This window comes from Dendrobates tinctorius, unplaced genomic scaffold (assembly GCF_039654945.1).
Source record: "Dendrobates tinctorius isolate UK_male_01 unplaced genomic scaffold, ASM3965494v1 ptg000090l, whole genome shotgun sequence".
Taxonomy (NCBI): domain Eukaryota; kingdom Metazoa; phylum Chordata; class Amphibia; order Anura; family Dendrobatidae; genus Dendrobates; species Dendrobates tinctorius.
In genome coordinates this window covers 6,870,757-7,447,472 of record NW_027361758.1, presented here as the reverse complement: position 1 = coordinate 7,447,472, position 576,716 = coordinate 6,870,757, and the positions used below count along the sequence as shown (strand labels likewise).

Here is a 576,716-nt window from a genome sequence, read left to right as displayed (position 1 = left end):
AGGACATGAAAGCAGACAGACAGTCCATGCATTGCGATGCAATTGTCGTCCGTCGGGAGGCCCAAAAACATATTAAATACACATTAACACTAGAACTGCCGATGGAGTCATTTTTACTCCTCGCAATTTTTATGTCTCTTCTGTGACTCCATTTTTCCAAATTCCGGCTTGAGACTCGGTGACTTTGACTTATTTAGGATGCAAAAAAAGATTTTGTGACAATAAATAATTTTTGAAAAAAAAGAGTACCTTTTTGAAAATGAACCTTTAATTACCAAAGGGAGTCATTTTGACTCCCTACTATAAATATAGTAGGCCTTTGGTAATTGAAGGTAAATTTTGAAAAAAAAAAAAAAAAGTACTTTTTTTTTTTGCTAGTCTTTGTCGCCAAATGTTCTTATTTCTTTTAGTTTTCATTTACTTGTATGTTTAGAATAAATGTTGGCTTAGACTTATAATAATTAGCATTTTTGTAAATATTCTTGACATGCACAGGACATATACAGGACATCTGTCAGTGAACCAGCGAACTCTCGAGTGGATTACATAATTTCTGTAGAATACGGCCTGCAGTTTTGCTAATTGCTAATATGGATAGAAGAAGTGCGCTAAAGCCTGACAATATTCTTGCTATTTTGCATTCTATACCATTCTATAAAATTACAGAGCAAGAAACTCTAAAAATTAACGAAAACAAGCCAGGAGTCAAAATGACTCCATTCGGTAGTTCTAGGGGGAAAGGGTCCAGTAGTCCTAGTGTTAACTGTCAGCCAAATGCCCCAATATTGGCGGCTTCAGCTGACTTAAACCAAATGTGTATGGGGACTTTAATGCTTTAACTTCTTGCTTGTCTCTCTGATCTCAAACTATGAAAAGGGATTATACAGTCATTATGACATGGATGTCACCATCCCCATGTCTTACGATTCTACTTTGCATTGTGTAATCTGGTGACAAATCCAAAAAATAAACTATAACAAGAATGTATAAAGAACTAGTAAACTGTGCAGTCACCTTATCTTTATATCGTGTAGATAACAAATTAGATTTTTTTTTTATACATTTAAGGTAGGTCAAATTTTATAAGATCTCTAACATATTAAAAAACAAAACAAAACAGCAAACTTAATGGGGATTTCTTATCTTCTATCGTCAGGAGCTGCACTAGCTCAGGAAACTGCCAACCACAGTTAGGCTGCAGAGGTTGCTAGTAACCCAGGCAATGATCTGTAAAATATTAAACTAAAAATCCCTCCTTTGTTTAAGGAAACCATATATTTCAAGTAACTTTTCAGAACAGCTCAAAGACAAAAGAGAATCTGGCATTCTCGAGTGTGCAAAAAAGATGATAATGTTTTATTAGAAGTGTAATCCCCCCTAAAAAAGGGTAACTTTTTAGCCTAATACCCAAATCTTCATCAGACGGATTGCTATTCAGACAAGGAATAGGGAAGATTCTTTTAGAATAGCTGTCTTTCGTGTACATGAGTACTATATCTTGCCGTTGCTTATATCTTACATTTTCACCAGCTTTACCCTCTGCAGGTTTGATCTTTAGTTTGCAATCCACTGAGAGCTGGTGCGCAGAGACAAGCTGATGTGACCTCTACCATACACAGCACCCATAGAGGTATTACTGCTCTTCATTCATTTTTTAGCACACAGAGACAAGCATCAGCATGGAGGAAAAAGTTCAGCCGTCCTGAGCTATCTGGTTGTGATTCAGCTCTGCAATTATTAGAAAGCACACCACAATGGTTCTGGGTCTGCCTCTGCCTCTTTCCTCTCCTTGCTCCTACCTCCTCCTCAATTCGGCTGGGGTCACACGGTATTATGGCAGTCCGTTAGACGCACTGCGTTACACCGTAAAGCGGCGCGCATTTGCGATGTGCTGTCATTCACTGACGGAGCCTCGGACGCGAGCTGCAGCGTCTGAGGCTCCGTCACCGCTAGCGCTGATGAATCATCAACGCTAGTGGTATAGCATAATGCATATCGCGTTATGCTATAGCGTTAACGCAGCCGTCAATGCTATGCGTTTTACAGGCTCTGTTAACACAATGTGAACCTGGCCTTCCTCTCCATAGCGCATAATGGGCTGTGTTACCTGACACCTGCAGTCTGTCTTTCCTGGGCAAGATATATTTGAGCTGTAATGGTGGATAACTTCGGTAATTCAGGAGTCAAGGAGGAAGAGGAAGTGGCTGATAAGAGTGGAACAAAGCTCCAATACAAAGTTTCTTATCTTTGTCAGTATTATTAATTAATGCAGTTTACGGAAATAACAGTTTTCTTAAAAGCAGATGATTTTTAATAAGGAGTAAATTACAAAGTCACTGGTTCTTTGCAATTTTTAATTCTTGACGAATACGAGACAACACCTTGTATTAGCATCAATATTGGGAAACACAAAAAGAAAGAAATAGACACAACATTATATAGAAAATGATAACTGAAGGACATACCGGTTTTATGACTGTATCGGCTTCAGAAATCCTTACCGTAGAGCCGAAACGATGCGTAAATGTGATGAATAAATGAGTATCACTTTTTGGAGCAGTAATCCATGTGCTGTTTCCTTTCTGGTAATGTGAATTGCTTCTAGGGACTCATCTCACATAACAGTTTGTAGTGTTCTGTTTACATCGTTCTTGTTTTGCTTTTTTTGTAGCCGTAGTTAAAATGTAACATTTTGTTTTCTACCATTATTCACAAGTTACAAACTTTTACTGGATTTGTATCTCTGTGTTTGTTGTTCTCTGTTCTTGGGGTGTTTTATGAATGTATAGCTTCCATTAAACGCTAGATTTTAATCATGTAAAATATGTTTAGGAACATACTGGAACTGGTTGAATTCGCAGTCACGTATGCCAGGCAGAAGTTTTTTTTACTTGCAGCCAATAAAGTCTCGTTGTTACCATGGGTACAATGTTATTAACGATAGCTAAGGAAATAAACAGATTGTTTAGTGATAAAGGATGACATGATAGGGAATGAAATGAGTTTGTAGGTTTGCAAGTTGTAATGAAAAATTTACGGCTCATTTTCCTGCACTCTTTTACATTAAATACTAATTGTATTATGTATGCTCGTGTCCGACTACGTTATTTATAGATAAATAAATAGCACAAGCATACGTGTCTCAACATTGAATTTGTAACACCAAGAAGGAAAAGTCTTGAAATTATGGAGGTCCCAGAATGGATACACATGTTATATTAATGATATATAAATGATAAAAAATGGAAGCAACATTTAAAAAAAACATTGATGCATTCAGTATTGTGTGACTCTGTGCTCATGGCGCAGAAATATGCCCACTTACACATTTTGGAACCTGTCAATGAGGTTATTTTCCAATCTAAAATGACAAGTCTGCTGTCACTCTCCGAATCCTGACATTGCGCACACTGTGTGCTGTGAGGATTCTCCAGTGTCAGCACCGGGAACAGCCGTAAGTATGCGATATGCATACTTCCAGCCAGAACCCGAATACATTGTTTCTGGCATGCTCAATGCAAGTATATTGCGTGAGGCCGGAAGCAGTCTAGCTCTGATCTAGTTCTGATCTCCCAGCATTATGGTTATGGGAGCAAAGTGTCAGATTACATGTCTCACACTGGTAATGCCCCCTTTTATTTAAAATAATCCCTGGGGGCAGATTTTCAAGAGATCAGTGTCCCGCCCATAGATCTTAACAGCTCATTTACATAGAAGAAAAATGTGGATTTCTCTGGCACTGTTTTATTCAGCTTTCTATGACCTACATGCCCATATACGAGTAGACAGCTTAGGAGGGTTGATCCTAATGACAGGTTCCCTTTAAGGCTGTCAATTTCTAAATGAAATGGAGTATGTCACTGCTTGTAAAAAATAAAAAAAATAAAAAAATAAAAAAAAAAGAAAACAGAGGAATCTCAAAAGCATTTCTCCATAGAATATCATTTACCTATTTGTAACATAAGTGGAGACCACAGAAAAATGCTAAGTACAAAGAATATATTATAGAGTTATTATCCTATAGATATGTCTTTACATAATGTACCTAAAACTATAGGCTGCATCTCCAAAATTTTATATAAAGTAAAAAAGCATATCACATAATAGAAGCTGATTTGTCTCAGGCATAGTTAAATGTGTCAGGACATAGTCAAATAGCCAGGTCTGAGCTTTTCATATCCAAATAAAAGGGACATACCTACCGTGAAGCTACATTCAGCACGTCACCAGTCTAAGGCCACATGCACACATTATTTGGTGATTTTTTTACCCCAGTATTTGTAAGCCAAAACCAGGAGTGGGTGATAAATGCAGAAGTGGTGCAAATGTTTCTATTATGCTTTTCTTCTGACCGCTCCACTCCTGGTTTTGGCTTACAGATACTGGGGTAAAAAACTCACCAATTAATCAATGTGTGCACATGGCCTAAGGGTTCATATAACACTGGTGAGAAGCCAGCATGTAGCTCAAACCAGTGCTATCCAACGATTCATCGGATGGCACTCGCTACAGTGTTATACTGTGAAGCAGTGCGGACTAGCGTTATTTATTCATGCAGAGTTGGCATGAAGAAAAAAAAAATTACTGCATGATTCGAATGCATCCGAATCAGATCACAAGCACCCATACAAGTTAATGCGTGTGTGTGAAACATCTGACTGCACTCTGATTTCATCTGAATGCAGTCTGATGTATGCTGACTCACAGGATAGAGAAGATGGAGAAATTAAATTCTCCATCTTCTCTGCACCTGTGATCCGAATCTCACATGCAAGAGAATCGGATCACTGTAAAATGACTCATGGATCACAGAAGAGTTTAAGCCGAAGTTCATTTGCATTTGCATACAGCATCCAATTCTCTTGCATGAGAGAATAATAATTAAAATCTGAAGGAGGAAGAAGGACCGCACTCACCGGGCTAGTGAAGAAATTCTGCTGCTTTATTGGCACAGGCTTTACATGTTGGCTGGGGGAGTGAGAGCAGGTGTGAACAGAATGCTGACAACAGACGTTTCGCGCTGAAACAGCGCTTCAATGGGTCAATGAATGAAAGGATGTGACGGACGGAAAAAGATCTCGTCACAGCGCTACTTGTTAGGGACGGAAGAACACACTAAATATTAAGTAATAGAAAGTGCGTTCGCCACCCGGGGTCCACCGTGCAGTAGGTGTTAAAACCGCTGCTAGACAATGGCAGATGCGCTATATGGCGGTATAATGCGTACGGATTCAACATCAGACGATGTGTGCAGAGCGGACTCTGAGGCACTGTAACATAAACATATACACCGAGCCTGTTAGACTCAGGTCTCCGTGAAATTGCACGCACGGTATCAGGTCACAGGACACAGGTCCAAGACAGGGGACGGTGTCCGTCTAGACCTACCGTGCGTGCAGCGTCACTACTGCGGAAGCCGGTAAATACTGCTGAATGCAACGCGGCGGCAGACACAGCCGCTATACAATAGTGCCGTGAGAGACGTGACACCACCGGGCGCTAGTGTAGAGGTGCAGTGTGCACAGTGGCCTAAGGTTTGCCACTGGCGCTGACTTTTCTATAGTTCCCTATCCACATGCGTAATATCAGAGGGAGGGGAATCTTAATGTCAGTCACCAGAATCATACATCCATCACCATTCACACATCTAGCAAGAAGAGTCTATACTAGCGCATGGCCGAACGGCCATGCGGGCCTTTTATAGCCGTGCGCTGCCGGGACCTTCCAGATCTCTGAGATGGACCAATCAGATCAGGAGAAGGACCTGAGCACGTGACTCCCGATCTCCAATGGGAGATCGTCTCGTGAGCATGCCCAGTAGCGGGACGAGAGGACTTAGCCTCTGGAGTGGCTTGCTGCAGGACAGCCTGCGCTGCTATTGCTAACCCAGAGGTGGCAGCAACAAGCAGTCCTACAGAGCTGGTCTGAGCAGAGCGTCTGGGATGCTGAGATTGCTGTGCAGGCTCCTGAGCGGTCAGTGGAGAATGGGAGACCACTGGATGCAAGGTTCTGGATTCCTGCTGTGCAGTTGCAGGAACCCAACGCCTAACAGTTACTCCTCCTTCCACAGCTGCTGCCAAAATGACGTGAGTACATACAAATAATTAAAACCAAAATTGTACATATCCATATGGCCGTTGTCAGCTTTCTGTTCAATCCTGCTCGCACTCGCCTGGCCAACATGTGCCAAATAAGCAGCAGAATTTCTTCACTAGCCTGGTGAGTGCAGTCCTTCTTCAGATTTTGGATAGTGCTGTGGTATTCCCAGGACGAGCACCCTTGGCTGCAGACAAGCCAGCATTATGATAGCCGCACAAAGCATGGATCTACCACGGTAACAGCCGTGCCACCCACGATTTCTCTTACACGTTGTCGTGGAATTGTTTTGGACTGTGCACGCATTTTTGCCAATTGGTCGGTGGCGGTTCATTATATTTGTGGAATTATTTCTAGTTATGTCAGTGGACATGGAATCGGAGGCTTTGTCTGTCAGAAGAAGCTTACAGGCAGGCCGGGAGGATGTAGAGAATAAATTGTGATGACGTACAAACGTTAAGCACAAAATCTTTGGAATACAAGCTCATGAAATTGGCAGAAAGAGAGATTAGACTCTTATGGACGAATAACTCGCTTAAGTCATACATTCAATGTGGGAGAGTTCCCCGTGGGCTGCGAGTGTGGAAAGACATTTCTAACTTTGGTGAAAATGAGCTTTTCCGGACAGAATGGGAAAAAATCTTGATTAAATGTTCACAGGATTTGTTACATTTGGTTTTAAAAGCTAACCTGCATAATTATGAAGTGGTTCATGCTGATCTGGTGAAAACTCAAGATGAATTGAAAACCAGATTAACAGAGAATCAATGGACTCAGTTCAATAAGAAAATGGATAATAGATTAATACCCATACAGGCTGAAATTAAATTAAGGAAACGTGATAAATTTTTACGTGATAAAAATGACTTTGAAACTGGTCAGATTTTCAGTTGGAACAAAAAGAAGTTGCCTGGCAATTCTGGAAAGGCTGGGAGAAGCAAGTTTAAACGTTTTACAAATAGGAATAAAAATTCCCTGCAGAGAAAGGATTATTTAACTACAGACTTAGATTCCAGTTTAAGGCTGGTTTCACATTAGCGGTGAAACAAAGCTGCGCACTGCGTCGGTAAGCCCTGCCCCGATCCGGCTCCCTGCCCGCCCCATCCGGGATCACCGCCTACTATCACATTTGCACGCATGCGATCGGCGCACCCTATCTTTAGCATAGGGTGCGCAGATCATGCGCTGCCAGTGTGAAAGTAGCGTGCTGCGCACTTTTGACGGTGCGCCGTACGCGCCGAAATGCAACATGTGCCCCTTTAGGCAGAGGATCATGAGAGGAGGAAGGAAAAAGCACGGGCTGCTACCGCAAAAGGAAACAGGTCTCGTGGAGACAGAGACATTAATAGAGTCTCAGAAACTCTCAGTAATCAATTTGACCGAGCATGAGTTAAATGATGCACATCTTTCATATCGATTTATTTAAATCAGTTAGAAAGATTCATTTGCATAAAATATTTTTGACCAAACCAGGGACAGGCGCAGCACTGGTAGGAGATCTACAGTGCATTGTTGGTCCACTGGGTTTCATGGCAGGGACTGGAGTGCTGGCAGACACCAGAACCGATGCAGCTCTCTTGTTAAGTATTACTGATCAACGAGCAGGTATCACTACCACCTCACACAGTGTAAATGAGCCGTTCACAGGAGGTGTTCCATCGCAGGAACAGCTTATCCTCTACTGACATTGCTACTTGGTTGTCTTGCTTAGTTCTCTGGAAGACTGTGCTCCCCAACTGATCCTCATAGCTTCCTGACACCATACTGCTGTCATGAGTAAAGTTTATTAAATCATTGGGCAATTGGATGCTGTGTGGTAGTTCCTTGACATGGAACTCGTTATTGCAAGGTTGAAACAGAGATGGGCGTCCTTTCTCCAATGTATTTGTTAGCATACTTGTCACAGAAGATGGGGCGTGCGTGTCCCAAGCATACGTTTCCTATTATGACCCACCCTAGGTCTAGCTTTTGGGCATAGGGAGCAATGTTGAGTCCATTAATATGACTTCTGACTTTATGAACCTGTAGGATATCTCTTCCCAGCAGCAGTATTATCTGTGCCTGATGGTCGAGTTCCAGTATAAGGTGTGCTATGCGTTTCAAGTGAGCATGATGGATTTTTGTTATGAAAATAAACAGTTAAGAGTCATTAATTATGTCGGAGACAGAACAATATGTCTGCATGAACGTTATTTCTCAGAAAAAAAGCGGAGAAGCTGCTGCCGGAGTTCCCCACTCGGCCCCACTGGTACCATGAACCAAAAACTCATAAGTCACAAATTTGTCCACCGGGATGTCCCATAGTGTCTGGGATAGGATCCACCACGGAACCCCAGTACATTGATTGGTTATTACGCCCCTTGTTGAAGGACATCACCTCCTACATCAAAGACACTAACGCCTTTCTGAACGTAATACGGAATTTCACGTGGCAACCTGGTTGTGCATTAGCGTCCATAGACGTTGAAAGTTTATACACAAGGATTCCTCAAAAATTGGGAGTAGAAACAATTAGAGAAATTCTGAATACAACAGATAAAGAACAAAATTGTATTGATTTTGTGTGTGAAGGTATGCTTTTCATACTCACACACAATGCTTTTATGTTCAGTGAGACATGGTACCTTCAAAACGTTGGGACTGCTATGGGGACTCCGGCAGCGTGCACTTTCGCCAATTTGTTTCTTGGTTCATTTGAGGAGAGATATGTTTAGAATGTGAATAACAGTTTTCTCAAACATATTAGGCTTTACCTCAAATATGTTGACGATATTTTTATTGTTTGGGACGGCCCCCAGAGAGACTTTTGAGATGTTTTTTAGTTAGCTAAATAACATCAACACGATGAACATGTTGTTTACACATGTGTTTGGTGGTTTACGGTTAGAGTTTTTGTACGTATTAGTTGAAATTGTGGATGGCACAGTTTGCCCTTCAGTATATAGAAAACCTACTCCGACAAATTCCATGTTGCATCATGACAGTTTTCACCCCCCCATATACAAAAAGATCTCTGCCATACAGCCAATTTTTAAGGACACGGCGCATTAACAACACTAAAGAGGGCTACATGACACAATCTAAGGAATTATATGGTAGGTTTAGACATAGGAGATATCCCATGACACTGCTTGATCCAGCATTAGATAGAGTGGACAAAGAATACGAATTAGAAAAAATTGGCACATTTTGGAAAGGGACAAGGAATTAAGCGAGATGGTCTCCAGAGGACCACTGATTTTGTGCAGGTGTAGCACTAGATTAAGAGATGTCCTGGTTAAGAATCGTATCATAAAAGATCATTGGTTGAGTGCGGGAATCCCTAAGGGCAATTTTAGGTGTGGGCATTGCTCATATTGTAGATTTCACATCACAGACCGGACCATACGAATGGGGGCAATCAGCCACACAGTTTCTGAATTCATTTAGTGTAAAACGGATTATGTGGTATACGTCATCTTCCGTCCATGTCGATACTATTACATAGGCAAAACCATACGCCCGCTATATATCCGTTTTAGGGAACATTTTAAGTCCATTCTGACAGGGAAGGGAGTACCCCGCTTAATTAATCACATCAAAGAAGTACACGGAGGTGACCCCAATGTCCTTTTATTTGCTGGTTTAAAGAAAGTGACACTACCTCCTCAAGGGGGGAATTTACATAAAATTTTGCTCAGACACGAATCTAGATGGATCATGGACACTCGGGCAATGGGCCCTATAGGGTTCAATGACAGAGTGCACATGTCCATTTTTCTATAAATATTTCCATACTTGACAGTCTTTAGTTTTAGATTTACTGACTAATCCATTGTAATTTATTTTTTTGCATATCACGGTTAATAGTGTGTTTAGAGCAGATCTTTTAGTCTGGAGACACATTTGGATGTGCACACACTTATTTATCTCTCTAAATAATTTTTCTTGTGAACTGGGTCCAATCATGTGTTTTTCTGTATGCATTTTATTGGTGTGCAATCAGACACATGCAGTATTATGTAGCGCTATTTGTATACACATTATAAGATAGGGAAGTTTTGTAGATCAGCGCTGTGTCTAACATCATGTCCTCGCTATATCTGAAACTGAACCTGTCAAAGACTGTGACATCGGCGGCCGTGACCACCGATGCCCCTTCAGCGGCGGCGCCCGCCGCAGCGTCTCCTAACCTGCGCCGGCCTTAGGTCGTGGGCCCGCGCCCACCTGCTCTCTTCCTCTGGTGGGGGGCATCGCTGAGGGGTAGGGCTGGAGGACGTACTTCCTGCCACCAGGATATTTCAGGCGTCCTCTCTATGTGGAGGGCGCCTGGTGATCGTGTGCTAACCCTGCACCTTTCTGGCCGCTACAGTTCTCTGTAGTTTACACTTTCCGTTCATTCCTGTCTTCCGTTGGTTCTGCCTCTGTCCCTGTTCCGGTGCCTCCTCTTCCCTGCCTTGCCCTGCTCTGTCCGTGTGTCCCCCAGTGTCCTCCCAGTCTGTCAGCTGTGTTTGTTCCTCTCCGCAAGTCTCTCTGTACCTTCCCTGCTGTTGTTATTGCTTCTCCTTCCCTGCCCAGGTACTCCTGCTCTGGTTTCTTAAGTTCCGTCTGTCTCCCTCAGCCTTGCTGTCCTGAGCTGCCCCTCTTGGTTCCGGCTGTCGCGCTTCTGCACCCTGTGGCCCTGCCCCTAACGATCCCTGTATAGGGGTCGGTCTTCACCTGGCGTGCTCGCCCCAGGGGCTCCAGATCCGCGATCCAGAGGGTCCACTCTCGGACATAACCTGCTCCTAATTGTCACAGTATCACCAGGCCATGGACCCCGCCGGTGCCACAGCTACTACACAGAAAGAGCTGCTTTTCTTACGAGAAAATCAGTCCCGGATAATGTCTTTCATGAAATCCATGGACACCCGGCTGTCCGCCCTGCAAACCACTGACCCAGGGCATGCCTCTCTCTTAGCCAGCCTCCAGCAGGAGCTCGCGCAGCAGCGCGATGCCCAATCTCACATTTTGGGTTATATGGCGTCCGTTGACGATCGACTGCTTGCTTTGCAGTCCTCCGCGGCCGCTTCTACCCAAGCCCGGGACGCTGTTTCTTCTCCACCTCCCCGCCTGGGAAAACCTCCCAGGTATAGCGGGGACCCTAAGTTATGTAGGGGCTTTTTAAACCAGTGCAGACTGCACTTTGAGCTTCTGCCCCAACAATACCCCACAGATCGTGCCAAAGTGGCGTTTATAGTGTCCCATCTCGAGGGAGAGGCACTGGCTTGGGTGAATCCGTTATGGGAGAGGGATGATCCCATGGTCTCCAGTATCCAGAATTTTTTGGAGACGTTCCGCAAGGTGTTTGATGAACCCGGGCGCCTAGCTTCCACTACGGAGGCCCTTTTTAACCTTTGCCAGGGATCCCTTACGGTAGGGCAATACGCCATCCGCTTTCGGACCCTGTCTTCGGAGCTGGGGTGGAATAATGAAGCCCTTGTGGGTGCCTTCTGGAGAGGCCTTTCCAGTAAAATCAAAGACGAGCTTGCCGGGCGAGATACTCCCACTACCCTGGAAGATCTCATCTCTCTGGCTACTCGTATTGATCTGCGTTTTTTAGAACGCGCCAGAGAGTCGGCCAGAGAGAGAAGGCCCTTTAGGTTGTATCAAGCTCCCATTCCACGTTCTTCCGCACCTCCTATTAGCTCTGTTCCCGAGCCCATGCAGATAGATCGTATCAAGCTCTCCGAGCAACGACGCAGGGAGAGGATGACAAATGGGCTCTGTTTGTACTGCGGTGGAGCCAACCACTTCGTACGCACCTGTCCTGAGAAGCCGGGAAACACCTCTACCTAGGCCAGGTAAGAGAGGACCTCCTAGGTGATCATAACTCCTCTCTATCACTTACCCTTTCAGCTCTGATTATTACAGGTCGGGGGCGCGGATCTGTGGAGGCGTATGTGAACTCGGGCGCGGCAGGTAATTTCATTCGCCAAGAAGAGGTTGACAAACTCCAGATTACGGTGGTCTTCCTAAGAAATCCGCAGGCAATCACTTCCGTCGACGGCAAGCCTCTACCCGAACTCATCACCTCGGTTACCGCCGAAATTGACCTGCAAATTGGTGCACTCCACCTCGAGAGAATAGCTTTCTACATCCTGCCTCAGTTGTCCCATGCTGTTCTCCTAGGGCTGCCCTGGCTCAGGCTGCATGAGCCAGTTATCGACTGGCGCTCAGGAGAGATCTTGCGTTGGGGGCACTCCTGTCATGAACGATGTCTGCGGGTCCTAGTTCGTCCCCATTTTCCGCCTAGGCCAGTCGATCTCCCCGGACTTCCTGCACCATATCACGCATACGCCGATGTTTTCAGCAAGAAGGAAGCGGAGTCTCTACCGCCACATCGGTCCTATGAATGCCCTATAGACCTGATTCCCGGAGCTGTTCCCCCCAGAGGAAGAACGTATCCTCTCTCCTCAGCAGAGACCACAGCTATGACAGTGTGCATACAAGAAAACTTGGCCAAGGGGTTTATTCGGAAATCCTCATCCCCTGCCGGTGCAGGTTTTTTCTTTGTCCGGGAAAAAGGATGGATCACTGCGACCATGCATAGATTACCGGGGCCTAAACAACATCACAGTTAAGAATTGATATCCGCTCCCGCTGATTCCAGAACTCTTTGACTGGTAGAGAGGGGCTTCTTCTTCACGAAGTTGGATCTGCGAGGAGCCTACAATCTGATCCGGATCCACGCGGGGGATGAGTGGAAAAAGGCCTTCAATACAAGTGATGGGCATTATGAGTATCTAGTCATGCCATTTGGTCTCTGCAATGCTTCGGCTGTGTTTCAGGAATTCGTTAACGAGGTGTTCCGGGATCTACTCTACTCCTGCGTGGTGGTGTACTTAGATGATATTCTTATCTTCTCGCCCGATCTGCCCTCTCATCGGAGGAGCGTGCGCATAGTCCTGCATCTGTTTCTAGAGAATCAACTCTACGCCAAGATCGAAAAATGCCTCTTTGAGCAAACATCGTTACCCTTCTTGGGATATATCGTCACGGATTCCGGCCTGAAGAAGGATCCAGAGAAACTCTCTGCAGTACTCAAGTGGCCTCGTCCCGTTGGTGTAAAAGCCATCCAGCGTTTCCTCGGATTCGCTAACTATTACCGACAATTTGTGCCTCATTTTTCCACAGTCACCAAACCCATCACGGCCCTGACACGTAAAGGGACAAAGTCAAACAGCTGGTCCCCCGAAGCTGAAGACGCCTTCCTTGCTCTGAAACGTTCTTTTGCATCAGCACCAATCTTACATCGTCCAATAGCCAGCAGGCCCTTCGTCTTAGAAGTGGATGCCTCTTCCACCGGAGCTGGAGCGGTTCTGTCCCAACAGGCCTCATCTGGACGTCTGGTGCCTTGCGGGTTTTTTTCAAAAACCTTTTCGTCTGCGGAGTGCAATTACTCCATTGGAGATCGGGAATTACTGGCCATTAAGATGGCCATGGCAGAGTGGCGATATTTACTTGAAGGGGCAGTACACCCTTTCACCATCTTCACAGACCACAAGAATTTGGCCTACCTGCAGTCCGCCCTAAGACTCAATTCCCGGCAAGCCAGATAGGCTCTGTACTTTTCCCGTTTTGATTTTAAGCTTCACTTCCGACCTGGCAATAAGAACATCAAAGCGGATGCACTCTCCAGGTCTTTGCAGTCGCCTGAGAAGGATGAAGATCCATCGTATATTATCGAGCCTGCTAAAGTTATCACTGTGGCTCCCGTGAATTTCTCTACTCCTCCACCAGGCAAAACCTTTGTTCCTCGAGACAAACATTCGGAGGTGCTGCGCTGGGGGCATTCCTTCAAAGTTGCTGGGCACGTTGGGACTAAAAAGACCCTCTTGCTGCTTTCCCGTTATTATTGGTGGCCCGCTCTTCGCCAGGATGTTATGGACTATGTAGCCTCGTGCACGACCTGTGCCCAGAACAAGGTTGCAAGAACTCTGCCCTCCGGACTTCTTCACCCATTACCAGTTCCAGAAAATCCTTGGCAGCAAATTGCTATGGATTTCGTGACTGATCTCCCCCAGCTCAGCTGGATGTACCACCATCTTAGTCGTAGCAGATCGCTTCTCCAAGATGGCCCATTTCATTCCCTTGCCCGGACTGCCGTCTGCCCCGAGGTTGGCCGAGATCTTCATCCACCAGATCTTCAGGCTGCATAGTCTTCCTCAGCGGATCGTGTCGGATCGAGGGGTCCAGTTTACCTCTCGATTCTGGAGGGCTCTCTGTCGGCTTATGGGTACATCTCTCGATTTTTCCTCTGTATATCATCCTCAGACCAACGGGCAAGTGGAGCGAATTAATCAAGTATTGACTACCTTCTTACGTCACTTTTCCAACGCCCATCAAGACAATTGGGTCGCTCTCCTGCCCTGGGCTAAATTTTCACATAATAACCATCCCAGCGAATCAACCGCCAAATCACCATTTTTTGTGGTAACAGGTCAGAATCCTGGTATTCCGCTGCCCTTTTCCACTTCATCAGGAGTGCCCACAGCAGATACTCTGGCCAAGGGATTTTTGCAAATTTGGAAGGAAACCAGGGAGGCGCTCGAGAATGCCAGTGCCCGAATCAAGAAACATGCGGGCAAGAGACGGAAGGATGTTCCTCCGTACCATCCTGGTGACAAAGTCTGGCTTTCAACCAAACATATCCGCTTGAAAGTCCCTTCTTACAAGTTAAGCCCCCGGTATATCGGACCTTTTGAAGTGATTGGACACATTAATGAAGTGGCTTATAAACTGAGGTTGCCTGCTTCGCTCCGGGTTCCCAACGCCTTCCATGTCTCGCTCCTGAAACCTTTGGTTCTGAATCGGTTACAACCAGCTTCCTCTGCCTCTCCTTCACCAATTGGCTCGGACGACATCTTTGAAGTAAAAATACATTTTGGCCATGAAAAGAGTCAGGGGAAAAACCCTTTTTCTTATCGATTGGAGGGGTTTTGGTCCCGAGGAGAGGTCCTGGGAGCCTCGAGAGAATGTCAATGCCCCCCTTATCATGAAAAGATTTCTGGCCAATCTCAGAAGGGGAGGACGTAAGGAGGGGGGTACTGTGACATCGGCGGCTGTGACCGCCGATGCCCCTTCAGCGGCGGCGCCCGCCGCAGCGTCTCCTCACCTGCACGGCCACGTGCACACTCGCTCTGTCTTCTGCCCTGCTGCGGGCACACGCACCGGCCTTAGATCGCGGGCGCGCGCCCTCCCGCTCTCTTCCTCTGGTGGGGGGCGTCGCTGAGGGGCGGGGCTGGAGGACGTACTTCCTGCCTCCAGGATATTTCAGGCGTCCTCTCTATGTGGAGGGCGCCTGGTGATCGTGTGCTAACCCTGCACCTTTTTGGCCGCTACAGTTCTCTGTAGTTTACACTTTCCGTTCATTCCTGTCTTCCGTTGGTTCTGCCTCTGTCCCTGTTCTGGTGCCTCCTCTTCCCTGCCTTGCCCTGCTCTGTCCATGTGTCCCCCAGTGTCCTCCCAGTCTGTCAGCTGTGTTTGTCTTCACCTGGCGTGCTCACCCCAGGGGCTCCAGATCCACGATCCAGGGGGTCCACTCTCGGACATAACCTGCTCCTAATTGTCACAAAGACTGAACTCCTTGTGTTTCCTCCCTCTACTAATGTATCTATACCCGACATTGCCATTTCTGTGTGTGGTTCCTCTATTACTCCCCAGCAACATGCCCGCTGTCTTGGGGTCATACTTGACTCCGAGCTTTCCTTTGCCCCCCACATCCGATCACTGGCTTGCTCTTGTTAGCTGCACCTCAAAAATATTTCTAGAATTCGACATTTTCTTACTTTTGATTCCGCAAAAACTCTTACTGTTTCTCTTATTCATTCTCGTCTAGACTATTGTAACTCTCTTCTAATCGGTCTCCCTCTTGCCAAACTCTCCCCCCTCCAATCTATCTTGAATGCTGCAGCCAGGATCATATTCCTCGCCAACCGTTATACCGATGCCTCTACCTTGTGCCAGTCATTACATTGGCTACCCATCCACTCCAGAATCCAGTACAAACTTATTACCCTCACCCACAAAAGCTCTCCATGGCTCAGCACCACCATACATCTCCTCCCTCTTTTCAGTCTACCACCCTACCTGTGCCCTCCATTCTGCTGATGACCTGAGGTTAGCATCCTCAATAATCAGAACCTCCCACTCCCGTCTCCAAGACTATACACGTGCTGCGCCAATTCTTGAGAATGCACTTACCAGGTCAATATGATTAGTCCCCAATCCCTACAATTTTAAGTGTGCCCTGAAAATGCATTTATTCAGACTGGCCTACTGCCTCAACACATTATCCTAACTATTCCTGTGTGGCACAGTCAAAAGTTTTACCATAACCAGGTTCCCCGCATCATGTTCCCACATGCTTAATGCATCTATTAGCCCTCTGCGCCTGTACTGTTACACACTTAACTTTATGGCTGGTCCAAATAATCAGGGCAATTGTTACCACCCACCTTTCGTGTCTACCTTTTTTCCTCTTAGATTGTAAGTTTGAGAGCAGGGCCCTCATTCCTCTTGGTATCTGTTATAATATATGTGATTATTGTTATGCTGTAATGTCTATCGTCTGTACAAGTCCTCTCTGAAATGTAAAGTGCTCCGGAATATGTCGGCGCTATATAAATAAAATGTATTATTATTATTATTGTTCTGCAGAGTTTACAGACTAGTTTGTATTAATTATATGTCAGCTATCCGGTGGGATGAAATATTTTTCATAATTATATAAAAGTAATGATACGGTAGAAAGAACCACTAAATGTTGTTAAATTATAATTAATATTTGATATGAATAATATGTAACAGAATAATGACGTTATAATCATGTGTTTGTGAGAATTTTTCATCCTGTTCCTGTTCAGTTTTGTGCTTTTTGTATATGTACAATTTTAGTTTTAATTATGTGTATGTACTCACGTCATTTTGGCAGCAGCTGTGGAAGGAGGTGTAACGCTGTGACGAGATCTTTTTCAGTCCATCACATCCTTTCACTCATTGACCCGTTGAAGCACTGGTTCAGCGCGAAACGGCCGTTGTCAGCTTTCTGTTCACTCTTGCTCTCACTCCCCCGGCCAACATGTAACGCATGTGCCAATAAAGCAGCAGAATTTCTTCACTAGCCTGGTGAGTGTGGTCCTTCTTCCTCCTTCGGATTTTGGATATTGCTGTGGTCTTCCCAGGGCGAGCACCCGTGGCTGCAGGCAAGCCAGCATTATGATAACCGCACACAGCATGGATCTACCACGGTAATAGAGGTGCCACCCGCATTTTCTATTACACATTATAATAAATAATCAGATGCTATGCACCAGTGTGAGATTACAGCTAAGGCCGGCGTCACACTAGAGATAAATACGGACAAGTGAGAGGCGCAAAAAACACACATTGCACTCGAACCAATGTTTCTCTATGGGGCAGCTCCCATCAGCCGTTTATTTCTCAGCCGTATTTTTCGGGCTGAGAAAATCGCAGCATGCTGCGATTGTCATCGTATTACGGGCAAAATACGCCAATGCAAGTCTGTGGGGGCGAGAAAAATACGGATTACCCATGGACCACATGTGTGACTTGCGAGAAATACGCACCGCTGTCCTTCAACAAAAGCCGGCAATTCATTTTGCGATACAGTAAAATCGCACTGACATGTTTAATAAAGAATAGAAAGAATAGATACTGTATATAGCCTAAACTACAATGGAAATGTGTCATCTTTAACTTTAGCCCTTTTAGAGTTCATATCCATCTTCAACTTGCTTAACTGTTCACAATAACAGTAATTTTGACCTGGGGTGCCACTGTATAACTGTCACACTGTTGCACACTGTATAACTCTCACACTTTTCCCCCTCTACATATTTTCCCTCAAACTGTGCCTTCACGCTGTCACTTCTTTATACTGTGTCTCATACGTCCCCTCACACTGTGTCTCCTGCACACTGCCCAGTCTCTATAGTGTTTTCCCTCGTCACACTTTTCCCCCTCTTCATACTGTGCCCTGACACTGTACCCCACACTGCCCCTTCTTAATACTGTGCTTTAACACCACTCAACACATTATCTATACTGTGCTCACTTCTCACACTTTTCGCCCCATACTGCCCTGCCACATTACTTCCCCCCACCCACCAATAAAGCCTCACTGTATCTTTGGCTCTATTGTAGCATTTACATTTCCACCGTCTTCTCCTTTGTGGCGCAGGAGTGACATCAGCAGTGCGTTCAGGTAACCTCATCTTGCTGCAGTACGTCACCCTGACCCCAAAAGTCCTGGTGGATCAGAGGTTCAATTGTACTCACATCTAATAGACGTGACAGTGGGGAGCCAACCTATTACCTGTTCTCTGAACGGGCTATCAGTTTGACAACCGGTTTGTAGAACGGTCAATGTTCTGCCTTCCTCCACGTATGGTGCTGTCTGGATTTCAGCATACAGCTAATCCCTCGTCACTTCCCCAGTAAGCATGAGTGACCTCATAGAGATCAACATCCGACACTGCGGAGACACCATCACATGTTTCTCAACGCAGTGATTCTAGAGCAATGCCCCCATCCCTTATGGGAAATATGCAAAAACATGTAAATCAACAGCCGCGGAGACACCATCACATGTTTCTCAACGCAAGCAATGACTAGCCAGGTCTTTCACCGGGAAGGAACAACCACGGGAAGGGCAGTCTCCAATGAAGGAAACCACCTATGCCAAAACATGGTATCCATCCACAGACAGCTGTTTTGGGGTATTGCCCCTCATCAGTGTGGAGTAGGAAACTGGCTAGTAGGAGCAATGCCTAGTAAAAGACTGCGAAAATGAGGTTGAGTGACCTCATAGAGATCAACATCCGACACTGCGGAGACACCATCACATGTTTCTCAACGCAGTGATTCTAGAGCAATGCCCCCATCCCTTATGGGAAATATGCAAAAACATGTAAATCAACAGCCGTGGAGACACCTTCACATGTTTCTCAACGCAAGCAATGACTAGCCAGGTCTTTCACCGGGAAGGAACAACCACGGGAAGGGCAGTCTCCAATGAAGGAAACCACCTATGCCAAAACATGGTATCCATCCACAGACAGCTGTTTCGGGGTATTGCCCCTCATCAGTGTGGAGTAGGAAACTGGCTAGTAGGAGCAATGCCTAGTAAAAGACTGCGAAAATGAGGATGAGTGACCTCATAGAGATCAACATCCGACACTGTGGAGACACCATCACATGTTTCTCAACGCAGTGATTCTAGAGCAATGCCCCCATCCCTTATGGGAAATATGCAAAAACATGTAAATCAACCGCCGCGGAGACACCATCACATGTTTCTCAACGCAAGCAATGACTAGCCAGGTCTTTCACCGGGAAGGAACAACCACGGGAAGGGCAGTCTCCAATGAAGGAAACCACCTATGCCAAAACATGGTATCCATCCACAGACAGCTGTTTCGGGGTATTGCCCCTCATCAGTGTGGAGTAGGAAACTGGCTAGTAGGAGCAATGCCTAGTAAAAGACTGCGAAAATGAGGATGAGTGACCTCATAGAGATCAACATCCGACACTGCGGAGACACCATCACATGTTTCTCAACGCAGTGATTCTAGAGCAATGCCCCCATCCCTTATGGGAAATATGCAAAAACATGTAAATCAACAGCCGCGGAGACACCATCACATGTTTCTCAACGCAAGCAATGACTAGCCAGGTCTTTCACCGGGAAGGAACAACCACGGGAAGGGCAGTCTCCAAAGAAGGAAACCACCTATGCCCAAACATGGTATCCATCCACAGACAGCTGTTTCGGGGTATTGCCCCTCATCAGTGTGGAGTAGGAAACTGGCTAGTAGGAGCAATGCCTAGTAAAAGACTGCGAAAATGAGGATGAGTGACCTCATAGAGATCAACATCCGACACTGCGGAGACACCATCACATGGCGGCTGTTGATTTACATGTTTTTGCATATTTCCCATAAGGGATGGGGGCATTGCTCTAGAATCACTGCGTTGAGAAACATGTGATGGTGTCTCCGCAGTGTCGGATGTTGATCTCTATGAGGTCACTCATCCTCATTTTCGCAGTCTTTTACTAGGCATTGCTCCTACTAGCCAGTTTCCTACTCCACACTGATGAGGGGCAATACCCCGAAACAGCTGTCTTTGGATGGATACCATGTTTTGGCATAGGTGGTTTCCTTCATTGGAGACTGCCCTTCCCGTGGTTGTTCCTTCCCGGTGAAAGACCTGGCTAGTCATTGCTTGCGTTGAGAAACATGTGATGGTGTCTCCGCGGCTGTTGATTTACATGTTTCCCCAGTAAGCAGACTATGGATTCTTAAGTCTATATTTATTGAGGTGATGATGTGAACTTGGTAACAAGGAACGATGACAGTGGACAATAGTGATGATATGGACTATATGGTGGACGATAATGGGTAAAAACTACAAGGAAATAACAGAGTATGAGTATCAGTATTTGGCACATTACAGGATGCAATAGCATGAAAAACAGGGACATTACAGAGATACAGTTATCATGGCTATCTAGAGCAAGTTAAACACATACATAAACACACATTTACTGTTAGGCAACGGGTTCCGATCGCTGCACAGCAGGAATCCCAAGCCTTGCATTCGGCAGTCTCCCACTCCTCTCCGGCCGCAAAGGAGGCTGCTCAGCAGATGCATCAATCCAGGCACTCTGCTCAGGTCAGCTCTGTAGGTTTAGTTGCTGCTGCCACCTCTGGTCCAACTATAGCAACGCAGGATGGTCAGCAGCGAGCTACTCCAGGGATAAAGTCCTCCTTTCGGTCCACTGAGCATGCCCGTGGGACGATCTCTCATTGGAGATCGGAGGTCACATGCTCAGGTCCTTTTCCAGCTCAGATTGGACCATCAGGAAGGTCAGGAAGGTCCCGGAAAGACGCTGCTATAAAAGGGTCGCATGGCCGCTCACTAGTATAGACTAAAATAGTTTGGAGTATATGATGATGAATGCATGTATCTGGTGACTGACTCATTATAAAACCCCTTCCCTTTTTGATACGTATGTTGGTAGGGTTCAGAGTCCGAGTCAGCGCCTGTCAGTGGCCAGTCTATAGGCCACAGTGCATACCAGCCGTCTGCACACTAGCGTCCGATGGTGTCGCCCACTGCAGGGCACTATCGAACCGCGGCAAGTGACAGCCACGCCGGTGCAATGCCTTGCGCAACCTGCGCGCTTATCTGGCCCAACCCACGGCAATTAGTGGCGTTCACCTGAGCGGCACTGTGCACACTTGCACGCGTAATTGATTTAACCCTTGCTGGCATCGCAGTCGCGGTGCCGAGCGCTAGCGGTCTAGAAGGACTTCAGTCCTGCGGTCTAAGGGCTGAGTTCTGTGACTATACGCTAGCGCTCACACTGCCGAGCTCTGTGAGCAGTAACAGGCTACGGCATTTATTATTTGGCGGTTGTGTGGCTCTGTGAGATAAGAGTCCACCTCTGTACACATTGGGTGAGGTTAACCCCGTGTGTTCCGTTACTATACCGCCATTTTGCGTCCGCCATTACCGAGCAGCAGTTAACACCTCTGCACGGTGGACCCCAGGCTGCGAACGCACCTAAATACCATCTTTATTATTTGGTGCTTTCCACCAGCTCGTAACAGGTACATTTGACCCTCACTGGAATCTGCTGGTCAGGAGCAGTGATTTGTAGGGGGATAGAGCCTGGAGTACACGTGAATCACTCAGAAAAGCCTGGGAAATGTCTGCATGCCTTCTTCGCCCGGGAAGCTAAGGGGGTGGTACTAATCAGAATACATTATTTTGCTAAAGGAGAAATGTTCCTGTATCCAAGAACAGGACAAATGGGTAACTAATGACCTCTAATAGTTATAACTGGTACTACACTATGAATTAACTTGCTGCACATAAATGGGCAGAACAGTCAAACTGATAATTTTTCCATACTTTAACACTTTTTGTGTTCTTATTAAGTACATAAAAATAGATGTAAAAAAACAACTATTTTTACCACAAACAGATATGGTTTTACATTGCATTTTTTGGTTCTGCTGTGTTTACAGGTGAAACACCTTTTTCTTCGGTCGTCCATGACAGCACCACCTGAGAGGGGATCCGCCCTTTAGGAACAGGAAACCTACAGATACAAAAAGGCGGCACCTCTCCCACGCATCAGTTGGTTTCCTGTTCCTAGAGGACGGGACTTCCTTCAGATCGTCCATCATGGAGTCGTCAAGAGATTCCCAGGCCGGCTGACCGACCCAGATAGCGGGGGGTTCTCCTACCTCGGTCACGCTCGGGTCCCTGGAAGCGCCACGGTGGGGCCGGGTAGGTCGCATGGCAGTGGTCGGAGCAGGTGGAGCACAGGGTCCGGTGGAAAGCCGCCTCCATTTTGCGACGCGGCGGAAGGGGCGGGGCCGGGAACGCCGAAACCGGAAGTCGGGTGCCGGCCGGCTTTCCAGTGAGCGCCGCGGGTGCACGGCGGTCCGCGGTGGCACACGGTGCCCGGGGCGGGGAGGGGGTGGCCGGTACAGGCGGGGGGAGGTTGCGGGGGGGTCCCGGGTGGGAGGTGCCGCACCAGAACCCTGCTGACCCGGCTGGGAGGCTTTAAAAGACAGGAGGTGACGCTGCTGGGGTGTTTCTGAAGGCCCAGCAATGGAGACGACAGAAGCCCCCATAGAGCAGCAGGACGAGGCGCAGGAGCGCCCACAGAAACAGGCCACGGTGAAGCCTCATGCGAGTGGCCAGCAAAAAAAGCAGAAACGTCCGAGCGAACAGAGCCACAGAAGTTCCTCCAGGATTAATGACCCTCCTGCCTCCCTCCGTGATCCGGTACCTGCCTCATCTGCATGGGTAAGAGATCTCCGTGAATGTACCCTGATGCAGTGTTCGCTTATGTTTTCTTCGCAGGGGAGGAAAGCTACGGGAAAACAGAAGCACAAGGAATGTGCCCTCTGTAGTTGCCCCTTGCCAGACGGCCACCCTAAAAAGTTGTGTCAGCCATGTGTGTGACAAACGGTAGGGGTTGGATAGGGACGGAGCCCAGGGGTAGATTGACAGGCCCTTACACTCTCCCCCATCCATACAGGTAGCGGAAGAAATGCCGGACTTCACCACAAGCCTGAGGGAAATTATCAGGTCGGAAATGAAGGCCCTATCTAAAAGGGATTCTTCTAAAGGAAGAGAAATTAGTCTCTCAGGTTCGGAGTCCTCGGCCTCCCCTAGGATCGATGACTCCTCAGATTCCCCGGCCTCCACTTCGTCTTCTTCAGAGGAAGACTCAAGCCGATTCTGCTTCCCCTTAGATCAAATGGATAGGCTGGTTAAAGGGGTAGCAGACACAAAACCAGAACTTTCCGCACAGGACGTGATGTTCGGGGGTCTAGATCCCAGAAAGCGCAGGGCCTTTCCATTAAGTGACAAAGTCCAGAGCCTGATAGATAGGGAATGGAAAAGACCTGAAAAAAGGGGCTCCTTGCCACCTGCCTTCAAGCGGAGGTACACGTTCGATGATCCAGTGGTAAACAGATGGGATAAGGCCCCTAAGCTGGACGCCGCAGTTTGCCAAAGCCTCCAAAAAATCCTCCATACCATTCGATGACATGGCCTCCTTAAAAGACCCGCTGGATAAAAAAGCGGATTCCTTTCTAAAGGGAACATGGGAGATGTCAGCAGGCGCTTTAAGACCAGCGATAGCTGCCACATGTACGGCCAGATCCATGATGGTCTGGCTAGATCAACTGGATTCCCAACTGAAGGACGGATCCTCAAGAGCATCCATTCGAAAATCCCTACCAATCATCCAAAGTGCTGCCGCTTTTTTGGCTGATACCTCAGCAGACTCTGCGAGAATGGCGGCGAGGACCGCGAGTTTATCTAACGCAGCACGAAGGGCTCTCTGGTTAAAATGCTGGCCAGGAGATATCCATGCAAGGTCACGACTCTGCTCCATTCCATGCGAGGGGGAATATCTGTTTGGCCCCGTTTTGGATGAACTTTTAGAGAAGGCCGGGGATGATAAAAAGAAGTTCCCCAGTCTGCCGAACCCTTCTTATAGATGTCCCTTTACTAGGAAAGGATATTTCCGTAGAAGGCCGTCCAGGGACCAGGGCAGATGGGATGACAAGAAAAGGAGAGGTACAGGTTTCATGTTCGGAGGTGGGGGGCACCAGGAAGGTCCAGCCCGTGACACTAAAAAGCCGCCCCAATGACTAGCTGCTCCGGTAGGGGGGAGACTAGCTGCCTTCTACCCAGCCTGGTCTATGATTTCTAGTAGTAGCTGGATACTGGGGGTGATAGCTGCGGGTCTACGACTAGAGCTCACCCGGGTCCCCCAAGATCGTTTTAAGGTCACCCCGCTCAGGACTTCCACATCAGAACAAGCTGCCCTGGAGGCCTAGGTTCATGATCTTTGCCGCAAGAAGGTCCTAACTATGGTTCCAGAAGGAGAAAGGGGAAAAGGTTTCTACTCCCCTCTGTTCATGGTCCGCAAGCCAGACGGCTCCTTTAGGACTATAAAAAATCTTAAGTCCCTCAACGAATTCCTGGTCATACACCCGTTTAAAATGGAGACAATTAATGCATCAATAAAAATGCTGTTTAAAAATTGCTTTATGGTAGCGTTAGATTTAAAAGATGCTTACTACCATATACCCATTCATGCAGCTCATCAGCGCTTCCTCAGAGTGGCGGTTCAGTTAGATGGGTCAGTTCAGCATTTGCAATATGCGGCCCTCCCCTTTGGGGTGGCAGTCGCTCCCCGAGTATTTACTAAAGTGGTAGCGGAGGTTATGGCCCATCTACGTGAATCAGACATTCTAGTAGTTCCCTACTTAGATGACTTCCTGATTGTAGGGAAAACGGTGAAACATTGTATGGAACATCTACAAAGGGCAATGTGTTGTGAGTTCATTTTCCCCTTCACTACTAAGGCCCGAGGAACTCCCTCTTCTGGTGAAGAAAGGTAGTGAGCCTGATTATCAAATACCTGAGCCTGATGATGATGACTGGCTGAGTGGAGTTACTGACTGGATATAAGGCTGCCGACGCCCTTCTGCCCTGCGGGTGATTTCTCTGTGGGATCCTTGGAGACCAGTCTGAATTCTTGCTCTTCTAAAGCTAAGTTTTCTGCTCGGCTTTTTGCATTTGTGCTTTGACTTTGTTTTGCTTTGTTTTTCTGGATTTCTGCCATTCCCTGCTGGGGTGAGCTGAATTCCTTTAGCTCTGTCTTCTGAAAATACCTGAGTGCTGATTTAGTTTTTGAAGCCTAGCTGCTTCAGGGTCTTTTTCCATATCAGCTTGTTGGCTTATGTCTTTGATAGGGTTTTGGCAGATTGCAGACAGCAACCTTCCTTTCCTGTTCTGTTTAGTTAGCTTGGGCCCCATTGTTTGCTCAGCCTATCTTTCTATCTGTGTGAGTGTTTTTTCATCTTGCTTCACCGTCATTATATGTTGGGGGCTGCCTTTTACTTTGGGGTCTGCTCTGGGGTAGTTTAGATTTCCTTTTCTGTCTTTAGGCTATTTAGCTCTCCGGCTGTGATCGAGGGGTCTAGGGCACCGTAGGAACCCCCCACGGCTACTGCTAGTTGTGTTGATAGGTTCAGGGGTCTGCAATCTGATAGTTGCCAACTTCTCTGGTTTTCTGGACGTAGCTTCTATTTTTGTGTCTGCCTTCTACGGTGACTCAATCATAACAGAATCACCCGCCATACCGCAGTTCCTAGGGTACTCAATAGCAGGAAAGAATTGTAAAAAAAAAGTGTGTATATTTTTTCCTCTATATCTCTGAGGCCGTAGGGGGAATTTTTTTTCTCTCAATGGAGATAAAGCAATTGTCTGATCGTGTGGAGCAGCTCGCTGCGGAAGTGCGGGGAATTTCCGCCTACCTTGCTCATTCACATGCTGCTGAACCAAAGATTCCTACACCTGATGTATTTTTTGGGGATCGGTCTAAATTTTTGAATTTCAAAAATAATTGTAAATTATTTTTTGCCTTGAAGCCTAACTCGTCAGGGAGCTCCGCGCAGCAGGTTAAAATTGTCATCTCTTTGCTGCGTGGCGATCCCCAGGATTGGGTGTTTTCTTTGAAACCAGATGATCCTATTCTGACTAATGTGAACGCATTTTTTCAGGCCTTGGGGTTGTTGTATGACGAACCTAATGCCATTGATCAGGCTGAAAAGACCCTGCTGGCATTGAACCAGGGTCGAGATTCTGCAGAATTGTACTGTCAAAAATTCCGAAAGTGGGCAGTACTTACTACCTGGAATGATAATGCCTTGGCTGCTCTCTTTCGGAAGGGGTTGTCAGAAGCCGTAAAAGATACTATGGTGGGATTTCCAGTTCCCTCTGGTCTTGATGATTCTATGTCATTAGCCATTCAGGTTGATCGGCGTTTGCGCAAACGCAAAGCTGCACGAGAGGTGTTGCCACCTGTTGAACAAATGTCTGAACCTATGCAATGTGATAGAGTTTTGTCCAGAGAGCAGCGTCAGGAGTTCAGAAGGCGTAAAAAGTTGTGTTTTTTCTGTGGAGATGCCTCGCATATTATTTCTGTCTGTCCTAAACGAGAGAAACGCTTTGCACACACGTTTTCTGTTGGTGGTGTTCAACCTAAGTTTCTTCTGGCTATTACGCTGATCTGCTCCCTGTCCACATTTTCCGCCAAGGCTTTTGTGGATTTGGGAGCAGCCCTAAACCTAATGGACTTGGATTTTGCTAAACGTTGTGGATTTCCGATGACACCTCTGCAGACGCCTATCCCTTTGAGGGGGATTGATGCTACTCCTTTGGCTAAAAATAAACCTCAGTTTTGGACCCAGGTGGTAATGCGGGTCGCCCCAGACCATCAAGAAAATTGCAGATTTTTGGTGTTGCATAATCTGCATGATACTATTGTTCTGGGGTTTCCCTGGTTACAAATTCATAATCCAGTTTTAGATTGGAAATCTGTGTCTGTGGTGAGTTGGGGTTGTCGGTGTGCCTTTAGTGAGGCTCCGGTGTTTTCCACCTCTCCTCAGTCGCATGATGTTCCTGATTATTTGGCGGACTTTTATGATGTATTTAGTGAGAATGAGTCTGCGTCTCTGCCTCCTCATAGGAGTTATGACTGTGCAATTGAACTGAGCCCGGGGTGTAAATTTCCCAAGGGTCGGCTCTTCAATTTATCTGTACCCAAGCACGAGGCTATGCGATTTTATATTAAGGAGGCGTTGGAGAAGGGTCATATTAGACCATCCTCGTCACCCTTAGGTGCCGGGTTTTTTTTTGTAGCCAAAAAGGATGGATCATTAAGACCTTGTATTGATTATCGTGCCCTCAACAAAATTACTGTTAAATATCAGTATCCGTTACCCCTGATTTCTGATCTATTCTCCAGAGTTAAAGGTGCTTGCTGGTTTACCAAGCTTGACCTCAGGGGGCGTATAATCTTATTCGCATTAAGCATGGGGATGAATGGAAGACGGCATTTAATACTCCGGAGGGACATTTTGAGTACCTGGTGATGCCTTTTGGGCTCACTAATGCCCCTTCTGTCTTCCAGTGCTTCATGAACGATATTTTCCGAGATTTTGTCGATAAATTTTTGATTATCTATCTGGATGATATTTTGATCTTCTCCAAGGATTGGGATTCTCATGTGGAACATATTCGGACTGTGTTCCGGATCTTGAGGGAGAATTCCCTGTATGTCAAAGGATCTAAATGCCTTTTTGGAGTACAGAGGATTTCTTTTTTGGGATTTATTTTGTCCCCGTCAACTATTGAAATGGACCCGGCCAAGGTACAGGCCATTTACGATTGGGTTCAGCCCACTTCTTTGAAGGCCCTCCAGAAGTTTTTGGGTTTTGCTAATTTTTATCGGAAATTTATAGCAAAATTTTCTAGTATTGCCAAGCCATTGACTGATTTGACTAAGAAGGGTGCTGATGTGTTAAATTGGTCTCCGGAGGCTGTTTCTTCCTTTCAGGAGCTGAAGCGAAGATTCACCTCCGCCCCGGTTTTGCGGCAACCTGATGTCTCACTTCCGTTCCAGGTAGAGGTGGATGCTTCTGAGATTGGTGCAGGAGCTGTTTTGTCCCAAAAGTATCCTGTAACATCTAAAATGAATCCCTGTGCTTTCTTTTCCCGAAAGTTCTCTCCATCTGAACGTAACTATGATGTGGGGAATCGAGAACTGTTGGCCATGAAATGGGCATTTGAGGAGTGGAGACATTGGTTGGAGGGAGCTAAGCATCAAGTCGTGGTCCTCACTGACCACAAGAATTTGATTTACCTAGAGTCGGCTAAGCGCTTGAACCCTAGACAGGCTAGGTGCAGGGCCGGCGTTAGGGGCAGGCAGACCAGGCAGCTTCCAGGGCCCCCGCTCCCCCAGGGGCCCCCAGCTAGTGGCACATCACACAGCCGCTATGGGGCCCCTGTGAGGCAGGGGGGCCCGCTTGCCCCCAGCGCCGACTCCCGCCACCGTCACAATGAACACACATCACAGCAATGATGGAGGAGAGAGCGTCAGCTGACGCTCCCTCTCCCATCATTCCCGGCTCTGCCTCTGACACTCAGCGGGTGCGCGATGACATCATTGCGCTCTCACTGTTGTGCCAGGCAGAGCAGGAGACAGGAGCCGGGAGCAGCGCGGGCACGAGGAGAAGGTTAGTAGTGTGTTTTTTTTTTATCAGTGTGAGTACTGGACTGTGGGGCCATTCTTGGGGGGGATGTATACTATGCTGGCTGTATAAATACCATGGTGGGATACCATGCTAGGCTGTATACCGGGCTATATACCATGCTGGGCTGTATACCATGGTGGGCTGTATACCGGGCTGTATACCATGCTGGGCTGTATACCATGCTAGGCTGTATACCATGCTCTATACCATGCTGGGCTGTATACCATGCTGGGCTATATATGATGCTATATACCATGCTGAGCTGTATATCATGGTGGGCTGTATACCATGCTGGGCTGTATACCATGGTGGGGTGTATACCATGCTGGGCTGTATACCATGCATGGAGGGCTAAGGGGCAGATTATATTATATAGAGGACTATGGGGTGTAAACTGTAGATGCGCTGCTGATAACATGATACTGTATGGTGATCTGTTAGTGATCCATTAGTGATCGTTCTGTCCCCATCATTCTTTCTCAGTTGGTGTAAACAGGCCGGGAAACAAGCATCGAATGACTTCAATATTGTCAATCACATTCATTTAGCGGCCTTAACTCAGCGCATGTAAATACATTCGAAATGCTTCTGTGTGATGTGCAATATGTTAGCATTTGGGGCCCCATTTTAAACTTTGCCTGGGGCCCCACTTTGCCTAAAACCGGCCCTGGCTAGGTGGGCCTTGTTTTTTACACGTTTTGATTTTGTGGTTTCTTTTCTTCCTGGAACTAAGAATGTCAAGGCAGATGCCCTCTCTAGGAGCTTCTTTGCTGATTCTCCTGTGGTGACCAAGCCTGCTACCATCTTAGGCGAAGGGGTAGTTCTTTCTGCCATCTCGCCCGATTTGAGACGTGCTCTGGAAGAGTTCCAGGAGGACAAACCTGAGCGTTGTCCCAGTGGAAAGTTGTATGTTCCTGACCAGTGGAAGAAGAGAGTGATGTCTGAAGTTCATTGCTCTGCTTTGGCTGGTCATCCAGGTATTTTTGGTACTAGAGATCTGGTGAGTCGGTCTTTTTGGTGGCCCTCCTTGTCTCGTGATGTCAGGAATTTTGTGCAGTCCTGTGGGACGTGCTCCCGGTCTAAATCGTGTTCTCGCTCTAGTGGGTTGTTGATGCCTTTGCCTGTCCCCAAGAGGCCATGGACCCATATTTCAATGGATTTCATCTCTGATATGCCTGTCTCTCAAAGGATGACTGTTATTTGGGTGATTTGTGATAGGTTCTCTAAGATGGTTCATCTTGTACCACTCCCTAAGTTGCCGTCTTCCTCTGAGTTGGTGCCCCTGTTTTTGCAACAGGTGGTTCGCTTGCACAGGATTCCTGAGAACATTGTATCTGACAGAGGAGTTCAGTTTGTGTCTAGATTTTGGAGAACTTTCTGTTCCAAGCTGGGAATTCAGTTGTCCTTCTCCTCTGCTTTTCACCCTCAGACCAATGAGCAGACAGAGAGAACAAACCAGACCTTGGAGTCATATTTGAGATGTTTTATTTCTGCTGATCAGGATGATTGGGTTTCATTTTTGCCCTTGGCCGAATTTGCTTTAAATAATAGAGCTAGTTCTGCCACTTTGATGTCACCTTTTTTTTGTAACTTTGGGTTTCATCCTCGATTTTCTTCAGGGCAGGTGGAGCCCTCTGCCTGCCCAGGTGTTGACACTGTGGTGGAGAGAATGCACCAGATCTGGGACCAAGTGGTGGATAAGTTATCTCTCTCCCAGGAAAAGGCCCAGTGGTTTTCCAACCGACATAGGACCATTGGTCCCCAGTTTAAGGTTGGTGATATGGTTTGGATATCATCAAAAAATATTGCTATGAAGGCAGCTTCTCCTAAGTTTAAGCCTAGATTTATTGGACCTTACAAGATTTTGGAGACTATTAATCCAGTCTCTATTCGTTTGGCTCTTCCTGTCACATTTAAAATCCATAATGTGTTACATAAATCTTTGTTGAAGAGGTTTGTTGAACCTGTTGTTCCGGGGATGGCACCTCCAGACCCTGTATTGGTTGAAGGTAACATGGAATATGAGGTAGAGAAAGTACTGGATTCCCGTCTGGCTAGACGGAGACTCCAGTATTTGGTTAAGTGGAAGGGTTATGGTCAGGAGGATAATTCCTGGGTCTCTGCCTCTGATATTCATGCCAAAAGATTGGTGCGTGCCTTTCATCGGGCTCACCCGGATCGCCCTGGTGGCATGGATGAGGGTTCGGTGACCCCTCCTCAAGGGGGAGGTACTGTTGTGAGTTCATTTTCCCCTTCACTACTGAGGCCCGAGGAACTCCCTCTTCTGGTGAAGAAAGGTAGTGAGCCTGATTATCAAACACCTGAGCCTGATGATGATGACTGGCTGAGTGGAGTTACTGACTGGATATAAGGCTGCCGACGCCCTTCTGGCCTGCGGGTGATTTCTCTGTGGGATCCTTGGAGACCAGTCTGAATTCCTGCTCTTCTAAAGCTAAGTTTTCTGCTCGGCTTTTTGCATTTGTGCTTTGACTTTGTTTTGCTTTGTTTTTCTGGATTTCTGCCATTCCCTGCTGGGGTGAGCTGAATTCCTTTAGCTCTGTCTTCTGAAAATACCTGAGTGCTGATTTAGTTTTTGAAGCCTAGCTGCTTCAGGGTCTTTTTCCATATCAGCTTGTTGGCTTATGTCTTTGATAGGGTTTTGGCAGATTGCAGACAGCAACCTTCCTTTCCTGTTCTGTTTAGTTAGCTTGGGCCCCATCGTTTGCTCAGCCTATCTTTCTATCTGTGTGAGTGTTTTTTCATCTTGCTTCACCGTCATTATATGTTGGGGGCTGCCTTTTACTTTGGGGTCTGCTCTGGGGCAGTTTAGATTTCCTTTTCTGTCTTTAGGCTATTTAGCTCTCCGGCTGTGATCGAGGGGTCTAGGGCACCGTAGGAACCCCCCACGGCTACTGCTAGTTGTGTTGATAGGTTCAGGGGTCTGCAATCTGATAGTTGCCAACTTCTCTGGTTTTCTGGACGTAGCTTCTATTTTTGTGTCTGCCTCCTACGGTGACTCAATCATAACAGCAATGTCTGCCTTAGAGCGGTTAGGTTGGCTGCTTAACATTAAAAAATCTCGGTTGTAACCGATGAGAGTCCAACAATTCTTGGGCTTGATCCTAGATTCTGAGAAACAGGAATGCCGTCTGCCTCCGGAGAAGCTTGTTCGCCTACACTATCAGGTCCTGAACGCTTCCAATAACCCCACCATGTCCCTCAGGAGAGCCATGTCCCTTCTGGGTTCTCTTTCATCCTCTATCCCGGCTGTCCAGTGGGCCCAATTCCATTCAAGAACACTACAGGGCGAAGTTTTAGTACATCAAAGAATGCTCGGAGGTGACTTAGAGGGCCAGCTAACCTTGTCCCGGAACACAAGGGAGTCCCTAGAGTGGTGGCTAGACAAGGATAATTTATCCAGAGGGGTTCCCTGGGAGTATGACATATCCCGAATAATCACCACGGATGCTAGCCCTTCCGGTTGGGGGGCCCATATGGGTGAGATTCTGGTACAGGGCCTATGGGAGCATCATCAGATAGAGATCTCATCTAACCTGAAAGAGTTGACAGCAGTAGAACAGGCAGCTAAGAGACTACTTGTGTATCTACAGGGCCATCATGTGCGGGTGTTCTCCGACATTCAGGTCACCATGGCTTATATCAACCACCAAGGTGGGACTCATTCCAAACCCCTGATGAATGTGGCAGAACGGTTGTTCCAGCTAGCAGAGCGGCATTTTCTATCTTTAACAGCGCTACATATAAAAGGGAAAGAAAATATCACAGCAGATTTCTTAAGCCGCAATCTACTAAGACAAGGAGAATGGTCCCTAAAAACTTCCATCTTCGACCTGATTGTACAAAAATGGGGTCAACCAGAGATAGATCTCTTCGCTACCATGGAAAACAGGAAAGTAAGGCAGTTCTGCTCCCTAAATCCCAGAGAGAACCCCCTGGCGGTAGATGCCTTTCTGATAAAGTGGGACTTCAGGCTAGCATACGCCTTCCCTCCCCTATCACTACTACTCCTGGTGTTGAGAAAAATCAGGAGGGACAGAGCGAGGGTTATAGTTATCGCTCCATTTTGGCCCAGGAGGGCATGGTTCTCATGCCTCAGGACCATGTCGGTGTCGGAGCCTTGGGTCCTTCCAGACATCCCGGATCTCCTATCCCAGGGCCCAGTCTTCCATCCTCAGGTGGCTGGCCTACATCTGACGGCGTGGAGTTTGAACGGACATTGCTAAGAGAAAAAGGCTTCTCCCCAGACCTGATTAACACTCTACTTAAAAGTAGAAAAATCATCACTACCAAAATCTATGTCAGGATTTGGAAGAGATTCCTTCAGAACTCCGGAATAGTCGCTGGGGGTTCAGCACCTATAAACCAGATCTTAGAGTTTCTTCAGAAAGGTCTTGATATGGGGCTTTCCACTAATACCCTTAAAGTACAGGTATCAGCCTTGGGGGCCCTCTTTAGCTGCAACATAGCGGGTAATTACTGGATCAGTAGATTCATTAAAGCAGCAGTTAGATCCAGGCCAATAGTGAAAGCTAGGTTCATGCTGTGGGACTTAAACCTAGTCCTCACGGCTATGACAGTGCCTGCACCACCCAGCTCCCTAGCAAGGGATAGGTGTAGGGTGTGCTAGGGTGACAGGTATCCTGATCGGTGTGGAACCGGCCTAGGGATCATTAGGAGTGGAGGGACACTGACTCAGGGGAGTGCAGAAGGTCTCCACGTCCCCGTTCCCTATTGCAGGGCCCACCGTTGTAACTGTTGCCCCTTTCCCCGTGTCTTGCTGTTTTAGTTACCGACCTACAGGTCGTGTCACACAGGACGGGTCCACGTGACATTATCATCAACCATACATTTTTCTCTGGTGAGCCATGGGCCAAGTTCAGACCAGTGAGCAGTTGCTGCTGGCCCTCACTGACGTTAGTGAGGAGGTGAATGATGTGTTTCAGCAGCACCTGTAGCGGAATTATGGGTCTGAGGCTTATCCTCTGCCTCAACTAGAGGGGCCATATACGACTTTGGCGAGGATGTGCTGTGGAGTCCCTGCTGGGGAGCAGGACTTGCAGGCGGACGTACCCAGGCAGGTGGGTGGAGTCCGTGTCCCCATGGTGCTGCCTGGTGTTCCCTAAGGTGAAGGGGTACATCCCTGTAGTGAGCAGACTAATGATTTAGTCCTTGGCACTGACACCAAAACTTCTGTACTGTCAGAGAAGCCGTGTTCCCCTGGTAGTGTGGAGGAAGACGACCTGGGAGTGTATATTTCCTCCTCGCCCTCAGAAGGTACTATGACAACAGAGGTGATGGTTGACAAGGTACCTGAGGGCATACTAGTGCTTGTGAACAGTGGAAGTCAGTCTGGTGGATGCTCAGGTTGTCCAGACTCATAGTCTGATGTGTAAGACGCTGGACAAACCCATAAGTGTCCAGGCCATTAACTCTGTCCCACTGTGCCAGGGGGGGTTAAACCAAGTTGTAGAAGACATTGAGCTGCATAGCGGACATCAGGATGAGTCCCAGCCATACTACATCTTGGAGGGAAATCCAGCACCTATCGTTGTGGGCCCCCTTGGTCTAAAAAACACAACCCGGTCTTAGATTGGCGGACTAGGGAAGTAGTCAGCTGGGAGCAGTCGTGTGAGGGCTGCTGCCTAGGGGCTACTGTCTCTGCCGTCTCTCTACAAACGTCCCCTTCCTCTCCAGTGGTAGCAGCTGAGGTGCTGCAGGAGAGTAGGGGCAAGGCTCAACCCTCGCCATTAGCCAACCCTGAGAGGCGCAGACCTTGTAGTAGGAGGGGTTGGAGGGTGGTGTTTCCCTTGGTGAATAGCGGGGGTGTGAGTGTGGTGACACAGGGGGACACCTCTGTTGTCAGTTCCAGAGAGAGTTCACCATGTTGTGACAAACAAATGTGTGGCAATAAATGTTCAGGTCCGGACCTGTGTGTGAACGAGAATGTATGGGTGGCCACCAAAAACATCCAGTGGAAGTGTTGCGGGGGTCTGGAATTTTCAGGTAATCGGGCCGTATCTGGTGTTGGCTGTCCAGGGCCCGGAGACTTACCAGCTGGAGTTACCCACATACTTGCCCATACACCTCTCGTTCCCCAGATCGGCGCTTTGGAGATGGGTGGTGCCTCCGGAACATACATTGCCAATACCAGCGGTGCACATTTGTCATAAACCTGAAGTGCAGGTAGTTGCTGGGGTGGACTCTGGACCTGGGCGTCCCCGCTGTATGTGGTTCCCTGATGAGGAGCGGTCTTGAGGGTCCAGAGGCCCCTCATTAAGGGGAGGGTACTGTCATGATCCATGCTGGATCATGACAGATAAAATGCACTAGTAACCTTTTTTTTCTTGCACTGTGATGGTTTCAGTTCTAGTTTTGCCCCCGGTGGCCATTAAGGTCATTGCACGTTGGTGGTTTCAGTTCTATTTTTGCCCCCGGTGTCCGTTAGGGTCATTGCACTTGATGTTTTCTTTGCTTTGGCTTTTGCCCCGGTGGTCACTGGGATTATAGCAGCCTTTAGCCCCTGATCATTTGACCATTCCCTTTTCCTATATAGGGTCTCATGGTCTATGAGCAGGTTTGGTGATAGCGTCTTTTTGGGATTTCAACCACTGTGAAGGAAGCAGCTGGCTGAGGTGTGAAGCCACTGCAGAAACCTAGTGAAGATAGCAGTTGGCTTGAAGGTTGGAGCCACTGCTGAAACTGGTGTTGAACTCTGGCTGCCATGAAGGTGGCAGCTGGCTCTGAGGTGTCAAGCCACTGCGAAAAGTTAATCCGGTGATGCACTCTGCTGCCTGGTGCTGCAGCAGAGCAAGATAAGTCTTTTTGGTGTTTCCCCTGTTTGTATTTTCCCTGGTGTGTATTAGTACTGCGGTGGGGCCAGTGCCTGCACCACCCAGCTCCCTAGCAAGGGATAGGTGTAGGGTGTGTTAGGGTGACAGGTATCCTGATCGGCGCCCGGTGCGGAACCGGTATAGGTAACGTTAGGAGTGTGAGGGACACTGACTCAGGGGAGTGCAGGAAGTCTCCATGTCCCCGTTCCCTATCGCAGGGCCCACCGTTGTAACTGTTTCCCCTCCCACCGTGTCTTCTTGTTTTAGTTACCGACCTACGGGTCGTGTCACACAGGACGGGTCCACGTGACACCTCCCATTTAAAATCAACTATACATTCAATCCCAGTAGGACAGTATTTACGAGCTAAGAGAATATGCTCTTCTGAACAAGCGTACCAAAAACAAGCTGCTGATTTATATTCACAGCTTCGTGAAAGGGGTTATGGATATAGATTAATTCGTGGTGCTTATAATAAAGTATAAAATATGTCCAGAGATCAATTATTGTATAAGAAAAAATTAAGGGCTGTGGATAGTAATCAGGTTAGGCTAACTACTCCCTTTAATGATCAATGGGACAAATTTACCAATGTGATTAATTCACATTGACATGTACTCCATACTGATCCCATTCTCAAAAAAACCCTATCAGGTAGACCATGTCTAACAGCAAAAAGGTCTAAGAATTTATAAACCTATTGGTAAGTAGTCACCTCCCCTCCAAGGAAAAAGTGCAAACAGGCCTTTTTGGAAAAATTCACGGATTTTTCCTGTGTAAAAGCTGTAAAGCATGTGCTAATACGTTAAAGACAAAACAATTTTACAATACAGATCATTCCAAAAAATTTTCCATCGGAAAATGCCTTTCCTTCTCCTCTAAAGGAGTAGTTTATTTTGCAAGTTGCCCATGCAACAAGGTATATATAGGAATGACAGCAAGGGAGTTTTGAATAAGCATTTGCGAGCATGTCCGAGACATCGACAAATCCAAAGAGGCCAAGGATGGAGAACAATTGAAGACTTTACCGAGGCATTTTAAAATGTTCCACAATTCTGAATCATGGGGTCTTCAAGTTTTTGCAATTGACCAGGTATCATTGGGTATAAGGGGTGGTGACTTGTTTAGAGTTTTATCTCAAGTGGAGAGCCGATGGATTTATAGGCTCAAAACTATGGTTCCTGAGGGATTGAATGAAAACAATGGTTGGGTCCTTTTTATAACGTTTTGGGTATCTATTAATCTGGTTTTAGTGTCTAAAATTTGTTATTTTTTATTGTATTTTTAGTTTTTACTTCTCATTTTGATGATGCATTGCTGAGGGTGTGTGGAATCTGACCTCAAGAATTTTCTTGGAAAGCTGCTGCATTGGAAATCGTATCCCATGGACTTCCAAAGGGAACGATTGTCTATTACGCACTAGTCACTTTATTAGATTTATATTTAATCTTTGCACTTGTCACTTTTATCACAATTACATATTTAATTGTATATGTTCAATTATATTGAATTTTGTATGGATTTATATAAGACACGAATGTCCATCATTTAATTTCTATTAATGCATGATTCACTTATTATGTTGTTACATCATAAATGTAATTGTTGGTTGTTTGATTTTTGATTTGTATAAATTTATATGTATTGTATGCATGTATTATTTTCACTATGTAGTTTTTTCCATCATGCAATTTAATACTTTATAGCACTTTATTTTATTTATTGTGTTAAATGAATTTACACTTGTATATATATTTGTCAGTTGTTTTCACACCTTGCCAATATATAATGGGTTACGGTTCTGGTAGCGAGCGCATGCCCGGCTCTGTCTCCACCTGAGGTCTCCTGACGTGCTCATTAGGCCCGGGGGCGGTGTCCTGCTGCTAAGCAGCGGGAGCTGCTTGCGTTCCATGAGCGCCGATGGTTGGCTTCCTGTTTATGGTGTGGACACAGCTGCGCATGCGCCGTGAGTCTCCAGGCATTACATCATGGACTGGTTGCCTAGTGATATGTTTGGGGTTCCATTGCGCATGCACCAGTCCTGATACGTCATAGTATAAGCGCTGTTTACTATTGGATGCCCTCTTAATAAATACTGATTCCGGATTGTGATCAGGCCACGCCTCCTGAAGAAGCTACGGCGCAACGCGTGTAGAGGCGGCAGGCCGGGCAGCGTTACTTAATACTTCATGTAAGTCTTTAATTATATAACCTATACTATGCAGCGTTGTATTGGTATGACTAACATAGGCATTTTTTTGCCATACATGACAATATGATCGCAATATGAGCGTACTAGGACAATATAGTCAGCTGACTGCCATATATATTCTAGCACTAGCGTACTTTATTTAGTTCAAATAATGGTTGGTTGGCCATATTTACAGTAACTTTAGTGCACTTTGTGCATTGTTCATTAGACTATTACCTGTCCATTTATTTATTGCATTTTTTGAATGGAGGTTAATTGGACAGGATTGTGTCTTGCTTCATATTGTGTTTAAATAAATCTGGCTGCATATTTGTATATGTTACCTAAGATGTATTCATTGCATACTTCTGCCTTGTTTCACCTGCTTTAGCATTGTTGCTCTGTTTTTCTAGTTTAATAAAATGTATTTTAGTCTTTAAAACTCATACTTTTCCGGTGTGATTTTATTGAGTCACGGGAATTTTTTGTGGTATCCTAAAAAACTTACCTGAATTGAATCAAAATCTCATCTTGAAGGACGTCATAAGCAAGGTTATAGATGTGTAGCCTGAAGAGGACGTTCTTTAGGCAATCTATCATCCTCTATCGTCTTTAATGAACAATTTGCCAACTACACTTGACTTCCATTAAAAGGATTAATTAGCATCATTCATATTAATGTGTGCCAATGCCATATTCCTACTCTAAGGTAGCGCTGTCATTCAAGGTTGGGGACACTCGCTTGGCAGCCAAATAATCACGTCTGGTACGGATTTTACATAAAACCATAACAGTCCATGCGGTTTATTCAGGCATCATAAACCCACAGCAGCAACATAAAGTTCATATCCATAGCATAACGTTCATGACAGAGCTTCCCTCTGTTATCCCTGTGGTCACACAGGTTACGCAATGTCCAGTACTCAGGCTCTTCAGCCTCACAGTTATCTCACCCCGTCAGGGTTACCTCATGGTTGCTTCAGACTCCAGACATTCATTCCCTCCCCTGGGAACTCTCAGATACTGGCAGTCATTACACACAGCCACTTCACGTGCTGTCAGGCAGGAAGCCCCATCTCCCAGCAGGACCTTCCACAACAGACCAATCGGGTCCAAGCATACACTCCATGTGACCTACCCTGGCCACCTTATATGGTCCGTAGCCACGCCTACCGGATCACATGGCTATGACCTCATCACAGGCCCTTCACACTCACATAGTCTTTTACTACCAGCGTTTTCAGACACACCCCTGGGTGGATTTATAGGTAGCTGGTCCCGCCCGTCTCTCCAGCTACCTGAAGACTTCCCTAAGACATTGACATGGACCCGCAGCAGTATCACTGCTGATCAACACATACACAAGTCTTCATCTCAAGGCCACCCACCTTGAGATACATTACGATCATTCAGCATCCTACTCCTATCAGGACACTGAAAATGCTTATACACCTGTCCTGGACCACCCACACAGCGCCCCCTAGCGGACACAGTGGTCACTACACCACACTACGTTTAAATAGAATGTGGGGGGAGGGAGAAATTTGCATGTCAACCATTAATGATTAACTACATTTTACTGTGCATCCAGCTAACGACTAATGTGCAAAATATGCATCCATTTATTTACAGGGGGATTAAATTACTGGACACACTTTGTGTACATTATCCCCTCCCCCTTGTTATGTGCAAACAAAAAGTGCATCCAGTTATTTATTCCCCTTCCCCTCTAAATAATTGGATGCATATTTTGCACATTGCAATGGAGGAGGGGAATAAAGTGCATGCTGGGGGATGATGCAAATATGCACCCAGCTATCTACTACAGGTGGGGATAATGAGCACAGGTACAGCCAACTATTCCAGTATTTTATATATGAATGTCACTGTTAACCCCGTTCACATGTACAGCACTCTGGCATTAAAGGGGTTGTCCGGTCTTAAGTTACAAATCTGCAGTCTCTCTATGTGACTACAGACTTTTGAATCCTCGCATAGCACGCACTCTGCACTGTGAGGATTCTCCGGGGCAGGCGCGTGACCCCAAGTATGTGATTTGCATACACGTGGTCATGTGTCACCTAAACCTACAAAATACAAAATGAAAAAAACCCTGCTATAATTAAATAAGTGAAAAGCAAAAGTGCATTTAAATCATACAGAGTTCTTAGTAATACTGTATTTGATCAAACATAGCATAAAAGCTGTCCCACCATCGACATAGCTTTTATGCTATGTTTGATCAAATACAGTATTACTAAGAACTCTGTATGATTTAAATGCATTTTTGCTTTTTACTTATTTAATTATAGCAGGTTTTTTTTCATTTTGTCTTTTGTAGGTTTTGTATGCTTTTTTGGCCATGTGAACATGCATTTATATGCTGCATGTGTACCAACTCAAACCAAGCTCAATTTTTGTGTTTTTTTCTTTGTATTTTTGCATTCTGTGCAAGCTGGGGTGTGGCCTCCCTCTCCTGAGCTGGAAATTGTATTTAGAAGCTTCCCCTGACTGGTGTCCACTGGTTGGGACCCGGTCCTTGTCTGCCCTTATTTTTATTATTATTATTATTATTATTATTATTATTATTATTATTCATTTATATAGCGCCATTTATTCCATGGCGCTTTACATGTGAAAAGGGGAACTATAGACAAGTATTGTAAAATTGTGTAAGACAAGGGACACACAAGTACATAAGGAGAGGGGACCTTGCCCGCGAGGGCTCACAGTCTACAGGTTCACACAAACGTCAACTTTGACACATGATAAGGTTATTAATACTAGACAGTGTAGGACCGCCCCGACCACAGAGTCACCTTGTCGATGGTGGGACGGCTTTCGTGCTATGTTTGATCAAATACAGTATTACTAAGAACTCTGTATGATTTAAATGCACTTTTGCTTTTTACTTATTTAACCCCTTCATGACCCAGCCTATTTTGACCTTAACGACCTGGCTATTTTTTGCAATTCTGACCAATGTCCCTTTATGAGGTAATAACTCAGGAACGCTTCAACGCATCCTAGCGATTCCGAGATTGTTTTTTCGTGACATATTGGGCTTCATGTTAGTGGTAAATTTAGGTCGATAATTTTTGCTTTTATTTGTGAAAAAAATGGAAATTTGGTGAAAATTTTGCAATTTTCAAATTTTGAATTTTTATTCTGTTAAACCAGAGAGTTATGTGACACAAAATAGTTAATAAATAACATTTCCCACATGTTTACTTTACATCAGCACAATTTTGTAAACAACATTTTTTTTCTTTAGGAAGTTATAAGGGTTAAAAGTTGATCAGCAATTTCTCATTTTTACAACAAAATTTACAAAACCATTTTTTTTAGGGACCACCTCACATTTGAAGTCACTTTGAGGGGTCTATATAGCAGAAAATACCCAAAAGTGACACCATTCTAAAAACTGCACCCCTCAAGCTACTCAAAACTACATTCAAGAAGATTATTAACCCTTCAGGTGCTTCACAGGAACTAAAGCAACATGGAATGAAAAAATGGACATTTTAATTTTTCCAACCAAAATTTTATTTTAGCATCAGTTTTTTCATTTTCACATGGGTAACAGGATAAAATGTATCCTAAAATTTGTTGGGCAATTTCTTCTGAGTACACCGATACCTCATATGTGGTCATAAACCACTGTTTGGGCGCACGGCAGGGCTCAGAAGGCAAGGAGCGCCATTTTACATTTTGAATGGAAAATATGCTTGAATATTTAGCGGTTGCCATGTCGCGTTTGGAGAGCCCCTGTGTGCCTAAACATTGGAGCTCCCCCACAAGTGACCCCATTTTGGAAACTAGACCCTCCAAGGAACTTATCTAGATGTGTGGTGAGCACTTTGAACCCCCAGGTGCTTCACAAATTGATCCGTAAAAAAAAAAAAAGTACTTTTTTTTTCACAAAAATTTTATTTCGCCTCAGTTTTTTCATTTTCACATGGGAAACAGGATAAAATGGATCCTAAAATTTGTTGGGCAATTTCTTCTGAGTACACCGATACCTCAAATGTGGTCATAAACCACTGTTTGGGCGCACGGCAGGGCCTGGAAGGGAAGGAGCGCCATGTGACTTTTTGATTGGAAAATTAGCTCCAATCGTTAGCGGACACCATGTCGCATTTGGAGAGCCCCTGTGTGCCTAAACATTGGAGCTCCCCCACAATTGACCCCATTTTGGAAACTAGACCCTCGAAGGAACTTATCTAGATGTGTGGTGAGCACTTTGAACCCCCAAGTGCTTCACAGAAGTTTATAACGCAGAGCAGTGAAAATAAAAAATCATTTTTTTTGCTCAAAAATGATTTTTTAGTCCGCTATTTTTTATTTTCACAAGGCTAACAGGAGAAATTGAACCACAAAAGTTGTTGTGCAATTTGTCCTGAGTACACCGATACCCCATATGTGGGGGGGAACCACTGTTTGGGAGCACGGGAGAGCTCAGAAGGGAAGGAGCGCCATTTTGGAATGCAGACTTTGATGGAATGTTCTGCGGGTGTCATGTGCGTTTGGAGAGTCCCTTATGTACCTAAACTATTGAAACTCCCCACAAGTGACCCCATTTTGGACACTAGACCCCCCACGGAACTTATCTAGATGTGTGGTGAGCACTTTGAACCCCCAAGTGCTTCACAGAAGTTTATAACGCAGAGCAGTGAAAATAAAAAAATCATTTTTTTTGCTCAAAAATGATTTTTTAGGCCTCTTTCACACATCCGGTTTTTGTCATCCGGCACGATGCGGCGAAATTTTTAATAACCGGATCCAGCACCGGATCCGGTTTTGTCCCATAAGCTATCATGGGCGCCGCATCGTGCCAGATGGTTATGCGTCGTGTCTGGTTGTTGCCGGACACGGCATAAATTAGCCGTCCGGCATCTGCAAAAAACGTTCCCTGCAACGTTTTTTGTCAGCGCCGGATCGGCTTTTTCCACAGCGCATGCCCGGACTCTGTGAATGTTAACCCCACAAGTGCCCGGCGAGAGAGAGAGAGTTCTCTCTCTGTCACCCGGACACTTGTGAGAGATCTCTCTCGCCGGGCACTTGTAGGGTTAACACTCACAGTGTCTGGGTGAGAGAGAGAGATCTCTCTGTGGGGTTAACCCCACAAGTGCCCGGCAAGAGAGAGAGATTCTCTTGCCTGGACACTAAGTGTTAACCCCCCCATGTCTCTCTCTCTCCACCCCCCTCCCCTCCCCTCTCCTCCCCTCCCCTCTCCTCTCCTCCCCTCCCCTCTCCTATCCTCTCCTCCCCTCACCTCCCTTTCAGCAGCTGTCTCATTGGCTGCCTCTGTCCACCTCGTCCTGCGGCTCCTTTAATAATGTCCGAGCCGTATCGTCTCGCCGCACACACATCCGGTGTCACGGCTGCAGGCCGGATCCGGCGGCCCGGCTTTTTGCCGCACGCTGCCGGACCCCACACACCGGATGTGTGAAAGTAGCCTAAGTCCGCTATTTTTTATTTTCACAAGGCTAACAGGAGAAATTGAACCACAAAAGTTGTTGTGCAATTTGTCCTGAGTACACCGATACCCCATATGTGGGGGGGAACCACTGTTTGGGAGCACGGGAGAGCTCCGAAGGGAAGGAGCGCCATTTTGGAATGCAGACTTTGATGGAATGTTCTGCGGGCGTCATGTTGCGTTTGCAGAACCCCTGTGTGCCTAAACAGTAGAAACCCCCACAAGTGACCCCATTTTGGAAACTAGAACCCCCAAGGAGCTTATCTAGATGTGTAGTGAGCACTCTGAATCCCCAAGTGCTTCTCAGAAGTTTATAAATGCAGAGCCATGAAAATAAAAAAATATTTTTTTTTCCTCAAAAATGATTTTTTAGCCCGCTATTTTTTATTTTCCCAAGGGTAACAGGATAAATTGGACCCCAAAAGTTGTTGTCCAGTTTGTCCTGAGTACACTGGTACCCCATATGTGGGGGGAAACCACTGTTTGAGCGCACGGCATGGCTCAGAAGGGAAGGAGCGTCATTTGACTTTTTGAATGGAAAATTAGCTCCAATCGTTAGCGGACACCATGTCGTGTTTGCAGAGCCCCTGTGTGCGTAAACTTTGGAGCTCCCCCACAAATGACGCCATTTTGGAAACTAGACCCCCTAAGGAACTTATCTAGATGCATAGTGAGCATTTTGAACCCCCAGGTGCTACACAGAAGTTTATAACGCAGAGCCGTTAAACTAAAAATATTTTTTTTTCCTCAAAAAATAAATTTTTAGCCTGCTATTTTTTATTTTCACATGCATAACAGGATAAATTGGACCCCAAAAGTTGTTGTCCAGCTTGTCCTGAGTACGCTGGTACCCCATATGTGGGGGGGACCACTGTTTGGGCACACTTTGGGGCTCGGAAGGGAAGTAGTGGCGCTTTGAAATGAAGACTTGATGGAATGGTCTGTGGGCGTCATGTTACGTTTGCAGAGCCCCTGATGTACCTAAACAGTGGAAACCCCCCACAAATGACCCCATTTTGGAAACTAGATCACCCAAGGAACTAATCTAGATGTGAGGTGTGCACTTTGAACCCCCAAGTGCTTCACAGAAGTTTATAACGCAGAGCTGTGAAAATAAAAAATTTTTTTTTTTCCTCAAAAAATTATTTTTAGCCCACTATTTTTTATTTTCACAAGGGTAACAGGATATTTTGGACCCCAGAAGTTGTTGTCCAGTTTGTCCTGAGTACACTGGTACCCCATATGTGGGGGGGGGGCATTGTTCAGGGACACGTTGGGGCTCGGAATGGAAGTAGTGACGTTTTGAAATGCCGACTTGATGGAATGGTCTGTGGGCGTCATGTTACATTTGCAGAGCCCCTGATGTACCTAAACAGTGTAAACCCCCCACAAGTGACCCCATTTTGGAAACTAGACCCCCCAAGGAACTTATCTAGATGTGTGGTGAGCACGTTGAACCCCCAAGTGCTTCACAGAAGTTTATAGCGCAGAACCGTGAAAATAAAAAATCATTTTTTTTCCACAAAAATAATTATTTTAGCCCCCATGTTTTTATTTTCCCAAGGGTAACAGGAGAAATTAGACCCCCAAAGTTGTTGTGCAATTTTTCCTGAGTACCCTGATACCCCATAAGTGGGGGTACACCACTGTTTGGGCCCATGTCGGGGCTCGAAATGGAGGGAGCACCGTTTGACTTTTTGAACGCAAAATTGGCTGGAATAAATGGTGGCTCCATGTCGCGTTTGGAGACCCCGTGATGTGCCTAAACAGTGGAAACCCCTCAATTCTATCTCCAACCCTAACACCAACACACCCCTAACCCTAATCCGAACCCTAATCATAACCCTAACCACAACACTAATCCCAACACACCCCTAACGAAATCCCAACTCTAACCCTAACCACAAGCCTAACCGTAATCCCAACCCCAACCCAACCCTAATCCCAATTACAACTCTAACCCTAATTCCAACCCTTAGTCCAACCCTAACCCTTAGTCCAACCCTAACCCTATTTCTAACCCTAACCCTAATTCCAACCCTAGCCCTAACCCTAGCCCTAACCCTAGCCCTAACCCTAACCCTAGCCCTAATGGAAAAATAAAAAAAAATATTTTGTTTTTTTATTATTTGTCCGTACCTATGGGGGTGATAAGGGGGGCGGTGATTTACTTTTTTTTATTTTGATCACTATGAAAGTTTATTATAGTGATCAAAATAAATGAATGAATCTGCAGCGTTGCAGATTCGATTCGGCGCACTGCGCATGCGCCCGCCATCTTCTAAGATGGCGGCGCCCATGACGCTGGACGGCGGGACACCGGGACGGATAGCGGGAGATTGGAGGCACAAAGGAGGGTGAGAGGGGGTGATCGGAGGGTGAGAGAGGATGATCGGAGGGCTGGGGGCGGAGGGAAGGCGGGGGGGCAGATTATGACGGCGGCTGCCGATCGGTGCCGTCAGATGGTGGCGGCAGCCGATCGGTGCCGTCAGTCGGTGTGGGGGGGGTCGGGTCTCGGTGTCCAGCCATGTCCGATGCTATATCAGCATCGGCCATGGCTGGATTGTAATATTTCACCAATTTTCATTGGTGGAATATTACAATCGCTCTGATTGGCAGTTTCACTTTTAACAGCCAATCAGAGCGATCGTAGGCACGTGGGGGCTAAGCCACACCCCCAGGTGTTAACTCTGAAGGGTCCTTTGTGTGCGGGTCGGGTGACCTTTCAGTGACCCCGGTCACCCGACCCGCAGGGGGGCAATCAATTCATGATGCCACATAGGCGTCATGGGTCGTATTGTCACGACTTTTCATGACACCTACGTGGCGTCAAAGGTCGTGAAGGGGTTAATTATAGCAGGGTTTTTTTCATTTGATCTTTTGTAGGTTTTGTATGCTTTTTTGGCCATGTGAACATGCATTTATATGCTGCATGTGTACCAACTCAAACCAAGCTCAATTTTTGTGTTCATGATGTGCCACCTAGATGGGTGCATCCTTGCTAAATGCAAGTGTATTGAGCATGGCTGGATACAGTTTAGTCAGAATGTGGCCGGAAGTATGCAAATCACATACTTGGGCCATTATACTATTTGGAGGGTTAGGCTGGGATTATTATACCATTTGGAGGGATAGCGCGGGCCATTATACAGTGTGAAAGATTGTGTGAGGTCCGTCCTACTGTGTGTAAGATTGTGTGGAGGTCATTATGCTGTGGGCGTGTGGGGGCCATCATACTGTGTGGAGGGTTGTGTTGGGGTCATCATACTGTGTGGAGGGCCATTACAATGTATGGAGGGCTGTGTGTGTGCCATAATTTTGTGTGGAGGGCCGTGTTGAGGTCATAGCTGGGCATCATACTGTGTTGAGGTCACCACCATACTTTTCGGGGGGGGGGGGGTCAGTACAGTAGGGCCATCATACTGTGGGTGTGGAGGGTGCTGTGGAGGAATTTGCTGTGGGGAATCATACTGTCTTTGGGGGCACTTTTGTTGGCATTACAATTTATGGAGGCAAGGAAAGGGGAATCTAGGGGCTTCAATAGAAGGAAAATTAGTTTGCAAGGGCTGCAAAGTTGTAAGACATGCTCTTCACTGACCCCACCGAAGTGGGAGGGGGGCAATTACAACTTCTGCTATGGGGCCCCATGATTTCTATTCATGTCTGTGATTCTGGAAGTAACAAGTGGTTACAGAAAACTCTGGAACAATTACCCATTGACAAAATTTGGAAGTAGAGGAACACCCTGAGCAAAACTATTGATCTCGGATAAGTATTGTGAGAGATGCGCTAAAATTACCTGCAACTAAAAATGTTCACAAAGAAATTTTTAATTCATATAATCTTAATCTTCAGACTAAAATAAATGACAGCTGTTTCGTACATCATTTGAAAAATGACAGGTTCAATTAATTATAAATATTTACCCAAAGGTTGAACTTGATGGACCTAGGTTTTTTTTTTCAACCTATGTAACTATGTAAAAGTTCTTATGTTTGCTTTGTGCAGTATTTCTCAATCATAAGTATTTTGGAGATGCTGCTGGGACTCAGTTCAGAGTGAATACGCATGGACAAATCACTTTCTTCAAGCACACATTGTTGGTGGCACACAAGGAATAAATAGCATACTTTCGGCATAATTAAACAATGCTGCACTGCACCATTTAAAGTGACATACCCATAACCATACATACAAAATAGTGATGAGTGAATGTGCTAGGATAACGTCTTATACGAGCATGCTCGGGTGTTATCCGAGCCTTTAGGAGTGCTCGTATATTATGTTCGAGTGTCTGCGGCTGCATTATTTGTGGCTGGTAGACAGTCTCGGCACATGTGGGGATTGCCTGTTTTGCAATCCCCACGTGTTGAGGCTGTCTAACAGCCGCAAATCATGCAGCCGCAGACGCTCGAACATAATATACTGAGCACTCCCAGATGCTCTGAGAACACCCTTGAAAGGATGCAGGAGAATTTCAAAGCTCAGGAAGCTAAACTTAATACATTTCATCTAGATAAGGAGGTCACACCCTTTAAATCAAAGTTGAAAACCACCATTCACCAATTTGAGAAATAAATGGGCAAAAAATTAATTTGCAGGTGAAAATAATTTATTGAAACGACCAGTAAACATAACCAACATTTCGGCTGTAACTGCCTTTCTCAAGGTTATCTATATAATAAACAAAATCAGGGAAACAGAAAAACGACATTATACAAAACACAACACTTGAATTAGAAAAAGTGCAGACAGCAACAAATGACAGTGCACAAAATTAAATACTCTTCTTAGATAAAATGCTATTTGCAGCCTTAGGTTTCCAAAACAAGGTGCTTCTCATTGATGATCCCTCCAGTAAAATCTTAATGTCCAGGAAATTTACAAAGAAGCATGATTAGTTAGAAGTCAAGGCAACAAAGATCTACAATCTTCATGGATTTTGGTTTATAAAATAAGGATATCATCTATAAATCTGAGCCATCCAATGGCATGTCATTGGAAATCTGGTTGTGCATGCACTGGTGTCTCTTCCCATCAGCCCGAAAAACAAGATTAGTGTTCAATGGTGCACATTTGGCCCCCATCACAGTACTTGAGATCTGCCTTTAGTTATCATGGTCAAATACAAAATAGTTGTGATTATGTAACATCTATAAGAGGTCAAAAATGAATGAGTCATGCTTTCTGCTACCAGTACTGTGTTGTGGATTACGAAGTTCACGCTAGTGCATCATTGATATGGATGCAAACCAGGTCTCAGGTAATAAGTTTACCCATTGTTTACAATATTTCCTTATACAGCTTATCTCCTGTGGAACTCTTTCTTTTACAAAGGGGCCTCTCATTTTGCCCCATTAATGATATATTCCATCATTTGGTGGGCAGGTTTGTTGTGGTCTATCTGGATGATATTTTGGTTTATGCGGCTGACTTGGAGACACATTTGGAGCATGTTAAACAGATGCTTCAGATATTAAGGGATAAAAAGCTTTACACCAAACTAGAGAAATGTGTTTTCGCCATGCAGGAGGTGCAGTTTTTGAGGTACCTGTTGTCATCTTCGGGTTTTCGGATGGATCCGGAGAAGGTTCGTGCTGTACTTGATTGGGACCATTCCGAGAACCTGAAGGCATTACAGCGCTTTCTGGGTTTTACTAATTTTTACCGGAAGTTTATTCAAAATTATTTGGTAATGGTGAAACCCCTTATTGACATGACAAGGAAGGGGTCTGATTTTTCTAAATAGTTGAATGCTGCTCCGCAAGCTTTTTCCTCCTTAAAGAGTTGTTTTGACACTGCACCTATGCTCAGTCAACACAATGTTTCTCAACCTTTTATCTTGGAAGTGGATGCATTGGTGGTGGGGGTTGGGGCTGTGTTGTCTCAGGGTCTGTTCCCTGGTAAATGGCGTCCATTTGCCTTCTTTTCCATAAAAATTATCCTCATCTGAGAGAAATTATGATGTGGGCAATAGGGAGCTATTGGAAATTTAATTGGCATTCGAGGAATGGCAACATTGGTTGGAGGGGGTAGTCTATCCTATTACTGTTATCAAGGACCACAAGAACCTGTCATATCTTCAATCTGCTAAATGTCTCAACCCTAGACAAGCTAGGTGGTCCCTGTTCTTTACTAGGTTCAATTTTATGGTCACTTTCCGTCCAGGAGTTAAAAACACATAGGCTGATGCTTTGTCTTGGAACTTCCCTGGTCGTGGTGGCTATGAGAACCCTTCCCCAATTTTGCAGAAGGGGGTAGTCATTTCGGCCTTGTACCCTGACCAGGAGGGAGAGGTTTTGAAGGCTCAGGGAGACTCTCTTGCCTCCTGCTATTCGAGGAGGTTATTTGTACCGTATAATTTGTGCTGTAAAGTTATTGGGGAACATCAGTGCTTGCTGGTTATCAAGGGGGTAAGGCAACTGCAGATCTCCTTTCTCGTAGTTTTTGGCAGCCAGGGTTGCATCGGGATATGGTTGAACAGATGTCTGCTTGCAGTGTTTGCACGTGTTCTATTTTATTACTGATCTGACAGTACCACTGACAGTGGTTCTGGTGGTTGTAGATAGGTTCAGTAAAATGGTGCATTTCATCGCATTACCGGCAATTTCGAACGCCAAGACTCTTGCTCAGGTTTTTATTAATGAGATTGCAAAGCTTCACGGGGTTCCTTCTGATGTGGTGTCAGATCAGAGGACCTAATTTGTTTCTAAGTTCTGGAAAGCTTTCTGTACTCGACTGGGGGTGCAGCTGTCCTTTTCCTCTGCTTTCCATCCTCAGCCTAATGGACAGACACAGCGCATTAATCAGAATTTTGAGACTTACCTCAGGTCTCAGGTGTTTTGTCTACGAAAACCAGGGGGATTGGGCTTCTTACTTACTGTTGGCCGAGTTTGCTATTATTAATCACCCACCAACAATCTACCGGCAGGTCACCATTCTTTGGTGCATACGGTTTCCATCCAGATTAGTACTTGGAGGGGCTTCGGAAGTTCCTGAGGAGGAACGTTTTGCTTCGTCGCTCTCTTCTGTGTGGTAGGGGGTTCAGAGTAATTTGAAGATCATGGGAGACAGGTACAAAAGTATGGCTGACAGGAAACGCTCGCCAGATCCGGACCTAAGTGTTAATGACTTTGTGTGGTTGTCTACCAGGAATATCAAGTTGAAGATCCCTTCCTGGAAGCTGGGACCTAGGTTTATTGACCCCTATAAAATAACTGCCATCATTAACCCTGCAGCTTTTTGTCTTGAGTTACCTTAGGCTCTTATAATCCACAATGTGTTCTACAGGTCACTGCTCAAGAAATATGTTGAACCTCTTGAGTCTTCTCTCCTGCCGCCACCCGCAATCATTGTTGATAGTAATTTGGAGTTCCAGTGATTCTTGTCTTCAGTGTCATTCCCACGTAGTACTTGGTGCACTGGAGGGGTTATGGTCCAGAAGACAGGATGTGGGTTGCTGTGTCAGAGGTGAATGCCCCTAGGCTGGTTCATTCGTTCCATGCCTCTCATCCTGAGAAACCGGTAGCTCCAGTAGTGGGCGGTAGCTCCAGTAGTGGTGAGGAGGCAGCAGGGATCATTGCAGGCTGTAGGCTTTTCTGAAGAGGTGGGTTTTCAGGTTCCGTCTGAAGGATCCGAGTGTGGTTGATAGCCTGACGTGTTGGGGCAAGGAATTCCAGATGATGGGGGCTATTCGGGAGAAGTTTTGGAGGCGGTTGGGTGAGCAGCGAATAAGTGTGGAGGAGAGAAGGAGGTCTTGGGAGGATCGGAGATTACGTGAGTGAAGATATCGGGAGATTAGTTCAGAGCTATATGGAGGAGACAGGTTATAGATGGCCTTGTAGGTCAGTATTAGTAATTGGAATTGGATACGCTGAGGGTGTGGGAGCAAGTGAAGAGATTTGCAGAGGGGAGATGCGGAGGAGTAGCGAGGAGAGATGAATTAGTCAGGCAGCAGAGTTAAGGTTGGACTGGAGAGGTGCGAGGGTGTTAGCAGGCAGGCCACAGAAAAGGATGTTGCAGTAGTCGAGATGGGAGATGATGAGGGCATGCACAAGCATTTTAGTAGAGTGAGGGTTGAGGAAGGGACAGATTCTGGAAATATTTTTAAGCTGGAGGCAGCAGGAGGTGGAGAGAGCTTGGATGTGCAGTTTGAAGGACAGGGCAGAGTCAAGTGTTACTCCGAGGCAGCGAACCTCCGGTACGGGGGAAAGTGTGGTGTCGTCGATTGTTATAGATAGGTCAGGTAAGGAAGATCTATGAGATGGCGGAAAGATGATCAGTTCAGATTTGTCCACATTAAGTTTGAGGAAGCGGGAGGAGATGAAGGAGGATATGGCTGATAGACACTCCGGGATTTTGGAAAGCAGAGAGGTGATGTCTGGGCCAGAGAGGTAGATTTGAGTATCATCGGCATAAAGGTGGTACTGGAATCCGCGGGACTTTATGAGTTGCCCCAGGCCAAGTGTATATATTGAGAAGAGTAGGGGTCCTAGAACAGAGCCTTGGGGGACTCCACAGAGAGAGGGTGGGATGAGGAGGTAGTGTGGGAGTGGAAGATGCTGAATGTGCGGTTGGAAAGGTATGAGGAGATACAGGATAGAGCGAGGTCTTTGATGCCAAAGGAAAAGAGGATCTGTAGTAGGAGGCAGTGGTCAACTGTGTCGAAGGCAAAGGACAGGTCTAGAAGCAGGAGTATAATGTAGAGTATTGTCCGTTTGCTTTGGCTGTAAGTAGGTCATTAGTAATTTTGGTCAGGGCTGTCTCAGTGGAGTGATGGGGGCTGAAACCAGATTGTAGATTGTCAAAGAGCAGGTTAGATGAGAGATGGGAGGAGAGTTCAGCGTGGACATGCTGCTCCAGGAGTTTGGAAGTGAATGGGAGCAGCGATTTTGGGCGATAGCTGGACATAGCGGTTGGGTCGAGTGTTGTTTTTTTGAGGATAGGCGTGATTGTGGCATGTTTGAAAGCAGAAGGGAAGGTACCGGAAGTTAGTGATAGGTTGAAGAGGTGGGTTAGAGATGGGATAAGAGTTGTGGCGAGGTTGGGGAGGAGGTGGGATGGGATGGAGTCGAGTGCACAAATGGTGAGGTGTGATTTGGAGAGAAGATGAGCAAGCTCCCCTTCAGTGATGTTGGATAAGGAGGTTATGGGGTTTGGGCATTGGTCTGGTATACAAAGGGGTTGTGGTGGTTGAGTAATAAAAACTTGCCGTGTTTGGTCTCTTGTTTTTGAAGTGCGTGGCGAAGTCCTCAGCAGAGATTAGGGAAGTTGGAGGGGGCAATGGTGGGCGGAGGAGGGAGTTAAAAGTATTGAACAACTGTTTAGGGTTGTGGGATAAGGAAGATATACAAGGGATGTAAAGAAAGCCTGTTTAGCAGAGGTGAGAGCTGATTTGAATGTAAGTGTTACTTGTTTGAGTGCAGTGAAGTCATCTTGTGAATGAGTTTTCTTCCAGCTCCATTCAGCAATTCTGGATGCTTGCCGGTTTTTTAGTGATGTTATTGATTTGTCTATTGCCATTGATTCGTCGCACTTTGTTATGCATGACAGGGGCAACTGAGTCGAAGGCTAATGCAAGAGTGGCATTGTAGAAACTAGTGGCAGTATCTGTGTCATCGAGTGAAGATATGGAGGACAGTGTTAGGATAGAGTCAGAGAGAGTGTGAGTGTCTAGATTTGCAAGGTTTCTGCAGGGGTGCGCATGTTGCTGGACATGGGTGACAGGTGAGGAGGACAGGGATGAGAAAGAGTAGATGGTGGTCAGATAGAGGGAGAGGGGAGGTTGTGAAGTTAGATAGGGAGCAGAGACAGGTGAAGACCAGGTATAATGTGTGTCCGTCTGTGTGGGTGGCTGAAGAGAACCTGTTGTGAGTTCATTTTCCCCTTCGTCACTGAGGTCTGGTGAACTCCCTATTCTGGTGAAGGAAGGTAATGAGCCTGATTATCAGGCACCTGAACCTGATGAGGATGACTGGCTGAGTGGAGTCACGGACTGGATATAAGGCTGCCGACGCCCTTCTGCCCTGCGGGTGATTTCTCTGTGGACTTCTAGGACACCAGTCTGATTCCTGCTCCTCTAAGCTAAGTTTTTCTGCTTTGCCTGTTTGCATTAGTGTTTTGTTTTTGTTTTTCCTTGCTTTTCTGGATTCTGCCATTCCCTGCTGGGGAGAGCTGAATCTCCTTTTGCCTGTAGCTCTGTCTTCAGAATATTCCTGTGTACTGACATAGCTTTTTTGAAGCCTAGCGTCTTCAGGGCCTTTTTCACTGTCAGTCTGTTGGCTCTTATTTTCATAGGGTTTTTCACGGATTGCAGACAGCAGCCTTCCTGTCCTTGTCTAGCTAGCTAGATTGGGCTCCGTCTTTGCTCAGTCTATCTTTCTGCCTGTGTTAGTGTTTTCATCTTGCTTCACCGTCATTATATGTTGGGGGCTGCCTATTGCTTTGGGGTCTGCTCTGGGGCAGTTTAGTTTTCCCCTTTCTTTCTTTAGGCCTAGCTATTTCTCCGGCTGTGATCGAGGGGTCTAGGGCATCGTAGGAACTCCCCACGGCTACTGCTAGTTGTGTTGATAGGTTCAGGGGTTTGCAATCCGATAGCTGCCAACTTCTCTGGTTTTCTGGACTTAGCTAGCATTTCTGTTTTTGCCTCCTATGGTGACTCAACCATAACAAGAACCATTGAGTAAGTCCAAAGGATGAAGAAGGGGACAGGAGTTTGGAAGCTGCCGACTGGTTGGTGTCAATGGGGATGTTGAAGTCACCCATGATGATGGTGGGAATGTCAGCAGAGAGAAAGTGAAGGAGCCAGGTAGAGAATTGGTCAATGAAGGCAGTGGTTGGGCCTGGAGGTCGGTATATGACAGCCACTTGGAGGTTGTAGAGAGAGTTGATGCGGTCAGAGTGGACTTCAAAAGAGGGGAGGATAAGGGAGGGAAGAGGTGGGACTGGGTTGAAGGTGCAGTTGGAAGAAAGGAGAAGACCCAGTCCTCCATCATGTCTGTTGCCAGGGCGAGGAGTGTGGGTGAAGTGGAGGCCGCCATAGCATAGCGCAGCAGGGGAGGCGGTGTCAGAGGGTGTCAGCCATGTTTCATTGAGGTCAAGGAAGGAAATATTGTGAGAGGTAAAGAGGTTGTGACATTAAGGGACATTAAGGCAGACAGGGTATTTTCAGATCTGCCTAGGAGTCTACACTCCCCCCTTGCCTAGTGTTTGGTTTCCTTCACCCTATTCCCATTGCTGTGTGTGGACCTAGCTTCTCCCTCACCCAGTGTGACAGTGATTCATCGTATGCGGTCGACCTCATCAAATGCCCCTGCAGTCTTGGAAATGTTGTTGAAATCACCCAACATATCTCAACACAAGTTCACAATATGATGCAAAAGAACGATGCTACAGATATCTGCACATTTTACCATTGCTGGTCATAATGTCTCCCAACTTCAGTTTCACGTCCTTGAAACTATTCCCATATCCAGACTTGGTGGTAATAGAGTTCAGAAATTGAAAGAGAGGCTTTTTGGATAAATAAATTGGAAACATTAGAACACCCTGGGCCTCAACAGGGAGTATGAATTTTTTCATTATTGATTTCCTATAACTATCAATTGGATTTCTTCTGTTCCATTATTATTCTATTATGATTACATATTCTTTCACATTTTTCCTCTCTTCCCTTTTGCACCCCATTTTTAGTTCTTTAAGGGCCATATGTGGTATTTGTTCCCTCTCTCTTTTCCCGTTTCCCACAAATTTTCCTTTCACATCTTTTCTTTATTTTTCCTATACACTTCTTATTTTTCTACCCATTTCATCTTGATATTCTGCTTTCTATGTCCGATCCCTATTGCCACACTGCTCATGTCACGTTCTTACATTCTCCTGACCTTTCTTGACATCGCAGCCGGCGCAGACTCTTGTGGTGAAACGCACAAACACTGAAGGTGGAACGCAAGTCAACATGTAATTTCCGGTTTGGACAACCAACATCACTGGCCCCACCCTCCGGCGAGCACAAATACTTTGATTTTCAACTCTCCAGTATATTCACTAGCGTGCTAAGCATGCCTTTCATGTAACACCAAGGCACTCGTCTAGGCACCGAGCAGCAAAAGGTAATGATTTATTCATGGCAAGGCACACACTTTGCTCTAATGGCATGTTTCTCTATATGGGTTCATTACCTTTGAGGTCCCTATTAATGTATTACTTTATTTAGTACCAGACTCTTTTATCAGCATCCCCTCTATATTACAGATTTTCATCATGAAACATCAGCAGTCAGAAATTAACATATGCATATATGGAGTTGTATATGCAATCTACACATATTGTCACATTGTTATTAGTGTTATCTAAGAAGAGTACTTCATTTTGTGCATTGTCATTTTCTTGCTGTCTGCGTTTTTTCTAATTCAAGTGATGGGTTTTGTATAATGTTCTTCTGTTTCCTTATTTTGTTTATTGTATAGATAACCTTGAGAAAGGCAATTACAGCCGAAATGCTATGTTTACCGGTCACTTAAATAAATTATCTTCACCTGCAAATTTAGTTTTTGTCCATTCTCATATTGTGTCGCAGGTTATAGTTTTTTAGGATATCTATTTTCCTTCTGAGTAACGAATTTATTGACCGTGTAAGCCTTTTCTCTTCAATTTGAAAAAGAAAAATCTCAAATTTCAACGGGCTAGACAAAATTTGATAGCAAAAAGGCCTATAAGTGGACTCACCATGGCAGTATTAGACATCTGATACCTAACTCCAGACAAATATCTGCACCGGTGACCTCCGAATTATCTTCCCGCAATTCCTTTACCATCAATGAAGCAGATAAAGGGGGAACATTATGTTGTGGCCCATAGAAACGTTTGTAGAGGAAGCCAGACAACAACGAACAAATACCTCACTACCATCAGACCATACCTCTGTTTTTAAATCAAGAATAGATGGATTACTCTCTAAGGCGCTTCACCACATCATCAGCAAGAAAGAACTTGATTTCCTCACCACCCACCATCCGGTTATTACGTAAGGTTCTAGCAGGAATGCGGGATGCAGTGACGAGCAGGAGGCAGAGCAAGAGTTAATGGGTATTTTATGCAGAAAGATAACAGCAGTAAATACGCCTCGCAGGGAGTGAGGGGGTAAAGGAATCTAACAACCCACAGAGTAAAAGGGGACAAAGCAACAACAGAGGGTCAAATAATGAGTTAACTTATTAGTCTCTGTATCCTGGTCGGCTGGAAAATCCCACGATGGCGCCGTAGGTGACGCGAGAAGTCTTTGATACGATTCCGGAGGAAGGTGATGCACAGTCTCTGAGTGATGGCGAAGTGTCCTGGCTCCCGCACACGTGTTCTTGTGGTTCTGGAACAAGCTGCGGGCCGAGAGGAGGGCCGAAGCTCTGCAACAGGTGTGCAAAATCCTGGAGTGAAGGCCGCAGTCTCACTATTACAGACAACGCGCACTGGAGGATCAGTACTACGCAGCGTGTCGGCAGTTATCAGAGGTACTGACCGGTTAGGGCTGTTGTTGTAGTCAAAGGTCATTGAGGAAACAGTCTCAGGAGGTACCCGGTCTGTCTGCGCAGGGGATAGAAGGGTGGATTCGGGCCTGTAGATTGGTGTCAGTCAGCGGAGAGGGAGTCAACCTTCTCCTGGAGCACACGCTGGATACCCGCCAAAAGTCCCATTTTCCCACGCGCAGTCCCCTTCATATTAGACCCGCGTTTTCAGTCAACTGCAAAGGTCTGCTCCGGTCAAAAGTCCTTCCCTTGGCAACAATGGTGACAGCCCCGACAGTTCCGGCCCAGACATGTGAGAAACACAACTAGCCCGGTCCATCCTCCTACATTTCTCCACTCCTTTAGCTCGCCATTCCATGGGCGAGGATTCTTGGGAAACGCGTGACCTACTTTTTCTCTTTTGTACTTTTTGCTGCCAAATGAATTGCTCTTGTTCGTAACGATTCAGGGTTTTGCCAGCTGTTGTCTGTTCGGAGCACCGTATGTTGGGAATTGTGGAGTCCCCCGGAGTGGTTGGGTCAGGTTGCATAGGGAGCGTGAAGGTGTATCAGTTCCTTCTAAGGCAGATTCTTCAGGGACCCCAGGTCCTTGGTCTACTTGTCCATCCTCGGGGAGTCGTGCGGAACTTTCTTCTTCTTCTTCCTTTACCACTACTGTGGGAGCTTTGTCGAGAGTTTCCGGTGGCTCTCCCACTTGGACAGGATCTTTTGATATGCAAGGCTGAAGCATATTCCGGTGAACTATCGGAGTAGGAGGGCTTCCTCCTCCCTCAGGTTGAATCTCATACACAGGCCCTTCGGAGCTAACTTGACGCTTTACCCGATACGGGTCCTTTTCCCACCAATGTTCCAGTTTGTTGCAAGGACGTCTTGCTTTGACACGATCCTCGGCCTGAAGATCTGTCCCCCGTGACATAGTTTTCTCAGCAGGCTCCAACTGTACCAGGCGGTGCAAGGTCTGCAGATGATGGCGATGTTCTCGAATCCAGAATGACACCCCCATCCGCAGGTAGTCCTCTTCTGGATCCATCTCTAGCTCAGTGATCCCTTTTACTGCACGGCCGAACAAGAGGGTATAGGGAGTATAAGGCTGGTTTCACATTAGCGCATTTTACATGCAGCGCACGGCGCCACTAAGCCCCGCACCCTGCCTGCCCCATCCGGTCATCGCCTCCTACTATCGCACACGGCTGCATGCGAGCTGCGCACCCTATCTTTATCATAGGGTTCGCAGACCGTGCGCTGGCCATGCGCTAGTAGGATTTTGGCGCGCGCTGCACACTTTTGAAGGTGCGTCAAGCGCGCCAAAATGCAGCATGGTGCGTTCGGCGCACACTAGTGCACCTTCAAAAATGCGCAGCGCACGCCAAAATCCTACTAGCGCACGGCCAGCGCAGGGTCTGCGCACCCTATGCTAAAGATAGGGTGCGCAGATCGCATGCAGCCGTGTGCGATAGTAGGAGGCGATGACCGGATGGGGCGGGCATGGAGCGGGCAGGGGGGGCTTAGCGCCGCCGTGCGCTGCATGTAAAATGCGCTAATGTGAAACCAGCCTAACCAGTGATTCGGTGCACTCGGTTGTTGTATACCCATACTAATTCTGATACATATTCAGGCCAGCAGGTTTTTCTCTCCTCCTCCAGGGTCCTCAGCATTTGAATCAGTGTCCAATTGAATCGTTCACAGGCACCATTACCCTGAGGGTGATATGGTGTGGTGCAGTACTTTTTAATTTTGTACATACGATGCAACTCCTCCATCACTTTCCATAAAAAACAGGCTCCCTGGTCCGAGTGGATTCATTTTGGACAGCCATAAACATGAATGAAATTTTTACAGATTGCATGTGCAGCCGACTCCGCAGTCTGATCTCGGGTTGGGGTCACGACGGCAAACTTCGTTAAGTGATCTACCTTTACTAAACAATATTCATACTCCTGATGGGCTGGGCCGAAGGACAGATAGTCTATCATTAGCAGTTCTAGGGGGGCAGATGTCACAATAGATTGTATGGGGGCTCTCTGCTCCGATTCTTTAGCCAACTCACATGTTCGGGTGGCGCTACACATTTCTTCCACTATTGCCTTCAGCCGAGGATGAAAAATGAACCGCTGTAACCACTAAAAAGTTGTTTTCTGACCAAAATGCACTCCTTTCTTGTGTGCCTCGGTGGTGATCTTGGACAAAAACGTATATGGGACTAGGACTTGCCAGGTGTCACCCACCTCTGTTTGCAGCTACACCTTTCAATACAACAAACCATTCTTCATCTGGAGGAGCTCCCACTGTCTAAGAATCTGCAGAGTTTCCGGAGACAGATTATTTCTGTCTGCCAAACTGGGAAGTCTCTTTGATGTCACCGACTGCCTCAGCAAAGCAAGCTCGCTATCTTCCTGCTATAATCGGACCCACTCATCCCAGGACCACTCCAGGACATCCCCTTCAGTCTGAACTTGTACCTGGTCCCGTATTGCCACCACTGTCCTGGCAGAACCCAGGGGATCCCCTCATTCTCCAATTTTTCATCTCTATTTCACCCAAGTTTAGTATGTTTCACCTTGGATAGAGCATCAGCATGAGTGTTCTCTGCTCCTCTTTTGTAGGCAATCTTGTATCAAAACTTTGCCATTCTGGCCACCCACCATTTCTCCAAGGCTCCCAGCATCGCATTCTCCAGATGTACCAATGGGTTGTTGTCAGTGCATACAGTAATTCAGACCCGGACAAGTATTCCACGAACCACTCCATCAAAGTCCACACCAACGCCAGAAGCTCCAACCTGAAGGAACTGTAATTGTCTGGATTACGTTCGGAATTGTGAAGGGACCGACTTGCATAAGCTATCACCTTCTCTCTCCCGTCCTGTATCTGTGACAACACAGCCCCAAGTCCATGCAGACTCCCATAGGTGTGGAGAATAAACGGTTGAGAAAAGTCTGCATAAGCCATGATAAGAACTGAATGAGTTAAATGAATTCTGCTGAACTTTATCTTTTCTTCGAGGAGATGTCTCAGACATCTCCCTTGTGAACCAAGGTCAAATATTTCCTGCTTACATGGCAAAGCTGTTGTAGAAGTAACTATTTTTCTTTTCTTTATTGCGCATGTCTGTAAATGTCTAAATTCTTTGCTATAAAAGATGGAAGCCTAACTGATAAGCCAGAGGCGCGCAGCAGGCATCCCGAGTTGTATTATACAGCTTGTGTCTGTGTTATTCTTCTCGACGGAGCAATCAATTAGAGACATATGGTGCCTTACACCGAAGAACATCGGTCCTTCAGATGAAAGAGATATCTGAGGGATCCCGACAGTTTCCTGGCGCCCGAAACAGGGACCTGATATAGGCACCTCTCCAAGACTACCCGATCTACAGACCACTCCAGTTACTGATGAAATTGTGAACAGCAGACCTAAACACCTGGCCAGGTAAGAGATCAATTTTTCTCTTCTCTGCTCTTCATAATGTATCATTATAACTTAGGTCCGTATAAAGGGGAATCTAGTAGAGGAGGGGGCCGTAAGATCAGGTCCATATAAGAACTCTGAGGAAATCGGGTGTGACACGCATATGTAATTTCTGCTCGAATGAGAGGTTACTGTAGGTTCTGTCTGTGCACAGCTATTTTTAGAAAAAGAGCTGATGCAAATCGAAATGGGAGAGGTCTGACATTACGGAATATAAGGCTGGGTGAACAGTTCATGCTGCAAAGCCCCGACGGACAAGTTCTCCACAATAGAAGATTCCGTGTTAGGAATCAGGGAGGTTGTTGAATGGCTACTTTGATTTGAAAGGTTGTGGAAAGTAGAAAAATAAGCTGCACAGTAGGTATTCGTTCAAAGAGTGGTGATATTGCCTAACTGGGTTATGTGACAGCGTCCTTTCGGGGAGGTCACCGCCTAAGCTTAAATCAACACCCTTTACGAATAAACCTTGTGACAGATAAGAGTGTGATCGAATGAGCACAGGACCGTGAAATGAGCCTGTGACAAGATATGACTGAAGAACCCCGATAGATGGACACTTTGTTTACAATCCTGTGTGTTGTGGGAGTGCTTCTGTTCGGATGTTACATAGCATATAAGTACACGAAACACGTAGTACAAAGAGGAGCAGACACCCCATTTAGCCTGTTAGCACCTTAGGAAGAAGGTAACGAGGTATAGTAGAGCCTAGTCTTGAGCTTACCCAATACACCACCTAAGGAAGGGAGGATTAACAGGAAGGAACAAGAGAAACAGGATAAAGAAATGGGGAACAGTCAGGGAAAGACACCTGAGGAGGGAAATTGGTTATGTGATATAATTGAAGATAGATATGGAAAAAGTGCAGCAAGAGACCTAGAAAAGGTATTAAAAAAATTCAAGGTAGAAGGGAAAGAGGCTTTGAATGAGGATAAATGGAAAGAAATAAAAGACACGAAGTCAGGAAAAATTGCAGATGCGGGATGGGGAGAACAGGTTGAAGCATGTTTAAAATGTTCACAAGTTGCTCAGAGGGAAAAGTGGGCATATAACGAGAAGACAGGGAAATGGATACGTCCAAAGAAGGTCAGAATGACAGATGACCCAGTGGAGAAAATGCATGAGCCTCCACCCTATCCAACCCCTTTGTCAGTGCCACCACCAGTACCTATGGCTCCTGCCACAACTCCCAGTTCACCTCCACCACCGGCTAAGCTGTACCCAGAGACGCAAATAGCTGTTAAGCCACCTAGTGGCAGTGATGAACCTGGATGGGTCTGCAGTAATTGTGGTCAACAAAACCCCAATTGGAGGGAGAATTGTCTTGCCTGTGGTGCACCCCGATACCATGCGCCCAACCTATTAGCCCCTGTCAGATCACAAAGCAGACCCTTCAAGGAGATTACAGCACAGGGGGATTACGTCACTAGACATATAATTACTAATCATTACCAGCCTTGGACTGCAACTGAATGTATGGCTTTGTTGTCTAACGCCCCTGACCCGATTATCAATCCAGCCCGATTTGCTGCTTACTTAAGACAGGTGTTGATGGTACACAGAGGTACCTGGAATGACGGGGAAGATATGCTCAGATTAAAACTACCTCTGCCACTCCAACACGAGCTCTGGCAGGCTTTGACAATTAGAAAGCCAGCGGAGGATGCAGCAGACAACCCTCGCACACAGGCATCAGCAGGAATATTCCTAGAAGTCCTTGACACGTTCATGGGAGACAAACAGAGACAGCGAGGTTCACAGACAGCTGTTTCACAACAACCTGGACAAACAGTAGCTGATTTTTACCAGACATTAGAGATGGGATTTAGTGATGAGGGACTAGACCTTACCAACCCGGGGGTACAGAGACTGCTTGCTAAGTCCTTCATAGATGGGTTAACGCCAGAAATGAAATTGAAGTTGAAAAATTGTACTCCCGATTGGAGGTCAGCAGACAATGCCCATGGTCTAAAGCAGAGAGCCATGGGAATTGAGATGGACTTAAGGGAAAACAAAAGAGAAAAAGGGAAAGTGTTTCTTACACTAGATTTGGAAGACCCGGTAGGGAGACCAAGGAGAAAGACTTTTACTTGCCATTACTGTAAGAAACCTGGTCACTTTCAAAGAGATTGCCGAAAGAGAAAAGCAGATAGGGAACATCAATCTAGAAAGGAGGACACAACCGACTGACTAAATGCCACTAGAATGACACTCGATTCTAGGGAGCCAGTAATTAAAATTCAGGTGAATGGTAAAAAGGTACCCTTTCTATTAGATACCGGAGCAACCTCTTCGGTGGTTAATGACAAAGTAATAACTCCAGACCTCCTTTCAGAGTATTCGACTTTTGTCTCAGGATTCAGTGGACAATCTAGCCTAATTCCTTTTAGCAAACCTTTACCAGTTAAGATAGGACCTAAAATGTTCCTGAATAAATTTTTGTTTGTCAAAAGAGCACCAATTTGCCTATTGGGAGTAGATGTACTAAAGAAACTGCAGGCAGATATCAAATTTGCTGAAGATGGTACAGTACATCTTACTATCCCAGATGAGGATGAGGATGCTCTTGAGGCTTGCATGATAATTCAAGCTCTCGAGTCACAAAATCCTGATGACACCACATCACAACCATGGGACCCAGCCCTAGACAAATTACCTGATACCTTATGGGCAAAAGGGAATGCGGATATTGGCTTACTTCCCGTATCCCCAGTTGTGGTGGAGGTGCCCGCAGACACAAGGTTGCCACAGCTGCGGCAGTACCCTATCAGTGCCCAACAAGAGGCTGCTATTGAGGCACAAGTCACTGATCTTGTAAACAATGGAGCATTGGTGTCAATTAAATCACAAGCTAATACGCCATTGTTTCCTGTCAAAAAGAAAGGAGGACCAGGTGATGCCCCGAAATATCGCATGGTACATGATCTGAGAGAGATAAATAAGGTCCTTGTTCCTTTGACACCAGTAGTACCTAACCCACACACGCTATTGGCAAAAATCCCTAGTCAATCGAAATGTTTTTCAGTGATTGATTTGTCAAACGCATTTTTCTCAGTGCCCCTCCACAAAAGCTGTTGGCATCTGTTCGCTTTTACATTTAAGGGCAAACAATATGCCTGGACCAGACTACCGCAGGGCATGCAGCATTCACCCACATTGTACACGCAAGCATTGCAGTCTGTGTTGGCCGGCTGGCCACACCCACCTGATATTGTGCTCTTACAATATGTGGATGACCTGTTGCTTTGTGCACCTGATGAGGCTAACTGTAGAATCCATACACTTTCACTACTGATGTTTTTATCAGACATTGGTTGTAAGGTCAACAGAGAAAAATTACAGTTTTGCAACCAAAAGTCATATTCTTAGGACATTGTCTATCACATGGTACCCGACACTTAACCAATGACAGAATCACAATTGTACAACAAATGAAGGAACCGACAACCCATAAGCAGTTGAGAGCATTTTTGGGTTTAGTTTCGTCTTGCCGCCAATGGGTCATACATGCTAGTGAACACATGCAGCCACTGTATGATTGCATCAACACAATACCTTTCCAACTGACTGACATTGCACGAGACTCATTTCAGTATCTGAAGAAGGCCATGGTGTCAGCCCCAGCATTAGGTATACCTAACTATGATATACCCTTTCAACTGATGGCCGCTGAAATTAGAGGGCATGCTACTGGCATTTTGACACAGAAACATGACAAAAAGAATAGACCCCTTGCATACTATTCTGCCAAATTAGACTCTGTAGCACAAGGAACACCATCCTGTGTTAGAGCAGTCTCTGCAATCGCATTGCTACTTGACAAAGTTTCTGATATTGTACTGGATAACCCACTAACTGTCTGTACCACACATGATATATACGGTATCTTGAATTAGGTTTCTTCTAAACATATTTCTATGGCAAGACAACTCAGATTGCAATGTGCCTTGCTTATGCCTCCTAATGTTACGTTTACCAAAACTCAGAATCTGAATCTGGCTACATTGTTGCCAATTGCAGATTCTGAAGGGGGGGATATAGATGAGAACACATTATCGCTTTCTTTTGAGTCCCCACACGAGGTTGAACATGATTGCATAGAACTGATGCAGCAAGAAGTTGTTGGCTTGCCCAATGTCACAGACACACCATTGTCAAATCCAGACTTTGTACTTTTTGTGGATGGCAGCAGATATGCCGATGAAAGTGGAAAATTCCACACAGGATATGCGGTAGTGTCACCACATGAGACTATTGTAGCAAAGGCACTTCCACCCCACATGTCCGCACAAGAGGCTGAGCTGACAGCTCTGAATGAGGCATTAAAACTTTTCAAAGGAAAAACAGCAAATATCTACACTGACTCGAGATATGCCTTTGGGATAGTACATGATTTTGGGGTCTTGTGGCGCACAAGGGGTTTCATGACAGCAGCAGGAACACCCATAAAACATGCCACAGTGATCAGAGAAATCCTCGAGAATGTGGCCCAGACACAGGGGGTGTCCGTTATGAGGGTGCCAGCACACACCAGAAAAGACAACATGGAAGCAAAAGGCAACGAAAAAGCAGACCAGGCGGCGAAGCAAGCTGCCTTGGGGACTCCAGAAAAAGTAAACATAGTGCACAAGGATGCATCAGAATTGTTTACAGACTTACAAAAGTTCCAAGAAGACTCCGCTCAGACGGACAAGGAAACTTGGGAAAAGATGGGAGCTGAGAAGACGAACGGAATGTGGAAGAAAGATCAGAAGTACTGCTTGCCTAGGGTTTTGTACCCAAGGATGGCAGAAGTAGTTCATCTTCCAACTCACATGTCCGCCAATGGAATGACACGCCTAGTCACGAAGGTTTGGATTGCTCCTGGGTTTGGGAAGGTGGCGCAGCTACACTGTACCTCCTGTCCCATATGCCTAGCACACAACCCCGGACAGGTAGTGAAAACTCCACGGAAACACAGTCCTAGGCCGTTATATCCCTTCCAGAGACTACAGATCGACTACATTCAACTCCCCAGGAGTGGACCATATGAATATGTTCTGGTGTGTGTTGACATGTTCTCTGGATGGCAAGAAGCCTACCCGGTGAAAACGGCTACAGCTCGAGCCACTGCAAAGAAACTAGTGATGGAACTAGTACCACGATTCGGTGTCCCTGAAACAATTGAATCAGACAGAGGTACACACTTTACTGCTGAGGTAATGCAAAATGTAATGCAAATGATAGGTGTAGAACAAGCATTTCATACACCCTACCACCCACAGAGTTCAGGGAAGGTAGAAAGAATGAACGGGACACTAAAATTAAAAATACAGAAAACCATGGAGCAGACCCATAGACCATGGCCAGAGTGTCTCCCATTAGCATTATTCTCAGTAAGGTACACACCCACGGGGAAAACTAAACTGTCACCCTTCGAGATACTGTTTGGAAGACCACCAAACACAGGGTTGTACTACCCACAGGTCTTAACACTCAATGTGGATAATTTGACAAGTTATGTAATCCAGTTGCAAAAGCATTTAACTCAAATGCATTCTCTAGTTTTCTCTTCCATTCCAGATCCAGATAGTGTGGAAGGAACTCACTGTCTACAACCTGGTGATTACGTATTTGTCAAGAAACACTCCAGAAAGACCCTTGAACCCCGATATCAAGGACCTTACCAAGTACTCCTAACAACGCCTACTTCTGTTAAGTTGGAAGGACGACCAACCTGGATCCACACATCGCATTGCAAACTAGCCACAGGAATTAACAAAGCATAAGAGTGCATAATGTTTTGGTTTGGTTTTGTTGCATTATCTGTAATAATGGTAGCTGCGTGGGACAGTCTAAATTCTCCAATGTCCTTGAATAATAAGTTTATACAACATCATGAAAAATTACTGAATGATTGGTCAAATGACACTCAGTCTCCAGCAGATTGCTGGATCTGCACACATTCACCAGTATCAGCCACTAGTATTCCGTTCCTTGTTATTCCTGTGCCACCCGAGGAATTATTTGCCTGGACCAGTTGTTCTGATACACTTGCTAATAATGCCACAAATAATGTGAAGTTATGGAACACAACTGTTGTAATACCTATTGTGGGATGGGTAGGATACCCTTGGTGGCAGGGTAACCTTTCAGGAAGTAATACACACCTTCAATATCTGGCATATAAAGGGGGGGCTTGGGTACCCAGGAAAAGGACTCGGTTAACCTACTTGGGGCAAGTTCCAACGTATGGTTTACAAGTTAGCTTTGATGTAACTTCTCATTCTACTGATGCCTTCAAACCAATGTTGCTAGAAAGAAAGTTACATAATATGTCATGGGAGTACTCCAATTTATTTCCCCAGGGCACTAACGAAACTTGTATTAATATTCCTGGTAATATGCCTTGTAACGAGTCCTCGGAATATAAGAAGGGAACCTCCCCTTGTGGAAACCCTGATGCAGGTTATTGTAGTCCTTTAGGACAATTTTCACCTTGGTGCATGCTCCAGAATGCATCTGCGTTCATAGATTTAGTTCATAGACTGGTACTACAACATTCAGCCCTATGGGACCTACCTAGTGACATGTACTGGGTATGTGGAGACAATGCATATAAATGGTTGCCAGTAGGGGTAAAAGGTGCTTGTACTCTGGGTCGTTTGACTCCAGCTACCTTTGTTATTCCAAATGACCAGTTGAATACTCAGGGTATACCTAAACACACATTGTACAAAAGAGCTGCTGACAATACACCTCGCCTCTCTGGGAGACCACATATAGTGCAGATGAGTGTGGCTAATAAAATTGTCAGCTCTATTTTTATTTATCCTATGATTACTCAAATGTGGGATAAATTAGTCAGGGCTACAGATTACTTAGATGACCAAATATGGGATATATTGGATATATTGAACACCACTGTTGCTGTCCAAAATCAGCTTATCATAGTCACCAATCAGCATACCATAGTACTAGATTATTTAACTGCAGCGCAAGGAGGTATGTGTCAAGTCATCGGACCCGCTTGCTGTCATTATATAGATCCCAACAGTAGTTTAAAGTTAAGATCAAAAATAGAGGATGTTCAAAGACTTAGAGATCAGTACGATAAAGACAATAATCATACTAAGGACAGTTGGTGGTCAGACACCTTCTCTTTTCTTAAACCAGCTAATTGGTTTAAGGGTATTGGAGGCTGGATAGCTGGTATTATACTAAGTTTATTATGTATTGCTGTTTGTCTCCTTGTAATATATGTGCTACTGAAACTTGTTTTTTGGTGTATCTCTATATGCAAGAAAAGATGCAGAAATAGATAAGGAAGTTTGACTGTAAACAACAAGAATTGAACTATTATTCCTTTAAATCCTAGGTTGACATCTCATTTCTGGCATGAAGGAGCGTACTCTTGCAATGATGGACGTGGCTTCAGTATCTGGGGGATGGAGAAGGTAGAAGACCTGTCTCCCTCGGGCAACCCGTCGGCCTGGGATAGTACCTGGTGAACGAGCCACTATCCGCTGTTGTTGCAGGATCCAGTGTTCCAGATTGTGGAAAATGAAGATGTCAAAGGGGGGAATGATAAGAACTGAATGAGTTAAATGAATTCTGCTGAACTTTATCTTTTCTTCGAGGAGATGTCTCAGACATCTCCCTTGTGAACCAAGGTCAAATATTTCCTGCTTACATGGCAAAGCTGTTGTAGAAGTAACTATTTTTCTTTTCTTTATTGCGCATGTCTGTAAATGTCTAAATTCTTTGCTATAAAAGATGGAAGCCTAACTGATAAGCCAGAGGCGCGCAGCAGGCATCCCGAGTTGTATTATACAGCTTGTGTCTGTGTTATTCTTCTCGACGGAGCAATCTATTAGAGACATATGGTGCCTTACACCCAAGAACATCGGTCCTTCAGATGAAAGAGATATCTGAGGGATCCCGACAGCCAATACAGGGGCTTCCATCAATGCCCTCTTCAGGTCTTGAAAAGCTTCTTCTTGGGGTTCCTTCCAATGAATAGTCCAGCTCCTTGCGCTTGAGGGCACCCCTTTCAGCAGCTCCAACAGTGGTCTGGCTCGACGGGCAAAATTTTTCACAAAACGGCGGTAATACCCAGACAGTCCCAGGAATGCTCGGACATCCTTCACCATCTCGGGAGTGGTCCTGCAAGTCCGTCACTAAAACGTCTCGCAGCATTATGTCTGTAGGGCCTATGCCAATGCTATCTTTCCTAACAATTGCAGTGTGCAACTCCTGCAATGCGTTCATGTACTGAGTCAGTCTGCCCTCCCTCGGCATGCAGCTAAAGAGACGCATCCTCAGTTCCCCTAAGTCTGTGGGATCTCCATGAGTCTCTTCCAAAATTTGAAGCACCTTGTTGAAGGTGTCTCGCTCCCTGGGTGTTCGTAGCATTACTGAGTTTCTGCCTTCTCCATCTAATGCCATAATAGCCACCTTAGCTTCTAATGCAGGGGTCATAGTGTGCATCCTTATAATGCCCTTGATACGTTCAGTCCAGCTCCACAGTATGGTGTTATTTCCCGTAAACTTCAGCAAATTATTCAACATTGCCCTCAGCGAGATGCTGGATCTAGGGTCACCCCCAACTGCTTGGTCTGCCGCCTCTGTGCTGTTGGGCTGCATCCTGCCGACTACGCCAGGTGTAAGGTTCTAGCAGTAACGCGGCATGCAGTGACGAGCAGGAGGCAGAGCAAGAGTTAACGGGTATTTTATGCAGAAAGATAACAGCAGTAAATACTCCACGCAGGGAGTAAGGGGGTAAAGGAATCTAACAACCCACAGAGTAAATGGGGACAGAGCAACAACAAAGGGTCAAATAATAAGTTAACGTATAACTCTCTGGTTCCTCTTCGGCGGTGGCTGGAAGATCCCATGATGTTGCCGTAGGTCACGCAAGAAGTCTTTGATATGATTCCAGAGGAAGGTGTTGCACAGTCTCTGAGTGACGGCGAAGTGTCCTGGCTCCCGCACACGTGTTCTTGTGGTCCTGGAACAAGCTGCGGGCTGAGAGGAGGGCCGAAGCTCTGCAACAGGTGTGCAAAATCCCGGAGTGAAGGCCACAGTCTCACTATTACAGGCAAAGCGCACCAGAGAATCAGTACTGCGCAGCATTTCGGCAGTTGTCCGAGGTACAGACCGGTTGAGGCTGTTGTAGTCAGAGGTCAGTGAGGAAACAGTCTCAGGAGGTACCCGGTCTGTCTGCGCGGGGATAGAAGGGTGCGATTCGGGCCTGTAGATTGGTGTCAGTCAGCAGAGAGGGAGTCAACCTTCTCTTGGAGCACACGCTGGATACCCGCCAAAAGCCCCGTTTTACCGCGTGTAGTCCCCTTTATATCAGACCCGCCCCTTAAGTCAAGTGCAAAGGTCTGCTCTGGTCAAAAAGTCCTTCCCCTGGCAACAATGGCGACAGACCCGACAGTTCCGGCCCAGGCACGTGAGAAACATCACTAGCCCGTTCCATTCTCCTACAATTACAACATTCTATATGCTCCCCAAGATACATAAATTCCTTCAAGATCCCCTGAGTAGACCAACTGTTTCAGGTATTGGAGGACTCTTTGAGTGACCATGTATATATCTGGACTACTACTTACAACCTATGGTCTTACCCCTAGATTCCAATGTCAGAAATTTATCGCACCTGAAACAACAATTTGACGGTGTATCCATCCCTGTGGGTACGTTCCTGGTAACCTTGGAAGTGGAAACCCGCTATATAAGTATCAAACATGATTTGGGCTTAAAAGCAGTCTCCTACTTTCTTAATCTACACAGTTCCGGAAAATAGAAAGCATGACATTAATTTTGGACCTCTTATAGATGTTACGTAATAACAACTATTTTGTATTTGAATATATATACACAACCTCCCAAGATTTAAATGGAGGTAGGACAAAAAAAATGCCAAAAATATCAGATTAGAAAAATCTTTATTCATTAGAGTGTAATAAAATTATTAAAATTACAATTATATGCACATCAAGCTAGCGGAACATGATGAAGAACAACAACACTGGGAAAATATGAGGTTAGTACCAAGCACACAAAAAAAAACTTTGTTTAAAAATCAAACAGTGCATGGAAGCATGAAAAATACAAAAAAAATTCCAAAAGGAAATAATGATAAAATATTCATTTACTAAATACAAAAGTGCCTAGTGCCTGTGAAAATACATTATCTAAATATCTCTGATGAGGTAAAGCAAGGAAAAAATGCAATGTGAAAGATATATCAATAATAATAATAAAGTATGCTCAACACATATTTATATTACAGTAATTATGCCAATGAAAAAACTCTTCATTGGGGTAAAATCAGAGTATAATTGCATAGAAGCTAATAAGCATAGAAAAAGGAATGGCAAAATTGTGTCATAGCAATATATCTTAGAGCATTCAGTGCACAACCACACAAAAAAAAATGCAGGCAATTAAATGGTTAATTAAGACACATAGTTATACGCCAGAAAAACTCCTCATTGGGGTAAAATCAGAGTATAAATAGCATAGACCTAAAGTGCTTCAGTGCACTATTATAATCTACAAGCTAGTAAGCATAAAGAAAGTATGGCAAAAATTGTGTCGCAGCAATATATCATAGAGTGTTCAGTGCACAACCACAAAGCCACAAACAATTAAATGGTTAAAAAAGACACATACTTATATGCCAAAAATTTTTTTGCCAGAAAAACCGTCCTTTGTAGCGAGGCGTTCTAAAACCCTAAAAGATCTACTGGTTCGCAGCCGCTTCTCAGCACATCCTCCGATACAATCCCAATCACCCAAGGGCTTTTTTCCGTGTGGGACTTGTAAAGACTATGGCAATTTAATTAAAAGTAAGAACATTTCTAATTTTGATGGAACAGGAATCTACGAAATATGTAAAACCTTAAACGGCTCCTCAAAAGGAGTCATCTACCATGCAGAGTGTCCGTGCAAAAAAATTTATATAGGACTCCCCACGAGAGAGTTTAAAGTGTTTTCTTGTGCGAATTTTTGAGTCATTCAAAAATCGATGACAATTGAGGAGGTAAGTACTTTGAAAACCTTACCACGGCATTTTAGAATTCATCATAATGGCAATCCCACGGGTTTGAAGATAAAAGCAATAGATCAGATATCCTTGGGGGTCAGGGGAGGAGATATAGGGAAGACACTTGCTCAGGAGAGTAAATGGATTTATAGACATTATCTCCGCAAAGTCTTAATGAAAATTTAGGCTTTAGTGCTTTTCTGTAGTTGTTATTTTTTTCTTTATAACTGCATTTCTTGGATTTCTTTTATTGTATAGAATATTTTTTTGAGTATATTCTGTGTTTTACATGTTTTTTTCTTCAATTCTTGTTAATACTATATTTATTATTAATGTTAGATATCTATGGTTTGGTGTTTTACCATTTTTAAGATTGTCATCGCCCTATTCGTGATTGTCCTTCACATTATTTTGGAAAATAAAGAGAAGAAAAGAAGAGAAAAAAAGCAAACAAGAGAAAAAAGAGATAGAGAAAAAAAGAAAAAGCAATAAATTATTTTATCACTTGTTCACATTTATGGACTTATATGCATTATGTCTTTATTAATATATATTTATTATTTATTTATGCATTCACTTGTTGTCAGGGTCCTGACAGCACCGGCGTACAGCCTCCGCTAAGCAGGGACTCACCCGCACCGTAGGGACCCCTGAGGACAAGAACAGCCAGAAAATAAAGATGCACAGGACCTGAATGTAGAAGTTTAGCAAGCCGGCACAGGACCTACGGTCATGTGAACGGTCATGTGACTGCAAGGGGCGGGGCTTAGCGTCCTGCTTTCAAAGAAGGTAGAAAGCTCAAAGTCGGGCAAAGCGGGGGTCATGCACAGTACAGGCAAGCGAGGTACAGGAGGGATAAACAGATGGGAGGTCAGACAAAGCCAAAGGTCATACACAAGATATCAGTACAGTACCAGGGATGAGACAGAACGGATAGTCAAGGCCAAGCAGAGATCAAAACCAAACAGACGTAGAAGGTACCAAGCAGAATCCAAAGCAATATCCAGAGAACAGACCGAGTCATACACAGAGAATCATGCAACCAGAACACAGCACTAACACACTCAGGGGTCACCACACAATGCCAAGGGCGAAAGTATAACTGACGGGGGAAGCCTCCCCAGAACCAATGAGAGGCCACCATAATAGGTCCCAGGTGTGCAGGTGAGAGTCTGCACTGAGGTCAGAACATTAACCCCAGCAGTGCCGGTCACTCAGCACTGGTATCATGACAGTACCCCCCTCTCAACGGGGGGCCTCTGGACCCCCAGGCTTGCCTGGGTATTTAGCATGGAAAGCCCGAACCAGACGATCCGCATGCATCAACCGGGCCGGCACCCAGGACCTGTCCTCCGGCCCATACCCCTTCCAATGAACTAGGTACTGTACTGAATTCCGCCGATGGGCCGCAGAGGTCTCTTGGAACGACGCCGCACTCTGAGGACTCTTTCGCAGAGGCTTGTCCGAGCAGCTGCAGGATGCCTTGGCATTACATCCCCCACTTAACTCTCTCGAGGATGCCATGACCCAGGCCGTCCGGATGGACCGCAGGCTGCGGGCCAGAGGGCTGATGGAGGTGGAAACTCCATTGTTCCCCAGTGGAAAAGAGACTACCCCTGAGCTCATGGATGTAGGCGCCCTCTCCCTGAAGGATACGGAGAGGAAACGCCGGAAGGACAAGTAGTTATGCTTTTACTGCAGTAAAACGGGACATTGGAAAAGGGAGTGTCCTGATTGCCCGTCTTCAACCCGGTTGGCGGGAAACGACTAGGTCTGGGTAGTCAACGGGGAGAGTACTCAGACCCTCAGGTACCCTTTTCCTCGTTTTCTAAAGTGTTACTGCATGTGGAATTGTTTGTGGACGGTAGTTCTTTTTCCTCTACAACCTTCGTGGACTGCGGATCATTGATTAACCTAATTGACTCCCAATTGGTCACACACTGTAAGATAGGGACAGTTAGGCTCAAGGTTCCGATCAAGGTGATGGCCATTGACTCCTCTCCCCTCACTATGGAGGGAATTCTCTTTATGTCTAACTTGTTTTCGCTCATAGTGGGCGCTACTCATGTAGAAAACTCAAAGTCGAGCAAAGCGGGGGTCATGCACAGTACAGGCAAGCGAGGTACAGGAGGGATAAACAGACGGGAGGTCAGACAAAGCCAAAGGTCATACACAAGATATCAGTACAGTACCAGGGATGAGACAGAACGGATAGTGAGGGCCAAGCAGAGATCAAAACCAAACAGACGTAGAAGGTACCAAGCAGAATCCAAAGCAATATCCAGAGAGCAGACTGAGTCATACACAGAGAATCATGCAACCAGAACACAGCACTAACACACTCAGGGGTCACCACACAGTGCCAAGTGCGAAAGTATAACTGACGGGGGATGGGAGCTTCCTGAGGCTATAAGAAGCCTCCCCTGAACCAATGAGAGGCTACCATAATAGGTCTCAGGTGTGCAGGTGAGAGTCTGCACTGAGGTCAGAACATTAACCCCAGCAGTGCCGGTCACCCAGCACTGGTATCATGACACTTGTTTTATTGATTATATATATTTATGTATTTTCTTCTTAATCATCAGTATATTTGCATGCTTATTATGCATAAGTATATTTTTCTTCCTTACTTTTTAGTATTTTTGCACACTCATTATGAATAAGTTTACTAATATTAATATATACACTATATATGCACAGTATATATCTGTCTAATTATTTTCTTATTTCACATTATATTCCTTTTATTATAGTTTTGTCACCTGATAGCAATTATTTTTTTCACTATAATAAGGGCGATTAGATTTAGTTACTACAGACACTTCATCACTGGACGGTACGCTTCCCCGCTCTGAGGTCACCGTGACTTCCAGTCCTGCACACAAAGCTCCCATGCGTTCTACGCATGTGTTCCAGCGCTGGTACTGGAAGTTTCTTTTTACATTCGGGTAGACAGGAGCAGTGGTGAAGCGTCTTTCAGGCGTCCAGGTAATGACGTGACCTACAACGGTATAAAAGAGCACCTCCTTGGCCATGTTGTTCACGTCCCCATAGAAGAAGCACTTTGCAAAACGGCGATGTCGGGGTTGGAGGATACTCACTGGGAGCTTCAGCACACATGCTATCGCTAGGATGCAATTTTGCCATATCTTCTCTTTGCTTACTAGCTTGCAGATCATAATAGTGCACTGAAGCACGTTCGGTCTATGCAATTTACACTTTAATTTCATCCAAATAATGAGTTTTTCTGGCATATAAGTATGTGGCTTATTTAACCATTTAATTGTCCGCAGCTTTGTGGTTGTGTACTGAACACTCTAAAGGGCCTGTCACACTAAGAGAAATTGCTAGCAATATCGCTATAACTTGTGACGTTATAGCGATATTGCTAGCGACATCGCTGTGTGTGATACTTACCTACCACCGGCTCCCTCGCTGGTTATCGCTGATCGCGCGAGAACAGGCAGGACTGTTTCTCGTCGTCAGCTTCCTGCGGCGCTACCTGCTGTGACGACGAGCGACGCGTGGAGCCGGGCGGGAGGACGCAGGATCGCCTGGTGTGACAGGTAAGTAGCGATCCCCGTCCCCAGCGATGTCGCTAGTGAGATCTGCCTGTGTGGCAGCTCACTAGCGACCACTTAGCGATGCACCAGCGATCCTGACTGCGTCATATCGCTGGTCGGGATCGCTGGTGCATCGCTAAATGTGACAGTACCTTAAGATATATTGATGTGACACAGTTTTGCCATGCTTTATGCTTACTAGGTTGTAGATTATAATAGCGCACTGAAGCACTTTAGGTCTATGCAATTTATACTCTGATTTTACCCCAATAAGGAGCTTTTTCTGGCATATAACCATGTGTCTTAATTAATCATTTAATTGCCTGCAGCTTTGTGGTTGTGCACTGAACACTAAGATATATTGCTATGACACAATTTTGCCATTCCTTTTTCTATGCTTATTAGCTTGTATGCAATTATACTCTGATTTTACCCCAATGAAGAGTTTTTTCTTTGGCATAATTACTTTAATATAAACATGTGTTGAGCATACTTTATTATTATTGATATATCTTTCACATTGTGTTTTTTCATTGCTTTACCTCATCAAAGATATTTAGAAAATATATTTTCACATGCACTAGGCACTTTTGTATTTAGTAAATAAATATTTTATCATTATTTCCTTTTTGAATTTTTTTTGTTTTTCATGCTTCCATGCACTGTTAGATTTTTTAAACAATTTTTTTTGTATGCTTGGTACTTACCTCATATTTTCCCAGTGTTGTTCTTCATCATGTTCCGCTAGCTTGATGTGCATATAATTGTAATTTTAATAATTTTATTACACTCTAATGAATAAAGATTTTTCTAATCTGATATTTTTTGGCATTTTTTTGTCCTACCTCCATTTAAATCTTGGGAGGTTGTGTATTTATATTCAATTTATTGACTTTTTTTGCTCTATTAATTTGTTATGTGACTGTGTCTATCAACTTATTTTGTATTTCAGTGTGATTATTATAGGCAGATTTCAGGTACTGGGATGGGGGCCAGATGTGCCTCATTGTACGCTAACTTTTTGGGGTTGGTGGGAGGAGACATCAATGCGTACACAACTGGCTTTTCAATTACATGCTATTGTATGGTTCAGATTTATTGATGACATCCTTATGTTATAGACCAAAACCCATGAACATGGTAGATCTTTTGTTGCCTTTTTGAATGATAATCCGTGGAATATTACCTTGACTTCCAGCTATTCATGCTCCTCCTGGACCTTAAGATGTTACTGAAGGGATCATCAGTGAGAAACACCTTTTTCCAGAAACCTATGGCTGCAAAAAGCTTGTTACATTATTCCAGCTTTCATCCTCTCTACATACAAAACAGTATCCCAAAAGGGCAGTTCTTATGCCTAAGGAGGAACTGCAGCACCACAGAGGATTTCACACTACAGGCTCTTGATCTAAGAACAGGTTAGCAGCCAGGTGTTATCCACGGAAAATTTTCTCAAAGGCTTACCAACATTCCCATAAGACTGATTGTAAGGATACATTACAACCAAAAGAAAAAGGAACAACGTCGACCAATGATCTGATCACCACCTATAATAGTCAGTTTCAAGACATCTGAGAAATTCTGTATAAAAATTTGGGGACACTCCTTAGTGAACTGAGATTAAAACTTTTTATCCACCACTTTCCAAGATGATTGCTAAGAGATCAAGAAACTTAAAGGACTACCTCACGGTTAGTCACTTCTCATGACCAACTGTTCGTTTGAACATGGGGACTAAACTCAAGGGGCCATACCTCTGTGGTGGTTGCACAGTTTGTCCCTTTATGGCAGCGAATGAGCAAATCTCTTTCCCCATTTTTCCTGTACAGATTCATCAACAGGAATATTTCAATTGTAAGACACAATTTTGGTATATGTCATTGTTTGTGAGTGTCCAAAATTTTATGTTGGACAGACCATACAAGAATTGAGACATAGGATACAACAGCACTTCTCTAACATTAGGACAGCGAAGAAAGATATCACTAAAAGTAAAGGGGTTTTTACACATAGCGACATCGCTAGCAATATCGCTATAACGTCACTGATTTTGTGACATTATAGCGATATTGCTAGCGATATCGCTATGTGTGATACCTCCGACCGACTCCCCCGCTGTCCATCGCTGATCGCGCGAGGCCGGCCCCATTTCTCGTCGGGCGCTTCCTGCTGGGCTTCCTGTGGCGCCAACGAGCGACGCGTGGACGCGGGCGGGAGGATGTCAGGATCGCCGCGTCTGAAAGGTAAGTAACGACCGCTGTATCGCTGTGAGATCTGCCTGTGTGGCAGCTCAATAGCGATCATTTAGCGATGCACCAGCGATCCTGACCGGGTCGTATCGTGGTCGGGATCGCTGGTGCATCGCTAAATGTAAAAGGGCCTTTAGACACATCCATTGCTGCACACTACTTACATCGTAATGGCAGCATGATTAAGGGACATTATGGGGCTGGAAAGTGTCCATACTAACATCCTTGACAAAGATATCACTCTGGAACTCTTACGCTGAGAATCAAAATGATTTTTCAATCTACAAAGCCTAAATGAAGAATTGTTATTCACTGGTTTTTATAAGCAGATATGATCCCTGATTATATTTTTTTTTCTTCTGCGTCTTACGGATGCTTTTATTTTTAGAATGCCAGTACCCCCTTTTTTCTCCCAATTAGGTCCAGTGACTATTTTATATTATCCATTTCTAATGTTCTCCTTTTTTATTCTTGTCTTCACTTTTAGACTCACCGATTGTTTGGATTATCTGATAACTCACCTGTTACCAGGATTTACCCAGCTTCCTCCACTAGAAATTGTGGCTCAAATATTTTATGTGTTAATATTTTTCACTTGTATATTTGTCACATCAGCTGCCTTGTTTATGATGCATGTTTTTTTGCACTTCATATACATACACATTTAATATTATTTTTGCACTATTTTGAAGAAAAAAAACAAAATACCTTCTTTTATCACACTGCTGGAACAACAAGTATTTCTATAAATAAATAAAGGAGAAGTTTCATCTAATCAGTTACGGATAACACGGTTAAACATTTTCTTGGTACCTGGGAACCTATTTGTACCATGCAGACTTTTATCTATAAACTTATTTAAACTTTATGTTTATTATAGAGTTAAGATGTGTTTTTTTTTTATATTGACCCCTTTCTGATATCAGACGTAATAATCCGTCCATGTAACCTGGGCCTATTTGACCACGGACGGATTATTTCTTCTCCGCGATCACCCATACACATGGGTGGTGTGCAAGTGATCGTCGCTGTGTGTCAGCTCTCGGCACTTTAACCCCTGATATGCTGCGATCGAATACGATTTATTTCAGCATTCCAGGTGCTGACAGAGGGCTGACAGCTCCTCGGCCTTTGGATCGGAGACCCTGTGGCGTGAGGCGTGGTCCCGATTGTTGCCATAGTGACCGGATGTTGTTGTGACGACATCGGGGTCCCCAGAGCGCTGATCATGCTCAGTGCATGATCAGCAAGTCTGTCAGTGAAGAACTGACAGTTTCTACAGCATGGGGATGCTGCTGCATTTCCATGCTGTAGAAGGGATCAATCTGCAAAAAATGGTTGTTTCATAGTAAAAAAGTAAAGAAAAAAAAGTACAAAAACATTTTTTAAATAATTTTACATTTTTTTTATAAAATAAAAAATAATAAAATCAAAAGATATTGTATCTACAAATAAATATTTGAATGAAAAAAATAAAGAATAAAAATACACATTTTTTATTGCCATGTCCGCAACGACCCCACCTATAAAACTGTCCCACTAGTTAATCCCTTTAGTGAACACCATAAAAAAGTAAAAAAAACAAGGCAAAAAACAATGCTTTATTATCTCACCGCCGAACAAAAAGTGGAAAAAAATGCGATAAAAAAGACGGATATAAATAAACATGGTACCACTGAAAACGGCAAAAAAAAAAAGCTGCAATATAGCTCCATCAGTGAAAAAATAAAAAGTTATAGCTCTCACAATAAAGGGATGCAAAAATAATTATTTTTTCTATAAAAGTTTTTATTGTGCAAAAGTGCCAAAACATAAAAATAGATATAAATGAGGTATTGCTGTAATCGTACTGACCCGAAGAATAAAATTGCCTTATCAATTTTACCACGCACAGAATGGCATAACCCCCCCCCCCCAAAAAAAAGAGATTCCTGAATTGCTGTTTTTTTTCATTCTGCCTCCCAAAAATCAGAATAGAAAGCGATCAAAAAATGTCATGTGCTCGAAAATAGTACCAATAAAAACGTCAACTCGTTCCACAAAAAAAACAAGCCATTACATGTCTTTGTAAAATATGGAAAAATTATGGCTCTCAAAATGTGGTGATGCGAAAAATATTTTTTGCAATAAAAAAGCGTCTTTCAGTGTGTGGCAGTAGCCAAACATAAAAACCCGATATAAATCTGTAATCGCTATAATCGCACCGACCCGAAGAATAAAGTTGACTAATCACTTTTACTGCACAAGGAACGGCATAAAAAATGAATAAAACCAATTCTTCACATACTGTTAATTTTTTCATTCTGCCTCCCAAAGATTGCAGTGAGGCTCGGCGCACATTTATCCTGCACTCTGCGCTGAGCGCTTACATCAGGGTTTCCGTGTAAATCTCTGAAACATGTGATTCAGACCGAACCTCTGGCAGAAGATTCCCTATAATGAGGCAGATGGAGGCACTGTGGATGCCGTCTTGACCTGTGATCCGACAGTGTCCATCTTTTTAGGATTGCATAAAAGTGCTATGGGCCACAGTTTTGTGCACTTCTGAAAAGAAGGACACCGCTAAACAAAGGCCAGACAGAGTCCAGGGTAACGCTGCTGCTTCATTATAGTGAATGGATCACTCAGGGATTTCATCTGAATCATGTCAAAGACTTAGGGTACCGTTACACTTAGCGATGCACCAGCGATCCCGACAACGGTATGGATCGCTGGTGCATCGCTAAGTGGTCGCTAGTGAGCTGCCACACAGGCAGATCTCACCAGCGACATAGCAGGGGTCGGGGGTCGCTACTTACCTGTAAGACGCGGTGATCCTGACGTCGCCCATCCGCATCCACGCGTCGCTTGTCGGCGCCACAGGAAGCCCAGCAGGAAGCGCCCGACGAGAAATGGTCCAGGACGTTCTCGCGCAACCAGCGATGAGCAGCGGGGGAGCCGGTCGGAGGTAAGTATCAGACATAGCGATATCACTAGCAATATCGCTATAACGTCACAAAATCGGTGACGTTACAGCGATATTGCTAGCGATATCGCTATGTGTAACAGGCCCCTTAGATGGAAACCCCAAAGTAAGTGCTCAGCGTACAGCTCCAGATAAATGTAATCCCAAACATTATGTAAAATGTTCCCAATGAAAGCTTCAACTCAATCCACAAAAAAAGCAAGTCCTCACTCAGGTCTGTCATATGTTAACAGAAATATAGGGGGCTTCCACGTTAATGGTAGCACAAAGGCACTGGAAAAGCGAAATGGCTCCTCACCCACCAAAAGAAATTCAGCAAATTCTGTGCTTCCAAATCCAAATGCCCCCCCTCCCTTCTGAGCCCCACAGTGTACCTAAACCACATATAGCGTCCATGTTTGGTATTTCTGGAGCAATAAGTGCCCGTCTAACTTAACGTGTGCATGCCTCCAGGAGCACGGGCTGGGCATACTGGTGACTGCAACGTACTACAGCAGCAGTTTGCAATTTTCACTTGGCAACATTCATTGCTGCTTGTTTCTGCAAAATACCCATGGAATCAAAATCAGCACTACACCTGAAGATAAATTCCTAATGGGGTATAATTTCCAAAATGGAGTCACTTTAGGGGTGATTCTGCTCTGCTAGCAATTAGGAATTAGGGGCTCTATATATGGAGTGCGCAAACTCTTCTAGGAAAATCTGTACTCCGTTCCTCCCAAGTCTTTCCGTATGGCTAAGTACTACTGTACAGCCACATATAGGGTATTGCCACACTCAATTTAAACAAAATGATACTAGCGCTATGAATCAATGGAGAATAAAAAAAAAAATATATTTTTTATGCCTTTTTTTTTTTTATGACTTTGCATTTTCAGATTTAAAACTTATGCTTTGTTTTGTCTTTTTGTAGTTTGAACCATTAATACTCAGTACCCTCTAACATCTAATGCTTATGAGTTTATTGCCTTGATCCTACAAGTAACTATATATATATATATATATATATACACTCACTGGCCACTTTATTAGGTACACCTGTCCAACTGTGTGTTAAGACTTAATTTCTAATCAGCCAATCACATGGCGGCAACTCAGTGCATTTAGGCATGTAGACATGGTCAAGACAATCTCCTGCAGTTCAAACCGAGCATCAGTATGGGGAAGAAAGGTGATTTGAGTGCCTTTGAAAGTGGCATGATTGTTGGTGCCAGAAGGGCTGGTCTGAGAATTTCAGAAACTGCTGATCTACTGAGATTTTCACGCACAACCATCTCTAGGGTTTACAGAGAATGGTCCGAAAAAGAAAAAAAATCCAGTGAGCGGCAGTTCTGTGGCCGGAAATGCCATGTTGATGCCAGAGGTCAGAGGAGAATGGGCAGACTGGTTCGAGCTGATAGAAAGGCAACAGTGACTCAAATTGCCACCCGTTACAACCAAGGTAGGCAGAAGAGCATCTCTGAACGCACAGTGCGTTGAACTTTGAGGCAGATGGGCTACAGCAGCAGAAGACCACACTGGGTACCACTCCTCTCAGCTAAGAACAGGAAACTGAGGCTACAATTTGCACAAGCTCATCGAAATTGGACAGTAGAAGATTGGAAAAACGTTGCCTGGTCTGATGAGTCTCGATTTCTGCTGCGACATTCGGATGGTAGGGTCAGAATTTGGCGTAAACAACATGAAAGCATGGATCCATCCTGCCTTGTATCAACGGTTCAGGCTGGTGGTGGTGGTGTCATGGTGTGGGGAATTTTTTCTGGGCACTCTTTGGGCCCCTTGGTACCAATTGAGCATCGTTGCAACGCCACAGCCTACCTGAGTATTGTTGCTGACCATGTCCATCCCTTTATGACCACAATGTACCCAACATCTGATGGCTACTTTCAGCAGGATAATGCGCCATGTCATAAAGCTCGAATCATCTCAGATTGGTTTCTTGAACATGACAATGAGTTTACTGTACTCAAATGGCCTCCTCAGTCACCAGATCTCAATCCAATAGAGCATCTTTGGGATGTGGTGGAACGGGAGATTCGCATCAGGGATGTGCAGCCGACAAATCTGCGCCAACTGTGTGATGCCATCATGTCAATATGGTCCAAAATCTCTGAGGAATGCTTCCAGCACCTTGTTGAATCTCTGCCACGAAGAATTGAGGCAGTTCTGAAGGCAAAAGGGGGTCCAACCCCTTACTAGCATGGTGTACCCAATAAAGTGGCCAGTGAGTGTATATATTTTTTATTCTCCATTGATTCATAGCGCGAGTATCATTTTGTTTAAATTATTTATTTTCACCCCTGGTGGTGTGGGGGTTCCTTACTCGCTGCTGAATCAACCCTGCACACTAGCGCCATTGGAATATTGTATATATATTGCCACATTCAGTAGAAATTGTGGGACAAATTTTGGTGCCATTTTTACCCACTTTTTGTGTGAAGCACCTGGGAGTTCAAGGTGCTTACCATGCATCTAAATACATTCCTTGAGAGGTCTATTTAAAAAATGGGGTCACTTGGGGGTTTCCACTGTTTAGGCACATCAGGGGCTCTCCAAATGGGACATGACATCCGCTAATGATTCCAGGAAGTTTTACATTCCAAAAGACAAATTACGCTCTTTCCCTTCCAAGCGCCCAAAAAGTAGTTTTCTCCATCATATTGGGTATCAGCGTACCCTTATGAAAATGCAATATTTAATGATGAAAACATTTGTGAGGAAAATTTGATTTTTGTATTTTTACGGCTCAACGTTATTATTGTCTGTGAAGCACCTGAGAGTTCAATGTGCTCATCACACATCTACATCAGTTCCCTGAGGGGTCTAGTTTCCAAAATGGTGTCACTTGTGGGGGATTTTCACTGTTTAGGCACATCAGAGGCTCTACAAATGCGACATGGCGTCCGCAGTGGCGTAGCATGGGGGGGCGGGGGACGGTCCGCCCCCGGCAGCACATGTGTGGGGGCAGCGCGGCAGCAGCAATTCCTCTCTGTGGGAGAAGCGCAGAGGCACAGTGCAGTGCAGCGGCGGGTAGGGAGCGATCACAGCAGCTCCGCTGCCTGCAAGAGGGAATAGCAGGAGCGGAGCTGCAAGGGTCCGTCCTGCTTCCTGCCCGGAGGCCGCGCTTCCTGTTTGACGTCATCATTCAGCGGCCGCTGCTGTGTGAGCGAGGAAGCGCGGGCGATGCTGCGGACAGGTGAGAGGAAGAGGTGGTGATTGTGTGTATGTATGTCTGTGTGTATGTATATGTATGTGTGTGTATGTCTGTCTGTGTGTGTATGTATGTATGTCTGTGTGTGGGTCTGTAGGTTAGCCTGACCCTGGAGGAGATGGGGACATGAGAAGACCGTGATGGGGAAAGAAGGCCATGATGCCTGGGGTGACGGGAGATGGCCATGAGGGGGTAATGGGAGAAGGCCATGAAGGGGTAATGGGAGAAGGCCATGAGGGGGTAATGGGAGAAGGCCATGAAGGGGTAATGGGAGAAGGCCATGAGGGGGTAATGGGAGAAGGCCATGAGGGGGTAATGGGAGAAGGCCATGAGGGGGTAATGGGAGAAGGCCATGTGGGGGTAAGGCCATGAGGGGGTAATGGGAGAAGGCCATGTGGGGGTAATGGGAGAAGGCCATGATGGAGGTAATGAGAGAAGGCCATGATGGGGGTAATGGGAGAAGGCCTTGAGGGGGTAATGCGAGAAGGCCTTGAGGGGGTAATGGGAGAAGGCCATGATGGGGGCGATGCAGAGAAGGCAATGATGGGAGTGATGGGGTGATGGAGCAGACAATGATGGGAGTGATGGGGTGATGGAGCAGGCAATGATGGGAGTGATGGGGAGAAGGCAGTGATGGGGTGATGGAGAAGGCAATGATGGGAGTGATTGGGAGAAGACAATGATGGGGTGATGGAGCAGGCAATGATGGGAGTGATGGGGAGAAGGCAGTGATGGGGTGAAGGAGAAGGCAATGATGGGAGTGATGGGGAGAAGGCAATGGTGGGGGTGATGGGGAGAAGGCAATGATGGGGGTGATGGGGAGAAGGCAATGATGGGGTGGTGGGGGAAAAATAAATGATGATGGGTGGTGGGGGAGAATGCAATGATGATGGTGGTAGAAAGGGCAATAAATGGGGGTGGTGGAGGAGGACGAATTGATGGAGGTGGTGGAATGGGCAATGATGGGAGCGGTGGGGGAGAAAGCAAAGATAGTGGAGGGGAGAAGAAAATCATGGAGGTGGTGAAGAGGGCAATGATGGGGTGGGGGAGAGGACAATAATGGGATGCGAGGGGAGGAGGACAATGAGGGGTGTGGGGGATTGGGATGGGAGGAAGGGGGACTTATAATGGCCTTAGGAACAGGGGGAGGTAGAGGAAGACATTATCGCTTATTATGTCTAACACAGTCCCTTAGTATATAGTGTACTCACTATGTCTAACACAGTCCCTTAGTATATAGTGTACTCACTAATTCTGTATAACACCATCCTTAGTTACATAGTTTCCTCTTTTATTATGTATAACACCATCCCTTATTACGTATCATCCTCTCTAGTTATATATGATTCCGTCCCTTATTATATAGCTTCCTCTGCTGTTATGTATAGTGCGGTCTCTTACATAGTGTATATCTTGTTAATTTTGTTATTTACAGTGCCCTCTTTTATTACATAGTCCCCTCTCTTTTAAGATATAAAATGACTGCTGATCGAGGAGTCGGTGACCAAACTACCAGTCCATCAGCTCCTCCATTAGAAAGGAAGCTTTCCCATGCTCCATCAGCCATGATTGCATTATACAGCCAACAAGACAGGACAGTATGTAATAAAAAACAGTGCTCTATATAATCCAATATGTAAGGGACGGTACTGTACATAACAAGAGAGGGCACTGTGTAAGGGACAGCAATATACATAATAAAGGAGACTATGTAATATATATTCCTGTATGTGTGTGTGGCTATATAATATCAATATCTATCTATCTATCTATGTATATATACATACACACACACACACGTAGCTCTGACGCCATAAAAGGAGGGGGGGCCCGGACACATTTCTTGCACAGGGGCCCCAAGCTGTCAGTGTCCGCCCCCTGTCCGCCAAAATAATTTGTACTTTCTGTTTTTTTTTCTGTCACATTATTAAAAATTATTATTAAAAAAGCCTTTAGGTCTTCATCCAGCATCATCAAGCTAATACATACATATATATACAGAACTGCAAGAAGATGAATGTCTAGAAATTTAGAAATAATAACAGCAGAGTTAGTAGCAGACTAAAAATTAGATCTTTGAGTGTAGTGTGGGCTCTTCGGATGTTTCCGAATGATCAACGACGAAAGGGGCGGCAAATTTTTCAACCGCCCCGGGCGCCACAAACAGATGCTACGCCACTGGGCGTCCGCCAATTGTTCCAGCAAATTTTGCAATTTTGCATTTAAAAAGTCAAATGGCGCTTTTTCCCTTCCAAGCTTTGTGGAGGGCCCAAATGGTGATTTTCTCCCTCATATGGGGTATTGGCATGCTCAGGAGAAATTACACAACAAATTTTGGGGTCCATTTTTTCCTATTACCCCTGTCAAAGTTGAAAAAATGGATCTGAAGTCAATATTTTGTGAAAAAAAAGGTAAATATTCATTTTTTTTTAAAATTCCGGTGAAGCATCTGAAGGGTTAATAAACTTCTTGAATGTGGTTTTAAGCTCCTTTAGGCTGTGTGCACATGCTGCGGATTCCGCTGCGTTTCCGCAGCAGTTTTGGCCGCTGCGTACCCGCAGCAGTTTTAGCTGCGGTGTACAGTACCATTCAAATGAATGGTATTAAAAAACCGCTGTGTAGACGTAGCGGAAAAATCCGCGCGGATTTGCTGCGGTTTTGAAACCGCAGAAAGAATTGACATGTCAATTCTTTCTGCGGAAACCGCTGCGGGTTCCTATCTCCACCATTGTGGAGATGGTGAATCCGCAGGACCAAACCGCAGGCAAAACCGCAGATAATCCGCAGGTCTTTTGACCTGCGGTTTATCTGCGGTTTTTGCAAAATCCGTGCGGATTCCGCAGCGTGTGCACGTAGCCTAAGGGGTGCAGTTTTTAGAATGGTGTAACTTTTGGGTATTTTCTATCATATACAGTGGGGAAAAAAAGTATTTAGTCAGTCAGCAATAGTGCAAGTTCCACCACTTAAAAAGATGAGAGGTGTCTGTAATTTACATCATAGGTAGACCTCAACTATGGGAGACAAACTGAGAAAAAAAAATCCAGAAAATCACATTGTCTGTTTTTTTTTTCATTTTATTTGCATATTATGGTGGAAAATAAGTATTTGGTCAGAAACAAAATTTCATCTCAATACTTTGTGATATATCCTTTGTTGGCAATGACAGAGGTCAAACGTTTTCTGTAAGTCTTCACAAGGTTGCCACACACTGTTGTTGGTATGTTGGCCCATTCCTCCATGCAGATCTCCTCTAGAGCAGTGATGTTTTTGGCTTTTCGCTTGGCAAAACGGACTTTCAACTCCCTCCAAAGGTTTTCTATAGGGTTGAGATCTGGAGACTGGCTAGGCCACTCCAGGACCTTGAAATGCTTCTTACGAAGCCACTCCTTCGTTGCCCTGGCGGTGTTCTTTGGATCATTGTCATGTTGAAAGACCCAGCCACGTTTCATCTTCAATGCCCTTGCTGATGGAAGGAGGTTTGCACTCAAAATCTCACGATACATGGCCCCATTCATTCTTTCATGTACCCGGATCAGTTGTCCTGGCCCCTTTGCAGAGAAACAGCCCCAAAGCATGATGTTTCCACCACCATGCTTTACAGTAGGTATGGTGTTTGATGGATGCAACTCAGTATTCTTTTTCCTCCAAACACGACAAGTTGTGTTTCTACCAAACAGTTCCAGTTTGGTTTCATCAGACCATAGGACATTCTCCCAAAACTCCTCTGGATCATCCAAATGCTCTCTAGCAAACTTCAGACGGGCCCGGACATGTACAGGCTTAAGCAGTGGGACACGTCTGGCACTGCAGGATCTGAGCCCATGGTGGCGTAGTGTGTTACTTATGGTAGGCCTTGTTACATTGGTCCCAGCTCTCTGCAGTTCATTCACTAGGTCCCCCCGCGTGGTTCTGGGATTTTTGCTCACCGTTCTTGTGATCATTCTGACCCCACGGGGTGGGATTTTGCGTGGAGCACCAGATCGAGGGAGATTATCAGTGATCTTGTATGTCTTCCATTTTCTAATTATTGCTCCCACAGTTGATTTCTTCACTCCAAGCTGGTTGGCTATTGCAGATTCAGTCTTCCCAGCCTGGTGCAGGGCTACAATTTTGTTTCTGGTGTCCTTTGACAGCTCTTTGGTCTTCGCCATAGTGGAGTTTGGAGTCAGACTGTTTGAGGTTGTGCACAGGTGTCTTTTTATACTGATAACAAGTTTAAACAGGTGCCATTACTACAGGTAATGAGTGGAGGAAAGAGGAGACTCTTAAAGAAGAAGTTACAGGTCTGTGAGAGCCAGAAATCTTGATTGCTTGTTTCTGACCAAATACTTATTTTCCACCATAATATGCAAATAAAATGAAAAAAAAAACAGACAATGGGATTTTCTGGATTTTTTTTTTCTCAGTTTGTCTCCCATAGTTGAGGTCTACCTATGATGTAAATTACAGACGCCTCTCATCTTTTTAAGTGGTGGAACTTGCACTATTGCTGACTGACTAAATACTTTTTTTCCCCACTGTAGATCCCTCAAAGTAACTTCAAATGTGAAGTGGTTTCTAAAAAAAATGGTTTTGTAAATTTTGCTGAAAAAATGAAAAATCGCTGGTCAAATTTGAACCCTTATGACTTCCTAACAAAAAAAAATTTGGGTTCCAAAATTGTGCTGATGTAAAGTAGACATATGGGAAATGTTATTTATTAACTATGTTGTGTGAATTATCTCTGATTTAAGGGCATGAAAATTCAAAGTTTGAAAATTGTGAATTTTTCGTCAAATTTTCATTTTTTTCCCAAAATAAATGCAAGTCATACCAAAGAAATGTTACCACTATCATGAAGTACAATATGTCACGAACAAAATTGGCCCGGTCGTTAACATGCAAACCACCCTTGGGGGTAAAGGGGTTAAATTACCTATTAGTAATAAGTAAGTCCTCATAGTTTGATTTTATGGGTCATGCACCGGTTTGGAGCATGTTCGGCTGCTGGCATTTACTTAGACAATGGATTTTGCAGTGCTTGAGTCTGAATGTACTGTACCTATTTTGTGTACTTATTATTAATATCTATTCTAGAAATAAGCAAGCCCTAACAATATGTCTTGGTATCACAGGGGTATCATACATTGCAGTAACTATCTCTGTTGATAAAGGGACTTAGACTAGCGTCTGTATATTCTTATAGTGTGTACATTTTATTGTGATTTCTCTTGGAAGCAAGTAACCCCCACAGCATATATTGTTATCTCATGGGCTTTATACCAGTCAGCAGTATGTGCTGTCATTTATATCTGTTCTTGATAAGGGAATTTGTGCCCAAACCTGTATATAACCACATTGAGTGTCTGCGAGAGTCTGTATTAGTGTGGCTCATTTTTTTTTATATAGCACACATTATTCAAGGACTTCCTGGAGCTTTGTATTCATCACATTCTGAATTTGCATATAGTTCTTGATTACAAACTGGGTTTGTTTTTTTATACTTTCAAATTACAATAAGAGATGGTTATACACTGATGGGGACATTTGTTCTTAGTTGATATTTATTTTTATTTAGTGGATTAATTTACTGTTTAACCATGGAACTACAATACTGAAATCATGTGTATATGCCTAGTAACTATTTCTACTAAGTGGATATAATAGCTCTAGACAACTCTGGACATATCAAAAACAAAATTATATATATATACACCAACTAACCATACACTATGTATGTTGATAGCTACTGTACGTATTCAGGACTACGTAAAACATTCAATTATGTGTTTCCGTTATAGCGGCTTGTTACTATGCAACCTTCACTTGCACAATGTGCATGTGGGTCGCCCCCGTCCCAGGGCTGTGGGGTACTCGGTACCGGGCCGGTGTCAGTGGGATGTGTCACAGCGGCGGTGACCCGGTCTGTGGCCCTGGGCGCCCAAATCAATGGTGGTTTGTAGTTAATGAAGTGGAATAGTTCGTGACGCCACCTGTGGTGTTTGGCAAGCAAAATGTTAAGCCAACGCTGCATGCAGATCCTCTGGGGCTGATGGTGTGTTGCAGCATAGATGGTGAAGCTGTAACCCCAGGGCAGTTTTGGCACAGGTGGTGTGAGGAATGTTGGTACCCAGATGTAGCAGTGCTGACCGCATTGGCGCACAAGTGAATGGAAGACACCAGGGCTTGTAGTTCCAAAGCTTTACTCACAGTTCGTCTTACACACTGGTGCCTGCCTCCGTGCCGTGTCCTCCGGGGCAGAGACTCAATCAACCTCCCGGGCAAGTCAGGCTTCTCCTCTCCAACACTCCGCCAACATGTACCTCTCCTGAACGACTCCTCTATTGCGCCTTTAGTGTGAAGAGCTCCAGTACCGTGGTACTCTGAAGTTCCTCCTGTCAGATGTTCCTAACAACTCTACTTGTATGACAGACAGCTGTAGCCTCTATCGGGGACTAATTTCTCCAGAGTCCTGGCTCTCTATTCAGTTGCTGTTGTGTCCCAAGTCTTGGATGGGAGTAGTGCATTTACAGCCAACTACTCCACCGGTGTCTGCTGCAGAACCATAAGTGTCCATACAACCTCGGGGACCGGGACCCGGCCTTGCGCTGAGAACCTATAGGCAGGGTTCCTCTTCCAACCCACAACTCCTCTCTATTCTCCTACTCCTTTGTTCCGCGCTGTTCCTTCTCTCTCTTATGGAAGCTTAGGTTGCAGTTCTACGTCTTTCTCCTTCTGTTCCTTTCCCGTGCCAGCTGTCTCAGATCACTGAGACAGCTGCAGCACTCCTTCCTCTCCTAGGGAGCTCGTTCCACTAAGACCAGTCCTCAGCCTCGCCTGACTGTCTTCCTCTGCCTTGAGCTCCCCTCAGGCTGACCTCCTGTCAGCCTGCTCTCTTACTCAGACTCATCTGTACTTCTAAATTTTCCAACTCTTTTATATCTAACTCCACCCACCTCCCAGCACATCTCGTGTTACGAAGCAAGGACCCACGAAATGTGCTCTGCTATCCTCTAAGCATGAAGCCGCAATGTGGTCAGTGCTGAACTATCCTGTGTGTGGGATGCAGGTGTTGGAGTGTGGAAAGGAGCTCCCAACTTACCTAGTTGGTGGGGCACTACACCTTAGGAGAAGGTGCAGTACCTCTGTGGTGACTGAGCCTCAGGGGCGCCACATACCCCCCGTTAAACACAGCACGTCCGCGGGCTGCAAGACAACAAAGTAGACAGCAAAGAAACAAACAAAATTTTGTAATGCATAACAAACTTTTCTTATACTAATCTTCCTAGTATAGGAGGTACTCATCTTGAACGTTACAAACAATTCTATCTTAAATTCTATCTAAAATTTTTAATTCTAAGTGCAATTCTCAATTCAAAGTGCTATTCTCTGTAACACATTTTCTCTCATTTTCCTTCTCTAGTACACATTTATTTCTCTACTTTCACTGTCTCTTCTAGACGCAAGACGCTGATCGCAAGTACCTGGTCCGTCACCTGTCTACTTTCAATTCTTTATTCACATCACTCATCTCTAGATCAGACATTCCTAATTCTTATATAAAAGCCATTTCTCAGTTACTAATACTCTTGTAAAACACATTATCAAATACTTCAGCTGTTGGCTCTTGTTTTGATAGGGTTTTGGCGGATTACAGACAGCAGCTTTTCTATCCTGTCCTATCTAGTTAGCTTGGGCCCCATCATTTGCTCAGCCTATCTTTCTATCTGTGTGAGTGTTTTTTCATCTTGCTTCACCGTCATTATATGTTGGGGGCTGCCTATTGCTTTTGGGTCTGCTCTGGGGCAGTTTAGATTTCCCTTTCTGTCTTTAGGCTATGTAGTACTCCGGCTGTGATCGATTGGTCTAGGGCACCGTAGGAACCCCCCACGGCTACTGCTAGTTGTTGATAGGTTCAGGGGTCTGCAATCCGATAGCTGCCATCTTCTCTGGTTTTCTGGACTTAGCTAGTATTTCTGTTTTTGCCTCCTACGGTGACTCATTCATAACAGTGTCTTTATATGTAAAACCAAGAGAGGGCACCTAAAGAGGTGCAACTATTTACAATAAAAGTTTTTGGATCACTCCAAGTTCATGATCGCTAGTTCAAAATTGAAGAACGCTGCCAATCAAAATAGGGCAACAAAAGTGCTACCAGAAAAAACATAAACATGATAGCTAAAATAGAAAAAGGCACAACTGGTGCAAACAAACCCTCCTGTGTAACGAGATTTGAAAGTGTAATTGTTAGCGTGGGTGGTCAGGAGCGGGAGCTCCGAGAGTGGACCCTCTGGACCGTGGCACCGAGGGACCCCGGGCGAGCTGCCAGGTGGAACCGACCCCTATACAGGGACCGTTAGGAGCAGGCCCAGGGGTTCGAGTACCACGGTAGCCGGTACCGAGAGGGGCGGCTCAGGATGGACCGGAGTAAGACTGAGACTGGAGTAGGACGGCAGGAGCACTGAAGACAGGACTGGAGTAGGACGGCAGGAACACTGAAGGCAGGACTGGAGTAGGACGGCAGGAACACAAGGCAGGACTGGAGTAGGACGGCAGGAACACAAGGCAGGACTGGAGTAGGACGGCAGGAACACTGAAGGCAGGACTGGAGTAGGACGGCAGGAACACAAGGCAGGACTGGAGTAGGACGACAGGAACACTGAAGGCAGGACTGGAGTAGGTAACCAGGAACACGGGTGGCAGGACTGAGAAGCTGCTGTGAGGAGCAGCCGAGACAGGAACTGCAGGAGCAGAGTGTGCACGATGGAGCGAGGCCAGAGTGTCAGGAAACACAACGATCAGGCGCCTCCCTCAGGGGGAAGCGGCCTGATATGGCCCCGTCTGGTCAGCCATTGGTCCAAAGGTGCTTCCGGGTCAGGGCACAGCCGGAGCATAAGAAGCAGGAAGGAGGCGCGGCCGCGGCCTATGGCGCATGCGCATAGCATGCAGGGAAGGCATCGGTCGCGGGCCTGTCTCAGGTGACCGCCGCGGCCGTCGGGTGGAGAGAGGCTGCGGCGTGGGAGCGGAGGGCGACTGCGGCGTGGGAGCGGAGGCCGGGTGAGTATGGCGGAGCGGTGTAACAGTACCCCCTCCCCTAAGCCGCCCCCCCGGAGATTAACAAGAAACCTCTTGAGGATACGGGGAGCATTAATATTCTCCCGAGGCTCCCAGGATCTCTCCTCAGGACCAAAGCCCTTCCAATCAACGAGAAAGAAAGTCCTACCTCTAACCCTTTTCACAGCGAGGATGTCCTGCACTTCAAAAACGTTGTCGGCACCCACCGGCTGAGGACCAAGATCAAGCGAGGAATCGAAACAATTCAGCACCACAGGCTTCAGGAGAGAGACGTGAAAGGTGTTCGGGATCCGGAGCGAAGCAGGCAACCTCAATTTGTAGGCAACTTCGTTAATACGTCCCAGAATTTCAAACGGACTGATGTAGCGTGGACCCAACTTGTAGGAGGGCAGTTTTAGTCGGACGAATTTGGAGGAGAGCCAGACCTTGTCGCCAACACGATACGGAGGAGAATCCAACCTCTTTTTGTCTGCATAGTTCTTCATCTGATCAGCGGATCTCTTGAGTGATGTGTTGGTCTCAGCCCAAATCTTAGAAAATTCCGAGGACAAGGCATTGGCCGCGGGTACCTCACAGGCAGGGGTTATCGGAAGAGGGACACCAGGATGTCTGCCAAAAACAATGAAAAACGGAGACTTGGCCGAAGACTCACCAGCATGGTTGTTATAAGCGAACTCTGCCCAGGGGAGTAAGTTGACCCAATCGTTCTGGTGGGCGTTAGAGAATTGGCGTAAGTATCCCGTAAGCGTCTGGTTGGTACGCTCTACTTGTCCGTTGGACTGTGGATGGTAGGCCAAGGAGAAGTCGAGGGAAACGTTCATAAGCTTACAAAGCGAACGCCAGAACTTGGAGGTAAACTGAACCCCTCGGTCAGACACAATGCGTCGAGGTAGTCCATGAAGCCTGAAGACTTGATGAATGAAGATCTCGGCCAGCTCTGGCGCTGATGGAAGACCGGGCAGAGGGATGAAGTGAGCCATCTTGGAAAAACGATCCACCACCACCAGAATGACTGAGCAGCCCGCAGAGCAGGGTAGGTCGGTGATGAAATCCATGGCGATGTTCTCCCAAGGAACCGTAGGGACAGGCAACGGAAGCAACAAGCCAGACGGAGATCTCCGTGGCACCTTGTTCTTTGCACAGGATGGACAAGAAGCCACAAAGTCGAGTACATCTTGGCGAAGTGAGGGCCACCAGTAGTGACGTTTGATAAGGTCAAGGGTCTTCTTAGTTCCGGCATGGCCGGCCAGTTTGGAGGAGTGCCCCCATAGAAGAACCTTTTGCTTGAGATTCTCTGGCACAAGCGTCTTGCCAGGCGGAGGAGTAAGCCAGTTCACTGGAGCCACGGTGATGATCCTAGTGGGATCAATGATATGTGACGGTTCCTCCGTGGATTCGTGTGGTTGGAAGACCCTGGACAGGGCGTCGGCTTTGGAATTCTTGTTGCCGGGACGGAATCGGAGCTCGAAATCAAATCGGGCAAAAAATAAAGACCATCTGGCCTGGCGAGGGTTTAGTCTCTGGGCAGACTGGAGATAGGCCAGATTCTTGTGGTCCGAGAAGATGACAAAAGGATGGACAGCTCCTTCCAGGAGGTGGCGCCATTCCTCCAAGGCCAACTTGACGGCCAAAAGTTCCCGGTCACCGATCGAGTAGTTACACTCGGATGGAGAAAAGGCCTTCGAGAAGAAGCCACAAGGGTGCAGGCGACCGGAGGCGGTTCTCTGGGACAGCACCGCCCTGGCACCAGTCGAGGAAGCGTCCACCTCGAGTACAAAAGGTCGATCGCTCTCAGGGCGATGCAGGACCGGAGCCGTGGAGAAAGCCCGTTTTAGGGACAGAAAGGCCTCCTCTGCCTCAGGAGACCAATCCTTGGAAGTAGACCCTTTACGGGTGAGCACAGAAATGGGTCTTGTGATCGCGGAGAAGTGGGAGACAAATTGCCGGTAATAGTTGGCGAACCCGAGGAATCGTTGTATCGCCTTTAATCCGACGGGGCGAGGCCATTTGAGGATGGCAGACAACTTCTCGGGATCCATCCTTAGACCAGCGTCGGAGATAATGTATCCCAGAAATGGCAGAGAGGTCTGTTCGAAGAGAAATTTCTCGATCTTTGCATACAGACGGTTCTCCCGAAGACGCTGAAGCACCAGGCGGACACTCTTTCTGTGGGACGAGAGGTCCGGCGAGAAGACGAGGATGTCGTCTAAGTACACGAACACACAGGAATACAAGAGATCCCGGAAGATCTCGTTGACGAACTCTTGAAAGACTGCAGGAGCATTGCAAAGACCGAAGGGCATGACCAGGTACTCGTAATGTCGAGTGTTGAAAGCGGTCTTCCACTCGTCACCTGCACGGATACGGACCAGATTGTAGGCTCCTCTGAGGTCCAGCTTGGTAAAGACCCGAGCCCCTCTGAGACGGTCAAACAGTTCCGGAATGAGTGGAAGAGGGTACCTGTTCTTGATGGTAATCTCATTCAAGCCCCTATAGTCAATGCATGGCCGTAGAGTCCCGTCCTTCTTTTTGACGAAGAAGAACCCGGCTCCCGCGGGCGAAGAGGATTTCCGTATAAAGCCTTTGGCGAGGTTCTCTCGGACGTACTCGGACATGGCGGTGGTCTCCGCGGGAGACAGAGGGTAGATTCTGCCCCTTGGGGGGGTTGAACCAGAAACAAGTTCAATTGGGCAGTCAAACAGCCGGTGTGGAGGGAGGACCTCCGCTTCCTTCTTATCAAAAACATCGGCGTAGGAGCTGTAAGCTGGAGGAAGACCCGGGAGGTCTGGAGGTGACCGTGGAGTGGCTGCCAGGCGGACAGGAGTCAGACAGCGAGCTTGGCACGGGTGCCCCCAGCGGAGTATCTCCAAAGAAGACCAGTCGAGAACAGGCTGATGAGTTCTTAACCATGGAAGACCGAGTAGAATGGCGTGAGAGAGCTTAGGTAAAACGTAAAAGGCTATCTTCTCTCGATGTAAGGCTCCGATTTGCAATTCCACCTCTTCAGTGACCAAGGTGACGGTCACCTGTAGCGGTTTGCCATCCACGGTGGCAATCTGAATTGGGTTAGATAGAGTGACTACAGGAATTTGGTATTTGTCTACCTCTTCCGGCCGAATGAAGTTACCCGCTGAGCCCGAATCCACGTAGGCCACCTCGGAACCACGCCTCCCTCCTGAAACCAAAAGCACAGAAATCGTAAGGGGTTGAGAGGAATCATCATCATCACCTAGGAAGGCCTCTCTTACCTGACCTAGGTGGAGTCGTTTCCCTGTCTCTTAGGACAGGTGCGGATATAGTGTGACGAATGACCGCAATAGAGGCACAGACCTTGTGCCCGTCTCTCTCTCTCTGACGTAACTCGGCCAACCTGAGATGATCTATCTGCATGGGCTCACCCGAAGAGAGGGAAGAAGATCCGACTGAACGTGAGCTGGCCGACTGAGTGAAAGGAGAAACTGACCTGGAGGAGCGCCTGTCTCTCACTGACTCCCGAGTGCACTCCAGGAAGCGCAGGTCAATGCGGGTAGCCAGCGAGATAAGGTCCTCTAAGGTGGACGGGGTATCTCGACCAGCGAGTTCATCCTTTATTTTACTAGAAAGACCGCGCCAGAATGCCCCCACCAAAGCTGCGTTATTCCAGCCGAGCTCAGAGGAAATAGTGCGAAAGCGAATAGCGTACTGTCCGACCGTGAGAGAGCCCTGGTGTAAGTTAAAGAGTGACTCAGTGAGAGAGGCTAACCGGCCCAGCTCATCGAAAACCTTACGAAAAGTATCCAGGAAAACCGGGAGACTCGAAACGACCGGGTCGTCACGTTCCCAGAGCGGGTTTACCCAAGAAAGGGCCTCTCCCTCCAGATGGGACATGATGAAGGCCACTTTGGCCCGGTCCGAGGGATATTGCTGCGGCAGCCATTCAAAGTGGAGACTACACTGATTTAAGAACCCCCTACAGAGCTTGGGATCCCCGGTGAAACGAGGCGGCTTGGCGAGGCGGGGCGTCGGAGGAGCAGCAGACGCAGGGGAGGAGTCGGCACTGCAGCGGCAGCCTGGAGGGCCGACAAGCGACTATCAAAGGAGGCCATGTAGGACAAAATGTGGGTTTGAGTATCTTGCTGCTGACCCAGCTCCTGTTGGAGACTGGCCAGCTGAGTGGCATTTCCAGGATCGGCCACCTGTAAGGCCGACAAACGGGTGTCCATCGACTTCATGATTGACATAATGCGCCCCTGATTCTCCCGTAGGAATAGCAACTCTTTCTGGGTAGCAGCCGTAGTACCGGCAGAGTCCATGGCCTGATCGTACTGTTAGCGTGGGTGGTCAGGAGCGGGAGCTCCGAGAGTGGACCCTCTGGACCGTGGCACCGAGGGACCCCGGGCGAGCTGCCAGGTGGAACCGACCCCTATACAGGGACCGTTAGGAGCAGGCCCAGGGGTTCGAGTACCACCGTAGCCGGTACCGAGAGGGGCGGCTCAGGATGGACCGGAGTAAGACTGAGACTGGAGTAGGACGGCAGGAGCACTGAAGACAGGACTGGAGTAGGACGGCAGGAACACTGAAGGCAGGACTGGAGTAGGACGGCAGGAACACAAGGCAGGACTGGAGTAGGACGGCAGGAACACAAGGCAGGACTGGAGTAGGACGGCAGGAACACTGAAGGCAGGACTGGAGTAGGACGGCAGGAACACAAGGCAGGACTGGAGTAGGACGACAGGAACACTGAAGGCAGGACTGGAGTAGGTAACCAGGAACACGGGTGGCAGGACTGAGAAGCTGCTATGAGGAGCAGCCGAGACAGGAACTGCAGGAGCAGAGTGTGCACGATGGAGCGAGGCCAGAGTGTCAGGAAACACAACGATCAGGCGCCTCCCTCAGGGGGAAGCGGCCTGATATGGCCCCGTCTGGTCAGCCATTGGTCCAAAGGTGCTTCCGGGTCAGGGCACAGCCGGAGCATAAGAAGCAGGAAGGAGGCGCGGCCGCGGCCTATGGCGCATGCGCATAGCATGCAGGGAAGGCATCGGTCGCGGGCCTGTCTCAGGTGACCGCCGCGGCCGTCGGGTGGAGAGAGGCTGCGGCGTGGGAGCGGAGGGCGACTGCGGCGTGGGAGCGGAGGCCGGGTGAGTATGGCGGAGCGGTGTAACAGTAATTCTTAGTGCTGGTCCCCTCCTGGGGTTCTGGAAGCCGAACTGGAACTGCTACAAGATTCAAAGTAGTCGTTGGCAATCTTTAAGTACTCCTCTTCCCAAGGGGTCAAGCCAGGGATCTTTGGTCTGGGCTGCCGCACTGGAGCTGATGCAGAAGCAGCCTGGTTCCTGGAAGCAGGTACCTGAGCAGTCAGGGTGAAAATGGTGGGTGGAGGGGCAGCAACAGGTCGCTTTGGCTTGTACCTCTCAATAAGCTCTCCTGGAATGCGACGTACATTCAGGGCATACCACCCTCTGAGCCCCTCATGCCGGGTGAATGTCACATACTCCCCAGGCTGCAGGTCTCTGTCAGGATGTCCCTTCCTCAGATGTGGCTCAACATCCCTCCTGTTGAAGAACAAGTCACTAATTCGCTTGGGGTCCGCAATAAATCCGAAACCCTTCTCCTTGTTCGCATTCAGCACTTGTCCCCTCCGGCTGCATCCCGGAGGCCATAATGACCTGCACAGGCCCTCTCCTTCTGGGCCAGATCCGGGCCCAGCACAGCCTTCTTTCTCTGCTCTCTCTCCCGGTACTCCGCTGCCAGCTGTCGGATGGTGGCCCGGCCACCTGCCCAGTTCTCTTCATCCTCTTCCCGGGACCTGCTCTCACCCACAGGACTAGCATCCCGGTCCCAGACCAGGTCTAGCACGACCTGGCCAGCCGCTGCAACCGGGGTACACCCCAGGGCCTTCCCAGGTGAAGAGACATCTGACGCACCTGGGGCCTTCTGGCGGTGCGGTCCGGGTGTCGGTGGTGGTGTAGCCGATGGCGGCTCCGGGTCCACGAGGGCTTCGGTCGGGACCTGCGCAGCCGCAACAGGTCCGGGCGGGAGCACAGTCTCAGCTCCCGGGTCCTCCGGTGACTTCTTCGGGCAAGCAGCACTCAGCCACATGGACAGCGTGGAAGTGAAAACCAACGCTGCCGGGGGACAGTCCGGTGCAGCGGCAGTAGGTACCAGAGCGGGTATCGCACGCATAGGCCTCTCTGTGACGCGCTGCCGTCTCAGCTGCTCCAAGGTCTCCTGCCTCAGCTGCAGACAGGTGGTAAATTCAGCAATTTCTTCTTCTAACTGCTGGCGGTTCATTCCGGAGCTCGGGTTGGAGCCGTCAGCCATGGCGCCAGGGAGATCCGTTTCCCCATGCTCCGCAGGCCTCCTTCCCTCACTCTCCAAAATGGCATTCTGGCGTTCTTCTTCCTGCCTCGGCCCCTTTCCCACCACTGGCTTCTTCTGCCTCTCCTTCCGGGGCGGCGTCTTCTTCCAGCGCCTCCATACCAAGCCAGTATACGAACCCCTCGGGGGGTGGGCCATGTCGCTGTCACATAGTAATTCAGGCAGGGAAGGTCCAATACTCTTCGTGGTCTTTTCCTAGGACCTCCCATCTCTTCATGCCCTTCTCTGCGCCAGCGGCCATTTCTAATGTCCATTTTACAGTCTATTAAATCAGGTCTTCTGCACATTTTCAAAAGCACAAAGTCTCACAAATTTCAGGCGCACAGAACCCGATGGCATCGGGTCTCGTCATCCTGTTTGTGACGCCAAAATTGGGTCGCCCCTGTCCCAGGGCTGTGGGGTACTCGGTACCGGGTCGGTGACAGTGGGATGTCACAGCGGCGGTGACCCGGTCCGTGGCCCTGGGCGCCCAAATCAATGGTGGTTTGTAGTTAATGAAGTGGAATAGTTCGTGACGCCACCTGTGGTGTTTGGCAAGCAAGATGTTAAGCCAACGCTGCGTGCAGATCCTCTGGGGCTGATGGTGTGTTGCAGCATAGATGGTGTAGCTCCCCACAGGTGAAGCTGTAACCCCAGGGCAGTGTATAGGTGCAGGTGGTGTGAGGAATGTTAGTACCCAGATATAGCGTGCTGACGGCGTTGGTGCACAAGTGAATGGAAGACACCAGGGCTTGTAGTTCCAAAGCTTTACTCACAGTTCATGGTACACACTGGTGCCTGCCTCCGTGTTGTGTCCTCCGGGGCAGAGACTCAATCAACCTCCCGGGAAAGTCAGGCTTCTCCTCTCCAACACTCCGCCAACATGTACCTTTCCTGAATGACTCCTCTATTGCGCCTTTTGTGTGAAGAGCTCCAGTACCGTGGTACTCTGAAGTTCCTCCTGTCAGATGTTCCTAACAACTCTACTTGTATGACAGACAGCTGTAGCCTCTATCGGGGACTCCTTTCTCCAGAGTCCTGGCTCTCTATTCAGTTGCTGTTGTGTTCCAAGTCTTGGATGGGAGTAGTGCATTTACAGCCAACTACTCCACCGGTGTCTGCTGCAGAACCATAAGTGTCCATATAACCTCGGGGACCGGGCCCCGGCCTTGCGCTGAGAATCTATAGGCAGGGTTCCTCTTCCAACCCACAACTCCTCTCTGTTCTCCTACTCCTTCGTTCCGCGCTGTTCCTTCTCTCTCTTATGGAAGCTTAGGTTGCAGTTCTCAGCCTCGCCTGACTGTCTTCCTCCGCCTTGAGCTACCCTCAGGCTGACTTCCTGTCAGCCTGCTCTCTCACTCAGACTCATCAGTAATTCTAAACTTTCCAACTCTTTTATATCTAACTCCACCCACCTCCCAGAACATCTCGTGTTATGAAGCAAGGACCCACAAAAGGAGCTCTGCTATCCTCTAAGCATGAAGCCGCAATGTGGTCAGTGCTGAAATATCCTGTGTGTGGGATGCAGGTGTTGGAGTGTGGAATGGAGCTCCCAACTTACCTAGTTGGTGGGGCACTACACCTTAGGAGAAGGTGCAGTACCTCTGTGGCGACTGAGCCTCAGGGACGCCACACATGCGCTTTTTTCTCCTTGTATGGGGAGCTTGAAATCTGATTACTGGCACACATTTTGTGTCCCAGTGTGAATTCATTAAAAGTAATTTCCAGTTAGCTTGTGCGCATCTGGGACTAGCACTCCCTAATTGAATGTGAGTGTTAGTGCAACACTGATACAGTTGTGTAAAAATTTTTTTCCCCTCCTGATTCTATTTCATGTTGGCTCCACTTAAATGTTTCAGATCACCAAACAAATTAAAATATTAGACAAAGACAACACAAGTAAACAAAAAATGCAGTTTTCACATGAAGGTTCTTATTAAGGGAGAAATAAATCCAAACCAACAGGACCATGTGTGCAAAAGTGATTGCCCCTTAAACCTAATAACTGGTTGCGCCACCCTTAGCAGCAACAACTGCAATCGTTTGCAATAACTGGCAATGAGTCTTTTACAACGCTCTGGAGGAATTTTTGCCCACTCATCTTTGCAGAATTGTTGCATTGGAGGGTTTCTGAACATGAACAGCCTTTTTAAGGTCATGCCATCATCTCAATCGGATTAAAGTCAGGACTTTGACTAGGCCACTCGAAAGCCTTTTTTTTTTTTTTTTGAGCTATTCAGAGGTGGACTTGCTGGTGTGTTATGGATCATTGGCCTGCTGCATAACCAAAGTGTGCTTCAGCTTGAGGTAACGAACAGATGGCCGGACATTTTTTGGTAGACAGCAGAATTTGTGGTTTCATTTACCCCAGCAAGTCCTCCAGGTCCTGAAGCAGCAAAACAGCCCTAGACGATAATACTACCACCACCATATTTTACTGCTGTGCGATTTTCCTTTTCTGAAATGCTGTGTTACGTTTGTAATGAGACTTATACCTTCCAAAAAGTTTAACTTTTGTCTCGTCAGTCCACAGAGTATTCTCGCAAAAGTTTGGGGAATCATCTAGATGTTTTCTGGCAAAACTGAGACAAATCTTTATGTTCTTATTGCTCAGCAGTGGTTTTCAACTTGGAACTGCCATGCAAGCCAATTTTGCCCAGTCTCTTTCTTATGGTGGAGTCATGAACAATAACCTTAACTGAGGCAAGTGAGACCTGGAGTTGTTTGGATGTTGTTGTGAGGTCTTTTGTGACCTCTTTGATGAGTCGGTCAGCCTTTGGGTAATTTTGGTCTCCTGGCCACTCCTGGGAAGGATGACCACTGTTGTATATTTTTGCCATTTGTGGATAATCGCTCTCACTGTGGTTCAAGGGAGTCCCAAAGGTTTAGAAACGGCTTTATAACCTTTTCAAGTGGGTGGATGTAGAAAAAAGTTCAACACACCCTGAAAATGTATATTAAATTTAATGTTATATCAATGCAGCAACTGAGAAATGCATCAAAATAAGTGTTTTGTGAAAACTATTGTTAGATGAAGGAACTTTAAGTAAATGATTAGTAATTCGTGGGAAGGTCTGGGAGGGGCTTCAGCAATATAGGGGTCTGTAGATGCCTAGTACACTGCCTGCACCTTATGCTGCTGTGCATCATCTGCTGTAGTACTGTTCCCTGCTTGACCAAATTTAACTTCTGTCATCTACATCAGTATAGCTGCCTTTGTGGTTTTACATAATTAACTAGCTCTAAAGCGGGTTTTACACATAGCGGTATCGCTAGCAATATCGCTAAAACGTCACTGATTTTGTGACGTTATAGCGATATCGCTATGTGTGATACTTACCTCCGACTGGCTCCCCCGCTGTCCTTCGCGCGAGATCGGGCGGCTCCATTTCTCGTCGTCTGCTTCCTGCTGTGTGAGACGAGCGACGCGTGGAGGCGGGCGGGAGGACGTCAGGATCGCTGTGTGAAAGGTATCGTGCGCTGCGTCGCTGTGAGATCTGCCTGTGTGACAGCTCACTAGCGATCATTTAGCGATGCACCAGCGATCCTGACCGCGTCATATCGCTGGTCGGATCGCTGGTGCATCGCTAAATGTAAAAGGGCCTTAACAGAGCTCAATTATCCTCCACAAAGGCAGGACAGAGCTGTTTGTTGTCTGCTGCTGATGTAAAACTGCAAACATCGCTCTATTGCATTTGACAGAAGAGAAAACTTGGTGTGGAGACGCAGGGGGTGAGGGGTTGGTGAGTGCTCTTGTCCACTGGCCTGAGACTGCAGGGACCAGGGCTCATCCCAATGAACACCTGCTCTCCTTTTCCCCTGGGCAAAATACTACTGAGACCACATAGGGTGAGGCTAAAACAGTGCGGCAATACTTTATTGAACCACCAGACCCACCGTAACATAAGGAACAGTTCCAGCAAAATACACCAGATGGAGCAAATTATAGTCTCATCCAGTCACTGGCTCACCAGGATTAGAGCAGCTGAAACTTTGGGGCTTCCAGGGTTTTCTACACCCACCAGTAGGACCCCTCTTTTGGTGGGCATCTACAGAGATGAGGCAACAAGCTTAGGAAACTAACCAAGAGCCATGAGGTATGTGGCCAGGAGACCGGATTGTCCAAACCTGGATTCTTCAAGACATCTGAGGGTTCTGCGATGGTCAATGGAGCAGATCTGTGTTTTGCCAGCTGGGTCATGGTCCCGTAAGCTGGTATTCTGTAGAGTTTTAAATCTGTGTCCCTCTTGATTGAGTCATGTTGTCCTGATAGAGTGTGCCATTATGGAGTCATAGTGTCCTGGCTCTTGTTCTGTCAACTCACTCTTGATATAGAGGCATATCCCCCTTATATAATTCATAACTGTCCTTCAAGCCATCATCCACAAGTCAAGGGGAAGATGTAATGAGATTAACTCGCATTGTTTGAGTATTTAATAAATCTGCCTACTTTGTCCTCTGTTTTGCAGGTCAACAAGCTACAGAACACACACAATGGTCAATCAACATATTTATCAAACATCCATTGTTCAATGAACCTGCATCCCTGTCTTGCAAAGATAGCAGACAAATTACAGCAAACCAAGTAAATTGTCAACATAGAAAATAAAAAAAATGTCCCCAAGGACTGGGAAAAACCATTAAGTGCAAACACATATTCCCATTAAAACATCAATTTTAATATACATATTAAGAGACAAAGAGCATTGTCTTTGACTGTTTTATGTATATAATCTGTCTATTCTTGTTTAAGATCTATCCTTCATCCCTTTATTATGCCCATTGTTTTCCAACCTATAGATCATTAGGGGCAAATCGGGTGAGGCTGGGATAGCCGCCACGGAGTGGGGGCACCAAAAATCCTATCTTTTTAGAGTGCCAACGTCCACTGTCAGGAAGGGACAGCAGGCTATTGTGTTTTTTTGCTTGTGTTATTTATTACACTGGGTTGGTGAATTTTTAGCCAATATCTATTAAAATTGATGTTTTAATGGGAATATATGTTTGCACTTAAAGTATCAACATCCAGGCTTATATGAACAATAGTCTGTGTTTCTTGATCAACAAAAGGAAACAAAATTCAAAAGTTTACAAAAATAATAGCCTATGTCTCAGGGCCTACTGAATTTATGGCTGGATAATGAAAATGAAATGCTATCGTCACACTGCTATATGCATCAATAGGGCAGCATTTGAAGTATCACATCACTGATCTCAAGCAATAAACACAGCTCAACTAACCTCAGCCTCTGTATATAAAGCCCACTCCTATAGTATATCCTTTCAGCCCCTCTATACAGAGCCCCTTACTGCAGTACATCAGTCATTTCAGCCCCTTCTGCAATATATCTCTCCTCTCAGCCTCCTGTACACAGCACAGCCTGCAGTACATCTCTTCACTCAGTCACATGTAAATACAATCTATCTCCTCTTTTCTATACACAGCCCCATCTTGCAGTACATTGCACACAGGCACATCACTGTTTCCTGGTATGAACTTTACAGTGTAATGAAAGAGACTTTGCTCTTTTCTATGACATCATCCCTCAAAGTAATAAAGGATAACCAGCGCTAGACAACATTCACATACCTCCACATGAGCGCAGGATTCAACGTGCGGGCAGACTACTCACACTGAAGACTCACAGGTGCGTGAACACCCCGACAGAAGACGTCATTCAAATCAAACGTGGTCTTATAATAATGTACACATTGATTTGTATCAATATAACTAGGTTTTATATCAGCCCCATTTTGTACATATCACTCCCACTGAGAATGCATCTACAGTCTCTATGTCTATTTACCCATTGCCATTGGAACCATCCCATTGTTCCAATGACCCTGATTGACTCTGCACTGTGAAGTCTCAATTGGCATCCTGTCAGCATAGCTGTGTCTACAATGCAGCTTCTACTTTGAGGGATGTTATGCAGATGAGAAGATGAAGGGTGGTCTGTGATTGGTAAAAAAAACAACTTATTTATTGATTGCACAAAGGAGACAAAGTGTCCCACACTCCCCCTGCCTCTATGTCTCCTTTGTGAAATCAATAAAGAAGTTTTTACCCATCACAGACCGCCACCCTTCATCTTCTTATCTGCATATATTCCCTCAAAGTAGAAGCCGCATTGTAGACAAAGCACAGCTTTGCTGATAGGATGCTAATTGAGGGAGACTTCATAGTGCAGTCAACCAGGGTCATTGGAACTATTGGATGGTTCCAATGGCAATGGGTAAATAGAGCCTAGAGACGCATCCTTAGGGGGGGTGATATGTACAAAATGGGGTGGATTTAACCCCTTCATGACCCAGCCTATTTTGACCTTAATGACCTGGCCATTTTTTGCAATTCTGACCAATGTCCCTTTATGAGGTAATAACTCACGAACGCTTCAACGCATCCTAGCAATTCCGAGATTGTTTTTTCGTGACATATTAGGCTTCATGATAGTGGTATATTTAGGTCGATAATTTTTGCGTTTATTTGTGAAAAAAATGGAAATTTGGCGAAAATTTTGAAAATTTTGCAATTTTCAAATTTTGAATTTTTATTCTGTTAAACCAGAGAGTTATGTGACCCAAAATAGTTAATAAATAACATTTCCCACATGTCTACTTTACATCAGCACAATTTTGGAAACAACATTTTTTTTCGTTAGGAAGTTATAAGGGTTAAAAGTTGACCAGCAATTTCTCATTTTTACAAAATTTACAAAACCATTTTTTTTAGGGACCACCTCACATTTGAAGTCACTTTGAGGGGTCTATATGGCAGAAAATACCCAAAAGTGTCACCATTCTAAAAACTGCACCCCTCAAGCTACTCAAAACTACATTCAAGAAGATTATTAACCCTTCAGGTGCTTCACAGGAACTAAAGTAACATGGAATGAAAAAATGGAGATTTTAATTTTTCCAACCAAAATTTTATTTTAGCATCAGTTTTTTCATTTTCACATGGGTAACAGGATAAAATGTATCCTAAAATTTGTTGGGCAATTTCTCCTGAGTACACTGATACCTCATATGTGGTCATAAACCACTGTTTGGGCGCACCGCAAGGCCCGGAAGGGAAGGAGCGCCATGTGACTTTTTGATTGGAAAATTAGCTCCAATCGTTAGCGGACACCATGTCGCATTTGGAGAGCCCCTGTGTGCCTAAACATTGGAGCTCCCCCACAAGTGACCCCATTTTGGAAACTAGACCCCCGAAGGAACTTATCTAGATGTGTGGTGAGCACTTTGAACCCCCAAGTGCTTCACAGAAGTTTATAACGCAGAGCAGTGAAAATAAAAAAATATTTTTTTTTCCTCAAAAATGATTTTTTAGCCCGCTATTTTTTATTTTCCCAAGGGTAACAGGATAAATTGGACCCCAAAAGTTGTTGTCCAGTTTGTCCTGAGTACACTGGTACCCCATATGTGGGGGAAAACCACTGTTTGAGCGCACGGCATGACTCAGAAGGGAAGGAGCGTCATTTGACTTTTTGAATGGAAAATTAGCTCCAATCGTTAGCGGACACCATGTTGTGTTTGCAGAGCCCCTGTGTGCGTAAACTTTGGAGCTCCCCCACAAATGACCCCATTTTGGAAACTAGACCCCCTAAGGAACTTATCTAGATGCATAGTGAGCACTTTGAACCCCCAGGTGCTACACAGAAGTTTATAACGCAGAGCCGTTAAAATAAAAATATTTTTTTTCCCTCAAAAAATAAATTTTTAGCCTGCTATTTTTTATTTTCACAAAGGTAACAGGATAAATTGGACCCCAAAAGTTGTTGTCCAGCTTGTCCTGAGTACGCTGGTACCACATATGTGGGGGGGACCACTGTTTGGGCACACGTTGGGGCTCAGAAGGGAAGTAGTGACGTTTTGAAATGCCGACTTGATGGAATGGTCTGTGGGCGTCATGTTATGTTTGCAGAGCCCCTGATGTACCTAAACAGTGGAAACCCCCCACAAATGACCCAATTTTGGAAACTAGATCACCCAAGAAACTAATATAGATGTGTGGTGAGCACTTTGAACCCCCAAGTGCTTCACAGAAGTTTATAACGCAGAGCCGTGAAAATAAAAAAAATTTTTTTTTTCTCAAAAAATTATTTTTAGTCCACTATTTTTTATTTTCACAAGGGTAACAGGATAAATTGGACCCCAAAAGTTGTTGTCCAGTGTGTCCTGAGTGCGCTGGTACCCCATAAGTGGGGGGGGACCACTGTTTGGGCACACGTTAGGGCTCGGAAGGGAAGTAGTGACGCTTTGAAATGAAGACTTGATGGAATGGTCTGTGGGCGTCATGCTACATTTGCAGAGCCCCTGATGTACCTAAACAGTGGAAACCCCCCACAAGTGACCCCATTTTGGAAACTATATCACCTAAGGAACTAATCTAGATGTGAGGTCAGCACTTTGAACCCCCAAGTGCTTCACAGAAGTTTATAACGCAGAGCTGTGAAAATAAAAAAATATTTTTTTTCCTCAAAAAGTGATTTTTAGCCCACTCTTTTTTATTTTCACAAGGGTAACAGGATAAATTGGACCCCAAAAGTTGTTGTCCAGTTTATCCTGAGTACGCTGGTACCCCATATATGGGGGGGACCACTGTTTGGGCACACGTTGGGGCTCGGAAGGGAAGTAGTGACGCTTTGAAATGCCGACTTGATGGAATGGTCTGTGGGCGTCATGTTACGTTTGCAGAGCCCCTGATGTACCTAAACAGTGGAAACCCCCCACAAGTGACCCCATTTTGGAAACTAGACCCCCCAAGGAACTTATCTAGATGTGTGGTGAGCACGTTGAACCCCAAAGTGCTTCACAGAAGTTTATAACGCAGAACCGTGAAAATAAAAAATCTTTTTTTTCCACAAAAATAATTATTTTAGCCCATTTTTTTATTTTCCCAAGGGTAACAGGAGAAATTAGACCCCCAAAGTAGTTGTGCAATTTTTCCTGAGTACCCTGATACCCCATAAGTGGGGGTACACCACTGTTTGGGCACACGTCGGGGCTCGAAATGGAGGGAGCACCGTTTGACTTTTTGAACGCAAAATTGGCTGGAATAAATGGTGGCTCCATGTCGCGTTTGGAGAGCCCCTGATGTGCCTAAACAGTGGAAACCCCTCAATTCTATCTCCAACTCTAACGCCAACACACCCCTAACCCTAATCCCAACCCTAATCATAACCCTAACCACAACCTTAATCCCAACACAGCCCTAACGAAATCCCAACTCTAACCCTAACCACAAGCCTAACCGTAATCCCAACCCCAACCCTAATCCCAATTCCAACCCTATCCCTAAATTCAACCCTATCCCTAAATTCAACCCTAACCCTTAGTCCAACCCTAACCCCTAGTCCAACCCTAACCCCTAGTCCAACCCTAACCCCTAGTCCAACCCTAACCCTTAGTCCAACCCTAACACTAGCCCTAACCCTAACCCTAATGGAAAAAAAAAAATATATTTTATTATTTGTCCCTACCTATGGGGGTGATAAGGGGGGCGGTGATTTACTTTTTATTTATTTTGATCACTATGAAAGTTTATCATAGTGATCAAAATAAATGAATGAATCTGCAGCGTTGCAGATTCGATTCGGCGCACTGCGCGTGCGCCCGCCATCTTGCAAGATGGCGGCGCCCATGACGCTGGACGGCAGGACACCGGGACGGATAGCGGGAGATCGGAGGCACAAAGGAGGGTGAGGGGGTGATCGGAGGGTGAGAGGGGATGATCGGAGGGCTGGGAGGGCAGAGGGAAGGCGGGGGGGCAGATCATGACGGCGGCCGATCGGTGCCGTCAGAAGGTGGCGGCAGCCAATCGGTGCCGTCAGTCGGTGTGGGGGGGGGGGTCGGGTCTCGGTGTCCAGCCATGGCCGATGCTATTTCAGCATCGGCCATGGCTGGATTGTAATATTTCACCAATTTTCATTGGTGAAATATTACAATCGCTCTGATTGGCAGTTTCACTTTTAACAGCCAATCAGAGCGATCGTAGGCACGTGGGGGCTAAGCCACACCCCCAGGTGTTAACTCTGAAGGGTCCTTTGTGTGCGGGTCGGGTGACCTTTCAGTGACCCCGGTCACCCGACCCGCAGGGGGGCTATTTATAGCATGACGCCTACGTAGGCGTCATAGGTCGTTTGGGCACTGCTTTTCATGACGCCTACGTAGGCGTCATAGGTCGTGAAGGGGTTAAAACCTAGTTATATTGGCACAAATGTGTAACCCTTTAGAGGTGCTAAAAACAATTAATTCAACCTAGTGGCAGATAGGGGCCTGTGGCTATCCACTGAAGATTCATCAAGTGCGGATAGATGCTCGAGTACTTACAGCACCTGTCAGCAAGAGACTGGAACATTTAGCCCTCACATTTCCTTAGAAGGAGGACGGTCAACAACCTAGTATCAAAGAATAATTCTCTGTTGATTAAGAAAAGATTTGGAGTACATGAAAGTAATGGAGGAGGAAGAGCAGCCAACTTATCCCACAGCCAAAAATCTTTATGGGCATCTATGTCCTTGCATAAAGATTGTTTTTATTAGAATGATCCAGTATGTATTTCAAACAGCCTTTTTACTTGAGGACTTATTTCTTTGTTGGGCGAAATGTAGTTTTGAATTATATTCATTTTACCACATTCAACCAGTTTTTATTTTTAGTTTTTTGGAGGGTGGGTGGAGGGGATGGTCAGTTTACGTCACGTTGGTGATTGTGTGGTAACATAATTTTCAGGTAACTGCAGTTATGGCAATACAAAGCTTGTATAATTGTTTTTATTATTCATTTTAGGCAATTTGTATAAACAAAATGAATGAATACATTCGTTTGTGTGAGGGTTATTTTTTTGTGTTCTGCTTCAATCACTTTTTATTGAATTTTTGGATAAGTGCAGTGACAAAAAAATGACAATTCTGGCATTTAAATTTTTGGGGGGGACTTTACAGGGAAAACTGTATGGGTTATATATATATATTTGTTTTTTAATGTCTTCATTTTAAATGGAGGAAAGAGAGAGGACTTTGAATATTTAGTTTTTTTTTATATTTCAAAAACTTTTTTTTTTTCTTTTTATGTCCCCTTAGGGTATTTGAACTTATAATTGCCTGTTCTAAATACTGGAATACAGCTAAAATGATGGTCTTCACAAGAGTACCAACATAACAGTTATTGGGGCCATCAGTAGCCTCCCACCCCAGATCTTCTCCTCTGGTGTGTATAGGTAATTGCGGTACTAAGAATTTTACATGAATTTTTTCACTCTTTTTGTTGTTGTCCAATAAAATTGTTTCATTTTAGCCGATTTGCCTTGAGATGGATTTTTTTTTCTTGTGTTCTAAGAAGTTCAGTGGCGGCTCACCATGATCCGTGCTGGGTGTTAGCTGGCTTGGGGAATAAGCAGACCGGTAAGCTGACTATGTTTTTTTACTTCATATTATTTCTATGAGAGTCATGGAAATGACTTGAATGATATTGCATTTTCCTCGTTATCTTAACACCTGGCTATGTGTGAAATTGACTTGCTATACTCGCTTGTAACCTTGGTTTTCATGAGTTGTGGCTTTAAAAGGAGCAGCAACAAATGTGGTTTCATTGCAAAACCACTTAAGATCTATAATCTGTACTATGACTCATATTTAGAAAACAGGCTATTAGCGAATTATAATTAGTCTTGGGTGATTCTGCAGAAAATTACTTCCTCTTCTCTGAGTTTAAAGTTAGCTCTCAGTATTTTTTTTGCTATTTCTTTACATTTTCAGCACCATCTAAAACATTTCATATGAAGGATTTTATTACTGCCAGAACATGAACATCTCAAGCTGCTGTTTCTTTGATGAACAAGTTCTCTTCCACCTTCTTCCTCCCATACTAATTCTAATCACTGTGTTGGGATCTGTTTTCAATTGCATTGCTTTATGGGCATTTTGCTTTCATATCAAGGCATGGAAAGCCAGCACAGTTTATCTCTTCAACTTGTCAGTGGCTGATTTTCTTCTCATTATCTGCCTGCCCTTCAGAACAGACTATTATCTGAAGAAGAAGGACTGGATTTACGGAGATGTCCCATGCAGAGTAATGCTTTTCATGCTTGCAATGAACAGGACAGGAAGCATCTTCTTTCTCACATTGGTTGGCCTGGATAGGTACTTTAAAGTTGTTCATCCATATAATAAAATCAACTCCTTATCTACAATGTCCGCTACCATTATTTCATGTGTTATATGGCTTACAACAATTTCAATTAATTCCTTAGTTCTCTTTAAAGACCGATCTGGAAGAAACATATTAAACAAAACAAATTGTGACAGTTTTATGGTGTGCACTGCTGCCACATACTCGCAAGACTATCTCTTCATTATTCAGTTTTTCCTTCCTTGGTGCATTGTTCTTTTTTGTTCTTACAGCATCATACGGAAACTCAGACAGAGGAATCTGGACAGGGACTCGAAAATCAGGAAAGCGGTGAAATGCATCATATCCGTTGGGATTGTGTTCTTTGTATGTTTTTTACCAAGTGTGTCCACTCGGATTGAAGTCTTAAGGCTTTTGGCTACTCCACAAAGGAAAGACTGCAACATATATAGAACTATAGACACAGCATTTTATATTACAGTTTGCATAACATATATGAACAGCATGTGCAACCCTTTGGTTTATTTCTTCTCCAGCCCTTCATTCAGCATGTTTTATCGAAAGATCATGAGATGTTCAAAAACTGATGAACCGGAATCGGATACAAATCCTACCAACACAACCAACTTTACTTGTAACAATCAGCAACTGTCAAACTGAATGAAGATATTTAGCCTTCTGTTTCTCCAAGTATTTGATAGTTCTTTGTTTTGCAGCTATTGCAGTTTATTTTACAGCCATGTTTTTGCAATATGACCAGTCACAATTATGGTTATTGAAAGAAAAAATATATAAGTTGCAAAAAGAATCAAATTTAAAATATTGACGTAAAAACGTTCCAAGTTCTTCAGTTAAAACTTACATGCTATATAATTTTGAAAAATTACATACATTGTTTCCACACCAGTAGTATACAACTTGTAGGATGAAAATGTATCAGGGTCAACTATGTGCCAAAATTTCAGAACAAACTGTTTGGCTCAGTTTCAAGAGAACATTGAGCTGTACAGATTCAAAGCATTGCTGTGTATTCTTCGACTATTGCATGATACCCTAGCGGCAATAATTGCTAATTTTACACTTGTCAGTATAGAAAGGGTTTTAGAAGCTTAAACAATTATCATTGTTTCAAGATGTGTAGCTCTTTAGCTAATTAATGTGTTGTTGCAATTTATGCATCAGTACATTCAATTGTATACTTCTAGTTTTTTCACAGCATAAGTTTTTTTTCTTTCTTAAATGTCAATTGCAAAAAGCATTAAAGAACTTTCATATTGATGTCTTCCTTTTACAGTTTCATTACTTTTTTTCTTAAAACAGATTACAATGTTTTGTAGATAACAGTTGAATGGATGAAATGTTAGCAATTCTTCAGTTTTTACAAATTTTCTTGACCCTTATTCATTTATCAGTACACGTTGACCATATCTGGATCAGCAATTCATGTCATTATATCCATTTATTTGGGTTAAAAGGTATACAAAAGAGAATTACAGTAACTCAAAAATCTCGTCTCTGGATATAAAAAAAAAACCCCCATAAAAGAATCCAGGGCCTCTGCTGCACCTCCCGCACCCTGAATGTCTTTACTTTTGACCAGAATTCAATTTCCCTATGCATTCCATAGAGACTCACAATGAGGGTACACACATCGAAGAGCCAAAGTGCGAGTCACATGATACAGTGGAGGACCAAATTGGAAGAGATATTTTCTGTAAAAAGTTTTTGATAGGCAAATTGTCGTAGCTATGATTTAACTTCCATTCGAGTAACTTTTTTAGGAGAGTGCTTCTTTAACCAGCCATATTAATGGTTAAAAATGTGTAAAAATTAAAAAACAAACAAAACAAAACTACAAATAAACTGTTCATTCTTTTCAGATTTTGTATAAAAATGTTTAGCAGATATAATAAAACCTTGTATCCAAAAACAAATGGCTCTTTTGTGATTCTGAATTTATTTAATATTGATTGTGTGCAATTATCCACACCATAAATGGATAAAATTGGAAAGTGCTTGTAAAAACAGCTTTGTAATTTACTCTTCATAAGAAAAAATGCTCTCAGATCTAAAGAACAGAGGCATTTTTTTATTCCATTGTGTACTGCTCATCGCCCTAGTTATCGACTACCTATGTAATGTGTTAGAGGTGGCATTTTCCTAGACAAGTAGCACACATCTGCAAAATTTTCGCTATAGAACTTGCCAGCTCTGGAGCTGCGTGGATCGCTGGATCTAGCTGCCTCAGTACTTCTTTGATGCTCCAGAGGGAAACCTTCATTCAGTTTGGACTACCAGGTCAGATATTCAGCTGTTCTGAACTATCAATCTTCAGAAGAGTATCAACCCTTGGTAATTAGAAAGATGGGAGTAAGGGTACCGTTACACCTAGCGATGCACCAGCGATCCCGACTAGCGATATGACGCGGTCAGGATCGCTGGTGCATCGCTAGGTGGTCGCTAGTGAGCTGCCACACAGGCAGATCTCACCAGCGACATCGCTGGGGACGGGGATCGCTACTTACCTGTCAGACGCGGCGATCCTGACGTCCTCCCGCCCGGCTCCACGCGTCGCTCGTCGTCACAGCAGGAAGCGCAGCAGGAAGTGGCCGACGAGGAATGGTCCAGGAGCTTCTCGCGCGATCAGCGATAACCAGCGGGGGAGCCGGTCGGAGGTAAGTATCACATGCAGCGATATCGCTAGCAATATCGCTGCAACGTCACAAAATCGGTGACTACAGCGATATTGCAAGCGATATCGCAGTGTGTAACAGGGGCTTAAGGAAAGCTGTGCAGAAGACTGACAGTGAGAATAACCCTTTAAAGTGAAGGAAATAATTATTTGATCCCTTGCTGATTTTGTAAGTTTGCCCACTGACAAAGACATGAACAGTCTATAATTTTAAGGGTAGGTTAATTTTAACATTGAGATAGAATATCAAAAATAAAATCCAGAAAAATCACATTGTATAAATTATATATAGTAAGTCTATTTGCATTTTGTAGTGAGAAATAAGTATTTAATCCTCTTCCGACCATTAAGAGTTGTGGCTCCTACAGACCAGTTAGATGCTCCTAATCAACTTCTAACCTGCATTAAAGACAGTGTCTTACATAGTCACCTTTATAAAAGACTCCTGTCCACAGACTCAATCACTCAGACTAACCTCTACAACATGGGCAACATTAAGATCATGGAGTGGCCTAGCCAGTCTCCAGACCTTAATCCCATTCCCATGGAAAACTTATGAAGGGAGTTGAAGCTCCAAGTTACCAAGCGGCAGCCTCAAAATCTTAATGATTTAGAGATGATCTGCAAAGAGGAGTGAACCAAAATTCCTCCTGACATGTGCGCAAATCTCATCAACTACAAAAACAGTCTGACTGCTGTGCTTGCCAACAAAGGTTTTGCCACCAATTATTAAGTCTTATTTGCCAGAGGGATCAAATACTTATTTATTACTGCAAAATGCAAATATATTTATAGAATTTATAGAAAGTGATTGTCTGGATTTTACTTTTGATATTCTATCTCTCAATGTTAAAATTAACCAGACTGTTCATGTCTTTGTCTGTGGGCAAACTTACAAAATCAGCAAGGGATCAAATAATTATTTCCTTCACTGTATGTGCACACTAAATAAGTTATTTGTTGATTTAACAGAATTGAAGGAGAAATTCTTCAGGGCATCAAGATGAATAATTACAGTGAGATACAGAGGTACTAGAAATCACAATTAAACAGGTTGTCCATGCTGAAATGAAAAGTCTACAGTCACTCTGTGCACACTTTCACGATTCTCTGTATTCCCTGTGCAGGTGGGTGGTCCTGTGACCTTATGCATACACTCTGCACAGGGACCCTTCTGTTTTTGTCTGCTAGTGGTGCAAAGCAAAATGGAAGCGGAGGTTGGAATGGAGTTCCTCTTCAGTGATGAGTCTCACTTTTGTCCTGAATACAATGATAGCCAGAGATTGGTGTGGAGACAACATGGGCACCGCCTTGAAGGTGCTTTCATGATAGAACATCACACAGCTCCCAACCTGGGATTATGGTGTGGGGTGGCATAATGTTTGGTAACCAGACCCCTCTAGTCTTCAGTCTATGTACACTAACAGTTCATTTTTACATTGATTTGGTGGTGGAACCAGTGCTACAGACATTTCTCCAAAGTGTCCCAAGAGCCATTTTTTAACAAGACAATGCCAGGCCCCAAATTGCTCATGTTACTTGGGAGCAGCCTTTATGGCTGAAAGGTGTTACCATGCTCTGCAGCATCTCTGGACTTGTCTCCCATCGAGTACATCTGTATCTTCATTGGTTGGTAATTGCAAAGGGAACTGCAAACAGTGGATCTTGATGATTTGCGTGACCAAGTGCATTCACCGTGGCAGAATATTCCTTTAACAACCATTAATAACTTCATTGATGGCAGCTAAGGTGTGTATGTGTGGGGGTTTCTGTGCGTGGTGCTCGTACTTGATAATGAGAAATCAATATGTTTTGAACATTTTGTTTCCTTTTTTATGATTTGCATATTATTAACATGTATATTGATCCTTTGATTTCCATAATTCCATTGCTTTTCCTTCTCGGTGTTGCAAATTCAGTGCTGAGTGTATTTCTGTTTTAATCTGAGTCTGAAGTTAAGGAATGAGAGGAAGAGGTGCTGAGATATTTGTTTTGTGCATTTGCTTTGTTTAGTGTTTTTAATATCTTCTTTAAATGTATAATACTCCTACATAATCCTCTTGAAGAAATTAATGTGGTACATTTGTTCATAGTTGTGGTAGTTGTGGTATCAAGTAATAAAACATGACTATTGGTTATCAGCCACCATCTGCTTGTAGAGAATGTATATGACTTCCTTTAATTAGTTATGTCAGTTTTATCTTTGTATTTCTACACAATTTATTTTAAAGAGCGTAGAAGACTCTGTTAGTAAAGCATTAACGTCTAAGTAAAAGCTTTATAACAGGCAATATATTCGTTCAACATTTTCTTATCTAATAATATGAGTTATTAATTTGGATTTTGAATAACACTCATGTGTCCCTGTTTGCAAAGTGACCCTATATCTAATCAATATTCTACCATTCAAGAGAAAACAAAAGAAAAACCATATGCCCCATGAATTTCAGCAGGTGGTGACATGCCGAACACGCTCCATTTATGATCACGGTCCAGTAATGTAAATATTATTCTCATGCTGGTATCCTAAAACAAAGATCACTGTAATCGGGAGACTTCTATACAGCAAGATAACAGATGTTGTTGTATATGATTTATAGAGTATTTCTGCCATGGTTTTTCCATATCTGTAGGACAAGGCTTGATATTCTTAGTACATGTCATAAATGTGCAGTTAGAGATTTGACTGTTTACGTTCTTCCAGTGCAGGAATCAGATGTTTGCTCAGCCTGCTTTCAAATGCTAAAGAGAAGCCATTCATTTTATAGCTTACGTTGCTGCTAAGTTTTCAGAACAAGCATAGATTTTAGACCTATTTACTTTTCCATGCATTTTGCGGACCGTGTGTATGGAAAAAAAATCACAGTGAGATATCCACTTTTCAATAGACTTACAAATCAAAATCAACTATGCAGGTCTACGAGATGGTGAAAACCACAGACTGAACATGGATGTCATCCATCTGAAATCTGTGCACTGTCCATCATTAAAGTTGGAATGGAAATGAGAAGCTTTGCAAATGTATTTTATTTTTTACAGCACCACAACCAGTGTTTAATTTTATTTCTGCGCTGGAGTAGTGCCACTAATGTAAGATCTCAGTACCTAATATTATACTTACCACCTACCGTTTTTAGCATGTACCGGCGCCCCTCCATTTCTGCGCCAGTAACCGCAACTTCTGACTGACTAGAAGTTAGAGGTAACAGTCACAAACTGTAGACTTGCATTGAAAAGTGACCCCAGGCTTGCTCCAGCAAATACTAGTGATATCCGGAAGGTCACAAACTACTGGAGACTGACGTGAGCTGCACGGATAAAAGATGAAGACGGCGGAAGGTAAGTATGACAATAGGGGCAGGGACCTTACATTGCTAGCTGTAATAAAAAAAACACTGGCGTGATACTTTAAATACATGAAAATTACTGACGTAGCACTGATGGTAAAAACGGATATATAGCCCAAACACATGAAAAATCGCATACCAATATACTGATGACACTCGGACCATTCTTTCCATACATGAAAAATCACGGATGTCTGAATGCGGTCTCAGTGGAACTTTGCCTTGCTGGTTATGGACAATAACATAAATGGAAAAAAAATGAATTCAATATAACATTCATGACTTGAAATACAACATATCTTGGGAAAAACATACAATCCTGACTATTTTTCTGCTGGAATACGGTGTTTTCAGATTATCACATGGCTTGAACTGAATCATATACAGTGTGTCCGTAAAGTCATAGTGCACTTTTGACCAGTCACAGGAAAGTGATCCCTGGATCTGATGCCCTAAAGGCCCTGTCACACTAAACGATGTCCCAGCGATCCCACCAATGATCCGACATGATGGGATCGCTGGGACATCGTTAGACAGCCCCAGCGATCAGGACCAGCGACGCTGGTTTCTAATGTAAACGTCGGGTATCCAGGAGCCGCGCGACTCCTGGATACCCGCTGTTTACCTTGGAAACCAGCGCGAGATCACTTAGTGTGACGGAGCCTTTAGACTTTTACTTTTGGGGTTATGTGAAGTAACACGTGTACATTGGACGTATCAACAACATTAATCACTTAACCCCTTAACGACCAGGGGTATTTTTGGTTTTACATGTTCATTTTTCCCTCCTTCTTTCCAGAGCCATAACTTTTTTATTTTTCTGTTTATATGGCCATGTGAGGGCTTATTTTTTGCGGGACGAGTTGTACTTTTAAATAACATCTTTGGTTTTACCATATCCTGTACTCGAAAACGGGAAAAAAAATTCCAAGTGCGGTGAAATTGCAAAAAAAGTGCAATTCCACACTTGTTTTTTGCTTGGCTTTTTTGTTAGGTTCACTAGATGCTAAATCTGACCTGCCATTATGATTCTACAGATCATTACGAGTTCATAGACACCAAACATGTCTATGTCCTCTTTTATCTAAGTGGTGAAAAAAAATTCCAAAGTTTACTAAAAAAAAAAAAAAAAATTTGCGCAATCTTCCGAGACCCGTAGCGTCTCCATTTTTCATTATCTGGGGTCGGGTGAGGGCTTATTTTTTCCGTGCCGGACTGACATTTTTAATGATACCACTTTTGTGCAGATACGTTCTTTTGATCGCCCGTTATTGCATTTTAATGCAATGTCTTGGTGACCAAAAAAACGTAATTCTGGCGTTTTGAATTTTTTTCTCGCTACGCCGTTTAGCGATCGGGTTAATGCTTTTTTTTTATTGATAGATCGGGCGATTCTGAACGTGGCGATACCTAATATGTGCATGTGGGATTTTTTTTTTACTGTTTTATTTTGATTGGGGCGAAAGGGGGGTGATTTGAACTTTTAGGTTTTTTTAATTTTTTTTTATTTTTAAACATTTTTTTTTTTTTTTTTACTTTTGGCATGCTTCAACCCGATCGGCTCTGCTACATATGGGCGATGAGCAGATCGCCCATATGTAGCAGATTTACTGCTGTGCTTTCATTGCCGACCACCGGTTGGCGCTGAAAGCCATATGCCTAGAACAACCATAGAGGTCTCATAGAGACCTCTGGTTGTCCAGACAACATGACGCCGGCCCCCGATCACGTGACGGGGGTCGGCGATGACGTCATTTCCGGTCCGGCGGCCGAAAATGCTATTTAAATGCCCGCTGTCAGCTTTGACAGCGGCATTTAACTAGTTAATAGGCGCGGGCGGACGGTGATTCCGCTCGCGCCTATAGCGGGCACATGTCAGCTGTTCATAACAGCTGACATGTCCCGGCTTTGATGCGGGCTCAGCGCAGGAGCCCTCATCAAAGCAGGGGAAATGTCTGATGACGGACTGTGTCCGTCATTGGACATTAAGGGGTTAAAACAGTGAATCACAGACGTTATTTACTCTGTTACACCAGACGTCCTTACCCGTGTGTGGCAAGAACTTCACTATCGTTTGGATATGTGTAGGGCAACAAATGGAGGCCACATCGAACTGCACTAGATAGGTATGAAACTGGGAGAGTTTTTCTTTTCTTTGGAGCAGATTTCACATTTCTATCATTTTTGTTGCTTTCCAGTGACTGGTCAAAAGTGCACCATGACTTTACGGACATACTGTATTATTACATATGAGCAAATCTTTTGAAATTCAAATTAACCAATTATACTGAACTTTCACCAAAAATTTTATTTGCAAATATCAATACTGGGATGTTAGTAATTGCTTGGAAAATACAAGTGAGGTAGAGGAGAGAGTGCAGACTTTCCTGGTTATAAGGGCTTACATTCTACAAGAGTGAGACTTACCTCATGACACTAGAGATGGAAAACGACTCTGCCGTACGAGCTGTGCTCCACTGATTTCAGATGGCCCAGGTACTGACCCTCACAGTATAAGGCATGATCCGTATGTTGACATCGCTGCAGGACACTATGAGTAGGCCTGTGCGGCAATGAAACATGGCGTTTGCCCGCTCTCTGATGCTTCAGTGGGGTGGGAAATGCAGCTAGGCAAGTATAATTTCTTGCTAACAGCAAATCGAATCTCAAAATGAATTCACAAGAAACTGCAAATTTAAGGAAATCAGAATCGAACTTGATCTTTCACTGATTGATCCGCTCATGTCTAAATAGTTTTTTTGGTTTATATAATTTCCCCTTTCGTCAACCGGGTCTATCAAGGAACTTTACAACAGAGAAATTGCAATAAATGAGCGCATAAATATATACTAATGTGTGTACTGTAGGGATTGTACTCACTCAGGTGCGATAGGAGGAAGACAGGAGGCACGTTCCTTTCAAAGTTCATATGGGTTTATTTGCTTCATAAACCTGGAAGCACTAACAAAAAGTAATACTGCCTTTAGAGCAGGTCCACAGCACAGTCCTCTAGTTAATCCGGGAGCTATGTGGGAGTTCCTGCTCTCCCAAGACACCAGCCACAACTAACTCACATGGCCAGGTCACATGACCCTGACCACACAAGTCCTGTCAGGATTCTGCTCTCTCAGGCCTGTGGGTACACAGGCTGGGGTTACGTCCAGCACTCAGGCTCGGTCTGGAGCCACGTACACAGAAGACTTTCCCCTCTTTGCACACAGACCATGTGCCAAACAGCCTCCATTACATAAGCTGTAACCACACCCACAGACCCGCCCATCTCTTATAGCTACCCGCAACCCGGACACAGGTGCAGTAAACGACATTTGTGCGCTTACATGCAATAAAGAAAAATACTCTGGGTTACATCACAGGGAGCAGCCATTCCTGTTAACAAACATATGCTGTCCATACAGGTCAGCGTAGGGTAATATAGTAATTCACAGATTTCCAAAGGCAAATAAATCCCTAACTAAGGACTCTAAAAATTAACTTTTGTTAAGTGCTTTAAAATGGAAATAAATTATTAAAATTCGTATTAACAGTGTGGTAATACTGGGCCAGGAGAGTACTAGTAACAGGACTAATGTCTCATAAATTACTCATCGCCCTAATCGTATGCACAATCAGTAGCTAGGGGTATGGGATCAGGTGCGACCGATAACTGTATCCCGTTTATCCGTCTTAGTTAGGGATTTATTTGCCTTTGGAAATCTGTGAATTACAGCCAACCTTGTGACACATACCTCCCATTGATCATGCAGCCATTAGCCTCCTTACATACCTTCCCTCTCTGTCTAAAGCCATGGCGCTTGGCACCTTCCCTTACCCGACCAGAGACCCTTCTCGGTCGGCTTTGGAAGTAAATCCATCTGTCATAACCGGGCCCTGTCACTGAACCCTTTTGTTACAGTAGGTTATCCGACTCTGTCCCCCTTCTCAGACAGGGTTGCCCCTTTGTTGGACCACCCATCCCCGACGGTCAGCACGGTGTTGCGATTCCCTTGGTCCCATACCTTCTGTCTGTTCTGACCCTTTGTTACTACGTCCGCTACAGGGTCTCTCACCTAGGTCACTCAGCACTGAGCTAACAGAGGAGTCACTATTTCTAACTCCTCCATTCTTTAGGGAACCCCTTCGTTTCTCCAGACCTCGGGTTGAAAGTGGCCACCATCTTCTTCACATTTCCTGCAGCTGTTTATGGACATGCAGCCTGTTAAGTCTTAGCAGCTGCACCTCTCTTAAGTATGCCACACGATAATCCAGGAGTATTAGGATATTCTACAGGCTCTCCATTGATCCGAACACGAAGAATGGAACCGTTCCACCTTCACCAGCTACCTGGGCTTCATCATCAGCCGGAATCCTCACTCTCACTACACCAGACTTATCTACGATCTCCTGCATTACTTTGCCAAGTCTCCCAATGATTTTTCTCACCAGATTCCTGGGCACTTGATCGATGTTCTCCAATTTCAACCGACCTTGGGCTTTTTTAAGCACGCTCCAGACGTCGAGCGGCTTCATCATTCCTCAACAAGATCCTCTGTTTTGTGAGAAGACAGTGTAGGTACATGTCACTCAGGATAGCCACCCGCTTCACCGTGACTTCCCTAGTCGACAGGATCACTAACCTATTAGACTGCCTTATGCACAGCCTCTCTGGTACAAGCTTCCCGCACGTCCTCGGGTACCTCTACCACACACTGGAAGAGTGAAATCTGTTCTTCTTGGACAGTGTTTGACCTTCTTGTCCTGAGAGTCAGAGTGGTTTTGAAAGACGTCGACCTCCCTTGTGAGGCTGTCTGCGTGGCACTTCCCGTGCAGGATTTCTTCCTCCTGGAGGCCACTTCTTTGGTCAGTCTCCCCAGCTCACTCTCTTTCATTGCGATCAAATAGAGAGAACCCGACAGTTCGTTCTGTAGATTGGAGAGCTCGGTTTTCGGGCCGTCCATGTATTTCTGGAGCTGGGCCTCAGCCTTTTGCTTAGCTTTCGGCTCGATCTTGAGCTCTCTGAGAACTTGATCCCGCTCTCCTGCCAGGCAGCGACGCTCGTCCTCTCTCCGGAGAAGCTCCTGCTGCTGCTTCTCATGGGCCTCTCTGATGCATACGTTCTTCTCCAAGTCGGCGGATAGCTCCTGGAGGGCTTGTTCACTTTGTGTCCTGACTGCAAATTCCTCAGATTTCTGTTCTTTCAGATGCATCAATTCGGCCTGTAAATCTGCCACTTTTTCTTCTCACTAGAAAACTCTTTGGCAAGGTCCTGGAACTCCTGCGCTGTGTTGCAGCAGGTCATGTCCAGCTGAGACATGTGTTCGGCGCCCTCCTATTGAGCCAAGCGCAGCTTCTCCTCGGTGGAGTGGACGGTATGAAACAGCTTCTGCTCCTGAGCTTCCTTCTCTCCAAGCTGAGCCATGGCTGCCGAGAGCTCGGACTCCAGGTGACGCAACTGATCCAGTTGGATGGAGTTGGCGGCTTCCATACTCGACACCTCTGTGCAGGGGTTTGTCAGTGGTAAAGTGACCGCCTTATCAAGGACATTAGCCTTGGTTGCACCTGACCCTGTCTCTTCTTCATCCCTCTTCTCATAGGGTGTAGCCTGTCCTGCCTTTCTGCGACCTCCGTTTCCCCGTCGTCGAGAGGAAGACTTGCCATTTGTACCCGGATCCATCTTACCGCACTCTTTCCCGCTTGCGTCAGTCTGAATGGGAGTCACTACTACTCACCCTGTCACCCAGGAACAACAAGTCCACACTTAGGTGCCAGACCCCTTTCCTGGAGCTACCCCGTTCTCAACGGTCACAGTTGGTCACCTCTGCTAAGTCCCAGAGTTGGTCAGACCGACACTTTTCTCCAGTCACCCCTAACTCTGGGACACCGACCTTAGAGGGTGCTACCTCCTTTTTATGCATCACACCATTAAGAACCCCTACCACCTGCTGCGGTGGGGCTCCTGTAGGGTCATTTCGGCTCCCCTCGAAGCAATCAGACACTCACCTTTCCTCCCACAAGTCCCCAAACTCTTCAAAGTCCTGGCCCATTACAACAGGGTATTGCAAATCCGGGACTACAGGTACGTCATGGCTGGAAAAAATAGTGGGCGTCTTAATGATTACCCTGGACACCGCATAACCCCTAGCGATTCCATGGATGCAGTGGACTTCCATCTTCCTTCTGGGAATCAGATAGACAGGAAAGTGTGGCGCTCACCAGGGTCCCTGAGTCTAGAAGACCAGTCACCCTCTCTTCATTGACTTCCACAGTACACCTCTGTGGCCTCGTCAGATGGATAGTCCATGAATAATCCCGGACCTGCGCTGTGTGAACGTTGTTCCCGGCAACAGTTCTTCGGCGCATTCGCCGCTGCCCCTTTTTGGGACTCCACACCTTTCTGGGCAACCATCCCTGTTTGGGTCACTGCCCTCTTTCGGTCAACCAACCCTCCTTTGGGTGCACACCGTGGAATCCCCATGCCCTCTCAGGCTCCTCACCGCCTGTGCATGGCAGTCTGTCTGCCCCAACAGCGAGGCTCCGCACCGCTCTTCAGGGCTCTGCCCGGCTCCGCAAGGCTCTGCATAGCTACACTCCACTCTGCACGACTCTGCAAATTTCATGGACCCGCCGATCCACCGCCAGCCGCCCTTTGTTCGTGGACCCACCGATCCACAGCAAGCCACCTGGAGTTCGTGGACCCGCCGATCCACAGCAAACACCTGTTGTAGTCCTCCCAGGTACCTCCTGGACCGATGCTCGCAGTTTAGCACCAACTGTAGGAATTGCACTCAGGTGCAATAGGAGGAAGACAGAAGGCACGTTCCTTTCAAAGTTCATATGGGTTTATTGGCTTCATAAACCCAGAAGCACCAACAAAAAGGAAAACAGCCTTTAGAGCAGGCAAAACAAAGCATCAGTGTCCATAGCACAGTCCCTTAGCTCCTCCAGGCGCTATGTGGGATTTCCTGCTCTCCCAAGACACCAGCCACTGCTAACTCACATGGCCAGGTCACATGACTCTGACCTCACACAGGTCCTGGCAGGATTCTGCTCCCTCAGGCCTGTGGGCACACAGGCTGGGGTAATGTCTAGCACTCAGGCTCGGTCCGGAGCCACATACACAGGAAGTCTTCTCCCTCTCTGCACACAGACCATGTGCCAAGCAGCCTCCATTACATAAGCTGTAACCACACCCACATGGGAGGTATGGGTAGCCAAGCCCGCCCATCTCTCATAGCTACCCACAACCTGGACCTATGTGCACTAAAAGACATCTTAGTGCTTACGTGCACTAAAGAAAAATACTCTGTGTTACATCACAGGGAGCAGCCATCCCTGTGACACATACCTCCCATTGATCATGCGGCCATGAGCCTCCTTACAGTACATTAAAGTGATTTTATATTATAATGAAATTCAAGCTAACCTGTCAGTTGATTCATGCTGCCAAAACCATAAGCAGAATGAATTGTAGCTTTACTGCACGATTGTAGCCAGATATATTAATCTCTAAAATGCTCCGGCATTTCAAAGAAAATCTAGTCCAGCTCTGTCTCCAGCCGGCTCTTCACAGCGCCACTGCAGGTGACTAACAGATTTCTCCCTTGCATCAACATAGGGAGGGACCAGTCAATCAGCTCTAGCAGTTCTGGGTGAGCTAGAAGGAAAAGGTGCCAGACTAGTCTCATTTCTGGCTATCTACCTCTACAGGATCATCAAAGAATATGGTTTCTGAGATGCTGGAGCGTATTAGCGAATAATATACATGGCTGCATAGCCCACTGTTTGGGCAGTATGAATCGCCTGACAGGTTTTCTTTAATACAGCACACACCAAGGGAACTGTGGTAATAATGTTAATCAGGTTACTTAATCAAGATTTGAGGTTTCCGTTAAGAAAAGTTCCCATGGTTCGAGAAATATTCTAGTTCAATAACCGGTACAGTAACCTAAAAGAAAGAGGAAATGGGATGAATGAGTGGACAGTGTCAGATCAGAAATATAGAAATGACAGGGAACAGTCTTTTTCATGAAGTGAAATGAGAACTGGATCCCTTATAACCATATGACAGAGTACAATGATGTCATTGACAAGAAACAATTTTTTTACCTACAAATTTTCCACAATTCTATGGGTAAAATCCACACATAAAGCTCCGCGTACCCGTAAGAGAAATTGACCTGTTGTGGATTACTCAGTTTATGCAGCGTATCAAAGAAGCACAGTAGGCATCTGAGATCTATAAATCCCATTTACTATTCTGGAACTGTATGACTGTGTGCTTTTTGCACAGCAAAAATACTAAGTGTCAAAAACTTAAAGTGAAATGGTAAAGTGTTAGCATCACGCCGGATCCCTGCTCTGACAGGCAGGAACTCAGGAGTGTCTCTTCACTAACCCATGCTGCAGACAGTTCTTCCCTTCCCCATTCTCTGCATGCTTCCAGACGGTTCTCTAGCCATGTCCTTAGAGCAAGGATGCCTAAAGGGTCAACACATGCACTTGCTATTTCCTCCCCAGCCAATGGCTGAGGGACATTATGTACATATTGCTTCCACCCCACTGAGGAGGTGACAGAGCAACCTTCCTGTTTACAGTCTATGTTGTGTAAGGTCGCATACCAGTACAAGTTCTGTTTGCTGCACTCTGATGCAAACCCTGCCTGCTGCACTCTGAAGCAAATCCTGCCTGCTGCACTCTGACGCAAACTCTGCTGCACTCTGACACAAACTCGGCCTGCTGCACTCTGACACAAACTCGGCCTGCTGCACTCTGACACAAACTCGGCCTGCTGCACTCTGACACAAACTCGGCCTGCTGCACTCTGACACAAACTCGGCCTGCTGCACTCTGACACAAACACGGCCTGCTGCACTCTGACACAAACACGGCCTGCTGCACTCTGACACAAACACGGCCTGCTGCACTCTGACACAAACTCGGCCTGCTGCACTCTGACACAAACTCGGCCTGCTGCACTCTGACACAAACTCGGCCTGCTGCACTCTGACACAAACTCGGCCTGCTGCACTCTGACACAAACTCGGCCTGCTGCACTCTGACACAAACTCGGCCTGCTGCACTCTGACACAAACTCGGCCTGCTGCACTCTGATGCAAGCTCTTCCTGCTACTCCATTCAGTCTGTCCTTCTGGGTCCAGCTGCTGTGCGACCGTTGGTCTGTACTGGAGTAGCACCTGCCGTTCATCGGGAGCCAAGACTAACCTCACCATCAGAGGCTCTAGTGAACAGTCAGGTGATCGCTCAGTCACGCCCCTCAAGGGTCTCCGCGGTCCGTGGCACAGTGGTTCCACAAACCACATCCGTGACATAAAGAAAGGCAATTTGGATACAACACAAGCAAGATCGTGATAGAACAAGAAAAATTTCCTTCTGCCAGAAAGAGCTTTCATTGGAAATGGCTGGGTCGTTATGCCTTTTAATGTCCGTTTTCTGTGACCATTAAACATTTCAGGTACTATTAGCTCCTGACATTGGCAACCTGAAATCTCTTGCTAAATTTTTCCACCCCACGGGAAAGCAGCGGTTACTGATTAATAAATTTTATGTCCTTGGTCACAACCGAATCCAAACATTTAGGACTACCCCAGCATGCTTTAGCACAGATTGGCTATGGATCATTCTAACAGTCTACTATTTATCAACCCCATATTCAATCACAAGGAAGATCAACAATAAAATATTTCATAAGATTTTAACTTGGATGAGAGTTTCTTATAATGTGTTTTATGAGTTTTTGTTGTCATCTCATAAAACAAAGGGGCATGGGAAAATGAGAAGAACCGTAAAATCCATGACATTTGTATTTATAATTTGTTTTCTTTCCTGCACAATGTCAGCCATAATAGTGGTTATCTTGAAACGTTTAACAATGTGCAAGTATTTTGACATACTTATAGCTTTGTGTTAGCAGCCTCTCTGGCATTCATGTCCTTAGCCCATTAGTCATTTACATTTTTAGCACCGTTTTTCCCACAAGGTTGAAGGAAACCATGCTGAGTTGCCAGAAAAAAAAAGTGTATGAATGAAACAAGTTCTAATGAAAAGTACAGCACATAAATCCCATCATGATTCACGTTCAATCAAAACCAAAGATTGTGATCAATAAACAATTTAATATAATTTATTTCAACATTAATATACTGCATAAATGATATGGGAAAATGTGTACAGAAGAGGAAATTGTAAATATTTAAAGAATATACCAGCTATATATCCATGGAGATAAACTATGATTTAGACTAGAGAATGATCAAACACAGATAACGAAGAGCCTTCAAATGACAGGATTCTGCAACATAGCTTGCAAACTAAGTACGATAAATGTGTGTCAAGAGAGCTCACATAAATATTGCCATGTTAGGTAAGCACTAATAAACTGTAAACGTGCAGATTACAATAAGTACAATCAAAGAAAATTCTAGAATTTTTGTATACTCCTTATCCTTTGTAGACAGACGCTGCACAAATAGCATTATGCTTGTTCTTTTAGATATCCCTGTAAAAAAAAAAAAAAAGAAAATGAAATAATCATTTTGCAATGTCAATAGATGGTTTGTATTTCTTCCAGGCAGACCAAACAGTGAAGAATTACTGTTGTGAAAAATGTCACAGGATTTAAAGTAACAGGATTTTTTTTTCACATTTGGGTCAGAGAATTGTATTTCTTTGAAGTCACCGATCACAACCTAGGAGGCGGAGAGAACAGCATCATCAAGAGTCATGAAGGAAAAAACGGGACATGAAAAATTATCTATTCTTTAAATCAGGTTTTTGCAAGATTACAAATTTTGTTTTTTTAATAAAGATAGTGAAACAAAAACAAAAAAACATCTAGCACAAATATCTGATTTACACAGTAGGTAATTTTCTGAGGACACATTACCTTTAGAATGCAATCGCCAAATTCACAGGCCTGTTGGTGACATCATAGGATGAGGACTAAAAGACCTGGTTTTAGCCCCTTACCGACATATGACTGATGCTGGCTCACTTTCTGAGATCCCAGGAATTTTAAAAATTACAAAAAGGAAAATGGGCCAGTGCAAAAGTTTGGGAACCCTTGAGGATATTTGTGCTCAGATAACTTTGACCAAGGCTTCAGACGCACCCTGTAATAAAATGGGGGTGCGCCTTATAATCCTATGTGAGCATACCGGGGGCTGGCGGTGGCAGAGTGGGGTGACATGAGGCAGGGGCGCTGCTTTAGGAGGCCGGCGGCTGGAGAGGGGCGATGCTGTAGTGCCTGGGATCTCAGAAGGTGTTGGATCTGGGTACATTTTCCCTGTGATATTCCCTGTGGTGGGCTTCAGGAAAATGGACACCGGAGGCGCCACATGTGCAGATTGAGATCTCGTGAGACTAGATCTAGTCTCCTGAGATCTCAATCTGTGCATGCACCGCCAGATGCGGCAATTTTCCCGATGAAAGGACCTTAATAACACAGCACCATTTAAGGTACTGTCACACTTAGCGATGTACCAGCGATCCCGACCAGCGATATGACGCGGTCAGGATCGCTGGTACATCACTAAGTGGTCGCTAGTGAGCTGCCACACAGGCAGATCTCACCAGCGACATCGCTGGGGTCGCTACTTACCTGTCACACTAGGCGATCCTGCGTCCTCCCGCCCGGCTCCACACTCGTCGCTCGTCTCTCCACAGGAAGCTGACGACGAGAAACAGTCCTGGACGTTCTCGCGCAATCAGCGATAACCAGCGGGGGAGCGGGTTGTAGGTAAGTATCACACACAGCGATATCGCTAGCAATATCGCTATAATGTCACAAGTTATAGCGATATTGCTAGCGATATCGCTTAGTGTGACAGTACCTTTAGAAAGAGTCAAGTGTTAAATATATTATATGAATAACATATAGGAACAAGTCCAGTCAATTGAATAAATAAATACATGAAACCACATGTAGCAGTTTCTGTGTTTAGAAAATTAATACCTCAAACAATACCACTGATTCAATCAAATCAATACAGTAATCTATAGTGGTAAAGGAACAATACATTAGGTACCTTCTATGGTACAAAGCAGGGGTGGGGAATGTACGGCCCGCGATATCATCTGGTGAGGCCCGCAGCCACTTTGCCCATTTCTTGGCCGTGGGCCCTTTAATTCTTCAGAGGTGTGCGCTGTTTTGCGCAGGAGTCTGGTCACATGGGTGTGACACCATCAGGGGTCCTTTATACATTGCTGCCCCTCCAAAAGGTAAGAGCCAGGAGAAAGCTGACGTGATATGTGTTTCACTATCGTGTATGTTGTGATACCTCCGCTCGTCTATCGTTAGCAGGCAGGTCACAAGTCTATACACAGTACTCTCTCTCATCCTGTATCGTTACACTGGTATTATGTCATTGCAGGCCCCTACATCACCAGTGTGACTGCAACCTCAGCTGCATGGTGCATCATGCTCTTGCAACATTTTTATAACCTCCAATTATATTGTCCTTTTTCAACACTGTTATGGCTATTCTTAATTTTCAGTGTTTATTGTTTAGAAATTCTTTGACCCCTGCTGTAGTTATAAAATAAAACTGCACTCTATTCCCCCTCCCCGGGTCCACCACTGCTGCCGATGTCTGTTATTGTCACAAGGACAGTGAGGCAGCCAATCATGAGCTCTGCCCATGTACACAGATCACTCACTGATTGGCTGCAGCGTTGTGGACGCCTGCACCGTAGCCAATACTAGGCCCCAGGAGCAACACTGGAGGTTCACTGCTGGACCCAGAGAGGGTGAATAAAGCAGGATATGTGTTCCTTTATAACCGCAGCTGGGGACGAAGATTTTCTGAAAGGAGACAATCCCTTTAAACGCATCTTCTCCATCATAAACAGATAAGAGAGTCCTAAAAGAGAATTTGTGTGTGTGCGCTTTTCTCAAAGATTTATTTTAAAAGGGAATTACATCTGGGTTAAGATTTTTGGAAATTGTTGGACAAGGAGGTATATTTCCTTTGATAAGATTCTGTGTGTATTTTATTTAATGATTACCTTATTGTTCCCTGGGGAAGTCATTCCAGCCATCATATTTGGTGGGAGTTATTTAAAGGGCACCTGTCAGCAGTTTTGGCCGATATATTGTAAGATGTGGCCATCACCTCTCAGGACTTATAAAGAGCATTCTATAATGCTGTATATCTGCCCACGACCCGGAAGAGAAGAAAAATAAACTTATTATACTCACCTGTGGGGCGGTCCGGTCCAATGGGTGTCACTGGTCTAGGTCCAGCGCCTCCCATCTTCTTGCCATGCCGTCCTCCTGCTTGCTTTCTTGTGGTTGACGCAACCCTGCATCATCCACACAGGCTCCCGGCATTGCGTTCCTGCGCAGGCATACTTCTCTGCCCTGTTGAGGGCAGAGCAAAGTCTTGCAGTGACCTTTCCCGGAGCCTGCAGTACTTTGCTCTGCCCTCAACAGGGCAGATAAGTAAGCCTGCACAGCAGCGCGATGCCGGGGAGCTTGTGTGGATGATGCACTGACACAATCTGTCATTTTTTGCTTGGAACTACTTGCCACTGCAAGATTCCAAACTATAATAATCTTTATTATTACACATCTGTATATTATTCCAATTTCCTCCCAAATGAACCCCCCGAAAGGAGGGGTAAACACGTTGGCAGGCTATATAACCCTTATGAGTAATTTATGAGCAGGTCCATACTTGGTGACTGCCCTTGTTAATGCAATAGCAATGCAGGGGCACGACAAGGAGCATCAGAGGATAAGAGCAACTTTTCCTTCTCTCTCCCTATTATCAGTATCCCCCTTCTGCTCCTACCTGGTGAATATGTGACGAAGAGGAGAAACGAGAAACATTATTGGAGAGACCAAAACAATTTTTAATAATGAGCACCGATTGATTTGAACACTAGGACCTTACATATGTTGTCTTGATGGTCTATCATGTACATTTTGGCTACAAACCTTTAGGGTAACAATTAAAAGTTATTTTTTATTTATTTTCCTTGCTCTGCTGAAACTTTACCATTTTAAAATAGACCATTTTTTATTTTCAACCATTCCTGCTTACTTTTGGATGTGTGCTTTGGGTCATTGCCTTGCGGGAGGACTCATGATCTTCAACAGAAACCGTTTTTTTTTACACTGGGTAAGACATTTCACTCCAAAATCTCTTCATAATTCTCTGATTTCATGATTCCTGTGATATGGGGTCAATGCCTCCAGTACCATATGCAGCAAAGTACCACACAGCATTATGGATCTTCCACCATGCTTACCTGTTGGAGTTCTTTTCCTTAAAAACTTCATTGAGCAGTCTCTAAACAAACTGTTGCTTTGCATTGCCAAAAAGCTCTATTTTTGTTTTATCTGTCCACAGAAAATTTTCTTAGAAAGATTGTGATTTTTTTTAAGGTACTGTTTGGCAAAGATGAGTCTTTCCTATTTTTGTCTTTTCTTCAGCAATGGTTTCTTTCTTGGCCTTCGACCATAAAGCTTTGCTTGGTTTAGATTTTGGGTTATGGTTCTTGTTGAAACCTTGACCCATGACTCCTCCAGGTTGGCCTTCAGATCTCTGGATGTTTGACGAGGTGTTTTTTTTCCCCCACCATTCGCACTACCCTTCGAAGACATCAATTTTCCTCTTTTCCCTACGCCCAGGGAGGTTTTTGAAGGTTCGGTGCTTGGCAAACTTCTTAACATTACGCACTGTTTAAACTGGGATACCAAGGTCTTTGGAGATGGCGTTATACCCTTTGGAAGTCTTGTGTTTAATAATAATTGCAGTTCTGATGTCCTTAGACAGCTCCTTTGTCATCACCATTGTGACAAAAGAACAAGGCCTACTATATGGCTTTATAAAACACTGAAGTCATCATTCATTGGCTAATTCATGTCACATGGGCACCAACAATTAATTACAGGTGATTCTTATTTGTTATTTACCACAAACGAGCCAAAATGTAAAGGGTGCAAGTACCAGTCAGAATAGGTTTTTCTATTTTTCCCTCCCATTGTTTTTAGTTTTAAATTGTTTATCATTAGTTCTTTTGTATTTAACACGAGTGCTCCATGAAAAAAAAAACTTTCACTTGATTCATTTTTTTCAGGAGATATTCCACATTATGTACTTAAACTTCATGGGTGCTAATAATGATAAGCATGTGATAGGGGAAAGGGGGATTAGTTGAAAGAGTAGAGCGCTCGCTTAGAATGTGAGAGGTAGCGGGATTGATGCCCGCATCCTCCACCTCTTTAAGGAGTTAAAGCGACAGATGTGTGGTTACGACTGATGCGGTCACAAAAGCAGCCCCCCTTTTCATCTACGACCACTAACTACTTCGTAGCTGCAGGTCAACACTCAGTGGTTGTACGAAAACCCGGAGCCTCCTGACTATTTAACGAGGGATACTGCCGTCACCACGAGTCATGCAGATATAGGCACGACTGGTCAACTTGAGGAGGCGGACACCAAGCAGCAAGGTGTACTCGTTCGGAAAACAGAGCGCCTACAAGGCATAACCCTGGTGAGCGTAACCGCGATGGGCCACTGGCTAAACCTCTACCCCAATAGAGAAGTGGCACAGCAATTACATTTCTGCTTCACATACATTTTGTTTGTTTTTTCCTTCCAAATTCAGTAGAACACCAACCCTTGCTGATAACCTAAAATCCGCTCGCCAATTCCCTAAAATCTTGCAACCAAAAAATCCAAAAAGATGTTGAACTAGGTAGAATGGTGGGCCCCTTTCAATCGTTGCCTTTCCAAAATATCAGAATTGTACCTTTAGGCATTATTCCTTCCTAAAAAGGAACCTGCAAAATATTGTCTGATCCATTATCTGTCACACAGAAAAGGCGAACCGGTTAACGACGCTATCCCCCCAGAAGAAGCTTCTGTAACATACGCGTCTTTTGACAAAACAGTAGAATTAGTCCACACTGCTGGACCCAGCGCCCTACTAGCAAAATCAGACATAGAGTCGGCAATCCGCCTATTGCACCCGGACTGCTTCCACTTGTTAGGCTGAAAGGTGGACCAGCACTATTATTTTGATATGTGCTTTCCTATGGGATGTTTCATTTCGTTTCACTACTTCGCGCTATTAAGTACTTTCCTAGACTGGGTAGTCTGTTATGAAACAGGCAGCAATTTCTGATTCACTACCTCGACGATTTTTTGTTCGTCAGCCCTCCAAAAATTGAAATTTACATCACAGCATTTCAGCGTACTGCTATCACCCGAAAAAACAGTCAGACCATGTAATGTATTGCCTTTCCTTGGCATCGAAATAGACACCAATTCAATGGTTTTTCGCTTACCAGAAGAAAAAATACAGAAAACACTACAAATGTTGGAAGGTTTCTGTGAGGCAAAAAAGGTCACCCTCCAACAGATGCAATCCATGCTGGGTCTGCTGACATTCGCCAGCTGTGTAATGCCGGTCGGGCAGAGCCTTCTCTTGCCGGTTATTGTTGGCAACAGAGGGCATTTCCCAGTCTGGTCATAGAATTAGGATCACTCGCTCGTTGAAAGCAGACTTACTAATCTGGAAAACATTCCTACAAACCTACAATGGCCATTCTTGCGTCATGGCAAAAGAGATGTCAAGCAAAGACCTAGGGCTCGTGGTAGGAGGACGTAACAAAGAAGGTTTTGCAGCAATCTACAAAAACCAATGGTGCAAAGTCAGCTGGCCGAAGCTATGGACCATATCAAGCTGGGGGCGCGATTCCAGCCGTTAGAAAATTTCGCAATAGTATCGTCGGTGGAGCTATGGGGTACACAGTTAAAAAACGTGAACATTCGATTTCAAATGAAAAATCCGGGAACTGCAAGAAGCTTAAATTATATGTCTTCTGCATCCCCGCCCTTACTCGCTCTCTTATGCTGGCTAGCACTTCTATGCTTGAAACACAACATCTTGTGCTGAGCCTGATTAGTGGCAGATGAAGATGATAATCTTGTGAACTCGACTCCACTTTTCCGGGTGAATATCTCTCCTGCTCAAAGTCGGCCTGTCTGTTGTCCACTCCCTTTATGTGATGGGCTGATATGGATTGCAGGTTTCTCTCTGCCCAAGAGAATATTCTTGCCGAAAAGGCCTTTAGTTCCTCGTGTCTTGAGCTTCCCTGATGACGGAGATGTGTGACTGTCGTAACATTGTCCGAATAGACTCTTACATGGGTATCTCGGACTAGTGAAGCAGCTGCCCTGAGGGATTCTTCCACCGCTTTTAACTCCCTGAAATTCGAGGATTGACTGCTAATCTCAAATGTCCAGAGACCCTGGAAAGATGTGTAGGAAATAACGGCCCCCCAACCTCTCTTGCTGGCATCCACCTCCATGGTGACTAGCGGAGTTTGGACTCAAGGGACCCCGCTGTTCAGTTTCTCTGGACTGACCCACCAGGACATCGAGGCCCGTATCTGGGCTGGTATTCACATTCTCCTGTTCAGAGACCTGGGGGACCCGTCCCCACTCTGCTAGTATATAACTCTGCAGGTCTCTGGTGTGTGCCTGAACCCAGGCTACCGACTGGATACAAGACATCATGGAGCCGAGGACTGACATAGCAAACCTCATGGACACCGATCAGCTGCTTCGCAGGATGTTTATTTTTGCTCTCAGCTGAATTTGTTTCTCTCTGGGCAGGAATGTCTCTGTGTTTGAGAATCCAGGAGAACTCCCAAGAAGGTTTTCCTTTGGGAAGGGCCCAGATCCAACTTCTGAAGATTAACCATCCCAGTGATGTTAGTATCTGGGAAGTCATCCGTATGTGTTCCTGTAACACCCGGGCTGATGGCTCCACCAGCAGAAAGTCTTCGAGGTACGGGACAATACAAATCTGCTGATCCCTGATATGGGTCATGACTTCTGACATAATTTAGGTGAAAACTCGGGGAGCTGATGATAGCCCAAAAAGGAGGATGTTGAAGTGATAATGAAGTGTCCGTCTCCCCCCCTCCCGGATCACTGCAAATCTCAGGAATTTCCGATATTCTGAATGAATTGAGATATGATAATACGCGTCTCAGATGTCTATTGTTGCAATGGTGAAGCCCTTCCCTACCAAGGGAACTGCCGATCTTATTGATTCCATATTGAACCTTCTGTAGCAGATGAACTGATTCAGCGGCTTCAAATTTATTATCACTCTGTGGGATCTGTTTGGCTTCTTTATCAAAAAGAGCTTGGAGTAGTGACCCCTGTTCTCTCCTGAGAGTAGCAGATTCCTGAGATCTGACTTTAGGGCGAACTGGAGTGATTGCGAAGAGAGATGGGTGATTCTCAGTCTGTACGGAGGGTAGGAGGTAAATTCTATTCTCACCCCCTCCAGGATGGCATCTAGGACCCATGGACTGTTTGATATGTCCCGCCATTCCGGAAGGAAGTGGGAAATACACCCCCCTACTCTCTGGTGAGCGTCAAGATTTACGCTGACGCTGGTCCCGGGAGAGAAAAAGATTTTTGTCACGGCCTCCTTTGGGGTAGCTCCATCTTCCTGTCTTTCCTTTCCCCTTGTATTGGGAAGACTGATCCTGTGAGAGCCGAAAGAGTCTCTTGTTAGGACTATTTTTGGCTTTTTTCGGTTCTGGAAGGGATTTCTTCTTATCTGAGACTTTCTCTAATAGTTCGTCTAATGCTGGCCTGAACATACACTTGCCCTTGAAGGGAATGGAGCATAATTTGATCTTTGATGCCATGTCCCCTCTCCAGGATCTCAGCCACAGGGCACGTCTCTGAGTTAGATAGGGCTGCTGACCTAGCCGCTACTCTGAGGGATTCTGCCGAAGCATCAACTAGGAAAGCTGGGGCATTCTGGAAGAGTGGAAGTGAGGCAAGAATCTCTTCCCTGGGGGTCCCAGCTGCCAGGTGTTCTTCCAACTGTCCTAACCAGAGAGACATTGATCTGGCAACTGAAGTAGTAACCGCATTTGTGCCTAATAAGGCAGCAGACGTCTCTCCCAGGTCTTCCTGAGTAGACCTTCCATCTTGTGCTCTAGGGGATCCTTGATTTGAGAAGAACCCTCAAATGGCAGGATTACCTTCTTGGTTACCCGGGCAATCTGCACGTCCACCCTGGGTACCTCTGACCAGCACCCTGCAGTCTTGTCATCGATTGGTAACCTCTCCTTTAATTCTTATGGGGTACTTAGCCTTTCTTCTGGGGTCTCCCATTCCTCCAGCACCAGTTCCCAGATAATCTTGTGTATTGGGAAGAACAGTTTCTTTTTGGAAAGGAGGCCAAAGAACATCTCTTCCTGTACGGAATGTGTTGGTTTCTCCTCCTCAACTTCCATAGCCCTTCTCACTGCCGTGATAAGCTCCTCAAAGTTAGCTGCAGAAAAGTAATATCTCCTTCCCTGTAATTCTGGGTTGGACCTAAGTTCCTCTTCTTCATAGCAGTCCTCAGGCACAGAGTCCTGGGAGTCTGAGTCCTCCACCTGCTGAATTTTCGTCTTTCTCGCTGCTGAAGCAGTACTAGGGCCTGGAACTAGCTGGGAGATAGAAGCTAGAGAAGCCTGTATCTCCTGGGGTACAATATCCTTAATATCCTCCTTTAAAGAGGGCTGTTCCTCCTTTAGGACCTTCTCAATGCACTCCTGACATAGGGGTTTGCCAAGTGAGGAGGAGAGTCTTTTGGCACATATCACACACTTGCTAGTAGGGCCCTTGGATTTGCTCCTAGGTGCAGGTTCCTTGTCCCCCTGAAAGAGAGAAGGTAGAATTTAAGCTAAGCATCCTAGAACCTGCACCCTGAAGAACATCCAATGCCTGTGTACTTACAGGGATTGGAATAGCGCTGGACTCCATAGATGCAGAGCGGGAAGGATCATACTCCATGACAGCACAGTCTGTCCTACCTTGACCTTCTATCCAGGGCTCCTTAATAGGGCGACCGAACCAGCGCCTCCCTCCAACCTGAGGGGATCCTCCCCCAATAGTAGAATCCTCCATGGGAAACGAATCGGCATTTCTGATGCTACAGCGGGGCCACGGAGCAGGGGAGAAGATGGGACGGAGAGCTCGGGGAGGCCTCCGTCCGAAGACTCCCCCAGACCTTACCCGAAAGCGCGGACTGGGAGAGGACAGGCGTCCTGAATCCTGGGGGAACAGGAGCAGCGCTATGGAGAGGGAATGTAAGCCGACCACCTCCTGCTGCCCGGCTACGATAATTTCCCTATGGTGTCTGCCGCCGACACAGTGCACCCAGAATGACCTCTTCATCCCTACAGGGACAGGAAAAAACACAAGGAATGGAGGTAGGAGGGACTACTTGACCTCTTTCGTATTTCCTGTCCCTATTAGGATGAGAGGACGTCCTCCTGTGGGCTGTGGTGGGGGGTTATTAGAGAAAAATATGGTTCAGTGCCCAATCCCCCCCCCCCCCTTCCACCACTCCCCAGGTGAAGCACCAATTGAGATGCCCAACTGACCAATGGGGCTAAAGGGGAAAGGGCATCCAGGAACACCTACATGAGATAAAATCAGGTGCCAAGGACTTTCTCTTTCTCCCGGCTGACCCCTGGAAAATTTTTGGGGAAAATGGGAAATGATAATAATGTGTGCAAACTGTAAAGCGCTGCGGAATATGTTAGCGCTTTATAAAAATAAAGATTATTATTATTATGAGCAAGACTGAAATACCACTGGTCAGAAATGGAGAATTTGGTCTGGTCATGAAGGTGAAATAAGCTGAGGGGTGAAGAGATTAAGTATTGTAACTGTTCATATTATATTAAACTAAGAACTTATTATTTGTAAACAAAGCTATGTGGTAAGCTTGATTATGTGGTGCAGGAATGTAGGAGTAAATGAAGGCTTCCTGTAAACATGGTGTAGTTTTTTTTTCCCCACTTCACAATCTGCATTAAAATTTAGAAATCTTACAATTTTCACACTGCCCACTAGACACATTTTAGACTAATGTTTCAGGTGGCAGTTTTGGGTGATTATTCATGAGTGTGTAATGTACATTGGTAGATTATCATCATATTATTAGACAGACTAACTGATCTGGTTACCCCAATCACACCCACACGTTACCACAGTGATGAAGAAATAAATTGGTATGAATACGTGTGCGTGTGTAACAGTTAGGATTTACATTTTTACCTTTACAATATCCAGAGATGTCGCATTTCTTGGAAAAGGTTTCCCACGACGCTTCAGATATTCTGTTACAAGCTCAGCAGCATCATCCCAACTATAAATTATAGCAAGAAAAGTTCCTTACAAATCATATTGCAATATAAAAATGGAACACAATAATGTATTCGCACTAAAACACAACCAATCTTAATGAAGTGTGGCTTTATGTAATTTGAAAACGATAATACAGTACATAAGTTATCATATAGGGAACAGAATCAAATTTAGACCAAAAAAATTAATAACTGCAGTTCAGTTTTAGGTATGTTCATACTAGGCGTTTTTTCCTGCATCAAAACATGCACTCTTGGCAGAAAAGAAGCAGTGTCAAAAATGTAGGTTTTGGTGCGTTTTTCAGGATCCCAAAGTTCAGCTTGGTTTCCACCACAGAAGCATGAACACAGGTCACCAATGCAAGACATATGTTCATGAAAAAATACACATACAAATGTAACAGCTGGGGGAGGTGAATTGGTCTGGAATAATTTACCCAAGACAATGCCAGCGCATTAAGTATGTAGGTCATTGTTTAATTTCTCACTTTGGTTGGCCATTGAGTTGCTCAGGCATTGTGCAATCTCACACCTTGGTTGGCCACAGGCATTGTTCAATCTCAGATTGTGGTGAGCCAATTTTTACTTTGTACACATCAATAATTTAATTAAACTGTACTAATCCCAACTGTTATCTCAGGTGACCAAGACAAGATGGTAAACCTGGGAAAAATCACAAAAATAAATCTTTCACATACTGCTGTAATCTGTTTCACATACTGCAATTTTTCACCACTTTCAATGGGGGAAAAACGATGAAAAAACACTGAAAGTGGTGACATGCTCTATTGCGCAAAATAAAAAGAAAAAGAAAAACACAAAATACTGAGGACAAAAAAACAATTTGTGTGTAAGCAATTTCTGAAATCTCAGACATTGCTGGTACTGCAAAACACTGCATTAAAAAAAGCTGGGGTGAACACATAGCCATATTTCAAAAACCAAATAGATATAATATTGAAATTTACTTGGTGCTTTCAATAAATATTAGAAAAACCGAAAGAACAATGGAAGCTCAAATACCACAAAAAATGGATTTTTATTAAGTATATGCAACAATGCAAATTTTACATATTTTCATAATAAAAGACAAATTTTATTTAATAAATGCAACAATGCTGATTAAAAGCGGGTAACACCAACACAAAAAAATTGCTGCACAAATATCCTATGGTATAGATGGATGATGCATTCCCTGCATAAATGTATGCCCAGAAAAAGTTGTGCTTAATAAAGAATACAAAAAAGGTTATTTTACCAAAAAATGTCCAAAAGACTAGCCTACATGACCAAATCCTTATAAAATATGTATGTATATGCAAAGGCTAGTACCAAGTATTAGAGAGAAGTCTCTATTGATAGAGCAATGTACGCATAACAATAATAAAGCGAATAAAGTGACTGTGCAAACAGAAGAACCAATTCCAGACAAACAAGTCTACAAGAGGGACAGGTCCATGGTCCTTAAGGTATATAATTAAATTGCTATACTAGCATTGCCCAAGATGGGACAAATAACCGAGCCAAACAAGTCTCATTACCATAAGAAAGTGCTACAATAAAACACTGGTTATGCAAAAGGTGCCCAATGACCCCAACACGCGTTTATAGTACTTGTCTATATTTGCCCTTTTCCCTGTAACGCGCCATGGAATAAATGGCGCTATATAAATGTATAATAATAATAATAATCAGTGTCCGTGTGTAATACATGTTGCATCTGTGTGCCCCATCAGTATCACATGTACCGATGCCTGGAAAGCCATGATAATGTTTGCGCTGTTCCCTGGCGCCGGGTGCTGAAGACAGTTCTCATCATTCTCTCCTGCTTGCGCTGCGATCAGCGCTAACAGGGGACACCGTTGAGAGTTATATTCAGCTGATAACAGCAATAGCAGGCGGTGGCTGATGGGAATATTCATCTGCTGCCGCTTGCGCTATAAGTAAATAAATATACAAGAAAAAAACGGCGTGGGTTACCCTGCAATTTTCAAAACCAGACAGGCATGACTGAGAGCTGCGAGCTGCAACAATGATCTGCTGACAACTTCAGCAAGACTGGTTATCAAGAATAGAGGGGTCCTCACCCTGTTGGTTCCCCCCATTTTTGACAACCAGCCTTGCAAAATAAAGCAAACAGCTGGGGGCTGGTATTCTCAGGCTGGTAAGGTGCCAAGGCTATTTTCCCCAGCTGCTCAACAAAGGCACATCTATTAGATGCGTCAATTCTAGCGCTTTGACCGGCTCTTCCCACTTGCTCTGTGGAGGTGGCAAGTGGAGTTCATATTTGTGGCTTTGATGTCACAAATGCATTGTCCGGTGACATCAAGCCCACAGATTAGTAATGGAGAGGCGTCAATAAGACGCCTCTCCATTACTAATCCTATAGTTGTATTTGTAAATAAATTCACAGCAAGAATAGCTGGGGTCCCCACGCCGTTTTTAAAAAAAAAAAAAAAAAATTATTTATAACGCAGGCTGATGAGAGTATTAATCAGCCGTCGCCTACACTATAAGTAAAATAAAAAAAGAAGAGGGGACCCCTCTAAACTTAATAGCTGTCAGCTTTAGCAAGGTTGGTTGACGGTTGCAGCCCGCCGCTGTAAAGGCCCAGTCACACTAAGCGATATCGCTAGCAATATCGCTAAAGTGTTACCGATTTTGTGACGCAGCAGCGATATTGCTAGCGATATCGCTATGTGTGATACTTACCTCCGACTGTCTACCCCGCTGGTTATCGCTGATCGCGCGAGAACATCCTGGGCCGTTTCTCGTCAGCCGCTTCCTGCTGGCGCCGACGAGCGACGCGTGGAAGCGGGCGGGAGGACGTCAGGATCGCCGCGTCTGACAGGTAAGTAGCGACCGCTGCTGCGTCGCTACATCGCTAGTGAGATCTGCCAGTTTGGCAGCTCACTAGCGACCACTTAGCGATGCACCAGCGATCCTGACTGGGTCATATCGTTGTCAGGATCGCTTAGTGTGACGGGGCCTTAAGTTTTGCCTGGCTGGATATCAATAATACAGGGGAACCCACGCAGTTTTTTTTTTTTTAAATTTATTTATTTATAGTGCAAGCGGTGGCTGATGAACACTCCCATCAGCCGAAGCCTGCTCTCGCTATTATTATAGGCATATAAAGATATGCAAAAACATATCAACAAGGTTGTGGGGGTTATAAATATGCAAAAATTAGTATGATAAGCAAATCGGTAGCTGGATGGGTTACTAACATGGACAACCTACAAAAGGATTCAAGGTATATGAAAATACCACTCAAAGGGTATATAGTGTTTAATTAAAATATGAACTTTATTACAAATTAAAACATAAAAAAATTCAAAAACATGAATTAATAAATAATAAATTGATACATACTGTAGTAACATAGTTATTAGGGTTGAAGGAAGACTTTAAGGCTGGTTTCACACTAGCGTTCGATCGCGCAGAGCATCGTGCGCTATCAGGCGCACGCGCAATGTTCCCCTATGTTTAACATGGTGATTGCAGGGTCTTTCGAATGTACGCGCTCTTCAGCGTTTAGCGTGTGCTGCGCATTTTACAGATGTGCGCCCAGACGCGCCGTACGCTACATGCTGCATTTTTTTTCCCGGCGACATCGTTAAAAAAAAAAAATCGCGCGCGCACAAAAATAGCATTACAGTCTATGTGGTCGCTGACGAGCGCTTGGCACCGCGCACGCGATTTAAGTAAACAGTGTCTAGACACTTGTCTAAAACTCCCCCTAAACATGCAACATTGTTTTGGAGGAGTGTAAATAAAAGAAGGTGTGTTCAGGGTCAGACAATTACTCTACAGACAGCCTTGCAGAGAGCAGACAAGAGCCTACAAGTGTGGATTCAAGCTTCAGAAGCCAAAATGTGAGTATTCTTCAACATTATGTCTGTGTGTCCTGTACAATTTTATAATGTACTAATGTTTTTTTCTTTTCAGCATGTCTTCTTCTGGCTCAATGTATTCGCCAACACGGCAAGAACTGGCCTAAGCTGATCGTGAGGTGAGAATCTTGCTGCCTTTTGGTAAGTATAGCTGCCTCTAGAAATGTGTTTTAATTTTTTCTTTCTTTACAGACATCGGACACAGGCACTGAAGAAGTAGTGCGGGTGCGGTCTGAGCGGCAGCGGTCTGAGCAGGAGCAGTCTGAGGATTCTGAGCGGGAGCAGCGTAGTCAAGTCGTGGCGAGGAGACGCAATGTGAGTGCATATATATATATATTTTTTTTTCTGACTTTATCTTGCTTCTTTTCTGTATCTTTTTGTATTTTTTCCAAAATTCTAAACATTCTATATTTTTTTTCTAGGTTCCACAGCGGGATGACGAAGACGTGTACATTGACAACGAGCACCTTATCCGCCTTGTTGAGGAGCGTATCCCATTGTGGGACAGCCATGACCAGCAGTACAAAGACACAGTGGTGACCCGGTAGCTCTGGAATGAGGTGGCCGCAGCGATGATGGATGGCTGGGACAGCGCCTCTGCAGCTTCAAAAAGGGCGTTCAGTAAGTATAAAGATGCTCTGTGATACTGCATTGATTTTTGGACCTGATGGTGCTGATGTGTTTTTGGCAAGATATATTCTTGCATTAAACACACCAATGCCTTGTGGAAAACTGTGATTGATTTGTGTCTTCAATTGCTGCATTGATTTATGGTCCTGATGGTGCTGGTGTTTTTTTGGCAAGATATATTCTTGCATGAAAAGCACCAATGCCTTGTGGAAAACTGTGATTGATTTGTGTCTTCAACTGCTGCATTGATTTATGGTCCTGATGGTGCTGGTGTTTTTTTGGCAAGATATATTCTTGCATTTAAAACACCAATGCCTTGTGGAAAACTGTGATTGCTTTTTCAACTGCTGTCTTGATCCTGTTTTCACTCTTGCTCCTGATGATACTGTTGTTTTCGCTGATACATATATTCTAGCAGGAAACATAACAGTGTCCTCAGTATCAACAGTGACTGCATTGTGTCTAGAATTTTATTTGTGCTGCAGCATTGACTGTTTGCAAAGTTCTATCCGGTGTGTGTGCTGATAATTAAGTTGCCTTAAGTGCATTTTCTAATTTTTTTTTTCCCCAACAGTGAACAAAATCCGCACACGTCGGTGCTCGATGAAGGACCGCTTCAACACTGATGTTCGTACTGGGGGACAGGTTCGGAGTGGTTCTGCGGCAAGGCGCAGAAGAAAGTACTGCTACCATGGCGAGTTGACTTTCCTTAGACCAGTCCTTGCCAGTAGAGCGTTTTTTTTTGGTTTGTTATTACTATGTGCTTTTCTATTCCACAGGTGATGCTTCTTGTAAATGCATGATACTCATGTTTTCCCTTTCTTTGCACAGCAGTTGGAGCAGCACCCTGCAACCTGTCCCGGTTCTTCATCGATCGACCTCGGACGCGTCCCAGCCATCCGATAGCCAGGAAGCATCTTGCAGGTCAGCAACACAGACAGCTGGTGACCAGGAAGCTGGTCCATCAGGTGTACCCCTGTCCCAGGTATCTGTCAATGGTTATGCGGGCACTACCCGCCAGCGGCAGAGGGCCTTGGACAGGAATGTCATGCCCGAGTTCATGCACTTGAGCGAGGCCTTTAAGGCCAGCCTCAAGGTGCTGGCCGCCAGAACGGAAAGCGGTTTTTCCCTGATGGAACGTGGTTTTAACCACATGGAACACCGCTTCCACTCTGTCGACCAGCGCCTTGACTGTCTGGAGGCGGCCCTCAACAGACCAGCGCACCATTTTTTCAGTAAAATTGAACAGGGCATGGCGGAACACCTTAGTCCTGAGCAACAGCTGAGTTTGTTACAGGCCTGCAACAATGCTTACTTGCAGGCTATGCAGCAGAATCGGTATGTTCAGCAGTCAGTGCTGTCATTTCCAACAGTTCCACCGCTGACTCGCTTTACCACACTACCGACTTCTGCTGCATACCACTGCACGGCCACCTGCATTCCCAGCAAAGCCGGACATCACTACACCACCTCAAGTCTGAGTGCTGCTGGACACTCCTCCGCCACCACCACTATGGCAAGCGCTGCTCCTGTATGGAGCACCACCACCGCCACAGCACCACCAGCTTGGAGCCAAACCACCACAGAACCTGCTTGGGCCACCGACACCACCAGTCAACACCAAAGGAGCACCGCCAGCACTCCGCAGCAACAGAGCACCGCCAGCACTCCGCAGCAACAGAGCACCGCCATCACTCATCAGCAAAGGAGCACAGCCAGCACTCATCAGCAAAGGAGCACCGCCAGCACTCATCAGCAAAGGAGCACTGCCAGCACTCATCAGCAACGGAGCACCGCCAGCACTCATCAGCAACAGAGCACCGCCAGCACTCATCAGCAACAGAGCACCGCCAGCACTCATCAGCAAAGGAGCACCGCCAGCACTCCTCAGCAAAGGAGCACCACCACCTCTCCTCATGTCAACATAACCGCCACCAATTCTCCTCCTCTGAGTCCCCCAAGAACTTTGGATGAGATCCCAGACAGGCAGCCTCCTGCTCAGAACACCGACCCAAATTTCTCTCCTTCTAGGAGCACCGCCACTTCAAGCAGCACCGCCACCGCCACCACAGAGCAGCAAAGGGGTGATCCGCATACCCTATTTTACAGGGCAACGCCACAGTCCACCGTCACCAGGCGGTCAACAAAAGTAAGGCGGTCACAGGCTGCATGTCGGTCCGGGCAGGATATTCCTGCGCCAAAGAAGAAGAGAAAAACTTTGTTTGTCCATCCACCGTCTCCTCCTAATGTGTCTCAAGCTGGCTCAATGACCATTCCAGAGCTCCCTTCCCCCAGTACTTTTGTCTCCCCTTCCTCTACCTCCAGTCGTTCCTCGTCTCTCCACACACCCAAAGTCTCCCAATCTTCCCCCAAACGTCATTCCTAATAAAAAATTTTTGGGTTCTTTTTTGTTTCAAAATAAATGTGCACTTGTGCTTTCAAAAAATTTGGAATGGTTACTGTGTCTATCGCCGACTACACACACTGCGCCGTACACTTAGCGTTTTTGCAACAACATATATCTCCATTACTGTTTCTTGTGTGAGACATGTATCTTGTGTCAGTCTTGGAGATATGTGTGATGTCAACAAACCAAATCTACATGACTTGTCTTTTCAACAACAGTCTCTACATTCTAGTAATATTGCACATACTCGATCCAGCAGGGTTCCCCAACTCCAGTCCTCATGTCCACCAAAAGATCATGTTGTATGGTGTATGGAATCCTCTTTTTTTTGGGCTCTTGTGAATCAGTTATCAATGGAGCTATGGATTTCATTACAACATGATCTGGTGGTGGACCTTGTGGAGTGGAGTTAGGGAACCTTGCTGGATCCAGTCTGTCTGTGCAATATTACTAGAATGTCGACACTGCTGTGAAAAAGACAAGTCATGTAGATTGGTTTCGTTGACAAAACATATCTCCATGACTGACACAAGAAACGTCAGTAATCTAGATATCTGGTGTATTGCACACACTGAATTGAGCAGGGTTTCCCAACTACAGTATTCAAAGCAAACCAACATAGCATGTTTTAGCAATTAAATTTGAGTTAAAAAAAAAAAAAAGTAAACATGATATGTTGGATGACATTTAGGACTACATTTTGAAAACCATGGCTATAGAGGATGGTGTTGAGTGCAAGGCATATCTATTGCTCTCATTTAACTATTAGACAAAAATGCAAGGAACTATAGATATACCTTGTAAATAACCACATAATCTATATAGTCACCTACTCTGGAGTATTAGTGAAATCATGATGCACAAAACACAGCATTATAAATTCACTGATACGCCTGGCTACTTGCTAATGGTATTGGGAGTGTAAAAACAGAGAATGCACTCAGTACAGGTATGAAAAAAGTTTTTTTTATTACCAACAAAGAACATGCAATAAAATTTTTTTAAACCATTTGCTCTTGCCATTCCACCCGTCCTACATCTGAGTTGAAGTATGCCGCAAATTGGTCTCTCATTTTGCCAACTTCAACGGATGACCTGAGAGGGTGCTGTGTAAATACAGGCAATGGATTAGGATCAACATCATCAAGATCAAAGTTCGGGTGCTCTCGAGAAAGTACAAAGTTATGTAGAACAACACAGGCCTTGACCACCTCATCCACTGTTTCCAGTTTTAGATTAATAGCTGTGCCAATAATGCGCCATCTAGATACATGGATACCAAATGCACACTCTACTGTTCTCCTGGCCCTGGTGAGCCTGTAATTGAAAATTCTTTTTTGTAGGTCCAAGTCCCGGCTGGAGTAGGATTTCAGCAGGTTTTGGCACATCCGGAACGAACGCTTCATCACCAACCATTACAAATGGCTGTGGCGGACCTTCGGTGTTGGGAAAAGGCCGTGGCATGGGGAAATTGAAGTTGTTGCCATACAACCTCCTGCCCATGTCCGAGGTCTTAAAAGTCTGGGAGTCATTCCCACGGCCAAATGCCCCAATGTCCACTGCAATAAACATACAGTCTGCATCCGCAATGGCCATCAGTACAGTAGAAAAGTACTTTTTGTAGTTAAAGAACTCAGAGCCTGTTCTTTTGGGCTTGATAATCCGGATGTGTTTCTCATCCACAGCTCCCAAACAGTTAGGGAAATTGCATACAGTCCAGAATCTTTCGGCAATTTCCAACCACTTTACTGCGGTTGGCATGGGCATGAATTCGGGACAAAGACCGTTCCAGAGAGCTCGGCAGGTGTCCGCTACAATTCCAGACAACGTGGAGATTCCAATCCGGTACTGGAAGTGCAGTGACGAGAGGGTCTCTCCAGTAGCCATGAATCTGTGACACAAAGAAAACAATAATTAATATTTGTGTATACATAATTTTTTTAACACGTTAAATTAAAAAAGTTAAAAAAAAATTCTGCAGCCTTTGGTTCAATACATGCCATCCAAAAATTAACGCAGCTTGTAGTTACCGACATGGCAGAACTGTAATTATGCCAGATTTGGAAGAGTACATGTCACAAGCAAGAAAAATCAACAGGCATTGGTTTAGTAAAACTACGTACCTTAATGTGATCAGGAGCCGTTCCTCAGGCGTAATCGCACACCGGAGCTGCGTGTCCTGTCTCCGGATGACTTCTTTTACCCGACAAAGCAAATAGTGAAAGGTTTCTTGGGTCATCCAGGTATAATCCGTAAATTTCTCCGGGTTTGCCTGGAGCTCGCTGTAGAGGGTGTGGTACGCTCCACGGCTCTCTCGGAGTTCTTCGCTGCCTCTCTCTCTCGCTTGGCATAAGCCTGAGCCGTCCTCATGTCCAGATCCAAGTCAAAGTCAAAGCTCTTCCAGAGCAGATCCATGTTTCTCAAGTCAAATGCAAGCAAATGTGAAGAATTCAGGTGTAAACAGGGTCTATATAAAGAATTTCCATAGACATGCCCACTGGTGTCCCATTGGTGGAGTGTGTTGCAAGAATTTTTCAAGGATTTTTTCTCCTGTTTATTGCGCATAAAAAATGCTAACGCATGAAAAACGCTTAAAAACGCGTAAAACGCTGCAATTTTTTGTTGTAATGCGCACAATAATGATACAAAATAACGCAGCGTTTACCAGCGTTTGCATGCGCTTTTGACATGCGTTCCATATGCGCTCCAAACGCAGCGCAAAAAAACGCTAGCGTGAAAGAAGCCTAAGTCCATCTAGTTCAACCCATATCCTATCCTAACCTGCCCTAAGGCCTGTTTCACACATCCGTCTGTCACCATCAGTCAAAATCCGCCGTTTTGCAAAAAAAACGGATCCGCCATTTTGCTTGGCGCATCCGTTTTTTTCCCATTGAGTTGCATTACCGGCGGATGTTGACGGATGGCCATCCGTTCGATCCGTTTTTTTGCGGATCCGCCAAAATGTTGGCGTCCACCAACATGCCCGGACCCGGACGGACAATGCAACGTTTTTCGGGCGGACGGATCCGCAATTCTCATTGCGCATGCCCGAAGGACTTCACTCAGCCGCACATTTAACCCTAAACGCTGTTCTGCCGGCTGAAAAATCAATCTCTCTCTCTCCCCTCCCCAGACAGCGGTTCCTTTAAATTTCTTCCTTCGCCGGATCCGTAAAAAAAAAACGGTCCGGTGGCACACGTTGATGTCCGTACGCAGGCGGATCTGTTTTCCGCCATTTTGGTGGATTTTAACTGACAGAAAAAACTGATGTGTGAAACAGGCCTAACATGTTCATTCAGAGGAAGGCAAAAAAAAAAAAACATGCGGCAAACAGTAAGCTTCACATTGGGGAAAAAATTCCTTCCCGACTCCACATACGGCAATCAGACTAGCTTCCTGGATCATGTATGAGGGATCACAAGAGGAGGTTAATCAAGTATGAAAAGGTGGTAGAGCTGGGGTGAGGTCAGACACAGGAACACTTTGGTGGTGAAACACCTGCTGGTTTGTTGAAGTCAGCACACAACTAAAGGCCCTTTTACATTTAGCGATGCACCAGCGATCCAACCAGCGATCCGACCCGGTCAGGATCGCTGGTGCATCGCTAAATGATCGCTAGTGAGCTTTCATACAGAAAGATCTCACAGCGATGCAGCAGCGACGCAGCGCACGATACTTACCATTCACACACAGCGATCCTGCGTCCTCCGGCCCGCCTCCACGCGTCGCTGGACGTCACAGCAGGAAGTCTCAGCAGGAAGCGCCCGACGAGAAATGGAGCCGGACATTCTCGTGCGATCAGCGATGGACAGCGGGGGAGCCGGTCGGAGGTAAGTATCACACATAGCGATATCGCTAGCAATATCGCTATAACGTCACAAAACCGGTGACGTTTTAGCGATATTGCTAGCGATATTGCTTAGTGTAAAACCCCCTTAAGGCAAGGTTCAGAAAACAAAAATAGAGCCTTCCTGGCTTAACGGAAAACAAAACAAATAATGTATAAAAAAAAGTCCTTTTCTCTGCAGGTTTCAACCTGCAGACACCTGGCAATGTCCTCTGCTCCTCCTTGGAGCTCCGTGGGAGTACCTCCTCTCCCAAGACACCACCCAGACTGTCTCTCATTTCCAGGTATTTAACCAGGACCATGTGATGATCACATAACTGCGACATCACTGCAGGTCCTGCTAGTACACATGCCGGTGTCGGCTCTGCAGTAAAAGATATGGTGAGCACTCTCCCTCCCACTTTATGAGTGCTCACATATAACCAGCCCATGTATGCAGTTTTCTTTAACCCTCCCAACACTTAGTGTGCTGGAGGAAAAATATCCTGGCTTCATACCACTGCTCGCGCTGAACGCAGGCAGAGCAGGGGAGAATGAGGACCGCTGCCTTCAGCACTCGGCGGCTGGAGACAGCGGGAACAATACTGCTGCTTCCCAGGCACCGATATGTGTCACACTGATGTCATCCCTCTGTCTTCATTGTGCACGTGTGTGGGACGTTTTGTGGCCAGTGCTGCTGTTAAACGGACATGTCAGCATGTTTTGCCCATGGATACATGTTCCGTAGAAACACACAGACATATGCACAGATTAATTCACTTGAATGGGTCTACATGTTTAAGTGTCTCCGGCACGTGTGAAAACTGTCACCACACATACACACCGACGTCTGAAAAAGCACTAAATGCATGAGCATTTTCTAGTCTGGTCATGGTTAGATCAGTGAATGCCCAAAAATCCTGTCTGCTGTGCCCTGGCTTGAGTGTAACTATCTGCCTACTAGCGCCAGTGATCAGGGTATCAGAGTACCTGATAAAAAAGCAATGAATTACCAAAGGCTGTAACTTTGCGCAGAGCTCACTGGACATCAGGTCTATTTCAGCGTCTATAAGCTCCCAGCCACCAAGTGCTGTAACTCCCATCCCTCTCCACATCCCCTCTGGCTTACTCCACATACAGTATGACCCAGTCACAAAAGAAGAAGTCTCCAGGTTCCTCTCTTCTTCTCATCCTACTACATGCACCACTAACCCCAGTCCCTCACACGTACTCCAGTCTCTCTCCAGTCATCACTACGCACCTAACTAAAATCTTCAATCTCTCCCTCTCCTCTGGTTTCTTCCTCCTCTCCTTCAAATACTATCATTATGCCATTATTAAAAAGATCCTCTCTTGACCCATCCTGCACAAAATAACTACAGACCATTGTCCAATCTCCACTTCATCTCTAAACTCTTGGAGCGCCTGGTCTACTCCCATCTTATCAGTTACTTCTCCACTCTCTCTCCCCTAGATCCATCACAGTCTGGCTTCTGCCCCCTACATTCTTCAGAAACTTCACTCATTTAAGTGACCAACGACCTTTTGACAGCAAAATGTAATGGTGACTGCTCTCTTGTTTATTCTTCTCGATCTCTCTGCAGCTTTCAACACCATTTGACCACCACCTCCTACTCTGTCTTGGTTCTCTTCCTATCTTTCTGACCACTCCTTCAGGGTATTGTTCGCTGGCTCCACTACTTCTCACTATTGGGGTAGATCATGGTTCAGTCCTTAGCTCTCTCCTCTCGCTACACGGCCCCAATTGAACACACCAATAGCAAATTTGGCTTTCAGTACCATCTTTATGCTGATGACACACAACTATATACGTCATCCCCTGACCTTACCCCCACTATACTACAGAACGCCAGTGACTGACTGTCCGCAGTTTCCAACATCGTATCTGCTCTCTACCTGAAACGCAACCTTTCCAACACTGAACTACTTCTGCTCCCACTATCTACGTACCTCCCTCTCTGTGTGTGGCACTGTGAGCCCCATCGAGGACAGTGATGATAATGTGTGCAAAAACTAAAGCGCTGTGGAATACGTTGGCGATATAGAAATAAATAAGTTATTATTATTATTACAATAACACCTAGGCAGCAGGCTCGATGTCTGGGTGTTATGTTTGACACCAATCTTTCATTCACCTCCTATATATAATCTCTTGCGTGATCTTGTTGCTTGCACCTAAAGAACATCTCTAGAATTTGCCCCTTTCTCACCATGGAAACAACAAAAACCCTCAATGTTGCCCTGATCCACTCTTGCCTTTACTATTGCAATTCTCCATTAATTGGCCTCCCCATCACTCCACTTTTCCCTATCCAGTCCATCCTCAATGCAGCAGCCAGGGTCATCTATCTGGCTAATTGTTACTAGGACGCCACTGCTCTGTGCCAGTCATTGCTCGTTTTCAACCACATAGCTCTCCACTGTGCAGCACACCCTCATTTCTCCTCCCTCATTTCTGTTTATCAGCCTACCCATTCTCTATGCTCTGCAAGAGACTTTTGACTAAAATCCGCACTAATACATACCTCCCACTCCTGACTTCAAGACTACTCCCAAGTTGCACCAATTCTCTGGAATGCTCTACCCAAAGAAATTAGGACTAACCACAACTTATACAGTTTTATGAGCTTCCTAAAAATACATCTGTTTAGGGTGGCCTATCGTGTTCTCTAATGAAATTCCTTTTTGTATATAGCCCATTTTCTATTCTTCTGAACATAATTCTCCATCAAACTCCACTGCACCCAAAAGAACTACAAATATTGGCTGGTGACTAGCTCATGTAGCCTTTATCTACCTCTACCTTTATCATTCCCTCAAGATGGTGTTACCATCATTGTAAATAAGTATCTGGACTTTGTGCTACCCCCACCTCAATGTAGATTGTAAGATCTAACAAGCAGAGTCATCGTTATTTTTGCTTTAATTATTGTATCATCTTTAACTATGTTACTAATGACTGTTGTATATGAATCTCTGAATTGTAAAGCGCTGTGGAATCTTTATAAATAAAGATTATTATCTCCCTCGCCACTTAGGGATTTCCTGCTGGAGACTAAGGCTACTTTCACATTAGCGTCGTGCGACGGCCGTCGCCCTGCGTAGGGGCGACGTACCGTCGCACGCTGTGAAAGGCGTGCACAACGCGGGCAGCGGATGCAGTTTTTCATCGCATCCGCTGCCCCATTGTAATGTCCGGGGAGGGGGCGGAGTTTCGGCCGCACATGCGCGGTACAAAATGGCGGAGACGACGCACAAAAAAAAGTTACATGTAACGTTTTTGTGTGCGTCGCGGCCGCCAAAACATGACGCATCCGTCACATGACGGATGCGACGTGTGGCAATGCGTCGCTAATGTAAGTCAATGGAGAAAAAACGCATCCTGCAGGCAATTTTGCTGGATGCGTTTTTTCCCCAAAACGACGCATTGCGACGTACGTCACACGACGCTAATGTGAAAGTAGCCTAATAGGAAGGCAGAGAGAAGTTTCATCTGCGCTGCCTGGAAAAGACTGAGGTGCTTGGGAATGCCACATTCCAAAGAGGGGAAGACCCAACACTGCAACTCCCCAGGAGTGTCTGCAGAGGAGGACAAGTAACAGAAGGTAAGGGGTACAATGATTACATAATATCACGGAGGAAGTGATGACTCCTGGAGAAAGAAATAGGGAAACTGTGGAACTAAAATACAGTGCTGTGCAAATTAATTGGGACAAAGCATTTTTTTTTAAGTAAAATCGTAAGTTGATTACCAGACAGTGATTAAAACCAGTTTTAGCGGCTTTGAACAGGTGTGAGTGCCTGTTCAAAGCAGTTAAAACTAGTTTGACTCACTGACTAGTAACCAACTTACGATTTTACTTAAAAAAATGCTTTGTCCCAATTAATTTGCACAGCACTGTATGTCATCCTGATAAAACCTTCTACTGCAAACTCTGGTGAATACAAAATAGGGGTGCTTCAAATGGGGAAAAGGGCGTGTAAGAGAAATGGGAGGGGGCAGGTATTTAGAATTAGAATTTACTATTTATGCATGGGAAAAGGTAAATAATAGGGAAAAGGCTATAAAGATAATCTGAGTGCTGCAGACCTGTGGGGGTGTAGATGATGTGCGTGCTGCAGACCTGTGGGGGTGTAGATGATGTGCGTGCTGCAGACCTGTGGGGGTGTAGATGATGTGTGTGCTGCAGACCTGTGGGGGTTAAGATAATGTGTGTGCTGCAGACCTGTGGGGGTTAAGATAATGTGTGTGCTGCAGACCTGTGGGGGTGTAGATAATGTACATGCTGCAGACCTGTGGGGGTGTAGATAATGTGTGTGCTGCCAACCTGTGGGGGTGTAGATAATGTGCAAGTTGCAGACCTGTGGGGGTGTAGATAATGTACATGCTGCAGACCTGTGGGGGTTAAGATAATGTGCGTGCTGCAGACCTGTGGGGGTGTAGATAATGTGTGTGCTGCAGACCTGTGGGGGTGTAGATAATGTACATGCTGCAGACCTGTGGGGGTGTAGATAATGTACATGCTGCACCACCTGTGGGGGTGTAGATAATGTGTGTGCTGCAGACCTGTGGGGGTGTAGATAATGTACATGCTGCAGACCTGTGGGGGTGTAGATAATGTGTGTGCTGCCAACCTGTGGGGGTGTAGATAATGTGCAAGTTGCAGACCTGTGGGGGTGTAGATAATGTACATGCTGCAGACCTGTGGGGGTGTAGATAATGTGTGTGCTGCAGACCTGTGGGGGTGTACATAATGTACATGCTGCAGACCTGTGGGGGTGTAGATGTGTGTGCTGCCAACCTGTGGGGATGTAGATAATGTGCAAGTTGCAGACCTGTGGGGGTGTAGATAATGTGTGTGCTGCAGACCCGTTGGGGGTGTAGATAATGTACATGCTGCAGACCTGTGGGGGTGTAGATAATGTGCGTGTTGCAGACATATGGGGGTGTAGATAATGTGTGTCCTGCCGACCTGTGAGGGTGTAGATAATGTGCATGCTGCAGACCTGTGGGGGTGTAGATAATGTGCATGTTGCAGACCTGTGGGGGTGTAGATAATGTGCATGTTGCAGACCTGTGGGGGTGTAGATAATGTACATGCTGCAGACCTGTGGGGGTGTAGATAATGTGCATGTTGCAGACCTGTGGGGGTGTAGATAATGTGCATGTTGCAGAACTGTGGGGGTGTAGATAATGTGCGTGCTGCAGTCTTGTGGGGTGTAGATAATGTGTGTGCTGCGCATAGATAATGTGCGTGCTGCTGACCTGTGGGAGAGTAGATAATGTGCATGCTGCCGACTTGTGTGAGTGTAAATCTGCATGCTGCAGACCTGTGGGAGTGTATATAATGTGCGTGCTGCGAACCCATGAGGATGTAGATAATGTGCAAGCTGACGAAACTGTGTGCATATACTGTGTGTGTGTTTATAATGTGCATGCTGCAAATCTGTGTGCGTGTATAATGTGAGTGTGAAGCTCTGGAGAGGGACAGAAGTGCACACAAACGCGTTATTAGTGAAAACTGTTTTGGAATTCCAAAGCTCTTCATTCTGGCAACACAGCCCTCCTAAACCTCCCAGCTCCATTTTTGCAATCTAAGGCTGTGTGCCCACGATGCGATTTTTAAGCGTTTTTTGCAGCGAAAATGTTTAAAAATCTTGTACAGAACGCACCCCATGCATTCCTCTGGCATTCCGCACATGCTGTGCTAATGCTGCGCTTTTTTCCGCGGCGGAATCGCATCATGGAAAAAAATGCAGCATACTCATTCTTTTTTGCGGAATCTCAAAGAATTGCCGCGATTCCGCACCCATAGGAATGCATGGGAACCGCTTACTTCCCGCATGTGGCTATGCCCACCATGCGCAAAGTTAAGCGTCTCATGTGCGGTTGGTACCCATGGTGTGGAGGAGAGGAGACTGTCCTCCAGGCCCTGGGTACCATACCACTGTAAAAAAAAAAGAATAAAAAATCGGGGTATATTTACCTTCCGACGTCCCGCGCTGCAATCCCGTGCCTCAGCGTTCCCAGTAATGTCTTGCGGCAAGGTCCTGTGATGACGTAGTCTCGTGTTACTCTAGCGGTCTCGTGAGATCGCTATAGCAACGCGAGACCAACGTCATCACAGGTCTCGCAAGGCATCGCTGGGAACGGGAGCGTCGCTGAGACTGCGCGGGACGTCGGAAGGTAAATATACCCAGATTTTTTTAATTATTTTTTACATTCTATCTTTTACTATTGATGCCGCATAGGCAGCCTCAATAGTAAAAAGCTGGTCACACTTGTCAAACACTATGTTTGACGAGTGAGACCAACCTGTCAATAATTTTCCAAGCGATGCTTCAAATCGCTTGGAAAGTGCTTGATTATCGCACACGAAAATCGCGGCAAAATCGCGAACATAATCGCGGTGAAATCGCGGTAAAATCGCGCGGGGAAAAAAACCGCGCAATTTCTGGGAAGGAGTCCGGTTTTCAACGCTACGTGGGCACATAGCCTAAACATCCCAGCTTCCATTTTAGCTATAATGTGTGTTTATCAGACCTGGTGATTGTATATATTGTGTGTGGTGTAGTACTGTGTATAGAGAAACTTCAGTAACTATTTACCTGCATTGTCTTGAGTTCTTCAAAGTAGAATACAGATACGACCTGTCCAAGACATGTTATTCAGTGCTCTTTCAGTGTTTCATTAGTTTAACAATTTGAGTGAAAAATAGCATCAGTTTGTACTCAAATACACCACGAGTTTGTGCAAAACCTGGTAACTCATGGTGAGTATATTTCAATTTTATGAAATATTTAGCTTTCGGCTCTTTAATAGCCCCCATAAATGTTGATTGTAGTTGAAGTCGGGTGGCTTCGTAGAAAGTCAAGGTAAAAGAAAGTCATCAGTGCCCCTGGTTCCTCTTTGGTCTTCTAGAAGTTCTTGCAGTTTGGGGGGAATTAAACAATCCACCACAAAAACCCAAGTGATGAATAATATAAGGATACTGAGTTGGTATATAGGTTTGCCATGTTTTTTGGACATTGTGAACTATTACACACATTAAGAGATAGTTCAGACAAGTGTATTACCCAAACGTGTACGACACAGACCACATGCATCTATTATTGCTAAAGTGCTAGTACACGTGGACGATTTTCCACAAGACCAACAGTCTTGAGTAGAAAAAATTACTATATGCACTCTACTTGCCCAATTTATGAAGCACATAAATGCATATAAATGGCATGGAGGTCCTGCACTGGTTCGATATGTGGATATGCAAAAAGAGTTTTATTTTATGGCCGCCTGATCTCGGCCAAAGAGGGGAACTGGGTATACAGAAAGTGAGGATTCACAAGTCTGCAGTCACACAAAGAGACTGTAGACTTGTAGCCTAAGGGCGGGCAATCCCTCTAACATTCCATACATTATAATTTAATAAAAGCAAGCTCTGCTACTATTTTTCTATTATATTGTCTGAAATTCTGGACTTATTGGAGTTTTGCTCTCGCACTTACATAATATCCAAAGACTTACCAATTTCTCTCTACAAAGTAATTTGCAAATTCCTTCACACGATTAGAAAGAACTACATGCATCTTCACAACATCATAGCATTTACTTTTTAAGAACTTTTCCAACTGTTTCTTTTCAATCATATTGTTCAAAACTATTGCTTTTATCTGCAAGAAAAGTAACAGAAAAGTGAAATGGAAATCTTTATGTGAATTTGACAACTGAGAAAAGTTCTAGTATAAAAGCTTTCTACATAATGACGCTGTTTGAGACGGATCCTGCCTGTTACCTGCCTGAAAAAGCCCAGCAAAAAATGTAAAAACGACATTGCTGTGGACATGTTCAGTCTTTGTCTATTCTACTAATCACCTCAGAGTTCGGAAACTGTGAAACATTGAAACATGGATTTTTGTGATAACTCACCGTAAAATCCTTTTCTCCGAGACGCTCATTGGGGGACACAGATACTGTGGGTGTATGCTTCTGCCGCTAGGAGGCTGACACTAAGTGAAAAAAAAGAGGTTAGCTCCTCCTCCGTCGTATACACCCTCGCCCCTATTGCGGGAGGAGCTCAGTTTGGTTCCAAAGCAGTAGGAGGACAACAAAATCAGCCTTAATACAGGTACAACATGTCCAGAAAAGGACCACCCTTATATTACATAAATAAATGCGTATTAACTAAACAGAGCCAACTGGCTAATAGGGTGGGTGCTGTGTCCCCCAATGAGCGTCTCGGAGAAAAGAATTTTACGGTGAGTTATCACAAAAATCCATATTCCTCCTTCGCCTCATTGGGGGACACAAATACTGTGGGACGTCCTAAAGCAGTCCCTGGGTGGGAGATTGACTCACCGATCCAAGCTACATGCACCTCTTGTTTAACAGGTACGCCACCGCTGCTTGGAGAATCCTTCTACCCAGGCTCGCATCCGCCGAGGCCTGAGCATGGATATTATAATGTTTGGCAAATGTGTGCAGGCTGGACCAGGTTGCTGCCCTGCAAACCTGTTCCATCGAAGCCTGGTGCCGAAGCGCCCAAAAGGCGCCCCCTGCCCGGGTAGAGTGCGCTCCGATCCCTGCTGGAATCGGCGTGCCTCTAATGCGCTAGGACTACTGAATTGTCCAAAGAATCCATCTGGCTATGGTCGATTTTGAGGCAGCGAGTCCCTTCCTGCGCCCTTCAGGGAGCATGAACAGTGTGTCCGTCTGACGAAAGGGTGCCGTCCGCGACACATACCTTCAGAGGGCTCTTACCAGGTCTAACGTGTGAAGAGCCTTTTCCACATGGCGCACTGGTGCTGGACAAAATGAAGGCAAAACAACATCTTCATTAATGTGAAAAGAGGACACGACTTTCGGCAGAAAAGGAGGGGCTGGTCTGAGGACCACCTTATCCCTATGGAAAGTGAGGAACGGAGCTCGGCAGGATAGGGCCGCCAACTCTGAAACCCGCCTGATGGAAGAGATGGCCACTAGGAACACCACTTTCCAGGTAAGGTACCTCAAAGAGATATTCTGAAGTGGTTCAAATGGAGCTTCCTGCAGAACACTTAGGACCATGTTAAGGTCCCAGGCGTCCATAGGCGCCTTATAAGGAGGTACCAAGTGGGAGACTCCCTGAATGAAAGTCTTCACCTGCAAATTGGTAGCAATTCTGTGCTGGAACAGGACGGATAAGGCCTGTATATTTGTCTCCTGAGGGACCCTGGACCTTCCAGGTGTGGTGGTAAATTCGTGCTGAAGCAGGCTTCTGGGCGCCAATCATTGTAGCGACCACCTCGCTCCCAAACCCTGCCTGGGTTAGAATCCAAGATTCAACGGCCATGCCGCCAAGCACAGGGTCCCTGAGTTAGGGTGGCAAATCGGCCCTTGAGACAGTAGATCTGGGTGCCAAGGAACGTCGACGAGCAGCTGCATTAGATCTGCGTCCCACGCTCGACGGGGCCAGCATGACCACCGGCACCCCTTCCGTCTTGATCTTTTTGATGACTCTCGGAAGTAGTGGCAGTGTGGGAAATAGATATGGGAGGTGAAACTGGTTCCATAGCAGAACCCACGCGTCCACCGCGAATGCCTGCGGGTCCCTGGCCTAAGCGACATATGTGGTCACCTTGGCATTCACTCTGGAAGCCATCAGGCCCACATCCGGAGCTTCCCACAGTTGACAAATCTGCTGAAAAACTTCGGGATGTAGAGACCACTCTCCTGGCCGGCTGAGAAAGTCTTCCGCCCAATTTTCCACGTCCCGGAATGTGGACAGCCGAAATCACCAAGTGGTTTGCTTCGGCCCACTGAAGAACGAGCTCCACCTCTGGTTGCTCTGCTGCGGGTGCCCCCTTGATTATTTATTTAAGCCACCGCCGTGGCGTTGTCCAATTGAATCCAGACGGGGCGGCCTGCTAGAAAGTGAAGAAACTTCTGCAGAGCCAGCCGAATTGCTCGTATCTCCAATAAGTTGATCGGGAGGCATGCCTCCTGTGACGACCACCGTTCCTGGGCTGTGTGATGGCGAAACACCGCTCCCCCACTGAGGAGGCTGGCGTCGGTTGTCATTCCCAGCCAATGATCTGGGGGGAAAGGTTTCCCCTGGGCCAGAGAGGAACTGTTTATCCACTATCCGAGCGACTGCCTGACTTGAGAGCACAGTCGGCACCGCCGATCGAGCGTGAAAGGATTCTTGTCCCAGGCTGACAAGAGGGTGCGCTGCAGGGGGCGAAGGTGGAACTGGGCGACAGGTATCGCTTCCATTGCTGCTACCATTTTACCTAGAATCCTCATCCCGGATCGGATGGTACGAGGGACTGGTTGGCGAAGTGTCCGGACTCCCTGCCGGAGAGCTAGCGCCTTTTCCAGAGGGAGAATTACCAACCCTTGGCAAGTGTCGAAGATCATCCCTAGGAAGGAGATCCTCTGAGCTGGCACAAGGGATGACTTCATTGCATTGCTAATCATCCTAAGCAGGCAAGAGTATCTAGCATGATGTTGACCTTTTCCTCGCATGCCCGTATTGACGGGCCCTTGACCAAGAGGTCGTCCAGATAAGGCAAGATGACTATGCCTCGAGAATGCAGTGTGGCCATGACAACTGCCATAACCTTTGTGAACACTCTGGGAGCCATGGCTAGCCCGAAGGGTAGCGCTACGAACTGAAAATGTTGATCGCCGATGGTGAAGCGTAGAAACCTCTAATGAGGAGGAAAAATGGGAATATGCAGCTATGCGTCCTGGATGTCTATTGAGGCCAAGTATTCTCACTGCTCCATGGCCGATATGACTGAACGGAGAGACTCCATCCGGAAATGTCTGATCCTGATGAATTTGTTCAGAAGCTTTAGGTCCAAAACAGGCCTGACAGACCCGTCCTTTTCGGGAACCGCAAAAAGGTTGGAATAGAAACCCTGAGCTCTTTCGTGTTCCGGTACTGGAACAATGACTCCGTTGTGCTGGAGCGATTTGATGGCTCCCAATAGAGCCCTTGCCTGGGTATCCACCCTGGGAAGCCGGGAAAAAAAAAAACCGTCTTGGAGGATATCTGACAAATTCTATTCTGTAACCCGAGGCCACCGATTCCTTTCCCCATGCGTCGTGAGCGACATTGACCCAGACGTAGTGAAACCAGAGTGGGCGGCCGCCCACCTTGCCGGTGTCGTCTGGTAAAGGCCTCGAGTCATTTGGCCGACGATCTTTGGGATCTGGATCCCCTTGATCTAGGCTGCTGAGTATGCATTCTCCCCAATGGGTTGGATCTATATGAGACCTGCTGCTCCCTATCCTGGTTGGGGCAGCCTGAGGCGGCGGAATTGGCCGCTGTAGTCGTCCCGGGGTTGCGAAAGGCCCGAAAACGTGCCTGTAAACGGGTGACGAAAAAGCGTTTTGACCTTTTGTTGAGGGAGAAACCCGTTCTTTCCTCCTGTGGAGTCGGAGATAAGTTGATCCAACTTCTCCCCAAATAGGTGGCCGCAATGATAAGGCAGGGAAGTCAAGGACTTCTTAGAAGTAGAATCGGCTCGCCATGTCCTTAACCATAGGGCTCTTCTGATAGAAATTGCATTAGCGGCAGCAAGTGCCGAGCAATTGTCCACATCCCAAAACGCATTGATTACATAGTCTCCGGCCATCGCCATCTGACCTGCGACCTCCGAAATCTCTGCAGGTAGATCCTGCTCCTGCGCGACCTTGTTTAATGTTTCTGACCATGATATCATAGCCTTGGCTACCCAAGGTGCTGCGAATGAGGGAGCGAGCGCTGACCCTGACGCCTCATATACTGAGCGAGCTAAGCTCTCTATAAGGCGATCCGTGGGATCCTTAATTGAGGAAACACTAGGGGCGGATAGCAGGGTCTTAGTGGCTAGGCGCAAAACTGGAGGATCCCCAACGGGGATTCCATCCATTTTTTTACAGAGGTCCTGAGCAAACGGATACCTTGTTTCGAGGGCCTTTTGACCCGAGAAACGCCTGTCTGGACGTTCTCTGTGCCGCTGCACTATGTCCTCAAACTCCGGGTGAGAGGAAAAAATTCTGTGCGGGCGCTTCACTCGCTTACATGCCACTTTATGCCCCGTAGCCGCTGCGGGATCATCCTCAATCCCCAGGGTCTGATTGACGGCTTCTATGAGGCTGTCCACTGTTTCACGTGATCCTGGAGTGTCCAGGTCAAGGGGCTCGTCTGAGTCGCAATCTGAGGTCTGCTCGCCATCAACCACTGGTGACGGGGAGCGAGAAGCAGAGCTTACGGATGCCAAGGCACCGGATGGACTGGGCGACACCGTGTGGATTTGTTTCCTCCGGGTCTGCCTGGAGTGAGAGCAGCCCCTGCAGGCCGGAGGCTTTTGTGAGGTGGAGGTTCCCTCTAAAGCCGGCAAGCCATTGTCCCTGCCCCTATCTGGGGCTTGAAGGGACTCTATTGCTCTCGTAAGCGACACCATGGACTGTGACAGAGATAGGGCCCACTCCGGGGACACATTGGCTACAGTCGCAGGGGAGGGCTCCTGGGTGCGTTCGGAGTCACAGTGTTGTGAACTCATTTTCTGGTTTACCTCTGGCTTCTAGTGAGGGTGGTGGAGCTGGCTGTGTTGACAGAGGAGTTGTGAGTTCTCCATCTGGGCTCCCTCTGGTGGTGACAGTAGGTAATGAAGCTGATCTAAATGGCAGAGACCTGTCACCTGAGGAGGAGGACTGTGATTGGACATCAGGAGTCTCTGACTGGATTTAAGACAGCCGACTCCCTAATTCTGCGCTGGTGATTTTCTCCTGCCCTGAGGTTCTGGTTTCCAGTTCTGTTCCTGCCTTCTCAAGCTAAGTGTGCTCTGCTATTTTCTCTCATGAGATTTGGTCTGGTTTACTCAGTTTATGTGGTCAGCTAGCCCCCGCTGGGGCTGTGCTGAATTTCCTCGGTTTATGCCAGTTTGCTTTTTGTCCCTGATCAGATTGGTCTCTTTTTGCTCTGTCTTCAGAATATACCAGAGTTCTGATATAGGGAATTGAAGTCTAGCGACTTCAGGGTTTTTGTTATCAGAAAGTTTTTGGCTGGATTTGGTGCGTGATTGCAGACAGTATCCTTCCTTTCCTGTCCTTTCTAGTTAGTGTGGGCCCCATCGTTTGCTCAGCCTATTTTTCTATCTGTGTTTGTGTTTTCCTCTTGTCTTACCGACAATACATGGTTGGGGGCTGTCTTTTGCTTTGGTGTCTGCTCTGTGGCAGTTTAGATTTCCCCTTTTCTTGCTTTAGGCTTATTTAGTTCTCCGGCTGTGACGAGGCGTCTAGGATCATCGTAGGCACGCTCCACGGCTACTGTTAGTTGTGTGGATAGTGGATAGGATCAGGGGTCTGCAATCCGCGTAGTTACCAACCTCTCTGGTTTTCTGTGGCTTAGTTTGATTTCATTTTTCCTCCTCGGTGACTCATTCATAACACACAGGCTTCGCATAATTTTTGGCTCTGTGCTCGTGGAAACCTAACCCACAAGAAATGCATGCGGCATAAAGGAACGTGAGCGATTTACCCTTTTCGGTCATATTGCTGCCAGGCCTAATTTATATGAGGGTTGAGGGGAAGGGATAAGGAGGAAAAAAACACCTTTAATCGCCAGTAGCGAGCCTCTAGGGTCGGGGGTCACACTTACCCCGTCCTGTGTCCCACCGTGTTCCTGCCGCTGCCCAGCGGTCCTTTCCTCTAGGTAGGCCGGGACGTTCCTCTCCCGGTCGCGGCCTACCCTGCGATGAAGCCGGGGGCTCAATTTGTTCGGCGTCTCGCCGGGGGCGGGACTTCCGCCCGCGGCCTACTCACGGCCGAAGCAGCGGGCTAAATTTTGCTGGCGGCCTCTGCCTTTATCCCCTGCGATCCCTGCCGCCGGAACCCGGCGTCCCCGCCTGGTGGAAGGAGGCAGGAGAGGGAAGGAGGATTGCTTTACACTCCCTAAGATGCCTGGAGCTTCAGTGGATTCCCCGAAACGCTTCCGCAGGGCCCTCCCCAGCCCTCCATACCTGACTTCGGATCTAGCACACCAGGTAGAGGGGATAGGGTTAATTTATGGACGGTGCAGGCACCCTAGCTCCGTCTAACCCCTTCAGGGGTTGCAGCACAGCCGTCTAGCGTTGGTGGAGCAGTGGGGGGCCGCACAGACTAGTCTTGTGCCTCTGTACAAGCCCATGGTTTCTATACCTAGGCGTTGACAGGACTAAGTCCGGCATCATGTCCCACGTCGCGGGAGAGGATACGTGGAGGGACACTCACACGTGCTCGCCCGTTGTTGGTTTGGGGAAATCGGACCCTTTCAATAGGATCCGTTGCCCCTGTCTTATCTTCACAAAAAGAAAAATAGAAGTCTGGGGAAAAAGGCCCAGATATGTCCCTCGGTGCGGGAAAGGATACGTGGAGACGATACTCAACATGTGCTCTCCCGTTGATGGTTTGGGGAGATCAGACCCTTTCAATAGGATCCGTCGCCCCTGTCTTATCTTCATGGAAAAAAGAAGTCTGGAGAAACCCAGACACGTGTGCCTCCAAAGACACTAAGCAAAAAACTGAGTTCCGCCCGCAATAGGGGCGAGGGTGTATACGACGGAGGAGGAGCTAACCTCTTTTTTTCCACTTAGTGTCAGCCTCCTAGCGGCAGAAGCATACACCCACAGTATCTGTGTCCCCCAATAAGGCGAAGGAGAAAAGAAGCACGTTCAACGTACAGTTGGCTTCGCTAGGAAGCCACTTGCTAGATATAGTTTAAAGGGAACCTGTCAGCAGGATTGTGCACAGTAACCTACAGACAGGGTCAGGTTGGCGCCGTTATACTGATTAAAATTATACCTTGGTTGATGAAATCCGTCTTGTGGTTGTTGTTTAATTTTCATTTTCAGGGTGGCCTGTGGGGGGGGGGGGGTCTTCATTTGGTGCTCTGATTAGGTAATCATGTGCATGGTGTATGACAGGTCACTGATCTCTCAGTGACCTCCCCCCTAGTTTACATAACGAATATTATATATATATAGCAAAAAAAACAAAACAAAACAAAAAAACCCTTCCGCAGACAGATGCCGGTGGTGGCGCCTGTGCTGCAGCCTGATCGCATATGTAATGTGAATATAATTAAGTTTTTTTATGTAATCCTGATATTCATATAAATAAAATCTGTTTGAAAATGGCGCCTGCCGCATCTGCACAGTAGCATGGTACTGCGCAGGGGGTGCCATCTTGGAGGAGGAAATTACACTTAAATACCAGTGGCCGCCCTGGAGCACGAGCATATCATTAACTCAAAACTGAAAATAAAGACAACCACCACAAGACGGATTTCATCAACCAAGGTATCATTTAATCAGTAAAACGGCACCGACTTGACACTGTGTGTAGGTTACTGTGCACAATCCTGCTGACAGGTTCCCTTTAAATCATAGAGAGAAAAAAAGATGCTGCAATAATAACAGAAAAACTACTAGTGAAGCTGCTTCAAGAAAAAGGCAGCTTCGCCATGGAAAAACCTCGGTGGATCCACCAGTGTCTTAAAGATGCCGTGTGCGGGTTGCCGCATGGGTTTTTTCCAGGAATAATTTTTTTCAGTATAATAGCTTGTGCTAGGTTAAAATACTACTAATAATAATCTGCTACTCCCATCGACTGCTCCAGTGATGCCTCATTACTGCTGAGGTCTATATTTAAGGGCTGCAGAAGTGATGTCACAACTACAGCGCACCACTGCAGCCAATCATTAAGTGGGTTGCTCATGCCGTTTACATCTAGATGGCTTACCTGTGAAGACACACCAGCCATTTCTCCAGTATTCATATAATCCTCCACTTGAAGCAAAACAGTTTCTGGATTGTAGGTACTTAAAAAGCCCTACAATAAAAGGCAAATAAATACCAGCTATTAACACCAACATATGATTCATATTAGCACCCTGAATGGGTTATAACACCCCAAATCTGAAAAAAATAGATCTTTCTCCTTTGTTACACAAAAATACAACTCTTCTAATCAAATGTGCTTATAATTATTGTTTTATTTCCATATAATCAAATGATATAGAACTTCCGGTGTACCATGCCCACTATGAAAAGTCTGATATTAGCAACAGTAATAATAATAATCTTTATATAGCGCCAACATATTCCTCAGTGCTTTACAATTCACCAGTTCACATACAACAGTAATCAGTAATAAAGTTAAAGATAATACAATAATTAAAGCAAAGATAATGACAACCCTGCTCTTAACAAGCTTACAATCTACAATGAGGTGGGGAAGATTAGTAATGATTAGAAAAAAAACAAAACAAATGGAAACCCCAAGTTTTGCCCAAATACTAGCGTGAAATATAAGAAAAAACAACTATGCTTTTTTTAAAAAAATATTTCTTCATTTTAACCCCTTAACGACAGCCGATATGCCGGCGGCAGCTAAGGGTACCTATTCCTCAGCACCGCTTTTTAACGGCGCTGAGAAATAAGTATATAGCACCCCATAGCATCTAAAAAATTCTCCGGGGTCTTGGCTATTGGGGTAGCCGAGACCCCGGAGAACATGATTCAGGTCGTTTTTTTTTACTGACCCCAGTGTTGCGATCACCATTACTCACGGAATAACGGCGACCGCAAAAAAAAAAAAAGTCCGATTTCTCATTTATTTCTCTCTCCTCTGATGTGATCTAGCACATCAGAGGAGTGAGAAATTGGGTCCCACAAGCCCACCCGTATCTGTGATGTGTGCCGGTCGTGTTCTCCAGCGTTTTCTTCCGGGAGAAAAATGGCAGGCGCATGCGCAGTGCTCCCGCCGAGATCTGCCGGCCAGCACCCGGCAACGATTTCTCCTATTGGTTCATTTTGATCATTGTGAAAGACCCTATTCACAGTGATCAAAATAAAAAAAACTAAATCAAATCCTCTTAATCACCCCCTTAGTTAGGAAAAAATAATAAAATAAAAAATTATATATATTTTTTCCCATTAGTGTTAGGGTTATAGCTCGGATTAGGGTTGGGACTAGGTTTATAGCTAGGGTTAGGGTTGTGCTGAGGTTAGGGTTGTGGTGTTGAGGTTAGGATTAGGGGTGTGTTGGAGTTAGGGTTGGAGTTAGAATTGGGAGGTTGCCACTGTTTATGTATATCAGGGGGTCTCCAAACGCGACATGGCACCCACCATTGATTTCAGCCAAATTTATTTTGGGTTCAAAAAGCCAAAAGGGGGCTCCCTCCCTTCTGAGCCTTGCCATGTGCACAAACAGCGGCTTTCCCCCACATACATTGTATCGGCGTACTCGGGAGAAATTGCACAACAACTTTTGTGGTCCATTTTCTCCTAATACCCTTGTGAAAATCAAAAAGTTTGGTTCCAAAGTAAATTTTTTGTGAAAAAAGTAAAAAATGTTCATTTTTTTCTTCCATATTGCTTTAGTTCTAGTGAAGCACCTGGAGGGTTTATAAACTTCTTGAATGTGGTTTTGGGCACCTTGAGGGGTGCAGTTTTTAGAATGGTGTCACTTTTGGTTATTTACCAGGGCTGTGGAGTCTGAGTCGTGGAGTCGGAGCTCATTTTGGTGGAGTCGGTATAAAATGGACTGACTTATAAAATATATAATAAATTGGGTACAGTAGTTCAATGCAGAATGTGCTAAATATTTTTTCATAGGAATTTGGGAAAGTTATGAAATGTCCTATAAATGGCTGTTCTATTCCTCATTTAAGGCTACATTCACACACACAGCGTTTTTGCTGCGTATTTTGAGGATACGTTTTTCAGCTGCAAAAGCAGATCAGCTTTTTAAAAAACCGCATTACCTGAAAGGTTTTTGAGCTCATAGATAATGTTTTCAATAGCAAAAGCAGATTAGAAAAATGCCACACAAACTGACCTGCTCATTCAGCCCAAAAATGGATCCTCACAAAACAATGTGTCTGAATGTCATATCTTGAAACCCATTGACTTTGCTGGGATGCCCAGAGTCAGTGTATTTTACTGCAAAAAACGGATCCACAAAAACGCTGTGTGTGAATCATGGCCGTAGCCAGCGAGGGGCAGATGCCCCCCTAGAAACAGGGGCACGCACCTATCAAAACTCACTTGTATGCTGCAGTGCTCCAGTCCTGCACCGGCTCCAGACTACAGGGGGCAATCTCCCCTCCTCTGTCCTGTCTTCTGCCGTCTTCACCAGAGAGAGGAGGGGGAGGGGTGCCTGTCCTGCACAGGATCCTATTCCTGGGCACCGAGCTGGAGAAAGTGAGAAAGTTGTGCACATGCCACAGCTGGCAATAAGAGATAGTCTGCAAGAGGGACATGCTGGAAATCTGATTGGAAAAGTGAGGAAATTGGTTATTACTGCCAGAATCCCTAAAATTGATTCCAATTGATTCCATCTTGAAGAGACGTGCTGGGAAAGGGGCAATTGTCGATCAAGCCACTCGGTGGGGCAGCACTTATTTAATGATTGAGCGATTGCTTGAACTAAAACCGTTTCTTATAGATATGGCGAACCCTCAGGTAACCCTAAATGAAGGTCAATGGACACAGGTGGCTGAATTGAAGGAATTTCTTAATCACCCATTTACCGTGACTAAAAAATTACAAGCTGAGGATTTAACTCCTGGCATTTTCATAAGGGAGTGGAAGAACTTGCTATTTTGCCTGTCCCAAAGAGGAGGTTTAATCGCAGATGGCATTTCTGCTTCAATGAAACGGAGAGACACAGCTATTGGAAAATAAAATTTTTCTGGCAGCTGTTTATGTGGATCCAAGTCATCGTATACTGCTTGATGATCAACTTACTAAAGGAAAAGAAGCTCTGACTGAGGTAGCAGTTAGGATGAGTGGCCTACAGGAGAACTGCCAGGCGCAAGAGGACTCGGGTCCTGACAGTGCTACTGCTGCCATATCCTCATCCACATCAGATGAGGAGTTTGATTTTGACAAGTATTTGGATGACATGGAGCAGGCAAAGCGTTGTTGCAAGGAAAAAGATTTCACTCCTTCTCCTATAGCAAGCAGATTGACCATATTTCAGCAAAATGTTTCACTTGCTCTCAAAGAAATAGAAAAATACAACCGTTCATCAAAACTGACTGTGCATGTGGCAATTCCTTTATACCCGTAAATTGTTAGAGATGTTGCCCATGTAGTTACGGCTTTGCCTCCAACCCAAGTTAGTGTAAAGAGGTTGTTTTCTAGCCTTAAAATTATTAGATCAGATTTGAGGTCATCTATGAAGGAGGATCTGATGGAGGCAATTCTATTTCTTAGAACAAATTCATAGACTGCACAAATGTTATTTAGTATGTTTTTGTTGAAAACTGTTTTTTGCCACTTACATAGTGTTATATATATATATATATATATATATATATATATATATATATAAAAAATATATATACATACAATATATATGTAAATCGATATTACATAGTGTATTACATATTTACAATTTATTACAGTTTTTTGTGTTCTAAAGTTGTATTCCAATAAATATATTATGTTCTATCTAAATATCTTGATTATTGTATCATAAAAATGACTAAAAGTCTGATGTTCACATTCTACTACAATACATTTTTCACTTAAATAAAGGCAATATATGTGGGAGTCGGAGTCAGGGAAATTGAGGAGTCGGAGTCGCAGGTTTGGCTTACCGACTCCACAGCCCTGGTATTTACTGTTATATTGACCCCCCAAACTCACTTCAAATGTGAGGTGGTCCGTAGAAAAATGGTTTTGTAAACTTTGTTGTAAAAATAAGAAATCGCTGGTCAACTTCTAACCCTTAAAACATTTTTTTTTAAAAATTATCTTTCCAAAATTGTGCTGATGTAATGTAGACATGTGGGAAATGTTATTTATTAACTATTTTGTGCAATATGACTTTCTGATTTAAAGTGCACCTGTCACCTCTTTTGGCAGCTTTAAGATGCGGCCACCGCCTTTCAGGGTTTATCTACAGCATTCTATAATGCTGAGAGACCGGTCCGCCTCCCATCTTCTTTCAACACTGCCCTCCTACTTGCTTCATCGTTCTCCGGCATCGCGCTACAGGGTGTACTTCTCTGCGCTGTTGAGGGCAGAGCAAAGTACTGCAGTGCGCAGGTGCTGAGCCTCTTTGACCTTTCCCGACGCCTGTGCACTGCAGTACTTTGCTCTGCCCTCAACAGGGCAGAGAAGTGAAGTACGCCTGCGCTCAAGCAAGAAGGAGGGCGGCGATAATAAGAAGATGGGAGGACCTGCGACACCCATCGGATCAGACAGCACCCCCGGGTGAGAATAATAAAACTTATTTTTGCTATCTTTCAGGTCGGACCAGGTGCTTATCTACAGCATTATAGAATGCTGTAGATAAGCCCTGAAAGGCGGTGGCAGCAACTTATAGCGGACAAAAGAGGTGACAGGTTGCCTTTAACCCCTTCATGACCCAGCCTATTTTGACCTTAATGACCTGGCCATTTTTTGCAATTCTAACCAGTGTCCCTTTACGAGGTAATAACTCAGGAACATTTCAACGCATCCTAGCGATTCTGAGATTGTTTTTTCGTGACATATTGGGCTTCATGGTAGTGGTAAATTTAAGTCGATAATTTTTGCGTTTATTTGTGAAAAAATCAGAAATTTGGCGAAAATTTTGCAATTTTCAAATTTTGAATTTTTATTCTGTTAAACCAGAGTTATGTGACACAAAATACCGTATATACTCGAGTATAAGCCGACCCCCCTAATTTTGCCACAAAAAACTTGGAAAACTTATTGACTCGAGTATAAGCCTAGGGTGGGAAATGCTCCATAGATTATTCCCCTATATGGTGTCCCCAGAAGAAGCTCCATAGATTATTCCCCCATATGATGCCCCCATAAGAAGCTCCATAGATTGTTCGCCCATATGCTGACCCCATAAGAAGCTCCATAGATTGTTCCCTCATATGCTGACCCCAGAAGAAGCTCCATATTATTCCCTCATATGCTGACCCCAGAAGAAGTTCCAGATTATTCCCCCATATGCTGCCCCCATAAGAAGCTCCATAGATTGTTCCCCCATATGCTGACCCCAGAAGAAGCTCCAGATTATTCCCCCATATGATGCCCCCATAAGAAGCTCCATAGATTGTTCGCCCATATGCTGACCCCATAAGAAGCTCCATAGATTATTCCCTCATATGCTGACCCCAGAAGAAGCTCCATATTATTCCCTCATATGCTGACCCCAGAAGAAGTTCCAGATTATTCCCCCATATGCTGCCCCCATAAGAAGCTCCATAGATTGTTCCCCCATATGCTGACCCCAGAAGAAGCTCCAGATTATTCCCCCATATGCTGCCCCCATAAGAAGCTCCATAGATTGTTCCCCCATATGCTGACCCCAGAAGAAGCTCCAGATTATTCCCCCATATGCTGCCCCCAGAAGAAGCTCCATAGATTATTCCCCCATATACTGACCCCAGAAGAAGCTCCAGATTATTCCCCCATATGCTGCCCCCAGAAGAAGCTCCATAGATTATTCCCCCATGTGCTGCCGCTGCTGCATGTGAAAATAAAAAAAAAGACATACTCACCTCTCCGTCGCTGGGTGTCAGGTGCCGGTGTCACTGCTGGCACCTGAGATACTCACGTGTCCTGCGTCCATGGCTGCTCACCGTTATCTGCCATGTCAAGTGACGTTCAGACTGCAGGGGGCGCGGCGCGCACTAATCACGTCACCGCGCCCTCTGCTGTCTGAAGTCACTGACCGATGACAGACAGCAGCAAGCAGCCATGGACGGACAGGTGAGTATCGCTATACTTACCCGTCCTGACGCTGTGTCCTGAGCCCCCAGCTTCTCCGCGCTCTCTCTTCCTGCCTTCAGCGGTCCTGTGGTACCGCTCATTAAAACTCATGAATATGCGCATATTCATGAGCTTTAATGAGCGGCACCACGTGACCGCTGAAGGCAGGAAGAGAGAGCACGGGGAGAAGCTGGGGGCTCAAGAGACAGCGTCAGGACGGGTAAGTATGACCTGACACCCCCGCCCCCCCTCCGACCCCCTTTGTATATGACTCGAATATAAGACGAGAGGGGGACTTTCAGCCCAATTTTTTGGGCTGAAAATCTCGGCTTATATTCGAGTATATACGGTAGTTACTAAATAACATTTCCCACATGTCTACTTTACATTAGCACAATTTTGGAAACAAACTTTTTTTTGTTAGGAAGTTATAAGGGTTAAAAGTTGACCAGCGATTTCTCATTTTTACAACAAAATTTACAAAACCATTTTTTTTTTTAGGGACCACCTCACATTTGAAGTCACTTTGAGGGGTCTATATGGCAGAAAATACCCAAAAGTGACCCCATTCTAAAAACTGCACCCCTCAAGCTACTCAAAACTACATTCTAGAAGATTATTAACCCTTCAGGTGCTTCACAAGAACTAAAGCAACGTGGAAGGAAAAAATGGACATTTTAATTTTTCAACACAAATTTTGATTTAGCATCATTTTTTTCATTTTCACATGGGCAACAGGATAAAATGAGCCCTAAAATTTGTTGGGCAATTTCTCCTGAGTACACTGATACCTCATATGTGGTCATAAACCACTGTTTGGGTGCATGGCAGGGCTCAGAAGGGAAGGAGCGCCATTTGACTTTTTGAATGGAAAACATGATGGAATATTTAGCGCTTGACATGTCGCGTTTGGAGAGTCGCTGTGTGCCTAAACACTGGAGCTTCCCCACAAGTGACCCCATTTTGGAAACTAGACCCCCCAAGGAACTTATCTAGATGCATAGTGATCACTTTGAACCCCCAGGTGCTTCACAAATTGATCCGTAAAAAAAAAAAAGTACTTTTTTTTTCACAAAAATTATCTTTTAGCCTCAGGTTTTCCATTTTCACATGGGCAACAGGATAAAATGGATCCTAAAATTTGTTGGGCAATTTCTCCTGAATACACCGATACCTCATATGTGGTCATAAACCACTGTTTGGGCGCACGGCAGCGCCCGGAAGGGAAGGAGCGCCATTTAACTTTTTGAATGAAAAATTAGCTCCAATCGTTATCAGACACCATGTCGCGTTTGGAGAGCCCCTGTGTGCCTAAATAGTGAAAACCTCCTACAAGTGACACCATTTTGGAAACTAGACCCCTTAAGGATCTTATCTAGATGTGTAGTGAGCACTTTGAACCCTCAGGTGCTTCACAAAAGTTTATAACGTAGAGCAGTGAAAATAATCATTTTTTTTCCTCAAAAATGATTTTTTAGCACGCTATTTTTTATTTTCACATGGCTAACAGGAGAAATTGGACCACAAAAGTTATTGTCCAGTTTGTCCTGAGTACGCCGGTACCCCATATGTGGGGGGGGGGGAACCACTGTTTGGGCACACGGCAGGGCTCAGAAGGGAAGGAGCGCCATTTGACTTTTTTAAATTAAAATTAGCTCCAATCGTTAGCGGACACCATGTCCTGTTTGGAGAGCCCGTGTGCCTAAACTTTGGAGCTCCCCCACAAATGACCCCATTTTAGAAACTAGACCCCCTAAGGAACTTATCTAGATACATAGTGAGCACTTTGAACCCCCAGGTGCTTCACAGAAGTTTACAACTCAAAGCCGTGAAAATAAAAAATATTTTTTTTTACTAAATAAAATATATTTTAGTCCGCAATTTTTTATTTTCACAAGGGTAACAGGAGAAATTGGACCCCAAAAGTTGTTGTACAGTTTGTCCTGAGTACGCTGGTACCCCATATGTGGGGGGATAACCACTGTATGGGCACACGTCAGGGCTCGGAAGGGATGTAGTGACATTTTGAAATGCTGACTTTGATGGAATGGTCTGCTGGCATCATGTTACATTTGCAGAGCCCTTGATGTACCTAAACTGTGGAAACCCCCCACAAGTGACCCCATTTTGGAAACTAGACCCCATAAGGAACTTGCCTAGATGTATGGTGAGCACCTTGAACCCCCAAGTGCTTCACAGAAGATTATAACGCAGAGCCATGAAAATAAAAAATAATTTTTTTTCCTCAAAAATTTTTTTTTTAGCTCGCAATTTTTTATTTTCACAAGGGTAACAGGAGAAATTGGACCATAAAAGTTGTTGTCCAGTTTGTCCTGAGTACGCTGGTACCCCATATGTGGGGGGGAACCATTGTTTGGGCACACGTCAGGGCTCGGAATGGAAGTAGTGACGTTTTGAAATGCAGACTTTGATGGAATAGTATGCAGTCGTCGTTGCGTTTGCAGAGCCCCTCATGTGCCTAAACAGTGGAAACCCCCCCACAAGTGACCCCATTTTGGAAACTAGACTTTACAAGGAACTTATCTAGATATGTTGTGAGCACTTTGAACCCCCAAGTGCTTTACAGAAGTTTATAATGCAGAGATGTGAAAATGAAAAAATCATTTTTTTTCCACAAAAATAATTTTTTAGCCCCAATTTTTTATTTTCCCAAGGGTAACAGGAGAAATTAGTCCCCAAAAGTTGTTGTGCAATTTTTCCTAAGTACGCTGATACCCCATATGTTGGGGTAAACCACTGTTTGGGCACATGTCAGGGCTTGGAAGGGAGGGAGCACCGTTTGACTTTTTGAACGCAAAATTGGCTGGAATCAATGGTGGCACCATGTCGCGTTTGGAGAACCCCTGATGTGCTTAAACAGTGGAAACCCCTCAATTCTATCTTCAACCCTAACCCCAAAACACTCCTAACCACAACCCTAACCCCAACACATCTCTAACCCTAATCCCAACCCTAGCCATAACCCTAACCCCAACACACCCCTAACCCTAATTCCAACCCTAACCACAAGCCTAACCCTAATCCCAACCCTAACGCACCCCTAACCCTAATTCCAACCCTAATTCTAACCCTAACTCCACCCTAACCCTAATTGCAACCCTAACCCTAATTCCACCCTAACCCTAACTGCAACCCTAACCCTAATTCCAACCCTAACCCTAATTCTAACCCTTATGGAAAAATAAAAATATTTTCTTTATTTTGTCAGTTGTGCCTACCTATGGGGGTGAAAATCGGGGGGTTTATTTACTTTTTATTTCATTTCGATCACTGTGAAAGAATGGAATCTGCAGCCGGCAGATTCGGGCGGGTGCACTGCGCATGCCATTTTCCAAGATGGCGGCGCCCATGATCCGGACCCGCGGGACACCGGGAGCGACAGGGGGACTCAGAAGGTACCGGGGGGGTGAGGGGGGCAGATGATGACAGCGGAGGCAGATCGACGCTGTCATCCAGTGGCGGGGGCGATCGCCTGTGGTCGGATCGGTGTCACCGGCCATGTCCGATGCTACTGCAGCATCGGCCATGGCTGGATTGTAATATTTCATCAATTTTCATTGATGAAATATTACTATCGCTCTGATTGGCTGTTAAAAGTGAAACAGCTAATCAGAGCGATCGTAGCCACGTGGGGGCGAAGCCACACCCCCTGTGGTGAATTACAAAGCCCCCTGTATCTGCGGGTCAGGTGACCTTTCATTGACCCCGGTCACCCGACCCGCAGGGGGGCTTTGAAGTCATGACACAGGGTATGCGTCATGGGTCGGATTGGCACTGACTTTCATGACGCATACGCTGTGTCACAGGTCGGGAAAGGGGTTAAGGGCACAAAAATTAAAAGTTGGAAAATTTTCAAAATATCTGCCAAATCTCCATTTTTTTCATAAATAAACGCAAGTCATATAGAAGAAATTTTACCACTAACATGAAGTACAATATGTCACAAAAAACAGAATCAGTGGGATTCTTTGAAGCGTTCCAGAGCTATAACTTAAAGTGTCACTGGTCAGAATTGTAAAAATTGGCTTGGTAATTAAGTACCAAATTAGCTCTGTCACTAAGGGGTTAAATTGGGAACCAGGTGATTAAAAATGTTTTTACATTTTTTAAAATTTAAACCCCTTAAGCTACTTGAACCTACGATCCTTTGATTGTTTGTTTTATATAATGCAATAGCGTATAGCACAATATAGTCAAATAACGTTCTATAAAGCCGAGCCATAGGAGGACTAAGATGGCAACCATGGAAGCTTTCTGCTGCAGGTCCCTAGCTACCTTGACCACCCCCATAAGCACCTCACAATCGCATTGCGGTCAATGGGAGACCGTGCATGTGCGCACAGGAAATGGTACTATTTTAAAGCTGTTATTAATTGACAGCAGAATTTAAATGGTTAAACAGCATCATTTGGTGTAAGAGCAGACATTTGTTATGTTTGTTGTGGTTTGAGCAACATCCTATTAGGTCTTTCATTGGGAAGGAGTTAATAAATCCAACAATAACTAAGTTCTCATTACGTACAAGATGTAAATCGAATCACTCAAATTTGTGATCAACTGGACAAATCTGCGCTTTTTCAATTAGATGGTTTTTTTTTATTCTTTAATGGGGTACTCAGGGGAGATAAAATATTTTTGTACTGTCCCTGCCCTCAAACTATAAAGATGAGATGCTCAGTGCACTTTTATTATTTTTATCACACTTGTAATTCCAGGGTGACAGGAGCTGCTCCTCACTGCTCCCCCTACCATTTGGGACAATACGTCACACAGCAGTCTGTAGTCCATGGTGGAGGGGTGGGGAGTGTGTGTGCCTTCCCCCTCCCCTTCTAGTAGCAGCCAGCCACCTGATAAGATCTACTTCACTGCAGGGCTAGTAGCAGGGATCAGGCCATGGCCCTTCACCTTGGACTACAGACAAGGACACAATTAGGGGGCTGGTGTGACAGGAGCTTCTTCTCACTGCTCACTTCCCCATCTGGGAAATTACAGCAGTGCGCATCTCTGTTACCATCATCCAGTCTCCTGATAATAGCGGTTTTTCTGTAGAGAGCAGGGGGCGTGACCACACCTCCCCTTCTCGGACTGGCTGTTACCCATGGGGGGACTGGCTGTTACCCAGAAGGGGACTGGCTGTTACCCACAAGCTGCACACTGCTGTGTGAAATATTGTCCCAGATGTGAGGAGGTAGTAATCAGGATCAGCTCCTGTCACACAGAATTACAATTGTTCTAAAGATAATAGAACTGTATTGGACATCTCATCTTTATAGGTTATGAGGGAAGGGACAGTACACTTTTTTTTTAATTTCCACGGAGTACCCCTTTAACACCTTAGTGACCACCAATACGTCTTTTTACTGACCTCACATATCAGACAATAGCATCCCCCGACTGGTGAAAATGCAGCAGAGCCATGGACTGCACACTGTAGCTGACACATTGCTGCATCAGCCTTGATTGGCTTTGGCAAAAACCTTTGCATTTTAACCCCTTGGATACTTCTGTCAATAGTCACGACAGCATCTAAATGGTTAACAGAGATTGGGGGGTAGGCTACCTCTTTACACCCATCGGCACGCTGAGATCTTGATTGTGTGGTGCTGATGTTTGTCATGGCAATTCATGGCCAAATAATGGCCTTAGAGTCTGCCAGCCTGTTCAGAAGTTAGAAACATTTAGGTGGTAAAAATAACATGTTTGCTTCCTGTCATGCCACTTTTTATAGATTCATGAAAAGCACCCGAATGGTTAATAAATTACCTGACAGAAGTTTTGAATACTTTGAGGGGTCGGGTTTTTAAAATGGTCTCACTTTTGGGGACTTTATGACATATAGGTCTGCCAAAATCACTTCAAAACTGAAGTAGTCTTTCGAGTTTTTGAAGAAGAAACTGAGTTCAGACTCAAAAGCCGCCATAGATCAAGAGTGGCTCAAACAACTATGCTGGCATGCAGGAGTCAGACACATCTTCATGAATCAGAAGCACCGGACAAGTGGCGTTCACCTATGGGTGCCTAGCCACAAATTCTACTCAAATCCATGGTGGCGTAAGATTTATTCTGTAGTGATTGCCGCCGCTCACCATGAATTCGACAAGTGGCAGTCGCTACACACCCATCCCACCCCATCTCTGCCCATTTTGTTGGCACGGGAGAAAAATGACATTAGAATGCCAAAAGTAGCATAATTTTAGCACAACCGCCAGTTGTGCCAAAATGATGTGACTTTTCTAAGCTTTTTAAGCCAGACAACTGACGTACAAGTATTGATGATATGGGTCCCTAGTTTTTTTTTTTTTTTTTTAAGAGTTTTGAGATTTTAAGTAGGATTTGGAAAGTTTAAGTTAAATTTCTGCTCTAACAACTCCTTAGAAAACTTTGTGAACATGGGTTACTGCTATTAACAAGCAACCTAGAGAGTCAACAAAGCCAAATAGCTTAGTTACTCACCGATAACGGTGTTTCTCTGAACCCATGACAGCACCACGGAGAGAGGGGGTCCACCCATCAAGGACAGGAACCTACATATAAAAAGGCGGCACCTCTTCTCCGCCCCCAGTTGGTTACAGAGCATGAGAGGGTCTCCCGGTTAGTTAACAACAAAAGTATATACATAACATTACATTTTTGCATATTATGGAGAAGCACAGTGTCTAAAGGAAAACACTCAACACACATTAAACCGTGCTCACCGCACACGTGAAGGGGGGGTGGATAAGCGGGTGCTGTCATGGGTTCCGAGAAACACCGTTATCGGTGAGTAACTAAGCTATTCTCTTTCACCCATGACAGCACCACGGAGAGAATTTCAGGGATTGGTAGCTTAGGGAGGGACCACCGCCTGAAGGACCCTTCTCCCGAAGGTCAGGTCAGACGTAGAGGCTAGATCTAAACGATAGTGTCTGAAAAAGGTAGAAGGTGTTGCCCAGGTGGCCGCCTTAAATAATAATAATAATAAATTTTATTTTTATAGCGCCGACATATTCCGCAGCACTTTACATTTCAGAGGGGATTTGTACAGACAATAGACATTACAGCATAACAATAATCACATACAGTAGATTATAACAAATAAGAGGAGTGAGGGCCCTGCTCGCAAGCTTACAGTCTATGAGGAAAGAGGGAGACACGAAAGGTGGGTGGTAACAGTTGCTCTGATTGTATGGACCAGCCATAATGTTAAGTGTGTAACAGTACAGACACAGAGGGCTAATGGATGCATAAAGCATGTGGGAACATGATGCTGGGAACCTGGTTATGGTAAAACTTTTGGCTCTGCCACACAGGGATAGGTTAGGTTAATGTGTTGAGGCGATAGGCCAGTCTGAATAAATGCGTTTTCAGGACACGCTTAAAATTGTGGGGATTGGGGACTAATCGTATTGACCTGGGAAGTGCATTCCAAAGAATTGGCGCCGCACGTGTAAAGTCTTGGAGACGGGAGTGGGAGGTTCTGACTATTGAGGATACTAACCTCAGGTCATCAGCAGAACGGAGGGCGCGGGTAGGGTGGTATACTGAAACAAGGGAGGAGATGTAGGGTGGTGCTGAGCCATGGAGGGCTTTGTGGGTGAGGGTAATAAGTTTATACTGAATTCTGGAGTGGATGGGTAGCCAGTGTAATGACTGGCACAAGGTAGAGGCATCGGTGTAACGATTGGCGAGGAATATGATCCTGGCTGCAGCATTCAAGACAGATTGGAGAGGGGAGAGTTTGGTAAGAGGGAGACCGATTAGAAGAGAGTTACAATAGTCGAGACGAGAATGAATAAGAGAAACAGTAAGAGTTTTTGCAGAGTCAAAAGTAAGAAAAGGTCGAATTCTAGAAATGTTTTTGAGGTGCAGATGACAAGAGCGAGCCAGTGATCGAATGTGGGGGGCAAAGGAAAGCTCGGAATCAAGTATGACCCCAAGACAGCGGGCATGTTGCTGGGGAGTAATAGTGGAACCACACACAGAAATAGCAATGTCGGGTATAGGTACATTAGTAGCAGGAGGAAACACCAGGAGTTCAGTCTTTGACAGGTTCAGTTTCAGATATAGTGAGGACATGATATTAGACACAGCGTTTAGACAATCGCCAGTGTTTTCTAGAAAGGCTGGCGTGATGTCAGGCATAGAAGCGTATAATTGGGTGTCATCAGCATAGAGATGGTACTGGAAACCAAATCTACTGATTGTTTGACCAATAGGGGCAGTGTACAAGGAGAAGAGGAGGGGGCCTAGAACCGATCCTTGAGGAACCCCAACAGTAAGGGGAAGGTGAGAGGAGGAGGAACCGGCAAAAGAAACAGTAAAGGAGTGGTCGGAGAGATAGGAGGAGAACCAGGAGAGAACGGTGTCCTTGAGGCCAATGGAATGGAGCATAGAGAGGAGGAGCTGATGATCCACAGTGTCGAATGCTGCAGAGAGATCCAAGAGAATTAGCATGGAGTAATGACCATTTGATTTAGCTGTTAGCAGATCATTAGAGACTTTAGTGAGGGCAGTTTCAGTGGAGTGTAAAGAGCGGAAACCGGATTGGAGAGGGTCGAGAACAGAGTTTTCTGAGAGATAGCGGATAAGACGGGAGTGGACCAGGCGTTCCAGGAGTTTAGAGATGAAGGGCCTTACAGATCTGTTCTATCGATACCTCTGATTTTTCTGCCCATGAGGTCGCCATTGCCCTTGTACAGTAGAGTGAGCTTTTAAACCCTCCGGGATGGCATTCCCACTGGATGAATACGCCAGGGCAATCGCATCCCTTATCCACCTTGCTAGGGTACTCTTGGATGCCTTGAGTCCCTTCCGAGGTCCCTGGAAACACACAAAGAGAGACCCTTCCTTCCTACATCCCTTGGTGGCCTCTAAGTACTGAACTAGGCACCTCTTCACATCTAGGGTGTGAAATCTCTCCTCTCCCTTATTTATAGGATTTGGGCAGAAGGAAGGAAGGACTACTTCTTGGGACCTATGGAAGTGTGACGCTACTTTAGGTAGATATGCTGGGTCAGGTTTCAATATGACTATCGTCTAGAATTTTAGTGAACTGTGGTATCGCTGAGAGAGCCTGAACATCACTCACCCTGCGAGCGGATGTTAGGGCCACTAGAAGTACAGTCTTTAATGATAGGGTTTTTAGTGGTGCTGACTGGATGGTTTCGAATGGGGGCCCTGTTAGTGCAGACAATACTAGGTTTAGATCCCATGATGGTAATTTCTGGGTGATTATTGGTCTAGACCTGGCTGCGGCCCTAATTAACTGTTACCCAGGGGTTGCCTGCCACATCCTGGTTATACAGGGCACCTAGGGCCGCTATCTGTACCTTCAATGTGTTAGTCGCCAGCCCCTTTTCTAACCCTTTCTGCAGGAATTCGAGAATTTTGTCAATCTTGACTCCATCCTGCACTCTTGCCCCCGAGCTAGACAGAAATTTCCTCCAAGTTCTCCCATAGTCTCTGGTTGTGATCGGTTTCCTACTCTTTTGTAGCGTGGAAACCAGGTTTTCTGAGAACCCTCTCCCCCTCAGCAGTGCCCTTTCAAATTCCATGCTGTTAAATGGAGGTTCACTGCCCGTGGGTGTAACACGGGACCTTGGGACAGAAGGTCCGAGAGATCTGGTAGAATCCAAGGGTCGGTTATTGACAGTATTCTCAACCAGGAGAACCAGGTTCTTTTTGGCCAGAAGAGGGCTATTAGTATCATTCTTGCCCTGTCTTCTCTGACTTTCCTTATGACTGCCGGGATGAGAACGGGCAGCGGAAAGGCATACATTAGGCCCTGTGTCCACAGAAGCATAAACGCGTCCAGGGTCCGGGGATATCCCCTGGGGTTTAGGGAACAGAATGCTTCCACCTTTTTGTTTTTGTGGTCGGCAAACAGATCTATGTCCGGGGTTCCCCACATTTTTACAATCTGTCGAAAAATGGACTGTTTTAGAACCCATTCCCCTTGATGTAACTGGGTGCGACTCAAAGTCTGCTCTCTGGTTTTCTGTTCCCCGTATGTGTAATGTAGAGAGGGATAGTAGGTTTTCCTTGGCTAGGGTGAATATTTCGGAGGATGTGTTCATTAGTGTTCGGGACCTGATTCCCCCCTGATGATTTATGTAGGCCACCGTCACCCGATTGTCTGAAAATATGCGGACGTGATGACCCCATAGTGTTGGTAGGAAGTGTGTTAGGGCATAGCCCACTGCCAGTAGTTCCTTTTGGTTCGAGGAGGCTTCTAGTTCTTGACCTCCCCATTCCCCCTGAGCCACCCTGTTGCTTATATGTGCTCCCCATCCCTTGGGGCTGGCATCCGTGTTAATTATGCGTGTGATTTTTATTACCCAGGGAATCCCTTTGGATAGGTTGTCTCTGCTTCTCCACCAATCTAGGGAACGAATAGTTTTGGAGTCTAGTGTAACGTGACCTTCCAAGTGACCCCCTAATGCTAACTGGTTGGCTAATACATCCCATTGTAGAACTCTCGTATGTAGTTGCGCCCACTGGACTGCTGGCAGGCAGGCGGAGAGTGACCCTAGTAGTGACATCGCTTTTCTTAGCGTCATGGAAGGGTTCTGAATCGCTCTTGCTACCATCTGAGCAATCCTCTCTTTTTGTGTTCTGGAAAGTAACACTCCTGGGTGTTTGAGTCCAGTGTTAGTCCTAGGAACTCCTGAACTTTGCTGGGCTCCAACCTCAATTTTTTCAGGTTTAGAAGCCAGCCAAGGTTTTGCAAGGTGTCCATCACTCTGTCCCTCTGTTCCTTGCATCTTTGGGCCGAGTTGCTCGCTATTAAAAAGTCGTCCAAATATGGGATTATTAGAATATCTTGTTCTCATATTGATAGTTCTGCTTCACGTCACTTGTCTTATCTATTGCATTTTTTCTAGGCTGTATTGTGCATAAATATGTGACTTCAGATTTTGTATTAGTCTAGCCTGATGAAGAGACCTGAGTAGTCTCGAAAGCTTGCAATGTATTACCATCTTTTCAGTTAGCCATTAAAAGGTATCAACTACTGAGGACTCTCAATCCTGAATATTTTTCTTGTTCTCTTAGGTGAGCCATCATTTCTGCTACTAGCTTCGTGAAAATTCGTGGGGCCACAGAAATCCCAAATGGCAGGGCCCTCTACTGAAACTCCCTTATTTCGCCTCCTATGGAGACCGCCAGTCTGAGGTATTTTCAGGAGTCTTTGTGGATGGGGACGTGATAGTACGCATCGCTGAGGTCTAATACTGTCATGAAGCAATGTGGGAAGAGAATTTTGGTGGTTGACTTGATTGACTCCATTTTGAATTTTTGGTTTTTGACAATCGTTTAGCCTCTTTAGATTTATAATTGTCCGGAAGGTACCATCAGGTATGGTTACTAAAAAAAGAGGGGAGTAGAACCCTCTGCCTCTCTCCTGCGGGAGGAACCTTCTGGAGGACTCTTTTGCTTAACAAGCTTAGGACCTCTTTTTCGAGAGCTTCATGTTCTTTTATTGACGATCTTAGTGGGGTCACCACATATTTTTGAGGTGGGAGAGAGAGAAAGTCTATTCTTAGCCCTGATCCTATCAGATTTAATAACCAGGGGTTGTTCGATATTTTCCTCCAGGCTGGGAGTAAAAAGCTTAGCCTCCCTCCCACCCTGGGCAATCAGTCATTTGGAGGGTTTTTTGTCTTGGGACGAGTTACCGAAGAAGAACCCCCTGTCCCTTCTTCTGTCGTCCCATTTCTGTTCTCTCGGGGGTCTCCTATGAAAAATTTTTTATTCCGAAAGGACCTTTTAAAGCCTGTAGGACCTAGGTTTGGGAATCCCTTCTTTTTATCCCCTGCCTTTTGGAGGATGTCATCCAGCGTCTCTCCGAATAGTAATTTCCCTTCACAGGGGATGGAGCATAGCTTCATCTTAGTTTGTAAGTCCCCTGGCCAACATTTGAGCCACAGCGTTCTCCGGGCTGCGTTTGACAGGGCTGCTGCATTAGATGACAACCTTACCGAATCGGCTGATGGGTCGGCTAAGAAAGCCGCCACTCCCCTTATTACTGGAATGGATTCCAGGATCTTCTCCCTGGGTGTACCTACTCTTAAATGCTTCTCTAGTTGATCCACCCACACCATGAGGTCTCTGGAGGTACATGTTGCCGCTATCGCTGGCATAAGATTTCCTCCAGTTGATTCCCAAGTGCCCTTAAAGAAGGTATCGGCTTTTTTTTTATCTAAGGGGTCCTTAAGAGTACCCATGTCCTCAAAGGGGAGTGCAATTTTTTTTGAGGCCTTGGCGACTGCTACATCTAGTTTTGGGGCTTTGTCCCAAGACGTGAATGCCTCCTCGTCAAATGGATATTTTCTTTTAAGGGAAGGGACCGTGGAGTTTTTTCTATCTGGTCTTACCCATTTTTTTTTTATCAGGCCCTGTACATTCTCGTTTAGCGGAAACACTCTGTTTCTTTTGGCCTAGTCCCCCGAACATTATGTCCTGGACTGATCTTTCAGGCCGAGGGTCTGCAACCCCCATGGTAGACCTTACTGCCCTTACTAAAATGTCTACCTCATCTAGGGGAAAACAGTGAAGACCCCCTGTTTCTTCATCTGAGGATGACGAGTCGGTGTCCGAAGTCTGTGAGGAGACTTCCCCTGCCGTCAAGACTTCTGACTGGGAGCCTACTACTACATCCCTTCTTTTGGGTTTGCCCTTGTGTTTTAGGGATGAAAAGGCACTCTGAAACTCCGAACAGATTACCGCCCTTAGATCCGAGGCGTAATCCGGGGTTTCATCACAAAGAACTTCCTGTATGCAGGAGTCGCAGAGCTTTTTATCTCAAGAAGCTGGTAGTGGTCTGCTACAGGTGGGGCATTCCCTGTTCTTTGTTTTTTCTTTCTTTTTTCCCTAATAAGGGAAAGAATTCTATTACAATGGGGAACATTCACGTAGATCACTTACCCCATTATGCGCGGATGCAGGTACCGGTTCGGGAGGTGGATTCGGATCCCTCACGGGTTGATCCACGGAAGGTGACTTGCTCCTCGCAGTTGACTTGCTCCGCTGCGTGGAGTGGCTACTGGACCGGCCCTCGCGCCTGTCCTCTTTTTGCCGGTGATGGTGGTGTTGCCTATGCTGCTGCTGCTTAGGCTGCTCCTCGTGCTGGTCGCTGTCCTCCATGCTTACAGGACGCCTCCAGCAAGGAGCAGCTCCAGCGTTCCTCCTTTTGAATTTCCCGGCTGTGACGTCACTTCCTCTCCCAGCCTGCCCCACTGTGTGTCCGGGGAGCGCGCAGTGCGCCGACTGCGGGGACCCGGAAGTCGTTCATTCTATTTCCGGGGCAGTGCCATATTGGTACTCCTCTGTACCGCGGCGCTGCCCCCGTGTGTCTGGCGTTCTCCAGCCCCAGCCTCCTCTCCGGAGCGGCGGCTCGGTCCTCTCCCCGCCGCTCACCCTGTGAAGCCCCTCGGCTACAGCGGTGGCGGCTTCAGGAACCGACCCCGCCGCGACAGGGGCCTCCCCGCTGCACCGGACGAAACGGCCCTGGACTCCTCTTCAAAGGTAAGCTGCTGCCGCTGCTGCTGGTTCCACGGGTCACCCGTCAAGGACAGGAACCCAACTGGGGGCGGAGGAGAGGTGCCGCCTTTTTATCTGTAGATTCCTGTCCTTGATGGGCGGACCCCCTCTCTCCGTGGTGCTGTCATGGATGAGAGAGAAATAGAAGCTTTTGGAATGCTGTATGCTAACAAAGCTGAATTCACTTATAGGGAGAGATCAGAGGGTCTTTCAAGCCTTGCTCTTCATGGCTGAAGCATAAGTAAGCAGGGCTGTGGAGTCGGTAAGCCAAACCTGCGACTCCGACTCCTCAATTTCCCTTACACCGACTCCAACTCCGACTCCACGACTCCGACTCCCACACATATTGCTTATATTTAAGTGAAAAATTTATTGTAGTACAATGTGAACCTCAGACATTTAATCATTTTTATGATCCCATAATCAAGATATTTAGATAGAACAGAATATATATTGGTGTACTACCCGGTTTTCATTCTTTTTGGTACAGATACGATATGGATAGACAGATATGGATAAATGGATAGATAGAGCAGATTTCTAATCTGCTTTTGCTATTGAAAACATTATCTATGAGCTCAAAAACCTTTCAGGTGATGCGGTTTTTTAAATAGATGATCAGCTTTTGCAGCTGAAAAACGTATCCTCAAAAAACACAGGAAAAACGCTGTGTGTGAATGTAGCCTTAGATCAGGAATAGAACAGCCATTTATAGGACATTTCATAACTTTCCCAAATTCCTATGAAAAAATATTCAGCACATCCTGCATTGAATTACTGTACCCAATTTATTATATATTTTAGGAGTCGGAGTCGGTCCATTTTATACCGACTCCAACTCCACCAAAATGAGCACCGACTCCGACTCCACAGCCCTGTAAGTAAGTACTGATCATGACTGCAAAACTGTAAATCGATTGTGCAGCACATTTCTTCAACTGACTCCAATGAGCATGCTGCTCGACTGTCATAGCCAGCTTAGCCTTTCACTGCAGAGCGAAAAAAAAAAAAAAAGAATATTTGGAATGATCAAAAATAATGTCAGTTTAGATGATTCACCTGAATTTGTTGTTCTCTTTTTTCTACATATGGGATTAACAAAAGACAACCCAAAGTAAATGATGGGAGATCAATTTGGGCATATTGTTTAGCAACTCCTATGAGGTCCAGGTCAGCAAGAACAGGGCACCTTCAAAAAGAGAAATAAATAAAAAGTTAACAAATAAGGTCTTTTTAGACAGCAATTTTAGGAAAAAATACATCTTCATGCCACATTTCTCCTGCATCTCTGCCTAAAACACCACATCCAGATGTTAAATGAGAATCTAGTGTGAAATATGAAGCACCAGAAAACTGCTTTTTGATGTGGTATTTTGTTTTCTTTTTTCCCACAAAACCCAGCATGCTTTAGGTTTGATGAATTTCCCTGCTATTTTTTGCATAAGCTTTTCGAAAAGACTAGCAAAACTTAAGAAAAAACTTGATATAAATGTAATATAAGAAAACAACAAAAATACCTGTATAAAACACCATGAAAACACTTAATGGAATTTTTAGCAAGCAAAAAAAATAGTGTAATTTTTTTTTTTTTTTAAAGGAGGCCTAATACATGTACCACTAGACCACTCCAACGGCACAGGAGAAACAACATCTCAACCACCAATCATCTCACTCAGCATCCAATCTGTGGGCTTCGCAGTCAAGTGACCAGTGGACTGCAGATTCTGGGAACCAATATGTCCCACTGCTAACTTTTAATGAAGACGAAAAAACCCATTTTAAGTCAATTCTGGAAGAATGTGTTTCTGTACCAAGAAAATGCGTCACTTTGCTACATTGTTATTAAAGTTACTAAAATCAATTAATTTACTACAAATTGGATCCAAACTGCTATTTTTTTTTTTTATTTTATTCACAAGGTTGTAAAACAGAAAACGAATTGAGCTAGAACAAGACATGCAGTCAAAGAAGTGGTTACACATACAAAACAGAAATGTGCTTTCCTACAATTCTGTTATTGAATTTTCCTAAAATATTCAAATCTCCCAAAATGATAATATCTTGGATGGCTATCAATTGACTTTATAAAACAGAGGACGTCAAAACACTGAGACCCCAAGATACTGAGACTGATTGGGCTAATGAAGTGAGCGATGGATCCTCTTCAGGTTCCCTGCACAGCTGCACTCCTGTTCACAGACTGTGCAGAGAATCGCAGCATGGCTCCACTTGCTTGAATAAAGCTGTGCTGCAGTTCCTATACAAAAGCAGATCAAGAGCTTCAACAATTCTCACGTGGACATCCAAGCAGTCTGACCCACTCTAATGGAGATGGATAATAGCAATATGCAATCCCTTTATGTAATGGGAGTAAGGCTTTTACAACCTGGTGACTATAATACTGTATTGTTAATAAGACAGAATAGATGTTCAAAATAGGGATTTTTGTGGTACTCTCCGTAAAATCCTTTTCTCCGAGACGCTCATTGGGGAACACAGAACCATGGGTGTATACTAGTGCTGCTAGGAGGATGACACTAAGTGAACACAAAAAAGTTAGCTCCTCCTCCGCAGTATACACCCTCACGCTGGCTCTAAGGCTACTTTCACACTTGCGTTTTTTTTTGCGCTGCGTGCGCAGTGCAAACGCGCATAAAAAACGCATCATGCGTTTTCTTGTTTTTTGCAAAAAAAAACCCGTATGCTTTTTTTGCGCTGATGTGTGCATAACCATGCGCACGTCAGCGCTCCCATAGACTTTAATGGTTTTTTTGGGTGAATTTTGTGCGCATTGCGGGCGCATGTGTTTTTTTGAGACAGGTCGGATGCACAAAAAATGCAACAGGATGCATTTTGTGCGCCCGGACGCACACTACAAAAAAACGCATGCGCATACAAACGCATGACAATGCGCACCCATGTTAAGTATAGGAAAAAAAACGCATGCGCATTTATGCGCAAAAACGCAGCGCAAAAAAAGCAGCGCAAAAAAACGCAAGTGTGAAACCAGATTAAGCGAACCAGTTCATTGCAAAAGCAGTAGGAGACCAAAAAACAACTTTAACACAGGTACAACATTTAAAAAAAACCCACCTATCAAAAAAGGAAAACAAAAAGAGCCATCCGGATAACAGGTTGGGTGCTGTGTCCCCCAATGAGCGTCTCTGAGAAAAGGATTTTACAGTGAGTACCACAAAAATCCCTATTTCTTGTTCGCCTCATTGGGGACACAGGACCATGGGACGTCCTAAAGCAATCCCTGGGTGAGAAACTGACCCAACGGTTTAAGCCATAAGTACCAACTATTTATAGGTGCGCTACCGCTGCCTGGAGAATCCTTCTGCCCAGACTTGCATCTGCTGAAGCCTGAGTATGGATGTTGTAGTGCTCGGAGAATGTATGTACACTAGACCAGGTTGCCGCCTTGCAAACCTGTTCTGCTGATGCCCGGAGCCGAATGGCCCAAGAGGCGCCCACCGCCCGAGTGGAGTGTGCCCTGATCCCTGCTGGAGAAGGTGTGCCCCTGATGTGTGGTAAGATTCCTGATTAGCCAAATGAATCCACCTGGCTATAGTCGACTTTGAAGCAGCGAGTCCTTTCCTATGAAACTCGGGGAGTACGAACAACGTGTCTGTCTGACGAAAGGATGCTGTCTGTGACATATACCTCCTAAGAGCTCTCACTAGATCCAACGTATGAAGAGCTTTTTCCACACAGTGTACTGGTGCTGGGCAAAATGAGGGCAAGACAATGTCCTCATTAATGTGAAAAGAGGAAACGACCTTTGGTAGAAAAGGAGGGGATGGCCTGAGAACCACCTTATCCCGATGAAAGATCAGAAACAAGGCTCGACAGCATAGAGCAGCCAACTCCGAGACCCGCCTGATTGACGTTATAGCAATGAGAAAAACCACTTTCCATGAAAGGTATGCTAATGAGACATTCTTTACTGGTTCGAACGGAGATTCCAGCAGAGCACTTAGGACCAGGTTAAGGTCCCAGGCGTCCAGGGGGGCTTTATAGGGAGGTACCACGTGGGAGACCTCCTGAAAGAAAGTTTTTACCTGCAGGTTAGAAGCAATCCTGCGCTGGAATAGGACGGATAAGGCTGAGATCTGTCCTTTGAGGGAGCTCGGTGCTAGACCCGAGTCCAGGCCAGTTTGGAGAAACGCTAAAATTTTGGGAATGGAGAAAGTGAGCAGAGAGCGACCGCGGTCTCTGCACCATGCGAAAAAGACTTTCCAGGTGTGGTGATAGAAAAGTGCAGAGGTGGGCTTCAGAGCCCTAATCATTTTAGCGACTACATCCTGGGAGAACCCTGCTTGGGTCAGGATCCAGGATTCAACAGCCAAGCCGTTAAACACAGGGCCCCTGAGTTCTGGTGGTAGGTCGGACCTTGGGAAAGTAGGTCCAGACGATCTGGTAGCCGCCAGGGGACCTCGGCAAGTAGTTGCACTAGCTCCATGTACCACGCCCGACGTGGCCTGTCTGGGGCGACCAGGCTTACTGGGACTCCTTCTGATTTGGTAGCGGCGGGAATACGTACGGGAGGCGAATCTGGTTCCACGGCAGAATCAAGGCGTCCACGGCGATGGCCTGTGGATCCTGGGACCGAGCGACAAACTCTGGCACCTTGGCGTTTAACCTGGAGGCCATTAGATCCACATCCGGAGATCCCCAATATTAGCAAATTTGTCGGAAAAACTCGGGATGGAGAGACCACGCCTCGGACGCAAGACCCTGCCGGCTGAGGAAGTGTGCCGCCCAGTTCTTTACACCCGGAATGTGGACTGCCGAGATCACAGAGTGATTCTTCTCGGCCCAGCAGAGGATATGTTTCACTTCGTGCATAGCCGTCCTGCTGCGGGTGCCCCCTGGTGATTGATGTAAGCCACAGCCGTGGCATTGTCCGATTGAATCCGGACGGGGCGATCTGCCAGAAGATGATGAAAATGCGGCAAAACCAGCCGGATCCCCCGCATTTCTAGAAGGTTGATCGGGAGGCATGATTCCTGAGGTGACCAACGTCCTTGCGTCGTGAGGTGACGAAAAACAGCTTCCCAGCCGAGGAGACTGGCGTCGGTAGTGACCACCAGCCAATGGTCCGGGAGAAAGGACTTCCCCTGAAGGGAAGAACTCAGCGTCCACCACCTGAGTGCCTGCCTGACCTGAGCGGACAGCCGGCATGGGTGGTCGAGAGAGAATGGGCTCTTGTCCCAAGTTGCCAAGAGGGTGTGCTGCAGGGGACGAAGATGAAGCTGGGCAGATGGAATCGCTGCCACCATTTTCCTCAAGACCCTCACGCCAAAACGGACGGCGAAGTGCCTGGACCCCCTGCCGGAGGGCTAACGGCCTTGTCCCGAGGGAGAATTACCAACCCCCCCAGGAGATGTGTCGAAGATCATTCCTAAGAAGGAAATCTTCGGAGCTGAAACAGGGGTAGACTTTTTCAGGTTTACCAGTCACCCTAGGCAGAAAAGTGTATCCAACGTGATGTTGACGCATTCCTCGCAAGCTCGAAAAGACAGGCTTTTGACCAGGAGGTCGTCCAAGTATGGCAAGACGACTATGCACCGAGAATGCAGGATGGACATGACGGCCGCCATGACCTTTGTGAATACCATGGGGGCGGTGGCTAGCCCGAAGGGCAGGGCAATGAACTGGTACTGTAGGTCGTGGACAGCAAAGTTTAGGAACCTTTCATGCGAGGGAAAAATGGGGATCTGAAGGTAGGCGTCTTGGATGTCGATAGAGGCAAAAAATTCTCCCTTTTCTATTGCTGAAATGACACAGCGAAGGGACTCCATCCGGAAATGCCTGTGTCACGATCCATTTTTGGATCTGTGTCAGATTTGCATTCTCACATATAAACCTTTTTTCCTTTAATATCAGTTTTTCCCCCCCGGTGGCCGCTGGTGTTATTGCGTTGCTAGGTGAGTTTGCTGATGCAGGAGGTGACCACTCCCACATTCCTTTAAAAGGTCACCTGGTGCATCAGCTGATTGTTGGTTATACAGGTCTTTTTAGATACCCACCATGCAGAGGACAGGAGCATTCTGGTGCAGTGGTGCTTCAGCTGAATGCTGTGATTGGGTGCCTTACTCTGCTGGGCGGTACATTGCAGCAAAGAAAGCTAAGTGTTATTTGTCTTACCTCATTTGTTATTTCTTCCCTTGGTGTTGTATTAGTGCATCAGTGGGACCATTGTCCGCACTTGCCAATTCCCTATTCAGGTATAGGTGCAGGGCAAGTGAGGGCTAAGGTATCCTGCTCAGAGACGGTTTGAAAGAAGCCGTATAGGGACGTCAGGATAGACCTGGGCACAGCCTCAGGAGATTGCAGGAGGTGTCCATTTCCCCGTTCCCTATCGCAGGGCCCACTGTTGCAATTGTGTCCCCAGTGTTCCCTTGTTTGTTTGCCGTTCAGTGACCGACCGATTGTTGGGTCGTGTCACACAGTGCCAGTCACTTCGTGACAGCCTGATTTTGACAAATTTGTTTAGAAGCTTTAGGACCAGAATGGGCCTTACAGTTCCATCCTTTTTCGGGACCACGAACAGGTTTGAATAGAACCCCTGAAATTTTTAATTTTCCGGTATGGGAATGATAACTCCGTCGATGGCTTTGAAGAAGGCCTGTGCGCAAGTTTCCGCTCTGGGAGGATGAGAAAAAAAAAACATTTTGGAGGGTGGTTGACATTCTATTTTGTACCCAGAAGACACCATCTCTCTCACCCATGCATCGTTCACGACAGTGAGCCAGACATGGCGAAACCAAAGCAGGCGACCGTCTACTCTGCTGGTATCGACCGGAAAATGCCTTGAATCATTTGGCTGAAAATCTGTGGGACCTAGATCCCTTAGATTTGGACTGGTGGGAATGGATTTTCCCCAATGGATTGGATCTGTACGAGATTTGACGATCTCTATCCTGAGTGGGTCGACCTGAACCGGCGGGGTTGGCCGATGCGATCCACCCGTGGGTGCGAAAGGACCGAAAATGTGCCTGCAGCTGGTGACAAAATGGTCACTTAACCCTTTGCTGGGAAGAAAGTTGCTCTTACCCCTTGTGGTGTCTGAGATGAGCTGATCTAAACACTCACCGAATAATCGGCCGCTCTGGTAAGGCAGAGAAGTTAGTTTCTTTGATGTGGAGTCTGCTCGCCATGTCCTCAACCACAGAGCTCTTCTAATGGAAATAGCATTCGCGGCAGCAAGGGCCGCGCAGTTAGCCACATCCAGGGATGCATTAATCAAGTAAACTCCGGCCAAAGTGATCTGATTTGCAATCTCAACTACCTCTGATGGCAGGTCCGTACCCTGCAGGGCTCTATTTAAAGACTCTGACCAGGAAACCATGGCCTTAGCCACCCATGTTGCCACGACGGAAGGAGAGCTGACCCTGAAGCTTCAAAAACCGAACGAGCCAGGCTCTCTATGAGACGGTCAGTGGGAAGATCCGTTAGGTAAAGATATGAGGGTTTTAGAAGATAAGCGCGACATGGGTGGATCTACCGGCGGGGATTCTGCACATTTTTTGCAGAGATCAGGAGCAAAGGGGTATCTCGCTTCAAGCGCCTTCTGCCCTGAGAAACGTTTGTCTGGACGCTCCCTGTGTTGTTGCTGTGTTGTTGTCCTCAAACTCTGGGTGAGTGCTGAATACGCTATGAGGCCGTTTAGCCCGTTTGAATGACACCTTGTGGCCTGAGGTCAAGGTGGATTCATGGTCAATCTCTAGGTTTGGTTGACAGCCTCAATGAGGTTGTCAACTGTCTCCTGGTAACCAGGCGCATCCAAATTGAGGGGCCCATCTGAATCATAATCCGAGTTCTAATCGCTATCGTACACTGGTGAGGGTGAGCGAGAGACGGAGCTTATGGATGCCGAGGCACCGGACGGGCCAGGATACGCCGTATGGGTTCGTTTCCCCTGCGTCTGCCTAAAGTGAGAGCGGCCCCTGCAGGCCGATGGCTCCTGTGAGGTGGAGGATCCTTCCAAGACAGACGAGCCACTGTCCCTACCCCTATTTGGGGCTTGAAGGGACTCAATTTCTCTCGTTAGAGATGCCATAGATTGCGAAAGAGACGAAGCCCATTCAGGGGGACTCTGTACACTGGGCTCAGTCGCAGGGGAGGGCTCCTGGGCACATTCGGAATCGCAGGCTTCACATAATTGCTTGCTCTGCGCCTGCGGAAAAGTGGACCGACAGGAGGCAAATGAGGCAAATAACACCATATATGTCTTGGTCCTTCTAGACATGCTGAATCTCTTAGCTGATATGGCCTACAGCTGCCGGAGCGGTGTATAATCAGAGTGTAGCTTTAAGAGATTAGTGCAGCTTCTAAAAATGGCGCTGCAAAAGTAGGGGGGTGCAGCACTTACCCCAGTCCTGTGCCCCTGAGCGGCCTTGGAAGACTGCAGACAATCCTGCGGCTGTTACTGGTTTCAAAAGCAGCGCCTCTCGGGGTGTGGGCGGGCCCGCCAGAAATAGACGTGCCTCCGCGGCCTAGCACAGGCCGCAGCGGGGACTAAAGTTCCAGTGCCAGCTGGAGGACACCGGGGCGGCACGCCGTGCCAGGGATGTGTCGCGCGCCGGAAGTGGCGCCAGCGCTGGCGGACGGAAGCTGCATTCCTCTGATGGTGACAACGCCGGCGGAGCAGGGCCCTCGCACTGGCCGTAAAATACCACCGCCAAGGGGAACGCTGCTGCAGGAGCCCTCCCATCCTCCCTGCTAACCTTGACGGCCACCATGCATGGAACGCTTCAGCTGCAGATCCACCAGGTCAGAGATGCTGTTTAAAGGATGGTGCTGCCACCCTAACTCTATCTTCCCCTATGTGGGATGAGGAGAGGCACCATCCTCCTTCCATCACCGCAGTATTAGCATTGATGATACAGTGGGGGCCGCACGGACTATTCTTATGCCTCTGTACAGCCTAGGGTTTCTGTACCTTAGGGTGGTCAGGGCTGTGTCCGGCATAGTGTCCCACGTCGCAGGAGAGGATACGTGGAGGCGACACTCCATGTGATCGCCTGTTGTTGGTTTAAGGGGGGATCAGACCCTTTCAATAGGGTCCGTCGCCCCTGTCTCGTCTTCATGGTAAAAGAGGAAAAAAAAAAAAAAAAAACAGACATGTGTGCCTCCTACGGACACTGAGCATGAACTGGTTCGCGTAGAGTCAGCGTGAGGGTGCATACTGCGGAGGATGAGCTAACTTTTTTTGTGTTCACTTAATGTCAGCCTCCTAGCGGCAGTAAGCATACACCAATGGTTCTGTGTCCCCCAGAAGGAGGCGAAGGAGAAAAGAAAACATAAAACTCCTAAAGTGACAATACGTACAATTATAAGACTTTTCCCAAATAAATGCTACTAGTGATTCCAAATCTTTCCCTCAAGGGTCAGGACACAGATTCCACTTTCAGGGTAAGTGTAAAATCTTGTGAGATTCTATTCTGACAGATACCAACTATGAAGATCTGATACTATATATCATCTGATTGGTGAGAGAAGCCTTATGATTAGATCTGGTCAAGATCCAAGGTGAATAGATTAATTTGACTGTTTCAAAGAATCATCAAGTCAGAATATAATGGGAGAAAGGATTCACCTATTGTCTTGTGAATTTACCACAAGTTACGAACAAACCTGGTGCATACTTCACAGATGCATCCCAAAAGGCAGTGGATCAGTGAAACCTAGTCAGGCGACTATTTTCCTCACCCTAAACCCGGAGCCTTACACTTTATTTGTTACAGACTTTTTATTCATCATCCGTGTAATTAGATGTATCTGTGTATTAATCGCCCCAGCTAAAGGAGGATGGCCCTTGTGACAAAGTCACTGGTAAGGTAATAAAGGGGAGATATGTGTCACTGCACTGAATGGCGTCAGTGACATGAAAGCAGAGTATTTTCCTCCAGCACACTACCTGTTGGGAGGGTTAAGTTATTATTATTATTTATTTATATAGCACCATTAATTCCATGGTGCTGTACATGAGAAGGGGGTTTACATACAAAGTTATAGATATCGTTAACAGTAAACAAATTTACAATGACGGACTGGTACAGAGGGGAGAGGACCCTGTCCTTGCGGACTTACATTCTACGGGATAGTGGGGAACAGACAGAAGGTCGGGGGTGCAGCAGCTCTGGTGGTTTTGAGGCGGCGAGTTTATGCAAGTTAAAGTTGCATAAAGGGCTGGTTTCATGTGGACTTTCATAGAGCGGGAGGGAGAAGGTTATCTCCACTGGCAGACCTGGGGTTCTACAGGCAGTCTGGGTTCAGCAAGACTGGAGAGAGGAGTCTCCAGTGGCTTTGTGTTTTGTAGAGGACAGACGGAACCTATGTTGCTCCAGAGCGGGGTGCTACGCGCAACGTATGGACTGGGTTGCAGTGGCTTTTTTTTTTTCTTGTTTTTTTTTGTTTTAGCCGGAAAGACTGAGGTTATTTTCCATCGTGTTGGTTTATACTGCTTACTAATAAACCGACCTCGGATTTAAAAAGATGGTGTTCCTATTTTTCCTACCTCCGTGTACAGTCATGTGACTTGAACTGCCATACCCTAAAAAGCTAAATATTCAAGATGAGGACAGGACACAGCTGCTTCTAATTTGCTTCTAAAGAGCCAATTTCCAAATCTGCTCTCACTACATAAATACAAGAGCTAACAGTAGCCACAATGAAGACCGTAACAGAGTTTACCTCCATAATACACAGTGATCTATGTCACATTGCCTCTTATATAAGAACATCTGTAATGAAGTAAGGCTGTGTTCTACTGTGTTTTCATATTGCAAACTGACACTCTCCCTCACGCAGTGGTATCTGCCAGCTCAGAAGCAAGAGTCTCACAAAGCCATACAAATAGTGAGTTGAGGCCCCTTTATATTTAGCGATGCACCAGCGATCCAGACAACGATACGACCCGGTCAGGATCGCTGGTGCATCGCTAAATGGTCACTAGTGAGCTGCAACACAGGCAGATCTCACAGCGACATAGCAGCGGTCGTTACTTACCTTTCAGACGCGGCGATCCTGACGTCCTCCCGTCCGCGTCCACGCATCGCTTGTCGGCGCCAGCAGGAAGCGCCCGACGAGAAATGGAGCTGCACGATCAGCGACAGACAGCGGGGGAGCCGGTCGGAGGTAAGTATCACACATAGCGATATCGCTGCTGCGTCACAAAATCGGTGACGCTTTAGCGATATCGCTATGTGTAAAGGCCCCTTTGGAGAGTCACGTTCCGTGTGACTTAAAGGCCATGTGCACACGTTGCAGATTCTGCTGCGGATCCGCAGCGTTTTTGGTCCTGCGGAACCGCAGCAGATTTTGCTGCATTGTACAGTACCATTGTATTCAATGGAAATTAAAAAACGCAATGCACATGCTGCTGATTTTTCTGCGCGGATTTGCTGCGGTTTCAAAACCACAGCATGTCAATTCTTTGTGCGGAATCCGCAGCAGCTTTACACCTGATCCATTGTCCAGGTGTCAAACCGCAGGGGAAAACCGCAGGCTAATCAGCAGGTAAACCGCAGGTCTTTTGACCTGCGGATTTACCTGCGGATTTTTCCAAATCTGCAGCACCTTCCACTACGTGTGCACATGGCCTTAGACAGACAGACAGATAGATAGATATTAGATAGATAGATATACAGACACACACAGTGCTCCGCATACAAGAGTACACCCCAACAGATTTGTCAAAAAACCTTTTTCCCTTCAAAATCAACATTTTATATGATACAATACTCCCACAAATGAGGGCCATTGAATTCAAACAGGATTTGTTACTTGAAAAAAGTACATTTCCTAACAAATTCATTCAACACCATGTTGCAAAAATAAGCACACCCCAAAAAGTATTAGGAACAAAGCTAAATTTTTGGACTGCAAGAGTCTAATTAACAAGAATTTACCCACAAGTCTAATTATTCATTAAACAGGCATCCAGGCAACAGTTCACTATAAAAGGGTGTTACGTAAAGAAAATGCCTTCATATTCCAAGCTGTTAATTATGGCACCAAATGGAAGAGAAATGCCACAAGACCTGAGAAAGAAAATTTCTTTACACAAGAAAGTTGAAGGTTTCAAGATCAGCAAAGCTTTACTTGTCAGAATTCTGTAGCAAAAGTGATACAAAAATTTAACAAAGATCGAACTGCAACCATCTTACAGAGATGTCCAGGCTGATCATGGAAGTTAACAACTAAACATGAGCTTCCTCTGAGTAGAAGGGTTGAAGAAAACAGACAAGCAAGTTCATGAGTGTTAGCTAAAAAAATAGAAAGCCAAGATGTGGTGAGTATTTCTTGTGACACAATACACTGTACATTGCAGAGGAATGGAATGCATGCGTGGAGCTCATGAAGAAGCTTCTCCTACAAATGTGAGGAGTACAAAAAAAATGCATGGCGCCTACAGTGAAGCATGGCCGTGGCAATGTACTTATGTGGGGCGGCATGAATGCTGCTGGTGTTGGGGAGCTACATTTCACTGTACTGATGGTATCAGGAATTTACAGATGTACTGATCTATTGATCTATTCTAAAAGAGAAGATAACACCAACACTCTGAGCCCTTGATAGACGTGCACTTTTCCAACATGATAATGATCCAAAATACACATCTAAGGCCACTGATGCATTTCTGAATTAGAACAGCGTGAACATGATTCAGTGGACAAGAATGTCTACTAATCTGAACCTAACTGAGCATCACTCTCCATCCAGCTCCCGAAAAAGGTTGTTTGTGAAGAATGGAGAAAGATAGATGTAGCAATATGTCTCCAGCTTGTTCTTTCCATGCCTAGGAGACTTGGTGCGGTCCTTCAAAATCAAAGAGGTTTATATAAAATACTAGATGTAGAAATTTTTGATGTGGGGTGTATTCATTATGCATTGTGGGTTAAATCTTCTATAAAACTCTTGTCAAGTCTGGTCAAAAGTTTGATAATTGTTTTAGTGTTCAGCGATCTATTAAAATGTTACTTTTCATATGTGGAGCGCATGTCATGTCTGTCCCTTTGATGTGGGCTCCGCTGCTGAGCCCACATCTTTCCCAGTACATGCCAGCTGTTTTGCTCTTAACAGCTGCGGGTGGAATCTCAATCCACCCGCGGCTGTTAACATGTTAAGTGCCGCCATCAATTTCTGACAGCGTGATTTAATGTGATCGCGCCTAAAGTGCCTCAATAATCCCACCGATCGGTACCCGTGTCACATGACCACGGGTCGCCGATGGGTTGGCATGACAACCCGGGGTCTGAAGCAGACCCCTGTGTTTGTCATAGCCGGATTGCTATGAGCGCTGCCCTGCAGTCAGCGCTCATACCAAGTGACTATTCCTGCTACACACAAGTGATTTGATCATCACCTGTGTGTAGCAGAGGCAATCAGAAGATCGCAGCTTCTATTCTCCCATTGAAACTATTGAAGCAAGTGAAAGTAAAAAAGTTGTTTAAAATATTGAAAGAATAAAAAATATAAAAGTTCGAATCACCCCCCCATTCACCACATTCAAAATAAAACAATTTAAAAAAAAAAAAAATAATACACATATTTGGTATCGCTGCCTTCAGAATTGCCTTTTCTATTAAGTTCTAAAAATAATTAATCCAAATCGGTAAATGGTGTAGCGGAAAAAAAAAGTCAAAATGCCAGAATTATGGGTTTTTTTTTGGTCACCTCAACATTGCATTAAAATGCAGTAACGGGTGATCAAAAGATCGTATCTACATCAAAATGGTATAATTAAAAACAATAGCTCGGCATGCAAAAAATAAGCCCTCACCCAGCCCCAGATCCCTAAAAATGGAGACACTACAGGTCAAATTTTTTTTTTTTTTTACAAACTTTGGATTTTTATTTCAATACTTAAATAAAAAACAACATATACATGTTTAGTATCTACAAATTCGTAATGACCTGGAGAATGATATTGGCAGGTCAGTTCTAGCATTTGGTGAACATGATAAAATTAAAACACCCAAAAAATAGTTGTAGAATTGCATTTTTTTTGCAATTTAATCGCACTTGTAATAAAAATGAAAATGGGCTGCGTCGTGAAGGGATTAATGTTACCATTCAGGTGGTGAAAAAAACTAAAAAAAACATGGAGGAGTGGCACTTTAAGTTAACCAGCAATAAAGCTATGTAAAAAATATATTTACCGTATATACTCGAATATAAGTCGAGATTTTCAGCCCAAAAAATTGGGCTGAAAGTCCCCCTCTCGTCTTATATTCGAGTCATATACAAAGGAGGTCGGAGGGGGCGGAGGTGTCAGGTCATACTTACCCGTCCTGACGCTGTCTTGAGCCCCCAGCTTCTCCCCGTGCTCTCTCTTCCTGCCTTCAGCGGTCACGTGATGCCGCTCATTAAAACTCATGAATATGCGCATATTCATGAGTTTGAATGAGCGGTACCACATGACCGCTGAAGGCAGGAAGAGAGAGCGCGGAGAAGCTGGGGGCTCAAGACACAGCGTCAGGACGGGTAAGTATAGCGATACTCACCTGTCCTGCGTCCATGGCTGCTTGCTGCTGTCTGTCATCGGTCAGTGACTTCAGACAGCGCGGTGACGTGGTTAGTGCGCGCCGCGCCCCCTGCAGTCTGAACGTCACTGACTGATGAGGTGGCAGATAGCGGTGAGCAGCCATGGACGCAGGACAGGTGAGTATCTGACACCCAGCGACGGAGAGGTGAGTATATCACTTTTTTTATTTTTACATGCAGCAGCAGCATGGGGGCAGCATATGGGGGAACAATCTATGGAGCTTCTTCTGGGGTCAGCATATGGGGGAACAATCTATGGAGCTTCTTATGGGGGCAGCATATGAGGGAACAATCTATGGAGCTTCTTATGGGGGCAGCATATGGGGGAATAATCTATGGAGCTTCTTCTGGGGACACCATATGGGGGAATAATCTATGGAGCATTTCCCACCCTAGGCTTATACTCGAGTCAATAAGTTCTCCCAGTTTTTTGTGGCAAAATTAGGGGGGTCGGCTTATACTCGGGTCGACTTATACTCGAGTATATACGGTAGGTGTGGATAGCAGCAGTTACAAATCCTCTACCTTCTAGAGGATTTTTAATAGTGCTGATCGCCACATCAACGTATCTATTACATGATGCTTTGCACATTGACAAGTGAGGTGACTACATCAATGACTTTATGGACAATATGCAATTATAAAAAAGCATATTTCTTCACTTAAATTATAGTTTAGCACAAAATTACCGTAAGTACAGTTGTGGCCAAAAGTATTGACACCCCTGTAATTCTGTCAGATAATACTCAGTTTCTTCCTGAAAATGATTGCAAACACAAATTCTTTGGTATTATTATCTTCATTTAATTTGTCTTAAATGAAAAAACACAAAAAGAATTGTCCTAAAGCCAAATTGGATATTATTCCACACCAAACATAAAAAAGAGGGTGGACAAAAGTATTGGCACTGTTCGAAAAATCATGTGATGCTTCTCTAATTTGTGTAATTAACAGCACCTGTAACTTGCCTGTGGCACCTAACAGGTGTTGGCAATAACTAAATCACACTTGCAGTCAGTTGACATGGATTAAAGTTAACTCAACCTCTGTCCTGTGTCCTTGTGCGTACCACATTGAGCATGGAGAAAAGAAAGAAGACCAAAGAACTGTCTGAGGACTTGAGAAACCAAATTGTGAGGAAGCATGAGCAATCTCAAGGCTCCATCTCCACAGACCTGAATGTTCCTGTGTCTACCGTGCGCAGTGTCATCAAGAAGTTTAAAGCCCATGGCACTGTAGCTAACCTCCCTAGATGTGGTCGGAAAAGAAAAATTGACAAGAGATTTCAACGCAAGATTGTGCGGATGTTGGATAAAGAACCTCGACTAACATCTAAACAAGTTCAAGCTGCCCTGCAGTCCGAGGGTACAACAGTGTCAACCCGTACTATCCGTCGGCGTCTGAATGAAAAGGGACAGTATGGTAGGAGACCCAGGAAGACCCCACTTCTTACCCCGAGACATAAAAAAGCCAGGCTGGAATTTGCCAAAACTTACCTGAAAAAGCCTAAAACGTTTTGGAAGAATGTTCTCTGGTCAGATGAGACAAAAGTAGAGCTTTTTGGGCAAAGGCATCAACATAGAGTTTACAGGAGAAAAAAAGAGGCATTCAAAGAAAAGAACACGGTCCCTACAGTCAAACATGGCGGCGGTTCCCTGATGTTTTGGGGTTGCTTTTCTGCCTCTGGCACTGGACTGCTTGACCGTGTGCATGGCACTATGAAGTCAGAAGACTACCAACAAATTTTGCAGCATAATGTAGGGCCCAGTGTGAGAAAGATGGGTCTCTCTCAGAGGTCATGGCTCTTCCAGCAGGATAATGACCCAAAACACTCTTCAAAAAGCACTAGAAAATGGTTTGAGAGAAAGCACTGGAGACTTCTAAGGTGGCCAGCAATGAGTCCAGACCTGAATCCCATAGAACACCTGTGGAGAGATCTAAAAATGGCAGTTTGGAGAAGGCACCCTTCAAATATCAGGGACCTGGAGCAGTTTGAAAAATGGTCTAAAATTCCAGCAGAGCATTGTAAGAAACTCATTGATGGTTACCGGAAGCGGTTGGTCGCAGTCATTTTGGCTAAAGGTTGTGCAACCAAGTATTAGGCTGAGGGTGCCAATACTTTTGTCTGGCCCATTTTTGGAGTTTTGTGTGAAATGATCAATGTTTTGCTTCATTCTCTTTTGTGTTTTTTCATTTAAGACAAATTAAATGAAGATAATAATACCAAAGAATTTGTGTTTGCAATCATTTTCAGGAAGAAACTGAGCATTATCTGACAGAATTGCAGGGGTGTCAATACTTTTGGCCACAACTGTAAAACATGTAAAGCTGTATACTTCAGAAACTATAGAACAATTTTATATTTCTCACCTTAGTAATACCAAAAAGGATTGGTAGCATTCTTCAAGCTGTGAGGGGCTTGGCGGACAAGAAGCTGCAAAACAAAAAAATACATGTTCAGATAGGAGTAATAATATCCAAACCTTATAATAATATAAATATCAACCTACCGCAAGCAAATGGTGCCAGTATCACACTACGCCATGCCCTACTAAAGTTTGGTACCTATGAACAAAATCAAACATTACACTTTGTATAATTGATTCAATTATATTACTACATTAATGAGATGACCAACAAAGAGAACATACATACCTCCCAGAGGCAGTGGATGCCGGTAATTGCTACTAACACTTTTCTGAGGTAGGACATCTACAAAAAATATAAAAAAAAAAAATACAAATTCGATTTTTATATTGCTTGCTATAGCCATGTTTTATACACATATACCATGTGTATATCAATTTCATTAGAAATTATAAAAATATATTAAATTTGAGAAAAATGTTATAAAAAAATCTGCAATTTTTTTTTTTTTTTAACTTTTATATCTTTAAAGCAGTCATACCAGACAAAATGGTTAATAAATATTTACCATAAGTCTACTTTACATCAGCAGTTCTGGCATACAATTTGTTTTTGTTAGGATGTAGAAGCCTTAAAACTTTAGCAGTAATTTTTCATTTTTTTTTTCTATAAAATATGCAAAACACACACACACACACATATATATATATATATATATATATTATATAATTTTATGGACCGCTTCACAAATCAAGTGTCAGAAAACCTCCACACAAGAGCCATTTTATAAACATTGTGAAAGTCAAGGTATTCAAATCCACATTCAGGAAATGTATTAACCCTTCAGGTGCTTCACAGGATTAATGCAAAGTGGAGGAGGAGAAAATGAATTTTTTTTTCTTCCACTAAAATGTTGCTTTCACATCAATTTTTTTTTTTTCACAATGGTAACAACACAAATTCCACAATAAATTGTGGGGTCTATTTTCTCCTGAGCCAGTAGCTCATATGTAACTGGAAACTATCTGCTATGAAGATATGAGCCAAACTAAGATAAAAGAAAATGGATTATGCACTTTTAATTATTAATAATTATTAAATAATTGTAATTAATAATTACAAATAAGTTTTGCTTATTTAGCTACCTGCCAACCTTGTACACAATCTCTCTCTCCTTGTACCTACTCATCTACACCAATCAATGCGTGGGATAAATAATCTAAAATGCTCCATACATGCAGACCTACAACCAGGCAACAGCATACTACAGATGTCAAGATTATGACACTGCCGGGTCCATGAGCCTCCTGCGGAACTATATGATAAGTTAATGGACAACGGACACTGGTTTCCACGTTGGAGGTCGCAGTTAAGATAGAGAGTTCATTTTGTTCGCTCTGCAAGTGTTGTTTTCTGTTGCTGTATCTGTGTGTTTTGGTTTTACATGGAAGCTGACAACATATACCTCTATCTCATTATTGATCATTCCTTTTTCCATGAATTGACAAAGGACACTGTTTTCCATGTCTCATTTTATCTATGTGTTTGTTTTATACTGAAGTAGACAACATATACCTCTATCTTGATCATGTGACCACCCAATGATCTTGGCCTCTGGTCCCAGCGGTATTCAGACTTTTCAGATGTGGAGAAGAGTATGGCAAACTTTTGCGCACACATAAAAGGGTGGGAAACCGCTTTATCAGAGGCCAGATGGAGTCCAAAGTGCCCCCATATGACTACTTATAATAAATGAATCCACTGAGTTTTGTCTGAATCTTTTTTTTGTCATAGATTTATTGCCACAACTGTTTCTCTCCTTCCAACACTGATAGTTCTGCTTCACGTGACTTGTCTTATTTACTGCACTATTCTGTGTCCTGTTGCGTATTAATATGCGACTCTTCAGATTTTGTGTTATACTCTGCTTGATGAAGAGAGCTTGAAAAGTCTCGTAAGCTTGCCATTTATTACGGTCTTTTCACTTAACCATTAAAAAGGGATCCACCATTGTGGACTGTCAAATTTGAATATTTTCTTATTATTCTAAGCAATTATGTTATCTACTGGATAACACGGTACAAAGATATATTATTTCAGTTTTTAATTAACATTTCAAGTGCTGGATTTGTATGTCTGAGTAAATGGTACAATTAGAGGCCTCATTCAGATGTGTGTGTATCACAGTCCAGGTACGTACTGTAAGGCCCGAACTGACTACAGGTCCCCTGACCCAAACTTCACAGGTTCATATACCTACACAGACCAAGTTTTACGGATGTCTGAATTGGGCCTTAGACCTGTCACCTGTCATTTACTAGCTTACCATGTTAAATCCAAGCAGCTTTTGAAATAATCCACTCCAGAGTTGAGGGTCATAAACTTGGTATTCTAAACTAAGCTCTGTTACCAATCTCACCGCCTAGAAGGGTAAAATAAAGATAATAAGTCATTACTTTTAATATGTAAAGTCCATAGCAACATCACATTTATTGGCTAGAACACCTTGCAATATATGGTGAAAGCTGAGGAGTGTAAGCACCTAGAATGAAGGTTATAGCTAAAGAGGGAATGATATCTGAGGAACGAAGCGTGAAAGTGACTGCTCTTATAATGAAAAAGTGCCTTAAGCCAGTGCTAACCATATACCTGCACATAGTTTATACACTCATCTTACTAATTTAGCAGCATATAGAAAGCTTCTAAACTTCAAGGGGTGACTGCAGGCAGGTGATTTAGATCTCTGGACCAGAAAAACAGGGCTCAAGTTGTTAAACAAACATATCAAGAAATGAATCAGCACAGAGTGTTACAACCATTTAAATAAAGAATGAGATATTCAGAATTGTTTAATATTCAGCTATTATATACATATATATTCAGGCAGCTGAAATGAGACAGATTATATTTACATTCTCTAAAAAAGCAAAGCTTATTGCTGTCCTGATTTAATAACTTTCTTTCAATTGTTTGAATACAGAGACAAGAAGAAAAAAAAAAATGAAATATGTTCAAAAGGTAGACCTTCGACTAAAATTAGGAAGATAATCTACCTGGTACAACCAAGTACATGAAACCACACTTTTTCACCCCATCAGTTGGTATGTTACAGTTAAGTTTATTCTCTGATTTGATGTTCCTGTAGACAGGATGCTTGGTGGTCAGATCATAATCCCATTAATATATTATTTACATTGATTCTACAAAACCATCACTATATTGCCTATGAGTAAAGAAGCTGTAAATGGACTTTTTCTGAATATAACAAATCATTTTTAATGCCTCAGCTTGTTCCTTATGGAGACATTGTTGCAGACTGGCCATGTTACACAGGTACTGTCGCATGCTTGCTTGCAGATGGAGGGAGTCAGTGGAGACCTTCCTCTTGGACTAGTCACCTTGTACCAGGCAATGCTGTCAACTATGTCTTCCCCCTGTACCACCACTGCAGTAATACATAATTGTTTAGAAAGCTGGAGCCGGTCTCCGACCATGCTGCCTTTATTTCAACATGCAAGAATTGGCTGACAGGTATCCTTTAAGTTCTTATGTATTCATTTTATTAAAAGCCATTTTGGGCATAAAATTTTCCTGTATGCATGTTTGTTATTGCAAAGGCATACACTCAGAAACAGCGCATAATTTGCAAAGGTTTTCTATTTTGAAGAAAGACTAACACAAACTTACGGAGTTCAAGCTGCCATTCCTTTACAATAAGAGAGTGTATTCACCATTAGACAAGCCCTGATTACTTTAGGGCCACACAGAAAATAAAATACAGTCTATTCTCACCTTCTGCAGTAATATCAACGCGGCTATTCCTGTTGGGTCATGTGACCGCTGCAGGCAATTCAATCAGCGACCGCTGTTTGGCTATAGGGTTTTCTATATCATATTCCTGCTCTGACAGAATACTGATGAGCTGCAGCCGATCAGACCGTTTAGGTTTTCTATGAAGACCCAAAATAATTATACATGGGTAGACCAGTTGTGAATAACTCCCTTAATGTTAGTGTGTGCAGCAAAGCTTGCACCCAGTAAGCTCTATATTACTTTAATTTTTAATTTTAACCACTAAGTATATTTTTAATTTTAATGGTGACGTGCACTATCTGGACAGCCTTTTTTTAAATATAGTACCGTATATACTCATGTATAAGCGGGGAGCGGCTGAGCAACGGGTGACAGGAGACAGCGGCTGTGGCTTTAACTGTGCCCACTGCTAAAGAGAAATGAACATTCATTTCTCTTATAGCGCGCATAATGATAGCTGCAGCCGCCGGCTTCCAGAAGACATCCTACTCCCCTTCCTGCGCGCCCTTGCTGCATCTCGTAGGTTCCGGCGCCAGCAGCATTTCCGGCCGTGGCACGGCTCATTAAGGTAATAAATATGCACGCCTCTCCACTCCCATAGGTGTGGAGTGAATACTCATTACCTTAATGAGCGGGGCCACGTGATCGCTCGACAGGAAGAGCTGCTGGCGCTGGAACGAGATGCATTGAGGGCACGCAGGCAGGTGAGTAGGATGTTTGTTTTTTAATATGAAACATGCATACAATGATACGGGATAAGGAGCCATGCAAACAAGGACAGGGACGGGGGAGCCATGCATACCAGGACAGCGATGGGGGAGCCATGCATACAAGGATAGGGGATAAGGAGCCATGCATACAAGGACAGGGATGGGGGAGCCATGCATACAAGGATAGGGTATAAGGAGTCATGCACACAAGGACAGGGGAGCCATGCATACCAGGACAGGGATGAGGGGGACAATGCATACCCGGCTTATACTCGAGTCACTAAGATTACCCAGTTTTTTGTGGCAAAATTGGGTGGGTCGGCTTATACTCGAGTATATAGGGTAATATCATTTGTAAAATAAAAACAATAGATTATTAACCTCTTGCACTGGTGCCGTTAAAACGATTCATCAGAAGGAAATGAGCGCACTGCAGCTGAGTAGCGGGCGCTGTTTAGCTGCAAGGCTCACGGGACATATTGTCCCATGATCCTCGAAAATCCTGCTGCTGACATCGCTGCAATAATGCAGGCACTGGAGGCAAATATACATTATTTTTTTTCTACAAGGGGAACTAACTGATTAAAAAAATAAAGGGTTTGTAAACTTCCTTCACTTTATTATCATTAAGAATTTCCGTAGAACAATACCATTTTTTAGTAAAGTAGAAAAAATGTGCCAATATTTCAAATTCTGAAAGTCACAATTTGCTTAACTAAATACCGTACTGAAGTAACCTCTGATGAAGACAAGGCAAAAAAAAAAGTGATTTTGTAAAAAAATAAATAAATAAAAGCAATACATGACTGTGTCCTGAAATAGATCATTGATTTCATGCCTCAATCTTGCATTCAACTAAGAGAAGATCATAATGAAAAATCAATTACGGTAATATTTTCCATCAAAAGCGTGCCCTGTCCCCCTTGTGCCTGAGTATTCTATTATCAGAAAAGCTAACAACGATCATCTTGCACTGGGCTGAACAAATACCCTTGACTGTTCTTCACACTCACCCTGGCCTCATGGCTGTGGTTCTTCCATAGGCCTTTTATCATTCCCTCTTTGGGACTACTATGGAATGACTCTAGAGTGTATGGGATGTTTAATATTTCAAATTCTGATAGATAGGCACAACACTTCAGGTAATACCTAGACAAGAAACATTGAGAAAAAAACTTATTGCACACTCTACACCAAAAAAATGTGTAAAATCACTAAAATTACCATGACGTTTGCTCGAAATATACTCATAAGTGATACTGCTATTTAAATCTTTTGGCAACCAAACAATTGTTTAGAGGTTTATTGATTAACAGGCGCCGATACTGCTAAGGTGGCAGTTTCTGATAGCCATTTCAGCCAACTTCACAAACCAAGCACGCAAGTGTTCTCAATGAAGAGAGGTTTATTTAATCGTATGAACATATATTTCAACATCATGTAAAGAATAAACAATGAACAATAAACAGTGATTGAAACGAACAAAGGAGCAAAAATCAGAGTAGAATATCAAGGTTTTCTATATATGCAATAACATTGTCATTTCCAGTGTAGAAATAATTTGTGTCACCAGAGACAATGAAGAGAAGAATAACCAGACATCTCTAGCTTTGGCTCATCTTTTTTGTAGAAAAGTGATCAACCCTCTAGAAAATTTACATGCACAATTCCTCTCCCTGGACCCCACCACTCCGGTGACAAATCCAATGGTAAATGCACATTGGACGGTCTCAAAAAAATTGGTGAAGGTCAGCTGATGGTACTTACTTTACTTGGTCAATGGGTTTTTTCACAAGTGACACCACAGTCTCAGTGTCAGCCAAGTGGATTAAACACCGAAGTGCTCGACTTCTGTGAGCAAATGTCAATTTGTTATCCCCAAATGGCTGTAAAAAAATAAAATAAAAATACATTATAAAAAACAAAACCAACACAACGGTGATTATTCCAATCTGTCACATAACATGGAACTTTATTAACATACAATGTTATGTGTATCTAAACACATACTTTTCTCAAAATTAAAATAAATAGTTTTTATTTTTTATTCTATTTATTTTACTTATTTATATAGTGCCAATAATTCCACAGTGCTTTACAAATATTATTGGCACTGTCCCCGATGGGGCTCACAATCTAAATTCCCTATCAGTATGTCTTTGGAATGTGGGAGGAAACCCACGCAAACACGGGGAGAACGTACAAACTCCTTGCAGATGTTGTTACTCATTTATATAGCGCCATTAATTCCACAGCGCTTTACAGATATTATTGGCACTGTCCCCTATGCGGCTCACATTCTAAATTCCCTATCAGTATTTCTTTGGAATGTGGGAGGGAACCCACGCAAACACGGGGAGAACATACAAACTCCTTGCAGATGTTGTTACTCATTTATATAGCGCCATTAATTCCACAGCGCTTTACAGACATTATTGGCACTGTCCCCTATGCGGCTCACATTCTAAATTCCCTATGAGTATGTCTTTGGAATGTGGGAGGAAACCCACGCAAACACAGGGAGAACATACAAACTCCTTGCAGATGTTGTTACTCATTTATATAGTGCCAATAATTCCACAGCGCTTTACAGACATTATTGGCACTGTTCCCGATGAGGCTCACAATCTAAATTCCCTATCAGTATGTCTTTAGAAAGTGGGAAAAAACTGAAGTACCCGGAGGAAACCTACGAAAACACGGGGAGAACATACAAACTCCTTGCAGATGTTATCCTTGCCACTGCGCCGCCCATAATTGATTTACTTAACACGATTTCTTCATTAACTTGCCGAATATTTGAAATAAAGAAATTATATAAAAGATTACTTACTCATCTGTTAATTAAAAAAGATGCACCTATGTGTTAGGCGCATCCCAACTCACTGGTGACGGTATATTCTGAATATGTCCATACGTAAACTATGTGTTCTCTAAGGCTATGTGCACACGTAGCGTTTTAAAACGCTTACTAAAAACTGGACTCCTTCACAGAAATCGCGCGTTTTTTTCCGCGCGATTTCACCGCGATTATGATCGCGATTTTGCCGCGATTTTCGCGTGCGATATTCAAGCACTTTCCAAGCGATTTGAAGCATCGCTTGGAAAGTGATTGACAGGTTGGTCACACTCGTCAAACATAGTGCTTGACAAGTGTGACCAGGTTTTTACTATTGAGGCCGCCTATGCGGCATCAATAGTAAAAGATAGGATGTTAAAATGCTAAAAAAAAAATAAAATCGGTGTATATTTACCTTCCGACGTCCCGCGATGCATTCCCGGCCTCAGCGTTCCCAGTAATGCCTTGCGAGACCTGTGATGAGGTAGTCTCGCGTTGCTATAGCGATCTCGCGAGACCGCTAGAGTCACGCGAGACTACGTCATTACAGGGCCTTGCCGCAAGGCATTACTGGGAACGCTTAGGCCGGGAATGCATCGCGGGACGCCGGAAGGTAAATATACCCCGATTTTTTATTTTTTATTCTTTTTTTACAGGGGTATGGTACCCAGGGCCTGGAGGACAGTCTCCTCTCCTCCACACCATGGGTACCAACCGCACATGAGACGCTTAACTTCCCGCATGGTGGGCATAGCCACATGCGGGAAGTAAGCGATTCTCATGCATTCCTATGGGTGCGGAATCGCGGCAATTCTTTGCGATTCCGCACAAAGAATGAGCATGCTGCGATTTTTTCCGCGATGCGATTCCGCCGCGGAAAAAAGCGCAGCATTAGCACAGCATGTGCGGAATGCCATAGGAATGCATGGGGGGCGTTCTGTACACGATTTTTAAGCGTTTTCGTGCCGAAAATCGTGGCAAAAACGCTTAAAAATCGCTACGTGTGCACACAGCCTAAAGGGATTTTATGCTTTAGACACCCTCTTTAGGGTAGGGCCAAACAGGGTGGCGCATATTCCAGCTGCTGTGGTATTTAAACTGATTGTGAAATGCAAACTTTGCATCTAAGGAAATTATTTTATTACTTTGTTGATCCTATGTCAACCCTTTAATGACCAGGGAGATATTCCCTCACCTATTTCCAAGAGCAATAACTTTTTTTTTTTCCAGTGAAAGAGGTGAAGAGGACGATCATCCTGCTCTGGATGCTGAGATCTCAAAACACAGAGTTATGTGCCCAACTTTTTGCTAGAAAGTGGGCCTTTTGCGAGTACATTAGGGTTACTTATGAGCGATTTTGACAATAACTTACATGTGGGCACACATGACTTGATATGGTTTGCTTGATCCACTCTTACCATGTTTACGGTTTCTTGTCTTTTATCTGTGTGGTGTCTTATGTGGACAAATCAAGACTGGCTCACCCATTATATGTTTATGTGGGAGATGTACTCATTGACACCAGCATATGTAGAACTCCTTTTGCACTTGACAGTCGCTATTTTCAATAATCCGTTGCACTTTAATTGATATCTGTACATAGTGTTATATTTATCAATATTAATTTTCTATGAATCACTATTCTATGCACTTTTTGACTACACATCTACCTATATCAGTGGTGACATTGCATTATTCCATAATTGATTCTATATATTAGGAATGACCACTATTTTTAGGGAATTCATCCTTCCTCTATCCTAGTATTATTTTTTATTTATTTTTCTCATATCTGCAACACTATATCAATTGCTCTATTTTGGAGCCATTTTTTAGATATATTTTGATTCATAGGATTAATGTAAACCATTGGTTATTTGGTTGATACTGTAAGATTGGGTCTCCATGAACATATGTTTTAAATGTTTTGATAGATTAATAAAAATGCTATATGTTTCTAAACAATCTACTTATGGTATGTGTAGTTTTTCTTTACAGGTTTAATAATTCCATTCTTTATTACAAGCAGTATACTTGATTAACCTGTGACTTTTGACAATTCTGTAGGTTGTCATTAATAACCTATATTTAGTAAAATCACAAAAGGGCATCAACAGGCTGGCAATACCTGCATTGGTAACCCAGATACCTGAAGCGCTCCCGATAGTCAGTTGTTCGCTGACGCAGCTGCATGTGTAGCGGCTATTTCACAGTCACAACACATGCACGGAGAGCCCAACAAACAGGCTCTCAAATGCATGTGTTGTGACTGTCACACAGCGGCGACACATGCAGCGCTAAACAGCTGATCAGCCGGAGCACTCCAGGTATCCAGGTTACCCATGCAGCTATTCGAGAAGCGCTATAGCTATTCAGATAAGCACTTATCCGAAGCTATTCGATCATCCCTATTAGTGAGCATTTGTCCTTTGCCAAGATAATCCATCCACCTCACAGGTGTGGAATAACCAGATGCTGATCAGAAAGCATGATTATTTCACTGATGTGCCTTAGGCTGGCCACAATAAAAGGCTACTCTAAAAGTGTGCAGTTGGACCCAGTGGGTGGGGGCGTTAAGAAAACTAGTCAGTATCTGGTGTGAAGACCATTTGCCTCACGCAGTGCAACACATCTGCATAGAATAGAGTTGATCAGGCTGTTGACTGCGACATGTTGAATGTTGCTCCACTCCTCTTCAATGGCTGTGCGACATTGCTGGATACTGGAATGAACTTTAACACGCTGTTGTATACGCCGATCCAGAGAATCCCAAAAATGCTCAATAGGTGACATGTTCAGTGAAGGTGCTGGCCATGCAAGAACTGGGATGTTTTCAGCTTCCTGGAATTGTGTACAGGTCTTTGCAACATGGGGCCGTGATTTATCAGGCTGCAACATGAGGTGATGGTCGTGGATGAATGGCAAAACAATGGACCGCGTCACAGTATCTCTACTCATTCAAAATGGCATCAATAAAATGCACCTGTGTTCATTGTCCATAACATATGCCTGCCCATACCATAACCTCACCGGCACCATGGGGTACTCTATTCACAACGTTGACATCAACAAACCGCTCCCCCACACGATGCCATACACGCTGTCTGCCATCTGCCCTGGACAGTGCAAAACGGGATTCATCCGTGAAGAGAACACTTTTCTAACGTGTAAGACGCCACTGAATGTGAGCATTTTCCAATTCATCTCAGTTACGAATGCGAACTGCAGTCAGCTGGAGACCCGGATGAGGGCGACGAGCGTGCAGATGAGCTTCTCTGAGGCAGTTTTTTCAGAAATTCTTTGGTTATCCACAGAAATTGTTGCAGAAGCTGTCCGGGTGGATGGTCTCAGAAAATCTTGGAGGTGAAAATGCTGGATGTTGAGGTCCTGGGCTGGTATGGTTACACTTCGTCTGCAGTTGTAAGGCTGGTTGGATTTACTTTACCGCCAAATTCTCTGAAACACCTTTGGAGACGGATTATGGTAGAGAAAAGAACTTTCAATTCACGGACAACAGCTCTAATGAACATTCATGCAGTCAGCATGCTGTCTAATTAGTAGCTTGATATGCCACACCTGTGAGGTGGATGGATTATCTCAGCACAGGACACAGATTTAGACTAATTTGGGAACAATATTTGAGAGAAAAGGGCCTTTGTGTACCTAGAAAAATCTTAGATCTTTGATTTCAGCTCATGAAAAATGGGAGCAAAAACATAAGTGTTGAGTAGTGTTGAGCATTCCGATACTGCAAATATCGGGTATCGGACGATATTCACGGTATCGGAATTCAGATACTTTTTGCATATCGAATACCGAAATCGGAAGTTCCCATAATGCTATGAGCCAGTTTTATTTGATTCAGCCAATGAGGAATCCTAAGAAGTGTGGGCACATCCTGTTAGGCATGTAGGCATGTTAACTAATGGCATGGCTGTGATTGGCTGCTGAAATGATGTCATGATGCACTATAAAAGCCGCCGCCACCATTTTGGGTTCACTCTGCTGTGAACTCAGTTAGGGACAGGACGCTGCTGTTCAGACTCTGAGGGACAGTTAGAGATAGCGATTTTCTATATAGTGCTTTACCCAGGCTACTTTATCAACCGCTGTAGCTTTCTTTTGCCTTGCAGCGCTGTTCACAGCTGTCTGCAAGTTCTGTGTGTGTGAGTGCAGCTCACACTGTAGTGTGTTCTGCAGCCATCTCTGGTTGTAGTCCGCTCAGCGTGCGTCACTGCCTCATACATAGTCCTTTTTTTGTTTTATTGCTGCTCATTTTTCCTGATTTCTCCTATTAGTGTGCTTCCATCCGTATCCATCTACATTGGTTGCAAACACTATATAGGAGTAGATAGCGGAGCTTTTCTGCAGCCTTTCAGTGCTAGTGCACAGTTCTCTGCACTGTTCACGGCTGTCTGTGAGGTCTCTGTGTGTGAGTGCAGCTCACGCTGTAGTGTGTTCTGCAGCCACCTCTGGTTGTAGTCCGCTCAGCGTGGGTCACTGCCTCATACATTGTCCTTTTTTGCTGTAGTGCTGCTTAATTTTCCTGAATTTCTGCTATTAGTGTGCTTCCATCCGTATCCAGCTAGACTGGTTGCAAACACTATATAGGAGTAGACAGAGGAGCCTTTCTGCTGGCTTGTGCCGTGCAGCCCCAGCCAGATTAGTATTAGCTTATTTTTTTGTAGCCTCATATATTGCATTGTAGGTTACCTTCCTGCATTGTAATAGCTCCAAAAAGTTTGTGATACTATCGCTTTTACATCTTTGGTCACATGCTTTTTTTTTGTGAAAAAAAAAAACAACACGTAAAAAAAGTTCACCAAACACTCCACTTTACAGTTGTGTAGGCCACATTAGCTCATATTAAAGTGTAGTCCACACTTTATAAAATTAGTGTTTCTTATACCTGTTAGAAGCTGTTCAGGAATAAGCACACTAAGCCCTTTGTACTTTTCTGCCTATCTTTATCAGTCTACCAAGACGAAGAAGGCAGGGAGTAAGGCATGTGGTCGTGGAGTTTCAGCAGGGAGAGGACGTGGGGATTCTGTGCCTGCTGCGGGCACCAGTGACTCAGCATCCCCCAGTTTTCCCAGGGAACAGTCCTTTATGCGCAGCTTTGTAGGAGCTCGCCGTACCCCACTGCTGCGGGAGGAACAAATTGAAGCCGTAGTCGGATGGATGGCAGCTAACGCATCGACTTCAATTGCTTCCACATCCTCTCAGGTCCAGAGCACTGAAGAGCAACCATCTGTCTCTTCACCACCTGCCAAATTGCCCAGGCAGTCAGAGAGCCCTGGACAGGAGCCATCTCTACTTCTGTTCTCTGAATCTCTTGGTTTGGAAAGAGAAGGCCAGCCAAGCAGCTTTCTAGAATGTGAAGAAGAGGGAGTATGCAGTGATGTGCAACAGCTTTGTCTCTCTGAATCTGAAGAGGCGGGTGGGCCAGTGCCTATGGTCAGCACACCTCAGTACGCATCTGATGATGAGACTCAGGTGTCACTTTCTGGTGCGTACTGTGCTGGCGAGACTACCCAGGAGAAGCAGGTGTTTGAAGAGGGTAGTGTAGATGATGAGGTCCTTGACCCATCATGGCGTGAGGAACAGGAAGGTGGTGGGAGCAGCTCTGAGGAAGAGATTCCCCGAACTGCCAAAACAGGAGGGAGAGGGAGGGGGCAGACTTGGTTGCCTGTAGCCTCCACTTAGGCACCCATTAGGAGCATTCCTCTTCTAAAACCCAAAACGGGCGCTCCCAGGAGTTGCAGTGTGTGGTCCTTTTTTTGACACAGTTGCAGATGACATTTGCTTTGTCAAATGCAAGCGGTGTAATCAGAAAGTCAAAAGAGGGAAAAGTGTCAGCAACTTCAATACCACAAATATGTGGAAACATGTGCGGACCAAGCACGTGGTGGAGTTACAAAGACACACTGAAGACGTAGGCCAACCTACAGCACCACCTACCACCTCTTCAGCTCGTGTTGTAGCCTCTTCCTCCAGCTCACACACAGCTGGTTCGGCTTCCTAACAGGATCGCCATGGAAGAACCTCTGGCACTGTTGTACAGAGACCCAGTGTAATTCCACCCACAGCACCACATTCCCTGTCATCCTCAGACTCCCAGGCCACTCTACAGCCACCAGTAGCACAGGCATGGGAGAAAAGGCGGCCATACTCGGCAAACCATCCCCGAGCACAGGCACTGAATGCTGGCATTGCAAAACTACTGTCCCTTGAACTGCTCTCATTCAGGCTGGTGCAGACTGACACCTTCCGTAACTTCATGGTATTGGCAGTCCCACAATACAATGTGCCCAGCAGCTTTTATTTCAGCAGGCAAGCCGCCCCTGCCTTGCAAAAGCATGTGGAGGGAAAAATTAAACATGCGCTACTAAACGCCGTCAGTAGCAAGGTCCACCTGACCACCGATGCGTGGACCAGTAACCATGGACAGGGACGATACCTTTCCCTCACTGACCACTGGGTAAATGTTGTGGAGCCGGGTACAGATCTTGAGAGTGGCGCTGTATGTGTTCTGCCAACTCCAAGGATTGCAGGAATCTAGTCTGTACACATTGACTTCTCCTCATACTCTAGTTCCTCTGAATCAGCACTGCAGGAACAGTCACGGTCTACCTTCACATGGACCCGTGAACGCTTACCTGTTACGACCGGTATGAGCACAGCCGTGGCCAAACGTCAACAGACCGTACTGAAATTAATTTCTTTGTAGAATCGAAGCCACACAGCGCAGGAGCTCTGTAATGCCATCAAGCAGGAGAGCGACGTGTGGTTTGTGCTAGCGAATCTCCAGCCAGGTTTGGTAGTGTGTAACAATGGCCGAAATCTGGTGGCAGCTCTGGGCCTAGGCAACCTCACTCACATCCCATGTCTGGCAGATGTGCTCAACTTGGTCGTGCAGAGTTTTTTGAGGGACTATCCGGATCTTGATGCACTGCTGCAAAAGGTCCGCATAGAGTTCGCTCACTTGCGGCGTTCCAACATGGCAAGATCGCGCACTACAGCTCTGCAGCGCCGATTCCGCCTTCCGGAACATCGCATCATATGTGACCTACCCACCAGGTGGAATTCAGCGTTACATATGTTGGAGCGGTTGTGTGAGCAGCAGGCAGCAGTAATGGAGTACCAGCTGCATCAGGCGCAAACAAGTGGCACTGTGCGCCGTTCACACTTCACCACCACTGAGTGGGCCTCTATGAAGGACATCTGCCACGTTTTGCGTGGATGGCGAGTGCTGATGATGCACTAGTCAGCATGACTGTCCCCCTTATCTGCCTGCTTGAAAAAACACTGCAAGCACTAAGGGAGGAGGTTGTGGAAGAGGTGGAGGATGAGGAGTCACAAATGCCATCTGCTTCTGGACAGTCTGCGCAACATGGTTCCTCACAAAGGCCTAGGCAGGGGACACTTTGTGAGGAGGATGAGGAGTCGTCAATGGAGGAGGAAGACATCTCTCCAGAGGAGGGAGGTACACAATGCTCTAGTAGTCAGTATGTAGAGCGAGGGTGGGTTGATGCAGAGCATCTACATGACGCGTCAAGCAGGGGACAGCGTTTCTTGGCCAGTTGGGAGTCTGCAGCACATGGTTGATTTCATGCTGCAGTGCCTGAGAAACGACCGCCGCATCGCCCACATTCTCAACACGGCTGATTATTGGGTGTACACCCTCCTAGATCCTCGCTACCGGGACAACTTACAAAGCCTCATAACACCGTTGAACCGGGAGCGTAAAATGCGGGAGTACCAAGACACACTGGTGCATTCCATCATGTTCTCCATTCCACCCGAGAGCAGTGCTGCTAGTGCTTTACAAAGCAGCTCTGTGCGTCGAGGCAGTGGAGGAAGCTCTGCACAAAGAGGGAGCAGAAGCAGCGCCTCAGCACAAGGCAAGACCAGTATGGCCCAAATGTGGCAAAGTTTTGTGTCCCCGCCACAAATGTCTACACCATCACAGATGGCTCCAGTCAGCAGGAGGCAACGTTTCCGTCAGATGGTGAGACTACATGTCTTGCCCTCTCAGTGTACTCCCAGACGGCTCTTCCCCCTTCAAGTTTTGGGTCTCTAAGCTGGATACATGGCCAGAGCTTAGCCAGTATGCATTGGAGGTGCTGGCTTGCCCTGCAGCTAGTGTATTATCGGAACACGTCTTTAGTGCCGCAGGTGCTGTACTAACAGACCGTCGCATGCGACTATCCTCCGATAACGTTGACCAGCTTACTTTTCTGAAAATGAACAAGGCCTGGATCTCGCCGGAATTTGCCAGTCCTCTTCCAGATTAAATAATTGGTTGGCAACAGTATCCAGGTCTCCTGTTGTGTTCATGTTTCTACCACCTGAACTGTAATCCCTGGGCTCCAACACCGCCAGTTGCTGCTCAGAAGTGCCATCTGCACAGAGAAAAACACTAGCTCCTGAGTTAGTGGGGTTCAGTAACGCCAGCTGCTCCCCTGCTGTGTGTCCGGCAAGGTCTCCTGCTCCCTCCACATTCACACAACATCAGATATTAAACTTGCTCCAATTAGGCCTCAGCCTACACCCTGATTGACCCTGGCCTCCAACACTGCCAGTTGCTGCTCAGAAGTGCCGTCTGCACAGAGAAAAACACTAGCTCCTGTGTTAGTGGGGTTCAGTAATGTCAGCTGCTCCCCTGCTGTGTGTCCGGCAATATCTCCTGCTCCGTCCACATTCACACATCAGATATTAAACTTGCTCCAATTAGGCCTCAGCCTACACCCTGATTGACCCTGGGCTCCAACACCGCCAGCTGTTGCTCAGAAGTGCCGTCTGCACAGAGAAAAACACTAGCTCCTGTGTTAGTGGGGTTCAGTAACGCCAGCTGCTCCCCTGCTGTGTGTCCGGCAATGTCTCCCGCTCCCTCCACATTCACACAACATCAGATATTAAACTTGCTCCAATTAGGCCTCAGCCTACACCCTGATTGACCCTGGGCTCCAACACCGCCAGTTGCTGCTCAGAAGTGCCGTCTGCACAGAGGAAAACACTAGCTCCTGTGTTAGTGGGGTTCAGTAACGCCAGCTGCTCCCCTGCTGTGTGTCTGGCAATGTCTCCTGCTCCCTCCACAATCACACAACATCAGATATTAAACTTGCTCCAATTAGGCCTCAGCCTAAACCATGATTGACCCTGGCCTCCAACACTGCTAGTTGCTGCTCAGAAGTGCCGTCTGCACAGAGAAAAACACTAGCTCCTGTGTTAGTGGGGTTCAGTAATGTCAGCTGCTCCCCTGCTGTGTGTCCGGCAATATCTCCTGCTCCGTCCACATTCACACATCATCAGATATTAAACTTGCTAGAAAATTAGGCCTCAGCCTACACCCTGATTGACCCTGGGCTCCAACACCGCCAGTTGCTGCTCAGAAGTGCCGTCTGCACAGAGAAAAACACTAGCTCCTGTGTTAGTGGGGTTCAGCAACGCCAGCTGCTCCCCTGCTGTGTGTCCGGCAATGTCTCCCGCTCCCTCCACATTCACACAACATCAGATATTAAACTTGCTCCAATTAGGCCTCAGCCTACACCCTGATTGACCCTGAGCTCCAACACTGCCAGTTGCTGCTCAGAAGTGCCGTCTGCACAGAGAAAAACACTAGCTCCTGTGTTAGTGGGGTTCAGTAACGCCAGCTGCTCCCCTGCTGTGTGTCTGGCAATGTCTCCTGCTCCCTCCACATTCACACAACATCAGATATTAAACTTGCTCCAATTAGGCCTCAGCCTACACCGATTGACCCTGGGCTCCAACACCGCCAGATGCTGCTCAGAAGTGCCGTCTGCACAGAGAAAAAACACTAGCTTCTGTGTTAGTGGGGTTCAGTAATGTCAGCTGCTCCCCTGCTGTGTGTCCTGCTCTGTCCACATTCACACTACTACTGATTTTAATCTTGCTCCAATTAGGCCTCTGGATCCACTCTGTCTCTAGTATTTACCCTGGGCTCCAACACTGCCCGTTGCTGCTCAGAAGTGCCGTCTGCACAATCAACATTTGCTCCTGTGTTACTGGGGTTCAGTAACGTCAGCTGATCCCCGGCTGTGTGTCCGGCGATTTCTCCTGCTCTGTCCACATTCCCACTATTACAGACGGCACTTCTGAGCAGCAACTGGCGGTGTTGGAGCCCAGGGTAAATACTAGAAACAGAGTGGAGCCAGAGGCATAATTGGAGCAAGTTTAAAATCAGTAGTAGTCTACAACAGATATTAATCTTGATCCAATTAGGCCTCTGGCTCCACTATGTTTGTAGTATTAACCCTGGGCTCCAACACTGCCAGTTGCTGCTCAGAAGTGCCATCTGCACAGTCAACATATGCTCCAGTGTTATTGGGGTTCAGTAATGTCAGCTGATCCCCAGCTGTGTGTCCGGCAATTTCTCCTGCTCTGTCCACACTCACACAACTACAGATTTTAAACTTGCTCCAATTATGCCTCTGTCTCCTCTCTTTTTGTAGTATTTACCCTGGTTCCGTTCCAGCACCGCCAGCTGGTTCCCGGCAGTGTCTTTGGCACAGGTACTCCCTCCTGCCCAGCCTGGTTCCAGCACGCCGGCCGTTTCCGGGTAGTGTCAACGTCACTTTGCCACCAATACGTTGTCCTGTCATGTTGCGGCCGGGTTAGCCGACTCTATGCCTTTGGCTTAGGTGCCTCCTTCTCGGTATCCGAGTTCCAGCAACGTCTGCTGGCCCTTGGTAGTGCTTTCTGGCACAGGTACCTCCTGCTTAGTAACCGGGTTCCAGTACCATCAGCTGGTCCTCGGTAGTGCCATTGGCTCTTGTTCCTTCTGCTGCCCCTCCGGGTTCCAGCACCGTCAGCTGGTCCTCGGTAGTTCCATTGGCTCTTGTAGCTTTTACTACCCATCCGGGTTCCAGTACCGTCAGCTGGTTCTCGGCAGTGTCTTTGGCTTAGGTGCCTCCTTCTCGGTATCTGAGTTCCAGCAAAGTCTGCTGGCCCTTGGTAGTGCTTTCTAGCACAGGTACCTCCTGCTTAGTAACCGTGTTCCAGTACCGTCAGCTGGTCCTCGGTAGTGCCATTGGCTCTTGTTCCTTCTGCTGGCCCTCCGGGTTCCAGCACCGTCAGCTGGTCCTCGGTAGTTCCATTGGCTCTAGTAGCTTCTGCTACCCATCCGGGTTCCAGTACCGTCAGCAGGTTCTCGGCAGTGTCTTTGGCACGGGTACTCCCTCCTGCCCAGCCTGGTTCCAGCACGCCGGCTGTTTCCGGGTAGTGTCAACGTCACTTTGCCACCAATACGTTGTCCTGTCGTGTTGCGGTCGGGTTAGCTGACTCTATGGTGCCTGCAGTTTAGGTGCTTCCTATGTGGACTGCGAGATCCGGTAATAAAGGCTGGTTCCGTAGTGCCAATAGGACAAGCACCCCCTGTAGGACTGTGGGTTTCGGTAACTGCGGTCGGCTCACGGCCTTGCAACTTTGTTTTTCATGGGTACCTTCTGCTACCCATCCGGGTTCCAGTACCGTCAGCTGGTTCTCGGCAGTGCCTTTGGCTTAGGTGCCTCCTTCTCGGTATCCGAGTTCCAGCAACGTCTGCTGGTCCTTGGTAGTGCTTTCTAGCACAGGTACCTCCTGCTTAGTAACCGGGTTCCAGTACCATCAGCTGGTCCTCGGTAGTGCCATTGGCTCTTGCTCCTTCTGGTACCCATCAGGGTTCCAGTACCGTCAGCTGGTTCTCGGCAGTCCCTCAGCCTTCTTGTACCTTCTGCTACATTTCCAAGTTCAAGCTTTTTGAAATGGTTTTTGGTAATCACTCTGGATCTCCCTGACGACGACTCTGAAGACGACGACCCTGAAGACCACCCCGAAGAAGACGACAACCGCGAAGACGATGACCCTGAAGACGACCCTGAAGACCACCCCGAAGAAGACGATGACCCCAAAGACGACCTTGAAGACGACGACCCTGAAGACCACCCCAAAGAAGACCAAAAAGATGACCCTGAAGAAGATGACCAAGAGGACAAAGAACATGAAGACAACCACCAAGATACAGAACAACAAGAGACGGAAGACCAAGAAGCAGAAGACCAAGAAGCAGAACAACAAAAAGCAGAAGAACAAAAAGCAGAAGAACAAAAAGCAGAAGAACATTAAGCATAAGACTAAAAATCAGAGCAAAAGATATTATCTAAATTATAAGCAGAAGAAGACTAAGCAGTGTATAGGGGTGAGTCCGTTCCTCCTCGTGGTGCCCCTAGAAAATGCCTGCTTCTGCAGGCCAAACTGAACACGGACAAATCCTGTTGTAAATCTTTTGTGACAGGCAGAACGGAAGGTGTAATCTTCAAACTTTTATAGATAACTACAGGAATGCCTGTCACAAATAAGAATATGATGAAGAAGAAGAATAGGAAGAAGATGAAGAAGTAGAATATGAAGAAGAATAATAGTTGAATAAGAAGAATATGAAGAATGTAAAAAAAAAAGAATAATAGGAAGAAGGTGAAGAAGAAGATGAATAAGGTGAAGAAGAAGTTGATGAAAAAGATGCTGCTCCTGCTGAGGATCATGAAGGAGAAAGTGTGGGAGAAGTAAAAAAGAAGGTGAAGAGCATGGAAGTAGTGAAACATACATATCTGACAAGATATAAAAAAGGTTAATAGAGTCAATATCTTTGTAACTCCGAACGTCTTAAAAAAATAAATAAATAAATAATTAACTCCTGCTATTACATTTGATTGGGCTAAACATCTATGCCTTTAATGTCTCCTCCACCTCCCCCAATACATTCTACATTATTCTTAGTTGTTTTCCTTCATGTAGAATTAACCTACAAGGAAAGAAAGGGTTTATTTTAATTCCGATATTTCTGTCCCATTGACTTGCATTGGTTTCCGGTATCGGAATCGGCGATATCCGATACTTTTTAGGTATCTGTCCGATCCAATATTTCCCGATATCGGAAGGTATCGCTCAACACTAGTGTTGAGTTTATATTTTGTTCAGTGCATACATACACGCACACACACACGCACACATTATATATACATATACACACATATGTTATTCTATGTTTTATTACACAACAAATAGCTTTTCAGATACAGTGACTCTGCTAAGAAACATTGTCGGTAATGGAAAAAAGTGTATTGGGAATTATATACAGTGACGGTAAGAAGACAATGAATATTTTTTTCTGAGAAAAATAACTTCCCTTTGTATAAAACTTCTATACATAACAATTGGAACTATAAGTCCTACATAATAAGATGATCCACAAAAGGTAATATTAAAATAGCATGCTTATTAAATACACATAAAAACATGAAAAACTGAAAACTGCCCAGTAGAAGGCGCAATGTACCCTAATAACCATAATAGCGATGCAGGTAATAGTATAAAAGGTCCAAAACCACAGTATACATCATAAATCACATATGGTAGAAAAAAAATCATCACATCACGGAAGAAGCTTGTTGCGAAACGCGCGTTGGGAGGAGGAGGCTGCGGTGCCCATCGCTATTTGTGCTGTGTTCAGGTATTGTTACTCCGTTTATTCATGTTCACATCTAATTTATCTGACTCACGCTGGAGTTGTTTACTTAGGAGGATTGATTAGGGGACTTAAGGCCCTTTTACATTTAGCGATGCACCAGCGATCCAACCAGCGATCCGACCCGGTCAGGATCGCTGGTGCATCGCTAAATGATCGCTAGTGAGCTTTCATACAGAAAGATCTCACAGCGATGCAGCAGCGACGCAGCGCACGATACTTACCATTCACACACAGCGATCCTGCGTCCTCCCGCCCGCGTCCAGCGTCGCTCATCGTCACAGCAGGAAGTCTCAGCAGGAAGCGCCCGACGAGAAATGGAGCCGGACATTCTCGCGCGATCAGCGATGAGCAGCGGGGGAGCCGGTCGTTGGTAAGTATCACACATAGCGATATCGCTAGCAATATCGCTATAACGTCACAAAACCAGTGACGTTTTAGCGATATTGCTAGCGATATCGCTTAGTGTAAAACCCCCTTTAGACTGGTTGGTCATGTTGCCGCTACATTCAAATGGGTATGATTTTTTCAGCTATATGAGATTCATGATCTGAATTTTGGTCTAGGATTTTTTCTATCTTTGATATTATTTGCATTGCAATTATTGTTAGTAGGGGATGGATATGGGGACATAGACTTGTGAGTCATGTTGCCGTTATATCTAGATAGATGTGATGATTTTTTCTACCATATGGGATTTATGATGTATATTGTGGTTTTGGACCTTTTAGACTATTACCTGCATCGCTATTATGGTTATTAGGGTACATTGCGCCTTCTACTGGGCAGTTTTCAGTTTTTCATGCTTTTATGTGTATTTAATAAACATGCTATTTTAATATTACCTTTTCTGGATCTCTTTACTTTATTTCGGCAAGGGTTTACATATAAGTCCGGAATATTGTTGTATGTATATGTATCTTGGAAGTGCCAGATTCTAATTATCATGGGACAACATTGGTATATTTATAATAAGATTATGTAAAACTGTAATGCTTACAGATGTGGTGGAGGTGGCTATTGCATATAGTATTCTTGAACTGAAATCTAGAGGGTACGGCTGAAGGAGGTATATAATTCTGCAAAATAAGAGAAAAATAGAACGATAACACTGTAAGCATCAGTAATCAACAATGCAACAGGCGTCCATGGCTTGATATTAACATGAAGTTCCCACAGGGGTCAAAAATTATATACAAGCATGTTTTTGGAGAAGTGGAAAAATCTAGTGGTCAGCCAAACCAGTATTTTGCTATCAGCTATCTAGCATGCATGGTTAGCTTAAAGGGACGCCTACAATCAGAAATTGTCTTACTATGTGATAAATTATTTTTAAAATATTTTTGCCAATGTCTTCTATTTCCATATCACAATATGTATTAAAAATCAAATAATTTTCACACTGGCCACTGGGGCTATTTTAGACTCTAACTTAAAGTTTTAGCAAATCTACAATGAACAGACTCTGATCGTATCTTTTCTTTTGTATTATTAATTATTATCCAATTATCTAATGAGCCTGTGTAAAAGTCACTGTGAATTGAGGGGGATCATGCTTCCAGTTTACTACATACCTGCTGAGACCCTCATCTCCCCGAATGTCACCCAATAAATCTTTGTCGTTCTGTATAACAAAAGTAAATAAAGAGAAACGTTTTTATTTTCTTTTTATGCTTGGTAATTAAATAAAGGAATGGCTGTACTCACAGATGCTTGTGACAGTGTATTCGGGCATAGCCATTTATCGAGGAGCAGGTCACGAATTTTATTAACACTCAGGTTGTTGACTTCAGCTATTTGCTTAGCCATTGTGTGGATATCTAGAAAACAAAATAAAATAAACTGCTCAAAATATAAAGAGAACACTTAAACAACAAAATGTAACTCCAAGTCAGTCAAACTTCTGTGAAATCAACACTGATTGTGGTTCAATTTCTCCTGCTGTTGTGCAAATGGAATAAACAACAGTTAGAAATGATAGGAAGGTCACTAACATCCATGTGTCTGCTCAGTAAGTGTCCAGGGTTCCATTTATTTTTTTGAGCAGCATAATACAAACCGAAGGCTTGAAAGAGTTTCAGTAGGCATATTATATAGAGGTCTTATTCTAATCAAACATTATGACAATTATTCTGCAATATAACTTTTTTCCATTTAGTGGAGATTATTGAAAACAAATGTCAAACTTATCAAGAAATCACAATAAAGTATATTAAAGGGAATCTGTCACCCCTTTTTTGAGATATCATATAATGATATCATTCAATTGTGTGTCATATATGGATTCTCTTAGTATTTTGCTTCCCCCTGACCCCGCACCTTTCATGCATAAATACCTTTTTTATATCGGTTCAGATGTATGTAAACTGCCGCTTTCCGGTCCGCTGGGCGGGGCTTATTCAACTGCTCCCCCCCTCCGTCTTGCTCTACGCACTTCTTCTTGTGTAGAGCAAGACAGGGAGGGGGGAGCAGTTGAATAAGCCCCGCCCATCGGACTGGACAGCGGCAGTTTACATACATCTGAAACGATATAAAAAAAAGTATTTATGCATGAAAGGTGCGGGGTCAGGGGGAAGCAAAAGCACTAAGAGAATCCTTATGTGACACACAATTGAATGATATCATTATATGATATCTCAAAAAAGGAGTGACAGATTCCCTTTAAATGTGAAATAAGAAGAAACACAAAAATAAAATTATTTGATTTGCACAAACCTGGATAATCTCTGCCCGTTGGGTTGCGTATTCTTTCCTCCACACTACTGTGCTCAAACAGTGAAACAATAAGGGTTGCTGGTTTACCAATCTGTTTTAAGAAATCTGGAGTGTTTACTTTGTGCGATATTAGTACATTTTCTGTGGCCGATCGTTGGTACTGTACGCTTAGCTTCTTTATTAGTGTCTCCGCTCTTACATGAGATTCTTCCTTTAACGATAATAAGGAAACAACATGTAAGAGTGCACTGTAAAAGTTATGTACCTTACATATACAACAAGGTGTACAAGAGATGGCATTTATCTATATACCGTAGTTTAGTTTTGTACAGATCAGTTTGAGAAGGATACATCAAATTAGTATTGGAAATTTTACAACTTTTGAATGACATTGACCTGTTCTTGAGAAAATTACAAATTTTATTAACTGGTCCCATCATAAAGAAACATGCAAGATGATTCACTGCAAGTGGTATCTCCCAGTAGTTGCTTGAAGGGAGTCTGTCAGCCCATTTTAGCCCTATCAGCTGCGGCCACCGCCATCAGAGGCTTATCTACAGCATTCTGTAATGCTGTAGATAAGCCCCCGATGTAACCTGAAAGATAAGAAAAAAAGAGTTAGATTATACTCACCCCGGCAGTCCAATGAATGTCACCGTCCCGTCCGGCGCCTCCCATCTTCATACAATGATGTCCTCCTCCTTGCTTCTCCCTCGTCTCCTGTGCACGCGTACTTTATCTGCCCTGTTGAGGGCAGAGTAAAGTACTGCAGTGCACAGGCGACAGACCTCTCTGACCTTTCCCGGCGCCTGCGCACTGCAGTACTCTGCTCTGCTCTCAACAGGGCAGATAAAGTACGCGTGCGCAGGAGCTGAGGTAGAAGCTAGGAGGAGGACATCATCGTATGAAGATGGGAGGTGCCGGACCGGACCGCGACTCCCACCGCCCCCCCGGTGAGTATAATCTAACGTGTTTTTCTTATCTTTCAGGTTTCATCGGGGGCTTATCTACACCATTACAGAATGCTGTAGATAAGCCCCTGATGGTGGTGGCCGCATCTTATACGGCTAAAATGAGGTGACAGATTCCCTTTAAAGGGGTTATCCGGGGATATTTTTTTATATTATGGGTTTAAGAACTTTTTTTATTTACTGTATTTTATTCACTTATATAGTGCCATTAAAAAAACACTCCCATCAGTTTTTATGCTCTAAAAAATTACAAATCACATTATATAGCATTGTCTACTTACAATTGCTCTTTTTGGCTTTCTACCAGCAATTTTTTCTCCTTTCTCCGCTCTAAGTAGAAACAAGAAGTCTCTTTTCCTTGCCTAAATCTTTTCCCTCTAACTCCTGACCCAGCAGCTCCATTCCTCAACCCTGCAGGGGAATTTTGCAGTGACCCATGAGTCAGGCAGGGAAAACTGACCTCCTGTTTTTACTTAAAGCATAGAAAGCTTCAGTTTTTCAGTTTTTAATCACGCGATGTCATAGACCTAATGGAAAATTTTAAGTACACAATGCGATATAATAAGATTGCAATATATTAAAAGGATAAAAACTCTGATAGGAGTGCTTCTTTAATTCCACAGCGCTTTACAGATATTATTGGCACTGTCCCTATTAGGCATCATAATCTGGATTCCCTTTCAGTATGTCTTTGGAGTGTGGGAGGAAACCCACGCGTAACTCTGAGTGTTGACCCAATGCGCCACGGATTGGGCTTACCTTGGAGGGGAGTAACTAAAAAGACTGCCTGGGTGTTCACTACAGCCTCTGATGGTGAGGATAGGTTTTGCCGCCAGTAGCCACCAGAGGTACTACTCCAGGGCAGTGCTCTGGTCTGCAGCAGCTGATCAAAGGGTCAAAGACATGGGAACGAGGTACAGGTGGATAGAGGCACAGGTGGATAGAGGCAAAGACAAGGTCAGACAATCCGTGATTTATTTATGCAGCCGATGTGAGGATAAACGGGCAGGCAAGCCAGATGAAAAAACAGGAGAGACAATACATAAGTGCACCTTACAGGAATCTAGACAGAGACTGAACTAGAACCTTAGATCAGGCAAGGAGTCGTGGGAGGAGCTGTCTGATATAGAAATAGTTGATTGGCTGGGGAACCAAAACCCTGTAGAACTCAGTAGGGTTAAATTCCTGCAGGATCTGGCTGTGCCCTACTATAGCTGTGAGGAAACAGCATACAGATGCAACAGTTCTGAGCAAAGAGGACAAAGATAATCAGCGTAGAGACCACGGTGAGTAAGACGGCGCTGAGGAGGCATGCCAGTTAACGCCGTGACACCATGTAAATAAGTGGAAAACATACAAATTCCTTGAATATGTTGCCCTTGGTAAGATTTGACCCCAGTGCTGCAAGACTACAGTGTTAACCACTGAGCCAATGTGCTGCCCAACTCACCTGCCTGCACCCATTTCTGCCAGCTCAGAGCAGTCATTGACCACTTCTTACAGTGATTTTCCAGCTGCAGGTGACGTCATGTATTGTTCAACATCTTTATCAACGATTTAGATGAAGGAATTGAGGGTAAACTGATTAAATTTGCTGATGACACAAAGCTAGGAGGGATAGCTAATACTAGAGAAGAGAGAGAGAGGATTCAAAAAGATTTAAATAAACTGGAGAAGTGGGCAGCAACTAACAGAATGGTTTTTAACAGGGAGAAATGCAAAGTACTACATCTGGGCAATAAAAATGGAAAAAGCATATATAGAATGGGAGGAATAGGGCTAAGTGACAGCACATGTGAAAAAGACTTGGGTATACTAATAGATCACAGACTGAATATGAGTCAACAGTGTGATGCAGCAGCAAAAAAGGCAAATGCAATTCTAGGATGTATTAACAGAAGCATACAGTCTAGATCACGTGAAGTCATTATTTCCCTCTACTTCTCTTTGGTCAGACCTCATCTGGAATATTGTGTCCAGTTTTGGGCACCACATTTTAAAAAAGACATCAACAAACTGGAGCAAGTTCAGAAAAGAGCGACCAGAATGGTGACCGGTCTGCAAACCCTGTCTTATGAGGAAAGGTTGCAGGATTTGGGAATGTTTAGTTTGCAAAAGAGAAGACTGAGAGGAGACTTAATAGCTGTCTACAAATATCTAAAGGGCTGTCACATTGTAGAAGGATCAACTTTATTCTCATTTGCACAAGGAAAGACTAGAAGCAATGGGATGAAACTGAATGGGAGGAGACACAGATTAGATATTAGAAAAAACTTTTTGACAGTTAGAGTGATCAATGAGTGGAACAGGCTGCCACGAGAAGTGGTGAGTTCTCCTTCAATGGAAGTCTTCAAACAGAGGCTGGACAGACATCTGACTGGGATGATTTAGCGAATCCTGCTTTGAGCAGGGGGTTGGACCAGATGGCCCAGGAGGTCCCTTCCAACTCTACGATTCTATGATTCTATGATTCTATGTCGGCAGAGCAGCTGCTCGTCTATGTTGACAGGGTGTTATTGATGATGTCATACTGACCGACACTCAGCCCACTGCTTAACTGAGGGGAGCTGGCTATCAATCAGCACGATATTGGCAGTTACACCCCGTTGACAGACACTGGAAGTGGAAGGAGCTGCTCTGCTGACGTGAGGTCAAATGAAGCAGTAAAAAAGTTTAGTAACTATCTGTCGGTCAGTTTGTAGCCCCATGGAAAAGTGAACATGATACATTTGTTTCGCCCAAACCAAAGGCAGCATTAATCCGGCACTGGCTACTTTATTGCAGTTGTGCATGTCTTACTCAGAAACGGTGCAGCAATTATAAGAAAATGTACTCTACATTTCAAATTGTTATTCTGAGGTAGGTACCCCACCAGGATCACCATCACTGACAAGGGTGTGTTTATATGGTGAGACTTATCAGTCTAGAGAACCCATTGGGGACCTGCCTAAAACTAGTCATCAGAGTAGCACAGTCCCCAGACAGCTTGAATCTGATTTCATATTGTCCATGGTTAAGGCAGCATGAATCTGCCGTCAGGTTCCCTTTAAATGCTTTATACACCAATTCCTTTTTTTTTTTTAAATTGTTTGCTGAAGCTATGTTTTTTGTTTTTAATGATAATACATACTCTGCAATAATATGGCTTTACTATTTACATCATTCAGGTCTTACCTTAGGGGATGTGTTATTTTTCCACTTTTCTGCCAAATGGAGACAGAATTTTAGTGCATGAACTTTATCGGGTCCTAGAATAAATCCAAGATCATTAGTAATTTACCAAAATAAAAAACAAAAATGATACTGATACAATGAATACCATAAAAGCGAAAGCTCTACTTGCCAGTTGGTAGTTCTTGTGCAATCCTATGCGCAATAGCTGCCGCCCACTCTGGGTTGCTGATAGACTTAAGGTATGACTGGATTGTCTCCACAGTCTTAGCAGTTTCTTTGTTGATAAGAGAAGAGCATTCGTTATTCTTCAGTTTTAAAGCTTTAGGTCTTAAACTTTTCTCAAAAACATGCTTCACAGAAGTCATGTACAGAGTGTCCAGTGAAACCTAAAATTGCAGATAGAGCATTAGACAAAAACAATAAGACTGATAAGGGTGTTTAATATGAAAATGTTTTCAGATTTATAATTTAACCCCTTCCTGATGGGTCTATTTTCCATTTTTGCTTCCCCGAGCCCTAACTGTTTTATTTTTCCATCCAAATAACCATATGAGGGCTTGTTTTTTGCGGGACTAGATGTACTTTGAATGGAATGACACCGTTAACTTTATTATGTTACTGTATATACAGGAAACTGGTGAAAAAATTCAAAGCGTGTTGAAATTGCTAAAGTTATGCAATTAAACCATTGTTTATTTACCACGTGTTTTATTCAGTAAAACTTGCCTGGCAATAGGATTCTCCATGTCAGTACGATTTCACAGATACCAATCAAGTATAATTTTTTTTAATATATCTGAGTGGCGAAAAAATATGTGGAAATTTGTTGCTTTAGTCACCATTTCCTGACACTGGTAACCAGTAGCGTAGCTACTGGAGGGGCAGAGGAGGCCGTTGCCCCGGGTCCAGTCACATGCAAGGTCCCACTGGAGACATGGCCACTTATGTCATGAGGCCGTGTCTGAGGTGTCAGGGAGAGAGCAGCACAATGCCGGCTCCCCTATCTGACAGACTCTGCACAGTGGCAGGTTGCAGCGCCTGTCTGTGCAGTGTACGGTGCTGCTGTCTCACCCGAGGAGCTGCTTACCAGCCAGCAGCAGCTGCAGTTTCTGCCATGCAGGCTCTGCTTGTCTCGGCCACACTAGGTCCTCATGCCCTCTGTGTGCATTAAACTGGACAAAAATATATAAAGTGCTCTCAGTGAGAGAAACAAAATAGGAATGTTGTGGGTATGATACCTTTTAATGGCTAACAAACAATGAGCTTGGAGAGAGAATCCTTAATTAGGTAAGATTACACAGGTAGTAGACTGAAGGAGTTCTTTTCTGTAAAAAAACACTAATCTTAAACTGGACACTTCCTGGTCCTGTCTCAGTCACTGCCTGCAACCTTAATCAGTAAGTGGGGATGGAATTTATTAAATTCATTCAGCTTGGGCATGTTATGTTCACTGTGGATGTGAGAGGATGGAGGTATTGTGAGGCAGGGGGGACAGAGCACTTGGGGTGAATGTGGGAGCTGAAGTGGGGGAGGGGAAACAGGGCACTGGGGGTGAATATGAGGATGGGGTATTGTGGGGGCTGAAGTGGGGGAGGGGCAACAGGGCACTGGGGGTGAATGTGAGAGGATGGGGTTTTGTGGCGGAGGGTGGGACAGGGCACTTGGGGTGAATGAGAGGATGGGAGTATTGTGAGGCGGGGACAAAGAATGGGGGTGAATGTGAGAGGATGGGGGGAATTGTGGGGGGCTGAAGTGGGGGAGGGGCAACAGGGCACGAATGCGAAAGGATGGGGGTATTGTGGGGGCTGAAGTGGGGGAGGGGCAACAGGACACTGGGGTTGAATGTGAGGATGGGGTATTGTGGGGGAGGGTGGGACAGGGCACTTGGGGTGAATGTGAGAGGATGGGGGAATTGTGAGGCGGGGACAGGGCATGGGGTGAATGTGAGAAGATGGGGGTATTGTGGGGGAGGGGGACAGAGCACTGGGGGGAATGTGAGAGGATGGGGTATTATGGGGAGAGGGGACAGGGCATGGGGTGAATGTGAGAGGATGGGGTATTGTAGGGGGGCAGGGCACTGGGAGAAATGTGAGAGTATGGGGGTATTGTGGGGGAGGGTGGAACAGGGCACTTGGGGTGAATGTGAGAGGAAGGGGTATTGCGGGGGGCTGAAGTCGGAGAGGGGCAACAAGGCACTGGGGTTGAATGTGAGAGGATGGGGTATTATGGGGGAGGGGGGACAGGGCACAGTGTGAATGTGAAAGGATGGGGGTATTGTAGGGGGGCAGGGCACAGGAGTGAATGCGAAAGGATGGGGGCAGGGCACTGGAGGGAAAGTGAGAGGTTGGGGTATTGTGTGGAAGGGGGACAGAGCACTGGGGTGAATGTGAGAGGATGGGGGTATTGTGAGGCAGGGGAGACAGGGCACTGGGGGTGAATGTGAGATGGGGTATTGTGAGGCAGGGGGACAGGGCACGGGGGGTGAATGTGAGGCAGGGGGGACAGGGCACTGGGGGTGAAAGTGAAAGGATGGGGGTATTGTGAGGCTGGGGGGACAGCAAATGTGAGAGGAAGGGGGTATTGTGAGGCAGCGGGGGTGAATGTGAGAGGATGGGTGTATTGTGAAGCAGCGGGGACAGGGCACAGGGGGTGAATGTGAGAGGATGGATGTAATATGAGGCAGGGGGAACAGGGTACAGGGGTGAATGTGAGAGGATGGGGGATTGTGGGGGAGGGGGCAGAGCACTGGTGGTATTGTGGGGGAGGGGGGACAGAGCACTGGGGGTGAATATGAGAGGATGGGGTATTGTGGGGTCAGAGGGACAGAGCACTGAGGGATGCATGTGAGAGAATGGGCTGTTGAGGTGTGGGAGGGGGCTTTTCTTTTTTTTAACTTGTGAGCTCGGTACCGCTCCTGACATGAGCGTGATGTATCACTATGCAGCTGTCACACTCAGGTGTGGAGAGCTGACAGTCAGTCCGAGGATTGCGATGCAATCCTCGCATGAGAAATACGTCCATCTGTCTGCCCCCTAACAAGTATGACAATACAGTAACCACGAGCTGCATTAGATTTAATAATTTAATAATAAACAATTTACTATTATAAAGTTATTAGGGGGGTGGGATAATTGCCTGCAGTCACTCTGATACTACAGACCGCAAAATCATGATGGGGTGTGCCTGCCGTTATGAGACCCAAAGACCACTGGTGCGATCAGGAGGTCATGCGACCACGTTTCCTATTTGCACGTTTCGCTCAGATAAGTTTGACTTCACTATATAAAACATCAAGAGTCATCACACCATCCCCTGCTCACATCAGCGATGCTGGGGCCCTTACTAATGTACATAGGTAGACTCAGTTAAATATTAAGTGGGCACTTAAGCATTGTTATTTATCGGGGCACCAGTAGGGTAACTACCGGGTGGCAGACGGTGCTGAGGCTGCTTTCAGTCAGTGCCGGGGTGCGGTTACAGCCGCCACTCTCTATATATAGAGCGGTGACTGAAACCGTGCCAGCACAACCCTTATGACTGAAAGAGCAAGGCTGCCGGGAGGAATAAACTTACTTTCCTCCCTGCAGGGGGGCTCTCAGTGCAGACGCCGCACGGTGTTAGAACGCTATTAACTATTATACTGTGTATTGGAGCAGCAGTGGGGACATCATTCTATGTATAGGGGAACTCTGGGTGACATCATATTGTATGTACGGGAGCTGCGGGCCCATCATACAGTATATAAGGGAGCTGTGGGCCTACCATACTGTGTATAAGGGAGCTGTGAGCCTACCATACTGTGTATAGGGGAGCTGTTGGCCCAGCATACTATATATAGAGGAATTATACATGGGGAACTCAGGAGACATTATTAAATGTTATTTGGGCACTTAAACATTATTGTTATAGGGGCTCTCAGTATTGTGACCATCAAAGTTGAACATGGAGTATTATTACCTTCTAGGGACAAAATTTGGAGAGCACATGCACAGGAATAATATTTTCTAGGGGGCAATTTTACCATCTAGCACAAAGAAAGCATTATTACGCTGTAAGGGGCACAGTGGTGGCATTACTATCTGAGGCAGTAAGAGGAGCTCTGTTTTTGTACCACACAGCAGGTGCAGTAATGGGGACACATACGGCAGCAGCAGCTCAGCATTAGGGTATCAGCAGGATGAGCAGTTTGCGCAGGTTGGGAATACATTTGCACATGGAAACACAAGAAGCAATGGGATGAAACTGAAAGGGAGAACATACACATTAGATAATAGAAAAAACTTTTTGACAGTGAAGGTGAGCAATGAGTGAAACAGGCTGCCACGAGAGGTGGTTGAGTTTTCCTTCAATGGAATTGTTCAGAGGTTGGGCAGACATTTGTCTGAGATGATTTAGTGAATCTTGCATTGGACACGATGTTCCTGGAGGTCCCTTTCAACTCGAACATTCTAGGATTCTATGATTCTACATGTGAAAGGTGCTGGAAATGTGATAAGACAGATGTGTCTTTGTCGACATGTCTGTCTACGCCAGATGGAAAAGTGAATGACTCCACCAGAAAGAACGTCATCTGTAAGTCCCAATCTAAAACGGTGCAGTAATCTCTATATGTCCTGCAGGACTGGTAACTACCATTATACAGCTCTGGCAAAAATTAAGAGACCACCACATGAAAATCCTGTCATGGGCAGCCCATTCTCCAGACCTAAGCCACATTGAAAACCTCTGGAATGTAATCAAGTGGATGATGGATAGTCACAAAACATCAAACAGAGAACTGCTTAAATTTTTGCACCATTAGCAGTGTGAATGACTGGTGGCAAGCATGCCACGACTCATGAAAGCTATGATTAAAAATCATGGTTATTCCATAAAATATTGATTTCTGAACTCTTCTTGAGTTAAAACATTAATAATTTTTGTTTTTTAATTGATTATGAACTTGTTTTCTTTAGATTATTTAAGATTTGAAAGCACTGGGTTATTTTTTTAATTTTTTTTTACCACTTCTCCTTTTCAGAAAAAAAAAATGTATTGCTTGGAAATTCGGAGACATGTCAGAAGTTTGCAGACTTAAAAAAAACCAATTTACATTTTACTCAAAAATATACCTATAAAGAGAAAAATCAGACAAACTGAACATTTTAAAGTGGCACCTGGTGATGCTACAGGGCCACCGCTATTCCTCCCGGGGACACAGCATCAGAACCGTGGGTAAGCTGCATCTGCCCTCAGAGTAAAGCTTAACCCCTTCTCTGCACATTCCCTGCAGCTGCAGCCCAGGCTCTGCTTGTAACCCTTTCAGGGGCACTATGTCTCAAGGAAGCCAAAAGTGGCTACTAAGAAGCACACTGTGCTCTTTACCGCTAGTAACACTTGCAAGACTGCCTTGCCCAGTGCCCAGACTAATCCGTTATGCACGGATTGCGACCCGGCTTGTGCTCAAACGCCATCTGCCGCCGCTGCAACGGTGCTCCCTGCGTTTAGTCCCCCTGAGTGGGCTGCGTCCCTGTCACGGTCTGTGGAGTCACTGAGCAAGGTTATGGACTCTCTCCGGAAATTCTCTTTAAGTCAGAACGCGTCTTTACCTCCCAAGGAGGGCTCTGGCGACGGCCGGGAACCGTCCACCAGCAGGGGCCGTACTCGTTCAAGGGATCCTCAGGTCTCTAGAAAGTGGACCCATGACGCGTCCCCTAGTCACGCTCGCGCTTCAGCATCGGCGAGTTGTCTCTCCCTCTCCTAATGTTCGCAGCGAACATGACTCTGAACTCGAGTCTGACACGTCAAACCCTCAGAATCCCCCAAATGACCAAGAGTCGCTTGATTCTCTTATAGAGTCAGTCAACAAAATTCTGACGTTGGATGAGGAAAATATTCACGCTCCGGAACACGCTATCTCCTGTAAGAATAAGAAGACTTAATGTGTACGCAGGGTATTTGCCAGCCACCCGGAGTTTAAGGACACTGTCCAGAAACATAGGGACTGGCCAAAAACGGTTCACAGGGCAAAATCCCATCGAGGCTAAGTACCCCTTTGCTCCAGATCTAATGAAGGATTGGTTACAGTCCCCCTCGGTGGATCCTCCTGTATCACGTCTTGCTTCTAAAATGCTTCTATCCGCTTCTGAGGGCTCTTCAGTCAGAAACCCCTCCGATCATCAAATTGACTACCTCGCTCGCTCAGTTTTTGAAGCTTCATCTGCTTTCATTCAGTCACAGCCTTCCTTCGGGTCGTTCATGCGCTGAAAAGGGACGGAGTCAGCATTTCGGTTCCTCAAGACGAAAGGTTAGGGTTTTATTTATTCAAACATTTTTTGTGGTTCCAAAGAAGGACAGAACGATGCGGCCCATACTGGACCTCAAGCCGTTAAATCAGATTGTCAAGGTACGGCGATTCCGAATGGAATCCCTCCGATGAGTTGTCGACTCCATGGAAAAAGGAGAGTTCCTAGCATCCATCGATATCAAAGATGCTTACCTTCACATCTCAATTTGCCCTTCCCACCAGCAGTTCTTGCATTTTGCAATTCGCGAGGAACACTTCCAGTTCGTTGCCTTGCCCTTTGAACTCGCCACCGCCCCCAGGGTCTTTACCAAGGTCATGGCGGCTGTTATGGCCATTCTTCATGCTCGGGGAGTGGTGGAAGTGCCGTACCTGGATGACCTGCTGATCAAGGGTCCGTCCCTTCCAGGCTGCGAGGAATCCGTGGATATCACAGTAAATATACTTTCTCGCCTGGTTGGAAGGTAAACTTCGAAAAGTCTTCCCCAACTCCGGCCCAGCAGATTTCCTTTTAGAAAATGATCTTGGACACTTCCCGCGGGTTGGTCATTCTCCCGCCAGAAAAGACCCAAGCCTTACAACAGGCAGCGCGGACTCTTTCCCGACCGGTTTCTCACTCCATACGTTTCAGCATGAGAGTTCTCGGAAAGATGGTGGCAATGATGGAAGCGGTCCCATTCGCACAGTTCCATCTACGCCCTTTACAACATGCATTGCTGTTAGCTTGGGACAAGAACCCGTTCTCCCTGGACCGTCGGTGCCTTCTGTCCCTGCGGGTTAGACAAGCCCTCAAGTGGTGGACACTGAAATCCTCCCTGAATCTAGGGAAGTCTTTTTTCCCAGTACGATGGTCGGTGGTGACCACCGACGGCAGTCTTCTGGGCTGGGGTGCAGTTTTTTCGTCACCACACGGCACAGGGTCGTTGGTCAATTCGAGAGTTACGTCTCCCCATCAACATCTTGGAGATACGAACGACCAGATTAGCCCATCTCCTCGCAGGTCACCCCATCAGGATCCAATCCGACAATGCCACGGCTGTGGCGTATATCAGCCGTCAGGGGGGTACTCGGAGCATGATGGCCATGCACGAAGTGAGTCACATCCTCCATTGGGCTGAGACCAACCATTCGCCCACCTCAGCAATCCACATTCCGGGGGTAGACAATTGGGCGGCGGATTTTCTCAGTTGCCAAGGGCTTGCCTCAGGAGAGTGGTCTCTTCATCCAAGTCTTTCAGCAGATTTGCCATCGGTGGGGAACTCCGGATGTGGATCTCATGGCCTCAAGATTAAAACAACAAGGTTCCTCGATTCATTGCCCGATCGCGCGATCCATACGCCATCGGAGCGGACGCCCTAGTTCTGCCATGACACCGCTTCCGGCTCCTGTACATTTTTCCCCTCTTCCCTTGCTCCCGAGGGTCATCAAGAAAATTAGAGCAGAGGGAGTACCAGTGATCCTAATAGCGCCAGATTGGCCGCGCCGGGCATGGTACGCAGAACTAGTACAACTAGTCGCCGACATTCCCTGGTGACTTCCAGATCGCATGGATCTTCTCTCACAGGGCCCGATTTACCACCAGAACACCGGGGCCCTGTCTTTGACTGCGTGGCCATTGAATCCTGGATTTTAGCACAGGCTGGTTTTTCTCACGATGTGATCGCCGCTATGATTAGTGCTAGGAAGCCCGTGTACATGCGCATTTATCAACGCACCTGGAAAACCTTCTCCTTGAGATGCAAGGACTATGGTCGATCCCCTCTGGTGTTTTCCATTCCTTCCATATTGGAATTCCTACAATCCGGATTAAAGTCAGGACTCGCGCTTAGCTCGCTCAAGGGTCAAATTTCAGCCTTGTCAGTTCTATTCCAACGCAAAATTGCCACCAAACTACAGGTGAAGACGTTCATTCAGGGAGTTTTCCATGTGGCGTCTACCTATAAAAGGCCATTGGAATCATGGGACCTTAACTTAGTTCTTGGAGCCTTACAGGAGGCTCCCTTCGAACCACTGCAGGATGTACCACTAGCTGTTCTCTCTTGGAAGGTGGTCTTTCTAGTGACAATTGCGTCAACCAGACGAGTTTCGGAATTGGCGGCCCTGTCCTGCCGTCCTCCGTTCCTGAATTTTCATCAGGACAAGACAGTTCTCAGGACGTCCCCGTCATTCCTGCCCAAAGTCGTGTCTTCCTTTCATCTCAATGAGGAAATTATTTTGCCTTCCTTCTGTTCGGCATCAGTCCATTGCATTGAGAAGGCCCTCCACACCTTGGATGTGGTTAAGGCGCTGAGACGGTAGATCTCGCGGACGGCTCCCTTCCGCAAGTCAGATGCCCTGTTCGTACCTCCAGAGGGGCATAGGAAAGGTCTAGCCGCTTCAAAAGCCACATTAGCCAGGTAGATTCGCTTGGCTATTCAGGAATTCTACCGTGTCAAGGACACACCTGTCCCAGCAGGGATTAAGGTGCATTCTACCCGATCAGTGGGCGCCTCTTGGGCCATTCGGCACCAGGCATCAGCAGAAAAGGTCTGCAAGGCTGCGACTTGGTACAGTCTGCAAACCTTTACAAAACATTACCAAATTCATTCTCAGGCCTCTGCGGATGCAGCTCTTGGCAGACGCATCCTGCAATCGGCAGCGCCACAGTGTTATGTCAGTGGTATATTTGATATTAGCAGTTGTATGCTCCCCACCCAGGGACTGTTTTAGGAGGTCCAACGGTCTGTCCCCCCCAATGAGGCGTAGGAGAAATAGGGATTTTTGTGGTACTCACCGTAAAATCCTTTTCTCTGAGCCAATCATTGGGGGACACAGCACCCACCCTGTTTAGCCTATTGGCTCACTGTAGCATTCTTAGGTTTTGACAGTTATTGTTATTTGTTTAATGCTCCTACTGCTTTTTCACCGAACTGGGAATTCCCAGTAAGCGAGAGGGTCTATACTGCAGGGGAGGAGTTAACTTTTTTCTGTGTTCACTTAGTGTCCTCCTAGTGGCAAGCAGCATAACACCCACGGTCTGTGTCCCCCAATGATTGGCTCGGAGAAAAAGATTTTACGGTGAGTACCACAAAAATCCCTATTTTTTTCTTTTCATATTTTTAAACACTTTTTATCCACTTTTTACTGTATTTCTGAGTCCCCTTAAGCTAGGTGCGCACGTTGAGTATTTGCTTGCAGAAACAGCTGCGGGTGGATATTAATAGCTTAGAAAGGGCCATGGATATTGACCCCTCCCAGACTAAAAACATCAGCTCTCAGCCGCCCCAGAAAAGATGCATCAATAAGATGCGCCAAATATGGCACTTAGCCTCAATCTTTCCTCTTGCCCTGTAGCGGTGGCATGTGGGGTTCATATTTGTGGGGTTGACATCACCTTTGTATTGTCAGGGTGACATTAAGCCCGCAGGTTAGTAATGGAGAGGCGTCTATAAGTCATTAGTAACCCCATACTGATATTGTAGAAAAACACAGACACCCAGAATAAAGTTCTTTATTTGAAATAATGACACAGACTCCTTTAATAATCTTATTTAAACCATACTTACCGAAAGCCTAATCCACTGAAGCCAATGTCTCCTGCAACAAAAATAAAATAATAAACCACAATATTCCTCACCTGTCCACCAAGAAGGTAATCCATAATGTCCCACGACGATCCTTATCACTTTGAGAGCAGTCACATCAGCTGATCAGCTCCGGGGATCTCCCTTACGGCACCACTGCTGCATGGGAAAGTTCTCACACAGTGGTGCTGTGAGAGCACCGGAGCTGATGAACTCTGGTGAACTCTCCCAGGGCAGCTCAGTGATACACAGACAGGAGGTAATCTCTCCCGTAGTGTATCGCCAGTAGCAGAGTAGAGCGGTCACATCTCCCGATGTGACAGTTCTATACGTGAGATTGCCAAGGGACATTCTAGATTACCTGGACTACAGTGCACAGGTGAGTATATGTTGGTTTATTATTCCACATTATTTCTAGGAGACGAGGGCATCGGGGATTTGGTGTGAAATGAGTATAATAAGTTTTTTATTTTTATTTGAATAAATATGTAATTTTGCTCTTTTTTTTTACATTTAGCACAGACGCCAGCAGATGAGACTACTTCTATCAGTGACAGCAGACGTAGCCCAATGGGAGTAGTCTCATGAGCCCACACCTGTAGGTCACAGTTGCGGGATCACTCAGACATCTAACAGCATGTTGCCGCAATGCTCTGACCGAAGGTGTGCGGTAGTGTTACCACAGGTCACAGTAACAGCTGTAGGATCATGCTGACATCTGACAGCATGATCCTGTAGCGATGTGACCGACGGTCTGCGGTAGCATTACCACAGGTCACAGCTGCGGGATCACGCTGACATTGTGACATACATAAGTATTTGATACACTGCCGAGTTTGCTAGTTTTATTGTAGGTACCCTTCAACTGTGAGAGACAGAACCTAAAAATAAAAACTAGAAAATCACATTGTATGATTTTTAATTAAATTGCATTTTATTACATTAAATAAGTATTTGATACAATAGAAAAACAGAACTTAATATTTGGTGCAGAAACCTTTGTTTGCAATTACAGAGGTCAGATGTTTCCTGTAGTTCTTGACCAAGTTTGCACATACTGCAGCAGGGATTTTGGCCCACTCCTCCATACAGATCTCCTCCAGAGCTTTTAGTTTTCAGGGCTGTCCCTGGGCAACATTGAGTTTCAGCTCCCACCAAAGATATTCTATAGGGTTCAAGTCTGGAGACTGTCTAGGCCACTCAAGAACCTTAAAATGCTTCTTATGGAGTGGCTCATTAGTTACCCTGGCTGTGTATTTCGTGTCAATGTCATGCTGGAAGACCCAGCCATGACCGATTTTCAATCCTCCTACTGAGAGGAGGTTGTTGGCCAAAATCTTGCGATACATGACCCCAATCCAGCCTCCCTTCAATATGGTGCAATTGTCCTGTCCACTTTGCAGGAAAACACCCCCAAAGTATGATGTTTCCCCACCAAGCTTCACAGTTTGGATAATGTTCTTGGCATTGTAATCCTTCTTCCTCCAAACACGGTGAGTGGAGTGGATACCAAAAAGTTCTATTTTCATCTTATCTGACCACACGATCTTCTCCCATGCCTCCTCTAAATCATCCAGAATGTCACTGGTGAACTTCAAATGGGCCTGGACATGTGCTTGCGGGAACTTGTGTGCCCTACAAGATATTAATCTATGATGGCGTAGTGTGCTACTAATGGTAATGTTTGAGACTGTGGTTTCAGCTCTCTTCAGGTGATTGACCAGGTAAGTCATCCCGTGTAGTTCTGGGCTGATTCCTGACCTTTCTCAGAATTACCCCACGAGGTGAGATCCTGCATGGAGATCCAGGAAAAATTGATAATTATCTTGTGTTTCTTCCATTTTTTTAAGCATTGTGACAACAGTTGTTGCCTTCTCACCAGCTGCTTGCCTATTATCCTATAGCCCATCCCAGTCTTGTGCAGGTCTAAAATGTTGTCCCTTATACAGCTCTTTTATTAGCCATGGTGCAGAGTTTGGAGTGTAATTGATTGTGTGGACAAGTGTCTTTTATTCATGTAATGAGTTCAAAAAGGTGGAATAAATACAGGTAAAAAACTTAGAGGTCTGTGAGAACAAGAATTCTTGCTGGTTGATAGGTTAGCAAATACTTATTTCATGCAATAAAATGCAATTTAATTATTTAAATATCACACAACTTGATTTTCTAGTTTTTATCTATAGATTCTGTCTCTCATCGTTGAAGTGTATCCATGATAAAAATTACTGACCACCCCATTCTTTGTAGTTTGGAAAACTTGCAAAATCGGCAGTGTATCAAATACTTGTTTTCCACACATACATACCTACATACATATATCTTGTAAGGTGGCAGTTGGACAGGTCATTGATGGGAGGCATGTGTTCCTGTGGTGCCTAGCCACAGTGATGTAGGTCCCGGAGAAGAAGGAGCCAGCACACATAGTGCTGAGAAATGTTTTAACCCCTTCATGACCGGAGCCTTTTTTCGGTTTTACGTTTTCGGCTTTTGCTCCCCTTCTCAGAGCCATAACTTTTTTATTTTTCTGTCAATATGGTAGCGCGAGGGCTTGTTTTTTGTGGGATGAGTAGTACTTTTGAACAACACCATTGGTTTTACCATGCTGTGTACTGGAAAATGGGAAAAAAATTCCAAGTGTGGTTAAATTGCAAAAAAAGTGCAATCCCACACTTGTTTGGCTTTTTTACTAGGTACACTAAATACTAAAACTAAATCTGCCATTATGATTCTTCCGGTCATTACGAGTTCATAAACACCAATCATGTCTAGGTTCTTTTTATCTAAGTGTTGAAAAAAAATTCCAAATTTTGTTTAAAAAAAAAAAAAAAAAAAAATTACGCCATTTTTCTATACCCGTAGCGTCTCCATTTTTTGTGATCTCGGGTTGGGTGAGCACTTATTTTTGCGCGCCAAGCTGACATTTTTAATGTTACCATTTTGGTGCAGATATGATGTTCTGATCGCCCAGTAATTTGATGCAATTTAATGCAAAGTTGATGCGAACAAAAAAACCTAATTCTGGCGTTATTTTTTTGTCGCTACGCCATTTAGTGATCAGGTTAATCCTTTTTTTAATTGATAGATCGGGCGATTCTGAATGCGGCGATATCAAATATGTGTATGTTTGATTTTTTTAAAATTGTTTTATTTTGAATGGGGCAAAAGGGGGGCGATTTGAACTCTTATATTTTTAAGAACTTATTTTTTTTTTTTTTTTTTAACTTTTGGCATGCTTCAATAGTCTCCATGGGAGACTAGAAGCTGCCACAACCTGATCGGCTCTGCTCCATAAAGGCGATGTGATCATCGCCTCTATATAGTAGAATTACTCACTTGCTATGAGCGCTGACAACCGGGTGGAGCTCACAGCAAGCCGCATTGACAAACATAGAAATCTCCAGGAGACCTCTGGTTTTCATGCCTACGAACCGCTGATCCGTGATCACGTGACGGGGGTCACTGGTGGGCGGATATCTGGCCCGATGGCCGGAAGCGCGCATTAAATGTCGCTGTTAGCGTTTAACAGCGGCATTTTTATTATTATTATTATTCTGTATATAGCACCATGGTGCTAGCAATTAACGGGTTAATAGCCGCTGGTGGGACGAGATTGCACCCGTGGCTATTCCGGGCACATGTCAGCTGTTCAAAACAGTTGATATGTCCCGGGAAAGATGTGGGCTCACCGTCGGAGCCCACATCTAAGGGAGGGAGTGCGACGTTGGTGTACTATTACACCTGACATTGAAAAGGGGTTAATGGGCCCAGGTTTTACGAGCAGCTGAAAACCTGAGTGGGATCGATTGCTCACTTGCCTCCAGTCCAGGTTTCGGATAGTCTGATTTAAGGCAGCTGGGGCTGTCTCACTTGTTCTCAGTGTGTGGCCAAGGTAGGGAGGCCTTGAATGTGCTGCTCAGACCCTACTGTAGTCTGAGAGGAAAAAAATGAAATTTGAAGGGAAACCCATGTATTATATGGACTGGTTATTTTCTATTTTTTTCTGTTATACCTTTTTTATAGTAGCTGGAAGAGGCTTCTTTATGTTGTTAACCTGACGGTTATGAACATTTCATAACCCGCCTGTTTGTCTTTTGCACCGATCTGAATCTTGTGTGTGAATCAGCGCCTACCACAAAACCAATCCCTTACAAAATATATATATATATATATATATATATATATATATACACACACACACACAACACTGATTTATGAGAAATCTATTTTTTTTTTTTTTTGCATTGCCATATTCTGAGAGCTACATCTTTCTTATTTTTCTGCCGATAAAGCTGTGCTGGGGCTTGTTTAACGCAGGATGAGATGAAGTTTTTATTGATGCCATTTTAGGCTACATAATATATTTTAATAGCTTTTTTTCTCAATTTTTTTTGTGGCAGAGTGAACAATAAGCAGAAGTTCATAAGTTGCTTTTATTTTATTTTTCCGCCATTCACAGTGTGGTAAAAGTGATAAGAAAAACTACTTTCTTTGCGTCAATACGACCACAGTGACATAAAATTTAAATAGCTTTTCTTATATTTTGCTACTTTTAAACCCTAAAAACTTTTTTTACAAATTGTTTTTGCATTGCCATATTCTGAGAGATGTAACTTTGAAAGTAGCCAGTATTTGCTCTTATTTTATTGAAGCTGTTCTAGAGTATATTTTTTTTTTAAATCCACAGTACAGTTCCAACAATATGGGTCTTTTTATCTAGTGTACCCTTTAACCCCTTTCCTTCATGAGACGTACAATTCCGTCCATGTGACCTGGGACCTAAGTCCCAAGGACGGAATAGTACGTCTAGCGCGATCAGCGGCGCTCACGGGGGGGAGCGCCGCTGATTGAGGCAGGGTGTCAAGCTGATTATCACAGCCGACACCCGGCACTATGTGTCAGGGGCGGTCACGGACCGCCCCCGACGCATTAACCCCCGGCACACTGCGATCAAACATGATCACAGTGTACCGGCGGCATAGAAGAGAAGCGTGCAGGGAGGGGGCTCCCTCCGTGCTTCCCTGATACCCCCCGAAGCAGCGCGATGTGCAGTGCTGCTCCGGGGGTCTCCTTCCCTGCAGGTCCCCGGATCCAATATGGCGGCGGGGACCTGTAAGGAGCCGGCTTCCTCACTGCCTGCAGAGCGCAGGCATGATGAAGCCTGAGTAGCGCCTGTGACAGATCACTGATCTGTCACAGCGATCTGTGATGTGACAGATCAGCAATCTGTCACATGACAGTGATATCCCCCCTGGGACAATGTAATAAAGTTTAAAAAAAAAGTGTAAAAATAATTTTTTAAAAAAAATAGCTAAATAAATTAAAAAAAATTCCCTAATAAATTATTTTTTTGAAAAAAAAAAAAATAAATAAATAAAAGTACACATATTTGGTATCGTCCGTAACGACCTGCCCTATAAAACTGTCCCACTAGTTAACCCCTTTATTGAACCCCATAAAAAATAAAAAACGAAGCAAAAAATAATGCTTTATTATCATACCGCCGAACAAAAAGTGCAATAACGCGCGATCAAAAAGACGGATATAAATAACCATGGTACCGCTGAAAACGTCATCTTGTCCCGCTAAAGACGAGCTGTCACACAGCGTCATCAGCAAAAAAATAAAAAAGTTATAGCTCGCAGAATAAAGCGATGCAAAAATAATTATTTTTTATATAAAATTGTTTTCATTGCATAAAGGCGCCAAAACATAAAAAAACTACATAAATGAGGTATCGTTGTAACCGTACTGACCTGAAAAATAAAACCGCTTTATCAATTTTACCGTACGCGGAATGGTGTAAACGCACCCCCCCAAAAGAAATTCACGAAACGCTGTTTTTTGTTCATTCTGCTTCCCAAAAATCGGAATAAAAAGCGATAAAAAAATGTCACATTCCCGAAAATAGTACCAATAAAAACATCGTCCCGCAAAAATAAAGACCTCACTTGACTCAGTGGGTCAAAATCTGGAAAAATTATAGCTCTCAAAATGTGGTGATGCCTAAACTATTCTTACAATAAAAAGCGTCTTTTAGCGTGCGACAGCTGCCAAACATAAAAACCCCCCATAAATAGTAAATCAAACCCCCCGTTATCACACCCTTAGTTAGGGAAAAATAATAAAATTAAAAAAATGTATTTATTTCCATTTTCTCGTTAGGGATAGGGGTGTGTTGGGGTTAGGGTTGGAGTTAGAATTGGGGGGTTTCCACTGTTTTGGCACATCAGGGGCTTTCCAAAAGTGACATGGCGTCCAATCTCAATTCCACCCAAAAAAGTCAAATGGCGCTGCTTCCCTTCCGAGCTCTGCCATGCGCCCAAATAGTGGTTTACCCCCACATATGGGGTATCAGCGTACTCAGGACAAATTGCACAATAACTTTTGGGGTCCTGTTACCCTTGGGAAAATAAAAATTGGGGGTGAAAAGATCATTTTTGTGGAAAAAATATGATTTTTTTAGTTGTACGGCTGTACATTATAAACTTCTGTGAAGCCCTTGGGGGTTCAAAGTGCTCACCACATATCTAGATAACTTCCTTGGGGGTCTAGATTCCAAAATAGAGTCACTTGTGGGGGGTTTCCACTGTTTAGGCACATCAGGAGCTCTCCAAACTTGACATGGCATCCGATCTGAATTCCAGCCAAGTTTGCAGTGAAAAAGTCAAACGGCGCTCCTTCCCTTCCGAGCTCTGCCATGCGCCCAAACAGTGGTCCCCCCACATATCAGGTATCAGCGTACTCAGGACAAATTGCACAATAACTTTTCCTGTCCAATTTCTCCTGTTACCCTTGGTAAAATAAAAAAATTGAACCTGAAGTAATTTTTTTCATGAAAAAAGTTAAATGTTCATTTTTTTTTGTTAAACATTCAAAAAATTCCTGTGAAGCACCTGAAGGGTTAATACACTTCTTGAATGTGGTTTTGAGCACCTTGAGGGGTGCAGTTTTTAGAATGGTGTCACTTTTGGGTATTTTCTATCATATAGACCCCTCAAAGTGACTTCAAATGTGATGTGGTCCCTAAAATAAAATGGTGTTGTAAAAATGAGAAATCGCTGGTCAAATTTTAACCCTTATAACTTCATAACAAAAAAAAAATGTTGGTTCCCAGATTGTGCTGATGTCAAGTAAACATGTGGGAAATGTTACTTATTAAGTTTTTTCTGTGCCATATCTCTGTGATTTAAAAGCATAAAAATTCAAAGTTGGAAAATTGCGAAATTTTCAAAATTTTGCCAAATTTCCGTTTTTTTCACAAACAAACGCAAGTTATATGAATGAAATTTTACCACTGACATGAAGTACAATATGTCATGAGAAAACAACGTCAGAATCACCAGGATCCATGGAAGCGTTCCAGAGTTATTACCTCATAAAGGGACAGTGGTCAGAATTGTAAAAATTGGCCCGGTCATTAACGTGCAAACCACCCTTGGGGGTAAAGGGATTAAAGAAGTCCATTGAGGGGATCAAGTAAGTTGTGTTTGTTAATCGTGCCATTTAGGTTAGCAGGTACAGTTGCCGTCAAAGTTGTTCATCCCCCAATGCAAGAGTTATTACCTCATAAAGGGACAGTGGTCAGAATTGTAAAAATTGTCCCGGGCATTAACATGCAAACCACCCTTGGGAGTAAAGGGGTTAATGGTCTAAACCAAGGGGGTGTGGCTCTCAGGGAAATAATGCAGGGTAACTTATAACCATGCCCCTAAAAATTGTGGTGATCCACACCCCCTTAAAACAGATAATAAAAATTATCATCAATAAATAATAAAGGCTCATATCTCTGGAATTGTATAGTGAATTTAAATTAACGACGATAATAATATTAAAAACTGAATATTTTGGGAGCAGCACGATCATAACAGCAAAAGCTGGCACTTTTTGGCCTGGTTAGATGTCCGTTTTAAGTCAGACACCCAGTGGTCAGGAAGTTACCCCTTTCCAATGGAATTAGATCGGCACAACCTTTAATAATATAGGTACTAGTACAACTACATCAACCTCACCTTCATAAGTTTGGAAATTAGCAACAGTGTTGGAAATGACTCCTCACTTAGCTCGGAAGCTGGAAAAAGGAAAAAAAAAATATCAATGAGGAGTTGTATTATAGAAAATTAAAGCCAATGAAGTAATGTTGGATAGAAAATGCAACACTTACATATGATGCCCCAAAAACTTGTCGATGTTGTAAAGAAAAGTAAATGAAATGGCAGTCTTCTATGTGCAGCACTGGACATTGAAATACCATGGGCCAAAATATACTGATGTTCTAAATCAGCTGGAGGTGCAATTCTATTGTATGATTTAAGAAGATTAACCAAACTTAACGCCTGCAAGCATAGTAAGAAAACAAAAATGTAAATCACAATGAATAAAAATAGGCAAATCAAAAAACACTCAGAAGAGAATAAACCTAGTAGCAGGTTCAGGATGTGTTAGGCCTGTTACACACATCCGTATTTTACCATCAGTCAAAATCCGCCGTTTTGCTAAAAAAACCGGATCCGCCAAAATTTTGTAGTCTGCCGACATGCCCGGACGGACCATGCAACGTTTTTTCGGGCGGCCGGATCCGCATTTCTCACTGTGCATGCCCGAAAGACTTCACTCAGCCGCAAATTTAACCCTAAACTCTGTTCTGGCGGCTGAAAAATTCTCTCTCTAGGCAGCGGTTCCTTTAAAATTCTTCCTTCGATGGATCCGTTAAAATAACGGTCCGGTGCCAAATGTTGTGGTCAGTACAGGAACGGATCCGTTATCCGCCATTTTAGCGGATTTTGACTGACCAAAAAAACTGATGTGTGAAACAGACCTAAGGATGTGACCCTGCACTGAGAATTCAATCTATTTGAGTTTTTTAAAGTCCCACTATGTAGATCAACAGAGGAGAGAGAGGAGGGGTATGCAGCTTCTCACTGAGTGTTTTAGTGAAAAGTACAGTGAAGTCTACAGGGTCTCGCTCAGCCCAGACATATTGTTGAATACAAATCACCATCCCAAATATGTTCCTATTTTAATCTTTAATCAAATAAAATATGGTGAACACTTACAATTTTTTTAACAAATTTCTATATATCTTGTCATTCGACAACACTGAAGATATGACACTTTGACACAATGTGAAGTAGTCAGTGTACAGCTTGTAGAACTATGTAAATTTGGTGTGACCTCTAAATAACTCAACACAGCCATGAATGTCTAAAACACTGGTAACAAAAGTTAGTACACCCCTAAGTGAAAATGGCCAATTTGTGCCCAAAGTGCCAATGTTTTGTGTGGCCACCTTTATTTTCAAACACTGCCTTAACTCTCTAAGGCATGGAGTTCACTAGAGCTTCACAGGTTTCAAATGGAATACTCTTCCACTCCTCCATGACGACATCACAGAACTGGTGGATGCTAGAGACCCTGCGCTCCTCCATGTTTCGTTTGAGGATGGCCCACAGATGCTCAATAGGGTTTAGGTCTGGAGACATGCTTGGCCAGTCTAGCACCTTTACCCTCAGTTTCTTTAGTAAGGCAGTGATAGTTTTGGAGGTGTGTTTGGGGTCATCCTGTTGGAATACTGCCCTGTGGCTCTGCTTCAGTATTTCACAGTACATGTTTCCATCATGATTCACTTAATTAACTGTAGCTCCCACAGCCAGCAGCACTCATGCAACCCCAAACCATGACACTCCGACCACCATGCTTGACTGTAGGCAAGACTCACTTGTCTTTATACTCCTCACCTGGCAGCCGCCATACACACTTGACACCATCTGAACCACATAAGTTTATCTTGGTCTCATAAGACCACAGGACATAGTAACAGCAATCCATGTACTTAGTCTGCATGTATTCAGCAAAATGTTTGTGGGCTTTCTTGTGCATCATCTTTAGAAGAGGTTCCTTCTGGGAAGACAGCCATGCAGAGCGATTTTATGCAGTGTGCAGTGCATGATCTAAGCACTGACAGCCTGAACCCCCCCCCAACCTCGGCAGCAATGCTGGCAGCACTTTTATGTTTATTTTGAACAGACAACCTCTGGATATGACTCCGAGCACGTGCACTCAACTTCTTTGCTCGACCATGCCGAGGCCAGTTCTGAGTGGAACCGGTCTTGTTAAACTGCTGTGTGGTCTTGGCTACCATGCTGCAGCTCAGTTTCAGGGTGTTAGCAAATTTCTTACAGCATAGGCCATTTTTTTGTAGAGCAACAATCCTTTTATTCAGATCCCCAGAAAGTTCTTTGCCATGAGGTGCCATATTGATCAGCCAGTGACCAATGTGAGAGAATGTGAGTGATCACAACAAATCTTACAGACCTGCTCCCCATTCATAGGAGATTTCCGAATAAGGCTCGGCCTAGAAGATCCAGGAGATCCTCATTAAAGGGGAAGTACTGTTAGAATCTGTTCTATTTGTGAATATCCGCCATTTTCTTGTAGTGTTCTCGCTGCTGGTCTTTTTCCTCTGGTGCTGGGTTTGTCTTGGGTCAGGTGATTGTATCACCCTTTATTAACCTGCACCTGTCTCCCATACCTTGCTGGACAACAGTGTTAATCAGCTTGAGTTCTGGCTTGGAGCCTTGCTTTGCCTTCTGTGTGTTTACTTAGTGCAGTACTGGGATCTCTGGTTCTGCTTGTCTTAGTTTCTGTTTTCAGTTTGTTTCTGCAGCCTTCTCTTTGTTTTCTTCTAAGAGGTAACCCGTTTTTGTACCTAGTCCTTAAATCTTTCAGGGACCCCCTTCCCCCTATCTATAGGTCTTCGCTTGAGATTAACCTAGGATCGTCGGTGGGTCTATTCGCAGGAATGGGTCACCCAACTCCATTGTAGGGTATCAGCCTAGTCGTAGTGCAGGGTCAGTTTTCCCCCCTTCTACCCTATTCCTGTGCTGCAGAATCGTAACACTTACAGCATAGTGGATGTGATTTAAAAAAATCCCATGTCCACAGACGCCCACGGAGACTGACCTGTGGCACATCTTTCCAGATAGCAGAATGTCAATTGTTAGTCTCCGCAAGAGAAATTACAAAAATAGAATGTATTGAACGTGGTAAATTTACCTGCGTTCAATATAAGGCAGCGCTTTGGACGCAGCAAACATACACTGCATCCAAAGCGCTGCTAGTTATGGATCGTGGGCACCCGGCCTAAGTGTTATTATTTTACTGGAGGGAAACATAGGTGCTCAAAGAAGTAGTCCGAGTAGTGGACAACCCCTTTAACAGGAAAACTATAATTTAAACTGTAACTTTTATTTATTTTCTCTTAACTGATCTTGACTAAAGCCTTTATGGGGAATTTCTTCCAAATGCAACAGCAACCTTTAGTGTTGCACTCTGGTTTTTAGTTCTGGTGCCATAAACTGACAAAACCAAAAAGCTACTTCTTCATTAATAAAAAACGTTTCTGAATCACAGAAACCGGTACTGTACTATAATGAAGATTATGACTCAAGGCCGTCATATTCATTTCTAGACTATACTATTGACAGTAACAAAGATCTTAAAGTGCAATGAAAGGTATTTTATTATTTTTTTAAAGAAATAATTTATTAAAAAGCCACCTACTCGTCAGGCTTTATTCTACAGGTTGTTGTATATATTTCCATAATTTCTTCTGTATAATTAGCTAGCTAAGGGAGAATAGTGTGTTAGAGGGAATTCAGTATATAATGCTGTTATTAGTGATTGGAGGAGAGGCCTTTGCACACGTAGTACTGAAATTATTAAACGCTATTCATTAATATAAAATGCATGCATTCACAAAAGCATAATGTAGCGTATCATACCGCTTCACAGTATAAGCAAATCTGTATAACTTAAACATTTATAATTATTACCTGGGTCAGATGGATATTGGTGTTTTTCTCATCTGCAGCAAGTATCACTTGCAAAATTCCTTCAATAGTTTCAAAGTCATAAGGATCCAACTGAAACAAAAATATTTTACGATTGTTTCTTTTTTATAAATATGGAAATAGAGAAAAATAATTTCTCTGCTGATTACAATACTATTTGTAGTACTAGTGAGAGCAGTCAGTAATATTTTGCTTTCTGAACTTTCAAAAATATAAATCATATTATATCAGTCTTAAAAGTGTTTTTCATAGCACAAATTTTCAAAAAACATTGCAGAAAAAGTTACAGCTTTACCAACACCAGGTCAGATTACCAATGCACTAGCAGAATGCAGCAGACCCCCATGAAAAAGTCTGGGGCAGCACAGGTGCAAATACTAATGCAATCAGCAACTCACAAACCTACCATTTCATGTGATGCACCGCCTCTCGCTTCCAGCCAATTAATGACGCCCATATTATTAGGATCAGACGGGCTTGCAAGCTTACATATTTTGGCCAAAATATGCATCAAAATATGTATCATGCAGAATTATTAGGCAATTTGTATTTTTGATGACTCATTTTATTATTGTTTCTCTACAGTGCTGTCAATCAGTCCAAAGGTTAATAAGACTGAATATTTAAGTAAAAGTGAGGCATTGTCTTTCTTAGAAAAATAGTGACCAATACAGTCCTCTTCCTTTCAATAAACAGTCATAAGCATTCTATCCTTGTTATCTGTCAGTTTCTCAATCTGTTGATGATCAACCTTTTGGGCAGCACCAACCACAGACTCCCAGGTGCTGTTCAGATAGGTGTATGGTTTTCCTTTATCGTACATCATCCGTTTAAGGGGGCTCAATAGTTTTCAGGTCAGGTGAGGAAGGGAGCCATGATCTTTTAAGGGAACCTCTAATGCGCCAAAACACTATTAAACTGCAAAGATGGGGTTAACCTGCAGGTTAATAACATTCTAAAACTGTGCGCTCGTCGAAGCTGCATGGTTTTAAGCATTTTGATCTAGAAATGTTAAGAAAGTACCTCACATTTATGTACATATATAGCAATAGTAGCATTCATATATTCATTAATTGCAGGGCGCTGGGGCATGATATATGTAAATGTATTGTGTGTATATATATATATATATATATATATATATATATATATATATATATATATATATATATATATATATTATAAAATTTAACTCATTTTACCATGGTTCCCTGCCACTCCTCAATTTCCTAGCCACCATAATAATGTTTTCTCTATTCACACCAGTTATGTCACTTCATGCTTTAACATAGCGCCTAAGCCTAATCATAGCAGCAAAATCCCAATAAAGCAGGGGCGGACATATCATTGGTGCAACCTGTGCAGCCACACAGGGGCTTAAGAGGTAGGGGGGGGCATCTCCCCCTCTAAAGCAGGTGAAGTTGTGCCTTTTGAAGCTATTGGAATGCAAATGGCCCATATATTATTTTTGCACAGAGGCCATCTTCTGTCTGTGTCCACACTGCAATAAAAACACGGCCATTATACCTATTGTCTACTACAGTTACACATTACCTTGGTCAGCAAACCAAAGAGAGCTGAGACACAAAAGCAAAGGAGCAGTCTCACAGATTTAGGGGTGGCTGGCGCTCCAACCTGTGGGGCATTGCAGAACTCATACTAGGGATTGGTGCAGGTCCCAGCAAGTAATCACATATACTGTAGATGTATAACTACTTGCTAATGATGGACATAACCGATAAGGTTTCCATGAAGATTAGGAATGGCAAAAGTTTTTACTATTAAACATACATTAAACTCGGATCTTGTTTAACAAAAAATGTGAACCTTTGCTGTATTAATGTCAGCACGACATGATTGTAATGGGTGATTATTTCTTTTACCTTATGCAATATTCCACTCAGACTGACAACAAGGTCTTGGGTGCTGTTTAGTAGAGGGATGATCTGTTTTGCTTTTGTCACCAGCTGAGAATGTTCATCAGCGTCCACAACACAATCATCATGGCTATTCTTCCAACTTGAGCCAGAAAGAAGTAGAGTTTCGATATAAAGCTGCAGGGCAGCATCAGAGTCCAACATAAAAGTGCTGCCAAACATAAGCCAAGAAGAAAATTTACACGGTCTACATAAAGTTAATACAGTCCATTTATAATGAGCAAGAACGGTTCTTACCTGCAGTACTTCAAAATGAGAGCTGTATCCACATGGGAGTTTTGAACTAAGGTGGAAATAAGCTCTTTCTTTTCTCCAGAATTTTGTCTAAAGGCAGACTGGAAAGAAATCTGCAAAATAAATTTGAAAAGACTTGTGTCATGTAGAGCATTTTGCATTTAGTCTCAGCCAGTTAATAGAAAATAATTAATTTTCATAAATAAAATTCATCTGAAGGTTACTACATTTCAACAATTCCTACATTTACAGTACATAAGGCTGGTATAAAATATTAGCACATTATCAATATTAAAAGTGCCTTGAGTGTAAAGAAAAGGTCATCTAACACTTTACCAGGTTTTTAGAGCTTAGGGGTTGTCTTCATGATAAATAATTATGGCATATCCAAGGGATATGTTCTCAAATACCAGTCCCACTTCCGGGACAAGCAACTATTCCCAGAACCGGTACTCCCTCTTCTGACTGGTGCCCTGACCCCAATTACAGGAGAGGAGGCTGCACACTTGTTTGGATGTATTCAGAACTCCTATAGCAGTGAAGTAGCCCTGCTACTAAAATCAGTGAACCGCTGTGGATGGATGTTACTGGCATCTATTAGACACCTATGGCTAACCAAAAAAATATCTGTCATGAGACAAACAATTTAAATATATCCAGTTCGGCAATGAGCACTTTCTCTGGTTTTCCCATGAAAATACTTTTATGTTCTGTGATCATGCAGTTTTTATGTACTGGCTCCAAACCAATATCAATATCCACATAACAAAATGCAATAATTAAAATATAAATACTTGTCAATGGAAGTAGCCTTTATTATACACATACATTACTGGGGATGGGCAGTGACCATGCAATACATTTATTCTTAGGTTACAGAAAAACAAAGAATGTCACCCGCCCAATATATGTTCCTAAATATGTCACTTACTCCAATATTGCTGAGCTGGATGCCCCATTCAGCATCAGTAATAAGCTCCCGAAATTTGATCCGTTCTTCATCTTCATGATACACAAGGGCAAGCTGATCTCCAACCACAGCTATAGCCTATAACAAGAAGATCTTCATAGTTTGCTTTTCTTAAAGCAAAATGTCCAGCTTTCAAATGTTTCATCATGTAATTCTCAACATACCAACACCTTGCTGTAATTTTGCCATGTGTTGTTTATGACAGTCCAAAGCTTTTCAAATACTTCTTTCTTGGGGAGTAGAGAGCAGTATGCCAGCGCAAGGTTACAATCCACCACTCGACAATTGAAAACCTGTTTCAATCAAATATATACATAAATATCAATAACAAAAACAAACAAAAACAGCGTTAAGGCTGGTTCACAAAAAATTTTTTTCAGTAAGAGAAAAACCGTCCATTTTTTTTCAGTGCGCTGGATCACTATAAAAAAAACAGCACAATAATACTCCTGTGCCTTAAAAACCCCTTTAAACAGGGAACTGCCACTCCATGGACATGTCTGCCTTAGCAAATACTTGTTTTCTCCATGTTATAACAATCCTGTGGCATCTTTTCATGTAATACTCTTAATTGTTTTGGCCTGCTGTTACTCATACTGGAAATGTATGAGTTAAAAGGGTTCTCCGAGAAAAGTAAAAACAGACCAGGGCGGGCTGGGCCGGGTGGCAGGGAGGCAAATGCCCCCCCGGGCCGCTTCCCCAGCAGCTGTGCAGGGTCGGCCGCCTGATGGCCCTGCACAGTGAACTGCGTGCGGCCGTGTCTGCTGTGGCCGGCAGCAGACACGGCCGCGCACTTGTCTGTCTCAGCCGCGGTCTGCGGCTTTAAGCCGGCGGCGGCCTGCAGCAGCCTCCTCAGCGGCGCCACACTGTCTGCTCCGTGCTCTCTGATTGGTGAGGCATCACACTGCAGCATCCAGTGACTGCTGCTCCACCAATCAGTTAGCAGGAAACACACTGCTGCGTCTGGTGAATGCTGAAGTCTACAGTCATTGCTGCTCCAGTCCACCAATCAGCGGTGACCTTGTTGAGGAGTATGAGACAGACTGTGTTGTGTGCTTGCAGGCGGCGCGATGACATCAGTCTCACGCCGCTCTACAGGCCAGAAGAGGCCACGGTGCCAGGAATCAGGAAAAGGTGAGTATAAACTTTATTATGTTTTATATGAACGGGCTGTGAGGCCATCATACTGTATATATGGGGGGAAACCGGGGGCCATCATACTGCATATATGGGGGCTGGGGACATCATACTGCATATATGGGAGAAAACTGTAGCCATCATACTGTATATATGAGGGGGAACTGCGGCCATCATACTGTGCATATGGGGGGGAAACTGCTGCCATCATACTGTGTATATGGGGGGAAACTGCGGCCATCATACTGTATATATGGGGGGAAACTGTGGCCATCATACTGTGTATATGGGGGGGGGAAACTGTGGCCATCATACTGTGTATATGGGGAGAAACTGCGGCCATCATGTGTATATGGGGGGGGAAACTGCGGCCATCATACTGTATATATGGGGGGGAAACTGTGGCCATCATACTGTATATATGGGGGAAACTGCGGCCATCATACTGTATATATGGGGGGAAACTGTGGCCATCATACTGTGTATATGGGGGGGAAAACTGCGGCCATCATACTGTGTATATGGGGAGAAACTGCGGCCATCATAATGTGTATATGGGGGAAACTGTGGCCATCATACTGTATATATGGGGGGGAAACTGTGGCCATCATATTGTGTATATGGGGGGGAAAATGCGGCCATCATACTGTGTATATGGGGAGAAACTGTGGCCATCATACTGTGTATATGGGGGGGAAACTGTGGCCATCATACTGTGTATATGGGGGGGAAACTGTGGCCATCATACTGTGTATATGGGGAGAAACTGCGGCCATCATAATGTGTATATGGGGGGGGAAACTGCGGCCATCATACTGTATATATGGGGGGGAAACTGTGGCCATCATACTGTACATATGGGGGAAACTGCGGCCATCATACTGTATATATGGGGGGGGGAAACTGTGGCCACCATACTGTATATATGGGGGGGGAAACTGTGGCCATCATACTGTGTATATGGGGGGGGAAACTGCGGCCATCATACTGTGTATATGGGGAGAAACTGCGGCCATCATAATGTGTATATGGGGGGGGGAAACTGCGGCCATCATACTGTATATATGGGGGGGAAACTGTGGCCATCATACTGTACATATGGGGGAAACTGCGGCCATCATACTGTATATATGGGGGGGGAAACTGTGGCCACCATACTGTATATATGGGGGGGGAAACTGTGGCCATCATAATGTGTATATGGGGGAAACTGCGGCCATCATAATGTGTATATGGGGGAAACTGTGGCCATCATACTGTATATATGGGGGGGGAACTGTGGCCATCATATTGTGTATATGGGGGGAAACTGCGGCCATCATACTGTGTATATGGGGAGAAACTGTGGCCATCATACTGTGTATATGGGGGGAAACTGCGGCCATCATACTGTATATATGGGGGGGAAACTGTGGCCATCATACTGTGTATATGGGGGGGGGGAACTGCGGCCATCATACTGTGTATATGGGGGGGGGGAACTGCGGCCATCATACTGTGTATATGGGGAGAAACTGCGGCCATCATACTGTGTATATGGGGAGAAACTGCGGCCATCATACTGTGTATATGGGGAGAAACTGCGGCCATCATAATGTGTATATGGGGGAAACTGTGGCCATCATACTGTATATAAGGGGGAAACTGTGGCCATCATATTGTGTATATGGGGGGGAAACTGCGGCCATCATACTGTGTATATGGGGAGAAACTGTGGCCATCATACTGTATATAAGGGGGGAAACTGTGGCCATCATATTGTGTATATGGGGGGGAAACTGCGGCCATCATACTGTGTATATGGGGAGAAACTGTGGCCATCATACTGTATATATGGGTGGGAAACTGCGGCCATCATACTGTGTATATGGGGGAAACTGCGGCCATCATACTGTGTATATGGGGGAAACTGCGGCCATCATACTGTATATATGGGGGGGAACTGTGGCCATCATACTGTGTATATGGGGAGGAAACTGTGGCCATCCTACTGTATATAGGGAGAAACTGCAGCCATCTTACTGTATATATGGGGGGAAACTGCGGCCATCATACTGTGTATATGGGGAGAAACTGGCCACCATACTGTATATATGGGGGGGAAACTGCTGCCATCATACTGTGTATATGGGGAGAAACTGGCCATCATACTTTATATATGGGGGGAAACTGCGGCCATCATACTGTGTATATGGGGGGAAACTGTGGCCATCATACTGTGTATATGGGGGGAAACTGTGGCCATCATACTGTGTATATGGGGGGAAACTGTGGCCATCATACTGTGTATATGGGGGGAAACTGTGGCCATCATACTGTGTATATGGGGGGAAACTGCTGCCATCATACTGTGTATATGGGGAGAAACTGGCCATCATACTGTATATATGGGGGGAAACTGCGGCCATCATACTGTGTATATGGGGGGAAACTGTGGCCATCATACTGTGTATATGGGGGGGGAACTGCGGCCATCATACTGTGTATATGGGGAGAAACTGCGGCCATCATACTGTGTATATGGGGAGAAACTGCGGCCATCATAATGTGTATATGGGGGAAACTGTGGCCACCATACTGTATATAAAGGGGGAAACTGTGGCCATCATATTGTGTATATGGGGGGGAAACTGCGGCCATCATACTGTGTATATGGGGAGAAACTGTGGCCATCATACTGTATATAAGGGGGGAAACTGTGGCCATCATATTGTGTATATGGGGGGGAAACTGCGGCCATCATACTGTGTATATGGGGAGAAACTGTGGCCATCATACTGTATATATGGGTGGGAAACTGCGGCCATCATACTGTGTATATGGGGGAAACTGCGGCCATCATACTGTGTATATGGGGGAAACTGCGGCCATCATACTGTGTATATGGGGGAAACTGCGGCCATCATACTGTATATATGGGGGGGGAACTGTGGCCATCATACTGTGTATATGGGGAGGAAACTGTGGCCATCCTACTGTATATAGGGAGAAACTGCAGCCATCTTACTGTATATATGGGGGGAAACTGCGGCCATCATACTGTGTATATGGGGAGAAACTGGCCACCATACTGTATATATGGGGGGAAACTGCGGCCATCATACTGTGTATATGGGGGGAAACTGTGGCCATCATACTGTGTATATGGGGGGAAACTGCTGCCATCATACTGTGTATATGGGGAGAAACTGGCCATCATACTGTATATATGGGGGGAAACTGCGGCCATCATACTGTGTATATGGGGGGAAACTGTGGCCATCATACTGTGTATATGGGGAGAAACTGTGGCCATCATACTGTGTATATGGGGGGAAACTGTGGCCATCATACTGTGTATATGGAGGGAAACTGCTGCCATCATACTGTGTATATGGGGAGAAACTGGCCATCATACTGTATATATGGGGGGAAACTGCGGCCATCATACTGTGTATATGGGGGGAAACTGTGGCCATCATACTGTGTATATGGGGGGAAACTGTGGTCATCATACTGTGTATATGGGGGGAAACTGTGGCCATCATACTGTGTATATGGGGGGGAACTGTGGCCATCATACTGTGTATATGGGGGGGAAACTGAGGCTATCATACTGTGTATATGGGGGGAAACTGCAGCCATAATACTGTGTATACGGGGGGAAACTGCAGCCATCATACTGTGTATATGGGGGGGAAACTGTGGCTATCATACTGTGTATATGGGGGGAAACTGCAGCCATCATACTGTATATATGGGGGGGAACTGCGGCCATCATACTGTGTATATGGGGGGGAAACTGCGGCCATCATACTGTATATCTGGGAGGAAACTGCGGCCATCATACTGTGTATATGGGGGGGGGGAAACTGCGGCCATCGTACTGTGTATATGGGGGGAAACTGTGGCCATCATACTGTGTATATGGGGGGAAACTGTGGCCATCATACTGTGTATATGGGGGGAAACTGCTGCCATCATACTGTGTATATGGGGAGAAACTGGCCATCATACTGTATATATGGGGGAAAACTGCGGCCATCATACTGTGTATATGAGGGGGAAACTGCGGCCATCATACTGGGTATATGGGGGGGAAACTGCGGCCATCCTACTGTATATATGGGGGGAAACTGCGGCCATCATACTGTGTATATGAGGGGGAAACTGCGGCCATCATACTGGGTATATGGGGGGGAAACTGCGGCCATCCTACTGTATATATGGGGGGAAACTGCGGCCATCATACTGTGTATATGGGGGGAAACTGCGGCCATCATACTGTATATACGGGGGGGAAACTGGCCATCATACTGTATATATGGGGGGGAAACTGCGGCCATCATACTGTGTATATGGGGGAAACTGCGGCCATCATACTGTATATATGGGGGAAAACTGCGGCCATCATACTGTGTATATGGGGAGAAACTGTGGCCATCATACTGTATATATGGGGGGGAAACTGCGGCCATCATACTGTGTATATGGGGGAAACTGCGGCCATCATACTGTGTATATGGGGGGGGACTGTGTCCATCATACTGTGTATATGGGGGGGGAAACTGGCCATCATACTGTGTATATGGGGGGGGGAAACTGTGGCCATCATACTGTATATATGGGGGGAAACTGCGGCCATCATACTGTGTATATGGGGGGAAACTGTGGCCATCATACTGTGTATATGGGGGGAAACTGTGGCCATCATACTGTGTATATGGGGGGAAACTGTGGCCATCATACTGTGTATATGGGGGGAAACTGCTGCCATCATACTGTGTATATGGGGAGAAACTGGCCATCATACTGTATATATGGGGGAAAACTGCGGCCATCATACTGTGTATATGAGGGGGAAACTGCGGCCATCATACTGGGTATATGGGGGGGAAACTGCGGCCATCCTACTGTATATATGGGGGGAAACTGCGGCCATCATACTGTGTATATGAGGGGGAAACTGCGGCCATCATACTGGGTATATGGGGGGGAAACTGCGGCCATCCTACTGTATATATGGGGGGAAACTGCGGCCATCATACTGTGTATATGGGGGGAAACTGCGGCCATCATACTGTATATACGGGGGGGAAACTGGCCATCATACTGTATATATGGGGGGGAAACTGCGGCCATCATACTGTGTATATGGGGGAAACTGCGGCCATCATACTGTATATATGGGGGAAAACTGCGGCCATCATACTGTGTATATGGGGAGAAACTGTGGCCATCATACTGTATATATGGGGGGGAAACTGCGGCCATCATACTGTGTATATGGGGGAAACTGCGGCCATCATACTGTGTATATGGGGGGGGACTGTGTCCATCATACTGTGTATATGGGGGGGGAAACTGGCCATCATACTGTGTATATGGGGGGGGGAAACTGTGGCCATCATACTGTATATATGGGGGGAAACTGCGGCCATCATACTGTGTATATGGGGGGAAACTGTGGCCATCATACTGTGTATATGGGGGGAAACTGTGGCCATCATACTGTGTATATGGGGGGAAACTGTGGCCATCATACTGTGTATATGGGGGGGAACTGTGGCCATCATACTGTGTATATGGGGGGGAAACTTAGGCTATCATACTGTGTATATGGGGGGAAACTGCAGCCATCATACTGTGTATATGGGGGGAAACTGCAGCCATCATACTGTGTATATGGGGGGGAAACTGTGGCTATCATACTGTGTATATGGGGGGAAACTGCAGCCATCATACTGTATATATGGGGGGGAACAGCGGCCATCATACTGTGTATATGGGGGGGAAACTGCGGCCATCATACTGTGTATATGGGGGGGGAAACTGCGGCCATCGTACTGTGTATATGGGGGGGGAAACTGCGGCCATCGTACTGTGTATATGGGGGGGGGAAACTGCGGCCATCGTACTGTGTATATGGGGGGGAACTGTGGCCATCATACTGTGGTGGGGGGGAACTGTGGCCATCATACTGTGGCCATCATTGCGGCCATCATACTGTGTATATGAGGGGGAAACTGCGGCCATCATACTGGGTATATGGGGGGGGAAACTGTGGCCATCCTACTGTATATATGGGGGGAAACTGCGGCCATCATACTGTGTATATGGGGGGAAACTGCGGCCATCATACTGTGTATATGGGGGGAAACTGCAGCCATCATACTGTGTATATGGGGGGGAAACTGTGGCCATCATACTGTGTATATGGGGGGGAAACTGTGGCCATCATACTGTGTATATGGGGGGGAAACTGTGGCCATCATACTGTATATATGGGGGGGAAACTGTGGCCATCATACTGTATATATGGGGGGGAAACTGCAGCCATCATACTGTGTATATGGGGGAAACTGCGGCCATCATACTGTATATATGGGGGAAAACTGCGGCCATCATACTGTGTATATGGGGAGAAACTGTGGCCATCATACTGTATATATGGGGGGGAAATTGCGGCCATCATACTGTGTATATGGGGGAAACTGCGGCCATCATACTGTGTATATGGGGGGGGGACTGTGGCCATCATACTGTGTATATGGGGGGGAAACTGGCCATCATACTGTGTATATGGGGGGGGGGAACTGTGGCCATCATACTGTATATATGGGGGGAAACTGCGGCCATCATACTGTGTATATGAGTGGGCTGAGGGGCCATACTACTGTATATATGGGGGGGAAACTGCGTCCATCCTACTGTATATAGGGAGAAACTGCAGCCATCCTACTGTATATATGGGTAGAAACTGCGGCCATCATACTGTGTATATGGGGGGAAACTGGTCATCATACTGTATATAAGGGGGGAAACTGGTCATCATACTGTATATAAGGGGGGAAACTGCGGCCATCATGCTGTGTATTTGGGGGGGAAACTGCGGCCATCATACTGTGTATTTGGGGGGGAAACTGCGGCCATCGTACTGTGTATATGGGGGGGAACTGTGGCCATCATACTGTGGTGGGGGGGAACTGTGGCCATCATACTGTGGCCATCATTGCGGCCATCATACTGTGTATATGGGGGGGAAACTGCGGCCATCATGCTGTATATATGGGGGGAAACTGTGGCCATCCTACTGTATATATGGGGGGGAAACTGCGGCCATCCTACTGTATATATGGGGGGAAACTGCGGCCATCATACTCTATATATGGGGGGAGAAACTGCGACCATCATACTCTATTTATGGGGCTCGGGCCATCCTACTGTATATATTGGGAGAAACTGCGGCCATCCTACTGTATATATGGGGAGAAAATGCGACCATCATACTCTATATATGGAGCTGGGGCCATCCTACTGTATATATGTGGAGAAGAAATTGCAACCATCATACTCTATATATGGGGCTGGGGCCATCATACTGTGTATATGGGGATAAGAAATTGCAACCATCATACTCTATATATGGGGCTGGGGCCATCATACTGTACATATGGGGGGAAACTGCGGCCATCCTACTGTATATGGGGGGGAAACTGCGGCCATCCTACTGTATATATGGGGGGAGACTTCAGCCATCCTACTGTATATATGGGGGGGGAAACTGCGGCCATCCTACTGTATATATGGGGGGGAAACTGCGGCCATCCTACTGTATATATGGGGGGGAAACTGCGGCCATCCTACTGTATATATGGGGGGAAACTGCGGCCATCCTACTGTATATATGGGGGGGAACTGCGGCCATCCTACTGTATATATGGGGGGGAAACTGCAGCCATCCTACTGTATATATGGGGGGGGAAACTGTGGCCATCATACTGTGTATATGGGGGGAAACTGCGGCCATCCTACTGTATATATGGGGGGGAACTGCGGCCATCCTACTGTATATATGGGGGGGAACTGCGGCCATCCTACTGTATATATGGGGGGGAAACTGTGGCCATCATACTGTGTATATGGGGGGAAACTGCGGCCATCCTACTGTATATATGGGGGGAAACTGCGGCCATCCTACTGTATATATGGGGGGGAACTGCGGCCATCCTACTGTATATATGGGGGGGAAACTGCAGCCATCCTACTGTATATATGGGGGGGGGGAAACTGTGGCCATCATACTGTGTATATGGGGAGAAACTGCGGCCATCATACTGTATATAAGGGGGGGAAACTGCGGGGATCATACTGTGTATATGGGGGGGAACTGCGGCCATCATACTGTATATATGGGGGGGAAACTACAGCCATCCTACTGTGTATATGGGGGGGGGGAACTGCGGCCATCATACTGTATATATGGGGGGGAAACTGCGGCCATCCTACTGTATATATGGGGGGGAAACTGCGGCCATCCTACTGTATATATGGGGAGAAATTGCGGCCATCCTACTGTATATATGGGGAGAAACTGCGGCCATCATACTGTATGTATGGAGGGAATCTGCGGCCATCATACTGTATATATGGGGAGAAACTGCTGCCATCATACTGTATATATGAATGGGCTGAGGGGCTATCATACTGTATATATGGGGGCTGGGGACATCCTTCTATGTATATGGGGTGGAACTGGGACCACCATACTTTTTTATATGGGGGCTGGGGCCATCATACTATATGTATGGGAGAACTAGGGCCACTTTAATATATACATGGGGGAACTGGAGCCATTCTAATATATATGAACTGGGGGTCACCATATATATGGGGTGAGCTGGGGATATCTTACAATATATATGGGGAGAACTGGTGCCTCCAGTCCATACTATATATATGGGGCTGTGGGACCATCATACTTTATATATTAGGGAACTGGGTTCATCATACTATATATATGGGGGAACTGGGACCATCCTACTATATACACAAGGGCAACTGGGGCCACCAAACTATTTATTTGGTGCAGTGGGGACCTTTATACTATATATACAGGGGAGTGGGGCCATCATACTATACAGTTGAAACCAGAAGTTTCCATACACTTTATAAAGGCACATATGACCTAAAACGGGAAAGGCTTATTCTGATTTCATGTCAGATAGACAAAAACATGCAGATTTGTATTTTTATACAGTATATAGTGGATGTAAACTTCTGGTTTCAACTGTATATACATAGGGGGCAGTGGGGATTTCATACTATATACAGGGAGCAGTGGGGACCTTCATACTATATATAGGGGGCAGGGGGACCTTCATGCTGTATATAGGGTCATTAGGGACCATCATACTATATTTAGCGGCAATGGAAATATCTTATTTTATATAGGGGCTATGTAGCCATTTTACTATATATAGGGAGATCTGGGGTCCTCAATGTATAATAAAGGGCTTTGGGGATCATCGTATTTTGTTTTGTGGTATGTAGGGTCATCATTCTGTATATTCAGAGCTTTGTGGGCACTCAGAGGACATTATTTGTTATAAATGGGGACATTATTAGTTTTGATAGGGGCACTCAGGTTCCATTATTTTTTTTCTTAGGGCTCGGTTCTCCTCCCATATCTCTGTAGTAAGCTTGGTTCTGCTCCCATATCTCTATAGTAAGCTTGGCTCTGCTCCCTTATCTCTGTAGTACGCTCGGTTCTGCTCCCAAATCTCTATAGTAAGCTTCGTTCTGCTCCCTTATCTCTGTAGTATGCTCGGTTCTGCTCCCATATCTCTATAGTAAGCTTGGTTCTGCTCCCATATCTCTGTAGAAAGCTCGGTTCTCCTCCTATATCTCTGTAGTAAGCTCCGTTCTGCTCCTATACTTCTGTAGTAAGCTTGGTTCTGATCCTATATCTCTGTAGTAAGCTCCGTTCTGTTCCCATATCTCTGTAGTAAGTTCCGCTCTGCTCCTTTACTTCTGTAGTAAGCTTGGTTCTGCTCCCATATTTTTGTAGTAAGCTCAGTTCTGCTCCCATAGCTCTATAGTAAGCTCCGTTTTGCTCCTATATCTCTGTAATAAGCTTGGTTCTGCTCCCATATCTCTGTAGTAAGCTTGGTTCTGCTCCCATATCTCTGTAGTAAGCTCGGTTCTACTCCCATATCTCTGGACTATTCTCCATTCTGATCTATATCTTTGTAGTAAGCTAGGTTCTGCTGCCATATCTTTGTAGTAAGCTGAGTTCTGCTCCCATAGCTCTATAGTAAGCTCCGATCTGTTCCCATATCTCTGTAGTAAGCTTGGTTCTGCTCCCATATCTCTGTAGTAAGCTCCGTTCTGCTCCCATATCTCTGTAGTAAGCTCGGTTATGCTCCCATATCTCTGTAGTAAGCTTGGTTCTGCTCCCATATCTCTGTAGTAAGCTCGGTTCTACTCCTATATCTCTGTAGTAAGCTTGGTTTTGATCCCATATCTCTGTAGTAAGCTCCGTTCTGCTCCCATATCTCTGGAGTATTCTCCATTCTGATCTATATCTCTGTAGTAAGCTAGGTTCTGCTGCCATATCTTTGTAGTAAACTCCGTTCTGCTCCTATACTTCTGTAGTAAGCTTGGTTCTGCTGCCATATCTTAGTAAGCTCAGTTCTGCTCCTATATCTCTGTAGTAAGCTCGGTTCTGCTGCCATTTCTTTGTAGTAAGCTCGGTTCTGCTCCCAAATCTCTGTAGTAAGCTCAGTTCTGCTCCCATATCTCTGTAGTAAGCTCGGTTCTGCTCCCATATCTCTGTAGTAAGCTCGGTTCTGCTCCCATATCTCTGTAGTAAGCTTGGTTCGGCTCCCATATCTCTGTAGTAAGCTTCAGTTAGTTTCCTTATCTACGTAGCAATCTTGGTTCCGGTCTTGTGTCTATGTAGTTAGCTTGCTTCTGTTACAGTATCTATGTAGGTAGCAAACTTGGTTCTGCTTCCATATATATGCAGCTAGCTCCGTTCTGTTCCCATATCTATGTACCACCCTGTTTTTAAAGCCTGTTATCTCTGCTTCTTTAATGCAGCGGCCAGAGATAAGCAGGGCAAAAGCACCGCAACTGGAGGGCCACTGCCTTGTGATTGCACCCCCAGGCTGAAAAGTGCCAGCCAGCCCCTAAGAGAAATAAATTAAATAATACACATGTAAATATTAAACATTTATCTTAATGCCTTTATTTAGAAAAAGAGTATGCTTTATCTAGTGCACTCTGTTAGGATTTAATAGATGGCAACTGGCTCGTATATGATTGTGCAGCCCATCCTAGATTTCAGAAGACAAGCAGCAGGACGGGCTACATACAGAACGAGACAGATGCAGTAAAGTGATCAGGCTGCCTGAGATGAATGTCCCTTCTCAGTCAGCTAAAGAAATTTATCTTTTCTTTTAGTCCAGATCCACTCAGTGTCCTGTCAGGTTGACTGAACAGAGGAATATGGGTTCACTATCCCTGACTGGACGCTGATGCAACGTGACCTCTGTCTCAAGTGGACGTTCTTCCCGCAGCCCATCCTACTGCGCGTCCTCTAAAATCTAGGATGGACCTCACAATGATATATGACAGTTGCCATGTTTGAAATCCTGACACAGCACACTAGACAAAGAATACTTTTTCCTAAATAAAATTATTTAGAAAAACGATCAATATTTAAATGTGTATTTATTTTATTACATTTATCAGAGAACCCCATCAATTGATAACTGTTTAATAGGATAAGTCCATATACAGCAATTAATAGAACAATGTCAACTGCAGAGACACATCTCCAATCCAAGTGGTAACATCCAGTTGCAACTTTATTCCTAAATTTCCTATCACAATATAACCAAGGAAGAACAATGCAGGGAAGTTAGAGAAGATGCTCCAGAAATGTGAGATTTTAAATAATACAACTCTATGTATTTTACCGGAACGAAGAGGTCTTCTATAAATAGATGATGCATTCACATTCATTTTTTTGCATTGAATGTTTTAGGTTATTACATAGTAGTGGGGATAATCTGTAATTTTTAGTGCAGAGACATGTCGGCAACAACTTTTTTTTTTTTCCTCACCTTATGTAATAAGGCCATTGCAGTGTTTTTAACAAGTCCAACAGTGTTTTCGCCCATTATTGCTATAAATTTTTTTGTTTCTGCCATCACTTCTTCATCGTGCAACTAGGTTAAAAAAGTAACAAAAATAGTTTTATTATAAGGATTAAATATGTAGAAATATTGTTCACTACCAGGGCTGTGGAGTCGGAGACAGAATAAAATGGACTGACTCCTAAAGTCTATAACAAATTGGGTACAGTAGTTCAGTGCAGGATGTGCTAAATATTTTTTTCATAATTTGGGAAAGCTATAAAATGTCATATAAAAGTCTGTTCTATTCCTGATCTAAGGATCTCGACTTTTAGTTGCTATGAGTCTGTGCTGCGCTTTATGTACAGTTAAAACCAGAAGTTTACATACACTATATAAAAAGACACATATGCATGTTTTTCTCAATATCTGACATGAAATAAGAATAATCCTTTCACATTTTAGGTCAATTAGGATTGCCATAATTATTATTTGCTGAATGCAAGAATAATGAGAGAGAGAGAGAATACTTAAACTGAATGACTTTGGTCAAACGTTTGGGATATCCTTCCACAAGCTTCTCACAATAGTTGGTCGAAATTTGGGCCCATTCCAACTGACAAAACTGTTGTAACTGATCCAGGTTTGTAGGTCGCCTTGCTCGCATCTGCCTTTCCAGCTTTGCCTATAAATTTTCAATAGGATTGAGATCAGAGCTTTGTGATGGCCACTCCAAAACATTGACTTTGTTATCCTTAGGCCACTTTGTTAAAATTTCGTCAGTATGCTTCAGGTCATTGTCCATTTGGAAGACTCATTTCCGCCCATGCTTTAACTTCCTGGCTGATGTCAAGATGTTGCTTTAGTATTGCCACATAATCTTCTTTTCTCATGATGCCATCTATGTTGTGAAGTGCACCAGTCCCTCCCACAGCAAAACAACCCCCAAAATGATGCTGTTAATAGGTTTTCAAGTTTCTCCCTTTTTCCTCCAAGCGTAACGATGGTCATTATGCCCAAAAAGTTAAATTTTAGTTTCATCAGACCAGAGGGCATGTCTCAAAAATTAAGGTCTGTGTTCCTGTGTGCATATTCAAATATTAATATGGCTTTTTTGATGTTGCTTTTGGAGCAATGGCTTCTTCCTGGCAGAATGGCCTTTCAGCCCATGTTGGTACAGTACTCGTTTCACTGTGGACATTGATACAATCTTACCAGCTTCCGCCATCATCTTCACAAGGTCTTTTGCATTGGTCCTTTGGTTGATATGCACATGTCAGACCAAAGCACGTTCATCTCTGGGACACAGAACCCGTCTTCTTCCGGAGTGGTAGAATGGCTGGAATTCCCATCTTCTTTGTACTTGCGTATAATTGTTTGTACAGATGACCATGGCACCTTCAGGTATCTTGAAATTGTACCCAAGGATGAGCCAGACTTGTGCAAGTTAACAATTCTCTTCCTGATATCTTGGCTGATTTCTTGAGACTTTCCCATGATGCTACAGAAAGAACCAATGTGTTTCAGGTGTGCATTAAAATACATCCATAGGTGTGTCTCTAACTCAGATGTTGCCCAAAAACCTCAGAAGCTTCCAAACACATGGCATCATCATATGGGCAGTCCAGAATTGTTTAAAGGCATAGTAATCTTAGTGTATGTAAACTTTTAGCTTTGTAGTAAGTAATAAACATGCATATAAACATTCTCTATCATTATTCTGGCATTTGGCAAATATTAATAATTATGGTAATCCTAATTGACCTAAGACAGGAAAGGTTTATTCTGATTTCATGTCAAATATTGAGAAAAACATGTATACACCATGTTCCAAATTATTATGCAAATGATATTTTTCTCTGATTTTCCTAAGTGGTCGGTGCAAATGACAGTCAGTCTAATAAAGTCATCACCTGTTAGAGTTTACATCGAATTTTATTGAAGAAACCTCCCAATGATAACAGTATAATCTCCAAAATGAATAAAAACTCAAAATACACTGTTTCAAATTATTAGGCTCAGTAGAATTTCTAAACATTTGATATGTTTTAAAGAGCTAAAAATGCTCTTTTGTGGAATTTGCAGCATTAGATCACATTCACTGAACAAAAAAAGCTATTTAACTCAAAAACATCCTAACAGGCCAAGTTACATGTTAACATAGGAACCCTTCTTTGATATCACCTTCACAATTCTTGCATCCATTGAACTTGTGAGTTTTTGGAGAGTTTCTGCTTGTATTTCTTGGCATGAAGTCAGAATAGCCTCCCAGGGCTGCAGTTTTGATGAGAACTGCCTCCCACTCTCATAGATCTTTTGCTTGAAGATACGCCAAAGGTTCTCTATAGGGTTGAGGTCAGGGGAAGATGGTGGCCACACCAAGAGTTTATCACCTTTTATGCCCATAGCAGCCAATGACTCAGAGGTATTCTTTGCAGCATGAGATGGTGCATTGTCATGCATGAAGATGATTTTGCTCCTGAAGGCACGTTTCTGCTTTTTATACCATGAAAGAAAGTTGTCAGTCAGAAACTCTATATACTTTGCAGGTCATTTTCACACCTTCAGGAACCTTAAAGGGCCCTACCAGCTGTTTCCCCATGATTCCGGCCCAAAACATGACTCCTCCACCTCCTTGCTGACGTCGCAGCCTTGTTGGGACATGGTGGCCATCCACCAACCATCCACTACTCCATCTGGACCATCCAGGGTTGTTCGACACATCAGTAAACAAGACTGTTTGAAAATTAGTCTTCATGTATGTCTGGGTCCACGGCAACCGTTTCTGCTTGTGAACACTGTTTAGGGATGGCCGAATAGTAGGTTTTTGCACCACAGCAAGCCTTTGAAGGATCCTACACCTTGAGGTTCGAGGGACTCCAGAAGCACCAGCAGCTTCAAATATCTGTTTACAGGTTTGTAATGGCTTTTTAGCAGCTGCTCTCTTAATCCGATGAACTTGCCTGGCAGAAACCTTCCTCATTCTGTCTTTATCAGCACGAACACGTCTGTGCTCAGAATCAGCCACAAATCTCTTAACAGTACGATTATCATGCTTAAGTTTTCGGGAAATATCTAATGTTTTCATCCCTTGACCAAGGCCTTTTTCTTTCCCATGTTACTTGAAAACTCTGGCCTGCTTAATAGTGTGGAACATCCAGTTTTCCTTTTATTGGGCTCACATGGCAGACTAATTATCACAGGTATCTGAGATTGATTTCAGTGATCCAAAGAACCCTGAGACACAATAACATCAATGGGTTTCATTTACAAAAAAAAAAAAAAATGCTATGACACTTAAAACCAATTTGAATAATAATTTGGAACATGGTGTATGTGTTTTTTTATATAGTGTATGTAAACTTCTGGTTTGAACCGTACATGCTCAGTAGTGAGGCAGTGCTGAGGAGTCAGAATCAGAAGTCAGGGAAAATGAGGAATCAGATTCAGAGATTTGGCTTACCGACTACACAGCCCTGGTCACAACTATATAAAAAAACAAAAAAAAATTATGATGCTTTGAAATAGATTTTAGAGAAACTATGTTCAGATTCTTTGATTTGGAAACACAGAAGGTCTGAAGAGAATTAAAAACTAGTGTAAATTGATGGCTCTTAGGCTTTTAAGTCAAACATTGCTGTACCTTTGAACTCAAATTATTATCCATATTATTTGAAACACCATATTGCAGACAAGTCCCAAATGCACAAATTATGAGTTGCAACGTAAGTTCACACTGGCTGCACTCTTGCAAATTTTCCAGCAATGCAGTTATAGGTGTCTTAGCAGGTAACAAAGCATTTTCACCTGTTGAGTCATAAAAACAATTTGAGTTAAATACTTTACAAGTGCATTTCTTCCATAGATAATTGTTTGAAACATTACAAAAGTTAAAGGATCTTTCGGCGATTGTCAGATTTGACTACAAGAATAAGGTTTCATGCAGTGATATTTGTGTCTAAATATACAAACCCGGCAGAAGGCAGTCGAGTCTGTTGGATTCTCATGAGAACATTCATAGAACTGAATAATATTGTGACTTCAATTACAAAAAAGTAATGACACATGAGAATACAGTTGAACCACCACAATATAAAGTCTTGTTCAATGTAAAGTCTAGATCTTTTCCTCTATGAAAAGCATATTTGCATATTTAGATTCCCAGAGGAGCATTGTATGGCCGATAAATCTCCTTGTGCAGACGTGGTACTCTCCAAAAGAAAAAATGCCCCCCCTTAAAACCTCTGTCAGAAGTCTCTCACCTAGCCATCCTGCTTTGCACTTATGAGAGGCATACACCCAGAAACATGCAGTGTCTTTTTTTTATCCTAGGTCAACTCTTTAAAGAGTTGATAATGACTTTTAGAATTGGTACCCTCCAAGAGGAAGCACTATAGTTTACGTAATCTTCCTCTGAATGGGATTTTGCACAAGCCTTGCTCAGACATGCTTTATCTTTTTTTGTTTAGAAATTTGTTCTGGAAGTACACAGCTGTGTAAAGTCTTACAAAAACCTTATATACACATAAAAAACATATGGCTTTTAGGACATGCTGTAGGTTTTTAAATTTATAACATTTCTTATATGTAGCATATTTGTCACACATTTTTCGCTGTGGATTTTACTTGTATAATGACGATAGAGAAGCAAGAAAATGAAAAAGCATTTCCTTACCTCGAATCCGCCTATCACCCCCACAAATGAACATGAAATTACATCATATAATAAATGTAGGTAAACAATTGTCACAATTACCATTAATGTAAGGACGGTTGGCCAAATTCACGCAATCCAATGGATACAGCTTTCTACCTGCAATACAAATATGTTAGCTTTTCTACAGGGAAGTGGGGATTACTCCCAGCAAATATTCATTTGATCAAAATATATTTTCAAAAAGTAGCTTTTATTTTCAAATATCTAGGTTAAGAGCAGCAAAATATTGCATTAATATATCATCATTTACTAACTAATTTAATTACCATCTATACTTGGAACAAAAGCAGTAGTTAAGTCATAGGCAACTGGCAGAACAATCAGTGGATCAAGGACAATTCCATCCTCACTAAAGAAATCTTCATAGGTCCACTCTTCATAGCTATCTCGCTCTCCTCCAAAGGTGGCATTCTGTAAGGAAGACGCAAATTACAAATATTTTGGAAGTCAGTAAAAATGTCAATTACGTATTAGCACATAAATGCAAACAAAACTAATATTTTGGGGGTGATATTTAAAATAAATACCTTTCAGGGATCACATTTGAGCCCAGAATAAAAAATATCAAGTGTCTTACACATAGACTGATTATAAGTATAATTTATTCTTATTTTTGTAGAACACAAATCTACAGATAGGTATGTTTGACTCTGAAATGGTTCCTGCGTTTCAAAGAACAATATGCATTAAAATCCGCTGGGGATCGAACAGAAATTGCCATCTTGGATCTAATACTTATAAACAGGGAGGAAATGGTTGAGGAGGTAAAAGTGGCTGGACCCTAGGAGGTAGCGACCATGCTATTTTAGAATTTTGGAAAACTAGAGGAGGAAGACCTGTGAAGACTCAGACGTCAAGGTTAGATTTAAAGGCAGATTTTAAGGGATTCAGAAAGAGAATTGGAGGGATCCAATGGCTGGATATCCCTAATGACAAAAATGTCCAGGAAGGATGGGAAATCTTTAAAAATGAAATTCTCAAAGCACAATTATTAACAAATACGAAAAGAAGGAAGAATAGGAAGCATTTAAGGAAACCAGGATGGATGAACACAGAAATTAAGCACATGCTAAAAAGGAAGAAAGAAATGTTTATAAAATGGAAAGAGGGAGGCATATCTAAAGAAGAAAATAATGCTGTCTGCAGAACTTGCAAGGCACAAATCAGATTATCTAAAGCTGACAATGAATTGCGGCTTGCAAGAGACGTCAAAAGCAATAATAAAGGATTTTGGGGATATGTCAAAAGTAAAAGAACAGTCAAAGATGCTATAGGATTTTTACAGGATGAAAATGATGAAATGGTAAGACAGGATGTTGAGAAGGCCAAACTTTTAAATTAGTATTTTACATCTGTTTTCTCTCAGAAAGGAATTGTAACATCAACTGTTCTTCACTGTCCTATTAATAGAAGAATCCAGGATATCTATAAACAGAAAGATAGTGAGGAAACACTTCGCTAGCCTAAATGAATTCAAGTCTCCAGGTCCAGATGAATTAGACCCCAGAGTACTGAAGGAGATAGCAGAAGAAATTTTTGAACCCCTCTCCATAATCTTTGAAAATTCTTAGAGAACAGGAGAAGTCCCACAAGACTGGAGAATAGCAAATGTTGTTCCTATCTTCAAAAAGGGGAAGAAGTTGGACCCAGGCAACTATAGGCCGGTGAGTCTGATTTCTATTCCAGGAAAGATCTTAGAACAAATTATTAAACAACATGTATGTAAGTACCTGGATAAGAATGAAGTGATTAAACAGAGTCAGCATGGGTTTGTAATTAATAAGTCATGTCAGACTAACTTAATTTCCTTGTATGACAGAATCACTGATTGGGTGGATCAGGGAAATGCTGTAGATATAGTATATCTTGACTTCAGCAAAGCATTTGACAAAGTATCTCACACAATCCTTATTGAAAAAATGGCTAAGTATGGAATGGACAAGGCAAGTGTGAGGTGGATTCGTAACTGGCTTAGTGATCAGACCCAAACAGTGGTTGTAAATGGCTGCACATCCAGTTGGAAGAATGTCTCAAGTGGTGTACCACAGGGCTCTGTCATGGGCCCTGTATTGTTCAACATCTTTATCAATTATTTAGATGAAGGAATTGAGGGTAAACGGATTAAATTTGCTGATGACACAAAGCTAGGAGGAATAGCTAATAATAGAGAAGAGAGAGAGGATTCAAAAAGATATAAATAAACTGGAACAGAGGGCAGCAAATAACAATGGTTTTTAACAGGCAAAAACGCAAAGTACTACATCTGGGCAATAAAAATGAAAAAAGCATATACAGAATGGGAGGAATACGGCTAAGCAACAGCACATGTGAAAAAGACTTGGGTATACTAATAGCTCACAGACTGAATATGAGTCAACAGTGTGATGCAGCAGCAAAAAAGGCAAATGCAATTCTAGGATGTATTAACAGAAGCATACAGTCTAGATCACATGAAGTCATTATTGCCCTCTACTCCTCTTTGGTCAGACCTCATCTGGAATACTGTGTCCAGTTTTGGGCGCCACATTTTAAAAGAGACATCAACAAACTGGAGCAAGTTCAGAAAAGAGCGACCAGAATGGTGACCGGTCTGCAAACCATGTCTTATCAGGAAAGGTTGCAGGATTTGGGAATGTTTAGCTTGCAAAAGAGAAGACTGAGAGGAGACTTAATAGCTATATACTAATTTTTTCAGAGGCGCTGGAATAGAGGAATGTGAGTGCAGCGAAACTGGACAAAAAAAACATAATTTTGTCAGATTAAAAGGCTATAAATAAAAATGAATAGTTTTACGCACAAACCTAATTAATTGAATTTATTACAAATAATGACACAATCACAAATAGAAAAAAAGCATAAACCCCCTAGATGTAATGGACCACAATGGCAATAGCCTGCAATAATAATGCTGTAACATTACTTTGCACCGTGAGTGCAATGTTGTTGCCTAAATTGCACTAAGCCCAAATAAATGTGAAAAAGAAGAATGAAAAAGTATACTGCAGCAATAAGCAATGCAAAAAAAGTAAAAAAAATTGTATGGTAAGATAAAATACAATGGTGAAAATCCGTGGAATCCAAGCCTAAAAGAGAATGTGAAAAAGGCAGAATAGTTAATCACTGCAAAAACACACCTGTATTAGTGCACCTGTATTAAGAGAGATAAAGGAGTTAAAATTGCCATAAGAAAGCTCACATAAAGGTGTGAAACCTGTTTGCACCACTGAAACATGAGCCCATCCACCAACCGATATGATATGTTAGAGCCTGCCCCGGCCGGTGGCAGCTCTTAATTGTCAAAAAAAAAATATATATATTATATGTAAAAATATCAAAATGGTAAAAGCCTGGTCCCAAGAGAGTATCTCAACTGGGTTACCTGACACAATGTAGGAGCGTTCACTCTCAATGGAAGTCCGTACAGAAATATTCCAGAAAATCGTAGCGGCTGCGGTCGGTAACTGTGCCATTGTTAGTGAGCGTGGAGAAGAGCAGGACCTGCTGTGACGTCAGTGGTCACGTGATGAGACGTAGTAGATTACTGTTAGTGGCTGCAGCCAAGTCCTCGGAGCTCTCTGCACTGATAGAGGCAGCGGTGATGTGATCCAGCCGTAGTCAGTTGCTGCGTCCTCGCTGTTGTGCGCGTTGGATGCTTTGTGGTCCTGTCTCTCGTACTTCCCTACTGCTTTTACCAAGTTCAGATCACGTGGTATCACGTGACTCCCGTGTCATGCCAGGTCCTGCTCCTAAGAGCGTACAACAGCGAGGACGCAGCAACTGACTGTGGCTGCCGGGATCACATCACCGCGGATGTACCGCTATTACAGCTGCCTCTATCAGTGCAGAGAGCTCCGAGGACTTGGCTGCAGCCACTAACGGTAATATACTACGTCTCATCACATGACCACTGACATCACGGCAGGTCCTGCTCCTCTCCACGCTCACTAACAGGGGCACAGTTACCGACCGCAGCTGCTAGGATTTTCTGGATTATTTCTGTACGGACTTCCATTGAGAGTGAACGCTCCTACATTGTGTCAGGTAACCCAGCTGAGATACTCCCTTGGGACCAGGCTTTTACCATTTTGATGTTTTTGCATATATATAATTTTTAACTATTCTGCCTTTTACACATTCTCTTTTAGGCTTGGATTCCACGGATTTTCACCATTGTATTTTATCTTACCATATAAAAAATTTTCTTTTTCAGTGCTTACTGTTGCAGTATACTGTTTCATTCTTCTTTTCCACATTTATTTGGGCTTAGTGCAATTTAGGCAACAACATTGCACTCACGGTGCAAAGTAACATTACAGCATTATTATTGCAGGCTATTGCCATTGTTGTCCATTACATCTAGAGGGTTTATGCTTTTTATTCTATTTGTGATTGTGTCATTATTTGTAATAAATTCAATTTATTAGGTTTGTGCGCGAATCTATACATTTTTATTTATAGACTTAATAGCTGTCTACAAATATCTCAAGGGCTGTCACATTGTAGAAGGATCATCTTTATTCTCATTTGCACAAGGAAACATGGATTTTTGTGAGTACTCGCCGTAAAATCCTTTTCTCCGAGACGATCATTGGGGGACACAGGTACTGTGGGGTGTATGCTACCGCCATCTGGAGGCGGACACTAGGCAACACAAGGTTAGCTCCTCCCCCACCGTATACACCCTCGCCCTGATTGCGGGCGGAAGCCAGTTTAGTGCAAAAGCAGTAGGAGAACAATAACAATCAGCCTTAATGCCGAAAACAATATGTCTGGCAAAGAAAAAACCACCCTGATATTCACAAAAGAAATACACATTAATTAAATAAACTAGAGCCAACTTGGCTAATAGGGTGGGTGCTGTGTCCCCCAATGAGCGTCTCGGAGAAAAGGATTATATGGTGAGTACTCACAAAAATCCATGTTTCTCCTTCGTCTCATTGGGGGACACAGGTACTGTGGGACGTCCTAAAGCAGTCCCTGGGTGGGAGATTGACTCACCAATCCAAGCTGCATGCACCTCTTTGTTCAAAGGTGCGCCACTGCTGCTTGGAGAATCCTTCTACCCAGGCTCGCATCCGCCGAAGCCTGATTATGGATACTGTAATGTTTAGTAAATGTGTGCAGGCTGGACCAGGTCGCTGCCTTGCATACCTGTTCCGCCGAGGCCTGATGCCGAAGCGCCCAAGAGGCGCCCATTGCCCGAGTACAGTGTGCTTTGATCCCTGATAGAACTGGCGCACCTCTGATGCGATAGGCCTCCTGAATAGTTAAACGGATCCATCTAGCTTTGGTCGCTTTTGAGGCCACGAGTCCCCTCCTGCGCTCCTCAGGGAGCACGAACAGCATATCCGTCTGGCGAAAAGGTGCAGTCCGCGACACCTACCTCCTGAGTGCTCTCACCAGGTCTAAGGTGTGAAGAGCTTTCTCCACACGATGCACCGGTGCCGGACAGAACGAAGGCAAGACAATATCCTCATTGATGTGAAAAGAGGACACCACCTTCGGAAGAAAGGGGGGAGCTGGTCTAAGCACCACCTTATCCTTGTGAAAGCGAGAAAAGGTGCTCGGCAAGACAGAGCCGCCAACTCCGAGACTCGCCTAACGGAGGTAATGGCTACCAAGAATACCACCTTCCAAGAGAGGAACGATAAGGAAATATCCTGTAGCTGCTCAAAAGGCGCTTCCTGGAGAACACTCAGGACCAGGTTAAGGTCCCAGGTGCCCATCGGCGCCTTAAAGGGAGGTACTAGGTGAGAGACTCCCTGGATGAAAGTCTTTACCTGCATATTAGTAGCAATCTTTCGCTGGAAAAGGACGGACAACGCCGATATCTGTCTCCTAAGAGAGCTCGGGGCCAGCCCCGAGTCTAGGCCTGATTGAAGAAAGGCCAAGATGCTGGAAATAGAGAATGTCAGGGGCGAACGACCCCGCTCTCGACACTAAGTGAAGAAAACTTTCCAGGTGTGGTGGTAAATTCTCGCCGAGGTCGGTTTCCTGGCGCTAACCACTGTAGCAACCACCTTACGCTCAAAACCTGCTTGAGTTAGAATCCAAGATTCAACGGCCATGCCGTCAAACACAGGGCCCCTGAGTTCGGGTGGAAGATCGGTCCCTGGTGCAGTAGATCTGGGTGCTCTGGCAGTCGCCATGGGATATCGGTGAGCAGCCGCACAAGATCTACGTACCACGCCTGTCGGGGCCAGTCTGGTGCCAGCAGAATTGCTGGGACCCCCTCTGCTTTGATCTTCCTGACGACCCTCAGAAGCAATGGCAACGGGGGAAACAGGTATGGAAGGCAAAACTGGTTCCATGGTAGGACCAACGCATCCACCCCGAACGCTCGTGGGTCTCGTGACCGAGAGACGAATACAGGCACCTTGGTGTTCATTCTGGATGCCATCAGATTCACATCCGGTGTTCCCCACCGTTGCCAAATTTGCTGGAAGACCTCGGGGTGCAGGGCTCATTCCTCAGCCATGACCTCTTGTCGGCTGAGGAAGTCCGCTGCCCAATTTTCTATGCCTGGGATGTAGACTGCCGAAATTACCGACTGGTTCTTCTTGGCCCAATGAAGCACATGTGCTATCTCGCGCATGGTTGCCCTGCTGCGCGTGCCCCTTTAATGATTTACATAAGCCACCGCCGTGGCGTTGTCTGACTGTATCCGAATGGGCCGTCCTACTAGGAGGTGCTGGAAATGCTGCAGCACCTGCCAAATCGCTCGTATTTCCAACAAGTTGATCGGGAGACGAGCTACCTGTTGCGACCACCGGCCCTGGGCCGTGTGGTGGCGAAAAACTGCTCCCCAGCCGAGGAGACTGGCGTCGGTCGTGACCACTAGCCAGTGGTCTGGGGGAAACGGTTTCCCCTGAAGAAGGGAGGATCTGGTCATCCACCACTCTAGTGATTGCCTGACCTGAGAGGATAGCCGGCACCGCTAATCGAGAGTGAACGGGTTCTTGTCCCATGCTGACAAGAGAGCGTGCTGTAGGGGTCGAAGATGAAACTGAGCAAACGGAATTGCTTCCATTGCTGCCACCATCTTCCCTAGTATCCTCATCCCAAACCGAAAGGTGTGAGGGACCGGCTGCTGGAGCTTCCTGACTCCTTGTCGGAGCACTAGGGCTTTGTTTTGAGGGAGAATTACCAACTCTTGGGAGGTATCGAAGACCATTCCTAGAAAAGCAATCCTCTGAGCTGGGACCAGAGATGATTTCTTCCTGTTGACCAACCAAACTAAGCGGGAGAGTGTATCCAGTGTAATGCTGACATTCTCCTTGCACGCCCGAAATGAGGGACCCTTCACCAAGAGGTCGTCTAAGTATGGCAAGACGACTATGCCCCGCGAGTGTAAGATGGCCATCACGACCAGGACTGTGGAGTCGGAGTCGTGGAGTCGGAGTTAGTTTTGGTTGGAGTCGGAGTAGGAGTCGGTAGAAATGTACCGACTCCAGCTTTAAAAAAAATGTATTAATATTTCATAATTGAACTTTCATATGAATTTTATAAATGTTACTCAAATATATATGTTCTATCAAACTATGAACAACAATGATAAGCAGTTCTGCTGGAGATAGAGACATTTCTTACTTCTTGTGTGTCACTGTTCTCCACTGCCCTTATCTAATCTTATACTTGGTTAACCTCATGCTGCCCCAATCCCCCTACTTACAATGTATGAAACTGAAAGTGAAAATGTGTTGCAAATTCTTAGTAGTAAAGCTCCTCCTCTAGACTAGATCATACTAGGTGTGCGTCTTCCAAGCATCTCACAGCTGCCTGCTACTCAGAAGAGGAAGACTGTAAGAAGTATTATCCTTTCAACAAACTTTGCATCAGTTAACTGTGAGTACATGAGGAATAATAACAGTATTACTGACCACTATATCAGTTGTACGACCTGGCAATAATTTTGTACAATAGGAAAAACAATTGTCATTTGGATTGTGAATGCAGAATTAAAAACCTGAGAATGTCAAAGAAGCATCACATTAAATCAGCTGTATTTGAACATTTCACCATCACTCAAGATAGAAAACATTATGTCTGTCAGTGTATGACAAATGATCCAGACGAAAACAAATGCTGTGAAGCCAAGATGAGTGCATATTCAGGCAAAGATAAAAATGCTCCTACCAGAGCTTCTAATCTAAAGAGACATTTACAGCGCTTTCATCCAGAAGTACTGAAAGCAGTGGATGAGAAAGACTGCATCCAAACCAATGAACCAGTGCCCAGCTCTTCCAGCCAAACAAAGGAGCAGAGAACTTTGCAGCCATCAGTTGCAAGATATTTTGTCAGTGACAAAGTTACTGTGACAATGACAGTAGATACATTTAAAAAACAGATCATAGAGCTTGTTGTAAAAGATAGTGTGCCTATTTCATTATTGTCACGACCAGCTTTTATGTGTCTGAATGGGGAAATGGCCCTCAAGCTTGGTGTTTCTCTGGAGAGAGAGTATTAGAAAATTAGTAATCGAAGACGCTTTTAAACAAAAGGAAGAACTTAAAAAAACTCTCAAGGGACGCTTTCTGTTTCTTAAAATGGATGCCTGCACACGTCACAGAGTGAACTATTTTGCCATCAACGTCCGATTTGTTTGTGACAAAAATGAAATAGTTACCAAGACATTGGCAGTAAAAGACACCAAAGCTCATCACACCAGTGAGTTTCTCCAGGTCTTGGTGGAAAAGGTTCTGCAAGACTATGAACTTAAAAAGAGCAAGTTCTTTCTGTCGTAACTGACAATGCTTCAAATATGATAAGTACTATTAAGTTAATGAATGAGAGTAATGATGGTGACCAGCAGCTAGAAGAACATTCTGGGTCCACAGACACAAATGTTTGAAATAGAGGAACACAGTATTGTAACTGAGGAGCAAACTGAAGTTGCTTCAGATGAACAGCAACATGATAGTTTAGATGATCTTGTTGAAACTGTGTCAATATGTTCTTTCATTCATCACATGCGCTGTCTTGTGCATACGCTACAGCTGGCTATAAGAGACAGTCTGCAAGAAGGACATGCTGCTGCACTGATTGGCAAGGTGAGAAAATTGGCTACTGTTGCCAGAACCCCTAAAGTTGACTCAATTTTGAAGAGACGTGCTGGAAAAGGGGCAATTATTGATCAAGCCACACGATGGGGCAGCACTTACTTAATGATTCAGCGCTGGGTTGAACTGAAAACCTTTCTTGTAGACATGGCTAACCCTCAACTGACGCTAAATGAAAGTCAGTGGAATTAGGTGACTGAGCTGGAAAAATTGCTAGAGCACCCATTTACAGTGACTAAAAAATTACAAGCAGAGGACTTAACTCCAGGTATTTTCTTAAAGGAGTGGAAGAACCTGATGTGTCGCCTGTCCCAAAGAGGAGGGTTAATTGCAAGTGGCATTGCTACATCAATGAAACGGAGAGAGGAGCTACTATTACAAAATAACATTCTTTTGGCAGCTGTTTATGTAGACCCAATGCATCGGATTCTTCTAGATGATCAACAGCTAAGTAAAGGAAAAGAAGCTCTGTTTTAAATAGCAGTAAGGATGAAAGGGTTGCAGAACAGTCAGGAAGAACAAGAAGAATTTGGTCGTCCTGCCACATCTTCACCCTCATCATCAACTGATGAAGAATTTAATTTCGAAAAATATTTGGATCACAAGGACCGTGCAAAGCGTTCCCGCATAGAAGAGGAGTCATCCCCATCAAGGAACACAGCCAGTACATTTCAGCAGAATTTTTCATGTGCACTAAAAGAAATTGAGAAATTTGACCGTTCATCAAAAATAACAGTGCAACAAGCGATTCCTCTGTATCCTGACATTGTCAGAGATGTTGCCCGAGTGGTTACTGCTTTGCCACCAACACAAGTTAGTGTAGAGAGGTTGTTCTCTGCTCTCAAAATAATTAGATCAGATTTGAGGGCATCCGTGAAGGAGGATCTGACAGAGGCAATACTTTTTCTGAGGACAAATTTATAGATTTCTTCTTATTAACTGCATAAAAGTGTTTATTGCATATTTGCTTACAGTTTATAAAAGTTTATAAAAGTTATTTGCTATATTCTAATTGTATTCTAATAAATGTAGTTTTTGCTCTAAGTGGTCTGATTACTTATATGATGGTGAGAAACTGAATAAGCACGATGTTTAATATTTTACAACAGTAAATTTGTTGTTATGAATTGGCCATTTATGAAGGAGTCGGAGTCGGAGCCTGATAAAATCCAGGAGTCGGAGTCGCAACTGTGGCTTACCGACTCCACAGCCCTGATCACGACTGCGATTACCTTTGTGAACACTCTGGGTGCGGTGGCTATCCCGTATGGGATTGCTGCGAACTGAAAGTGTCGACCATTGATGGCGAACCGAAGAAACTTTTGATGCGGAAGAAAAATGAGAACATGCTGGTAGGCATCCTGAATGTCGATCAAGGCGAAGTACTCTCCCTGCTCCATGGCTGATATAACAGAACGGAGAGGTTCCATCCTGAAATGCTTGACTCTGATGAACCTGTTTAGGAGCTTCAGGTCCAAAAGCGGTCTGACTGTCCCGTCCTCGAGGACCGCGAACAGATTGGAATAAAAACCCTGAGCTTTTTCGTGCTCTGGTACGGGAACAATTACTCCGTTGTTTTGGAGTGAATTGATGGCCCCTAGCAGCGCTTTCGCCCGGGGCTCCACCTTGGGAAGTCGGGAGAGAAAAAACCGTGTTGGAGGGTACCTGATGCACTCTATTTTGTACCCTGAAGTCACCAGTTCTACCACCCATAAGTCGTGTGCTACCTCGGCCCAGATATGGCAAAAAAGGAGCAGGCGGCCGCCCACCCTGCTGCTGTCGCCTACAAAGGGCTCCGAGTCATTTGGCTGAGGGTCTCTGGGCCCTGGCTCCTCACGTCCTGGGCTGGCGAGCACGCATCCTTCCCACCTGAATGGGTCTATATGAGACCTGACGTTCCCTATGCTGATTAGAGCGAGGTGGGCCGACGGAACTGGCTGCTGCCATCCATCCGGTGTTGCGGAAGGCTCGAAAACGTGTCGGGACCTGGCGAAAAGGCTGTTTCGCCTTTTGCTGCGGGAGGAAGCTGCTTTTCCCTCCTGTTGCATCGGAGATGAGCCGACCCAACTTCTCCCCGAACAGGTGGCCTCCCTGATAGAGCAAGGAAGTCAAGGACTTCTTGGAAATTGAATCGGCTTGCCAAGTTCTTAACCAGAGGGCTCTCCTAATGGCTACCGTGTTAGCGGCTGCAAATGCCGCACAATTAGCCGCATCCAAAAAAGCATTAATTAAGTAGTCTCCAGCCATAGCAATCTGACTTGTGACCTCAGACACCTCCGTAGGTAGGCCTCTATCCTGCAAGGCGTTATTCAAAGACTCTGACCATGACATCATGGACTTGGCTACCCACGTCGCCGCGAACGAAGGGGCGAGCGCCGAACCTGATGCCTCAAAAACTGATCGCGCCAAGTCCTCTATGAGCCGATCCGTGGGGTCCTTAATGGACGAGCCGCTAGGCACCAACAACAAGGACTTCGAGGCCAGGCGCGACACTGGCGGGTCCACCACTGGGGATTCCGCCCATTTCTTACAGAGTTGCGGGGCAAATTGGTATCTTGCCTCTATAGACTTCTGACCCGAGAAGCGCTTGTCTGGGCGTTCTCTGTGGCGCTGCACTATATCCTCAAATTCTGGGTGAGTGCCAAATACTCTATGCAGGTGCTTGGCCCGCTTAAAGGTTACCTTATGGCTCGCGGCCAAGGTAGCATCATCTTCAATCCCAAGGGTTTGATTGACAGCTTCAATGAGGCTGTCCACTGTCTCCCGGCATCCCGGGGTATCTAGATCAAGTGGCTCGTCTGAGTCACGATCTAAACTCTGCCCGCTCCCGCTCGCTGGTGAAGGGGAGCGTGATGCTGAACTCCCCGATGCCGAGGCACCGGATAGGCCGGGAGACCTCGTACGGGTTTGTTTCCTTCGCCTCTGTCTGGCATGGGAACGGCCCCTGCAGGCCGTAGGTTCCTGTGAGGTGGAGGACCCTTCCCAGATAAGCGAGCCACTATCCTTGCCTCCCTTTGGGGCGTGAAGGGACTTGATCACCTTTGTAAGCGAGGCCATAGACTGGGACAATGATAGTGCCCATTCCGGAGGATTCGGCTCTCTGGATTCAGTCGCCGAGGGGGGCTCCTGGGCGCGTTCGGAGTCGCAGGCCTCGCACACTTTGGCGCTCTGCGCTCGTGGAAACGGGGCCTTACAAGAAGTGCATGCAGCGTAGAGAAAAGTGTGCGTCTTCCCTTGCCCGGCCATATTGTGCCTGCCAGGCGTTTTATATATCCAAAAAAATTTTTGTTTTTCTTCTGCCTCAATGCGAGGGAGGGGTAGGGGAGGGGAGCCCCCCTTGCTGTTTTAGCAGCCTCCGCAGGGAAGCAGCACTCACCCGACCTGCGTCGCTCGACCTCCTGCACCTCCGTGGGGCAAACCGACCTCTTTCCTGGTCGCAGCCTACCCCGCACTGAAGCCGGGGCCTGGATTTATCCGGCGCCCGCCCAGGGCTCCAAGGGGCGGGCCGCCGGAAGTGACGCCGCACGCAGAGGGCGGTACTTCCGCCGCGGCCTAACACCGGCCAAAAGCTGGGGGCTAAATTTTTCTCCACCGCCCGCGGCGCCACGCGATGCAGCGGCGGCGCGCCGCGGCCTAACACCGGCCAAAAGCCGGGGGCTCAATTTTTCACCGCCGCTTGGCGCGATGACGGCACACAAAAAAACCCACCGCTACTCTTCCTACTATGGACACGAGGCCTTAGGGGGACGCACACCGCTGCCTGCCGCTGCTGCCCAGGAGCCCCCGGCACGTCCGTGCCTTAAATGCGGCTGTCCACTCCAGGTAGGCCCTTCAGGGCGAACAACAAACCAGGGAGCGGGGGGTGGTGTGGGGATCATGGATGGTGCAGGCACCCTAACTCCGTCCAGCTTCAGCTGAGGAGAGGGACCGTCCGCCTCCTTGCAGCACCTTCGTCTTGCGTTGGTGGAGCAGTGGGGGCCGCTCAGACCATCTTGTGCCTCTGAATAGCCCATGGTTTCTCTACCTAGGGGTGGTCAGGGCTAGGTCCGGCATCATGTCCCACGTCGCGGGAAAGGATACGTGGAGGGACACTCGCACGTGCTCGCCCGTTGTTGGTTTGGGGAAATCGGACCCTTTCAATAGGATCCGTTGCCCCTGTCTAATCTTCATGGACAAAAAAAAGTCTGGAGAAAAAGGACCAGACGTGTGCCTCCATAGACACTAAGCAAAAAACTGGCTTCCGCCCGCAATCAGGGCGAGGGTGTATACGGTGGGGGAGGAGCTAACCTTGTGTTGTTGCCTAGTGTCAGCCTCCAGAAGGCGGTAGCATACACCCCACAGTACCTGTGTCCCCTAATGAGACGAAGGAGAAAGACTAGAAGCAATGGGATGAAACTGAATGGGAGGAGACACATTAGATATTAGAAAAAACTTTTTGACAGTTAGAGTGATCAATGAGTGGAACAGGCTGCCACGAGAGGTGGCGAGTTCTCCATCAATAGAAGTCTTCAAACAGAGGCTGGACAGACATCTGTCTGGGATGATTTAGCAAATCCTGCTTTGAGCAGGGAATTTGATCAGATGGACCAGGAGGTCCCTTCCAACTCTACGATTCTATGATACTATGAAAGGGAGACTACTCTGACATGTCCTTCAATATGCACTGAAGCACCTTGCTGCAGAGTGTTTAACTGCTTGGTATCCTGCGGCTACAAATACATTTATGTGTTTATGTGATGGAGGGCACTTGATTTCTCCCATCTCTAGGCAAATAGTGATGTGATTAATTACCATGAGATCAAACTCTATGAAATTATACAGTCGCTGTATTGTGGTATTGATTTATGCATTTGTTTTCATGATTTACATGTCTTGCTGCGTCCCTTTTGTTGACACGAGGCATCTGGTTTTAATCTGTGATTTATTAATAAAGAATTGTTTTTTGTTCTATTTCCTGATATATGCTTCTTGGATATTTCTGGGTTCTGGTTCTGTGATGTAGTAGGAAGTTTAACCTTTGTTGAAAAGATTTTTTTTGGACTAATATGTATGGTGTACAGTCAGTGCTGCCAGTCGAACAGGCAGTATGTATCAGCTGTCAGGATCAATTTATGATCTATGTCTTGATTATACAAGATACATCAGATAAAAGTAAAGTTTTATTTTTGTGCAACCTACCTGTATTTTAAACAATATACATGCTGCATTTTTACAGAGCCCTTCTACAATGGAAAAACATGGATTTTTGTGATAACGCACCGTAAAATCCTTTTCTCCGAGACGCTCATTGGGGGACACAGATACTGTGGGTGTATGCTACTGCCGCCTGGAGGCTGACACTAAGTGTAAAAAAAAGAGGTTAGCTCCTCCTCCGCCGTATACACCCTCGCCCCGACTGCGGGCGGAAACCAGTTTGGTGCAAAAGCAGTAGGAGATCAAACAAAAATTAGACAACATCAACCTTAAAGGGGTAGTCCGGGCTTTTCACATAATCTCAGCACATATCTGGGCTGCAGAATTATGACAATAAGTAATTTACTTTCTGTTACTAGTTTGCACGGTTTTCTAGATATTCTGAACAGAACATCCAAGGGGGGGAGGGGTGTTATGGCATTGAAATGAGAACTAGTCGTAAGCTCCTACTGTACTCCAAACATGCCCTCTATAGCAACAACCCCACCCTCCATAGCTACAGGCCCTCCCCGTCCACAGGAAGCAGCCCTCATCACACAGCCCGTCCTTTTTGGGGACTGCAAACAGGTTGGAATAGAAGCCCTGAGCCTTCTCGTTTTTCCGTACTGGAAAGATGACTCCATTGTGGCTGAGCGAATTGATGGCTCCTAGTAGCGCCTTTGCCCGGGTATCCACCTTGGGAAGACGGGAAAGAAAAAATCATCTTGGGGGGTACATGACAAATTCTAACTTGGTACCCTTGGACACCAGCTCTCTCACCCATGTGTCGAGCGTGACATTGAGCTAGGCGTGGTGAAACCAGAGTAGGCGACCGCCAAGCAGATGCCCGGAGCCATTTGGCTGCAGATCTTTGGGACCTGGATCCGCTTGACCTGGATTGGTTAGCCCGCATTCTGCCCAATGGGTTGGCTCTATATGAGACCTGTCGGTCCCTATTCTGGTTGGGGCGTCCTGACGTGACGGAATTAGCCGCTGTCGTCCACCCGGGGTTGCGAAAGGCCCGAAAAATGCGCCTCAAACTGGTGATGAAACGGCGGTTTGACCTTTTGTTCAGGAAGAAACAACGCTCTTGCCTCCTGTGGAGTTGGAGATGAGCAGATCTAACCTCTCTCCGAACAGATGGCCACACTGGTATGGTAGCGCTGTCACTGACTTCTTTGAGGCCGAATCGGCCCGCCATGCCCTAAACCATAGAGCTCTCCTAATGGAGATTGCATTTTCGGCCGCAAGTGGTGCGCAGTTGGCTGCATCTAAAGATGCATTGATCAAGTAGTCCCCCGCCATGGCTATTTGATTTACGATTTCTGATACTTCAGCTGGTAGGTCTATGTCTTGCAAGGCTCTATTGAACGATTCTGACCAAGAAATCATGGCCTTGGCTACCCACGTTGCTGCAAACGAGGGAGAGAGTGCTGATCCCGATGCCTCAAAACACTGAGCGAGCCAAGTTCTCTATGAGATAATCCGTGGGTTCCTTAATAGAAGAACCACTAGATACGGATAGTAGAACTTTCCAAACGTGACACAGGTGGATCCACCGTTGGGGATTCTGTCCACTTTTTACAGGGATCCGGGGCCAAAGGATACCTCACCTCTGTGTCGTTGCACTATGTCCTCAAATTCAGGGTGAGTGCAAAATACTCTAGGGGGACGCTTGACTCACTTAAATGACACCTTATGGCCCAAAGCCAGAGTGGAATCATCCTCAATCCCCAGCGTCTGGTTGACTGCTTCTATGAGACTGTCAACCATTTCCTGACCCCCGTTGTATCCAGGTCAAGGGGTTCGTCCGAGTCGTGGTCCGAGCCCTGCTCGCTATTGACTGCTGGAAACGGGGAGCGAGAAGCCGAGCTTACGGATGCCGAGGCACCGGTTGAACCGGGAGACGCCGTGTGGGTTCGTTTCCCCAGGGTCAGCCTGGAGTAAGAGTGGCCCCTGCAGGCCGGAGGCTCTTGTGAGGTAGAGGACCCCTCTAAGGCAGGCGAGCCACTGTCCCTGCCCCTATCTGGGGCCTGAAGGGACTTGATTGATCTCGTGACGCCATGGATTGCGACAGTGATAACGCCCATTCTGGGGGACCTGGTACCCTGGGCTCAGTCGCAGGGGAGGGCTCCTGGGCGCAATCGGACTCGCAGGCTTCGCGTACTTGCTTGGTCTACGCCTGCGGAAAAGTGGACCGACGGGAGATGCACGCAGCGTATAAAAACATATGCGTCTTAGGTTTTCCTGACATGCTGTACCTGTCAGGCCTCCGTGCTGAAAACACCGCCGGGGGAGGACGCTCTTCGTTTCTCTTAGCGCCACTCTCTGTGGGGCTAGGGGGCAGCACTTTCCCCAGTCCTGTATCCCTTGTGTCCTGGCGTGCAAGACGCTGCTTCATTCTGCGCGCCACACTGCGGGCGGGCCCCCGGAAGAAGAAACAAATCCTGGGGGCGGTACTTCCAAGTGCGGCCTAAAGCCGGGGCCTAAATTTCTTCATCGTCCGCCCAGGCCCCGGGGGCGGGGCAGCCGTGACACGACGCCGGGGACTTCCGGCCGTGGCCTAGTGACGGCTGAAGCCGCGGCCTCGATTTCACCATTTGCCCGGGGGCCAGAACCAAGGCCGGGAACCGATCCGTTCCTTCCAGAAGCGCCCATCTCTGCTCACCCGGGTGAAGTTAAGCACCGCTGCAGGGCCCTCCCCGGCCATCCTCCTCCGTCCAGCTCAGGTAGAGGGGAGGGGAGGCCATATGAAAAAAGGACGGTGCAGGCACCCTAACTTCATCTAACCCTTTGCAGGGGTGAGGAGAGGGACCGTCCGCCGCCTTGCCGCACCGCAGTCTTAGCATTGGTGGGACAGTGGGGGCCGCACGGACGACATTTGTGCCTCTGAGCAGCCTAGGGTTTCAATACGCCAGGGTGGACAGGGCTAAGTCCGGCATCATGTTCCACGCTGCGGGAGAAGATACGTGGAGGGATATTTGCACGTGCTCGCCCGTTGTTGGTTTGGGGAGATCAGACCCCTTCAATAGGATCTGTGGCCCCTATCTCATCTTCATGCGAAAAAAGGACAAAAAAAACCCCACCGTTGCGGGAGAGGATACATGGAGGGATACTCGCACGTGCTCGCCCGTTGTTGGTTTGGGGAGATCGGACTCTTTCAATAGGGTCCGTCGCCCCTGTCTTATCTTCATGGGGAAAAAGGAAAAAAAAAATCAGTCTGGAAACAGACAGACGTGTGCCTCCAACAGACACTAAGCAAAAACTGGTTTCCGCTCGCAGTCGGGGCGAGGGTGTATACGGCGGCGGAGGAGCTAAACTCTTTTTTTCACTTAGTGTCAGCCTCCAGGCGGCAGTAGCATACACCCACAGTATCTGTGTCCCCCAATGAGGCGAAGGAGAAAAATGCAGCATTTAACAGTACCAGTTAAGCGAATGAGATTTCTGAATCTCATGCACGTGCTGCTTCTATTTTCCTTGCAGATTGGAACCAAAACATTTTTTTCACATCTGCAGCGTGTCAATTTTTCAGCATTGTGCATAAAAAAAGCATACAAAAAAAGGGACTTTTTAAAGAGCTTTTTTTTAAGCAACACTGAACATTTGCAGCAGATTTTTCTGAAGCAAAAACCAATGTATGCACAGTTTGTAGGATTATTTTTGGTTTCTACTGTAAAGACAACATTATCCACTATTGCATTTGTACAATCAGCTTAACCGAAAAGATTTTTGTCACATTTCTGGTCACAGGAAAAAAAGAAAAACAAAACAAGTAAAACAGGGCAAAAAAGTATACAAAAAAAAACTGTGTCTTACTTTAGCTATAAAACCGTAGTCTTCAATTTCACATTGCCTGTAAAGTTCCATTGCAATCTGGGTATATTTACATAGTTCCAAAGCATCGAGCAAGAGATCTGTAGAGAATGTCACAATTTCCTAATTAGTTTACAAAATGAATTAAGGTACAGCAGCTAATAAAAGGGGTTTACCAGAACTTTTCATGGCCTATTTCTAAGAAACGCCATCAATATGAAATAGGTTGGAACTCTGTCTCCTGCTCACCTCTCACCCCAATCCCCACAGATCCACTGACTGACAAGCAACATACCACTTTCAATATATAGGGTATGTGCACATGTTGCGGATTTGCCTGTGGAACTTTCTGTGCAGATCTTCGCAGAAAACGCAGTTGAAAATTCGCGCGGATTTGATGCGTTTTTAATGCGGATTTGTATGCATTTTTGTAAGCTAAATAAAGATATACTATTTTACAAAAAAAAAAAATTGTGATGTCATTTCTTGTCCAACCTCTTCTTTTACATACTCCATTGAAGATCATAATATATCCCACCAAGGACAACATCTGCAAGGAGTTTGTATGTTCTCCCCGTGTTTGCGTGGGTTTCCTCCGGATACTCCGGTTTCCTCCCACACTTCAAAGACATACTGATAGGGAATTTAGATTGTGAGCCCCCATCGGGGACAGTGATGAAAATGTGTGCAAACTGTAAAGCGCTGCGGAATATGTTAGCGCTATATAAAAAAAAATAAAATAAAATAAATAAATAATAATATCATTACATACCATGTTCACATATAATGTTTACACACAGAAAACCAATATAAGTGAATATCTATATATTTATATCTAGCTATCTATATATATAGATCGATAATACCAAGCCCGATGTTTAGTAATAAACATTATAAAATGGTGCATAAAGTGGTAAATAAAGACACACACACACAAAATGTGCGCTAGGCGGGGATCACACTTGCAAGAAACTCGCACAAGTCGCGCACCTCAATACCCGGTACTGCCGCCAGCACTCGGACCAGAGCGTTCAGCTGCATAGAAATACATGCAGCCACACACTCCGGTCCCGAGTGCCGGCGGCAGTACCGGGTATTGAGGTGCGAGACTCGTGCGAGTTTCTCACAAGTGTGACCCTGGCCTTAAACGCATTATCTGTTTAATTAAAAAAAAAAATGGAAAAAAATTGTGTGGGCTTCCACGCAATTTTCAAAACCAGAACAGGGATAGCCAGCGACTGGGGCAGACGTTTATAGCCTGGGAAGGAGGTAATACCAATGGATCTTCCCAGGCTATTAATATCAGCTCACAGCTGTATATTTAGCCTTTACTGGCTATTAAAATAGGGGAGCTCCAAAAAAATGATGTGGGGTCCCCCTATAATTAATAACCAGAAAAGGCTATGCAGACAGCTGCGGGCTGATATTAATAGCCTAGGAAGGGACAATGGATATCGGTCCCCCCTTGGCTAAAAACACCAGTTCTCAGCCGCCCCAGAAAATGCGCATCTGTAAGATGCTCCAATTCCGGCACAGACTCTCTCTTCCCACTTGCCCTGTAGAGGTGGCAAGTGGGGTAATAGTTGTGGGGCTGATGTCACCTTTGTATTGTAAGGTGACATCAAGCCCATGGCTTAGTAATGGAGAGGTGTCAATAAGATGGCCCAGGAGGTCCCTTCCAACTCTACGATTCTATGATTCAACACTGCTCTAGAGGAGATCTTCATGGAGGAATGGGCCAACATACCATCAACAGTGTGTGCCAACCTTGTGAAGACTTAAAGAAAACGTTTGACCTCTGTCATTGCCAACAAAGGATATATCACAAAATATTGAGATGCACTTTTGTAAATGGCCAAATACTTATTTTCCACCATAATTTGAAAAATAAATCGTGCCAAATCAGACAAGGGGATTTTCTGGATTTGTTTTCTCATTTTGACTCTCATAGTTGTGGTCTACCTATGATGTCAATTACAGACCGCTCTCATCACTTTAAGTGGGAGAACTTGTACCATTGGTGGCTGACTAAATACTTTTTTTCCCCCACTGTAAAGTTCTCAGACAGTAAAATACTAAGATTATAGAAGCAATGACACCATAATGAGAATTAACATATTTGTTTTATTTCATCAAAGGATTGTAAAAAATGGATCAGTGTAAACCTATTTTTAATTCAGTGCTGATATAAAAAAAAATAGAATTCATGTCCTTATCTTTAGTGAATGCTATTCAAGTTCTTACCTGGGCTGCATATAGAAGATGCCTTACAGGCAAATTGATAAGTAACAGATGGAAGATTCATTCCTGGAGGAATTACCATCAGAGTATTTGCTTCCAACATTTGGCAAAGTTTTTGGGAAACCAGATAAAGTAATTGCGCTGTCTGAGCATTGCGGTGATGTTCATATAAATCACTGAATAGAAAATGGAATGGTGAGACACAATGCACTACGATTGCATTCCTTTACATTTAGATTAGACCTGTACAAATTAATAGCCTCCCATTTAAAGGGATTATCTGGTACGTTAATAATGATGGCCTATTGTAAGGAAAAATCATAAATACCAGATAAGTAGGGGTACGACACTCTGAACCCCCAGTCGACCAGCTGCAGTACAGCTCCATAAACTATATGGTGTCCACTGTGAAGGACAGCTGATCAATGGGAGTGCCAGATGTCACGTTCCCAACAATGTGATATTGATGACCCACCCTAAGGATAGGCCATCAATTTTAAAAGTAATAAACAACCCCTTCAATAAAAAAATAAAGCATCCAACGTACACCTGTGACAAAGGCCTTTAAAAGTATCCCATAATAACAACAGCCAGAAGCCAAAAGGACACAGTTCTGGCTGACCCAGTCAGGTTGAGGAAACCTAAGGAACATGATTAGCATAAGCATATGCTAAGCGGAGACCATTGACATAATGTAAACACCACTTTACTTGGAAAGATTCATTAGATAATACAGGAAAAAATCCACTGCGATTTAAAATAAAATGTACAATATTATTTTATTCATTCCTTGGCATTTATGCACATGTAATCGAAGTACATGTATCAAAGTACTATTGGCAGTTATAACATGGCAGAATGTGACACGCATCTCTATTCTCTTCATACAGGTAACCAGCTTTTCCAATCTCTGCTCTGAATCCACTCCTGTGTCTCCATTCAATGTCAGCAAGCAGTTAATCCTGAATGCTATCTCTGTGTTTTCAACTCTGCAAGCTTATATCTGGTAACCAGCTTTTCCAATCTCTGCTCTGAATCCACTCCTGTGTCTCCATTCAATGTCAGCAAGCAGTTAATCCTGAATGCTATCTCTGTGCTTTCAACTCTGCAAGCTTATATCTGGTAACCAGCTTTTCCAATCTCTGCTCTGAATCCACTCCTGTGTCTCCATTCAATGTCAGCAAGCAGTTAATCCTGAATGCTATCTCTGTGTTTTCAACTCTGCAAGGTTATATCTGGTATATAGTTTTTTCAACTTACTCTGCTTGTCCCCTTATGTTGTGAGGTCAAGAAACTTTTCAAAGTGCTTTATGATCCATGTAGTGCTGGACATGTGTTTATTTGACCACAACATTTTATTGGGTCCTAGTGTCTCAATTTAGTGTGATTGATTAACAAGGAGAGAGAGAGCCAAAAAAAAACAAAAAAAAAAAAAAAACTTAGCCTTAACCTCCTATATATGCAGACCTAGCTAGGGGGAGCATTTATGCAGGGGTGGCATTTATGCACATGTAATCGAAGTACATGTATCAAAGTACTATTGGCAGTTATAACATGGCAGATAGACAGGGCAGGAGACAGGTAAGACATTTATATACATCTACTCCCTGTAAATTAGGAGTACAACAAATATATACCATATGCATTTGTGTAATTTTTATTCTGCCCGCTGCATTCACACACATCCACCGCCCTGGCATTAACTCTCTACACTCCATCCATATTGGCCCCTCGCTTCTTTCCTCTCCTATGTATAGCACTCACGCTCTTTTCACGTTGTTAAATTGCACAGATCCAGTCAGTCCCACCATTCTACATCAGAGACGCTCTCACAAATCACTTAACCATCTGCTCACTCTTTCTATCCTCCTTCTCCTAGTCGCAGGAGACATTGCTCCCAACCCTGGTCCCCCATGTTATAAAAAGGCAAACCCCCTGACTGCTACACTCAGAAACCCCTCTAATCTTATTAATATTCCCTGCCTGCCATCTGCCTCTCTTAATTGTGCACTTTGGAATTCTCGCTCAGTGTGTAACAAACTCTCCTTCATCCATGACTTCTTCCTTTCTAATTCTCTTAACCTCCTGGCTCTTACTGAAACCTGGATCCAGCAGTCAGACACTACCGCTGCTGCTGCTCTTTCATACGGGGGGGGCTACACTTCTCTCATACCCCAAGATCAGACAATAGAGCTGGTGGAGGCGTTGGTCTGCTCCTATCGCCAAAATGTACCTTTCAGGTTATCCCTCAAGTACCCTCACTTGTCTTCCCTTCTTTTGAGGTCCATGCCGTCAGACTCTACACCCCCTTCTCCATGCGAGTGGCGGTGGTGTATCGTCCTCCCGGCCCCTCCCATCAGTTCCTGGATCATTTTGCCACTTGGCTTCCACATTTTCTCTCCTGTGACATCCCTACCCTCAACATGGGCGATTTCAACATCCCCATTGCTCTTCCCCTCTCCCCATCTGCTACTCACCTTTTATCCCTAACCTCCTCTTTTGGCCTTTCGCAGCTTACTAATTCTCCAACGCATGAAGACGGAAATTCCCTCAACTTGGTCTTCTCTTGGCTTTGTGCAGTGGATGATTTTGCAAACTCCCCTCTCCCGCTCTCTGACCACAATCTTCTTTCATTCTCTATAAAGAACTGCCAGGCTGCTCAGGTCACCCCCACTGTCCAGACTTATAGAAACATACAGGCCATTAACACCCAGAAACTTATGAAGAACTTGCAGTCTTCATTGGCCCCCATCTCCTCCCTCTCATGTCCTGATTCTGCATTGAAGCATTACAATAAAACACTTCAAAGTGCCCTGGATGAATTTGCACCCCCTATAAATAGAACACCACAACGCAGATGGCGACAACCCTGGCACACGGTGCAAACACGTTTCCTGCAGCGATGCTCCAGGTGCGCCGAACGTCTGTGGAGAAAATCCAATCTACACGAAGATTTCATCCATTTTAAGTTTATGCTTAGAACATACAACACTGCCCTTCACCTCTCCAAACAAACCTATTTCAACACCCTCATCACCTCACTGTCCAATAACCTGAAACGTCTCTTTGACACTTTTCATTCTCTACTCAATCCAAGAGTACAGGCCCCAACCACGGAGCTCCGAGCTGACGATCTGGCCAATTACTTCAAAGAAAAAATTGACCAGATTCGACAGGAAGTTATCTCCCAATCACCACATACCATGCACTGTCCTTCCTCCCCCACTGCATCTAGCTCACTCTCTGATTTTGAACCAGTCACAGAAGAAGAAGTAAGCAGGCTCCTTGCATCTTCTCGCCCAACTACTTGCACCAGTGACCCATTTCCGTCACATCTCCTCCAGTCCCTTTCCCCTGCTGTCACCCCTCACCTAACTAAAATATTTAACCTCTCTCTCTCTTCAGGCATTTTTCCCTCCTCATTTAAGCATGCCATCATACATCCACTACTTAAAAAACCATCCCTCGACCAAAACTGTGCCGCTAACTATAGACCTGTCTCTAATCTTCCCTTCATCTCTAAACTCCTGGAACGCCTGGTCCACTCCCGTCTTATCCGCTATCTCTCAGAAAACTCTGTTCTCGACCCTCTCCAATCCGGTTTCCGCTCTTTACACTCCACTGAAACTGCCCTCACTAAAGTCTCTAATGATCTAACAGCTAAATCAAATGGTCATTACTCCATGCTAATTCTCTTGGATCTCTCTGCAGCATTCGACACGGTGGATCATCAGCTCCTCCTCACTATGCACCGTTCCATTGGCCTCAAGGATACCGTTCTCTCCTGGTTCTCCTCCTATCTCTCCGACCGCTCCTTTACTGTATCTTTTGCCGGTTCCTCCTCCTCTCACCTTCCCCTTACAGTTGGGGTCCCCCAAGGATCGGTTCTAGGCCCCCTCCTCTTCTCCTTGTACACTGCCCCTATTGGTCAAACAATCAGTAGATTTGGTTTCCAGTACCATCTCTATGCTGATGACACCCAATTATACGCTTCTTCTCCTGACATCACGCCAGCCTTTCTAGAAAACACCGGCGATTGTCTAAACGCTGTGTCCAATATTATGTCCTCACTATATCTGAAACTGAACCTGTCAAAGACTGAACTCCTGGTGTTTCCTCCCTCTACTAATGTACCTATACCCGACATTGCTATTTCTGTGTGTGGCTCCACTATTACTCCCCAGCAACAGGCCCGCTGTCTTGGGGTCATACTTGATTCTGAGCTTTCCTTTGCCCCCCACATTCGATCACTGGCTCGCTCTTGTCATCTGCACCTCAAAAACATTTCTAGAATTCGACCTTTTCTTACTTTTGACTCTGCAAAAACTCTTACTGTTTCTCTTATTCATTCTCGTCTGGACTATTGTAACTCTCTTCTAATCGGTCTCCCTCTTACCAAACTCTCCCCTCTCCAATCTGTCTTGAAAGCTGCAGCCAGGATCATATTCCTCACCAATCGCTACACCGATGCCTCTACCTTGTGCCAGTCATTACACTGGCTACCCATCCACTCCAGAATTCAGTATAAACTTATTACCCTCACCCACAAAGCCCTCCATGGCTCAGCACCACCCTACATCTCCTCCCTTGTTTCAGTATACCACCCTATCCGCGCCCTCCGTTCTGCTGATGACCTGAGGTTAGTATCCTCAATAGTCAGAACCTCCCACTCCCGTCTCCAAGACTTTACACGTGCCGCGCCAATTCTTTGGAATGCACTTCCCAGGTCAATACGATTAGTCGCCAATCCCCACAATTTTAAGCGTGCCCTGAAAACGCATTTATTCAGACTGGCCTATCGCCTCAACACATTAACCTAATCTATCCCTGTGTGGCACAGCCAAAAGTTTTACCATAACCAGATTTCCTGCATCATGTTCCCACATGCTTTATGCATCCATTAGCCCTCTGTGTCTGTACTGTCACACACTTTATGGCTGGTTCATACAATCAGGGCAACTGTTACCACCCACCTTTCGTGTCTACCTCTTTCCTCATAGACTGTAAGCTTGCGAGCAGGGCCCTCATTCCTCTTGGTATTTGTTATAATCTACTGTATGTGATTATTGTTATGCTGTAATGTCTATTGTCTGTACAAATCCCCTCTGAAATGTAAAGTGCTGCGGAATATGTCGGCACTATAAAAATAAAATTTATTATTATTATTATTTATTCTAAATACCGTTCTCAAAGCCTAAAGCATCGCTCTGGTTCAGGAACCAAGTAAAGGTATGTGACGGGGCATGCAAAGTAATAATAGCCATGTCTGCTTGGTTACCAAGGCACCATTTTAGAGTCCCTCTCCCCCAACATGACCATCGTGCTTCTCAGAGTAGTGAATGCACAGAATACACTAAAAGACTAAGTTATTACCCATGGGCTGGCCAAAAACAAGAGTTCTGTCTCGACTTTCCTTGCATACTGTGCATTGCTTATTCTGTGCGTACATTTTGGGGGGACAGAAAGAGAAAAGGGTATATTAAAACAGCTGATTGCAAAATGATGGCAAAAATTATAATCTTTTAAACACCCAACACATGTCAAAAATGACCTTTCACTGAATTTTTCCTTCAACCAACTAGGAGTGTACCACATAACGTCTCTGGGACGCAAACATTTTTTTTTTGTATTGTCCAGCATTCGAGGAGAAAAAACAACACCTATAGAGAAGTTCTGCGGTTTAATTTGAGTTGATTAAGGGAAAATTTACACCTTTGCTACTAGGGGGGCATAACTTTGTAACAGAGAGGCAAATAAGAAAAATAGGTATTAGACCTACCGGTAATGATGTTTCCAGGAGTCCATCCTGACAGCACCATGGAGGACGTCCTCCTCCTCCTTACAGGGACAGGAAACACACGAGAGGTTAAAGGTCACGTCCCACCCCCTCTTCCTCAGTGATTTGACAAGTACCGCAAGGTGAATGATGCTAATAACAGTTTAATGAAATAATCATATTACAGCATATGACATGTCGAAATACAACATAGCATAACATAACAGGGAGGGAAGTACCCGTGCTGTCAGGATGGACTCCTGGAAACATCATTACCGGTAGGTCTAATACCTATTTTCCAGGACGTCCACCTGACAGCACCATGGAGAGTACCAAAGCACCTCCTCAGGGTGGGATTACCGCCTGGAGAACTTTTCTCCCGAAAGCGGTCTGCTGACCAGCCAGCACGTCAAGCTTATAGTGCTTGCAGAATGTATTTAGATTGGCCCAGGTTGCTGCTCTACAGATTTGGTCAACCGAGGCCCCCGCCCGTTCCGCCCATGAGGCTGATACCGCCCTTGTAGAGTGGGCTTTTATGGACACTGGCGGGCTAACGCCTTCGGCTTGGTAGGCGTCAGAGATTACCGAGGTAATCCAGCGCGCGATAGACGCCTTAGAGGCTTTCTTCCCCTTATTTTTACCCCCAAAGAGGATGAACAAGTTTGGGTCGATGCGCCAGCTATTGGTGGCTTCTAGATAGTCTAGCACCGCGCGCCTCACGTCCAGCGAGTGAAGGCGCTGTTCTTTTTTATTACGGGGATTGTCGCAGAACGATGGTAACACTACCTCCTGGTTTAGATTCTTTGAGGAGACTACCTTCGGGGTAAATGCCGGGTCTAACCTTAGGATTATACTATCCTCTCTTATCTGTAAATATGGGTCCTTAGTGGACAGGGCCTGGATCTCCCCTATTCTTTTGGCCGTGGTAATGGCTACTAGGAAGGCCGTTTTACGGGTAAGGGCAGAGATGGTTATTTTCTCGTCTAGAGCATAGGGGTCTGTACAGAGAAACCTGAGTACCAGGCCCAGGTCCCAAGGCGGGGTGAGCTGCCTAATCGTGGGGCGCAGGCGCTGCGTGGCTTTTATAAATCTTATTACCCAGGGATGTGAAGCTAGCTGGTAGTCGAAGAAGGCGCTTAAGGCTGAAATCTGGACCTTTAGAGTACTAGGTTTAAGGCCTTTATTAAAACCTGCCTGCAAAAAACTTAGTATGCTAGGGAGGTCAGGGCTGCCTGCCACGAGATCGGACCTGCCGCCTTCCAGACAGAATCTTTTCCATATCCTTCTATAGATTGCGGATGTCACCGGTTTCCTACTGGCCAGTAGGGTGGATATGACCTGGTCCGACAGTCCCTTTGACTTCAGGATGTCCCTCTCAGGATCCAAGCCGATAGATGAAGTCTTGCTGGGTTTGGATGGTAGATCGGGCCCTGGTGGATGATGTCCTTCCACAGGGGTAGCTCGACTGGATTTCCGACTACCAAGGCTCCTAGAAGGGGAAACCAGCTTCTCTTTGGCCAGTATGGAGCGATCAGCATCACTCGCGCGTGGTCCTCGCGTATCTTCCTGAGCACTGCCGGTATGAGGGCCAGTGGCGGGAATGCGTAGGAGAGGGATTCTCCCCAGGTCTGACTCAGGGCATCCACACCCTCTGGGTGGTCCGTCGGATTCAGGGAATAGAACCTGGGGACTTTTGAATTCTTTCGGCTTGCGAAGAGATCTATGCTGGGGGTCCCCCAACGCTGACAGAGATGGTTGAAGATCTCTTCGTTCAGTTCCCATTCCGTCGAGCGGATCCGTTGTCTGCTCAAGTAGTCTGCTACTTCGTTTTGGGAACCCTCTAGGTGTACCGCGGTCACTGATTGGACTGTTCTTTCTGCCCAAGCGAATATTTTTTCCGCTAGGTCCTGTAGTGGTTGATGTCTGGGCCCTCCCTGGTGCTTCAGGAATGCCACTGTCGTCATATTGTCGGATAGAATACGGACGTGACGATTCACTAGTATCGACCGGTTCCGCCGTAGCGCTTCCCAGACCGCGTAGAGTTCTCTGAAATTGGAGGATCTGGTCTTGATGTCTACTGGCCATTTCCCCTGGAAGATTCTCCCTTCTATGTGGGCTCCCCAGCCCCACACACTGGCGTCCGTGGTGACTACCACGTATGGAGAGGCTGTCCAAAGTACGCCCACCTGAAGGTTTCTGGACCGTGTCCACCACCGAAGGGACTCTCTTACTTGTTCTGGCAGCCTTAGGGGTCTGTCTAGCGAGGCCTGACTTCTGTCCCACCTCGCAAGGATCTCTTTCTGCAGTGATCTTGAGTGGAATTGTGCCCATCGGACGCACTGGATGCAGGCCGTCATGAGGCCCAGGACCTCCATCGCCTCTCTTATGGAGCACTGACGTCTCAGCAGGTTTCTGGTTCTGGTCTGAATAATCTTCTGCTTCTGTTCGGGTAGCCAGGATATTCTGTCGGTTGAGTCTAGGAGGACCCCGAGAAATATTTTCCTGGTTTCTGGCCTGATGTTCGACTTCTCCCAATTGATCACCCATCCAAGGAACTCCATTACCGTAGTCGCTCGGTTTCTGTCGCGAACAAGCGCTTCCCTGGATCTTGCCACCAGTAGGAAGTCGTCTAGATAGGATATGATCACAATACCCTGATCTCTCAGGTAGGCCACTACTTCTCCCACCAGCTTTGTAAAGATTCTGGGAGCGGAGGCCAACCCGAATGGAAGACACTGAAACTGGAAGTGGCAGGTCCGGGCTGGTAAACTGACCGCAAACCTTAGCAGCCTCTGGGATGAAGGATGGATAGGGACCTGGTAGTAGGCCTTCTTTAGGTCTAGGGTGCACATGACGGCGTCCCGATCTATCAGCAGGGTTGCGGATCGGACCGATTCCATCCGGAATCTCTTGTACCTGACCCAGGCATTCAGTGGTTTCAGGTTTATGATGGTACGGGCCTCGCCGGACGGCTTTGTGATCGAGAACAGGGACGAATAGTGCCCTTTCCCTCTTTCTGACGGGGGAACTGGTACTATGACCTTTGATTTTACCATGTCCTGAAGATCCGTCCACATTGCGGAGTCTTCCAGGACGACGGTGGGGGTAATATATCTTTCGGGGGGAGGCGAATAAAGTTCTATGTGTAGCCTTTCGCGATGGTTTTGAGAACCCACTGATTGTGGGTAACTCGGGACCAGTTTGTTGCGAAGTGGCGAAGTCTCCCCCCAATGCCTATGGCGTCATTGCCTCCCTGATCTAGAGGTTGATGAGAATGGGGGACCTCTGTCCCTTCCGGTCTGGCTGAAGGAGCCTTTATAGGAGCCTCTTCTGGACCTTGCCCGACCCCTGAACTCGGTCTGCCTCCTAGGAAAGGGGCCTCTCCGAAAGGGCTGGGGCCGCCTGGGTTTTTCCTCCGGGAATCCTTTCTTTTTATCGGACACCGACTCTAGAATGTTATCTAGGGCTGGCCCGAATACCCTCAGGCCCGAGAAGGGGATGGCGCATAACTTAGTTTTTGAAGCGTTGTCCCCTGACCAGGATTTGAGCCAGACTGCTCTTCGGGCCGCGTTGGAGAGGGAGCTGTTTCTGGCTGCAAATCTTACCGATTCGGCCGATGTATCGGATAGGAACGCCGTAGCCGATTTCATGAGCGGAAGGGATGCTAGGATGTCTGATCTAGGGGTCTTGTTGGTTAGATGCTCTTCCAACTGCCCCATCCACAAAAACATAGATCTGGCCACCGAGGTGGCTGCTATGTTGGCCCTAATAAGAGCCGCCGACGTCTCCCACGCTCTTTTTAGTAAGACATCTGCTTTCCTATCCATCGGGTCTCGAAGACCTGATGAGTCCTCGAATGGGATAGCCGTCTTTTTGGTAACTTTAGCGACTGGGACGTCTATTTTAGGAATTTCCTCCCATGCCCGGGTTTCCTCAGGATCAAAAGGCAGTCTGCTTCTAAAGTCTCGGGAGAGTGTCAGTCGACGCTCTGCCTCCTTCCACTCCTCCTGGACCATCGTTTTGATGTGTTCACTTACAGGGAACACTACCTGTCTCCGGGCCACCAGTCCTCCGAACATTAAGTCCTGTCTGGACTGTGGTTTAGGGACCTCCTCTATCTGCATAGTATCTCTGACTGCTTGGACCAACCCGTCTGTGTCCTCCAGTCTGAATAGGTATTTCCTGCTCTGATCCTGTCTATCCCCCCGGATCTCGCCTTCTTCTCCCTGATCCGAATCCCGGAATTCGGACTCCTCACTAGGGCTTTCTTCCGACTCTGGGTCCGCTTCCCACCTTGGACGTTTGCGACTCGGCCCTGGGCTGGGAGACTGACGCCGTGCGAGGCTGGATGTAGAGGCCCGAACTTCCTCCCTTATCAGCGATCTCATTTCGGCTAGGAGGGATGGCTGTTCCTCGCCTACGACCCTTGAGGTACAGGGTCCGCATAGGGTCTTGTTATATGCGTCTGGCAGCTTTACCCTGCATACTGGGCACTTGACCGATTTGGAGGTGGCCTTTGCCGGGTCCTTCGTCCCCGAGGGGGATTCTGTCGGGGCTCCCCTCTCCTAATAATACAGAAGGGGCACCTATTCAGATCTGGGTTGGGGTAATGGGCGGGGGAGGGTGGTCTGCGCTATGCGCACTTACCCCTCCACTTGCTGGAGCGACCCCTTCCATCCTGGCGCAGTCACCGAAGCTTTCTCCCTGGTTCTCCAGAAGCGCGCTCTGCCTTAGGAGCACGCGATGTGGACCCCCCAGGCGAGCGGTCTGTGGTTCAGTGGCGAGTCTCGATAGCGAGCGGTGTCTGGCCTTCAGGGGCGAGCGCTCAGTGGCTGTCAGAAGCGCGCGCCAGGATTCAGGGGGCGGCGTCTGACGTCACCGGATGTGACGCGCGGCCTCTCGCGCTAGGCCGCCTCCCCCACTTCCTGTTCTGCGCGCGACTATGGCGGCCTCCTCTGTCCTGCGCCGTGGGGAGCCGACCCCCATCTGTCAGCGTCAGACTGCCGCTTCGGCCTCTTTGCCTGCAGTGGCGGACTGCGGGGGCCTCGTTCCTGCCTCCCAGTGCCGCTGCGCCGGTCGCCCGTCGGTGCCCGCCTCGCCTGCAGCCTGCGGGGAGCCGACCATCACCTGCCATGCGGTGAGTCCTTGGAGCCGAGAGCCTCCCATAGGGAGGAACGGTTCCCTCCAGGAGCGTCGTCCTGCTCCTGGCCTTTGGGGCAGAGGGACTCCCCCCTGGAGAGTTTCGGCCCCGGGACCTCTTGACAGGGGAAGGCTTGGACTGGCCGTACGATCCCCTGAGCCCCTCCGGTAGCTTCTCGTGTGTCCCTCCGTGCAGGGACAGGAAAAAACACTGAGGAAGAGGGGGTGGGACGTGACCTTTAACCTCTCGTGTGTTTCCTGTCCCTGTAAGGAGGAGGAGGACGTCCTCCATGGTGCTGTCAGGTGGACGTCCTGGAAAAGACTGTTCCAGAATCAGGGGAGCAGCCCTAACTACTACTCAGACTGAATAAAGAAAATCCAATGGAAGATCCTCTGTTAATGTTCTTCCTGGACAACAGCAATTCTTTTAAATTATACTTGTTGCCCATACCTCCACCCCCCTTAATGTGAAACAGTCAAAATAAAAAATCAAATCAATAAGGCCCCACTCATATGTATTATAATCATATGCTGAAAGCAGACAATGTAGGAAAAGAGACCCCGATTCTAACGATGAATCACTTTGTTTACTGGGTGCAGTAGTTGTGATAAAGTGTTCTTAGAAGTAGCATGTAACAAAGCTCAAAAGCTGCTCCCGCCTACACCTCTAACAACGGAGGGGCGTAGTCGGTTTAACAGGTACCTGAGACTTAAGGCCCTTTTACATTTAGCGATGCACCAGCGATCCGACCAGCGATCCGACCCGGTCAGGATCGCTGGTGCATCGCTAAATGATCGCTAGTGAGCTTTCATACAGAAAGACCTCACAGCGATGCAGCAGCGACGCAGCGCACGATACTCACCATTCACACACAGCGATGAAGACGTCCTACCGCCTGCCTACACGCGTCGCTCGTCGTCACAGCAGGAAGTCTCAGCAGGAAGCAGACGACGAGAAATGGAGCCGGACATTCTCGCGCGATCAGCGATGGACAGCGGGGGAGCCGGTCGGAGGTAAGTATCACACATAGCGATATCGCTAGCAATATCGCTATAACGTCACAAAACCAGTGACGTTTTAGCGATATTGCTAGCGATATCGCTTAGTGTAAAACCCCCTTAAGTCCAGGCACCGATAATCTCCTGGTGATAACGCCTTCATTTTTAAGTAAACAACACACAGAATGATAAGTGACAGATCCCTGAATTCTGTGTTCTAAATCTACATCATGCTGTCCTCAGATTATATAGCAAAAACCTGCTGACATTCTCTTTATGCTTATTGATAATTAAACAGTTCATCAACAAACATCTCTCCCTCTATAATAGCTATATACATATAACAAAAAAAAAGAAAATTAAAATGAATGTAATCATTCATATTAATGCATAACAGCAATAAAAATCTTTACGGTAAGTAAACAGATATGGAAAACTGATAAAGTAAATAAATATTTTGTACACTGCAAAATCCTACCTGCATATCCGGAGTGCTTTCTCAACCTCCCCAGCAGCCAGTGCCCTCATTGCCAGTTCTGCCCCAAGCTCCTGCTCTGAGACTTGTAAAAGTAAAGCAAGTCTATAAAGTCTGGACTCTGGTGAAGGCACTTTTGATTGTGCATCAAGACCTGAATTTTGTTCAGGTGCCTTTTCTGATTTCGACTTCGACTTTGTACTTTCATGAGCAATAATGTGCTCTTCTCTGAGCCGTGACACCAAAGATTGGTTTTCATATTCCTCAAGTGAAAGGAATATGTCAAAATCTTCCTATAAAAACAAAATACCTCCTATATTACATAAAATTAAATTCATTAATATGGATACATATTAGCCATACAAATTCATAAGATAAAGTGTAAGCCTACGTCACCAATGCGTTTCAAGCAAATACCAGTATGAAGTTTATTCTTTAGGCGTCAATATGCCAGTTACCGATCTTTTGTGTGACTTAAGTATTTAACACTTGGCCACAAGTAGAATTTACATAAACCTATCTTAAATCAGACATCAGACCAATGACAGTAACTAGTAATGTATCAAGTACACAAAAACATGTTTCAAAATGAGAAAAAAATATACGTGTACAGTAGAACAATAGAATATGATTTTACTAGTGAAAAATGTATACTTTTCTTTTAGAGATGAATTGGGTGCATATCCACTGAATGTTTATTTGCTAGAGTTTGAATGGGAGCTTGTCTGATAGGATCAAAACAGTGTATGTAGCCACTTTCTCTGCTCAAACCGAAGGTCTTGGTAAAAAACTGCATGTGAATTGGTCGATTGACTTAAAATGGTGAACGTTCAATCCAAGTTTTGTCATATCAACCCTCGGACATCACGTGCACAGAAACATTAATTGTGGGAATAGGGTTTTAGATATTTTCATTATCACCCAACACCACTGAGAACTTAAATTTACCTGTAAACTGTGGATCGCTTCAAACATTTTTAAGTGTGCTTCACATATCTCACTTTTTAGAAGATTATCTGCAAAACACAGATAGCATTTTTTTAATACAGGCAGCAATTTATACAATCAGAAGACAGTAAAAATGTTTAGTAAAGCGTGAAAACATTTAAAAGAAATATATACATTTATAATTTTTTAATTTTAAAACTAGGTATTAAAACACCCTTTTTTCTAATCTGTTTTTATTTTGTGATTTTTTTTTATTACTTAAACCTGTCAGCAGAATTTTGCTAAGTAACATACAGACACTGTCAGGTTATCCGTGAACAAATCCGTCTTGTGGTTCTTGTGTCATCAGTGTTACACGTTTTCAGTTAATGAGATACTCACGCTTAGGGGGGACTTAGGCAGAGTGTTATCTTCCTGCTCTAAGCCACAGAAACCAAGGAAAGACCTGCCCACAGGCTGTCTCGAAGCACAAACAAGTTCCTCATCATAGAGTCAAAGAGACAGACTGTTTGTGCTTCGAGACAGCCTGTGGGCAGGTCTTTCCTTGGTTTCTCTGGCTTACAGCAGGATAGAGCAAAAAGACAAGACTCTGCCTACAGTCCCGCCCCAGAGTACGGACATATCATTAACTGCAAACTTATAACAATGATTACACAAGAACCACAAGACGGATTTCTTCACCCCAGGTATAATTTTAATTAGTTTAACACTGCCAAATGGACAGTGTCTGATGGTTACTTAGCAAAATCCTACTGACAGGTTCACTTTAACAGTTTCTATTAATGTGTTTTTATATACAGTCACGGCCGAAAGTGTTGGCACCCTTGAAGTAGTTCCAGGAAATGAAGTATTTCTCCCAGAAAATGATTGCAATTACACGTTTTGTTATACACAAGTATATTTCCTTTGTGTGTACTGGAATAACAAAAAAAGGGCAAACTGGACATCATGTCACACAAAACCCCAAAAATGGGCCAGACAAAAAATTGTTGGCACCCTCAACTTAATATTTGGTTGCACACCCTTTAGAATAAATTACTGCAATCTATCAACAAGCTTCATACATCTATTAACTGGAATTATAGACCATTCTTCTTTTGCTCCAGGTCTTTCATATTTGAAAGGTGCCCTCTCCCAACAGCAATTTTAAGATCTCTCCACAGATGTTCAATGGGATTTAGATCCGGACTCATCGTGGCCACTTCAGAACTCTCCAACGCTTTGTTTTCATCCATTTCTGGGTGCTTCTTGAAGAATGTTTAAAGTCATTGTCCTGCTGGAAAATCCATCACCAGCAAATCCAGATACATGATACTGGGCACTACACTGCGTTTCAAAATCCTTTGGTAATCCTCAGATTTCATGATGCCTTGCACACAGTCAAGACACTCAGTGCTACAGACAGCAAATCCATTCCAAAACATCTTGAACCTCCACCATATTTCACTGTAGGTTTTTTGTAGCCCTCATTCAGTTTTCGGTAAACAGTAGAATGAGGGGGTTTTCCTAAATTTTTATCTTGGTCTCATCTGTTCACAAGATGCTTTCCCAGAAACATTTTGGCTTCCTTAAATACATTTTGCAAGTTTCTGTCTAGCTTTTTATATGTCTGTGTCAGCAGTGAGGTCCTCCTGGGTCTCCTGCCATTGCGTTTCATTTAATTCAAATGTCGGCTTGTTTGTGCTAACACTGATGCAACCCTGACCCCGAAAGACAGCTTGCATTTCTTTGGAACTTGATTTGAACAACTTATCCACGATACGGACTATCCAGCGATGCGACCTTTCAATTTTTCTCCGCCATCCACGACCAGACAGATTAGCTACAGTGCAGTCGGTTGTAAACTTGTTGATTTTTTTGAAATTATGTCCAATTTTCATTTTTTTCTCAGTTTCTTTGTGTTTCTCAAATATACACAAATGGAAACAAACATGTGTATAACACAGCGTATAATTTCAATAATTTTTGGGAGAAATTCATTTTCTGGAACAATTTCAAGAAGCACCCAAAAATCTGAAGATGACCAAAGGATTTTGGGTCGCAATGTAGTGCCCCGTGTCAGAAAACAGAATTTTTGGGGTGCTTACCGTAAAATCTGTTTCTCGGAGCCTTCATTGGGGGACACAGAGACCATGGGTGTATGCTTCTGCCACTAGGAGGCTGACACTATCAGGGCTGTGGAGTCGGAGTCGTGGAGTCGGTGCTCATTTTGGTGGAGTCGGAGTCGGAGTTGGAGTCGGTATAAAATGGACCGACTCCGACTCCTAAAATATATAATAAATTGGGTACAGTAATTCAATGCAGGATGTGCTGAATATTTTTTCATAGGAGTTTGGGAAAGTTATGAAATGTCCTATAAATGGCTGTTATATTCCTGATCTAAGGCTACATTCACACACAGCGTTTTTCTTGTGTTTTTTGAGGATACGTTTTTCAGTTGCAAAAGCAGATCAGCTTTTTAAAAAACTGCATCACCTGAAAGGTTTTTGAGCTCATAGATAATGTTTTCAATAGCAAAAGCAGATTAGAAATCTGCTCTATCCATTTATCCATATCTGTCTATCCATATCGTATCTGTACCAAAAAGAATGAAAACCAGGTAGTACACCAATATATATTCTGTTCTATCTAAATATCTTGATTATTGGATCATAAAAGTGATTAAATGTCTGAGGTTCACATTGTACTACAATAAATTTTTCACTTAAATATAAGCAATATGTGTGGGAGTCGGAGTCGGAGTCGTGGAGTCGGAGTCGGTGTAAGGGAAATTGAGGAGTCGGAGTCGCAGGTTTGGCTTACCGACTCCACAGCCCTGGACACTATGCCCAAAAATGGTTAGCTCCTCCTCCGCAGTGTACACCCCACCGACCGGCAGGAAATTCCTCAGTTAGTGAGAAAGCAGTAGAAGAAGTAACAGAATAGATTGAAAAACAGAACAGACAACTCAACTGTAAATAACCAACAAACATAAGAACAGAAGTTGTAGAACATGGGAGGGTGCTGTGTCCCCCAATGAAGCCTTCGAGAAACAGATTTTATGGTAAGCAACCCAAAAATCCTGTTTTCTCTATCGCTTCATTGGGGGACACAGAGACCATGGGACGTCCCAAAGCAGTCCCTGGGGAGGGAGAACAAACTTCCATCAGGCCAGTGGACTCACCACCGCTGCCTGCAGGATCCTTCTACCTAGGCTGGCATCCGCCGAAGCGTAGGTGTGGACTTTGTAGAATTTCACAAACGTGTGAACCGATGACCAGGTTGCAGCTTTGCAAAGCTGCAGCGTGGAAGCTCTGTGGCGCACCGCCCAGGAGGCACCCACTGCCCAGGTAGAGTGAGCACTAATTCCCGGAGGGGCCAATCGGTGTTTGACCCGATAGGCCTCCAAAATTGCCGATCTGATCCAGCAAGCAATAGTAGCTTTGGAGGCCGGCTGACCTTTCCACGCCCCATCTGGAATGATGAAGAGAGAGTCTGTCTTCCGCAAAGGAGTCGTCCTAGCTAGGTAGACCTTCATCGCCCTGACCAAGTCCAGCTTGTTCAAGGAGCGCTCCCGAGGGTGAGTTGGACCCAGACAAAAGGACGGGAGAATATCCTCATTCAGGTAGAAAGTGGACACCACTTTAGGAAGGAAAGAGGGCGGAGGCCGCAGAACTACCTTGTCCTGGCAAGAGAGGGCCGCCAATTCCGACACGCGCTGGATGGAGGTGATGGCTACTAGGAAGGCTACTTTCCATGAAAGGAGAGATAGGAAAACTTCCCTGAGAGGTTCAAAGGGAGGACCTTGCAGAACTTCAAGAACCAGATTAAGATCCCAAGGATCTACGGGCGCTCGGTACGGAGGAGCCATATGAGCCACTCCTTGAAGGAAGGTTTTGACCTGAGGACGGGAGGCCAACATCTTCTGAAATAAAATGGACAGCGCCGAAACCTGACCTTTTAAAGAGCTGAGGGCAAGGCCTGCATCAAGCCCTGCCTGAAGAAACGCCAGGACAGAAGGGAGCAAAAAACGCATGGGCGGAATGTCGCTGGCCTCGCACCAAGTGAAATAGGCCTTCCAAGTACGGTAATAAATTTTGGAAGACGATGGCTTTCTGGCCCAGATCATGGTATGAATAACTCGATCCGAAAAGCCTGATCGTTTCAAAACCTCGGTCTCAACAGCCACGCCGCTAAATTGTGCGGCCGAGAATTGGGGTGGCAAATCGGACCTTGAGACAGCAGATCTGCCCTGTCTGGAAGCTTCCAGGGGGCGTCCGCGAGAAGGTTGACGATATCCGCGAACCAAGACCTTCTGGGCCAATTCGGGGCGACGAGGATGACTGGAATTCCTTCCGCCTTGATTTTCTTCAACAGCCTGGGAAGAAGAGGCAGGGGAGGAAACAGGTAGGGGAGCTCGAATTGCGACCAAGGAATGGCCAGAGCGTCAGCGCCCATTCCGAGAGGATCTCGAGCCCTGGATACAAACTGTGGGACTTTCCTGCTGAGGCGAGAAGCTAGCAGATCTATGTCCGGGGTTCCCCAACGACGGCAAAGCTGAAGAAATACCTCCGGATGTAGGACCACTCTCCAGCCGCAAGACCCTCGCTGCTGAGAAAATCGGCGGCCCAGTTGTCCACACCGGGAATGTGCACCGCGGATATTGCAGGGACTGAAACCTCCGCCCAATGAAGAATCTTGGACACTTCTGCCAGGGCTGAGACACTCCGTGTCCCCCCCTGGCAGTTGACATATGCCACCGCTGTGGCATTGTCTGTCTGAATCCGGATAGGCAGGCCCTTGAGAAGTCTCTCCCAGTGAACGAGAGACAGATAAATCGCTCGTATCTCGAGGACGTTGATCGGCAGGGCTGACTCCTGAGTCGACCATCGACCTTGAACAGTGTGATTGCGGAACACTGCCCCCCAGCCGAGGAGGCTGGCATCCGTTGTCACAATCTGCCAGTGAATGGGAAGGAATGACCGACCTAGGGAGATGAGAGGAGATGTCAGCCACCAATTGATGGACTGCTTGACCCGGTATGAAATACGAAATGGGCGATCCAGGGAAAGAACAGACCTGTTCCACCGAGACAGGATGGCGTGTTGGAGAGGTCTGGAGTGAAATTGGGCAAAGGGAACCACCTCTGTCACCGCAACCATCTTTCCCAGGACTTTCATGGTTGTCCGGAGAGATGGAAGTCGTATGATCTGCAGCGATCGTACATCCCGCTGCAGGGAGCCAATCTTCTCTTGTGGGAGAAAAACCCTCGATTGACGAGTGTCGAACAATAGACCCAGAAACACAAGACGTTGTGTCGGAACAAGGCAGGACTTCTTTTTGTTGATGTGCCACCCGAAATTGGACAGGGTGTCGAGAACGATGGTAAGACTTTGGCGAGCTTGATGAAAGGATGGAGCTTTGATCAGAATGTCGTCGAGGTATGGAAAAAGAACGATACCTCTGATTCTCAACCAGGGCTGTGGAGTCGGAGTCGTGGAGTCGGTGCTCATTTTGGTGGAGTCGGAGTCGATATAAAATGGACCGACTCCGACTCCTAAAATATATAATAAATTGGGTACAGTAATTCAATGCAGAATATGCTGAATATTTTTTCATAGGAGTTTGGGAAAGTTATGAAATGTCCTATAAATGGCTGTTATATTCCTGATCTAAGGCTACATTCACACACAGCGTTTTTCCTGTGTTTTTTGAGGATACGTTTTTCAGCTGCAAAAGCTGATCATCTTTTTAAAAAACTGCATCACCTGAAAGGTTTTTGAGCTCATAGATAATGTTTTCAATAGCAAAAGCAGATTAGAAATCTGCTCTATCTATCCATTTATCCATATCTGTCTATCCATATCGTATCTGTACCAAAAAGAATGAAAACCGGGTAGTACACCAATATATATTCTGTTCTATCTAAATATCTTGATTATTGGATCATAAAAATGATTAAATGTCTGAGGTTCACATTGTACTACAATAAATTTTTCACTTAAATATAAGCAATATGTGTGGGAGTCGGAGTCGGAGTCGTGGAGTCGGTGTAAGGGAAATTGAGGAGTCGGAGTCGTAGGTTTGGCTTACTGACTCCACAGCCCTGTTCTCAACAAGGCCATCAACGCCGCCATGATCTTTGTAAATACTCTGGGTGCGGTGGCGAGACCGAACGGCAGTGCAACGAACTGGTAATGTTCCTGGCGAAACGCAGGAATTTCTGATGCCCGGAGAATATGGGAACATGTAGATAGGCATCTTGAATGTCTATTGAACACATGAACTCCTGCGTCTCCATGGAAGCGATTACCGGCCAAAGAGACTCCATTCGGAAATGCAGTCGGACTCTCTTGTTGAGTAACTTGAGGTCCAAGATGGGGCTAACTGTACAGCCTTTTTTCGGCACCACAAACAGGTTTGAATAAAACCCTGTGAAACGTTCTGATTCGGGAACGGGTACAATCACTCCGGAACTGAGGAGAGAGGCGATGGACGCAAAGAACCCCGGAACTAAGGCAGGATCTTTTGGAGGTCGGGACTCGAAGAAACGATCCCGGGGACGAGAAACGAACTCTATCTTGCATCCTGATGATACAACTTTCCTGACCCAAGTGTCCTCTACTGAGGCAAGCCAGACGTCTCTGAAGAAAAGGAGTCGACCTCCCAATTGGGAAGGACCCTCGGGAGTTCGTTGATAGTCATGCTGATGTGGACCGTCCAGATCTGGACCTGGAGGTTCTGCCCTGGGAGGAGTGAGATCGCCAGGAGGGAGTGGGTCTGAAAGACACTTTTTTTCTATCCTGGCGTGCCTGCGCTCTCTGTTGGTTAGAGAAGTTGTCTGCCGTATTGAAGCGGCGGAAAGTCCGAAAAGGCCGAAACTGACATCTTAGTGGAGGTCTGCGAGGCTTGGACTGAGGTAGGAGGGAACTCGTGCCTCCAGTGGCGTCCTTAATAATCTGGTCCAGCTGGGATCCGAAGAGACGCGCTCCCTGAAAAGGCAGATTGGTAAGGGACTTTTTTGAAGACAGATCTGCCTGCCAAGCCTTGAGCCAAATTGTACGTCGGATTGCCACCACGTTGCTTGACGCCTGAACTGCGCAAGACGTGGCATCCAAGGAGGCAGAGAGCAGATAATCCCCTGCATGGGAGATCTGGTTGGCCAGTTCGGCCAATTGCTCTGGTTGGGCCTTATCTAGGATGCCCTTGCGGAGATCCTCTGCCAAAGTGGCTATGGCCTTCGCTACCCAAGATGAAGTGAAGGCTGGGCTTAGCACCGCTGCAGTCGCTTCGAATGTTGACTTTGCTCAAGATTCTATAATTCTATCATTAGAATCCTTTAGTGACGCCACACCTGAAATCGGGAGGACCGTGTTGTTAGAAAGTCTGGACACGGGTGCGTCTACCGAGGGGGAAGACGACCAGTTGTCGGTGAGCTCTTTGGCAAACGGGTACAGCACGCCGAGGAACTTCCCTCTTTGAAAGCGCCTGGTCAGATTTTCTCTTTCCCTGGTAAGGATCTTGCCAAACAGAGTGGGAGACGAAGACCCTGGAAGGTGTTTCTGCCCGTCTGAACGAAACCTCCTGTTCTGAGGATTTGGCAGGGGAGTCTGAGATTTCGAAGGTGTGGTTAATCGCAGCAATGAGGTTCTGTACCGTAACCTTCATGTCCGAGTCCTGGTCCGAATCCAGCTCTAAGAACTCTTCGGATGACACATCTGAGAACGCTTCACCTGACTCGGGTGAGGAGGCACGGGAGGGCGACTGCTGGGAAGGACTATGTGGGGATGTGAGGCTAGGAGAGGATCCCGGCCGGAGATCCTGTCTGGGCCTTTTGCGGCTTCTGCTGGCTGGCTCAGATGGAGCGTCATGTGACCTGCTGGACCCTGCAGAAGTGTCCAGGGGCAACTTATCAAGGACAGCTAACAGGGACTGAGACACCCTGGTGAGGTCTGCCACAGATTGTGAAAGAGACGAAGTCCAACCAGGAATGGGGGGTTCGCTTTCACGTGGCGCAATAGATGGCTCCTGGACGGGGTCATGCTGAATGGGATTGCTGCAGTCCAGGCAGAGGGGAGTAGGCTGACCTGAGGGAAGTTAGCGATTGCAAGAGGAGCATGCGAAGAACTGGACTAGAGAACCCGTGGGGGCCGGCGGACGACCACGCTCAGCCTTAGAGTTAGGCATAATGAAGGAAGAAAAGAATGACCCTGAAGAAATGCCGGAAGGTTGGGGGAAAGAAAAGCAGAGGAGGGTGTCAGTCTGCAGTTGCAGAACTACTCATGGTCCGATGTCCCCAAAGCGATGTACCAGGCTCGTGAAAATTGCAGGGCCTCAGCAGGGGGTAACTGACATCTGTTTTTCGTCTCCAGCTGACAGGCTGCAAAGATGGCGGCAGCCTGAGGTGAAGGAAAAAGCCCGGTTCATGAGGGACAAGAAGAAAGGCGGAGCTAGCCGCCTGAACCAAGGGAAACCGCCCCCCCACCCAGCCTAAGGTCAAGAGAGGCGGTGGGAGGGCCTAGGAACGGGCGGGAGCGCAGCCGGCCTATGTGAGTGAATGGGTTGAGTGGCCGCGACGAGCGCGAAGGCCCAAAATGAATTTGAGACGGCGGCCGCCTGTCAGCACGGGGCGGCGCTGAAGTCCCGCAACGCTGCCGTGGCCACCCACAAAGAAGACGCCGCCAGAACCGTGCTCTAAGATGGAGCCCCCGATGAATACAGGCGGGGGGGACAAGCAGCATATAAGAACCTGCGGCGCTGCCTTGGTGCCGCTCCATGCTCCATAATGGTACCTTCTTATCCAACGCTGTCTGTAATCTTTCCTGTGTCTGCGCCTCGTCCGACCGACAGGCTCTGGTGGGCGAGTGGGTGGGAGACAGGAGGCAAGGACCATCCGTTGCTGGCACGCACCTGTGCTGAGCTTCTGGTCCGCCCGGAGAGCTATGAGGATACGGGTTGGCAGTACTCATTGCCTCTTTGTGGGAGTACAGTTGTGACTCTTCACACTGTATCCCTCCGGAAACCTGAAAAGGAACGACGCACATCGAGGTAGATATAGGTCTAATGAAAGACCCGTGTCCACCTCCTACTGACACTAAGCTAAACTAAGGAATTTCCTGCCGGTCGGTGGGGTGTACACTGCGGAGGAGGAGCTAACTTTTTTTGTGCATAGTGTCAGCCTCCTAGTGGCAGCAGCATACACCCATGGTCTCTGTGTCCCCCAATGAAGCGATAGAGAAAGGTAGGCTTGCGCCCTACGTCATGGGTATTCCAGCAGAACAATGACCCCAAACAAACTTCAAGAAGCACCCAGAAATGGAATGAAACAAAGTGCTGGAGAGTTCTGAACTGTTCAGCAATGAGTCAGGATCTAAATCCAATTGAACACTTGTGGAGAGATCTTACAATTTCTGCTTGGAGAAGGCACCCTTGAAATATGAGAAACCTGGAGTAGTTTGCAGAAGAGTAGTCCAAGACTCAAGTTGACAGGTGTAAGAAGCTTGTTGATGGTTATAGGAAGTGATTGATTGCAGTCATTTATTCCAAAGGGTGTGCAACCACATATTAATTTGAAGGTGTCAACAATTTTGTTCGGTCCATTTTTGTGTGAAATTACCATATGTTTCATTTACCTTTTTTATTCTGTTTTCCAATACACACAAAGGAAATAAACAGGTATATAACAAAACATGTAACTGCAATAATTTTATGGGAGAAATATTCATTTTCTGGAATAAATTCAAAGGTGCCAAAACTTTAGACCATGGAGGGACACAGGAAACCATGGATGTAGGAGGCTGAAACAATGCACAAAAAATTAACTCCTCCCCTGCAGTGTACACCCCGCCAACTTGCACAAAGTTAATAAGTTAGTGAGAAAGCAGTAGGAGAAGTAACGTACGTGTAAGGGAAGAACAAGGAAAGAAATGCACAAAATCAAACTGCAACAATAGAAAACAGTTAATACAGCTGTCAAACATGGGAGGGTGCTGAGTCCCCCAAAGAAGGCTCTGAGAAACAGATTTTACAGTAAATAACCAAAAATCCTGTTTTCTCTTGCTTCATTGGGGGACACAGGAAACCACGGGAAATCATAAATAAGTCCCTATGGAATGAAACAGCATAAACTCCATTCATGTCATAGAACTAACCACGGCAGCTTGTAGGATTCTCCTACGAAGGATGGCATCTGACGAAGTGTAGGTATGGATCCTGTAGAATTTAGCGAATGTGTGAATATAAAACCATGTCGCCACTTTGCAAAGCTGTAAGGCGGATGCCAGATGGAGAATAGCCCAGGATACCTCCACTGCTCAGATACAGTGGGCTTAGATTCACAGGGGGAACAGAGCTTTGTTCTTAACCCGGTACGCCTTCAAGATGTTTGCCTGTTTACAGAGAGAAATTGTAGCCTTGGACGCGGAAAGAACTCTTCGAGTGCCCTCAGGAATCAGAAAGAGAGATTCCATCCTAGAAAGGAAGCCGTGAAATGTCCTTATCTGGTCCAATTTGTTAAAAGAACGTTTCAGAGGGTGAACTGGATATGGGCAGAAAGAGGAAAGGACTATGTCCTCATTGAGATGAAAGGCAGAAACTACCTTGGGAAGAAAGGAGTGAACAGGTCGCAAAACCAAATTATCCTGGCGCACAATAAGAAAGGGTGAGTGACATGAAAGAGCTGCCTGATGGAAGTGATGGCCACAAGAAAAACTACCTTCCAAGATAGAAAGGACAGAGAGACCTTATCTCTGTGGCTCGAAGGGGGGACTCCTGAGAACTTCCAGAATTAGGTTGAGGACCCAGAGATTTACAGGGGGACGATATGGAGAAGCTGCATGAGCCACTCCTTGAAGAAAAGTTTTGAACTGAGAACGTCAGACTAAGTGGAAAAGAATGGACAACGCGGAAACTTGCCCCTTCAGCGAATTGATAGCTAGACCTGCATCAAGCCCTGATTAAAGAAAGGCCAGAAAAGACGGAAGGCAGAAAGCCATTGGCGTGGTGTGATTGTCTCACACCAACGTCTGAATCAATTGCTTGGAGAACCCGGACGCTCTTAGTACCACGGCTTCAACAGCCACATCGTCAAATCGAGCGACTGAAAATTCTAGTGGAAGATGAGGCCCTGAGAAAGCAGATATGGTCTGTATGGGAGTCTCCAAGGGACGTCTGCAAGTAGACTGACAACCTCTGCTTAACAGGCCCTCCTGGGACAATTTAAAGCTATTTGGATGACCAGCAACCCTTATGTCTTGACTTTCTTCAACAGTCTGGGAAGCAGGGGAAGAGCCGGGAACAGATAAAGAAGAGTAAACTGTGACCAGGGTATCATCTGGGCGTCGACACCTACTGCAAGGGGATCCTGGGACTTGGAGACAAACTGCGGAACCTGTCTGTTCATCTTGGAGGCCATGAGATCTACATCCGGGGTGTCCTACTGTAGACAAATCTGATGAAAGACGTCTTGATGCAGAAACAATTCTCCCACCGCGAGACCCTCACAACTGAGAAAGTCTGCAGCCTGACAGTTTACATAGGTAATATGCACTGCGGAGATTGCTGGAGCCATGTTCTTTGCCCATCGAAGGATCTTGGAGACTTCAGACACGGCCAAAAAACTCCGGGTTCCTCCCTATTTGATGACATATGCCAAAGCCATGGCTTTGTCTGTTTGGACTCAAAATAGTAGGCACCTGAGAAGATCCTGCCATGCCAGTGGAGAAGAGACAGAAGAATGTTTCTCATCTCGAGAATGTTGATAGGCAGCAAAGTCCAACCAATGGTCCTGTACCGTGAGGTTGTGAAAGACAGCTCCCCAGCCGAGGAGACTAATATCTGTTGTAATCACTGGCCAGTAATAGAAAGAAAGGACCGACCCTGACGAATAACGGGGGAGGACAGCCACCAGTTTAGGGATGCCCGAATCCGCAGCCGCTACCATCCTGCCCAGAATCGCCATGGCCAATTGAAGATTTAGAAATCGCAGGCCTGAAGACAGCGAACAATGGAGTTAAGAGTCTTTGATATACATTGAGCACACAGGAAATCTTGCAACTCCATGGAAGCTATTACTGAATGAATGGATTCCATTCTGAAAAGTCATAGACGCACTCTACTGTTCAGCAACTTGAGATCCAGGATGGATTGAACAGACTCGTCCATCTTTGGAACTACAAAAAGGTGTGAATAAAAACCTGGAAAATGCTTGAGGTGGAACAGGAATTATGAGAACTAAACCAGAACATAGTGGTGCTAACGGATCTGGAGGCTGGCTGGAGATGCTCCTGTGGTGCTGAATGATCGGATGACAGAAAATGGTGGCCGCGGAGAGGAAGAGGCGGGCCCCCTGAGAGAGAAGAGGGTGCAATTTTCCTGCGCCACTAAAGGAGCAGAGGAGCAATGTCCGTGCTGAGTTGAGACCAAGCCCACGTGATAAGGAGGAAGAAGGTGGGTGGAGCCAAACACCACGGCGAAGCCGGGGCCTAGAGTAGAAGGAAAGGCCGGCACAGATGAAGGGAGTGGTGTGGAGGTCTAAAAGAAAGTTGAAGGGCAAACCAGCACAGACACACACGCACATAAAGAGCCCCATAACCCTGTGCAGAATGTTAAAAAGACCTGATAGGATGACTCCTGAGAGGAAAGTTGTGTGACACATTCCTGCAGCGTAGATCTTCCTGTCACCTACCGGAGGAGGAACCTGTAGAAAAAGAGGGGGTACCTCTTCATCCCTGAAGATGTCAATGATCAGACATCAAGACCTCATCATAAAGGGGTTAACTCCGATTGCGAGACGTCTATACCTCCTTAAACCGACAAGCTCTGTTGGGAGAGAAGGAAGGAGAGGGGGGCCAGGACAAGTCTTCAGATGATCTGAACACTCTTGATGTGTTAAGAACTGGGGTCCTGTCAGACAGATGAGGATACGGGGTGTCAGTCCACGCCGTACTTTCTGTCTCTACGTGGGACAAAAGTGTGACGGTTTACACTGTTTCCCTCCAAGGAATATGAAGAGAAAAAATCTCCTGGAAAACGACGAAAACCAAAGTAGAATTGGGTCTAGTGAAAGACCCATGTCTTCCTCCTAATGACAATAAGCTAAAACTAATTACTTTAGTGCCAGTTGGTGGAGTGTACACTGGGGGAGAAGCTATTTTTTGTGCATAGTGTCAGTCTCCTAGTGGCAGCAGCATACACCCATGGTTTCCTGTCTATATAAGACCTCACAGCTCACAGTGCATGTCAGACCAAATGAGAATCATGAGGTCAAAGGAATTGACCAAGGAGCTCAAAGAAAGTATCGTGGCAAGGTGCAGATCTAGCCAAGGTTACAAAGAATTTCTGCAGTCAGTACTCAAGGTTCCTAAGAGCACAGTGGCCTCCATAATCCTTTAATAGAAAAAGTTTGGGACCACCAGAAGTCTTCTTTGACCTGGCCGTTGTTATGAATGAGTCACCGAAGGAGGAAAAAACAAAAATACAAGCTAAGTCCAGATAACCGGAGAGGTTGGTAGCTGTCGGTTTGCAGACCCCTGATCCTATCCACAACAACTAACAGTAGCCGTGGGGGGTTCCTACGATGCCCTAGACCCCTCGATCACAGCCGGAGAACTAAATAGGCCTAAAGAAAGAAAGGGGAAATCTAAACTGCCCCAGAGCAGACCCCAAAGCAATAGCCAGCCCCCAACATATAATGACGGTGAAGCAAGATGAAAACACTAACACAGATAGAAAGATAGGTTGAGCAAACAATGGGGCCCAAGCTAACTAAAAAGGACAGGATAGAAAAGCTGCTGTCTGCAATCCGTAAAAAACCCTACCAAAAAATGTCCCAACCGTCTGATAGGAAAAACAGGCCCTGAAGTCGCTAGGACTTCAAAATGACTATATCAGCACTCAGGTAAATTCTGAAGACAGAGCAAGAGACAAACTGATCAGATACAAAAATGGAACTCAGCACACCCCCGACCGGGGATGGCTGAACTCCAAACAACAAGGTAAACAAAACAAAACTAATAAGTTCAATAGCAGAGCAAAAACTTATCTTTGGGAAGCAGGAGTCAGACTGGTCTCCAAGAATCCAGTAGAGAAATCACCAGCGACTCAGAAGGGCGTCGGCTGCCTTATATCCAGTCAGAAATTCCTGTTACCCAGTCATCATCTACCGGATCAGGTGTTTGGTAATCAGCCTCACTACCTTCCTTCACCAGAAGAGGGAGTTCATCAGACATCGACGGTGAAGGGGAAAATGAACTCACAACAGGCCGTCCAGCCAAACTGAGCAATCGTGGGAGAAGAGCCTTGGTGAGATAGTTAAGACGAAACCCAAGATCACTGTGGCTGAGCACCACAGATGCAGAAGGGAGATGGGAGAAAGTTCCACAAAGTCAACTATCACTGCAGCCCTCCACCAATCAGGCTTTTATGGCAGAGTGGCCCGACAGAAGCATCTCCTCAATGCCAGACATATGAAAGCCCACAAAGTGTTTGCTAAAACCCACATGAAGGACTCCCAGATTATGAGAATAAGATTCTCTGGTCTGATGAGACAAAGATAGACTTTTTGGTGATAATTTTAGGCAGTATGTGTGGAGAAAACCAGGCACTGCTCATCACCTGCCCAATACAATCCCAACAGTGAAACATGGTGGCAGCATCATGTTATGGGGTTTTTTTCAGCTGCAGGGACAGAACGACTGGTTGTAAATGAAGGAAACATGAACGCAGCCAAGTACAGAGACACCTGGATGAAAACCTCTTCCAGAGTGCTCTGGACCTCAGACTTAGCCGAAGGTTCACCTTCCAAGAAGGCAATGACCCTAAGCACACATCTAAAATAACATACTATTGGCTTCAGAACGACTCTGTGACCATTTTTGACAGGCTCAGAGCGCTGACCTAAACCCAATTGAGCATCTCTGGAAAGACCTTAAAATGGCTGTCCACCAACGTTCACCATCCAACCTGAAGGAACAGGAGAGGATCTGCAGGAAAGAATGGCAGAGGATCCCCAAATCCAGATGTGAAAAACTTGTTGCATCATTTCCAAGACGACTCATGGATACTAGCTCAAAAGGTGCTTCTACTCAATACTGAGCAAAGGGTCTGAATACTTATGACCATGTGATAAATCAATTTTTCTTTTTTAATAAATTTGCAAAAACTTCTACATTTCTGATTTCTTTTCAGTCAAGATGGGGTGCAGAGTATACATTAATGAGAACAAAATGAACGGTTTTGAGTTTACCAAATGGCTGTAATGAAACAAAGAGTGAAAAATGTAAAGGGGTCTGAATACTTTCCGTACTCACTGTATATACATATACACATACACACAGACTCTGACATGTTCGGTGACAGCAGTAGCTGACTACACCTCATGAGCAACATCAAGTATGAAATTAATTTACAAATGAACATGTAAAAAATAGACAACTAACCTTTCAGAACACACCCATGGAATTTCAAAACATCTACAAGTGTTTTCGCTATCATTTTTTGATCTCCCTTGCACTGCAAGAAGAAAAAAATAAGCAATAATATAAAGAAAATACCAATAATACATGATCATATCTTTAGCATTTAATCAGTTTTACCTCCTCAGAATTGCCAGGATTTTCTTGTAAAGCAATTCTTGCCCACAAAGACAGGCGTTCCACTGTTTCATCGGCTTCAGCAGGAGAAATAGACTTCAAAAGATTTAGACATTCCTCCCCCTGTAGACATAACATTTTGGGAATGCTTAAAGCTAAGTGTTTTAATTTTTATATCATAAATCAATAGTACATGAAAATAAGCAACTTTGTAATATATTTGATGAGAGAAATCTTCTTTATCTGCCAAAATTGATCCGTCATTATCAAAAATCTGTATTCAGTGAAGACAGCCTTTGCCATTACTAAGATTTCAGATATTAAATATATTATCATGTATAATTTCTCTGATAAGATATATAGTAAAGTTACTTATTTTCATGTGTATTATTGATATATGAAATAAAAATTAAAACAACGTATACTCTTTAAATGCTTGCGAGAAGTGATTATAAAATATAAGTATATGTAAACAATCAGCTATTCTGCCATATATTTAGATTGTAATGAATATATATATCACATACTAATTAGATCAAGCCCAACGAGGAGATGGAGAGGCTTCAAGGTAATGCCAAGCTGACCATATATGGCCTTAATGAATTGGAACAGCAATCTCTTTTCCATGGGGATGTTAAGCAAATAATCTAACTTACTCTGTTGATGTAAATTAGCTGAACAATTCTGAATATGTACACCTCTACTGTTGGAAGTCTATAAGCCTGGGCAATCTTTAAAGCATCTTCCAAAGATGAAGGCGAATCCTGCTTTAAGATGTATTTAATTAAACCCTTAAAAAAATAGAATAAGAATAAGAACAATCTTATAATTAAAAAGTGTGAATATGCATATACAAACACTGTCATGATGGTCTTACCATGATTTGCTTATCATTTGAAAAATTAAAACTTCTTATGCCATAGCCTCGTAGAAGTTTGTTCATCTCCATGAGTCTGTAGCTTTCTTGCAATAATTTTACTCTACAAAGAAAGCACATACATTAAAAATGGAAATGCTGTGATCTACTAATAATCTACTGTACTAAAGAAGTCCTACATCCAATGCGTTTGGGGTTTTATTTTTATAGGATCAATGACTTCTAGGATTGATCTGCTTTTCAATGCATCCCACAGTGTTAGACAAGCTTTACCCTGCAGCACACCTAGGGTTTTATGGGGATTTAAATAAAATTGTCAAGTGTGGGGAGCTATGGCCACCTGAAGCTGCCTCTAATTGATTTTTCAGCTTGCTCTTTTTTTACCATGTAGAATTGTGCATATAATTGTAATAGGTTTTTAAGCCTTACTTGGGATGATCCATCTCTAGATGCTGCTTTACTAGCTGCTCAACGGCATCACTCCAAGGAACCACAGCACCGTACATAATTTGGAGTACAGCATCAAATATTAACTGTATTGAAAAAAATAAAAGTGCAAATTGGATTGTGCATAAACAATTTTGGAATTTCTGAAAACGATTACACTATATTCAAAGGGGGAATTCTGATGTTATAAAGTGTTGCCATGTCATCAACATTGGTGGGGGTCAGACCCCTGGGAACTCTACAAGTTCCCTGTGAACTAAGGGGCCACAAGGTTAGTCCAGTGTGCCACCTTCCATCTAATGCAATGGCCAGGAACAGCACTCTTGACATCACATTAGGTTGAAATCACACTCCGTCCCCTTTGAAGAGATAGTCAATTAAAAAATAAATAAAAGCAAGACAGAGGGTATGTGGGGAAGAGAAATCATGAGGTCAATGCACTCAGTTCAATCTTAGAGCCACTTAAACAAAGTTGCAACCTGAGATAAAATTCTTCCTATAAGATTATTATAAGATTCTAATAGTCTTTTGTTTTGAAAACTAAGCTTCCCATTCAAAAATTGGTTTACTTACATCTGTGTCAGACATGCAGCCGATAACAGCCATTGCCTTGGCCTCCCACGCTGTTTCAAACAATGATGCAGAACGTGAACTGCAATGTTCCAGCAAATCCTTATAAATATAGGAAACAAAAAAGGAAGCTAAACAACAGTTATATTTCTATTTCTCTATAAACATTGATAGTTAAGGATTTACCTTAATGTACTGAAGCAAAAGTTCTTCCTCATGAAGGTTATGCTGGCGCATATATGGTCTTATAAATTTTTCTAACGTGGTTGGAATAAGTTCAGGGGCCAAGACTTTATCCAACATACGGAACACAATTGTAGTAGTAGTTTCCTGAAATTTAGAAACAAAGATAAAAAAAAAAAAAAATACAAGTTATTGATTAAAAAAAAAGTCAGAAGACTAAGACCAGAAATTTAACTACCTTTTCATATTCAGAAAGTGCAATTCTGCAGTTGTAATTCCTGTACAGATCCATGAGTTTCTGAAGACTTGTGACAAGCTTCATCAACTGCTGGACTTCTTCACAGTCACCATCTTCTTTCTGGAATGTTAAAAGAGCAGTAAAAATACTCTATATCAATCATCAAATAGGAATGATCAACAAATCAGAAGATAAAAGTGCTGTCACCTATAAAGAACAATCGAGATTTCGGTACATAAATCTCCAAATAGTTAGCTAACACCGTCTAAAATGATTATAAATGTATTTACTCATTTATTTATTTTAAGAAAACTTTCATGAGTGTGCTGGATCCAATATTTATCTGTATTTGGTCCATGTATCCATTTTTACGATCAGTGTGACTCTGTTTTTCTCTTCTCAGATACAAAAACCGATGGAGGCTTTTCAAGCTTCCCCTTGCATTACTTATTGAAAATCGGACTGCAGGACTGCACACAGTTGCAACTAGAATGGCGTAACTGCTTTTTTTTATTTTAGGAAGGGGGGACCCATTAACTTGAATGGGTGTGTTTGATCTGAAAATTGGAATAAAATCAGACAGTTCTCTGGTTTTTCTTTTTTGCACATGTGAAGAGCCTATTGACTATAATGCCTACGTATTCTATCAGCCAAAGACAAAAATAAACATAAAACAAGCACTTGAAACATGGATATGTGAATAAGGCCTTAGTTGTAATCATCTTCTTATTCCACAGCTGCTCTAGTGGTTGTGAACTGCAAAAAATTACATTTGACCATGTGTAGAAAATATCAGTGTTTGGCAGTGACTGGTTATGAAAGACTGATCATGACGACCGATGAGACCACAGGTGAAGCGGCAGATTAACAAGTTACAGCATTATTCTGATTATAAGATGCATATTTTTCCTCCAAATTTGGGGAAAAAAGTAGGGTAGGTGTACATTTTAAGCAGTAGCACTTACCAGCGGTATCCATAGCCAAGATGAGGCAATGCCAAGATCTGAAGGATTCTTAGAAATAAAATAAGTTTCTGCCATTTTAAAGCCATTCTCGGGCCAGTTAGCCTAGTGAAGAACAAAGGACATTTTAACTAATCTATGAAAACATTATTTAGAAGAAAACAAAGCGTATCAATATTAATTCCCACAAGTATAATGAATATCCAGTAGAAAAAAAAACAGACAAATCCATTGAAAGTAAAACACGAATATGGAAATTTCACATCTGAAACAGGAAAAGAATACTTGAAGGTTTATTTAGTTTTAGAATATATGAGATTTCTTTTCCCTAAACCTGCAGAGAAAGATTTCCAGTTTGTCAAGGAGCACTTCCGGCTGATTCATTAATTACTCCGAGTATTTCAAGAAATATCCAAAAAAAGAAGGGGGGTGCAGATGTAAGTGCAGAGTTTTAATTATGTCAGATAGAAATAAAAAATTCTTCTCACCTTTTTGGTGTCTTGTTTTACCTGATGAAGGCTAATTTTATGTATAGCCGAAACGCGTTGTGTTTTTAAGTCTAATAATAAACTGGATATTCCTTTAAATATTCGGAGTAATTAATGAATCAGCCGGAAGCGCTCCTTGACAAACTGGAAATCCTTTTCTGCTTTTCCCTAAACCTGAAATATTTCAAAACCACTAGTAGATAAGATGCTTGAAATATGTTTACTTTTTCCTCTATGTTTCATGCACAAAAATATTTAATAAAAAAATCTATTAAAGTAAGGCTGAATTCAGACTGTTGTATTTCACAGAACGTAAGTAGATAAAAAAAAATGACTGGCTCTGCTGTGGGCCTCCTGCTCCAGATTTACAGCTTCATAGACATATTTAACCTGAAATGTAAAGTTATGTACAAGGGCATTAATCAGATGCTGAAACCAAATGTTCTAAGAGGAGTAAAGTTAGGACCTCTTTGAGGAGTCATCATGTTTTCACCAATTGTGGATAATGGCTCTCACTATGGTTCACTGGAGGACCAAATCTTTATAAATGGCTTCAAAACCTTTTCCAGATTGATAGATCTCAATTACTTTGTTCCTCATTTTTTCCAGAATTTCTTTGGATCACAGCATTATGTCTAGCTTTTGACTATCTTTTGGTCTACTTCACTTTCTCAGGCAGGTCCTATTTAAGTGATTTCTTGATTAATAGGTGTGTCAGTAATCAGACATGTATGAGGCTACGAAATTTGGACTCAGTTTCCCAAAGATATGATAAACCACAGTTAATTTATGCTTTAAAAGGGAGAGAAATCATTTTTTCAAAGAGGGCCCTGAAGGTTTGGATTCCTTGTTCCCTTAATAATAGGTCTAAGGGGTAAGGTTTCTCCTTGTGGAGAGTGACATGCCAGCTCTGGCTTGTCAAGTTAAGGAGGCTTATTCGCCGTGCAATGCTCATCTGGGAAAATAATATGCAAATTGCTTCTTCAGAGAAAATGTGGAATTGAACTCTATAGCGCCACCTGTTGGTAGTAGCGATCCTACAAGTCACAATCAACCCTTTAACGAGTCTCGTAATATGAATTAGGATAAAAGCTAAAGCTTTCAAGTCCTCTTTTTCTCTGAAGAGGCAGTTTGCATACCTCTTAATAAAAACCTTCCTTTAAAATCTAAAGTTCTCTATCGCTTCATTGGGGGACACAGGAAACAATGGGTGCATGCTGCTGCCACTAGGAAGCTGACACTATGCACAAAAAAGTTAGCTCCTCCTCTGCAGTATACACCTCATCGACTGGCATTAGGTTAATCAGTTTTAGTTTAGTGTCAGTAGGAGGTGGACACGGGTCTTTCACTAGACCCATATGTACCTTGGTTTTCGGCGTTTTCCAGTAGTCTCCTTTTTTATAATTTAATGGATCTTGTCCTTTACCTTTGTCGGGATACAGTGTGAAACGTCACACCGTACTCCCAAGTAGAGACTATGAGTACAGTCTGTACTGTACTGCCCCGTATCCTCATATATTTTTGCACATTTGTCATTCTGTGTTTTGCTTTTGTGTTTCAGTCAGTGGGTGGTGTGAACACTGTCCGACCGACTTGTTCACATCTGTGCATGTCACATGTGTTTTTAATCCATTTTTTCCTTGGTTATGCATGGTTTGGGAGACCCCACCCCTCTCTTGTGTGACATGCACATAAAGAGCCTTCTTATACCACGTGCCCACATCAGGAAGTGCCTGTCTGAATCCTGTTCATTTAGACACTGTTCATATGTTCAGGTTTTAAATACATAAGATAGGGACTGCTCCGTTAAGGGTTACCGTGACGAGGTGGAGTGGCTTGGTATACATTTTTTGCAAAAAACGTATCGACTAAATACCCTGTATTTGTTATCTTTTTACCAGCACTTGCTGATTACAGTTATATTTTTTACTGCAGAGTATTTTTGCACATTTGTCATTCTGTGTTTTCTTTTTGTGTTCCCGCATCCTCATATGTCTAGTCGGCAGGACCCCAACCCTTGACACAGAAGTGTTTAGGTGATCAGTATTTGGTCTTGGCCCTCCGTCTCCTGCCCACTCGAGCCTGTCAGTTTCAAGAGGCATGGACGTCCCACAATACAGGAGGTTCGGACGTCTAATATTTTTTGGATGAAGAGGTACATCTTTCTCTCTCCTCCAGGTTCCTTTCCAGAGACGAAGAAGAGAAGATTCAGGTAAAGATTCAGTAAAGAAGAAGATACGAAGAACAAAGGATGATGACATAAGGAATATGATGAGTTTTCCCCCCCTAAATCCTCACTTTATTTCTAGGGCCTTAATGTAACTGTAGTCCTTTTGAGATTCATATGTGGCTGTTTACTTTTGTTCCCTTTGGGTTGGGGCACTGGACTACCTTTTTGCTGCACTGTTAGGGCCTCCGCACCACTTCTCCCCTGTTTGGCGGTCACCGTTCCTAATCTAGGTTCCAGCTTCTCTCTGGCCTAGTCTCGGCAATTGTCTCCTCCCCCTTCTCAGCACTTTGGGAGGTCTTTTCTCTGATCAGTCGCTTCCACACTGCCTCTTTCTGTCCCCAGCGGCTAGCTCCGACCCCTCCTCTCAGCTTCATCAGCCAAGTTCTGCAGCTGTCGCCATCTTTCTCTTCTCCTGGATTCGGCAGTTAGCTCCACCCCTCCTTCCGACCTCGCCCACCTCTCTGCTGACCTCTTTCTTTCATCCTCCTTGTAGTCGCTATTTTTTGGCCTTTGGAACCGGAAGTTGGCATTTCAATTTAACTTCTCTTTCTACAAGTGCTCTGCAGCCCAAAAGCAGACTTCAGGACACCTGCATCTTACTGTGAGTAGTTCTGCTCTGCAGACTGACAGTCTCCTCTACATTTTCTTCCTTTCCCCTAACCTTCTGGCATTAATTAGTTAGTGGGTCTGCTCATCATGCCTAATCCTAAAGGTGAGCGTTCTCATCCTCCTGCTTCCTCTGCTCTTGTCAGACACTTTGTATGCTCTTTATGTAAATGCAAGCTTCCTTCAGGTCGTTCCTCTCCCATCTGTCAGGACTGCAGCAGCCACCTTGTGCCGACTACCCCAGGAGCCCCCTTACTGCCCCAGGACTGGTGCCCCTATCCCAGTGAGGGTTTCCTCTCTGTCTCAGTCCATGGCAGACCTCACCAAGGTGTTGCAGACCCTGGTGTGTTCTTGACAAGTTGCCTCTTCCTGCCTCCACCGTTGCTAGTGGGTCACAGGACTCACCGGCTGTGCATACCAGCATAAGCCATAAGAGATCCAGGCAGGAGCGTCGTTTTAGGTCCTCTTCTCAGTCTCTCTTTCCCCCTGGTCTCTCCCGGAGGTCAGCCTCTTCCCGATCCTTATCTCTGGCGAGACGGTTTCGGATGTATTGTCAGCGGATCACCCGGAACCGGATCCTGATCAGGCCTTTAATATGAGAGACATGGTCCAGAGGCTCATTGAGGCGGTCAACCAGACCTTTAACATTAAGGATACCTCTACGGAACCTGCTGAAAAGGTTTCGTTTAGATGGTTGAGACAAGCTCCCAAGGTCTTTGCCCCACATAGAGAATTTGAGGAGGCTATTTCCAAGGAATGGAAGAACCCGACCAGACGCTACCAAAGAGGAAAGTGCCTGAGCAGACTATATCCCTCCGCCCCTGAGCTTACGGCGAACTGGACCACTTCAACTGTGGACCCTCCAGTTTCCAAAATTTCCACCAACACGGTCCTCCTGCTTACGAATGGCGCATTCCTCAAGGACTCCATTGACAGGATCATAGAGTCTTGTCTTTCGCAAAAGTATGCCTTTGAAGCGGCCGCTTCTACATTGTGCCCAGTCTTTGCCACCATCTAGGTGTCAAAGTCCATAGCTGCATGGACTAAACAACTCCGTCAGGGCATTATTTCTGGAGCTTGACCGGAGGAATTGGCCGACCTCGCGGACCAGATTTCTTATGCAGGGAAGTACATGGTATCAGCTTCCCTGGACGCAGCTTCATGTGCGACTCAGGCGTCCAGTAGTATTGTGGCCATTTGACAGACTATTTGGCTTCAGGCATGGCAAGCGGACTTATCTTCAAAAAAAAGTCCCTTACCAACTTGCCTTTCCATGGTTCCCATCTATTTGGCTCCAACTTGGACCAAATAATTAAGGAGGCCACTGGAGGGATAAGCTCCCTCCTTCCTCCGTCCAAATCTCGCCGGTCTCCTCTGAAGTGTCAGCTTCGATTTTTTTCGTCCCTTTCGCAGTTTCTCTGCGGTAGGGAGGTTTTTTCCCGTTAAGAGAGGCCACAGGCTCGCCAGGATAGGAAAAGGGCTTCATTTAAACCTACCCTCTCCTGGCATCCCCGTAACACGCAGGGTAGACCCACCAGGTGTAGACCTGGCAGATCTTCCTCTGCAGGACTCATCTCCAGATCCCAGAGAATTCCCCAGGCTGGGTGGCCGTTTCTAGCTTTTCAGAGATGTCTGGCTTGCCTCAGTGGAGGATGCATGGCTCAGGAAGGTGGTGTCCTCTGGATACAAAATAAATTTTGTTTTGCGGCCCCGAGATCGATTCTTCGAATCCTGTCCTCCAAGAGATGCTTCTCTGGTTCCGAGTTTTTTGCACCCATTACCTACCTTCTCAGTTCAGGGGCCATTGTTCCCGTGCCACACCGGGAACGTTTCACAGGATTTTATTCTCACCTTTTTGTGGTGCCGAAGAAGGACAGCGTGGTTCGTCACATCCTGGATCCAAAGTTACTGAATCAAGGGGTCCGACCGTGACATTTTAGGATGGAGTTCCTTCATTCAGTAATTGAGTATGGAGGCGCACTAGTTCCTGTGCTCCATAGACATCCAGGAAGCCTATCTCCATGTCCCTAACTTCTCAGGGCATCAGAGATTCCTGCACTTTGTGGTGCAGCAGGACCATTTTCAGCTAGTAGTCCTACTGTTCGGGCTCATAACCGCTCCCAGGGTTTTCAGAAAAATCATGGCAGCGTTAACGACCATTCTGTGGGTCAGAGGCCTAGTGCTCATTCCGTACTTTAACGACATTATCATCAAGGCTCTGTCCTTTTACCAAACCCAGGATCGTTGTCGACACCTTGTTCCATTTCAGATGGCTAGTCAACAGGGTAAAGTCTTGCCTTGTCCTGACTCAGCACCTAATTTTTCAAGGCATGCTGTTTAACACCAATAAGGCAAGGGTTATGCTTACCAAAGGACAAGAGCGCAATCCTCCAACAGGGGGTTCCCTCTCTGCAAGGCCTGTGGCTTCCATCTTTCCGCTCGGTCACGGCGGTCCTGAGGATGGTGGCAACGTCGGAAGCCAAAACGCTTCAGCAGGCCATCGTTTCTTAGTTGAACAAGCCAGCTTTTTCTCTGGATCGATAGGTTTGACTCTCTTCCCGAGTCAAACAATCTCTTAATTGGCAACTGTCGTCTCCTCTCATGTTCCAGGTTCGGTCCTTCCTTCCAGTTTATTGGCAGGTGGTGACAACAAACGCAAGCCTTCTCGGCTGGGGTGCGGTCTTTCGCCATCTGACGATCCAGGGACGTTGGTCAGCAGAGGTATCCTCTCTGCCGATCAACATCCTCGAGATAAGGGCCATTTTTCTGTCCCTCTGTAACTGGGAAAGGCTTCTTAGAGCTCTGCCAATCAGAGTTCAGACGGACAATGCCACAGAGGTGGCATATATCAATCACGAGGGAGAGACTCTGAACTCATTGGCTATGGCCGAGGTATCCAAGATTCTCCTCTGGGCAGAGGCAACGGGCTCTGGCAATATCTGCAGTGCACATCCCCGGCGTGGACAATTGGGCCGACGACTTTCTCAGCTGCGAGGGTCTCGCTGCGGGAGAGTGGTCTTTGCATCAGGAAGTCTTCTATTAGATTTGCCTTCAATGGGGAACTTTGGATGTGGACCTCATGGCTGAACAGGAAGGTTCCACAGTTCGTTTTCAGGTCCCGCAATCCTCTCGCGATGGGCGCCAATGATCTGGTCGATACCCTGGTCACAGTTTGCTCTTCTCTGTTTCCTCCCCCTTCTTCTCAGGCTGTTGAAGGTGGTCACGGCGGAAGAGGTGCCGGTCATTCTGACAGCACCGGATTGGCCCAGGCGGTCTTGATACACAAATCGTCAATATTCTCCCGGACGGATCGGATCTTCATTCTCAAAGATCAATCTGCCACCAGAATTCTCAGTCGCTCAGTTTAACGGCGTGGCTGTTGAAACCGCGGTACTGCGCTCAGTTTAACGGCGTGGCTGTTGAAACCGCGGTACTGAGAGCGTCCGGGTTTTCAGATGGTGTGATTCAGACCATGATCCAGGCTTGTTAGTAGTTGTCTTCCAGGGTCTATTATCGGACTTGGAGAGCCTATTTCAGCTGGTGTGAGTCTAATCACATCCCGCCTATGTCCTTTGCTCTCCCTTCCATTCTGGCGTTTCTCCAAGCGGGACTTGAAGCTGGTCTTGCTCTCAGTTCACTAAAGGGCCAAGTGTTAGCGCTTTCTATTTTTTTTTTTTTTTTTTTTTTTTTAGAAAAATGTATCCTCCTGTTCTCTCAGGTCAGAGCTTTTCTCCAAGGGGTAGCGCATGCTGCGCCCCCATATCGGACACCCATGGACCTCTGGGACCTCAAATCTAGTCCTGGAGGGCCTTAGGAGTTCTCCCTTTGAACCACTTTGAGAGGTTTCTCTGTCCTTTCTGTCTTGGAAGGTGGTGTTTCTTGTGGCTATCACCTCCATTAGGCGCGTCTCTGAATTGGCGGCTCTTTCCTGTCGCCCTCCTTTCCTTGTTTTTCACCACGATAAGGTGGTTTTGCGGCCTCTACCTTCTTTCCTTCCCAAGGTGGTGTCCGCCTTTCACCTAAATGAGGATCTTGTCCTCCCTTCCTTTTGTCCTGCTCTGACTCATCCTCTGGAGCGTTCACTGAATAGGATAGACCTGGTCACAATGGTGTGGGTTTATCTGGCTAGGACTGCCCCCCTTTAGAAAGTCAGACTCTCTCTTTGTCATGCCACAGGGTCATGCCTCTTTGTCTTGCCGGCCTCCAAGGCTACGATTGCTTGCTGGATCAGGACGGCAATTTTGGAGGCATGCCGGGTCAAGAATAGAGCGCCTTCCCCTATGATTAAGAGACACTCTACATGGGCAGTGGGTGCCTCCTAGGCAGTGCACCATAGGCATCCTGGTCTTCCATCCATAAGTTCGCCAAATTTTACAGGGTCCATACCTAGGCTTCGGCGGATGCCAGCCTAGGTAGAAGGATCATGCAAGCGGCAGTGGTGAGTTCTCTGACCTGAATGGAGTTTCTATTGTTCCCTCCCCAGGGACTGCTTTGGGACGTCCCATGGTTTCCTGTGTCCTCCAATGAAGCGATACAGAAAACAGGATCTTTGGTTACTTACCATAAAATCTGTTTCTCTGAGCCTTCATTGGGAGACACAACTCCCTCCCATGTTTATCAGCTCTTTTACGGTGTTATATTGTTACAGTTTGAGTTTGTGTATTTTCTTTCTCTTTTACATGTTGTTTTCTCCTACTGCTTTCTCACTATCTGATTAACCCAGTGCCAGTCGGTGGGGTGTATACTGCAGAAGAGGAGCTAACTTTTTTTGTGCATAGTGTCACAGCCTCCTAGGAGCATTTGCATACACCCATGGTTTCCTGTGTCCCCCAATGAAGGCTCCGAGAAACATTTTATGATAAGTAACCAAAAATCCTGTTTTTGTGTTTAATTGGGTTATCTGTCTCTAATAATTAACACATTCACGCCACAGCCCTTTTTCCGTTTGTGTTGATAAAGCCTATAAAATCTCATTATAGAAGTAATTCTAATCAATTACCTTATCTGTTATTTCTAAGGCTCGTGCTCTGTGTTCCAGCCATTTTGCCACAATTTTCTATGGAAGAAGAAAACAATACCATAACCACATTGCAATTAAAATGGTCGATAAGTCATAGAAGCATAGGCATCCCGGTCATTCCTACACCACAACTTGACCAACATTTCACCATGTGTGGCGAATATCAGTTTAATAATTTTGTGATTCCCAGGCCAAACATGGACCGCAATGTCCAGATCGGCTGCAGGGCAGAACTATCAGCCCTAACGCAACTTCATGTATGCCTATGAAGCAGGAGAGTTTTGGTCACAAGACCCAAGGACTGCCCAGACATCGTGGTCCATACTCAGACAGTGAACGTCAAATGAGAGAAGTTGGCGTAAGTGTGAACCAATTGCTAACTGTAAGCCACTGCTGTCTTCCACTTGAAAATAAAATACCTGTCCTTTTGGTACAATCCTTCTTACAAATGGAATCAATATATTTTTGAACCAAAGACATAGTTCTTGTGATGAGATGTTGGCAGGAATTTTGCTCAGGAGATTCTCTAGTAACTTCTCATCAAACTTGCTTTCAAAATCAGCCTATAAAATTGTAAAAAGAAAAAAAAAGTATCGCAATTCTATTGAATAAAACAAAATGTAATAGACATGTAAAAAAAGCATTTCCTCATCTTCTTACCTGATGTCTAAGCCAAAGATATTGCGCACAAGTCAAATTCATCTCTTCCAGTTGAAAAATAATATCCTTTACCACATCATTGTTGTTTAAGAACTCTATCCATGCAATGCCGCTAAATAAAAGGCAAAAAGTGTAGGTTAAGCATTAAAAATCTATGCTTTATTTACAATGTAAAAAACCCCACAAAAAATATAAATCACCAACCTAAATTTATCAGGGCCAAAGGCACCATAAAAAGTGGTTAGCCTTGCTTGGGCTCTTAACACCTACAGAAAAATAGAAAGTAATAATATATAAAGAAATATTTATAAACTGGTGAAAATACATTAAAGTATTATAAAACCAAAAACCATTCTGTAAATTACATCTGAGATAGAAACTGGAATCTCATCTGATAATACTGGTAAAATCTTGTCATCCTTTCTTTGTACCTAAAAAACAAAATTGGAAATAAATTGGATTAGTATAAAGTGTGACAAACTTTAACATTGTTAAATTTAAGTGTCGTGTCATTTCAGGTAATATAGAGGATAAGCTGTGTGGATTCCATCTCCATCAGTTGTCTTTGAACTACTGGATGGAAACTAGTTGCTATAATAGCTTCCATACACAGCACACAAAAAGGAAGGATTTCTGATCTTTCTCTGTAGCACAAAGACAGAAGCAGACCAACACTGCAAAGGGCTTTCTATATATTTTTCCCCTGATGAACCTTCAAGAAACAGTGAAGGAAAACACTCATCACCGAGAAAAGTAAACAAGGGTGGTGCGGAGGGATCATGTGTTCTTATTCAAGATGATGTTTTGTGTGAAGGACATATGCACTTCATCTGGAACTAGCCTGAATGCATTTTTTGTGACCAACTGGAGATGTGAAACATGTTTAGAGATCTCCACTTGGTATCTACTATAGGGCCAACTAGGGATTCCTTTAGGGCCTCACGATGTGTAGTGGAGGAGCCATTACATCTATTAGGATCAGGGTGTCAACCCCTGCAGCAAAGTATGGACAGAAAAACTAGGTACTCGAGAGGGCAAGAATCAGCTTATCCAGGGATCTGTGTGTCCCTCCTGCACGCAAGTTTAGCTTTTCATATCATCTATATAGATATATTCAAAGTTTATGTTCAATATAAAGAAAAAATGGTTACATTTTATAGGACTTTTTTCTTTTCCAATTTATGGGGCTCAACATTTTTGTTATTTTCTTCATAAACAGAAACAAGAGCATGGAGGACATTATACAACATCACTGAGCTGTGTAGCTGTGAACCAGCACTCAAGTGAAATACATTTTCTAGAAGAAGCAGCACGATCTGCCCATGTCTGCCTCCCATTGTGCTGAGTGCTCCTCACATCTCCACCTTCACTCTATACAGAGTTAAGTAGAAGCTGTAACCTGATAATTTGGTAAGCTCTCACCAACATGGATTTAAGTTGTTTTGGGGTTGTTTATGTTGACCTCAGAAGGTGGGATAAGAAATGACCACCAATTGGAGAAGCGGCACTGGTTGCTGAATTAGGAAAGAGGTTTTTTTGTTTTTTTTTATCCTGCACTCTGGCGCAATTAATAGATTATGCAAGTTCATAACACCTAGATAACTATATGAATAATATGGATAAAACATTGATTATGGGTGGTGGTGTCCTGACAGCCATGTAAAGCAGTTGCATGGAGATATTCTCTTGCTTACCATCCTGCCAAAATATCATCATTACCCCAGCGTATCATTCTACAAACGGTCCCTGACTCGTGAAAGTTTGGCCAGAATCATAGGAGACGTAGACCGTGCAAATTCCAGTCGAAGAGGACAGGCAGCAAAAGCTGGAAGAAGAGAGACTGTGACAGCAAAGCTTCCAAGATGGTGCCTCCTCACAGCATGCTAGTTAAACAGGGAGAAAGCGGCAGGCAAGTTGGAAAGATTTGTGAGGGCAGCGGACAGCTCCCCTGCATGTTCAGAGGTACACACCCTGTCTAAAGGTATGGCGGATGGGGGGGTAATGAGGTGGGCACAGCAGGGTGTAATGGTGCCCCTTCCACAGCGGCAGTTAAGAGTGGCTGTGACAGAAACCCCGAAGAAACAGCCAAATGCGGCTCCTAATTTTATGCAGGAGGAGGATAAGGAACCAAACCTCAGGGATGTATATTCAGCTATAAATGGCTGCAGCTCTGATGTGGATGTCCTCAGCATGCAAGTGGGAGGACTCAGAGGACATTATCCTTATCAGGTAAAATATGCACAAATGTAATGAAAGGATGAGAGGACAGTGATGAGCAAGTGTGGTCATATAAGGTGCTATCCGAGCACGTGCTTGTGCTAATAGTGTCTTTGTCGTGCTCAGATATTATGTTTGAGACCCCGTGGCTGTTCGACACAACACATGCAGTCACGGTGACTCGCACACAGCATTCGATCACAAGGGAGATACGCTATTAGCACACAAGCATGCTCTGATAACACCTTATCTGAGCACACTCGCTCATCATGATGGGAAAAGCGTAGAGAAAAGAGGGTACTATGGAAGACCAAGTACCTTGCATACAAAAGGATATCAAAATAAGCAAAATATTAGTATTCTTATAAACAAAATGGACGACCTGGAAAACAGGCTAAAACTAGGGAACCTGCGTATTGTGGGGGTACCAAAGAAGGTGAAGTTTGGTGACCCAGTTGTTTACTTTGAATCCTAAGTGCTGCTGGATACGTTTGGCAAAGATGCCCTGGCCACCTTTTTGCCACAGGGTGTGTCCAAAGGATACCCATTAGTCTGTGACCACCAGGTGCCACAACTGGTCCTATCATGACACTACTTCACTTCAGAGAGAGAAATATGATTTTGCAGAAAGCAAAAGACAACATTGCATTAACCATTATTAGTTCTACAGTGTCCATATACCCGAATTTCTCAGAGGAAATTCCAATTCATAGACATAAAAATAAGACTGTGTGCAAAACAAGTAACATACTCCACGTTATAACCAGAACATCTTTCGAATGGTAAAAAAAGTACAAAATGTTCGACTCCTCAAAGTAGACAATGTCCTGGCTGGAAACCAATGAACGGTCCTTGAGCGCCATGAATGGAGGAGGGGGCTCTTCTTGAATGAAGGGATATCAGTGTCACTATTTCCTTATACAGCTATGGCAAAAATTCAGAGGCCCCTGCAAAATTTTCAGTTTGTCTGATTTTTCTCTTTATAGGTATATTTTTGAGTAAAATGTAAATTGCTCTTTTATTCTATAAACTACTGACAACATGTCTTCGAATTTCCAAGCAATAAATTCTGTATTTATTTTCAGAAAATAAGAAATGGTCAAAATAACAAAAAAATGCAGTGCTTGCAGACCTCAAATAATGCTAAGAAAACAAGTTCATAATCATTTAGAAACAACAATACTAATATGTTTTCATTCAGGAAGAGTTCAGAAATCAATATTTTGTGAAATAACCATGATTTTTAATCACAGCTTTCATGCGTCTTGGCATGCTTTCCACCAGTCTTTCACACTGCTATTGGGTGCCTTTATGCCACTCCTGGTACAGAAATGTAAGCAGTTCTTCTTTGTTTGATGGCTTGTGACTATCCATCTTCCTCTTGATTACATTCCAGAGGTTTTCAATGGGGTTCAGGTCTGGAGATTGGGCTGGCCATGACAGGGATTTGATGTAGTGGTCCTTCATCCACACATTGATTGACCTAGCTGTGTGGCATGGCACATTGTCCGGCTGGAAAAAAAAGTCCTCAGAGTTGGGGAACATTGCCTGAGCAGAAGTAATCAACCGTTTTTCCAGGATAACCTTGTATGTGGCTTGATTCATACGTCCTTCTCAAAGATTAACCTGCCCAATTCCAGCCTTGCTGAAGCATCCCCAGATTATCACCGATCCTCCACCAAATTTCACAGTGGGTGCAAGACATTGTGGCTTGTTCGCCTCTCCTGGTCTCCTAATAACCATTTGACAACCAGGTGTTGGGCAAAGCTGAAAATTAGACTCATCAGAGAAGATTACCTTACTCCAGTCCTCTACGGTCCAATCTTAATGGTCTTTGGCAAACTTCAGCCTGGCTCTCCTTTGCTTCTCATTGATGAAAGGCTTTTTTCTGGCTTTACATGACTTGAGCCCTGCCCTCTAGGAGCCTGTTACTAACTGTTCTTGCCATGCACTTCACCCCAGCTGCTATATGCCATTCCTTTTGTAGATCACTTGATGTCAGCTGAGTGATATTCGAACAACATGACGGTCATCCCAGTCAGCTGAGTCGTTTTCGCACTCTGCCAGTCTGTAGCTTTGTTGTCCCCAATGTCTGCTGCTTGACCTTGTTGTAATGGACTGCCATCTAAGAAATTTTATGAATGGAGGCAGCATGACGCTCACTGTATACCTCTGCTAGTAAAGCCAGAATTGAGCCCTTCTTTTCCTCACTCAAGACTTTCAACTCCTTTGGCATGGTTAAAAGTTATTTTTTAATTCCTATTACTTTTGGGATATTACTAGCGCTTGTTTTGTCATCCTACTTGTCCTATTGCAAGAGGATTGTGAAAACCACAGCCGATTTTTTTTTTTTTATACTATAAGTCATTAAATAAGATTTGGGTCACGTGATCACCTATTCAGAAGCACATTAAATAGAATGAGGTGTCCTCTGGTTGGAATTCAACTGACACTGGAATGGAATGGCTGTCAGACATGTAGAGAAGCTGATTTTTATAAAACTGTACAGTGGTCTCTAAATTTTTGCCAGAGCAGTATGCTATAGGGACTACAGAGTTTGCACGGAAATGATAATTGTATTTCTTTCTGTAGAAAGAGTTCTAATGTTTGGATCAGTATTACAACCCTAAAATGAAAAAGGTATTCCTTTTGTTTGCTGTTTTGTTTGTCTGCTTTTCAAAAGCCCTGCCTTTCACTTGTTGGGAGGTTTAGATTACCGTATGTTGTATTAGATTTGTTAAATTTTTGAAAATGGTGTTCTATTCCTGAGAAATGAATACATTCCAGGAAGATGTTGGAAAAGTTGAATATTTACCTAAAGTATAAAATAAATATTATCATGCATACTTACATGATTGGGAATATTGTACAAGATTAATATATTAGCCTGGAATGTTAGGGGTCTGATAGTCAGTGGCAACATGTGCCGTATTTTCCTGGTTACGTCATCATCAGCGTTAGCGTATTTATACATAATTTTAAAACTTGCCTGGTGACCAAAATTTATGTGGAAGGGCGATTTATATGTATTGCATGTGTTGTATATAATACTAAGATCGTCATCGCAGCCTTGTACATTAATCCTCAGAGGTTTTGAAAATAATACTCTTCTTTATAAGTAGCTATCCAGACCATAGAGTGATCATGATGAGAGAAGTTAATACCTATCTAGACCCCTACTGGGATAAACACCACTTGCGCTCCACTCCTCAGAATATCAGACTAACATATTTACACTACCTATTATTAGAAACCGGAATGATGGACTTTGGCATTTATAGAATGGCACCTACCAGGGCTACGTCCCCTAAGGGCTGTCCTAAAAACTCTAGGAATGTTTTCCATGTTCTACCATAGATCCTTGATGTAATCAGTTTCCTACTTTCAACAGGGCAGGGTGGAGACTAACCCTGGTGAGAATTCCTGCTGACTCAGTAATGCCCTCTCAAATTTCACGCTGCTAGATGGAAGCCCTTCACTTGAGAGTGGCACACTGGTCCCTGGATAAGACAGTTCGTGATCTCTAGTAGAATCCATGGGTCGGACACAGACATTAACCTTAGAAGGGAGAACTACGGTCTCCTTGGCCAGAATGGAGCAATGAGAATCAGCCTCGCGTGATCCTCCCTGATCTTACTCAATAACTGCTGGAATCATCGCTATTGGGGGAAATGCATAAGCCATCCTGAACCTCCAAGGAATCTGACGGGCTTCCACTGCGAATGGATTCTCCCTTGGGTTTAACGAACAGAAGTTTTTCACCTTCCTGTTGTGTAAACTGACAAACAGATGCGTCTCCGGCTGCCCCCATGCCCGCACTATCTGCTGGAAAATTTGGGAATTTAGGGACCATTCTCCATGTCTCAATTTCTTGTGGCTCAGGAAGTCTGCTCTTGTGAAGTCTGTTCTGCCCATTCTGTGCAGCAAGATAATTTAAGTGCTGTTCTAGCTATGGCCATTAGGTGTCATAGTTGCCCTTCTCTTTCTTATACATATGTTTGGAATCTTCTATTTCCCTAAATGGTTAACTGTTCAGCACCGCCCTTCTTCCTCCCCGGGCTTGCAGCATGTAACTATTCTTGCCAGATTTCTGACAAGCTCACATGTGCTCAGCTTTCTGCAAACCACTGCTTATAACAAGCAGATTCCGGTAAGGTTAATGCAATTATGAGTTATGCATCTGTGTTCGCAGTCATAATGCAGCCCCCCACGATGTTTGCAATGCATGTTCAGATTCTGTAATTGTATTACACTGCATGATAGTTATATGCATCCTCTGGCTAGCGAATGCATAGATGGCAGCCATGAGTTGTTTTAGATATCTTTCTCCTTTGCTGCTGTGTATGTTGTATTACTCAGCTTCTATATAATGCATGATATCGATATAACAGCATCCTGTATCATTACTACTGTTGTGATAGTACCCTGTATTGCTGTGATATTGTCGTCCAGTACTGACATGCTGCATTATCTGTTTCTTATAGTTTTTACCTGAACGTTCAACAATCTCTGAATCATCCATAACTGTGTTCAACAATCTCAGATATCATCTACAACTTTGTACAACTCCTGATCTCATCTACTACTGTGTTCTACTATACCATCATCTGCTGCTATCTCCCATTGTTGTCCATATCATCCCAATAAATATAGACTTAAGCACCCATACAGTCTTGTCACTGGGAGTGGATGAAAGGTTTAGCCGTATGCTGGAATCCACACAGCGTCATACATGGAAGAAGGCAGAACAATGTCTATGCCCCTTATGTGAAGTGCCGTAAGGGACAGTAGGTGTTGCTCCGCTAGCTGGAGTAGGATGTATGCTGCCATCATAAGGGTATGGAACGTTGTTCCACTTAATGGTTGATATAAGCCACAACTGCGCGATAGTCCGACATGGCTCGGGCATGGCGACCTCAGAGGAAGGAGAGAAAGTGTCTCAAGGCTCTTTCCGCAGCACACAGCTATTTCAAGTTCGAACCCTGATCCCTTTCTAGAGACCAGGTCCCCTGCACTGAGTAAGAGCTCAGATGTGCCCCCCATCTGGTATTGCTTGCATCTATCGTGATAATGTCCTCCACTGGCCTTAACCACTGGATTCCTGACGACAAATACTTCCTTACTGTCCACCAAGACAGGGAGTGACTTACTGCCTTAGAAATATGTAATTCTCCCTCTAAATGCCCTTTTAACGACCTCCGTGCAGACAGGACCTCCCACTGTAGCTGCTTCAGGTGAAATTGGACCCATCTTACTGCCGGTATACAAGATGTTAGGGATCCTAGCAAGGACATCGCTTTTCTTAATGTCATTTTTGGCTGATGTATTACTGACAGAGCTCCAGGGCCATTATTTTGGCTACATTGTCCTCTGGTAGGAGGCAGATCTGGTGCTTGGAGTCCAAAACCAACCCCAGGAAGGTTTGTATTCTTTCCGGTTTTAGCTTTGATTGGAGGGTATTTACCATACAGCCCAGCACCTCCAGGACCACCGTCACCTTCCTCACCTGCTTTGCACAGTGATCTTCTGACCTTCCGACTATAAGGATGTTGTCCAGGTACGAGATGATAACGATGTTCCGAAAACAAAGGTAATATTGGAGGCCATCACCTCCAATATTACCTTGGTAAATATTCTCGGAGCAATTGACAGTCCGAATGGAAGGGCTGTATACTGGTAATGCCTGACCTGTTCCTGGATTGGGATATAATAATAATAACGTTTAAGTCGATGACCGCCATGAAACAATCCTGGAATAACAGCTTTATAGCTGTGTTCACTGACTCCATCTTGAAGGAATGATTCACAATCCATCGATTGGAATAAAATCCCCTTCCTATTTCTTCCACCGGGACTTCGCACAGAACTCGCTTTTGTAAGAGTCCTAAGATCTCCGCTTCCAGGGCCAGTTGTTCTCCTGGTGATTTCCTGCGTAGTGTTAATATAAAGGTCTAGCGAGGTGGATGGACAAACTCTATCTTCAAACCGTGTTTGATAACACTCAAGATCCAGTGACTGGAGAGATGTTTACCAAGGCAGCGAGAAAGAGAGAGAGAGAGCCTCCCCCTACCTCTGAAATTACATCATTGGGAGGGTTTTTTTTTGAAGATGTAGAGGGCCCTGTGAACATATATCCGGACCCCTTTCTATCCTTGAAGTACAAGCCCTTCCTTTCTCCTGGAGGATGTCCCTTATTAAATTTTCTCCTCCGAAAAGAAGGTTTTCTAGCTTCCACCAGCAAACGAGGGAATCCCTTATTCTTGTTGCCAGCCTTCTCCAAAATTTCTTCTAGCTTTTGCCTGAAGAGAAACTGGCAATCATATGGGATGGAGCAGAGTCTATTTTTTGAAGGCAGGTCTCCTGGACACCCTCTCAGCCATAAGGCCCGTCTAGCGGCATTGAATAGGATTGCCAACCTAGCCGCTAACATCACGGAGTCTGCTGAAGTATCTGCTAGAAAGGCCGCTGCTCCCTCTAACAGAGTCATATTGGACAAGTTCTCATATCTCGTAGGTTCCATCTGTTGCAACCAGACTATCATGGATGCAGGCAGTACAAGTTCCATCTATTGCCGGCTTCAGACCCCTGCGGCTGCCTCCCAGGTGTATCTCAAGAGCCCATCAGTTCCCTTATCTAACGGGTCTCTTAAGTGTGCCGCAATCCTCAAAAGGCAAGGACTTCGCTACTGCCTCGTCGATTTCAGGGATTTTATTCCAACTCTCCGAATCATTCTCTTCAAGTGGGTATCTCCTTTTGGAAGATGACAGGCTACCAGATCTCTCCAGTTTCTTCCACTCCTTATCTATGAGCGCCTTTATTCTAGAATTAACAGGAAAGGTGCGCTTCCTCCTTTCCTCCAGGCCCTCAAACATAAGATCCTCTAGGGATTTAGGCCTCCTTTAGGCCCTTTGTTGACCTGACTGCACTAATCAGTCTATCCGTGTCCTCGGCTGGAAAGCAAGGTCAGCCACCTACATCACTGTCCGAGGAGAAGAAGGAGGACAGGGATTCGCTATGATATTCCCCCACGGATTGTGAAGAGGCCTCTGATTCCGTGACAACCTCCTGAGCTCTCGTTTCCCTTTCTTTAAACACAGTCTTCATGGAACACTGCACCTCTACCCTGATTACCACGAGCCTTAAGGGCATGTCACACTAAGAGATATCGCTAGCAATATCGCTATAACTAGTGACGTTATAGCGATATTGCTAGCGATATCTCTGTGTCTGATACTTACCTACGATCGGCTCCCCCGCTGGTTATTGCTGATCACGCGAGAACGTTCAGGACTGTTTCTCGTCGTCAGCTTCCTGCGGCGCTTCCTGTGGAGAGACGAGCGACGAGCGTGGAGCCGGGCGGGAGGATGCAGGATCGCCTGGTGTGACAGGTAAGTAGCGACCCCCGTCCCCAGCGATGTCGCTAGTGAGATCTGCCTGTATGGCAGCTCACTAGCGACCACTTAGCGATGTACCAGCGATCCTGACCGCGTCATATCGCTGGTCGGGATCGCTGGTACATCGCTAAGTGTGACAGTACCTTTAGGTCCATACTCAGGGGTCTCATCCCATATAGTTTTTTTGCATGCAGTCAGAGCACAGCTGTTTCTGCCAATGAAATGCCAGCAGGGTTCTACTAAGGGCACACTCCTTATTCTTTCTTTTGGCGCTAGCCTTCCTAGGCCCCTGGTGATTTAAGCAGAAAATGGCCCCTATTAACAAAAAAGGCGACATTCTTGTAGATAGCTCACGACCCGCTGTCATATCAAGGGTACCGGATTCAGAGGCTGATCATGGGAACACACAATGTCCCTACTGGATACCGAGGAGTCCTGCGACCTCTGATTGCGACAGCTACCACTCCTCCACTCGAGCGACTGCTCCTTTTAGTGTGCCCGAGCTGGTGACAAGGCACAGATACTGGCAATTGCTGCTGCTGTAAAGCAGGGGTCCCCAACCTTTCTGACCTTGAGAGCCACATTCAGCTTAGAGAGAGGGTCACGAGCCACAATCAGCACTGAGAGAGGGTCACAAGCCACATACAGCTCCCACCCCCTTCAAACTAGTGTCAACCAAAGCCCGCATTACAGGTATAATGATAACCAAAGCTTTACCACAGAAATCACTCCAAAGCTGTACACTGAGATCCAGGGGTTCCCACAATACCCCCATTCAGTATTCTCCCATCAAGGACTCCCAACACACTCACATATCCAGGTTTGAGCACCTCCTCTAACAGGTAGTTCCATCCTCCAGCATACTATACCTAAAACATCTCTAATCCCCTAAGACCAGTAAATGTGCATCCAAATCTGCACTTCTGTGCAGGGCTACTCACAAAATTCACCATTTTGATATGTACTCTTCATACCTGTTTGCTAAACCTGGAGCTAATGCACCAAGCTGGCAGACAGTCGCGAGCCACAATTCATGGGACCGCGAGCTACATGTGGCTCCCAAGCTACAGGTGGGGACCGCTGCTGTAAAGGCTGCTGCTGTTGTCCTCTAGGACAGGGTTCCCCAACTCCAGTCCTCAAGGCCCACAAACAGGTCATGTTTTCAGGATTTCCTTAGTAATGCCCAGGTGATAATTGCATCACCTGTACCATACAAGGAAAATCCTGAAAACATGACCTGTTGGTGGGCCTTGAGGACTGGAGTTGGGTAACCCTGCTCTAGGATCCTCCATGATGGGGAGCTTCGGACATAAGCACTTCTTCTGTGGTCATCCCTCCCATTGCTCTATCCGTCTTCTCCAGTGCCCCAACGATGCCCCTCCACCAGCCCTGCCAAGACGCGCCAAGTATCCACATATCCCGGCCGCCAATTTTGTCCTGAACGCCGCCATCTTGGCCCTGGCGCACCCCCTCTGACGTCACGAGGGCACGCCTATTCCTAGCGTGCCTTGCACGCGACGTCAGCAGCGAGCGGCCCCAGAAGCCGGGCTGATTATGAAGCTGCGGCCAGAAGGCAGAGGAGGGAGAGTGGTGGATGCAGAAGAGCCGCCTGGCCTGTGACTGTGCCGCCCACGCCCGCAGGTACATTAGGGCTCACCGGACCCACGGACAGCGCCTCCAACACCTTCAGGCCGGCATTCAGGTGCTCTGCCTGTTCTTCAACTGCCTGGACAGGAGTGAGTGAGTAGATAAGAAAACCTTCAATCCGCCCGTGTCTCAGCACGAGGGTTTCCGTCAGGACAGGAAACCCAACTGAAGCGGGGGGAGAGGTGCCGCCCTTTTATTTCAGTAGTTTCCTGTCCTGGCTGGGCGGATCCCTCTCTCAGGTGTGCTATCATGGGTGAAGGGAAAAAATAGCCCTCCTTCCTTTCCTAGCCCTACCATGTGCCCAAGCAGAACTTTTTGATCACGTATGGTTATAGTCACGCTTGGAACAAATTGCACAACAAATTATGGGTCTGGTTTTTCCTATGATCCATTGTGAAAATTACAAATTTGGGGCGAAAGCAACATTTTTGTGAAAAAAAATGAAAATGTTCAATATGACGACCCAATGTTATCAAATTCTGTTTAGTACCATATTTTTCGGACTATAAGACGCACTGGACAAACAAGACGCACCCCAAATGTTCAAAAAGAAAATAGGGGGAAAAAAATAATGTGTCAAATGGGGGTCCGTCTTAGGCTAGTTTCACATTTGCTTTTGGACGCACAGCGGACGCTCGCCGTGAAGCTCCGCCCCCTGCTGCGCCTCCTACGGTCAGCTCCGCCTATTGGCGTATGCCGCTGCATGCAGCCAGCGTACCCTATCTTTAGCATTGGGCACGCAAGGCCGTGCGCAGGTATGCTTTTGCCGCCGCATGCATCCTTCTGACGATGCTGCGACCGCACCAAAATGCAACACGTTGCGTTTGGCGCAGCTTGCCGCACCGTCAAAAGGACGCATGCGGCGGCAAAAGCATACCTGCGCACAACCTGTGTACTGAATGCTAAAGATAGGGTAAGCAGGAGGCGCAGCATGGGGCGGAGCTTCACGGCGAGCGTCCGCTGCCCCTTCAAACACAAATGCGAAACTAGCCTTACAGTCCGAATCCAGCTTACCGGGGGGATCGGTACAGGTGCAGTCACAGGGGATGTTCGGTGGTCCAGGCTGGTGCGGTGGCCTCCGGGAAATCCCATTCCAGGCTGGTGAGGCAGTGGTGCTCTGTGCTGGGGCATCGGCTCTCTGTGCTGGGGCGGCAGCGGCTCTAGAGCTGCGTAGGCCTCCGGGCTGTGACAAAAAGCCGGCGTAGCCCCCACGCAGCACAAAGAGCCGCCGCCGCCACTCCAGCACAAAGAGGAACCGCCGCCCCAGCACAGAGCGCCACCGCCGCACAGAGCACCGCTGACGTAGCATTTGTGAGTGTATTCCGACTATAAGATGCACCCCCTTTTTCACCAAAAATTTTTTGGGGAAAAAGTGCGTCTTATAGTCCGAAAAATACGGTACCTGTAGGTTCAAAATGTTCACTATACCCCTGGATAAAATCCATAAGGAGTGTAGTTTCCAAAATGGAGTAACTTGTGGGGGTTTTTCATTGTTTAAGCACATCAGGGGCTCTTCAAACACAACATGATGCCCACAGCCAATTTCATGGAAGTCTGCATTCCAAATTATCACTCCTTCCTTTCTGAGCCCTGCCGTGCATCTGAACAGTAGTTTTCCTCCACATATGGGGTATCGGTGTACTCAGAAGAAACTGCACAACAAATTTTGGGGTCAATTTTCTCCTGTTACACTTGTGAAAGTATAAAAAAAATGAAGGGAAATGTAAAAGTTTTGTGGGTAAAATGTGATTTTTTTATTTTCACAGCTCTACGTTATAAATTTCTGTGAAGTACCTGGGGGTTCAGGGTGCTCACCACACGTCTAGACACATTTGTTGGTTTCCAAAATGGGGTCACTTGTGTGGGGTTTTCCACTGTTTAGGAACATCAGGGGTTCTCCAAACGCAACATGGCATCCGCTAATTATTCCAGCAAATTTTACATTCAAAAACTCAAATGGGGCTACTTCCCTTCTGAGCCCTGCCGTGTGCTCAAACAGTGAATTTTCTCCTGTTACCCATGTGAAAAAAACAAATTTGGAGCTAAAGTAGAATTTTTGTGACAAAAAAAGTTAAATATTCTTCTTTTTCCTTCCAGATAGCTTTAGTTCCTGTGAAGAACTGGAAAGGTTAATAAAACTTCTTGAATGTGGTTTTGAGAACCTTGAGGGGTGCAGTTTTATGGTGTCACTTTTGGGTATTTGCTGTCATATAGGCCCCCAAAAGTCACTTCAAATGCAATGTGACTTTACAAAAATGGTTTTGTAAATTTTGTTGGAAAAATGAGAAATCGCTCATCAACTTTTAACCCTTCTAACTTCCTAACTAAAAAAAAAAGTTTCCAAAATTGCACTAATGTAAAGCTGACACGTGTGAAATGTTGTTTATTAACTATTTTCTTTGACTGGTCTCCCTGAGGTCAGTGATTGTTTCGTGATGTTGGCTCTACTAGGCATTGCTCCCACCTAGCCAGAATCCTACTCCACACTGATGAGGGGCAATACCCCGAAACAGCTGTCTGTGGATGGATATCTGGCCTTGGTATTTCCCTTGTCATATCTGTAAACTCGTAAAGAGCTGGATATTGACTTAAAGGGCCACTTAATATGGTGGTAATGGTGATTTCCGAAAGGAGCCACTCCTTGGCTGGGTCCTTCCCTGGAGGAAGATCTGGCTAGTCCCGTGTTTGAGACTCTTAAATGAGGCTCCACGGACTTTATTTGCATAACTATTTTGTGTGACATAACTCTCTTATTTAAGGGCACGAAAATTAAAAGTTTGAAAATTGCAAAATTTTCTAAATTTTTGCCAAATTTCCCCCCGTTACATAAATAAAAGCACGTCATATCGAAGAAATTTTACCAACATCAAAAAGTACAATAAGTCATGAAAAAAACAAAATATCAGAATCAGGGGGATACGTTGAAGAGTTCCAGTTTTATTACCTCATAAAATGACACTGGTCAAAATTGAAAAGTTTGGCCTAGCCTAAAAGGTCAAAATTGGCTCAGTCCCTAAGGGGTTAACTTAGGAGTTAATTGGAGGCATACTTTAATAATCAATTGTAGAAAATAGCCATCCATTTTACAGTTTAATATCTGAATAAGAAAATCAACAGTAAATCAACTTACTCTGGTCTTTGCATAATGTAGCATATCAAATGCGGTTTCATAGGAAGGCCATGGGGCATTGACACAGTACTGGATCACAAAATTGTCATCCTGAGCAAAAAAAATAAGAACATATAAGAAAAAAACATGATGGAACTAAAAACAATTCATAGGTGGACTTTAGCTGGAAAATTGTAAAATTACAGTTTAGTTTACATACCTTAATTTTATGCAGATTGCCTTTAGCCTCATCCACAAGTTCCTGCCAAAGGCCTTGGCCATAGCTACCGACAGATGCTGATGCCAATTTCTCCAGTACAATATTCAGCTTTACTTTATATACAAGCTGTACAAAATGAGAAATTATTTAGACAAAACACACACACATATATTCTACTTGGTCATTGATAAAAATATTCATTTTTATCACCCTTGAGGTGAGCTAAAGAAAACACAAAGTAAAAATCAATGAAAGGGGACCTATCACCTCCTGAAAATCATCATAATGGAAAAAAGGAGACCAAAATCTGAAATGTTTCTCCAGTATATATTTAGGAATATTAAATAATACCTTCTGCCGAATTTATTGATAATAGCGCTGGTCCTTTGAGAGAGAAAGGCGGAAATTGGGGATTCCCTGCCATCTCTCTATTTCACGTGTGTTGACTTCCTGCTTCTCATCTATGAGATACCTATGTGTGTATGTGGGGGGGGGGGGATAGACAGTAGGCTAACAAAAATTTAATAAATCCGAAGGATTAAAGAACAAACTAATATATTAAAAACACATAAAACATATACTTTAATTATAATAATTAAAAGTAGAAAAAGTACAATACCATTTTGGGAATTTTGACGTGTTTGATTTTCTACTTTTAATTATTACTAATAAAGTATATCTTTACACTACACACTCTATATGTTAGTTTGAAGAATGGAGAGTGCAGCATGTAACAGTGGACGCGCCGCTCTCTACATGCAGCGGGAACAGAGGGAGTTAGATTCCGCTCACAGTTAGTATGTCCCAGGCAATCTCACCAGATTTTGCAGGCACCCTAATAAAGTGCAAATAAAACCTAAATTGCTATAATCCTGAGAAAAAACAGGATTTTTGGGTTGCTTACCGTAAAATCTGTTTCTCGGAGCTTTCATTGGGGGACACAGAGACCATGGGTGTATGCTGCTGCCACTAGGAGGCTGACACTATGCAAAAAAAGGTTAGCTCCTCCTCCGCAGTGTACACCCCACCGACCGGCAGGGAATTTCCTCAGTTAGTGAGAAAGCAGTAGGAGAAGTAACAGAATAGATTGAAAAGAGAACAAACAACTCAACTGTAACCAATCAACCAAAGTAAGAACAGGAGTTGTAGAACATGGGAGGGTGCTGTGTCCCCCAATGAAGGCTCCGAGAAACAGATTTTACGGTAGCAACCCAAAAATCCTGTTTTCTCGTTCGCCTTATTGGGGGACACAGAGACCATGGGACGTCCCAAAGCAGTCCCTGGGGTAGGAAACAAACTTCCATCAGGCCAGTGGACTCACCACCGCTGCCTGCAGAATCCTCCTACCTAGGCTGGCATCCGCCGAAGCGTAGGTGTGGACCTTGTAGAATTTCACAAACGTGTGAACCGATGACCAGGTTGCAGCTTTGCAAAGCTGCAGCGTGGAGGCTCTGTGGCGTACCGCCCAGGAAGCACCCACTGCCCGGGTAGAGTGCGCTCTGATCCCCGGAGGGGCCACTCGATGCTTAACGTAGTAAGGCCACCAAAATTGCCGATCTGCTCCAGCGAGCAATAGTAGCCTTGGAGGCCGGGTGACCTTTCCGCGCCCCATCTGGAATGATGAAAAGAGAGTCTGTCTTCCGCAAGGAAGTCGTCCTAGACAGATAGATTCTCATCGCCCTGACCAGATCCAGCTTGTTCAGGGACCGCTCCCGAGGGTGAGTAGGACTCGGACAGAAGGACGGCAGAAAAATATCCTCATTGAGGTGAAAGGAGGACACCACCTTCGGAAGAAAAGAGGGCGGAGGCTGTAGAACTACCTTGTCCTGTGAAGTACCAAGAAAGGAGAGCGGCAAGAAAGAGCAGCTAATTCCGACACGCGCCGGATGGAAGTGATGGCCACCAGAAAAGCTACCTTCCAAGAAAGGAGAGAAAGGGAAACATCCCTGAGAGGTTCAAAAGGAGAACCTTGCAGAACCTCAAGAACCAAATTAAGATCCCATGGATCCACGGAGGAGCTGTGTGAGCCACGCCCTGAAGAAAGGTTTTGACCTGAGGGCGGGAGGCCAACGTCTTCTGAAATAAAATGGACAGCGCCGAAACTTGACCCTTCAAGGAACTGAGAGCAAGCCCCGCATCCAGCCCTCCCTGAAGAAACGCCAGAACGGAAGGGAGCGAAAAGCACATGGGCGCGATGTTATTGGCCTCACACCAAGTGAAATAGGCCTTCCAAGTACGGTAGTAAATCTTGGAAAATGATGGCTTCCTGGCACGGATCATGGTATGAATTACTCGACCGGAGAATCCTGCTCGTTTCAAAACCTCGGTCTCAACAGCCACGCCGTTAAATTGAGCGGCCGAGAATTGGGGTGGCAAATCGGGCCTTGAGTCAGCAGATCTGCCCTGTCTGGAAGCTTCCAGGGGCGTCCGCGAGAAGGTTGACAATGTCCGCGAACCAAGACCTTCTGGGCCAATTCGGGGCGATGAGAATGACTGGAATTCCTTCTGCTTTGATCTTCTTCAACAGCTTGGGAAGAAGGGGCAGGGGAGGGAACAGGTAGGGGAGCTCGAACTGCGACCAAGGAATGGCCAGAGCGTCGGCGCCCACTGCGAGAGGATCTCAAGCCCTGGATACAAACTGTGGGACTTTCCTGTTGAGGCGAGAGGCTAGCAGATCTACATCCAGGGTCCCCCAACGACGGCAAAGCTGAAGAAACACCTCCGGGTGTAGGGACCACTCTCCTGCCGCGAGACCCTCGCGGCTGAGAAAATCGGCGGCCCAGTTGTCCACGCCGGGAATGTGTACCGCGGAGATTGTCGGTACCGAAATCTCTGCCCACTGAAGGATCTTGGACACTTTTGCCAGGGGTGAGGCACTCCGTGTCCCTCCTTGGCGGTTGACATATGCCACCGCTGTGGCATTGTCTGTCTGAATCCGGATAGGCAGGCCCCTGAGGAGTCTCTCCCAGTGGACAAGAGCCAGATAAATCGCTCGTAACTCTAGGATGTTGATCGGCAGGGCTGTTTCCCGAGTCGACCAACGACCCTGAACAGTGTGATTGCGGAACACTGCCCCCCCAACCGAGGAGGCTGGCATCCGTTGTTACAATCTACCAGTGAACGGGAAGAAAAGACCGCCTCAAGAGGATGAGAGGTGACGTCAACCACCAGTTGGGAGACCGCTTGATCCGGCATGAAAGACGAACAGGGCGATCCAGGGACAGAGCAGACCTGTTCCACCTCGACAGAATGGCGTGTTGGAGAGGTCTGGCGTGAAATTGGGCAAAGGGAACTGCCTCTATCGCCGCCACCATCTTTCCCAGGACCCTCATGGTTGTTCGGAGGGACGGGAATCGTGTGGTCTGCAGCGATCGTACATCCTGCTGCAGGGAGAGAATCTTCTCTCGTGGGAGAAAGACCCTTGACCGACGAGTGTCGAACAGTAGGCCCAGAAACACAAGGCGTTGAGAAGGAACCAGACAGGACTTTTTCCTGTTGACGATCCACCCGAAATTGGAAATAGTGTCTAGGACGATCTTCAAACTTAGGCGCGCCTGGTGAAAAGAGGGAGCTTTGATCAGAATATCGTCGAGGTACGGAAAAAGAACGAGACCTCTGATCCTCAACAAGGCCATCAACGCAGCCATGATCTTCGTGAAGACTCTGGGAGCGGTGGCGAGACCGAAGGGCAGCGCAACGAACTGGTAATGTTCCTGGCGAACCGCAAAACGCAGGAACTTCTGCTGTCCGGAGAATATGGGAACATGTAGATAGGCATCTTGGATGTCTATTGAACACATGAATTCCTGCTCCTCCATGGAAGCGATTACCGAACGAACCGACTCCATCCGGAAGCGGCGAAGATGGACTCTCTTGTTGAGCCGCTTGAGATCCAAGATGGGTCGAACCGCCCCGTCTTTTTTCGGTACCACGAATAGGTTTGAATAAAACCCTGTGAACCGGTCCGATTCGGGAACGGGCACAATCACCCCGGAACTGAGGAGAGAGGCGATGGCCATAAAGAACCCCGGGATCAAGGCTGGATCTTTTGGAGGACGGGATTTGAAAAAAAAGATCCCGTGGAAGAGAGACGAACTCTATCTTGTATCCTGACGATACGACCTCCTTGACCCAGGCGTCCTCTACTGAGGCCAGCCAGACGTCCTTGAAGAACAAGAGTCGACCTCCCAATTGGAAGGGACCCTCGGGAATCAGAGGATAGTCATGCTGAAGTGGACCGTCCAGATCTGGATGATCTGCCCTGTGAAGAGTGGGATCGCCAGGAGGGAGTGGGTCTGAATGAAACTTTCTTCCTATCTTGGCGTGCCTGAGGCCTTTGTTGGTTGGAGGATGTCTCCACCGTATTGAAACAGCGGAAAGCCCGAAAGGGTCGAAACTGACTCCTTAGTGGAGGTCTGCGAGGCTTGGACTGAGGGAGGAGGGAACTCGTGCCTCCGGTGGCGTCCTTAATAATCTGGTCCAATTGGGATCCAAAGAGGCGTACTCCCTGAAAAGGCAGATTAGTAAGAGACTTTTTAGACGACAAGTCCGCCTGCCAGGCTTTGAGCCAAATTGTACGTCGGATTGCCACGACGTTGCTTGACGCCTGAACTGTGCAGGATGCGGCATCCAAAGAAGCAGAAAGCAGATAATCCCCCGCATGGGAAATCTGATTGGCAAGATCGGCCAATCGATCTGGTTGTTCTTTCTCTAGGATGCCCTGACGAAGATCCTCTGCCCAAGTAGCTATGGCCTTTGCTGCCCAAGATGAAGCAAAGATTGGGCATACCGCCGTCGAAGCCGCTTCGAAGGCAGACTTTGCCAGGGATTCTATAATTCTATCATTAGAATCCTTTAAAGACGCCACACCTGAAAGCGGGAGAACCGTGTTATTAGACAGTCTGGACACGGGCGGGTCCACCGAGGGAGAGGCAGACCAGTTATCCGTGAGCTCTTTAGCAAACGGGTACAGTACGCCGAGACGCTTTCCTCTTTGAAAGCGTCTGGTCGGATCTTCCCTTTCTCTTGTAAAAATCTTTCCAAACTCGGAATGAAAAGGAAATACCCTGGAGGGTGTATCCTCCCGTCTGAACGAAACCTCCTGATCTGAGGATTTCGCAGGGGAGTCAGATTACGAAGGTGTGGTTAATTGCCGCGATGAGGTTCTGTACTGTAACCTTCATGTCCGTGTCCTGGCCAGATTCCAGCTCTACAATCCCTTCAGAAGACATATCCGAGAACGCTTCACCTGACTCGGGTGAGGAGGCACGGGAGGGCGACTGCTTGGAAGGACTAGGTGCAGATGAGGGGCCAGGAGAGGATTCCGTCCGGAGATCCTGCCCGAGTCTTTTGCGGCTTCTGCTAGCTGGCTCAGATGGAGCGTCTTGTGACCTGCTGGACCCTGCAGAAGTGTCCAGGGGCAACTTGTCAAGAACGGCCACTAGGGACTGAGACACCCTGGTGAGGTCGGCCACAGATTGTGATAGAGACGAGGCCCAGCCAGGAATGGGTGGTTCGCTTTCCCGTGGCGCAATAGGTGGTTCCTGGACGGTGTCATGCTGAACGGGATTGCTGCAGTCCAGGCAGATGGGAGTAGGCTGACCTGAGGGAAGTTTGCGATTGCAAGAGGAGCATGCGAAGAACTGGACTAGGGTGCCCGTGGGGACTGGCTGACGGCCACGATCAGGCTTAGAAGTAGACATGGTGAAGGAAGAGAAGATGAAAACCTGCGGAACTGCCGGAAGGTTGGGGGACAGAAAGGCAGAGTAGGGTGTCAGTCTGCAGATGCAGAAGTACTCACGGTCTGGTGACCCCGAAAGAGATGAATTAGGCTCCTGCAACTGGCCAGGGACCGACAGGAAGCGCTGGTCTCTGCTTTGGTCTCCGGCTGTCAGGCTGCAAAGATGGCGACAGCCCGACGTGAGGAAGTAAAAGCGCGGTTTCTGTGCAAGAAGAAGAAGGGCGGAGCTAGTCGCCTCCACCAGAGGGAAAACCCGCCCCCCTTCCCAGCCACAAGCCTGAAGAGGCGGTGGGAGGGCTTAGGAAGGCAACGGCCTATGAGAGCGGACGGGGGCGTGGCCGCGACGGGCACGAAGGCCCAAATTGAAGCCGGGGGCTAAATTAGACACGGCGGCCGCCTGTCAGCACGGGGCGGCGCCGAAGAACTGCGGCGCAGCCGCGCCCGCCCCTAAGAAGAATGCCACCCTACGCAAAAATACCGGCGGTGGGGTGAAGAAAGCCCGCACCACAGCTGGGGCCAAAAGGGATGCGGCGACTGGGAAGTGCCGGCCGCTGATAACCTGCTGCGCTACTTTGGCGCCGCCACCCGACATCCTTGTGGAGACTCTGGGAGCGGTGGTGTCTTCTTCCGGTCCAATAAAGGTACCTTCCATATCCCACGCTGTCTGTCCATTCCGTCTTCGCGCCTCGTCCAACCGACAGGCTCTGATGGGCGAGTGGGTGGGAGGCAGGGGGCAAGGACCATCCGTCTTCGCTGGCACGTCCTGTGCTGAGCCCGTGGTCCGCCCGGAGAACTATGAGGAGACGGGGTGACAGTACAACCCGTACTCATAGTCTCTTGTGGGAGTACAGTTGTGACCGTTCACACTGTATCCCGCCTAAGACCTGAAAGGGAACGACGCACACCGAGGTAGATATGGGTCCAATGAAGGACCCGTGTCCACCTCCTACTGACACTAAGCTAAACTGAGGAAATTCCCTGCCGGTCGGTGGGGTGTACACTGCGGAGGAGGAGCTAACCTTTTTTTTGCATAGTGTCAGCCTCCTAGTGGCAGCAGCATACACCCATGGTCTCTGTGTCCCCCCAATAAGGCGAACGAGAAATTACTTATATTGATAACGGCATATATTTTAGCGCATTCATACTTTCACATTAATTTTGTATGTTTTTTATAACAGTTGGGACATTTCGTGATTTATATGTACATTTTACCTTCAGCTTCATGGGCGATAACAGATTCTTCTCAGGGAAGTGTACATTTCCCCAATATTACTAGTATGCCCCATCACGTGTATTAGATATGGAGTGATGTACATTGCTAAGGCTGCATACAAGACGATGTGCATCAAGTCCAGCTTCTGTGCTCTCCTCCTGTCTCCACGCATTAGGACCAGTAACTATCAAGAGTGAGGATTTATCAGCAGCATAATGTTGAGAATCCCTGCTTTCACCTTCTCTGGGGGCATATTCTGTATTTTCTACCTCTGTGACAAACACTGTTTATGATTGGCCAGCATCACAGAGGTGATAAAAGTACAAACTCTTTGAGAAGAATATGTTACCGCGCATGTGCTTGAAGGGAGAATTTAAAAGCTATCCTCTGGTTTAGCACGAAATGGAAAAAATGGTTACTTAGTGCTTCAGCCCCTATCTCAGGATGTAGCAATTAAAAATGTCAAGAAAAAAAAAAGGTTCTTTTTAAGTGGCAAGTGTGATAAAATTACTCTTTTTTAAATTGGACAGAGTGGTACAGCAGACCACATTACTTTTAAAAAGCAACAGAAGCTGAAAATAACAAATCAAGTGTGAAAAATGCCAAACTCAAGTTCACAATAATAAACTTCCAAAGCTACTCATCTTTTCATGTAGAGAATTCAAAAGCGTCAATGCACAATTGTTTTGTAGAAAAATCATGTACAAAAATAAACTAAAATATTTATTAAAACTGTACCTCAACATCAAGAGCAAACTGAATAGCAAATTTTTCTGCTTCTTCAAATTTATGTTTATGCAATAAACGACTTAACCTAAAGAGAAAAAAAAGAAATAATACATTATTTCTAAGGTATTTTCAAAAGTAGCAGAAATTAGGAGGATCTTAAGTTTAAGTGTACTGCATTTTAGTTTTTACTTTGGATGTTCACTGTCATTTTCACCCGTTTTAATGCATAAGGTAAAGGTCAATACAAATCAATAACAAAATTTGCAAGTAAACAAAATGCAGGTTTGATGCATATGTGTATACAGTGGGTAGACAAAGCCTACACACCCGTTAAAATGCCAGGTTTTTGTGGCATAAAAAAATCATACCAAGAAGAATAAGACTGCGTTCACACGTTGCGATTTTTTTTGCGTTTTCACCACGCGATTTTGCCGCAAAAACACGAAAAAACAGCATCCCATGCAATACTATGGGATTCCGCAATGCTGTGCTAATGCTGCGGATTTTCCCTCAGCAGAATCGCTTCGCGGTAAAATACGCAGCATGCTCATTAATTTGCGGAATCGCGGTGATCCCGCACCAATATGTTTGCATTGTTCTGCTTACTTTCCGCATGTGGCTGTGCCCACCATGTTTAAAGTAAGCAGAACATTTGCGGATGGTACCCACGGTCCGGAGGAGAGGAGACTGTCCTCCGGGCTCCGGGTACCATATCCCTGTAAAAAATAGAATTAAAATTAAAAAAAAAAAATCGGGTTATATTCACCTTCCGACGTCCCGCGCACCGTCACCAGGCTTCAGTAATACACGCGGCAGCTCCCGTTCCCAATAATGCATTGCGTTGCCTTTGCTGACGTCGCGTCTCGCGATCATGTAACGATCGCGACGTCAAAGATCATTGCCGCAATGCATCACTGGGAACGGATCTGTCAGAGCATCGCGGAGGCCTGGGGGCGCCGCGCGGGACGCCGGAAGGTGAATATTACCCGTTTTTTTATTTTTTTTAATTATTTTTAACATTAGATCTTTTACTATTGATGCCGCATAGGCGGCCTCAATAGTAAAAAGTTGGTCACACTCGTCAAACACTATGTTTGACGAGTGTGACCAACCTGTCAATCAGTTCTCCAAGCGATGCTACAGATCGCTTGGAAAACGCTAGCATTATGCAAGCTAACTACGCTTGCAAAACGCTAGTTTTTACGTGGGAAAATCACGAGAATTTAAAATGCAATTTTCCCGTGGAATGGAATTCCGGAATTCTCACGGTAATTTCCGCGAGAGTTTCGCTACGTGTGAACCCAGCCTAAATCTCAGAACTTTTTCCACCCATAATGTCAACCACAATCCTACTCAAAAAGATGGCTATGCATATTTAAACAATCATTTATTTCAGCTCTTTACCCTTTTCCACCCAAAAAGATTTCAGTCCATTTTTCAATTGAATTGTACAGATTATGGGTGACATTAAATGTGAAAAAAGTTCTGAAATTCTTCTTAGTAACATTTTTTTTTTTTACATGACAAAACGTAGATGTTTTACAGGGGTGTGCAAACATTGGTTCTGTGGACAAAATGTTTCATTAACATTTTCCTATATTAGCAAGTACCTGTTCTCCGGTAAAGCCTCTGTTAAGCATCTCATTGCAAGGACAGTGACTGTGGAGTCGGGGGACCTGGAAAGAATCATCAATAACATGAACAAAACTCAAAACAGCTGAGAAATTAACCCCTTAACAATCGATCTGTCAGCAAATGAATGCTACATCATGGAGTGTGTGAAAGTGCTTCAAGCGGGTTCAGTACCTGAGCCCGCTCCAAACAGCGCAGATGCTGGCCATATTACATAGCTAGGATTTGTTTTGTATAGCAGAGATCAATGCTGTCACCGATGGCTGCTGTTTACTTAAATTCTGTTAATTATTGACAGGTCCTGTAATCCGGCCTGGAAGTATGTTCGGGACCGTTCAAGCTCCCCTGTGACGCAATCTCGAGTTGCTGCTAGCTTGCTATGATAGCAATGGGCAGGCTGAAGACCCCTGTGCTGGACATGTTATTTCTTCTGTTACATGCAGCCCAGGCTGGTCAATGCAGGTTAAAGTGATTTTTAATATATCCAATTAACGAGGTAAAAATAAAGTCCAAAAAGAAAAAGGAAAAAAAAATCATGCGTCATTCAAAACTACAACTTGTCTATAAAAAAAAGTAAACTCACTGTCTATGTTGGCAGGAATAAAAAAAAAGTATGGCTATTTGGAAAAGGAGAGGAAAAAATGAACAATGAAAACATGGGGTTAATAATACTATTTACCTTTCGTGGCTGTCATAAATTCCCTCAAGAAGATATATTGTGTCCTAATGCAAAATATAACAAAAACATAATATATTAATGAGCCGCATAAACAAAACAACTAAATTCCAAAATTGTTTTCTATAAATCATCCTACAAACCATATTAGTTTGTAATCTACACAAGAAAAAAACAGCCTGGAAATTAAAGGGGTTGTCAACTACCTGAACAACTCCTTTATAAATTTACTCCCCCCTCATAGAGCAAAAATCATAGATAATCACCTCCTGAATTGGTACCATTCCAGCGATGTCAGCGCTGGGGTTGCCCTGTAGCCAATCAGCAGACAGTATTGGGCTGCCGTGCTCTTACTTCCCTTGGACGGTCGGACAAGCAGAAATAGTGAGAACGCAGCAGTTCAATAGTCGCTTATTGGCTGCAGGACTCACGTGGCCAAATAATTCCACGCAAACCAACAGACCTGGCACAACATGTTTAAAACTCTGCCACTATTCACACTAGGTAGGTTTTAACCGTTAGTGTAGTTACTGTCTCAAATGGGTACACCTTGCCGTGGTGGGACAGCTTTATACTTTTTTGATCAAAATAGTGTTTACCAAGTACCCTATGTTATTTAATGCACTTGCTTTTTTACTTATTTATCTTCATTAGGGTATATACACATATTGTTTTTTCCTTTGGTTTTGCTTGCTTTTATGGCCAGTGTGAACATGCTTTTACATCATGCATGTCATTCAAGTCTACTCCAGTTCAGTTTTTTTGATGTTAAAAGCTCTGCTGACCTCACTGAAGCAAGTCTAAGCATCCTAAACACTGAAAAAGGAGACATACTTACCATAGTGATACCAATTTGAACAAGGGTACATATATCCGAAACTTCGATTGAATACAAGTGATTCATGGTAGGCAATGAGTATACTGCAAGGCTTCTCATCTGAAGATCAATGAGGACAAAAAGAGGCATTTTAACATATGCTATTTATATTATATAACCTACCTAACATTGCGCAAAAAATTGATGACAACTTATGTATCGCTATGAAAAATGGTCTGAACTTACAACATTTACCTGTTTTTCATTGGGGAATGTCAAAGCTATGAGTTTAAGGTTAGTATCTCTTCGCCTACAGGAAGAAGAAAACAAATATTCTATACAATTAAATGCATGTCACTATAACATAGTATTATGTTATAGTGACATAATGATTAGAACAGTAATATCAAATATATAGAAGTAAACAAATACCTTGTAACAGAAGATGAGGAATCTCCCTCAGTCGTTAACAAAAAATCTGACAGATGACAAGAAGGCCAGTCCCACACCAAAACCATCGTGTAAACATCCCAAACACTCAAAATTCCCTAAAAACACAATACAAATTCTGTAAGAAACTACATGAAAAAAAAACCCCAATTTAAATGCTTTATGAACACAATAGCTTAATACTTACCTCTTCATCCAAAACAAACAGCAAGTTGTCAAGAACTTGAAGCTTTTTTGCACCTTATAAAAATAAAGTTAATTTATCATTTAGAAAAGTAACACAATATTGCTTAAAACATTGCTCCATCATACATTGAAGAGAAGCATTTAGAAAATAATATCCTCCCACTGGATCGGAAATGCATCATTTAATTAGTCTAAAGCTAGTGCAGGCTATGCGTGTGCGCATTATCATAATGATTTAGGAGCTTCAGCCTCTTAAAAAAAAAATCTCAAAATAATGTCATCATCTTTACCTTGAATCATGCCACAATCAGCAAGATTTTGTACTGCAACATGTTTCTGTACAGGGTCCATCTTCCATTTTGAGAGAGCATAGTCGCCTCTGCCCTAGTGGGGACAAACAAAGTAAAATAATTAAAACATTTTTTTTTAGAACAAGTGCTAACTAGTTGGACTTTTTTTTGCCAGGCTGCTCTTCCATAGCTGTGATAAGTGAAAAATAGTTATCACAAATTTTTGTAAAGCAATTGCTAACTGTTTAGGCTATTTTTTTCACCGCACAGTGCTGCACTGATGACATTTTACTAAAGATCAGTAACACACATTCATATTATGCCAACTGACTTCCATAATAAGATATGCTGCTTAGACTTTATACAGTAGTAGGAAACCATTGTAGAAGGACTAAAATGTAATAAGACTCTTTCCATTCTCTTCCTCTAGCTATACCATAGTGCTTTTGTAGATGCAGGATAAAACTGGCAGAATATAGCTGTACCTCATCACCCGAGTGCCCCTAGACGACTGACCATTGCGCAGTCATGAGTACTAGCAGAAAATGACTGTCCAAACCAAGCTCAGGCACTTAGTGAACCCTTGGTGTGGCCAAACAGTACAATACACTTTCCCATCTATTAGTTTTGCTTCCATCTTTGCTCTACTCTTCCTTGAATGAGAGATTTAGCTTTATAAAAGCTAGGAGAGGGTAGATAGGTGGAAAAAATAAATAAGTGGGAAGGTGCGCTGCATTGTTTAGTGACACCGAGCACCTATACTTGGTGTGACCAGTCATTCTGCGCTGACAGACTCCCTTTAGCCTCATATTTTGTGTTTTGCCCAGAATATATTTTTAATTGTGGTTGTTTTTAATATAATCTTTCAATATCTGAGATTTTTTGTTTTTGTAAATTTGCTTAATCTTACCCCTATAAGTAGATGAATATCACTCGTCAGATCGCCAATGAACAAGCTCAAACAACCATCCGTGTGATATTGTTCTGCTGAAATAAAGCAGGTCTTGATTTTGCCTTCAAGCTGCAAAATAAAATTATAAGGTTCCTAAGAAATACATATATGGTGAAACATAATGCGAACGAAATGACAAATATTTACCTCTTTTGCTGCACCGACATCCATACTCTCAATAGCTGAAAATACACATTGAGCAAAGAATAACAGGTCAGACAATTTAAATAAGTTTCATATTATTAAACACTAAGGATCTGTCCACCATGTTTTTTCTCTCTACATTTTCTATGAATCTTAAAATAGTACCTATCATCTGTCTGCAGCTGTCCAGTACTTTCTTACATAAGGACAGACAGATGATCGCGCCATATTAATTTTTACAGACATTTATGTTATAAGTCCCATTAATATAAAGTAACTCTTCCAATTCGTCACATACACAACGTCTTATAACTGCATCAATTTGTTCTAAATTGTGGTAAACTTTCAGATCCAATGCAAAAAAAATGCACAAGTACATACCATCATTAATCCTGGCAATATGGAAGTACATGATACAGTGAAGTCCTCCATTTGTCAAAAGAAACATATTATAAACACCTAAGGAAAAGAAGACATGGAACATAATCACATGGTAGTTTGGGATTGGTATAGCATAGCGGGTCTATAGCTGACTTGAAGAAGCAAGTACGACAGATCAGAATTCACCATTTATTGGTCCCATAAAGGGTCTTGAACTTTTAATTCCATACATAATACACTTATCTTAGCCTGTTAGGGTGTGTTCACACTATGCAACTTGATTCGTTAAACAATCTCCAACCATCTACATATATACAGATTGTCGGCCATTTAATTATTTGTTTAGACATGCTGAGTGCAAAGAACAAGTGTTGATATATCTATCTCCACATATAGGCTAGTGTTCTTGGCAGCACGTTCTGTTTACATAGGACGTTGTGCCGTCAAAGCGACGACTTTTAAGCAAGTTTAAAAGATGGATTTTTGATTCTTATCGTAAAATCTCTTTCTTGGAGCCTTCATTGGGGGACACAGATTACCATGGGTGTATGCTGCTGCTGCTAGGAGGCTGACACTATGCAAAACAAGAAAATTAGCTCCTCCCCGGCAGTATACACCCACCAACAGGCACCAAGTAGGTGAGAAAGCAGTAGGAGAAGCAACGAAAACTCTAAAGATATGTACCAACCCAACAAGGGACTCAAAGACCCAACACGGTACAACTTAAACAGGGAGGGTGCTGTGTCCCCCAATGAAGGCTCCAAGAAAGAGATTTTACGGTAAGAACCAAAAATCCATCTTTCTTTATCGCCTTATTGGGGGACATAGATTACCATGGGACGTTCCAAAGCAGTCCCAAGGGCGGGAACAGCAATAAAGGAACGAAAAACAGTAAGGGCTTAGGTCGGCCGGTGCGCCTCCGCCGCCTGCAGAACCCTCCTACCAACAACTGCATCAGACGAGGCCTGGGTATGAACCCTGTAGAACGTCGCAAAAGTGTGCAAAGACGACCAGGTCGCGGCCCTACAAGTTTGTAAAGCCGAAGCCTTGTGACGAACGGCTCACAAAGCTGCAGCCCGGGTGGAATGAGCTCTCACTCCCGGAGGGGGCCGTTTTTCCTGAAGTCGGTACGCTTCCAAAATGGTAGAACGAATCCAGCGAGTGATCGTGGATTTGGATGCCGGAAGCCCTTTCCGGCGACCTTCAGAGAAGACCAGCAAGGAATCAGACGGACGAAGTGAAGCGGTCCTGGCGAGATAGACATGCAAGGCTCTAACTACATCCAGTTTGTGGAGAGACTTCTCAAGAGGGTGAGAAGGAGAAGCAAAAAAATGGGAGAATGATATCCTCATTGATGTGGAAAGAGGATACCACCTTTGGAAGAAAAGAAGGAACGGGCCTGAGGACGACCTTATCCTGATGGAGAATCAGGTAAGGGGAACGACATGACAAGGCCGCCAACTCAGAAACACTTCTGATGGATGTAATGGCAATCAAGGTTACCTTCCATGAGAGAAGGGATAAAGGAATGTCCTGGATAGGCTCGAACGGCGCCTTTTGGAGAGCGCTAAGAACGAGATTGAGATCCCACGGGTCTATCGGCGAATGATGAGGAGGAGCCACATGGGCGACCCCTTGGAGAAAGGTCTTAACCTGCGGTAAGGAAGCGAGTTCTCTTTGGAAGAGGCTAGACAGAGCAGAGACCTGGCCCTTGAGGGTACTGAGGGACAGACCCGCATCTAAGCCAGACTGGAGAAAACCAAGTATGGATGGAATGGAAAAGGACATTGGAAAGACTTTTTTATCGTCGCACCAACGGAAAAAAGCCTTCCAGTACCTATGGTAAATGCGGGAAGAGGCTGGTTTTCTGGCTCTCATCATAGTCTGAATCACCTGGTTGGACAAACCTGATTCCCTCAGGATCGCGGCACCAACGGCCATGCCGTTAAATTCAGAGACTGAGAATTCTCGTGGTAAAGGGGGCCTTGCGAGAGAAGATCTGGACGGTCTGGAAGCCTCCAGGGAACGTCCGCGAGCATGTTCACCAGCTCCGTGTACTAAGGCCGTCTTGGCCAGTCTGAAGCCACTAGAATCACTGGGATGCCTTCCGATTTTATCTTCTTGACCACTCTTGGGATCAAGGCAAGAGGAGGAAACAGATACGGAAGTTGGAACTGGGACCACGGAATTACTAGGGCGTCGCAAGCGACAGCTAGGGGATCCCTGGACCTGGCTACGAAGCGCGGAACCTTGTGGTTCATCCGAGATGCCATGAGATCGACATCCGGTGAGCCCCAGCGCTGGCATATCTGATTGAAGACTGTGGGATGAAGAGCCCATTCGCCTGATGCTAGGCCTTGACGACTCAGGAAGTCGGCTGCCCAATTTTCCACCCCTGGAATGTGAACGGCGGAGATTGCCGGAACGTAACGTTCTGCCCAGCGCAGTATCTTTGCCACTTCTGACATTACTTGCCTGCTGCGCGTGCCCCCCTGGTGGTTTATGTATGCCACAGCCGTGGCATTGTCCGATTGAATGCGGACTGGCTTGCCTACGAGGAAGATTGCTCTGATCTCCAGAAGATTGATAGGGAGGAGAGCTTCCTGTGGATTCCAGCTTCCTTGGGCCGTTTTCTGAGGGAAAACCGCTCCCCATCCTAGAAGGTTGGCATCGGTGGTGATGACTTGCCACTGAAGCAGAAGAAAGGACCTCCCTTGTAGAACTGACGCTGGCATTGTCCACCAAGTCAGGGATTGCCTCACTCTGAGAGGGAGGAGAATGGGGCGGTCCAAGGACAACGTGGTCTTGTCCCAGGCTGAAAGAAGGGACAGCTGGAGGGGGCGAAGATGAAATTGTGCAAAGGGCACTGCTTCCATGAAGGCTACCATCTTCCCCAGAACCTTCATGCAGGATCGAAGGGGAAAGGACGTTGGCCGTTTGAGGATTCGGATTCCCTTGGAAAGAGCCACAAATTTTTCCCTCGGAAGAAACACCCGGGCTAGATTCGTGTCGAATTTCATGCCCAGAAAGGTCAGACGCTGAGTGGGGCTCAGAATGGACGTCTCCTTGTTGACTATCTATCCGAGGCAGCATAGAGTATCCAGGGTTATCCGAAGACTCTGAAGACAGTCTTGACGGGACGAGCCCTTGATCAAGAGATCGTCCAGATAAGGGATGATGAGGATCCCCCTGGAGCGAAGGATGGCCATGACTGTCGCCATCACCTTCGTGAAAACACGGGGAGCGGAGGCTAGGCCGAAGTGAAGAGCCGTGAACTGGTAGTGATTTTCCTGAATCGCAAAACGAAGATATTTCTGATGTTGCAAACAAACAGGGATGTGAAGATATGCATCCCGTATGTCCACAGAGAAATTCTCCGGGTTCCATTGAGGCTATCACTCAAGGGAAGGGACTCCATTTTGAAATGGAGAATCTTCACGTGGCGATTGAGCAATTTGAGGTCCAGGATTGGACGAAAGGAACCGTCTTTCTTTGGGACTACGAAGAGATTTGTGTAGAACCCTGAAAACCGTTCGTTTGGGGGAACGGGAACGATCACTCCGGCGGAAAGAAGGAAGAAAAAAGCCTGAAAGAACCCTGGAATCTGGGACCGCTGTCTTGGAGGTCGAGACAGGAAAAAACGTCTGTTTGGGGAGGAAGCAAATTCGATCTTGTATCCGGATGCGACGATTTCCCTGACCCAAGCGTCGTCGACAACAGACAGCCAAGCGCCACGAAAAAGGAAAGTCTGCCTCCCACCCTGGAAGAACTTCCAAGTGGGGGTGACCCGTCACTTGCAGGAAAACCTACCGGAACAGGCGCCTGAAGACCTGGAGTATTGTCCTCTAGATCTCCAGCGGGGAGCTGGTTTGTAAGATGTTTTTTTCTGCTTCCGCTCCCTAGAGGCGGACGGCCGATCTTGCTGGGTAGATCTCTCTGTGGAAGAGAAGGGACGAAAAGGCCTAAACGGCCGAAAACCCTTTCTGTTAAAAAAGCGTTTTGGTCGAGACTGGGGAAGAGAAGTGCTTTTACCACCAGGGGCATCGGAAATTATCTGATCCAGCTTGGCTCCAAAGAGCCTAGAACCATGGAATGGCAGGTTGGTAAGCGACTTTTTAGAAGTGGTATCCGCATTCCATGACTTTAGCCAAAGGACTCGGCGTATGGCTACTATGTTGCTGTTAGCCCTTGCTACGTACCCGGCCGCATCCAAGGAGGCGGCCAACAGGTATTTGCCTGCATGATTAATTTGATCTGCTAGATCTGCCAGCTCATCTTGCGGGGCTGCCGCTAAGATGCCCTTGTGAAGAATTTTTGCTCAAGCTGAAATGACTTTCGCCACCCAGACGGATGCGAAAATAGGACAGAGGGAGGCGCCGGAAGCCTCAAAAATTGATTTGGCCAGCGATTCTGTCTGTCTGTTGGATCTTTAAGCGATGCCCCGTCTGGAAGGGATAGAACCGTTTTAGAGGCTATCCGGGAAACTGGGGGATCCACCTCGGGAGCCTTGGTCCACTTTGTGAGCAGGTCAGCATCAAAGGGGTACAGCACATCTAAGTACCTGCGGCCTGAGAAACGTTGCTCAGGGTGCTCCCAGTGTTTGGATAGAGTAGTATCGAACTCTTTGTGATTGGGAAAGGTTTGAGATGGAGGCCGAGCTCGTTTAAAGAGGACAGAACATTCCTGAGGGGGCTCTTTATTCTGCTTAATTTTGAGGGTTTCGAAGATAGCCGAAATTAGACTATCGACCGTGTCCCGTGTTTTAGATACGTTGACTGCTTCTGAGTCAGATCCCGAATGGGAATCATTGTCTGACCTAAGGTCATCTTCTGAAGAAGGAGCTAACGAAGGGAACCTGGGCGAAGCAGAAGGACCTTGCGAGCTGAAAGATGAGCCAGACAGAGTCCGCTTCCTAGAACTCCTACCCGGTCTGTCCCTCTGAAGGTCGCGGTCAGGAGCGGACGACTAGCCGTGAGAGGCGGTCGGCGCACCGGTGGCTGTAGATAGCTGCGGCAAACGTTCTAAGACCTGGACCAGGGACTGAGAGACTTTAGTCAGATCAGAAACCGACTGAGACATTGCCACGGCCCACTGTGGTGGAGGTGGAGAGCTCTCCTTTCGGGCTTCGGTGTGCTCCTGAGGGGCCGACACAATGGAAGGACTGCAGGACGGGCAGAAGGGAGACGACTAACCTGATGCCCACTTCTTGCAACGCGCACAGGCGTAGTGAATGGCTGTGGGTCTAGAACAGAGAGCCCTTGCAGGGTTGGACATATGTATAGAGTGTGACAGAATGTCGCATGAACTGAGGTGAAACTGCCGCAGGGAGCTAATTGCAGCCTTAGGAAGAAATCAGAGCAGAGCCTACCGAAGTTCAGAAGTGCAGCCAGAACGCCGCTGTGTCCCCCAAGCAGAGATCCGGAGGAGGGAGAAAAACTCTCTTCCAGGCAGACAGAACGGCGATAGCGGTGAGCGGAGCTTAAAGATTGAAAGAAACTGCGGGGGGGGGGGTTGGCGGCTAAGCTTGAGACTGGTACCGCTTGGGTGAAAATAGCCCTGTAATATGGTTAATGGTTAATAAAGAGCGCGAAAAGAGCGCGTGCAGAGCAAGGAGGAGGAGGCTTTCAAAGAGAAAGCGAAAGTTACCGGTTATCCCCTGAGGCTTATGTCCTACGGAGAATCGGGAACCTGTGCTGTTAAAGATAATGAAAACCCGGTGCCAACCGTGCCTGCGCAACTCACTGCTGAACCCCGTCCCAGAGGTGAGCGATGAGGAAAGAAGGGTGGGAGATTCAAACAGGGACTTCTGAGAAAGGAGCTAAGGAGCTTCAAACAGAGATCGATGTAAATGCTACCAGAGTCGCCTGTAGTGGTCCCTGTCAGACTAGGGAGGTCTGCTTCTGTCCGTTTGAATGCAGGGCTGGAGGGGATTCATCCAGCTTACCTTAAAATCCTGAAGAGGATAACCACTGGGGCCCACGGGTAGGGAGCAGGCCGCTGGAAGAAAAGGTCCTCTGTACCCGCACCATGTCCGCTTGGTGCAGAAGACGGCGCCAACCTCCTGCTAGAATGGGAACGTCACCGCCGGTGACTGCCGTCTTCCTCTCAGCCCTGTCCTGGGAGAGGGATGAGGAGGTGAATCAGCAGGACCGGCTACCTGTATCAGCCCATAGCACCCGACGGTGATATGGGAAAAGGTCCTGCCTGCGGTCCTGAGAGTTGCGATGTGGGTAACACCACATTGCTCGCTCAGCCGCCTAATATTGGAAAGCAGGATGAACTTACACCCTGTTTCCTGATGCTGAATCTGAAAAATTGAAAAGAGAGAGATTAATAAACACAACTAAGCCCTAAGAAAAAAAAAAGAAATGAATGGTTAATTGCGGATCTGGGGAGATCCCAGTCCGCCTCCTACAGACACTAAGCACAAACTGAGGTACTTGGTGCCTGTCGGTGGGTGTATACTGCCGGGGAGGAGCTAATTTTCTTGCTTTGCCTAGTGTCAGCCTCCTAACAGCAGCAGCATACACCCATGGTAATCTGTGTCCCCCAATAAGGCGATAAAGAAAATAATTTTGCCAGATAAACGAATGTTATGCTTGACCGGCTTGTGATGGGAAGCATGTTTCCACTTGGATAATTATCGCGAATTGAGCACTCCTAGGAAAGCTTGTTCATAATGTAACTGTAGTGTTAAACCTATGGCAAGAAAAAGGCTATGGTCTATTGAAAATCTGGAGGCCATTATTACATTTATTTATTTTACTCACTTATATAGCGCCATTAATTCCACAGCGCTTTACAGACATTATTGACACTGTCCCCATTGGGGCTCACAATCTAAGTTCCCAATCAGTATGTCTTTGGAATGTGGGAGGAAACAGGAGAACCCGGAGGAAACCCACGCAAAAAAGGGGAGAACATACAAACTCCTTTGCAGATGTTGTCCTTGGTGGGATTTGAACCCAGGACCCCAGCAGTGCAAGGCTGCAGTGCTAACGCCTGAGCCACCAAGCTGCCCAAATTCTTTAGTTAACATAAGAACATATCGGCACCACGCAATCGCGCTGTGAGGGGTGTTGGCCTAACGGAGGGAACACTCTCCCTTTGTTAAATTCCTAAGATGCTGCTGTCAATATTGACAAAAGGATCTGAGAGTTTAAAGTGCTGGGACTAGAGCCAGTTCAGATCCCAGCTGCACATTAAATCCATCCCCCTCTGCAGATGGCACAGACACAACTCCTGAGCAGGCACGGGGTGTACATGCATGTGATTTAACATAATAGGTTACCTATGCTATTGTTACAGGCTTCTATTTCCTGGTTTCATAGGGATAAGATGCCTGCTTCTTTATATAATCCCCCATCCTATATGAATATAATTACCTGGCATACATTATTTGGTGTTAGTGTTACGCATTGCATTAAAAAAAAAATAATACGGAAGTAAACTGATCAAAATATACAAATGTTTATAGCAATCTTCTTCTCTTCATTAAATTCTACACATCTCCAGCTACTTATTAAAAAAGTAGAATTTTGCAAACCTTCATCTGAAGCATCCTTTTCAAGCAAGAGTCTTTTAAATGTTTGCTCATTACTTATTCCTACATCTGGTACTAATGTCTGAAAGGAAACGCAGAGAAAACACTTGATTAGATGAACAACAAAGATGAGAAAAAATGGTAAAGTCTTGTGGGAATAGTACTAAAATATAAAATTGAATATATGTTTGGGGGCGCTAGTACTAATGGAGGAGTGCCCGCTGCAAGACAGAACAACACACCACAACGTTGTAAAAATGAGTAATAAACATAAATGTGTGTCTGCTCTGGGATATCCTCAATATATCATGCTGAATTACCCCCAAGGTAAAATATATAAAATAATATGAATGGTAGCACTACAAACTTATTTGAAAATGTAAAATATGCAAAAATATAAATATGTAAAAGAGGCCTTTATGTGACAATAAAAATTATGGAACAAGAAGCAATAAAATAAGAAGCAATGAAATAAGAAGGACCCGTTTGGAGATTTACCTCAGAAGCAGCCAGTACAGGATATGAAGACTTGCATTGAAGAAGGAGGATATTTCCTCTGATGTAGCGTACTGAGCTCTTCTTGAGGACAAGACAGGGTTAAATCTCCAACATGCAGGCAGCTGCTGAGGCACTGTCCCGGCCGGTGACAGGCACTCACATTCCTCACAGATCCCTCGGTGTGCTAGCGTGGTTCACAGCGTGGAGCTGCTGACTGTAGAGTGCAAGCAGGACCTTCCTGACGTCAGTGAGGTCACACCGAGGGATCTGTGAGGAATGTGAGTGCCTGTCACCAGCCGGGACAGTGCCTCAGCAGCTGCCTGCGTGTTGGAGATTTAACCCTGTCTTGTCCTCAAGAAGAGCTCAGTACGCTACATCAGAGGAAATATCCTCCTTCTTATTTCATTGCTTCTTATTTTATTGCTTCTTGTTCCATAATTTTTAACCTCACATAAAGGCCTCTTTTACATATTTATATTTTTGCATATTTTACATTTTCAAATAAGTTTGTAGTTCTACCATTCATATTATTTTATATATTTTAACTTAGGGGTAATTCAGCGTGATATATTGAGGATATCCCAGAGCAAAACTATAAAGTTAGCGTGCACTCAAGTCCTAATGGTGAGGTGCAGGTGTAATGGACCAATAGGTCCTATTACCAATGATAATCTATTCACCGCACACTCAGAGGAATTTAATGCAAACAAGTGTTCATTTTATTATGTACAAAACATGTGGGAGCCAAAAAAGAATATAAAGCACCAGGTAGAAGCGATATAAATATTACGGCGTTTCGACTCAGTCCGAGCCTTTATCAGTTTATCGCTGAATCCGGTTTCGGATCTTCGAGTAAATAGGAAGAGAACTCCCAAGAGAATAGCCCAAGAAAGATGGCTGTAGCTGTGGTGCTTAAGAGCGGCGCTCCCGCGCCTGGCTGCAATGGCGTCACGCTTCTCCGGTTATTCAGCCCTTGTATTTTGCTCAAGCGCTTCCCCCACATACACACACAGTATAATGCACAACAGTCACACACAAGTACGATGGCACAGAAAACCCCTAAAATACTATGTAAGACCAAACCTCACGCACACACTAGGATGTCCCCCAGCCTTACACAGAAAAATGTCCCTTTCAAACAATATGATGGCTCCATAGCCCCTCAAAAAGTAGAATACCCACCCACTCCTACAACTCTCCCATAGAGTATGATGTTCCCACAGTCACACAAATACTATGATTGCCTCCACAGCCCCCCACCATATAGTTTGTCATCCCTCAAAGCCCCTCACACAGTATGAAGGCAGCACTCGCACACAGCCTCCCAAGCAACATTATCCCCCCACAACCTCGACTTAAAAAAGTATCAATTAAATCAATCAAAATTCTTTTATATACTCCAAAATTTTACACAAAAATATCAGCTTGATGCATAAAGACGACCTGGTAAAAGGTCCACTGATTGAAAAAAAAATAAAAGACAGGTCTGAAGAAATGGCGTTACAAACCAATGTAATGGAAATCTGCAGTGTCTGTGCTAACTGTAACAACTCCATGTACCGCCAGACTGGAAGTGAGCGACTGAGAATATTACTTCATTTTCACCCTGTAGCCACTGTTTCAGCAAGCCTGCCATACGTGATTTAAACACTATTTACTGCAGATTACCAAAATATCTGCAGGTAAACAGCGTTTTTGAAGGAGACAAGTTCCCTTTAAAGCGTTATACCCATCTTCACAGATGGATATTGTCAGGATAGTGCTTGAAAAAAACAAGCATTTCTGCAATGTACTGCTTATAAAAATGTACAGCCGTCCTTAGGGTGAGTGCACAAGCTGCGGATTCTGCTGCGGATTTGGCCCTGCGGATCTGCAGCAGTTTTTGCTGCGGTGTACAGTACCTTTATTTTCAATGGAAAACAAAAACCGCAGTGCACACGGTGTGGATTTTTCCGCGCGGATTTGCTGCAGTTTCAAAACCGCAGCATGTCACTTCTTTGTGCGGAATTCGCAGCGGTGTCACACCTGCTCCATTGTACAGGTGTCAAACAACAGGGGAAAACCGCAGGTTAATCCGCAGATAAACCGCAGGTCTTTTGACCTGCGGATTTTGCAAAATCCGCGCGGAAAAAATCCGCAACAGAATCCGCAGCGTATGCACACACCCTTAAGATATATCTTGTGTTTACACTCGGTGCCTAGGAGACCGACAACCACTGCTATCTAAGCTTATAATCACTGCACTAAAAGCTGTCTAGGATTAGGAGGTAAGGGTATGTTCCCGTGGGTAGAAACCGGCAGCGCTTTGGATGCAGCAGATGTCCGCTCCTTCCAAATTGCTGCCCGCTTTTGAACGCAGGTGATTCCGCATGTGTTCACTGAATCGTGCGGAATCACAGCATCCCATTACATTGTATGGTGACTTTAAATAGACATGCTGCAGTGGGTAAAGACGTGCCGCATGTGCGTCCACGCAGGAGGCGTCCCTGCATGCATAGTTGAGATGGAATTTCATGAAATCCCATCCACTATACTGTAATATCTGTCCACTGTGGGTTGGAAGCTGTGGATGTACGCAGCGTCCAACTCCACAGCATTTACTGACCATGGGAACATACCCTAACAGTTTATGGATAGCTTCAAAGCAGTCAATAGAAAAGAGCTTGTACCCACTGCCCATGTTCTGCTGGCTAGCAGTGGTGGTCTATCTCCAAGGCAACGAGCTGTAAATAAAACTAAATTGTTAATATCTTCAAAATGACAGAATATTTTAATAAGCTGTACATTGATTGCATTATCTAGCAATATCTGACAATGCCCATTAATGAATACGAGAGTAACCTTTTAAGATTGCAAAGCTTTACCTGGACTGGATCCAATTGCAGCCACTACTCAACTCAGACTAAGACTAGGAAAGTATGGGTTTACTGCCTTCATATGTCATAGTTACAGACAGCAAGGAAATTGAGAAGATTGTGAAGGATTAAGACTAGACATGAGCAAATATTTCAATGTTCGGTTCGCCTCACGATCGCCGAATTAGCAATATTCGCTGATTTAATCGTCGATTAAATCACTGAATATAGCCGAACATACACAGCACAAAAGCCGGTGTTTCCCAAGCTGTGTGACAGCGTGAGAAACACTGGCATAGCGCATCTGATCGGCGGTGAAATCATCCCCACTGGTCAGAGAGCAATGGTTCCCACGCTGAGGGCTCAGCTGTGATCGGATGTATAAAGTTTACCTCCGTCACTGGTGTCAGCTGATGGGACTACAGCTCCCATCAGCTGACACTTGCAGCAGCTAGTAACAGTGAGAGCAGGAGTGGCGGATGGAAGTACTCATCAGCCGCTCCTGCACTGTAATTAAAATAATTAAAAAAAAAAAACCCTATGTGGGTTCCCCTGTATATTTGATAACCAGCCAGATAAAACGCACAGCTGGGGGCTGCGACCCTGTGCTGTCAGCTTCAGCAAGGTTGGTTATCAAGAATAGAGGGGTTGCCACGCCGTATTTTTAATTATTTAAATAAATAATTTTTAAAAACCGGTGTGGGGTCCCCCCCATTTTTGACAACCAGCCTTGCTAAAGCAGACAGCTGGGGACTGGTATTCTCAGGTTGGTAAGGGGCCATGAATATTGACCCCACCCAGCCTAAAAATAGCAGCCCGCAGCTGCCCAGAAAAAACACATCTATTAGATGTACCAATTCTGGCGCTTTGCCTGGCTCAGGTGACATCAAGCCCCGAGGTTAGTAATGAAGAGGCGTCAATAAGACGCCCCCCATTATTAATCCCATAGTCACATTGTATAAAAACACACACACCAAGAATAAAGTCCTTTAATTTAAAAAATGACACAGACTCCTTTAATAATCTTAATTAAACCATACTTAAGACCTCTCCTAATTCCACTGAAGCCTTCGTTCCCCTGTAATAAACCAAAAGTAATAAAACAACAATATACCATACCTGTCCAACACAGTGTAATCTATGTTTGGGGGAGAAATAGTTTTCAACCAGGACGGTGCCAAGATGCGACCGTTCCGGCTGAAAACCACTGGTGATTGAGCTGCTGGGAATGTGACGTCATAGAGGATACCTTCGGTCACTGTGCTCCGTTCCCAGCCAGGTAGAGCTGCGATGAGATCTGGCTCACGGTGCTAGCGGGGATCTCACCGAAGTCACCGCAGCTCAGCCCGGCTAGGAACACAGCATCAGTAACCGAGAGTGACATCATAGAGGTAACCTCCGGTCACTGGGCTCCGTTGCCAGCCGGGTGTCAGCTGTCAGAATCAGCTGACAAATGACATCAGCCGATCGCGATGACGTATTCCGTCCATGGTCAAATTGGCCCATGGCACATGATGTCAGAAAGGGGTTAAATGGCCAAAGAATGAAAAAACAAACTTGAATACCTACTTTGGTAAACAGGATCTGTCTAGACAGTACATGAATAAGGTGAATGCTGCCATTTCTCTCTCCAACTAACAGGAACCGTCCTTCATAACAAAGGTCAACAACATCAACTTCAGTATCTGCAATAGTAATAACGTATTACATTAGATATATGTAATTATATAAGCACAAACATATTCTGCAGAATTTCTCATTTCAGTTAACAAATTCTGAAAAAATACCATTCAATCACATGATAAAATGTGTATAAGGAAAAGAATTTAACCAAAATCTGTCCTCTTGCTCAAGCTGCGCCAATCAAGTATTAGGAAATCCTGGGAGAATATGTCATGCCTTCTGCAAGAAAGCTGAAGCTTGGGTGTCAGTCAACGTTCCAACAGGACAATGATCCCAAGCGTATCTCAAAGTTAACCAAATCCAGGAGCCCTGGAAGATTCTGGAGTGACTGTCAGGGTTTGTGCCCACGATCGGGAATAGCAGAATTTTAGATGCGGCTCACCTGTGCCTTGTCCAGAATACTGCATTCTAGGTTACAAGCACAGTGGGTGGGATTTCTATAAATCCACTGCCCACTGTACTTCTATTTGACGCTGTGTAAATTCACCAGCGGTGCGGGTTTACGAGCCGCAGTATGTTAATTACCTGCAGCGAAGACTCTACTCTCGGCTGCATAGTTCCACCCATAGCCATTCATTACATGCAGTAAATCTGCAAGGTTCAATGTTCTAATGTTACCTGCGTCATTAGAATGCAGCAATTTGGATGCAGCGAAAATATGCAGGTTATAACAGCCAGAGGGGTTCTATTAGGTATTAAAGTTGTTTGTCAGGAAGGGGATACATAATTGAGACTGCAGTCATTAAAGTGGCATTTTGTGATTAATTTAAACCACTTATTATATTACTTAATAATAATCTTTATTTTTATATAGCGCTAACAAATTCCGCAACGCTTTACAGTTTTCACACATTATCATCACTCTCCCCAATGGGGCTCACAATCTAAATTCCCTATCAGTATGTCTTTGGAATATGGGAGGAAACTGGAGTACCCGGAGGAAACCCACGCAAACATGGGGAGAACATACAAACTCCTTGCAGATGTTGTCCTTGGTGGGATTTGAACCCAGCTAACCACTGAGCCACCGTGCTTGTGTTGAGCTATTTAAAACGGTTTGATTGGTTTATGGCAATGAGCAGAAAGTTTGTAAAATTTTACTAAAAACTTATTTTGCATTGGGGGTTGAACAACTTTGACGGCAACTGTACCTGCTAACCTAAATGGCACGAATAACAAACACAACTTACTTGATCCCCTCAATGGACTTCACTAAAAAAGTAGGAAAACTACATATGGTAAGGTACTGGCAAAATTTAGAAACATTCTACTGACAAGTAAGAATAATTTAACAACAAACTTTTACTACATTACAAACTTTTACCACATTATGAACACAATGTTAGAAAATAAACACATAAAAGTTAATACTAAAAAAAAAAAAAAAATGGATTTTTGTGATAACTCACCGTAAAATCCTTTTCTCCGAGACGCTCATTGGGGGACACAGATACTGTGGGTGTATGCTTCTGCCGCTAGGAGGCTGACACTAAGTGAAAAAAAGAGGTTAGCTCCTCCTCCGCCGTATACTCCCTCACCCCTATTGCGGGCGGAAATCAGTTTGGTGCCAAAGCAGTAGGAGGACAACAAAATCAGCCTTAATACAGGTACAACATGTCCAAAGAAAACACCACCCTTATATCAAATAAGTAAATTAATTTAAACAAAACAAGAGCCAACTTGGCTGATAGGGTGGGTGCTGTGTCCCCCAATAAGCGTCTCGGAGAAAAGGATTTTACGGCGAGTTATCACAAAAATCCATGTTTCTCCTTCGCCTCATTGGGGGACACAGATACTGTGGGACGTCCTAAAGCAGTCCCGGTTTGGGAGATTGACTCACCGATCCAAGCTACATGCACCTCTTGTTTAAAGGTGCACCACCGCTGCTTGGAGAATCCTTCTACCCAGGCTCGCATCCGCCGAGGCCTGAGTATGGATATTATAATGTTTGGCAAAAGTGTGCAGGCTGGACCAGGTTGCTGCCCTAACAAACCTGTTCCATCGAAGCCTGGTGCCAAAGCGCCCAAGAGGTGCCCACTGCCCGAGTAGAGTGCGCTCTGATCCCTGCTGGAATCGGCGTGCCTCTAATGAGGTAGGACTGCTGAATAGTCAAACGAATCCATCTGGCTATGGTCGATTTTGAGGCAGCGAGTCCCTTCCTGCGCCCTTCGGGGAGCATGAACAGCATGTCCGTCTGACGAAAAAGTGCCGTCCGCGACACGTACCTCCGGAGGGCTCTTACCAGGTCTAACGTGAAAAGCCTTTTCCACACGGTGCACCGGTGCTGGACAAAATGAAGGCAAAACAACATCTTCATTAATGTGAAAAGAGGACACGACTTTCGGCAGAAAAGGAGGGGCTGGTCTGAGGACCCCTTATCCTTATGAAAAGTGAGGAACGGGGCTCGGCAGGATAGGACCACCAGCTCTGAAACCCCCCTGATGGAAATGATGGCCACTAGGAACACCACTTTCTAGGAAAGGTACCTCAAAGAGATATCCTGAAGCGGTTCAAATGGAGCTTCCTGCAGAACACTTAGGACCATGTTAAAGTCCCAGGCGTCCATAGGCGCCTTATAAGTTGGTACCAAGTGGGAGACTCCCTGAATGAAAGTCTTCACCTGCAAATTCGTAGCAATTCTGCGCTGGAACAGGACGGATAAGGCTGATATTTGTCTCCTGAGGGAACTTGGGGCAAGGCCCGAGTCTAAGCCCGACTGGAGAAAAGCCAAGATGTTGGGGATCGAGAATCTCAGCGGAGAAACACAGCGGCCTCGACACCAAGCAAAGAACACCTTCCAGGTGTGGTTGTAAATTCGTGCTGAAGCATGCTTCCGGGCGCTAATCATTGTAGCGACCACCTCGCTCCCGAACCCTGCCTGGGTTAGAATCCAAGATTCAACGACCATGCCGTCAAACACAGGGTCCCTGAGTTCGGGTGGCAAATCGGCGCGTGAGACAGTAGATCTGGGCGCTCTGGCAGGCGCCAAGGAACGTCGGCGAGCAGCTGCATTAGATCTGCGTCCCACACTCCACGGGGCCAGTCTGGGGCCAGCAGAATCGCCGGCATCCCTTCCGTCTTGATCCTTTTGATGACTCTCGGAAGTAGTGGCAGTGGGGGAAATAGATATGGGAGGCAAAACTGGTTCCATGGCAGAACCAACGCGTCCACCGCGAATGCCTGCGGGTCCCTAACCCGAGCGACATATGTGGGCACCTTGGCATTCACTCTGGAAGTCATCAGGTCCACATCCGGAGCTCCCGACAGAAGACAAATCTGCTGAAAAACTTCGGGATGTAGAGACCACTCCCTGGATGCAAGACCCTGCCGGGTGAGAAAGTCTGCCGCCTAATTTTCCACGCCCAGGATGTGGACAGCCGAAATCACCGAGTGATTTGCTTCGGCCCACTGAAGAACGTGCCCCACCTCACGCATGGTTGCTCTGCTGCGAGTGCCCCCCTGGCGATTTATGTAAGCCACCGCCGTGGCGTTGTCCGATTGAATCCGGATGGGGCGGCCTGCTAGAAAGCGATGAAACTTCTGCAGAGCCAGCCGAATTGCTCGTATCTCCAATAAGTTGATCGGGAGGCATGCCTCCTGTGGTGACCACCGTCCCTGGGTTGTGTGGTGGCGAAACATCGCTCCCCAGCCGAGGAGACTGGCATCGGTTGTCATTACCAGCCAATGATCTGGGGGGAAAGGTTTCCCCTGGGCCAGAGAGGAACTGGTTATCCATCATCCGAGCGACTGCTTGACTTGAGAGGACAGTCGGCACCGCCGATCGAGCGTGAAAGGATTCTTGTCCCAGGCTGACAAGAGGGCACGCTGCAGGGGGTGAAGATGGAACTGGGCGAAAGGTATCGCTTCCATTGCTGCCACCATTTTCCCTAGAATCCTCATCCCGGATCGGATGGTATGAGGGACTGGTTGTCGAAGTGTCCAGACTCCCTGCCGGAGAGCTAGCGCCTTTTCCTGAGGGAGAATTACTAACCCTTGGCAAGTGTCGAAGATCATTCCTAGGAAGGAGATCCTCTGAGCTGGCACAAGGGATGACTTCTTCGCATTGACCTAAGCGGGCAAGAGCATGTAGCGTGATGATGACATTTCCCTCGCATGCCCGTATTGACGGGCCCTTGACCAAGAGGTCGTCCAGATAAGGCAAGAAAGACGACTATGCCTTGAGAATGCAGTATGGCCATGATAACTGCCATAACCCTTGTGAACACTCTGGGAGCCGTGGCTAGCCCGAAGGGTAGCGCTACAAACTGAAAATGTTGATCGCTGATGGCGAAGCGTAGAAACCTCTGATGAGGAGGAAAAATGGGAATATGCAGATATGGGTCCTGGATGTCTATTGAGGCCGAGTATTCTCCCTGCTCCATGGCCGATATGACTGAACGGAGAGACTCCATCCGGAAAAGTCTGATCTTGATGAATTTGTTCAGAAGCTTCAGGTCCAAAACAGGCCTGACAGACCCGTCCTTTTTGGGAACTGCAAAACGGCTGGAACAGAACCCCTGAGCTTTCGTGTTCCGGCACTGGAACAATGACTCCATTGTGCTGGAGCGACTTGATGGCTCCCAATAGAGCCCTTGCCTGGGTATCTACCCTGGGAAGCCGGGAAAGAAAAAACCGTCTTGGAGGGAATCTGACAAACTCTATTTTGTAACCTGAGGCCACCAATTCTTTTACCCATGCGTTGTGAGCGACATTAACCCAGACGTGGTGAAACCAGAGTAGGTGGCCGCCCCCTTGCTGGTGTCGTCTGGTAAAAGCCTCGAGTCATTTGGCCGACGATCTTTGGGATGTGGATCCCCTCGATCTGGGCTGCTGAGTACACATTCTCCCCAATGGGTTGGCTCTATATGAGACCTGACGCTCCCTATCCTGGTTGGGGCGGCCTGAGGCGGCGGAATTGGCCGCTGTAGTCCACCTGGGGCTCTTTCCTCCTGTAGAGCCGGAGATAAGTTGATCCAACTTCTCCCCAAATATGCGGCCGCACTGATAAGGCAGGGAAGTCAAGGACTTCTTAAAAGTAGAATCGGCTCGCCATGTCCTTAACCATAGGGCTCTTCTGATAGAAATTGCATAAGCGACAGCAAGTGCCGAGCAATTGGCCGCATCCAAAGACGCATTGATTACATAGTCTCCGGCCATCGCCATCTGACCTGCGACCTTTGAAATCTCTGCAGCTAGATCCTGCTCCTGCGCGACCTTGTTTAATGTTTCTGACCATGATATCATAGCCTTGGCTACCCAAGTTGCTGCGAATGAGGGAGCGAGCGCTGACCCTGACGCCTCATATACTGAGCGAGCTAAGCTCTCTATAAGGCGATCCGTGGGATCCTTAATCGAGGAAACACTAGGGGCGGATAGCAGGGTCTTAGTAGCTAGGCGCGAAACCGGAGGATCCACCATCGGGGATTCCACCCATTTTTTACGGAGGTCCGGAGCAAACGGATACCTTGTTTCGAGTGTCTTTTGACCCGAGAAACGGCTGTCCAGACGTTCTCTGTGCCGCTGCACTATGTCCTCAAACTCCAGGTGAGAGGAAAAAATTCTGTGCGGGCGCTTCACTCGCTTAAATGCCACTTTATGCCCCGCAGCCGCTGCGGGATCATCCTCAATCCCCAGGGTCTGATTGACGGCTTCTATGAGGCTGTCCACTGTTTCACGTGACCCTGGAGTGTCCAGGTCATGGGGCTCATCTGAGTCGCCATCTGAGGTCTGCTCGCCATCAACCACTGGTGACGGGGAGCGAAAAGCAGAACTCACAGATGCCGAGGCACCGGGAGACACTGTATGGGTTCATTTCCCCCCGGGTCTGCCTGGAGTGAGAGCGGCCCCTGCAGGCCGGAGGCTCCTGTGAGGTAGAGAACCCCTCTGAGACAGGCGAGCCACTGTCCCTGTCCCTATTTGGGGCCCAAAGGGATTCAAAATCTCTCGTAAGTGACACCAAAGGTTGCGACAGTGATAACACCCATTCCGGTGCTCGGTCGCAGGGGAGGGCTCCTGAGGGCGTTCGGACTTGCAGACTTCGCTCTGCGCCCGCGGATAAAACGGACCGACAGGAGATGCATGCAGCGTATAACAACGTATGCGTCTTAGCTCTTTTCTTGATATGCTGTACCTGTCAGGCATCAGCCGGAGGAAGGTGCTCTTTGCTTCAATTAGCATAGCCTCTCTGTGGGGCTAGGGGGCAGCACTTACCCCAGTCCTGTGTCTTCAGCGTGCGAGGCGTCGCTTTATCTGTGCGCCAGCACTGTGGGCAGGCCCCTGGACGGTACTTCCTTTTGCGGCCTAGCTTCGGCCTGAAGCCGGGGCCAAAATTTTTGTGACGTGACGCCGGGGGCGGGGACTCCCGGCCGCGGCGTAGCGCTGGCTGAAGCCACGGCCTCGATTTTTACTATCTGCCCGGGGGGGGGCTTCTCCTTAGCATTGGTGGGGCAGTGGGGGCCACACGGACTACGCTTGTGCCTCTGTGCAGACTGGAGTTTCAATACCCTCGGGTGGACAGGGCTAAGTCCGGCATCATGTCCCACGGTGAGGGAGAGGATACGTGGGGGGAAACTCGCACGTGCTCGCCCGTTGTTGGTTTGGGGAGATCGGACCCTTTCAATAGGGTCCGTCGCCTGTATCTCACCTCCGTGGTCTGACAATATCCCACGTTGTGGGAGAGGATACGTGGAGGGACACTCGCACATGCTCGCCCGTTGTTGGTTTGGAGAGATCGGACCCTTTCAATTGGATCCGTCTCCCCTATCTCACCTTCATGTGAAAAAAGGGAACATCCGGAAAAAAATCCCCGTTGCGGGAGAGGATACGTGGAGGAACACTCGCACGTGCTCGCCCGTTGTTGGTTTAGGGAGATCGAACCCTTTCAATAGGGTCCGTCGCCCCTGTCTTATCTTCATGGGGAAAAAAAAAAGGTCAGTATTGAGGCAGACCGACGTGTGCCTCCAACAGACACTAAGCAAAAACTGATTTTGGCCCACAATAGGGGCGAGGGTGTATACGGCGGAGGGGGAGCTAACCTCTTTTTTTCCACTTAGTGTCAGCCTCCTAGCGGCAGAATCATACACCCACAGTATCTGTGTCCCCCAATGAGGCGAAGGAGAAAAATAATTTAAACCCTCAGAATGGTACATATTACAAAAAATAAAACTCGTCCACAGAAAAGAAGTCCTCATAAGGCTATGCTAACTGAAAAAATATAGTAATAAAATGAACAAAAAATTGTTATGTATTTAACCCCCTTCACGCCATGGCCATTTTCTGCTTTTTCTTTGTTTTGTTTGTTTTTCCTCTTCTTCCAAGAGCTATAACTTTTTTATTTTTCCATCAATATTGCTGTATGAAGGCTTATTTTTTGAGGGACTAGTTGTACTTTTGAATGACACCATTCATTTTATCATGTGATGCACTGGAAAACAGGAAATACTAATTTTAAGTGTTTTGACACTGCAAAAAGAAAAAGTGTAATTTCACAATTTTGCTTTTTTTTTTTTATTTACCATGTTCAATATAAGGTAAATCTGACCTGACAATATGATTCTCCAGGTTAGTGTGGGTACGCAGACACCAAACATATATAGTTTTTTGTTTGTTGTTTTTTAAGTGGTAAAAAAAAATTGGAAATTTGTAAGAAAAATAAATTAAGCTTTTGTTGCCATTTTCTGAGAACCATCACGTTTTCATTTTTGGGATAAGGAACAGGGTAAAAGCTTTTCACTGATACCATTTTGGGGTAGGTACAAAGTTTTGATCGCCTCTTATTACATTTTATTGCAATGTTGCGGACGCCAAAAAAACTTAATTCTGGTGATTTGATTTATTTTTCATTAGCCGTTTACCATTCGAAAAACTTTATTTTACACAGCCCTCCAAAGAGGTCCACGTGGAAACGCGTGTCGGGGCCACTGATACACGCAGGCGGAAAGCACCTTATGGGTGAGCATTTGTCAATTTATACATGATGTTGATGCTTCTAACTCTGTCATTCACAGATCATTTGTACCAATGAACGCTACTGATACCTGGTTTTTCTTCATCTCCTTTATTTCTGTTACTGGCCATCATTTACAACATGTATTCTGTGTACAATTGCACTTGGTTGCCATCTAGTGGATATACTATATTACTACCTTGAGATCATTTAAATTATTTTTTTCTGTGGATTTTTACTGTCAGCCATCTATACTACTGTTTAAAAAAATTTTTGCAACTTAGTTCCTTATGACATTTATATGTCTTTTGTGTACATTTTTTGTGTCCTCACCATTAGACCTACTACCATTTTTGGGGATATTTTCAATCAAATGTAATTTTTAGTTAAATAGGCCTTATTACTATTTTATATCTACCTTGGGGTCATCATACTCCATTTTTTGTATTTTCTTTATTTTATATTTTGGTAGATTGGACTTTTATGAATGCATCAATATCAAATATGTGTATTTATTTATATTTGTTGTTGTTGTTTTATTTTTATTGGGTGCAAAAGGGGATGATCTGAACCAGAGTTTTTTATTTTTTCATATTAAAAAAAAACCACTTTTTACTGTATATAATAGTCCCCTAAGGGGACCTGAAGATGCAATTGTCTAATCGTTTGTGCTATACATTGCAGTCCATCAGTACTGCTATGTACTGTATAGTGAAAATCACCTATAAACTCTAGCAACGGGTCTGCATTCACAGCAGGATTGTAATGACAGACAAGGGATCTTCAGCAGACCCTCAGATGTCATGACAACCCATCGGCGCCCCACAATCACGTAATGGGTACGTCGAAGGGAGCGTGGAACGACGTGCGCCACTGTAGGCAAGTGTCAGAGACTTGACTGCAAGATTTTAAAAGTATAGATGGAGCTCCACTCCACCCACAGCTGTTATAGGCACATGTGTGGGGACAGATGTGGGCTCGGTGTGTGAGCAAGCATAAAAGTCAGGGAGCAGGTAACGTTTTCATGATATGTCGTGAAGAGGTTAGGACAAAAACAGGTGTGTCCGTAGAGGATTAAAGAACATGCTCTAAAGTGCCAACTATTAGGGTATGTTTCCACGGTCCGTAACGGCAACGCTTTGGACGCAGCTCCGTCCAAAGTGCTGCCGACTTTTGTACACGCGGTTATTCCGCATGTGTTCATTGAACCATGCGGAATCACCGCATCCTATACATAGACTGCGATAATTATCTTGCGGAGCCGGAGACTGAGTGTCTCCGCAAGATACATAGACATGCTGCGGTCTAGAAATATGCAGCGCATGTGCGTATACGCAGGTCTGACACCTGGGTCTTTGAACGCATAGTGGTGATGGGATTTCATAAAATCCTCTCCACTATGCTGTAACATCTGGGCGCTGTGGACTGGATGCTGCGGCTGTACGCAGCGTCCAATCCGCAGCAAATACTAAGCGTGGAAACATACCCTTAGGGGTTTCATTTCTTTCTCATTTGTCATCCACTGCACTAAAGGAACAGTAGTGCCAGCATATATAGTGATGGCAGACTGCTCAGGCTAAGTACCGTAAATGTCCACTAAAGCAAAGTGAATATCTGATAACAGAGCAGCAGCTTAGAGGCTTATTGGATGAAACATGTAAAAAATAAGACAGATGTCAGTGCAGAATATAAAGCCATAAATCCATGTATTATAGGAGAGTCTGTGCACTGAGATTTTTAGCCACGACAAGGATGCACTGAGCACTCTAACATTTGTGGCTAAGATTCAGTTTCTGCAGAACAGAGGCAGCACTTAGGGAACTAAAGGTGCGATGTTTATAAGGTCTATATCCATTACAAGGCTGTGTGCATCATTTATACTGTCAGTTTGGGCATTCTCGCTTTGTCATAATTTGATGAAACATCTGGGATAAAGGGTTGAAGACGGATAAAGGGTTGTAGACTTACCAAACTGTAGCTGAAGCAGCAGAGACTGGCAAATACTGTCAAGAAGACACACTGATTTGTCAGCAACAATAATGCATCCTTCACTGGTATTACAAGCAAAAAGGTTTGGATTAAAGGAAACCTGAAAGGGAAAAAAAAAGGTACAGTCATACAATGTTTTCAATCTCAGCAAAGTTGTTCAATTAACCCTGCATCAGGCGCAATAGGCCTGACAGGCTCAGCTCACACATCTTTGTTTCCCCCTCCTCTCCAAGGCAGCAGAGGATCCAGCACCTCAAAGTACCTTCCTATCTTTAGGCGCTGCTTGAAAACCCCCTACTCAGTTTTTACACCGTTCTCGCGGAGAGCAGGCATGGCCTGTTGCTTGGGTTTGTAAGGGTGATAACTCCCTTTCCTACTTTGGTTTTACCCCATCCTCTGCTCCCGATGCATTCCTCTGTTAAATGTGAGTGAATATTTTTGCACCTGGTATTTTTCCGTTGCCCCTATTCAGGTTTCCTTGTTTCTCTGGTTGGAGTACTGCAGTGCACGGCTGCTTCCCTCTTCCCTGGGTAGGGGAAGGGTACAGACGGATACAGGAGATAAGCCAAGGTAGGTGGCCCCAGCATCTTCACCTTCAGAAGTAACCCAGGGAATAGGACGAACTAGGGCGCCCCCTAGCGTTAGGCACAGGGAAAGAGCCCCTGGTCCCGGGTCACCCGACAACCAAGTCATGACAATGTGACTCCAGCAGCTTCTAAGTGAGTTACAATTATGTTTTTTTCCCTAATTTAATGGCTTAGAAATAGTTATATCCTGAAAACTGGAGCCTATTTGGCAGTAGTTGTGAAATGTAGGTACTTTTAGATTGTGAGCCCCATTGGGGACAGTGATGATAATATGTGCAAACTGTAAAGCGCTGCGGAATATGTTAGCGCTATACAGTGCGGATCCTCCCACGGATTTTTCTGCGTGGATTTTACTAAATCCGCAGGTCAAATGACCTGCATTTTTCCTGCGGATTTCTTCCTTTTTTTTGCGGTTTTAGTGCGGTTTTCCACCTGCGGATTTGTAGAATGGAGCAGGTGGAAAACTGCAGCAAAACCACACAAAAGAAGTCACATGCTGCTTTTTTTTTCCCACACAAAAAACGCACGGAAAAAAACGCATGTGCACAGCGGTTTTTTTTCCCATAGGCTATAATGGTACTGTACATCACCTGCAGTTCTGCTGCAGATCCGCAGCGGCAAATCCACTGCGGATCCACAGCAGAATCGGCACCGTGTGCCGTAAAATCTGTTTCTCGGAGCCTTCATTAGGGGACATAGGAACTATGGGGTATATGCTGCTGCCATTAGGAGGCTGACATTATGCACACAAAAAGTTAGCTCCTCCTCTGCAGTGTGCACCCCACCGTCTGGCACTAGGATAATCAGTTAGTGAGAAAGCAGTAGGCGAATCAACAATATAAAGAGAAAAACAAAACAGACAACTCAGCTGTAACAATAGAACACAGACCGAAGAGCTGATAAACATGGGAGGGTGCTGTGTCCCCCAATAAAGGCTCTGAGAAACAGATTTTACGGTAAGCAACCAAAAATCCTGTTTTCTCTATTGCTTCATTTGCGGACACAGAAACCATGGGATGTCCAAAAGCAGTCCCTAGGGAGAAGACCAGGTTGCAGCTTTGCAAAGTTGTAGGGCAGATGCCCTATGGTGTACCGCCCAGGAGGTGCCCACTGCCCTGGTAGAGTGAGCCTTAATCCCAGGGGGAGGCACTCTGTTCTTGACCCGGTAAACCTCCAAAATTGCCGTTCTGATTCAGCGAGCAATCGTAGCCTTGCGCGCACCATCTGGAATGATGAAAAGAGAGTCCGTGTTCCTAAGGGGGGCAGTCCTACCCAGATAAGCCCTCACGACCCTGACCAGGTCTAGCTTGTTCAACGAACGCTCAAGAGGATGAGTCGGAGCAGGACAAAAGGAAGGAAGAACAATGTCCTCATTTAGGTGAAAAGTGGACGCCACCTTAGGAAGGAAAGGAAGGAAGAAAGGAAGGAAGGCGGAGGCAGCAAAACCACCTTATCCTGGTGAAGAACCAAAAAAGGGGGGGGGGGGCGACAAGAAAGAGCCGCCAACTCAGAGACGCGCCTGATGGAAGTAATTACCACAAGAAAGGCCACCGCGGTTTCAACAGCCACGCTGTGAAATTGAGCGACCGAGAATTCTGGTGACAGATCGGTCCTTGGGACAGCAGATCCGGTCTGTCTGGGAGCCTCCAGGGAACATCCACGAGAAGACTGATGATCTCTGCGAACCAAGACCTCCTGGGCCAGTCTGGTGCGATCAGTATTACCGGCACCCCCTCCGCTTTGATCTTCTTCAACAGCCAGGGAAAAAGTGATGGGGAGGAAAGCGATAGGGAAGTGCGAACTGCGACCATGGAATAGCCAGAGCATCGGCGCACACCGCGAGGATTGCGGGACCTGGAGACGAACCATGAAACCTTCCTGTTCAGCCGGGACGCCATCAGGTCCACATGCCGACTCCCCCATCAAAGGCAAATCTGATGGAAGACCTCCTGATGCAGGGACCACACTTCTGCCGCGAGACCCTCGCGGCTGAGAAAATCGGAGGCCCAGTTGTCCACGCTGGGGATATACACTGCGGATATTGCCGGAACCGACACCCCTCTGCCCAGAGGAGAATTTTGGATACCTAGGCCATTGCCAAGAGACTCAGAGTCCCTCCCTGGTGATTAACATATGCCACCGCCGTGGCATTGTACGTCTGAACCCGGATTGGCAGACCCCTGAGAAGCCTTTCCCAGTGACGGAGGAACAAAAGGATGGCCCTTATCTCGAGGACGTTGATCGGCAGAGAAGATTCCTGTGCCGACCAACGTCCCTGGACAGTCAGATGACGAAATACCGTACCCCAGTCGAGAAGGCTGGCGTCCGTCGTCACCACCTGCCAGTGGACGGGCAGGAAGGACCGGCCCTGGAAGATGAGGGTGGATGCCAGCCACCAATTGAGAGACAGCTTGACTCGGGAAAAGAGACTAAGCTAAAACTGATTAACCTAGTGCCAGTCGGTGGGGTCTATACTGCAGAGTAGGAGCTAACTTTTTTTGTGCATCGCGTCAGCCTCTTAGTGGCAGCAGGATACACCCCATGGGTCCTGTGTCCCCCAACGAAGCGATAGAGAAATCTACATTTTCCTTATATGTAAATAAGCTGTCCAGGACTATGGGCTGGACATAGATCTGCATGAGAATCTGCCTCCTGAGATTATTTTTAGTAAAAGGGGGAGTTACCAGTTTGAGACACGAAACTGACACAGAACAGTAGAACTAAACTTTATCTTCTTGCAAAGAGGTTATCAGCTGCAGAGATCTGCTGTACTGCAGCTCTGTCTGCCTGGAGATGGAAGCTGGAGCTGAGAGGAACCTGCAGATGTGTCAGGTATAATCACACATAGCTCTGCAGTGAGAGCAGGAGAGCAGAGTGTTAGTGATCACATGTCTCACACTGGTAGAACATATAAAATAATTCTTGGAGGCAGATTCTCAGGCAGACCTATATCCGCCCCCAGAGTCTAGAACAGCTCATTTACATATAAGAAAAAAGTAGATTTCTCTAGAATAAGAGACTGGATTGCAGATATTAAGGTATGATTTTATTCAACTCCTTATGCCTATACAGACAGCTTAGAAGGGCTGATACCACTGACAAAAGACGTTTAAATAGGAATAGTGTCACCCAATTTAAGAATGGCTAAGTGTACACTGCATCTGTGCACTAAGCCTACAGTATACCCAGATGGAGGCCAAAAGAGTGTTCTTTCAACCTCCAGTTGGATATCATACAAACACATGCCACGAAGTATACATTTTTTAACAATGGTTCCCCAAGATGGATGGATGCCTCAGTATCCATCCTAACTGTGGCATGACAGTACGAGAGCCACACAGTGGTTACATCGCAGTGTGTGACTAGCCAAAAACGCACAAAACTCCAGTCAGAAGCACACTGCAAAAATTAACATCTATTTATTTTTGCTTTATGCAGAGGTAGGCATCAAGCAGATTGAGTTTTTTAAGGCGTTCAAAAAGAAAATTCTTCCAAGCAGACACTGCTTCAGGAAAAAGCACATGTTTAGGCAGCTGTTGGAGGAGTTTTTCATTTTCTGAAGGTGCTTTGAAGAGTTATGGAAAAGTTCTTTGCTGCCTTATGAATTGTCAGTGCCTAATTTGGGATATGTGCACACAACCTCATTTTGAAAGCAGAATTGCCAAGGTTTTCCCAAGTGAAGTCGCTTCAAGAAAAATCAGGTTTTTAGGCTGTGTGCACACACTGCGGATTTTGCTGCGGTTCCGCAGCGGTTTTGGCCGCTGCGGACCCGCAGCAGTTTCTGCTGCGGTGTACAGTACCATGATTCCCTATGGGAATCAAAAACCGCAATGCAGACGGTGCGGAATTTTCAGAGCGGATTATCTGCGGTTTTCAATCCGCAGAAAGAATTGACATGTCAATTTTTTCTGCGGATTCCGCTGCGGTTTGCCATCTCCTCCACTGAGGAGATGAAAAACCGCAGAGCAATCCGCAGGTAAAACCGCAGGTCTTTTGACCTGCGGTTTCACCTGCGGATTTTACAAAATCCGCGCGGATGAATCTGCACCTAATCCGCAGCGTGTGCACACAGCCTTAGGTTTCTCAAAAGCACCTTCTAGTGCTTGACATGGACTCTTCTTCATTCATTTTATCACTTTTGTATTTCTTGTTCCGCTTGATTTAAATGAGTGAAAAAAATGAAGCTACAAACCCGAATAGAATTTTAGTTGCCTCGGTGCTAGTTTTTGAATGTTTGAACTGTCCTGCATTTATGACTGTGGTTCTCCTGTAGAAGAGGTAGTTATGACCTGGAAACGCATCGAGAATAAACTATAAACTACAACTGATTTTCCATATCTGCTTCTTGGAATCATTCACCAGCACCGCAGCACACCCACATTTCATTTCCTGAATTATATCCATGTTGGATTCTTCCAATCGGCAGAGCAGCAGTAGCTGGATTATTGTTATTTAAGCCCAATACCCAATAAGTGCTGTGTTCCTCACAACCAACCAGGTGAGCAGAAAAAGGCATAAATAATGCATGTTATCTGGTTAATGCCCCATATGCACTCTTGTTCATTTCTAGCTTCATCTAATTTCATAACATGGGCATACCCCTTTAAAGGATCTGAAAGTTTTGTTTTCAGTAACAAAGGGTTGGGAACATATTAAAACAGTATTTTTTTTCCATCTAGAATAGACAACATAAATTGATAACAAGACTGGAATGTTACAAACATACATAGGAATGAAACACACATTCAAAACAGATGTCAAATACACAAACAATCTTTCTGGATAAAAATAGGACGGTGCTGAAGCAACTCATCTTAGTAAGACCAAAACTTCACTTGCTTTGTTTCCTAATTAGCTGAACACAATGCAGTACTAAACGGAGTCCCTTAGAGTCACAATACGGTTAAGCTTGCCGAATAAGCAAGGACCTGAACAAATTCTCTCAACTCTACTCCTGAGCTCCTCTCAGCTCAGCGAAGACTATAAAGTTAGGCCGGCTTCAGACAAGCATATCATAAACAGACGATTTTAATCCACGACATATGCTAATCTTAAACTCACCTTTCAGGTGGCCATAAATCACCTGACACTATAGACTAAAGCCTGTTTCACACATCAACGAAACACAGACTGTTCTCACAATGGAAGACCTGGCCAGACCACCGGGTCTTCTAGCCAGAGATAAAACAGTCAAAAACAGTCCATCTTTCACGAATATGTAAAATGGGCTCAAGGAAGATGGGAGTGATAAACTCTCCTATCAGAGCAGCTCACTGATGGATTTTCAGCCAACTCATTCAGCAGCCTGCAATAGGAAGTGCAACACTAAGGCCATCAAAGTCTAACATTGCAAAAGTTTTAATTAAACTGGGTATTAAAAAATGTACTTGGCAAAAAATACAGGCATTTAAGAAAAAACACCCCCGACATTGTCCATATAGTTAGCCATGATAACAGAGCCAATATTGACAAACGGATACCTATAAATAATTACCGTATATACTCGCGTATAAGCCGAGATTTTCAGCCCATTTTTTGGGGCTGAAAGTCCCCCTCTCAGCTTAGACCTGTTTCAGACTTCCGTTTTTTGACGTCAATCAAAATCCGCCAGTTTGTGGAAAAAACGGATCCGCCTTTTTCCCCCATAGACATGCATTAGTGGCAGATTTTGACTGACGGTCGTCCGTTGGATCCATTTTTTGACGGATCCGTGAGAATTTTAGCGGTTCCCAGGCGGACCAGACGGACTCTGAAACTTTTTTTGTCTTGACGGTCCGCTATTTTTAACGGCGCATGCCCGGAAGATTTCCTCCGGGAACCATTTTAACCCTGAAACGCCGTTCTGGAAGTGGCGAAAAGTCTCTCCCTCTCTCTCTCCTTTTCCAGGCTGCGGTTCCTTTAAAATTCAAAACTCGGCGGATAAGTCAAAACAACGATCCGGTGGCACACATTGGTGCCACAACAGAAACAGATCCGTTTTTCGCATTTTTCACGGATTGCAACTGATGTAAAAAAACGGAGGTGTGAAACAGGCCTTATACGCGAGTCATCTTCCGGAGGTGGACGGGGGAGGGGGAGCGCGGGGTGTCAAAGACCATACTCACCCTCTCCTGGCACGTCTCTGCAGCCCCTGCTTCTCCCTCAGTCGTCTGCTTCCTGCCTTCAGCGGTCACGTGGTACTGCTCATTAAACTCATGAATATGCACATATTTATGAGTTTAAGGAGCGGTACCATGTGACCGCTGAATGCAGGAGGCAGACAACCGATGGAGAAGCGGGGGCTGCAGAGAAGACCGTGCACGCCAGGAAGGGCGAGTATGACGGGGGCAGAGCCATATTCACCTGTCACCGTTCCATCGTCGTGTACCGCTGTGTCTCCGGGTCCTCCTGCTCTCACTGCAGAGAGCCGGGAGACACAGCGGTGGACTGCGATGGAACGTGGATCGGTAAATACCGGCACCTGGCCCCCAGCGATGGAGAGGTGAGTATGTTTTTTTTTTTGTTTGTTTTTTAATTGCAGCAGCAGCAAATAAGGGGTATTTATGGAGCATCTTATGGGGCAGCATTAACCCTTGTGCAGCAGCATATGGGGGGTATTTATGGAGCATCTTCTTGGGCCAGCATTAACCCTTGAACCCTTGTGCAGCAGCATATGGAGGGGTTTTATCTATGGAGCATCTTCTTAGACCATCATTAACCATAGGCTTATACGCGAGTCAATAAGTTTTCCCAGTTTTTTGTGGCAAAATTTGGGGGGGGGGGGCTTATACACGGGTCGGCTTATACATGATTATATACTGTATATATTTATTACATACATGCTAATTTATACTAACTAGGTGATAATCTTGAAAACTATTCTGCCACCCAACTATGCCAGACTCCTGATCAACAAATCTGAGTAATCCCACAAACATTGGAGCCACAGTGTTTCATATTTCCCAAAAAGGGCTGAGCTTATATGAAGACTTACTTTTTCAGTGGAGGAGATTTTTAATAGTGTGTCTACTTGGTACAAAGCAGTTCCGCTTTCTTGGCGAGAATCAATGTTCAAACGGCAACTCCCAGTATCATCATTTGCTAAAAGCTCAATATCATTCCACATATTTATGCTGTGTTTTCCTGTAAAGAAACATTATAAATATTATTAACGATGCTCAGCTAATCTGTAAAAAAATATAAAGTAACAGAATGCAGATTAAAAATTATTTCATAGAAAATTATTTTGACGATTTTATTTTTTCAGTCATATCTTAAAAAAATCCTGTATTAGGTGTTCCTGTCCTCACATTCACCAGTAAACCTAATAATATACTGATATAACCTATAATGGTCCTGTAGTAATGTCATTATAAATACAGGCATGCTTGCAATTAAAGAGATTGTCTGGCCTTAGGCTACAAGTCTGCAGTCACTTCATGAAACTGCAGACTTGTAAATCCACACATTGCACACGCTTTGAGAATTCTCCAGTGCCGGAAGCGGACAGACACGTGACCGCAAGTATGAGATTTGCATAATTCCGGACACATTCCAACTAGACGTGTCCGACTTAGCTCAATATACTTGCATTAAGCGAGGCAGCACAGGTCTAGTTGGCACATGACCATGTTTATGCAATTCACGGGCACCAGAGAATCCTCACAGCCTGCAGTACTTGCGTTGAGAGGATATGCAAGTCTGTAGTCAGAGTGACTGCAGACTTGTAGCTTTAAGCCGGAAAACCACTTTAACCCCTTTCTGAGATCAGACGTACTATCCCGTCCATGGGACCCGGGACCCTATGCCCATGGAAGGGATAGTATGTCTAGCGTGATCAGCGGCGCCCACATGGTGAGCACCGCTGATCGCGGCCGGGTGTCAGCTGATTATCACAGCTGACACCCGGCACTATGTGTCAGGGGCGGTCACGGACCGCCCCCGACACGTTAACCCCTTGGCACACCGTGATCAAACACGATCGCGGTGTACCGGGGGGTTAAAGGGAAGCATCGGCAGGGAGGGGGCTCCCTCCGTACTTCCCTGAGCCCCCCACAGCAGCGCAATGTGCAGCGCTGCTGCGGGGGGCTCTTTCCCTGCAGGTCCCCGGATCCAAGATGGCGACGGGGACCTTCGGGGGCCTGCAGGGAGCTGGCTACCTCAGTGCCTGCAAAGCGCAGGCATGAGGAAGCTTTCTGCACTGCCTGTAACAGATTGCTGATCTGTCACACTGATATGTGATGTGACAGATCAGCGATCTGTCACAGGACAGTGATGTCCCCCCTGGGACAACCTGTTAAAAAAAAAAAAAAAAAAAGTAAGAATAATTTTTAAAAAATCGCTAAATTAAAAAAAAAAAGAAAAAAAAAAACAATAAAAGTACACATATTTGGTATCGCCGCGTCCGTAACGACCTGCCCTATAAAACTGTCCCATTAGTTAACCCCTTTAGTGAATCCCTTAAAAAATACAAATAAAAAACGAAGCAAAAAATAATGATTTATAAATCATACCGCCGAACAAAAAGTGCAATAACGCGCGATCAAAAAGACGCATATAAATATCCATGGTACCGCTGAAAACGTCATCTTGTCCCGCAAAAAACGAGTCGCCACACAGCGTCATCAGAGAAAAAATAAAAAAGTTAGAGCACGCAGAATAAAGCGATGCAAAAATAATTATTTTTTATATAAAATTGTTTTTATTGCATAAAAGCGCCAAAACATAAAAAATGACATAAATGAGGCATCACTGTAACCGTACTGACCCGAAGAATAAAACAACTTTATCAATTTTACCGCACGCGGAACAGTGTAAATGCACCCCCCAAAAGAAATTCATGAAACGCTGGTTTTTGTTCATTCTGCGTCCCAAAAATCAGAATAAAAAGCGTTCAAAAAATGTCACGTGCCCGAACATGATACCAATAAAAACGTCAACTCGTCCTGCAAAAAAGTCTTAGTTACTCACCGGTTAACGGTATTTTTCGGAGTCCATGACCGCACCACCTGAGAGAGGGGATCCGCCCTTCTTAGGAACAGGAAAACCTACAGATACAAAAGGGCGGCACCTCTCCCACGCATCAGTTGGATTACAGAGTATAAAAAGAGGACCTCCAAGGTTAATGCATGATTATATGTACAACAATATCAATACTTAAATCTTTATCACCCGTGGATATGTACAAAGGGAAGACGTGCACACCCAAATTAACTAAGGGAAGGGAATCTATGGGTGCTGTCATGGACTCCGAAAAATACCGTTAACCGGTGAGTAACTAAGACTTTATTCGGTCGTCCATGACAGCACCACCTGAGAGAATTACAGAGAGTAATCACTACTTTAGGGGGGGACTACAGCTTGCAGAACCCTGATACCGAAGGAGAGGTCTGCAGAGGCACCCAAGTCTAGTCTATAATGACTATAAAAAGTGCTCGGAGAGGACCAAGTGGCCGCCTTACAAATCTGGTCGATGGAGACTTCCGACCTCTCGGCCCACGAGGTTGCCACGGCTCTGGTGGAATGCGCCTTCAATTTCTCCGGAGCTACTCTACCTTTTGAGGCATAAGCTAACGAGATTGCTTCTCTAATCCACCTGGCTAGTGTACTTTTGGACACCCTAAGACCTTTCCTAGGGCCTTGGTAGGAGACAAAGAGAGCATTGTCTTTCTTCCAGGGATCGGTAGCTGCTAGATACTCCAAGAGGCATCTCCTAACATCTAAAGTGTGTAGCTCCTCCTCTTTCTCATTAGTTGGTTTAGGGAGGAAGGATGGAAGGACTATTTCCTGCGACCTATGAAAGCTGGAGGCTACTTTTGGTAAATACGCTGGGTCGGGTCTAAGTATTACCCTATCCTCCTTTACCTGAAGAAAAGGTGGGCGCCTAGACAATGCCTGAATGTCGCTTACCCTACGGGCTGACGTTATGGCTATTAGGAAAGCTATTTTGAGGGACAGGCTCCTAATAGAGGCCGACGAGATGGGTTCAAATGGCGCTTCTGTCATAGCTGTGAGGACTAGGTTCAAATCCCATGGCGTGAGTCTATTCTTTACTATTGGTCTGGATCTACTCGCTGCTTTGATAAATCTTTTGACCCAATAATTAGCCGCGATGTTGCAGCTAAAGAGGGCCCCTAAGGCGGATACCTGTACTTTAAGGGTACTGGTGGAGAGACCCAAGTCCAGCCCTTTTTGTAAAAATTCCAAGATCTGGCTTATGGAGACGGAATCACCAGTATTTACATTTGAGCTTTCGAGGAACCTTTTCCAAATTCTGACGTAAATCTTAGTTGTCACTACTTTCCTACTTTTTAGTAGAGTGTCAATTAGGTCTGGTGAGAAGCCTTTACTTTCTAGCAGTGACCGCTCAAATTCCACGCCGTGAGATGTAGGCCAGCCACCTGAGGGTGGAAGACCGGGCCCTGGGACAGAAGGTCCGGGATGTCCGGGAGAACCCAAGGATCGTCTACCGACATGATCCTGAGGTTCGAAAACCATGCTCTTCTGGGCCAGAACGGGGCGATGACTATGACCCTTGCCCTGTCTTTCCTGATCTTCCTCAACACTAGAGGAAGTAGAGATAGGGGAGGAAAGGCGTAGGCTAGCCTGAAGTCCCATTTTATCAGAAGCGCATCTACTGCCAGAGGAGTCTCCCTGGGATTTAGGGAGCAAAACTGTGTCGTTTTCGAGTTCTCCTTGGTGGCGAATAGATCCACCTCTGGCTGACCCCATCTCTGCACAATCTGAACAAAAATGGAGGTGTTTAAGGCCCACTCTCCTTGTTTTAACAGATTGCGGCTTAGGAAATCTGCCGCGATGTTCTCTTTCCCTCTTATGTGAAGAGCCGTGAGAGATAAAAAATGACGCTCTGCTAGCTGGAACAACTGTCCTGACACATTCATCAGAGTTCTGGATCGAGTTCCGCCTTGGTGGTTGATATAGGCCACGGCCACTCGATTGTCCGATAGAACTCGTACGTGATGGCCCTGTAGATACATAAGGAGCTCTTTAGCTGCGAGTACTACCGCTGTTAATTCTTTCAAATTAGAAGACATTTGTATCTGATCTCGTTCCCATAGGCCCTGGACCAGAATTTCCTCCATATGCGCCCCCCAACCGGAAGGACTTGCATCCGTGGTGACCACGCAGGTAATGTTATACTCCCAAGGGACCCCTCTAGACAAGTTATTTCTTTCTAGCCACCACTCCAGGGACTCTATTGTGTTTCTGGATAAGGTCAGTCGACCTTCTAAGTTACCCCCCAGGATTCTCTGATACCATAAAACTTCGCCCTGTAGAGTTCTCGTATGAACTTGGGCCCACTGGACTGCGGGCATGCAGGATGAGAGGGAACCCAACAGGGACATGGCTTTCCTGAGGGACATGGAGGGGTTGTTGGAGGCGTTCAGGACCCGGCCATGCAGGTGCAGCAGCTTCTCTGGGGGCAGACGGCATTCCTGCTTTTTTGAATCTAGGGTTAGGCCTAGAAATTTTAGTGGATGCAAATGGGATTTTTTGATATTAAGTAGCCATCCCAACCGCTCTAGAGCCGCCGTTGTTTTCTGTAATTGTTCTAAACACTGCTCGGCTGAACTGCCTATTATAAGGAGGTCATCTAAATAGGGGACGACTAGAATGTTTAGCTCGCGCAGATGGGCCATCACTTCTGCCATCACTTTGGTGAATACTCGGGCGCAACCGCCACCCCGAAGGGTAGGGCCGCGTACTGGAAGTGCTGGATTGACCCATCCAACTGAACCGCCAGTCTAAGGAAAGATTGGTGTGCTAGACCTATGGGTATATGATAGTAAGCGTCTTTCAGATCTAGGACCACCATGAAGCAGTTTTGAAACAGCATTTTTATTGCGGTGTTGATTGTTTCCATTTTAAATGGACGTACAACCAGGAATTTATTGAGGGCTTTGAGGTTAAATATAGCCCTAAATGAGTCGTCCGGTTTACGGACCAAGAACAGGGGGGAATAGAAGCCTTTCCCCCTCTCTTCCTCTGGAACTCTCGTCAGGACTTTTTTGTCCAGTAGCTCGAGGACCTCGGTCTCCAGGGCAGCTTGTTCTAGCGGAGAAGATTTGAGTGGAGTTACCTTGAACCGATCTTGGGGAACGCAGGAGAACTCTAGGTGCAGTCCTGTAGCTATCACCCCCAGTATCCAGCTGCTATTCGAGATTCTGGCCCAGGCCGGGTAGAAGGCAGATAATCTTCCTCCTAACGGAGCCACTAGTCATTGGGGCGGCTTCTTATTATCCCGTGATGGACCTTCTTGGCGCCCCCCTCCTCCATACATGAAGCCCGTACCTCTGGTTTTTTTGTTGTCCCATCTGTTCTGATCTCTGGCCTGTCTCCTGCGGGAATACCCTTTCCTAGAAAAGGGACGTCTCCAGGATGTATTCGGCAGACTCGGAAATTTCTTTTTCTCATCCCCGGCCTTCTCTAACAGTTCGTCTAGGACGGGGACGAACAAGTATTCACCCTCACAGGGGATAGAACAGAGACGGGACCTGGCTTGGATATCTCCCGGCCAGCATTTTAACCAGAGGGCTCTTCGGGCCGAATTAGACAAACTTGCAGACCTTGCCGCCATTCTTACTGAGTCCGCCGAGGCATCTGCCAGAAAGGCAGCAGCATTCTGGATAATTGGAAGAGACTTACGGATGGAGGCTCGCGAGGTTCCATCCTTTAGCTGAGAGTCCAATTGATCCAGCCAGACCATCATGGATCTGGCTGCGCACGTGGCTGCTATTGCTGGCCTTAGGGCGCCTGCTGACATCTCCCATGTGCCCTTTAAAAAGGAATCTGCCTTTTTATCTAGGGGGTCTTTAAGGGAGGCCATATCGTCGAAGGGTATAGATGACTTTTTTGAGGCCTTAGCTACGGCTGCATCCAGCTTGGGGGCCTTATCCCATCGACTTACTATTGGGTCCTCAAAGGGGTATCTACGCTTGAAAGCAGGCGGCATAGAACCCCTTTTTTCCGTTTTTTTCCACTCCCTGTCTATCAGGCTCTGGACTTTTTCGTTTAGTGGAAAAGTCCTTTGTTTTCTGGGGTCTAGACCCCCGAACATAATGTCCTGAGCAGACAGTTCTGTCTTTTTTTCTTCTACCCCCATGGTTGACCTTATGGTTTTAATTAATTTATCCATTTGGTCCAAGGGAAAGCAGAACCGGCTGGAATCCTCTTCGGAAGAAGAAGAGGAGGCCGAGGACTCTGAGGAGATATCTTCCTTCCTAGGGCCGACTGAAGACTCTGAGCCTGAAACACTAGCTCGTCTTCTTTTAGAAGAACCTTCTTTTGATAGGGCTTTTATTTCAGTCCTGATTAATTGCCTCAGGTCTGTAGCGAAGCTTGGAGCTTCTTCCGCTACCTGCATAAATAGGAAAGAGTGTAAGAGTCTGATACTCCACTCATGTTCTACCCCTCATCTCCGTCCCTACCGTCTGTCTCACGCAAGACTGACACAATCTCTTGGGGTGGCCATCTGGTAAGGGGCAACTACAGAGGGCACATTCCTTGTGCTTCTGCTTCCCTGTTGCCTTCTTCCCCTGAGAATCAAACACATAAGGGGACACTGCATCAGGGTACATTCTCGCAGATCTCTTACCCTTGCAGATGAGGACAGGTACCGGATCATGGGGGGCTGCGGGAGGATCCTTTGACCTAGAGGAACTGCTGCGTCCACTCGAACGTCCCTCCTTCCTCTTAGGCTGGTCACTGGGGTGCTTTGTCACGGGCTGCACCTCTTGTGGGTCCATGGGGGCTTCTGTTGTGTCCATCGCTGGGCCTCCAGAAGCACCTCAGCAGCGATGCCTTCTGTCTTAAGAAGGCTCCCCCTCCGGATTAGCAGGAACTCTGTCCGGTGTTCGGGCCCCCCATTGGACTGCTCCCCGCGATCCTCCCCCTCCCCTTCAGGTGCCCGGCCCCCTCAGGCGGCGGGCGCGCATCGGCGCGCGTTCACCACAACCGGAAGCCGCCGGCATCCGACTTCCGGTTTCGGCGCTAGGCCCCGCCCCCTTCGCCGCATCACTTCCCCGCGCGATAGAGGCCGCAGGGACGCGTGGCAAGGGGCTAGCACTGCGCCGCCAGCTCGGAACCGCCGCTCCCTTTGTGGGACACCGCCGGCGGCGCCCGCCCGAACGGACCGCACCCCCGGGGGAAGGAGACACAGGGGGACCAGCTTACCTCACCGGCCCCGTGGAGAAGGCGACCGCCGGACCCTGTCTCCGCCTGCTCTTACCACTGCCGTGGAAATCCTACCCGGACCCACCGTGGCGCATCCAGGGCCCCCAGCGAGACCGAGGTAGGAGAACCCCCCGCTACCTGAGTCGGTCCGCTGGCCTGGGATTCGGTTATCCATGACGGACGATCTGTACGGAGTTCTGTCCTTGTTAGGAACAGGAAACCAACTGATGCGTGGGAGAGGTGCCGCCCTTTTGTATCTGTAGGTTTTCCTGTTCCTAAGAAGGGCGGATCCCCTCTCTCAGGTGGTGCTGTCATGGACGACCGAATAAATAAGACCTCACATGAGTCAGTGGGTCAAAATGTGGAAAAATTATAGCTCACAATATGTGGTGATGCAAAAACTATTTTTACAATAAAAAGCGTCTTTTAGCGTATGACAGCAGCCAAAAATAAAAACCGCCATAAATAATAAATCAAACCCCCCGTTATCACCCCCTTAGTTAGGGAAAAATAATAAAATTTAAAAAATGTAATTATTTCCATTTTCCATTTAGGGTTAGGGCTAGGGTTAGGGCTGAGATTAGGGTTAGGGGTGTGTTGGGGTTAGGGTTGGAGTTAGAATTGGGGGGGGTTTCCACTGTCTGGGCTCATCAGGTGCTCTCCAAACGCAACATGGCGTCTGATCTCAATTTCAGCCAATTCTGCGCTGAAAAAGTCAAATGGTGCTCCTTCCCTTCCAAGCTCTGCCATGCGCCCAAACAGTGTTTTACCCCCACATATGGGGTATCAGCCTGCTCAGGACAAATTGCAAAACAACTTTTGGGGTCTTATTTCTCCTGTTGCCCTTAGGAAAATAAAAAATTGGGGGCAAAAATATCATTTTTGTGGGAAACATGGATTTTTGTGAGTACTCACAGTAAAATCCTTTTCTCCGAGACGCTCATTGGGGGACACAGAGACTGTGGGGTGTGTGCTTCTGCCGTCTGGAGGCTGACACTAAGTATACAAAAAAAGAGTTAGCTCCTCCTCCGCCGCATACACCCTCGCCCCCAGACCGGGCGTAACTCAGTTTAGTGCATAAGCAGTAGGAGAACGCGCCTTAAACTCAGGCAAGAAATTATACGTCTGAAAAAGGGACCACCCTGATCCTTACATAAGGATTTGTATAATTCAAAATAAACAGATGCCAACTGGCTAATAGGGTGGGTGCTGTGTCCCCCAATGAGCGTCTCGGAGAAAAGGATTTTACGGTGAGTACTCACAAAAATCCATGTTTCTCCTTCGTCTCATTGGGGGACACAGAGACTGTGGGACGTTCTAAAGCAGTCCCTGGGCGGGATCTTAGCTCACCCAATCCATGCTATTTTGCGCCCCTGATTAGAGGTGCGCAACTGCTGCCTGGAGAATCTTTCTTCCCAGGCTTGCATCCGAGGATGCCTGGGTATGTACGTTATAATGTTTGACAAACGTATGCAAACTGGACCAGGTAGCTGCTTTGCACACCTGTTCCGCTGAAGCCTGGTGTCGCAGTGCCCATGAGGCACCCACTGCTCGAGCCGAGTGTGCCCTGATCCCTGCCGGAACCGGCGTGCCACTGAATTGATATGATTCTTGGACTGTCAGACGAACCCATCTGGCCAAAGTCGCTCTGGACGCAGCGAGTCCCTTCCGCCGCCCTTCTGGAATCACGAATAGAGAGTATGTCTGGCGGAATGGCGCTGTCCTTGTCACATACCTCCTAAGGGCTCTTACCAGATCCAGGGTGTGCAATGCCTTTTCTACCCTATGCACCGGTGCCGGGCAAAACGAGGGTAAGACAATGTCTTCGTTGATATGGAATGCAGAGACAACCTTCGGCAAGAAGGGGGGAGCTGGCCTTAAAACTACTTTATCCTTATAAAAAGTCAGGAACGGCGGTTTACAAGATAAAGCCGCCAGTTCCGAAACCCGCCTAATAGATGTTATCGCTACCAGAAAAACGACCTTCCTGGACAGGTAAGGTAAGGAGACTTCTTGTAACGGTTCGAAGGGAGGCTCCTGAAGGGCCCTGAGCACTAAGTTCAGGTCCCATGATTCCATCGGTGCCTTGTAGGGGGGTACTAAATGTGCGACCCCTTGCATAAACGTCCTAACCTGCCAGACCGAAGCGACCTTTCGTTGGAAAAGCACCGACAGGGCCGAGACTTGCGTTCTGAGCGAACTCGGAGCCAATCCCGCGTCCAGCCCTGCCTGCAGAAAAGCCAGTACGTTGGGGATCGAAAAAACCAGAGGAGCCACTCCGCGATCCCTACACCAACGGAAAAACACTTCCCAAGTCCGATGATATACCTTCGCCGAGGAAGGCTTTCGGGCACTCACCATCGTGGCCACCACATCGCGCCTGAATCCTGCCTGTGTTAACAGCCAAGATTCAATGGCCACGCCGTCAAACACAGGGCCCCTAAGTTCGGATGGCAGATCAGCCCCTGGGACAGTAAGTCCGGCCGATCTGGGAGACGCCAGGGTACGTCCACCACTAGTTGAACCAGATCTGCATACCAGGCCCGCCGAGGCCAGCCTGGGGCCAGCAGAATTGCTGGAACCTTCTCTCTCCTTATCTTTCTGATGACTCTTGGAAGCAGAGGTAGCGGGGGGAACAAGTACGGGAGCCGAAACTGGCTCCACGGAAGCACCAGAGCGTCTGCTGCGATTGCCTGCGGGTCGAGGGATCGAGCGACGAACCTTTGAATCTTGGCGTTCTCTCTGGATGCCATAAGGTCCACGTCTGGTGTCCCCCACCGTTGGCAGATCTGTTGAAAAACCTCTGGGTGCAGGGACCACTCCCCTGCCGCGACCCCCTGTCGGCTGAGAAAATCCGCCGCCCAGTTTTCGATTCCCGGAATGTGCACCGCTGAAATTACCACGTGGTTTTTCTCGGCCCAACGCAGTACCAGCCCACCTCGCGCATGGCTGCCTGGCTGCGCGTGCCCCTCTGATGGTTCACATACGCTACCGCTGTAGCATTGTCCGACTGAACGCACACCGGCCGGTTTGTCAGCCAACGCTGAAAATGTTGCAGGGCCAATCGTATTGCCCGTATCTCCAGAATGTTGATCGGGAGAATTACCTCCCGAAAGGACCACCGCCCCTGGGCTGTGTGACTCTGGAAAACTGCTCCCCAACCCTGCAGGCTTGCATCGGTCGTCACCACCAACCACTGTTCCGGGGGAAAGGGTTTCCCCTGAACCAGAGACGAGTCGCAAGTCCACCACTGGAGTGACCGTCGGACCGGTGGAGACAAACTGCACCGATGATTGAGGGAAAGCAGCCTTCGGTCCCATGCTGACAAGAGCGCATGTTGAAGCGGACGGAGATGGAACTGGGCAAACGGGATTGCCTCCATCGCCGCCACCATTCTGCCCAACACACTCATGCCGTACCGGATGGATCTGGAGCCCGGCTGAAGAAGGTTCCGTACCCCCTGTTTGATCCTTTGCGCCTTGTCCTGAGGGAGGATCACCAGCCCCTGGGAGGTGTCGAAAACCATGCCTAGAAATACGATTCTCTGAGCCGGAACCAAGGACGACTTGTTCCGATTGATCAGCCAACCTAGGCGGGCCAGGGTATCCAGAGTGATACCGACATTCTCCTGGCACGCCTGAAACGACGGCCCCTTTACCAAAAGGTCGTCCAGGTAGGGTAGTACCGTTATGCCCCGAGCATGCAGGATGGCCATAACCACCGCCATTATCTTTGTAAAGACTCTGGGGGCAGTGGCCAGACCGAAGGGCAGAGCAACAAATTGGAAATGTCGCCCTCCGATCGCAAAACGCAGGAACCTCTGGTGTGGAGGAAAAATCGGGATGTGTAGATATGCATCCTGCACATCGATCGAGGCCAGGAATTCCCCTGGATCCATGGCTGAAATGACCGAACGGAGGGATTCCATCCGGAATCGCCTGACCCTGATAAATTTGTTCAGGATCTTTAAATCCAGTACTGGCCTTACTGTCCCGTCCTTTTTGGGGACTGAAAACAGGTTGGAGTAAAAACCTTGCGTCTCTTCGCTTTTCGGCACTGGGACAATGACCCCGTTGCGCTGTAGCGTCATTATAGCCTGCAACAGACCTTCCGCCTGCGATTCTGTTCCGGAGAGCCGGGAACGGAAGAAACGCCGTGGCGGGAGTCCGACAAACTCTATCTTGTACCCGGACGATATCAGTTCTGCCACCCAAGCGTCGCGTGCCACTGCGACCCAAACGTGGCTGAGCCTTAGTAGGCGTCCGCCCACTCTGTCGTCCGTAGGTACGAAGTGCCTCGAGTCATTTTGCTGGAGGCTTTTGTGATCTGGCCCCCCTTGCTCTGGGCAAACGGCCTCGGCCTCTACCCAGCGGATTGGCCCTGTAAGAAACTTGCCTTTCCCTAATCTGACCATCATTTGCGGAGGTGGATGCCCTGGCCGAAGTCCACCTCCAGGAGCTACGAAAGGGCCGAAAACGCCTCTGCGTCTGCCTGAATGCCGGCCAACTCTTCTGCTGCGGTAGAAAACTACTCTTCCCCCCTGTGGCTTCTGAGATAAGCTTATCAAGCTTTTCACCGAACAACCGATTGCCTTGAAAAGGCAATGAGGTCAAGGATTTTTTAGAGATAGAATCCGCTTTCCATAATCTCAGCCATAATGCTCGCCTTACGGCGATCGCATTTGCTGCTGCCACAGCAGAACACTCGGCCGCATCCAGAGCGGCGCCGACGAGATAATCACTCGCTCCTGATATCTGATTTGTCACCTCCAAGATTTCCGTGGGCAGATCCCTGTCTTGGAGGGCCCTATGCAGAGTGTCTGCCCATGAAACCATGGCCTTAGCCACCCAGGTAGCCGCAAAGGAGGGGGCCAGAGCCGACCCTGCTGCCTCATACACTGAGCGGGCAAGCCCCTCTATGAGGCGATCAGTTGGGTCCTTAATAGAAGAACCGCTGGGTATCGACAATAGCGATCTTGATGCTAAACGTGACACCGGTGGGTCCACTACTGGCGACTCCACCCACCCTTTATGGAGTTCAGGAGGAAACGGATACTTTGCTTGCAGCGCCTTTTGCATTGCAAAGCGCTTATCCGGGTGTTCCCTATGTTTCTGGACTAGCTCCTCGAACTCCGGATGTGTGGCAAACCTTCTATGCGGACGCCTGGTTTTCTTGAAGGAGACCTTGTGACCTGAGGCCGTGGACACATCATCCTCGATCTCTAAAGTCTGGTTGACCGCCTCAATGAGGCTGTCCACCGAGTCCTGGTATCCCAGGCTTTCTGGATTCCAGGCTTCCTCCTCCTCCTCCTCGCCCTCGTCCTGATCGCTTCCTGAGCTTGGCGACAGGGAACGAGATGCCCTAAAAATCGCCGCCGACTCCCCAGAGGGCCCGGCCGACGGAGAACGAGCTCTCTTACCATGAGCCGGGGCTTCCGGCTACCACCGGAAGGGGCGGGCAGGCCTCGCGCGGCCTTGCGGAGCTCCCCATACCGCGGGGACCGCGGCCGCCGGCGGGACTTCTGGCCGCACTCCGCATGTGGCACTACTCGCACCGGGTTCCACCGGGGAGAGAGTCGGGCCCCGTGAGAAAAAGTAACCCCGTCGGGCGGGGGAACAGACAGCCCCGCGGCGCATTCTGGGGGGTCCCGTTCCGGGGGGTGACCCTACAAAAAAAAGGTGAGCCTGGCCGCCGGGGGGCTCTCTTGGGGTGCTCTCAACCCCATCCCTGGGCGGGGAGGGGGAGGCTACTGGGGGTGGATGCTTCGATCCCCTGGCTCACCTGCGCCTCCAACTGCACCCCTGGTGTCACTACCTAGGGGTGGAAGGGGCAACCTGAAATCCCGCGTTGCAGGAGAGGAACAAAACGTGGAGTCCGTTGGGGATCGCCCATCGCTCACACGTGCTCGCCCGTTGTAGTTCATGGGGAAATCGAATCCTCTTATCAGGATGCGTTGCCCCTCTTTACAAAATAAAAAAGAAAAATGGTTGTCTGGGGAAAAGTCCCAGATGTGTCCCTCGGTGCGGGAGAGAAAACACGTGGAGGACTACTCACACGTGGTCGCCCGTTGATGATTTGGGGAGATCGGACCCTCTCTATAGGATCCGTCGCCCCTGTCTTATCTTCAAAGAAAGGAAAAAAAAAAAAAAAAACCTAGTCTGGAGCTCCAGACTGCGTGTGCCTCCATCAGACACTAAGCAAAAACTGAGTTACGCCCGGTCTGGGGGCGAGGGTTTATGCGGCGGAGGAGGAGCTAACTCTTTTTTTGTATACTTAGTGTCAGCCTCCAGACGGCAGAAGCACACACCCCACAGTCTCTGTGTCCCCCAATGAGACGAAGGAGAAAAAAATATTTTTTTATTTTCACGACCGGGCGTTATAAACTTCTGTGAAGCCCTTGGGGGTTCAAAGTGCTCACCACACATCTAGATAAGTTAATTAGGGGGTCTAGTTTCCAAAATGGTGTCATTTGTGGGGGGTTTCCACTGTTTAGGTACATTAGGGGCTCTCCAAAGGCAACATGACACCCGCAGACCATTCCATCAAAGTCTGCATTCCAAAACGTCACTACTTCCCTTCCGAGCCCTGACATGGGCCCATACAGTAGTTTTTCTCCCACATATGGGGTATCAGGGTACTCAAGACAAATTGGACAACAACTTTTGGGTCCTTTTTCTCCTGGTACCCTTGGGAAAAAAAAAAAATGGGGACTAATTGATCATGTTTGTGGAAAAAATACGATTTTTTTATTTTCACGCCCGGGCGTTATAAACTTCTGTGAAGCACTGTGAAGCATAAGTTCCTTAGGGGGTCTAGTTTCCAAAATGGGGTCACTTGTGGGGGGATTCTACTGTTTAGGTACATTCCAAACGCGACATGGTGTCCGATCTCAATTCCAGCCAAAAAAGTCAAATGGCGCTGTTTCCCTTCTGAGCTCTGCAATGCGCCTAAATAGTGGTTTACCCCCACATATGGGGTATCAGCGTACTCAGGACAAATTGGACAATAAATTTTAGGGTCCTGTTACCCTTGGGAAAGTAAGAATTGATGGTGAAAAGATCATTTTTGTGGAAAAAATGTGATTTTATAATTGTACGGCTGTACGTTATAAACTTCTGTGAAGCCCTTGTGGGTTCAAAGTTCTAACCACATATCTAGATAAGTTCCTTGGGGGGTCTAGGTTCCAAAATGGGGTCAATTGTGGGGGGATTCCACTGTTTTGGTACATCAGGGGCTTTCCAAAGGCGACATGGTGTCCGATCTCAATTCCAGCCAAAAAAGTCAAATGGCGCTGTTTCCCTTCCAAGCTCTGCCATGCGCCCAAATAGTGGTTTACCCCCACATGTGGGGTATCAGCGTACTCAGGACAAATTGCACAATAACTTTTAGGGTCCTGTTACCCTTGGGAAAATAAAAATTGGGGGTGATAAGATCATTTTTGTGGAAAAAATATGATTTTTTAATTGTACCGCTGTACGTTATAAACTTCTGTGAAGCCCTTGTGGGTTCAAAGTTCTCACCACATATCTAGATAAGTTCCTTGGGGGGTCTAGTTTCCAAAATGGGGTCACTTGTGGGGGGTTTCCACTGTTTAGGTACATCAAGGGCTCTCCAAACGTGACATGGCGTCCGATCAGAATTACAGCCAATTTTGCATTGAAAAAGTCAAACGGCGCTCCTTCCCTTCTGAGCTCTGTCATGCGCCCAAACAGTGGTTCCCCCCCACATATCAGGTATCAGCGTACTCAGGACAAATTGCACAATAACTTTTCCAGTCCAATTTCTCCTTTTACCCTTGGTAAAATTAAAAAAAAAATTGAACCTGAATTATTTTTTTTGTGAAAAAAAGTTAAATGTTCATTTTTTTTTAAAATATTCAAAAAATTCCTGTGAAGCACCTGAAGGGTTAATAAACTTCTTGAATGTGGTTTTGAGCACCTTGAGGGGTGCAGTTTTTAGAATGGTGTCACTTTTGGGTATTTTCTATCATATAGACCCCTCAAAGTGGCTTCAAATGTGATGTGGTCCGTAAAAATAAAATGGTGTTGTAAAAATGAGAAATTGCTGGTCAACTTTTAACCCTTATAACTTCCTAACAAAAAAAAATTTTGGTTCCAAAATTGTGCTGATGTAAAGTAAACATGTGGGAAATGTTACTTATTAAGTTTTTTGTGTGCCCTATCTCTGATTTAAGGGCATAAAAATTCAAAGTTGGAAAATTGCGAAATTTTCAAAATTTTCGCCAAATTTCCGCTTTTTTCACAAATAAACCTAAGTTATATGAATGAAATTTTACCACTAACATGAAGTACAATATGTCACGAGAAAAAAATGTCAGAAACACCAGGATCCATGGAAGCGTTTCAGAGTTATTACCTCATAAAGGGACAGTGGTCAGAATTGTAAAAATTGTCCCAGTCATGAACGTGCAAACCACCCTTGGGGGTGAAGGGGTTAAAAGCGAACCTGTCACTGGATTCATGCTGTCCAGATGAAAAAGCAGAATGAATCAGAGCCTGGCTGCATGAAACATAGTTTAACAATCCCACAGGGGAACAAAGGGAGAGACCAGACTAGTATGATGCCACCTTCGGCTGGCTTCTCCCAACACCAAACACATTTATTACATTTATTGGTAAAGGGCCTGTCACACTAAGGGATATCGCTAGCAATATCGCTATAAAGTCACTGGTTTTTGTGACGTTATAGCGATATTGCTAGCGATATCGTTATGTCTGATACTTACCTCCGACCGCTCCCCCGCTGGTTATCGCTGATCGCGCGAGAACGTCCTGGACTGTTTCTCGTCGGCCACTTCCTGCTGGGCTTCCTGTGGCGCCGACGAGCGACGCGTGGACGCGGGCGGGAGGACGTCAGGATTGCCTCGTCTGACAGGTAAGTAACGACCCCCGACCGCTGCTATGTCGCTGGTGAGATCTGCCTGTGTGGCAGCTCACTAGCGACCACTTAGCGATGCACCAGCGATCCTGACCGCGTCATATCGCTGGTCGGGATCGCTGGTGCATCGCTAAGTCTGACAGTACCTTAAGACTTTCCCATGTGTGTACTTAGCAAGAGTCCGGCCAATCATCTGGTGCAGCTCTGGGAAAAGCAGGACTATTTCAGTCTCTCTCCTTCATTCCCAGCGGGATTGTCAACTATATAAACATCAGACCGCTTCAGAAAAAAATTCCTGACTGCAATCATGCAGCCAGGCTCTGATTCGTATTGACAGTGGTTTGAGCAGCATGAATTTACTGACAGGTTTCCTTTAAAGTTTACACTTCCATTAAGCAAATAACAGGGAATCCACCTCCTCTACCTCGTCACTGAGCATGCCTAGAACACTCTCCATAGAAGTCAATGGCTATCTCTAGACAATGGCTTCTGTCTTTGTAGCTGTTGTAAAGTACATTTCTGAATCCTATTAGAACAGGACGCATAATTATGTACAGAAAATAAATACAATGTCAATCCAGATATGAAACAGATAAAAAAATGACAATGCATTTGGCTTTGATAATTAAAAAATACATGTGATATATTCCTATTAGCGCCCCCCCAAAATTGGGCTATTATGGAGATTTTCCACTTTTGTTTTTTCGTCCTCTTCATCCCAGACCCATAACTTTTTTACTTTTTGGCAATATAGCTGTGACGCCGCAGAGAGGCGGACGCAAGAGTGGACCCTCTGGACCGTGGAACAGACCTACCCATGGGCGAGCTGACCTAGTGGAGGACAACCCCTGTACAGGGACCGTCAGGAGCAAGCCCAGAGGTCACTGGATCACGGCAACCGATACCAAGAGGGGCGGCTCGAGCAGTGAAAGAGGACCGAGACAAAGTGGGGCCATGGGACAGGCAGAGACTTCAGAGATGCCAGAGACACGGATCCCAGGACAAAGGCGGGAAGGAACACAGGAGTGGATGTCAGGACCAAACTAAAGGATGGCTGTAGTGGGAGGTTACTGTGGAGAGAGTAGGAGTTAAACGGAAAGGGGAGAGCTGCCAGGACAGTATACTGAGGTGAGGGTATAGCAGGCTGAAGAAACACAAAAGGCACGAGCGAGCGGTTGCAAGCGGCGCTGCGCAAGTGAAACTCAGACAACAGTAGGAACGCGAGTACACGAGGCAGCAGGGGCCGGCCAGAGTTACAAAGCAGATAGGAACTGAATAACCATGCACCTACCAATAGTGGAAGTTTCCAGAAAAACCTCATGACTCACCCGGACTGGCTACCGAGTTTTACGGGGCTGAGGCATCCGAAGGTATACAAACGCTGAGAAATTAGCGGGTGCCCTTTAAGGGACCCGGTGCATGCGCAGACACCAGGAAGAGCGAGAGGTCGGAAGTAGAGTGGAGTCGCGTCGGGAACGTGCGAGGACAACGTGTCCGGACCCGAGAGGGAAGCCAGAGGGATCGACACCCGCAGCAGGAAGGCGGACCGGGTAAGTGACCGACGAGAAGGAACAGCAGTGGTAGTGGCAGGCACAGCAGCGGTGACAATAGCCGTATGTGGGCTTGTTTTTTGCGGGACAAATTGTACTTTTGAATTACTTCATTTTATCATGTGATGTACTAAAAAGTAGGAAAACAATTCTAAGAGCGACAAAACTGTACAAAAATGCAAAGTGGGTTTTGCTGCTACAAAGTTCATTATAAAGGCAAAAATGCGTGGAAATATGATTCTACAGGACAGTTTGCTTCCAGCGATACCAAACATGCATAATATTATTTTCTTTTAAGTCGTGAAAAAAACATACAGAAATTTGTAAAAGAAAATTTCACTTATGTCGCCTTTTTCCAAGCCGTACACTTGTTTCATTTTTTGGTCAATGGAGATGAATTTTATTTGGCGACCTGAGCTGATGTTTTTAATCTATAACATTTTACGTTAGATCTGCTGTTTTGATCGCTTTTTATTGCACTTTTGTTTGGTGTTGCACAGGTTGAAAAATGAAAATTCTGGCGTTTTGCTCCCGTTTCTCATAACAGCATTTACTGATTGGCTCAATTAAATTAGATTTTAATGGATTGAACTTTTACGTACATGGAGATACAACAGGTGCATTTTATTTCTATATTTTTAATAAGGAAAAAAAAGAAGGTGATTACAATTTTTTATTTTATTTTTTTAAATGTTTAGGCTTTTTACATTTTGATTGCACTTTATACTCCACTTTGGGGACTTAAACCTTCAACCATGTATAGAAAAAATCATAGTCTCCTTTAAATGCCATCCATAAGCTGGATTTCAAAGAAGTACTGTCATAACAGGCAACCCATTGGAGCCCCACCATTGTGCCACAGGTGGGTAAATCTGTGGTTACAACAGATCCACAGCAGCGTTTAACAGTTTAAAAGGAATCTGTCACCCCATTTTTCGAGTATCAGCTGCCGGCACCACCATCAGGGGCTTATCTACAGCATTCTATAATGCAGTAGATAAGCCCCCGATGTATCCTGAAAGAGAAGAAAAACTAGTTATATTATACTCACCCAGGGAAGGTCCGGGTCCGGTTCTGGTCCAATGGGTGTCGCGGTCCGGTCCAGCGCCTCCCATCTTCTAACGGTGACGTCCTCTTCTTTGCTGCCTGTTGTGGCTCTTGTACAGGCGCACTGCTCTGCCCTGTTGAGGGCAGAGCAGAGTCCTGCAGTGCGCAGGCGCCGAGAGAGGGCAGAGCAGTGTGCCTGCGCAGGAGCCACGACAGGCAGCAAAGAAGAGGACGTCACCGTTAGAAGATGGGAGGCGCCAGACCGCAACACCCATCGGACCAAGACTGGACCGCCCCCTGGTGAGTATAATATAACTCATTTTTCTTATCTTTCAGGTTACATCAGGGGCTTATCTACAGCATTACAGAATGCTGTAGATAAGTCCCTGATGGCGGTGCCGGCAGCTGATACTCAAAAAATGGGGTGACAGATTCCCTTTAACAACCACAGGCTCTATTCATGACTAACTAGCAGATGATGGCTGACAGAGCCATTATCTGCCAGGAAAGATGCGGGCTCAGGGGAAAAAAAAAGACAAAGAGACTGAGAAAAGCAATGATGGGAACCCGATAACGGACATATAAGTACGTCATATGTCAGAAAGGGGGGGTTATATAATTTAGAAAGCTTTTTACTTTATAACATAATAGAAACAATAGTCAATCCCTAACTCACACGGTTTTTGAATTCAATACAATTAAGTAACGTGTTTGATTATTGACGCACAACTAACAACCAGAATGTTCTACCATGTGTCACACATACATTTTATGCTTAAAGGGAACCTGTTAACTGATTAATGCTGCCCAAACCGTGTACAACCAAGCAACAATACATTTTTTCAGGGCCCCATCAATCACAAAAAAAAGACAAAAAAAAAAAAGAGCCATATAAAATTTTACTTTTGCTCCTATAGTTAAGAACAATACATAAAGTTAGTAGAGGATAAAAAAATACATATATTGAATGTATAGACTGTATAGGGTAAAGTAGTGATTGATAGGGTTACCATTTCTTGTCGCAGGGATTGGCACCCTAGTAGTGATGAATGAAGTGGAGCTCCCACTCCTTCTCGTCTGACTATGCTATTATATCTTATTGACCCTTTACTCTTGCAGTCTACTTCGGCAACAACAGTATTATGGTATGTGCACACCATCAGTAATTGCTGCGGGTTAGACACCGCGTATTTATGCAATGTCAAACTCGAAGCAGCCAGATGTTACAGCATAGTGGATGGGATTTCAAGAAATCCCATGTCCACTATACGTCCGCGGGTCACCCGCAGAGACAGACATGCGACGCGTCTCTCCAGACTGCACCTTATCAATTTCTCTTGCTGAGACGCTAATCTCCACAAGATAAATTTCACCCATAGAATGTATTGAAAGAGCTGAATCTACATGGTTCAGTAAACAATTGCGGATTCACCTGCGTTCAATAGATGGCAGCACTTTGGACGCAGAGAACATGCACTGCGTCCAAAGTGCTGCTACTTCCGGATCGTGTACTCCCAGCCTTAAAGGTAGGGATAAATGCAATAATGCCTTAATTGTCTCACATGTTAAAGTGCACAATTTATCAAATAAATAATATAAACAGTGATGCAAAAAATCCTTCACATGCTAAATGGTGCACAGTTTATTTTGCAGCTTACAATGTATCCACATACATGTGCCTAAACTAGATAAATAAAAATAGTTTAAATTGCAGGTATGCTTCGTGCATACAAAAATTAAACTAATCAGAATAGATGTGCAATCACTCAACCATCCATGTATATTCATCGTAGCCTGCAGGGGATGCATGATAAAGATGATCATTGGTCCCAAAGCCAACGTGTTTCCCCTCACAAGGTCATGGAGACCTATCAATCACCTGGGGCAGCATTGGAAAAGCTGGACTAGCCTCGTCCTATTTTCCCCTGGTGGCTACTTATACTATATTTTCTTCTGAAACTGCAGAGCATTTCAGAAAAAAAAATATCTGTCAGTAATCATGCAGTCAAGCTCTGGTTTGGCAGCATAAATACACTGACAGGTTGCCTTTAATCAGCCAAAAGTCTGGAAAATTAAAGATGTCTTTCCAGGCAGAAAAAAAATAAACGATCTGGTTGTACCTGTAATGACTCCCCCAAATCCAGTGACCTTTATTTTCTCCTTTTAACTAACCCTTCAGCCATCCTTATTGTCTGTTATTGCTACATTTCCCAAGAGACCATGAGCTCTGACTTCTTTGCCAGAGCTGTATTCATCCTACATCTCGCTCACTCACTCCAACTCTACCTACAAAGCACCACCCTGAGACTACTATTCAGGCTCAAAATGGATAAATCCCTGCGGACACTGTTTCTCCCTCCTAGTATGCAGCGAGACTCCTGATGTGAACAATGTTCCAGGAGCTGGCACTAAAACTATAGAGTCTCAGTGCACTGCAGGAGAGCAATGAGATATTCATTTATTCTAGTGTGATCTAACACTCTTGAATACGCAGAGTTTTGAAAACTATAGGTCACCTGAAAATTTTTGTCCATCTGCACTTGGCAATGGATCAGTTAACAATGGCTGAAACATAAAATGTTTCTGGTTTTCATCTGTCTTTCATAGAGCCTCATTGACAGTCTGATCCACAATAGAAAAGGACATCATCAGTCTCACAGAATCGTTTATAGAAAATAATCTGTCTAGAGATTAACGAAATCCTGAGACCGTGTGTTGAAAGTTTAAAAATGTGCATTGGATGTGTTAATGTAGACCTTAGACACTCCAAGAACCAGAAAACAGGCTAGTTCTTGGATTCTCCACCTGGAATGTTGAGTCCGGCGGTCGGCGCTCAAAGCAATGCAGTAAATCTGCTACATATGGGCGATCTGCTCATCGCCCATATGTGGCAGAGCCGATCGGGTTGTGCATGCTTCTAGCCTCCCATGGAGGCTATTGAAGCATGCCAAAAAGTTTTTAAAAAAAAAAATGTTTAAAAATAAAAAAATTAAAAAAAAACTAAAAGTTGAAATCACCCCCCTTTCGCCCCAAACAAAATAAAACAACAAAAAAAAAATCACACATATTAGGTATCGCCGAGTTCAGAATCGCCCGATCTATCATTAAGAAAAGCATTAACCCGATCGCTAAACGGCATAGCGAGAAAAAAATTCAAAACGACAGAATTACTTATTTTTTGGTCGCTGCGACACTGCATTAAAATGCAATAACGAGCGATCAAAAGAACGTATTTGCACAGAAGTGGTATCAATGAAAATGTTACCTCGGCCCGCTAAAAATAAGCCCTCACTCAACCCGAGATCATGAAAAATGGAGACGCTACGGGTCTCAGAAAATTACACAATTTTTTTTTTTGAGCAAACTTTGGAATTTTTTTTCACCACTTAAATAAGAGAGAACCTAGACATGTTTGGTGTCTATGAACTCGTAATGACCTGGGGAATCATAATGGCAGGTTAGTTTTAGCATTTAGTGAACCTAGCAAAAAAGCCAAGCAAAAAACAAGTGTGGGATTGCACTTTTTTTTTTTCAATTTCACCGCATTTTTTTCCCCTTTTTTAGTACACGAAATTGTAAAACCAATGGTGTTGTTCAAAAGTAAAACTCGTCCCGCAAATAATAAGCCCTCACATGGCCATATTGATGGAAAAATATAAAAGTTATGGCTCTGGAAAGAAGGGGAGCGAAAAACGAAAACAGCTCTGGGAGTTAAGGGGTTAAAACTAACATTCAAGCTTTTCAGGCTGCTTTTATACTTAACGGGTTTTTGCTGGCCGTTTTTGCGGACCCAGTAGATTTCTATGGGGCCGCAAAATCGGCCCGCAAAAATTAGTAGGAGGGCCGTATTTGTGGCTGTGAAAAAATATCGAGCTTGCTCGATATTTTTCTCGGCTTACAGACACGGCCGCAATGCATTTCATTGGTACCACAAAAACAACGGTAGCTTGTTTTTGTGGTACCCCGTATTTGTGGATCGCCGTATTTTTCCCAGTAATTGTTTAAATCAGGGAAAACTGGCGATCCGAGAAGGTTTTTTGCGGCCCGTTTTTGAGGGAGACTGGAAAAATCACAGCAATATGACCTGCAAAAACGGCCAACAGAAATGGGCCGCAAAAAAACAGTAGGTGTAAAAGTAGCCATATTCTTGCTGCTACAAATGTTTAAACCCATAATAAATTGCATACTCTCATTCAAAGCTACCCCACCCTCCAAACTAAGCCCCACCCAAATTTAATAGGGTTGCCTGAAACTTAAATATTAATAACTGATCCATAGGATAGGTCAGCAACATCAGATTTTTGGAAGTACAACACCCAATACATCTACCGATCAGCTATAATTTGCTCTGATGGTTGCTGGATATAAGCAATCTACGAGGCAGAACATCAGTACATACATTGTCTAGTGGATGCTGCTTAAAGGGAATCTGTCACCCATTTTTAGTGATATCATGTAAAGATATCACCAAATTGTGCATCCCATAAGGATTCTATTAGGACTTTTGATTCCCCCCGACCCCGCACCTTTGATGCATAAATACCTTTTTTATCTTGGTGGAGATGTATGGAAATCGCCGTGGTCCGGTCCGATGGGCGGGGCTTATTCGCCTTCTCCCTCCCCTCAGCTTGCTGAACGTGAATATCACAGATAACGTTGTTTTGTGCGCTTGCGCATTGGAAAGGCCCCCGGCGCTTGTGCAGTATGCTTTGCCCAAGTGTTGGCGAAGCTTCTAATCGGTACTGTGCATGCGCCAGTATTTTTCAGCGTGGTCTATGCCCCAGAAGTGTGTCCTGCATGTGAAGACTTCCGGGGCATAGATCGCGCTGAAAAATACTGGCACATGCGCAGGACCGATTATATGCTTTGCCCACAGTTGGGCAAAGCATACTGCGCAAGCGCCGGAGGCCTTTTCAATGTGCAAGTGCGGAAAACTACGGCATCTGTGATATTCACAGATGAAGATTACGTTCAGCAAGCCGAGGAGGGAGGGGGAGAAGGCGAATAAGCCACGCCCATTGGACCGGACAGCAGCGATTTCCATACATCACCAAGCATCAAAGGTCCGGGGTCGGGGGGACTCAAAAGTCCTAATAGAATCCTTATGGGACGCACAATTGGGTGATATCTTTACATGATATCACTAAAAATGGGTTACAGATTCCCTTTAATACTGCACCCTTTCTCCTATTCAAGATTAAAGCTGGGGACAAGTTAAGTACTCCTAGAATTGGGTCCCCAAGGCCTCTTCAGCCTGCTCAACTAGACTATACATATAATTAGGACCAGAAATCCAGAAATACTTGGACAGTGTAGGAATCTTTGTGATTTGGTTTCTGCATGACACTATTTGGGATTTAAAATGAAACAACTGAGATGCAATTGAAGTGTAAACTTTCAGGTTTAATTAAAGGGGTTGAACAAAAATATATTGTGAAATGTTTAGGAATTGCAACCATTTTTCAATTCAGATTGCCTCTTCAGAGAGGTAGAGGGACTAGAACTCTAGCACCAGCTGATAGAAGCAGCAATCCTAAAAGTCAGTATCGACCCTTCAATGAGCTTTGCCATATGACTTAGGATAAAAGCCAAACCAGAATGTCAGTTTGCAGACACAGCGTTTCGGGGTGTTGACCCTCATCAGTGCAAAGTATGAGATGTGATTTGGCTAGGTGAGAGGCTTTGGTCTGGGGTCTACGGTATAGCGTTTCTCCTTGTGGAGAGTGTCATGTCAGAGTGAGGAGACTTAAAAGCCATTCATGTTGCTCCACTGGGAAATTAAATACGCACATTGTCTCTTCAGAGAGTGAGAGGACTAGAAATCTAGAGCCACCTATTGGAAGCAACAATCCAAAAAGTCAATCTAGACCCTTCAACAAGCCTTGCCATGTGACTTGGGATAAAAACCAAACTTATCCAAATCAGATGTCATACTTTGCACTGACAAGGGGCAACACCCCGAAACAACGTGTCTGCAAATTAAGAAAGTGATAACCTATCCTGTGAATAGTCAATAGCTTTCACCACCAGAAATAACTCTTTAATATATTATCAATGTAGCTTTCTTCAGCAATCATACATCAATAACACACTGCTGGAAAATAAAGTTGCATGAGGCCCCATTCACATAAGTTCTGCTTTATTTTGCAGACAAAACACATACTTCTAGTTTATGAAGTGAACGAGTTCACAATCACACACAGATGTCATCTGGGTTGTATCCATGCACTCTCACCATTTCACTGACTAATGCTAGGACAAACTTAGGAAACCTCTGTCACTTTTTTTCTTTATACAAGAAAACATTATGCACAAATGGTAAAAACAGAAACATGGACTGAAAACAAATGAAGAATGATCCTTTTTTACGTACGAGGTAAAGTTACGCTTGATTTACCGTATGCTAGAATAATTAGGCCAGTTTCACACGTCAGTTTGTGGGAGCGCACGGTCTGCAAAAGTGCTGAACACGTGCACACGGAGAACAGTTCACACTGTCCTTCGTGCTCACGGGCGGCCGCCATGGAAGAAGCGCTACAGTAAGCACTGTTCCCCGGAGGCTGGTGCTGACCGCGGCTGTCATTCTTCTTTTCTGCTCTGCCGGCAACAGTGAGCAGGAGAGAATGAAAAAAAAAACCTGACTTGGGGTCCCGCTTATATTTGTAACCAACCCGGCGAAACTCACAGCTGGGGGCTGCTATTTTCAGACTGGTAAGGGGCCATTGATCTTGGCCCCCCCACTGCCAAAAAAAGCAGCCCCCAGCTGCCCAGAAAAGGCGCATCTATTAGATGTGCCTATTCTGGAGCATTGTCGGGTTCTTCCCACTTGCCCTGTAACGGTGGCAAGTGGGGTTATTAAGGGGTTAACGCCACCTTTGTATTGTAAGGTAACATTAAGCCTGGGTTAGTAATGGAGAGGTGTCAATAAGACACCTATCCATTAATAATACTGTAGTACTTAAAGGGTTAAATAAACACACACAATTATAACAAAGTATTTTAACGAAAAAATACACTACACACATTGTTTAAAGCTTTATTATACTCCTAATTCCATAGCGACGCCATCGTTCTCCTGTAAAAAGTATAAAATAATAAACCAACAATATACATTACCTGTCCGGCTATCAGTCACGTCCCTTCAGCGTAATCCATCTCGGGGGGGTTAATCAGTTTACAGGCGGAGCACTGCTAATACAGCCGCTCTAACTGTAAACTACTAGGGAATGAATGGGAAGCAGCCGGCGCATGCTCAGGAACTAGTGGCGATGTCACCGCTCATCACTGAGTCTGCGCCGGCTGCTTTCATTCATTCCCCAGTAGTTTACAGGCGGAGCACTGCTAATACAGCCGCTCTAACTGTAAACTACTAGGGAATGAATGGGAAGCAGCCGGCGCATGCTCAGTAACTAGTGGCGATGTCACCGCTCATCTGAGTCTGCGCCGGCTGCTTTCATTCATTCCCCAGTAGTTTACAGTCTGAGCGGTCACATTAGCAGCGCTCCGCCTGTAAACTGATTAACCCCCCCAAGATGGATTACACCGTGGGATGTGACTGATCGCTGGACAGGTAATGTATATTGTTGGTTTATTTTATTTTTTTTTTTTTTTACAGGAGAAAAATAGCATCGCTATGGAATTAGGAATATAATAAAGATTTAGACAATGTGTGTAGTGTATTCTTTCATTAAAATACTTTGTTATAATTGTGTGTTTGTTTATTTAACCCTTTAATTACTATAGGATTAGTAATGGATAGGTGTCTTATTGACACCTCTCCATTACTAACCTGGGCTTAATGTCACCTTACAATAGAAAGGTGGCATTAACCCCTTAATAACTCCACTTGCCACCACTACAAGGCAAGTGGGAAGAACCCGACAAAGCTCCAGAACAGGCATCTAATAGATGCGTCTTTTCTGGGCAGTTGGGGGATGCTTTTTTTTTGGCTGTAGGGGCCAAGATTAATGTCCCCTTACCAACCTGAAAATAGCAGCTCCCAGCTGTGAGTTTCGCCAAGTTGGTTACAAATATAAGGGGGACCCCACGTCAGGTTTTTTTTTCGTTCTTCTCTCCTGCTCGCTGTTGCCGGCAGAGCAGGAGAAAAGAATGACAGCCGCAGTTAGCACCAGCCGCCGGGGAACAGCGTTTACTGTAGCGCTTCTTCCCCCGCAGCCGTCCGTGTGGTCCTAATGCGGCATGCGGTTGCCACACGGACAGCTCCGGACCGTTGTTTTCTGGTACCGGAATTATCTGGACGTGTGAGACCGCCCTTAGTGAAGTTCTCCGATTGCCATCTGTTTGACCTTTGCCCCCATCTTTTATTGCGGATACAGTAGTTCAGCAGAATATTCTGGCTCAGTGTGCACATTATACTCAATGGCATAGTCGAGTCCTGCCAGAATCACATTTTCGTTTGCTTCAGATGGAAGCCCCGCTGAAGAAAGCAAAGTAGGCTAACCCATGGAGTACAACCAGCCTAAACCTGCATTGTTCCATCATCGCTGGATGTGGAGCCACTCTACCACAAATGAGCCCCATAATCCTACATCTTTTCTTATAAAGCCGTTTGGCCACATCCAGCAGCAGGCGTGGCTAGAATTAACCTGTTGTGAACAATCTGACTTTTATAATTCTGTAACGCTTAGACAATCTCCTCTCCTGCAGAGATTTACTTTCTCCTCATTCAGATGTTTGTGTTCTGTGTTTTTCAAGGCGAGAATACAGACCCATTACGGTCTATAGGCCTGTTGACATGCCTGCAATTTTTTTTATGGATTAAAAGCAAAAACAAACCGACAGCAAACTCAAACCTGTTTAATGGCCAAAAACTTTGAAATGTTTACGGTTTTCAAAGGGGTAGGTTCACACAAGCGTATGAAGAACTGCTCATCACGAGAAGTGAGATGATCTTTTTTTCTACCCTGTCATATGTATTCAGTCCATGTACAATTCTGTTTTTTTTCCCACCAGCAGCTATTAATTATCTACAATTGTTACAGTACTGCAATGTATCAGTAAAAATTGGATGCTATACTGTACTTTGTATGGAATCTGATTTTATTTGTGCACCCATAGACTTGAATGGCCGAGTCGTATCGGATTTACAGAAAAAAATCTAGTGCTGGCTGTGATTTTTTTTCACATGCAGATTCAGTCAGTGAAAAAACGGTTATCAGCACTGCCCCATTGACTAACATTGGCCCCATTGATGTCCGTTGTTTATCATGGACAGAATTCAGACCGAAAATACAGACGTGTGAACCAGTCGCTAGAGGAATGTGGACGCCACACTGACAGTAAAAATGGCGGAAAATCAGATCCACTACACTGATTTAAAAAAAAAAAAATGTTTTAAAAAAAAAGGAATAAGTCTGATAATTGTGTGTGCACACGTTGCGGATTCTGCTGCGGATCCGCAGCAGTTTCTGCTGCGTTGTACAGTACCCTTTTAGTCTACGGGAAATGAAATCCTCAGGGCACCCGGTGCGGATTTTTCCACGTGGATTTGCTGTGGTTTCAGATCCGCAGCATGTCACTTCTTTGTGCGGATTCCGCTGCGGTTTGGCATCTGCTCCATGGCAGGTGTTAAACCACAGGGGAAACCCGCAGGCTAAACCGCAGAAAATCTGCAGATAAACCGCAGGTCTTTTGACAAATCCGCACGGAAAAATCAACAGCACCTTCCACTACGTATGCACATAGCCTAAGAAGTCATCAGCATAAATAGCAGCTTTTCGTGCTGTCCTTCTTGGGGTGTCTTTCACAGCACCACCTTTTCCATGCCAACCCCATTTCCCACCCTTGTGGCTACACATTTGGACACCCCGACAGTTGGCACAATACTCGCCCTGGATGCGCCCACATTTGCCAACTCTGGTATGGGAGGTCTCTCTATTGTCCCAGAGTTTCCTGGAGATTGGATAGTGGGCGCCGTAATAGGGGTTAATGGCTTTAGGGATAATATTCTGCTGTCCCGGTTTACATCATGTGAATAACGCCCTATGGGAAGACATGGAGGGGGCTCCCAAGATTGGGCAACCTCTCTAATAGCCATAGCAGGACCGGTACACACAGGGACAACCATGATCAGGGGACACTGTGCCCTCAGCACTGAGGCCGGGATGGTGGAGATAAGGACTCTGCTGGAGAGTTGGTCTGCATTAATACTACAGTGAAAAGTCGTCACTGGCAGCCATGTGTGAGGCGGCTGCTCGGTGGACACCCACTAACCAGTGGGGTCCCCTCCTGCGCTGCCCCTCCACCACGTCACCCGCCGATCACCTACCCGCAGCGCCCGCGAGCACTTCATACACTTGAATCTGGCGGGAAGGGACCAGTGACGTAAGGTTGCTCTGACGTCACGCCCCGCTCCCAGAATGCTCAGCGCGAAGGCTGCTTCCTTTGTGTTTCCACATACGGGTATTCGTGCCCCGCCCGCTTCATTCGGTCGACGTTGTTGGGCCGTGTGACCGCAGCTGGAGGCGCTACAGGTCCGGACTCCGCAGCAGAAGGCGGGAACCGTTCGCTTTTCTTCTAACTATGGCGGTAGGTATATGCCCGTAATGGCCTACAGGAGCTGCAGGGAGCCCCTCAGCCCGGGAAAATGGCGTCGCGGCTCCGCCATGTTCCTTGCGGCCTGTTCTGTGTAGCCCCGGATGTCGGTCCGTGTTCGGCTGCTGTTAGGCCCCTCGCCCGCAGTAATGCACCTAACAGCGGCTCACTGGTATCTTGTCCAGTCTGTCCGCCGGAGCGGGGCTGTGATGGGTGCTGTATCACCCCGTGATCGTGCGTGTATGCTACTAACCACTCACTCTTATTTTGCCTGAGTGTAAGTCAAAATCCAGAAGTGGTGACGGGTTTCTGTTCTACTTTTCCTCTGATTGTTCCTCTCCTGGATTTGGCTTCTAAATACTGAGGTCAAATACTGACCGTGTGCACGTGGCCTTTTTGGCATCAGTGTTTAATCTTACACTCTGTGTCCTACTACTAAGTTGTTGCATATAGACTGGATTCTGCAAATCAATCGGCGGCGTCGGTGATCTGTAGCCACTGGATGATGGAGACTCAGCGCCACCTCCTACCTAACGGCACCTGTGTCTCATCTTTTAGTTAGCTAACCAGGCCGTCGCGGATGCCTTGGAGTTAGGGTACCGTCACACTTAGCGATGCATCAGCAATCCCGACAATGATACGACCCGGTCAGAATGGCTGGTGCATCGCTAAGTGGTCGCTAGTGAGCTGCCACACAGGCAGATCTCACCAGCGACATAGCAGCGGTCGCTACTTACCTGTCAGACGCGGCGATGAAGACGTCCTCCCGCCCACTTCCACGCTTCGCTCGTTGGCACCAGCAGGGAGTCGCCGACGAGAAATGGCCCAGGACGTTCTCGCGTGGTCAGCGATAACCAGCGGGGGAGCCGGTCGGAGGTAGGTATCACACATAGCGATATCGCTAGCAATATCGCTGCTGCGTCACAAAATCGGTGACGCTTAAGGCCTCTTAAACACTTCAGTTTTTTACAATCAGTCACAATCCGCCAGGTTTTGAAAAAAACGGATCCGCAATTTTCTTTTGAGGATCCGTTTTTTTCCCCATTGACTTCCATTATTGGCGGATTGTGACGGATTGCCGTCCGTTGCATCCGTTTTTTTTGCGGATCCGCCAAAAGTTCCTGTCCGTCACCATCCTCAAAGATTTCAAAACGGAGCTTGCAAGGTTTTTTTCTGTGGTGGATCCTCCAGACACTCATTTAACCCGAAATTCTTCCTGGGTGCCGGACAAAAACAAATCTCTCTCTCTCTCAACCCCCCCCCCAGCGGTTCCTTTAAATTTCCCAATTGTCAGGATCCGTCTAAAAACGGATCCTGTGCTATCCGTTCACGTCAGTTCAGAACGGATCCGCTTGTCTGCCTTTTTGGCGGATTGTAACTGATGCAAATAACTGAAGTGTGAAAGAGGCCTTTAGACTACTCTCCGGTGGCCACAGATAAACAATGTGGCCGATTGACTTGGTCCTTGCGCTAATGCTACTGGTTATGTATTGTTGTCGTGTACTTCACCATGGAAGTATAAAATAATTATAGCAGGATTTTGTCAGTAATTGTTAGCCAAACTAACAGAATGAGGTCTTATTTTAGTGTTACAAATAACACTTGTAACATTGTACACCTAAACAAAGGATGTTATATGGGGAATATACTTAAATTTTATATTACGCTTTAATTTTTTTCATGTATCTTTTTTTAGTCTAGTGACCCAGAGCGGGAAGATGGATCTCCTGGAAACTTGTCACCGACCTTAGAAAAACGTATGGAGCATTGTGACTCTTCAAAGTCCCCTAAAGCTTATAGGCATTATTCAAGGTCCCGTTCACGTTCAAGGGAGCATAAAAGGAAGACTGGTAAGCTGGCGCGTTTCAGATACAGTTTAGAAGTCTAAATCTTCTGAATACTTCATGAAAGCATTGTGTGCTGTGAACAGATGACATATCCCTTGGCTTATAGCAGTGAGTCAGTCTCTGGGACTTAAGCCCCCATCACACATAGCGAGATCGCTGCTGAGTCACAATTTTTGTGACGCAAAGGCGATCTCACCAGCGAGATTGCTGTGTGTGACGCTGACCAGCGACCGCCCCCCCCCCCCCCCCCCCCCCCCCCCGCCGGTTATCGCTGATCGTCCTGGAATAGCCAGGACATTTTTTTGATCACTGGCCAGCACGCATCGCTGCGTGTGACAGGCGGGAGACCAGCGATCAGCGCGCTGGTAACTAGGGTAAACGCAGAGTTTCCAAGCACCTTGCGCTGCTTAGAAACCCAATGTGTACCTTAGTTACCAGCTCCCTGGTAACTAAAGTACACAGCGACGCCAGGCGCTCGGTGTTGCTGGTGCTGATCGCTGGTGAGGCTGTCTGTTTGACAGCTCACCAGCGATCATGTAGCGACTCACCAGCGATCCTGACAAGTTTATCCACTTCAATGATGCAAATAATTACAAGGTTCCAATTGGCTTGTACTCTTATGAGGTCTTCAAGTGAGAGTTCTGTCTGAACGTACCTTATGTATTTCTTGTCTATGTGTTGTCCAAGTGCACAACAAACTGCACACGGCCGACTCATGGAACAATGTTGGGCCACATTCACATGACCATACTTTACATCCTATGTGTTTGGTACACTTCCTGACCTAAACAAACAACCTCATATGACAATGACTCCATTGTTTTAGGCCACGTTCACTTATTTAGTATTAAGTCAGTATTTTACATCAGTTTCTGTAAACTAAAATCAGGAGTGGAAAAGTCAGAAGAAAAGTATAATAGAAACATGTCACCACTTATGCATTTTTCAACCACTCCTTGTTTGGCTCACACCAACACTGATGTAAAATACTGACCAAATACAACAACGTGCGGCCTTATGGTCAGAAGAAGCACGGTCGTTCCGGGTATTGTGTAAATGGCACAATCCGAAAAAACGTGGTTTTGTGAATTCACTTGAGCAGACAATACAGTGATTGCTTTCATCACAGGCAGCTCCAGCATACATCTGCCATATTGATGAGCGCACAGACCTACAGTAGTCACATGGTCTGAGTATTTCAGTGTTCATCTGAAACAAGAATTTTTTTTTTTTTTTTACTACAAACCATCCTAAACCGTAAAAGGAAGCAACATTGTGATAACAAGTTTTGATTAAAAAATATTGTACTTTTTCACTAGTTCATTTACAATTTTAAGCAATGTGTCTCCGAGCCGTAAAGGGGATCTTCAAGAAATGTGCTAACATAAATAAATACACATAAATATCTTAATTTAGCAAAAATGTATGCTTTATTTACTACACACTGTCTGTACTCAAAGATGGCAACTACCATCAATCACACCCAATCCTAGATTTCAGACACCTTTTTTCTAAATAAAGGTATGTAGAAAAATGTTAAAAATTTAAATATGTATTTATTTTAGTACATTTCTCGGAGAACCCCTTTTAGCCTTGAGAGCATGTGCAGGTTCTCATCTGTTTTGTGGTTCAGACTCTACCAATAAACTATGGGTGCCATGAGACACAAATGAAGCTAAGACGGCAGACATGGTAATTCAGTGTTCCTTTCTAGTTTCATCCGTTTTTAACTGATAAATTACGAGTTAGTGGCTAAAGTGTGTTCAGACAGTATATCTGCTTCAGTGGAAAAAAGGATGTGAAAAAAACTGCAAGTAGGTGCACACCTGAGAAAAAAAACTAGGCCTTTTTCGCTCAGATAGTATCACAAGGATGTGTGAATCTCGCCTTAGTCCTATCATGTAGTTGACTGGGCATCTCCTTTTATAATCTGTTCTAATAGTTGTAGTCTCTGATTAATTTACGTAAATATATTTTTCTATCGCTTCATTGGGAGACACAGGAACCATGGGTGGAGGATGGCACTATGCACATAAAAAAAGTTAGCTCCTCCTCTGCAGTGTACACCCCACCAACTGGCACTAAGTTAACCAGTTTTAGCTTGTTGTCAGGAGGAGGTTGACACGGGTCTTTCTTGAGACCCATATCAAACTAATGTGCGTTGTTTCTTTTCCGGAGGGATATAGTGTGATACAGCACCCTCCCATGTTTTACGACGCTTGTTCTTCTGTGTGCTATTGATAGTTGAGTTGTCTGTTTGTTCTTTCTATCTTGTTGCTTCTCCTACTGCTTTCTCACTAAAGGGGTACTTCACACATAGCGAGATCGCTGAAGTGTCACAGGTTTTGTGACGCAACAGCGATCTCGCTACGTGTGACACATACCGGCGACCGGTCCCCCCGCTGCGATATCGCTGATCGTGCTCGAATGTCCTAGGCCATTTTTTTATCGTTGCTGTACCTCTGGCCAGCATGCATCGCTGTCTTTGACGCCATAACAACGACGAGCGACCTCGTTGGCAACTCAGGGACGCAGGCGTGATTTTGCTTTGTCTTTTCAACGCCCCCTCAGCTCCGATTGGTGGTCTCAAATTAGGATCTTTGTAGCGTTTCCTTTTATAGGTCAGCTATCAATTATATGCAATCATAACATTTAACATGTACAGTTATAATAATTGCGTGTCCCCGTGTCAGTGACTGTGGATCCACGAATAAATAGCGCACTAGCAACTCAGACAGGGACGCTGAAGCAAACTGCGTAGTGATAGCGCATTAGTGGCCACCAATCGGAGCAGAGGAACGTGGAAAAGGCAACGCTGAAGCATGCCTATCGAGGTCTGTGTCGTTAGAATAGCTGCTGTGTGACAAGGTCCCAACGACTGCCGAGGTTGTTATACGGATCGCCGTATCGTTGCTGCGTCATTGAGTAGATCTGCTTGTTTGACAGCTTACAAGCGGCCATGTAGCGACGTACCAGCGATCCTTACCACGTATCGTCGCGATCGCTGGAGCGTCGCTATGTGTAACGGGACCCTAACTGATTAACTTAATGCCATTTGGTGGGGTGTATACTGAAGAGGAGGAGCTAACTTTTTATGTGCAAAGTGTCAGCCTCCTAGTGGCAGCAGCAATACACCCATGGTTCATGTGTCCCCCCAATGAAGGCTCTGAGAAACAGATTTTACGGTAAGCAACCAAAAATCCTGTTTTTTCTCTTTTACAGATGAAGGAAAGAAGCATAGGAGTAGGAGCAGAAGCAAAGAGGTAATTAATATTTTGTAATGTAACATAACTATTTTTGTGTGTTATGTAGGAATTGATTTTACTAAATGGTAAGTACATGGGGAGTTGGATGGAATTTATTGGACTCCACCTTTACAGATTATTGCAACTGGTACTCCTCAATTATTTAAAATAAAAAAGCCTGACATTGCATTTATTACAGCTTCAGCAGTATCCATATGAATAATGCAACCAGCAGCTGGTGAATGGGAAATTTATTTTATCCAAATTGTTCATCTGTTTGCAAAGTTTGGATTCTGGAGACCTTTTGTTACCACCTCATGGGTATTTACACTTGTGACAGATTTGTTGTGTAAATTTTGTGACTGAAAAGTTATTCCGTGCATACTATAGTGCTGTTGGATTTTTGAACGTCCAGTTCACGTAAATATGATAGTCGCATACATTTTTGCATTAAATCTGCCTCTTGTGAATTCACCCTTAATATGGGTTTAGTACATTTGACTACAGTTGGAATGTTATCTCATTAACTTTTTTCTACCTTTTTGTAATGTGGCTCCTAAGTTTTCTATAGAACAAGTGCAAAACAGTGGTACAAGGTTGATACTGGAAGCTGGACTAATATTTTACGATATTTTTGGTTATCGCCGTAATAAGAAGCATTTATATAAAGTTTATTATTGTGCTTCGACCACATGATAACATTTCTATAATAAATCATACTCAGCGTGCTAAAGCACGAAGAGACTGAACTGAAGACGCTGCAGACTCAAATAGCAAAATAATAAGCCTACTTCATGATAAGGTAACTATAAGCTATTCAACCTCCTACTTGCATTATGAAATACATTTAGTGAACTGTTTAATGGGAATTCCACCTTTAATCAGTGATCCACTTGACAAACTTCTTTTCTTTTACTTGAAGTATGACAGCTGATAAATGCTTACAGCAAAGAAACATCTGTTGTATCCAGGTACCTGTAAATTTAGCTTGTAAGTTTGTCTCAAGGTGGAATTCTCTTCCAGATGTATTTACAGCAAGTTATATTGTGTCTTTTTACTGTTTGCCTGAAATATATAGAAAACATATGCTCATAAAAATATAAAAATCTTGACACTTCTTCCAAATATACAATGGAGACTAACCATGAGCCACAGCTGACTTATTTTTGTAATACCAGAGATTCACTTCTCAGGGTTCATTGTGTCATTTCTTTAACCATGATTCATCTCCTATTAGGAAGAGTCTAATGTTTTTGTTAAAATCATCATATTTTGTTTTATTTTAGTCCTTTCTTTAAAAATTCAGAATTTATAGATGTGCAAAAAAAAAAAACAACTATAGAATCAATTTTGCATGCCGTTTTACTTTAAAGAGTATATCGGATTTTAAGAGGTTTTTCTGGTTATAACATGCACTTTTTTATTGCCAAAAAACGGGAGGAAAATGGGGATGCGTCTTATAATCCAATTGTAGCTTACCGGCTACGGTGCAACGGGGTCACAGGAGGCAGGAGTGGGGCGATGTTGCTGGCCCTTGCTGGGAGGATGGGATGTCCTGGCGGTGAGAGGAGTCTCCTTCCCATTGACTTCCCTGCGGTAGTCTTCTGGAAAATTGCCGCTGGAGGCAGAACATGCGCAGAATGAGATCTCTGCTCCCGAAATCTCAATTTGTGTATGTGCCGTCAGAGGCTTGCATGCTTGTAACTGCAAAGCAGAGAAACCAATATTGTGATGTCTGAATATAATTAAAACTCTCAAGCCTTGATCTTCATTACTTCGTATTGGGTAAATTTATTTTCAAATGATGACAGGTAGAACGTTAGCGCCATAGATGAATCTAAGGCTACGTTCACACTTGTGCTGTGACGTTTGTTTTGTCTGTTTGGTATTGGAACAAAGTTAATGTCCAAAACTGATCCATTTTCATAAGTGATAAAAGTGAATTATTTGGGATCCATTTGGGCTCTATTGTGTCCTATTTTAGAATGGATGAAAAATTGCATCATGCAAAACTTTTTTTTTTTCTTTTTCTCATTTCTATATCCTGACACACAAGGCTATGTTCACACTAGACGTTTTAGTTTTTTTCTGCATCAAAATCTGATGTCATGGCAGGAAAGAAGCTGCAGCAAAAGCACAGGTTTTGGTGGGGTTTTTTTTTTGCGTTTTTGTCATGCTACATTTTTCGTTTGTGCATGCTGATATTTTATTATCATTATGCATTTATATAGCGCCATTTATTCCATGGCGCTTTACATGTGAAAAGGGGAAATATAGACACGTATAATAAACATGTGTAAGACAAGGGACACACAAGTACATAAAGAGAGGGGACCCTGCCCGCGAGGGCTCAGTCTATTTTAGAGCAAAAAAAACCCCTGTCCATGTATCCGGGTTTTGCACAAAGAACACTGGCAAACCGGATATCTGCATTTTATTTTTATTTTTTTTTAAAAAAATTTGGGGGGTGTGGATTTTCAGCGTTTGTCACAATCAGCACCCACTATTTTCTTTGGGTGAAAAACGTTGAAAGAAGGGACAAGCTCTATTGTGCAAAAAAACATGCAAAGAACAAAAATACTGATGATGAAAAAACAAAATACTGGTGACAAAAAACAATGTGTGCATGAGATTTTTAAAATCTCAGACTTTGGTGGTACTGTAAAATGCATCTGAAAATTTGCATTAAAAAAAACCCAAAAAATGGCTAGTGTGAACATGTCCTACCAGAAGCCAGATGGAAACAAAATCCTAATAATCAATTGGATCATTTTGCTTCCTTTTGAATCGCTTCACATCCAGGTGCAGAGATGAATAGGCGGCACTCCGTATGAGATAAAAAAAAAAAACTCTTTTCTATTAAAAACAGGGTTAAGAGATGGATGCGGGGGATCTGGTCACCTGGACCTGTTGAAGCGTAGGCTGTACAGAAAACGGCCGTTGTCCACATGGTCACCCGCTTCCCCGTGCCGCGTATTCATCTCTGCACCAGGATTTTCTGAAGACTTCACTGTCAGTGGTGTTGCACCTGATATCTGAGTGGCCACTCGTCAGCCTGAAGTTCCTGAGCTCTCTAGAAAGGTATGGTGACTGTTACTCTGAACTGTGTACATGCTTTTGCATCAGTTATTCAGTGCATTTGTTTTGGACATTAAATTGTTATGCCTATCTTCATAGGTAGGTATCGGAGGAAAGTACTTGTAGAAACAATCATTTCTCGTTCGCATTATTGGGGGACACAGAGACCATGGGTGTATGCTGCTGCCACTAGGAGGCTGACACTATGCACAAAAAAAGTTAGCTCCTCCTCCGCAGTGTACACCCCTACCGATCGGCAGGGAATTCCTCAGTTTAGCTTAGTGTCAGTAGGAGGTGGACACGGGTCTTTCATTAGACCCATATCTACCTCGTTGTGCGTCGTTCCTTTTCAGGTTCCCGGAGGGATACAGTGTTAACAGTCACAACTGTACTCCCACAAAGAGACTGAGTACGGTGTACTGCCACCCCGTATCCTCATAGGTCTCTACAGCAGGACCAGGAGACCGTACACGGATGTGTGTCAGGCGATCCAGATGGTCCTCGTCCCCCGCCTCCCACCCACTCGCCTACCAGAGCCTGTCGGTTGGATGAGGCGCGGATACTCTTCGTGACAACACACGCTGGATGAAGGTACCTTTATTATAGAGACGGAGGGTAAGTATGAGGCCCGGGTCCCATTCTCCTCGGCAGCCCCAGAGGTCACTGTGGCAGTACTGCGACACCTCCGCGCCGCCCCGCGCTTCCCGGCGGCCGACGCATTTAATTCAGGCCCCGGCTTCTCGGCCTGTTCTGCCGCAACTTGCCCCCAGTGCATTTCTAGGGGGGGGGGTTCTCCCTTCCGGCCTCAGGAGCGGTCACTGCGGCAGTGCTGCGGGGCCTCCGCGCTGACAGGCGGCCGCCTCATCTAATCCAGGCCCCGGCTTCATCTTGGGCCTTGTCCTGCGTCGCGGCCACGCCCCCCGCCTTCTTTCTCGGGCGGGCTTTCCTCCCGCCCACTTTAAGCCTGCCCACCGCCTTCTCCCCTCACTCTAAGTCTCCCTGAGGCGGCGCCGTCTCCACCCACCCCAGTCTGGATAGGACGGCGCCATTTTTAACATCGGCAGTTAGCCCCGCCCATCTTCTTCCTCGGTCTCTGCAGGGAAGCGCGCGCTTCCTGCTCTGTTCTCAGGCTGCCGCCATTTTCACAGCCTGTCAGCCGGACGCTGTCTTATCTGCCGTGCCCCCTGCAAGCCCAGACGAGCCGTGCACTTCATTTGCTGGAAGCTGCGACAGGACACCGGACCGTGAGTAGCTCTGCGACTGCAGACTGACACCCTCCTCTGCCTCCTGTCCCCCAACCTTCCGGCACTGCCTCAGTGACTGTCCATCAGTATGTCTAATTCTAAGTCTGACCGCTCTCGTCCTCCTGTCTCCTCTTGCACCTTAGTTAAATACTTTGTGTGCTCTTCTTGCAATCGCAAACTTCCCTCAGGTCAGTCCACTTCCCTCTGCATGGATTGTAGCAACCCTATTCAGCCTGACGCCGCCCAGGAGCCATCTAGGGCCCCAGGCGAGAGTGAACCCCCCCCCCCCCCCATGCCTGGCTGGGCCTCGTCTCTATCACAGTCAGTGGCAGACCTCACCAGGGTGTCTCAGACCCTAGTAGCCGTCCTGGATAAGTTGCCCCTGGACACCTCTACAGGGTCCAGCAGGTCCCGAGAGAGTCCATCTGAGTCGGCCAGCGTTAGTCGCAAAAGACCCAGGCAGGATGCCCAGCCGGATTCCTCTCCTCGCCCCATGTCACCACATAGTCCTTCTCGGCAGCCTCCCTCCCGGGCCTCCTCTCCCGAGTCAGGTGAAGCGCTCTCGGACGGATCATCTGAGGGGATCTTAGAGCTGGATTCGGATCAGGATGCGAACATGAGGGTTATTGTGCAGAACCTCATTGCAGCGATCCATCAGACCTTCGACATTGCTGACCCCCTGCGAAATCCTCAGATCAGGAGGTTTCGTTCAGACGGGAGGAAACACCCTCCAGGGTATTCCCTTTACATTCCGAGTTTGGAAAGATTTTTACCAGGGAAAGAGGGGATCCGACCAGACGCTTTCAACGAGGGAAGCGTCTCGGCGTTCTGTACCCGTTTGCTAAAGAGCTCACGGACAACTGGTCTGCTTCTCCCTCGGTCGATCCGACCGTGTCCAGGCTTTCTAATAACACGGTTCTCCCGCTTTCAGGCGTGGCGTCTCTTAGGGATTCTAATGATACGATCATAGAATCCCTAGCGAAGTCTGCCTTCGAAGCGGCTTTGGCGGTATGCCCAATTTTTGCTTCAACTTGGGCAGCAAAAGCCATAGCCACTTGGGCAGAGGATCTTTGTCAGGGCATCCTAGAGAAAGCACAACCAGATCGATTGGGCGATCTTGCCAATCAGATTTCCCATGCGGGGGATTATCTGCTTTCTTCTTCTTTGGATGCCGCATCCTGCGCAGTCCAGGCGTCAAGTAACGTTGTGGCAATCCGACGTACAATTTGGCTCAAGGCCTGGCAGGCGGACCTGTCTTCTAAAAAGTCTCTTACTAATCTGCCTTTTCAGGGAGGGCGCCTCTTTGGATCCCAATTGGACCAAATTATTAAGGACGCCACCGGAGGCACGAGTTCTCTCCTGCCTCAGGCCAAACCTTGCAGACCCCCACTGAGGCGTCAGTTTCGACCCTTTCGGGCTTACCGCCGTTTCAATACGGCGGAGACCTCCTCCAACCAGCAAAGACCGCAGGCACGCCAAGATAGGGAAAAAAGTTTCCTTCAGACCCACTCCCTCCTGGCGCTCCCACTCTTCTTCGCGGCAGACCATCCGGATCGGGTCGGCCCACATCAACATGACTATCCTCGGACTCCCGAGGGTCCCTCCCAATTGGGAGGTCGACTCCTGTTCTTCAAGGACGTCTGGCTGGCCTCGGTAGAGGACGCTTGGGTCAGGGAAGTTGTATCGTCAGGATACAAGATAGAGTTCATCTCTCTTCCACGGGATCGTTTCTTCGAAACCCGTCCTCCAAAAGATCCAGCTTTGATCCCGGGGTTCTTTACGGCCATCGACTCTCTCCTCAGTTCTGGGGTGATTGTGCCCGTTCCCGAATCGGAGTGGTTTACAGGGTTTTATTCAAACCTGTTTGTCGTGCCGAAAAAAGACAGGGCGGTCCGACCCATCTTGGATCTCAAGCTGCTCAACAAGAGAGTTCGTCTTCGCCACTTCCGGATGGAGTCGGTTCGTTCGGTAATCGCTTCTATGGAGGAGCAGGAATTCATGTGTTCAATAGACATCCAAGATGCCTATCTACATGTTCCCATATTCTCCGGACATCAGAAGTTCCTGCGTTTTGCGGTTCGCCAGGAACATTACCAGTTCGTCGCGCTGCCCTTCGGTCTCGCCACCGCTCCCAGAGTCTTCACGAAGATCGTGGCTGCGTTGATGGCCTTGTTGAGGATCAGAGGTCTCGTTCTTTTTCCGTACCGCGACGATATTCTGATCAAAGCTCCCTCTTTCCAGCAGGCGCGCCTAAGTTTGACGATCGTCCTGGACACTCTTTCCGATTTCGGGTGGATCATCAACAGGAAAAAGTCCTGTCTGGTCCCTACTCAACGTCTTGTGTTTCTGGGCCTACTGTTCGACACTCGTCGGTCAAGGGTTTTTCTCCCACAAGAGAAGATTCTCTCCCTGCAGCAGGCTGTGCGATCGCTGCAGACCACACGATTTCCGTCCCTCCGAACAGCTATGAGGGTCCTGGGAAAAATGGTGGCGGCGATACAGGCAGTTCCCTTTGCCCAATTTCACGCCAGACCTCTCCAACACGCCATTCTGTCGAGGTGGAACAGGTCGGCTCTGTCCCTGGATCGCCCTGTTCGTCTTTCATGCCGGATCAAGCGGTCACTCAACTGGTGGTTGACATCACCTCTCATCCTCTTGGGGCGGTCTTTTCTTCCTGTTCATTGGCAGATTGTAACAACTGATGCCAGCCTCCTCGGCTGGGGTGCAGTGTTCCGGCAATCACACTTCAGGGTCGTTGGTCGACTCAAGAATCTGCTCTGCCGATCAACGTTCTAGAGATACGAGCGATCCATCTGGCTCTCGTCCACTGGGAGAGACTCCTCAGGGGCCTGCCTGTCCGGATTCAGACAGACAACGCCACAGCGGTGGCATATGTCAACCGCCAAGGAGTGACACGGAGTGCCTCAGCCCTGGCAGAAGTGTCCAAGATCCTTCAGTGGGCAGAGATTTCGATTCCGACAATCTCCGCTGTACACATTCCCGGCGTAGACAACTGGGCCACCGACTTTCTCAGCCGCGAGGATCTCGCGGCAGGAGTGGTCCCTACACCTGGAGGTATTTCTTCAGCTCTGCAGTCGTTGGGGAACCCCGGACGTAGATCTGCTAGCTTCTCGCCTCAACAGGAAGGTCCCACAGTTTGTATCCAGAGCTCGAGATCCTCTCGCAGTGGGCGCCGACGCTCTGGCCATTCCTTGGTCACAGTTCGAGCTCCCCTACCTGTTTCCTCCCCTGCCTCTTCTTCCCAAGCTGTTGAAGATCAAAGCAGAAGGAATTCCAGTCATTCTCATCGCCCCGAATTGGCCCAGAAGGTCTTGGTTCGCGGACATTGTCAACCTTCTCGCGGACGCCCCCTGGAAGCTTCCAGACAGGGCAGATCTGCTGTCTCAAGGTCCGATTTGCCACCCCAATTCTCGGCCACTCAATTTAACGGCGTGGCTGTTGAGACCGAAGTTTTGAAATGGGCAGGATTCTCCGGTCGAGTAATTAATACCATGATCCAAGCCAGGAAGCCATCATCTTCCAAAATTTACTACCGTACTTGGAAGGCCTATTTCACTTGGTGTGAGGCCCATAACATCGTGCCTATGTGCTTTTCGCTCCCTTCCGTTCTGGCGTTTCTTCAGGCAGGGCTGGATGCGGGGCTTGCTCTCAGTTCCTTGAGGGGTCAAGTTTCGGCACTCTCCATTTTATTTCAGAAGACTTTGGCCTCCCGCCCTCAGGTCAAAACCTTTCTTCAGGGCGTGACTCACACGGCCCCTCCGTATCGAGCGCCCGTAGATCCATGGGATCTTAATCTGGTTCTTGAGGTTCTGCAAGGTTCTCCCTTTGAACCTCGCATAGAAGTCTCCCTTTCCCTTCTCTCCTGGAAGGTAGCCTTTCTGGTGGCCATCACCTCCATCCGGCGCGTTTCGGAATTGGCGGCTCTTTCTTGCCGCTCTCCTTTCCTGGTACTTCACCAGGACAAGGTAGTTCTGCAGCCTCCGCCCTCTTTTCTTCCGAAGGTGGTGTCCTCCTTTCACCTCAATGAGGATATTGTTCTGCCGTCCTTCTGTCCGAGTCCAACTCACCCTCGGGAGCGGTCCCTGAACAAGCTGGATCTGGTCAGGGCGATGAGAATCTGTCTAGGACGACTTCCTTGCGGAAGACAGACTCTCTTTTCGTCATTCCAGATGGGGCGCGGAAAGGTCACCCAGCTTCCAAAGCTACTATTGCTCGCTGGATTAGATCGGCAATTTTGGAGGCCTACCGGGTTAAGCATAGAGTGGCCCCTCCAGGGATCAGAGCGCACTCTACCCGGGCAGTGGGTGCTTCCTGGGCGGTACGCCACAGAGCCTCCGCACTGCAGCTTTGCAGAGCTGCAACCTGGTCTTCGGTTCACACGTTTGTGAAATTCTACAGGGTCCACACCTACGCTTCGGCGGACGCCAGCCTAGGTAGAAGGATTCTGCAGGCAGCAGTGGTGAGTCCACTGGCCTGATGGAAGTTTGTTTCACACCCCAGGGACTGCTTTGGGACGTCCCATGGTCTCTGTGTCCCCCAATAAGGCGAACGAGAAAACAGGATTTTTGGGTTGCTTACCGTAAAATCTGTTTCTCGGAGCCTTCATTGGGGGACACAGCACCCTCCCATGTTCTACAACTCCTGTTCTTACTTTGGTTGATTGGTTACAGTTGAGTTGTTTGTTCTGTTCTCAATCTATTCTGTTTCTTCTCCTACTGCTTTCTCACTAACTGAGGAATTCCCTGCCGGTCGGTGGGGTGTACACTGCGGAGGAGGAGCTAACCTTTTTTTGTGCATAGTGTCAGCCTCCTAGTGGCAGCAGCATACACCTATGGTCTCTGTGTCCCCCAATGAAGGCTCCGAGAAACAGATTTTACGGTAAGCAACCCAAAAATCCTGTTTTTTGCAGTTTTTAAATTAAAATTTTCAGTCGTTATTGAGACATTATCGTTATGCCTAGGAGCCCGACCACCGCTGCTGTCTGACTTGTAATCACTGTACTGTAACTGGCCTATTCTGGCCAGGTGATAAGCAGTACTTGTGTTCTGCTGCATAACAGCGGTGGTCCGTAAGGCAATAAGCTGTAAATAACTGTTACTTAGGTCCTCTATCTCCACCAGTGTTAGTATCTCAAGAACAGCTAAACATTTTAATAAGCTGTAAATTGCAAAATTGTTTGTAGTTGCATTTCAGTATCTATCGAGTTTTGAAAATGAGAATCTCCCATTAATGCTATTTGTTCCTAAAAAAAAGAACAGAAAAGGGAATGTCTAAAGGCAATAGGGGATGGTTTAGTTAACTTCATTTATAGGGAACATTAATACATCTGTTCTTGTAGTGCCATAATTTTTTTTTTTTTTTTTTTTGCATAACTACACAAAAACAATTTCTGTGCATTAGGTCATGGGTACGTGGTGTATTTTTAAAATGGCAGATGTATGCATACCAATATGTTTTGATATGGGAAATGGTATTTGGTAAGTTGTATGTCATGTAAGCTAAAAATTGAAGAGTGGAGCAGTCGTCGCTAAAAAGCAGCATTCCTCTAACCATTTTCGTGTGATTTTGTAAGTACATGTATCGTTTACTAAATGTCTCTTAGGGAATCAGTTCTTGAAACTTCACATTTCACTGTTTCTTTGCTGACAAACCTTTTGAAGGGAATCTGTCGCCTTATTTTTGGCCTATAAGATGCGGCCACCGCCATCAGGGGCTTTTCTACAGCATTCTGTAATGCTGTAGATAAGCCCTCGATGTAACCTGAAAGATAAGGAAAACCGAGTTAGACTATACTCCCTGGGGGGGCGCGGTGCGGTGGGTGTTGTGGTCCGGTCCAGCGCCTCCCATATTCTGGCGACGACTTCCTCCTTCTTACTTCTGCCGCGGCTCCTGCGCAGGCGTACTTGAATTGCCCTGTTGAGGGCAGAGTAAAGTACTGTAGTGCGCAGGTGCCAGACCTTTCCTGGCGCCTGCGTACTGCAGTACTTCACCCTGCCCTCAACAGAGCAGAGAAAGAACGCCTGCGCAGGAGCCGCGGCAGAAGTAAGAAGGAGGACGTCATGATGGGGGGGCGCCGGATCGGATCCCGGGTGAGTATAATCTAACTCGTTTTTCTCATCTTTCAGGTTACATCGGGGCTTATCTACAGCATTATACAGAATGCTGTAGATAAGCCCCTGATGGCGGTGGCCACAGTTTATAGGCCAATAAGGAGGTGACCGATTCCCTTTAATAAAATCTACCGTTCAGTTTACCCAGCATGGTCTGGTGGTCTTCCTTGGTTATGCAGATTAAAAGAAAGAATAAAATGTTTTGAAGTGGAAGTTTAGTCAGAATGAAAAGCTATTTCATAGGAGATGTGGAAGATGACCGTTTTGAAGTTGGACCCACTACTGATTTCCATAATGAAAGGCTCAAAAGATCATAAAGTGGATCTTTTCATATACAGCTCTGGCAAAAATTGAGACCACTGCTAAATCTTAAATGTGTCTGATTTTTCTCTTTATAGGTATATTTTTAAGTAAAATGTAAATTGTTCTTCTATAAACTACTGACATGTCTCCGAATTTCCAAGCAATTTTGTATTTTTTTTCTGAAAATGAGAAATGGTCAAAATTACAAAAAAAAATGCAGTGCTTGCAGTCCTCAAATAATGCAAAGAAAACAAGTTAATCATTTAGAAACAACAATACTAATGTTTTAACTTGGGAAGCATTCAGAAATCAATATTTTGTGGAACAACCATGATTTTTAATCACAGCTTTTCTGCGTCTTGGCATGCTTGACACCAGTCTTTTACACTGCTCCTGGCGGAAAAATTTGAGCAGTTCTTCTTTGTTTGATGGTTTGTGACTATCCATCATCCTCTTGATTACATTCCAGAGGTTTTCAATAGGGTTCAGGTCTGGAGATTGGGCTGGCCATGACAGGGTTTTGATGTGGTGGTCTCTTAATTTTTGCCAGAGCTGTATACTCAAGGTTCTGTCTATCGGGCAGCATGTTAAAAAGAGAAGAAACCTTTAGTTACTTCCCAACAGCTGCTATTGTCAGCTCTCCCTCCATAAGAATAGTATTGCTGGTTTTAAGTGTTAGATTTACTTTATAGAATAAACTCAAATGATGTAATCTCTGCACCTTACTGTTAAATTTAGCAGGTTAATATCTCTCACTTTGGATAAAAAATAGTTTAGTTGGTTCACAGAAATGTGCAATGTTTTAATGGAAAAAAAAAACTTCTACATATCTTTATGAATTAATTTTGAAACACAACATTTTTAGATTGATTTGGTGTTGTTGTTTTTTTCCCCATTATAGACCGTAGTTACTTGTTTTGTAGTTAGCCACATTGGATCCCTAGAGGTCAAGTGTTCATGCAGCACCAAAGGGTCACTATGCTTCATGTTTCACTTTGAAAACCATCAAAATGCCTTGTTTAAGGTTGTAAATGCTGACTATGCTTGAAAGTCAAATTTTATTTTTTATTTTAATGCAATCAGTTAAGTTGCCTAAAATAATTGACCAATTTTAGAATAAAAAAAGGGCAATAAAGCTGTTTTATGTACTTTAGTTCAGGTGCTGCTCAGAAATATTCTGACCGGACTGAGATTTATCTCAATAGATACCAATTTTAACTTCCAGATTTGAAGCCTTAGTTGATTTTTTTTAACTAAGGTTACAGAAGTTACATCACAACATATGTCAATCATTTGACACTCATACTAACTCTTTTTGTTGCACTATTTTCCTGAAAGAACCAACTTCTTGTTAAAACAGGCAAGAAGATATGAATCCAAAGACAAATCCTCTAAGAAACACAGATCTGATGACTTTGATAAAGAGCATACAGACAAAGTGAGGGAGAGGCTTAATTCTTCAGAAAATGGAGAGGAAAGACATCGACGAAAAGAAAAGAGATCGTCTAGAGCTAGAAGTCATTCCAGGTCTCGATCACGTGACCGGTAAGCTTTGTTGAGCTTCTAATGTTTCATTGGTTATTTTAATTAAATTTATTATGCATACTTTTCAGGGATGTGGAGTCGGTAAGCCAAACCTGCGACTCCGACTGCTCAATTTCCCTTACACCGACTCCACGACTCCGACTCCCACACATATTGTTTATATTTAAGTGATAAATTTATTGTAGTACAATGTGAACCTCAGACATTTAATCATTTTTATGATCCAATAATCAAGATATTTAGATAGAACAGAATATATATTGGTGTACTACCCGGTTTTCATTCTTTTTGGTACAGATACGATATGGATAGACAGATATGGATAAATGGATATATAGAGCAGATTTCTAATCTGCTTTTGCTATTGAAAACATTATCTATGAGCTCAAAAACCTTTCAGGTGATGCAGTTTTTTTAAAAAGATGATCAGCTTTTGCAGCTGAAAAACGTATCCTCAAAAAACACAGGAAAAATGCTGTGTGTGAATGTAGCCTTAGATCAGGAATATAACAGCCATTTATAGGACATTTCATAACTTTCCCAAACTCCTATGAAAAAATATTCAGCATATTCTGCATTGAACTACTGTACCCAATTTATTATATATTTTAGGAGTCGGAGTCGGTCCATTTTATACCGACTCCGACTCCACCAAAATGAGCACCGACTCCACGACTCCGACTCCACAGCCCTGATACTTTTCTTCGCATGTTAAACCTCAACACACTACTTTTTTTAATCCGTAGCACTTAAGCCCTGTAAAAAAAAAAATCAGACTTGTCCAGGCTGAAACAAAAACTGCATTCGCTTTGTGACTTCACACTGATGAATTGTGACAGTGTACATTGACACTCTCAATTTCCCTGTATTTCCAGTGCACGTAACCGTATTTATCTGATTAAAATACTTGTGGTCTTTGGCCGGCTAGACTCATCAATCTGGTTTCTCTCAATAGAAGAGATTTTAGAGCAGCATGATGAGCCTAGATGGCACTTGACTTCATGTATACACATCACATAAATGTGGTCATGTGACCATCTGTTCGTGCAGGCAAATGACAACACTTTGCATGCTGTCGCGATTCTGCAGTCACTTAGACACGACATCCAGATTTTTAAAAAAAAAAATTGCTGTCCATTCTAATAATTTAGGACAAACAAATAATACAAACTAATATTCCAAACTTTGTATTATCTTATCAGAGTAATGGTTTTCTTACTCCACTGATATGCCTCTTCTTTATCCTTATGCTACTTGAACTAATCATTTTTATTTTTGAATAAAAGTCTGTCAAAATTAAATGGAAGTCTAACTGAGGAGGAGTGAGAGACACGCACAAGGCCCAGTCCTGGATTCAGTTACAATGTTGTTTACTGTGCTTATTGTCCTTCATGCTACTGCAGATTCTGAGTATATGCTTCATAGACAGCATAGGAGCATGAATCCATCACTGTGTGTATGAGATCATAGCAGGTAGTCTGCGCACTAGCTCTGAGATAACTAAAAAATCAAGAGACCGTGCAAAGGGGGAAACCAATGGTAATGTAAGATACAAGTCATATAATGGTCAGAAATTTAGTGTTTTACACACATAGCAGCTTATTGTAATGTCACCATAACTGCCTTACATGCTTTTACTTCTGAAAGCAAATGTTGACAATCTTTTACTAATCTTAATTTAACCATATCATATTACATTGATAGCTCATTAACAATCCTTAACAGAGCGGTTGATGTTACAGGCGGCACCGTAGTAAAAGCCGTGACAGAAGAAAGTCCCGATCGAGGAGCAGAGATCGTAAAAGGCGACCTCGATCTCGTTCAAGATCTAGATCCAGGCATCGCCACAGGAGTAAGAGTAGAAGCAGGAGTCGGTAAGTTTCCAAATTTATTAACTTGTATTATGTGCTTGTGTATAACTTTCAATTAAGTGATCTGTTTTGATACCTTCTAGTGAAAAAAAGAAGAGACTTGACAAACCTAGAAGGCACAGTAGAAGCCGAAGCCGGACACCACCTAGTCCACCACCATTTCGAGGAAGAAATACTGCAATGGATGCACAAGAAGCGCTGGCTAGAAGGTAAAAATGTTACAGGGTAATTTTTGGTCTGTATTTTCCCCCAACATAAGTTTACAATCCATTATTTATTTCTTCTAGATTAGAGAGAGCAAAGAAACTCCAAGAGCAACGTGAAAAGGAAATGGTTGAAAAGCAAAAACAGCAAGAAATGGCAGCAGGTAAAGCCCAATATTTATTATACAGTATCTAAAGTTAGTAGTAAAATGTGTCCTTTACTGTTTAGCAATTCTAAATGCCCATTATTGTAAAGTGCTTCTGTCATAGGACAATCGCTGAGCAGTTATCTCCTGTGCTAGGTACATGCTTTTATTAATGTTTTCAGTTTGTTTTGTAATTTTAAAAACAGTACTCATTGTTTTTGCTGCCTCAGAATAAAAACACCTATTACATGAAAGCAACAAATGGCTCAACAAATAATGAAGATTTTAACCCCCAAGGGTAGTTTGCACATTAATGACCGGGCCAATTTTTACAATTCTGACCACTGTCCCTTTATGAGGTAATAACTCTGGAACGCTTCCATGAATCCTGGTGATTCTGACATTTTCTCGTGACATATTGTACTTGATAGTGGTAAATTTTCTTTATGACTTGCGTTTATTTGTGGAAAAAAAAAACGAAATTTGGAGAAAATCGTGAATTTTGCAATTTTCCGACTTTAAATTTTCATGCCCTTAAATCACAGAGATATGTCGCACAAAATAATAAGTAACATTTCCAACATGTTTACTTTACATCAGCACAATTTTGGAATCAAAATTTTTTTTTTGTTAGGAAGTTATAAGGGTTAAAAGTTGACAGCGATTTCTCATTTTTACAACATTTTATTTTTAGGAACCACATCACATTTGAAGTCACGTTGAGGGGTCTATATGACAGAAAATACCCAAAAGTGACACCATTCTAAAAACTGCACCCCTCAAGGTGCTCAAAACCACATTCAAGAAGTTTATTAACACTTCAGGTGCTTCACAGGAATTTCTTTCTCGCTTCATTGGGGGACACAGGTTACCACGGGGTGTATGCTGCTGTTGCTAGGAGGCTGGCACTGTGCAAATAAGGAAAAAAAATAGCTCCTCCTCAGCAGAATACACCTACGGACAGGCACAAGGCAATCCAGTTTATGCTTAGTGTCTGCAGGAGGCTGGCTTGGATCTAACACCAGATCCGCAGTGTTTTTCCTTTACAGGTTTTTTGTGTGTTTATTAATCACTAGCTGAAGAGCCCGGCGCTGCCCGGGCATGGCATAGTAACTAACTGTGGTTAGTTATAGCAAATTATAACTATCCTCCATCCCATAGTCCCGTGCCCATATACCCATCATACATATCCACGATCCCATAGTCGAGTGCTCATATACCCATCACACATCCTCCATCCCATAGTCCCATGCCCATATACCCATCATACATATTCTCCATCCCATAGTCCCATGCCCATATACCCATCATACATATTCGCCATCCCATAGTCGAGTGCCCATATACCCATCATACATATCCACCATCTCATAGTCCCGTGCCCATATACCCGTCATACATATCCTCCATCCCATAGTCCCATGCCCATATACCCATCATACATATTCTCCATCCCATAGTCCCATGCCCATATACCCATCATACATATTCGCCATCCCATAGTCGAGTGCCCATATACCCATCATACATATCCTCCATCTCATAGTCCCGTGCCCATATACCCGTCATACATATCCTCCATCCCATAGTCCAGTGCCCATATACCCATCACACATCCTCCATCCCATAGTTCCATGCCCATATACATATCCGCCATCCCATAGTCTCGTGCCCATATACCCGTCAAACATATCCTCCATCCTATAGTCAAGTGCCCATATACCCATCATACATATTCTCCATCCCATAGTCCCATGCCCATATACCCATCATACATATTCGCCATCCCATAGTCGAGTGCCCATATACCCATCACACATCCTTCATCTCATAGTCCCATGCCCGTATACCCATCATACATATCTTCCATCCCATAGTCCCGTGCCCATATACCCATCACACATCCTCCATCCGATAGTCCCGTGCCCATATACATATCCGCCATCCCATAGTCCCGTGCCCATATACCCGTCATACATATCCTCCATCCCATAGTCCAGTGCCCATATACCCATCACACATCCTCCATCCCATAGTCAACCATTATGACATCATAATGAGCGGCGGCAGGGCTTGCAACCTATGATGACATCAGCGTCGCCATGGCAACCATTGTGACATCATAATGAGGGGCGGGGCTTGATACGCACACACTGCTTCCCCAGTATGCAAATAGGGGCATTATGACGTCATAATGAGGGGCGGGGCTTGACATGCACACACTTTTTCCCCCAGTATGTAGATAGGGGCAAAATTGTTTGGTGAATTGGAACGCGCAGGGTTAAAATTTTACCTCACAACATAGCTTAGGACGCTCTCGGGGTCCAGACGTGTGACTGTGCCAAATTTTGTGGCTGTAGCTGCGACGGTGCGGATGCCTATCCCAGACATACATACACACATACATACACACTTTGAGCTTTATATATTAGATTTTCCCTTTATTTTTCAGACTCAGCTCTTCGGGTAACAGGGTGCAGTTTTTCTCACCCTGTTTTCCCACATTTATGCGGCCGAGAGAGCAGTGTGGTATCACCCACTCTCGGACCCGTTGACAGGACTTTGTCCCCTATCCTCCTTTGGGGTGTTTCAGGGTGAATGGAATGGAGGATCTTCTGTTCCAGGACCCTCTCTCTCCCGAGGGTTCCTGATGTGATTCTCATCTATGAAGAGGAGCCGGATTCAATAGCAGGTAGTATGACTTACCCCCCTTCCCCCTCCCCGCAGCAGCGCTCACTGGTATAGGCCCCTGCAGCTCCTGTTATCTCCTTCTTCCCGGGACCAAAATTCAAATTTCTCCTTCGTCTCATTGGGGGAACACAGATACTGTGTGTGTTGGTGTATGCTACCGCCATCTGGAGGCTGACACTAGGCAAACAACACAAGGTTAGCTCCTCCCCTGCCGCATACACCCTCGCCCTGATTGCGGGCAGAAACTAGTTTTTTTGCTTAGTGTCTATGGAGGCACACGTCTGGTCATTTTTCTCCAGACGTTTTTTTTTTTTTTTTTTCATGAAGATTAGACAGGGGCAACGGATCCTATTGAAAGGGTCCGATTTCCCCAAACCATCAACGGGCGAGCACGTGCGAGTGGCCCTCCACGTATCCTCTTCCGCGACGTGGGACATGATGCCCGACCTAGCCCTGGCCACCCCTAGGTATGGAAACCATAGGCTGTACAACGGCACAAGTCGGTCCGAGCGGCCCCCCACTGCTCCACCAACACTAGATGGAGGTGCTGCAAGGCGGCAGACGGTCCCTCTCCTCGGCCCTGCAAGCTGGATGGAGTCAGGGTGCCTGCACCGTCCTGGATCCCCCCACCTCCCCAGTGGTTTTTCATACCTGTTGGCGTCCCGGATGAGGGTACAGGGCGTGGGTGGGCTCTGCGCACTGCGCAGCGCATTACTGCTAGGCCGTGCGTGAGGGCTCCTGGGCAGCAGGGAGATTCAATTGGAGCAGCGGTGTGCTGGCAGGCCTAGAATCAGGACTGGCATATCCCTCCCCTGTCCCATTCCTCCTGTAGGTGACGATTGCAGACAAGCGGAGGTGCAGTGGGCCGCGCGCCGCTGTTGCCCCCCGCGGGCAAATGCTAAAAATTTAGCCCGCGGCTTCGGCCGGGGCGGAAGTCCCGCCCCCGTCCTCGCAGCGTCGCTTCCGGCGGCCCGCCCCCGGGAGCCTGAGCGGGCGCCGGATAAATTGAGGCCCCAGCTTCAAATCGGGGTAGGCCACGACCGGTAAAGTGGTCGGCTTGCCCCACAAAGGAGCGCAGGAGCGGTGGCACGTGAGGGGGACGCAGGAGCGGGTAAGTGCAGCCACGTCTGCGGGAGCACACTAGAGACTCAAGGGGCGCTCCTCCCCCCCTCTCTATATTGAAGAGGAAAAAAAAAAGGAAAAACTGAGACTAAACGCCTGGCAGATGCATTATGGCCGGGAAAGGGAATGCACACACTTTCCTCTACGCTGCATGCATCTCCTGTAGGGCCGCGTTCCCGCAAGCGCAGAGCAACAAGTTGTGCGAGGCCTGGGACTCCGAACGTGCCCAGGAGCCCCCTCCCCCCCCCCCTCCCCCGGCAGCAGAGTCCAGGGAGCAAAATCTCCCGGAATGAGCTCTATCATTATCCCAATCTATGGCATCGCTTACAAGGGCGATCGAGTCGCTTCAAGCCTCGAATGGAGGCAAGGATAGTGGCTTGCTTGTCGGGGAGGGGTCCTCCACCTCACAAGAACCTTCGGCCTGCAGGGGCCGCTTTCATGCCAGGCAAGTAAGAAGGAAACGGGCCCACACGAGGTCTCCCCGTCTATCCGGTGCCTCGGCATCCGGGAGTTCAGCATCTCGCTCTCCCTCTCCAATGGTTGGGAGCAGGCATAGTTCGGATTGTGACTTAGACGAACCGCTGGGCCTAGATACCCTGGGGTGTCGAGAGACATTGGACAGCCTCATTGAAGCTGTCAGTCAAACCCTTGGGGGTGAAGGATGAGGTTGCTTTGGCGTCAAGCCATAAAGTGACAAGGCGACCTCAGAGTGTTTGGTACTCACCCAGAATTTGAGGACATAGTGCAGCGTCACAGAGAACGCCCAGATAGACGCTTTTCGGGCCAAAAGACTATAGAGGCAAGATATCCATTTGCCCCGGAGCTCCGTAAAAAATGGACGGTATCACCAGTGGTGGATCCACCAGTGTCGCGCCTGGCCTCGAAGTCTCTTGTCAGTACCGAGTGGCTCGTCCATTAAGGACCCCACTGATAGGCTCATAGAGAGCTTGGCTCGATCAGTTTTTGAGGCATCAGGGTCAGCGCTCGCCCCCTCGTTTGCAGCGACGTGGGTAACCAAGGCCATGATGTCATGGTCAGAATCATTGAATAGGGCCTTGCAGGATAGAGACCTGCTGGCGGAGGTGTCAGAGGTCGCAACTCAGATTGCTATGGCTGGAGACTACTTGATCAATGCTTCCTTGGATGTGGCCAATTGTGTGGCATCTGCAGCCGCTAACACTGTAGCCATTAATTAGGAGAGCCCTTTGGTTAAGATCTTGGCGAGCCGATTCTATCTCTAAGAAGATTGGGGAGAAGTTGGATCAACTCATCTCCGACGTAACAGGGAAAAAGCAGCTTCCTCCCGCAGCAGAAAGTTAAACATCCTTTTCGCCAGGCCCCGGCATGGTTTCGGGCCTTTCGCAGCACTGGATAGTCGGCAGCCGCCAGTTCGGCCGGCCCAAGTCGCTCCAACCAAGATAGGGAGCGACAGGTCCCATATAGACCCAATCCATTGGGAAGGATGCGCGCGCCAGCTCTGGCCGAAAGGAACCAAGCCTTAGAAATCCTCAGCCAAATGACTCGGAGCACATTGTAGGCGGCATCAACAGGGTGGGCGGCCACCTGCTTTTCTTTCGCCATGTCTGGGTCGACGTAGCACACGATTCATGGGTGGCGGAACTGGTGTCTTCGGGGTACAAGATAGTTTATCAGGTACCCCCTAAGACGTTTTTTTCTGTTCCGACTTCCCAAGGTGAAGTCCCGAGCAAAGGCGTTGCTGGGGGCCATTGATTCACTCCTGTACAGAGCACGAGAGGCCTCAGGGTTTTTATTCCAACCTATTCGCAGTTCCCAAAAAGGATGGGACGGTCAGGCCGGTTTTGGACCTGAAGCTCCTGAACACATACATCAGGGTCAAACATTTCAGGATGGAGTCTCTCCGTTCAGTTATCTCGGTCATGGTGCAGGGAGAGTACTTGGCCTCGGTCGACATCCAGGATGCCTACCTATACGTCCCCATTTTCCCGCCGCATCAAAGGTTCCTTCGATTCGTCATCAATGGCCAACACTTCCAGTTTGCAGCACTGCCCTTCGGGCTAGCCACCGCCCCCAGAGTGTTCACGAAGGTAATGGCAGTCGTGATGGCCGTCTTACACTCTCGGGGCATAGTCGTCTTGCCATACTTGGACGACCTCTTGGTGAAGTCCCCTCATTTTGGGCATGCGAGGAGAACGTCAGCATTACGCTGGATACGCTCTCCCACTTAGGATGGTTGGTCAACAGGAAAAAGTCATCTCTCGTCCCAGCCCAGAGGATTTCCTTTCTAGGGATGATCTTCGACACTTCCCGAGGGTCGGTAATTCTCCCTCAAGACTAAGCCCTAGCGCTCCAGCAAGGAGTCCAGAAGCTTCAGCAGCCAGTCCCTCACACCATTCGCTTTGGGATGAGGATACTAGGGAAGATGGTGGCAGCAATAGAAGCAATTCCGTTAGCCCAGTTTCATCTTCGCCCACTACAGCACGCCCTCTTGGCAGCTTGGGACAGGAACCCGTTTTCGCTCGATCAGCAGTGCCCGCTGTCCTTTCAGGTCAGGCAGTCACTGGGGTGGTGGACGGGCAGATCCTCCCTTCAGGGGTACCTTCCCCCCAGAGCTTTGCCTAGTGGTCAAGACCGATGCCAGCTTCCTGGGCTGGGGAGCAGTTTTCGCCACCACACGGCTCAGGAGCCAATGGTCACAACAGGAGGCACTGCTCCCGATCAACTTGTTTGAAATGCGAGTGGTCCGGCGGGCGCTGCAACACTTTCAGCACGTCCTAGCAGGACGGCCCATCGGATTCAGTCAGACAACGCCATGGCGGTGGCTTATGTGAATCATCAAGGGGGCACGTGCAGCAGGGCAGCAATGCGCAAGATAGGATATGTGCTTCAGTGGGAAGAAGAGAAGAACCAGTCAGTATTATCGGCAGTCCACATCCCAGGCGTTGAAAATTGGGCAGCAGACTTCCTCAGTCGGCAGGAGGTCGTGGCGGGGGAATGGGCCCTGCACCCCGAGGTCTTCCAGCAGATTTGCCAATGATGGGGAACTCCTGACGTGGATCTGATGGCATCCAGAAGCAACGCCAAGGTGCCCATGTACGTCGCTCGGTCACGGGATCCGCGAGCGTTCAATGTGGATGCGTTGGTTCTACCATGGAACCAGTTTCGCCTTCCATACCTGTTTCCCCTGTTGCCATTACTTCCAAGGGTCATCAGGAAGATCAAAATGGAAGGGGTTCCAGCGATTCTGCTGGCACCAGACCGGCCCCGGCGGGCATGGTACGCAGATCTTGTGCAGCTGCTCACCGACGTCCCATGGCGACTGCCAGAACGCCTGGATCTACTGTTCCAGGGACCGATCTTCCACCCGAACTCGGGCCCTGTGTTTGACGGCATGGCCGTTGAATCCTGGATTCTAACACAGGCGGCGGGGTTCGAGCGTGAAGTGGTCGCTACAATGATTAGCGCCAGGAAATCTACCTCGGCAAGAATCTACCATCACACCTGGAAGATTTTCTTTGTTTGGTGCCGTGAGCAGGGGTTTTCCCCCCTGACATTCTCTATTCCCAACATCTTGGCTTTTCTCCAATCAGGACTAGATGCGGGTCTAGCCCCGAGCTCCCTTAGGAGACAGATTTCGGCGTTGTCCGTTCTTTTCCAGCGGAAGATTGCTACTAATAGGCAGGTGAAGACTTTCATCCAGGGAGTCTCTCATTTTAGTACCTCCCTATAAGGCGCCAGTGGGCACCTGGGACCTTAACCTGGTCCTGAGTGTTCTGCAGGAAGCTCCTTTTGAGCCACTACAGGATATTTCTTTATCATTCCTCTCTTGGAAGGTGGTGTTTTTGGTAGCCATTACCTCCATTAGGCGAGTGTCTGAGTTGGTGACGCTGTCTTGCCGAGCACCTTTTCTAGCTTTCCACAAGGATAAGGTGGTGCTTAGACCAGCTCCCCCCTTTCTTCCGAACGTGGTGTCCTCCTTGCACATCAATGAGGATATTGTCCTGCCCTCGTTCTGTACGGCACCGGTGCATCGCGTGGCAAAAGCTCTTCACACGTTAGACCTGGTGAGAGCACTCAGGAGGTACGTGTCGCGGACGGCACCCTTCCGACAGACGGATACGCTGTTCGTGCTCCCCGAAGGGCGCAGGAAGGGACTCGCGGCCTCCAAAGCGACCATAGCCAGATGGATCTGTTTAACTATTCAGGAGGCCTATCAGGGCGCATTTTACTCGGGCAATGGGCGCCTCTTGGGGGCCTCGGCGGAACTGGTATGCAAAGCAGCGACCTGGTCCAGCCTGCACACATTTGCCAAACATTACAATATTCATACTCAGGCCTCAGCGGATACGAGCCTGGGTAGAAGGATTCTCCAAGCAGCGGTAGCGCACCTTTAAACAAGAGGTGCATGTAGCTTGGATCGGTGAGTCAATCTCCCACCCAGGGACTGCTTTAGGACGTCCCACAGTATCTGTGTCCCCCAATGAGACGAAGGAGAAACATGGATTTTTGTGAGTACTCACCGTAAAATCCTTTTCTCCGAGACTCTCATTGGGGGACACAGCCCCCACCCTATTAGCCAAGTTGGCTCTTGTTTATTTAATATGTATTTCTTTGTGAATGTCAGGGTGGTTTTTCTTTGCCAGACATATTGTTTTCTGCATTAAGGCTGGCTGATATGTTCTCCTACTGCTTTTACACTAAACTAGTTTCCGCCCGCAATCAGGGCGAGGGTGTATGCAACGGGGGAGGAGCTAACCTTGTGTTTGCCTAGTTTCAGCCTCCAGATGGCGGTAGCATACACCCACACACACAGTATCTGTGTCCCCCAATGAGCGTCTCGGAGAAAAGGATTTTACAGCGCGCTGTCCGAAATTTTACAGCAGTCTTCCTCTCCAGGCTGTTCTCCGTTCAGGTCACGCCCCCTCCGGTAGTCGCCCTATCAAGGGGCTCCTCTGTCGCACATGCCCCCAGCCTATCGCGGCAATTATCCCCTGCACGTCCTCAGTCCCAGTCACGACTGCCTGCCAGCCACAGCCTATCGGCGCTATACTTTAGTTTTTTCCAGCGCCGGGACTGATGCGCAGGCAAGGGGGGGTGTGCACAACAGGCTGGTCACACCCCCACAGGCGTGCCAGCCTATTGGGACACTGCTTTCTCTTTCTTCTGCCTGGCACGCGCCCCCCACACCTTTTCTGCGTGCCCGGCCTGACAGGCCAATTACAGGAAGTCTCTGACTTCCCTCACTCCTCAGGACGATAACCCCACCCACCGCTCGCTCGCTTCAGCGCGTCTCGTGGCCACAGGGCAGCGTTCATCTTGCCAGCCGAGCTCCTGCAGCGTCTTCTCTGCTACTTGTGCTCCTGCAGCGTCCCCAGGGATCCGGCAGGGGACAGAGCTACCTGCGCTGCTGCATCGCTACATGTCTGGTAGGCTCTGCATTCCCCATCTCTGGCCACTTTTCTTACTCTTAGCTCCCCTCAGCAGTATCTCCTCCATAGCGTCCTGCTGCAGTTTTACACATAGGCTCTACCTATGCCCAACTGCAGGGGCCTCTGGCTATATCCCTACAGTGATTCCCTACGCTTGTGCCCACTGTAAGAGAAAGTGGGCTTCAGGCCATCCATCTCCCTTCTGTCCGTCCTGCAGTCCTTCTACCATATCTGCCCCTCAGGAGAATTCTAACGCCCGGGACGAGAGCACACCCACCTACCCCTGCGGAGTGGGCTGTTGCCATGTTTCTGTCGATCTCAGACCTGACTACAATATCACATGTCCTGGAACGTATGCCGCATCTATCTGCCGCCACCAGTGCTCCGAACGCCTCCCATGGTGATTCGCATGCACCTGACCCCGACCTTCACGGGGACAGATCAGGAGGAAGGTCCAGGAAGCAGACTCTGTCTAGCTCTACAAGTTCACAGTGCCCCTCTCTACCCGTTCCCCCTACTCAGAGGCGGATGTCGGGTTGGACGTAGCTTCTCAGAGTCTGACTGATGTAGATCAGCCTTCTGGGATGCAGGACATGGTAGATGGCCTCATTTCGGCTATTGTTCAAACCCTGGAGATAAGAGGAAGATGCGGCTGTTCAGGACGAATCCGTTTTCATTCAAGCGGGTGAAACATCCCTCCAGAAATTTTCCCAATCACAGAATTTGAGGCTACTACCTCAAGACACTGGGAACATCCTGGCAAATGCTTCCCGGGAAGAAAACGACTAGACAACCTCTACCCATTTAGTTTAGACCTTGTCAGCAAATGTTCTGAATCCCCTAAGGTGGACCCGCCGGTGTCAGGCTTAGCCTCACACACTGTTCTGTCCATTCCTGATGCTGTGTTTCTCAAAGATGCTACGGGCAGACAAATTGAGGCTTTAACCAAATCTGCCTTTGAGGAGTCAGGCGCTTCTTTCTGCCTTAATTTTGCCTCCACTTGGGTGGAGAAAGCCATATCTGCCTGAGCCATGATACTTTTGACGAGGCTTTGTGGCGACTGTTCCCGCGGAGGAGCTTGCAGATTTAGCAGACCAGATTGCCCATACGGGTAAATACCTTTTGAATGCCTCCTTGGATGCGGCTGCCTGCTCCGCAAGAGCAAACAGCAACATTATTGCCATTCGCCGTGTCCTGTGGTTAAAGGAGTGGAACGCAGACCCAGCATCTAAAAAAAATCTCTACCTTTCCATGGCTCCAGGATTTTTGGGACCAAGCTGGACCAGATCATTTCGGACGCCACTGGAAGTAAAAGCACCTCTCTGCCCCAATCCAGGCCAAGATGTCCCTTCAATAGGAAAGGTCCCCAGCCTTTTCGGACCTTTCTCTTCCTCTGGCAGCTCCTCCCAGCAGGACCGAACTTCCGCACAAGGGTAAAGGAAACCTTCCTTCAAGCCTTACCCCTCACTGGAGGCCTAAGAGCTGCCCCTCTTAGCCTTCCGGATCCCGCAGTCACAGATTCTCCTCTAAATGACGGGTCACACCCACCTGGGAATATTTCCAGGGTGGGGGCCAGGCTTCTTCGTTTCAGGGAGACTTGGTTGTCGACGACGTCTGGGTCAGGGAGATCGTCACTTCAGGCTACAAGATAGAATTTTCTTCGCCCCCAGGAAGACGTTTCTTCCTCTCTCGTCCACCGAAACAGCCCTCTCATGCCCCAGGGCTTATCCAGGCCGTCTCTTCCCTCCTATGCTCAGGAGTAATCGTACCCGTTCCTTGGCACGAACGTTTTTCTGAGTTATACTCAAACCTGTTCGTAGTCCTGAAAAAAGACTCCCTACGCCCGATCTTGGAACTCAAGCAGTTGGATCGCCACTTCCGAATGGAGTCCTTGCGCTCGGTGATCGCCTCCATGGAGCTGGGGGAATAGCTTTACTTTGTGGACATTCAGGATGCTTATCTTTACGTTCCTGTTTGTGGACAGCATCAGAGGTTCCTTTGGTTTGCCATACAGGCGCACAATTACCAGTTCACGGCACTCCCATTCGGTCTGGCGTCTGCCCCCAGGGTCTTCACAAAGATGAGTGCCGGTCATGGCCATCCTTCATTCCAAGGGGATTCCCATAATCCCTTAACTCGATGATCTGGTCAAGGGCAAACACAGCATCCAGATCACTCTGGACACGCTGCGCCGTCTCGGCTGGATAATCAACAAAGCGAAGTCGAACCTGATCCCAACTCAGCGTCTCGTGTTCCTGGGCATGGAATTCGACACCATCCAAGCTCGAGTCTTTCTTCTAAAGGAGAAGTTCTCATCCCTCCGGCAGGGGATCAAAGCCCTAAAGCGCTCAGTCCCTCTTCCCCTTCGGTTCTGCATGAGAGTCCTGGGGAAGATGATTGCCTACATAGAAGCAGTGCCGTATGCCCAGTTTTACAACCGCCCTCTCCACCTGGCCCTCCTGTCTATCTGGGACAAGAGTACAGTTTCCCTGAATCGTCCAGTGTTTTTTTTCCCCCTCAACGTGAGGCAGTCCTTGACTTGGTGGACTCTATCTGTCCTGCGCAGGAGGTCCTTTCTTCCTTTTCGATGGCAGATCATTACCACCGATGCCAGTCTTCAGGGTTGGGGAGCGGTCTTCCTGCATCTCAGAGCGCAGGATCGCTAGGATGCTCGCTCAGGAAGCCCTTCTCCCAATCAGTCTCTTGGAGATCAGGGCAATCCTTCTTGCCCTCATCCGCTGGCAGTCCCTCCTCGCAGGCAAGCCGGTCCGCATCCAGTCGGACAATGCCACAGCCATAGCTTACATAAACCACCAAGGCGGGACTCACAGCAAGCAGATCATGGTAGAGGGAGCAAAGATTCTGCATTGGCGGGAAAGCCATGTCCCCGCCATATCATCCGTTAACATTCCAGGAGTGGACAATTGGGAAGCCGATTTTCTGAGTCGCCAGGGACTCGCGTCAGGTGAGTGGTTTCTCAACCCCGCCGTCTTCAACCAAATTTGTCGAGGTGGGGCTTTCCGGATGTAGACCTAATGGCGTCCCGAACGAACCACAAGGTTCCCCGGTACGTAGTCAGGTCCTGGGATCCGATGGCCGTCGGTTGCGACGCACTGGTGATCCTGTGGTCCCAGTTCCACATGCCTTATCTGTTCCCGCCTCTTGCCTTGATCCCAAGAGTTGTAAAAAAAAAAAAAAGATAAAGGCAGAGGGGGTCCCCGTTCTGTTAGTAGCTCCAGACTGGCCACAGAGGGCCTGGTATGCGGAGCTAATGAACATGCCTTGGAGAGATCCCTCCACAAGTTGGACTTGGTCAGGGCTATTCGTGTCTACCTTGTTAAAACTGCTTCTTTCCGTCAGTCTGATTCCCTGTTTGTCATCTCTGAACGTCGTCGAAAGGGGCTCCCAGCGTCTAAATCAACCATCACTCTTTGGATCCGTTCAGCGGTTCTGGAAGCATACCGCATTGAGGACATACTGCCTCCTCCGGGGGTGAGGGCTCACTACCCAGGCTGTGGGAGCTTCCTGGGCCATTCGTCATCAGCTTTCGGCCCTGCAAATCTGCAAGGCCACAACCTGGTAATGCTTTCACACTTTCGTGATGTTTTACAAGGTAAATACTCTCGTCTCTGCTGATGCAGGCCTGTGAAGGAAGATACTGCAGGAGGTGGTTTCCCAGCGGCCGACCTAAGTTCCTTTCTCTCTGCATACTTTTCCCACCCATGGGACTGCTTTGGGACGTCCCGTGGTAACCTGTGTCCTCCAATGAAGCGCGTAAGAGGGATTTTTGGTACTTACCGTAAATTCTCTTTTTTGGAGCCTTCATTGGGGGACAAAGCGCCCTCCCTTAATGTTGTATCGTGCTGGCCAATGTGCCGTTGTTTTGAGTTGGAACATAGGTTGAGTTTTGTTGTTCTTGCTCCTACTGCTTTAGCACCAACTGGTTTACCTTGTGACTGTCAGTAGGTGTATACTGCTGAGGAGGAGCTATTTTTTTTTTCTTATTTGCATAGTGTCAGCCTCCTAGCGACAGCTGCATAACACCCCATGGTAACCTGTGTCCCCCAATGAAGGCTCCAAGAAAGAGATTTTAAGGTAAGTACCAAAAGTCCCTCTTTTTAAAAAAAAATAAATAAATAAATAAACATTTAACTTTCTCTTTCGCCTCATTGGGGGACACAGACCAAGGGTGTTACGCTGCTGCCACTAGGAGCCTGACACGAAGTTGAGACAAAAGATTTAACTCCTCTACGGTATACACCCTCCTGCTGGCTCTAAGTGAACCAGTTCTTGCTTAATGTCACTAGGAGGCACACTGGTCTGGTCTTCAGACCTTTTTATTTATTTTTTAAATTCGTTTATTAAACATCAGGGTGCAAAGAATGCACAACATACACAATGACTTATGATAACAGGCACTTTACAAAGCATACATGCCTCCGTCCATAAAAAAATATAATACAAAGATTGCACACTCTTATAGATAAACAAGGTAATGTGTACATTTCCTTCCAAGCATATGCAAAAAATGACTGTTTATATATTTCCCCATATGTATATCACTCTAATTTCACAAACCTTGTAATGTCGTGCAACAGGAAAAACTAACTAAAACTCCTAAACTACACCTACCACTAAGTCAACTAATACCCACTATTTCCACAGCCTAGTTTCCTATACCGTATTATGTCGCATGTGATGTTCAGTTTTGCAAAGTGAGGTGAGAGGAATTCCACCTCTCCCAGGTCTTTTCAAATTTACCCGGGCATCCCCTATTTTGGTATAGCGTGCGCTCATATGGAATAATTGAAATCACCAATTTAATCCAAAATCTAAGGGAAGGATCCGAACCCCCCATCCACCTCAGTGCTAGCACCTTCCGTGCCATAAACAGCGTCTCGCGCAAGAAGACCCCAGTATAGCAATCCCAAATCTCCTCCTCCCATACCCCAAACAAGCAGACCAATGGTTCTAGAGGGACAGGGGCCTGCACCACGGACATCAGTAGTGTAGTCACCTCTTTCCAGTAGTGTAGGATAATGGTACATTGCCACACCATATGGATAAAATCAGCATATGGCGAGTGACATCGCATACATTCTGATGATTGAAGCCGACCCATCCTAAAAAGTCTCAACGGAGTTAAATGATTGATTTATTATATATAATTGTATCATTCTGTTATTAATAGATGGTGATACTCTAATCGGAGACTCCAGAATCTCCTCCCACTCCTCTCCTTGCGTATCAGGGATGAGTCATTCCCACTTCATCTTAATAGAGCTTATGGCCGATTCCGCCCCTACTGACGACGTATATGTGTACAAAGAGGATATGAGACCCTGGGGACCCTGCGAGTTAAGAATTCCTATCAGAGGTAAAGATGAAATAGTAAGGTCCACACCCCCATCCCTCATATGCGACTGAAGAGCCGATCTCAGATGCAGATAGCGAAAAAATTGAGATCTCGGCATATCATGTGTGGCCTGCAATTGTTCAAAAGACTTTAAGGTCCCCTGGTCATACAAGTCTCCCACTGAAAAAACGCCACACTGGGTCCAAAAAACAGCGGACGGGTGATTCAGTAACTCTGGAAAATAGTTATCACTCCACAGGGGCATTTCAGCTATAACATCTTTAAACCCTATTACGTTCTTAATTTGTCTCCATATTAATCGTGCCAGCCGGATCAGGGGTAACAGACATGGAGCACTAGTTTTTTCCAACTCAAGGAAACCTAATGGGCAATCTGCTTGTGCAGCGTGAAGTAGGTGGCTTTCAGAATTAGGGAGGCAATTACCCGGCATCCATTTATTTAAAGCTTTAGCCTGCCCAGCTAAGTAGTATAGGAAAAAATCTGGCAACGCCGCCCCACCTCCCTTCTTTGGTCTTTGTAAAGTGGACAATTTAAGTTTGGGCCTAGTTTTCCCCCAAATAAAGGACGTGACCAAAGAATTAAGATTGACAAAAAAGGACTTGGGCACAGCTACCGCACTGTGCTGGAGAGAGTAGCCAAATTTAGGGAGTAATATCATTTTAATCAGGTTAATGCGTCCAGCCACAGATAGTGGGAGCCTACTCCAAGACGCAAATTTAGCTTTAACCAGGTCTAGCAACGGGTGGACATTAAGTTGTAGATCAAGCATACTATTATTAGAGATGTGAATGCCCAAATATTTAAAACTAGATACAATAGACAGCGAGGAGAGTGTGTCTAACCAGGGCATCGGGGCATGGGAAAGGGGTAACAGGGCAGGCTTCTCCCAATTTATATGTAAACCTGAATATTTACTGAATCTATCTATAAGGGATATCACCTGTGGCAAAGTTTCTTCCACATCATTCAAGAATATCACCATGTCATCGGCATATAGGCCTATGGTATCTACCCGACCTGCTATATCTATACCTCGGATATCAGGGAAGGACCTTATGCGTATTGCTAGTGCCTCAATCGCGAGGGCGAAGAGAGCCGGGGAAAGAGGGCAACCCTGACGGGTTCCCCTATGCAACGCGAAAGACTCAGATACAGAATTATTTATTATAATACGGGCCTTGGGTTTCATGTATAATATTTTGATCCATGTTATAAATTGATTGCCAAAGCCATACCTTTGCAAACATGCGGAGAGGAAAGGCCATTCAAGAGAGTCAAAAGCCTTGGCAGCATCTAACGATGCCAATGTCCATCTATTGTCTGGCACCAGGGAACGATATTGGACTATTGACTGGACTCTTCTGATGTTAATAGAAGTACTTTTTCCAGGCATAAAGCCACCTTTTTATTACCTTTTAATTCTTCACTGAATGACAGGGGCAACAGAACCTTTCAAGGCTCTGATTTCCCCAAACCAACAACAGGCGAGCACGTGCGAGTGTCACCTCCACGTATCCTCTCCTGCGACATGGGATGCCATGCCTGAGCTCAATTAGGGGCGACGGTCCCTTTTAAAGGGCGCCGATCTCCCCGCACCGACTTACGGACGAGCGCATGGAGTGTCACCTCCATGTATCCTCTTCCGCAGCCAGGCCTATGCTGGACAACCAGCCCTGTCCCCATCCTAAGGGATTGAACCCATAGGATGCACAGAGGCCCCCTCTATGGCATCCGTGCAGCCCCTACTGCATCACCACTGTTAAAGCCGATGATGCAAGGAGGTGGACGGTCCCTCTCCACCTCCCTGTCAAACGGATTGTGGATAGAGGTTGCCCTGCACCATCCAATCAATGCAGCAGCTCACCTCAGCAGAGAAGTCTTTGTATGATGAGGCTGCAACTGGTGACTCTGTGTAATGAGTCTGAAACTCATCACCCTGTGATCTGAAGACAGCTCCAGGCTCTAGAATCCCAATCTGGATCCGGTAACAGCTGCAGGATCCGATAGGAGTCGGGGGGGGGGGGTTATTTGTGGCAGGAGGGCCGGTAGCGGCGGTCGATAGGTCACACTAACAGCGGGGATCAGACAGGATGGTAGCAGGCTCCGCGCCAATTTTTCTCAGGCCTCGGGGTGCGCGCAGGCCTAAGCTGAAAATTTAGTTCCTGGCTTCGGCCTAGCGTAGTCCGTATCCAGGAAAGCTCCGCTCACGTACTTGGCGCCTCTCGTTTGGAGCGAGAAGCGCTCATCAAACTCTCGGCAGCCATTTTTTTGCTATAGGCCGCATCCACACACGATCCATCCCCATGTGTCATCAATCTGACTGCTACACGCCCGTATCGGCGCTTCTCGTTTGGAACGAGAAGTGCTCACCAAGCTCTCGGCGGCCATTTTTCTGGAGACTACTATCGTCTGCCCGCCTCTGGACTTGTCGGGGGACTCCGGATGCAGCTCCTGGCCCTGTAACAGCTGATCCAGTGCAGCGCAGAGGACCCTGGGTAAGGAGTTTTCTCTCTGCAGTATCTGCATTCCACCTGGCAATGATGGCTGTCACCTTCCTTTATCCAGGGACTGTTCTGCTGACCAGTCAGTGGAGCCGCACCAGGTCGCAGGCTAATACGACCTGCCAGTCTGCATTACCATTGGGCGCAGAGTTCTTAATTCTGCACAACCGGTAATCTCCAACGCACTCTAGGGCCCTCCGCCTCTACTGACCACAGCGTAGAACCGCTCACATGGAACCTCTGGACCTGGGGTAAGACCTGGACGGTGCCCTATATAAATATGTATTAGGTCTTACGGACATGGGATCTGCTACATACTATCCTCCACCGCTACTGACCCCAGGCATGCATGCCTATCCCTAAAGCATTCAGAATGGATAGTGACAACGGGGATAGAATACTTGCCTCGGCAGCACATACACTAAAATTGGAATGATGCAGACAGTTTATCATGGCTCTGCACATGATGACATGCAGCGTTCCACTTGAGCCCTGTGATTCAGCCACCACTAAGCCCAGCGTACCTAGCCCCCCAAAGTGGGCTTCGTCACTGTCCCAGTTCATGGCTTCTCTGGCCAAAGAGATTGAACACCTCTGCGGATCGTAGCATTTGCAGGACCGACAAAGATGGATCTTTTCCTACGCAGGAGCTGTCGGCTAGCACGGGCCGCAAGCATTCTAGAAGCGTACAGGCATCTAGAAATCGGATCCGTAGTGCCTTGGCATCCGTGAGTTCCGTCTCTCGCTTCACAGGTTTGCAGCTTAGTAGATGTTGGTTATGAATTGGATGTTTCTTTGGATCTGGACGCATCAGAGTTCCGGAAAATACCGAATTCGTTTCTTAAGAACATCAACCTGATACTGATGGTTGACAAGGATTCCGGTTCTGTACCAGATCATGCAGCGTCCTTCAGTGGACAATACGCCCTAAAAGAGCGTTTGTCATTCACCCAGAGGTTCGAGTTTTAGTCAACCGGCTCAGGAAACGACAGGTCACATGACTCACAACAAAAGCCCCTAGAAGTGAGGTATCCCCCTTGAGCTGAATCTCCTTTCGTAGCCAGCCAGCACTTCGACTGGCATCTAGAACCCTTACATCCTTGCCAGATGGATCATCGATTAAAGTCCACGAACCGTCATATGGAGAATCTGAGTCTCTGTCCTGTAGACCTCAGAACAGCATTCTTCCCTCTTTGCATATGACTTGCTACGCTGCACATCAGCCATGTCATCATGATCAGTAGGGCATTATGGTTCAGACAATGGAAAGCGGACTGCGCCCAAAAAGGTCCCTGACCCTTTCCTTACCATAGGCCAAATCAGTAATGTAAGGGTCCACCCACAAAAGATCTGGATCTGTGAGACCTAGGCCTATGACATTTACCGCCCAGTGATTCTTAGCGTTATCCTCCAACACCTCCAATGTAGACGGCTGCCTGTATCTGGGTCCTCAGGCGTGCTCTTCATCCGTTCGCATCGAATGGGCATGAGACCTGGTGTCGTATTGATACAAAATTGTTTTCTCCTACACCTCATTGGGGGATACAGGACCATGGGTGTTATGCTGCTTGCCACTAGGAGGACACTAAGTGAACACAGAAAAAAGTTAACTCCTCCTTTGCAGTATACACCCTCTCACTGGCTGAGATATCCCAGTTCTTGCTTAGTGTCTGTAGGAGGCACTTGGGACTGGCTTCAGACCCCACCAATTTTATTTTCAATTTTTGAGTTTTCTGTAAATTTTAATTTTTTAATGGAGTGAAGGGGGCGACTGTTCGTTTCAAGGGTCCGCTCTCCCCCGAACCAACAACAGGCGACAACGCGGAGTATATCTCCCCGTACCCTTTCCTGCAACGACTGGGGCATACCTGACTATTCAGGGCTATGGTTCCTTTACGGTCCCGATCTCCCCGCACGGACAAAAGGGCAAGCACACAGAGTGCACGGAGAAACTGAGGAGCGCTTCTAATGCCCTAAAATAGCCCCATGGCCTCTCCATCCCCCTGCCCATAGGGAGGATTGATTGAGGTATAACCCTTTAAGAACTCCTCTGGCTCTGCTGCATCGCCTGGGAGGATGAAATCTGCAGCTGGAAAGTCCTGGACAGCGCAGCTTGTGTGAGCACCGGCTTGGAGGTATGGGGTCGGGTCCTGGTCCCTGGGAGAGGCGCTGACCTAGTGTCAGCGGCGGTACATCAGCGCCCCTTCGCGGCCCCCATTTTTTCCTTTCATCTGGCACTTAGCGCTGGAAGGCCCAGAAATTTAGTCCCTGGGTTTTCGGCCAGACTAGGCCGCAATTTACATAGCGCCGCCCACGTCCTTGGCGCTTCTCTCTCTGAACAAGAAGCGCTCTGTTAGTCTCGGGTGCCATGTTGTTTACCTCCGCCTGCTCTGGGACGGCTGCGGGGGGGGGGGCACACGCGCACTGACATGACAGCACGTGGCGACGCTGCGGGGCCACCGCTATTCCTCCTGGGGACACAGCATTAGGACTGTGGGTAAGCTGCTTCTGCCTTAGCAAGAAAGCTTAACCCCCCCCCCCCCCCCCCCCCCCTTCTCTGCACTCACCTCATCTGCAGCCCAGGCTCTGCCTGTAACCCTTTCAGGGGCACTATGATAGTCTCAATCTAAGGAAGCCAAAAGGGCTACTAAGAAGCACACTGCGTTCTTTACCTCTTGTGCCACTTGCAAGACTGACTGCCATGCCCAGTGCCCAAACTAAATCCATTATGTACGTATTGTGACCCGGCTTGTGCTCAAACGCCATCCGCTGCTGCCACCGGCCCCCTATATTTAGTCCCCCTGAGTGGGCTGCGTCCCTGTCGCTGTCTGTGGAGTCACTGACCAAGGCTATAGACTCCCTCCGGGACTCCTCTTTAAGTTAGAACGCGCCTTCGCAGACCGAGGAGGGCTCTGGTGACGGCCGGGAACCGTCCACCAGCAGGGGGCGTACTCGTTCCAGGGATGGTCAGGTCTCTAGAAAGCGGACCCATGACGCGTCCCCCAGTCACGCCTGTGCTTCGTCATCTGCGAGCTCTGGCTCTCGCTCTCCCTCACCTAACGTTCGCAGCGAACACAATCCTGAATACGAGTCTGACACGTCCGTACCCCAGAATCCCCCAAATGACCAAGAATCACTTGATTCTCTTATAGAATCAGTCAACAGGATTCTGAAGTTGGATGAGAATACCCCGCTCCGGAACACGTATCTTTTAAAAAAACTAAACGTGTGCCTGCCATCCAGAGTTTAAGTACATTGTCCAGAGACATGGGGACCGGCCTCACAAACGTTTCTCAGGTCAAAAGCCTTATTGAGGCTAAATACACTTTTGCTCCAGACCTAATGAAGGATTGGATACGGTCCCCTTTTGTGGATCCTCCTATATCGCGTCTTGCTTCCAAAACTCTCCTATCCGTTTCTGAAGGTTCTTCAGTCAAAAACCCCTCTGATCATCAGATTGACTGACTACCTTGCTCGCTTAGTCTTTGAAGCTTCGGGAGCGCCAATTTTCCATCTTGAGCGGCGACTTGGGTGGCTAAGGCTATGGCCACTTGGGCAGAGGTGTTAGTTACTGCCATCCAAGATGGCAATCTTCGTCCGGAGGCAGTCAGCGTCCCCAGGCAGATAGTTCACGCAGGAGACTTTGTAGTGGACGCTTCTTTTTAGATGCCGCAAATGCAGTCTCCTTTAGACGGGCCCTATGGCTCCGCGACTGGCGGGCAGATTCCACCTCCAAAAGATCGTTGACTTCTCTGCCTTATCAAACTGGTCACCTATTTGGAGAGAAAGTGGACCAGTTCATTTCTGACACTACCAGGTGGGAAGAGTAAATTCCTTCCCCAACAAAGGGTTGTCCGTCCGTTTTGGAATCAACAGCCGACTCGTTTTCGGCCTTTTCGCAACAATTCCAGTTGGTCCTCCACAACCTTCTCTTCTGGGTCAGGTCCGTCCCCGCGTGGAGACAGAGGGTCCCAGGTCTCATACAGACCTAACGGTTCTTGGAAACCCAAGCCGAGGGCATCTGAATCTAGGGGACCCAGGTCCCATAGATCCTCTAACCAATGACTTGCTGCGGTATCCGGCGGGCACCGACAAAGTAGGCGGTCGTCTACTTTCGTTAAGTCAGATTTTGCTCACGGTCGTCCACGACGAGTGGGTCAGAGAGCTGGTGTCCTCCGGATACTAAATAGTTTTCTTCTCCCCCTCCAACACTGTTTTTCCGGTCCTCACCTCCCAAAACAGACAACAGCTTTCCTTCAGTCCGTCCATTCGCTGCAAAGGGATGGAGTCATTATTCCGGTCCCTCAAGACTAAAGGTTCAAGGGTTTTTATTCAAACCTTTTTGTGGTTCCAAAGAAGGACGGAACGATGCGGCCCATACTGGACCTCAAGCTGTTAAATCAGTTTGTCAAGGTACGACTATTCCGAAAGGAATCTCTGTTCAGTCATCGCTTCCATGGAAAGATAGTTCCTAGCATCCATCGATATCAAGGATGCTTACCTTCACATCCCAATTTGTCCATCCCACCAGCAGTTCCTGCGCTTCGCAATTCGCGAGGAACACTTTCAGTTCGATGCCTTGCCCTTTGGGCTCGCCACTGCCCCCCAGAGTCTTTACCAAGGTCATGGCGGCTGTCATAACCATTCTTCATGTTTGGGGAGTGGTAGTACTTCCATATCTGGATGACCTACTGATCAAGGGTCCGTCCCTTCCAGTCTGCGAGGAATCCATAGATATCACAGTAAATACACTTTGATATACATGAGAGTTCTAGGAAAGATGATAGAAGCGGTTCCATTTGCATATTTCTGCCCTTTGCAACATGCGCTGCTGTTGACTTGGGACAAGAACCCGTTCTCCCTGGACCGTCGGTTTCTTCTGTCCCTGCGGGTCAGACAGTCCCTCAAGTGGTGGACACTGAAATCCTCCCTGAATAAAGGGAAGTCTTTTCTCCCAGTACAATGGTTGGTGGTGACCACCGACACAAGTCTTCTTGGCTGGGGTGCGGTTTTTCTCCATCACACAGCACAGGGTCGTTGGTCCATTCGAGAGTCTCGTCTCCCCATCAACATCTTGGAAATACGAGCAATCAGATTAGCCCTACTGAGTTTCCACCATCTCCTCGCAGGTTAACCCATCAGGATCCAATCTGACAACGCCACGGCTGTTGCGTATATCAGCCGTCGGGGGTACCCAGAGCAGGATGGCAATGCGCGAAGTGAGTCACATCCTACGTTGGACCAAGAACAACCGTTCTCCCATCTCGGCGATCAACATCCCGGGGGTAGAGAATTGTTCGGCAGATTTTTTCAGCCGCCAGGTCCCTCGCCTCAGGAGAGTGGTCTCTTCATCTGGAGGTTTTTCAGCAGATTTGCTATTGCTGGGGGACTCCGGATGTGGTTCTCATGGCGTCAAGACTAAACAACAAAGTTCCTCGATTCATTGCCCGATCACGCGATCCATGCGCCATCGGAGCAGACGGCCTAGTTCTGCCGTGGCACCAGTTTCGACTCCCGTACATTTTTCCCCCTCCTCCCTTGCTTCCAAGGGTCATCAATAAAATCAGAGCAGAGGGGGTACCAGTGATCCTAGTCGCGCTGGATTGGCCGCGCCGGGCATGGTACGCAGAACTAGTCCAACTTGTCGCCAAAGTTCCCTGGCGACTTTCAGATCGCGTGGATCTCCTCACAGGGCCCGATTTACCACCAGAACTCCGGGGCCCTGTCTTTGACGGCGTGGCCGTTGAATCCTGGATTCTAGCACAGGCTGTTTTTTCTCACGAGGTGATCTCCACCATGAATAGTGCTAGGAAGCCCGTGTCCATGTGCAGTTATCACCGCACCTGGAAGATCTTTTTCTCGTGGTGCAAGGACCATGGTCATTCCCCTCTGGTGTTCTCCATCCCTTCCATATTGGAATTTTTACAATCCGTATTAGTCAGGTCTCACACTTAGCTCGATCAAGAGTCAAATTTCAGCTTTGTCAGTGTTATTCCAACGCAAAATTGCCTCAAAATTGCAGGTGAAGATGTTCATCCAGGGAGTTTCCCATGTGGCGTCTCCCTATAAATGGCCTTTGGATTCATGGGACCTTAACTTGGTCCTCGGAGCCTTATAGGAAGCCCCTTTCAAACCACTGCAGGACGTGTCACTAATCTTCCTCTCTTGGAAGTTGGTCTTCCTAGTGGCAGTTACATCAATCAGATGAGTTTCGGAGTTGGCGGCCCTGTCCTGCCCTTCTCCGTTCCTGAATTTTCATCCGGACAAGGCAGTTTTGAGGACGTCCCCGTCTTTTCTGCCAAAGTCGTGTCTTTCTTTCATCTCAATGAGGAAATTGTCTTGCCTTCATTCTGTCCGGCACCAGACCATCGTATTGAGAAGGCCCTCCACACCCTGGATGTGGTTAGGGCTCTTAGACGGTACATGTCTCCCTTCCGCAAGTCAGATGCCCTGTTCGTGCTTCCACAGGGGCATCGGAAGGGTCTAGCCGCCTCAAAAGCCAAGTGGAATCGCTTGGCTATTCAGGAATCCTACCGTGTCAAGGACACACCTGTCCCAGCAGGGATTAAGGTGCATTCTACCCGATCAGTGGGCGCCTCTTGGGCCATTCGGCACCAGGCATCAGCAGAAAAGGTCTGCAAGGCTGCGACTTGGTCCAGTCTGCATACCTTTACAAAACATTACCAAATTCACTCTCAGGCCTCTGCGGATGCGGCTCTTGGCAGGCGCATTCTGCAGTCGGCACTACCACAGCGTTAAGCCAGTGGTACATGGGGTATTAGCAGTTTGCTCCCCACCCAGGGACTGCTTTAGGACGTCCTGTGTCCCCCAATGAGTCATAGGAGAAATAGGGATTTTTGTGTGTACTCACCGAAAAATCCTTTTCTCCGAGCCAATCATTGGGGAACACCGCACCCACCCTGTTTAGCCTATTGGCTTATGGTATTGTCTTAGGTTTTGACATAGTTATTATTCTTTGTTTAATGCTCCTACTACTTTTTCACCGAACTGGGGAATTCCCAGCCAACGAGAGGGTGTATACTGCAGAGGAGGAGTTAATTTTTCTGTGTTCACTTAGTGTCCTCCTAGTGGCAAGCAGCATAACACCCATGTTACTGTGTCCCCCCAATGATTGACTCGGAGAAAAGGATTTTACAGTCAGTACACAAAAAATCCCTATTTTTGCTCCCTCTTCCTATAACAGGGTGCTTTCCTTTACGTCCTCCATAATTTAGGCGCCAGGACAGTCTTCTTTCCGAGTCATAGACCCACGCCGTCAAGACTGAGTCGTTGGTCCGGTTCTATACAAACGTAACAATCGAGTGGTTACCCTCGACCCTGTTTGTGGCCCTCAAAAAGGACGAATCTGTAGGACCCAAACTGGAGCTCGCACCTTTCTACAAGTGAGTCAACATACGCTGTTCCTGGACGGAGTCTCTTTGTTCGATTATTACTCTGATCGTGAACAGCATTTTTAGGTCACAGTCTTAACCTTCAACTTTCGTTACCACTCCCAGAGTGTTCTCTAAGGCTGTGGTGGCCGTCATGTCCATCTTACACTCTAAGGCTGAGGTCTTTCTGCCCTTCTAGGATGATCTTCTAATTAAAGATTCGTCTTTCCAGTACTGCGCGGAGTGCTTTGTATCACTTGCCATGCTCTTCGCTTGGCCTGACTGATACATTTCAGCAGTCGGATACACTTAAGCAATCCTCCCCCATTCCAGTCCAGTGGATATCCTTCTTGCTGATGATCCTGGACTCTTCCCCAGAACCAAGGCCTGGGGATTCTCCCTCGAGTTACAGTAAAGCCTAACCCTGCAAGGAGTGGCCACACATTTTGACACTCTTCCTTTTACTTATTCCGAATTACTGTGAGGGTACGGGGGGAAAAATTGTAGCAGCAATCGAAGCAGTCCCCTTCGTTTAATTTCATCTCTACCCTACAGTAGGCTATTCAATATAATTTGACGCCCCCGGAAGAAGCTTATTGCGAAACGCGCGTTGGGGTGGAGGAGGCTGCAGCGCTCACCGTTACCTGTGTCCACAGCATTTAGGTAATATCACTTTTGGCTCATTCATCCTCATTTGGTTCACTGGGCAATTAGTTATAATTTGCAGGGGTATAGGGACTTAGGCTTAGATGTCATGTTTTCCGTTGTACCTTATTTACTTTGGCTACACACCTTTATTGATATAGGCAGTTACTTTGCGGCTGCACTTTATTCACTTAACAGATTGGCCTTACTTTTTGAGGATGTTTGGAGTTAATTATGATTTTTTATATGCTTTGCATATTTGACTTTATTACCTATATATGCTTCATATTTACTATATAGGTTAGGTCGTTTGAGCGCCTCCTACTGGGCATTTTCTTTATTTTTTATTTGTGTGTATTTAATAAATGTGATTTTAATATATTTTTCTGGATCTCTTCATTTTTTTCGGCTAATATTATTACGTAAGTCCGGAATTCTTTCCATTAGTAGGCTATTCAAGCAGTCTGGGTCAGAATCCCATTCCTTTTGGCCGCCGGTGCAGCCTGTCCCTGCGGGTCTGATAGCCCCTCAGGAGGGGTCATTGAGATCCTTCCCTCAACCAAGGAAAATTCCTTCTCCCGATCCAACGGCTAGTGGTTGACTGCTGACGCCAGCCTCCCTGGCGGGGCAGCAGTCTCTTGTCATCATTCTCTTCAGAGACGCTGGTCAACTTGGGAGTCGAGTCTTCCGGTTCTTGTAATCGGAGCATTCCAGTTAGCCAGGCAGCAGTTCCATTATCTCCTTCCAGGTCACCCCATCCGAATTTAATAGTATTACACCAAGGTTACGGCGTAAAACATGATACAAGCGGGTACCCGCAGCAGGACGGCCTTCTGCAGCATAGCCACCCATCCGATGGGCAGACAGAGATCACTCGGTTACTCTGTGGCATTAGTTTTGTCTTCCTTAACTTCCGTTGGTCATCAGAAAGGCGAAGGGGATTTTTCCCAGTAATCCCAGTTGCCTTCGTTTACAACGCCGAACAACGTTGCTACTGGTCGTCGCTGCCGTCCTCTGGCGTCTTGTCAGATCGTTCAGATATCCTTTACTGTTCTCCGATTTGTCACCAGAACGCAAGGGTCTGGTGTTTATCAGGTTCATCTCTTGGAACCTAAGCTCTATCTTAGCTCTTCTATGGTGTCTCTTCCACCTTGATGTTGCTCGGAAGCCTCAGGTCACATCCATCACCGCACCTGAACACCACCTTGTGCAGGGACCGCGGACATCTTCCGGTTGGAGGCACCGGACCGCGACACCCATCTGACCCGGACCGCCCCTGGTTGAGTATAATATAACTTGTTTTTCTTCTTTCAAGTTACATCGGGGGCTTATCAACAGCATTACAGAATGCTGTAGATAAGCCCCTGATGGCGGTGGCTGCATCTTATATACGAAAAAATAGAAGACAGAAAATTCAAAGTTGGAAAATTGTGAAATTTTCAACTAATTTCTGTTTGTTTTTTTTCACAAATAAACACAAGTTATATCAAATAAATTTTACCACTAACATGAAGTACAATATGTCACAAGAAAAACAATGCCAGAATCACCAGGATCCATGGAAGCGTTCCAGAGTTATTACCTCATAAAAGGACAGTGGTCAGAATTGTAAAAATTGGCCTGGTCATTAACATGCAAACCACCCTTATGAGTAAAGGGGTCAAAGGGATCATTGGTATGGAAGTTAGGGTAATTCCACTAAGCACTCGCATTATGACCCCAGGCCTCTCTTAAAGGGATCCTCCGGTATGAAAGGGCAAATCCCGCAGCGCTCTGATTCTGACCCCAGGCTTCTATTAAAGGGATCATTGGTATGAAAGTCAGGGCAAATCCATCCAGCGCTTTGGTTCTGACTCCAGGCCTCTCTTAAATGGATCTCCGTATGGAAGTTAGGGCAATTCCACTCAGCGTTCTGGTTCTGACCCCAGGCTCTCTTAAAGGGGTCCCCGGTATGGAAGTCAGGGTAATTGCCTTCAAATGCTCTGACACTAACCCCAGGCTCTCTTAAAGGGATCTCCGGTATGGAGGTGAGGGCAAATCCACTCTGCGCTTTGGTACTGACCCCCAGGCCTCTCTTAAAGGGACCTCCGGTATGGAAATTAGGGTAAATCCCTCAGCGCTCTGATTCTCACCCCAGGCTTCTATTAAACGGATCATTGGTATGGAAGTCGGGGCAAATCCACTCAGTGCTCTGGTTCTGACGCCAAGCCTCTTAAAGGGATCCCGGTTATGGAAGTTAAGACCGTTCCACTCAGCGCCCTGGTTATGACACCAGGCTGACTGGATATGATGTGGGATTTTAGGGGTAGTAGTCCGGTAGCTCTGGCAGATGGGAAATTAGGGGTAGTAGTCCAGTGGCTCTGGCTGACTGGATGATGTGGGATATTGGGAGTAGTAGTCCGGTGTCTCTGGCTGACGGGATGATGTTGGGATATTAGGAATAGTAGTCCGGTGGCTCTGACGAGATGATGTGGGATATTAGTGGTAGTTGTCCAGTGGCTCTGGTTGACGGGACAATGTGGGATATTGGGGGTAGTAGTCCGGTAGCTCTGGCTGACAGGATGATGTGGGATATTATAGTGAATGTGGCTTTGCATGTTGGACGGGGCTCTACACTCAGAGATATATATATATATATATATATATACACATACATACATACATACATACATACATACATACATACATACATACAACCCCTGGAAAAAATTATGGAATCACTGGCCTTGGAGGATGTTCATTCAGTTTAATTTTGTAGAAAAAAAAAAAAAGCAGATAACAGACATGGCACAAAACTAAAGTCAATTCAAATGGCATCTTTCTGGCTTTAAGAAACACTAAAAGAAATCAAGAACAAAAAATGTGGTAGTCAGTAATGGTTACGTTTTTAGACCAAGCATAGGGAAAAATTATGGAATCATGAAAAACAAACCTACAAAAAAACACTTCCAACACATTACTAGTATTTTGTTGCACCACCTCTTGCTTCTTCTATAACAGCTTGCAGTCTCTGAGGCATGGACTTAATGAGTGTCAAACAGTACTCTTCATCAATCTGGCTCTAACTTTCTCTGATTGCTGTTGCCAGATCAGCTTTGCAGGTTGGAACCTTGTCATGGACCATTTTCTTCAACTTCCACCAAAGACTTTCAATGGGATTGAGATTTGGACTATTTGCAGGCCATAGTAGGCAAAAGAACACGGCACTCCAGAGAAAAAGGAAGTTTGTTCGGTGCTCAAGTAAGGTTTCCAACCCATAAATATGTACAAAATTACTTGGCACTCAAAAATGAAGAAGCAGTATATTCTTTATTTAGCATCCAGACAAAAATAGACTCATATTGTATGAACGTTTTCGGTCCAACAACGGACCTTCATCAGAAAGGTGTTTATTTTTTTTTGTTTGTTTTTTTAGTTTCTTTTGGAGAAAACTGCAAAAGATTTCTTGTTTTGGAGACATATTGCTTTAACCCCTTAATGTCCAATGACGGACAGCTGACATGTGCCCGTAATAGGCGCGAGCGGAATCGCCATCCGCCCGTGCCTATTAACTATTTTAAATAGCATTTCTGGCCGCCGGGCCGAAAATGACCTCATCGCCGACCCCCGATCACGTGTTATGTTGCCTGGACAACCAGAGGGCTCTGAGACCTCTATGGTTGTTCCAGGCATATGGCTTTCAGCGCCACCCAGTGGTCGGCGCTGAAAGCACAGCTGTAAATCTGCTACATATGGGCGATCTGCTCATCGCCCATATGTAGCAGAGCCGATCGGGTTGCGCATGCTTCTAGCCTCCTATGGAGGCTATTGAAGCATGCCAAAAGTAAAAAAAAAAAAAAAAAAAAGTTTAAAAATTACAAAAAATCCTAAAAGTTCAAATCACCCCCCTTTCGCCCCAATCAAAATAAAACAGTAAAAAAAAATCCCACATACACATTAGGTATTGCCGCTTTCAGAATCTCCCGATCTATCAATAAAAAAAAAAGCATTAACCCGATCGCTACACGGCGTAGCGAGAAAAAAATTCAAAACGCCAGAATTGCGTTTTTTTGGTCGCCAAGACATTGCATTAAAATGCAATAATGGGCGATCAAAAGAACGTATCTGCACAAAAGTGGTATCGTTAAAAATGTCAGCCTGGCACGGAAAAAATAAGCCCTCACCCGACCCCAGATCATGAAAAATGAAGACGCTACGGGTCTCGGAAAATTGCGCAAATTTTTTTTTTTTTTTTTAAGCAAACTTTGGAATTTTTTTTCACTACTTAGATAAGAGTACATAGACATGTTTGGTGTCTATGATCTCGTAATGACCTGGAGAATCATAATGGTAGGTCAGATTTAGCATCTAGTGAACCTAGCAAAAAAGCCAAGCAAAAAACAAGTGTGGGATTGCACTTTTTTGGCAATTTCACCGCACTTGGAATTTTTTTCCCGTTTTCGAGTACACGACATGGTAAAACCAATAATGTCGTTCAAAAGTACAACTCGTCCCGCAAAAAATAAGCCCTCGCATGGCCATATAGACGGAAAAATAAAAAAGTTATGGCTCTGGAAAGAAAGGGAGGGAAAAATGAACATGCAAAACCAAAAATACCACTGGTCGTTAAGGGGTTAAGTTTCCGGTCTTGATGCTTTGATGTCTTCCTTGGTCTACCAGTATGCTTGCCTTTAACAACCTTCCCATGTTGTTTGTATTTGGTCTAGATTTTAGACACAGCTCACTGTGAACAACCAACATCTTTTGCAACATTGCGTGATGATTTACCCTCGTTTGATAATCCTCTCCTTTGTTTCAATTGACATGTCTCGTGTTGGAGCCATGAATCATGTCAGTCCACTTGGTGCAACAGCTCTCCAAGGTGTGATCACTCCTTTTTTAGATGCAGACTAATGAGCAGATCTGATTTGATGCAGGTGTTTAGTTTTGGGAATGAAAATTTACAGGGTGATTCCATAATTTTTTCCCTATGCTTGGTCTAAAAAAGTAACCATTACTGACTACCACATTTTTTGTTCTAAATTTCTTTTAGTGTCTCCTAAAGCCAGAAAGTTGCCATTTGAAATGATTTTAGTTTTGTGCCAAGTCTGTGATCTGCTTTTTTCTCTGCAAAATTAAACAACTGAATGAACATCCTCCAGGGCAGGTGATTACACAATTTTTGCCAGGGGTTGTATATATATATATATATATATATATATATATATATATATATATATATATATATATATAAAAATTGGGATCCAGCAAAAGGATGAAAGTTCACCAGATTTGTAAAAACTTCTTCTTTATTAATTCATTATATCATAAAAAATATGAAGAACTCCAATCAATTAGTAGCATTCCAGCAAGGGACTACATGTTTCAGCACTATGTGCCTTCCTCACGGTCCTATTTGAACTGAGCTCCATAACTAACCATATATCCTGCTTTGTGGAACATATTCAAATGACCCTTAATTAAAAACAGTGGAACAAACCAATTAAAAACATCTGAGTAGATGGTTGAAACTCAGTTCAAAAATGTTACTAGAAAAATACCTATATTGAACATGTTTTATACATAGACAAATGATATAAACATTTAGTAATGAATCAACAATAATATGGAATAACTGCCACAAAAAGCAACAATATATAAACATATATGAAAAGATGCATCATATAGTAGGCATGATCTAAACATCAGAAACAATCACAAAAATAACTCTCAGAAGGTATAATATCATAGAGTAGGTTTAAGATAAAGATCTAATCTTTTGTAAATTCATACATGAACTCTATCCCTTTTCTTTTCCTCTCCCTTTCCTCTTTTTCTCCTCCAAAAAAAAAAAAAATATATATAAAAAATTAATTAATTATTAATGGCAAACTCATGTCACGCTAATCATGTAATTAGGAATATACCTACTGGTGAACTGATTCGAACGAAAAGAAATAGTACAGAAAAAGATACTTATATGAAAGAATCTGAACTTTTGGTAAAAAGATTAAAATCTAGGGGTTACCCAAACTGGTCTCTAAAAAGAGCGAGAGGCATAGTAGACAACTTAAATAGACAGGAATTGTTGGAATATAAAATATCAAAGAAAAAAACAATGATTTGGGTATAGTTTTTAGCACCAAATTTAGTCCACAGTATCAAGAAATAGTCTCCATTATTAAAAAAACATTTGCCCATTTTAGAACAAACTGGTGAATTGAAAGAAATATTAAAAAAAACACTCAATTAAATTTGTTGCGAGGAGAGCTCCTACTATAGGTTCTATGTTGACGGCAAGCTTAGGCCGGTTTCACATTCGCGCTTTTAAGCGCAGCGACGGCCTGCGCACGGCCGCCGCTAAGCCCCTCCCCCTGCCCCGCCTCCACCTGTATCTCCGCCTCCGGGCGCATGACGTTGCATGCGTCGTGCGTCCCCTATCTTCATCACAGAGGGCGCAGGCCGTGCGCAGTCTGCGCACAGTCTGCGTTTAGCGGCGCATGCGTCCTTTTGACGGTGCGCCGAGCAGCGCCAAACGCAACCTGTTGCATTTTGGTTGTGTTCGGCGCACCGTCAAAAGGACGCATGCGCCGCCAAACGCAGACTGTGCGCAGACTGCGCACGGCCTGCGCCCTCTGTGATGAAGATAGGGGACGCATGCAACGTCATGCGCCCGGAGGCAGAGATACCGGTGGAGGCGGGGCTTAGCGGCGGCCGTGCGCAGGCCGTCGCTGCGCTTAAAAGCGCGAATGTGAAACCGGCCTTATTTACTGATCCAGACAAAAAATTGAAACGAAATTGGATGAAAATTGTAGGCTGTTATGGTTGTGGTGCAAAAATCTGTAAATGTTGCAAATATATTGTTAAAACAAAAACATTTTCTTCTATAAAAAATGGAAAAAAACTTTGAGATTTTTTCCTTTATTAATTGTAATACAGAAAATGTAATATATCTTATTGATTGCAATATTTGTGGACTTCAATATGTGGGTTGCACCACTAATTCATTGAAACAGCGTATGCGAAAACATTTGTCGGATTCGGTTAATTTGCCTATTGCAGGAGCCTCTGCGGTTTCTAAACATTTTGCTAATGTGCATAAAGGAGATTTAAAAAGTTTTTCCTTTAGGGGAATAGAGGTGGTTACAAAACCACATAGGTGTGGTGACTTTAAAAGTAAAATCCTATCCAGAGAAAGTAGGTGGATCTTTTTATTAGAGCTTAGAGTTCCAGATGGACTGAACAGTAGAATGGATCTCATTACACAATATTAGGTAAGAATAAAAGAAAAATAATTTATTTTTATTTTTTTATTTTTTTTAGAGAAGGAGGAAAAGAGGAAAGGGAGAGGAAAAGAAAAGGGATAGAGTTCATGTATGAATTTACAAAAGATTATATCTTTATCTTAAACCTACTCTGATATTATACCTTCTGAGAGTTATTTTTGTGATTTCCTGATGTTTAGATCATGCCTACTATATGATGCATCTTTTCATATATGTTTATATATTGTTGCTTTTTGTGACAGTTATTCCATATTATTGTTGATTCATTACTAAATGTTTATATCATTTGTCTATGTATAAAACATGTTCAATATAGGTATTTTTCTAGTAACATTTTTGAACTGAGTTTCAACCATCTACTCAGATGTTTTTAATTGGTTTGTTCCACTGTTTTTAATTAAGGGTCATTTGAATATGTTCCACAAAGGAGGATATATTGTTAGTGTTGAAGCTCAGTTCAAATAGGACCGTGAGGAAGGCACATGGTGCTGAAACATGTAGTCCCTTGCTGGAATGCTACTAATTGATTGGAGTTCCTCATATTTTTTATGATATAATGGATTAATAAAGAAGAAGTTTTTACAAATCTGGTGAACTTTCATCCTTTTGCTGGCTCCCAATTTTCTCATATTTCTATTTGTTGGGGCATGCTCCCTGCCTGGATCCGTGCAAAGCATAGGGTGAACACCGATTACTGCATCAACAGGAACTCCTTTATGGTGAGCTGGCTATATGTTTTTCACATTTTGAATATAAATATATATATATATATATATATATATATATATATATATATATATATATATATATATATATATATATATATATACAGTGCCTACAAGTAGTATTCAACCCCTTGCAGATTTAGCAGGTTTACACATTCGGAATTAACTTGGCATTGTGACATTTGGACTGTAGATCAGCCTGGAAGTGTGAAATGCACTGCAGCAAAAAAGAATGTTATTTCTTTGTTTAATTTTTTTTTAAATTGTGAAAAGTTTATTCAGAGGGTCATTTATTATTCAACCCCTCAAACCACCAGAATTCTGTTTGGTTCCCCTAAAGTATTAAGAAGTATTTCAGGCACAAAGAACAATGAGCTTCACATGTTTGGATTAATTATCTCTTTTTCCAGCCTTTTCTGACTATTTAAGACCCTCCCCAAACTTGTGAACAGCACTCATACATGGTCAACATGGGAAAGACAAAGGAGCATTCCAAGGCCATCAGAGACAAGATCGTGGAGGGTCACAAGGCTGGCAAGGGGTACAAAACCCTTTCCAAGGAGTTGGGCCTACCTGTCTCCACTGTTGGGAGCATCATCCGGAAGTGAAAGGCTTATGGAACTACTGTTAGCCTTCCACGGCCTGGACAGCCTTTGAAAGTTTCCTCCCGTGCCGAGGCCAGGCTTGTCCGAAGAGTCAAGGCTAACCCAAGGACAACAAGGAAGGAGCTCCGGGAAGATCTCATGGCAGTGGGGACATTGGTTTCAGTCAATACCATAAGTAACGTACTCCACCGCAATGGTCTCCGTTCCAGACGAGCCCGTAAGGTACCTTTACTTTCAAAGCGTCATGTCAAGGCTCGTCTACAGTTTGCTCATGATCACTTGGAGGACTCAGACAGACTGGTTCAAGGTTCTCTGGTCTGATGAGACCAAGATCGAGATCTTTGGTGCCAACCACACACGTGACGTTTGGAGACTGGATGGCACTGCATACAACCCCAAGAATACCATCCCTACAGTCAAGCATGGTGGTGGCAGCATCATGCTGTGGGGCTGTTTCTCAGCCAAGGGGCCTGTCCATCTGGTCCGCATCCATGGGAAGATGGATAGCACGGCCTACCTGGAGATTTTGGCCAAGAACCTCCGCTCCTCCATCAAGGATCTTAAGATGGGTCGTCATTTCATCTTCCAACAAGACAACGACCCAAAGCACACAGCCAAGAAAACCAAGGCCTGGTTCAAGAGGCAAAAAATCAAGGTGTTGGAGTGGCCTAGTCAGTCTCCTGACCTTAACCCAATTGAAAACTTGTGGAAGGAGCTCAAGATTAAAGTCCACATGAGACACCCAAAGAACCTAGATAACTTGGAGAAGATCTGCATGGAGGAGTGGGCCAAGATAACTCCAGAGACCTGTGCCGGCCTGATCAGGTCTTATAAAAGACGATTATTAGCTGTAATTGCAAATAAGGGTTATTCCACAAAATATTAAACCTAGGGGTTGAATAATAATTGATCCACACTTTTATGTTTAAAATTTATTAAAATTTAACTGAGCAACATAACTTTTTGGTTTGTAAGATTTATGCATCTGTTAATAAATCCTGCTCTTGTGTGAAGTTTGAAGGCTCTAACTTATTTGCATCTTATCAAACCTGCTAAATCTGCAGGGGGTTGAATACTACTTGTAGGCACTGTATATACAGTTAGTTTTTTATAATTTTTATATAGCGCCAACATATTCCGCAGCGCTTTACAGTTTTAACCGTTTCAAAACTCAAATCATAAGTAACAACGTTAACAATATGATAATTAAAGCAAAATAAGATGACCCTGCTTGTGAGAGCTTACCATCTACAATGAGGTGGGAGAGATACAGAGTTCAGGCGTGTATTTACAATGATGGTCTAGCCATCTTGAGGGAGTGAGGGATAGATGGAGATAGTGAATGGGCTACACACGCACACTTAAGGCCCCGTCTCACGTAATGAGATCGCTAATGCGTCACCGACTTTGTGACGCAACAGCGATCTCGCTACATGTGACACTCAGCAGCAGCCGGCTCCCCTGCTGGATATTGCTGATCGTGCAGGAATGTCCTGGGCCATTTTTTCGTTGTCTGCGTCCCGCTGGCCAGCGCGCATCGCTGTGTTTGATCGCTGGATCGTTGCTACGTCGCTGAAGAGATCTGCCTGTTTGGCAGCTTACTAGTGATCATTTAGCGACGCACCAGCAATCCCTACCAGGTCGTATCGCTGGTGTGTCGCTAAGTGAAACGGGACCCTTACACATAAAATGACTGATTAGTGAACGTGATAGCCTGCTCTGAACAAATGTGTTTTGAGGGAGCGCCTAAAACTATGCAAATTGTGGAAAGTCCTAATTTCTTGGGGTAGAGCATTTCAGAGGATTGGCGCAGCGCGGGAGAAGTTTTGGGAGTGGGAGGTACGGATTAGTGCAGAGATTGGTCGAAAGTCGTTTGCAGAGCGCATTGGTCGGTTAGGCCGATAGACAGAAATGAGGGAGGATATGTAGGGGGGGTGCTGCACTGTGTAGAGCTGTGTGGGCGAGAACAAGGACTTTGAATTGGATCCTATAATGAATGGGCAGCCAATGTAAGGACTTGCGAAGAGCGGACGTGTCCAAGTACCGATTAGCCAGATGGATGACCCTGGCTGCTGCATTAAGTGTGGACTGGAGAGGGGAAAGTCTAGTAACGGGTAGGCCAATTAATAGAGCGTTACAGTAATCCAGGCGGAAGTGGATCAATGCGACAGTGAGGGTTTTTGTTTCCATGGAGAGAAAAGGTGGATTCTAGAGATGTTCTTTAGGTGTAAGCAGCGAGAGCGGGCAAGAGATTGTATATGGTGTTGTGAGTTCATTTTCCCCTTCACTACTGAGGCCCGAGGAACTCCCTCTTCTGGTGAAGAAAGGTAGTGAGCCTGATTGTCAAACACCTGGGGCTGATGATGATGACTGGCTGAGTGGAGTTAATGACTGGATATAAGGCTGCCGACGCCCTTCTGGCCTGCGGGTGACTTCTCTGTGGACTTCTAGGAAACCAGTCTGATTCCTGCTCCTCTAAAGCTAAGATTTCTGCTTTGCCTTTTTGCATTAGTGTTTTGTTTTCCTTGCTTTTCTGGATTCTGCCAATCCCTACTGGGGTGAGCTGAATCTCCTTTTGCCAGTTGCTCTGTCGTCAGAATATTCCTGAGTACTGACACAGCCTTTTTTGAAGCCTAGTGCCTTTCGGAGACTTTTTTACTGTCAGTTTGTTGGCTCTTATTTTCATAGGGTTTTTCACGGATTGCAGACAGCAGCCTTCCTGTCCTTTCCTATCTAAGCTAGCTTGGGCCCCATCTTTGCTCAGTCTATCTTTCTGTCTGTGTTTTGTTCTTTCTTCTTCACCGTCATTATATGTGGGGGGCTGCCTTTTGCTTTGGGGTCTGCTCTGGGGCAGTTTAGATTTCCCTTTCTGTCTTTAGGCTATGTAGTCCTCCGGCTGTGATCGAGGGGCCTAGGGCATCGTAAGAGCCCCCCACGGCTACTGCCAGTTGTGTTGATAGGTTCAGGGGTCTGCAATCCGATAGCTGCCAACTTCTCTGGTTTTCTGGACTTAGCTAGCATTTCTATTTTTGCCTCCTACGGTGACTCAATCATAACAATATGGGATGTGAAGGAGAGATGGTGTCAAACATAACACCCAGACAGCGCGCCTGCTGCCGGGGTGTTATGGTGCCACCCACGGAGAGGGAAATGTCAGATTTAAGGAGGTTAGTAGATGGTGGACATGATGTTGGAGACTTTGGACAGTCAGTCAGTCACTGGCGTTCTGTAGTACAGCGAGGGTAAGGTCGGGGGATGACGTGTATAGTTGTGTGTCATCAGCATAAAGATGGTACTGAAAGTCAAATCTGCTGATGGTCTGTCCAATTGGGGCTGTGTAGAGAGAGAATAGAAGGGGGCCAAGGACTGAGCCCTTGGGTACCCCGACAGAGGAAGAGGAGATGACGTGGAGCCAGTCAACAAAACACTGAAGGAGAGGTCAGAAAGATGGGAAGAGAACCAGGAGAGAGCAGTGTCCTTAATGCCTAGTGACTGGAGCCTAGAGAGTAGGAGACAGTGGTCAACAGTGTCGAAAGCTGCAGAAAGGTTGAGAAGAATGAGCAGAGAGTGGTCACCGTTATGTTTTGCTGTCAGAAGGTCATTGGTCACTTTGAGTGCAGTTTCAGTCGAATGTAGGGGGCGGAAGCCAGACTCTGAAGGGTCTAGAAGGGAGTGAGTGGAGAGTTAACTGGTAAGGCGGGCGTAAACTAGGCGCTGCAAAAGTTTAGAGATGAAGGGGAGATTGGAGACTGGTCTGTAGTTTGTGCAGGATGGGTCGAGATCAGGTTTCTTTAGTAATGGAGTAACGATGGCGTGTTTGAAGGAGGATGGGAAAATGCCTAAGGAGAGGGAGAGGTAAAAGATTGTAGTTAGGTGAGTTGTGACGACTGGAGAGAGAGACTGGAGGAGATGTGAGGGAATAGGGTCGGTAGTGCATGTAGTCTGACGAGAAGAGGAGTCTGGAGACTTCTGTGATGGGATCAAATGTGGAAAGTGAGCCAATGGAAATCCTGGGAGGGAAGGGAGGCCACAGCACTTGTTGGTTGGGAGCGGATTTCCTGACAGATATTATCTATTTTCTCTATAAAGTGGGAGGCAAGGTCATCAGCACAAATGTCTGTGAGAGGGGCTTGTACTTTTGGCCTGAGGAGGGAGTGAAAGGTGTCAACAAGTTTCTTGGGGCTGTTGGCTAGTGAGATCAGGGTGGTGAAGTAGGTCTGTTTGGCGAGGTGAAGGGCAGAGTTATAATTTCATAACATAAATTTTAAGTGGATGAATGAAGTCTTCTGGTGTGCGGGTTTTTCTCCATAGGCGTTCAGCACTCCTAGAGCATCGCTGAAGTTGAGTTTGCGATGTGAGCCAGGTTTGTTTTACTCTGTTTGGAGGTTCTGAGGGTAAGGGGCGCTACTTGGTCAAGGGTGCTTCTAAGAGTGTCGTTGTAGTGATGAACAGCCAGATCAGGACAGGAAAAAAGAGGAGATTGGAGACAGGGATGAGTGTAGGCAGTCTGAAATTGTCTGAGGGTTAATGGCTTGTAGATTTCTGAATGTGTGGTAGGTAGGAGTGTGCTGGGGTGGGCGAGGAATTGTGAGCATGAAGGAGAGCGTGTTGTGGTCAGAGGAGAAGCGGTGAATTATTTAGGTAGGAGATTGAACAGAGCCGAACAAAGACCAGGTCAAGGGTGTTACAGTCCTTGTGTGTCTCAGAGGTTGAAAGCTGAGAGAGGCCTAGAGAAGTGGTTAATGATAGAAGCTGGGATGCAGATGTGGAAGTGGGGCTGTTAATGGGGATGTTGAAGTCTCCCAGGATAATGGTTGGGAGTTCTGAGAACATGAAGTGCGGCAGCCAGGCTGAGAAGTGGTCAAGGAAGTGGGTGGGTGGGTGAGCCTGGGGACGGGTATATGCTACTCTGAGGGAGAGGGGACGGAAGAGCCTTATGGTGTGGACCTCAGAAGAAGGGAATGGGTGATGAACTGGGGGGATGACATAGAAAGTGCATTATGGCAGGGCTGTGGAGTCGGTAAGCCACAGTTGCGACTCCGACTCCTGGATTTTATCAGGCTCCGACTCCGGCTCCGACTCCGACTCCTTCATAAATGGCCAATTCATAACAACAAATTAACTGTTGTAAAATATTAAACATCGTGCTTATTCAGTTTCTCACCATCATATAAGTAATCAGACCACTTAGAGCAAAAACTACATTTATTAGAATACAATTAGAATATAGCAAATAACTTTTATAAACTTTTCTAAACTGTAAGTAAATATGCAATAAACACTTTTATGCAGTTAATAAGAAGAAATCTATAAATTTGTCCTCAGAAAAAGTATTGCCTCTATCAGATCCTCCTTCATGGATGCCCTCAAATCTGATCTAATTATTTTGAGAGCAGAGAACAACCTCTCTACACTAACTTGTGTTGGTGGCAAAGCAGTAACCACTCGGGCAACATCTCTGACAATGTCAGGATACAGAGGAATCGCTTGTTGCACTGTTATTTTTGATGAACGGTCAAATTTCTCAATTTCTTTTAGTGCACATGAAAAATTCTGCTTTAATGTACTGGCTGTGTTCCTTGATGGGGATGACTCTTCTTCTATGCGGGAACGCTTTGCACGGTCCTTGTGATCCAAATATTTTTCGAAATTAAATTCTTCATCAGTTGATGATGAGGGTGAAGATGTGGCAGGACGACCAAATTCTTCTTGTTCCTCCTGACTGTTCTGCAACCCTTTCATCCTTACTGCTATTTCAAACAGAGCTTCTTTTCCTTTACTTAGCTGTTGATCATCTAGAAGAATCCGATGCATTGGGTCTACATAAACAGCTGCCAAAAGAATGTTATTTTGTAATAGTAGCTCCTCTCTCCGTTTCTTTGATGTAGCAATGCCACTTGCAATTAACCCTCCTCTTTGGGACAGGCGAAACATCAGGTTCTTCCACTCCTTTAAGAAAATACCTGGAGTTAAGTCCTCTGCTTGTAATTTTTTAGTCACTGTAAATGGGTGCTCTAGCAATTTTTCCAGCTCAGTCACCTGATTCCACTGACTTTCATTTAGCGTCAGTTGAGGGTTAGCCATGTCTACAAGAAAGGTTTTCAGTTCAACCAAGCGCTGAATCCTTAAGTAAGTACTGCCCCATCGTGTGGCTTGATCAATAATTGCCCCTTTTCCAGCACGTCTCTTCAAAATTGAGTCAACTTTAGGGGTTCTGGCAACAGTAGCCAATTTTCTCACATTGCCAATCAGTGCAGCAGAATGTCCTTCTTACAGACTGTCTCTTATAGCCAGCTGTAGCGTATGCACAAGACAGCGCATGTGATGAATGAAAGAACATATTGACACAGTTTCAACAAGATCATCTAAACTATCATGTTGCTGTTCATCTGAAGCAACTTCAGTTTGCTCCTCAGTTACAATACTGTGTTCCTCTATTTCAAACATTTCTGTGTCTGTGGACCCAGAATGTTCTTCTAGCTGCTGGTCACCATCATTACTCTCATTCATTAGCTTAATAGTACTTATCATATTTGAAGCATTGTCAGTTACGACAGAAAGAACTTGCTCTTTTTTAAGTTCATAGTCTTGCAGAACCTTTTCCACCAAGACCTGGAGAAACTCACTGGTGTGATGAGCTTTGGTGTCTTTTACTGCCAATGTCTTGGTAACTATTTCATTTTTGTCACAAACAAATCGGACATTGATGGCAAAATAGTTCACTCTGTGACGTGTGCAGGCATTCATTTTAAGAAACAGAAAGCGTCCCTTGAGAGTTTTTTTTAAGTTCTTCCTTTTGTTTAAAAGCTTCTTCGATTTACTAATTTTCTAGTACTCTCTCTCTCTCTCCAGAGAAACACCAAGCTTGCGGGCCATTTCCCCATTCAGACACACAAAAGCTGGTCGTGAAAATAATGAAATAGGCACACTATCCTTACAACAAGCTCTATGATCTGTTTTTTAAATGTATCTACTGTCATTGTCACAGTAACTTTGTCACTGACAAAATATCTTGCAACTGATGGCTGCAAAGTTCTCTGCTCCTTTGTTTGGCTGGAAGAACTGGGCACTGGTTCATTGGTTTGGATGCAGTCTTTCTCATCCACTGCTTTCAGTACTTCTGGATGAAAGCGCTGTAAATGTCTCTTTAGATTAGAAGCTCTGGTAGGAGCATTTTTATCTTTGCCTGAATATGCACTCATCTTGGCTTCACAGCATTTGTTTTCGTCTGGATCATTTGTCATACACTGACAGACATAATGTTTTCTATCTTGAGTGATGGTGAAATGTTCAAATACAGCTGATTTAATGTGATGCTTCTTTGACATTCTCGATCAATTTTGTGTTAAAAAATTCAAATGCTGCTCCATCCCTTCCGAGCCCTGCTGTGCACCTAAATAGTATTCCCCCACATATGGGGTATCGGTGTACTCAGGAGAAATTCCACAACATATTTTGTGGTCCATTTTCTCTTGTTAACTTTGTGAAAATAAAGTTTAGGTCTAGAGTCAATTTTTTGTGAAAAAAGTTAAATGTTAATTTTTTCCATTCCACATTTCTTCAGTTCTTGTGAATTTCCTGAAGGGTTAATAAACTTTGAGGGGTGCAGTTTTTAGAAAATACCAAAAGTGACACCATTCTATTGTATAGACCCCTCAGTCACTTCAAATGTGATGTGAAATTAGAAGTCGCTGGTCAACTTTTAACCCTTATAGCGTCTAACAAAAAAAAGTTTCTAAAATAGTGCTTATGTAAGGTAGACATGTGGGAAATGTTAGTAACTATTTTGTGTGATGTAACTTCCTGATTTAAAGGCACAAAAAATTAAAATTTTGAAAATTGCAACTTTTTCAAAAAAAATTTTGTTGGATCCATTGATGCTTTCCAGTAAAGTGACGGTGATCAGAATTTTAAAAATTGGCTTGGTCATTAAGGGTATGTTCCCACGGTCAGTAAACGCTGCTGGTTGGACGCTGCGTACATCCGCAGCTTCCAACCCGCAGCGGACAGATGATACAGCATAGTGGATAAGATTTCATGAAATCCCATCTCCATTATGTGTGCAGGGACGCCTCCGGCATTCCTGTGGAGATGCACCTGCGGCGCGTCCTTGTAGACCGCAGCATGTCTATTTATCTTGTGGAGACGCTCAGTCTCCGCAAGATAGATATCACCGTCCAATGTATAGGACCCGGTGATTCCGCATGGTTCAGTGAACACATTCGGAATCCCCAGCGTTCAAAAACTGGCAGCGCTTTGGACGGAACAGATATGTACTGCGTCCAAAGCACTGCTGCCCGTGAGAACATACCCTAAGGGATTAAACAATGTTTTACCTCAAAAATCAGCTGCAATCCCATGCTGTCCTGATTATATAGTCTTTTGTTCTCCCCTGCAAAATTCAGAGAACTGGTAGATTTATAGATTTTTATCAAAACTGTAGCAAGCTGTAAAGTAATACATTGCTGGAACTGGACTCTCTTACCATACATCATGGTGGTCTCACATGAGGGAGCAAAAAGCTGGTAACAGATTCCCTTGTAGGGGGTTATTCAAACAGAAGAGTGAAGTTGCATATGAATGTTACTTATTTTCTTCCCTCTTCCTTCAGTTGCTGCTGCAGGTGGTGGGTCTGTTCTGAATGTTGCAGCATTGTTGGCATCTGGAACTCAAGTGACTCCTCAGATAGCTATGGCAGCTCAGATGGCTGCATTACAAGCCAAGGCATTGGCAGAAACCGGAATCTCTGTTCCTAGTTATTATAATCCAGCAGCAGTTAATCCAATGAGGTTCGCAGAGCAAGAGAAAAAACGAAAGATGCTTTGGCAAGGCAAGAAAGAAGGGGTGAGTTTTAATGAAAATTAAAAAAAAAAAAAAAAAAAAAGAGATGACATTTTATTTGTGGTATTATCCAGAAAATAGTCATTTCAGTCTACAGCTTGACCTTCATCAGTCTGATGAATAAGGAATAAGTGCTTGTACAGTGTAGCGCTATGCAATATCCACCTCTATTGAAGGTCAACTTGTAGACTGAGACGTCTCTAATTTCTGTATAATACCACAAATAAAATTTAATCTCTATTTACCATACTCAACTGCCAGGTTTCCATAGATAGACTTGCACTCAATCTTTTCCTGCCATACTGTTAAAAACTGAGGCAGTTAGGTTCTCGTTTACAATAAGAAACAAACAGAGTAAGAAATGCAAATGTCATCCAGCAGAATTCACCTTTGTCCATACAAGAAAATTATATTCCTGACTACCATGATGGTAAATATGCCAATAACTATGATTACGATGGGTTGGTTATATAGCTGTAGAAGTCTCATTGAAAATTGTTTATTTTTTTTGTGTGTGTGTGATGATAGTTGCAGTAGAAATGTTTTGGGTTTTTTTACATGTTACGGTTTTTTTTAATTTTTGGGTTTTTTTTTCAGGACAAATCGCAGTCTGCTGAAATATGGGAGAAACTCAATTTTGGAAACAAGGACCAAAATGTAAAATTTAGGAAGCTAATGGGAATAAAGGTTGGTTAAGTTGCGTTTTAATCCATATGTATTCTATTTTGTTTACACAATAAGACTATATGGTTATGGGTGATAAAGCCAGCTAAAGCCACTCTTGACATGTCTGTGTTTTGTTAAAATATTTTAGTTATCTCTGTTAGTATCTTTTTTGTCAGTATTTATAATTGCACCCAACAGACCCCATCAATCTCTGTTGTGGGGTCCAAAATCTCACCAGACGCTACCTGATGAATCATTTGTTTTATAATGAAGTGTTCATTACCATAATTATTGCCATTGTATGTTCTTTACTAAGGCAGGTAAAGCACACCAGTAAGCATTATTATTCAGGACATTATGGAGAATAACGTTAAGTTGTACTCTTCTATTTTGAGGAGTTTCATTTTAAAGGCGTTGTCCTCAACAAAGACAACCCCTTCTTAAACTAAATGTTGGGCCCTGATAAAATAATAAAGCCTATACTCTCCTCCTGTGCAACATAACCATTTGAAAGTTTATTTTTTGATGGGAAAATTGTACCATCTGCTTTACCATCCAATGTGCTGCAAAAAAAAATATATTAAGACACGGTTCCACCATAGTTTTTGGGTGGTTGCTTTTACGGACTCCATTCTGTGCTACAAATTACGTGGTAACATGATTCTCCAGATTTGTATGATTATTGCGATACCGAACTTTTACAGTTTGTGTTTGTTTAGTGGAGAAAACAAATTCTTAAATTTGTGGGTTATAAAAAAAAAAAAAAAAAAAAAAACTTTTTTTTTCTTGTCTTTTTATTTTTTCTGTTGACTGAGCTGTGAGAAGTTTTGCAGGGCAAGCTGCTGTTCTTATTGATATCATTTTTGGGTACATGTGATGGTTTGATCACTTATTGTATTTTTGACCAAAAAAATCTGTGCAAGTGTTATGTTTTCTTTTTCTTAATTGTATTTACTATGTTGGTTACATTTTATTTAAATTGTAATTTTATGGCCAATCTACCAGGAATTTTAATTTTTACTATCTTTATTTTTAATGCGGGAAAGAAGAGTAATTACAATTTTTAGGATTTTTTTTTTTTAAATTCCCCCCTCCCCTCATAGTCCTGCTAGAGAAGTTGAACCTCTGATTGTTCAATATACTGCAATACAACAGTGTTGCGGTATGTTCAGAAAACGTCTGCCTCCTTTCATGAAGACCAGGCATAGTGTGGTCTTCAAAGGAGTGCTGTCATGCTAGGCCCCCGATTGCTTGTGGCAAACCATCAGCACCCCATGACTGTATCTCCGTGGGAATTGGGTTGTGAGGACCGAGGTGAACAGCACAGATAGCGGACCACTGTCAGTGATTGATAGCGGCATTTAAGACGTTTGCAGGAGTGCACGTCATACACGGGGACTCTCCATGCATTGTACATGTATGATGGATGTCAAGAAGGGGTCATTTTGATTATAGAAATGGTAATCCAAATATCACATCTTTTTGTGGAGTAGTATAGTTTAGTATTACAGAATTGCAGTTCCAACTGTGTGAAATCTATATAATTATGTTGTCTTTTATTAGAGTGAAGAAGAAGCTGGAACAAGTGCTGTAGAATCAGAAAATTTCCAGACCATGAAGCAACAGGAAGAAGTTTTTAGAAACCTAGATGCTCAATATGAAATGGCAAGATCACAAACCCATACACAAAGGGGCATGGGCTTGGGCTTTACATCATCGATGAGAGGAATGGATGCGGTCTAAAAGAATAGGCTTGTCCTCTTCTTGGAACTTTTTCAATAGTTCATGTTCTTGTAACCAAAAAGCTAGATCTCTATTCTAGCTTGCATGGATGTTGCATTGACTTTAACTTATTACGAAAATCATTTTTGTAAATATCAGTGATACTGGTGTTAGTGATATCAGATTTGGTCTATTTCCATTTAATGACAATAGGAGGTTTTGTTTTACTATATGGACATCTAAATTAACATAAAGCTTTTTACATCAATGTTTCCTGCTGTGTGACTACTAATGCAGGTCTGATATCATTACTAAATGTACACAAATGTTGTGAAAAATTTCCACAAGCAAAATTTGTGCCAGAAAAATTCTGGATGCTAATAAAGATGTTTATTAGTATTTTAGGTATGTTTACATTTTGTCTAGATGTTTCCTGTCAGACAGCATTTGTTTCAGTACACCTCTGTTCTATTTGTTTCAGTACACTTCTATTCTATACTCTTGTAAATTTAGACGATAAAAAGGCCTTCATAAAAGCTGTTTGTTTCCTTTTTTGCATACAAATACATAATCAGCGTGTATGTATGCTTATAACACGTGTACACCTATTTATACACACTGTATGCTTGTTTATATATAGATATCGCGTATGTATATGCATACCTATACACTATCAATCGATACATCTTTTATACCATATTTGTGTTTTAGGTTAACATTGTTTAGTTAACAGATTGGTCTCCTAAGGTGCTTGTCAGTTACTAAAATTAATATTGCCCATGCATTCTATTGCCTGAATATTCTACTCCAATAAACAAGCAAAAAAGATTGTTGGAGAATAAACAAACACCAAAATGCTTTAGTGCTTCTTTTTTTTTATACCCCCCAATAAGGTAGGTTTGAAGGGAACTTGTCAGGCCCCCCATGCCTTCAGACTTAACAGCAGTTGTCTGCATATGTATCACCCATCTTTCCTGATCCCACGCACCCTGTATCTGTCTGCTATTACTGGGTTTTTTTCTTTTCCCTGCATGTTTCTCACCTTAAGGCCATGTGCACATGATGCAGATATCCAGCGGATTTTACCGCACAGAAATGTTGCATATCCGCATTGTGATGTACAGTAGCATGTTAGTCAATTGGGAAAAAAAACGCTGTGCAGATGCTGCAGATTTTTCTGCGCGGTTTTCTTGTGGTTCAAAATATGCAGCATGTCACTACTTTTGTACGGTTTTCCACCTGCTCCATTCTCCAAATCCACAGGGGGAAATCCGCAGGGAAAAACTGCAAGAAAAAGAAGAAATCCGCAGGAAAAATGCAGGTCATTTGACCTACGGATTTCTTCAATTCTGCGCGGAAAAATCCGCAGGGCTAAAAAGTATGTCTGCACTTAGCCTCATTCCTTGATAACACACAGTTGGCTTCATCTGTCCATTTGGCTCTATTTCCCTTTTGCATTTTTGTTTCTGACTTCTAATTAATCCCCTCCTGTGTCTTTCTGTGATCAGTCTTCCTGCTGCCCCTCCCTCCTGATCACACCTGGCCTATTTCATGTGCACCTAGCTTGTTATAAATTCAGACTGTCAGGTTTGTTTTGACCGTGGTCTGTCCCTATAAGGATATCTCTAAAAGGATACAGCAGAAATATGCCAGAAAAGAGCCATAAGTGAACAGAAGGTACAACTAACCACTGTTGTTAAATGTAGGCTTACATATGCTCTAACAGTTTTGGCTATATTACTCCTCATTCTCCTTAGCTATCCGCAAACTCCAGCACCCTCTAACCAAGTAATAATCTCTCCTTCTGTCTTGCCCCCCCCCCTCCCCACACACACCTGACCATTTCCGCTGGCCTGCTCCTCAAACTCAGACCTAATAAAACACAACACAAGCCGCTCACTCTCCCACCTGCTCTGTCTCTCTCTGCTTCTCACTACTGGCAACATATCTCCCAATCCTGGACCCCTGCATCTCATACCTCCCATTATTACCCCCTTCTGTCGCTCCCAACCCAATATAAACACCCGAAATCTTGCCACCTCAAATCCGTGCCCTTGATGCTCACCAACCTGCCCCCTCTCTCTGGATCACTCTGGATTGCTGGCTCCATCTGCAATAAACTCCATGTGATTCACAACCTCTTTACCTCTCGTAATCTTTCCTTCCTTTGCCTCACCGAAGCATGGCTGACACCCTCCGACACAGCCTCTCCTGCTGCGCTATGTTACGGCTGCCTCCACTTCACCCATATTCCTCGCCCTGGCAAAAGACATGGTGGAGGAGTGGGCCTTCTCCTTTCTTCTAACTGTACCTTTAACCCAATCCCACCTCTACCCTCTCTTATTCTCCCCTCTTTTGAAGTCCACTCTGTCCGCATCTACTCCCCCTCCAATCTCCAAATGGCCATCATATACCGACCTCTTGGCCCGACCACTGCCTTTATTTTTTTTTTTAGTTTTTTTTTTTTTTTTTTTTAATTTTAAAACTTTTGTTAAATTTTCAAAATACAGATACGATTGTCATAACCATCACAATTTCAGTCCTGTTAACAGTGAATCCAATAGACATCACAATGCATATAGCATTAAACAGTAGACATAACCAAAATTCGTACTTACAGTTACATTAATAATATTGAAGTGTAAAGAAGAAATAAGATTAAGAGGGCAAAAGAGAGACAGTAGAGAAAAGAGAAGAAACAAGAGGGAGGTGGGGAAGTACCGACAAGGGGACAAAAAACTATATCCAGAGGCACCGGAACTACGAATCAGTTGTCTCCAATGAGATCCCGATATTCATTGGAGGATTTAAATTCCATCCAATGATACCATGATTTGTAAAATTTTCCATATGAGTTGCTTATTGTCGAGGTTAATTCCTCCATCAGCATTATCTCATTCATTTTAGCAAGCCATAGGGAAATTGTTGGGATGGTGTCTTTTTTCCACAACAAAGGAATGCATGCTCTAGCAGATGCAATTAAAGGGATCTATCACCCCATTTTTGGCCTATAAGATGTGGCCACCGCCATCATGGGCTTATCTACAGCATTCTGTAATGCTGTAGATGGGCCCCTGATGTAACCTGAAAGATAAGAAAAACAAGTTAGATTATGCTCAGCAGGGGGTCCGGCCGATGAGTGTCGTCGTCCGGCGCCTCCCATCTTCTAACGATGACGTCCTGCCGCAGCTCCTGCGCAGGCATACTTTACTCTGCCCTCAACAGGGCAGATAAAGTACTGCAGTGCCCAGGCGCTAAACCTCTATGGCCATTCCTGGCGCCTGCGCACTGCAGTACTCTGCCCTCAACAGGGCAGATATAGTACGCCTGTGCAGGAGCCACGGCAGAAGTAAGGAAGAGGATGTCAACGCTAGAAGATGGGAGGTGCCGGACTGCGACACCCACCACATTGGACCACGCCCCCCCGTTGAATATAATTTTTCTTCTCTTTCAGGTTACATCGGGGGCTTATCTACAGCATTACAGAACCTTGATGGTGGTGGCAACATCTTATAGGCCAAAAATGGGGTGACATTCCCTTTAAGTGTCTCCATACAGAATTTTTGTAGGTTTTAAAAGGGATGTCGCTGTGATGGAGAAGGATGCGAGCCGGATTTAAGTCTGTGATTTTACCTATCACTAGGTCAACTTTTTCCCAGAAAGGGGAAATCACTGCCTTTATTGATCAATTGTCCACCTGGCTTCTAAACTTTATCTCTGCTGACATTCCCACCATCATCATGGGTGACTTCAACACCCACCAGTTGGCAGCCTCCAAACTCCTGTCCCTTACTTTATCTTTTGGACTTACTCAGTGGTTCTCCTCAGCCACCCACACAGATGGACACACATTAGATCTGGTCTCCACCCATCTCTGCTCCCTGTCTAACTTCACAACCTCCACTCTCCCTCTATGTGACCACCATCTCACTTTCTCATCCCTGTTCTCCTCACCTGTCACCCATGTCCAGCAACATACGCACCCCTGCAGAAACCTCGCACATCTAGACACACTGACTATTCTACCACTGTCCTCCATATCTTCATTCCATGACACAGACACTGCCACTAGTTTCTACAATGCCACTCTAGCATCAGCCATCGCCCATGTCTTGCACAGCAGAGTGCGACAAATCAATAGACAACCCTGGCACAATAACCTCACTAAAAAGCTTCGGCAAGTATCCAGAATTGCAGAACGGTGTTGGAAGAAAACTTGCAAGATGATTTCACTGCTCTCAAACAAGCAACACTTGCATTCAAATCGGCTCTCACCTTTGCTAAACAGGCCACTTTCTGTCTCTTGTATCTTCCTTATCCCGCAACCCCAATCCGATGTTCAATACTTTTAAATCCCTCCTCTGCCGCCCCCCCCCCCCCCCGACTTCCCTAATCTCTGCCAAGGACTTTGCCACGCACTTCAAAAACAAGATAGACCAAACAAGGCAAGTCTTTGTTGTCCGAACACCACATTGCCTTTGCATGCCAGACTAATGTCCTAGCCCCGTAACTTCCTTCTCCAAAATCACTGAAGGAGAGCTTGCTCACACTGCACCACTTGTGCACTTGGCCCCATCCCACCTCCCCAACCTCACCACTACACTAATACCATCCCTAACCCCTCTCTTCAACCTATCACTCACTTCTGGTACCTTCCGCTCTCCTTTCAAACATGCTACAATCACACCTATCCTCAAAAATCCATCCCTTGACCTGAGTGCTATGTCCAGCTATCGTCTCATATCTCTGCTCCCATTTGCTTTCAAACTCCTTGAGCAACATGTCCACACTGAACTTTCCTCTCACTTTGCATCTAACTCGCTCTTCAACAACCTACAATCTGGCTTCCGACCTCACCATTCCACTGAGATTGCCCTGACCAAAACTTACTAACGACCTACTTAGTCAAAGCTAACAGACAATTCTCTATACTCTTCCTTCTAGACTTGTCGTCTGCCTTCAACAAAGTTGGCCACTGCCTCCTCGTACAGATCCTGTCTTCCTTTGGTGTCAAAGACCTTGCTTTATCCTGGATCTCATACCTTACCAACTGCACATTTAGCGTTTCCTGCTCCCATACTACCTCTTCATCTCGTCCCCTCTCTGTTGGTGTCCCTCAAGACTCTGTCCTAGGACCCCTTCGCTTCTCAATCTATACCCTTGCCCGGGGACAACTCATAAAGTTCTATGGCTTCCAGTACTATCTATATGCTGATGACACTCAGATCTACCCCTCTGGCCCAGATGTCACCTCTCTGCTCTTCAGAATCCCAGATTGTCTTTCAGCCATATCCCCATTCTCTCACTTCCTCATTCTCAATGTGGACAAATATGAACTAATTATCTTTCCTCCATCTCGCTTACTTGATCTTTTAATCGCAATAAATGAATTCACACTTTCCCGTCCCAGAAATCTGCTGCCTCGGAGTAAAGTAACCCTTGACTCTGCCCTCTTCTTCAAACCGCACATCCAAGCACTTGCCACCTCCTGTCGCCTCCAGCTCAAAAATATTTCCTGAGTCCGTCCTTTCCTCAACCCTCACTCTACCAAAATGCTTGTGTATGCCCTAATCATCTCCTGCCTCGACTACTGCAACATCCTCCGCTGTGGCCTACCTTCTAACACTTGCACCCCTCCAGTTCGTGCTTAACTCTGCTGCCCGACTAATTTCTCTCCTTGCTACACTCCTGCTTCCTCTCTTTGCAAATCCCTTCACTGGCTCCCAATTTCCCAGCGTATCCACTTTATACTACTAACACTGACCTACAAAGCTATCCATAACCTTTCTCCTCCGTATATTTCCGAACTAATCTCTCAATATCTTCCCGCACGTAATCTCTGCTCCTCCCAAGACCACCTCTCCTCCACACTTATTCGCTCATCACCCGATCGCTTCCAAGACTTCTCCCGAATATCCCCATCCTCTGGAAATCTACTCTAACACGTCTGGTTATCCACCACATTTGGATCCTTCAATCGGAACCTGAAAACTCATCTCTGCAAAAAGCTTACAACCTGTAATGACCACATGGCCACCTCAACACCATTGGAGCTAGTGCAACCCCCCCGACCTATTGTCTCCTTCCCCATAATCCTGTAGAATGAGAACACATGAGGGCAGGGTCCTCTTCCTTCTGTACTGTTCTGTCAGTGTTAGTTTTGTTTACTGTAAGTGATATTTGTATTTTTATGTAATCCAGTCTCCTGTGCAGCACCATGGAATTAATGGTGCTATATAAATATGTAAATGCCCTGCCTAACATTCCCTTTGTTACAATTTCTAAAGATCTGTTTGTGCATAATGTATTTCTAAAGTCTGTTTGATATGTAAACGAGGCCTTTCTCTATAGCTTCATTGTTGGACACAGGAAACCATGTGTGCTGCTACAAGGAGACTGACACTGCATAAATAGCTCCTCTCCAGCAGTATATACCCACCCACAGACATGCAGTTATTCAGTTTTAGCTTACTGTCTGTAGGAGGTTGACACTGGACTGCGCTCAGCTTAGTTTCTACCTTGTTTGTGTTTTTTTTATTAATGATCTCAAATCTGCAGGCTCAGTATGTGATTGGGACAAGAGTGGAGTTGGGTCCCTCTATTCTCCCCACTAGAGACCCAGAGCACAGTGTGGGATTACATCACTACTGTTGTTTCTCTGTCCATCCAGCAGGACCATATTCCCCTAACGCAGCAGGAGTTTGCAGGGCATCCGCACTGAGGATGGGCAGACTGGTTCTTGCCATCAACACCCCCCCCCCAGCCCACTCACCTTCCAGAGCCAGATGTACGCTCGTGTCATAGAGGGCAAAATAATCCTAATATCAGGTCTACTCCCTCACCTCTTCCCCCCTCTGCAATCATCTACAAACATTTAGTCATTGGCCTTTGCCAGAAGCTGGACCATGGCCCTGTCAGCCTGGCCAATCACGTATGCTGGCTCATCGTGTGACCACACCCAGCTAATTAAAACACTCCTACCTCCCAGTCCCGGGATCTCTGCTCACTTTTTTTCCCAACTCCACCTCTTCTGGTGAACGAGGAACCTCCGAGTTTTTCTGGATCCCCCGTCACCATCTCCAGCTACTTCCACATCTGCCTCAGCATCGCCCTCTTCTGCATAACATCGGTATCAGCTCTGGCCTCCGCTGCACAACATCACGAGCCCCTCCACACAAAGCCAACTCTGTGCTGCCTGAATCAGGGTTTAAATAAGCTCTACCATTGCCGGTAAGCTCTCTTCCCAGCATAACTCACATTGGCACATTTTCTCTTTCTTTCACACACATTCTGAACTGCAACCTGTCTAATATGCCACCCCAGGAACCTCCACTGTCTGTACCTAGAATGTGCCCCCCCCCCCACCCCGAGTGGGCTGCATCTCTCTCCCAGTCATTAGCCGACCTTACCAAGGTATCCCAGACTAGTTTTGGTCTTAGAATGACTTCCAGTCCTTTCTCCCCACGTCCCCTCAGCCCTAAAAGGTTACACCACGCGAGCATTCCAGGTGTTCAAACCAGCACTAGCTCATCGTCTAGATTCTCATCATCCCCTCTGTCCATCTGGAACCCAGCTCTCCCTCTCACAATATACCAGCTCAGCAGGAATTAGGACCTCAGTCACAGTCACTTTTTGATCTAGACTCTGAACAAATCTCTAAACTACTGGACATGGTAAGTAGTATAATTGTAGCTGTCAACCAGACCCTTAGCATAGAGGATCCTGAAACTGCTTCGTCTAAGTAGAACGTAGTATTCAGAAATACAAAGCATCTTCCCAGAACATTCATTAACCACAAAGGGTTCAACACAATTTTCACTAAGGAATGAGAACATCAGACAAGTGTTTCCAGAAAAGAAAATGTATGGACGTCTTGTATCTTTTTACATCTGATCTGTTTCAGAAATGGGCAGTGTCTCCCTCAGTGGACCCACGCCCCCGTCTCCCAGCTTTCTACTAGCATTATTCTTCCTGTCTCTTATGCAGCCTCTTTAAAGGAACTTTATGACAGACACACTGAAGCCCTCACAAAATCAGCCTTCGAGGCAGCAGGCTCGGCCCTCTGCCTATCCTTTACAGTGACGGGTAGCCAAGGAGGCCTCGGCCTGTGCATAACACCTCCACCAGGGTATCCTGTCAGCTGACTCCCGCCCTCTGAGTTGGCAGATGTAGCAGACCAAATTGGTCATGCAGAGAAATATCTCATAGCTTCCCTCGACAGCTGCCTTCAACCAAAAGACATTCGCAGGGTCTTATGGTTGAAGGCATGACATGCATATGCAGCTTCCAACAGGTCCCTTACCAGTCTTCCCTTCCAGGGTTCTCGTCTTTTCAGAGAGGAATTGGATAAGATAATTTCCAATACCATGGGGGTAATAGTACTTCACTTGCTCAACAGAGACCTAAACGCCTGCCTCCCAAGCATCGCACAGTGCAGTTTCGTTCCTTTCGGAGACTGTTCAGACCAGTATCTGACAAGAGAAATCTCCAGCCCATCAGGTGAGGAAGAGACCTTCTGCCACCCTCGAGCCCATCAGTGCCGGTCTTCCAGACCCGGTTCCAACAGATTTTTTTTCTCGGCATAGCGGGCCGTTCTCAACTGGGAAGCATGCGAACGTCTTCTTTATTTCCGGGACGAGTGGCTCTAAGTGATCAACCACATCTGGGTTCGACCTGTTGTCTCCCAGGAGTACAACAGAATTAGATTGCTTGTTATCGCTTTGCAAGTTCCACCCATCAAAAGACTTCACTCACTCCCAGATTTTCCAAGGCTATCAGCCCACTCTTGAGGCATCGTCTCTGTTCCCTCACCAAATAGCTTTTAGGGTTTCTAGTCAAACCTGTTTGTGGTTCCAAAGAAGGATGACTCCTTTTGTCCTATTTTGAATCTCAAGCTACTGAACAAACATTCAACTACACCATCTCTTCACTTGGTAAAAGCCACCATGGAACCCAAGGAATTCATAATATGCTCTGTGGAGATTCAAGATGCCTTTCTACACATTCCCATTTTTCTTCCTCACCAGAGATTTCTTCAGTTCATGGTATAGCAATCCCATTTTCAATTCATGGCACTGCCGTTTGGCCCAGCCACAGCATCCAGAGTCTTCTCGAAGATAATGGCATCCTCGTCACCCCTTGCTTAGACAACATTCTCAACAACACTGTGTCTTAGCATGTCACGATAGTCTACAGATCACTCTGGACACCCTCTCCTGTCTGGGCTGGATTATCAACCTTTCAGAAGTCGTCTGATCCCGGTCCAATGTATTGTTTTTCTAGGAATACTGTTAGACACCACACGATCAAGAGTTTTTCTGTCTGAAGAAAATGCAGGGATTGGCTCCCTCAGAGGCACATCTCCCCATTCACTCCATTTCTGTAAGAGCGTCCTAGGAAGGATGGTTGCGTTTGTTGTAACTGTTTTCGTTCTGAGCCAAAGTCAGGCATGCCAGATCACCAGTGAGGCCAAATTAGGAGGTTACGCCCTTAATTGACAAGTGCGCTTGGAGACAAAGGAGACTGCACACAGGTCGTGGGCAAATCACTTTATTTGACATAATGAAACAAGGCAATATTTTATACCATTTACAACAAATGTAACTGTGTAGCTCCCACCGTTTACCCAGGGTCACACCTTGTTTACCATGTACCCAGCACACGTTGTGGCTGACTATTGAGAACATATATGACAAGAAGCATAGTTTCCTTGAAGAGGAGACTGCTGCGTCATAAGAATAAATTCTAGCAGTTAAAGGCAAAAGGCAATTAAAGGCAAACTATTAACCCTTCTATATCAATTTCCCCCTTTTGTAAATGGTATACCCTTTGCCACAGGGTCAGCTGATGTCCACAAAGGAGCTACTGTCTCATGGGTCTTGTAACCATAAGGGGGCTTCCTACCTGCTTCGCCCATCCACCCTCAGTGTGGACACTCACTTTCCCTTTCAGCAATGGCTATCTGGGGTCTATGATACACTACGGAAGGTTCAGCCTTAGATTCCTTTTTCACACATACATTATTCAGTAGCCTAAGTAATACATATATTAGTGCTTTTACGGCTACATAAAACAGTAAGCAAAATAACAAAATTTGCATACAAGTCTGTACAATGCAAAAAAATCCATCCTGCTAGGCCTTTAAACCAATTTGCTGGATTTAAAAAAAGAGAATGTGTTAGCCCACCAGAAGTCTCTGCTTGCACTGTGTTGTTTTAACCATTGGTCCCTAAGTTCACCTATTTTGTCTATACTGGCCCTGATCTGAAGATTGCCAGCAGGGTCAATATAATTGCAACAGGTGGGACCAATTATTTGACACATTCCTCCTTTTGCTGTCATTTAATCTAGTACTATAGTATGTTGGTTAGTAACTATGATTAATTTTCTCTATATTGTATTAGTTTCATTAAGAACTTCAAGAATCTGGAAAATCTGATCATCCAGGTAGTTGATAGCTTCCACTAATTTATCCCACATTTGTGTATATTAGCATACTACTGAATATTTTGTTATTCCCATGTCTACTAGATGTGGTCTACCATTTGGACGGGGCTTATTGTCTGCAGCCCTTCTATACAAGGTGTGAATTGGGACTGCTGCTGTGTCTATTTTACTATGAAGAACTATGAAAGTGGCTGGTGTCAGTTTAGCAAGAGTGCAAAGCCCTCTTATGTCCGGGCTCACCCACCTGTAAGCACGATGTCCACACACTAAGAATACTCCTGGGAGAACACAAATGTGACCCGGGGTCTGTATACATTGGTATAAAATCAAAAGTCCTAACATTGGTTTATGGGCATACCATACCGGCAGATCAGTTCTTTCATCAGTTTGTCTGCAGTTGTTTTAGCATTTGCACATTTTACCGGATAGGCTTCCGGCCAACCAGAGAAGAGATCTACACATACTAGGACATTTGCATACACTCCTACCTTGGGTAGCTGTATGTAGTCAATCTGCTGTCTGAAGCGGGTAGAGAGGCCTGGGTGTCACTTTCTTAGGGACTTTTACTGTTTTACCTGGGTGGTGCTGTGCACAGATGAGGCATGATTGTACGAGTTTCGCGGCTGCGTAACAAACCAGGAGCGATCCAGAAGGCATTTACCATGGCACACATGTGACTTTTTGAGGTGTGAGTGGGGCCATGTGTTGCTTGCGCCATGATTGGGACCAGGGATTTTGGTAAACACAATTTGTCCTTATTCTCCCATACTCCATTTGAGTTCAGCTCAGCTCCCTTTCTCCACCAGTGTTCCTTCTCTGTTTGGGCAGCCTGTTGCTGAAGGGATTTCAGGACATCTTGGCTCAGTGTGGCTGGAATACGCTGACTCCCCGCCACCGTCCACTGCTCCCTAGGCCACCTTGCTGCTACTTTAGCAGCCTCGTCTGCCCTTCTTTTACCCTCTACCTCCACGGAGTCACCGTTCGTGTGTGCTTTTACCTTGATGATGCCAACCTGGACTGGTAACATCAATGCCTCCATTAATTGCCTCCATTCACCAGCTCTGCATTTTTAATGAGCTTACCGGCTGATGTAAGAAACGCTCTGCTTCTCCAGATAGGGCCATAATCATGGGCTATTCCCCATACAAAATTCGAATCTGTGTAAATATTAGCGACTTTACCTGCAGCGGCTCTACACGCCTCAGTGAGTGCCTTCAACTCTGCCTCCTGTGCCGGCATGTGAGGAGGGAGTGGTTCAGCTCGGATTACTTCATGTGAGGATATTACTAGTGATGGGCAGTCCGGCTCTTTTTGGTGATCTGGCTCACTCGGCTCCACTCACCAAAAAGTGCTACTTTCCCCACTTTTATCACTCCAGTCTCTTAACTATAAAGACAAACATAATTGTGGTATACATGAGACCAAAAAACTTAATTAGTCACATGGCAGATTGTTGCAACCAGGTCACATGTCCTTATAGGACTAGTAATCTAGACAACTGCAATCGAGATGAAACAAAATGAGAAGAAGGCAAGCAGTCGAAAAAGTCATATAAAAACAAGTGCTTTATTAGTACTTTATATAGTAAACAGACATGGGTACATGGAAAAGGGGAGAGAGATTAGAAGGCACATCCAAATGGCAAAATTAGGCCCAGTATGCCGCCCACGAAAATATACATAACCAAAGAACAAGTGTTCATAATAGATCAACCATAAGCAGGGTCTACAACATACCTAGGACAGTGAGGCGGACACACCACAGCCAGACCCCGACGTGCGTTTCGGAGCGTACAGCTCCTTCAGGGGGCGTGGCTAGCAGCACTTTAGGATCACATATATATCGCGCCAGCCGAAAAAGTATTGGATGCGCAGGCTGTCCGTCATACCCGAGGAGGTGCCTCCCTCAAGGCGAGCCGGAAACACGCGGGCCCCACGTGATCCGACGCGTCAGAGGGAGGAATCAACCATCAGGCCGAACAAGCAGCACTTGCGCATGACAGGAAGTGCACTGTCTACCATCTTGGAAAGGGGCAAACTTAAAGGAAATACACATAAGATAAGGGAATAAAAAAGAAAAGAAAACAAACTAGTGTGTTTAATCCAATTAGGTGCACCTGACACCAGTGACCTGCATAATATCACTGATGTTACTCTATTACAGGATTGCATGTCTGTTTACTATATAAAGTACTAATAAAGCACTTGTTTTTATATGACTTTTTCGACTGCTTGCCTTCTTCTCATTTTGTCTTAACTATAAAGCCTGGGCCTCATTATACAGCTGTACAGGGGTCTAGGGAAGGTTTTTTAGCCATGTTCTCAGAGTGTAAGCTCCTGGGATCAGGCCCTCACTCCTGTCCGTATTGTTTTGTGTAATCCTCTAATATCTGATATTTATCCATGCGTTCTACATTAGTCAGTGCTGTGACATCTGCCGGCACTGATTATTCTAAGGCTATGTGCACACGTTGCGGATTTGCTGCGGATGCAGAAGTGATTTACAGTACAATGCTATTCTATGGGGGGAAAAAACCGCTGTGCTCATGCTGCGGAAAAATCCAAGCGGAAACGCAGCAGTTTATTTTCTGCAGCATGTCAAGACTTCCGCAGCGTTTTTACACCCATTCCATTATAGGAATCCGCGGGTGTAAAAACGCAGGCGAAATCCGCATAAAAACCTCACGGATTTAGACCTGCGGATTCTGCCAAGAGATGCAGATTCCGCACAGAAAATTCCACACAGCAATCCGTAACATGTGCACATACCCTTATAAGTAAATCCTTGGAGACATGTTCCAGGTTCTTACAGAGTAACTCTGATATCTGCACCATACATGGCACCCCTTACCTACCAATTCTGGTAGTAATAATAATAATAAATTTTATTTCTATAGCGCCGACATATTCCGCAGCACTTTACATTTCAGAGGGGATTTGTACAGACAATAGACATTACAGCATAACAATAATCACATAGATTATAACAATTACCAAGAGGAATGAGGGCCCTGCTCGCAAGCTTACAGTCTATGAGGAAAGAGGTAGACACGAAAGGTGGGTGATAACAGTTGCCCTGATTGTATGGACCAGCCATAATGTTAAGTGTGTAACAGTACAGACACAGAGGGCTAATGGATGAATAAAGCATGTGGGAACATGATGCGGGGAACCTGGTTATGGTAAAACTTTTGGCTGTGCCACACAGGGATAGATTAGGTTAATATGTTGAGGCGATAGGCCAGTCTGAATAAATGCATTTTCAGGGCACGCTTAAAATTGTGGGGATTGGGGACTAATCGTATTGACCTGGGAAGTGCATTCCAAAGAATTGGTGCAGCACGTGTAAAGTCTTGGAGACGGGAGTGGGATGTTCTGATTATTGAGGAAGCTAACCTCAGGTCATCAGCAGAATGGAGGGAGCGGGTAGGGTGGTATACTGAAACAAGGGAGGAGATGTAGGGTGGTGCTGAGCCATGGAGGGCTTTGTGGGTGAGGGTAATCATTTTATACTGATTTCTGAAGTGGATGGGTAGCCAGTGTAATGACTGGCACAAGGTAGAGGCATCAGTGTAACGATTGGTGAGGAATATGATCCTGGCTGCAGCATTCAAGACAGATTGGAGAGGGGAGAGTTTGGTAAGAGGGAGACTGATTAGAAGAGAGTTACAATAGTCGAGACGAGAATGAATAAGAGAAACAGTAAGAGTTTTTGCAGAGTCAAAAGTAAGAAAAGGTAGAATTCTAGAAATGTTTTTGAGGTGCAGATGACAAGAGCGAGCCAGTGATCGAATGTGGGGGGCAAAGGAAAGCTCGGAGTCAAGTATGACCCCAAGACAGCGTGTATGTTGCTGGGGAGTAATAGTGGAACCATACACAGAAATGGCAGTGTCGGGTATAGGTACATTAGTAGAGGGAGGAAACACAAGGAGTTCAGTCTTTGACAGGTTCAGTTTCAGATATAGTGAGGACATGATGATAGACACACCGTTTAGACAATCGCCGGTGTTTTCTAGGAACGCTGGCGTGATGTCAGGAGAAGAAGCATACAATTGGGTGTCATCAGCATAGAGATGATACTGGAAACCAAATCTACTGATTGACCAATAGGAGCAGTGTACAAGGAGAAGAGGAGGGGGCCTAGGACTGATCCTTGAGGACCCCCAACAGTAAGTGGAAGGTGAGACGAGAAGGAACCGGCAAAAGATACAGTAAAGGAGCGGTCAGAGAGATAGGAGGAGAGCCAGGAGAGAACGGTGTGCTTGAGGCCAATGGAACGGAGCATAGTGAGGAGGAGCTGATGATCCACAGTGTCGAATGCTGCAGAGAGATCAAAGAGAATTAGCATGGAGTAATGACCATTTGATTTAGCTGTTAGTAGATCATTAGAGACTTTAGTGAGGGCAGATTCAGTAGAGTGTAAAGAGCGGAAACCGGATTGAGAGGGTCGAGAAGAGAGTTATTAAAGACATAGCGGATAAGATGGGAGTGGACCAGGCGTTCCAGGAGTTTAGAGATGAAGGGAAGATTAGAGACAGGTTTATAGTTAGCGGCTCAGTTTTGGTCGAGGGATGGTTTTTTTAAGTAGTGGATGTATGATGGCATGCTTAAATGAGGAGGGAAAGATACCAGAAGAGAGAGGTTAAATATTTTAGTTAGGTGAAGGGTGACAGCAGGGGAAAGGGACTAGAGGAGATGTGATGGAAATGGGTCACTGGTGCAAGTGGTTGGGCGAGAAGATGCAAGGAGCCTGCTTACTTCTTCTTCTGTGACTGGCTCAAAATCAGAGAGTGAGCTAGATGCAGTGGGGGAGGGAGGACAGTGCTTGGTATGAGGTGATTGGGAGATAATTTCCTGTCGAATCTGGTCAATTTTTTCTTTGAAGTAATTGGCCAGATCATCAGCTCGGAGCTCCGTGGTTGGGGCCTGTACTCTTGGGTTGAGTAGAGAATGAAAAGTGTCAAAGAGACGTTTAGGGTTATTGGACAGTGAGGTGATGAGGGTGTTGAAATAGGTTTGTTTGGAGAGGTGAAGGGCAGTGTTTTATGTTCTAAGCATAAACTTATAATGGATGAAATCTTCGTGCAGATTGGATTTTCTCCACAGATGTTCGGCGCACCTGGAGCACCGCTGCAGGAAACGTGTTTGCAGGGTGTGCCAGGGTTGTCGCCATCTGTGTTGTGGTGTTCTATTTATATGGGGTGCAAATTCATCCAGGGCACTTTGAAGTGTTTCATTGTAATGCTTCAGTGCAGAATCAGGACATGAGAGGGAGGAGATAGGGGCCAATGAAGACTGCAAGTTCTTCATAAGTTCCTGGGTGTTAATGGCCTTTATGTTTCTATAAGTATGGACAGTGGGGGTGACCTGAGCAGCCTGGCAGTTCTTGATAGAGAATGAAAGAAGATTGTGGTCAGAGAGCGGGAGAGGGGAGTTTGCAAAATCATCCACTGCACAAAGCCGAGAGAAAACCAAGTCAAGGGAGTTTCCGTCTTCATGCGTTGGAGAATTAGTAAGTTGCGAAAGGCCAAACAAGGAGGTTAGAGATAAAAGGTGAGGAGCAGATGGGGAGAGGGGAAGAGAAATGGGGATGTTGAAATCTCCCATGATGAGGGTAGGGGTCACAGGAGAGAAAATGTGGAAGCCAAGTGGCAAAATGATCCAGGAACTAATGGGAGGGGCCGGGAGGACAATACACCACCGCCACTCGCATGGAGAAGGGGGTGTAAAGTCTGACGCATGGACCTCAAAAGAAGGGAAGACTAGTGAGGGTAGTTGAGGGATAACCTGAAAGGTACATTTTGGTGATAGGAGCAGACCAACGCCTCCACCTGCTCTATTGTCTGATCTTGGGGTATGAGAGAAGTGTAGTCCCCCGTATGAAAGAGCAGCAGCAGCGGTAGTGTCTGACTGCTGGATCCAGGTTTCAGTAAGAGCCAGGAGGTTAAGAGAATTAGAAAGGAAAAAGTCATGAATGAAGGAGAGTTTGTTACACACTGAGCGAGAATTCGAAAGTGCACAATTAAGAGAGACAGATGGCATGCAGGGAATATTAATAAGATTAGAGGGGTTTCTGAGTGTAGCAGTTGGGGGGTTTGACTATCTATAACATGCAGAAAAAGAGGAAAAAATATTCAGCCTACCGGTACATCAGTGTCCATATAGTCCATAAGCGGTCTGATGCCAGGAGATGTCCAGTGCGTTTCAACTGGTGCTATAAATCCAATTCCAAAGAAAAAAAAAAAAAGAGGGGGTCTCCAGCACCAAAATTAGTGAAAAAAGATAAAACTCACATTTATTAGGAAGGTTTTAAAATGATATTAATAAGCCACCATGACAGGCAAGGCTACCTTACGCCTTTCAGACAGATATTACATGTCCTTAGTCATAGGTATATCTTATCAAAACTAGGAAGCTTAAATAAATGAATACATGAGGCGACTGCAAAGTGAACACCCAGTTTCAGGTAATTAATTAGCTCCACCCTATTCAGACCTTAGCAAGTAATGTTACTAAACCAAACTAACATATAAATAAGAAATATATGTTTGCAGACATAAATGAATAACATGGGGGACCAGGGTTGGGAGCAATGTCTCCTGCGACTAGGAGAAGGAGTATGCATGGTCCCCTCATCCCCAATCCTGGTATGCATGGTACCCCTCATCCCCCAATCCTGGTTGCATGGTCACCTCACCTCCAATCCTGGTATGCATGGTCCTCTCACCCCCCTATCCTGGTATGCATGGTCCCCCCTCATCCCTATCGTAGGATGTATGGTCCCCTCATCCCCAATCCTTGTATACATGGCACCCCTTACCTACCAATTCTGGTATGCATGGTACCCCTCACCCCCCTATCCTGGTATGCATGGTACCCCTCATCTCCCAATCCTGATATGCATTGCCCCGTCATCCCTATAATGGTATGCATGGTCCCCTCATCCCTATTCTGGTATATATGGTCCCCCCCAATCCTGGTATGCATGGCACCCCATTCCTCATCCTGGAATGCATGGCCCCCTCTTCCCCCAATCCTGGTATGCCTGGTCCTCTCACCCTCCTATCCTGGTATGCATGATCCTCTCACCCCCCAATCCTGGTAGGCATGATCCTCTCACACCCCAATCCTGGTATGCATGGTCCCCTCACCCCCCTATCCTGGTATGCATGGTCCTCTCACCCCCCAATCCTGGTATTCATGGTCCTCTCACCCCCCTATCCTGGTATGCATGGTCCCATCACCCCCCTTTCCTGGTATGCATGGTCCCCTCACCCCCCAATCCTGGTATGCATGGTCTCACCCCCTATCCTGGTATGCATGGACCCCTCACCCCCCTATCCTGGTATGCATGGTCCTCTCACACCCCAATCCTGGTATGCATGGTCCTCTCACCCCCCTATCCTGGTATGCATGGTCCCATCACCCCCCTTTTCTGGTATGCATGGTCCCCTCACCCCCAATCCTGGTATGCATGGTCTCCTCACCCCCTATCCTGGTATGCATGGACCCCTCACCCCCCTATCCTAGTATGCATGGTCCCCTCACCCCCTATCCTGGTATGCATGGTCCTCTCACCCCCCTATCCTGGTATGCATGGTCCTCTCACCCCCTCTATCCTGGTATGCATGGTCCCCTCACCCCCCTATCCTGGTATACATGGTCTCCTCACCCCCTATCCTGGTATGCATGGTCCTCTCAACCCCCTATCCTGGTTTGCATGCTACCCCTCACCCCCCAATCCTGGTATGCATGGTCCTCTCACCGCCCTATCCAGGTGTGTCTTCCACAAAATGGCGCCGGAAAGCGCGGACTGCGCATGCGCCGATTCCGGCCCAACAACCCGCCCTTGTTAGGAATCTGGTTTCTGACACATCTATACAGAAACCCAGATTCTCACATGCTGCAGTCTCTTGCCCATCTGCTGCAGCAGAAGGGATTGCTGAGGAGATTGTCTCACAATAACTGTCTCCAGAGGCTAAGTCCTTTATTCCATCTATTGGGCATGCTCACGGGACAAGTTCCTATTGGACTTCGGGAGTCACGTGCTCAGGTCCCGCTCCGGATCCTATTGGCTCTTCCTGGACTCCTGGAGATTTCCAGAAGGTCCCGTGCGCTATAAAAAGTGCGCATGGCCATTCCGCCATGCGCTAGTGTAGCATATTATGCTGTGTGTGTATGGTGATGGATGCATGGACTGGTGACTGACTTATTATGAAACCCCCTTCCCTCGGTTATTACGAATGGTGACAGTGTGTCGGTCTTAGTCAGTTACAGCGCCAGCGTGCCATTTGCATCCTTGCCTCAGCAGCCTAGCGTCCATATTGCGCTTGCCTGATAGCAGCGTTTTCTTAGCGGTTGCGTTCCTGCCACGCTGCTGTAGCAGCACAGTGTACGTTCGCAGTTGCGACGTCTCTGTCACAGACGTATACGGTAGGTCTAGACGGAGTTGGTGCCGTCAGCTCACGCCTCTCCTGTGACCAGTTACCGCATCTGTGTACCTGAGCCTCTGTGAGTTAAACAGACTCAGCACTTTTGCATCTCTGTTTATCCTGGCAGCTCTGTGAGCTAAACTGAGCTTGCCCAGTGCACCAGGGTGACGTTAACCCCGTACACTCTACCGCCTCATATTCTGCCATCTCCTAGCAGCGGTCTTACCATCTGCCACACGGTGGACCCCGGGTGGCGAAGGCACTTTATTTATAATTTTTATTTAGTGCCTTCCGCCTCTCCTAACATTACACTAGCGCCAGGGTCTGGCTAGGGATGGCAGATCAGCAGCAATTGTTGCAATGTGTTAAGCAGCTCGGCGACCGGGTGGCCGCTCTTGAGAAGTCTCTCTTAGCTACACAAGCTACTGATGCTGCCGTACAGGCGTTAACGGATGCAGTAGCGCGTTTGTCCGTGTCCATCCTTGCGCCGACAGTTACCCGCCTCCCGTTGCCGATAAGTTTTCCGGGGATGGCGCCTCCTGTAGGGGTTTTATCAGCCAGTGCTCGATCCATCTGGAGCTGCTGGCTGCACAATTCCCTACGGTATGGGCCAAGGTGGCATTCATTATATCCCTACTGTCGGGCAAGGCTCTGGAATGGGCTACGCCGTTATGGGAGCGTGGTGATCCCGATATACGAACCGCAGTGCACCTGCTGATGGCCATCAAGCAGGTTTTCCTCGGCCCAGGGGTCACGCACGACACCTCCCTGCAGCTACTTGCACTCTCTCAGGGATCTCTCTCGGTGAGCCAGTATGCCGTACGTTTTCGGACACTGGCGTCCGAGTTGGAGTGGGCTGATAGGGCCCTTATCCCTGTCTTTTGGAAAGGGTTAGCGGAGCATGTTAAAGACGCTCTTTCTACCAGAGAGATTCCTACGACCTTGGAAGAGTTGATTTCCATCTCCTCGCGCATTGACCTCCGTTTTTCGGAGCGCGGCTTAGAGCGTGCTCACTCAAAACGGAAGGGTACTCCGCTTCCCAAATTTTTCGAGCCGCTAGAGCCACCTGAGCCAGAGGTCCTACCTCCTGAGCCCATGGAGGTGTCTCGTACCGATCTTAACACGGTCTCAGACCAGGAATCTGTTTGCGGTTGTCGCCACGTATGTGCGGTTTCTCTGGAAGCCAGCTCCCCGCAATGGTCTGAGTCTGAGCCGGTTGTCGAGACCTTTGTCCCTCCTCATCTTAGGGTTCAGGTACTCGCTTGGGTGCATGCGTCCAATGCGTCTCACCACCGAGGCTACATGCAGGTCTCGAAGCTCTTAGCCGGAGCATATTGGTGGCCTCATAGGGCTCGGGATGTTAAGAGGTTCATTCAGGCATGTACCTCTTGTGCTCAGCATAGCCTCTCTAGGCAGAGTGGGGCGACGACCATCGATACACGGCGGCATGCCACGGCCACTCCCGCTCCAGCCATTTCCCACATTTCCCTCCTGAAACCGGGCGATCTTGCCTCCGCTGGTACCTTCCATGTGTCCCGGGTTACCATGTCACCTACCAGGACACCAAGCTCGTCTATAGACGAGTTTGAGCCCTGTGCCACAGCTAGGCACAGGGTGATGGATCGGAAGGTTCAGGGAGGGGGGGCCCTAGGAGAGGGGGTAATGTTAGGAATCTGGTTTCTGACACGTCTATACAGAAACCCAGATTCTCACATGTTGCAGTCTCTTGCCCATCTGCTGCAGCAGAAGGGATTGCTGAGGAGATTGTCTCACAACAACTGTCTCCAGAGGCTAAGTCCTTTATTCCATCTATTGGGCATGCTCACGGGACAAGTTCCTATTGGATTTCGGGAGTCACGTGCTCAGGTCCCGCTCCGGATCCTATTGGCTCTTCCTGGACTCCTGGAGATTTCCGGAAGGTCCCGTGCGCTATAAAAAGTGCGCATGGCCGTTCCGCCATGCGCTAGTGTAGCATATTATGCTGTGTGTGTATGGTGATGGATGCATGGACTGGTGACTGACTTATTATGAAACCCCTTCCCTCGGTTATTACGAATGGTGACAGTGTGTCCGTCTTAGTCAGTTACAGCGCCAGCGTGCCATTTGCATCCTTGCCTCAGCAGCCTAGCGTCCATATTGCGCTTGCCTGATAGCAGCATTTTCTTAGCGGTTGCGTTCCTGCCGCGCTGCTGTAGCAGCACAGTGTACGTTCGCAGTTGCGACGTCTCTGTCACAGATGTATACGGTAGGTCTAGACGGAGTTGGTGCCGTCAGCTCACGCCTCTCCTGTGACCAGATACCGCATCTGTGTAGCTGAGCCTCTGTGAGTTAAACAGACTCAGCACTTTTGCATTTCTGTTTATCCTGGCAGCTCTGTGAGCTAAACTGAGCTTGCCCAGTGCACCAGGGTGACGTTAACCCCGTGCACTCTACCGCCTCATATTCTGCCATCTCCTAGCAGCGGTCTTACCATCTGCCGCACGGTGGACCCCGGGTGGCGAAGGCACTTTATTTATAATTTTTATTTAGTGCCTTCCGCCACTCCTAACAGCCCTCTCCTGTCATCACCTCCAGATGCAAGACCCCGCGGCAACACCGAATCGGTAAGGTGTTCTGCCTGAGATCGCGGTATGCGTTCAGTGCTTACGCATACCGCGATCTCCTGGGGGGTGCGTCTACCATGATCTTGTGGGGGGTGCGTCACTCTGTCTGGAGCAAGACTGTGCAGGTGCGTAGCACTTTCGCAGTCTATATAGGCTTCGGACAGAGTCTGTGACTGCACATTGTGATCTATCACAGATCATGTGTGCACGCACTGCACTGAGCAGCCAATCACAGTACAGCTATGTGTTCATGTCCAGTCCGCAAGTCAAAGCCTTGCTAGTCACTCCCCACTTGTGCTCACTGCTCTAAGTCTCCTCAGCTCCTCCCAGCCCCCAGCCAGGCAGGAAGAAGCTACGCAAACAGCAGGGGAAAAAAAAAAATTGGCTCAGCTCCCAGTGGAGAGCCGACTCCCGTCGGTCACATGAAAGAGTCGGCTCTTTGTCTCGGTTCGTTCACGAACGACACATAACTAGATATTACTGCATATCCAGTGTAGAATCGTCCATCCTAGTGGTATCTGGAGCCATCTACAAAAAAATCAAAATCTGCATTAGGAACAGGTTTTTTTTGTTTTTCTTCTTATGAACGTGTGCAAAACCCACAGTGTCCTGACTCATCAGTTCTATGCAGTCATGTTCATGCGTCATGTCAAAATATTCTTCCTCACTTGCTAAGCTGTCACCAATTCCCCCTTTTCTGAATCCACAGGCAGGAGGGTGGCTGGATTCAGAACGTTACATCTTTTGAGGGTGACATACTCAGGAATTAGTAGAGTGCATTCAAGTCGGAGCTGTCTTGCCATAGAGAGATGTTTTGGTTGAACTTGTACGAGTATGGAATGGATGTCGTGTGGGGAATAAATTGTCAAAGGAAAAGTCAGCGTGGTCTCACATGCCTAGCAGTAGTGCATCAGCTCAAACAGCACGAACACACGTAGAAGACCCTCTGATCACTGTGTCTAATTGTGCTGAGTAGTAAGCTATTGGTCTCTGTTTTCCTCCATGCTGTTGTGTCAGCACCACCTGTTTTCAGTCAGGTGTCTTATACTTTAGCAATACAGTGGCCTAGAAATGTCACCTTTTGTTTGGAATACTGTAGTTCGTCACGTGAGACTTTGCAACCCTTTCCTGCTAAAAAGAATAGCAAGAAACCTGTAGCTTCCCTGCAGGACATCTGGTCCAGGCAGAACAGCAAGAGGTCATCCACGTACTGTAATAGTACAATCTGCGGATGAGGTGGTTGCCACTACTCAAGGATCCCTGCCATCGCTGCTGAATAGATGGCAGGGGATTTCTTTCCCCCTTGTGGGAGGACCGTCCAACAATATTGTTTACGTTCATGAGTAAAAGAAAAAGATAATGACAGTCAGGGTGCAGGGGTACAGAGAAAAATGCATTCGCCAAATCAATAACTGTAAAACATTTTTACATCACTGGGATCTGTGACAGATGTGTGTGGATTAGGGACAATTGAGGTCACACTCTCTGTAACATCAATAATAGCCCTTAAGTCATGAACCTTTCTGTAAGTGTCAGGAGAACCCTTGGGTCCTTTTTTCCTAATGGGATACAAATGGGTGTTGCAGTGGGAAGATCTTTGCACCAGAACCCCTGCCTTAACATACTCTTTAATATCCCTGCTCAGGGCCATTGATTTGGCTAGGCTCAAGGGGTATTGCTTTAAACAAGGAGGAGTGGTTCCTTCTTTTAATTTAATCATGACAGTAAATTCATAGGGGTATTGTCACTAACAATAAGGTTTGTAAGCACCTCTTGACTATCTCGTAATTTTAGTCTTATTTGTTTAGTCATTGGGGCTTTAGTCACTTGTCCCTCTACCCCCCCACACATTCCACAATCTCGTTAGTGATCATGTCTGGGCATCATCAAGTCTTTGTGTACCACAGTGTCAATCAAAATTCTGCCTCTTCCCCCCTGGCATTTTTATGGCGGTCATCAAGGCAGGACCAGGTTTGGAGGGGACAAGAAAAGGGTAAACATTTGTCACTGGGTTGCCAGTTTCCTAGTCTGAAAGTGAAGGAGGTGAAAGATCTGTCTTCTTTGTCTCATTAGTAGGGTTTTTGCAGTGGTGGGCGTAATGTCCATTTCCTCCACAATTCCAGCACCTCACTGTTTCTAGGTCCCTTGGTCCCCTACTACATCTCCACTTTTTTCCTTGTGCTCCAGCATACATGACAGGTTGTCTTATCGTCCTTGTTTGTTCAACCCCTTTAGCTATCTTAAGGAGGTCTTTCGGATCTACATGTCTCCATTCAGGTCTGGCTACCTGTACTGCATCTTGTAAGTCTTTGTTCATACCGTCAATGAATACATTCACCGGTATTTTAACATCAAGTGGGTTTATGCGACTGTACCCCATGTCTGCCCATTTCATCTGTAACCGTCTCTATACTTTCTCCTTTTTGCTGTGTCACGTTAGTCAGGAGTACAGACTGCTCTGATTGTTTCACTGTAGCCCATTGTTTTAGTGATTCACAGTACGTCTCCCCAGACCGTGCAGATTTATCATTCATGCCCCAAGCCTGATTCTTTGCCACATCTGTATGTGTCTTAATTATGTGTCCTAGTACGTCACCTGCCTTTAAACTCACTAACCTCTCTAGGTCTGCCCAGGTACACTTATATGCCCGCTGTATTTCCTTTATTTGTCTATAAAACGGGAAAGGTTGGTACTCAGGGTCAGGCAACTGCTTCAGCATAGCTAGCTGGTCAGAGGGGCTCCAGGGATAACACTCCTGCATCTTTCTTACTCCAGTCACCCTTCTAGGTCCTGAAGTGGTGGGTTGTCTGGTGTCTACTGTCAGCTTACTCCTCAAAGGTCAATGACCCCACTACCCACTAACCACACTAATATGTCAGCTTCTTATGTCACTACATATGATCTTGTCCGGACAGGATTTAGCGCAACTTGCTTAGGTCTGTAGCACAGGTCACACAAGTAGCTATTCAGTTTTTCTGAATCTGACTACAGTGTTTACAAGTCCATCTGTTTTGTCTGGGTCTCTGGTTAAACTTTGTCAATCAAAACATTCATAATACACCTTACTTCTGTGCTGCTGCACATTCTCAAACATCATTTATTCACTTGCTATTTTCTTCCCTTGTCTGTGCCTTTTTTGTACATCCAAACATTCACACTCTGGCATTTTTACCTTTTTCAATATTGGTCCCACATCTTTTACTGCTTCCTTTCCTTCTCTGTCTTTTACAATCTGCATAGCTGTCTTGGATCCCATAGGGGGCACTGACAGTACACAGAACAAGTTGCCCATGGCTTCAACTTATTCTCCCAACAGCTCACCTTTATTCTGAAATGCCCTTCTAGTGTGCCTGGACCTTGTCTTACAGGCCACACGTAGTAAGTGAGAGCGAGCCTGCCAAGGTGTAGCGAGAAGGCTCCTTGCCTCTCTCCCGGTAGACCTACAGGATGTAACGGGAAGGCTCTTTACCTCCCACCCGTTAGATCAGCTGGCTAGAATAGGAATAGGCCTTCATCCTATTAGCCCAGCTCCATGGAACGTGGGAAGGCTGCTTCAACTTAGACAGCTCACCTTTATTCTGAAATGCCCTTCTAGTGTACCTGGACCTTGTCTTACAGGCCACACGTAGCAAGTCAGAACGAGCCTGTCAAGGTGTAGCTGGAAGGCTCCTTGCCCTTGCCTCTCACTCACAACAAAAAAAACCTGCTGACTAAAGTAAGAAGGCCCAGATGTGATAGGCCTCTAACCTACTAGATCAGCTGTACAGTTGGCTACCTCCTTTGCTGATCCACAATTAGCTACATATCAATCACTCAACTTAAAGCAGGTGAATCTTTTACCAATCTTTCAATCACACTGAAGATCAAACAATCTTTCACAAATTTCCTCTAAAATTAGGCACCATATTTTACTTTCAATTTCCAACTTCAACTTACAAAATTTCATTCCACTTCAATTAAGTACTGTTGCTTTAAAATGCACCAATTTCCTAGCGAGCATTACACCAAGGACAGAAATATAGATAATCCGCGCAGCGACATCATTCACCCCTCCCATCAGAATGCAGCAGCTCTTAGACCTAATCAAAATCTACAAAACCCTCAAGTTGCGAGATTTCACTGTAAGAGCAGATAACTGTATAATGTGAGTAACCAAGCCTTGCCCTTTTCTGGCCAAATGCATCCAGGAAACTTTACAATGTAATGCCACATATAACACAAGCTATATCATTACTCAATTCATTCCGTCTCAGGTGTAGATTTAAAATATCTATAACGCATCTGTCCGGGATCTCCCACAAGAACTGGAAAGATAACAAAAAACCCTCAATATGGTGTGTGATGATTCATTAATACGTGCTCATTCAGGGATTTTTTTTTTTTTTCACTTTTCAGTGGTCAGTTGATTTTACAAAAAGAAGAGAACTAAAATCGTTTATCTCAATCACTCTGCCTGATTCAGCTCAATGTAAGTTGAATAATGTCCTCTGTCACATACAGAGGACCACACCAAATGGAACCCCTCATCAATCAGAGACTTATTTATAACCCTTATACTCAATTACTCATCTCACATCTCATTCAGAGGTTCTCATAGACATACATATAAGGATTCACACAGCCTGCCTGTTTTGCACTTTGGAATTAACACAACTTATGAAACTACAGTAGTGTCTACTGACACTCTGAGAACACCAAAGCCAACTTCTTAAACAACAAGAACAACAGAAACCACACAAAAAAACACAGCCTTATACAAAATACAGCCTCATATGATTTACTGCCAATCCAAAATGACCAAAATAACAACACTGCACAGAGTCTATCCCAGCTCTGTGCTACACAGTACACAACCAGTTAGCATATTGACATATTGATAAATAATTACAGATGACAATTATTAACTTATTACTCTATTATTCAACTCTCATACAGACATACTCACTGGTGATGTAGGTTCTTTTGAACCGTGTTGTACTGCCTTTACCCAGAGATATGGAGAGATTCAGAGAGATTGCAAGTGCAAAATAATGTAAGAATAAAATTTCTCACCTTGCTGCAGCTGCTGGATTTTGCATGTCCAATCTCCCAGGAAGCTCCCACATACGGATTCCGAATAGGCTGGTTACCACGGCCCTACGTTGGGAGCCAAAACTGTTGTAGCTGTTTTTCTTCTGACCCAAAGTCAGGCATGCCAGATCACCAGTGAGGCCAAATTAGGAGGAACGCCCTTAATTGACAAGCGTGCTTGGAGACAAAGGAGACTGTACACAGGTCGTGGGGAAATCACTTTATCTGACATAATGAAACACAAGGCAATATTTTATACCATTTACAACAAATGTAACTCTATGTAGCTCATGTAGCCCCCACCATTTACCCAGGGTCATGCCTTGTTTACCATGTACCCAGAACATGTTGTGGCTGACTATTGAGAACATATATGATAAGAAGCATAGTTTCCTTGAAGAGGAGACTACTGCGTCATGAGAATAAATTCTAGCAGTTAAAGGCAAAAGCCAATTAAAGGCAAACCATTAATCCTTCTATATCAATTACCCTTCTATATCACATTAATGGAAGCCATTTCATTTGCCCGTTTCTATACACGTCTCCTTCAACTGTCAAGATGGGAAAGGTCAACTCACTCCCTGTATTGGCTAATCACACTCCCTCTCCGAATAAATTAGTTCCTATAATGCTTTACTTCACTTTTTCCTCAATCATCTGATTCGGGTCCAAAAAGACAATGCCATCGTAGTGGCATACATAGACCACCATGCAGGGACCAATGGTCGAGCAATATTGTCAGAAGTGTAGAGGATTCTGTTGTGGGTTGAGCAGAACGTACTGATGAACTCAGCAGTAAACATTCCAAGAGTGGAGAACTGGGCCGCCGATTTTCTCAGCCAAGAGGGTCTTGCCGCTGGCGAATGGTGCCTCAACCCATCAGTCTTTCACGAGATACTGTATGTCTCCAATGGGGGACTATCAACGTCGACCTGATGGCATCCAGACTGAATCACATGGTTCCTCGGGTTGTCTCCAGATAATGCGATCACTAGCAATCTGTACCAATGCATTGGTAATTCCTTGTTCTCAGTTCTCCCTCCCGTACCTGTTCCCTCCCTTGCCACTGATCCCCAGGGTGGTCAAGTAGATCAAGAATGAGGGAGTTCCCGTCATTTTTATTGCTCCAGACTGGCCCAGAAGACCCGGGTACGGAGAAGTAATCAACTTCCTCGCGGACACTCCATGGAAACTCCTGGACCTTTTGGATTTTCTCTCGTAGGGTCCTCTCTTCCACCAGAATTCTCAGCTGCTCAATTTTTCGGTATGGCTCTTGAGACCCCAGTTCTGAAATCTGCTGGTTTCTCTGATCAGGATGTTCAAACCATGATCACAGCTAAGAAGTATTCTTCCTCTCACATTTACCACCTTGTGTGGAAAGCCTTTTTACACTGGTGCAAAACTAATCAGACTTCCCCAATGGTTATGCATCTGCGTTCTGTTTTGTCCTTCCTACAATTGGGTCTGGAATCTGGCCTGACCCTCAGTTCTCTCAAGGGAATGGTGTCTTCCCTTTCCATCCTTTTTCAAAAGAATCTAGCATCTCACTTGCAGATGAAGACCTTCCTGCAGGGAGTCACACACTCTGTTCCCCCCTCCTGGCCACCGGTTGAACCTTAAAGGGGGTTTTACACATAGCGATATCGCTAGCAATATCGCTAAAACGTCACTGGTTTTGTGACGTTATAGCGATATTGCTAGCGATATCGCTATGTGTGATACTTACCTCTGACCGGCTCCCCCGCTGTCCATCGCTGATCGCGCGAGATCGGGTGGCTCCATTTCTCGTCGTCAGCTTCCTGCTGGGCTTCCTGCTGTGTGAGACGAGCGACGCTGGACGCGGGCGGTAGGACGCCAGGATCGCTGTGTATGAAAGGTGAGTATCGTGCGCTGCGTCGCTGCTGCATCGCTGTGAGATCTTTCTGTATGAAAGCTCACTAGCGATCATTTAGTGATGCACCAGCGATCCTGACCGGGACGGATCGCCGGTCGGATCGCTGGTGCATCGCTAAATGTAAAAGGGCCTTAAGTTTCAATCTAGTGTTCGATGTTCTTCAAGAGTCAACATTCAAACCTCTACGAGAAATTTATCTTTCACTCCTTTCCTGGAAAGTTGCGTTCCTGGTCGCCATCACTTCTATCAGATGAGTTTCTGAATTTGCAGCTCTCTCGTCATTCCCCCTATCTAGAGTTCCACCAGGACAAGGTAGTTTTCATCTGATACCATCCTTTCTCCTCAAGATGGTTTCTGCATTTCACCTCAATGAGGATATTGTTCTTCCTTCCTTTTGTCTGTTCCCTTCTCATCCTTGAGAGCGCTCCCTAAACAAACTAGATCTGGTAGGACCCCTCTATATTTACCTTTCCAGGACATCACCCATCAGTTGTGCAGATTTGCTGTTCATAATTCCCTTAAGTCCTCGGAAAGGTTTGGTTGCTTCAAAGTCTACAATTGCCCGCTGGGTTCACTCTGCCATTCTGGAAGCCTACTGACTAGGACAGAACGTGTCTTCTCAGAATCATCGTGCACTCTATTCGGTCAGTGGAAGCCATCGACCAACAGGTGGTGACCTCACAGATTTGTAAAGCTGCTATGTGGTCATTCATTCATACATTTGACAAGTTCTGCAACGTTCATACCTACACGTTGTCAGATGCAAATCTTGGTAGCAAGGTCCTGAAAACTGCAGTGGCCGAGCTCAGACTTGAGGGTACGACTCTTTTACCCACTCTTGGGACTGCTTTGGATGTCCCATGGTTTCCTGTGTCCCCCAATGAAGTGAAAGATATATGAAGATTTTGGGTACCTACCATAAATTCTCTTTGTCAGACCCTTTATTGGGGGACACAACACCCTCTCATGTTTGTTGTTGGTTCTGATTATGTTATGATTGGGTTATAACTGTTACTTCTTCTACTGCTTTCTCACTAACTGATTAGCCTTGTGTCAGTTGGTGGATATATACTGCTGGGGAGGAGTTAACTTTTTTTTGCATAGTGTCAGCCTCCTAGTGGCAGCAGCAAACACCAATGGTTTACTGTGTTCCCCAATGAAGGCTCCGAGAAAGAGATTTTACGGTAAGTACTCAAGATCTTTATTTTCTAAAGAGTATTTAGATATGCAGACACAACTGCTGGTAGTTCTGGGGGTACGAGGGACCTGACCGGTTCCCTTTAGTATTGTGAGTGAATTCATGGCAGAAAGCTCCACATTTTGGCACAAATTTCCACATCTACACTGTGTGCCCAATTATGAGCTAAGTGTGTATTGTGACCAAAGCATCATTTTTATGCAGATTTTTGAACTCCAAGCTGTATAAACCTTAATTCTTATTAGTTAAAGCATATCAGGTGATGTTTATTTGTGTAATGAGGGAGGGTGAATCCTAAGGATATCACCACCTTTTATCAAGGTATGCAGAATTATTAGGCAGCTTGTTTTCATCATGCAAAAATGGTTAAAAAAACCCCCTGAAAAGTCAAAAATTGTTAAAGGGAACCTATTGCCTGTTTTTTTCATATATAGCCTGAAGTCAAAACCCTTAGGCCTGTTTCACACATCCGTTTTTTCCCTTCAGTCAAAATCTGCCAAATTTTTTAAAAAACGAATCCGCAAAAAAATGGGCGGATCCGTTTTTTTCCCCCATAGACTTACATTATTGGAGGATCTTGACTGACAGTCATCCGGCCCACCCGTTTTTTTTACAGATCCGCCAAGATTTTAGCGGCTCCCGGGCGGATGAAACGGACCTTGCAACGTTTTTTTGATTTGACGGTCCGCTAATTTCAGCATTAACCCACAAATGCCGCTCCGGGATCCGATAAAATCTCTCTCTCTCATCGCGCTCCAACTCACCCGTCCCTCCCGCGATATCCCTCTCCCGATCGCGCTCCACCTCCCGCGATATCCCTCTCCCGAGCGCACTACTCCAGCTCCCGCGATGTCCCTATCCCAGTCGCGCTCCACCTCACGCGATCTACATGCAATTCGCGACCGCCGTGGCGCTACAAATTTTGCCGCATCGCTTCTCCCACGGATCCTTCATCCTATGTGCTCTGCTGACATCCGTCCATCACGGATCAGCTGGTTTCAACCTTTGGCGGATTTCAACTGACCGCCAATGACGGAGCATTCCTATCTGGAGTTTAGTCTTTAACAAGTGAAATGCATGCTCAATTGGGTTGAGATCAGGTGACTGACTTGGCCATTCAAGAATATTCCACTTCTTTGCTTTAATAAACTCCTGGGTTGCTTTGGCTTTATGTTTTGGGTCATTGTCCATCTGTAGTATGAAACGACAACCAATCAATTTGGCTGCATGTGGCTGGATCTGAGCACACAGTATGGCTCTGAATACCTCAGAATTCATTCGGCTGCTTCTGTCCTGTGTCACATCATCAATAAACACTAGTGACCCAGTGCCACTGGCAGCAATGCATGCCCAAGCCATCACACTGCCTCCGCCGTGTTTTACAGATGATGTGGTATGCTTTGGATCATGAGCTGTACCACGCCTTCGCCATACTTTCATCTTTCCATCATTCTGGTAGAGGTTGATCTTGGTTTCATCTGTCCAAAGAATGTTCTTCCAGAACAGTGCTGGCTTTTTTAGATGCTTTTAGCAAAGTCAAGTCTAGCCTTTTTATTCCTGATGCTTATGAGTGGCTTGCACCGTGCAGTGAACTCTCTGTATTTACTTTCATGCAGTCTTCTCTTTATGGTAGATTTGGATATTGATACCTCCTGGAGAGTGTTGTTCACTTGGTTGGCTGTTGAGAAGGGGTTTCTCTTCACCATGGAGACTAGTCTGCGATAATCCACCACTGTTGTCTTCTGTGGGCGCCCACGTCTTTTTGCGTTGATGAGTTCATCAGTGCTTTCTTTCTTTCTCAGGATGTACAAAACTGTAGATTTTGCCACTCCTAATGTTGTAGCAATTTCTCGGATGGGTTTTTTTCTGTTTTTGAAGCTTAAGGATGGCTTGTTTCACCTGCATGGAGAGCTTCTTTGACCGCATGTTTCCTTCACAGCGAAACCTTCCAAATGCAAGCACCGCACCTCAAATCAACTCCAGGCCTTTTATCTGCTTAATTGAGAATGACATAACGAAGGGATTGCCCACACCTGTCCATGAAATAGCCTTGGAGTCAATTGTCCAATTACTTTTGGTCCCTTTAAAAACAGGGTGGCACATGTTAAAGAGCTGAAACTCCTAAACCCTTCATCCAATTTTAATGTGGGTACCCTCAAATGAAAGCTGAAAGTCTGAACTTCAACTGTATCTGAACTGTTTTGTTTAAAATTCATTGTGGTAATGTCTAGAACCAGAATTAGAAAAATGTTGTCTCTGTCCAAATATATATGGACCTAACTGTAGCTGTCCTATCCATCACCAAGATAAGTGCGTTTTCTGTCGTTTAGGTAGAAGAAATCTTCAAACAATTTGCTTCTAATTTAGATAAAGTAGCTGGAAAATATATAATGGAAATTCTACATGTGAGGTCAGAATATTAAACACTAGTTGCAATATGTATTTACAAAACTTCTATTTTCTTTATGCCTGACCTATACTACTTTAGTAGGTAGGTATTAGTATATAATGAGGTGGCGTTCACCATTCATCTCCTGAAATGGGCACCATCAATGGCATTTAACAGGTCCCAAGCACTTAATTGCATCTCAATATGCCATATAAAGAGGCTGTAAGGCATATAAAGCTTACTGGAATAATATTAAAATTATAGCCAAGGATGTGACATCTTATCATTCAATATTTTTCCATAACCAGGTTCCTCTTATGTTCTCACATGCTTCATGCATTTAATAGCCCTCTGTGTCTGTACTGTTACATATTTAGACTGTTAACTGGTTCATGCAGCAATAGGAACACCCAATTCTTACACTATGGCTGGTCCAAACAATAAAAGCAATTGTTACCATCCACCTTTCATGTCTTGCCTTTTTCCTTATAGTTTGTAAACTTGTGAGCAGGGCCCTCATTCCTCTTGGTATCTGTTTTGATCTATGTGTTTATTGCTATGCTGTAATGTCTATTGTCTGTAGAAGTCCCCTCTATAATGTATAGTGCTGCGGAATATGTTGGCGCTACAGAAATAACATTATTATTATCAGTGGTAAATTCACCACAAAAGAACCTAGAATGCTAAAAATCTAGGTTTTGTCGCTTTGTAAACAATTATACTTTTTAACTCCTGCATCAACTAGACAATAACACGCAAAAAATCTTGCAAAAAAGTGTATGTGTGTTACAGTCCAGAGGCAACTTATTCTGAATGAGCAGAATGCTGACAACATCTTTCCGGATCACTGAAAGAACTGTTTTCTCTGTTCTTGCCCCACACTGATCTACCTGATCGGTGCTGTACAGGAGAGAATGAAACTGGGACCTGAAGGGATACTGCACGTCCTGTGTAGCTGAAGGCCCTTTACAGCATGTGATCAGTCACATTCTCGAAAGGAATTTCAAATTGTGGTAGTGTATATGTGTTTGTATATACATATATTTATACTGTATCTGTTTGGGTGTACATAGAGGAGCTGCATGTGTTGTATATGAGTTTTTTGTGTGTATGGAGGAAAGCTTTATGTGTGTTTAGCAAACAGTGCATGTATTTATTTTACTCATTTATATAGCGGCATTAATTCCATAGCACTTTACAGACATTATTGGCACTTTCCCCGATGCGGTTCACAATCTAAATTTCCTTTCATTATGTCTTTGGAATGTGGGAGCAACCCCATGCAAACACAGGGAGAACATACAAACTCCTTGCAGATGTTGTTACTCATTTATGTAGCACCATTAATTAGACAGCGCTTTACAGACATTACTGGCACTGTCCCCGATGGGGCTCACTATCTAAATGACCGATCAGTATGTCTTTGGAATGTGAGAGGAAACCCACACAAACATGGGGAGAACATAAAAACTCCTTGCAGATGTTGTTATTGGTGGGATTTGAACCCAGGACCCCAGCGCTGCAGTGCTAACCACTGAGCCACCGTGCTGTCATATGTATTATTATTTATTATTATTATTATTATTATTATTATTATTATACATTTATATAGCGTCATTTATTCCATGGCGCTTTAAAGGGAAAAGGAGAAATATAGACAAGTACAATAAACATGTGCAAGACAAGGGACACACAAGTACAGAAGGAGAGAGGACCCTGCCCGCGAGGGCTCACAGTCTACAGAGATGGGTGATGATACACTAGGAGAGGGTAGAGCTGGTTGTGCGGTGGTTCAGTAGACGGAGGATCATTGCAGGCTGTAGGCTTGTCGGAAGAGGTGGGTCTTCAGGTCCTTCTTGAAGGTTTCCGTTGTTGGTGAGAGTCTGATGTGTTGCGGCAGAGAATTCCAGAGTATGGGAGAAGCACGGGAGAAGTCTTCTATGCGGTTGTGGGAAGAAGAGATGAGGGGGGAGTAGAGAAGGAAATCTTGAGAGGATCGAAGGTTGCGTGCGGGTAGGTACTGGGAGACCATGTTACAGATGTATGGAGGAGACAGGTTGTGGATGGCTTTGTATGTCATGGTTAGAGTTTTGAACTGGAGCCTCTGGACAATAGGAAGCCAGTGAAGGGCCTCGCATAGGGGGGAGGCAGGGGAATAGTGGGGAGACAGGTGGATTAGTCGGGCAGCAGAGTGTAGGATAGACTGGAGTGATGCCAGAGTGCTGGAGGGGAAGCCAGAGAGTAGGAGGTTGCAGTAGTCGAGGCGGAAGATGATATGGGCATGAACTAGTGCTTTTGTGGTTTCATGATTGAGGAATGCGTGGATCCGGGAAATATGTTCGAGTTTGAGGCGGCAGGAGGAGGCAAGGGCTTGGATATGTGGTTTGAAAGAGAGGGCAGAGTCGAGGATCACCCCAAGGCACCGAGCGTGCTGGACTGGGGAAAGAGAGCAGCCATTGACATTGATGGATAGGTCTGGTGGAGGGGTAGAGTGAGATGGGGGAAAGATGATGAATTCTGTTTTGTCCATGTTCAGTTTGAGAAAGCGAGCAGAAAAGAAGGCTGAGATAGCAGACAGACATTGTGAGATTTTCGTCAGTAAGGAGGTGAGGTCAGGTCCAGATAGGTAGATCTGCGTGTCATCGGCGTAGAGGTGGTACTGCAAGCCGTGGGATTCTATGAGCTGTCCCAGGCCGAAGGTGTAGATGGAGAAGAGCAGGGGTCCGAGGACTGAGCCTTGAGGAACACCGACAGACAGGGGGCGAGGTGAGGAGGTGGTGTGTGAGAGGGAGACACTAAATGTTCGGTCTGTTAGGTATGATGAGATCCAGGATAAGGCCAAGTCTGTGATGCCAAGAGATGAGAGAATCTGCAGCAGTAGGGAATGGTCCACGGTGTCGAAGGCAGAAGACAGGTCCATGAGAAGGAGGACAGAGTAATGTCACTTGCTCTTGGCGGTTAGTAGGTCATTAGTGACTATAGTTAGGGCAGTTTCAGTTGTGTGATGTGGTCGGAAGCCAGATTGTAACCGGACAAAGAGGGAACAGAAGGAGAGGTGGGAGGACAGTTCAAGATATACATGCTATTCCAGTAGTTTTGAGGAGTAAGGGAGAAGAGATATCGGGTGGTAGTTAGACACAGAGGATGGGTCGAGGGAGGGCTTTTTGAGGATTGGTGTGATTGAGGCATGAGGAGGACCATTGAGTGAGGCCAAAGGAGGCAGTCAGTGATAAAAGTTTAGAGGCAGCTGAGGTGGAAGTGTCAATGGGGATGTTGAAGTCACCCTTGATGATGGTGGGGATGTCAGCAGAGAGGAAATGGAGCAGCCAGGTGGTGAAGTGGTCGAGAAAGGTGGAGATGGCTAGTTCTGGGGGACGGTAGATGACAGCCAGTTGGAGGTTGGAGGGGGAGTAGATGTGGATGGTGTACTGTTGTGAGTTAATTTTCCCCTTCACTACTGAGGCCCGAGGAACTCCCTCTTCTGGTAAAGAAAGGTAGTGAGCCTGATTATCAAACACCTGAGTCTGATCATGTTGACTGGCTGAGTGGAGTTACTGACTGGATATAAGGCTGCCGACACCCTTCTGCCCTGCGGGTGATTTCTCTGTGGGATCCTTGGAGACCAGTCTGAATTCCTGCTCCTCTAAAGCTGTTTTCTGCTCGGCTTTTTGCATTTGTGCTTAGACTTTGTTTTGCTTTGTTTTTCTGGATTTCTGCGATTCCCTGCTGGGTTGGCTGAATTCCTTTAGCTCTGTCTTCTGAAAATACCTGAGTGCTGATTTAGTTTTTGAAGCCTAACTGCTTCAGGGTCTTTTTAATATCAGCTTGTTGGCTTATGTCTTTGATAGGGTTTTGGCAGATTGCAGACAGCAACCTTCCTTTCCTGTTCTGTTTAGCTAGCTTGGGCCCCATCGTTTGCTCAGCCTATCTTTCTATCTGTGTGAGTGTTTTTTCATCTTGCTTCACCGTCATTATATGTTGGGGGCTGCCTTTTACTTTGGGGTCTGCTCTGGGGCAGTTTAGATTTCCTTTTCTGTCTTTAGGCTATTTAGCGCTCCGGCTGTGATCGAGGGGTCTAGGGCATCGTAGGAACCCCCCACAGCTACTGCTAGTTGTGTTGATAGGTTCAGGGGTCTGCAATCTGATAGTTGCCAACTTCTCTGGTTTTCTGGACGTAGCTTCTATTTTTGTGTCTGCCTCCTACGGTGACTCAATCATAACAGAATCACACGCCATACCGCAGATCCTAGGGTACTCAATAGCAGGAAAGAATTGTAAAAAAAAAAAAAAAAAGTGTGTATATTTTTTCCTCTATATCTCTGAGGACGTAGGGGGAATTTTTTTTCTCTCAATGGAGATAAAGCAACAGTCTGATCGTGTGGAGCAGCTCGCTGCGGAAGTGCAGGGAATTTCCGCCTACCTTGCTCATTCACATGCTGCTGAACCAAAGATTCCTACACCTGATGTATTTTTTGGGGATCGGTCTAAATTTTTGAATTTCAAAAAATAATTGTAAATTATTTTTTGCCTTGAAGCCTAACTCGTCAGGGAGCTCCGCGCAGCAGGTTAAAATTGTCATCTCTTTGCTGCGTGGCGATCCCCAGGATTGGGTGTTTTCTTTGAAACCAGATGATCCTATTCTGACTAATGTGAACGCATTTTTTCAGGCCTTGGGGTTGTTGTATGACGAACCTAATGCCATTGATCAGGCTGAAAAGACCCTGCTGGCATTGAACCAGGGTCGTGATTCTGCAGAATTGTACTGTCAAAAATTCCAAAAGTGGGCAGTACTTACTACCTGGAATGATAATGCCTTGGCTGCTCTCTTTCGTAAGGGGTTGTCAGAAGCCGTAAAAGATACTATGGTGGGATTTCCTGTTCCCTCTGGTCTTGACAATTCTATGTCATTAGCCATTCTGGTTGATCGGCGTTTGCGCGAACGCAAAGCTGCACGAGAGGTGTTGCGACCTGTTGAACAAATGTCTGAACCTATGCAATGTGATAGAGTTTTGTCCAGAGAGCAGCGTCAGGAGTTCAGAAGGCGTAATAAGTTGTGTTTTTTCTGTGGAGATGCCTCGCATATTATTTCTGTCTGTCCTAAACGAGAGAAACGCTTTGCACACACGTTTTCTGCTGGTGGTGTTCAACCTAAGTTTCTTCTGGCTATTACTCTGATCTGCTCCCTGTCCACATTTTCCGCCAAGGCTTTTGTGGATTCGGGAGCAGCCCTAAACCTAATGGACTTGGATTTTGCTAAACGCTGTAGATTTCCGATGACACCTCTGCAGACGCCTATCCCTTTGAGGGGGATTGATGCTACTCCTTTGGCTAAAAATAAACCTCAGTTTTGGACCCAGGTGGTAATGCGGGTCGCCCCAGACCATCAAGAAAATTGCAGATTTTTGGTGTTGCATAATCTGCATGATACTATTGTTCTGGGGTTTCCCTGGTTACAAATTCATAATCCAGTTTTGGATTGGAAATCTGTGTCTGTGGTGAGTTGGGGTTGTCGGTGTGCCTTTAGTGAGGCTCCGGTGTTTTCCACCTCTCCTCAGTCGCATGATGTTCCTGATTATTTGGCGGACTTTTATGATGTATTTAGTGAAAATGAGTCTGCGTCTCTGCCTCCTCATAGGAGTTATGACTGTGCAATTGAACTGAGCCCGGGGTGTAAATTTCCCAAGGGTCGGCTCTTGAATTTATCTGTACCCGAGCACGAGGCTATGCGATCCTATATGAAGGAGGCGTTGGAGAAGGGTCATATTAGACCATCCTCGTCACCCTTAGGTGCCGTTTTTTTTTTTGTAGCCAAAAAGGATGGATCATTAAGACCTTGTATTGATTATCGTGCCCTCAACAAAATTACTGTTAAATATCAGTATCCGTTACCCCTGATTTCTGATCTATTCTCCAGAGTTAAAGGTGCTTGCTGGTTTACCAAGCTTGACCTCAGGGGGCGTATAATCTTATTCGCATTAAGCATGGGGATGAATGGAAGACGGCGTTTAATACTCCGGAGGGACATTTTGAGTACCTGGTGATGCCTTTTGGGCTCACTAATGCCCCTTCTGTCTTCCAGTGCTTCATGAACGATATTTTCCGAGATTTTGTCGATAAATTTTTGATTATCTATCTGGATGATATTTTGATCTTCTCCAAGGATTGGGATTCTCATGTAGAACATATTCGGACTGTGTTCCGGATCTTGAGGGAGAATTCCCTGTATGTCAAAGGATCTAAATGCCTTTTTGGAGTACAGAGGATTTATTTTTTGGGATTTATTTTGTCCCCGTCAACTATTGAAATGGACCCGGCCAAGGTACAGGCCATTTACGATTGGGTTCAGCCCACTTCTTTGAAGGCCCTCCAGAAGTTTTTGGGTTTTGCTAATTTTTATCGGAAATTTATAGCAAAATTTTCTAGTATTGCCAAGCCATTGACTGATTTGACTAAGAAGGGTGCTGATGTGTTAAATTGGTCTCCGGAGGCTGTTTCTTCCTTTCAGGAGCTGAAGCGAAGATTCACCTCCGCCCCGGTTTTGCGGCAACCTGATGTCTCACTTCCGTTCCAGGTAGAGGTGGATGCTTCTGAGATTGGTGCAGGAGCTGTTTTGTCCCAAAAGGATCCTGTAACATCTAAAATGAATCCCTGTGCTTTCTTTTCCCGAAAGTTCTCTCCATCTGAACGTAACTATGATGTGGGGAATCGGGAACTGTTGGCCATGAAATGGGCATTTGAGGAGTGGAGACATTGGTTGGAGGGAGCTAAGCATCAAGTCGTGGTCCTCACTGACCACAAGAATTTGATTTACCTAAAGTCGGCTAAGCGCTTGAACCCTAGACAGGCTAGGTGGGCCTTGTTTTTTACACGTTTTGATTTTGTGGTTTCTTTTCTTCCTGGAACTAAGAATGTCAAGGCAGATGCCCTCTCTAGGAGTTTCTTTGCTGATTCTCCTATGGTGACCAAGCCTGCTACCATCTTAGGCGAAGGGGTAGTTCTTTCTGCCATCTCGCCCGATTTGAGACTTGCTCTGCAAGAGTTCCAGGAGGACAAACCTGAGTGTTGTCCCAGTGGAAACTTGTATGTTCCTGACCAGTGGAAGAAGAGAGTGATGTCTGAAGTTCATTGCTCTGCATTGGCTGGTCATCCAGGTATTTTTGGTACTAGAGATCTGGTGAGTCGCTCTTTTTGGTGGCCCACCTTGTCTCATGATGTCAGGAATTTTGTGCAGTCCTGTGGGACTTGCTCCCGGTCTAAATCTTGTTCTCGTTCTAGTGGGTTGTTGATGCCTTTGCCTGTCCCCAGGAGGCCATGGACCCATATTTCAATGGATTTCATCTCTGATATGCCGGTCTCTCAAAGAATGACTGTTATTTGGGTGATTTGTGGTAGGTTCTCTAAGATGGTTCATCTTGTACCACTCCCTAAGTTGCCATCTTCCTCTGAGTTGGTGCCCCTGTTTTTGCAACAGGTGGTTCGCTTGCACGGGATTCCTGAGAACATTGTATCTGACAGAGGAGTCCAGTTTGTGTCTAGATTTTGGAGAACTTTCTGTTCCAAGCTGGGAATTCAGTTGTCCTTCTCCTCTGCTTTTCACCCTCAGACCAATGGGCAGACAGAGAGAACAAACCAGACCTTGGAGTCGTATTTGAGATGTTTTATTTCCGCTGATCAGGATGATTGGGTTTCATTTTTGCCCTTGGCCGAATTTGCTTTAAATAATAGAGCTAGTTCTGCCACTTTTATGTCACCTTTTTTTTGTAACTTTGGGTTTCATCCTCGATTTTCTTCAGGGCAGGTGGAGCCTTCTGCCTGCCCAGGTGTTGACACTGTGGTGGAGAGAATGCACCAGATCTGGGACCAAGTGGTGGATAAGTTGTCTCTCTCCCAGGAAAAGGCCCAGCGGTTTTCCAATCGACATAGGACCATTGGTCCCCAGTTTAAGATTGGTGATATGGTGTGGTTATCATCAAAAAATATTGCTATGAAGGTGGCTTCTCCTAAGTTTAAGCCTAGATTTATTGGACCTTACAAGATTTCGGAGATTATTAATCCGGTCTCTTTCCGTTTGGCTCTTCCTGTCACATTTAAAATCCATAATGTGTTCCATAAGTCCTTGTTGAAAAGGTTTGTTGAACCAGTTGTTCCTGGGGTGGCACCTCCGGACCCTGTATTGGTTGAAGGTAACATGGAATATGAGGTAGAGAAAATACTGGATTCCGGTCTGGCTAGACGGAGACTCCAGTATTTGGTTAAGTGGAAGGGTTATGGTCAGGAGGATAATACCTGGGTCTCTGCCTCTGATATTCATGCCAAAAGATTGGTGCGTGCCTTTCATCGGGCTCACCCTGATCACCCTGGTGGCGTGGTTGAGGGTTCGGTGACCCCTCCTCAAGGGGGAGGTACTGTTGTGAGTTCATTTTCCCCTTCGTCACTGAGGTCTGGTGAACTCCCTATTCTGGTGAAGGAAGGTAATGAGCCTGATTATCAGGCACCTGAACCTGATGAGGATGACTGGCTGAGTGGAGTCACGGACTGGATATAAGGCTGCCGACACCCTTCTGCCCTGCGGGTGATTTCTCTGTGGACTTCTAGGACACCAGTCTGATTCCTGCTTCCTGCTCCTCTAAGCTAAGTTTTTCTGCTTTGCCTCTTTGCATTAGTGTTTTGTTTTTGTTTTCCTTGCTTTTCTGGATTCTGCCATTCCCTGCTGGGGTGAGCTAAATCTCCTTTTGCTGTAGCTCTGTCTTCAGAATATTCCTGAGTACTGACATAGCTTTTTTGAAGCCTAGGTTCTTCAGGGCCTTTTTCACTGTCAGTCTGTTGGCTCTTATTTTCATAGGGTTTTTCACGGATTGCAGACAGCAGCCTTCCTGTCCTTTTCTATTTAGCTAGATTGGGCCCCGTCTTTGCTCAGTCTATCTTTCTGCCTGTGTTAGTGTTTTCATCTTGCTTCATCGTCATTATATGTTGGGGGCTGCCTTTTGCTTTGGGGTCTGCTCTGGGGCAGTTTAGTTTTCCCCTTTCTTTCTTTCTTTAGGCCTAGCTATTTCTCCGGCTGTGGTCGAGGGGTCTAGGGCATTGTAGGAACCCCCCACGGCTACTGCTAGTTGTGTTGATAGGTTCAGGGGTCTGCAATCCGATAGCTGACAACTTCTCTGGTTTTCACTATCCGCCAGTGTTCTGGCTGCTGATTGTCTTGGGTCAGATGATTGTATCACCCTTTATTAACCTGCACCTGTCTCCCAGTCCTTGCTGGACAGCAGTGTTAATCCACTTGAGTTCTGGCTTAGAGCTTTGCTTTGCCTTCTGTGTGTTTAATTTGTGCAGTGCTGGGACCATTGGTTCTGCTAGTTTTAGTTTCTGTTTTCAGTTTGTTTCTGCAGCCTTCTCTGTGTTTTATATTAGGAGATGAACCCTTTTTGTATCAAGTCCTAGGATCTTTCAGGGACCCCCTTCCCCCTATCTATAGGTCTTCGCTTGAGATTAAGCTAGGATCGTCGGTGGGTCTATTCGCTAGGAATGGGTCGCCCACTCCATCGTAGGGCATCAGCCTATTCATAGTGCAGGGTCAGTTTTCCCCCTCCTACCCTAGTCCTGTGTTGCAGTTCTGTAAGTTTGTCCAGCCTAAAAAAAAAATCCCTCCCGGATTTCTGCAATATGAACAGCGTTCAAGATCTTGCTCAATGCCTGCAAGGGTTAACGTTGGAAGCTGCCAGCTTACAACAGCACGTGACTAGTTGCCCTGGAATCCACTCTGAAGAACCAAAGGTGGGTTTGCCTGAATGTTTTTCTGGTAAACGGCAGGAATTTTTTTCATTTAAAAATGCATATTTTCTTTATTTTCGGCTTAGACCCAGGCCTTCAGTGGCTGAATTACAGCGGGTGGGGATTATTATGTCGTTATTGTGAGATGAGCCGCAAGTTTGGGCATTTTCATTGCGTTCGGATTACCCTTGTTTGATGTCAGTAGAAGCGTTTTTTTCTGCTATGGGGGTATTATATGATGATCCTCACCGGGTCACTACAGCCAAGGCAGAACTCAGACGGCTGAAACAGGGTTCTGGCGACGCTGCGAGATATTGTACCCAGTTCAGACGATGGTCTGCAGAAGTCAGCTGGAATGATCCAGCACTCAAGAGACAGTTTTTAGCAGGTTTGAATGACAGGGTTAAAGATTTACTCATTGCATACCCTGCACCTGCTACTTTGCAAAATGCTATGCTGTTGGCTATCTGGGTGGATAGAAGATTGAGAGACAAGCAGAATGAAGGGAAGGCTCTGATAATGCTGGATCCAGTCTCCCAAGAGACCCCTATTGACTATGGGGAACCGAAGCAACTTGGGGCGATGTCCTCTCGTTCCCAGGAAAGGGAGAGAAGGTTCTCTGAGGGGCTATGCCTTTATTGTGGTAAGACTGGCCATTTTATTAAGCATTATGAAGGACGCATAAATCAGGAAAAGAGAAAAAAAGGTCAATCAGAGAAACCCTCCCGTTCGTATTGCATTTTTACGGTCCGCAGGAGTTTATTTTTCTGGTAGTTCTACCTGTCGTCATTCTATTGATTTTCAAGTGATGGTGGACTGTGGTTCTGCACTTAATTTGATTGATCAACAATTTCTGGACAAGCATAAGATTGATTCTGTACCTCAATCATCCCTTCATCCTGTAGTGGCGATTGATAACACTCCTCTAGAGCATGGGTGCGTTTCTTGGAAGGTCACCGGGTTTCCACTCACTGTGAATATGGAACACCAGTAATCTTTAGATTTGTTTGTACTTGATAAATTGCCTTTTCCAGTTTTCCTGGGGTCACCCTGGTTAAAGATGCACAATCTTGTACTGGACTGGTCGGCAAGTACGATAAGATCCTGGGGTCAGGGGTGTTATGGGAAATGTTGTGATGTGCACATTGCTGCTGTTGTGAAAAGTGAGCTACCTGAAGCCATTCAGGAATTCTGGAAAGTATTTTCAGAAGTGGAGTCACAAGCTCTACCGCCTCATAGACATTACGATTGCGCTATTGCGTTCGTTCCAGGTGCTACTGTCCCTAATAGTTGTTTATTTAATCTGATGATTCCCGAGAGGGAGGCCTTAAAGGAATACCTGCAGACTAGTCTTGCTGCAGGTCATATAAGACCCTCCAAGTGCCCTGTGGCTGTGGGATTCTTTTTTGTAAAAAAAAAAAAGATGGGGGTTTTAGACCGTGCCTGGATTTTAGAGAGATTAATAAGATCACTGTGCGCAATCCTTACCCCTTGCCGCTAATTCCGGATTTGTTTAATCAATTAGTTGGAGCCAAGTGGTTTTCTAAGATCGATCTCCGTGGGGCATATAATTTGCTGCGGGTAAAAGAAGGCGATGAATGGAGGACAGCCTTTAATACCCCGGAAGGCCATTTTGAGTGTCTGGTAATTGCCTTTTGGCCTTACAAATGCCCCAGCATTCTTTCAAAATTTCATTAACGACATTCTGAGGCCATTGATCGGTAGGAGTGTTATTGTTTATTTGGATGATATTTTGATCTTCATGCCCGATCTGGAGTCGCATTGACAGAGAGTCCATGAGGTTCTGCAGATTCTGAGAAAAAACACACTCTTTGCTAAACTGGAGAAATGTGAGTTTGCGGTAAAGAAAATCATTTTTTTTTTGGGTACTTTGTCTCCAGTGATGGGTTTGAGATGGACCCGGTGAAGGTTTAGGCGGTATTGGAGTGGCCTAGACCTGAATGCTTGAAGTCGATTCAGAGATTCTTGGGGTCTGCTAATTATTATAGAAAATTCATAAAGAATTTTTCTGTTATCGTAAAACCCCTTACTGATCTGACTAAGAAGGGTGCCAATGGTCCCCTGAGGCTGTTAAGGCCTTTGAGCATCTCAAGGAGAAGTTTAGCTCTGCTCCTCTTTTGATCCAGACAGATGAGACTAAGCCCTTTCTGGTAGAGGTGGATGCCTCATCAGTAGGAGTGGGGGCTGTTCTGTCACAGGAGGGAGAGGATGGGGTACATCCCTGTGCGTTCTTTTCTAAGAAATTTTCAGAGGCGGAGCTCAACTACGATGTTGAGAACCGAGAATTGCTGGCTATTAAGCTTGCGTTTGAGCATTGGCAACATTTTTTGGAGGGCACTAGACATCCTATACAAGCCTTTACTGATCATAAGAATCTGATCTATCTGGATGCTGCTAAATGTTTAAATGGGTTGTAGTGGACCGGTTTAGTAAGATGTGTCATCTGGTCCCGTTCAATAAATTACCCTGCGCTAAGACATTTGCCAGGGCATTTGTGAAAGAGATTGTCAGACTCCATGGTGTCCCCACGGACATTGTCTCCGATAGGGGACCACAGTTTGTGGCTAGTTTTTGGTGTGCCTTTTGTGGCAGACTTAAGGTTCATTTGTAATTTTTGTCGGGTTATCATCCGGAGTCCAATGGACAGACCGAGAGGAAGAACCAGGACGTTGAGCAGTTTTTTAGATGTTTTGTAGCAGACAATCAGGAGATGTGTTTAACATAGTCCAACATAGCAATGAACATAATACTTTTTCCTATCTAGAAAAAAGGAAGTTCAAAAATGGAATGAATAAAAAGGCAACTCCCTTAGAAATATATGGACCTACATAGAAAACGGAGTATGACGCCATGGAGTCAATAACAATAATTAATTAATGTCAAAAAGTATTCGCTCTTTATTAATACAGGTGCATAAAAAGTGTACATTACATAATACAATTATATGATCAGATGTCGAATATGACACTACAAAGAGAAGGGGATGGATGTACCGCACACGTATGGTAAATGCAATAGTGCAAAAAATGAGTTTTCAAAACCCCAAGAAAATGCATGAAAACTAGTACCCACGCAAAAAAGTCTCACACTTAAACATCTAGTGTTACTGTCGGAATAGAGTGCATAGCACAAGGCATGGGGAATTCATGCAAATACTTTACAATAAAGTGCTGTGTGCAAAAAAAGCATGGGGGATTTTGCAGAAAAGTAATCATGCTTACCCATAAAGAAAGTGCATGTGCGTAACGTCCAGCCCCAAAGCCCCTACGCACGTTTCGCGCTAGGCTTCATCGGGGTGCATGTGTGGTACTGCTAGAGGTGCGGGGTATAAATGACTAAAGACCAGGTGTCCGAAATTAGCATCACTGCGGGAGGAAGTGAGCGCATGAGAGGCGGGCCCCAATCGCGGCGCGTCACATCCGGCCGTCATTGCCTGCGGGAGGGACAGGGAGAGAAACAGCTCTCCTGACGTCATTGTCCCGCCCCAGGCAGAGCTGATGCCTTCAGAGACGCCCACTGACCATGGGACCAGCCGCGCATGCGCAACCACGCAGCGGCCATTTTAAGTACTGGCCAGAAGAGAGGGCAGGTGGGAATAAAAGCACGGGACAAGCGCAATATAGAAAAATGAAAACACAAAAATATCTAAGCGAATCTTCTGTATAGATAATGTCTGATAGTGATTATAGCACCCTCTTATTCTTTCAATGTAATGTCATCATTAAACTAGGACTCAGCCCACTTAAGATTAAATAGTCAATCAATCATAGAACATAGTATCTAAGGGGTGTGATATATCCTGCTATCAAAAATCTCACTTAATGTATTATAGAACTGGACAAAAGATTGCAAAACAAAGATAATTTGTAAAATCAAAGAAATACAACATTGAAATATAATTCCAAAATTTGTATAGCGAGCAAGGAAAAATAGCGATAACATATCCTTCCGCGCAGGAAAATGAGGTTCCACGCAATTGAATATCCACAATTTCCTCCAACATTCCAGATAAGCTTGATAAGGACATATGGTCAAGAGTAACTCCGCATAGAGCATCCAATAGCTCAAACTGACTGTACACTGAGAAAGGATGAATAAAAACAAAAATTAAAAACAAGAACAAAAGCAATTTATACACGAAAGTGTATATGGCAGCAGAAGGACATAATGAGACTAAAGAAAGGGGGCAAAAGATAGCTTTTCATTGAGTCCATGAGGTGTCATGGAACCCAAAGTGACTATCCATCGGCACTCAAGTTGGGCTAAGATCTTCTTGTAATCTCCACCCCTAGTCCCCAAGTGTACTCGATCGATCCCCTTAACTTTAAATGACCGTGGGTCACAATTATGGACTTGCTTGAAGTGCCGAGGGATAGTCTTCAATGTTGTAACATCCAAAGTCTCCTTAGCCACCCTTATATCCCTAACATGTTCCCTAACTCTGGTACGAAGCTCCCTGGAGGTGAGGCCCACGTAGATCAGGTTACATCCACATACAGCATAGTACACCACATAAGTGGTGCTGCAAGAGATGTAATTTGTAATGTGGTATTCCATACTACCATCAGCCGCCTTGAAGGTGGTTGCCCTAACGATGTTTTGGCAAGCCACACATGAGCCACATGGGTAACACCCCCACCTCTGGGGCCTAGCACCGAAAGGGTTAGTGGGTTTAGCCACATAATGACTTCTCACAAGAAAGTCTTTCAAATTCCTGCCCCTTCTAGCACTCAAAAGGGGTCTTTCAGGTAGAATTCCCTTTAATGTCATGTCTGTTTGTAAGACAGACCAGTGTTTACCCATGATCTCTCTAATCCTGTGCCACTGATTATTATAAGTCATGATGCACCTCAGTGGTTGTTCTCTAGATGTATTGGCACGCTGTTTAGAATCAAGGAGTTGTTGGCGGGGGGTCCTCCTGGCACGAGAATAGCCCGACTTAATGTTTCTCATACTATATCCACGATCTCTGAATCGCTGGGCAAGGTCCCGAGCCTGATCCTCAAAGATCCCATCAGTGGAGCATATTCGCTTCATTCTCAAAAACTGACCCACAGGAATGGCTCGAATGGTTGAAATATCATGGGCAGATGATGCATGTAGTAAGGAATTGACAGACGTGTCCTTCCGAAATACATCAGTTTGAATTGCACCATCCCCACATAATTTGATCTTAACGTCCAAAAAATCAATCTCACCCGCCGCCACCCTGTGGGTCAGTTTAATATTACGACAATTTTGATTTAAACCACCGATGAAATCGAGGAGGCCAGACTCGGTTCCCTGCCAGATTATAAAGACATCGTCGATATAGCGATACCAGCACTGCACATGGGACGCGGCGCATGCACCATCTCCGAAAACCTCCCGCTCCCAGTGTCCCAGGAAGAGGTTAGCGTAAGATGGCGCACAGGCCGCGCCCATCGCAGTGCCGCGTCGCTGTAGATAGAATTTGTCTTTAAAGGTGAAATAGTTGTGAGTTAAAATAAACTCAAGCAGTTCTAGGATCAATGATCGTTGAGCCAGGTCTAAATTACTCATGCCAAGGAAGAACCCCACAGCTTCCAATCCATCTTTATGTCCAATACATGTATACAGAGATTCTACATCAATCGTAGCGAACAGCATATCTGATTCAAGATGGAGACCATCTAATTTATTCAGGACGTCCGTAGTGTCTCTGACATAGGAGGGCAGCGTCTCCACTAAAGGGTGAAGATAATATTCAATAAACTTGCAAATAGGATCGCAAAGCCCTCCCATGCCAGAGACAATCGGACGTCCAGGGGGATCCACTGGATCCTTATGTATCTTCGGCAGAAGATAGAAGGTGGGGACCACCGGGTTCTTGACTGACAATCCGTCAAAATTTTTTTTAGGAATAATACCCTGGTGAAGTGCAAGATCCAAAATATCATAAATGGCTGCACTGAATGAACTAGTGGGATTATACGGGAGAATGGCATACGACTCATGATCTCTCAACTGCCGAAAGGCTTCTTTTTCGTACTTTGATGTTGGCCAAATGACCACATTCCCCCCTTTATCTGCTGATTTTATAACAATATCCTTTAAGGATTTAAGCTCTTTTAGGGCAACTCTATGGGCCCTTGTCAAATTATCCCCCTTATGTGTCCTTGTCAAAGCTTTTATATCCTCAACTACCAATTTATTGAATATCTCGATCGATGGACAGAGGGAAAAAGGGGGGAATGTGGTGGACTTCGGCACAACAGAAGTAGGAAAAATACCTGAAGGGTTGAGTGATCCCTCCTGTTCTAATTCCTCCAATATGCCCAAAGCTTCCTGTTCTGCCGACGAACATAAGGTGGTACTATCAACCGATTTCATGTGAAGTTTGCGTAGTAAGACTTTTCTTAGGAATAATTGTATGTCCTTCATAGCTGAAAAAAAGTTAAAATCATTAGTAGGAACAAAATTCAGACCCAGACTCACAACCTCAAGTTGATTTTTAGTCAAAGAATGGGTGGAAAGGTTAATTACCTCTAAGGCATTCCCAGATTTAGTTTTTTTCTCCAGTGATTGTGGTGGAGTCATTTTCCGTTTATTAGAGGATTTACCCCTAAAATGCCCTTGTCTTCCCATAGCAAATCTTTCTTGATGAATATTAACACGATGGCCACTACTTTGAGGCTCCTCGTCCATAGACGAGGCTGACGAGAATGAATTGTGATGAGTTCTGGGCATAGATTGAACTAGCATTTGTTTCTTTCTCCATCGATATACCTGGTTGTTCTTATAATCTAACTGATCCCGCTGATACTTTTTAGTTTTCGAAGCCACAATCTCCTTCTCCCACTTCGAAAAATCATTTTCGAGCTGTTTTAATAATTGTGAAGATTCTTCTGTAGAAAGTGTGCTATTAAGGGATTCCTGCAGATTATTAATCTCCAATTCAATTTCTTGAAGGGAGGTTGTATTGGATTTTATGAGTAACCCCATATATCCCTGTGAACAGCCCGAGGACAGTTCCTCCCACTGTTTTTTCAATGCTTCATCTTCAATAGAAAAAGAAGGAAAAACTTGTACACGGAGGCCTCTTGGAATCAGGCCCTTATCCAGGTATCTTTCTAGGAATGCCTTATTCCACCACAAACGTATTTTCTTATTACAAAGGTATTTGAGTCTAGATACTGATTCATCCGTTACTCTTGTATTTAAAACCACACTAGTGTCATCACCAAAAACCTGATCAAGTTTAGAAAGCCACGTCTTTTCACGTGCCTTGTAATCCATGCTGCTGGATGAAACTGTGAATACACACAGAAAAATAGACAGTTTAACATAGTCCAACATAGCAATGAACATAATACTTTTTCCTATCTAGAAAAAAGGAAGTTCAAAAATGGAATGAATAAAAAGGCAACTCCCTTAGAAATATATGGACCTACATAGAAAACGGAGTATGACGCCATGGAGTCAATAACAATAATTAATTAATGTCAAAAAGTATTCGCTCTTTATTAATACAGGTGCATAAAAAGTGTACATTACATAATACAATTATATGATCAGATGTCGAATATGACACTACAAAGAGAAGGGGATGGATGTACCGCACATGTATGGTAAATGCAATAGTGCAAAAGATGAGTTTTCAAAACCCCAAGAAAATGCATGAAAACTAGTACCCACGCAAAAAAGTCTCACACTTAAACATCTAGTGTTACTGTCGGAATAGAGTGCATAGCACAAGGCATGGGGAATTCATGCAAATACTTTACAATAAAGTGCTGTGTGCAAAAAAAACATGGGGGATTTTGCAGAAAAGTAATCATGCTTACCCATAAAGAAAGTGCATGTGTGTAACGTCCAGCCCCAAAGCCCCTACGCACGTTTCGCGCTAGGCTTCATCGGGGGGCATGTGTGGTACTGCTAGAGGTGCGGGGTATAAATGACTAAAGACCAGGTGTCCGAAATTAGCATCACTGCGGGAGGAAGTGAGCGCATGAGAGGCGGGCCCCAATCGCGGCGCGTCACATCCGGCCGTCATTGCCTGCGGGAGGGACAGGGAGAGAAACAGCTCTCCTGACGTCATTGTCCCGCCCCAGGCAGAGCTGACGCCTTCAGAGACGCCCACTGACCATGGGACCAGCCGCGCATGCGCAACCACGCAGCGGCCATTTTAAGTACTGGCCAGAAGAGAGGGCAGGTGGGAATAAAAGCACGGGACAAGCGCAATATAGAAAAATGAAAACACAAAAATATCTAAGCGAATCTTCTGTATAGATAATGTCTGATAGTGATTATAGCACCCTCTTATTCTTTCAATGTAATGTCATCATTAAACTAGGACTCAGCCCACTTAAGATTAAATAGTCAATCAATCATAGAACATAGTATCTAAGGGGTGCGATATATGCTGCTATCAAAAATCTCACTTAATGTATTATAGAACTGGACAAAAGATTGCAAAACAAAGATAATTTGTAAAATCAAAGAAATACAACATTGAAATATAATTCCAAAATTTGTATAGCGAGCAAGGAAAAATAGCGATAACATATCCTTCCGCGCAGGAAAATGAGGTTCCACGCAATTGAATATCCACAATTTCCTCCAACATTCCAGATAAGCTTGATAAGGACATATGGTCAAGAGTAACTCCGCATAGAGCATCCAATAGCTCAAACTGACTGTACACTGAGAAAGGATGAATAAAAACAAAAATTAAAAACAAGAACAAAAGCAATTTATACACGAAAGTGTATATGGCAGCAGAAGGACATAATGAGACTAAAGAAAGGGGGCAAAAGATAGCTTTTCATTGAGTCCATGAGGTGTCATGGAACCCAAAGTGACTATCCATCGGCACTCAAGTTGGGCTAAGATCTTCTTGTAATCTCCACCCCTAGTCCCCAAGTGTACTCGATCGATCCCCTTAACTTTAAATGACCGTGGGTCACAATTATGGACTTGCTTGAAGTGCCGAGGGATAGTCTTCAATGTTGTAACATCCAAAGTCTCCTTAGCCACCCTTATATCCCTAACATGTTCCCTAACTCTGGTACGAAGCTCCCTGGAGGTGAGGCCCACGTAGATCAGGTTACATCCACATACAGCATAGTACACCACATAAGTGGTGCTGCAAGAGATGTAATTTGTAATGTGGTATTCCATACTACCATCAGCCGCCTTGAAGGTGGTTGCCCTAACGATGTTTTGGCAAGCCACACATGAGCCACATGGGTAACACCCCCACCTCTGGGGCCTAGCACCGAAAGGGTTAGTGGGTTTAGCCACATAATGACTTCTCACAAGAAAGTCTTTCAAATTCCTGCCCCTTCTAGCACTCAAAAGGGGTCTTTCAGGTAGAATTCCCTTTAATGTCATGTCTGTTTGTAAGACAGACCAGTGTTTACCCATGATCTCTCTAATCCTGTGCCACTGATTATTATAAGTCATGATGCACCTCAGTGGTTGTTCTCTAGATGTATTGGCACGCTGTTTAGAATCAAGGAGTTGTTGGCGGGGGGTCCTCCTGGCACGAGAATAGCCCGACTTAATGTTTCTCATACTATATCCACGATCTCTGAATCGCTGGGCAAGGACAGTTGGTGCGTGTGCTTGGCTGAGGAGCCAATGGGGCGAAGCTACCATCTGTGGGATTATGACTGAACGCCTCTAAGTCAGAATCCCCCCTAAACGTGACGATACCGCAGTGCCGAGGAGCCCATCCCGGCCAGGGATAGCCGGGGGTCCCCGAGCCCCCGGCGAGTAACGCCGCACGCCCCGTGGACCGGAGTGCGGCCGGAAGCCCCGCCGCCTCTCTCCCGGAGCGCACCGCAAGTTTTGCTGGGAACCCGGTGCTAAATCATTCGTAGACGACCTGCTTCTTCAGGAGATGTGGTTGGAATTTCTACCATTAGCTGAGTTTGCCCTCAATAATCATACGTCACTGTCACGCCACCTGTCACGTCGCTCTCACCTGTGGGTGGGACCTCGGTCCCGACGTCACCTCTTCCAGAGTCGCAGCCGTTCCGAGGGTCCGGTCGGGTGCGCATACGCACCTCTCATACTAGCTTCATGTTTGCACCATGTTCTTTGTGCGCATGCACGCTCTTCTCAGCTTGGCCTCCGGTCCTGTCCTCTCTATGGTATGGGAGGACTTGACCTGGAAGTCCTAGTGATCATGTGCTATATCAGGCTACCTCTTCCTATGGGAGGTGCCTGATTATTGTTGTGCTTCCTGGCTTGGTCTGCCTTGTCCTTGCCTGGCTGTGCGCTGTATTCGGGTCCTCTGCTTTGTGCTCAGTTGTGCCTCCTTGCACACGCTCTGATCCTGTACTCTGCCTTGTGCTCAGTTGTGCCTCCTAGCACACGCCCTGATCCTGTCCTCTACTTTGTGTTGAGTTGTGCCTCCTGGCACACGTTCTGATCCTGTACTCTGCCTTCTACTCGTTGTGCCTCCTGGCACACACTTTGACCCTGCACTCTCACTTACGCTCTGTTGTGCCTCCTGGCACATGCTCTGATCCTGTACTCTGTTGCACCTCCTGGCACACCTTCTGCCTAACTCTACACTCTGACGTGCTCCTTTGCACGTGCCCTGCTTTGCTCGTACCCGGGCGTGTTTGTCTGTGCACGCCGTACGTGCTCTCATGTACTCGCCTTGCACTATCCTGTATCTAGCGCACTCCCGTGTACACTCCTTATATTGTCCTGTACTCTCCGTGTCTCCGTACACTCGTCCTGTACCCTGCGTGTCCCTGTGCCCACACTTTGCACGTTCCTGCAGACACATTCACTCGTGTCTCCTGTGAGCCGGCCACCTGGTGCCAGCAGTTGTGGTACCTTACTCCCTTGGGCTTGCCCCTGACACTCCCTGTATTGGGGGTGGTGCTCACTAGGCCAGCTTGCCCTGGGAGGGTTGGTGCCACAACCCAGAGGGTCCACTCCAGGAGTCGTCACAGTCTTCTTCGACTGGGTGTTCTTCTTTTTTTTGTTGTACTGGGAAACATCCATCTTTCGGTCTTTTTTCTAGGATTGGGGTGGCGGTGCCTGAGGAGGAGTTTTTCTGGAAATTTGGAAAGGGTTTGGACCAGTGTGCGCCATAATCTGAATCAGACTAATAGGAGGTCTAAGAAATATTTTGACAAAAGAAGAAGGGAGGCAAAGTTTTTTGTTGGGGACATGGTTTGGTTGTCCTCTAGGAATCTGCGTTTAAAGATCCCTTCTAAAAAGTTGGGGCCTAAGTTTGTAGGACCCTTCAAAGTGGTTCAGATTGTTAATTCTGCAGTGGTGAGATTGGACATTCCTTCGTCCTGGAAAATTAATTCAGTTTTTTATGTATCTTTGCTGAAGAAAGTTGTCACGCCAGATAAGGTGGCTATGCCGTCTGCTCCTTCAATTGATGAGGACTGCGAGTTTGAGATTTCATGCATTCTTGATTCCAGGTGGCACAGAGGAGGGTTACAGTATATCATGTCCTGGAAGGGTTTCGGTCCCGAGGACAATTCCTGGGTGAAAGCTGTGGACGTCTCAACCTCAAGATTAATTAAGGGTTTTCACAGGAGATTTCCGAATAAGGCCTGGCCTAGAGGGGAGGTACTGTTAGAATATGTTTAGTTTGTGACTATCCGCCATTTTTTTGCTGTGTTGTGGCTGCTGGTCTTTTTCCTCTGGTGCGGGGCTTGTCTTGGGTCAGGTGATTGTATCACCCTTTATTAACCTGCACCTGTCTCCCAGTATTTGCTGGACAGCAGTGTTAATCCACTTGAGTTCTGGCTTGGAGCTTTGCTTTGCCTTCTGTGTGTTTAATTTGTGCAGTGCTGGGACCTCTGATTCTGCTAGTCTTAGTTTGTGTTTTCAGTTTGTTTCTGCAGGCTTCTCTGTGTTTTCTATTAGGAGGTGACCCGTTTTTGTACCCAGTCCTTAGATCTCTCAGGGACCCCCTTCCCCCTATCTATAGGTCTTCGCTTGAGATTAAGCTAGGATCGTCGGTGGGTCTATTCGCTAGGAATGGGTCGCCCACTCCATCGTAGGGCATCAGCCTAGTCATAGAGTAGGGTCAGTTTTTCCCCTCCTACCCTAGTCCTGTGTTGCACTTCCGTAACAATACATGCTGCAGGGAAATACTTACATTAGATCTCTATCCACTCTATTCTACCCTACAGCAGTAAAGTTAGTGTTATCAAATCCCCTATAAATTTACACCTGCGGGAAATTTTAATTAGCTGCAAAAGTGTTTTTTCTTATTTTTTTACTAAGTAAACCTGGGGGGGTGTTTAAAATTAAGGTGTGTCAAATAATTAGAAAACTTTTAAACTTTACATAAATTAATAGCAAACTGTTTACATTACACCTATCAAAAAAACAGCCTCCTCCATAACCAAGATATCCATGTCGTATCCATAACCAAGATAGGTGCGTTTTCTGCAAATAAAAATCATGCTAAAAAGTGTATGTATGTTACAGTCCAGAGGCAATTTATTCTGAATGAGCAGAATGCTGACAACATCCTTCCTGATCACTGAGAGAACTGTTTTCTCTGTTCTTGCCCCAAACTGATCTATCTGATCGGTGCTGTACTGGAGATAATTAAACTGGGACCTGCCCTTTCATAGCATGTGAACAGTCACATTCTTGAAAGGAATTTCAAAATGTGGTAATGTATATAGTGGTCAGGGGAGTAACTAGAACTGATTGGGCCCCATAACAAACTTTTAATCGGGGCCCCCCTCAAAGACACACCCCCTTCAAGACACACCCCCTTCAAGACGCACTCTCTTACCGATAATGCATACTATAGTCACATTAAGTAACAGAATTAGAAATAATGTAACACAATTATTCCTAATCCTGTAACTCAGTCAATACAATTAAGCATTGATAAGCCAGTGCTGCAAAATCATAGTGTACATTTTTTTCCGCCGGGGACCCGGATCCCCTACTCTACATGCACCGGGCCGGCGGGTGCTGTGGGTGGCCAACGCTGTCTTGGGGGAGCGCCGCAGTAATGTACTTCAGTGGTCCCCAACCTTTTTTGCCCCAGGGACCGGTTTCAAGCAAGACCATTCTTCCATGGACCGGCAAGGCGGGGATGGAGGTGTGGCAGGGGTGGGGCTTTGATCATAAGGGGGCGGGGCTATGGACACGGTTGTAATTTAGCAGTGCATGCTTATTTAATTAAAACATTTATAATGTGACTCAACTCACCATAGGTTTTGAATGAGTGGGAACACCTGGCTTCTTTCTCTGTTTCAGTGGGAGCACTGGGCTACTTCTACTGATGACCGTCACTGCTAATGATGATTGGAGCCTACAAGGAAATGGAGCATTGAGCACATAGAAAATAATTTACTGGAGTACTGTACATGCTGATTATTTTCTAATCATCAGAAAATGTATGTGTGGTTCCCCCCAGTCCTGTCCAGCTCTATGTAGCTCCCCCTGTTGTATGCATGGCTCCCCTGTCCCATCCTTGTATACATGGCTCTGCTCACATGCTCCCATCCTTGTATACATGGCTCCGCTCCCACCCTCCCATCCTGTATACAGGGCTCTGCTCCCACCCTCCCATCCTGTATACATGGCTCTTTTCCCACTCTCCCATCCTGTATACATGGCTCTGCTCCCACTCTCCCATCCTGTATACATGGCTCTGCTCCCACTCTCCCATCCTGTATACATGGCTCCCCTGTCCCATCCTGTATACATGGCTCCGCTTCCACTCTCCCATCCTGTATACATGGCTCCGCTCCCACTCTCCCATCCTGTATTCATGGCTCCCCTGTCCCATCCTGTATGCATGGCTCCGCTCCCACTCTCCCTCCCTTGTATATATGACTCCGCTCCCACTCTCCCTCCCTTGTATATATGGCTCCGCTCCCACTCTCCCTCCCTTGTATATATGGCTCCGCTCCCATTCTCCCTCCCTTGTATATATGACTCCGCTGTATGTATGGCTGGGCTCCCCCATCCTCCCCTATCATACTCATCCTCACATCGCTGAACTTCCCTCCCCTCGCTGAACTTCCCTCCCTGCATCTCGCGGTGCTTCAGCTTCTTCCTGTGCGGAGCGGTCACGTGCTACCGCTCATTAGGGTCCATGAATATGGACGCCACGCCTATGGGAGAGGAGTGGCATCCATATTCCATATTCATGACCTTAAATGAGCGGTACACTTGACCGCTCAGCGCTGGATGAAGCCGCCGCACCAACAGGGACCGCTATGCAGGGTATCAGCTGCTACTCAGCCGCCGGCAAGAGCACTGCAATGGCCCGGTGCTGGGCCGCGGACCGGTGGTTGGGGACCCCTGATGTACTTAATTAAATTGCACTATTGGGTAGCGCCGATCGGAGCCGGGGACCCGGGCCCCTATATGGGCCGGGCCCCAAAGCAGCCGCTTCGGCTGCTACCCCGGTAGTTACGCCACTGATAGTGGTTGTGTTTAAGTATATGTGTTTGTACAAACATATACATATATAAGTATATCTGTGTGAGCGTACATAGAGGAGCTGTATGTGTTGTATATATGATTTTTTTTGTGTGTATGGAGGAAAGCAATGTGCATGTGTTTAGCAAACAGTGTATTTATTTTACTCATTTTTATAGTGCCATTAATTCCACAGCGCTTTACAGACATTATTGTCACTGTCCCCGTTATGGCTCACAATCTAAATTCCCTATCAGTATGTCTTTGGAATGTGGAAGGAAACTCACGCAAACATGGGGAGAACATACAAACTCCTTGCAGATGTTGTTACTTATTTATATAGCGCCATTAATTCCACAGCGCTTAACAGATATTATTGGCACTGGCCCCGATGGTGCTCACAATCTAAATTCCCTATCAGTATGTCTTTGGAATGTGGGAGGAAACCCAAACAAACACAGGGAGAACATACAAACTCCTTGCAGATGTTGTTACTCATTTACATAGCGCCATTAATTAGACAGCGCTTTACAGACATTATGGGCACTGTCCCCGATGGGGCTCACAATCTAAATGACCTATCAGTATGTCTTTGGAATGTGGGATGAAACCCATGCAAACACAGGGGGAACATACAAACTCCTTGCAGGTGTTATCCTTGGTGGGATTTTAACCCAGGACCCCAGTGCTGCAGTGCTAACCACTGAGCCACCGTACCGTCGTATGTAGCAGATATGTGTTTGTGCATGTTTCAAAGCTGTGTTTGGTTTTAGGGTAGTTGTGTTTGTGTAAGTACTGTAGAAGAGCTGTATGTGAATGTGGGGAAACTGTATATGTGTACGGGTGAGAGCTGAGTATTATATAGGAAAGGTGTGTGTGTATGTTTGTGTGAACATAGGAGAGCTGTGTGTTTCTATGTAGCTGAGCTGTGTGTATGATGGAGAGGTGTGTGTATGAAGGACAGCTGTGTGCAACTGAAATGTGTGTATGTTGCAGACGTGTGTATGAATAGCAGGGCTTAGTGTGCATATACTGTGCATGCAGCAGTGATTTGATTACATATGTGCTCCAGAGAATGCATATAAACTACCTGCTGCAAAGGTACACGTGTATAATATACATGCTGCAGAGAAATACTAACATTAGATCTCTATCCACTCTGTTCTACGCTATAGCAGTAAAGTTAGTGTTATCAAATCCCCTACAAATTTACACCTGCGGGAAATTTTAATTAGTTGCAAAAGTGTTTTTCCTATATCTTTATTAAGTAAACCTGGGGGGGGTCTTAATATTTAGAAAACTTTGAAACTTTACATAAATTAATATCAAAATGTTTACATAACATCTATCAAAAAACAGCCTCCTCCATATCCCCTCTAGTTGTCCTATACATCACAAAGATAGGTGCGTTTTCTGTCATTTAGGTAAAAGTAATCTTCAAACAATTTGCTTCTAATTGAGATAAAGTAGTTCGAAGATATATAATGGAAACTCTACATTTGAGGTCAGAATATTAAACACTAGTTGCAATATGTATTTACAAAACTTCCATTTTCTCTGTGCCTGACCTACCCGACTTCATGTTTTTGGTAGGTAGGTATTAGTAAATAATGAGGTGGCCTTTACCATTTATCTCCTGAAATGAGCACCATCAATGGTATTTAATGGGTCCCAAGTACTTAAGTACATCTCAATATGCCATATAAAGAGGCTGTCAGGCATATAAAGCTTACTGGAATAATATTAAAATTATAGCCAAGGATGTGACATCTTATCAGTGGTAAAGGCACCACAAAAGAACCTAGGATGCTAAAACTCTAGGTTTTGACACTTTGTAAACAATTATACTTTTTAACTCCTGTATCAACTAGACAATAAAATGCACTTTTTAGCAAAGAAAAATCTTGCTAAAAAGTGTATGTGTGTTACAGTCCTGAGGCAGCTTATTATGAATAAGCAGAATGCTGACAACATCCTTCCGGATCACTGATAGAACTGTTTTCTCTGTTATTGCCCCACACTGATCTATCTGATTGGTGCTGTACTGGAGAGAATGAAACTGGGACCTGAAGGGATACTGCACGTCCTGTGCAGCTTAAGGCCCTTTCACAGCATGTGATAAGTCACATTCTTGAAAGGAATTTCAAAATGTGGTAGTATATACAGTGGTTTTGTTTACGCATAGGTATATTTGTTTGTATATACATATATATATATATAGTGGTGCAGTGACCGCTGTGTCCGCTAGGGGGCGCTGTGTGGGTGTCCCAGGACAGCCGTATAAACATTTCCATTGCCCTGATAGGTATAGGATACTGAAAGATCATAATGATCAGCAGAGGTACTGCTGACTAGTACGTTCTGTTACAATGTGTCAGGGAAGCCTGTGTGTGGTTGTGTGCAATAGGACCTTGGGTGAGGTCATAGCCATGTGATCACCTGTGGGTGTGGTTATGGACCATATAAGGTACCTGAGGTCTGGTCACCTGTGGGTGAATGCTGGGACCTGATTGGTCCAGTTTGGAAGGTCCCGTGAGGAGAAGGATCTCCTCACTAACAGCACGTCTGGACGCTGTGTGTAATGGCGGTGTGTGCCTGTTAGTTCCCTGGAGGGAATGAACGTGCAGCATGGTGAAACAGCACGAGGCAACACTGACGTGGGTGAGATAACTTGGTGGCTAGAAAGCCTGCGCATTTAACAGTGCATATCTTGTGTGATGCAAGGATAACAGAGCTGAACTCTATAAGGGACGCAATGCTGGCTGTATGCTGTTTTCTGTTGCTGTGATGGTTTATGAAGCTGAAATAAACCGCATGGACTATACTACTTTATGAAAACCCGTGCTGGATGTGACTTATTCGCTGCCAAGCGAGTGTCCCCCCAACCTTGAATGACAGCGCTACCTCACAATATATATATATATATATATATATATATATATATATATATTGTGAAGTACAGTATTCAGATGTACGGGACATTTTGTTCTCAAATACTCCATTTTTGTGCTTGCGACGCCATTTTGTTGTTTACGAGTTAAATTTTGTAACTTAACTAGATGAAAGTTCATGGTTGTTATGAAACCAGACTGTCCCAGCTTGTACCAGATATGAGACTCTGAAGAATGTGCTATTGTTCTATTTTCTACGTCGCGCAGCTTGGGACATATTCCGATTTTCTTGCAATACTATTGGCTTATAAAGTAAATGTATTACGGCGATGTTATTGGTAGCTATGTATTTTGCATAATTAAGCAAAAACTATAAAAAGAGGTGATATAATAAACGGGCTTAGTGATCTGCCTTGATCCTCCCCTACAGAGGCACGCGTCTCCATCTGGTCATTTCCAGTTGCTAGCAACGCCCTGTATTAATTTGGAAATCACTTGGTCAACCGTGAAGGGTTAATTTAGCCCTCCCTCAATAGCTACCCCAATGTCAGGAACACCACACTGCACTTGCTCACTGAGCCATTGCGCGTGTCCTGAGTACAAAAACAGTGCTCAAAGATACCTGTGGAGCGGGACAGCAGCGGTGACGATGCGTGCTTCAGACTATCAGGACCTGAAGCATGTGACTGCTGGGGGCGTGACCTAAGCTCCACAGAGCTAGGAGCTGCAGGGAAACTCCTAGAAAGGTAACTACGGGACAAGTTACCAAGGGGCATAGACCGAGACAGAAACCAGATCAAGCCGAGGTCAAAGCACGAGATAGCAGGACAGTACCAAAGGGTTAGACAGAGCGAATAGTCAGGACGTAGCAATAGATCAGAAAACCAGAACGGGCAATGGACAGTACAATAGGGACAAACCGTAACGGAGTAACAATAGCCAAGCCAGGAGGTCAGAACCGAAGAAGACAATAGTACCAAAACGAGAGACGGAGTTCAGAGTGAGGGGACAGACCGGATCATACACGGGAATCAAACAAGCAATGCAGTATCCACGCACACCAGTAACAGTATAGCTGACAGGGAATCCTAGTCTGGAGTAAGTATAAATACCCCTCCCAGATCCAAAGAGAGGCCGGCAAAAGTTAACCCTGTGAGAACAGGACATTAACCATGACACCCGACAGCTGGCTGCCCAACGTGGGGACCCCCGAATAGGGACGCCTCTGCCCCCGGAGGACAACAAGACAAAGGACCCTTGGACTGGACACAGGCGCTGGAAAATTGGGACTGATCATCCCCCACGACAACCACGGTAAGCTGTCAGTTATACTGTTCAAACTGACCGTTTGGTGTGGGTTTTTCCTGTGCTTGTTACTGCAAAGAGGATCTCAGGTTTGTCCTTGATGGTGGGGTGATTCTTGGGTGGAATCATATAGAGGTGCAGTCCCGTTGGGGGCCCAGTGTTTGAACCGTACCTCATAAGGGATGGACACCCCGGATTGACCAGTGATTGTGGCTCTCTTTATAGTCCAAATATCCTGAAATCCTGATCACTGTTAGAATCGGGCGTGGTGAGGTGATCGAAGATTGGGTAGGATACGTAACTCAGGTATATATAGATATATATATATAACCAGAGGTGTCCGGAGGGATAGTCTGAGGCACCCTCCTCCTTTCACTGAGTACCGCGTTGAATTTTGGGCATCCCAGAGGGGGATAGACCCGGTGGAACAGACTGAAACGGCCACTCCAGTACTGTGCACAACTGAAGTAAGGATATTTAGCTCTAAAGGAGAGAATCCTGTTTCCGTGGAAGAAAAAGAAGAATTCCGTGGCTTGGCACATCAATTGTGTGATGAAGGTGTTAGGAAGAACAGAGAAAGTGAATTCTGATTGTTTATGTTGAAGAAGGAAAATTGTCTATTATTATGACAAGGACTGGATGTTTTGTGGAACAATAAAGTGACTGTGGTGTGAGAAAGTGATTGATTAAGAAGGAACTGAGAGTAATGTGCCAGAAAGACTCCAGACAATGATTAAAAGTAGAAAAAAAAAGTTTTCAGAAGACTTTAACCCGCTCTGTATCAGCAGGGAAAGAAAAAAAACAAACCAGCAGCTGCAGTAGTTACAGCCCCCACCGCTTCCCCCTCCAATCTCAGCCCCGCATCACATCCCCCACTGCCCTCACCACAGCTGCAGGCACATAGCTCTTTCTTATCAGTGGCACACAGCAAACTCAGCTCCCGTGCTACAACCATACAAAAAACTCAGCTCCCTACTCCAATATCTCTCCTAATCCTATGGCTGGGTACCTTACTCCTAAGATCCGCCGTGCCAATTCTCATCTGCAATGCTGGCACTGTGGCCGACTTGGTCACTTTCAGACAGATTGTCATCCCCCGCTGTTTTAATCGGAGTAGATGGCAGACCCAATAAACATACTCTTACAAAACCCATCCCTGTGGGATCCTTCCCCGAGGTTACTGCTCAGTTCGTAATCTCTCCCAGATGTCCAGTAAATTTACAGGGGGCAGATTTATTATCACAGTTCCGCTCCAGAATACAAATCCAAAATGATGGTCAGATGGTTCTTACGTTACATAATACTTATGCAGATGAAGACAGTGAGGAAATCTGTATTTTGCATGCCCTTCCCGCAGTTATTATGGCCCTGATAGGCCCAGATCCACCCCCAATATTGCTTGAGGATCAACGACTCACCCCATATCTCTCAGAGATAACATCTAAACTTTAGTCAAAAGGGCCAAATAATATAGGGAAAATGCCTGTAGAACCAGTAAAAGTGTTTCTCAAACCTGGTGCCCCTTTTCCCAAAGTCCATCAATATCCTTTGAAACATGATCAGGAGCGGGGCATTCAGGGACAAATACAAACGTTACTTGATAATGGTGCTCTGGTACCCTGTGTTTCTCCATGTAATACGCCCTTGTTTCCCGTTAAGAAAAAGACCCCGCCTGGCCAGCCCCCTGTGTACCGGCTGGTACAAGATCTACGGGCAGTTAATGCAGCTACTGTTCTGGAAACTCCAGTGGTGCCTAATCCACATACTCTTTTGTCCCAAATACCCCAGGATGCTGCTTGGTTTACAGTCATCGACCTTGCCAATGCCGCCTTTAGCATTCAGTTACACCCAGATTGCCAATTTCTGTTTGCATTCACTTATCAGGGACGACAGTTAACATGGACAGTTATCGCACAAGGGGCCCAAAACAGTCCCAATCAGTTTGCAAAAATATGAGCGAGTGTCTCTTGCCCTGGCAGTTAAATTACCCCCAGGTCACACTGTTTCAGTATGTGGATGATCTTTTGTTGTGTGCACGGACGGAGCAGAAAGCCATTGCTGCCACTGTTAGCCTCCTCAAGCATCTGACAGATCTGAACTGTTGAGTTTCGGCCTCGAAACTTCAGTTCTGCCTTGGTCAAGTGATATTCTTGGGTCACCGTCTCCTTCAAGGTGTCAGACACCTCACAGATGAAAGAAAAATAGCTGTCAGCTCCCTTTCTTTCCCAAAAGATGAAACTGAACTCCAGCGTTTTCTTGGACTATGTACTTATTGTCGTCAGTGGATACCGGATGCATCGCGCATAATGCAACCCCTTTACAACGCCTTGAAAGACGGCATAATGAACTATAAGGAAAGATCACCGGTTTGAATGGAAAGCCTCCATCGTGCTTTCTCTGAGTTAATGCAGCTCATTGCCATCGCCCCTGCCTTGGGCATCCCGGACTATACTCGACCGTTCCATTTGTATGTGTCTGAGAATGAAGGACACGCAGCAGGGGTACTTACACAATCACATGGCAATAGGCAACGACCAGTGGGCTATTATTCGGCCCGCCTCGACCCAGTGGCCCGAGCATCACCAAGTTGCATGAGGGCAGTTCACGCCATTCAGTTGTTGCTTGACAAGACTGCAGACATAATTCTTGGACATGAAACGCATATTTTTGCCCCGCATAACATTGCAGCAATACTGACACTTCAGCAACCAAGACATTTGACTGTGCAACGACACTTATGGCTGCAGTGTTCACTCCTTTTGCCTGACTATGTCAAGTTGCATCACTGTACTACAATCAACCCCGCTACTTTACTGTCGCTCCCCAAGAAAGATGGCAGTGATGAGGATTATCTCCAACATGATTGTTCCCAACTTCTGACTGAAGAAACAGCTACTCCACCAAATGTCAGCGAAAATCCACTCCCAAATCCCGATCTGGTGTTATACACGGATTGTTCAAGATATGCTGTCGAGTTTGGTAGATTCCACACGGGATATGCTGTTACCACAGAGGACACTGTAGTGCACGCAGCTGTACTCCCGCCCTCACAGTCAGCACATGAAGCAGAACTCCAGGCTCTGTCTACAGCATGTACTTTGGCCAAGAACAGACGGGCTAATATATACACGGACTCACGGTATGCATTTGATATTGCTCACGATTTTAGGGCTCTATGGGCCAATCGAGGTTTTATTACTACTGCCGGAACCCCAGTGAAAATTGCTGAAGCTGTTAAAACCCTCATGGATTCGATCAAATTACCTACTCAGGTGGCCATTATCAAAGTTAAGGCGCACGGTCCTAGGAACAGTCCACAGACTGTTGGCAACGCATTTGCGGATATGCAAGCAAAAGCTGCTGCTCTTTTTCCGTTGAACCAACCATACCAACTATGGTGACCACACGCTCTCAGCGTAAACAGTTACAAGAAGCATTGACCCTTCAAAAACCTGATGATCTACAACAGACTGAAGTTTTCTGTCGGACCCCGTGAGACCGCTTAATGACAATGCAGAGAATGTCTCCAAAGAAAGAGGTAAAGCAATGGAAGACTGATGGGGCACGTATGGATAATGGTCTCTGGAAAAAGGACCAACTTGTGTGTCTCCCTAAGCAGATGTACCCTGCTATGGCCACATGGGCACATGGACCTACACATCGAGGAAAAAATCAGGCCCTCGCACTGGTGCAAAAATTCTACTAGGCCCCGGGAATTTCCACAGTTTTGACAGCGCTCAACTGTGCCTGTAATATCTGTCAGACTTGCAATCCCGGTCAACTTCAACGTGTACCCCCGAAGTATCTTGCTAAGCCCGACCAGGGCCGCCATCAGGGCATTACAGCCCTTACACATGTATGGGGCCCGGTGATTAGAGAGGCCCGAGCATGCTGGCAACTAGGTCCGTGCTCGGCCCCCGTACATTTTGATTGGCTTCTCCAACTTTATATTAAATAAAGCCCAGTGCCTGCTGGGCCCCCCGGGCGGGCCCCCCCCGCCATGGTCCAGCCACCGCCGCAATCCCCCCTGCACCATCCATGGTCCAGTCCAGCCACAGCGCTGCCCTCACGTGACGTGACACACACGCTGCTCTGCTCCACTTCCTCCAGAGCAGCGTGCCACATGAGACTGGGAGGCAGTGGGAGCAGTCGCGTAGAAGACCGTGGATGGCGGCGGCTGCGAGCGAGCAGGGTAAGTAGTGTCTCTGTCGCTCTCCGTCATATCCCATGTCTCCGGTGGCGTGTGGGCCCGGGCTGATGATGGATGAGGCGGGAGTGGGGCCCAGCTGTGGGGGAAAAATCTCCAGCGTTCTGCATGTTGACTGTCTCCTCTCCACCTGCAGCTTAGCTGACCATTGTCCTCCAGTGGCACGTGGGCCCGGGCTGATGATGGATGAGGCGGGAGTGGGGCCCAGCTGTGGGGGAAAAATCTCCAGCGTCCTGCATGTTGACTGTCTCCTCTCCACCTGCAACTCAGTCAACCGTTGTCCTCCGGTGGAGCGTGGGCCCAGGCTGATGATGGATGGGGCGGGAGTGGGGCCCGGCTGTGGGGGAAAAGTCTCCAGTGTCCTGCATGTTGACTGTCTCCTCTCCACCTGCAGCTTAGTCGACCGTTGTCCTCCGGTGGAGCGTGGGCCCGGGCTGATGATGGATGGGGCGGGAGTGGGGCTGCCTGAGGAGTACAAATCTCCAGCGTCCTGCATGTTGACTGTCTCCTCTCCACCTGCAGCTCAGCCGACCATTGTCCGTCTCCTATCCTTTTAGTCAGCTCAGCAGCACAGAATGTGCTGCACAGTACCGGCATGCTGCTGACTGTCTCCACCTGCAGCTCAGCCTTTGTCCTATCCTTTTACTCAGCAGCACAGACTGTGCTGCACAGTGCCAGCATGCTGACTGTCTCCTCCTTTTAGTGGGACTTTGGGTTTTTGCAGCACATCGCGCCCTGTTCTGCCTGCGACCCGGGAGGGTCCGCGTCTTATGACTGTCAGATATCAGTGGGGTCTTGGTTGTCCCCGGGATCCGGCTGCTCTATAACAATGTTATGTCTGTTCCCGCCGACAGCTGCGAGATGTCCCTGAGTCTCTGGGAGGACCCTGCACCTCATCTGGGGGGGCTACATGATGGCAGATATACGGGGTCATCACAGTCCCATACACAATGTATGCGACCCCCACCACACCGATCAGCTGCCTGCAGGCCCCTTCATTATAGCTCCATACAGGCGCCGTGGTCTTGTCTGGTGCTGCAGTACCAGACGTCCACAACCCCGAGTATGGTGCTATGCCGGGTACATAGTGGGGGTCAGGACTGCCGCTGATCTCAGGTGGACCCCTTCAAGGGACCAATAACAAGGGGACTCAGCTTGTGGTCCGCAGTGGCACTATATAAGGGGTGCGATGACTGAGAATGACACTGTATAAGGGTAGGACTGAAGATGTCACTATATAAGGGGTGTGCTGAGGATGGCACTGACTGTATAAGGGGTGCGCTGAAGATGGCACTGACTGTATAAGGGGTGGACTGAGGATGGCACACTATATAAGGGGTGCGCTGAGGATCGCACTGTACAAGGGGTGCAGCAGGGCTATCAAACTGTTTGTGGGGGTCGCTCCCCATAGTGTGTTGGCATTGTGGGGGCCATTATACTGAGTGGAGGGCTGCTGGGGCCATCATATTGTGTGTGGAATTCCTGATATCGTGTAGGGACCCTCAAACTACATGTTAGGGCTACATGTTAGATCATTTATTGTGTGTGAGGCTGGGGGAGCGCTCATATTTTAGTGGGGCTCTGGGTGACATTATAGTGTGTGGGGCCCTCACACTGCTTTTGGAATCTGTGTAGGTCATCATATTGTGTATAGGGGCCCTCGTACAGACTAGTATCCGATTACTACTGGATAAGAGAAGGATCCTGGCGGACAAGCCCCAGGGCAGGCAGAGGTGGTGTGGGCCCGCAGCAATGATGTAGCACTAATTTCCATGTATTATATGCATGTGATATGGTGTTAATGTGTGGTGAGGTGAGGGGGTGGTGCAGAAGTGAAGTTTTCCCAAGAAAGGGCGGACGGATTTGGAAGGTTCGCGTGGTGGAGGAGGAGCTAGGGTGGAGGCGAAACTGGAGGTGGAGCCTGGGCGGAGTCTCAAGGGGGCCCCATAAATTTTGCCAGTATGGGGCCCCGAAATTCCTAGTGGCAGCCCTGAGCCCGACTATCCTTTCCAAAAGCTCCAGGCGGACCATATCATGTTACCTAAGTGTGGAAGGTATGAATACTGTTTGGTTGTTGTTGACATGTTCTCCAGTTGGCCAGACGCATTCCCTGTTACCAACATGACTGCAAAAACTACAGCGAAGAAACTGGTGATGGAAGTCATATGCAGATATGGGGTTCCAGAAGTTGTTGAAAGTGATCAAGGTCCGGCCTTTTCTTCTCATGTGTACCAAGAAGTTCTGACAATGCTTGGATCCACTGTAGCCCTACATACTCCGTACCACCCACAATCCAGTGGGAAAGTTGAGAGGTTGAATGGCACACTGAAGGGACAATTGACCAAAATGATGCAGGAGACTACGGCTCCATGGCCAGAGCTCCTACCCATTGTACTATACCACATTCGTACTACCCCTATTGCAAAACATGACCTGTCCCCATATGAGATATTGTTTGGTACTAGGCCCCCAGTTGCAAACTTCCAGCCTCATCAGTTATCAGAAGAAACTGACCGTGCTGTTCAATATGTTATTCAGCTTAGTAAAAATCTTGCTAACACCCATGCTCTAGTTTCTTCTTCTCTTCCAGATTCAGCAGAAACCGACACCTGTCATAACCTGAAGCCTGGTGATTTGGTAGTTGTGAAAAGGCATGTCAGAAAGCACGGACTAGAACCCTTGTATGACGGTCCCTATCAAATTCTCCTCATTACCCCTACATCAGTGAAACTAGAAGGAAGACCAACTTGGATCCAAGCATTGCACTGCAAGCTGATTAAACAAGCCAATAGCAAATAAAGGGGGCATAATGTTTTGGTCTTTCGCGTTTTCCATATTATTATTGGTAACTGCATGGGACAGCCTAAATTCCCCAACGTCCTTGAATAATAAGTTTATACAACATCATGAAAAAATACTGAGAGATTTGTTAGACAATTCCCAGTCTCTGGCAGACTGTTGGATCTGCACGTATTCACCAGTGTCAGCCACAAGCATCCCCTTTTTGGCTATTCCTGTTCCACCTGAGGAGTTATTTGCTTGGACTAACTGTTCTGACACACTCGCTAATAATACCACAGATAATGCTAAGTTATGGAATATTACTGTTGGTATACCTATTGTGGGATGGGTGGGATACCCCTGGTGGCAAGGTAACCTTTCAGGAAGCAATACACACCTTCAATATTTGGCCTATATAGGAGGGGCTTGGGTACCTAAGAATAAGACTAGTCTAACCAATCTAGGGCAAGTTCCAACGTATGGTTTACAAGTCAGTTCTATTTTCATTTAACCTATGATTACACAAATGTGGGATAAATTGGTTAGGGCCACAGACTATCTAGATGATCAAATTTGGGATATATTGGACATACTTAATACTACTGTTGCTGTCCAAAATCAACTTATCATAGTCACTAATCAACATACTATAGTGCTGGACTACTTAACAGCAGCACAAGGTGGTATGTGTCAGGTCATTGGACCCGCTTGCTGTCATTACATAGATCCTAACAGTACTATGAAGTTGAAGTTAAAGTTAGAAGATATTCAAAGACTCAGAGATCAATATGATAAAGACAATGATCGTAATAAGGACAGTTTGTGGTCAGACACCTTCTCCTTTCTCAATCCAGCCAATTGGTTTAAGGGAATTGGGGGCTGGATAGCTGGGATCTTACAAAGCTTGTTGCATATTGCTGCCTGTATCCTTGTTGTATATGTGATACTAAAACTTGTTCTTTGATGTATTTCTGTATGTATTAGGAAATTCTGCACTAGGACAGCTAATGATGATACCAAAGGCGTCGTTGCCTCTGCTCTTCTCTGCACCGATCTCAAAAGGTTACTTGATGAAGATGTTGAAGTCAAGTGCATTGCTACCTTCAAAAGATCTCCACCACCGTCATCAAAAATTGTTATTCGTAAATTGCAGCATACAGGGGGAATGGGTGCGCCGCAACAGCCATGACTGATAACACGGCATCAGCCATGTGAAGACCAGTACCCCTCGAGCTTATGGCCTGGGATAGCACCTCTGATGCTGCATATTAGTTAACAAAATTAATCTTGGGGGGATTGTGAAGTACAGTATTCAGATGTACTGGACATCTTGTTCTCAAAGACTCCATTTTTGTGCTTGCGATGCCATTTTGTTGTTTACGAGTTAAATTTTGTAACTTAACTAGATGAAAGTTCACGGTTGTTATGAAACCAGACTGTTCCAGCTTGTACAAGATATGAGATATAAGACCCTGAAGAATGTGCTATTCTATTTTCTACGTCACGCAGCTAGGGACATATTCGGATTTTTTTGCAATACTATTGGCTTATAAAGTAAATGTATTGCGACGATGTTATTGGTAGCTATGTATTTTGCATAATTAAGCAAAAAACTATAAAAAGAGGTGATATAATAAAAGGGCTTAGTGATCTGCCTTGATCCTTCCATACAGAGGCACGCGTCTCCGTCTGGTCATTCCCAGTTGCTAGCAATGCCCTGTGGATTAATTTGGAAACCACTTGGTCAACCGTGATGGGTTAATTTAGCCCTCCCTCAATAGCTACCCCAACAATATATGTTTGTGTGAGCATACATAGAAGAGCTATATGTGTTGTATATAAGTTTTTTGTGTGTATGGAGGAAAGCTATGTGCGTGTGTTTAGCAAACAGTGTATGTATTTATTTTACTCATTTATAAAACGCCATTTATTACACAGTGCTTTACAGAAATTATTGGCACTTTCCCCAATGTGGATTACAATCTAAATTCCCTATTAGCATGTCTTTGGAATGTGGGAGGATACCCACGCAAACACGGGGAGAACATACAAACACCTTGAAGATGTTGTTACTCATTTATATAGCTCCATTAATTCCATAGTACTTTACAGATATTATTGGCACTGTCCTCGATGGGGCTCACAATCTAAATTCCCTATCAGTATGTCTTTAGAATGTGGGAAGAAACCGACGCAAACACGCGGAGAACATACAAACTCCTTGCAGATGTTGTCCTTGGTGGGATTTGAACCAAGGACCCAAGCGCTGCAGTGCTAGCCACTGAGCCACTGTGCCGTAGTATGTAGCAGATGTGTGTGTGTGTGCACGTTTCAAAGCCATGTTTGTTTTTTGGGTAGTTGTGTTTGTGTAAGTAGAAGAGCTGTATGTGAATGTGGGGAAACTGTATATGTGTACGGGTGAGAGCAGAGTATTATATAGGAAAGGTGTGTGTGTGTATGTGTGTGTGTGAACATAGGAGAGCTGTGTGTTCCTATGTAGCTGAGCTGTGTGTATGGTGGAGAGGTGTGAGTATGTAGGACAGCTGTGTGTAACTGAAATGTGTGTGTGTATGTATGTTGCAGACATGTGTGTATGAATAGCAGAGCTTAGTGTGCATATACTGTGCATGCAGCAGTGATTTGATTACATATGTGCTCCAGAGAATGCATATAAACTGCCTGCTGCAAATGTACACGAGTATAATATACATGCTGCAGAGAAATGCTAACATTAGATCACTCTACACTCTATTCTACCCTACAGCAGTAAAGTTAGTGTTATCAAATCCCCTACAAATTTACACCTGCGGGAAATTTTAATTAGTTGCAAAAGTGTTTTTCCTATATTTTTACTAAGTAAACCTGGGGGAGTGTATAAAATTAAGGTGTGTCTATTGTCATGATCCATGCTGGATCATGACTGATATAAAGCACAGGTAACTTTTTTTTTTTACTTAAGCTGTGCTTAAGTTTGGTTTTTGCCCCTGGTGGCCATTAGGATTATTGCACTGTGGTGTCTTTTGTTCTAGGTTTGCCCCCGGTGGTGGTGAGCGTCATTGCACTCTGGTTTCTTTACTTAAGTGCACATGATTATAATGCAGTTGTGATTGCTCTGGCTCTGCTATAAAAGCGTACAGGTGTTTCAGTCAGTGCTGGTGATAGTTTTCATTTCAACCATCCTTGGTGGAGGAAGGAGCTTGAGAGCGGAGCTTGAGAGTGTTCCTTGCAGCACTGTCTTAGCCCGGGTGTGGAAGGAGTCAGAGGGGATTTCCTTGTAGCTCTGACAGAGCTTGGTGGCAGCTATTCAGGAGGAGAGCTGCATTCTGGTGGTGGACTCTGTTGCCAGGAGCAAGAGCAACAGAGTAAAGCTAAGTGGTGTTTCCCTGTTTGTGTTTTTCCTTAGTGTGTATTAGTTCAGCGGTGGGGCCAGTGCCTGCGCCACACAACTCCCTAGCAAGGGATAGGTGTAGGGTGTGCTAGGTTCCTGATTGGCGTAGGGAACGTTAGGAGCGTTAGGGATACTGATTCAGGGGAGTGCAGGAGGTCTCCACGTCCCCTTTCCCTATCGCAGGGCCCATCGTTGTAACTGTTTCCCCTTTCCCTGTGTCTTGTTGTTTTAGTGGCCGGTGTTATGAGCTCATTTTCTACAGTTGAGAGTTCTCCTTCCGTTCTCCCTCTGGTGGTGACAGGAGGTAGTGAGGTTGGTTTAATTGGTAGTGATATGCCACCTGGTGAGGAAGATAACGATTTGATCTCTGGAGTATCAGACTGGATATAAGACAGCCGACGCCCTATCCTGGTTCTGGTGATTCAGTCTGCTTCTCAGTTCTTGGACTCAGCTCTGTTTCAGTCTTCTCAAGTTAAGTTTGTTTTTTCTAATGTTCACACTTGCTCTTGTTGGTCAATTCAGTTTTTTCTGTGGTCAGCCAGCCCGGCTGCGCTGTGCTGAATTTCCACTCTTATTTATCTGTATTTGCCAATTTGCCTTTTTTTGTCCCTTATTAGATTGGCCTCTTTTTGCTCTGTCTCAGAATATTTCAGAGTGCTGATATAGTGGGAGAAGTCTAGTGACTTCAGGGTTAATTTTGCTATCAGTTGTGTTGGACATTTTTGTAGGGTTTTTGGCAGATTGCAGACAGTTTCTTTCCTTTCCTGTCCTTTCTAGTTAGTTTGGCCCCATCGTTTGCTCAGCCTATTTTCCTGCCTTTGTTTGTGTTTTCATCTTGTTTCACCATCAATACATGTGGGGGGGCTGTCTTTCCTTTGGGGTCTGCTCTGGGGCAGTTAGTTTTCCTCTTTTCCTGCTTTAGACATATTTAGCTCTCCGGTTGTGACGAGGCGTCTAGGACCCCCGTAGGAATGCTCCATGACTGCTACTAGTTGCGTGGTTGGGATCAGGGGTCTGCAGTCTGCATAGTTACCAACCTCTTTGGTTTTCTGAGACTTAGCGTGTGTTGTTTTTTATTTCCTCCTCGGCGACCCATTCATAACAGGCCGGCCGGCTGACCGTGTCACACAGGACAGTATCACGTGCCGCGTCTTGTTGTTTCAGTTACTGGCCTGCAGGTCATTTCACACAGGACGGGTCATCGTGACATCTATTAGTTAGAAAACTTTGAAACTTTACATAAACAAGACTACCAGTGATATCACCTCAACCAATACCGGGACTACTGCAACCCACCAACCTACTGTCTCCTTCCCCACCATCCTGTAGCATGTAAGCCTGAAAGGGCAGGGTCCTCTCTCCCCTCTGTATCAGTCTGCCATTGTTAGTTTGTTTACTGTAAGTGATATCTGTAATTTGTATGAAACCCATTCTCACGTACAGCACCATGGAATCAATGGTGCTATATAAATAAATAATAATAATAAATTAATAGCAAAATGTTTATATTACACCTACCAAAAAACAGCCTCCTCCATATCCCCTCTAGCTGTCCTATCCAAGATAGGTGTGTTATCTGCCATTTAGGTAGAAGTAATCTTCAAACAATTTGCTTCTAATTTAGATAAAGTAGATGGAAGCTATATCAAGGAAACTCTACATGTGATGTCAGCCTATTAAACACTAGTTGCAATATGTATTTACAAAACTTCCATTTTCTCTATACCTGACCAACACTACTTTATTTTTTAGTAGGTGTTAGTATATAATGAGGTGGCCTTCACCATTCATCTCCTGAAATGGGCACATCAATGATATTTAACGGGTCCCAAGTACTTAAGTACATCTCAATATGCCATATAAAGAGGCTGCCAGGCATATAAAGCTTACTGGAATAATGCTAAAATTATAGGCAAGGATGTGACATCTTATCAGTGGTAATGGCACCACAAAAGAATCTAGGATGCTAAAACATCTTGATGCTTTGTAAACAATTGTACTTTTTAACTCCAGTATCAAGTAGACAATAAGATGCACTTTTTAGCAAAGAAAAATCTTGCTAAAAGTGTGTCTGTTACAGTCCAGAGGCAGCTTATTCTGAATGAGCAGAATGCTGACAACATCGTTCCAGATCACTGAGAGAACTGTTTTTTCTGTTATTGCCCCACACTGATCTACTTGATCGGTGCTGTAATGGAGAGAATGAAACTAGGACCTGGAGGGATACTGCACATCCTGTGTAGCTGAAGGCCCTTTCACAGTATGTGATAAGTCACACTCTTGAAAGGAATTTGAAAATGTCGTAATGTATACAGTGGTTGTGTATATGTATTTGTATATACATATATGTTAGGCGTTGGGTTCCTGCAGCGGCACAGCAGGAATCCAGAGCCTCACATTCTGCGGTCTCCCATTCTCCATCGACCGCAGAGGAGCTTGCTCAGCAGCCTCATCATTCCCGACGCTCTGCCCAGACCTGCTCTGTGGGTCTGGCTGTTGCTGCCACCTTTGAGTCAGATATAGCAATGCAGGTTGCTCAGCAGCAAACCACTCCAGAGGCTAAGTCCTTCCGTCGCTCCACTGAGCATGCTCACGAAACGATCTCCCTTTGGAGATCGGGAGTCACATACACAGGTCCTTCTTCAGATCTGATTGGTCCATCTCAGGGATCTGGAAGCTTCCAGATGGTCCTCGGCCATGCGCTAGTATAGACTCTAGTTGCTAACTGTGTGAATGATGATGGATTTATGGACTTGCAAATGACTCATTAAGATCCCCCTCCCTCTGATATTACGTGTGTGGATAGGGAACTAGGCCACAATATGCATTCTCCACAGTGCTAGTGTCCGACAGTGTGCCTGCTACCGGGCATTGTCGTTTAGCGGCAGTGTCTGTCGCCACGCTGCTGTCAGCAGTACTCCTTAGTGTCCGCAGTTGCGACGCCGCACACACGGTAGGTCTAGAGGGACGTGGACCCTGTGTCTTGGCCCCAAGTCCTGTGGCCATATACCGTGCGTGCAATCCACTGAGTCCTGTGACGTCAATAGGCTCAGCCTTTGTATTAAACAACTCGGCGTCTCTGTGAAGGAACAGAGATCGTTCAGCGCACTCTGGGTAACGTTCAACCCACGTGCGTTATACCGCCATATAGTGCCTCTGCCATTACATAGCAGCAGTGTAACACCTTCTGCACGGTGGATCCCAGGCGGCGAACGCACTTATTATTGTTTATAATAATAATAATCTTTATTTATATAGTGCCAACATATTCCGCAGCGCTTTACAGTTTAACAGTTTCAAAACACAAGTCATAAGTAACAACGTTATCAATACAGTAATTAAAGTAAAATAAGATGACCCTGCTCGTGAGAGCTTACAATCTACAATGAGGTGGGGGAGATACAAAGTACAGGTGTGTATTTACAATGATGTATTTACAATGATGGTCCAGCCATCTTGAGAAGGTGGGGGACAGAGATAGTGAATGGGCTACATTAGCCAGGTAGATGACCCTGGCTGCTGCATTAAGTATGGACTGGAGAGGAGAAAGTCGAGTAGCAGGGAGGCCAATTAATAGAGCGTTGCAGTAATCCAGGCGGGAGTAGATCAGTGCTACAGTGAGGGTTTTTGTTGTTTCCATGGTGAGAAAAGGGCGAATTCTGGAGATGTTCTTTAGGTGTAGGCGGCAAGAGCGGGCAAGGCATTGTATATGGGATGTGAAGGAGAGGTTGGTGTCAAACATAACATCCAGACAGCGTGCCTGCTGGGTTATTATGGTGCCACCCACGGAGAGGGAAATGTCATATTTAGGGAGGTTAGTAGATGGCGGGAGCAGAAGAAGTTCAGTTTTTGAGAGGTTAAGTTTCAGATAGAGAGCGGACATGACATTGGAGACTGCGGACAGACAGTCACTGGCGTTCTGTAGTACAGCGGGGGTAAGGTCGGGGGTGACGTATATAGTTGTGTATCATCAGCATAAAGATGGTACTGAAAGCCAAATCTGCTGATGGACCGTCCAATTGGGGCCATGTAGAGAGAGAAGAGAAGGGGGCCAAGGACTGAGCCCTGAGGTACCCCGACAGCGAGAGGAAGAGGAGAAGACGTGGAGCCAGTGAACAAAACACTGAAGGAGTGGTCAGAGAGATAGGAAGAGAACCAGGAGAGAGCAGTGTCCTTAATGCCTAGTGACTGGAGCCTATGGAGTAGGAGACGGTCGTCAACAGTGTCAAAAGCTGCAGAAAGGTCGAGAAGAATGAGCAGAGAGTGTTCACCGTTACATTTTGCTGTCAGAATGTCATTGGTCACTTTGATGAGTGCAGTTTCAGTTTATTATTTAGTGCGTTCCACCGTCCCTAACATTATACTAGCACCAGGGTCTGGCTAGTAATGGCGGACCAGCAGCAGCTACTGCAGTATATTCGGCAGCTGGAGGGCAGGTTGGCGGCCCTCGAGAGTCCCACCGCAGCTGCGAACGCTACTGCGGCCGCTGCCCAGGCAGTCGCAGAGGCTGTCTCTCATATGCCCACATCCATGCCTGTGCCGACAATATCCCGCACCCCATTGCCCGATAAGTTTTCTGGTGACAGCGCCACCTATAGGGGTTTCGTGAGACAGTGCTCTATCCAGCTCAAGTTACTGGCCGCGCGATTCCCTACAGAGCGGGCTAAAGTGGGTTTTATCGTCTCCCTTCTGTCAGGCAGGGCGTTAGACTGGGCCACGCCACTGTGGGAGCGTGATGACCCCGTGGTTCTGAGCGCTGATCAGTTTCTAAAGTCTCTAAAGCAGGTCTTTTTTGGGGCCCCGGGTCACTCACGACACCTCTCTCTATTTACTTGCACTAACACAGGGATCCCTGTCAGTCAGCCAGTACGCCGTCCGTTTCCGGACACTGGCTTCCGAGCTGGAGTGGCCTGATAAAACCCTCGTTCCTGTGTTCTGGTGAGGTTTGGCGGAGCATGTTAAGGATGCTCTATCCACCAGGGAGGTTCCCGTAAGTCTGGAGCAGCTGATTGCTATTTCCACCCGCTTTGATCTCCGTTTTTCAGCCCGTGGGCTGGAGCGTGCTCAAACCAGGTGGAAGGTTAGCTTGGCTCCCAACCTTGCTGAACCTCTTGAACCGCCCGAGCTGGAGAGTTTACCTCCAGAGCCCATGGAGGTGTCCCGCACCGGTCCCAAGCCGCATCCGGCACAAAGCTCCACACACTGTTACCAGTGTCGACAGTCTGGTCACCTGGCTAACAGGTGTCTGCAGCGGTCGAAAAAACGGTCGCATCCAGTGGTAATTGGTGGAGGTCTATTTGCTATGGAGACCTTCTCCCCCAAACTGGCATTCTGTGGGACGTTAGATAGCGGTGCTTCCTCCTGGGAGGTAGAGGTCACGGTGGACTCCGGGGCAGAAGGGAACTTTATGTCCTCGGCCTTCGCCCAACAGCACGCTATCCCGTTGGTGCCACTTCCTCACCCCGTGCCCATCAGGGTGGTCAACGGTTCAACCTTATCATCCCAACTTACCCACCAGACAACTCCCCTTAGGCTCTCAATTCTACATCTCACCATGAGATGCTGTCCCTGCTCATTATGCCAGAGGGCATCAACCAGGTGCTCCTCGGGGTTCCCTGGCTCCATTGCCATTCCCCTCATATAGAGTGGTCCTCTGGGAGAATACTGGGATGGAGCAAGGGCTGTGTGGGAAAGTGCATGGGGGGCAGCGTCCAAGTGGCCTCTGAGGAGGTGCCCGCTGATCTTTCCGTGCCCCCCACTGGGAATCTGAGGACCGTGGCTCCGGTCGCCCTCGAGTCAGTGCCGCCGGGCAAGACTTTTGTTCCTCCTCACCTGCGGCACAAGGTTCTCGCATGGGCACAAGCATCCAGGGTGGGTGGTCACTTTGGCTACAAGCGGACCACAGAACTCCTGGCAAGGTCTTAACGGTGGCCGCACAGGGCTCGGGACACTAAAAAATACATTCAGGCATGCGCCTCTTGTGCTCGGAACAGGTCCTCTAAGCAGAAGCCGGCTGGGTTACTGTATCCCTTGCCGGTGGCAGACCGGGCAATGGAGGTTCGTGACATTTTGGATCATGCCCCGCATGCCATTCTAGCCTCTAAGGAGAGAATGAAGGCGCCTGCCGGCACACATCGGCGCCACGCTCCAACTTTTGCCCCCGGCGCTTTAGTGTGACTCTCTGCCCGAAATATCAGGCTGCGGGTCGAGTCCACCAAGTTCGCGCCGCGATACATTGGTCCCTTCAAAATCCTCGAGCGGATAAGCTCAGTGGTCTATCGACTGGCTCTTCCACCACACTTGGCCATCTCTGACGCCTTCCACGTGTCCCTTCTCAAACCTGTTCACATGTCCCGGTTTTCCGAGTCATCTGCCGGGACATCAGACTTGTCTTCGGACGAGTCTGAGGTCAATGCCATTGTGGGACACAGGGTGGTCCATGGCAAAAAACTTTATTTGGTGGATTGGAGGGCTCGGGGGGGAGGGGGGGTGATGTTGGGTGTCGGGTTCCTGCAGCAGCACAGCAGGAATCCAGAGCCTCACATTCTGCGGTCTCCCATTCTCCATCGACCGCAGAGAAGCTTGCTCAGCAGCCCCATCGTTCCCGACGCTCTGCCCAGACCTGTTCTGTGGGTCTGGCTGTTGCTGCCACCTTTGGGTCAGCAATAGCAATGCAGGTTGCTCAGCAGCAAACCTGTTAGGCGTCGGATTCCTGGCACTGCACAGCGGGAATCCAGAGCCAGACATCCTGCGGTCTCCCATTCCTCTCCGACCGCTCAGACTCCTGCTCAGCAATCTCAGCTGGCCAGGTATCTCCCTCTGACTCGTTCTGTGAGCATGGATGTTACTGCCACCTCTGGTGCAGCAATGGTGACGCAACCTGCTTTGCAGGGAACTGCTCCCGAGGCTAAGTCCTCATGCCGTGCTACTAGGCATGCCCACAACTTGTCCTCTCAGTGGAGAGCAGGGGTCACATGTGCAGGTCCTATGTCGGATCTGATTGGTCCTTCCTATAGTACTGGAAGGTAACGGAAGCGCATGGCTATAAAAAGCCCGCATGGCGGCTCGGCCATGCGCTAGTGTAGCATATTATGCTGTGTGTGTATGGTGATGGATGCATGGACTGGTGACTGACTCATTTGAAACCCCTTCCCTCGGTTATTACGAATGGTGACAGATTGTTGGGTAGTCAGCTCCAGGTTGTGGCCAGCTACACGCCACTGTGCCTCCTGCATGGCACACTAGCGTCCGATGGTGCTCGGTCGTTCCGGCGCCGTCGCTCAGCACCGATAGTTATTGCTGCGCTGCGGTTGCAGCGTTCTTGGCGTCTGCGGTTGCAGCGTCATTCGCTGGGTATCCTGTGAAGTAAACAGGGCCAGCGTCCTCATACAACTCTGTTGTTTTAGCGACTCTGTGTGTGAACAGAGCCGTACTTAGCGTTCGGGTGACGTTAACCCGAGCGCAGTACCTCACCTTTCGGTGCATCCGCCATTACTCAGCAGCGGTCTTGTCACCTACCGCACGGTGGACCCCGGGCGGCGAACGCACCTCCTATTATTTATATCTGGTGCGTTCCGCCGACCCTAACATTACACTAGTGCCAGGGTCTGGCTAGTAATGGCGGATGAACAGCGACTGCTGCAGCACATCCGGCAGCTGCAGGGCAGGTTGGCGGCTCTCGAGCATTCAGCCTCAGCTGCGGATGTTACTGCAGTCGCTGTTCAGGCAGCCACAGAGGCTGTTTCCTGTGTGACCACTGCCATCCCTGCCCCGACTTTGTCCCACCTCCCGCTGCCCGAAAAGTTCTCGGGTGATAGTGCAGCTTGTAGGGGTTTCGTAAGTCAGTGCTCTATACAGCTGGAGCTGCTGGCCGCTCGATTCCCCTCCGAGCGGGCTAAAGTGGGATTTATTATTTCCCTTCTGTCGGGCAGGGCTTTGGAGTGGGCCACACCGCTGTGGGAGCGTGGTGATCATGTGGTGCAGGGTGCTTCGCGGTTCTTAGACACTCTGAAACAGGTCTTCCTGGGACCACGAGTCACCCATGACACCGCGCTCCGGCTGCTGGCACTGTCACAGGGCTCGTCCATGGTCAGTCACTTCGCCATCCAGTTCCGGACGCTGGCCTCAGAATTAGAGTGGCCAGATAAGGTCCTCATTCTGGCGTTCTGGAGAGGTTTGGCTGGCCATGTGAGGGACGCTCTGGCCACCAGGGAGATTCCCGCTACACTGGAGGAGCTTATCTCTGTCTCCACCCGAATCGATCTTCGCTTCATCGAGCGAAGGTTGGAACGGGACCAGTGTAGGCAGAGGTTTAGGTTGGCACCTTGTTTTTCTAGACCTCTGGAATCCCCCGATCGGGCGTCCGAGCGTCAGGGGGCTTCCCGTGAGGGATCTAGACTCCGGTCCGCTCGAGCTCCTGTGAGCTGTCATATTTGTAGGCAGGCCAGTCACCTCGGCAACCGGTGCCCACAGCAGCAGGGAGAACGCTCGCGCCTAGTGGCCGTAGGAGGCGGCGCACTAAAGCCAGCGACGTTTTCCTCCAAGCTGTCTTTTAAGGGGACTCTTGGGCTTAATTCTTCCACTCTGGCGGTGGAGGTTTGCGTGGATTCCGGGGCGGAGGGCAATTTTATGTCGTCAGCCTTCGCCCAACGGCACGCTATACCTCTGGTTATGATGTCTACACCAGTCACCGTCAGAGTGGTAAACGGCACCACTCTACCCTCGCAGATAACTCACCAGACCGTCCCCTTGGTACTCTCTGTGGCTCCGTCTCATCAGGAGACGATATCCCTCCTCGTCATGCCCGAGGGTATTGACCAGGTACTTCTAGGGGTTCCCTGGCTGCGGTATCACTCCCCCCATATAGAGTGGTCCTCAGGGAGGATTATTGGGTGGAGTAAGTCATGTGAGGGTAGATGTCTGAGGGAGTGCGTTCAGGTTGCCTCCACCGAGGTTCCCGCTGATCTCTCCTCGCTCCCCAAACACTATCGGCAGTATGCAGACGTGTTCTCCAAAAAGGCGGCGGAGACCCTTCCACCGCATCGCCCCTATGACTGACCTATTGACCTCTTGCCTGGTGCTGAGCCTCCCCGGGGTCGAGTCTATCCCCTATCTCTCCCGGAGACTGAGGTCATGTCTCAGTACATCAGGGAGAATCTGGCAAGAGGATTCATTAGGAAGTCAGTGTCACCAGCGGGGGCGGGATTCTTCTTCGTCCAGAAGAAGAGTGGGGAACTACGTCCTTGCATTGATTACAGGGGTCTTAACGCCATCACCGTTAAGAATAAATATCCACTGCCCCTGATATCAGAACTGTTTGATAGGCTACGAGGAGCGAGGGTATTTTCCAAACTTGATCTGCGGGGGGCTTACAACCTGATTCGCATCCGTGATGGGGATGAATGGAAGACGGCATTTAACACCAGGGACGGGCACTATGAATACCTGGTGATGCCCTTCGGGCTCTGTAATGCCCCGGCCGTCTTCCAGGACTTTGTGAACGATATCTTCCGGGATATGCTTACCACCTCGGTTGTAGTCTATCTGGATGATATCCTCATCTACTCTCCAGATATTGACTCCCACAGGAGAGAAGTTTGCAAAGTTTTCGATCGCCTGCGGGCGAACTCCCTCTATGCCAAGTTGGAGAAGTGTGTGTTTGAGCAGGAGTCCTTGCCTTTCCTGGGCTATATCATCTCGGCCCAGGGATTGGCCATGGATCCTGCCAAGCTACAGGCGGTGATGGATTGGCAGGAACCTCATTCTCTCAAAGCGGTGCAGCGCTTTATGGGGTTCATAAATTATTATCGCCAATTCATCCCCCACTTCTCGACTTTGGTAGCACCCTTGGTAGCCCTCACCAAGAAGGGTGCAAATCCTAAGTTGTGGTCGGAACCGGTCTCCAAGGCCTTCTCCACCATTAAGTCCCATTTCGCTAGCGCTCCCATTCTACATCGCCCCGATGTAGACAAGCCCTTCATTCTGGAAGTGGATGCCTCTTCCGTCGGTGCTGGAACTGTCCTGTTCCAGAAGGACACGCAAGGTCGGAAGCATCCATGCTTCTTTTTCTCCAAGACCTTCACACCGGCGGAGAGGAATTATGCCATCGGGGACAGGGAGTTGCTAGTGATGAAGTTGGCCTTCTCGGAGTGGAGACACCTCCTGGAGGGGGCTCGTCACCCTTTCCAGGTGTTCACCGACCACAAAAACTTGGTGTATTTACAAACAGCCCAGCGGCTAAACTCTCGCCAGGCTAGATGGTCCTTGTTCTTTTCCCGGTTCCATTTCACCCTCCACTTTCTCTCCGGGGAGAAGAACGTCCGGGCCGATGCTCTCTCCCGCTCCGCGGTGTCATCGGAGGAAGAGGAGGAGGAGCCTCGGCTGATCGTCCCATCTGAAAGCCTGAGGACTGTGGCTCCGGTTGCCCTTGAGTCTGTGCCTCCGGGCAAGACATTTGTCCCTGCCCGTCTGCGACCGGAGGTCCTCTCTTGGGCTCACTCGTCCAGAGTGGGTGGACATTTTGGGACAAAACGGACCTCCGACCTTTTGGCGATGACGTACTTGTGGCCACATATGGCCCGTGACGTCAAGGACTATATTGAGGCATGCGTCTCTTGCGCCCGGAATAGGTCCTCTCGGCAGCGGCCCGCTGGGCTTCTTTTCCCTCTGCCGATAGCAGACAGGCCCTGGGAGATGGTCGGTATGGACTTTGTGGTGGGGCTACCCAAGTCCAGCGGCAGCACGGTCATTTGGGTTGTCACCGACCATTTCTCTAAGATGGTGCACCTGGTACCTCTCTCCCGGTTACCATCAGCGCGGGGCCTGGCAGTCTTGTTCATCAAGCACGTTTTCCACCTGCACGGCATGCCGGACAAGATTGTCAGTGACCGAGGTCCTCAGTTTGCGTCCCGGTTTTGGAGAGAGCTCTGTTCTCTACTCAGCATTGAGCTGAATCTCTCCTCGGCCTATCATCCCGAGACGAATGGGTTGGTAGAGAGAGCCAACCAGACCTTGATAACATATCTTCGACATTTTGTCTCAGCCAGGCAGGACGACTGGGCATCCTTGCTGCCATGGGCAGAGTTCGCGTTGAACAATGCTGTGGCCGACTCTACCGGTCAAACCCCATTCCTCCTAAATTACGGTCAGCATCCGCGCGTTCCTGTGCCCATGCCCGTGTCTTCCACCGACTCCAGGGTGGCAGACTGGGCGGTGGAGGCACGTGACATTTGGGATCGCACCCAGGATGCTATCCGAGCTTCCAAGGAGAGAATGAGGATCTCCGCTGACGCACACCGGCGTCCTGCTCCAAGCTTCTCCCCTGGCGACATGGTATGGCTCTCTACCCGAAACATTAAACTGCGGGTTGAGTCGCCCAAGTTCGCGCCACGATACATTGGCCCATTCAATGTCCTTGAGCGACTTAGCTCGGTGGTCTACCGTCTGGCTCTTCCCCCACATTTGGCCATCTCGGACGTGTTCCATGTGTCCCTCCTCAAACCAGTTCACATGGCCCGGTTTTCCGAGCCATCTGCCGGGTCATCAGACTTATCGTCTGACGAGTTTGAGGTTAATGCCATCGTGGGGCGCAAGTTTGTCCGTGGCAAAAAATTTTATTTGGTGGACTGGAAGGGTCATGGTCCCGAGGCTCGGACCTGGGAGCCGGTGGAAAACATTCACGCACCGCTCCTGATCGCGGCTTTTGAGCGCAGTGAGGCTCAGAGGGGAGGGGGCCCTAGGAGGGGGGGTAATGTTAGGCGTCGGATTCCTGGCACTGCACAGCGGGAATCCAGAGCCAGACATCCTGCGGACTCCTGCTCAGCAATCTTGGCTGGCCAGGCATCTCCCTCTGACTCGTTCTGTGAGCATGGATGTTGCTGCCACCTCTGGTGCAGCAATGGTGACGCAACCTGCTTTGCAGGGAACTGCTCCCGAGGCTAAGTCCTCATGCCGTGCTACTAGGCATGCCCACAACTTGTCCTCTCAGTGGAGAGCAGGGGTCACATGTGCAGGTCCTATGTCGGATCTGATTGGTCCTTCCTATAGTACTGGAAGGTCCCGGAAGCGCATGGCTATAAAAAGCCCGCATGGCGGCTCGGCCATGCGCTAGTGTAGCATATTATGCTGTGTGTGTATGGTGATGGATGCATGGACTGGTGACTGACTCATTTGAAACCCCTTCCCTCGGTTATTACGAATGGTGACAGATTGTTGGGTAGTCAGCTCCAGGTTGTGGCCAGCTACACGCCACTGTGCCTCCTGCACGACACACTAGCGTCCGACGGTGCTCGGTCGTTCCGGCGCCGTCGCTCAGCACCGATAGTTATTGCTGCGCTGCGGTTGCAGCGTTCTTGGCGTCTGCGGTTGCAGCGTCATTCGCTGGGTATCCTGCGAAGTAAACAGGGCCAGCGTCCTCATACAACTCTGTTGTTTTAGCGACTCTGTGTGTGAACAGAGCCGTACTTAGCGTTCGGGTGACGTTAACCCGAGCGCAGTACCTCACCTTTCGGTGCATCCGCCATTACTCAGCAGCGGTCTTGTCACCTACCGCACGGTGGACCCCGGGCGGCGAACGCACCTCCTATTATTTATATCTGGTGCGTTCCGCCGACCCTAACAAAACCGCTCCAGAGGCTAAGCCCTTCCGTCGCTCCACTGAGCATGCTCACGAGACGATCTCGCATTGGAGATCGGGAGTCACATGCACAGGTCCTTGTCCAGATCTGAATGGTCCATTTCAGGGATCTGGGAGCTTCCTGAAGGTCCCGGCTATAAAAGGTTCGCATGGCCGCTCGGCCATGCGCTAGTATAGACTCTAGTTGCTAACTGTGTGAATGATGATGGATGTATGGACTTGAAAATGACTCATTAAGATTCCCCTCCCTCTGATATTATGTGTGTGGATAGGGAACTAGTGTTAGAGTCAGCGCCAGCCAGTGGCAAGCTACAGGCCACAATACGCATCCTCTACAGGGCTAGCGTCCGACAGTGCACCTGCTACCGGGCATTGTCGTTTAGCGGCAGTGTCTGACGCCGCGCTGCTGTCAGCAGTACTCCTTGGTGTCCGCAGTTGCGACGCCGCATGCACGGTAGGTCTAGAGGGACGCGGACCCTGTGTCTTGGCCATAAGTCCTGTGACCATATACCGTGCGTGCACTCCACTGAGTCCTGTGACGTCAACAGGCTCAGCCTTTGTATTTAATGCCTCGGCATCTCTGTGAAGGAACAGAGACCGCCCAGCGCACTCCGGGTGACGTTCAACCCGCGTGTGTTATACCGCCATATAGTGCGTCTGCCATTACATAGCAGCACGGTGGACCCCGGGCGACGAACGCACTTATTATTATTTATTATTTAGTGCATTCCGCCGTCCCTAACACACACACACATATATATATATATATATCTATTATATAAAGCTCAAGTGTGTGTATGTGTGTGTGTATGTGTATTGCCAACTGTTTAGCAATAAGGTTCGGATACGGCTTTAAAGAAGGCTACTACTTGGATATGACACAATTTTATTATACAATGATTAATTTAAATAATAGAACACCAAGTTAATGGCCTGTCTTGTTAATTAATTTCATGTGCATCATACAATTATTATGAATTATAGTACATAGAGAAATAAGTATCCATACTATACATTACCAAGCATTGTAGCATCACTTCTCTACTGGAGGGACCGCAGTGTCAGCGAGAAGGAAAATACTCTGGTCTTGTCATCACAGAAACCGTGCACCCACGATAGCTTCTGGAAATGTCCCTGCTGGAAATGTCCCCTCTCACTGAACCGGGTCCACCTTTTTATACACAACACTCCCACATTACAACTGTGCAGTATGTTTAGTCTGCATCAGAATCTTGAATCTGCACAAGACTTCAAGGTCTGTTTGTTATAGCCTCTTAGTGTGTTTGCACCAACCAGAGATTTGTTTGCCATTAGCATGTCTCTTAACAGTAGCACAATGCATCAGGCTTGTTTTGCTACTGATTATAACCCAGGATCTGTTTGCCTCTGGTCACCTTGTCAAAGTTGTCTATCACTGTTCAAAGTTCAACATATGTTGCTTATTACAAAGTTAACTCTTCATGCTCATAGCATAAAGCTCTAAGATGGTAACATATGGGCAGCATGACTTCCATAATCCCCTATTCTGAAAACTGGATACCTATCGCAACCCAGGCACACACGCACACTTGTCTTCATTTGTATCACAATCGGTCCTCGATTATTGATGTCATGCATGACCAGTGCTACATGAGCCCATCACATTTTGGTCTCTCTTGTCAATCGAGAATCATACTATTATTGAGCACAAGACTTCCTTGTTCAAGCAGCACAAATATTCATTATCTATACAGTTGTTATTCCTATTGTCTTTGTAACTTTCCTAGCACATGTGTAAAGAATACACCACACAGAATTAGTTGGAAAGTTCCTTCCCATCAACCACCCCCCAAGTGAAAGTATTCAGTATCTATCACTGTTTGTCAACAGGGATCACTTGCGCGCAAATCAGGATAATGAATCTTTGAAACACAGAGCTTCAAAGACCACAGAACAATTCCTTGTCTTACGGTATTGACACAGAGCAAACGCTTTGTGGCTCAGTGTCAAAGTTCAGCATTAATGATTTTACACCATAGTATATTGCAATATAGTGTTTGGATTCAAACAACCATATTTCATATTTGCAATACTTTCCATCCTTGGTCTAATGACCACACTATATCAAAGCATATAAACAATATACTACAATATGTAGGCTATAAGATATCCATATTTTTATTAGCACGACAGTATGTCCGGGATAGGCATCCGCACCGTCGCAGCTACAGCCACAAAATTTGGCACAGTCACACGTCTGGACCCCGACAGTGTCCTAAGCTATGTTGTGAGGCGAAATTTTAACCCCAATTCACCAAACAATTTTGCCCCTATCTACATACTGGGGAAAAGTGTGTGCGTATCAAGCCCTGCCCCTCATTATGATGTCACAATGGTTGCCATGGCGACGCTGATGTCTTCATAGGTTGCAAGCCCCGTCGCTCATTATGTCAAAATGGTTGACTATGGGATGGAGGATGTGTGATGGGTATATGGGCACTGGACTATGGGATGGAGGATATGTATGACGGGTATATGGGCACGGGACTATGGGATGGAGGATGTGTGATGGGTATATGGGCACTGGACTATGGGATGGAGGATATGTATGATGGGTATATGGGCACGGGACTATGGGATGGCGGATATGTATGATGGGTATAGGGCACGGGACTATGGAATGGAGGATATGTATGATGGGTATTTGGGCATTGGACTATGAGATGAAGGATGTGTGATGGGTATATGGGCACTCGACTATGGGATGGCGAATATTTATGATGGGTATATGGGCATGGGACTATGGGATGGAGGATATGTATGATGGGTATATGGGCATGGGACTATGGGATGGAGAATGTGTGATGGGTATATGTGCACTCGACTATGGGATGGAGGATTTGTATGATGGGTATATGGGCACAGGCCTATGGGATGGAGGATAATTATAATTTGCTATAACTAACCACAGTTAGCTACTATGCCCGGGCAGCGCCGGGCTCTTCAGCTAGTATATATATATCTGTTTGTGTGAGCGTACATAGAGGAGCTGTATGTGTTGTATATATTGTAATGAATGGAAGCGGAGGCAGAGATGGTGAAGTTCACATTCGCTTTTTATTTTTAAAGTGGAACCTCGGGACTAGTGGGACCAAAAGGGATAACAGAAATGACAGCAGAGCCCGTAATGAGATGGGTCCTGGATCGGGGTAGTTGTAGCTGGCTCCAGTAACCTTGACACAGTCCTTGGACTCGGATGGCTGTTGGCGGAACGGGATGGCTTTCGCTCAGAGGGTTGCAGATATAACCAGGGTTATCAGGATATGGATATTTCTGTGGAGACAGATAGCATGAGAAAATGCAGAGAGACTGCTAACGCAGCGCAGACAGGTTAGGAACAGAACCTAATGTAGCAATGATTGATATTCGTTGCTCTGGCGCTCTCTCCCTATGGAGGAGAGGCCAGAAATAGCAGCCAGTGCGCTGCCATTGGATAATTACCCATTTTGAAAAATGCACGCTGTCCCTTAAAGAAGCCAGGGGAGCGCGCGCGCGTGCTCTAATAGCTTTGGCTGAAGACCTGCCGACGGGACGCCAGGAAGTGGGGGAAGGGGAGAGAACTGAACGCTGAGAAGCAGGATGGGACACACAGGGACAGCGTGCAAGGCACGAGGTGAGTGCCCTGAACGGGGAGCAGTGGCAGACCGAGACGCAGAGCCAGGACAGGGAGCGGGTGTAACATATATGAGTTTTTTGTGTGTTTGGAGGAAAGCTATGTCTATGTGTTCACCAAACAGGGTATGTATTTTTTTACTCATTTATATAGCGCCATTAATTCCAGAGCGCTTTACAGACATTATTGGCACTTTCCCCAGTGCGGCTCACAATCTAAATTCCCTATCAGTATGTCTTTGGAATATAGGAGGAAACCCACGCAAACACGGGGAGAACATACAAACTCCTTGGAGATGTTGTACTCATTTATATGGCGCCATTAATTCCACAGCGCTTTACAGGCATTATTGGCACTGTCCCCGATGGGGCTCACAATCTAAATTACTTATCAGTATGTCTTTGGAATGTGGGAGGAAACCCACACAAACACGGGGAGAACATACAAATTCCTTGCAAATGTTGTCCTTGGTGGGATTTGAACCCAAGACCCCAGCGCTGCAGTGCTAACCACTGAGCCACCGTGCCGTCGTATGTAGCAGATGTGTGTGTCTGCATGTTTCAAAGCAGTGTTTGCAATTTTGGGTAGTTGTGTTTTTGTAAGTAGAAGAGCTGTATGTGAATGTGGGGAAACTGTATATGTATACGGGTGAGAGCTGAGTATTATATAGGAAAGGTGTGTGTGTATGTATGTGTGAACATAGGAGAGCTGTGTGTTTCTATGTAGCTGAGCTGTGTGTATGATGGAGAGGTGTGTGTATGAAGGACAGCTGTGTGCAACTGAAATGTGTGTATGTATGTTGCAGACATGTGTGTATGAATAGCAGAGCTTAGTGTGCATATACTGTTCATGTAGCAGTGATTTGATTACGTGTGTGCTACAGAGAATGCATATAAACTGCCTGCTGCAACGGTACACGTGTATAATATACATGCTGCAGAGAAATACTAACATTAGATCTCTATCCACTCTATTCTACCCTACAGCAGTAAAGTTAGTGTTATCAAATCCCCTACAAATTTACACCTGCAGGAAATTTTAATCCGTTGCAAAAGTATTTTTCCTATATTTTTACTAAGTAAACCTGTGGGGGTGTTTAAAATTAAGGTGTGTCTAATAGTTAGAAAACTTTGAAACTTTACATAAAATAAGAGCAAAATGTTTACATTACACCTATCAAAAACAGCCTCCTCCATATCCCCTCTAGCTGTCCTATCCATCATCAAGATAGGTGTGGTTTCTGCCATTTAGGTAGAAGTAATCTTCAAACAATTTGCTTCTAATTTAGATAAAGTAGCTGAAAGCTATATCATGGAAACTCTTCATGTGAGGTCAGCCTATGAAACACTAGTTGCAGTATATATTTACAAAACTTCCATTTTCTCTATACCTGACCTATACTACTTCATTTTTTAGTAGGTGTTAGTATATAATGAGGTGGCCTTCACCATCTCCTGAAATGTGCACCATCTATGGTATTTAATGGGTCCCAAGTACTTAAGTAGATCTCAATATGCCATATAAAGAGGCTGTCAGGCATATAAAGCTTACTGGAATAATATTAAAATTATAGGCAAGGATGTGATATCTTACCAGTGGTAAAGGCACCACAAAAGAACCTAGGATGCTAAAACTCTAGATCTTGACGCTTTGTAAACAATTATTCTTTTTAACTCCTATATCAACTAGACAATAAGATGCACTTTTTAGCAAAGAAAAATCTTACTAAAAAGTGTATGTGTGTTACAGTCCAGAGGTAGCTTATTCTGAATGAGCAGAATGCTGACAACATCCTTCCGGATCACTGAGAGAACTGTTTTCTCTGTTCTTGTTAGGAGTCAGATTTCGGCCATTACTAGGCAAGAATCTAGACCCTCACATGCTGCAGTCTCCTGCTCTTTGTCTAATGTAAAGGAGATTGCAGAGGAGATTGCATTACAGCAACTCTCTCTGGAGGCTAAGTCCTTCGTCCCTTCTTCTGAGCATGCTCATGGGACAATCGGCCATTGGAGCTCAGGAGTCAGGTGCTCAGGTCCTGCTCCAGATTCCATTGGCTCAGCTCAGAGATCTGGAAGGCTTTGGAAGGTCCGGTTTGGTATAAAAAGCGAGCATGGCTGTTCCGCCATGCGCTAGTAGTCATACTTGCTGCTGTGTGTATGTGGATGGATGCATGGACTGGTGAATGACTCATTTGAAACCCCCTTCCTTTGATATTACGGCTGTGAGGGAATGAGTTATAGCCAGTAGTCAGCGCCAGCACGCCATTGCTCCACTATTGCACCTGCTAGCGTCTAACATCGCGCTTGCGTTAGTGCGGTGTTACCTTGTGGCAAGCCTCACGCCGCGCTGCTGTAGCAGCTATTATTTGCGTCTGCAGTTGAAGCGCAGTTTTCCACGAGAGTACGGTAGGTCCTGGCGGAGTGAGTGCCGTTATTTAACTACTCCCGTGACCCTATACCGCTCGTGCACCGCTGAGTTCCTGTGTTCTGAACAGGCTCAGCGTTGTTATATTTTCTTTATTGGCTCTGTGTGTTTAACAGAGATAGCTTTGTGCACCTGGGTGCTATCTAAACCCTGTGCATATTACCGCCAGATTGCTCTGCATCACTTAGCTGCGGTTTCTCCATCTACCGCACGGTGGACCCCGAGTGGCGAAGGCACTACATTTATATTTTTTATTTAGTGCCTTCCGCCACTCCTAACAGTTCTTGCCCCACACTGATCTATCTGATTGGTGCTGTACTGGAGAGAATGAAACTGAGACCTGCAGGGATACTGCACGTCCTGTGTAGCTGAAGGCCCTTTCACAGCATGTGATCAGTCACATTTTTTAAAGGAATTTCAAAATGTGGTAATGTATATATCGGTTGTGTTTATGTATATACTGTATATATATATATATATATATATATATATATATATATACAGTGGGGCAAAAAAGTATTTAGTCAGTCAGCAATAGTGCAAGTTCCACCACTTAAAAAGATGAGAGGCGTCTGTAATTTACATCATAGGTAGACCTCAACTATGGGAGACAAACTGAGAAAAAAAAATCCAGAAAATCACATTGTCTGTTTTTTTTTCATTTTATTTGCATATTATGGTGGAAAATAAGTATTTGGTCAGAAACAAAATTTCATCTTAATACTTTGTGATATATCCTTTGTTGGCAATGACAGAGGTCAAACGTTTTCTGTAAGTCTTCACAAGGTTGCCACACACTGTTGTTGGTATGTTGGCCCATTCCTCCATGCAGATCTCCTCTAGAGCAGTGATGTTTTTGGCTTTTCGCTTGGCAACACGGACTTTCAACTCCCTCCAAAGGTTTTCTATAGGGTTGAGATCTGGAGACTGGCTAGGCCACTCCAGGACCTTGAAATGCTTCTTACGAAGCCACTCCTTCGTTGCCCTGGCGGTGTGCTTTGGATCATTGTCATGTTGAAAGACCCAGCCACGTTTCATCATCAATGCCCTTGCTGATGGAAGGAGGTTTGCACTCAAAATCTCACGATACATGGCCCCATTCATTCTTTCATGTACCCGGATCAGTAGTCCTGGCCCCTTTGCAGAGAAACAGCCCCAAAGCATGATGTTTCCACCACCATGCTTTACAGTAGGTATGGTGTTTGATGGATGCAACTCAGTATTCTTTTTCCTCCAAACACGAAACAGTTGTGTTTCTACCAAACAGTTCCAGTTTGGTTTCATCAGACCATAGGACATTCTCCCAAAACTCCTCTGGATCATCCAAATGCTCTCTAGCAAACTTCAGACGGGCCCGGACATGTACAGGCTTAAGCAGTGGGACACGTCTGGCACTGCAGGATCTGAGTCCATGGTGGCGTAGTGTGTTACTTATGGTAGGCCTTGTTACATTGGTCCCAGCTCTCTGCAGTTCATTCACTAGGCCCGCGTGGTTCTGGGATTTTTGCTCACCGTTCTTGTGATCATTCTAACCCCACGGGGTGGGATTTTGCATGGAGCACCAGATCGAGGGAGATTATCAGTGGTCTTGTATGTCTTCCATTTTCTAATTATTGCTCCCACAGTTGATTTCTTCACTCCAAGCTGGTTGGCAATTGCAGATTCAGTCTTCCCAGCCTGGTGCAGGGCTACAATTTTGTTTCTGGTGTCATTTGACAGCTCTTTGGTCTTCACCATAGTGGAGTTTGGAGTCAGACTGTTTGAGGGTGTGCACAGGTGTCTTTTTATACTGATAACAAGTTTAAACAGGTGCCATTACTACAGGTAATGAGTGGAGGAAAGAGGAGACTCTTAAAGAAGAAGTTACAGGTCTGTGAGAGCCAGAAATCTTGATTGCTTGTTTCTGACCAAATACTTATTTTCCACCATAATACGCAAATAAAATGAAAAAAAAACAGACAATGTGATTTTCTGGATTTTTTTTTCTCAGTTTGTCTCCCATAGTTGAGGTCTACCTATGATGTAAATTACAGATGCCACTCATCTTTTTAAGTGGTGGAACTTGCACTATTGCTGACTAAATACTTTTTTGCCCCACTGTATATATATATATCTCTATCTCTGTTTGAGTGTACATAGAGGAGCTGTATGTGTTTCATATGAGTTTTTTGTGTGTATGGAGGAAAGCTATATGTGTGTGTTGAGCAGACAGTACATGTATTTATTTTACTCATTTATAAAGCGCCATTAATTCCACAGCGCTTTACAGACATTATTGGCACTTTCCCACATGCGGCTCACAATTTAAATTCCCTATCAGTATGTCTTTGGAATGTGGGAAGAAACCCACGCAAACATGGGAAGAACATACAAGTTCTTTGCAGATATTGTTACTCATTTATATAGCGCCATTAATTCCATAGCGCTTTACAGATATTATTGGTCCTGTCCCCGATGGGGCTCACAATCTAAATTCCCTATCAATATGTATTTTGAATGTGGGAGGAAACCACGCAAACACAGGGAGAACATACAAACTCCTTGCAGATGTTGTTACTCATTTATATCGCACCATTAATTAGACAGCGCTTTACAGACATTATTGGCACTGTCCCCAATGGGGCTCACAATCTAAATTACCTATCAGTATGTCTTTGGAATGTGGGAG

The 576,716-nt window shown here is 45.7% G+C and overlaps 4 protein-coding genes across 7 annotated transcripts in view; 3 read left to right on the top strand and 1 right to left on the bottom strand.

Moving 5' to 3' along the window:
• The window catches only part of LOC141098392 (hydroxycarboxylic acid receptor 2-like), a 2,051-nt gene extending 1,868 nt beyond the window's left edge, over positions 1-183 (top strand). Inside the window, exon 1 of the mRNA XM_073586146.1 lies at positions 1-183. This exon is cut by the window's left edge and continues 1,868 nt beyond it. The gene's annotated coding sequence lies outside the window, so the exon portion shown is untranslated.
• Positions 184-110,467: 110,284 nt separating this feature from the next.
• On the top strand, positions 110,468-112,132 carry LOC141098391 (hydroxycarboxylic acid receptor 2-like). The gene has a single exon (XM_073586145.1). It carries the CDS (start codon positions 110,502-110,504, stop codon positions 111,486-111,488), a length of 987 nt encoding a protein of 328 aa, XP_073442246.1. The 5' UTR covers positions 110,468-110,501; the 3' UTR covers positions 111,489-112,132.
• A 14,857-nt stretch (positions 112,133-126,989) lies between these two features.
• On the bottom strand, positions 126,990-419,828 carry KNTC1 (kinetochore associated 1). 3 transcript variants are annotated; one of them, XM_073586034.1, is made up of 64 exons: positions 419,708-419,828; positions 390,726-390,874; positions 383,145-383,265; positions 373,118-373,233; positions 368,199-368,277; positions 360,653-360,730; positions 360,275-360,309; positions 360,086-360,196; positions 359,176-359,269; positions 358,887-358,939; positions 358,682-358,797; positions 358,496-358,559; positions 358,271-358,369; positions 357,436-357,479; positions 356,735-356,800; positions 355,134-355,209; positions 347,443-347,568; positions 347,244-347,333; positions 333,221-333,286; positions 333,060-333,121; positions 332,856-332,967; positions 332,615-332,758; positions 332,175-332,231; positions 323,855-323,956; positions 322,890-323,009; positions 322,655-322,798; positions 322,472-322,570; positions 321,881-321,984; positions 321,452-321,554; positions 321,231-321,365; positions 320,578-320,697; positions 320,422-320,494; positions 305,006-305,073; positions 304,061-304,350; positions 291,672-291,844; positions 289,431-289,528; positions 271,650-271,794; positions 271,423-271,479; positions 270,310-270,473; positions 266,655-266,759; positions 253,791-253,919; positions 253,588-253,704; positions 252,660-252,769; positions 252,369-252,573; positions 250,468-250,557; positions 246,798-246,969; positions 246,646-246,704; positions 228,960-229,176; positions 228,791-228,864; positions 224,646-224,856; positions 223,638-223,750; positions 223,505-223,554; positions 222,931-223,009; positions 207,334-207,452; positions 206,580-206,715; positions 203,370-203,465; positions 201,332-201,388; positions 201,187-201,241; positions 201,047-201,110; positions 185,177-185,306; positions 164,595-164,684; positions 156,372-156,517; positions 137,978-138,068; positions 126,990-127,380 (listed from the first exon to the last, which is right to left on the bottom strand). In XM_073586034.1, the coding sequence occupies exons 2-64, from the start codon at positions 390,855-390,857 to the stop codon at positions 127,357-127,359; spliced, it is 6,675 nt and encodes a 2,224-aa protein (XP_073442135.1). In that variant the 5' UTR covers positions 390,858-390,874; positions 419,708-419,828; the 3' UTR covers positions 126,990-127,356. The 3 variants fall into 3 exon arrangements, with proteins under 3 accessions (XP_073442135.1, XP_073442136.1, XP_073442137.1); XM_073586035.1 differs by having other exon boundaries at positions 358,505-358,559; XM_073586036.1 differs by lacking the exons at positions 373,118-373,233; positions 383,145-383,265; positions 390,726-390,874; positions 419,708-419,828 and adding an exon at positions 368,694-368,841.
• A 6-nt stretch (positions 419,829-419,834) lies between these two features.
• On the top strand, positions 419,835-485,081 carry RSRC2 (arginine and serine rich coiled-coil 2). 2 transcript variants are annotated; one of them, XM_073586038.1, is made up of 10 exons: positions 419,835-419,967; positions 421,670-421,823; positions 425,043-425,083; positions 437,182-437,366; positions 439,109-439,240; positions 439,321-439,446; positions 439,525-439,604; positions 481,928-482,160; positions 482,755-482,844; positions 484,387-485,081. In XM_073586038.1, exons 1-10 carry the CDS (start codon positions 419,962-419,964, stop codon positions 484,564-484,566), a joined length of 1,227 nt encoding a protein of 408 aa, XP_073442139.1. In that variant the 5' UTR covers positions 419,835-419,961; the 3' UTR covers positions 484,567-485,081. The 2 variants fall into 2 exon arrangements, with proteins under 2 accessions (XP_073442139.1, XP_073442140.1); XM_073586039.1 differs by lacking the exons at positions 419,835-419,967; positions 421,670-421,823; positions 425,043-425,083 and adding an exon at positions 425,790-425,867 and having other exon boundaries at positions 437,160-437,366.
• The last annotated feature ends 91,635 nt before the right edge of the window (positions 485,082-576,716 follow it).

What these genes read in the sequence shown, in the direction of transcription:
- LOC141098391 (XM_073586145.1), top strand. Translation starts at nt 110,502, where the DNA reads ATGAACATCTCAAGCTGCTGTTTCTTTGATGAACAAGTTCTCTTCCAC.
- KNTC1 (XM_073586034.1), bottom strand. Translation starts at nt 390,857, where the DNA reads ATGTGGAATGATATTGAGCTTTTAGCAAATGATGATACTGGGAGTTGC. An exon ending in CCAATATCCATCTGACCCAG is followed by an intron (nt 246,970 to 250,467) that starts GTAATAATTATA and finishes CTATGCTTGCAG; the next exon opens with GCGTTAAGTTTGGTTAATCT. An exon ending in AAGTTTTTGGGGCATCATAT is followed by an intron (nt 246,705 to 246,797) that starts GTAAGTGTTGCA and finishes TCCTTTTTCCAG; the next exon opens with CTTCCGAGCTAAGTGAGGAG.
- RSRC2 (XM_073586038.1), top strand. An exon ending in AAGAGTAGAAGCAGGAGTCG is followed by an intron (nt 439,241 to 439,320) that starts GTAAGTTTCCAA and finishes GATACCTTCTAG; the next exon opens with TGAAAAAAAGAAGAGACTTG. An exon ending in GGAAGCTAATGGGAATAAAG is followed by an intron (nt 482,845 to 484,386) that starts GTTGGTTAAGTT and finishes GTCTTTTATTAG; the next exon opens with AGTGAAGAAGAAGCTGGAAC.